We start from the raw sequence: 510276 nt of genomic DNA, 5'->3' as shown, positions 1-510276 counted from the left end.
CTGACTGACTAGGTCTTTTTGCAATCACATTAGTATATAAACTCAGTATTCCCTGTCCTTTGAGAGATGGAAGTTGGATCTGGTTTAATGTAAAAGGATAGGCCCATTCCCACACACCCAAAATGCAGAACCAGGCTTCACACATGCAGGAGAACTTACTTGTGATCTATGTAATTTACAGTCTGATCCTTCTTACTATCTCTCCTCTGAAGGGACAGTCCTCTTGCAGAAGGATGTGATGGCATCCCAAGTCTCTTCTTCAATGGCACAACCCCAGTTATTACCCACAAAACACCATTTCTAAAATCCTCATAATCATGGTTCAACTACATTCCCTCTCATGGATGATGTACCTAGAATTGAGTATAATGCTTGGAATGTGGTTTAATGAAGTGCCCTGCTCACCACTGGACAGTAATAAGCAACTTATGACTAAGTTTATGGGATTCCCAGGTGGCTCTGTGATAAAGAATCTGCCTGCCAATGCATGAAACAAAGATGTGAGTTTGCTTCCTGGGTTGGAAAGATCCCCTGGAATAGTAAATGGCAACATACTCTAGTATTCTTGCCTGGGAAATTTAATAGACAGAGAAGCCTGGGGGGCTATAGTCCAGATATGACTCAGAAACTGAGCACACACACCCACAACTAAGTTTATAGATTTTTGTTGCTTGTTGTTTATTCACTAAGTCATGTCCAACTCTTTTGTGACCCCATGGACTGTAGCTTGCCAGGCTCCTCTGTCCATGGGATGTCCCACACAAGATTATTGGAATGGATTGCCATTTCCTTCTCCAAGGGATCTTCTGGGATTGAAATCAAGTCTCCTACAGTGGCAGGCAGATTCTTTACCACTTAGTCACCAGAGAAATTTATAGACACACTTCCAAAACTATAGTGCAGCCTATTTTAAATTGAGAATGAAGGGGAGTGTATTGGATTGAACAGTATCCCCTTCCCCTCTCAATTCATGTCCTTCCCAGAACCTTAGAATGGGACCTCATTTGGAAATGTCATCGCAGATATAATTAGTTAGATGAGGTCCTGCTGGAGTAGGATGGACCCTTTATCCAATATAATTAGTGTCCTTATAAAAGAGACAGGGAGACAGATAAAGATAGGGGAATGCCCTGTAACGACACAGATGCGCAAAAGAAAGACCACCAGGTAATGACAGGAGACTGGAATTCTGCAGCAATGTCAAGGATTGCCGGCAGCCACCCCAAGATGCAAGAGAGGCATGGAAAAGATGTCCCCTCTCAGCCCTTCAAAAGGAACCAATCCTGCTAATCCTTGAGCTTGAATTTGTAGCCTTTAGAATGGTGAGTTCAGAAAACTAAGATCATAGCATCTGGTCCCATCACTTCATGGCAAATAGATGGGGAAACAGTGGAAACAGTGTCAGACTTTATTTTTGGGGCTCCAAAATCACTGCAGATGGTGATTGCAGCCACAAAATTAAAAGACGCTTACTCCTTGGAAGAAAAGTTATGACCAACCTAGATAGCATATTCAAAAGCAGAGACATTACGTTGCCGACTAAGGTCCATCTAGTCAAGGCTATGGTTTTTCCTGTGGTCATGTGTGGATGTGAGAGTTGGACTGTGAAGAAAGCTGAGCACCGAAGAATTGATGCTTTTGAACTGTGGTGTTGGAGAAAACTCTTGAGAGTCCATTGGACTGAAAGGAGATCCAACCAGTCCATTCTAAAGGAGTGTTCTTTGGAAGGACTGATGCTGAAGCTGAAACTCCAGTACTTTGGCCACCTCATGCGAAGAGTTGACTCATTGGAAAAGACTCTGATGCTGGGAGGGATTGGGGGCAGGAGAAAAAGGGGACGACAGAAGATGAGATGTCTGGATGGCATCACTGACTCGATGGACGTGAGTTTGAGTGAACTCCGGGAGATGGTGATGGACAGGGAGGCCTGGCGTGCTGCGATTCATGGGGTTCCAAAGAGTGGGACATGACTGAGCGACTGAACTGAACTGAGAATGGTGAGAACATTAATTTCTGTTTTAATCCTCGACAAAATTTTTTTTGTGTGCTAAATGCTTTATTGTTTTATTTTATTTTATTTTATTTTAGTTTTTTATTTTTTTAAATTTTAAAATCTTTAATTCTTACATGCGTTCCCAAACATGAACCCCCTCCCACCTCCCTCCCCATAACATCTCTCTGGGTCATCCCCATGCACCAGCCCCAGGCATGCTGTATCCTGTGTCAGACAGACTGGCGATTCAATTCTTACATGATAGTATACATGTTAGAATGCCATTCTCCCAAATCATCCCACCCTCTCCCTCTCCCTCTGAGTCCAAAAGTCCGTTATACACATCTGTGTCTCTTTTCCTGTCTTGCATACAGGGTCGTCATTGCCATCTTCCTAAATTCCATATATATGTGTTAGTATACTGTATTGGTGTTTTTCTTTCTGGCTTACTTCACTCTGTATAATCGAGAGAAAGTCACTGTTTTCTGTCGGTATCACCCTCTCCTTCCTCCCCATCCTCCTCATGAACCTTGAAGCAGAGGGGTGCTTTAGGGGACCTTGCCCATCTATGCATGGATCTACTATGTGTTGGTCTCAAAAGTCCTCCATATTCAAAGTCTTGGGACCACCTTGCCACAGCTCTCAGAGCTAACCAAAGAAAACAGTGTTGCTGGATTTATATTGGATTCTTACTACAGGCATTTGCATTAATGCTGCACTTATCTTGAACAATCTAAAGGCTTTCAAAAAAATGAAACAACTTTGTTTATGCTCCTCTTGTATTATTTCCAAAACATGTATTTAAGCAAAACTGGACAGGTTTTCAGTCTCTGTTTGGGTTATCATATTTAGGTAAGAAAATTAAACATTGGCAACGTTCCTTGCATTTGGTCAAGAGCACCATTTCCAGCTTGTTCTACTTTCTCTCTCGCCCTGTGAATCTCTGTTTGCATTGCTGTTCTCTCAAGGCCTCTGTTTGTCAACTCTAATACCCCTCCCCTCCCTTTTGCATAGATTGACCCTGGGGAATCTTGTGGTTTTCATTTTCATATCAAACACAAGTCTGTCTCTCCTAAGGAAATGTTTTAATAAAGCAAGCCAGTCTCACCAACCTGATGCTTCTCTGAGTGCCCTCTTCCCATTGCAAGAGAGCAGGGCCGCTGCTGTGATTCTGAGTTAGATATTCTACCGTCACGAAGTCACACTTGGCTTGGTGAGTGGCAGCAATTACTTAGTGAGGATTTGCTGTGCGCCAGACGGAGGTCATGGTAATAGAATCCTCCTTTATTCAGGGTCCTGGGACCAATGACCAGAACAGGTCTAGCCCTGAATAAAGCATTTCTGACGAGATGCTTATCTTGAAGAATCTTCTGCATCGACTATAACACTGCAGTTAGAGAGCCAACATATATTCAATATATTGCTATAAAATGGGACGCCAAGAGCTAAAAACCACAATAAAATCTAGTGGTTTTGCAGTCTCAGCAAGCGACTCTCAGAATGAAGAAATGTTGCTATTAAAAAATTATTTGAAAAGCAGAGACATCAATTTTGCATGTCTTATATTACTCTGTTTACAGTCTGTTGTTTTAGATAAAGGTCTAGAAAAGATTTCTCATACTTTGTGGGCGGCTTAGTTTCAATGTACTCCTCCAGGGGAAAAGAATAAGGAAAAATCAAATAAATATGTTTGTGCATAAGGAACAAATAATTTGGTTGCCAAAGGGAAAATTCATTAGGCTGAAAATTATTCTCTAGAGATAGATATTGTGAAATCAAGGTTTGCTTTTTTTCTTCTTCAAAATTTCTTTGATATTCCATCTTGTTATTTGTGGAGAAGCTCAGTGGCATGAAGAGTCTCAAAATATATTATCATTAAAAGCTATGGGTTCTTAAACAAAACTTATGTAAAATATTAGGGATTCAAGTCCTTAGAAAAATACCTAATGTATCCAAAATCAAAGTAGTCTGTTTTATCTTTAAAGTTAAAGCAAGAAGAGCAAAACACTCCATCTATGTTCCTTTAGAGAAGGAGGGCTTAATCTCCCATGTCTAGGGAATCTATGTTGGATGATGGATTTCAGGGGATCCCTGAGCCTCATGGTTACAAAATTGCAAAGGTGGGATTATTCACTTTCTTCTGAGACAAGGGTCTATCATTTTATCAGATTTTCAAAAGTTTATGACATCTCAAAATTAAGATGCATTGCAAAGAAAACTCTGTTTGAAAGCTTTAAAATAAAACTGTGGGTTATCATTACTAAAGTAATGACTAAATATTAGAAAATTGAAATGCTTAGTTTCTTTTGAATATAAGACAAGAATTAAGATTTTTGATTAATTTTCCTTCTATCAGGAAATGGAGCAGAAAAGGGGAACTAGAGTATTTCCTTTTTAGAATAGGGTAGTATAGCTATAACTTAGGTAAAAAAATTGAGGTAGAGAAAAGGCCTCCCTGGTCTCAGAGGGAAAGAATCCACTGGACAATGCAGGGGACACGGGTTTAATCCCTGATCCAGGAAGATCCACATGCCTCAGGGCAACAAAGTCCATGGGCTACAACTCTGAGCCCGCACCTCAGCAGTGCCCTGCAACAAGAGAAGCCACTCATGCACCACAAATGGAGAGTAGCCCTGCTCACCACAACTAAAGGAAGCCTTCACGCAGCAACAAACACACAGCACAGCCAAAAATAAAAGATAAACAAACTAAAAAAAAAAAAAAGTATCGAGAGGAAGAGTCAAGGAATCCTAAAACCTTCAATAAATTTTCCTAGAGAATATGACACATTTCATTCAATACCTCCTGGATTAAACGCAATGTCCACTTTTGCTAAATGCTACATTAAAAAAAATCATCTTCAAGGCTCATTCTATTTTCTCCCCTCCTTATTCAGCAAGACCACCACTCTGTTCTCTAAAGATCCTTATATTTCCTATGCTTAGATCTCTCTTCAAAGAGGCAGAACTTCCTACATCTCTACTTTGTGACTCAATTGTCTGGGTGTCTATTCTAAAAGTCATATCATTTTTTGGGGAAGTGGATATCCGGTTTTCCCAACACCATTTGACTGTGTACCATTCTATATCATTTCTCCATATGTATGCTTGGCTTCCATGTTGAAGATGAGCTGGCTGTATATACATAGGCTTATTTCTGGGCTCTCTCTTCTGTTCCATGGTCCTGTTATATCTGTTTTTACATCAGTACCATACTATTTTCAATTACTGCAGCTTGGTAATGTATCTTGAAATAGGATGTGATACTCCCAACTTTGTTCTTCTTTTTCAGGATTACTTTAGCTATTCATGATCTTTTATGGTTTCATATGAATTTCAGGATTTGTTTTTTTCTTTTTCTGCCCAACTTAGTGTATATAGTTAATGACACTGCATACTTTAAAATATATTAAAAGGGTAGGCTCCATCTTAAGTGGTCTTACCCCACAGGGAAAAAAAGTGCAATAAAATAAAATTCATATTGAAGAGGCCTGTCAAATGATACATATGCCATTCCTTTCTCTAAACTCGGACACTCTGCCGATAACTCTTGTCTCATGAACAGCCTCATACTGTTGCACAATGGGACTTCCCGGGTAGCTCAGTGGTTAAGAATTCGCCTGCTAATGCAGGGGACATAGGTTCAATCCCTGGCCTGGGAACTAAGATCCCACATGCCAAGGGGGCAACTAAGCCCCTATGCCATAACCACTGAAGCCCAAATGTCCTAGAGCCAATGCTTTGCAACAAAAGAAGCCTCTGCAATAAGCCTGCACCCCATAACTAGACAGTAGCCCTGGCTCACTGCAACCAGAGCGCCTGTGCACACACAGCAACTAAGCCTGTGCACCGCAATGAAGACCCGGCGCAGACAAAAATTTAATAAAAAAAAATGGTGTTGTTTCTTTTCAACTAAGATCATGGCATCTGGTCCCCTCACTTCATGGCAAATAGATGGGGAAACAGTGACAGACTTTATTTTGTGGGGCTCCAAAATCACTGCAGATGGTGATGGCAGCCATGAAATTAAAAGATGCTTGCTCTTTGGAAGAAAAGCTATGACCAACCTAGATGGCATATTAAAAAGCACAGACATTACTTTACCAATAAAGGTCCATCTAGTCAAAGCTATGGTTTTTCTAGGAGTCATGTATGGATGTGAGAGTTGGACTATAAAGAAAGCTGAGCACTGAAGAATTGATGCTTTTGAACTGTGATGTTGGAGAAGACTCTTGAGAGTTCCTTGGACTGCAAGGAGATCCAAGCAGTACATCCTAAAGGAAATCAGTCCTGAATACTCATTTGAAGGACTGATGCTGAAGCTGAAACTCCAGTACTCTGGCCACCTGATGTGAAGAACTGATTCATTTGAAAAGACTCTGATGCTGGGAAAGACTGAAGGTGGGAGGAGAAGGGGATGACAGAGGATGAGATGGTTGGATGGCGTCACCGATGCGATGGACATGAGTTTGAGCAGGCTCCAGGAGTTGGTGATGGACGGAGAAGCCTGGCGTGCTGCAGTCCATGGGGTCACAAAGAGTCGGACACGACTGAGAGACTGAATTGAACTATAGTTCTTTCATAAAGGCTTTGACCTAATAATCACATTTGTGAAAGAACATTTGAAGACCCATTCTGGACACTTTCCTCTCCCTTATCCTCACATTCTATTTTTCACAAATTCCTGCCGGTTTTACACATCTCTCAAATTTATCCCTCTTTCTCTCTATATATATCTCCATCTTGGTTCAGATTACCACCATTGCTTGCCTGGATAAGAAACAGTCTATCTCACTAGCTTAGTATCTGTTGCCTTTTTACAAGCCATTCTTTCTGTGGCAGCCAGAGTTATTCAGAAGCACAAATCTTGTCATCATGATCTGTATAAAACCATTCAATAGCCTCTAACAGCTCTTGAGATGATGTCCAAAATGTTTAACATGGATGCAAAATCCTAGCCAGTGTGACCTTTAGCTTATTCCTCATGTAAGCTTTTACTATTCTTCTTGGTCTCCACAATCTACTTTCACTGGTTACTATTAAAAGATCTCTCAAAACTGTTAAGTTCTGTGTCTCCTCAAGGCCTTTGTTCTTTTCTTCTTTGCTTGAGATGGCTCAGCTGATAAAGAATCCGCCTGTAATGCGGGAGACCTGGGTTCGATGCCTGGGTTGGGAAGATCCCCTGGAGAAGGGAAAGGCTACCCACTCCAGTATTCTGGCCTGGAGAATTCCATGGACTCTTTGGTCCATGGGGTTGCAAAAAGTCGGACACGACTGAACGACTCTCATGTCAACTCATTTGAGACTATCATACAAGCATGCTGCATGCTTTACCATTTCCCAGTTCTGCTCTGAGTTACTAATCCGCTCCTTCAAACCTTAGCATACACATCGCTCCACGTGGAAGCGTCCACTGGCCTCCTTCCAAGGTCAGTATCATCCCCTACTTCCATACCCGGTGTCGCCTATTTTTCTTTTATATCAAGTAGCAGTCTGCAGTTTTATATTAATATTTGTGTCATTATTTGAGGACTGTCTCCCTCCATCTCCCCCTATTAGCCATAAGACCTAGCATTATCTGTTTCACACCACAATTTTATTCCAAATAAATACTGAATAATGAATGAATGGGTAGTTCTGATCTCTATAAGGAAACTGTACACTATAAGAGCGAGAGTCAAAACGCATAAAGAGGGAGAGTGCAGAAAGCCCTGCTGGCTATCTCCTTTCCTTTCTTCGCGACCGCTTTTATATATCATCAAAGCAGAACTTCAGCTCCATTGAGCTGAAGATCTATTTGTTTTACCATTAACAAAAGACAAAAATGCACTTTAAAAAATTTTCCTGGGGATATTGTGTCAGAGTTGCAGCGGAAAACAGGACTCAGTTCAAAGGAAGAAATTTGTTGAAAAACTTCTCACTGAAGTACATACGGGTACATGAAGGAAACAAATGAGATGGTGACGCTCCAGAGACCAGTATCAGCAGGAGAACATTACTGCCCTTCATACCAAAGGGAAAAGAGGAAAGATGGACTAAGGGCCTCCCAATGGCAGTTATAGTTGAGAGGCAGGCAGAATCAGCCCTCTGTAAGTTTAGTGCCAAATTTGGGATGGTACAGGGGAAAAACATGCTCTCTCTTTCTGCCCTTGTCTCCCACTCATTGAACCATCTAGAAGCCAGATGTAAGCAAGCCTGGGATTGGTGGTCCACAGGGGCCAGCCTCTTCTGCAAATAATGCATGACAGACAAGAGGAAGACTGAGTCTGGGGCTGAATACAGATTTAGGCACATACATCCCTATTAGGAATGGAAAGCTTCAATTTACTACAAGAATCCCATGGACAGGGAGCCTGGCAGGCTACAGTCCATGGGGTTGCAAGAGACAGACACAACTTAGCCACTAAACCACCACAAGAAAGAGATGCCTAGAGAAATGTGCTTGACAGTATCTGTGCACTTATCCAATTTGGGTCACAAAGACAGGTTAGCTCCATAGGAAGACTACAGTAAAAATTCAAACTCTTTTAAAACCAAAACCAACAGATTTATCTTAGTGAAAAGAGAAGAATGAATTTAATTAGCAATGAAGAGCTAAAAGATAGGTAGTAAAGATATAACTACAGTTATAAAATGAATCTAAACACTGATAGCGCCAACTCATCATTCATAAACCTCAGTTTCTTTGATAGGCAGAGTAATGCTTGCCAACCCCCCCTTCCCCACCAAAGATATCCAAGTCTGAATCCTTGGAACCTGTGAATATGTTAGGTTACGAGACAAAGGATAATTAAATTTGCAGGTGGAAATAATGTTGCTAATTAGTTGGCCTTAAAATAGGAAGATTATCCTGGATTATCAATGTAGGCACACTAGAATCATAAGGTTTCTTAAAAGCGGACAAGGGAGGCAGGAAAGGAAGTTAGAATGACTCTGTATAAGAAGGACTTCAAAGTTACTGTTACTGGCTTTGAAAATGGAGGAAAAGATTGATGAGCAAGGAATGTGAGCAGCCTCTAGAAGTTGGAAAAGGGAAGGAACTGGATTCTCTCTTGGAGGCTTTAGAAAGGAATGCCAGCCTGTAGACACCTTGAATTAGTCCAATGAAACCCATGTCAGAGGTACGACTTACAGAACTGCAAAATCATAAATTTCTGCTATTTTAAGCCACTAAGTATGTGGCCTTTTTTTTTTTTTTTTTTGTTTACAGCACAAACAGAAAATGAATAGTGTCCTCATTTGTGAAATGGGGGCTAAAAATACTGCTCTTGAGAAGAAATTTAAAATATGATGGAGCTCCTCCCCCAAAATAAATATTTTAAGGGTCAGACTCGACACTTATGAAATGATAGGCTGCTTCATAAAGGCATGTCTTCATTTCTGCAGCAGAAAATGTCTTGAAAAGCCTACCTGGCTGAATCACAGAGAAGTCTGTTAAAAAGATTTTTTCTCTGTTTGTGGAATACAACTGCTCTAAATCAATCAGTCAGCCAGACATGATCCTATTTATTTTAATTAACTAACTAAATATGTTATATATATTGCCAATGACAAGAAAAAATGCATATGTTTATAAAAATTAATTTTAAAATACAATGTAAAATCTAAAATGTGTACAATTATTTGGTGTAGAGTAGCCTATAGTTCCAAACAGATTTTGAAATCTCATGTTATAGTTCAGCACAGCTGCTCAAGTAGCCAGGGTGACTCTCCTCTGGGCTCTTTCTTTCTCTGGCCCACCTTCCTATATGTCTTGTCAATGTATCCATCCAGCCAATGGAAGATGAAAGAGCAGCCCACAGAGCAGGGAGGTCTGTGAGTAGGATCTAGAAAGTGCACATATACCTTACCATGTGTTCAAACTTAATCACTTAGCAACACATTACAACAAAAATACTGAGAAATGTAGTCTAGCTGCATGTAAATCCACAAAGAGAGACTAGATCTGGTGAATAGCCAGAGGTCTTCACTTCATGCATAATGTAACAAAAGCTAAAAACCTAGAATTGCCTATATTTAAAAACTCATGTCCCATTGGTTTAGGTCTGAGACTTCAACAATGATTAGTGAAGCTATTGTTTGACTATCAATTATCAGTGGAAACCTGTTGCTTTCTAGTTTCTAAGGCCTAATAGAGATACCAAGGGAAAATTCCATGCAAAGATGGGCTTGATAAAGGACAGAAATGGCATGGACCTAACAGAAGCAGAAGATATTAAGAAGAGGTGGCAAGAATACACAGAAGAACTGTACAGAATAGATCTTCATGACCAAGATAGTCACAATGGTGTGATCATTCACCCAGAGCCAGACATCCTGGAATGTGAAGTCGAGTGGGCCTTAGAAAGCATCACTATGAACATAACTAGTGGAGGTGATAGAATTCCAGTTGAGCTATTTCAAATCCTGAAAGATGATGCTGTGAAAGTGCTGCATTCAGTATGCCAGCAAATTTGGAAAACTCAGCAGTGGCCACAGGACTGGAAAAGGTCAGTTTTCATTTTAAACCCAAAGAAAGGCAACGCCAAAGAATGCTCAAACTACCACACAATTGCACTCATCTCACATGCTAGTAAAGTAATGCTCAAAATTCTCCAAGCCAGGCTTCAGCAATACATGAACTGTGAACTTCCAGATGTTCGAGCTGGTTTAAGAAAAGGCAGAAGAACCAGAGATCAAATTGCCAATATCCTCTGGATCATGGAAAAAGCAAGAGAGTTCCAGAAAAACATCTATTTCTGCTTTTTTGACTATGCCAAAGCCTTTGACTGTGTGGATCACAATAAACTGTGGAAAATTCTGAAAGAGATGGGAATCAGACCACCTGACCTGCCTCTTGAGAAACCTATATGCAGGTCAGGGAGCAACACTTAGAACTGGACATGGAACAACAGATAGACTGGTTCCAAATAGGAAAAGGAGTACCTCAAGGCTGTATATTGTCACCCTGTTTATTTAACTTATGCAGAGTACATCATGAGAGATGCTGGGCTGGAAGAAGCACAAGCTGGAATCAAGATTGTTGGGAGAAATATCAATCACCTCAGATATGCAGATGACAACACCCTTACGGCAGAAAGTGAAGAGGAACTAAAAAGCCTCTTGATGAAAGTGAAAGAGGAGAGTGGAAAAAGTTGGCTTAAAGCTCAACATTCATAAAACGAAGATCATGGAACCTGGTCCTATCACTTCATGGGAAATAGGTGGGGAAACAGTGGAAACAGTGTCAGACTTTATTTTGGGGGGCTCCAAAATCACTGCAGATGGTGATTGCAGCCATGAAATTAAAAGACGCTTACTCCTTGGAAGGAAAGTTATGACCAACCTAGATAGCATATTCAAAAGCAGAGACATTACTTTGCCAACAAAGATCCGTGTAGTCAAGGCTATGGTTTTTCCAGTGGTCATGTATGGATGTGAGAGTTGGACTGTGAAGAAAGCTGAGCACTGAAGAATTGATGCTTTTGAACTGTGGTGTTGGAGAAGACTCTTGAGAGTCCCTTGGACTGCAAGGAGATCCAACCAGTCCATCCTAAACAAGATCAGTCCTGGGTGTTCATTGGAAGGACTGATGTTGAGGCTGAAACTCCAGCACTTTGGCTACCTCATGCGAAGAGTTGACTCATTGGAAAAAACCCTGATGCTAGGAGGGATTGGGGGCAGGGAGAAAAGGGGACGACAGAGGATGAGATGGCTGGATGGCATCACCGACTCGATGGACATGAGTTTGGGTAAACTCTGGGAGTTGGTGATAGACACGGAGGCCTGGCGTAGTGCGATTCATGGGGTTGCAAAGAGTCGGACACGACTGAGCAACTGAACTGAACTGAACTGAACTGAAGGCCTATCACACAGCCGTTTGAGAATTAAAAGTGGTTACATACATGTCACTTATCATAAAGTTTGGCACCTAATAAGCACTCCATATAAATTAGATCTAATATATTATCGAAATTATCACCATAGTTAAAATTGTCACTATGTAATTTGTGATAGAAAAGAGAATAAAACTAATAAATTGAGATCAAAAGCAATAACACAGTAAGAGTAAGGAACTTTAGCAGCCTATATCAATGGATAAATCATCCAGGCAGAACGACAGAAAATCAGTAAGGAAACACTGGGCTTGAGTGACATTTTAGAGCAAATGGACATTCATATACATATATATACACATTATAAATATATAAATACACACACACATATATATGTAGCATTCCATTTAAAAGCAGCAGAATACAATTCTTTTCAGAAAGTGTATATGAAACATTCTCCAGGACAGTTCACATGGTAGGCCACAAAACAAGTCTCAGTAAATGTTTAAGAAATTAGAATTCTATCAAGCATCTTTTCTTACCACAATGCTATGAGACTAGAATTCAACTACAAGAAGAAAAAAATAAAAGCAAAAACTCAACATATGTAGGCTAAACAATATGCTACTAAACAACAAATGGATCACTTAAGGAATCAAGAAATATCTGGAGACAAATGAAAATGAAAACACACAATTCAAAATCTATGGGATGCTACAAAAGCAATTCTAAGAGAGAAATTTATAGAGATCTGAGCCTATCTCAAGAAATAAGAAAAACCTCAAATAAAAAACCCAAGTTTACATTTAAATAAACTAGAACAATAACAACAACAACAAAAGGATAAAACCCAAAGTCAGTAGATGGAAAGAAACCTTAAAGATTAGAACAAAAATAAATAAAATAATAAAATAGAGATTTAAAAAATACTAGAAAAGATTAATGAAATTAAGAGCTGGTTCATTTAAAATATAGATAAAATTGATAAACCCTTAGCCAGACACATCATGGAAAAAAAGAGAGGCTCCAAATCAATGTCAGAAATGAAAAAGAAGTTTACACCTGACATCACAGAAATACAAAGGATTGTAAGAGATGACTATGAACAATTATATACCAATAAAATGGACAACCTAGAAGAAATAAACAAATTCCTAGAAATGTAAAATATCCCAAGACTGAGCCAGGAAGAAATAGAAAGCATGAATAGACCTATTACCAGTGATGAAATTTAATCATTAATAAAACAGTTCCCAAAAATCCAAAGTCCAGGGCTAGATGACATCACATGTAAATTCTACCATACATTTAAGAAGCTGCTGCTGCTGCTGCTAAGTTGCTTCAGTCGTGTCGGACTCCATGCAACCCCATAGATGGCAGCCCATCAGGCTCCCCTATCCCTGGGATTCTCCAGGCAAGAACACTGGAGTGGGTTGCCATTTCCTTCTCCAATGCATGAAAGTGAAAAGTGAAAGTGAAGTCACTCAGTCGTATCTGACCCTTAGCGACCCCATGGACCGTAGCCTACCAGGCTCCTCCGTCCAGGGGAGTTTCCAGGCAAGAGTACTGGAGTGGGTTGCCATTGCCTTCTCCAACATTTAAGAAGACTTAACACTTATCCTTCTTAAACTGTACCAAAAAAATTGCATTAATAGAAGGAATACTTCTGAATTCATTCTACAAAACCAATATCACCCTGATAACAAACTGGACAAAGATATCACACACAGAAAAATTATAGGCCAATATCACTGATGAACATAGATGTAAAAATCCTCAACAAAAACATTAGTAAACTGAATTCAACAATAATTTAACAGGATCATATACCATGATCACATGGGATTTACCCCAGGGATACAAGGGTGGTTCAATACCCATTCAGTTCAGTTCAGTCACTCAGTCGTGTCCGACTCTTTCTGACCCTATAGACTGTGGCATGCAGCAGGTCAAAACCCATTAAATCAATTTAATATACCATACTAACAAACTGAAGAATAAAAATTGCATGATCATCTCAATAGATGCAGGAAAAGCTTCAGACACCATTCAACATCCTTTTGTGACAAAAACTCTCAACAAAGTGGTTATGGATTGCCAGATGGTTCAGTGGTAAATAATTCACTGACAAATGCAAGAGATGCAGGAGACACAGGTTTGGTCCCTGGGCTGGGAAGATCCCCTGGAGAAGGAAATGGTGACCCACTCCAGTATTCTTGCTTGGGAAATCCCATAGACAAAGGAGCCTGGCAGGTTACAGTCTGTGGTGTCGCAAAGAGTTAGACATGATTGAGCATGCATGCTTGCACAAAAGTGGATACAGAGGGAACGTAATTCAATATAATGAAGGCTGAATATGACAAGCCCACAGCTAATATCATACTCAACAGTAAAGAGCTGAAGACGTTTCCTCTAAAGTCAGCAACAGGCAAGGTTACCCACTCTCACTACTCTTATTCAACACAATATTAGAAGTCCTAGCCACAGTAATCAGGCCAGAGAAGGACAGAGACCAAGGGGTAATTGGAGGAAGGCAGTGAAATGATTAAAATGTCAGTTATAAAATAAATAAATCCTCAGGATGTAATATGAAACATGATAAATATAATGAACACTGCTTTATGCTATATATGAAATTATTAAGAACATTAATGCTAAATTCTCATCACACACACAAATTTTTTTTCTCATTGCTTTATTTTCCATCTACATGAGTTGATGGATGTTCTAAACTTACTGGGTAGTGTTCCATGATGCATGTAAGTCAAATCATTATGCTGTACCTCTTAAACTTATACCATGCTGTATATCAGCTATACCTCAATGAAAGTGGGGAAAAAAGAAAAACAAAAATCACTTCATGGTTTAAAAAGAAAGTAATATTTTAGAAGACAACTAATAAAGATAAAAAGAAATTGCCCCAATAACATTTGATTAGTAACAAGGTTGAAAATGAGAAGTTAACACAGCCTGAAGCAGAAACTTGTCCCTCCCAAGATTTTCTAAATATATAATTTAGGGAAAGTTCCAAGGAAATGGCAACCCACTCCAGTATTCTTGTCTGGAGAATCCCATGGACGGAGGAGCTTGGTGGGCTACAGTCCACGGGCCGCAAAGGGTTGGACATGACTGAGCAACTTCACTTTCCCTTTCCCTCTCCTCTCTAAGGGTGTGATCCCAAAGTCACTGTAACCACGTTCTTTCTCCAGGGAGAAAGCCTGAAGTAACAAGGTCAATATCCAGAAAAAGCAAAAACAAGAGTGATGCTACAGGAGAATCTTCATTTTTAGTTCCCATTGACTCTGTAGCCATCCTGTATTAGCTATTTTCATTTTGAGAGATATTTCAGTATCTTTCCAATAAATCAACCTTTGCACTTTATCTAGCTCAAGTTGACTTTCGTTACTTACTCTGAAAAAGTCCAAACTAATATAATACGTAGATGACAAGTTTTGAGGTCTTGATTAAAGCTTAAAAGAAATACTAAGTCTTTGCTACCCAAGTATGAAGATCTACTCTCCCAAAAGAGGGGTAAAGGTGAGATAAATACTAACTGTATCTATAGAGAAGAGAATTACTTGCAAAGAAAGCAACTAGAACATTGAAAACTGCCTCAGGACAATTTTAAACTCGGCTCACTTATCAGTGCCGAGATAGCTCTCGATTCTCCATGCTAATGTCCTGAAGGCAATGCAGAGAAAAATCTCATTTTAGCTATTGGTTTCCATTGTTCTTTATGAGAATTGCTAATAAGAAACAGAACTGACTTCATCAGTTCCTCCCTGCCCCCGCCCCCACTACTTTCCACTGGATTTTGGAAAATATTAATTACTGGAATGGGAAAAGACACAAAACAGATGAGAAACAAGGAAAAAAAAGGACATTTCTCAATTTGGAAAATTCATCCTAGGTCACTGAGAGATGACATGATAATGGACAGAGGGAATTATTAAGTCTCACAAGATAGTAGTTTGAAAAGAAAAAAAGAAAAGGAGAAGTTGAGACTAACATCTTGGCCATAATCAGGTGTAGGGAAGGAAAAAAATTTTCTTGAACATCTAGAGTCTCTGGCTGGATCTGAAAATTAAACTGACAAAGACAGATTAACAGGAGAAAAGCACAGAAATGATATGTTTTATGTGACACAGAAGACTTCATAGGAAATGACCCACAGAACTAGGCATGAATGTTTATGCTAGGTTTGATAAAGAGTGGAAAGTGATAAAAGAAATGTTCACATATTGAGGTATAGGGGAAGTCATTCTAGCTTATACTTGGATTAACTTGAATTTTACTCTGACTAGAATAGCCTGGTTGTGGACTATCAAACATCCGTTGTACATCTGCTTTAATTATTAGGGAAAAATACATGCAACCAAAAGTCAGAATGTTCATGTTAAAAATAAAGATTAAATGTTTCTCTTCTTGGACACTGATACTGGTAACTCCTTTGACAATAAGACTCTATTACCAGGTGTCAAGGCCAAATGACTCACTGTGTGCATGCTGGACTGTTCCTTTTTTTTTTTTTTTTTTTTTGAAACCTTGAAGAAATGTAACTGTGACTTGTTTATTGTTCTTTGGTCTGACAAGATATAAAACTGCTGAAAACCCTGTTTCTCTGGAGAAGTTTCTCAGAGTGACCTGGAAAGTGGGCTTCTGGGCTAGTCCTCACATAGGCTCAAATAAAAGTCTTCTCTAGTCTTATTATTGATTGTTTATTGGCTTTCTTCATCAACAGCAGTTGTGGAGGAATATGATAGGTTAAAGAGTATAAGGTAAGTACAGAAAACTGGAGACCTTTAGCAAGGCCTGTCTGTCCAGATTCTTCTGAATCCTGCTGGTTTTGGAGACAAGGATGTGCCTTTCCTCTGGGGATTAAAGAGCTGCTCTCTGGTGAGGTTTTTATGACTTGTTTCAGGGAGAAGTAGTGAGGAAGGTCACAATGACCTTCCTACTTCTGTCTGCTCAAACTCCTTCATTTTAAAATCTTCAGTATGCCAAGATGCTGTGTTTGGGGTAGCTGAAGAAAATTCTAGAACATGTTAAAACTATTATGTTGGTGGTCTGTCTAGGTGAATATGGTACCTCACTTCTAAATGTTACCCAGTTACAGAATCACATTTAAAAGTGAGATACCCAGTTATAGAGGGGGGTTCCCTGATGGCTCAGAGGTAGAGACTCTGCCTGCCCTGAAGGAGACACAGGAGATGTGAGTTTGATTCCTGGGTCAGGAAGATCCCTGGAGGAGGAAATGGCAACCCACTCCAGTATCCTTACCTTAAAAACTTCATGGACAGAGGAGCCTTGAGATGTACAGTCCATATAGTTGCAATGAGTCAGACATGACTGAGCACACACAGCCACACAGTTATAGAGACGACCAACAGGATCATTTGCTGCCAGTATAAGTCTTCTTGAAGCTGACTTTAGAATAAAGCTTCCTCTTCCATCACTGTTTACAAGTATGTCATGGCTGGGGAGGTTGCCACCATGTGTGGGTCTTCCACTGAAGGGCGGCTCTGTGTGCCATGATGCAGAGTTGTACAGGCGGGTGCGGCAGTCAGGAGAAGTGCTCAGGCCCAAACGATGACCAGCTCAGGGGACTCACTCACAGGGGCATCTGCTCACCTACTCTTTCTCCTGTGACAATAATTACTTGTATAAATAACAATGACTCACTCCCCTGCCAGGCGTTCCCATGTGACAGGAATATATTCCAGTGTTTAGTTTAGGTTTTGACTGTTTCAAGAGAAGGAAGCAATGGATATTTACAGCAAGTTATTAGATTCTGAAGTTAACAGTTTGTGTGTGTTAATTTCTGTATTAAAATGACTCTGGCTGAAACAATACTTTTTTAAACCTTAAAGAAAAACAGATTAAAAAAAAAAAAAACTGCTAGTGAGATTAGAAAAAAACAAACAGTAGATGACGTTAAACATTTCTTTCTTCTAAATTTTGAGCACTTGTATTTACCTTTGAGGTAGAGCACCCATTTATTTGGGCGGGGGTGGGGGGGAAATCCACACACCACAATGGGCTTTTTAGTGACGAAATTGTGAAACTAGATCCCTCACAGTATCCTGAGGACAGGGAAATGACTCGAATGCAGATGTTTCAGGTCCAAGTCGTTTGTTGTATTTGGAAATGTAAATTGAGTACCAGGTCTCTGGGGATTTGGTTGTCTCTGGGAGAAATGTTCATTTTTAAAATCTTTCCAGTGCTTGAGATTATTGTTTCGTCTCAGAGTTGTGGGTGTTCTCCTTCAGGCAACCGTTTACAGGAAATCTGTAACTGAGGTCACGGGGAATGCTAGAGACAGCAGCTGGCAGATGGCTTGCTCCAGAGAACACCCCGACAGCAGAACCTGATGCCTCATTTGTGGCTCATCTAAGATCGCATAATTCGGCTACAGGACAGAGCTCTACTTTGTTCTTTTGAGTTATAGGACCACACCCTGGTGGGTAGGTTTCCTTCATAATTGCTTAACTAATGTCCTCACTGTCCTTCACACAGAGAAAGGCTAGCATGGGACAGGAAAAAGTCAAGCCTGGAAATGGCATCTCTGGGACCGACTGGCAGTTCGGTCAAGATTTCTGAAGTGTGAAAGGAAGTCTTATTGCCTAAGGGTTTAGAACAAAACCATGGCATCGAAACTTGACCTGATACTTGAGAATATGTTGCTGAATCTACTGCTCTGACGTCTGTGCATCTGAGCTGGTCCAAGAAGTCTGTGCTCTCAGTTAGCACTGAGAAAGCACACAAAGGTAGAATCTGAAACCTGTAAAGCAGATTGATAGAGACCTTTATATTTGTTCAGTGTGCCAAATCACTTCCATCCGTCCGACTCTGTGCGACCCCACAGACGGCAGCCCACCAAGCTCCCCTGTCCCTGGGATTCTCCAGACAAGAACACTGGAGTGGGTTGCCATTTCCTTCTCCAGTGCATGAAAGTGAAAAGTGAAAGGGAAGTCGCTCAGTCGTGTCCGACTCTTAGTGACCCCATGGACCGCAGCCTCCCAGGCTCCTCCGTCCATGGGATTTTCCAGGCGAGAGTACTGGAGTGGGGTGCCATTGCCTTCTCTTTGTTCAGTGTAATTATATATAAATTGGAACGTGTATTTTTATAGGTTTTTTTCATGTTGTTATTTCCTTTTATTATAGTTTAACGGCTTCCCTGGTGGCTCAGTGGTAAAGAATCTGCCTGCCAAGTAGGAGATATGGGTTCAATCCCTGAGTCAGGAACATCCCCTGGAGAAGGAAATGGTAACCCACTCTAGTATTCTTGCTTGTAGAATCCCATATAGGCAAAGGAGCCTGGCAGGCTACAGTCCAGGGGATTGCAAAGAGTCAGACATAGCGATTGAGTACGTTATAGTTTATAAAAGTTATTGTCAGTGACGGACTGGAAATAAACTTGTTCTTCATCACAGATACTTTGAGAGCACTTGCATGAAACAACTGATGGAGTTTTCTTACTATAGAAATAACACAGAATAAGAAATGAGAAAACGTTTGGAAAGTGTTGATACCTGACAGCACTTTCATGCAAATGTGGGCTCAATAAAGGACAGAAATGGAATGGACCTAACAGAAGCAGAAGAGATTATGAAGAGGTGGCAAGAAGACACAGAAGAAATACACAAAAAAGATCTTAATGACCCAGATAGCCACAACGGTGTGATCACTCACTTAGGACCAGACATCTTAGAGTGCAAAGTCAAGTGGGCCTTAGGAAGTTTCACTATGAACAAAGCTAGTGGAGGTGATGGAATTCCAGCTGAGCTATTACAACTCCTAAAAGATGATGCTGTGAAAGTGCTGCACCCAGTATGCCAACAAATTTGGAAAACTCAGCACTGGCTATATGACTGGAAAGGGTCAGTTTTCATTCCAATCTCAAAGAAAGGCAATGCCACAGAATGTCCAAACTACCGCACAACTGCACTCATCTCATATGATAGCAAGGTAATGTTCAAAATTCTCCATGCTAGGCTGCAACAGTACGTGAACCGTGAACTTCCAGATATTCAAGCTGGATTTAGAAAAGGCAGAGGAACTAGAGATCAAATTGCAAACATCCACTGGATCATAGAAGAAGCAAGAGAATTATAGGAAAACATCTACTTCTGCTTCACTGACTACACTAAAGACTTTGACTGTATGGATCACAATAAACTGTCAAAAATTCTTAAAGATGTGGGAATACCAGACCACCTGACCTGGCTCCTGAGAAATCTGTATGCAGGTCAGAACAGGACATGGAACAAAGGACTGGTTCCAAATTGGGAAAGGAGTATGTCAAGGTTGTATATTGTCACCCTGCTTATTTAACTTACAGAAATGGTATGGACCTAACAGAAGCAGAAGAGATTAAGAAGAGGTGGGAAGAAGACACAGAAGAACTATACAAAAAAGATCTTAATAACCCAGATAGCCACAATGGTGTGACCACTCACCTAGAGCCAGACATCTTGGAGTGCAAAGTCAAGTGGGCCTTAGGAAGTTTCACTATGAACAAAGGTAGTAGAGGTGATGGAATTCCAGCTGAGCTATTACAAACCCTAAAAGATGGCAGAGTGCATCATGCAAAATGCTGGGCTGAAAGAAGCACAGGCTGGAATCAAGATAGCAAGGAGAAATACCAACAACCTCAGATACGCAGATGACATCACTCTAATGGCAGAAAGTGAAGAGGAACTAAAGAGCCTCTTGATGAAAGTGAAAGAGGAGAGTGAAAAAGCTGGTTTAAAACTCAACATTCAAAAAACAAAGATCATGGCATCTGGTCCCATCACTTCATGGCAAATAGATGGAGAAACAGTTGAAATAGTGGCAGACTTTATTTGGGGGGGGGCCTCCAAAATCACTGCAGATGTTGACTGCAGCCATGAAATTAAAAGACACTCACTCCTTGGAAGAAAAACTATGATCAACCTAGACAGCATATTAAAAAGCAGAGACATTACTTTACCAACAAAGTTCTGTAGTTCTGTCTAGTGAAAGCTATGGTTTTTCCAGTAGTCATGTATGGATGTGAGAGTTGGAACATAAAGAAAGCTGAGCACCAAAGAATTGATGTTTTTGAACTGTGGTGTTGGGGAAGACTCTTGAGAGTTCTTTGGACTGCAAGGAGATCCAACTAGTCCATCCTAAAGGAAATCAGTCCTGAATATTCATTGGAAGGACTGATGCTGAAGCTTAAACTCCAATACTTTGGCCACCTGATATGAAGAACTGACTCATTGGAAAAGACCCTGATGCTGGGAAAGACTGAAGGCAGAAGGAAAAGGGGGTGACAGAGGATTACATGGTTGGATGGCATCACTGACTCGATGGACATGATTTTGAGCAAGTTCTGGGAGTTGGTGATGGACAGGGAAGCCTGGCATTCTGCAGTCCATGGGGTGGCAAAGAATCAGACATGACTGAGTGACTGAACTGAACAACTGACACTTAGTAGTCATTCAATAGACACAAACTAATTTTAACATATATAAATTGTTGCTATTTAAGCTAGTACTTAAAGAATGAGGAGAAATTTACCAGATGATAGAGTTAAAGGAGAAGGTTAGTTAGCAGTACCAGTTTATAGAAAAGCATGAATTTATGACAGGGCATTAAGCTGCCTGAAAACTTAAAAGTGTAGGTCAAAGCCCTAAAACTTAAAATATATTTGACACATGAACAATTGAGTTTTGACCTGCACAGGTCCACTCAACCACAGATATTTTTCAATAACAAATATCTCTGAGCTGTACAATTCATGGCTGGTTTAATCCTTGGATAGAGAGAAACCTCAGATTAAAAGGGCCAACTGTGAATTATACTCAAATTTTCTACTGTTAGGAGGGTCAGCACCCCAAACTGCTTTGTGTCCATTATATGTTCTGGGGATTGATGAATACTCTTGATTACTAGCTAAGCCTATTCTCCTTAAAATTTATGTTTAGAGTCCTCAAAATTCCAATATTTATAATTCTAGTATTTGTCTTAAATTTAATTCTGGAAATGTGGCCACTCAATATACTGGTAGTGTTTGACCTTTTCACATTGGAGAACTTCAAAATTGCGAAACATGGACATGGGAGTTTATTTTTGTCTGGTGTTGCACACATCCATATTAAGGAAATCACAATAATGGCAGAAAATGAAAAGGAACTAAAGAGCTTCTTGATGAAGGTGAAATAGGAGACTGAAACTGCTGGCTTAAAACTCAACATTCAGAAAAACTAAGATCATTGCATCTGGTCCTATCACTTCATGGCAAATAGATGGGGGAAAATTGGAAACAGTGACAGATTTCAGTTTCTTGGACTCCAAAACCACTGCGGACAGTGACTGCAGCCACAAAATTAAAAGACCCTTGCTCCTTGGAAGAAAAGCAATGACAAACCTAGACAGAATATTAAAAAGCAGAGACATCACTTTGCCAACAAAAGTCTGTCTAGTCAAAGCTATGGTTTTTCCAGTAGTCATGTATGGATGTGAGAGTTAGACCATAAAAAGGGCTTAGTGCCAAATAATTGGTGCTTTTGAACTGTGGTGTTGGAGAAGACTCTTGAGAGTCCCTTGGACAGCAAGGAGATCAAATAAGTCAATCCTAAAGGAGATCAACCCTGAATATTCATGGGAGTGACTGATGTTGAAGGTGAAGCTCTGATACTTTGGCCACCAATGCGAATAGCTGACTTATTGGAAAAGACCCTGATGCTGGGAAAGATTGAGGGCAAGAGAAGAAAGGGGCGACAGAGGATAAGATGGTTGGATGGCATCACCGACTCAATGGACACGAGTTTGAGCAAACTCAGAGAGATAGTGAAGGACAGGGAAGCCTGCCGTGCTACAGTTCATGCGGTCGCAAAGAGTAGCACATGACTTAGTGACTGAACAACAGGTATCCAAATAAAAAACCAAATTTGTTTAAACATTATAAATGAAATAAATGTTTACTTAAAGAATATAAAGGAAATATATAAATTTCAGAAAATTTAACTTTTATAAGCGCTCTATGATATATTTCACATAATTAGTTCTCTTAATTACAAGCACTTCTAAGTTTTGAAACTTTGTATAACTTCTGCATTGAAGAACTTTGTAATTCATTGCATTAAGTGAGAATGTGCCCTTGAAAGTAATAAATCTATGTCTTTTTAGATATCCCTTAATTATTTTTCATTCATTGAAGCATTCAGAATGATTGAGGTATAAATGCAGATGCTCCCATGTTTTAGGAAGTAGCTCGATAACATTTCACTTTTCATTATTTATATGTCACAACACACCTGTGATGGAGGAAAAACACTATAATTCTCTGCATTCATAATACCATTGAATGAGTACAAACAATAATGACTTAATAGCAGCAACTGCATGAAAATGTTACATTCTTCATTTTCTCTTGTTTTCCCTTTTCCTTCTGAGACAGTATGCCCGCAATATCTGAAGGCAGCTTTCTGTTGTTATTTGCATTCCCTCTCTTTCAGACTTCCATTCCTTTGAAACACATTCTCATCTCATTTTTAACTAACAACAAATGAGTCTCTAATTCTAGTTGATGAGATAGGCTCTCCAGCTTTAATGTTAAACAGCGATCTTTCTTAAGAAAAATTCTAACAGCAGCACAAAGGACCTGTCAGCAGTTGTTGGGGGTATGGTTTCCTTCCCTGACTGCCACAGGTGTGTTGTTTGACATCGTGCAACTGGCATTGTTCTCCTGACAAAATATGTGTTGCAGATGGGGGGACAGACAAATCTTGCTAAAATGGACAGTTGTAAGAACAGCCAAATCCTGAAAGGCCCTCTGCCAGTGCAGTGAATTATTTTATTGAGGAGGGAAAGAAAAAAAAAAAGGTGGTGATTTGGGCCCTAAATGACTTGAATGATAAATCAGAAGCTTCTCATCTGTACGCTACATTTGTCAGGGAGATTTTGCTGGGCACAAAATTGCAAATTGTCTGCTGAATTAAAGGGTATGAAAATTAAAGTGGCCAATTAAATGCAAATCATCACTGTTCTCAGGACAGGTACTGACTGATCTCGTAGGTAGGTCATGCTTTGATTATTATAGCAGCGTTTCTCTTTTAATTCCGAATGGAATTCAAACAGACATCATAAACAATGATCTGTGCAGTGAACCAGCCAGCTCCCTGCTGGCCCTTACACTTGCTGTTCCCCTGCCTGAAAGCAAGCTTCTTTGTAGTTCTGCCTGGCTAGCTCCATTTCCACATTCTAGTTTCAGCCCAAATGCCTTCCTTCTTGAAAAGGACTTTCCTCTCCACCTTATCTAAAATAGTATCTCCTGCTCATCATTCTATGCTTTTATTTTAGTCATAACTCTACCACCACATGCGATCATCTCACTTATAAACTTGACTACTTGCCATTGTCTGTCTCTATAGAATACATATTTACGGGAGGAAAGACGATGTTTGCGTTCTCACAGATTCCAGTCCCTGGTCCCGTAAGTTGCTCAATAAATGTGTGTAACTCAGTGAAATGAAATTTTTAAATGGGGTATGTGATACCTCTTTAAAACAAAACTACCCCAAATATTCTTAAACAGGCACAGAAAGAGTCATGGATTATATTATAAAGCTTTCTCTAAGAAGCGTAAGAGTTCTAAAACCATGCCCTCTTTCTACCAGTTTTTAATATGCAAAGAAATGTTTCTCTCTCTGTAGGAATTTGGTTTAAAAAGGTTATTATAAAAAATAGAGAGCTTTCTATAAATAGGCACACAGGAATAAAACACATTTACCATAATCCATAACCATATAGTTGTTTTTCATCTGCTTTTTTTTTTTTCTTCTAGTTGGGAATTTAAGCAAAAGTAATATCATTAATATCATATTATGGGGGAATTTGGGTATAACATTATTATATTATACAATCCTCTATATAACATTTCTTTTCATCATAGCTAGTGTTTGACTGGAGTCAAATCTTGTTATTCAATCTATTTAGCTTGTACTTAATCTTTATTGATCTTTTTTTTTCTTAAAAAAGAGAAAAATCAATTTTTTATTATGTTTGTTAAACAGGTCGAGTAAGACTGAAGTGGGCACAGCAAATAAAGCAATAGATAATTATTTTCTGAGATGTTCAATTTTATACACACACATACACATACACATATATCTATATGTGTGTGTGGTTTAGTTGCTAAGTTGTGTCCGGCTCTTGTGACCCCATGGACTGTAGCCTGCCAGGCTTCTCAATCCATGGGGATTCTCTAGGCAAGAATACTGGACTGGGTTGCCATCTCCTTCTCCAGGGGATCTTTCCGACCCAGGAATCAAACCTGGGTCTCCTGCATTGAAGGCAGATTCTTTACTGACTGAGCTACGCGGGGAGCCCCGTATATTATATATATAATTTGTTTATTTGACTGCACTAGGCCTTAGTTGAGGCATGCAAGCTCTTAGCTGCAGCATGTGGGATCTAGTTCCCTGACCAAGGATGGAATCCCAGGCCCCCTGTATTGTGAGCTTGGAGTCTTAGTTACTGGACCACCAGTCTTAGCTACTTCCCAATTTAATATATTAAAGGGAAACTATGACTAAGACAATAAATAAATAGAGTCTTACTATCTCTATTGAGATAATATCTATCTTGATCTATCTTGATTTCTATTAGTACTTCTGTTTAGTATCCTGAACATTCCAAAACATGTGCATGGATTTGAATGTTAAACATTAAAGCATTTTTTAGAGGAAACAGACATATTTAACGTAGTTACAATTTAGATATCTAGTTTTAATATGTCTCCAGTATACATTTCTAATTTTAATATGTCTCCAGTGTCTCCAGTGTATATAGGGCCTAAAAAATATTAAATTAGTCCAAGTAATCTGGCATATATTCTGAGGTTAACTATCTTCACCCAACATATAGCACTCCCAAGGCCTGCCTTTAAGGTTCTGTTATTTTAATGCTTTGGCTTATTTAGAAGCTGAAGCTTATCTAATTTTCATGTTCAAGGATTTATACTGTTCATTTCTCCTAAATTCTGGAATATGACACAATGCAGAAAAGAATCTGTTACATAGTCTTGCCATTCTATAACCAGGCTTTCCTTTTTCTAATGGGGAAAAACTGCTTATCTACAAGGGAAATTAGGCAAAGGACATTTGCATGCATTTATCTTATGCACCTGTTAAACATCCATTATGGGGGATCACTGTGTAGTCATTCGAATACAAAGAGTTATGGAAAACAGATCACTACATTTAGAGCTTGAAGTCAAAGGGGATGATGACCTATCTGTGAACCCACTGATAACATATGTGATGTTTAGGAAAAGGGCCCTAAAGCCTTTCTCACAGGAGAGAAAACTTTATGAGAACGTGGGGTTTCCATAAGTGATCTATACAGGCATATAAGTGTCTGCCAGGATTAAGTACGTAGGCTGAGGCAAGAGCATGCACATGGGAGTCATTTTAAAGCAACAGTGAACTTCGTTTATAATGATATCCTGCCTATTATTAAAACATGGGCAGCATTAAACACAATATTCCAAAATGTGGCTGCAACGAACACAGGCTATAGCTCTTATCGTCACTGCCCCGAGCCTGGTAAGTAAGATATACTGTGTCCTCTCAGTAACTTTATCCACATGACTGAGGGGAAATGAAAGCAAAGAGAGCCAGTGAAATGTGTGCAGTGTCCTGAAATTTGAGACTGTAAAAAATTAGTAAACAGAAACTTCAATTAAATACAGCTTTTACACGCTGTGAGGATTGCAGAATCCAACGACTCTTGGTAAGAAGAAAGACGCTTCTTTGCTGGCAGGAACTCAGCCAATTAAAAGCCACAGACTCAAACTTTCTCCTTTCCTTGCCATGAGTGGGGTGGGGGGAGGTTGGGGAACTTGTATGTGGCCCACCATAGTTACAGACCCCACATTGCAACTCTTTGCTGATCCTGAAGAAACCCATCTTTGCTGGAGAAATATCTGGCCATCTATTTATTTCAGGTAAAGATCAAGTTTTATCAGGGTAAAGTAGAAAACATAAACCACTAGAGTGTTGCTCAGTACCGGCCCTACCATAAAGCATACTTAGGAGACTTATCTGATCATTTCTAACTCTGGTGTCTCTTGCTACTAGAGCAGAACATCTCTGGAAATCAAGCTGGTTGGAGGAAAATGGGAAGGTTCTGTTGTCTTTAGTCACTCACCACCAAACCACATTTAGGGCTAGTGCTGCCTACCATCATTGTTTATTGGAACTGGTTGTATATTTTTAACCATAGAATTGGTTTAAAATTCTGATACCTGGGCTCCATCAGTAAGATTTTGAGTGAATTTAATTGCTTTGCCATAGGACCCAGATCACTGACTAATGCTGGCTTTCCCAAGTCATTCTAATATACAGGTGAAAGTGAAAGTGAAGTCGCTCAGTCATGTCCGACTCTTTGCAACCCTATGGACTGTAGTGTACCAGGCTCCTCCCTCCATGGGATTTTCCAGGCAAGAGTACTGGAGTGGGTTGCCATTTCCTTCTCCAGGGGATCTTCCCAACCCAGGGATCCAACCTGGGTCTTCTGTATTCCAGGCAGATGCTTTAACCTCTGAGCCACCAGGGAAGCCCAGGTAAGGTGGTTAATCACTATTCTAGGCAAAGATATAAGACTGGTGTTCTCAAGTCAAGGGGTTGAGCCAAGCCTTGATCTTTAAAAAATCCTTTCAAGCTATCACTTTGTGACATTTTCCCTTGAATGCTACCCTTGATATTTATTTGAATCTGAATTTCTATAAGTAACAACCTTCAGGATATTGGGAGAAGAGGCACTGGAGTGTAATTGTGTTGTCCACACTGAACTGAATTCACAAACGAGTGGCAAATGCACTTTTGACCAAAGCACCCAACTTGTAACAAATCAGGACGTTAGTTATTGAAAGTTGGAAAGTGATAAAGAACATGAGACTAAACATATCGCAGGGACAGCAATTTTTCATATTTATGAAATAAGTGAATAACGGGCATAAAATCATGGTGTGTGCATTTACTGTGGGCTGTCAGAGAAAAAGAATGTCTTCATTACCAACCAGGCCTCGGTGTTAAGCATTTTGGAGCCTATGGGACTGTTCTAGATATTAGAAATCTTCAGTAAAGTCACAAATGAGAAACACATTGTAACACACACAGAGTCTGGACGTTCCAAGCACATATGTCTATAATCTTAACCAAATCCTTGGAAGAAAAAAGTTGCAACTAGATTTTCAAGATGCCTAGATTTGGGGGTCTGGAAAGTGTTAGGCAACAGGGAAGTGAACAAGAATGGTTGTGTATAGTAACAGCTGGAGTTCACTCCTGCCTAGCTGGCCACCTAGGTCAGCTCCATAGCCGCATGTTGTCTTGTCACTTTTGACTATTTACTTGCAGGGGTGAACCAGCCAAGTACACACATTCTAAATTCTGAGCATCAGCAGAAAGTCCCAGCCCCAGCTATCCATATTTGCCTTGCTGGACTGCTGAGAATCTCCAGCAACGTACAACAGGGATTGGAAGACAGATTTGGTTTCAGGACTTGCTGCTAACCAGCTGCTGGTAACTCAGGGGCTTCCCTGGTAGTTCAACTGGTAAAGAATCCCTCTGCAGTGCAGGAGACCTCAGTTTGATTCCTGGGTCAGGAAGATCCCCTGGAGAAAGGATAGGCTACCCACTCCAGTATTCTTGGTCTTCCCTGGTGGCTTAGACGCTAAAAATCTTCCTGCAATGTGGGAGACCTGGGTTTGATCCCTGGGTTGGGAAGATCCCCTGGAGGAGGGCTTGGCAACCCACTCCAGTATTCTTGCCTGGAGAATTCCCATGGACAGAGGAGCCTGGCAGGCTACACTCCATGGGGTATCAAAGAGTTGGACATGAATGAGCGACTAAGCCAGCACAACTAAGGAAACTTGGACAAGTTTTTCAAAATCTGAGTATCATTTTCCTCAAATGTAAGACAAAGTTAATTTCAAAACTGACCGCACCTAACTCTCAAGTTTAATATAGGAAAGAAAATAATTTGTTTAGTACTTTGCAACTTGCAAAGTACTGTGAGATGGGGGACTATCAGCCTTATTCAGGCATCAACTTTATAAACCTTGAAGAACTATCATGAAAATAGTAACAAAAGCCATCACTTACCTAATGCTGCATAACAAATTATCCCCAAACTTTATGACACTCATAAAATCAGGATTAGGAAATTTGGGAAGGGCTCAGCCAGGCACTTTTCACTGAAGCTTTCTAATGGCTGCAGTCATTTCTGTTGAAGCTTATTCAGTCTTCTGAAGGCATAACTGGGGTTGGAGAATTTACTCAAGGTGATTCGCTCAGGGTTGGCAAGTTGGCACTGGTTATCAGCCCCCGCCCCTTTACAAATGGGCCACTGGGTTGCTTGAATGTCCTCACAGTCTGACAGTTGGCATCCACATAGCAAGCAATCCAAGAAACCATGGTGAAGTTGCATTACCATTTGTGACCAAGTCTCGGAAGTGACCCATGACCACTTCCTCTATGAACTCTGATTCAAATCAGCTGGTACCATAGAAGAGCATGAGTTCCAGTAGATGAGGATCACTGAGAGCCATTCAGGACGCTTACTACTGACTCTTAGCTGTTTATATTTTTCTACATGATAGATCGTCAAGCACTCTCAGACAGAGACATGGAAAGGAGAGATAAAACTCAAATCTGCCCAATGTAAGACTTACATGTACTGCATTGCAAGGAACCCAAGACAAGAGGATCCCTAAGAAGAGAAAGCAAACCAAATCATAGAAGAAACCTTAAAAAAGAAGATAGAGGAACAGTGGAAATAACTCACACCAGATGGTATGGTTTTCTGAGATTAGTCTAGCTCACAAATAGCTCAAAAGTGGTCCATGTTCAAAGATCTAGTGGGCTTCTACTTGAAGATACAATATTCATAAACTAAACAATTAACTATCATTTGAAGAGAGCATATGCTGTAAATATTTTATTCTGCTGGCTGTGCTAATGATTTTACTGTTTCCAAATATGTTATCCACCTTCCTTTGCTTTGCTTTTGTTGTTGTTTTAGTTGGTAAGTCGGGTCTAGCTCATTGTAACCCCATGGCCTATAGCACACCAGACTCCTCCATCCATGGGATTTCCCAGGCAAGAACACTGGAGTGGGTTGCCACTTCCTTCTCCCTTGCTCTGTGTTACAAGTAACTGAACCCTGTAGACTTTATTCTCAGATTCCCTTGCCTCTGGCTGCTTTCTACCAATGGGAGGCATTGGCTACAGACAAGTATATGGGGCAAAGAAGTCAAGGTATTTTTCCCCTTTCCTCTCTACTTCATGCAGCTTCTCCAGAAATAACTGGATCCTCTCCACATGTCTAACTCCCTCCAGACAGCTGCTTCCTGTGTGGTAGGAGCTCCCACTGGACAAGGTCTGTCAAGGTCTGGCTCTCACGAGGAGACACTGCCTCCAAGGCTTGGTTACCCTGATCTCCTTCCCAAGGCTTCTTGCCATGGTCATCTTCAGGATTGCCGCACTATTGCCAGTAGAGACTCAGTTCTTCCAGCATCCTCTCTCAAGCTAAGATAGGTGATGTGGGCTCTGGTTGTCTGACTTAGTCTGTCTGATAACGGGAAAGAACAGGTCAGAAATGGCCCAAATCTTGCTCTAACCGTGGCACAAAATGTCAGTCTAAAATTGATGCTGCTGCTGCTAAGTCGCTTCAGTCGTGTCCGACTCTGTGCGACCCCATACACGGCAGCCCACCAGGCTCCCCCGTCCCTGGGATTCTCCAGGCAAGAACACTGGAGTGGGTTGCCATTTCCTCCTCCAATGCAGGGAAGTGAAAAGTGAAAGCGAAGTCACTCAGTCGTGTCCAACTCTTAGCGACCCCATGGACTGCAGCCTACCAGGCTCCTCTGTCCATGGGATTTTCCAGGCAAGAGTACCATAGTGGGTTGCCACTAGACTTCTCCAAGTCTAAAATTGGGTAGAATAATTATGTAAAGGTCACACACCTACCAAAAAGAACTGGGCTACCCCACCTCCCACTGAGTTTCAACGTTCGTGTTTCTGTGGAGTTTGTTGAATGTTTGGGAGGACAGGAAGGAGAGAAGGATAATAGGCCATATTGATAGAAAAAACACAATGTGCCACGAACATGTACAGGCAGGTTGCTCTAAAGGTTCAGAGCAAGAAGAACATGTTGTACCTTCAGGAATCTGGATGGTAGGTACAGAGCTGGGAGTCTGAATAGGGCCTTGATGGATGAACAGATCATGAAAATTAAAGATGGGGATGACAATATTCCAGGAAGAACAGTTACAAACTTCAAAAGTTAAAAAGAAAAAAAGGGAGGGGATGGGTAGATGAACCTAGAGTCTATTATACAAATTGAAGTAAGTCAGAAAGAGAAAAACAAATATTGTATATTAACTCATTGGAAGGACTGATGTTGAAGCTGAACCTCCAGTATTTTGGCCACGTAATGAGAGGAGCTGACTCATTTGAAAAGACCCTGATGTTGGGAAAGACTGAAAGTGGGAGGAGAAGGGGATGACAGAGGTTGAGATGGCTGGATGGCATCACTGACTCGATGGACATAGGCTTGGGTGAACTCCGGGAGTTGGTGATGGACAGGGAGGCCTGGCGTGCTGCGGTTCATGGGGTCGCAAAGAGTCGGACACGACTGAGCGACTGAACTGACTGAATGAATACATATGGAATCCAGAAAAATGGTACTGATGAACCTCTTCAGGGCTGGAATAGAGACACAGACTTGCAGACGCAGCAGGGGAAGGAGAGGGTGGGACAAGCTGAGAGAGCAGCCCTGAAACATACGTATCACCATCTGTAAAGCGGATAGCTGGTGCGAAGTTGCCCTATAACACAGGAAGCTCAACCCAGAGCTCTCTGACAATCTAGAGGGGTGGGCTGGGGGGAAGGGTGAGAGGGAGGTTCAAGAGGGAGGGGACACGTGTCTACTTATGCCTGATTCACGCGGTATGGCAGAAACCACACAACACTGTAAAACAATTATCCTTCGATTAAAAATAAATTTTAAAAAAGATGAGAAATTTACTCTTTATAATGGATCCAAAGAATTCAAGGACTTAAGTAAAATTTGAAGAGTCCCAGTTGCTAGTTCTCATACACCCAAGATTTGTAACTAGTGTAAAAGTGACACCTCCAGTGTATGTGCAATGATAGGATAATTAGGGACTTTGCTTTGCTTACTGCCCAATCCAAGATACCTAATAATGTGCTTGGCATGGTGGGTGCTCAGCAAATACTTGTTAAATGAACTAATGAGGCACAGCCTTCATATCATAGTTCACAGGAACTATACAACTATTCACTCATTCATATTAGGGTCAGGCACATCCTAAGTGAAGACGTAATTTAAATGTCTTCCCCAAACATGTCACAAGAAGAAAGCATAGCATCACAAAACACTCTAACTCCATTATCGAGATAACTGCCAACACCTCTCAAAATGTGAGCTTTGAAGCACATGAGCCTGTGAGATCCCGAAGATTATTTAGTGCCACTCTTTTTTAAAGTACAATCTGGGCTTGGAGTCAACAGGATTCAACACTTATTCATCCCTTTAAAAATGTTCATACTAAAATGCAGCCCTAAGCAGGGGTTAATGGATCTTCTAACTGGAATGTCTTTCCAAACTTACACAGCTGCTCTGAGTGAAAACACCAGACTCCCAGATGCCAAGCTTGTGTGACAGAGATCTGGCACCAACTGAGTCTGTTATTCATTATTCCATTGTCTTACAACACACCCAGAAAACAAAGCCCTAGAGATGGTTGGTGGTTTTCCTGGCTTGTGAAAAGAGCAAAGGCCCAAAGAAGAAGAAATCCACCTGTGGGTAGGGACTTTTAATTGAAATCTCAAATACAATTTAAAGCTTCAGAATGCCACTTCTTGAAGTCATTGCTATTCTTCCCCACTGGGCACATCTTCACTTTGACTTTGTAAAGATGGGAAGTGTTCCATATATGCTGCAGCCCAGTAAATATGACAGCAGTGAGACATTAATAAATCCTGCCTTTGGAAAAAGTGTTTCTGATCATGGATACTTGCTCCAAGCCCATCTACTCCAATTAGTGAGATTTCATTTCTCACTTGGTCTATTTTTAACAAGCAGCTAAAAACCATATATAAATGAATATGAAGAAAGTTTGCATTCTTTGTAGTGGGAATGTCCATTCAACAAATGTTATTTCAAACAAGTGAGTGTGTGTGTGTTTGTACAGAAGATTTCACCGTAAAGGAATCTGATTCTTTAGAGTGCCCTTGACATCTGGGGAGAGGGATGTTGGAGGTTGAGAGGAGAGAGAAAAACTACATTGGTAATTGTGTCCGTGATATAACAGAGAAATAAAATTTATATGATGGTTGGGGTTACTGTTTTATTCACTAAATAGTGTCCGACTCTGTGACCCCATGAACTGTAGCCCACCAGGCTTGTCTGTCCGTGGATCTCCCAGGCAAGAATACTGGAGTGGGTTTCAATTTTCTTCTCCAGGGCATCGTCTTGATCAAATCTGCATCTCCTGCTTGGCAGGCAGACTCTTTACCACTGAACCAAGTGGGAAGTCCCTAGGGTTAGGGTATAGGTTACCAAACTATTGACTGAATTCTACATTGTAATCCTTGGGAAACAGTTTCGGTGTGTGTTTGTTTGTTTTCTGTTAATAAGAGATTCCATAAATGGGAACTGTAACACTCTAGGCAGCAGGCTAGAGCTGAGGAGATACTTTTATTTCTTACTCTTACCTAAGACCAAAGGATTTCATTTGCCATGTTTGGTTTAGTAGGGAAGAAAACACTCAGATGGCATGCTCAGAATTGGACCTTGTAGGATCGAGACTATAGCAGCTAACTAAGGTTCTGGAAATCCAGAATATTATAGGACCATGATCACAGCCATGAGAACCAACTGGCCATCAGTTACCACATATGATTCTAATGAAAAGTTTAAATATCTGAGGTTTGCTTGAGGAAGACTTTTAAGTTATATGATACCTATACCTATTTCTGTTCAACTTCTTTCCATAATATTTGAGATAAGTGGTGGTGTTCAGTCACTAAGTCATGTCCATCTTTTTATGACCATGTGGACTGCGCAGCATGCCAGGCTTCCCTGTCCTTCACTTTCTCCTGGAGTTTGCTCAAACTCATGTCCATTGAGTCAGTGATGCCATCCAACCATCTCATCCTCTGACGCCTGCTTCTCTTCCTGCCCTCAGTCTTTCCCAGCATCAGGGTCTTTTCCAATGAGTCAATTCTTTGCATCAGGTGGCCAAAGTATTGGAGCTTCAGCTTTAGCATCAGTCCTTCCAATGAATATTCAGGGTTGTTTTATATGAGTAGAATCTAAAAATGATTGTTCAAAATATTAGACACGCCCAAGCACACTGGGTAGAATATGTCTAGTTACCAACATGAGCATGGGCAAAATTTGACTAGTAAATAGAAGAAAGAATGTGTACTTTGTTAAGCTTTAAAATTTTTAAATCCATAGCAACACTGTGTGTATGATTACTTTATATCTTGCTAAACTGTTTCAGTGTATATAATTTTTTCAAAGCCTACCTTTAGTATTAATTTTTATAAGGAAACTTAACATGAGATACAAATATGGGGAACAGCTTACAGTAACCTTAAAAAGTGTCTAGTTGTAGTAACAGTCAGAGATAAATACTATTCAATTTAATTTATATATACTGCAGATTCTCTCTTTATGTATTCATCCCTTACCTTTCTAATCCCATTATTTTATCAATAACATATTTATTATTCTTGTCTTATAATAACTTCATTTTTGGTAAAAATTGTTTATCATTTTTGAAAAATTATAGCAGTACAAGTACATTTTTTAACCCCAATAGCCTAGAAATAACCATTATTGAAATGGGAATGAATCCCACCAACTCTTGTGACAAGGAAAGTTCAATACATCACTTTATTATTTCTAAATTAATTACAAGTATATAAAACTGGGTTCCCTGGAACCAAATGCTAAGATGGCATTTGAGGAGCAACATATTTCTCAGGGATCAGCACATATGAAGGGAAAGGGGAAGAAGAGGCATCGAGCAGAGGAGAAGTTCGATTGTGGAGGACGCCTGGGGAAAGCCTTGGCCAACCCAGCAGGGAATCCTAGGGTGAGTGGTGCCTGAGGAGGGTCCTGCTTGACGCCCTCCGAAGCCCACTCCATGAGGGAAGGCGCTCTGGCCCCAGCAGGAGTGTGACCCAGGCACGGGTCTCCATGCCGCTGTGGCTGTCCTCGACGGAGCTGGGGGCCTCAGGCTGTCTGCTGACTACATCCCTCCCTGTCAGCTGGGCAGTGAGTCCTTCCTTGGAGCCAAATCTGGGCAGAATGTCTCCATGCCCACCACAGCAGGAGACTATTCCAGTCTTCCCATAAAAACATGGCCAAGGAGCCAACTCTTCTAATGGTGTCATCAAGCCCAAGAATTAAATCATCTCTTGAAAGTAGCTTATGTACGCCTGTGTGCAAAGTTTCTACAGCCATGCCTGGCTCTTTGCAGCCCCATGAACTGTTGCCTGCCAGGCTTCTCTGTCTATGAGATTCTCAAGGCAAGAACAGTGGAGTGGATTGCCATGCCCTCCTCCAGGGGATCTTCCCAACCCAGGGATCGAACCAGTGTCTCTAACGACTGCTGCACTGGCAGGCAGTTCCTTCAGCACTACCGTCACCTGCGAAGCCCAGGTTATGTGCAACATCCAACAAAGTACATTCAGATTTGCTCTCGCATCTTCCCTCTAGTTAATTGCTTTAAATAACTTGTTTATCTTGTAGTTTTAGAACTGAATCTCTGTATCTACGGCATAGGGATACTTTAAAAAAAAAAAAATTATCTGCGAAGCAAATTCCTATTTGCAAGAATTGCTAATGTTATGTAAAATTACAGACTCAAAGTTGGAAAAGACCAGAGAGCTCATCTTGTTTTACCTCTATGAGCCAGGGCTCTCAGATGTAAAGTCTCTCCTCCGGATTTAGCTGGTAGTAGAACAAGGACAAGACTTATCTCTTAATTCCTAATATAATTGCTATTTTATAAAAGATAAAGTGGGTTCTTAGTTTCAGAAAATGTATCCCACCAGGGGTATGATATTTCAGAGTTTATTATGATAGCTTTCGTTACAAAAACTACCTCTTGAATAGGTGATTTCCAAAGAACGAAACCATCTTAGATGTGATCTTATGAAAAAGATGAGCTGTAAGTCTGCTCTAAGAAATTTAACAACATCTAAACTCTACAGAGACTTGGAATTCTCACAAATGATATTTTATATTTAATTCAGGGTATCCTTGTTAGGTAATTTTAAAAAATTGAGAATAAATTTGAATCTCTTCTTTGGTCTCTCAATAAGAATTCTATAGCTACTTATGTGAAAGCAACAATGTTAGAAAAGGAAAAAACCCTCACATCCTAGCAGGTCTAGCACTGGCAGCTTTAGACTTACATATACTTACTCCTCTTGGCTGCGCTCTGTGCGTTGTTGCAGCTGCCTGCGATCAAACTGCCAACATCCGCTGGATCATGGAAAAGCAAGAGATTTCCAGAAAAAACATCTATTTCTGCTTTATTGACTATGCCAAAGCCTTTGACTGTGTGGATCACAAGAAACTGTGGAAAATTCTGAAAGAGATGGGCATACCAGACCACCTGACCTGCCTCTTGAGAAACCTATTTGCAGGTCAGGAAGCAACAGTTAGAACTGGACATGGAACAACAGACTGGTTCCAAATAGGAAAAGGAGTACGTCAAGGCTGTATATTGTCACCCTGCCTATTTAACTTCTATGCAGAGTACATCATGAGAAACGCTGGGCTGGAAGAAGCACAAGCTGGAATCAAGATTGCTGGGAGAAATATCAATAACCTTAGATATGCAGATGACACCACCCTTATGGCAGAAAGTGAAGAGGAACTAAAAAGCCTCTTGATGAAAGTGAAAGAGGAGAGTGAAAAAGTTGTTTTAAAGCTCAACATTCAGAAAATGAAGATCATGGCATCCGGTCCCATCACTCCATGGGAAATAGATGGGGAAACAGTGGAAACAGTGTCCGACTTTATTTTGGGGGGCTCCAAAATCACTGCAGATTGTGACTGCAGCCATGAAATTAGAAGACGCTTACTCCTTGGAAGAAAAGTTATGACCAACCTAGATAGCATATTCAAAAGCAGAGACATTACTTTGCCAACAAAGGTCTGTCTAGTCAAGGCTATGGTTTTTCCAGTGGTCATGTATGGATGTGAGAGTTGGACTGTGAAGAAAGCTGAGTGCCGAAGAACTAATGCTTTTGAACTGTGAAGTTGGAGAAGACTCTTGAGAGTCCCTTGGACTGCAAGGAGATCCAACCAGTCCATTCTGGAGGAGATCAGCCCTGGGATTTCTTTGGAAGGAATGATGCTGAAGCTGAAACTCCAGTACTTTGGCCACCTCATGCAAAGAGTTGACTCATTGGAAAAGACTCTGAAGCTGGGAGGGATTGGGGGCAGGAGGAGAAGAGGATGACAGAGGATGAGATGGCTGGATGGCATCACTGACTCGATGGACGTGAGTCTGAGTGAACTCCGGGAGTTGGTGATGGACAGGGAGGCCTGGCGTGCTGCGATTCATGGGGTCACAAAGAGTCAGACACAACTGAGCAACTGAACTGAACTGAACTGAACTGATACTTATTCCTGGAGAAGGGCATGGCAACTCACTCCAGTATTTTTGCCTGGAGAATCCCATGGACAGAGGAAGCTGGTGGGCTACAGCGCATAGGGTCGCAAAGAGTCGAACACGACTGAAGCGACATAGCATGCATACTTGCAACTAGAATCCCAGAGAACAGGGGGTAATTCTCTCATCCAAATACTAACCAGGTCCCACCCTGCTTAACTTCTGAAATCAGGTGCATTCAGGGTGGTATGGCTGTAGACAGAATGGGGTAATTCTTTCTTCCACAAAGTCTTAGGAAAACCTCTAATTGATCTGAGTCATGTGCCCCACACAGCCCTGGAGCTTGGGATGCAGTCAATACCACCCAAAACAACTGGGCAAAAAATGAAGGAAGAATAATTCCATAAAGAGACACTGAGTATTAATAAAACATTCACCAAATAGCTTGTAGTTCGGGTTGTCTCTCATGTACAGCACAACTCTAAAACAAACAATATGCAAATTTCACATATCACCCAGGGGAAGGAAGAAACCTTCTAATCTAAAAGAGATCAGGCTGCAAGACAGAGGGCTGAACATTAAATAATTCTGAATAATCACATAAACACAATATTATCCAGAGAGCCTGTGACACTATTCATCCCCAGAAAACACATTACTGTTTATTATGATTATACCTCATTTAAATTTTGATTCGATCACTTCCTATTTTGAGTTTTTTTAAAAAACTAATTAAACAAAGGAGGGATGTTATTAGCTAATGTAACAGACAAGAACAGGGCTTGGTTTCAGACAGAACTAGGTCTTGGGCTCAAATGTTATGTGGATTTTATTTCTCTCCATATCTCAGATCCACTTTCTCTTTATTGGCTTTAGAAGTGTCCTGAGGCAGAAGCACATCATCTCTGATGGGCACAACTTGAGTCATGCACCATCCTTGAACCAATCACTGGACCACAGGGATGTGGTACTTTGGTCAGACTCGAGTTATCTACCCATTCAGGAAGTCAGGGGCTCAAGTCATTTTATTCACACCACATTGACAAAGGCTATGCGAAAGGGATGTGGCATCAACAAGAGGAAAAGAAGAGATCCTTCTGTAGTCTAAACATCCTTTTCACATTCTATGAACAGACATGGCGTAGCATCCTCAAAATGACAGGAGAGGATGAGATCAAGGGTTTAGATAGAAAGATTTTGTAAGACTTAAACTGTTCAGCCACATAAGGATAGGAACTTTTAAAAATCTGAAAGGGTGAAGCAAAAACCTCTGGGTCACCAATGACAAGAAAAAAAAAGCTTTCAGCACAATTTACACTTATGTCCTTTGATCCCTTGGCTGCTCAGACTAAACCTATTTCCATCCTTGAGTTTTAATATCTTTCCACTTGGCTATAAATTCAGATATTTACAGCTCTGTGTTCTTTTCATGACTTCAAATTTGGTGCCTCTCCTGGTCTCTCAAATCCTAGCATTCTTGATCCTTTGATCTATCCTGGTTTCTAGGTACCCTGTCAACAACAACTGTCCCTCAGCGCCTCTTCTTTGAGATCTTAATCATCTTACCCTACAATTATTCTCTATCATCTCTCTCCAACCTCCATCTGACCATGGACAGCAGGAATCATTCTTCCTGTAAACTACTAATATATGTTATTATCTGAAAAAGACTTGAAGTTTTAGGATTCTGGCAGGATTATCCTTGGGAAAGAATGAAGGTACTTCTTTTGCATGTATGCAAGGTACAGAGGCAATACAATCATATAGAGGAATGTTCAGGTGGAGAGGGGTGGGAGGATTCATGTGGCACAGCCTCCATTTTCTCAGAAACAGATGCTCTGAGAAATGGAAGAACTGTCTGCAGAAACAGCTGTGGAGAAGTGGTAGGTAATCCTTCAGATGGCTGAAAATATTTCTGAGCTGCCGTGAGATCCCAGCTGAGGTCATACAGCATGAAAATATGTAGCAGAAGGAAATGTATGGCATTTTCCTTCTCTTGGTATTTGAAGATATTTTTAATATCTGCACATGTGCATAAACTCCATTAATATTTATACCAGTTGAATAGTACAATCACTTGCCTTCTAGGTTGGTAAAATCATCAATGAATCACTGGTAAATTGAGTCTAAAAATAAGTTTGTGATCCTCAAACAGTTTTCATCAGAAAGTTGTGCAGAAACACTTTTAACACAGTGTTTTGTTTTGCTTTATCTTATTTTATTTGAAAAAGTTAGAACCTGTAAGCTTGTTTTGTTGTTCAGTCACTCAGTCACGTTCAACTCTTTGCGACCCCATGGACTGCAGCACGTCAGTCCTCTTCCCTGTCCTTCACCATCTCCCAGCGTTTGTTCAAACTCTTGTCCATTGAGTCGGTGTTGCCATCCAATCATCTCATCCTGTGTCGTCCCCTTCTTCTCCTGCCTTCAATCTTTCCCAGCATAAGGGTCTTTTCTAATGAGTCAGCTCCTCATACCAGGTAGCCAAAGTATTGGAGCTTCAGCTTCAGTCCTTCCAATGAATAATCAGGATTGATTTCCTTTAGGATTGAATGTAAGCTTATAATCCTTTAGTAATAATTCTTCAACCCTTGTGTTCATGAGAGAGATTCTGATTCAGCAGGTCAGCATCAGAAATACTAAATGTATGTTATTAAAAGCACTCGATGAATCTGTGAGAGCTGTTCCCTTGATAAGACTCCAGAAGCATGGTCTATGTAGAGGAAAAGGCATAGTATCTGTCAGTCTATAGAGTCTCTGTGCTGCAATTAGCCCATCAATTTGTCCTTCCCACCAATTTATCCTAATGCCGGAGGGTCAAATTTACCCTCTTTCTGTTTCAGTGAATACAGTATATTCCACCAGCCTGCAGAAATGGAACATGGTTCCCAGTAATTAGCAAAGCAGTTCAAATGGCAAACAGTATTTACAAAGGAATCAAAAAATAATAATAAGCAAAGCTAAAAGCCTTGGGCATCACGGTTTAATGATTGGAAGACAGGGGCCTCTGTTAATGGATTGCATTTTATAACCACAGTCTAATGAGGAAATTCACCTTAAAGGATTGCCCAAATTCCTACACATGAATTTCTTAGAAGTGATAAAGTAATAGTGAAGATGATGGCATATTTTAAATACAAGAGCTTATGATAAATGTGACTCATAATACAAAGCTGGAGATACTGAGTCATAATTTAACAACCTTAAGAAGAGGGAAAGCGGCGACTGTGATGAAACATGTATTATGAACTTAGAATAATAACTCAGATCACCTGTCTAATATCTCTAGCTGAAAGATATTTAGCCAGGATCAGGGAAACCTTTGCTCTCTTAGTTTGGGGAGCATAGAACGAGTGGAAAGCTGCGCATGTTCCCTGCAGTGGGAAAGTAATAGAATTTAGATTCCAAATAAGAGGAAAGAGAAGAGACAGGATATGGCTCATTTTTTAAGGGACTGGACAATATTCATTTCACTCCATCATTTCTAAGTACAAGTATGCTGCTCTGGACGGTTCCTCTTTGATGTATCTAAAATCCAAAGTGAATACAGAAAAAGGTAGAGATGGGTTCTGACCAGCCGTGGAACAGGGTTGAAGATGGAATGGAGTCAAGATGGGAATAAAGGAAGTATATTGATATGCTCGTCTTTCCCTAATCTCCTAATCCAAACAATTAAAACCCAGTAGGAATTTCCTGTTATAATTTGTTAATTCATTCAGTTATTTATTCTATAGTCTTTAGAGAATACCTATTATGTACTGTGGTTTGTTAAGCTCTCGTCTAAGGAAATACATCATTCCTTTTCCATTTTACAAATGAGAAAAAAACAAAATGCAGGCAACAAAAATAGAACAAAAATGTTTTCATTAATAGAGAGGGAGAGAGACAGAGACAGGAGACAAGGAGAGAGGAAGAAAGGGAGGGGAAAGAAAGAGAGAGAAAGAGAGAATGCCGTCTTAACGTGAAACATATATTTAACTCCATGGGCTTATGGGGTGCTAAAGACTTAATAGTTGTGCAATCTATGATACATTCACTAAATAGAACATTATGTGCACAGTCAGTCATGTCTGATTCTTTTGCAACCCCGTGGACTGTGGCCTGCCAGACTCCTCTGTCCATGGGATGCTCCAGGCAAGAACACTGGAGCAGGAAGCCATTTCCTACTCCAGGGTATATTCCCAACCCAGAGATCAAACCCTTAAAATGTGATGAAAAGCATAAATAATGTTAAAGTTCTTATAATATCATTGAAAAATTTAAAAGATATAACAAAGTACAAATATATGTTAGAAGATATATAAAGGCAAAGGAAATTAATCAAACTATTAACACCGGATATATTTAGGTTAGTAGGCCTATGGACATCCTTCTTCATTCTCTTTTTCTTCCTATTTTTATGTGTTTCCAGATTTCCTTTTATGGAAACAAAATGTATGTACTAGAAAGTGTCTAAATTTGGCTACTTTTAAAGTCTCCATAGACTAGTACTTGTTCCTCTTGAATTTTTGTTACTGCTCTTTATAAATAACAGTTACACATTCTAGACTGGGTTTCCTCTAGCCTTTTAACCAAACAATACATAATGTATCTGTCTATCTATTGCGTGTGTCCTTGTAAACCATTAAATTATCATCTTATAACTACTACTTAATAGGAGAGAGAGCCACAGTTCTACTAAGGTTGTAAGACTGTGATGCAGTAAGCTTTGTTTTCTGTATCTGGTGTTACTCTATGTTATTTGGAAATTATAATTTTAAGAAAGATTACCTAACAGCACAACATAAATTATTTGAGTGGCTTTGAGGGTGACTAGTATTCATGTGTGTTAATGTGTGGATTTCTTAATATGAATGGAATATTCAGAAGCATGCGTTCCAATAAATATTTAACATTTTGACATATAGTAGAAGTTGAAGATAACCACATTTGGTTCAAGACTCAGTGACTCCCAGTCCTTCATTTACTATTCTGAGTATTAATTTTAACATTAAATTAATGGAAACTCATTTATTTATTCTGGGTGGAGAATTGGTGGTCAAAATTAAGATGATGATTTGAGCTACCTATCAAAAATATTTTGAAAGTGCAGAGAGATTTATAAAATATAAATAGAACAAAATATTTCAAATACTTGAGAAATGATCATTTGTATATATTTTATGGATTCTATTTGCCAACAAAGGTCCGTCTAGTCAAAGCTATGGTTTTTCCAGTAGTCATGTATGGATGTGAGAGTTGGAACCTAAAGAAAGCTGAGCACCGAAGAATCGATGCTTTTGAACTGTGGTGTTGGGGAAGACTCTTGAGAGTCTTTTGGACTGCAAGGAGATCCAACCAGTCAATCCTAAAGGAAATCAGTCCTAAATATTTTTTGGAAGGATTGATGCTGAAGCTGAAACTCAATACTTTGGCCACCTGATGTGAAGAACTGACTCATTGGAAAAGACACTGATCCTGGGAAAGATTGAAGGCAGGAGGAGAAGGGGATGACAGAGGATGAGATGGTTTGATGGCATCACTGACTTGATGGACATGAGTTTGAGCAAGGTCTAGGAGTTGGTGATGGACAGGGAAGCCTGGCGTGCTACCGTCTATTGGGTCACAAAGAGTCAGACATGACTGAGTGACTGAACTGAACTGAACTATGGATTCTATTTATAGCCCCACCCACCATAGCTGGGGCCTAGTAAACATCTTTAAAGTAAGTTTAATTTACATTGTTTTTATCTTAGTTTGATTCAGCAGAGCTATATTAATAAAGCAGAATAACAACATTCAAGATAGAGGTGCTGATACTCCATTGTATGTACATGAGTGTGCAAGTGTGGTTGTGTGTTTGAGAAAGTGTGTACACCTTTCCATGACATGTGACAAAGCATACGTCTCTGAGGGTAGCTTGGGAGAACTCTAGTCTCGTTTTCTCATTTCCAGCAAACCCTTTTCTATGCTTTTCACATGCAACATGGATGTTTACTTAATTGTTTGAGAAATTCTATGCAAATATAGATTCACAATTCATCTCACCTCTTTCTCAAACTAGATGACCAATTCTAAGACTTAGAAATATCATGTAAGTGAAAATTCTGGAGCTGCCCTCCCAGGGCAATCAAGGGGCTCTGAAGACTCTTCCTGCCTTTGCTTCTATTACCTTCCTGGATATTAGGTAGAATTTTAGTGTATTCCATGGATATAGTTTTTCTTTGTTTTAAATTGAATGATAGTTGATTTACAATGTTGTATTAGTTTCAGGTATACAGGATATATACACACACATATATTATTTTTCAGATTTTTATCCCTTACATGTTATTATAAAATTTTGAGTATAGTTCCTTGTGCTGTACAGTAGGTGCTTGTTGGTTATCTATTTTACATTTAGTAGAGAGTATATGTTAAACCCCAACCTCCTATCCTAAACCCCAACTCCCTATTTTCTCCTTTGGTAACAGTAACTTTGTTTTTTACATCTGTGGGTCTATTAGCATTTTGTATTAATAAACAAGTTCATCTTATCATTTTTTAAAGCTTCACATATAAGTGATACCATATGATACTTGTTTTCCTCTGTCTGGCTTACTTTACTTGCATGATAATCTCCAGGTCCATCTGTGTTGCTGAAATGACATTATTTCAGAATGACCACCATCCAAAAGTCTACAAATAATGAATACTGGAGAAGATGTGGAGAAAAGGGAACTCTGTCATACTCTTGGCAGCAATGTAAACTAGTGCAGCCATCATGGATGACAGTATGGAGGTTCCTTAAAAAACTAAAAATAGAGCTACATATGATCCTGCAATCCCATTCCTGGGCATATATCTTCAGGAAACCATAATTTGAAAAGATATATGCACCCCAATATTTATTGCAGCACTATTTACAATAGCCAAGACATGGAAGCAATCACAGCCACATTTTTGTATGGATATGCATTCCACTCCTAAACTGTAGTTGTGAAAGAAATCAAATTAAATCTCACTCTGATCTTCCATCCTGCCAGAACAGCAGAAAGTCAGTATAAAACACTATTGTTGTGGGGAGGAGGTGGCGGAGTTGTCATTTCTCAGAATCCCACAAAAATTCAAGAAACTTATATAATGCCTCAGAAATGAAAGAGGGCACTTCAGTTCAAAGTTTTCCATTGATTTCATTCATTCAACAAATACTGAAAACTTGCTAACGGACAGGCATTGTTCCAGGCACTAAAGACACATTAGTGAACGAGGCACCACCATCCAGATGCCCTTGGTCCTTTCCAGGCAGGTAGCTCTGTGGCTCCAGTGCTGGTGGCTTTGCTGATGCTGGCTGACCTGAGGCCAGGGTCCAGCTCCTGTAAGTCTGCTTTTCAAGCATCCTCCACTAAGGCCTTGTTTGCTCCAGATATTACTTCCACCCTCTCTCTTATTTGTCTTTTCTCTCTTCCTCCTCCTCATTCTATACCAAACACGCTCTTGCCAACTCTTCCTCTGATATGTTTCCAAAGCTCAGAAAACAGATTATCTGTAAGCAACATTTGCTTTTTGTCCTCTAACACAAACCTCCTCTCTAGCAAGCTGGCACAAAACTCTGGCTTGGAAGGAGGTACAGTGGGAAGGTAAAGAAGAAGAAAGAAACATAAGCTCATATGAGAATTACAAACACTGAGGGAAGTGTGGCGGGGTCTTAGAGAGACCTTACTTTCCCAAAAGCTGTTCACCTTTGGCTTTCCAGAAATATTTTCTGTTTACAAATTCAATCTGACCCTTTATGAAATTGAGTTTATGTTTGCAAGAGGTGAAAGGATTTAAGGTCAAGTCTCAAGAGTTTTATCTAGGTTCTAATATTTGTGTGATTCTAAATCTTATCTCTGTAATCTGATCTAAACAAAAAAATAGATGAACCAGAAATATTCTGGACTTTTAAAAGTCTATTTTTCCTATTAAAGCTTCCTATATCCTGTATTCTTTATGAATTCTCTATAACCTGGACATATTTAATGCAATTATTAGGGATCAAAACAACTAAATATAAGAGAACAACATTCATAGTTACTCCTGCAAAAAAAGACATCATATCTACTTCATTTCCATCTCAGGGGATATTCAGTCACTGAGTGAAAGGAAAATCAAACACATCAGAGGAAATGTTAAGAATGCATGCTACTCAAGGCAGTCTCTGATAGTTTAGCTCTTAGAGAATCAAAAGCTAAACTTTGGGGTTTTGAAGCCAGCACTTATTTGAAAGTCTAGACATCAATGAGCTGATGTGAGAAGGAATATAATTTGGCCTTGGAATGGAATAAATAGCAGTGCAAATAAATGAGGAGGCATAAACTCTATAATTTGCCCAACTTTCTAAATCATCTTCACAGCTACTTTCATGGAATATATAATACCTTTTAACTTTGACTTTGAACAGCTTTGGCATTTCTGAACTTTAGGGTGACTACTGATTACTCAAATCCTAAATTATATATATTCTCTTCTATTTATCTTTTTTTGCCAGTTTCTGGTTCAGAAGAAAGCCTTGTACAGGGAGTAGATATCTCTTTCTGGAAAACAATGTATTCTTGCCCTTTCTCTACTCCATGCCACCCTGACCTGAAACACTTCCTTGTCTTCTTACCTGTCTGTGCCCCCTTACAATCCCCTTCCCTGCAACCCTTGGCAGGAACCCATATTTCATTTCCAGTACTACACACTACGAGAGTAATATATATGAAAATGAAACAAAAATTCCTTTAATGCATTCTGGCTAAGAGATTCGGTAAGTTCAAAGATTTATTACCCTGGAAGGCAAATGCTTAAGAGTTCTCTTTTCAAATAAAATATCTATGGAAATCATATATTTGCTTTGGAATTATTTGTATGCTAATCATTTACATCTATCTGGATGTGAGTTTTAAGAAGAAAATCCACAACTCTGTCTCTGCCATGGTGGTGAACGGAAAGGATGGGGTGGAGTGGCTGATTTGGTCTTCTGTAAATTTAGCAGTAGCATAGGTGTTCCAGATCAGGGGTAGTGGTCACTTTACTACCAGTGAAGTACTTCTGAGACTCAGTTTTTGCTGGAATCTGGTCTATGGAGTATTTAAGTAATACTACTTGAAACTGTTTACATTTCTAAAGAAGCTAACAGTATTTCTTCTTCCTCTGATCCTTTGTAGAAAGGTAGAAAGAAGAAATCAGAGGGTGAGAGGAGAGAAAGAGGAATAAGTGTGATTAAACATGTACTGTACAATGAAATTTTCTAGGTATTTTCATAAGGCATCAATGCATAAATATGTATAATTTGGGGTTAGATTTATGATATTACTTACATTTTTGGAAGCTTCTTTTGACTCTGAAAGCCTACAATTTCACATAAGAGCCTGAAATATTAATTTACATGCATAAGCATATTAATTCACATGCATAAGCATATTAATCAACCTCTGGGTCAAAATGACCTAGAGTAAATACAGTGAAGCTGAAGTGGATCAGATTTTTCTTTTCAAAATCATTCTCAATAATTAAAAACATCCACTTCTCAAAGTAAAAGAAAATCTAATTCTTTATAAAAATTTAAATGCATGCCATAGGCTCTGCATCTAAAACAGAAAAAGCAAGGTTTTGGTTTTTTAAATTAAAATAATAAAACTATATATTGAGTTCTGATTATACTGAGGTCTGTACCAATCTTCCCTTCATTATTACAGCCTAAGAGAGATACAGTTCCCTTCACTTTACAAGGAGGTGCCAGAAATATCTAAGGTCTCATGAATATTATCTAACAGTCAGTCTATAGTCCTAGCCAAGGGCCACACAACCTTAAAGATTTTTTTTTTCTTTCTAAAAAAAAAAAACATATTTTCAACTGGAGGATAATTGCATTACAATATTTTGTTGGCTTCTGCCATACGACAATGTGAATCAGCCACAAACAGACATATGTCCCCTCCCTCCTGAACCCACCCCATGCCACCCCTCTAGGTCGTCACAGGGCACTGGGTTTGGCTCCCTATGAATGTGCAGCAGCCTCCCCTGGATGTCTGTTTTACACATGGTCGTGTATATGCCACGGTAGTAGCCTTTTACACAAGGTAGTAGCATATGTCAATGCCACTCTCTCAATTTGTCCCACCCTCCCCTTCACCCATATGGCTGCTGCTAAGTCGCTTCAGTCGTGTCCAACTCTGTGCGACCCCATAGACGGCAGCCCACCAGGCCCCACCATCCCTGGGATTCTCCAGGCAAGAACACTGGAGTGGGGTGCCATTTCCTTCTCCAATGCATGAAAGTAAAAAGTGAAAGTGAAGTCGTTCAGTCGTGTCCAACTCTCAGTGACCCCATGGACTGCAGCCCACCAGGCTCCTCCATCCACGGGATTTTCCAGGCAAGAGTACTGGAGTGGGGTGCCACTGCAAAACAAACAAACAAAACAAAAACTAGGAACAAAACTACCATATGACCCAGCAATCCCACTTACTGGGTATATATCCTGAGAAAATCGTAACTGAAAAAGACACATGCACCCCAATGTTCATAGCAGCTCTATTTATAATAGCTAGGACGTGAAAGCAACCTACATGTCCATCAGCAGGTGAATGGATAAGAAGTTGTGGTACATATATACAATGGAGTATTGCTCAGCCACAAAAGGAGTGCATTTAAGTCAGTTCTAGCGAGGTGCATTTGTTATAGAGAGTGAAGTAAGTCAGAAAGAGCAAAACAGGTTTCATATATTGTTGCATATATACAGAATCTAGAAAAATGGTACTGATGAACGTATTTGCCAGGTAGGAATAGAGATGCAGACATAGAGAGCAGATTTTGGCCACATTCTCACTTTAGGCATCTTACAGCTTTGGTATGAGCATAGCACTGAGGCCAGAAATGAAAGAGTGATATTTGAAAGGTAGAGCATCTCTTTCAAAGCAATGATATTTGAAAGAGGAACCTTGTGGCTATGTCAGTAAGATTGAACTCATCACAGTTCAAGTTCAAGCTAAGGGAGTCCTCAGAAGCAGTTCAGCTCTCCAAACCCAGACAAAACCACTGAAGTAGACTAAGAGGCTAAGTGAAGGCAGTGAGGGCAAGTGACTCCAGGAGATGAGACATTTCCACCTGACTTCTGAGCAGGTCAGGAACATAAGAAAGTAAAATTAATTTATTTCAAAAACGGGTATTGAGTGTAGCCTATCTGCCAGGGATACAGAGATGAGTCTTATGGGGAAAAGCAGACAGCATGTCAGTTAGGACTCCTTCGGTTGCAGATGATGGAATACCTAACCCAAATTAGTCCAAGCAAAGAGACTACATTGAAATCTTAACTGAGATCATCCAGATGTTCAAGAGGCCTCTGGTGGACATGGCTTCATTTGGGGCTCAAACAATGTCATCAGATGTTTTACTTCCCCCAGGGATTTCAGGCTTATATTTGCCTTTACTTTGTCCTACAGGTGAGAGGTTGACAGAAACCAAATAACCTCATGAAAGTGAAAGTGTTAGCCACTCAGCCATGTCTGACTCTTTGTGACCCCATGAACTCAAGCCCACTAGGCTCTTCTGTGCATGGGATTCTCCAGGCAAGAATACAGGAGTGAGTCGCCACTTCCTTCTCTAGGGGATCTCCATGACCAAGGGATCAAACCTTGGCCTCCTGCATTGCAGGCAGATTCTTTATCATCTGAGCCACAGGGAAGCCCAAATAACCTCATAGGAGGACAAAAGTACTGGAATTAAAACTTATTGGCTCTGATTTACCTGGCTTGGGTGTACTCAAGCATGTCACTATGGTTAAACAGATGGAATGCATTTACTGGCTTAGCCAAGGGGTGGCCTTAGCAAAGGAGGCAAGGAAGTAGAGACTAGATAAACCAAAACTGGAATCTTAATGTCACAGGCAGAGAGAATGACCCTTAAGTGACAAAACGAATGTTTGCCACCCATATCCAAGTTATTATTTCACTGTGATGAGTCATCTATTAGAATTACAATGGAGTAAAATCAGGAAGTTTCTAATGTCAAAGACTAGGAAGTTTCTAACTTGATTAAATATAATATTTGAGCTAAGCTTTGATGATAGGTGAAATGAGAAAAATGGGGAGAAAAAGAAAAGGTGTAGCAGGGAGTTAAAATGAAAGTCAGGGTAGTTGTTTGGAACGGTGAAGACTGTGACGGGAAAACCAAGTGTTAAGATTTTGAGAGGCAGAGGGAAGAACTGGGGAGGACTGAGCAATAAGCAACCTTCTGGTCCTTCATGGGGGAGGATCCTGGCTCTGCGCTTCAATCACTGAGTGAAATGGCTCACTGAAGGTTTTCAAACAGTGCTTCAAGACAAGAGTTGGCAAGCTTTTTGTGTAGAGGGCCAGTTAGTGACTATACTAGGTGTTTTTTTTTACGCCATATGTTGTCTACTACTCATCATAGCCATTGTTGTGTGGAAACAGCCACAGGCAATACATAAATAAATGACTATATGCCAAGAAAACTGGACTTATGGACACTGAAATTTGTATTCAATATAATTTTTACATTAAAGGAAGGAAATATTATTAACTAAATGTTTTTCAATCATTGAAACATGTTAAAACAAAGTCTGAGCTTAGGATGGTTTAAAAGAAAAAAAAAAAACTAAAGAGGTGGGCTAGGTTTGGCCTGTATACCTGGTCATTGTTTCACTGACTCCTAGTCTAAAATGATCAGTTCTACATTTCCGGATTACCTAAAACACATACAAAAGGAACAGTAGATTAAAAAGAGAGGCAGCAAGGAGAGCTATTAGGAGACCATTGAAGTTGGTTCACTGTAAATGAGAAATTGAAAATCTTGAAATTTTAGGCTTCATACCTTAAGGGAAGAGAACCGTGAACTAAGTGACGAGGTACCCTTTGTTATAGAGTTAGGCCTATCAAAGAATTAACCTGGAGTAACTGGAGAAAGGGCCAGATGGAGGTTGGTGATTCAAGTTGGAAAAGAGGGAGTAATATAAGCCTAGAGGGTAGAATGTATTTCCTGAGACTTGCAGGATGTGGCAGAGATGGTAGGTCAGTTCTGTTGTGGAAATACTGGAAGCGCAAGGACCTCAAGGTATGGGGAAGCTATGGACAGCTCCATAGATGTTAGGATCAGTGGTTGAGCTTGGCACCTGGGAATGGATGCCGTTACAGGAGGAGATAGTTTTGGACCATTCTTCAGTGGTCTGAAAAGAATCTCAAGTGGTGACTATTATGGAATGAATACCCAAACTCTTCCCTCTTTTTCTAGATTTTATAAATCACCCTGTTCTTTAATAATTTTAAGAGAAGAGGAAATGTCTTTTGGAAACAGACTAAGTTGGAATTTCTACTATCTGGGTAGGCATCTCTGCTTATTGATTCCAGTTAGTTGGAATAGACTATGAGATAAGCAGATTTCATTCTTAACCAAGTGAAAAATCCCAACTATATATAGCAGCTGTGAAGCATCCCTGCCACCTTGAAAATTTAGTCACTGTGTATGAAGTCAGAAAGGAAAGATTAGTTGACATAAATAATGACCCATCCTGGAAAAAGAAACTCTAAGCATGGGTCCTTCACCCTCTGAATCAAAATAGAATCCACCCAGGTGAAGTATAGTCTATAACTGAGGCAGAGCGCAGTGCTACAAAGAATATAGAGTTTCTTTGTAAGATAATTTATCAGGTAGAAAAGAATTTATGGACATGATGTAAGAGAACACTTGCTGTGGTACATTTGGAACTTTTACTCTATTTGTAGAATTCATTATTTGAGAGTTAAATTCAGTAGGCTTTATATGAACAAATTCTTTGAGTTTTTTTTTCAAAGGGCCTATTCAATGAAGTATTGCGAATGGCCACTTAATCATCCAACTAAGGCATGGATATAGTACTGTGGGAAGTTAAAGGTTTTGCTCAAGGCTACTCTATTCATGAAAAAATGAAAACTAAATTAAAATCTTCAGATTCTTAATTCAGCTCTCATCTTTACCATTATTAGTGTGGCTCTTTGTTTATTCCCCCATAATTTATACTAACATAAGCACCTTTATCATTTATGGTCAATTCTGGTGAAGAGGAGAAATAAAATTATTCTGCTTAATGTACTTATTTCTCACATTCCTGGGATTTTTTTCATCCTTTCATTCCTTTCTTTAAAAATAGTAAGTATTTTTTAAAGAACAGACTCTGGAATAGATGTTTGTTTGGGAAATAAAGATAAATAATAAGTAAGCCAAAATCATAGTCTAAAACAGGGGTATTCATAATATGTGTGAATGGTACAATGGTACAAATGTATGGTACAAAGGTAAAAATCATTAGATCAGCCCAGAACTCATTCAAAATGCAAAGTCAGGCTCCCAACTTTACCTAACAATTTGTCTTAACAACAATTCCCTCCAGGGAATTCTGATCTATGTTAAGCATTGAGAACAACAGGTCTAGGGAAAATATATAAGCAAACAGATTTACAAAACCTTTTGCTAAGATGAATAAGAGTTATGTATAAATTCTGGCTGGAGCAGAGAGGAGGGAGCTTCTAATCTCTTCTACATTTGCTTTAGATAATACATGCTCTATCTAAAATGCACAGATGTCCTTGGCATACCTCCTTTGCATAAAATATATCACTATTCCCTACTGCCTTCAGAATAAAGTCTAAGGTTTCCAGCGTGGCGTTTGAAGGGGCCCTGGGTTTGACCCTGTCTTCTCTGCAGTCTCATCTCTTGCCACTCCGTCAACACTGTACAGTTCGGAGCACACGCGCACACGCCACGCTATTTTCACCTCGCCCTGTGCCTGGAGTGTCTCTCCCTCATGCCCCTCCACAAAGTCGGGCCACGATGGGACTCCACTTTAGACTCACGTCCTCAGGGAAGTCTTGCCCAACGTCCGCATGGCCATCACAGCTGCTTCTGTGTGTAACTGCTTCACTGGACTTGTTGCACTGCAGAGTTTCTCAGTACATCTGTCCATCTCTACCACATAACTCTTAGCTCCTGCAAACAAGAGTGCTTAACATTCACTTCCGTGTTCTTAATGCCACTGCAGTGCTTGGAACCAACTGGAAGGACAAGAAAATGTCCAATGAATGCATTTTAAGAAAGGAGTATGTTTCTTATATAAAGATTTCTGTATCGTATAGCTAGCCTTTCAGGTATATGCTTGTTCTTCAACTCTGCATTATTAGGGAAGTCCATGGATTGGAAAGTTCCAATAATTTGCAAATTTTTGGAATCAAAATATTGCTCAAAAATTCATGGAAAAAAATTTAAATAACAATTCCAAATACCATCATTCAGATTCATGGCAAGAATTTTTATAACTTTCTTTGGAAATTTTTCTGTGTGTATCTGACTAAGTGACTTCTTCCCCATTTTGTCATTTTATACCAATTTTAGGATTCCGTGTAAGTCAATACTTTTTTGTCTTAATATTATTCAAAATTTAATGAATGTCTATTATGTGCTAAGTGCTAGAGGTAGAAAGTAGAGTGCTATGACATAAATACCATAAATTCCTAGCATAGAAGATACTACAAGCAGAATACAGATTTAATACTACCCAGGGCTAAGGTCCATAAGGTCAGAGAATCAGACACAACTGAAGCGATTTAGCACAGCACAGCACACAATCCACGATAGGGACCACATTATCTTTGTTCAAAAAAAAGAGAGAGATTAAATAATTTGCTAAATATCACATGCTTGGCAAGGAACAGAGCCCCAGACATGAACTCAGGTTGTTCTGATAATATTGTGCTCTAATGATTGTTTATTGCTTTTCTTGGCCCCCTGCTAAGTTTCATGGAACTGTTGGTTAGATACACTTAACTCCATATTCATAGATGCCTTTGTTATCAAGTACAAAATTTTGGAATGTCTAATAACTGAATTTTACTTCAGAATGTAAACCCCTAGAGGCGGACACCATTTATTCCCAATTCCCTTGTACAAACAGTCTGTATTACTCTGCTCTGACATGCATTTACAGTGACTTTAAAAGATTATTGAGATAATTATATACCACAAGTTGCTTCAACTCAATTTTCACACTATTAATTCATTCCACAATTGTTGATTAAGCACCTATTTTGTGTAAGATATGTCTTTGCCCTGGAGCTAATAGAGAAGGAAACAATCTCTCTTTGGAGTTCAGTTCAGTTCAGTTGCTCAGTCGTGTCCGACTCTGCGACCCCATGAATCGCAGCACGCCAGGCCTCCCTGTCCATCACCAACTCTCGGCGTTCACTCAGACTCATGTCCATCGAGTCAGTGATGCCATCCAGCCATCCCATCCTCGGTCGTCCCCTTCTCCTCCTGCTCCCAACCCCTCCCAGCATCAGGGTCTTTTCCAATGAGTCAACTCTTTGCATGAGGTGGCCAAAGTACTGGAGTTTCAGCTTCAGCATCGTTCCTTCCAAGGAAATCCCAGGGCTGATCTCCTTCAGAATGGACTGGTTGGATCTCCTTGCAGTCCAAGGGACTCTCTAGAGTCTTCTCCAACACCACAGTTCAAAGGCATCAACTCTTCAGCGCTCAGCCTTCTTCACAGTCCAACTCTCACATCCATACATGACCACTGGAAAAACCATAGCCTTGACTAGATGGACCTTAGTCGGCAACGTAATGTCTCTGCTTTTGAATATGCTATCTAGGCTGGTCATAACTTTTCTTCCATGGAGTAAGCGTCTTTTAATTTCATGGCTGCAGTCACCATCTGCAGTGATTTTGGAGCCCAAAAAATAAAGTCGGACACTGTTTCCACTGTTGCCCAATCTACTTCCCATGAAGTGATGGGACCAGATGCCATGATCTTCGTTTTCTGAATGTTGAGCTTTAAGCCAACTTTTTCACTCTCCTCTTTCAATTTCATCAAGAAGATCTTTAGTTCCTCTTCAGTTTCTGCCATAAGGGTGGTGTCATCTGCGTATCTGAGGTGATTGATATTTCTCCCATCAATCTTGATTCCAGCTTGTGCTTCTTCCAGTCCAGCCGTTTCTCATGATGTACTCTGCATATAAGTTAAATAGGCAGGGTGACAATATACAGCCTTGAGGTACTCCTTTTCCTATTTGGAACCAGTCTGTTGTTTCATGTCCAGTTCTAACTGTTGCTTCCTGACCTGCATACAGATTTCTCAAGAGGCAGGTCAGGGGGTCTGTATTCCCATCTCTTTCAGAATTTTCCACAGTTTCTTGTGATCCACACAGGCAAAAGCTTTGGCATAGTCAATAAAACAGAAGTAGATGTTTTTCTGGAACTCTCTTGCTTTTTCCATGATCCAGTAGATGTTGGCAATTTGATCTTTGGTTCCTCTGCCTTTTCTAAAACCAGCTTGAACATCAGGAAGTCCACGATTCATGCATTGCTGAAGCCTGGCTTGGAGAATTTTGAGCATTACTTTACTAGCATGTGAGATGAGTGCAATTGTGTGGTAGTTTGAGCATTCTTTGACATTGCCTTTTCAACTGACCTTTTCCAGTCCTGTGGCCACTGCTGAGTTTTCCAAATTTGTTGGCATATTGAGTGCAGCACTTTCACAGCATCATCTTTTAGGATTTGTAATAGCTCCACTGGAATTCCATCACCTCCACTACCTTTGTTTGTAGTGATGCTTTCTAAGGCCCACTCGACTTCACATTCCAGGATGTCTGGCTCTAGATGAGTGATCACACCATCGTGAATATCTGGGTCATGAAGATCTATTCTGTACAGTTCTTCTGTGTATTCTTGCCACCTCTTCTTAATATCTTCTGCTTCTGTTAGGTCCATACCATTTCTGTCCTTTATCGAGCCCATCTTTGCATGAAATGTTCCCTTGGTATCTCTAATTTTCTTGAAGAGATCTCTAGTCTTTCCCATTCTGTTGTTTTCCTCTATTTCTTTGCATTGATCGCTGAAAAAGGCTTTCTTATCTCTTCTTGGTATTCTTTGGAACTCTGCATTCAGATGTTTATATCTTTCCTTTTCTCCTTTGCTTTTCACCTCTCTTCTTTTCACAGCTATTTGTAAGGCCCCCCCAGACAGCCATTTTGCATTTTTGCATCTTTTCCATGGGGATGGTCTTGATCCCTGTCTCCTGTACAGTGTCATGAACCTCATTCCATAGTTCATCAGGCAATCTATCTATCAGATCTAGGCCCTTGAATTTATTTCTCACTTTCACTGTATAATCATAAGGGATTGGATTTAGGTCATACCTGAATGGTATAGTGGTTTTCCCTACTTTCTCCAATTTAAGTCTGAATTTGGCACTAAAGAGTTCATGATCTAAGCCACAGTCAGCTCCTGGTCTTGTTTTTGTTGACTGTATAGAGTTTCTCCATCTTTGGCTGCAAAGAATATAATCAATCTGATTTCGGTGTTGACCATCTGGTGATGTCCATGTGTAGTCTTCTCTTGTGTTGTTGGAAGAGGGTGTTTGCTATGACCATTGCATTTTCTTGGCAAAACTCTATTAGTCTTTGCCCTGCTTCATTCCACATTCCAAGGCCAAATTTGCCTGTTACTCCAGGTGTTTCTTGACTTCCTACTTTAGCATTCCAGTCCCCTATAATGAAAAGGATATCTTTTTTGGGTGTTAGTTCTAAAAGGTCTTGTAGGCCTTCATAGAACTGTTCAACTTCAGCTTCTTCAGCGTTACTGGTTGGGGCATAGGCTTGGATTACTGTGATATTGAATGGTTTGCCTTGGAGACAGACAGAGATCATTCTGTCCTTTTTGAGACTGCATCCAAGTACTGCATTTCGGACTCTTTTGTTGACCATGATGGCTACTCCATTTCTTCTGAGGGATTCCTGCCCGCAGTAGTAGATATAATGGTCATCTGAGTTAAATTCACCCATTGCAGTCCATTTTAGTTCACTGATTCCTAGAATGTCAATGTTCACTCTTGCCATCTCTTGTTTGACCACTTCCAATTTGCCTTGATTCATGGACCTGACATTCCAGGTTCCTCTGCAGTATTGCTCTTTACAGCATCGGACCTTGCTTCTATCACCAGTCACATCCACAGCTGGGTATTGTTTTTGCTTTGGCTCCATCTCTTCATTCTTTCTGGAGTTATTTCTCCACTGATCTCCAGTAGCGTGTTGGGCACCTACTGACCTGGGGAGTTCCTCTTTCAGTATCCTATCATTTTGCCTTTTCATACTGTTCAGACAGACAAACTGGTAATTACTATGCAGTGTCTTGATAACAATAAGCAGAGTCCTGTGGATACACAATGGAAGGACACACGACCTAGACTTGGGTCTGGAGGGAGAGTTACAAATGGATTCCTAGAAAAATGATACAGATGATACCTTTCAATGAAGGACTAGAGGAAGTTATCCTAAGGGAGGAGATGATTTCTGTGCAGATGGAATTGCATGGATAAGAATCTGGAGGTCAAAAGTAATCTTTGTAGGCAAGATAGCAGGGTGTACTGGACATCTTTTGTTTTACAATGAGTTTAGACCTTGTCCTAAGAAACATGGAAACTGGTAAAGGAATTTAAACAGAAGGATGATTTGTGTTTTATAAAAGTCCCTTCGGTTAGCGTGTAATCACAAAATCAAAGGGATAAATAAATATTTGAGAGCAAAAAGATCTGTTAAGTGGTTGTGGCACTAATCCAGGAGTGCTTGATGGTGACCCAGAGTAGACATGGTATTAAGAGAAGTGGATAAACTAAAAAGATAACTAAGAGTTAAACTGACAGGCGTTGGTGGTAGATTGTAGGTGCTGGAGGAATTAAGGGTGGAATTGGGAGTACTGTCTAGATTTCTGACTTGAATAGCTTTTATCAGGCTGGGGAACTTAAATGAAGGATGCTTTTAGAGAGCAAGATGGTGAGTCCTGGTTTTGAAAGAATGAGTCTGTGAAGCATGCAGAGCATCTTATAGTGGATTTGGAACCTGCTGGTCACAAAGAAATTTATAGACAACCTAAAGAAAGTATTAGAAAATGTCTGTAGCACGTCAATGGTTTCTTTTTTTTTTTTTTTTTGGAAGGTTTTGTAGCCAATGACTTTATTTTTTTTTTTTTATTTTTTTTTTAGTTTTTTTTTAGTTTTTTATTTTTTAAATTTTACAATCTTTAATTCTTACATGCATTCCCAAACATGAACCCCCCTCCCACCTCCCTCCCCATAACATCTTTCTGGGTCATCCCCATGCACCAGCCCCAAGCAAGCTTAAAATGTTATTAGAGTTTACTACCCTCTTTTGAGCTTAGAATAATCTTGAAGTCCATATTTTCCTTATAATCCTTAAAAATATTAAATGCATACCTTGACACCATGCCTAGTAACCACTTAAGTTTGATTAGTATTATTCTAACAAATAAGAATATATAACTGAAAATAGACATCCTCACATGTCTTTAACAAATCAGTCATCCCTGGGCACCACTTAACCAATCTTTTCTTGATATTCCAGAATTTCTGAGTTCACTTTTTAATTTTCCCTAAAGACCAGATAACTGAATTTAATCTTAGAATAGCTTAAATTCAAGAATAATATTTTGGGGGCATTTTGATTAATTGAAACATGTACATTTACTGAGGAAAGAATAATATATATGCTCACATTATTTCAGAAGCTAGTTTTTTTTTTTTTTTTTGCTCACCTTATTTTATTAATCTTAATAAAATTAGTGAAGAAATAGCTCATCACCATGGCATGGGGAAATGTCACTGAATCATCATATCCAGCAGGTCCTATTGCAATTTACTTTAGTTAATGCTGATATATTAGGTACTTTATTCTGTTAACTGGCTGATGATAAGTGCTTTTATTTTTATTTATTTTTTATCTATTTTTTAAAAATATAAATTTATTTATTTTAATTGGAGGCTAATTACTTTACAATATTATATTGGTTTTGGCATATATCAACATGAATCCACCACGGGTGTACACGTTTTCCCCATCCTGAACCCCCCTCCCACTGCCCTCCCCATCGCATCCCCCTGGGTCATCCCAGTGCACCAGCCATAAGCATCCTATCTCATGCATCAAACTTGGACTGGTGATTCATTTCACATATGATATTACAAATGTTTTAATGCCATTTTCCCACCCTCTCCCTCTCCCACAGAGTCCAAAAGACTGTTCTATATATCTGTGTCTCTTTTGCAGTCTTGCAAACAGGGTTATCGTTACCATCTTTCTAAATTCCATATATATGCATTAGTATACTGTATAGGTGTTTTTCTTTCTAGCTTACTTCACTGTGCATAATAGGCTCCAGTTTCATTCATCTCATTAGAACTGATTCAAATGTATTCTTTTTCATGGCTGAGTAAAACTCCATTGTGTTTATGTACCACAGCTTTCTTATCCATTCATCTGCTGATGGACATCTTGGTTGTTTCCATGTCCTGGCTATTATAAACAGTGCTGCGATGAACACTGGGGTACACGTGTCTCTTTCAATTCTGGTTTCCTCGATGTGTATGCCCAGCAGTACAATTGCTGGGTCGTATGGCAGTTCTATTTCCAGTTTTTTAAGGGATCTCCACACTGTTCTCCATAGTGGCTGTACTAGTTTGCATTCCCACCAACAGTGTAAGAGGGTTCCCTTTTCTCTGCACCCTCTCCAGCATTTATTGCTTGTAGACTTTTGGATAGCAGCCATTCTGACTGGCGTGAAATGGTACCTCATTGTGGTTTTGATTTACTAAATGCTGCTTTTAAATGGACTCTTTACTTTGTACTATTTTGAATATATGAGTGCTGTCCTAGGGATATGAAGAGTCTCTACCAGCTCAGATGGTAAATCAGCACACCCAACCATGCATGCAGAGAGGTCTGTTATTGTTAGTGTTGAACCAGATTTCAACGGTCAGCAATAACCCTCCTGGAGATCATGCCAGCATGTGTGCTATCAAATATTGAAACATGAGCAAACTCAAATAATATCAGTCATAAATACAATCAGTGAGGTGAAAATGATTTGACTCAACTCCCTGAACAAAGACTGAATCACTGTCAAATTCAGTTGAGGCATATGCTTTGCAGGTTTCAAATAAAATTCCATTCACTCCACAGTAAAAAATAACACTTGAAGGACTTTCATGTTCATGGGGCAGAGTCATTTAAATTAAAGCAACCAACAGTGAAAAGCGTAGGATCTAGCAAACATCATTGAATTTGAAATCTTCTTAGGATTCATCAGAACCTTCCAATTTCCTTTACAGCGCTGTATCAACTGATACTGAAAAATGCAGGAGAGAAAGTAACATAATCAAAGAGTATTATAAGATCTATTAACTAAGTAACTCAGTCAGATCCACAGAAGGGTAACAGCTGTGGATGCTGAAACCCTTAATAAAGTAACCCTCCTCTCCCTATTTACAAAACCTCTCTGTCATCATCCCTGTTGTGTCTGTCATTTGCACCTGGTATGAGGGTTCTTTGGTGCAACAACACATCACATTTCCATGCACTCAAGAGCCACGGCATTGTATAATCATTATTTCTAAATGCTGACTCTTGTGAATTCAAAGAAAAGACTCAGTACATATTTAAATAGATAACACACTACAAAGAAGTTTATTAGCTGAAGATATGCATAACCTTAAAGTTTTTCTTAGTTCCTATTGCTTTTATTTTGACTGATGATGCTTAATTAATCAGTCATTATCATATCTTACTGTGATTTAGAATGTCAGATGCATGCCTCTGCTCAGAATGAAACTGTCACTCAAATATATATAAATTTTTAAAATTTGTTTTCCTTCCTTAGATTTCTACAAGATGATCGCAGTCTATTCAGAAAAAGTAAAGTAAATTTCTTTGTTTCTTCACATCTTCTCCTTTAGCAAGGGAATCACTTGGTTGAAGAGTTGCAAAGTTCTCTGGACAATGAGGGACCTTTCAACTCAAATACAGACAATGGTCAAGAAATAAGACACTGATCAACCATACAGTTTTGCACTTGATATTCAAGTTTCTAGGAGCTGATGAAGAAGGATAATGGAAAGAAAGGAAGATAATGAAGGCTGGGAGACAGGAAGATGGCTAACATACACCAATGGTACCTTCCAGACTCCTAATTCAAATAAAAATGTTGTTCTTGATTGGACTCCCAGAGACATTTACTGCTCTCCAGTTATTCCCAGAATATATTAAGAAGAGATGGCAAGAATACACAGAAAAACTATACAAAAAAGATCCTCATGACTCAGATAACCATGATGGTGTGATCACTCACCTAGAGCCAGACATCGTGGAATGTGAAGTCAGGAGGGCCTTAGGAAGCATCACTATAAACAAAGCTAGTGGAGGTGATGGAATTCCAGCTGAACTATTTCAAATCCTAAAAGATGATGCTTAAAAATGCTTCACTCAATATGCCAGCAAATTTGGAAAACTCAGCAGTGGTCACAATTCTGGAAATAGTCAGTTTTCATTCCAATCTCAAAGAAAGGCAATACCAAAGAATGTTCAAACTATCACACAATTGCACTCATTTCACACGCTAGCAAAGTAATGCTGAAAATTTTCAACAATACATGAACTGTGAACTTTCAGATGTTCAAGCTAGATTTAGAAAAGTCAGAGGAACCAGAGATCAAATTGTCAGCATTCGTTGATCATAGAAAAAGAGAGAGAATTCCAGAAAAATATCAACTTCTGCTTCACTGACTACTCTAAAGCTTTTGACTGTGTGGTTCACAACAAACTGTGGAAAATTCTTAAAAAGATGGGAATACCAGAGCACCTCACCTGCCTCCTCAGAAAGCTGTATACAAGTCAAAAAGCAACAGTTAGAACCGGACATGGAACAAAGGACTGGTTCCAAATTGGGAAAGGAGTGTGTCAAGGCTGTATATTGTCACGCTACTTATTTAATTTATATTCAGAGTACATCATGCAAAATGCAGGGCTGGATGAAGCACAAGCTGGACTCAAGATTGCTGGGAGAAATATCAATCACCTTAGATATGCAGATGACACCACCCTTAGACAGAAAGTGAAGAGGAGTTAAAAAGCTTCTTGAAGAGAGAGAAAAAGCTGGCTTAAAACTCAGCATTCAAAGAACTAAGATCGTGGCATCTGGTCCCATCATTTCAGGGCAAATAGATGGGGAAACAATGGAAACAGTGACAGACTTCATTTCTGGGGCTCCAAAAATACTGCAGATGGTGACTGCACCCATGAAATTAAGACACTTGTTTCTTGGAGGAAAAGCCATGACCCACCTAGACAGCATATTAAGAAGCAGAGACATTATTTTGCCAACAAAAGTCAAAACCATGGTTTTTCCAGTAGTCATGTATGAATGGAGAAGGCAATGGCAACCCCACTGCAGCGTTCTTGCCTGGAGAACCCCAGGGATGGGGGAGCCTGGTGGGCTGCCACCTATGGGGTCGCACAGAGTCAGTCACAACTGAAGCGACTTAGCACAGCAACAGCAGCGTGTATGAATGTGAGAGTTGGACTATAAAGAAAGCTGAACACCAAAGAATTGATGCTTTTGAACTGTGGTGTTGGAGAAGACTCTTGAGAGTCCCTTGGACTACAAGGAGATCCAACCAGTCAATCCTAAAGGAAATCAGTCCTGAATATTCATTGCAAGAACTGATGCTGAAGCTGAAGCTCCAATACTTTGGCCACCTGAAGTGAAGAGCTGACCCATTAGAAAAGACCGTGATGCTGGGAAAGATTGAAGACATTAGAAGAAGGGTTCAACAGAGGATGAGATGGTTGGATGACATCATTGACTTGATGGACCTGAGTTTGAGCAAGCTCCAGGAGCTGGTGATGGACAGGGAAGCCTGGCGTGCTGCAGTCCATAGGGTCACAAAGAGTTGGAAATGACTGAGTGACTGAACTGAATTGAGTTACCCCCACAACTCAGCCCCTGCTTTTCAGATTTGGAGCTGTACCCATAAAGGCTCTTTTACTTCACATCACATCCCTCTAATGTACAAATAAAAAACGGTGCTAATCACTATCATCGAGCCCTCTGACTACTGTATGAGGTTTCTGCTATTGGCAGCAAGTCTCTAAGGACCCCCTGCCTCTAGAAATAACCCTATGAAGTTCTGATGCTTCATCCCCCAAACAAAAATTTCTCTTTACTCTGAAATGCTTCTGTATGATAATTTCTGCTGAGCTGAGCAGCATGAATGTGTGTTGCAGATAAGGCCACTTCAGTCAGTGAAAATGGCTAACACTTTTACTCATGCCAAAAGAAGTCAAATAAATGGTTTTCAGAGACGTGTTTGCATTCTCTTTACATGAGTTCTTGTTTATCATTGACCAAGACTCTGGCAACTGGGAGCATATGACTGGTTCCCAGAAGGCCCTTGAGTTCTAGCCCGCTCCTAATTTTGAATTTGACATACTCAAAATTCAGATAAATACCAAGGAAGAAAGACACCACTGAGGTCTTTAAGCTAAACCCATATCACAGAAGGGCATGTGCTCATATTACTAGAGTGCAAAATATTTCTCTGAGCATGTTTTTGGAGTAAGAATCTCTCCTATTTAAATCAAATGACCCAAGGAGTGCTTTCTTTAGGAAATGTTCTACTCAAGTTCAATGCATTGTTATAAATTTCTATTTTTATCCCATTTGTATCACTGACTATGGAAAATTGAAGGTGTGTTAGAGTTCACCAAAGAACAGAACCAATAGGAAATATACATATATAGACATATGCAAGAGGAGGGTTATTATTGGAACTGGCTCACGCAATTATGGAAGCTGAGAAGTCCTACAATCTGTCATTTGCAAGCTGAAGAACCAGAAAAATCAGTGATGTAATTCAGTGTGAGTCCTAAGGCCTGAGAACTGGGAAAATCAGTGATGTAGGTTCCTGTCTGAGTACAAAGGCCTTAGGGACAGGAGGCCCCCTGTCAAAGGCAAGGGAGGATAGACACTTTTTCTCAAGCAAATAGAGCAAATTTATCCTTTCTCTGCTTTTTTTTTTTTTTTTAATCTGTTCAGCCTCTCAATGGACTGAATGATGTGTATTCACATGGGTGAGGATGGAATTTCTTTACTCAGTCTACTGACTCAAATGCTAATCTCTTCCAGAAACACCCTCACATAGACGCACCTAGAAATAAAGCTTTTACCAGCTATATGGGCATCACTAAGCCCAGTCAAATTGATGCACAAAACCATCCATTTCATAAGGGCAGTGGTGGAAGCTATGGATTAGCTCAGCTGAAATAATTTTCAACCCCTAAGAGCATGAAGAAAAACACACATTTCTTAGACAACCTCGTAGCTAGGACTTTTCACATGACTTCCATGTCACCAATGACATGTCTTCATTCAATACTAAGTCAGATGGAATTCTCTGGGAAGAGAACCAGGGTGTAAGGCAGCCAGTTTTCAGGCACAGATTGTGGCAGAAATGACTGGTTCTGGACCCAACAGCTCTAGGGACACCTTCCCAGTTTAGCAGACACCGTGCTACCTAACAATCCTACTGAAGTGAAGGTAACTTTTCTGATTATAGCAGAAGGAAAACTGTTCTGCAGATTGGGGCTGTCCTCTGTGTGCTCAGCGTGTCCTCTGTGTTCCTTCAGCCCAGCTAAAGAAATTATAAGCACCCAGTTCCCTGAAATAAACCCCTTTCACTGAAATAAACCTGCAAGCCGAGGGATCCTATTATCTGTGATTGAAACTTAAAGAAGAGTCAAGAGAAAAGTAAATTAAACAAGAGAGCCTTTAATATTTGTTGAGTAGTCATTTCCCATTTATTGTTCTAACTTAATTTCAATTTCTAGAACAATACTGTGGAGTAGTTATAATTTTACAGAAAAGAAAATAAAGAAGTGAAGACATTCACAAAGAGGTGAAGAAATTTACCTTGGGTCACACAGTGTAAAAACAATAAAGCCATGATTTGAAGCCAGCTCTGTGTTACATTAAGTCCCATGAGCACAGTCACTGAGATGTTAAGCCTCCCCAGTGAAAAGGAAAGCTGAGTCACTCTCAGCAACTTGGCAGGTTGTGATTGAGGGCAATTTTGTCAAGATCAAGATATAAAAATTTATTATGCTCTTGAATACTATCTCAGATTCATTATTACGGATCAGTATCTATATTTCTTAAATATTACACATCTCCTTATTCTTAGGTAGGAAGTGACTGGTGACTGTGGGCGGACTATTTATGAGTTAACCCATTGATGGCTTGTGTTTAAGAGCTAGATTGATGGATCATTTCTGAGTTCTGTGAGTACATTTATGTTCAGCATGTGGTTTTGTTGCCCATCAAATAAGACTTTAGCCTGCCCAGAAAATAAGGCTCAGCTTGTACTTAAGTGACCAACCATTCCAATTGCCCATGACTGTCTTAGTGTTAAAACCAAAGGTCCGCCATCCTGGGAAATCTTTTAGTCTTAAGCAAGTGAAGATGTTCGGTCACCCTATTTAGACTCTCCCTTCTCAGTCTGTTCTATGTACCCACCCCTAACAGCTTTGATGTACAGAAAGTCCATCACAACCAAGTTTTTCTATAGCCACTAGGCTTTTCAGAGAGCAAACACCTGCCACCTCTGTCTCCTAAAGAGCCTCTTCCCCGGGTCAGTGATCTATGATCGATGCTTTTCTTCCTTTCCCAGAGAATCAAAGAGCCCACCCTAGCCTTGACTGCCTGGTTCTTCCTTGAGGCACAAATGCCACAAAATACCCTTCAAAGCAGAAATAACTGAAGACAGGCAGAGAGGTCACTTTTGGTAGCATGGCAACTGCTGGCTGCTTTTGAGGCTGCCTGTTACTGTAAAAGTTATTTTGTATAAACTTACTTGTTAACTGGGCTAGAAACTTCCAGTCCCCTGCAAGTCTTGCTTTCTTACAGATTTTTTTCCCTCTCAGGAATCTTTGTGATCCAAAGGAGATTTGAAAATATCACATGAATAATAGGAAATACCTTTTAACACACTTCTAAGTGGTTGAGAATGTCCGTGCATTCTCAGGCTAAATTACTGGAACTGATTTCTTATTCCTTTGACTACTAAATGACAGAACAAAACTGGACTCAAATATTATTTCCCACCCATTCCAGATAAAAGCTCACTCTCCACCCCATTCAGCCACGTAGAGGCATCACAATAACAACTGAAGATTACTCGAGAAAGTGTTTAGTGGTTACCCACCCATTCTCACCTCCAAACAAAAGGAAATTACTGGCCTTCATAATTTGCTGTCTACTGTTAATTTACTTCAGCTCAGTTCAGTTCAGCCGCTCAGTCGTGTCCAACTCTTTGCGACCTCATGGACTGCTGCACACCAGGCCTCCCTGTCCATCACCAACTCCCAGAGTCCACCCAAACCCATGTCTATCGAGTCGGTGATGCCATCCAACCATCTAATCCTCTGTTGTTCCCTTCTCCTCCCACCTTCAATCTTTCCCAGCATCAGGGTCTTTTGTAATGAGTCAGTTCTTCACATCAGATGGCCAAAATATTAGAGCTTCAGCTTCAGCATCAGTTCTTCCAATGAATATTCAGGGCTGATTTCCTTTAGGATGGACTGGTTGGATCTCTTTGCACTGCAAGGGACTCTCAAGAATCTTCTCCAACACCACAGTTCAAAAGCATCAGTCCTACAGTGCTCAGGTTTCTTTATGGTCCAACTCTCACAACCATACATGACCACTGGAAAAACCACAGCCTTGACTAGATGGACCTTTGTTAGCAAAGCAATGTCTCTGCTTTTTAATATACTGTCTAGGTTGGTCACAGCGTTTCTTCCATGAAACAAGCGTCTTTTAATTTCATGGCTGCAATCACCATCTGCACTGATTTTGGAGCCCCCCAAAATAAAGCCTGACACTGTTTCCACTGTTTCCCCATCTATCTGCCCCACTGGGGAAACAGTGGTATCTGATGGGACCAGATACCATGATCTTAGTTTTCTGAATGTTGAGTTTTAATGTAACTTTTTCACTCTCCTCTTTCACTTTCATCAAGAGGCTCTTTAGTTCTCCTTCAATTTCTGCCATAAGGGTGGTGTCATCTGCATATCTAAGGTGATTGATATTTCTTCCAGCAATCTTGATTCCAGCTTGTACTTCATCCAGCCGAGCATTTCTCATGATGTACTCTGCACATAAATTAAATAAGCAGGGTGACAATATACAGCCTTGATGTACTCCTTTCCTGATTTGGAACCAGTCAGCTGTTCCATGTCCAGTTCTAACTGTTGCTTCCTGACCTGCATACAGATTTCTCCAGAGGCAGGTCAGGTAGTCTGATATTCCCATCTCTTCCAGAATTTTCCACATTTTGTTGTGATCTACACAGTCAAAGGCTTTGGCATAGTCAATAAGGCAGAAGTAGATGTTTCCCTGGAACTCTCTTGCTTTTTTGATGATCCAACAGATGTGGACAATTTGATCTCTGGTTCCTTTGCCTTTTCTAAATCCAGCTTGAACATCTGGAATTTTACGGTTCACATACTGCTGAAGCCTGGCGTGGAGAATTTCGATCATTACTTCACTAGCATGTGAGATGAGTGCAATTGTGCGGTAGTTTGGGCATTCTTTGGCACTGCCTTTCTTTGGGATTGGAATGAAAACTGACCTTTTCCAGTCCTGTGACCACTGTTGAATTTTCCAAATTTGCTGCTATATTGAGTACAACACTTTAAAGCATCATTTTTAGGATTTGAAATAGCTCAACTGGAATTCCATCACCTCCACTAACTGTTTGTAGTAATGCTTCCTAAGGCCCACTTGACCTCACATTCCAGGATGTCTGGCTCTAGGTGAGTGATCACACCATCGTGATTATCTGGGTTGTGAAGATCTTTTTTGTACAGTTCTTCTGTGTATTCTTGCCATCTCTTCTTAATATCTTCAGCTCTGTTAGGTCCATACCATTTCTGTCTTTTACTGCATCCATCTTTGCATGAAATGTTCCCTTGGTAGCTCTAATTTTCTTGAAGAGATCTCTAGTCTTTCCCAATTTACAGTTATCAAATGGGAGAGGGGAATGGTAAGTTAGGAGTTTGAGATTAAAATATGCACAGTACTGTATATAAATTATATAACCAACACGCACCTACACTATACCACAAGGAACTCTACTCAATATCTTATGATAACCTAAAATAGAAAAGAATCTAAAAAGAAATATACATATATATATACTGCCAACTAGAAATTGGCATTTACCAAGAACACTGCCAAGGACCGAACAACAAAGGCATTTACCATCTGCTTCTATGGAGACTGAAATTGGAGAAGGCAATGGTAACCCACTCCAGTATTCTTGCCTGGAGAATCCCATGGAGGGAGGAGCCTGGTAGGCTACAGTCCACGGGGTCGCAAAGAGTCGGACAGGACTGAGCTACTTCCCTTTCACTTTCTGTGGAGACTGAACCCCCTGCTGCTATAGCTGCTGACCTTCAACCACCCCTGAGGGAGTTTAGGGTGGAGTGAGGCACTCTGTGCTCCAGGGAATCTGGTGGCACAGGTCTTTAGGTAGTTGGATGTTTTTAGGGACAGATATTATGATCTCAATCCTTGCATCTCCTCATATCTAGAGAAGCACTAAATCCCTTCATGGTGATGTCAGAGCATCATGACTCACAAAAAGTCTTTTGTAAAATGAATGTTTCATGGTATTGAAGTCCCCCTTCACCCAAACCTTATATATTGTCTTTATATCTTTCCCCCACTTCCGCTTTGGAGCAGTCTGTCCTCATTTTGCCCCCAATAAAACAACTTACAACTCTCAAGTTGTACATCATTTTTTTAGTCAACAACACACACACACATATATATACATAGAACCGAATCACTCTGCTATATGCCTGAAACTAATAACATTGTAAATCAACTATATTTCAATAAAATTTAAAAATAAATAAGCACTCATAATTATTCCCCAATCCCTGTCTGTTCTATTGCCACCATTAGCGTGTTCACTCTTCTGCTCTTTGCTGATACAAGTCAACTCAACTAATGATTGTTATGACTGCCATGACCATTACCAGCACCCCTGCTCCTGCAAATACCAGTGCTCCTATTACTACTACTGCTAAGACGGGACTATGACAGCAACTGCTCCTTCAAAATCATTAATCATTAATTATCTCTGCATCATTAACAAGTGCCTTGGATGAGCTTGACTCTGTTCTGAACACGTTACAATAATTGTCTCATTTGAATCTTTATCGCAGCTCCATGACTGACTATTATTTCTGTTTCAATGGATGACGAAATTGAGGTGTGAGATATTAAATAACTTTGTCCAAAGTCACAAAGAGAATAGGTGATGGGAAGTGATATGAACTTAGGTCTTTTGGGCTTTAAAATTTGCATGCTTTAAAACTCTGATGTGGCTCTGCCCAGGGAAATCATTCTTAATAATTTCAGTTGTACTAATTTAATACTTTTTTCTCTATGACCTTAGTTTCTATAGCATTCATATAAACAATGATGGTGTGTTTTAATTTTGTTATTTTATTGAATGGCATGCATATGTATTTTCATTCATTGGAACAGTAAGAAGTGTATTTCTCTACTTCTGAGCCAATGATAAGCATATAGATGGAGCTGAATAAACAGGACTTCAATAGACTATTGAATCTCTATAGTTACTTTAACAAAGTAGCCAAATTACTTCTAACAACATCCTTTGAATTTAAAAGTATAAGATCTGGTGTCAAATAAATGAAAAGACAGTGACCCATTACAAATAATATATAACATTCTGTAGGCTCAATGAAATACTTATAATTGATATAATATGATTCTAGACTTAAATGTCTGTATTTTACAAATAATATAAATTTCAAAGCATGTTACAACAAAATATTAGGGCTATAAGACCCTTACTAAAGCACTGAAGTAAAATTGCTCAGACGTGTCTGACTCTTTGTGACTCCATGGACTGTAGCCTGCCAGGCAGGAGACATGAGAAACACAGGTTTGATCCTTGCATGAGGAAGATCCCCTGGAAGAGGAAATGACAACCCACTCCAGTATTCTTGCCTGGACCATCCCATGGACAGAGGAGCCTGGTAGGGTACAGTCCATAGGGCCACATAGATCAGACATGACTGAAGCGACTTAGCATGCCCTATTACTTCATTATTAGCTGATTGGCCACTTTCCTATGGTACTTCCTTTTTCCAAATACCCAGCCCTGAGTTAATCTTCAGCAAATGGTTTTTAGCCAATGACTCAGTTTTAAGTTCTCCTTTCTGTTACCACTCTTCAGTTTGACTGTTAAACACATACTGAATGCCTCTCTGTATGGAGCATTTTAACTATTTAACTTCTGACATTGTAGAAAGACAGGTGAGGAAGAAAAACACAATGTGATTAGGGAAGTAGTGTTATTTTACTTAATAGTCACTGTAGGAACAGAACATAGGGAACATATCCTTTTTTAAAGGGATCGTTAAACATCATGATGCTTAGGGAAAAATAATACACTGGCTCCAACATATGAAAAGACAACTAAAATGCATGAATATTTATTTAAATCCCTATAGAACATACCGTTATTTCGTGACAGTAAAGTTTATGATGTTTTGAATAATACTGCCTGGGGCTTAAATCCTGGTTCTGTTATTTACCAATTATGTGACCCTGGGCAAGTTACTTAATCATTTTTTTCCCTTGCTTATGGAACATGGGTAATCCTTACATACAGGATGGCTGTGACAATGAAACAGACGTAAAGTGTTCTGACTGTGGCCGTTAGCCAGTAAGTGCTCCAAAAAGGTAACTATTATTAAATCATGTCAACTTTTCAGGATGTGGATGGGTTTTAGTGTTTGTTTGCCATGTGGGTGGGGTGTGATCATCAAATGTACCAGTGCCCAGGGCCTTGGTGGTCTTAAAATGTTTCTTGGCAACTGTGGAGATATGTGCATTCTGCTTCGGGAGGTCAGGGAAGGGCAGAGAGAAGGGGAAGCTTGGGATGAATCTTGGTCTTCTATCAATCGTCTTTCTGATTCTTGTGTGATTCCTTATCTCCAGGTCAGAAAAAGGAAACTGAGGATTAACTATTGTTTTTCTCATTTTTTGAATGGGATAAATTTGCCTTTCCGTCATGCTTTTGGACCTGTGCCTGACTTTTTTTTTTTTTTTAACTTTTTCCCAGGCTTTTTGTTTTGTTTCCTAGGCCTTTGCTCTGTTATTTTGTCTTCTTGGGTTCTTTCTAAGAATATAGGTTCATAGCAATATTTTTTCCTTCTTTTTTAAAAAGATAAATTTCCTTCAACTTTGATTTTTAAAAAGCTCACATATGCTTGACCAATTCAGTAAAGTAAATTGGAAAACTTCTTGCCACATGAACACTTCTTGGGGAAGGGCAGACAAGCTTATAATGTAGCTAGAGATAGCTTTAGTCACCATTACAATTCAATTTGTTTTCTTTCTGTGGAGGAAGAGCATAAGGGCATACTATGACATGAATTCTTGAGTGATTCTTAACACATGAAGGCATTTTCAGAAAAGAATCTTGCATTCATTGCCTCTTGTTAATGGCAATGTGAAATCTTGACAGCTAGAAATGAGCTGTATAAACTAGCATTTTGGTTGTCTGGAAATATTAAGAACTTTGGAGATGTTACTTATGTGCTCAGGCTCTTTGCTCTGGCTAAAGACTGAAACTTCCCCCCATGTACTTTACTGGCATGAGATTTTTATTTTTCGAACCTGAAAATAATTACATAGCATGTTAAGCCCAGACTCTTGCATATGGAAACAACCCCATGCAATGGAGTTCCACATTTGTCAGAAACCTTATTTGATATTGCAATTTGAGGAGTGTGAAAGGAAAAGATATTTTCCTTCATAATGAATCCAATTGGGAATTTTTTAATAGGGAAAAGGTCATACTAATACTGTTTAGTGTTCCTATATAAGATATAATAAAACTTAAGAAATATTTTAGCTCTTATTAAGTTTTCCAATATCTCTTGGTATAAGTTTCCTCATTTGTAAAATTAAGTTGATAATACACAGAGTTTCCCTAGTAGTTCAGAGGTTAAAGTGTCTGCCTGCCATGTGGGAAATCCAGGTTCGATCCCTGGGTCGGGTAGATCCCCTGGAGAAGCAAATGGTAACCCACTCCAGTATTCTTGCCTGGAGAATCCCATGGAGGGAGGAGCCTGGTAGGCTACAGTCCACAGGGTTGCAAAGAGTCAGACACGACTGAGCTACTTCACTTTCACTAATTATAAGGATTAAAGGAATTTATGAAATGATATTATTCTTGATACATATTAGGCCAAGAAATATATGTGACTTTCCTTCTTTCTTTCTTAAAGGATAATTCTGAGTTTATCCCCTTAATCCAGAAATCCTGACCACTCATAGACAATCAGATGGCTGTAATTAATTTTAAAGTTGGTGATGGAGAAAGAGATGGGAAGGATCTGAGACTCTGAATACCCCCATCTTATCTTTCTTGTTCCTAGAAGTCACCAAGAAGATAAGGTCATGCTGTGTACACCCCTTTTCATTCTGAGGCTTTGGCCCTAAAGTACAGTGCACCACACTCGAGCTGAGCTAAACTGAGCCACACGGATGACTGCTCTCCAAGGTCCAGAGCTTTTTCTCCTAAACCCTATGTGAATCTGGCTCCCATTTTGGTGGAGGAAATTCTTAAACAAGAATAATAACCCTGCTATGGAATGGTTCTTCCCCACTCATGAAGAAAGGGCCACTAACAGAAACTCTGTGCCTCTTTCAACCCCTACCTCCCTCTTCTGCATGAGACTTTGGGGCAAAGGGTCCAGCATATGCAGCTCAATCAATTCTGACTTCCCACTCTTCTTTTTGAGAGTCAGCTGCTTGCAGGAGGCAGACCCCCTCCTCTGCTCCTTGTTGCTGCATTCTGTAGGGGCAACCCCCCTTCCCATGGGACGTTCAGTAGTGGCCAGGTGTCACCTCTGAGTGTCTAAGTCTGAGGTTCAATATAAGGTAGTACATTGTCTCCATGCACCCAAGCCATATTTCCCAATTTTTAATGTTAATAAGGTGGTGTTCTCCCGCCTTGGGCCAATTTCTCTAATCTCCTTTTTGATTCAGAGCTTCTGCAGTGAGTCAGACACCTCTTGTGGCCAGCCTTGTATTCTTTTGGTCTCCCTTTCACACCGCCCTGCTGCAGTAACCAGCTCTATCTAAGGGTACCCTGACAGCAGTTCACCTCACTGGACCTCTTTCTCTCACTCTCTGCCACAGGGCTTTTCAAATGCTACAGCTTTGGATGCCTAAGAAATCTTCCCCAGCACTCACGCTTGCATGACATTGACACATCCCCTGCCCTCACGTGTGCACAACCCGGATCTGCAAGGGAGTTATTAATAACACTCCTTGAACAACACAGGAACAGGAGCTGCTGCATAAACACTTTCTTCTCGCTGGGCACAGTTCCAAGGTATATATTACATAGACCTGAAAACATTCCCAAATGAGATAAAGACCCATTTGCTCCCAGTCATGAACTTCTCAAGAAGTCACCATTGTACTGGCTTTCTTTCGTCATGGGCTCAGTTTCCATCCTTCACTACCATTGTCTGGAATCATCTCCTAGGAATGAACTATCTGTCTGCAAACTCACGTGTCAAGCTCTTCTGTCAGGGGGCAACCTAGGCGAAGGGGCTTCCTAGGTGGCGCCAGTGGTAAAGAATCTGCCTGTCAAGGCAGGAGATGTAAGAGACGTGGGTTTGATCCATGGGTCAGGAAGATACCCTGGAGGAGAAACACCCCTCCAGTATTATTGGCTTCCCTTGGTAACTCATCTGGTTAAAAAAAAAAAAAAATCTGCCTGCAATGTATGAGACCCTGGTTCAATCCCTGGATCAGGAAGATTTCCTGGAGAAGAGATAGGCTACCCACTCCAGTATTCTTGGGCTTCCCTGGTGGCTCAGATGCTAAAGAATCTGCCTCCAATGCTGGAGACCTGGGTTTGATCCATGGGTTGGGAGGATCCCCTGGAGGAGGGCATGGCAACCCACTCCAGGATTCTTGCCTAGAGAATCCCCATGGCAGAGACTGACAGGCTGCCATCCATGGGGTCTCAAAAAGTCAGACACAACTGAGTGACTAAGGACACATTCCGGTATTCTTGCCAGAAAAATCCCATGGGCAGAGGAGCCTGTTCAGCTATTGTCCATGGGGTCACAAGCAGTCAAACACAGCTGAGCATCTGATAATAACCAGGGAGCATAAGAAACATAATTCAGTGGAATCTGAGGATCAAAGTAATACTGAGCACGAGAATTTGGATCAGGAATTTTTCCTCCACTTTGGCTCATCACTCAACCTCTGTTGCTTTATCCACCAGCAAAGACAGTTTTAATATTGGCCAAGCCAGCCTCAGGAGAGTGCACTCAAGTCTCAGGCTGCTTTGGTTTAACCTTGAAATGAGCAGGTACCGATTTCCCTAAGATGTTATGGCCTGGGCAGAGCTTTGATGAGCAACTTTTGAATAACAGAAGCCAAAGAAATATTTTCTATTTAACTATGTTATTAGATAAATTGGGTTTCCCTGATGGCTCAGACGGTAAAGAATCTGCCTGCAATGAAGGAGACCCAGGTTTGATCCCAGGGTTGGGAAGATTTTCTGGAGAAGGGAATGGTAACTCACTCCAGTATTCTTGCCTGGGAAATCCCATGGACAGAGGAGCCTGGTGGAGTACAGTCCATGGGGTCACAAAGAGTCAGACATGACTGAGCAACTAATACTTTCACTTAGATCAATTAGGTAAACCAGGGCTTTAGACAACAACTGAGTTTTCTGAGCATTTACAGCAGTTCTATTGTGTAAGTTTCTAGCTTCAAGTCATTTGTGCAAGACTTGGGTCGGGAGAAATGCTGTGCTGCCTCAGAACCTGGGCCATTGTTCTGTGCTTTCAACTGCTTTTAGGACTCAGGGAGGAAGAGGACTCTGCTGAGGACAGAGGCAGATTCATCCTGAAGCTAAATAAGTTTTGGCTTCAGGGCCTCTGCATTGCATGGGTCCCTTCCAATATGCTCACGCGACTATGTTTTCACGGAATCTGAGAATTAAGACATTTTCACTGCAGTTGCTTAGAGACTGCTTCTTTTGACAAATGGTTGCAGGCTGCCGTGGAGTCTTGCTTAGGGTAACTGATTTGGAGATACAATGGAATTGGATTCAGTGAGATATATTTATGTGGTTCACAGTCCCTTTCAGAAAAGTTATTGCTTGTCATCCCTGAACGGGAATAGTTTCTGGGAGTTCATCAGTGCTCACTGTCTTGCCTTACTGAGCAATCATATACAAAGGTGCAGGCTCAAAGTCCATATCATGACAGAATAGAAACATATGAGCAAAGGAAGATAAACAAGGCCTGACATGTGAACTATTCTCCTACCTATAAACACCCAAAACTAGATGTGGTTATTCCTTTTTCATTAATCCCTGGTCCAAATGGAGGTTCCCAAACAACAGAAAATACATTTCATGAATATACCTAGAATTCATTGTGTTTCTTTTACCGATGGTGTTCAGGTAAAAGCTAATATAACAGAATTCCTCTTTGAACCACAGCTACGTAGCAGTATGATGAATTCTAAGTATATATATGTCTATGAAATAAAATATTTGATGGGCGCCTATGGCCATTAGCAGGTGGCAGAGTTGGTAAAGAATCTGCCTGCCAATGCAGGAGACGTGAGATGCGAATTTGATCCCTGGGTCAGGAAGATTCCCTGGAGCAGGAAATGGCAACCCACTCCAGTATTCTTACCTAGAAAATGGCACGGACATAAGAGCCTGGAGGGCTTACAGTCCATGGGGCTGCAGAGAGTCGGACACAACTGAGCACTGAGCACACACTGTTAATAACAATTCAATCAAACTAGGAATAAGCTAGATACTTTCCTATACTCTCTATAGCACATTATATTGGGAGTGTCATCACTATAAGAAGAGATCAAAAAGCATGCAACTAAAAATGTAGGAGAAAATTACTACCTTAGATATTTAAACAACTAATAAATACATTATTTTTATAGATATGGTAACATTTGCCAGATTTTAAAAGTTTATAATTTACTGTTTTTTTCTATCATTCTCAGTCACTATATATTTTTCATATCTAATTTTGTATTCAAAATTATGTGTTATTTTCCCCAAATGTATAAAGCTTTGAACCTATAAAACCTGATTTTTGCCCCAGGCAGATGGACTCCCTGCCTTCATTTGTTTACAGACCCTTAAATGTTTCTTCAGTCATGCAGTACCAAATTTGCTTTAGGATCCCCTGGTGGCTCAGATGGTAAAGAATCTGCCTGCAAGGCAGGAGACCCAGGTTTGATCCCTGGATCAGAAAGATCCTCTGGAGAAGGAACCGACAACCCACTCAGGTATTCTTGCCCAGAAAATCCCATGAACAGAGGAGCCAGGCAAGCTACAGTCCGTGGGGTCATAAAGAGTTGGACATGACTGAGCGACTAACACACAAATCTTTGGATTTGAAGATATGTTTCCTGACTGTGCCTTTGGATTTTGGAGATATAGAGAGTTAACTCACACATGAAGGGGTACTTCATATTAAACTCTAAGGTTCTAAAATGACTAAAATAACTAGGAGTCTTGTTCCTGGGATGTTCTGGTTCCAGGAACTAGTTTTGTTTAGGAGATGAAGGAGAAAACAGCGTAGTCTGAAAAACATCCTTTAGTCTTATTGTCAGAAAAGGAGGAGCAAGATAAGAACCAAGAAGTAAGCAAGAGGAAAAATTCCTTCTTCCTTAGGTGGAAGTTGAAATTTTAAAGGCAGATTAGAGAGATATGCATGGAAAAATTTGATCCTGAATGCTAAAACAAAGAGAGAAAATCACAAAGGAGATAAATATGGTTTTAACCTTCCTGAAAACGTGATTTAGAAATAGGTTTCATGTTTGACTTACTGTTTAACTGAAAACTGCACTGGGTTCTGACAGAATCTAGCCAAGAAAAAGAGACAAGGTCTCAGAAAGCTTCATGGAATAAACTTCCCCAAAACGGTGAGTGGGGCGGGGGGCGGGGGGGGGGGGTAGGCGGAGAGATGTGTGCAGGGGAGGGGGAGTTCCCCAGAAAGAAACTCTGTTAAAATCACAATTAGCATCTATACGAGGAGTTATCTGGAGATTATCGCCTTAAAGATTGTGACAGCTGTTTGAAATAGTTAAATAAATTGAACTGGTCTGCAAAAGGAAGTCCAGAGGACCAGCATAAAATATTCAAAGGATTAGGGAGGATCAAAGTGAAATGAAACTCTTAGTGTGTTGAGGGAGAGGACCAGCTATTGCCTGTATCCTAAGGGAGCCAGATTTAGAAATTTACCTAATTGAGATTCCAAGAGGAGGTGCAACAAAGATATTCAGCAGATGCCAAATTGGAGAATAATAGATCAAGGTCAGGCTTTGGACAGAGGTTGGTCTGTTGGGAGAATTCCTCCTGAGTGAGAATATCCAATCCATAGACTTGAAGGTGGCCAAAATTTATTTGAAAAATAGTTGCTTTTGGAGCACCAGAGCTCACTCATTTCCTATTTCTTATTATGAAAGATCCTCACTGAGCCAAATTTATGAAAAATGGTTACACAAATAAATATCTGTCCAGAAAGCAAAGTAACAATGAAAAAAAAAAAAAGATCTTAAGATTTTGTAAATGGTACTGATTTTATACTGATTAGGGAAGCAAAGGGTCCATTTAAGAAGCAGATTCAAGTTTCTGAAAAGTATTGGGAGATGACTGAGGCAGAAAAAGATATAATAACAGAGAAATGCTATTCATGTTCAGCAAATTACAAATGTGAGAAATTTCCATGTCTTAGGAGCACATAGCAGGGATATCAGTCTACCCTGGACCCCAGAGGTACATATTAAAGACTCGAGAGAAGCTTCAGTATTTGAATAGGTTGAGGATGACTTTTCTGCTGAAATAAATGTGGAGATGAAAGAGAAATTACCCAGGAGGCAGGTATCTTCAACTTAAGCAATTTCACACTAAGGCATTGTTAAAATCTTCCGTAGCAGGACTGAAACTACTGGATATCAAGTAGTCTTTGTGGGTAGATTCAATTAACAGTATATTCAGTTCAGCAGTGGAGGACCAGAAACACTAGGATGGATGAGCAAATGGAAATTAAGAAGCATTTTGTTGTTCAGTTGATAAGTCGTTTTGGACCCTTAGCTACCCCATATACTGCAGCATGCCAGGCTCCTCTGTCCTCCATTATCTCCTGGAATTTGCTCAATACTTTGGCCACCTGATGCGAACAGCTGACTCATTTGCAAAGACTCTGACACTGGGAAAGATTGAGGGCAGGAGGAGAAGGGGATGACAGAGGATGAGATGGTTGGATGGCATCATCAACTCAATGGACATGAGTTTGGGTGATGGGAGTTGGTGATGGACAAGGAGGCTTGGCGTGCTGTGGTTCATGGGATCACAAAGAGTCGGACACGACTGAGCGACTGAACTGAACTGATGTCCATTGAGTCAGTGATGCTATCTAACCATCTCAATTCTGCCACTCCCTTCTCCTCTTGCCTTCAATCTTTCCCAGCATCAGGGTCTTTTCCAATGAGTCAGCTCTTCACATCAGGTGGCCAAGGTATTGGAGCTTCAGCATCAGTCCTTCCAATGAATATTCAGAGCTGACTTCCTTTAGGATTGACTGGTTTGATCTCCCTGCAGTCTAAGGGACTATCAGGAGTCTTCTCCAGTACCACAATTCAAAAGCACTGATTCTTTGGTGCTTCACCTTCTTTATGGTCCAACTCCTACATCCATTCATGATTACTGGAAAAACTATAGCTTTGACTAGTTGGATTTTTGTCAGCAAAGTGATGTCTCTGCTTTTTAATTTGCTAAGTTGATCATAGCTTCTCTTTCAAGAAGCAAGCATCTTTTAATGTCATATCTGCAGTTATCATTCAATTAAATATGCAAAAGATACCTCAGCTTAAGACCTGATAATTGGGGCTACCACCACAAGAAATCCCTAAACTTGCAAAAGGCAGGGATGTCAAAAATGTTACTCTCTGAGAGAGAAAATCATGTGCATAGGTGAACTTTCTGCCACTTGTGGTATAATCATATTGCCAAAATTAATCTCTAGGTGGGACATCTCTTGCAACTAAATTTAAGGTCCCAAAAATGTAGATCTTAGACAGCTGACCTTGGTTTGATTCATACCTGGTGAGGTTTAAATACACAAGAGAGTGCTTAGTTTCTGCTATGGTCTTTGATAACACTAAATCCTAGGTCTGGAGGACTGCATCAAGCCTGATGACTGGCTTATTTTCTAAATTTTGGGGGTATGGAACTGTTAGAATATTCTGTTTCTTATTAACTTTTGGACTCTGAGGCCCTGGGTTTTCACTTACTTGAATTTTAATTCATAGGAAAAAGTACATTTGATTTAAAAATTTTAATTACCTTACAGGTTTTGAACTTTTGTTTCTTTAGGAAATTTACCTTGCTGAGAAGACAATTTGATTTCTAAATTTAGTCTTTAGCTTATAACTTTTGGTAAGATTTAATCTTTAAACTTTTCCCTCAGGAAATTCATAATAGGAGAGGTTTATTTTGAATCCAAACTTAAGTGAATAATGTGTGTATATAAATTAACAATATTTGCTCAGAAACATATATTGAGATAATGGAATTTCAAATTTTTAATTTATTAATGAGGCTTCAACTGTTTCACATAAAAATATTTCAATAACCTATTTAAAGTCTGAAGTTTATGTTTAAAATGTTGTTGTACTTCTATTAATCTTGTAAAGCGAGAAAGAATAAGAGCTAAAATAACATAATTTTGTTGCCTGAAAAATAAAATAGTTGCTTTGATGAGAAAAATGACTTTTAATACTTCTTGAATTTTGTGCATATTTTGTTAGAGGAAAGTTAGGGAAAAAGTTGAGAGCACCAGGTAACATTTTAGAAAAATTTCCAGACGTTGTAATTTAGCACTGACTTAATCACTGTATTGAATTGTCACTGGATGATATAAATCACTTTAAGTATTTTCTTTAGTTCAGTCACTCAGTCGTGTTGGACTCTTTGTGACTCTATGGACTGCAGCATGCCAGGCTTCCCTGTTCAACATCAACTCCCAGAGCTTAATCAAACTCAGGTCCATTGAGTTGGTGATGCCATGCAACTCATCTTGTGTTGTCCCCTTTCCCTCCTACCTTCAATCTTTCTCAGCATCAGGGTCTTTTCCAATGAGTCAGTTCTTTGCATCAGGTGGCCAAAGTACTGCAGCTTCAGCTTCAGCATCAAACTTCCAATGACTATTCAGGACTGATTTCCTTTAGGATGGACAGGATGGATCTCTTTGCAGTCCAAGGGACTCTCAAGAGTCTTCTCCAACACCACAGTTCAAAAGCATCAATTCTTTGGCGCTCAGGTTTTTTTATAGTCCAACTCTCATAGATATACCTGACTACTGGAAAACTATAGCTTTGACTAGAAGGACATTCATTGGCAAAGTAATGTCTCTGCTTTTTAATATGCTGTCTAGGTTGGTCATAACTTTTCTCCAAGGAGCAAGTGTCTTTTAATTTCATTACTGCAGCCATCATGTGCAGTGATTTTGGAGCCCCCTCAAAAACCCAAGTCTCTCACTGTTTTCATTGTTTCCCCATCTATTTGCCATGAAGTGCCAGATGCCATGATCTTTATTTTCTGAATGTTTAGTTTTAAGCCTACTTTTCACTCTCCTCTTTCACTTACATTAGGAGGCTCTTTAGTTCTTCTTAGCTTTTTGCCATAAGGGTGGTATCATCTGCATATCTGAGGTTATTGATATTTTTCCCGGCAATCTCGATTCCAGCTTGTGCTTCATCCAGCCCGGCATTTCGTGTGATGTATTCTGTATATCTGCATCACTTCATGGGAAATAGATGGGGAAACAGTGGAAACAGTGTCAGATGTTATTTATTTGGGGGGGGGGGCTCCAAAATCACTGCAGATGGTGATTGCAGCCATGAAATTAAAAGACGCTTACTCCTTGGAAGGAAAGTTATGACCAACCTAGATAGCATATTCAAAAGCAGAGACATTACTTTGCCCACTAAGGTCCATCTAGTCAAGGCTGTGGTTTTTCCAGTGGTCATGTATGGATGTGAGAGTTGGACTGTGAAGAAAGCTGAGCACCGAAGAATTGATGCTTTTGAACTGTGGTGTTGGAGAAGACTGTTGAGAGTCTCTTGGACTGCAAGGAGATCCAACTAGTCCATCCTAAAGGAGATCAGTCCTGGTTGTTCTTTGGAAGGACTGATGCTAAAGCTGAAACTCTAATACTTTGGGCACCTCATGCGAAGAGTTGACTCATTGGAAAAGACTCTGATGCTGGGAGGAATTGGCGGCAGGAGGAGAAGGGGACGACAGAGGATGAGATGGCTGGATGGCATCACTGACTCGATGGACCTGAGTTGAGTGAACTCTAGGAGTTGGTGATGGACAGGGAGGCCTAGCATGCTGCGATTTGTGGGGTCACAAAGAGTTGGACACGACTGAGAGACTGAACTGAACTGATTCTGCATATAAGTTAAAGAAGCAGGGTGACAATATACAGCCTTGACATACTCCTTTCCCTATCTGGAACCAGTATTTTCTTGATAAACTTATTTACTCCCATTCATCAGATAAACTTTGTAGGGAGTCAAATAATATTATCATAAGACCTTGGATTAAAATAATGAAAATTGGAAGAACACTTTTACTTCAGTGGATGATGTTTTGTGCCAAGACTGCAAAGGCTTCATTTATGCATTTCGTAGAAATTGTGAAATGGGATGTTTACAGAGATTTGGCTTTAACTTCTAATAGCTTAATAAAAATTCAATACAGCCTTTAACTTTACAATAAAAACATATATCTTGGTCACAAATGCTGATGTTAGTAAACAAATGATTAAAATGATTGCATATATAAAATTACATAAAGAAAAGTATGATAAATGAAACAAATGAAATTAATGTAAAAATCATATGTTAAATAAAATACCATTTCAATAGAAATTAGTCAAGTGTCCACCAATCAAATGAAAATGCAATTGTTTTGATCATTGAAGAAAGAAAATCTTTCATTTTATTGATTCCTGAAAATTGTCCAAATAAACTTTGCAAACTTTGTTCAATGAAGTAGGGGAAAGAAATCAGTGAAACTATGCCTATTAAATAAATAATTTCAATAAATTATTTTATGATTCAGTCAATAATAGCAATACTGAATATATAAAAATTTCATACAGGATTTAGATAACAAAGGGAATTGATTTTAATATTGATTTATATATTAATATATATTACTATACAGATTAGAGATTTTCACAGTTAAAAGGCTAAATTTAAAAAAAATTTAGTTTGTATTATTGGAATAAGAGCAAAATCTGAGAGAGTAGCACCGAGAACAAATTAATGGATAGTCCTTATTAATTACATGTCATCTAAAATGTATAACTTTAATTGGGAAGCTGAAAAGGTTGATGAAACTCCAAGATCATGGCTTAGACAAGTTGTTACAAGTCTATCAAACAAAATTATATATTAAAAAATTATACAAATTAACAAATAATTTATAAATTATTGGAATTATTTGATCACTGATTTATACTACAGGATATCATTATTTAGGATTTTACAATATATTGTATATTTAGAAACTATAAGGAACTTTATTTTAAATACTGATTTATATTATAGAGATTATCAAATCTTTTATACACGAACTCTAAAAAAGGATATTTAGTTTTTCTATCTGCCAATTTGTCATCTCATTTCTTAAGACATTCAATTGAGTAGAAAAAGAGAGTGCTTACATCTTTACAAGGGCTTCTTGCATAGCTCAAATGGTAAAGAATCTGCCTGCAAAGTGAGAGAGCTAGGTTCAATCACTGAGCCAGGAAGATCCCCTGGAGAAGGTCATGGCAAACCTCTCCAGTATTCTTGCCTGATGAATTCCATGGACAGAGGAGCCTGGTCAGCTACAGTCCATGGTCTTACAAAGAGTCAGACACGACTGAGCGACTAACACTACATCTTTACATATTTCAGCCCTCAGGAAGCAGAAAGGGCAAGGAGATATGTCTTAGTGCCTAGCACTTCCAAGGTCTGGGCAGCCCATCTCAGGACATTTTAGGATGAAGAAGCTACTATCATCTTTGATCAGGAACATGGGAACGAGTAAGAGGGAACTGAAGCTGGAGTTCCAGAGGAGGAGAAAGGAAAGGGAGCCTGGCCTTACTGCAGCTGCAGACCACATTGCGCAGTCTGTCTTTTAGAGAGACCCTGACCTCAGCTCCGTGATCTAGTAGAATGTTCCTGAAGTTGGCTATATTTGTTTTCTATTGCTGCTATAACAAATTGCCACAAAGTTAGGTTTGAATTTTCACCTATTTATAGTTCATAGTTCTGTAACTCCAGAGTCTTGCAAGGGAAAAGGCAAAGAGAGAACTGACAGAGATGCACCGAGGCACAGGGGAGAAGGCCATGTGAAGATGCAGCCGTAGACTGGAGTTATGTAGCCAAGGGGTGTTTGGAGTCACTCGGAAGACAAAGGAGGAGTCCACCCTAGGGCCTGGTTCACCCTTTGATTATATATAGATAGATAGATATAGATGATATAGATATATAACTGAATCACTTTGCTGAACACCTGATTCTAAGACAACATTGTAAATCAACTATAGCTCAATTGAAAAAAAGAAAAAAAAAAAAACAACAAACCACCACACTTCAAATTTTCTGATCCCTAGTCATAATCCTAAACTGAACCATAAGTTTTTAGTGGGAAGTACTTATAAAAATTATTTTTGAAGACTTTCAACTGTGAAAAAAGTGACTATTAAAGTTTCTCTATATACAACACAAGGGAATTTTGTTCACAAGGTCTGTGTCTGCTAAAGGTAGATAATACAAATTTTACCAATTCAGGAGACTTCAGGCACTTCCACTGTGAAATACACTCACCTGGATGTTACTCAGTTAATTCAGTCCGTGTTTCTCATCCCTTCCGCTTCCCTGTTCTCTGAGAAGGACTATGGGTTCTCGGCGGGCCATGGCGATACTGCCAAGTTGCCTCCCCTGATGCTCCTATCATTTGCTCTTTCTGGCCTCTCCTTTTCTCCAGGCTTCTCCCATTCCACTCGTCTCAGCATTTCTTCCCATCTGCTTGGGACGCGGGGAGTCTATGAGGCTGTCTTTAGACCCAGACATTGGTACATCCTCCCCGACATTCTACTTCACTGCTCAGTGAAAGTCGCTTAGTCGTGTCCAACTATTTGCGACCCCATGGACTGGTCCATGGAATTCTCTAGGCCAGAACACTGGAGTGGGTAGCTTTTCCCTTCTCCAGGGGATCTTCCCAACCCCGGGATCAAACCCAGGTCTCCCGCATTGCAGGCGGATTATTTACCAGCTGAGCCACCAGGGAAGCTTACTGCTCAGCGTCCATGTTAGAAACATGCGGTGGTACCTTGCAGAAGCCTGTAGTCTTTTATATTCTGGGAGCCTCTCAAATATGTTCTAGATGTCTATCACTGTTTTCTTAATATATACACACACATATATATATATATAATTGAAGTATCAATGACTTACAATGTTTCAGGTGCACAGCAAGGTGATTCAGTTATACAAATACACATATATTCTTCTTCAGATTATTTTCCACTATAAGTTATCATAAGATAACTACGTGACTATAGGTCACTGTTCTATACAGTAAACCTTTGTTGCTTATTACATATCTATTTTTAAAATTAGAAATCAAGCATTCTATTCATACTAAGTCAAACAAGTGAAATCAAAATGTCATCCATTTTTTAGTTAGGCAAAAATTCATAAGTTTTCCAAAATATATATATTATACATATAACTTGTATATATGTATACAGAAGCTTTTGTACTACACTTGGTAAAGGCTTCCAAAAGAACATAAAAAGAAGAAGAGATGGAGAAATGGGAAAACATAAACTAAATGAAATGGGAGCACTGAATACGAAATGCAAAAATGGAAACAAACTAGATAAAAGTAAAAGATCATATATAATCCAGTTGTTTTTAAACATGGCTGCTCCTTAGAAACATATCTGGAGATCTGGAGAAAAAAACCGAAATACTTGGGCATTTGTATTTTTCAAAAAATTCCAAGATCATTCTGATATTCATCTGGATTTTATAAAGTGATTATAGTTTCTTTTTTTATTAAGTGGTAGTTTTGGTGATATAGAGTCCTCTTCTTTCCTGTTGACTGATCATGATACAATCATACTGTATGAGGAACAGTTACATAATCAGAATGGTAAAGGACATGTCACTGTTTCCCTTATGCTGCTGCCCACCCACTCCCATTCCAGACATATGGACCCATGAGGGATCCACAGTCTAAGGTTGAGCTGTGTCCTAATAATTCTCCTTTATTATTCATTGTCCTAACTTCCTGATCTTTTTTTTTTTTTCATTTATGTAATATTTGAGCACACAGCCTATGGGATCTTAGTTCCCAGACCAGGATCTTAGCTCCCCCTGCAATGGAAGCTCAGAGTCCTAAGCATTAAGCTGCAAGGGAAGTCTGCCGATCTTTTTGAAATAGAATATTGTCATAGACTCCCCCCTCACTCTCTGATTTATGCATAAACACTGTTCTCTGAGAACCCCAAGGATCTCAGGCTTTGAAAATCATCAAGACATTGTATCACTCAAAAAAGCTGAGCTTCTATAATAGAAAGGCTTGCTTTTACTTTTTTCTTCTTGTGAAGCCTGATTCTGCACTTGAAGATGAGCCTTGTCTTCTTTGCAGTTATAGTCTCAGTGCCCTTGAGGGAATTCATAAGCAAAGATCTAGAGGCTGTCTGCATGGCAGGGGGCTAATCTGTACCAGAAACCAAGAGGAAAAGAAGCTGAAGTTAGTTTATACCAAAATATAACCACAATACTTTACACGAGGCATCAGCAAAAAGGAAGTGCTACTAAAGGTTTCTTTTATATAGTTTTCTTTTCCTATTATCTTAAAAATTTTAGTGAGATGCGATTCCTAGTAAAACAGCTGCCTGTGGTACAAATGGCCAAAATCCAATTGAGTTAGCTATGTGTAACAGAGAAAGAGATTTATTATAAAGGCACTGAGCTATCTCAAGTAATGCAGGGACAAAAATGAGGTTGCTCGGCTTACAATACAGCTGACACCAGATATGTAACATCATCAAGACCATTGGTGTACCAGAACCAGCTCACCAGAGTCAATTATTAAATTCAAGAATTTTATAAGCTGGTTGTAAAACACAGTCATCATTAAAAATTAAACTTACAGTTAAGTAAATTATATTATTTAGGTACTAATTTATCGGGTCTCACCAATTCTTAATTTTTTTATAGTATTATTTACTTTAATATTCTCTATTTGGTATTTTAGTATTATATAGGCTCCTGAAATTATTCCGATTTATTGTCTGTATGTTGGAAAAACTGTATAACAGTGTGCTACTAGGAATCTCTTTCCAATTCACATTTGGTAACATCCCATTAGCTAGTTTGAAATCAGCCATAGGCTTCTCTGGTGGCTCAGATGGTCTGCAATGTGGGAGACTCAGGTTCAATCCCTGGGTCAGGAAGATCCCCTGGAGAAGTGACTGGCTACCCACTCCAGTATTCTTGCCTGGAGAATCCCACAGACAGAGGAGCCTGGCAAGTTACCCTTTAAAAGGTCACAAAGAGTCAGACGTGAGTGAGTGGCTAACACACACACACACACACACACACACACACACAGAAAAATGTGTACCAGAGAAACTGGCCAATGCCTCAATTAGCCCTTGTGTTTTAAGTAGGGAACTGATTGTTAGACATTGTCCAGCATACCAACATTCAGGACTGTCTCTGTCTTTATTTCCGATGTCTTTTTTTCTCATCCTTTCATACCGCTGCTTCACTATTCCTCCTTTTTCCCTACTGGCCAGTTATCTCTGAGTGTTTATGTGTGTAGCAAGAAACGTGGATACCAAGAAATTTTAAGATTCACAATTTATAATCAAGTTCATTTCAATGAACTGAAATAAGCAAAAATTCCCAGAACAGGGATGCTGGGAGATAATCTCAAGATTACTTTCTATATTGCCACAGTCATATCCCCTGTTTAGACTTTTCCCTTGAAAGAGTTTCCTATATGGGTACTCAGGGTATCTCCAGGAAGTCTGTCTCTTGGTGTCCTGATTGTTTTCTTTCCATTCTAGCTTCTTGCCACTGTCCTCAATGCAAATTAAAGAGTTTTGCCAGATTCAAATGACTAGATTGATTTCTTCCTCTGAAAGTGAGGCTTTGACACAAGTTTAAGTGAAGAAGTAGTCTTTCAAGCTGCCCATGGAGGGCCAATAAAACCGAAAGATTCCTTTTGAAAGTAAGTTAAACTTTCACTAACCCCAGGAAGTTCAGAGGACTTATTTTTCCAAGCTCTCATAACTGTAGTTAATTTGCTGAAAAATGTATTCTATAAAATATGAAAGGTTCTTTATCAAAATTATTTCAAAGGCTAGGGACTCTCCTGAGCTTTCTTCCCAGCCAAGATGATAGAAAAATGCTTACTGGACAGAACGATGCAATTCAAGTCCCTCTACAAAGGTGACATATTATTCCAATTACATGACAAACCTGCATATAATTTCTCTGTTTGATACGGAGAAAGCAACCACAGGAAACTCTTTGTTGAATTCTGTCATATGAAAATAAAATTCCAGAGATTCTGTTATTCTTCTTTTGAAGAATTAAAAAAAAAAAAGAATTTAAGAATCAGCTGACTCTCCTAGAAATCCATTTTTGATTAATGACACAAAATATTTAATGCTCTTCTGGTTGACTTTCATCCCCAAACCGTTTATGTGAGCTAGTTTCTTTAAAACAAAAAATCTGTGAGTAAAATATTTGCCACACAATTCAAAAGAATTCATGTTTAAATGCTAAAGACTTTCTGATTTATCTTTTATTCCAATAATTCTATATAAACTTGACTTTCAAAGAAACCAAGAAAAAATTGAGAATAGGCCACATTATGATATAACACAAAAATGTATAGTTTAATTTCCAAAATTAGAACTCTTAACATTCTCATGAATATGCCCCTGGGTCATGTCTAATATCTGCTTTACCAGCTATGATGTTTAGATAACTAGGTCAGAGCTCGCTCCATTCCTCCCTTCCAAATACCTCTGCCCAGGTAATTTACGTCTAGGAATGGAGTCCTAAATTTTGAGGGAATTGTGATCAAATTTAGGTCAGAGATTCTAATGCGCATTTCTGAATCAATAGCACTTAACACAGCACTGGACCTACAGAAGATGGCCAATAAATCTTGGTTGAATAAGAAATGAATGAAAGTGAGAAACCCTTCTTGAGAACTTCACACTTTAAGAACAATGTCTCCGTAATCCTTTGGAATACTAATTATAGTTTCCATGGTAGTTCAAACCTGCAGTTTTTTCTCATATGAAGAAAGAGAAAACAGAAATGTGTAATAGCTGAATTGTATGTGTCATGTAATAGTGTTGTTAATATGTCATATTTTAAATGCTTTCTACAAAAAAAAGCCTCTTGATGAGAGTGAAAGAGGAGAGTGAAAAAGTTGGCTTAAAGCTCAACATTCAGAAAACTAAGATCATGGCATCTGGTCCCATCACTTCATGGGAAATAGATGGGGAAACAGTGTCAGACTTTATTTTTGGGGGCTTCAAAATCACTGCAGATGGTGACTGCAGCCATGAAATTAAAAGATGCTTACTCCTTGGAAGGAAAGTTATGACCAACCTAGATATCATATTGAAAAGCAAAGATATTACTTTGCCAACAAAAGTCCGTCTAGTCAAGGCTATGGTTTTTCCAGTAGTCATGTATGGATGTGAGAGTTGGACTGTGAAGAAAGCTGAGTGCTGAAGAATTGATGCTTTTGAACTGTGGTGTTGGAGAAGACTCTTGAGAGTCCCTTGGAGATCCAACCGGTCCATTCTAAAGGAGATCCAACCGGTCCATTCTAAAGGAGATCAGTCCATTCTTGAAGGAATGATGCTACAGCTGAAACTCCAGTATTTTGGCCACCTCATGCGACTCATTGGAAAAGACTCTGATGCTGGGAGGGGTTGGGGACAGGAGGAGAAGGGGATGACAGAGGATGAGATGGCTGGATGGCATCACTGACTCGATGGACGTGAGTCTGAGTGAATGCTGGGAGTTGGTGATGGACAGAGGCCTGGTGTGCTGCAATTTATGGGGTCGTGAAGAGTCAGACACGACTGAGTGACTGAACTGAACTGAACCTTGAAATGTGGTTTGTATAGGAAAGGCAGGAGAAGTGCTTGATTTATTTCCTTTCTTTACCAGTTTTCAGTATAATAAGATGTTGCTCTAGCAAATCAATGAGGCTGCCTTTTTTGTTTTTAGTATCATGAAGAATTCACAGATTTTTCTTTACACATGTAATTTGTTTTATACAGTGTGGTCATTCTTTTCAGTGCTAAATTTTTCATTTTTATGCCAGTGAGAACTTCTTCAAGTTGGCTCCTGAGACCTTTTGACCTGACTCCTATAATCTTGAAATAGCTTCCCTGTTTTTAGTTCAACAACATATACCAGAATCATCTTTTATATTTCCTGTCAGAGACCTGGAACTAGTTTAAAAAGGATCTCTAGATCTTTTTCATGAGAAATAATAGAGACCAAAATCTGGGCACTAGAGCTGCTTATTTATACTAGGTTGTCACTATTTTAAGGCCTTTTTCAATATACAAAGGTATGAAATAGGCTATTAAGTTTTGTTATATTAGCAAGATAAAAATAAATAAACTGTACTGATATTCCAATGAAAACATAAAGTCATCACATGACTTTCAGTTAATTTCACTGATTTTGCATTTCTCTTTCTTATTTTACAAATGTTCCTAAAAACATTAGCACAATTGTTTATTTTTGTATTTTCCAACATATAATTAGTAGTTTAAAATATCATTGCACAATGCAGTTCAATATTTTTTTATATTCTTTTGTTCTTAAACTAAATACTGCTAGGAATGTACAAATTGCTATGTGTTAAAGTCACTTGAAATAATTATTCTCAATGTTCATTCATCCCACTTTTTTTTTTTTATCACCAACATCTCAAATGCCTGTTTTCTAAGGTGGAAGTATGAGTGCTTCTAGCTTTTCTATCATTTCTTCAAATCTCGATCTTAGCTTAACTTTTAATACTTAACACTTTTCACTTTTAGATGGTCAAGGTTATTAGAATGTATAAATGGCTCTATAATTATTGGGATTTACTGTTTGATTTGGTTTTGCTTTCTGGAATTTATAATTGCCTTCCTTTTTTTTTTCTTGAACGATTTGATTTTGTCATGTAATAAACATACCATTTTTTTTTTAACAAACATCTTCCATAGAAAGACCTCCATTTTTCTGCTCCAAAATGCATCGTTTGCGCTCCAGCCTTGCTCCAGAGCTGCCATCCTGCCTTTCTTTTATCCTCAGTTCTGCTTCTCTATTTTCTGGCTCTCTCATTTACTCCCTTATTTTGCTGGGCTAAAGTAAATTCCTTAAAAAGGTATTTGGGAGTTTTTCCAGACTCAGTATAAGCACTCCCTCAGCTCCATGCAACTGTTCTGCTCTCCCTGAGGGCCTCAGCTCCCCACTTGGTGCCCTGCCCACAGCAGTCCTACCAATGGCTCAATCCATTCCTACAGTCATGGAGCCAATTTTTTGTAGTTGCTGCCACAACTGCCTTATGAAGAGGCCCAACCATGGTGCCAGTGCTGGAAAGAAGAGCCTGACCAAGTAGCTTCACCGGACCTGGAGGGCTTCCAGAATCTTCCCAAAGAGATGGGTAACACAATCATGAGGTGCTATGATGTGGGTTGGACTTGAACAATAAGACACCTGAGACAGAAAGAAGGTAACAGAATAGTTCTAATGATTCTAATAGTTCTTCTAATAGCTCTTCTTCCTTGACTCTGGAACATTCTGGGACATAGAAGTTTACATGGCCTCTCCAAACCCAAGAATTGGTTGCCCAATTAAAAACATTTGGCCAGCTCAAAGACGTACCTCTTTAATTTTCTACTCCTCCTTTTCTACTTTATTCCTCTCTTCCCCTCATTCTTGCTTTCATGGAATTGAACTTCCTAATAAGGAGTTGGCACCTTACTTTACTATTATGAGCTAAGCCCATCCTTGCCCTCTTTTTCTATATTTCTAAAATATAATATCAGTGATGTAAAATTACAAGACTCCAGAGGGACAGTAGGCAAACTGTTATAACAAGTTTACTGTTCTGAATGGCATGTCACTGTCACTAGTTTAGGAGATAGGCATGTCACACTGGGCAAGTATATGCATCGGGGCCAAGGCAAGAAGAATTTTCATTCAATCATTTACTCAGTGCATATCTGATAAATCTATGCTAGATGCATGGGATTCAGAAATAAAAGATATATTCTCATACTCTAATTGATGATTTCTCATGGAAATATACCTATTTTCTGAACGAATACTCTGGCAATTTCTCAGTCGTGGTATACCTTTCATGTACTTTGCTAAGTCACTTCAGTCGCGTCCAGCTCTGTGTGACCCCATAGACAGCAGCCCACCAGGCTCCCCTGTCCCTGGGATTCTCCAGGCAAGAACACTGGAGTGGGTTGCCATTTCCTTCTCCAATGCATGAAAGTGAAAAGTGAAAGTGAAGTCTCATGTACTTTAATTTTTGTCAGAACTCTTCCCAGAGCCCCTGTTCTGTCCTTATTTCTAGGGAGTTGCATAACCTAAAGCTTGGCCTTTGAAGGTGGCAACAGAGTCTCAATCTCCTTTTCTTTAACTAACTGAATTTTAAAGCTTCTCTCTCTGACATGGCTGAGAAATGATTGTTCATAACACAGGTTGGAAACGATGCCGAAGGGAAAGTAACATTTTTCTCTTGTTCTTTTTTCTCAGTTTACTAAGCTATTGCATCCATTTACTCATGTGTTTCTCACAACTCAGGAGGTAAACAGAGCGAGTATTGTTTCTTCATTGCATAGAAAAGGAAATTGAGGCTGCAGATTAAACTGTCTGGCTCACGGGTACTAAATGCAACATCAGGCAAGAATTCCAGTTATACCTCTTGGAGAATTTTTTTCGGTGATATTTTAATAGTGTTTCAAGGCCCAGGTAGAAGATGGAAAGACACTAAAGGAATCTCTGGGCCTTCTGTTCTTAGTGCTACCTATGGACTCAATTACCTGTGAACACAGGTATAGAAATCAGTTTCAGAATTTCCAGACTCAAAGGAAGAGGGAAAGAACCAGGCTCAGGAGTAAGAATGAGGTGGCCCTGGGCATCCAGGTAGCTCAGTTGTCTTGTAGATTCTGTTCCTGACTGCTCTCGACTTCAATTTATTCATCCTCATTCTTGGGTCCCACAACTCACCTATTGAGTCCCTGACATGTGTTATGGGATCTTTTTATTTCCATTCATTCATTCGAATGTCCACAGGTTGTTATCTCACCATTGCTGGACACAGATTAGCTATTTCATAAAACTGTATTAAACCTACATGAATGAATACATGTACACCCTAATCTGAAATTCTGTTTCAGTCTTACTTATAAAAACTTCAGGCATTGCCTTTTCTTTTTCACTGTTTCTTTAATTTCTCATCTTATATCCTGACATGTTTATATTCGTAGGAGCAGTGCAGTAATTAGAACTTTTGGAGAGTGAACAAAAGAAATTGACTCTGCTATACTAAGTGAAAAACTTTAAAAATATATTAAAAAATAAATAAATGTGCATAACATGGGATAGTTCAAAAATAGAAGGAAAAGCAAAAGAAACAGACTCATAAGGAGCAAAAAATGAGGTGGCTCCAGCGATCCAAGAGCTGAATTTAACTGATAGGCTTGTCAGCCTGCCAGTGCTGAGATGACTCAGCTTCATCTGAAATGAAGGTTTTGTCCTAGATTCTGTGTTCAGAATTCAAAGTCCCAGAGAGTGAGTGGAATTTGTCAGCATTGTATCCTATACTCAAGCCCTAGCTGGGGGCCAACGTGCCCCTCAGTTGCCTAAGATGGCGGACAATGGCAAGAATGAACATCCCTCCCCCACACTTAAAGCACTATGACAAAATTAGGGGGAAATGGGCTGTAATCGCCCAGTTTACAGAGTATACTGGCAAAAGGAATGAGCTGGAACTGTTTCTGCTACTTAACTGTGTGACTGTGTGAAACAACCAGTGTGCTGTTTCATATTTCTACAATTCAGTTTTCTTATTGACAAAATACAAAGCTTGGGCAGATGATAATTAATATTCCTTTTTTTCCCCCTAAAACTGTTTTTCCAACTTCACAGAGTTCTCCTCAGGTAAGTAGTTTGTACTTTAGTGGTTTTAGAGACCAGAAGCATTTCCACTGCTTCTATTCAGAGCACTATTCATGGATGAGCAGCCCTCGCATCTCACATCTTTGAAATCTTCTTCCTTCTCACCGGTGCTCACCATTCTGTGCTGACCCCAATACCTCTCCTTAATCCTGGCGTTCACTAGCACAGCCCATTCTCTTCTAATGTATGATATTCCATCTCTTTAATGCTGTTTATGAAATGCTTTCTGAATTTCTTTTTCTACCAATAGTATAATCAATAAAATACAGAAGTTACTTGCTTCATTTTCGTTTTCGAAAGGAACCTTGTTAAACTGATAGTAATGTTTTCAACCCAATTTTCCCCACCCAAATATTTTTTAAACTGTTAGAAAACTTTAAGTTTTCAAAAAGTTTTCTCTGTTTTATCCATAATATATTTTCTCTGTTTTATCCAGAACAGCCATTGAATTGGCCTTGAATAAACATTTGAGACAACTTTTGCACCCACCTTCTTCATGCTTTTTTAATGTGGATACCAACAATCATTTATTTTTTAATTCTTTCAATAGTTATATAGACTGGAACTGAATTGATACTATGTACTGCCATACACAGTAAGCCACCTGAAGTGAGGAGCCGGCTCATTGGAAAAGATCCTGATGCTGAGAAAGACTGAAGGCAAAAGGAGAAGGGTGTGGCAGAGGATGAGATGGTTAGATAGCATTACTGACTCAATGGGCATGAATTTAAGCAAACTCTAGGGGACAGTGGAGGACAGAGGAGCCTGGCATGCTGCAGTCCATAGGGTCGCAAAGAGTCAGACACGACTTAGCGACTGAACAGCAACAACAAATTACCATAAGCAAAATAAAATTTTACTTTTTCATCCTCATGTAATATTAATTTTGTATTAACCACTAAGTTAAACTCTATTACAAATGCAAAGATATACAAGGTATAGTCACTACCTTGTAGGAACTTCTACATCCTAAGATTTTCAAGGGGAGATGAAACATAACAGCTCCCTAAAGTACAAATCTGTATATAAGGAGTGTCCTAAGACGGTAGTGATGCAGTGTTAAAAAGTGCAAAGAAGAGAGAAATTATCTCCATTCAAGGGGAGGCTTCATGGGACAAGGAAATACCAGAACAAGGATCCAGGTAAAGAACAAACAGGTCTCCCATCATCCCCTCTCACTTCCCAACAATCAATTCCCCAAATACAATTAGTTAATTCATTCTTTACTCATTTGTACCCAGCCCTCCAGTGACTTTTCACTATGCTGGGGATAAAATCCACCCCCTTCCTGCGGCTCACAAGACCCTACATGGTCTAGTCTTTTCTCCTACCATTCTGACATTCACCTATCATTTTCCAGCCACACTGGCCTTCTTTCTAAGTCTTGGATACAGCAAAGGACATTTGCTTTAGGACACTGGTTCTTATTTTTTTTTGCCAGAACGCTCTGCCCTCAGATTTTTATAGGACTGGTATTTGCTTATCATTTAAGTCTCACCCCAAACATCACAGCTGCACTGAGACCTTCCATGACCCTAGTCCAGATTAACACATTTCCAACATTTTGCTGCATCACTCTACTTCGCTTCTTTTAACTTATCTGAAATTTTCTTGCTCATTTATTTGTTTGCTTTTAAAATGTCTACTTTCTCCTGACTAGAATATTATCAATAGTTTTTATTATATGATAGGCCTTTATGTGAGACAGTAACAGAAACATTTGGCTTTATTAGTATCTAATTTATTATTACAGTACATAGTAAGTTTTTAAATTCTTCTAGAAACTACTTATAGAAATCAATAAAACAAAGTTCAAGAATTTAGCGAAATTCCCCAAACTTTTAAATATAACTCACCGAACAAACGTTTTATGTTTTAGGTTACTTTAATGTTTTAAACACCTTTTGAAAATAGACAGCATACTACTATATTGATTACAAAATTAATAAACACATTAACTCTAAAACCAGGAATAAAGTTATATATGTAATATATATTATATTTTTTCTATTATTTCTTCTCTTATTTTCCTAGGTTTCTATTAAGATCCCTGCACAGGGTTTTGCTAATCTCACCGGATCTTTAAGAAAATGCTATCAGTTTAGCCTAGCTAGGTTTTGAGTGGCTCAGATGGTGAAGAATCTGCCTACAATGCAGGAGACCCAGGTTCAATCCCCGAGTTGGGAATATCCCCTGGAGGCAGGAATGGCAACCCATTCCAGTATTCTTGCCTGGAGAATTCCATGGACAGAGAAGCCTGGAGGACTACATACAGTCCATGGGTCATAACAAGTCAGACATAACTGAGCAACTAATACTTTCACTTCATGAAAAGTTTTAATTCTCAGTTGAGACGTGGCCCTGACTGAGCAGTCTAAGGTGATTTCTAGGCTGCTAACGAGTAGTACCGCACCACTGCACTCATCTCACATGCTAGTAAAGTAATGCTCTAAATTCTCCAAGCCAGGCTTCAGCAATACATGAACCGTGAACTTTCTGAGGTTCAGCTGGTTTTAGAAAAGGCAGAGAAAAGAGATCAAATTGCCAACATCTACTGGATCATGGAAAAAGCAAGAGAGTTCCAGAAAAACATCTACTTCTGCTTTATTGACTATGCCAAAGCCTTTGACTGTGTGGATCACAAGAAACTGGAAAATTCTGAAAGAGATGGGAATACAGACCACCTGACCTGCCTCTTGAGAAATCTGTATGCAGGTCAGGAAGCAACAGTTAGAACTGGACATGGAACAACAGACTGGTTCCAAATAGGAAAAGGAGTACATCAAGGCTGTATATTGTCACCCTGCTTATTTAACTTCTATGCAGTGTACATCATGAGAAATGCTGGGCTGGAGGAAGCACAAGCTGGAATCAAGATTGCCGGGAGAAATATCAATCACCTCAGATATGCAGATGACACCACCCTTATGGCAGAAACTGAAGAGGAACTAAAAAGCCTCTTGAAGAAAGTGAAAGAGGAGAGTGAAACAGTTGGCTTAAAGCTCAACATTCAGAAAACGAAGATCATGGCATCTGGTCCCATCACTTCACGGGAAATAGATGGGGAAACGGTGGAAACAGTGTCAGACTTTATATTTTGGGGCTTCAAAATCACTGCAGATGGTGATTGCAGCCATGAAATTAAAAGACGCTTGCTCCTTGGAAGAAAAGTTACGAGCAACCGAGATAGCATGTTGAAAAGCAGAGACATTACTTTGCCAACAAAGGTCCGTCTAGTCAAGGCTATGGTTTTTCCTGTGGTCATGTATGGATGTGAGAGTTGGACTGTGAAGAAGGCTGAGCACTGAAGAATTGATGCGTTTGAACTGTGGTGTTGGAGAAGACTCTTGAGGGTCCCTTGGACTGCACGGAGATCCAACCAGTCCATTCTGAAGGAGATCAGCCCTGGGATTTCTTTGGAAGGAATGATGCTGAAGCTGAAACTCCAGTATTTTGGCCACCTCATGCGAAGAGTTGACTCATTGGAAAAGACTCTGATGCTGGGAGGGATTGGGGGCAGGAGGAGAAGGGGGCGACAGAGGATGAGATGGCTGGATGGCATCACTGACTTGATGGACGTGTGTCTGAGTGAACTCTGGGAGATGGTGATGGACAGGGAGGCCTGGCGTGCTGCGATTCAGGGGGGTGCAAAGAGTCAGACACGACTGAGTGACTGGAATGAACTGAACTGAACTGAACCGAACCAGTAGTAAATTTATTTTTCTAGTAAAATTCTAATCTTTGCATTGTGAGGCTTTTAACTTTTTTGTTTTGTTTATATAAAAGTTTTAATTTTTTGAGACACAGTATCTTTCAAAGAGGTAAGGAATTCTTCTAAGTTTTATCCTATCCACTGCCTTGTCACATTGATATATTAGTGTGGTTTGTCAGTACTATTAAAATCTTACATATTTCTTATTAGTATTTTATTTTAATTAGTTGGACCATCAAGAATTGTCAGCTCCTAGGAGATGAGGGATAGTGTCTACATAGTCAGCTTTACTGTTTTGTACATTTGGTTAATTCATCATTTAGAACACTCTGTTGAACCCTCCTTTTGCTTGATTATTGTGTGTGACCAGTGAAGCTGATTAGCTGCAGACACCCTTTGAATCTGATTAATTATATGTGCTGATCAGGCTTTCCTTCTCTTGCTAGTGAATCTACTTTTGCTGGCATAACCTGGCTTCCTTATGGACTCATTGGCTCAAAGAAAGTACATACCTAAACTTTATAGATATTTAGGTAAATTTTTTATATATTAGCAATTCCTTATATATTTGGATCAATAAAATATGAAGCATATTCTATTAGATACACTCTTCTATATTGTAATACCTTTTGGGGATCTCATATAAACTTTTCTTGTTTGAGTATCATTAGGAACTCCCAGCCTTTCTTAGAGTCAACTTCCTTAGTTAACTTTAGTCACAAGAATTATCATTAATCTTATTTTCAGTTCAGTTCAGTTCAGTTGCTCAGTCGTGTCTGACTCCATGAATTGCGACCCCATGAATTGCAGCACTCCAGGCCTCCCTGTTCTTTGCAAATAAGCTTGGCCAGTAAAAGCCTCTGTAATTTGCCTTTCCTTATTTCAGCACTTGTGCTGACATTTTTAAAGCATGCTTGTGTCTAGCAAGATCCTTTGGAGTTCAGTTTCCTTATTGATAAAATTAGTACAAATAGATTGACCCAGGTCCATATAGATTCTTTTTTCTTCCCTAAAATTTGGCATCATCTACCTTTCAAAGAGCCTTTATTGCACATGTATGTGCACATGTGTGTGTAGATTAGAGATCAAAATATGGATGCTAGAAACATATAATGAGATCTGGGTTACTGACAATAGCTACAAAGGTGGAATACATGCCACAAATTTGCAGTTTTCTCCATTCAGCATGTCACATGACTGCACTGATACACACACACACACACACATATGAATATATAAAAATACGATAAAGTATGTATTTAAGAGAGAATAAAAATATATAAAAGCATAAATCTTAAAAAAGTAGGTGCTTAAACATTCAAGGTGGAGGACTCTGGGAAGGTGGTGGCAGTGGGATCTTAGTTCCCCCACCAGGGATTGAACCCAGGCCCCCAGTGTGGAAGTGTCAAGTCCTAAGCCCTGTACTGCCAGGGAATTCCTGGTGGCATAATTTTTAAATTTCCTCAAATCTCATCATGTAAATAGGTACAGGGACTAGGAGAGTAAAACCTAAAACCTACATGGACAACATCCATCACTAGGTTAACTATAAACCCCCAAATATGAGCAGGTGAAGACCAACCACTATCACCAAGAAGAATCAAATGGTTTCAACAACGTTGTGAGAGAAAGCAGAGGAAAGACAAAACTTTCTGATGGCTCCAGAGCTGAAAAGTATCTAAATTGCTAGCAGGTACAAACTCATCAAGATATTTCAAGGCTAGCAGTTGGAATCAGGAGGGAGAAGCAGGCCTGAATTCACAGCGTGAGCTAAGGGACTATGGTATGCATACTGGTGCTACAAAAATCTGGTTTTTATAAGCCGTTGAGAGTAATCAGCTAAAATTCCCTTTCAGTATAAAATCTTGCATCAAGTATAAAATACTGAAAATAGAATTCCAAATAAGGAAAAAAAAGACATAAACGGTTCAGGAAAATATTGGAGAGGAAGAACCAGAGTTAGAAGATCTTATGAAAATGTCAACTTTTATTATTGAACACATTTTGAAAATTTCGGAAGGAAACCTAGAGCTATGATTCTACAAAGCTATCTGGATTTCCCTCTCTGTAATACAGAAAAATGCAAAACATATGAAAAGCATAACAGAAGAGGATTTTATAAGGAGAAAATTTTATAATAAGAAAAAAAATGAGAAGCAAAATAATATCCTTACAGATAATGAAGGCATGCCAGGATGACCTGAATGCAAAAATAGATGAAAACTATAACCAAATTCTTCCCAGTGAGATTAGATGATTTAAGAAAATGTTAATAACCAGGAAATAACATAAATCTTAATTCTAAAACTTTGGAAATTATATCACTGGAGAACAGGAGAAGAAATAGAAAAACTTGAAATTTGAGCTTACAAATGTAGAAAATCATTAATAAATGAAAATGTCCTTTCAGAATTGAAGAATAAGTCAGGAAGGACACAAGAGAAAATCAATAAACACACTGAGTGCCTTAAGAGAAATAGAAAGCAAAAGATGAAAAATGAAAAAGAAGTAGGATGTTGAAAAGTATTTGAAAAACAGTGACAGGTATAAGCTGACAGGCAAGGAAGACTAAACACACGCATAGAAGGGGATCCTCAGGACAGCAGCTAAAGCAACAGGAGAGAACAAATACCAGAATATATTAATCAAAAGGCCTTTTCTGAAACAAAAGATGGCTTGAAACTACCTGTTGAAAGGGCCACTGTATTCCTGCTTATGGAATAGCTAATCCTAACAGCGTGTGTCTTTCTTGTAATATTTTGTCAAACAGCCACTAGAAGCTAAGACTTGCTACTAATATTTTGTCTTTTAACTTCTTCTCCTAAAACTCTAATTCTAATAGGTATATTAGGTGCTTTATGATTTTTTTTGACCATTTTACCATGTATTTTGTTACTGCCTAATATGAATTCCCATCTTTACAGCCACAGATAAAAGTTTTCTCACTGATCAACCACCACCAGCCCTTAACCCAATTCCTCATATTCTCTTTCGCTGCAGCACTCCATTTCTGGTGCCATTAGCCAGGACAGATTATGCTGCAGTTACTAACAATCACAAAATCTCAGTGACTTAAACAGTATGGCTTTTTTTCCCTTCCTCATGTTGTGTCTCTACTGCACGTCAACTAGAGACTCTGCTTCATGGTTTTCTTATTCTGGGATCCAGTCCTTCATCTGGATCACTGCCAGTAGCCATGTCAAAGGAAGAGGGTAACCGAGGATCTTAGATCAGCAATTAAATCTGGAAGTAACTCATATAGTATTGATAACTCCTTTACAAGAACTAATAACATAGCCTTGTCTAAACACAACAGGGTCAGGAAATATATACCTATCTTAGAAAGGGAATGAAATAGTATTTGCCAGAAATCACTAATGACCATTAACACAAACAGAAACAAATGATATTTTATATTTTGCTTTTGGCACCTAACAGTATTTTAGAATTCTTCCTATCAGTACACCTATACAGCATTTTTGAAAGTTGCATAGTGACCCATTAGATGCTATAATAATCAGTGATTAAGCCTTTCTGTTGCTGGAAAATACTTAGACTGTTTTGCTATAAATATTGCTACATTGAACATCTTTGTACATAAATAACTTTGTAAAAGTAAAAGTAAAGCTTTCAGATCCTAGAAAGAAAAATGCAGGCTTGACATCACTTACAGACATCTTTCTGTTGTTTGAAGCTGGTGTGGCTCTCACAGCTGGACCACACTGTTCTCTTGTTGGACATACACAACCTGTGGAATGCCAGCATCAAACAAGGTCACTCTGAAACTGTGAGAAAATTAGTCTAAACAAGGCTACTTCATAATTTCTTCTCAGCACTGGTAAAAAACAAGGTCTCTGTACAAACATCACAAAATACCAAATAGCCTCTCTTGCAATTTAATAAGACTGGCTGCAGCTTTTTGTTTTTTTTTAAACTAATTTACAGCCCTAGCCTCATTCTAGTCTGCCCTCTCTCCAGGTAAGATTAGCTGAGATACTCAGCCATAGACTTGTTGCAACTTTCTGACAGCACCCAATAGAGGGGAAAATTCCCTCTTCCTTGGACTCTTCCTCAAAGCATCCAATCAAAGCTGATATCTCCTGACAGGGAGTTAGAATGTGTCTAACAGCTCTGTCTTCTAATTTCATTTCACTCCTAGTGAGAGTTGCACTTGGTAGGCTATGCCCTGATTCTAGCTTATAGCTACTTTCTTGTTGGCCCTACACAGAACAGACCTATAGAATAAATTGGGTTGGCCAGAAAGTTCATTTGAGTTTTTCTGTAAGATGCCACAAAAAAAAAAAAAAAAAAAAAAAGAACGCTTTTGCCAACCAAATCACTTTCCTTTTAATTTGAATTAGCTGCCATTTAAAAATGGAAAAGGATTTCCATCAATAGGCAGATTATCAATACTAGGCCTACGATTCCAATTGGTTGGCACTAAGTAACACCTATGATAAGGGCTAAGTCACACTGGCTCCGGTTTTCCAGTCTCCATACTTCCATTACCTTACACTGGTCATTGGTTCCTTTGTTTATTTACCTGTCTAGTTTCCCTGGGCTTTGGGGTTCATGATTCTGATCACAGCATGGTAGATAACAGGAATGAAAAAGAAAAGAGGGGTCAGACTTGCTTCCATGTAGAATACTTAAACAAAGACCCCACAGGATATCTTAGCTTTTTTAGACTAATCTGTTTTTCTCAAAGTATTCACTGAATTGCCCATTCTGCAGGAGTCCTTAATAAAAGATTAATTGAAAAAATAAGAATTACTTTTCCAAAACCTGTGAAATGCAAAGGCAGTCAACATAAGAAATCTTAAAATTATTTTCTTCTGCTTAATTTGATATATTATATATGCATAAAAACCATCTCCTATTTGGATGCTACTTTAATGAAAGGGCTAATGGTGGCATAAGGCTTTTAAAGTTGAAAAAGATCTAAAAATATCACTCCATTCTTATCTCCAAAACATTCTACTTTGTATCAATCCAGCTTGACTGAGTCTAAATGACACTCAGTGGCACACTTTAGTTCTTTAGAAAAGGCTTTACTAACAAGCAAATGTAACCACAAGATGCTATCAGCGCTTCTAAAAAGGAAAAGGAAATCAGGCCTAGGCTGGTGACATGTCTGGGAGGATTGCCTGCCCTCTTTAAGTCAAAGGGGACAGGCATATTTTTGAAGAGAGCCTGAATTCTGCCCACCCTGACTCTTGGTGGATTACAGCTGTCAGTTATAAAAAGCAGCATAGATAAGAGCTTTTATTTTTAAAATAAAAATCTATCACACTCAAAACTTTGTTTAGGTATGATATGAACATTGGAACAACAGATATATCTAGTAAGTGCTTTTAGTATATAAACTCAAACATTATATATGAAAATACACTTTCATAAATATTCCATAAACATTTTATAAATATTATGCATGTTATATTTCTTCAGAAGAAATATATGCTTATTTCTTTGCCCTAAGATTCAAGGTCAAGATTCAGGTTGAAGGCATATAAATTCTGTTTACTGTTGAAAGTCTAATCTTTTCTCTGATGAGTCTGAATATGGAGTTGGACACAATAAAGAAGAAAAGTGAAGTCAAGGCTATTGAATCATAATAAGAGTCACCAGTATCTAGTACTTACTATGTGTCATGGAATGGTGTTAAAAATTCTTTGCATATTTTCACAGAATCTTTACAATATGTCCTTATTGTTCCCATTTTCTTCCTCCAGGGACTCTTCAGTTCAGTTCAGTTCAGTCGCTCAGTCATGTCCGACTCTTTGTGACCCCACAAATTGTAGCACGCCAGGCCTCCCTGTCCATCACCAACTCCCGGAGTTCACTCAAACTCATGTCCATCAAATCAGTGATGCCATCCAGCCATCTCATCCTCTGTTGTTCCCTTCTTCTCCTGCTCCCAGTCCCTCCCAGCATCAGAGTCTTTTCCAATGAGTCAACTGTTCACATGAGGTGGCCAAAATATTGGAGTTTCAGCCTCAGCATGAGTCTTCCAATGAATATTCAGGACTGATTTCCTTTAGGATGGACTGATTGGATCTCCCTGTAGTCCATGGGACTCTCAAGAGTCCTCTCCAACACCACAGTTCAAAAGCACCAGTTCTTTGGTGCTCAGCTTTCTTCACAGTCCAACTCTCACATCCATACATGACCACTGGAAAAACCATAGCCTTGACTAGACGGACCTTTGTTGGCAAAGTAATGGCTCTGCTTTTGAATATGCTGTCTAGGTTGGTCATAACTTTCCTTCCAAGGAGTAAGCGTCTTTTAATTTTATGGCTGCAGTCACCATCTGCAGTGATTTTGGAGCCCCCCAAAATAAAGTCTGACACTGTTTCCCCTGTTTCCCCATCTATTTGCCATGAAGTGATGGGCCCAGATGCCATGATCTTCGTTTTCTGAATGTTGAATGTTGAGCTTTAAGCCAACTTTTTCACTCTCCTCTTTCACTTTCATCAAGAGGCTTTGTAGTTCCTCTTCACTTTCTGCCATAAGAGTGGTGTCATCTACATATCTGAGGTGATTTATATTTCTCCCAGAAATCTTGATTCCAGCTTGTGCTTCTTCCAGCCCAGCGTTTCTCATGATGTACTCTGCATAGAAGTTAAATAAGCAGGGTGACAATATACAGCCTTGACATACTCCTTTTCCTATTTGGAACCAGTCTGTTGTTCCATGTCCAGTTCTAACTCTTGCCTTCTGACCTGCATATAGGTTTCTCAAGAGGCAGGTCAGGTGGTCTGGTATTCCCATATCTTTCAGAATTTTCCACAGTTTCTTGTGATCCACACAGTCAAAGGCTTTGGCATAGTCAATAAGGCAGAAATAGATGTTTTTCTGGAACTCTCTTGCTTTTTTGATGATCCAGTGGATGTTGGCAATTTGATCTCTGGTTCCTCTGCCTTTTCTAAAACCAGCTTGAGCATCTGGAAGTTCACGGTTCACATATTGCTGAAGCCTGGCTTGGAGAATTTTGAGCATTACTTTACTAGCATGTGAGATGAGTGCAATTGTGCAGTAGTTTGAGCATTCTTTGGCATTGACTTTCTTTGGGATTGGAATGAAAACTGACCTTTTCAAGTCCTGTGGCCACTGCTGAGTTTTCCAAATTTGGTGGCATATTGAGTGCAGCACTTTCACAGCATCATCTTTCAGGATTTGAAAAAGCTTAACTGGAATCCCATCACCTCCACTAGCTTTGTTCATAGTGAGGCTTTCTAAGGCCCACTTGACTTTACATTCCAGGATGTCTGGCTCTAGATGAGTGATCACACCATCGTGATTATCTGGGTCATGAATATCTTTTTTGTACAGTTCTTCTGTGTATTCTTGCCACCTCTTCTTAATATCTTCTGCTTCTGTTAGGTCCAGACCATTTCTGTCCTTTGTCGATCCCATCTTTGCATGAAATGTTCCCTTGGTATCTCTAATTTTCTTGACGAGATCTCTAGTCTTTCCCATTCTGTTGTTTTCCTCTATTTCTTTGCATTGATTGCTGAAAAAGGCTTTCTTATCTCATCTTGCTATTCTTTGGAACTCTGCATTCAGATGCTTATATCTTTCCTTTTCTCCTTTACTTTTTGCTTCTCTTCTTTTCACAGCTATTTGTAAGGCCTCCTCAGACAGCCATTTTGATTTTTGCATTTCTTTTCCATTGGGATGGTCTTGATCCCTGTCTCCTATACAATGTCATGAACCTCATTCCATAGTTCATCAGGCACTCTATCTATCAGATCTAGGCCCCTAAATCTATTTCTCACTTTCACTGTATAATCATAAGGGATTTGATTTAGGTCATACCTGAATGGTATAGCGGTTTTCCCTACTTTCTTCAATCTAAGTCCGAATTTGGCTATAAGGAGTTCATGATCTGAGCCACAGTCAGCTCTTGGCCTTGTTTTTGTTGACTGTATAGAGCTTCTCCATCTTTGGCTGCAAAGAATATAATCAATCTGATTTCAGTGTTGACCATCTGGTGATGTCCATGTGTAGAGTATTCTCTTGTGTTGTTGGAAGAGGGTGTTTGCTATGACCAGTGCATTATGTTGGCAAAACTCTATTAGTCTTTGCCCTGCTTCATTCCGCATTCCAAGGTCAAATTTGCCTGTTCCTCCAGGTGTTTCTTGACTTCCTACTTTTGCATTCCAGTCCCTTATAATGTAAAAAGGACATCTTTTTTGGGTGTTAGTTTTAAAAGATCTTGTAGGTCTTAGAACCATTCAACTTCAGCTTTTTCAGCGTTACTGGTTGGGGCACAGACTTGGATTACTGTAATATTGAATGGTTTGCCTAAGAAATGAACAGCGGTCTTTCTGTCATTTTTGAGATTGCATCCAAGTACTGCATTTCGGACTCTTCTGTTGACCATGATGGCTACTCCATTTCTTCTGAGGGATTCCTGCCTGCAGTAGTAGATGCAATGGTCATCTGAATTAAAGTCACCCATTCCAGTCCATTTTAGTTCGCTGATTCCTAGAATGTCGACATTCACTCTTGCCATCTCTTGTTTGTCCACTTCCAATTTGCCTTGATTCATGGACCTGAGATTCCAGGTTCCTATGCAATATTGCTCTTTACAGCATCGGACCTTGCTTCTATCACCAGTCACATCCACAGCTGGGTATTGTTTTTGCTTTGGCTCCATCTCTTCATTCTTTCTGGAGTTATTTCTCCATTGATCTCCAGTAGCATATTGGGCACCTAATGACCTGGGGAGTTCCTCTTTCAGTATCCTATCATTTTGCCTTTTCATACTGTTCATGGGGTTCTCAAGGCAAGAATACTGAAGTGGTTTGCCATTCCCTTCTCCAGTGGACCACATTCTGTCAGACCTCTTCACCATGACCTGCCCATCTTAGGTTGCCCCGTGGGCATGGCTTAGTTTCATTGAGTTAGACAAGGCTGTGGTCCTAGTGTGATTAGATTGACTAGTTTTTTGTGAGTATGGTTTCAGTGTGTCTGCCCTCTGATGCCCTCTTCCAACACCTACCATCTTACTTGGCTTTCTCTTACCTTAGGCTTGGAATGTTTGTTTACTGACCTATAAAAGAAAGTTAAAGATTAAGGGAAGTGCAATAACAATATCTATTTTAAGTAGCTCTTTGATGGTTAAGCCAAATGATGTAGGTTGAAGTGCTTTGTAACCCTTGATGCACTGTGTCAAATGGTGTATCTATAATAATTTCTCATTCATTTAAGCAGACCCTGCCGTAAGGTAGAATGTCAGATCCTAAAGGATGTAAACTGCCAACTCTCTCAAAAGACCTAGATACCACCAGAATAACCAGCTGATCAAGCAAATCTGGACAATTGCCTACTTTTCTTAAAATATTTTTCCCCTACTGTTAGAGAGAATATCACACTGCATGCTTGCATGCTCAGTCATGTCTGACTCTTGCAACCCCATGGACTATAGCCCGCTAAGGCTTCTCTGTCTCTGGGGTTTTCCAGGCAAGAAAACTGGAGTGCATTGCCATTTCCTTCTGCAGGGGATCTTCCCCACTCAGGGATCGTACCCACATCTCCTGGCATTGCAGGCAGATTCCTTACCACTGAGCCATGGAGAAGCCCTCAAGTTTTAATAAAGTCTCCGAAAGAAGAGGTCAGAGATAGGTATTCACAGGGGCTTAAGATCTGGGCTCCTGTGGTTTAGTCTTAGTCTTTCAAGGCAGGATCTGTTGGGGATTAGAAAAAGTTCATGATATAAATCGAATAGTTTAAGATTGGTAGTCACAGACAGGTGAAGATCTTAAAGTGATTCTTGAGGAGTAAACAATTACTTATCAGCAAGCAGCTTGAGCAACTACTGTCCTAAGAAGATGACTGGTTGAATAGCTTATTTTGCTGAGTGAATTTTCTTGAAGTTCCTGAAGCAAGCTGAGAAGTAGCAGAATGTGCCACCTCAAAATAATCTTTGGCATGAGGATTATTTTGAACCAATTATTTTTAAGAAACTGCAGGCCCTGAAGGAGCTCTGAAAACACAGAAGCTACCCTTTCATAATAAAAATCTATATTTATGAAGAGAATTTACATTAGAAGGGTGTCTGTACTGGGAAGAGACATAGTACTGGAGATAACCTTTTACCTGAGAGTTACCTGCCTGGCAGGATAACCTTGGTTCACTAAATATTTGGCCCTCTCACCTTCCCAGGGATGGATTCCCATCTTTAAAGCCTGAGCCCTCATCCCTTCCCTTCACTCAGGATGACATATAAGCCTCAATTGCCTACCTGCCTTTACAGTCTCATATCTTCCTTTACAGTCTCATATTTTTGTGAAGCTCCCCTATGTGCATATGCAATTTAAAAGATTTTTTTTCCTGTTAATCTGTCTTTTATTACAGAGGGTCTCAGCCAAGAACTCAGAAGGGTAGAAGGGAAATTAATTTTCCTCCTCCACAAAGCACTGAAGTAATTTACTGGTTTATAGCCTTATCTTCCTGGTAAAAGATAGTAACGTCATATTGATGGAGGGGACCTTAGTTATGTTGCAGTCCAGGTAACCTTAGTTCTGTTGCATCCTGGTCCAGAATGGAGCCACTCCTTCCAAGAATGCCATGTCAGCAAACTAAAATTTGGATAACGTCTGTGTCTTTATAAATACTCTGCTTGACGAGAAACACACTATAGCCAGCCAACCTGAAACTGAGTCTCTCTAAAACCAAGTTCCCCTGCTGAATATATGATTAATCTCTCTATAGAAAACTTTATTTCCTTATTTGTCCTGTCCCTGTTCCCCTCAGGACTGAGGAGTAGCAAAGAAAAAGGGGGATTGAAACTGAGCAGGACTCTGGGGCCTTCTCAGGTACAAAAGCATCTCTGTGTCCCCCATTTCTTGATTTTTTTCCCAAAGCTTCAGTCTCCAAGGCCCTCACTGAATTCCAAAGAGCAGATTCAAGCAGTTAATGATTAGAATAATAGTCATAGGACTCCTGGTTCCTCCTAAAGGGATATAGATAGAAATCTGATGCATATCTTTCAGTTGTTCATCAGAAGTTAAGACTGCCCCTGTCCCCCAACCCCCACCCCTACTAGGAAGAGGATGATGACTATATGCTGACCGTAAGCATGCAGAGTCCAGACTGGTTGGAATCAGAAGGCTGATGATAGAGATTCCTGAAATATCACCCTGTTATCTCTCACCATCAGGCAGTCCGAAAGCTGCTCAGAAGCTGATCATGTGTCCTATGACCCTCTCCTGTAACGCTGTTTTAAAAAATCCTGGCCTGAAAGCTACCAGGGATTTTGGGTCTTTTCAACACGAGCTGCCCATTCTTCTTGCTTGGTGCTCTGTGTGAACTAAAAATGCCACCTGCCATATCAGTAAACCAAGAATGTTGCAGCCATGAAGCCATCACATCACAGCCACCCTAAGTGAGCGCTGAGGGACTCAGGATGAGAAGCACAGAAAAATGCCACAGACAGCCGAGGTGCACATCAAAGGAATGATTTCAGGGAGCCTAGGCTCTTATCTTCCCATACACAGAAAAGCACTGCATTTCTTAACTTGAGATACCTGGTCTTCTTTAGGTCTTTAGGTCTTTTCAACTACCTGGTCTTCATTGTAAAAACTCCTATGCATCCTGGCTCCCTCTCTTGACCCTTCAGAACAGTCTCTGAGAGTTACCTGGGGTGCTGAGTCCCAGGCTTAAGTCCTCGGTTTTGTTCACCAAGTCAAACATAGCTCTCAACTTTAAGTTCAGTTTAGTCGCTCAGTCGTGTCCGATTCTGTGACCCCATGAATCGCAGCACGCCAGGCCTCCCTGTTCATCACCATCTCCCGGAGTTCACTCAGACTCACGTCCATCGAGTCCGTGATGCCATCCAGCCATCTCATCCTCTGTCATCCCCTTCTCCTCCTGCCCCCAATCTCTCCCAGCATCAGAGTTTTTTTCCAATGAGTCAACTCTTTGCATGAGGTGGCCAAAGTACTGGAGTTTCAGCTTTAGCATCATTCCTTCCAAAGAAATCCCAGGGCTGATCTCCTTCAGAATGGACTGGTTGGATCTCCTTGCAGTCCAAGGGACTCTCAAGAGGCTTCTCCAACACCACAGTTCAAAAGCATCAATTCTTCGGCGCTCAGCCTTCTTCACAGTCCAACTCTCACATCCATACATGACCACAGGAAAAACCATAGCCTTGACTAGATGGACCTTAGTCGGCAAAGTAATGTCTCTGCTTTTGAAAATGTTATCTAGGTTGGTCATAACTTTTCTTCCAAGGAGTAAGCATCTTTTAATTTCATGGCTGCAGTCAGCATCTGCAGTGGTTCTGGAGCCCCCAAAAATAAAGTCTGACACTGTTTCCACTGTTTCCCCATCTATTTCCCATGAAGTGATGGGACCAGATGCCATGATCTTAGTTTTCTGAATGTGGAGCTTTAGGCCAACTTTTTCACTCTTCTCTTTCACTTTCATCAAGAGGCTTTGTAGTTCCTCTTCACTTTCTGCCATAAGGGTGGTGTCATCTGCATATCTGAGGTGATTGATATGTCTCCCAGAAATCTTGATTCCACCTTGTGTTTCTTCCAGTCCAGCATTTCTCATGATATACTCTGCATATAAGTTAAATAAGCAGGGTGACAATATAGAGCCTTGACGTACCACTTTTCCTATTTGGAACCAGTCTGTTGTTCCATGTCCAGTTCTAACTGTTGCTTCCTGACTTTCATACAGGTTTCTCAAGAGGCAGGTCAGGTGGTCTGGTATTCCCATCTCTTTCAGAATTTTCCACAGTTTCTTGTGATCCACATAGTCAAAGACTTTGGCATAGTCAATAAAGCAGAAATAGATGTTTTCCTGGAACTCTCTTGCTTTTTCCATGATCCAGCGGATGTTGGCAATTTGATCTCTGGTTGCTCTGCCTTTCCTAAAACTCAGCTTTAAGGCTGTGCATTTTTTTGTCGACAACTGCAATAAACACTTTCCTTCACAACAACCTGGCATCAGTAGATTGGCTTTGCTGTGCCCAGACAAGCAGAGTTTGGTTCAATAACAAGCCAGTCCTCAATTATCAAGCCAATTGTGGACTTTTTACTTATTTCCTTGTTCCTTATTCATTTTTAAAAATTTCTCTTCCTTGTTCCTTATTTTTTCCTCTTTAAATGCTTGCCACATTTTCCCCTGCTTCACTGTTATCCACATGGAGACTGTTCACTTCATGAAGTATTAAAGTTTGTTCATATCACCTAAATTGTCTTCTTTAATCATTTTTAATAGCTTTTAGTCTTGGTGGTGATGTAGTCTTATTTTCAGGGATATATAAATATATTTGGAAGGAGCACCTTATGCTGTTAAATAAACTGGGACTTTAGATTTATTGAGTTCTAGGTGTAATTCTTGAAAATTACTAAATTTCTTCATTTTTGAAACTTAAGATTAACTTTGTCAACATGACTTAAATATTAATTCCAGGTAATTGATGTCTAGAAAGATAACAATGCAAACTAAGGCATTATTTCACTTTTTGCTTTAAGAAAGTTTTGCAAATTAATTTTCTTGGGCAAAGAGTTTTCTCATTCTGGGAAACAGTTCTTCTGTCAGACAATAGATTACTCATCTGAGCTAACAACTCACTTATTAGAAAATTTCACTGATAGTTAAAACCTTCATCTTGTTGCATCCTCTAATTCTGAACTATTATATCATGAATTTTGCCCAATTCCAATAAATTTCTTGCAAGGAAAGATCATGCTTAACCATTTAATCACAGACTCCAAACCCTGTAAATACTGTTTCCCACCCTTGTAAGGAGAAGAGAGTGATAGAAGATAAGATGGTTGGATGACATCATCAACTCAATGGACACGATCTGGAGCAAACTCCAGGAAATAGTGAAGGACAGGTAAGTCTGGCGTGCCACAGTCCATGGAATCACAAAGAGTCGGACACGACTGAGCAGCTGAACTACAACAACTCTTTTAAGATGGTATTAAGACTATGCCAAGGGCTTCTCTGGTGGCTCAGATGGTAAAGAATCTGCCTGCAATGCACAAGACACAGATTGAATCCCTGGGTTGGGAAGATCCCCAGAGAAGTGAATGGCAACCTGCTCCAGTATTCTTGCCTGAAGAATTCCATGGACAGAGGAGCCTGCATGCTACAATCCATAGGATCTCAAAGAGTTGGGCCCGACTGAGCAACTGTCACTTTCACTTTCAAGACTATGCTAAAGTGGTGTTCTCCCTTACTGCAGTAAGTCTATTAAAATTAAACTTAGCTTCACTTGATTGACAAGTTTTTATAAAGGTCTCTTGGGTTCAATAATTGACATCTTAAAAATGAAAATAATAAATAACTTCCAGGTTGGTTACGTACATACAAAATACTGAGCATGGTGTCTGGCATATGACAAGGACACCTTGTGAAAGAAAATGAAAGTGAAGTCACTCAGTCATGCCTGACTCTTTGTGACCCCATGGATAGTAGCCCGCACCAAGCTCCAATCTTCCCAACCCAGGGATCGAACCCAGGTCTCTCACATTGTAGACAGATGCTTTACCGTCTGAGCTACCAGGGAAGTCCCAAGCCCTTATCCTCCTTTTGTTAATATCTTATATTCTTATATCTGTAGACAGAAGAGATTTTCGGAAATATAAACCTTATATTTGGAAAGAAATATCTTTGCTGGTCTTAGGCTGCTGAGCAATCTTTCCAAATATAAGGGTTATATTTCTGAAAATCCCTTCTGTCTACAGATATAAGAATGTAAGATATTAACAAAAGGAGGATAAGGGCTTGGGAGATTAATATGAACATCTGAAAGTCCTTAAAAATGCTATTTTTTACATTTGCCAAAATAAAACAATGATAATATATAGTACATGCTCTTAATTGCAAGAGTAGTTCTTGTATTTGCATATTTTAAATGTAATTAATTTCCAATAACCATTCCCAGCTGCCTAGAAGAAAAACCAGGTTTTCTTTCTCAGTTACAAGGAGGTAATATTCATTTTTCTTGGTTGAATACAGTATGTTATTCAGAATTACCCAACTTGAGGTTAAGGACACAGTCTTCCAGACTGTGAAGTCAGTCCAAGACTTGACATCAATTACAAGACTGAGTATTTCCCCAAACTATCATCAGTTTCAACAATTCACTAGAATGACATCAGTTCAGTTCAGTTCAGTTGCTCAGCCATGTCCGACTCTTTGTGACCCCATGAATCGCAGCATGCCAGGCCTCCCTGTCCATCACCAACTCGCGGAGTTCACTCAGACTCATGTCCATCAAATCAGTGATGCCATCCTGCCATCTCATCCTCTGTCGTCCCCTTCTCTTCCTGCCCACAATCCCTCCCAGCATCAGGGTCTTTTCCAATGAGTCAACTCTTCGCATGAGGTGGCCAAAGTATTGGAGCTTCAGCTTTAGCATCAGTCCTTGCAATGAACCCCCAGGGCTGATCTCCTTCAGAATGGACTGGTTGGATCTCCTTGCAGTCCAAGGGACTCTCAAGAGTCTTCTCCAACACCACAGTTCAAAAGCATCAGTTCTTCGGTGCTCAGCTTTCTTCACAGTCCAACTCTCATATCCATACATGACCACGGAAAAACCATAGCCTTGACTAGATGGACCTTAGTCAGCAAAGTAATGTCTCTGCTTTTGAATATGCTCTCTAGGTTGGTCATAACTTTTCTTCCAAGGAGTAAGCATCTTTTAATTTCATAGCTGCAGTCACCATCTGCAGCGATTTCAGAGCCCCCCAAAATAAAGTCTGAAAGTCTGACACTGTTTCCCCATCTATTTGCCATAAAGTGATGGGACCAGATGCCATGATCTTAGTTTTCTGAATGTTGAGCTTTAAGCCAACTGTTTCACTCTCCACTTTCACTTTCATCAAGAGGCTTTTTAGTTCCTCTTCAGTTTCTGCCATAAGGGTGGTGTCATCTGCATATCTGAGGTGATTGATATTTCTCCCAGAAATCTTGATTCCAGCTTGTGCTTCTTCCAGCCCAGCATTTCTCATGATGTACTCTGCATATAAGTTAAATAAGCAGGGTGACATTATACAGCCTTGACGTACTCCTTTTCCTATTTGGAATCAGTCTGTTGTTCCACGCCCAGTTCTCACTGTTGCTTCTTGACCTGCATATAGGTTTCTCAAGACACAGGTCAGATGGTCTGGTATTCCCATTTCTTTCAGAATTTTCCAGTTTCTTGTGATCCACACAGTCAAAGGCTTTGGCATAGTCAATAAAGCAGAAATAGAATGACATAGAATTCAGGAAAATTCTGCACCTGTGATTATAGGTCCAAGGAGTGGCGGCTGCGTGGGCACCCAAGGGACAAGAGAAACTGCTCCACGTTCAAGGTCAGGAGGTGCGGCCATGGGAGATACCCCTCGTCCAAGGTAAGGAGCAGGAGCTGCGCTTTGCTGGAGCCGTTGTGAAGAGATAGTGCACATCCAAGATAAGAGAAACCCAAGTAAGATGGTAGGTGTTGCAAGAGGGCATCAGAGTGCAGACACACTGAAACCATACTCACAGAAAACTAGTCAATCTAATCACACAGACCACAGCCTTGTCTAACTCAGTGAAACTAAGCCATGCTGTGTGGGGCCACCCAAGACTGGCAGGTCATGGTGGAGAGGTCTGACAGAGCATGGCCTACTGGAGAAGGGAATGGCAAACCACTTCAGTCTTCTTGCCTTGAGAACCCCATGAATAGTATGAAAAGGCAAAATGATAGGATACTGAAAGAGGAGCTCCCCAGGTTGGAAGGTGTCCAATACACTACTGGATTTCAGTGGAGAAATAACGTCAGAAGGAATGAAGAGACAGAGCCAAAGCAAAAACCACACCCAGTTGTGGATGTGACTGGTGATAAAAGCAAGGTCCGATGCTGTAAAGAGCAATATCGCATAGGAACCTGGAACATTAGGTCCATGATTCAGGGCAAATTGGAAGTGGTCAAACAGGAGATGGCAAGAGTGAACGTCAACATTCTAGGAATCAGCCAACTAAAATGGACTGGAATGGGTGAATTTAACTCAGATGACCATTATATCTACTACTGTGGGCAGAAATCCCTCAGAAGAAATGGAGTAGCCATCATAGTCAACAAAGGAGTCCAAAATGCAGTATTTGGATGCAATCTCAAAAACGACAGACTGATCTATGTTTGTCTCCAAGGCAAACCATTCAATATTACAGTAATCCAAGTCTATGCCCCAACCAGTAACACTGAAGAAGCTGAAGCTGAACAGTTCTATGAAGACCTACACGACCTTTTAGAACTAACACCCAAAAGAGATGTCCTTTTCATTCTAGGGGACTGGAATGCAAAAGTAGGAAGTCAAGAAACACCTAGGCAAATTTGGCCTTGGAATACAGAATGAAGCAAGGCAAAGCCTAATAGAGTTTTGCCAAGAGAATGCACTGGTCACAGCAAACACCTTCTTCTAACAACACAAGAGAAGACTCTACACATGGACATCACCAGATGGTCAACACCAAAATCAGATTGATTATATTCTTTGCAGCCAAAGGTGGAGAAGTTCTATACAGTCAGCAAAAACAAGACCAGGAGCTGACTGTGGCTCAGATCATGAACTCCTTATAGCCAAATTCAGACTTAAATTGAAGAAGGTAGGGAAAACCGCTATACCATTCAGGTATGACCTAAATCCAATCCCTTATGATTATAGAGTGGAAGTGAGAAATAGATTTAAGGGACTAGATCTGATAGAGTGCTTGATGAACTATGGACGAAGGTTCGTGACATTGTATAGGAGACAGAGATCAAGACCATTCCCATGGAAATGAAATGCAAAAAAGGGAAATGGCTGTCTGGGGAGGCCTTACAAATAGCTGTGAAAAGAAGAGAAGCAAAAAGCAAAGGAGAAAAGGAAAGATATAAACATCTGCATGCAGAGTTCCAAAGAATAGCAAGGAGAGAGATAAGAAAGCCTTCCTCAGCGATCAATGCAAAGTAATAAGGGAAAACAACAGAATGAGAAAGAATAGAGATAACTTCAAGAAAATTAGAGATACCAAGGGAACATTTCATGCAAAGATGAGCTCGATAAAGGAAAGAAATGGTATGGACCTAACAGAAGCAGAAGATATTAAGAAGAGGTGGCAAGAATACACAGAAGAACTGTACAAAAAAGATCTTCATGACCAAGATAATCACTATGGTGTGATCACTCACCTCTAGAGCCAGACATCCTAGAATGTGAAGTCAAGTGAGCCTTAGAAAGCATCACTATGAACAAAGCTAGTGGAGGTGATGGAATTCCAGTTGAGATATTTCAAATCCTGAAAGGTGATGCTGTGAGAGTGCTGTACTCAATATGCCAGCAAATTGGGAAAACTCAGCAGTGGCCACAGGACTGAAAAGGTCAGTTTTCATTCCAATCCTAAGAAAGGCAATGCCAAAGAATGCTCAAACTACTGCACAATTGCACTCATCTCACATGATAGAATTAATGCTCAAAATTCTCCAAGCCAGGCTTCAGCAGTACGTGAACCGTGAACTTCCAGATGTTCAAGCTGGTTTTAGAAAAGGCAGAGGAACCAGAGATCAAATTGCTAACATCTGCTGGATCATCGAAAAAACAAGAGAGTTTCATAAAAAACATCTATTTCTGCTTTATTGACTATGCCAAAGCCTTTGACCATGTGGTTCATAAGAAACTGTGGAAAATTCTTCAAGAGATGGGAATACCAGACTACCTGACCTGCCTCTTGAGAAACCTATATGCAGGTCAGGAAGCAACAGTTAGAACTGGACATGGAACAACAGACTAGTTCCAAATCAGGAAAGGAGTACATCAAGGCTGTATATTGTCACCCTGCTTATTTAACTTATATGCAGAGTACATCATGAGAAATGCTGGGATGGAAGAAGCACAAGCAGGAATCAAGATTTCTGGGAGAAATATCAATCACCTCAGATTTTCAGATGACACCACCCGTATGGCAGAAAGTGAAGAGGAACTAAAAAGCCTTTTGATGAAAGTGAAAGTGGAGAGTGAAAAAGTTGGCTTAAAGCTCAACATTCAGAAAACTAAGATCATGGTGTCTGGTCCTATCACTTCATAGCAAATAGATGGGGCAACAGTGGAAACAGTGTCAGACTTTATTTTGCAGGGCTCTAAAATCGCTGCAGATGGTGACTGCAGCCATGAAATTAAAAGACCTTGGAAGGAAAGTTATGACCAACCTAGAGAGCATATTCAAAAGCAGAGACATTACTTTGCCAACAAAGGTCCATCTAGTCAAGGCTATGGTTTTCCCAGTGGTCATGTATGGATGTGAGAGTTGGACTGTGAAGAAAGCTGAGCACCGAAGAATTGATGCTTTTGAACTGTGATGTTGGAGAAGACTGTTGAGAGTCCCTTGGACTGCAAGGAGATCCAACCAGTCCATTCTGAAGGAGATCAGCCCTGAGGGTTCATTGGAAGGAATGATTCTAAAGCTGAAACTCCAATACTTTGGCCACCTCATGAGAAGAGTTGACTCATTGGAAAAGACTCTGATGCTGGGAGGGATTGGGGGCAGGAGGAGAAGGGGACGACAGAGGATGAGATGGCTGGATGGCATCACCGACTCAATGGACGTGAGTTTGAGTGAACTCCGAGAGTTGGTGATGGACAGGGAGGCCTGGCGTGCTGCGATTCATGGGGTCACAAAGAGTCAGACACGACTGAGCAACTGAACTGAACTGATAGCTAAAGGATACAACTCACAACCAGCCAAAAGAAGAGATGCACATAGTTGAACCTGGGATTAGGCTGGCTTCAAATTCACAGCTTCCGTTTTCTCAGGGACACCTTATGCTTATCAGCATCAAATTGTGGTAATTAATCTTTGCATGAAGTACTGTCACCCCATGAAGCTCATCTGTGCCTCAGTTTCCAGTTTTTACTGACATTGTATTACTTACGTGTAATTGAAGCTCATGTGGTTGTACTCAAAGTCTACTCCTTTCCCGTCCCCAGAGTTCAGGCTGATAACCCTGGCCAAAGCCTCAATCCTCCCTTATCACATGGTGTTTGAGTGTGTCCAACCCCCATCTCGAGTCATCTTGGCAACATAAAGTATCCAGGGGCCCATGGAGTCACCTCATTACCATAAGATATCAGGTGTAGTCTGAGGAACCCACCATGAATAACAAAATGCTCCTATTACATGGGAAATTCCATAGGTTTAGAATTTAATTCATAGAAGCAGGGACAAAGCCCAGACTGCTCTTTGGGTAAAGTTAATTCTTCACTATGTATATGCTTAATACTAATATTTATAAATTATTGAGCATTTGCAGTGTGGCAAAGACTTTATGTATTATGTCTAACTCTCACTAGGATTATTATGATAAAGTTTTATAAGTCACATTTTGATAGTTAAGAAACTAAATGTTTTACCTTATCCAAGACTGTAATCTAGTATATAGCTAACCTATAATTAGAGCCCTAATCTGTCTGGTTTCAAAGGTCACATCCTTTCTACTATCTCTAGCTTCATTTTACTGTCAACAAATATAAATAGACACTATATTTTCCACCATGGCTTCTCATCCATCTAAATATTTAATATCTTTCTGCCTTTTTTAAGGTAAAAATATCTAAGTTATACTCCTTAGATAAGAACGTGGAGTGACAGCAATATACTGTAAATTTTTGCAGGTAAGGAAAAGTCCATAGGCAGTAAAATTTAAGGGCTACATTTCCCAGTGTTCTCTAACTATAAGGAATAAAAAACATTTCTGGATAACTTGCAAAAGGAAATTTCTTAGAAAGCTGTGATGCAATTCACAGAATTAAAGGAGACACCAAGGCACCTAGTATTAAAATTCCCTGGGCAGAGGGACCGTTGGCCTAAGTTGAGTTATGTCCCTATATCTTGACAGCCATGAAAGGCCTTCACCAAATGGAAGAAGGGGTATTCCCCATAGAAATAAAAAACGCTGCTATTGTAAGGAGGAGGAATATATGCCTAAGGGCAGAAAAAAAAAAAAAAAGAGAGAGAGAGAGAGATTTTAACACCAAGGGGAATTAGTAATAGCGGAAGTACATACACACAAGTAAGTATAAGAGAGATATTAATCATACTCTCCATGGAAATTAAAAAAAAAAAACACCCCTAACTTTTATGTACAAAAAAAATTAAAGACTCATAATATGAGGTTTTTGGATGTTGGAAAAATTTGCTTAGATAAATGAAGTCCTGAATTACTAAAATGTACCAAAAACTTGAACTGGTTTGTCTGATTTTTCCACAGGGTTTTAAAATATAAAATACTGTCAATAGTGATAGCCACAAAGTAGATAGCCTCACACCTCCCTTAATACACAATCGAGATAAAAGCAGGGTGCTTGCTTAGAAAATACAGCCTTGAGTTACACCCTCTCTCCCCAATTTCCATTTCTACCGGGGTTGTTGTCCTATGCAGAGGATTCACTGCAAAAAAGTCTCTATTTCTACCCCTCTCTCTGCCCACCCTGTTGGAGATAGGACTTTCTAGTTTCTTCCATGAAGATCTAGAGTCTGTCTCCCAGCCTTGGATTTGCTTTGGTCATAACAATGTTCTGTGATTTCAGTTCTGAGGCTGGGCCTCTAGAGGCTCTGTGCACCTCTACTCGCTCTCTTGGGCTCCTGCCACCATGGTGAGAACGAGTCCCAGTAGCCTACTAAAGAAAAGAGAGAAAACCTTGGAGATGAGCAGAGTGGCTCCTGCTGAGGCCAGCCTAGAACAGCCAGCTCTTAGCTGGCCTTCCAATTGGCTGCAGAAGCAGAAGCAAGACCAATTCAGATTGGCTAGGCCTAGCTGCAGTTTTTTCATTTGTAAAATGCAAAAGCAGGAAGTCAAGAGATACCTGGAGTAACAGGCAAATTTGGCCTTGGCGTACAAAACAAAGCAGGTCAAAGGCTAACAGTTTTGCCAAGAGAACACACTGGTCATAGCAAACACTCTCTTCCAACAACACAAGAGAAAATTGCAAAGGGAGATTTCTTGGAAAGCTATGACATAATTCACAGAATTAAAGGAGACACCAAGGTACCAAGTATTAAAATTCCCTGGGCAGAGGGACCATTGGCCTAAGCTGAATTATGTCCCTGTATCTTGACAGCCATGAAAGGCCTTCACCACATGGACATCCCAGATGGTCAACACCAAAATCAGATGGATTATACTCTTTGCAGCCAAAGATGGAGAAAGGCTCTATACAGTCTGCAAAAACAAGACCAGGAACTGACTGTGGCTCAAATCATGAATTCCTGATTGCCAAATTCAGACTTAAAGTGAAGAAAGTAGGCGAGAGGGTAACAGGCAGGAAGGCCAGGAGTTGCCAAATGAAGGAAATAGGCTGCAAATGTCAGACATTTTTTCTCTCTTAAGCAGCAAGATGAAACAAACTACAAGTGTCAGATGTTTTTCCCATTTTCTATACAAAATTAAAAGGAGGTTTCTCTTAAAATTCTGTGTTGTCACAACGACGTCTGGCTTCACCTGAACTTAACTTTTCTCAAACCAGGACCTAATGATGTTTTTTTCTCATGGAAATGTTTTTCTTAAGCTATGTTAATGAACTATGTATTTACCTTAGACTCTGTCTTTCTTCAAGTCTCAACAAACCTGTATGTTTTACTCATATATTGTTCTCCTCATTTATGTTAAACAAACTATATATTTACTTGGAAACCTGCCTTTCTTGAAGATTCATGTCAGTCATTTTATGGCACAGGATGACTCACCTGGTGGCAATGTTATCTCAAAATGCATGTTGTGGGTGATGAGCCTGGTGCCTCCCTGAGTTTTGAGACATATTTCTTGAGTTACCAGTTTGCTGATAGGTATATAACATACTGCTAAAGGCTAGCAGGGGGACACTCTTTCTGTCCCTTTCCGATGACTATGTCAGAAATTTTCTCTATCTCTTTTATACTTAATAAAACGCTATTACACAAAAGCTCTAAGTGATCAAGCCTTGTCACTGGCCCCCGATTGAATTCTTCTCCTCTGGAGGCCAAGAATCCCAGCATCTTTCACAGCTCAGCAGCAACCTTTCAGTAGGGAAAACCACTAGACCACTCAGTTCAGTTCAGTTTAGTCCAGTTCAGTCACTCAGTCGTGTCCGACTCTTTGCGACCCCATGAATCGCAGCACACCAGGCCTCCCTGTCCATCACCAACTCCTGGAGTTCACTCAGACTCACGTCCATTGAGTCCGTGATGCCATCCAGCCATCTCATCCTCTGTCGTTCCCTTCTCCTCCTGCCCTCAATCCCTCCCAGCATCAGGGTCTTTTCCAATGAGTTAACTCTTCGCATGAGGTGGCCAAAGTACTGGAGTTTCAGCTTTAGCATCATTCCTTCCAAAAAATCCCAGGGCTGATCTTCAGAATGGACTGGTTGTATCTCCTTGGTGTCTCTCATTTTCTGGTGTCTCCAAGGGACTCTCAAGAGTCTTCTCCAATACCATAGTTCAAAAGCATCAATTCTTCAGCGCTCAGCCTTCTTCATGGTCCAACTCTCACATCCATACATGACCACAGGAAAAACCATAGCCTTGACTAGATGGACCTTAGTCAGCAAAGTAATGTCTCTGCTTTTGAATATGCTATCTAGTTCGTCATAACTTTTCTTCCAAGGAGTAAGTGTCTTAATTTCATGGCTGCAGTCACCATCTATAGTGATTTTGGAGCCCCCCAAAATAAAGTCTGACACTGTTTCCACTGTTTCCCCATCTATTTGCCATGAAGTGACGGGACTAGATGCCATGATCTTCATTTTCTGAATGTTGAGCTTTAAGCCAACTTTTTCACTCTCTACTTTCACTTTCATCAAGAAGCTTTTTAGTTCCTCTTCACTTTCTGCCATAAAGGTGGTGTCATCTGCATATCTGAGTTTATTGATATGTCTCCCGGCATTCTTAATTCCAGTTTGTGTTTCTTCCAGTCCAGCGTTTCTCATGACGTATTCTGCATATAAGTTAAATAAGCAGGGTGACCATTCAGGCATGACCTAAATCAAATCCCTTACAATTATATAGTGGAAGTGAGAAAGAGATTCAACAGATTAGATCTGATAGGCAGGGTGCCTGATGAACTATGGACAAAGGTTTCTGACATTGTACAGGAGGCAGGGTTCAAGACCATACCCATGAAAAAGAAATGCAAAAAGCAAAATGATTCTCTGAGGAGGCCTTACAAATAGCTGAGAAAAGAAGAGAAGCTAAAGGCAAAGGAGAAAAGCAAAGATATACCCATTTGAATGCAGAGTTCCAAAGAATAGCAAGAAGACATAAGAAAGCCTTACTCAGTAATCAATGCAAAGAAATAGAGGAAAACAATAGAATGGGAAAGAATAGAGATATCTTTAAGAAAATGAGAGACATCAAGGGGACATTTCATGCAAAGATGGGCTAAATAAAGGACAGAAATGGTATGGACCTAACAGAAGCAGAAGATATTAAGAAGAGGCAGCAATAATACACAGAATAACTATGCAAAAATGATCTTCATGACCCAGATAAAGATGATGGTGTGATCACTAACCTAGAGCCAGACATCCTGGAATGTGAAGTCAAGTGGGCCTTAGGAAGCATCACTATGAACAAAGCTAGTGGAGGTGATGGAATTCCAGTTGAGCTATTTCAAATCCTAAAAGATGATGCTTTGAAGTGTTGCACTCAATATGCCAGCAACTTTGGAAAACTCAGCAGTGGCCACAGGACTGAAAAAGGTCAGTTTTCATTCCAATCCCAAAGAAAGGCAATGCGAAAGAATATTCAAACTATTGCACAATCGCATTAATCTCACACGTTAGCAAAGTAATGCTCAAAATTCTCCATGCCAGTATGTGAACCATAAAATTTCAGATGTTCAAGCTGGTCTTAGAAAAGGCAGAGGAACCAGAGATCAAATTGCCAACATTCATCAGATCATTGAAAAAGTAAGAGAGTTCCAGAAAAACATCTATTTCTGCTTTATTAACTATACCAAAGCCTTTGACTGTGTGGATCTCAACAAACTGTGGAAAATTCTGAAAGAGATGGGGATACCAGACCACCTGACCTGCCTCTTGAGAAACCTATATGCAGGTCAGGAAGCAACAGTTAGAACTGGACATGGAACAACAGACTGGTTCCAAATCGGGAAAGGAATACATCAAGGCTGCATATTGTCACCCTGCTTATTTAACTTCTATGCAGAGTACGTCATGAGAAACACTGGGCTGGAAGAAGCACAAGCTGGAATCAAGATTGCTGGGAGAAATATCAAGAACCTCAGATATGCAGATGACACCACCCTTATGGCAGAAAGTGAAGAAGAACTAAAGAGCCTCCTGATGAAAGTGAAAGAGGAGAGTGAAACAGTTGGCTTAAAACTCAGCATTCAGAAAACGAAGATCATGGCATCTGGTCCCATCACTTCATGGGAAATAGATGGGGAAAACAACGGAAACAGTGACAGACTTTATTTTCTTCGGCTCCAAAATCACCACAGATGGTGAAGGCAGCCATGAAATTAAAAGACACCTGTTCCTTGGTGGAAAAGCTATGACCAACCTAGACAGCACATTAAAAGAGCAGAGGCATTACTTTGCTGACAAAGGTCTGAATAGTCAAAGCCATGGTTTTTCCAGTAGTCATGTATGGATGCTAGAGTTGCACCCTAAAGAAAGCTGAACACCAAAGAACTGATGCTTTTGAACTGTGGTGTTGGAGAAGACTCTTGAGAACCCTTGGACTGCAAGGAGATCCAACTAGTCCATCCTAAAGGAGGTCAGAAGGACTGATGCTGAAGTGGAAGCTGCAATACTACGGCCACCTGATGTGAAGAGCTGACCCATTAGAAAAGACCCTGATTCTAGGAAAGATTGAAGACATGAGGAGAAGGGGACAGCAGAAGATGAGATGGTTGGATGGCATCGCTGACTCAATGGACATGAGTTTGAGCAAGCTGCAGAAGTTGGTGATGGACAAGGAAGCCTGGTGTGCTGCACTCCATGGGGATGCAAAGAGTTGGACACGACTGAGTGACTGAACTGAACTGAACTAGGCGTAGCTGAGATGCACAGTACACCAGCCGAGCCCTGTGTGCATCAGAAAAAAATCGATGTTTATTGTTGTAGGCATCTCCAAAGTGTCCTGTGTGTTGTTTCACAGCAGTGTTGTAGCCAAAAAGCCCCTGATTTGGTCTCCTGCTGTCTAGCAGCCACTTCTAGTGAAGAATCAGAGCACTGCTCTGGATGTTCCATGTTTCCTCTTGCCAAGACTCACAAATAAATAAAAAAATGAGAAGTAAATTATACTATTTGACCATCATGTTTTCATGAAGCATTAACAGGAATACAGGCAAACTAACTAAATTTTACAGAACCAACTTTCATGTACAAACACATAACCACAGCCTAAATTTACTTGATTACAGTCAGCTTGTCTCTACACTTTGAGGCTTTCTAGACCCAAGTGCAGTGTCTATTTAAAATAAAATGCTCAAAAAAATAAAATAAAGTTCTCATTAGTAGGTATTTTAAAAATAAATAGCTATGAGTACATTTTAAAACGTGTTTTCATTAAAAATTATTTGTTTATATGATAAAAACTGTCCCTTTCTAATCCTAAACAAGCCAAAAGAATCCTCTCAAGCTTGGAAATTACTTTTCCTGGAATAATAATAATAATAAAGTAAATAACTTGAAATCAGAGCTGAGAATTAAAATTTTAAATGTGCCATTTCCTTCTCCAGGGGATCTTCCTGACCCAGGGATCGAACCCAGGTCTCCCACATTGCAGGCAGATGCTTTACCCTCTGAGCCACCAGGGAAGCCCCTTTCAATATACATGTTAACATATATTGCATGCTAATGGGACAGTCAGAACTATATATACCCATATACTTCCACCTTGTTTTTATAGATCTTGGGCTCAGCTTCTTTTTTTAAGATTCCTTCTGGAAGTTGTTCAGGACCTATATCTATGCCAGAATCAAATTGCATCTTCACTTATAAATCTTTTCTGTTTTTAGTTACCCCAACTATAATCTCAACAGAGGTTTTTTAGTTTCTTCCTTTCCAAAGTTTCTCCCTACCTTCATCTGTTTCTTAAATAAGCCAAGATAATTTTAAAAGAAAGTGAAAGTCCTAAAGGATGTGATAAGAGCTTACAATGTTCAACTGCTTTTTACCCCAGTACTCTCTGGGATTGTGTTTTTTTCTCTTTGCTCCACACTGTAGCAACTTTTTATAACTGGCCATGAAATTAAAAGATGCTTACTCCTTGGAAGAAAAGTTATGACCAACCTAGATAGCATATTCAAAAGTAGAGACATTACTTTGCTGACTAAGGTCTGTCTAGTCAAGACTATGGTTTTTCCAGTGGTCATGTATGGATGTGAGAGTTGGACTGTGAAGAAAGCTGAGCACCGAAGAATTGATGCTTTTGAACTGTGGTGTTGGAGAAGACTCTTGAGAGTCCCTTGGAGATCCAACCAGTCCATTCTGAAGGAGATCAACCCTGAGATTTCTTTGGAAGGAATGATGCTAAAGCTGAAACTCCAGTACTTTGGCCACCTCATGCGAAGAGTTGACTCATTGGAAAAGACTCTGATGCTGGGAGGGATTGGGGGCAGGAGGAGAAGGGGATGACAGAGGATGAGATGGCTGGATGGCATCACGGACTCGATGGACGTGAGTCTGAGTGAACTCCGGGAGATGGTGATGGACAGGGAGGCCTGGTGTGCTGTGATTCATGGGGTTGCAAAGAGTCGGACACGACTGAGCGACTGAACTGAATATATAACTATTGGAAACCAGATTATATTCTAGATAAGCTGGATTGAAAGGAGCCAATTTCTTCAACACAAATAGCTGACACTTTTCTCTTTAAATAGTATGATAGCAAGCTTTTTAATTATGGACTTTTCATTGTAGTTTAGCACCCTTATCAAATAATTGTTTTCCACTCATTTCATACAGCAGCATTCTCAAAGGATTGAATATATTAATTCATGTCTGATAGAGGGCTTATTTTGTTTTGCTCTCTTATATGTTTCAAACAAGGGACTGGGATGCAAAATACACCCTGTGCCCCAATGCAATGATAAAAAAGAGGTGCTTCTATGTAGGGAGGGAGGGGGAAAGGGTAGTGTGTTGAAACAGTACATACAGGTGTCTCAAAGAGAGAGCAATGGGGAAGTCTAAGGACAAAAAGATAATTTGTCTTTTAAGGTGAAAATATGCCTTTTGAATACCTCGTTGGGGATTTGGATGGGTGATGGAAATGAAAAGGAGATATTCAGATTTTGTGTTGAAAAGGCACTATTGGCCGGAGGAGACACTGCCTTGAAACAGTTGGTACCCAGGGGTCTAGAACTGTGGAATGGCAAAGGACATTTCCTGAGGCCTAAAAGAGGAAAAGGATAAGAAGAAGATAATATCTAGGGACAGTCAAAGAGATCACCATTTTGGGAACAGCTGGAGAATTGGAACTAAAAATACAGATTGAAGAGAAGAGACAAAAAAAAGGCTGTCACTTGGGTGTGGCCTAGGAAAATATGGCAAATATGGTCAAGTGTATGGGTGAATTTTAGAGGCAGAGAAGAGAAGTCCTACCTGTGGTCTTATTTGGGTAGGATCAAGCTCCTATAGAAACCCAAAGGAAGAGTAATAAATCGTAATAAATAATCATTACCTGTACCCAGAACAGGAATTAGAAGTGGAAAGGGCTATTTGAAACTCCATGACTTCACTTGCTGAGCAGTGGTGAGCACATATACTGTATATGAATCGATTTGTGTCAAAAGATGTGGCAGTAACCAGGCTTGTGGCCTTGCATAATAACCCTTGGGTGTAGCTAAATAAAATGAAACCTTATAAAATGAAAAGGTTGTACAAACTCATGCCTTAGATGTCAGCTCTCATGTTCAAGGAATCTGATGCTCTTGTAAAATCCTAATTGCATTTAATCTGTAGATCCATGTTTCTCAATGAGGGAGGAGGTTATTCGGGAATAACTGGAGACATTTTTGATCATCATAACTTTGGGAATGCTACTGGCAGATACTAGGTACATGCAGGGACTCTGCTAAATATTCTACAATGAATAGGGCAACTGCTCTCCTTTCCCCAACAGGGAACTGTCGAACTCACAACATCCATAGTGCTGAGGCTGAAAAACTCTGCTGTAGGCCAAAATCTCTTTGCATCCAATTCTTGTTTACTGATCAGTTAGTTCTTCAGCTCCCCTAAACGATATAGAAAATATTGGTGCTAGCATCCCATTAGAGAGAATAGGCTTAAGCTGAGATCAGAACTTTTTGGGAACAAAGCTGTCCCTTGAACATATTCACTGATAAGGTGAGAATATCACAAACATATTCATGTTAGAATAGCAATGGAAAAATTAATTTGTCCTTAATTCTCTACTGAGGCCTATTCAGCAGTGGGAGCAGATTTTAAGAGCCAGGAGATATGGATTCCAATGTGTTTTAGTCTTGTGCTGTCATTATCCAATTGTCACTGAAGCAAGTCACTCAGTCATGGAGATCTGATAGGAATATAGAATAAATACTTCTTTTTGCCTGACATCTGGAGGAGGAAATGGCAACCCACTCCAGTATTCTTGCCTGGAGAATCCCATGGACAGAGAAGCCTGGCAGGCTATCCATAGTGTCGCCAAAAGTCGGACACGACTGGGTGGCTGAGCACGCACCTGACCTCAGGATTGCTATGAAAATCGAATGAAAGGAGATCTGAAAGTTATTTGAAAAGTCGAAGTGCAAGAACTATATAGAAGTGATTTACACTTCTGTTTGACATCATTTCAAGCATTTCCTCTAGCTAAATCTTGTGATCTATGAAACTGAGCTCAACAAAAATTTGCACTCCAATTAGGAAAAGCATACTAATAGCTATTATCCACACTACAAACAGGAAAACAAGTTTCTATTCACTAGGTGCTGAAAGTCTAGATGGGAAGTTATCTATTACCACAATATGGCAGCACACAAACTATTACCCAACCCTAAGTGCACACAGTATCAGATCCTTATTGCTCACGTGTCACGATCAGCTAGGTTTAGCCAGGTGGCTCTGTCTTGACTTAGCTTACTCATATATCTGGAGCTCAGCTAGCTGTCAACTGACCTAGGACACCTTGACTGGGCCAACTGGCTCTGCTTCATTTGTGTGTCTTGCTCATCTTTCTGTAGGTCAGCCTTGAGCATATTCTCATGTTAGTAGCAGAGGGCAAACTTCTGCTTACAGCTTGTCTTCTCCCGACCCACTGGTGAAAGCAAATCATGTGGCTGAGCTCAGAGTCAAAGGATGGGTGTAAATTTTCATCCACAGTGAGCCAGGCACTGTAAAGTGTCCAAGGATACGGATGCGAGGAGTGGTTAAGATTTGAGCCAATGTTGCAATCTATTTTAGGAAAAAACCATAGACACTGGATGATGAAGAGTTATATGCATACCTGATGGAGGGGACTCAGAGATTTTTCTGAACTTTGAGTTGGATGAAGAAGTTACTGAATGTAATGTTGAGTTGACTTGAAGGGGAAATGACTTTGTTTCATGGGTAAGAAGGGTATTCATAAATGTTGAGTGGTCAGAGGATTGGATGGTAGAAAAGACAGCTAACTGTGCATCAAAGTTTGTGTCTCTCTTTCTCCCTAAATTTACGTAGAATTGTATGACTTACTCATGCCAGTGGAATATGGAGCAGAAGTCCCCGTGTCACTTCCAGGATAAGATAGTTATATTCCCTGTTCTCTCTCTCTCCTTCCCATGGCTAGAAGCAAAGTACCTCAACACCCAGGGAGATGATGAGCCACAAGACCTACAGAAGCTGAGTCTCTGAATCTCCATATAAAGGAAAATCAACTTCTAACCATCAATAAAAAACATTGGACCAGTGCCTGAGTTTAAAAGAAGTGGTCATATTAAGCCACTAACTGTTTAGACTAATCTGTCACACCCCCCAGGATTTTCCTACTATCTCACAATTTTAATATAACACTATCACCAATTAAAATTTTTTAAAGAATTAAAATTGTTTTTAGAACTTTAGTATAGCTTCTCATGCAAATTTAAGAAGTTAAATCTCTAACACATTCTCATCAAGTGAATATCTAATCCATTTGAATAGTTTCAGTGATGGTAAACTTATTAACTTCTGAAGTAATCACTTCTGTGTGAGAAAATTCTGTTTATAGGAAAAAATTTCCCTAGTTTGAGTTGCATATATCTCTATATCTACCCATTTATCCATTCTGGAATTAACAAGCTTAACCCTATTCTCTCTTCTAAAGGGTTGATTTTTTTTTTTTTTTTTTTTTTTTTTGCGGGCCGGGGTGGGAAGGCCAGGGGGTTGTGCTGCATATCTTGCAGGATCTTCATTTCCCCACCAGGAATCGAACCTGGGCCCTGGCATTGAAAGTGCTGAATCCTAACCATTGGACTGCCAGGGAATTCCTAGGGGCTGATTTTTTATTATTTGAAGACATCTATACATTCTACCTCCAAACTATAATGTCTTTTCTTCACAAGTCAATCATGCCTTAAAAGAAAATAAATTAAACTTTAAACTATCTTTGGAAAACTCAGCAGCAATAATCAATGTAAACTGTGATAGGCACTAGTTATAGTAACTCTGTGACATGGTAACTTGTATTGTTAGTTGAGAAAACATACATTAAAAAATCTAATATACAGAATGAAAGTCACAGGATATTTTGGGGCACAAAAAAAAAAAAAAAAAGAAAGTATTTGAGACTTTTAAGAGTTCCAAACATAGTGATAGAAAGAGACCACAGTCATTTTACAAATATACGGATTTTACCATGTTGAGATTTGATAACTTTTTGAGGTTTTTGTCCCAATATTTTAACATAAAGAAGAATCTGTATTAACTAAATCAACTAGAAGAATTTTTAATGTAATTTCTAGGAAATTCTATTTTTTGAAGTTTTATAACACCAACATCTTGTATCTATTATTTTTATTTATACTTTTTTCTCTGACTTGAATATTGAGTCAATTATGCAAAGCTTCCAAGAGGAAAGCTTCATATTGAAAACTTCTGACCCTGTTGTGCACTTTCTACTAACGAAACTGATTTTTTCCCTCTCCCGAAAGTGCTAGAATGTGGTTGATGGCGACCTCTACTGGTTCTCAGATAATGTAGCCAAACTTCAACAACTTCAGCAAATGGCAGCTGCTCTTTGGGAGTTACTAGCATGATTTGAAAAGTAAATGTTTAGAAAAAATAACAGATCTCTGCTGGCTTTGACGCAGCTTCAAATTCTATATTCAATCATTCTTTAGTTCAAGAAATGTGTTCTGGGTTTTTACCTCCACCTCCCACCCGTTTTACTTACTCCTGAGAATAAAAGAATAGTTCTTATAGAATCAGGAAAACACAGATTTCAAAAACAATTTTTGATAGATTTTACTCATTACAAAAGGAAGACAAGCTTGTTGTAAAATAAAAATTCAAACAATCATGAACTGATGCCAGTAAAAAAGTGAGAGTCTCTTCATTAGCATTCCCCTTACTTTCAAGGATTCAGATTAATTTACTATGGAATTTTGGGGGGGGGGTAGGAGGTATGGATTACCTGGTTTGGGATTTTAGACTTAATTTGTGTGAATGGATGAAATTTAAGAGTACATTGTCTTTAGAGTAACAGGGTAGGGAGGGAATACTATACTCTCCTTCCTTGGCCTTTAAGATTTTAATACTCAAGAAGACTGCTCAAGGGCCTTGCTAGAGGGAAAATTTAACCAGTTCTTTCTCCTTAAAGTGTCAAGGTGCTAATATTAATTTTCAAACAGGTAGGAAAAAGAACTACGTGTTCTTGAATATAAGGATCCCAAATCAAGTTTTTCAAAAGTAGGTACTGAGTAAGACTTGATTTTTACAGTTTTAATTTTCAGCGGAAAGCTACTCCACCAGAATTAATAAAAATTAAGTTCTTTTAAAATAATTCCAAATCCCATTTAGAAATATTGCAACAGCAAAAATCACTAAATAATACAATTTCTTAATTCTCTGCACACAAATACAAAACAGTGCCAATAAACAAGCAGTCTTAAAGATTCTTGGAGTTCATGGTCTGACTTAGCCTGTTAGAAAAAGAGTATTAAAAAAAAAGTTTTATTCAGGATAAGAATAAGTATTCTGTGCATGTAAGTTAGAAGTTTACTAGCATTTCAAGTTAAAATAATAGTCTTAAATATTTAAAATGGTTAAAATTCTAGCTATATCAGCTCCTTGAAAGTGGAAATTTAAAAAATAAATAGTATTCCAAGAAATTTATTGCATGGGTACAGAATAAAGTATCATTCACCAATAAATGTAAACACTCACTAGAAGATTTAATCACTTTGTGCTAAATTACAGGAGTTTGCTGGATGCTGAAAGCTTTTGAATTAGATTTTAATAGTTGCTTAGGGTAGAGAACCAGCTCATTCTAATGAAGTGAATCAAGCTAGTGGTTTTCAACTGTGGGTTCATAGACCAGCTCTGGTTTGCCACAATATTTTCCCTGGTCCACAATGAAATCAAAACATGAAGATAAACCAGGATGATTTTTCATGAAGCTAAGTACATTAATTTAAAGAACTGTACTTTAAACTCTGAGTCTGTGCTATCAATAATATCTATTATCTTTTTCATAAAAAATAAAATTAAAACTGATCTTATTTGGCAAAAGAAAAAGTTTGCAATACTCTGGTTCCCTCCTCTCCAAACTTTTGAAGTTGTTAAATTTATCTTTAAAACAACAAAGACTGTAGTCACTGCCTTGTCAGTCCTTTTAAGTTTTTCAAAACAGTCATTTTCCCCTAACATCTCAGCATGAAATTTCTGAACCAAGTTTCCTCAGGTCAGAGTTGGTACAGCACTTACAAAATTCTCTATTTAACAGTGAGAGCCAACATAACATGTGACTTATCATAATTTCAAAATATCATAGAACTTCTACATTTTGTGGAAAGATTCTTTTGCCTTGTGTTTTTTGAGAAACACTTGTGAAATCCACATATATATCAGTGGGATTTATCTTTCGGAATTGGGAAGATATATTTTGCCAGTCATAAATGAACTGTAATCCCTGTAGACTCAAGTTTAATTCAGAAACACTCTCTCCAGAGCTGCTGAATTTGGCAGTCCACAGTTTCTCCTCCATATGCTATCCTTGGGGGATTTTACATACATTGTCCATAATGGTTTCTACTTAGGATGTCTGGAAAAGTAGATATTATGGTCACAGAAGGGCCATTAAAGGGAATTTGAAAACAGATCCATTAAGTTGAAGTATTCAACTGTAAGAGTCTTCAAGTTGGATGGACTACATTAATTAATATTCAAGAAATAACTCCATCCACCCACTGCTTATATCATAGCATCTAACTCCTCATGCTTGTATCGCTAACCAACCTGGTTTGGTAGTCTCCCTGGAGAGGGGAATATTAGCAGAACACAGTGTGCATTAAAAGAACAGCAGATAAATAACAAATTGTCCCTAAATGTGGGCCTCATTTCCATTCCATTCTGTTGTTCGGTGCCTTCACTGTTTTAAATAGCCATCTTTTTTTCATTAATTACATCAGCTCTGCTTTTGTTGTGTCTTGTTGGAAAAGAGAAAAGAAAGTTTCCATTATTTCCCTTCTAGACTGTGGAATGCAGCAGCTGTTGTGTTTGCAAACATCCAGCCATAGCTTAGAATCTCTGGTCAGTTTTTGAGTGGATTTAAAAATACTTTTCTGTATTGTGATGCTCATTTTCCCCAAATGTGTGAGTTTGTGCTTTTCTCTTTCTGCTGTGAAGTCTGCTGTGAACTTACTCTCTTTTTCTCCACCTGGCTGATTTTCAAGCCTTAGAATCGTTCTCAAGAGCAAAGAAAGTATCCCAAAGTTTTCTCAGCTTGGCTCTGTCTCAGCCCTACAACACCATTTCTGAAGGTTTTGTTTTAACTATGCTTCCTTTCCTTCTGTTTAAATGATTTTCAGGACACAGTCTCTCTTCTGCCATGCCTGTTGGACAGCATCACTGTGGTCCCTGTCATGGGCCACTTGGCAGAGGATGAACTTGCAGTTTTACCTACAGCAGCTGCCTTTGTGGGATGGGAATAACACAGTCATAATGATTCCCTGAATGTGGACAGCACTTTGTGAGTTTTAAAGTTCTTTCCCATCCAGTGACTCATTTGACCCCACAAGGATCCTATGAAGCAAATAGTGGTAGTAGTAGTGTCAGTTGCTCAGTCGTGTCCAACTCTTTGCAATCCCATGGGCTGTAGCCTGCTGGGCTCCTCTGTCCAGGGAATTCTCCAGGCAAGCAGACTGGAGTGGACTGCCATTCCCTTCTCCAGAGGATCTTCCTGACCCAGGGATCAAACCTGGGTCTCCTGCACCGCAGGTGGATTCTTTACCTTTTGAGCTACAGGGAATACCCTACAAAGGATGGATGTTATCCTTCCCATTTGATAGATGAGAAGAAATACGGCCCACGGACTTGTGGAATTGGACAACTAACTCTGAGCACTAGAAAAAGCTGCAACAGGAACAAGAAGTTGGGCTTCTGTCTTTTCCCAGCGCTTTCCCCAAAGACTTTTCTCATCTATAAAACGGCAGACATACTACATTTATGTTATGAGGAGAGAATGAAAGAATACAGGTAAGTGCCCTTGGTAAGTGCACAATGAATGTTTACTGTGGTCCTTTGTCTTCAAATTGGAGAAGGAAATGGCAACCCACTCCTGTATTCTTGCTTGGAAAATACTATGGATGGAGGAGCCTGGTAGGCTACAGTCCATGGGGTTGCAAAGAGTCAGACATGACTGAGTGACTTCACTTCACTCTGACTGATAAAGGATGATTGGAAATTGATGTTTGGTTCTAAATGCACAGCCGCAAACAATCCTCCTCCTCCCACTCCCACAAGGAAAACAAGACATGTAGGTTGATTATTCTCCACAACACAACCTGCTTACCCATCAGAGTAGGAGCCTGGCGGGCTATGGTCCATAGGGTCACAAAGAGTCAGACACGACTGAAATGACTTAGCATGCCTGCACAATTTACAAGCTGTATTACCATAGACTGGACAAAATTATTTTATCTCTCTGTGCTTCAGTTTTTCCTACCGATAAAATGGGGATATTGAGGCTTAGCAAATAGGCTTGTGAGGAGAATAAATGAGTATAATAGGTATATGTAATTGAATGTTTTGACCAGGGCACCAAAGTATACTAGCTACCAGACAAAACAGATCTTCAAAATGCAAAATTATAACAAAAATAATTGAGTCCTTTGAAGTTATGAGCTCTTTACCTGGGTCCTTCTCTCAGAGCAGTGACATTAAAAAAAAAAACAAACAAAAAGATTGGGATTTGCAGGTCTGTTAGGAGACTTTCTGAGGTGAGAACAGCATTCTCACCTCCCTGCCTCCCCCAGCTCCCTGTGTGGAGGGGTATGCTGGCACAGCCTCCGGAAGCCAGGCCTGGTGAGAGGGGCTTCCCTGGAACCACTCAGAGAGAGAAATAGGTGTTCCTTAGCCCCAGAGACTGCAGTCCACCTCAAGCCTGAGGAAGTGAGAGCAGCTGATGACAACAGAGCTGAGAGCTGCCTCTGGGCAGTAACAGGATTTGCCCTGAATCAAGTTAAGTTACATGACCCCTGGGGATTAGCTGTGGAAACTATGGCTGTGACCTCAGACTGCGATTGTCTTTGAAGGTATCCCACCGGAGGGCATGGTCTGCCAGGAAAAGGAGATGGTAGGCACACGTGACTATCCTGGCTGGGGCAGGGACTCGGGCTCGGGTAGAGAGTCTCCGCCAAAGCTGGGGCCAGACCGTGATAAAGCAGTTCGGTGGAGGGATCTGTCAGGGAGTCCCAAGATGGAAGGGTTCCTGTGAGAGAATGTGTCAGCATCAGCCCTATCTCACCTGCACCCCCTACAACCTCCTGAAGACAGGCCTGCGTGCTGCATGCTAAGTTGCTTCAGTCGTGTCTGACACTGTGCAACCCCATGTACTGTAGCCCGCCAGGCTCCTCTATTCAGGGTATTCTCCAGGCAAGAATACTGGAGTGGGCTGCCATGTCCTCCACAGGCAGAGGTCTCATAAAAGTGTCTGTTAGGGAAAAGTCTCTTCTGCCCCCTGTTCCCCCTTCCGCTAGTCTTCTTGTGTTGCAGGTAGGCAACCAAGGGCAGGCCGGCCAAGGGAGAGGTGGAGGCTGGAGAGTGTTCACTTTCAATCAAGTTTAAACTCAGGATAACACAGTAATGCAGGTTTTAAGTCACAAATTCGGTTGTGCTTATGATTTGAAGTGAATGTGCTACTATTCATCAAATTTAACCTGTAAAGTCACAGGCTGGCCCAAGATGCTATCCAAACCGGGAAAGGAACAGCCCCACTGAGCAGGACAAAAAGGAGAGAGAGACAAAAACCAGGTTATTTTGTAATTAAGCCCATAGGCTTCTGATTAAGATCAGTTAGGTATTAAACACAGTACTTTCACCAGGCTATTAGTATTCTTTTTTCTTTGCTCTGAAATCCTGTTTCCTTATCTGAAAAGTAAACAATTTGAATGCAAAAGAGTATTAAGAAAAAAAGTTTGAACATTTAAAACCTCTCACCCAACAGAATTCAAAGAGAGCCAACATTACTTCCAGTGGTGAGAAGCTCACTAACTTACTAAACTACTAGAAACCTACAGATGCTAGAAAGTTTGTTCTTATATAAAACAAAATCCATATTCATGTAATTTTTATACACTTGCTTACATTTTATCCCCTAGAGGAATACAGATCATGTTTAGCTGAAATTCTGTGGTTTAAAGGGTTTTTCCTGCCTTCCATATAATATTAGAAGAGAGTTCCAGCTTCCTTTATTCTTTATTTTCAGCCAAAATATTAATGTTTCCCTCAATTCTTTTTCATGTAATGGAGCTCACTTCTCATCTTCATCTCACTTCTCTGAGGGGTTCCCAGGTTCGTCAATTTCCCTTCTCCTGAACTGAACAGGAGGCTGGGTGTAACCTAAGGGCAGAGCTACTTTATAGCTGTCATATAACAGGCATTTAGGTTTGTGGTCAACTCAAACTTCTCAAGATATTTTCTCAGGAAATAGCCCCACAAGTCAAGCCCTCTTTATTCTGTACTCAAATGCAGCTTGGTTATTAAAAATTGAAGCAAATAAAAAAAAGAACCTTCGTTATACTCCATTTTGTGGGGTTTACCCTAGTGTTCCAGGCTTCTGAAAATATTTAGAATCTATCTTCTGATTCGGACTGATTTTTTAGAAATTATTTTTTTCTCTCTCAGCTTTGACCATCTGGTAGTTTCTAAGCATTTTTAAAAATCTGCACTTATGGCATCAATTAAAAAAAAAAATTGAGGATGACTATTTCCCAAAGAGGATTCTTGGGTGTGGAGATCCTTGTGTATACTCAGTGCGTTTTGCCAGGACACATACTCCAAAGTGGAATTACTGGGTGTTAAAATGCAAGCATTTTAATTTGTATTAGATGTTGGTAAATTGTACACTTTTAAGATAAATTAAATACAGTGTGGTTACAATTAACTTTCTTTATAAGTGGGAGTTGCTGTTCATGAAGTCACTGTTAACGCTGACTATGTGTAAAACAGGCGTGTGGCAATGACACTCAGTGTGCAGGGCTGGGCGAGCCGAATGCACGGTCCAGATTCCCATGAAGGCAGCAGCGATGATCTCATCTCACTGGCTTGTAGCACGATTTTGGTTTGGTCTGACCTTGTTTCTGTCCACATTCTAAGCCTGGCTATCTGGTTTTATGGTGCTTCTATGAGCTAAACATTATTCATTTAACCAAACTCCATTTCTGTGGAAAAGTAGGCCAGAATTATTCCCTGCTGCTAAGAGGGTATTGCAACTCTCTTCCTAATGCAACTTGAATGCTCACTTCCATTTCTTTCCCCAGCAGTTTCAGAGTAAGATCTCACTCCTCTGTTAATACACATACTCATACATATACGGGCACTTCCACAAACGGAACAACTGCTATCCCCAACGAGATGCATTCTGTTTTTTCTTTGACTATCCAGGCTGCTTCTTCAGCTAGGAAATTCAGTAGAATGGGGTTTCCCAGTCTTCCGAAGCTCTGTATTCTTTCTTCTCTGCTTTTTCACTCTGCTGTTTGTTTCATTTAGATTTTTTCCATGTTTATTTGTCACACACTCAACAAAATAAAATCCAGAAACAAAGAAATGATATCAGCGGCAGTTAAAATTAGCAAATTGAACAGTGATCAGTATTTGGAGGAGAAAGTTGCATGCAGATGAAAAATACAATGTAGTTTTTTTCCTGTTGGAAATGAGTATTTTCAGCACCAGGTATAAATGACAAGTTACAAAAGTCAAATAAGAGTATGCATTGCATGTTTGTTGTCCTGCCTGCCTCAAGCTCCATTCTGCTCCTTTAGTTTGCTTTGCAGATTTATACTCTAATCCATTGATTGCGTATCTTCCAATTTGCTTCTCACAGGACAATTTTATTTCTTTTACTTGCTAATTTATAGGAAAAGGAATGTCATTTTTGGTACACACCAACATTTTAGTAGGAGTATTTTACACAAACATTAACAATTGGTTGAATTGGAAGTCTTTCCAAAAATTCTGGTTACCAGTTCTAATGTGCGTGTGTGTGTCTGTGTGGTCGGGGCAGTTCTAACAAGGAATTCTCTGACACCAGCTTTGGGGCCTACAATTCAGTTCAGTTGTGACCTTCCCTGGAGAACAGCATGAGCTCTTACAGATTAGGGGCTCAGTTCCACAAAACCATCTTCTCCCACATCAGATGCTAGTCACAAGCCCAGATATTAACTGTGCTTCTGGACAACCAGCTAGAGATTGGAGATTCCAACTAGCATCTCAGAGAACTCAGAAAAACAGTTTACTCACTAGATTGTGCATCTGTGCTTAGTCACTCAGTCGTGTCCGACTCTTTGTGACCCCACTGACTGTAGCCCTCCAGGCTCCTCTGTCCATGGGATTCTCCAGGCAAGAATACTAGAGTGGGTAGCTCTTCCCTTCTCCAGGGGATCTTCTCAACCCTGGGATCAAACCTGTGTCTCCTGTAATGCAGGCAGATTCTTTACTGCCTGAGGCACCAGGGAAGCCCTTCACTAGATTATTGGTTTATAATAAAAAGCTATAGCTAAGGATCAGCCAGGTAGATGGCAGCACTGGGAAAGGTACGGGGAAATGGCGTGGAGCTTCCATGCCCTCTCTCAGGGCCTCACTCTCTCCAAACCTCCAAGTGTTCACCAACCCAGAAGCTCTCCAAACCTTATCTTCACTGTTTTAAAGAAGGCTTTAGATTGATCAAATCATTGGCCATTGGTGATTGATTGAACCTCCAGTCCCTCTCCTCTCCCCTCCCCAGAGGTGCGGTGGGATTGAAATCTCCAACCCTCTAATCACTTGGTTGGTTTCCCAGGCAACCAACAGCATCCTTAAGTGCTTACAGAAGGGACAAGGGACCATATTAACATAAATTCACGTGTGGTTGAAAGGGGGTTACTAGGGATATTAAGACACCTTGAGAATTCCCTGGTGGTCCAGTGGTTGAGAATTTGCCTTACAATGCAGGGGAGTTAGGTTCCATCCCTCGTCAGGGAGGGAACTGGGATCACATATGCCACAGAGCAACTAGGCCTGCGAGCAGCAACGACTGAGCCTCTGAAGTCTGGAGCTGCATGCGCAACTACAGAAGACTGCGCAGCAACAAGATTCCACAGGAGCCAGCGAAGCTCTCACCTGCCACACGGAGAAGGCGATGGCACCCCACTCCAGCACTCTAGCCTGGAAAACCCCATGGATGGAGGAGCCTGGTGGGCTGCAGTCCACGGGGTTGCTTAGAGTAGGACATGACTGAGTGACTTCACTTTCACTTTCACGCATCGGAGAAGGAAATGGCAACCCACTCCAGTGTTCTTGCCTGGAGAATCCCAGGGACAGGGGAGCCTGGTGGGCTGCCGTCTCTGGGGTTGCACAGAGTTGGAGTCGACTGAAGCGACTTAGCAGCAGCAGCAGCACATGCCACAACTAAGACTTGATGCAGCCAAACAAACAAAAAGTAAATAAATATGCATTTTAAAAGTATGCCTTCCAAAACAAAAAAGGAGAATATTAAGACACCTTTATCACTCAAGACATTCAAGGGTTTTTGGACCTCTGTGCCAGAAATAGGGACGAAGATCAAACACATATTTAATCACAATATCACATTTTCGTTAGGTTCCAATCACTTGTATCTAAAAACACTGAATCTCAGTATTAAGCCTCAAAATGAAAAAAGAACGGTGTCTCAGACTAGAGCCCTGGTATCTGCACTCTCCAAAGGCTTCTGAATAGAAGCCATCTAATCAGAATGCCTGAGGGTGAGCCTCGGGCATCTAGTTTTTACAAACTCTCAAGTCATTTCAATACATAGCCTCTGAGTGACCAAGGAGGTTAATAACGAACCCGATTAATAACGACTTCTGGCATTGCTGGTCTGCGTCCCTCCGCTTGCCCTGTGCAGCCATCTTGATTTCCTCCTGAGTCCTCAGGCTTCTCCAGATACAGCCCGCAGAGTTCAAAGGGGGCGGACCCCAGGCTGCGAACTCCGGGGGAAGATAGGTACTCAGGTTTAGCCAATTCATAGTGATTGTGGCCGGGGTAGTATCTGACCCCAGCAAGCCCTGCACGACTTGATTGCAACCCTTTTGTTACAGCTGTGGCTGAAGAGAGACGCATTCTTCTCATTGGGATCATGCGCCCAAATTACTAGGACGGGCTAGTGACCGAGAGCTGTTAGGTCAACCTGAGGGCTGGGAGCACACAGAGGGTACTGAGTTGAGAATAAAGTCCATTCAGGGGAAAGCAGAACAAGAGTGGTCAGGAAGAGACACAGGGAGGGTGAGAGAGAGTGAGAGCGCAAGAGCTAGTATTGTGTTAGTATTTGAGCCCCCGAGTTCATCTGTGTCTGAACTAGATTAGTCCTGGGAGTTTTCATAGCCATAATATGTCTTAGTCTGCTGAGGCTGCCATAACAAAATACATACTATATACTAGGTGACTTAAACAATAGAAGCTTATATCTTATGGTTATGGAGGCTGGGAAATAGGTGCTGTGCCAGCAAAGGTGTCACTCAAAGGCTTTTTCTCTTGGTTTACAGGAGAGGGAGAGAAAAAGAAAGGTCTCTGGTGTCTCTTATTATAAGGACACTAATCCCATCATACCAGAAACCCACCCTTATGACCTCATTTAACCTTAATTACCTCCTTAAGGGCCCCATCTCCAAATATAGTCACACTGGGCTTCCACCTATGAGCTTTGTGGATAAAAAATTGAGTCCAAAGCATGATACAATAAATTCCCTCTCCTCCTTTTTTTCTGAAGGCATTGAGTTGGATTTTCAGTCAATATGACAGAGTTCCAAATGTTACATAGCTACTGCTGTTGACGTCAGTACTTAACTCATTCCATTTCTGTTCTTATGAGTCTGTCTGCCTTCCTAAGCAGCCCAGTGCTGGGATAACAAAACCTTTAGGACAGAAGGGGCCATCTAGTGTGGTGGTTCAAAGCATGGACTCTGGAGTCTGATGGCCTGGGTTTGAATTCCAGCTCCATTATTCATTTAATTTCCCTCTGAGTGAGTGATCTCAACTGTAAATGGTTCAGACCATCTGGAATTACTGAGGATTGGATGTGTTACTTTTCATAAAGTCCCTAGAACAGTGCCTGGCACTGTGCTGCAATGATGTTTGTTAAACACATATGGGGACTCCGAGTTCAGGACTGGGCAGCCCGTCCATGCTTTCCCAAGCCATGGCTGAGACTGACCAGGGTCAGTGCCCCTGGGCGATGGCAGCAGACTGACATGCCCCAGATGCAGGTGTGGCCACCAGGCAGCCCGCTGAAGCAGTGAGCCACTGTGGCCAGAGAGGAGTCCGGCAGTGGGGGCATCACATACCTTTCTCATCGCCCCCTCACTTGCCCACCCCACCTGAAAGACTGAGAGGAAACACGGCGACCTCACTCTGCAGATGTTCCCAATCCCTGGAGCAGCAGCGGCTGCTGCCTAACCTGGGAAATGGCAGAGCAAAGGGTGTGCGCTCATCTCCCCCTGCGAGAACTCCAGAACTACAACTCACCGCTGAACAACCATCGACTGGAGGATGTTGGATCCCACCAAAAAGAGATACCCCACATCCAAGGGCAAAAGAGAAGCCCCAGGAAGATGGTATGAGGGGCAAAATCACATTTAGAAACAAACCCCTTACCTGCCAGAGAAGCTCAGAGGGCTCAAACAAGCCTTGTGCACACCAGGACCCAGAGACCCCACAGAGACTGAGACAGAACTGTGTTTGGGTGTCTCCTGTGGAGATACAAGTCAGCAGTGGACTGCTGTGGGGCAGGGGCTCTGGGTGCAGTGGACCTGGGTATGGCATAAGCCCTCTTGGAGGAGGTCACCATTAACCCCACCATAGAGTCACCAGAACTTACACAGGACTGGGGAAACAGACTCTTGGAGGGCACAAACAGAACCTTGTGCACACCAAGAGCCAGGAGAAAAGAGCAATGACCCCACCAGAGACTGACCCAGACTTGCCCTGAGTGTCCAGGAGTCTCTGGTGGAGGCATGGGTTGACGGTGGCCTGCTGAGGGTCGGGGGCACTGAGTGCAGCAGAGCCTGCATTTGACCTTTGGAAGGAGGTCGCCATTATTTTCATTGCATCCACCACAGCTTGGTCTCCAGTCAAACAACAAGGAGGAAACACAGCCTTGCCCAACAACAGAGAATTGGGTTAAAGGCTTACTGAGCATGGTCCTGCCCATCAAAACAAGAACCAGTTTCCCCCCTCAGTTATTGTCTCGCATAAACCTCTTCTCCATCAGAGGGTAGACAGAATGAAAACCACAGTCACAGAAAACTAAACAATCTGATCACATGGACCACAGCCTTGTCTAACTGAACGAAACTATGAGCCATGTGCTGTAGGGCCAACCAAGATGGACGGGTCATGGTGGAGAGTTCTGACAAAACATGGTCCACTGGAGAAGGGAATGGCAAACCACTTCAGTATTCTTGCCTTGAGAACCCCATGAACAGTATGAAAAGGTAAAAAGATAGGACACTGAAAGATGAACTCCCCAGGTTGGAAGGTGCCCAACATGCTACTGGAGATCAGTGGAGAAATAACTCCAGAAAGAATGAAGAGACAGAGCTAAAGCAAAAACAACACCTCGTTGTGGATGTGACTGGTGATGGAGGTAAAGTCCAATGCTGAAAAGAGCAATATTGCATAGGAACCTGGGATGTTAGGTCCATGAATCAAGGAAAATTGGAAGTGGTCAAACAGGAGTGAACATCAACATTTTAGGAGTCAGTGAACTAAAATGGACAGGAATGGGTGAATTTAACTCAGATGACCATTATATCTACTACTGTGGGCAACAATCCCTTAGAAGAAATGGAGTAGCGATGATAGTCAACAAAAGAGTCCGAAATGCAGTACTTGGATGCAATCTCAAAATGACAGAATGATCTCTGTTCATTTCCAAGGCAAAGCATTCAATATCACAGTAATCCAAGTCTATGCCCCGACAGTAATGCTGAAGAAGCTGAAGTTGACAGTTTTATGAAGACCTACAAGACCTTCTAGAACTAACACCAAAAAAGATGTCCTTTTCATTATAGGGGATTGGGATGCAAAAGTAGGAAGTCAAGAGTTACCTGGAGTAACAGGCAAATTTGGCCTTGGAGTACAAAATGAAGTAGGTCAAAGGCTAACAGAATTTTGCTAAGTGAATGCACTGGTCATAGCAAAAACCCTCTTCCAACAAGACAAGAGCAGACTCTACATATGGCCATCACCAGATGATCAATACCGAGATCAGATTGATTATATTCTTTGCAGCCAAAGATGAAGAAGGTCTATACAGTCAGCAAAAACAAGACCAGGAGCTAACTATGGCTCAGATAAGTTCAGTTCAGTTTGGTTGCTCAGTCGTGTCCGACTCTTTGTGACCCCAAGAACCGCAGCACGCCAGGCCTCCCTGTCCATCACCAACTCCCGGAATTCACCCAAATTCATGTCCATTGAGTTGGTGATGCCATCCAACCACCTCATCCTCTGTGGTCCCCTTCTCCTTCTGCCCTCAATCTTTCCCAGCATCAGGGTCTTTTCAAATGAGTCAGCTCTTTGCATCAGGTGGCTAAAGGATTGGAGTTTTAGCTTCAATATCAGTCCTTCCAATGAACATCCAGGACTGATCTCCTTTAGGATGGACTGGTTGGATCTCCTTGCAGTCCAAGGGACTCTCAACAGTCTTCTCCAACATCACAGTTCAAAAGCATCTCTTCTTCGGTGCTCAGCTTTCTTCACAGTCCAACTCTCACATCCATACATGACTACCAGGAAAACCGTAGCTTTGACTAGATGGATTTTTGTTGACAATCTAATGTCTCTGCTTTTTAATATGCTGTCTAGGTAGGTCATAACTTTCCTTCCAAGGAGTAAGCATCTTTTAATTTCCTGGCTGCAGTCACCATCTGCAGTGATTTTGGAGTCCAAGAAAATAAAGTCAGCCACTGTTTCCAGATCTATTTGCCATGAAGTGATGGGGCTGGGTGCCATAATCTTAGTTTTCAGAATGAGTTTTAAGCCAACTTTTTCACTCTCCTCTTTCACTTTCATCAAGAGGCTCTTTAGTTCTTTGCTTTCTGCCATAACGGTGGTGTCATCTGTATATCTGAGGTTATTGATATTTCTCCTGGAAGTCTTGATTCCAGCTTGTGCTTCTTCCAACACAATGTTTCTCATGATGTATTCTGCATATAAGTTCATGAACTCCTTATTGCCAAATTTGGACTTAAATTGAAGAAAGTAGGGAAAACCACTAGACCACTCAGGTATGACCTAAATCAAATCCCTTATGATAATACTGTGGAAGTGACAAACAGATTCAAGGGATTAGATCTGATAAACAAGTGCCTGAAGAACTATGGTCAGAGGTTTGTAACACTGTACTGGAGGCAGTGATCAAGAGCATCCCCAAGAAAAAGAAATACAAAAAAGCAAAATGGTTGTCTGAGGAGGTCTTACAAATAGCTGTGAATAGAAGAGAAGTGAAAGGCAAAGGAGAAAAGGAAAGATATACCCATTTGAATGCAGAGTTCCAAAGAATAGCAAGGAGACATAAGAAAGCCTTCCTCAGTGATCAGGGCAAAGAAATAGAGGAAAACAATAGAATGGGAAAGACTAGAGATCCATTCAAGAAAATTAGAGATATTAAGGGAACATTTCATGCAAAGATGGGCACAATAAAGGACAGAAATGGTATGGACCTAACAGAAGCAGAAGATATTAAGAAGAGGTGGCAAGAATACACAGAAAAACTATACAAAAAAGATAGTCATGACCCACATAACCATGATGGTGTGATCACTCATCTAGAGCCAGACATCCTGGAATGCAAAGTCAAGTGGGCCTTAGGAAGCATCACTATGAATGAAGCTAGTGGAGGTGATGGGATTGCAGTTGAGCTATTTCAAATCCTAAAAGATGATGCTTTAAAGTGCTGCACTCAATATGCCAGCAAATTTGGAAACTCAGCAGTGGCCACAGGACTGGAAAAGGTCAATTTTCATTCCAATCCCCAAGAAAGGCAATGCCAAAAAATGCTCAAACTACCACACAACTCCACTCATCTCACATACTATTAAAGTAATGCTCAAAATTCCCCAGGCCAGGCTTCAACAGTATGTGAACCGTGAACTTCCAGATATTCAAGGTGGATTTAGAAAAGGCAGAGGATCCAGAGATCAAATTTCCAACATCTGCTGGATCATCAAAAAAGCAAGAGAGTTCCAGAAAAAACATCTACTTCTGCTTTATTGACTATGCCAAAGCCTTTGACTGTGTGGATCACAATAACCTGTGGAAAATTCTGAAAGAGATGGGAATATCAGAACACATGTCCTGTCTCCTAAGAAATCTGTATTCAGGTCAAGAAGCAACAGTTAGAACTGGACAAGGAAGAACAGGCTGTATATTGTCACCCTGCTTATTTAACTTCTATGCAGAGTATATCATGTGAAATGCTGGGCTGGAGGAAGCATAAGCTGGAATCAAGATTGCTGGGAGAAATATCAATAACCTCAGATATGCAAATGACACCACCCTCAATGCAGAAAGCAAAGAACTAAAGAGCCTCTTGATGAAAATGAACGAGTATAGTGAAAAAGTTGGCTTAAATTCAACATTCAGAAAACTAAGATCCTGGCATTTAGTCCCATCACTTCATGGCAAAAAGATGGGGGAAAGAATGGAAACAGTGACAGACTTTATTTTCTTGGGCTCCAAAATCACTGTGGATGATGACTTCAGCCATGAAATTAAAAGATGCTTGCTCCTTGGAAGAAAAACTATGACCAACCTAGACAGCATATTAAAAGCAGAGACATTACTTTGCCAACAACAGTCCATCTAGTCAAAGCTATGGTTTTTCCAGTAGTCATATATGGACGTGAGAGTTGGAGTATAAAGAAAGCTGAGTGCTGAAGAATTGATACTTTTCAACTGTGGTATTGGAGAAGACCCTTGAGTGTTCCTTGCACTGCGAGGAGATCCAACCAGTCCATCCTAAAGAAAATCAGTCCTGAATATTCATTGGAAGGACTGATACTGAAGCTGAAACTCCAATACTTTGGCCACTTGATGCAAACAATTAACTCATTGGAAAAGACCCTGATGCTGAGAAAGACTGAAGATGGGAGGAGAAGGTGGTGACAGAAGATGAGATGATTGGATGGCATCACTGACCTGATGGACATGAGTTTGAGCAAGCTCCGGGAGTTGATGATCAGGCAAGCCTGGCATGCTGCATCCATGGGGTCACAAAGAGTTGTACATGACTGAGCGACTGAAGACCTGAATTAAATCTCTGTTTGTGCATTTATTTGTGTGTGACTACATGTCATCTCACTTTTCTGAGCTGATCCCTTTGTGTGATAACACATATACATTTTCTATACAGGTTCTGACACAGTAAATATTCAATAAATGGTATAAGAACAAATAGATAAATTGCAATTAGAGAAAGAAGTTCACCTTTTTATATTGAAATTTTCACTTTGAGCTGAGTATATTTAACTTGGAACTCCTTCATAGATTAGATTCATCTAGTTTTCTCTAACTTCAGAAAGCATGGTATCTAATGCTCAATGTAATTATATGAAAATGACATTTGTGTCCAAATGAGATAGAATAATTTAGACGAGCATTTGGTAGCAGTGTTTTCCACATTTCTTAAGAAATCTGTTGTTGAAAAAATATCTGGGCAAAGTGGAAGGTTAACAGGAGCTGTGTAATCAGCAATTATTTAGATGGATTACTTTTCAAAGAAACTTACTGTAATGGAGCAAACAGCTGCCTATTAAAAATAAAGACCACAGAAACAGAATGATGTGCCTCTTCTGACTTATTTAGCCAAAGCAGGAGTTTTTTCAAAGTCAGGGTTCTACCTGACTTTAGATGAGATTTATATTATAGAATTCCACATCAAAAGTTCTTGTGAACTGTTGACTTCAGTTGGCAAAGGAAGATGATAATTGTGCAATTTTGCAGCCAGATTCACATTATTAAATTTTTCCACTTTCTCCAAGTTGGTGAGTCTCAGAAGCAGATGTCTCTTTCTTATCAGAGAAACTGGATTCCTATCCCAAACAAACAGGCTACGAAGGTTTATTCAAGTTTTTTGTTTCCATTTTTTCACTTAATTTTTTTTCTATTTTAAAATCAGTCCTACAAAAAGTCAAACAATGAAGATCTGTTTAGAGAAGTTAAATGTCTTTCATCCTACACTTCCCTCTCTAGTACTAGTTGCCTGAGATTAACCAGTGTCTTCAGTGTATTTCCTTTTCTTAATGAAAGTGGAATCATGTTGTATACATTACTGTCTCTTGCTATTTTTTCTCTTGTTAGTATGTGCTTAACATCCCTTCTCCAGGGCAATACATGTAGCTGTAACACATTCTTTACAGTGCGGCATAAAATTTCAAGTAACCATCACCAGATTTAAATTTTTTTCAGATTTTTTTTTGGCATCACAAAGAATGTGTCAGTAAGTATGCACATGTTCTTATGTTGATAAAAAACACAAATTGATTGAGATATGGCAAAACCAGTGCAATATTGTAAAGTAATTAGTCTCCAATTAAAATAAATAAATTTACATTAAAAAAACACAAAGCGAGATTTCTCTAATGTGCAGTGATTTTAGGATAATTTCAAGATGATACCATATCCCTCCAACACACTAAAAGGAAATAATGACCTTTGTGGATGGGGTACTTTGAAAATAAAAAAGAATGCAAGGAATACCTTTAAACAACTGAGGTTCATACTTCTGCAATGTGGTGCCTTTGTATTCAGACTCTGTAAGTCATTTCTAGCTCTATGAAGAGGGTTATGAGCTCTCCATACTCACTGGAAGGCCTTGGGTAGTTTCCCAAGTGTGATTCCTAGAGACAGTCTGGTGGGGATCACACACATGTTCACCGTAAAGATTCCATAGCCCACGACTCGGAGTTTTACTTAGTGGGTTTGGAATGGGGCCCTAGAAGCATCACATTTCAACCAAAAATTCCCACGTGGAATTCCCAGCTGAAAGTGCTGGAGTTTGTAAGCTTGGGACTAGATCAGGGGTCAGCCAAACCTGACCTTCCACCTGTTTTTATGGTCCATAAGCTAAGAATGGGTTTTCCATTATAAGTGGTTGAAAAACAACAGAAGAATAATATTTAATGATATGTGAAAATTAAATGCTATTCAAATTTCAGTGTCCATAAATATATTGGGACGCAGCCACACCCATTCATTCTGGATCTATGGCAGCTTTTGCGCTACAACAGCAGAGTTGAGTAGTTGCCACAGAAACCGTATGGCCACAGAGCCAAAATATTTACAATCTGGCCCTCCACAGAAAAAGTCTGCCAACCAGATATCTCTAAGGCCCCTATCATTTCTGAATGTATGCTATTCATTGTCTTATTTACCTTCTTGAATACACAAATACGTGGCCAAACCCTAAAGCTGATAGGGACCCCAGGAGGTACAGAGTACACAGCGTGAAGACCAGACTCCAGGATGAGTTATAAATTAGGAGACAATGTGAGTCATATATAATAAATTATACAGCAGTACAATGAGAAAGCAAGCAACAACTGTACCAGCTAATCCTTCTGGGCCACATTATTTGTACTGGGCTCTGTTTCCAGTGATTCCCACACACTGGCTCATAGAATCCTTGCAACAACTCTGTGATTTGAGAGCTCTTTTTATCTTCCTTTTATAATTGAAGAAACTGAGGCATAGAGAGGTTAGGTAACTGGCCTAAGCATACATTATCGTAAGTAGCAGAGTGGGAGCTTGAACCGAGGCAGTCTAGCTGTAGCGTCTAGGCATAAAACTACAAAGCTATCGTTGTTGTTTAGTTTCTCAGTCGTGTTCAATTCTTTGCAACCTCATGGACTGTAGCCTGCCAGGTTTCTCTGTCCTTAGGGTTTCCCAGGCAAGAATACTGGAGCGGGTTGCCATTTCCTACTCCATGGTATCTTCTAGACCCAGGGATTGAACCCGCGTCTCCTGTGTGGCAGGCAGATTCTTTACCATCTGAGCCACCTGAGAAGCCCACTAAAGCCATTACTGCAAGTGATAAGGTAGAAGTCATTTAAAGGTAAAAACCACTGTTTGGACTTGTATCTCAATTCCAATTTGAGAGTTGGGATAGTGGGTTGCTATGCTCTGGTGAACATGACCTCACCTTTTTGCCCAAGGTCACAAGGTTAAATATCCTCAGGGCCAATTGGAGACATCACTGAGTGAGGAACACTGCCTTCTGAAGCACAGCTCCTTTTCCTACTTTGAAGAGCACTATGGAATCGAGCCTTTTCATCATAGGAAAACAGCTGAGTAAGGAGTGATGGTAACTGGTAGTTGCAGGGCAGGGAAACAATTGTGTGGGGTGGACACTGTGTGTGGCTGGAGAGGATATGCCCCGTTGAAAAAGAGCTCTCTAGCTTTTCATAGACTTGTAGAAATGAGGGCAATTCAGATTTCAAGAATGTGATCTCCCAACATTTAAGAGTTAAACAGTTAATTCCAATATTAAAAATCAACAAACAAAACATTCTCTCTAGGCCAAACAAAATAAGACTTCAAGCCACCAGTCTGGGACCCATACTTTAATAATTTTCTCTTTGGGCTACATCATCTCAGTGCCAAAACTTTACAAATGGATCTGCAGGCTTGGACCTTTAATCAGAGCATGGCTGCCCACATGAACAGCGCCAAGTTTTGCAGCCATCTGTAGTTGATGAGAGCTACAAAGCTACCTCCAGAAGTCAGAGTCCTACCTGGCAGATAGTTATGGTGTCATCAAGCCTAATGCCCTCTTTCATGTACAAGAAATGTCTGCTTCATATTAAAGGAGAGAATCTTAACTGGGACTGGCAGCATTGATAAGTGCTTTTCCTTAATGGAAAAGCATATTTTCATAGCTTTTCCCAGAATATCTTGCTGCTTTTAATAGAACCATGATCCATTCCCTTAGTTAATCTTCAATCACACAATACTTATTTCATTGAACATAATGGCTCATGCCCATTTGCTAATGGGCCCCAGATAAGAGACTTTTTTTGAAATTTGAAAGTGCTCCAGAGTAGAATACACAACAAGGAAAAGAACAAAGCAGAAAAATGCTAGTTATTCAGTTGAAGTAAAAAAAATAATGCTCAGAGTACTGTAAACTTGGGTGATAAATCACTGTAATAAAATAATTTAAAAACATTCATCATTCTGACAACATGAAATAGTATTTAAATTATTCAGACATTTTACTAAAAATCTACCTAAAGAACTTCCAGATCCCACAGGAAACAATTTTTTATAAAACAATATTTTAAAAGATTTTCCATGAGATTCTATACAGAAAAAAACAGTGCCTTAAATGGAATGTAAAAATCAATCAAAATTTATTGCTCAAATTTGACGTTTATGTGTTTTATGTGTTCCGGTTGGAGTTCATGGACTCTGCACAAAGTAAGCATTATTTTTAATATTTTCAGTTACTTTAATATTGATATATAGTGTCATAAATAAAGGACAAGTTGTCTTCAGAGGCCTGCCTAGGAGTTTAGAGTACGAAAAACACGGCACTTGGGCACTCAAAAACAATTGTCAAATAAAAGCTAGAGGATTACATAGAAGCACAAACAGGACACTGAACTAAGAAATGTGAAACTTAACATCAATTAAAAAATAAATAACAAAACACTTAATATAAAGTGGTATCCTGAATTAGATCACGAAAAAAAAGGCATTAGTGGAAAACTACTGAACTCTGAATCAAGTCTGGAGTTAATATAATGTGTCAACGTTGGCTTCCTAGTTTTGACAAATGCCTGGTGTGAATGTACTATATTAACATTCGAAGAAACTGGGTGAGGGGTATATGGGGACTTCATTTCTGTAAACCTAAAACTAGTCCAAAATAAAAAGCTTATTTGCAAAAGCACACACACACAAAGCAATGGGTAAGAGTGTTAATCCATGCCCTTAAAGCAAACAACAGAAAAGGATAAGCCAATAAAGTTTACTCGGCAGCAGCGCCATCAGTTGTGTATGGTCGTGTGGCTGGTGTATGTGTAAGCCAGGGCAAGGCGGGGATGTGTAAACACAGGTAACGTCCTTACATCTCTCCCTCAGTTGACAGTCTGCTACTCAGTGTGTGAAAAGACAGAAAGGAAAGTGAGAAGTGAGTTCTTAACCATTCTATTAATAAAAATATTAATTACATTTACATAAACATTAGGAATTCCTGTGTTAAAAAGATAGGTCGTGGTAACTAGATAATTTTCAACTTTGGCTCTTTTAGTATTTTTGAATTTTTTTTTAAGTTTTATGTCTCTTGGTTGTATCTTTAAATATATACCGATGAAAAGGGTTACAGTTTGTTTCCAGACCCTATAAAACACACTGTTATATTCATTTCTATCCCTTCACCAAAAAAGCGACATTGTCACAGGTTTCCCTTTTGCTGTACTGAACAGAGGCATTAATGAGGTGGAGCAGACATATATCAGCATGTTAAAATAACTTGAATAGGTCTGCTTTTGGGCAGGATGTAGTAGGTCACAGCAAGCCCACACTTTTATTGCAACCACCAAAGGAAAAAATAAAAGGGCAAATAAACTACCGAAAAAGCACATATTTTAAATATATTAGAAAGCAAGGAAATGGCATAAACAAAAATTCCAGAAAAAGTAAAATCACTTTCTGAAGTAAGCAGGCTGTTATTGGCTATCATTTTCTTTAAGGTTTGAGGACTAGCCTTGGTTGAGGCAGAGAGCCTCTACTGGGGAAAAGAGAACCCAGCAAATCTTTCAGCTTCCTCTGGGGCTAGAGGAGTCTAAGGGAAACAGGAAGTGCTTCAGATGATAACAGTGGAACATTTGAAATGCAAGTAGAGAAACTGGATTGTGCCAAGACACGTTCTGATGTGGTTGAGACCTCAGGAATGAGGATTAAGACATAGGGATCCAAATGACAGACTGTATGCAGAAATGAAGGGTGGGGCAGATCTGAGATGGCTGCAGATCCGAGATCTACTCCTCCGACTCCAGCAGCCGACTGTGTCCCCCGTCCAACTGCACCAGCAACAATTCCTGTGTCAAAGGTTCTAGCAACGGAAACCAACAGAAGGGCACTGGGTCGAGCAGTGATGTTGTGGTGTAGGTGAACCAGAGCGAAGCTCCTTCCTGGAGACCGAAGGAACCTCAGAGGGAAGCACATGGTGATCTAGCTACAGATGTACCATTGGGTGCTGAGAGGTTCCATGGTCCACGAGGAAAATATATGCCAGTTGTCAATATGCTCCATCCCTGATGACACTAAAACGGGGTTACTGTGCTAGGCCTTCAAGCCTCTGTGTTAAATGGGTGTGACTTTTTTTCTCTCTCAGTAAAGATGAGTTGAGGACATTGACACTGAGGGAGCCAGAGTCCTTAATTTTTACATAAAGTGCATTACAGAATAACAGAGAATCTCTGGCTGAAATTGTACAAAGGTTGAGAGGAACAGTGCTGTGGCCTGGGAGTCATATATGGAATTTTCACACATGGAATCTTTTCTTGATAGATTCAGTCGCAGTTTTTAAATTTGTTTTTAAACCCTACTGTTCTTGGCATTATTCGAACTTGCATTGTTCTAAGATGTGATGGGAATGTCAGGTTTTAGTTTCTTGGAGCACGTCATTTGTCACCATAAAAGAACAGCTTAAACCTGAGTTGTGACATTGTGCAGGGGCAGTGATCAAGACCATCCCCAATAAATGGAAATGCAAAAAGGCAAAATGGTTGTCTGAGGAGGCCTAAAAAATAGCTGAGGAAAGAAAAGATGCGAAAGGCAAAGGAGAAAAGAAAAGATATACCCATTCGAATACAGAGTTCCAAAGAATAGCAAGGAGAGCTAAGAAAGCCTTACTCAGTGATTAATGCAAAGAAATAGAGGAACACAATATAATGGGAAAGACTAGAGATTTTTTCAAGAAAATTAGAGATATTAAGGGAATATTTCATGCAAAGATGGGCACAATAAAGGACAGAAATGGTATGGACCTAACAGAAGCAGAAGATATTAAGAAGAGGTGGGAAGAATACACAGAACTGTACAAAAAAGATCATCATGACCCACATAACCACGGTGGTATATTCACTCACCTAGAGCCAGACATCCTGGAATGTGAAGTCAAGTGGGCCTTAGGAAGCATCACTATGAACAAAGAGAGTGGAGGGATGGGATTGCAGTTGAGCTATTTCAAATCCTAAAAGATGATGCTTTAAAGTGCTGCACTCAATATGCCAGCAAATTTGGAAAACTCAGCAATGGCTACAGGATTGGAAAAGGTCAATTTTCATTCTAGTCCCCAAGAAAGGCAATGCCAAGAATGATCAAACTACCACACAATTGCGCTCATCTCACATGCTATTAAAGTAATTCTTAAAATTCTCCACCCCAGGCTTCAACAGTACATGAACTGTGAAATTCCAGATGTTCAAGCTGAATTTAGAAAAGGCAGAGGAAGCAGAGATCAAATTGCCAACATTCACTGGATCATCGAAAAAGCAAGAGAGTTCCAGAAAAACATCTACTTCTGCTTTATTGACTACTTCAAAGGCTTTGACTGTGTGGATCACAACACACTGTGGAAAATTCTGAAAGAGATGGGAATACCAGACCATCTGACCTGCCTCCTGAGAAATCTGTATGCAGGTCACGAAGCAACAGTTAGAACTGGACATGGAAGAATAGATTGGGTTCCAAACAGCGAAAGGAGTATGTCAAGGCTGTATATTGTCACCCTGCTTATTTAACTTCTATGCAGAGTACATCATGCGAAATGCCAGGCTGGAGGAAGCACAAGCTGGAATCAACATTGCTGGGAGAAATATCAATCACCTCAGATATGCAGATGATACTACCCTTATGGTAGAAAGTGAAGAAGAACTAAAGAGCCTCCTGATGAAAGTGAAAGAGGAGAGTGAAAAAGTTGGCTTAAAGCTCCACATTCAGAAAACTAAGATCATGACATCTGGTCCCATTACTTCATGGCAAATAGATGGTGAAACAACAGAAACAGTGACAGACTTTATTTTTTTTGGCTCCAAAATCACTGCAGATGGTGACTGCAGCCATGAAATTAAAAGATGCTTACTCCTAGGAGAAAAGTTATGACCAACCTAGACAGCATATTCAAAAGCAGGGACATTACTTTGCCAACAATGGTCTGTCTAGTCAAAGCTATGATTTTTCCAGTGCTCATGTATGGATGTGAGAGTTGGACTATGAAGAAAGCTAAGCACCAAAGAATTGATGCTTTTGAACTGTGGTGTTGGAGAAGACTCTTGAGAGTCCCTTGGACTGCAAGGAGATCCAACCAGCCCATCCTAAAGGAGATCAGTCCTGAGTGTTCATTGTAAGGACTGATGTTGAAGCTGAAACTCCAATACTTTGGCCACCTGATGCAAAGAGCTGACTCATTCGAAAAGACCCTGATGCTGGGAAAGATTGAGGGCGGCAGGAGAAGAGGACGACAGAGGATGAAATGGCCGGATGTCATCACCGACTCGATGGACATGAGTTTGAGTAAGCTCCAGGAGTTGGTGGTGGACAGGGAAGCTTAGTGTGCTGCAGTTCACGGGGTTGCAAATTCGTACACAACTAAGCAACTGAACTGCACTGAACTGAAACCTGAGTCAGCAGGATTTGATCCTGGGCCTGTTAATTTTAGTGAAACTGAAGAATTAAAACTCCATGTCATGACCTTAGGAAATATTTTATCCCCTTTATTTCATTCTCATCTTGGTGTATAATCAGCTGCATTTAACAGTTTGGGGCTTATTTATTGAGACAAAGGAGATATATAGCACATGATTTAATCTCAAAACAATTTCAGTTGGCCTATTTGTCATTCAAGGTGTGTATTCAATTTAGAATGGCACCTGCTCACTCAATTCCTTCTCACACATGCTCAGTGATTAAATATTCAGATTCACAGCAAGTTCTTGACACCACCATAAAAAAGCCCACATTTAAAAGAGCTGCAAAGTGCAATAAAGGGCTCAGAAAATCTAATATAATTTTGAGAGACACTGCCAATACACAGGAAGGCAGCATAGTATTTATTTTAATTTTTTGTTGTTGTCGTGCAGAGTATGTATACTGAGCTCTCATAAATGAGAAGAAGACATATGTTCCAAAAAATATACCTGTCAAAGTATCCTAGGTTTATAAGCATCACATTATTTCATTTAGTAATGGCCTCAATTTCAATTTTGATAAAAATAATTAATAGAACACTTGGGCCATTTTAGGAGTTTATCTGTGGCAAGTTTTTCTGGGTTACAAGGAAACAAATTTAATTTATAGACTTTAATTTTTATAAAAGATGCTAGACAAGGAAGACAAAAGACCAAACATCAATGAATGTTACATTGATAACAAATGTAATTATATTTATACAGGTATAATTTCTGTCATTGGATATACTATTTCACATACATAAAACAGATGGTATGTAAGAATCTATTTGAACATCAGCCCATTTAGAAATATTATGTAAATGTATTAACTTTTACAATGCCTTTTTCAAATGGGTCAGCTGGAAAGCCTAAATAGTTGTCGTATTTTTAAAAACTATTAGTTACAGATAATTTTTAAAATCAGCTCAATGTTTTATCCAGGTTAGGTTCCCCTGTTATTTGTTTAGCTTCATTTCAGTTGTTAAATTAAAAGTAATTTTTGTTAGGGTGCCTTTCTTGTTAAGTTCTGGACTACATGAGAGCTGAGACTATATTTCTTGTTCACTATACTATACTTAATATTTAGTCCAGTGCTTAAAACATAGGTCTGTTCAAAACAGATGTTCTGACGGAGTACATGAGTGGGTCATCCACTAGGGCTCAACTCCAGTCTGCTGCCTGCTGTCACTGCCTGGAGGAATGTTTTTTCCATTTTTAAATAGAGCTACTTTTCAAATGCCTAAGTAATGCCTATAGAGTAACCTCAGTTTTACCTGTTGGTCATAAACGCTACAGGATTTACTACAAAAAGACAGTTTTCTGACACTGATCTAGGTCTGCACTGCTCCATAGAAGTCATGTGACGACGGCAAAGTTCTGTGTCTTAGAGGGTAGCCACAGACCACATATGGCCGCTGAGCACTTGAAATCTGTCTGGTGTGAGTGAGGAACTGAATTTTTAAATTTCATTTTAACTAATTTAAATACTCCCATATAGCTAGCAGCTAGTGTGTTAGATGGCAGCAGCCCTAGAGATACAAAAGAATAAACTTCATGTAAATATAGCAAATCGGCAAATAATTAGTTGAAGATCAAGTATATCCATGGAGAAACAAAAATATACATTGATTTAGCAGTTTAGTTGGCTTTTCTGGCAAAAAAAAAAAAAAAGAATGTAAAAATAAACAAAATTATTTACCACCAGTTCATTAAAACAACCAATGTTATGTCAATACAAAGGCACAAAGGTAAAAATTAATTCATTTGATAGTTACACAGAAACTCATTTAAAATAAGTGGTGGTTTCTTCATTCTATGAACTGTGGACTGGAAAAAAAAAGAACTCTTTTAGATAAGTTAGGTAACATTAATGTTCTATTAACAAATAAATGAAGAACATTGCTTTTATGAAGAATTTAAAGCTTTTCTTTGCTTTCTTTGCAAAGAAATTCTTGAAATACATAGAATTCTATTAAAGCAAACTATTCTGCAGCACAATAGAAAGACATCAGAGCCTATACACAAGTAAAAACAATGATATAATCAGACGGTATCCTCAAATAGTTAGCATTAAAGTAGGCATTGAGAAGTAAAGATTCAATTTGCAATGTGAAGTTTACAACACCCACATTAACAAATGATTTCACGTCTTTAAATTGAGGAACTCTTAAAAGGAAATCTGAATTTTGTGCTGCTTAGGATTGAAATTGTTTGTTGCTGTTGAAATAAGGCAAAAAATGTTAAAAATTGGAGTAATCTTCTTTTCTTGCTTATGCTGCTTCTGACATGTCTGTGTATGAAATAATATCTCCCTGAGTAAAATTACTTTGGCTGCCCTCTTATATTTCAAATGATTTTATCATTAGGGAAAAATCTGAAAACACAGTGGACAAATAATCCCTTAATGCTTTTCCTGGCTAGCAAGGAATCTGTCAAAACAATCCAATTTCCAAATAGCATACAAACCCAGTAAGATACTGAGCCAATACATCTGTTCTTCTCTGTATTTAGAGTACAGACAAATGCCTATTTTCATTTTGGGTGGAAAATCCTGATTTTGAATTCTCTAACATGACACTTTAGCTCTAGTAACAAAATATTTACAAGTTCTCTTTGATAAAACTTTAGAATTTTTTATAAGTCAGGTTTTGAGATAAAAATCCCATATACAATAACATTCGCCTTTTTTAAGGGCAGTTTTAAAATCTGACACACGTGCAATTGTGTGTTCACAGCCAAACTAACATATGGAACATTTGCATCCCCCTAGGAAGTTCCCTTATGACCCCTGTAGGCAATTCCTCCCCTCACCCACAGCCCAGTGACAACCAATCCAGTCTGCTTTGGTTCTACAGCTTTGACTTTTCTAGAATGTTGTGTTAATGTCATAGATACAGCATGTCCAGCATGCGTCCAGCTTATTTTGCTTGTCCACTTACAGCAATGCTTTTGAAATTCACATATATTGTTGCTGTTATCAGTAGTTCATTGCCAGCTATTGAGAAGTATTCTATTGTATATTGTAATACCACAATGTTTTTATCTATTCTGCTGCTGATGGGCTTTTGGCTGTTAGGAATAAAGCTACAATTAACATTTGCTGTATGGACCTCTGTTTTCATTTCTCTTAGGTAAACATTTATGGAATTGTTGCTGAGTATGGTAAGTATGTCCAATTTTGTAAAAATCTGCCAATTGTTCTCCAGAATAATTGTGTTATTTGCATTTCCACCAGCAATCTTTAGAGCTCCTTTGGTTGTCTCCAAGTTAGTAGTATTAATCCATTTAATTTTAGCCATTCGAATGGGCATGTAGTGGTTATCTCCTTTTAGTTCATTTTCCCCGATGATTAATGATATTGAATAGTTTTTTATGTGTTCATTGCTATTTGTATGTTTTTTCTGGTGAAATGTTGTACAAATCTTTTGCCTCTCTTTTTGCTTAGTTTTTATTTCACTATTTATGTAATCTGTCTACAAACTCTTCATTAGAAATGTGCTTTGCAAATATTTCTTACCAATCTGGGTCCTGTTTTTCATTTTCTTCTGAAGAGCAGACATTTTAAATTTTATGAAGACCAATTGTCAAATTGCCAAGAGAAGGTGCAGACATTTTCATGTCCTACTGCAGTTGTGGCTGATGTCTTCAGGTATTTCTTACACTGGCTGTTACTTCAAAATCACAGTGGCTTTTAGAACTGCTACTTAATCTTATTATTTAATGAGTAATAAAAAAAGACACATATTACTGAATTATAATTTTAAAAAACTTTAACTATCTCAATATGATTAGTTTCCCTTGCCAAATTATGTATTTTGTTGTTGTTCAGTTGCTATGTCATGTCCAACTCTTTGCAACCCCATGAACTGCAGCATGCCAGGTGCCTCTGTCCTCCACTATCTCCTGGAGTTTTCTCAAATTCATCTCCATTGAGTCGGTGATGCTATTTAACTAGCCCATCCTCTGATGTCCCCTTCTCCTTCTGCCTTCAAGCTTTCCCAGCATCAGGGTCTTTTCCAGTCAGTTGGCTTTTTGCACCAAATGGCCAAAGTATTGTATTTCACTATACATTTTTAAAAATTGCTTGAGAAGGGGCCTAAGGGGTCCTTGGCACAGAAATGTAGCTCTGCCCTCTGTATTCCCATTCACAAACCTACTGCTTAGGCTGTCCTCCAGCCTATGTGGTCCATTCAGAGTGTCTTTAATGCTTTCGTTTAGAATGTTGCAGTATTGCCAGCTTTGGGTTATTTCATCTTACACCATACATAATGATGATGTATAACATTATATATTGATAATTAAAGTTCAAAGCCTTTATTAAACATGTGAGACTGGACAATGCTCTATGTCAGAATCTGGAGAGGCAATGGTTTTCTTCTGGCTCTTGCCTTTGAGTCAGTTTGGCCCAGAATTGAGGGCAGATAAGGAAGGAGGCGTGCCAATACTGCTCCTGTGCTCTCACGACCACATGGCAGTGACCTAGATGGTGCTCTGGCCTCCTGTTGGGGTGGTGGTGGAAGTGTGGGCAGAATGTTCAGTTCAGTTCAGCTCAGTCAGTCATATCCGACTCTTTGAGATCCCATGAACTGCAGCACGCCAGGCCTCCCTGTCCATCACCAACTCCTGGAGTTCACTCAAAATCATGTCCATCGAGTCGGTGATGCCATCCAGCCATCTCATCCTCTGTCGTCCCCTTCTCCTCCTGCCCCCAATCCCTCCCAGCATCAGGGTCTTTTCAAATGAGTCAGCTCTTCGCATGAGGTGGCCAAAGTATGGGAGTTTCAGCTTCAGCATCATTCCCTCCAATGAACACCCAGGACTGATCTCCTTTAGGATGGACTGGTTGGATCTCCTTGCAGTCCAAGGGACTCTCAAGAGTCTTCTCCAACACCACAGTTCAAAAGCATCAGTTCTTTGGAAGTGTGGGCAGAATGTTAGCTCACAGTAACTGACACATAGGAGGACACCTGGAGAGTGAGAAAGTGTTAACCAGACAGGGAAGAGACTCACACCGAGGAAACCTGTGCAAGTCTGAGACTTATATTTGCCTGCAGTCCTGGGGCAGCAGGATGGGTAAGGGAGGAAACACGCATTGCCTGCCTTCCAACTACCCCAGCACGTGCCCAGGAAAACGATCTTCCTCACAATGCAGAAACCAAGTGGCTTCCCACTCTTGAGGAGAATGTATTCAGCTTGCATTCACCATTTTATTCTGGCAGGAGAATATCCCTCCTCTCAGGTCCTTCCCTCCCCCCAAAGCTATTAGGTGCAAGGGCCCCTCCCCCATCCCTGTGCCTTTTTCTCTGACCTCCACCCAGGAGCTCACTCAGTATGCCTCCTGGGCTTCAGCCAGTTCCTTCCCTCCTGCACTAGGGCATGACACACGAGCGGGTGCTTAGACACCACAGTGCACACGGCAGGGACACCCGGGGACAGACTCACAGTCCCAGTCTCCTTCCGCACGTCAGCCCAGGGATCCAGGCTAGAGGGGTGGCAGTCTTCTCCCACCTGGATTAAATGAGCCATTTATTACATCCTAAACAGAAATTATTGAACAGTTCTCGAGCATTTCTTCAAGGCAGCCAGCAGCAGGGGCTGCTCAGCTAATTAGGGACTACCGGACGCTCCGGCAGTTTTAGCAGCGGGACAGAGCCTTGCCAGTCCTTCGTGACGGGCTCTATTTTCACCTTGCTCACCAGGATCTCAATGGATCAAATCCCACCCACGCATCTCAATAAGACAGGGGTGCAGATGAAAAAAATCTTGTTTTTGCGTGTTTTTCTGTAGTTCAGGAAATTGTTTCATCTTGCTCAGTTATCATTATGAGAAACAGGCTACCTATCTTTGAGGGGTTTCTACTTTCAGCTGCCAAAGAGATACTGTACTTTCTGAGGAAAACGATGGTGCCCTTTTTTGCCCTCTGTAGGAGAGACTTATTTTTTCCTTTTTGGAGGACATTTTAAATTATGACCATAAAATTTCATGACCTCACTTATTGGGTATTATTCTTTTTTTTTTTTAGAGGGTAAGCTGGTCCCCACCACCCCACCACTACCCCCAGAGGATCAGGGTATTCATTTCCTTCCTTTCCTCTACAGCAAGTTCTGGATGCTTTCACTGCTAGGCACAGGACAAACAGTAAAAATGATAGATTTCCTGCCCTTCTAGGTCGAACAGAGGAATACAAACATTTTAAAATTAAGTGCTATGATATTGATGCTGTCACAGTCATCTGTGCAGAGTACAGTTGGGGTGTAATAAAAGGCTAGGGATTTAAATGTGGGGGCAGGCTCATAAATACAACAACACAGGAAAGTGTTGACAGGAAGAGAAAGGGATGTTAGCCTTCCTGGAAGAAGGATCCGGGAGAGCAATGTCCAGATGGAGGCAACACTTGATATGCTGTGGGAGTTGCAGAAAGTCTGAATCATTTGCAACTGGGGTTAGAGGGAGTGCAGAGCAGGACTGTGCAGATGAAGTAGGCAGGGAAGCATCTAGAAGAACTGGACGCCACAGCTTCAGAGTTTGGGTTTTCCTGTAAGAAAATGGGAAAGCCACAGAAGAGTTATAAGCAAGGGTAGAAGACTGATGCCAAGGAAACCAAAAGGGCAGTTATGAGTCTCTGAGCTTAAGGCAGTAGCAGTGGGACTGAAGAAGAGGAGCAGTGATGAGAAACGCTGGAGGCTGAATGACTATGACTTAATGCTCATTCTTCTGGGCTCCAAAATCACTGCAGATGGTGACTGCAGCCAGGAAATTAAAAGACCCTTACTCCTTGGAAGGGAAGTTATGACCAACCTAGACAGCATATTAAAAAGCAGAGACATTTTGTCAACAAAAGTCTGTCTAGTCAGGGCTATGGTTTTTTCCAGTGGTCATGTATGGATGTGAGACTTGGACTATCAAGAAAGCCGAGCACCGAAGAATTGATGCTTTTGAACTGTGGTGTTGGAGAAGACTCTTGAGAGTCTCTTGGACTGCAAGGAGATCCAACCAGTCCATCCTAAAGGAGATCAGTCCTGAGTGTTCATTGGAAGGACTGATGCTGAAGCTGAAACTCCAATACTTTGGCCACCTGATGTGAAGAGCTGACTCATTTGAAAAGACCCTGATGCTGGGAGGGATTGGGAGCAGGAGGAGAAGGGGACGACAGAGGATGAGATGGCTGCATGGCATCACTGACTCCGTGGACATGGGTTTGGGTGGACTCCGGCAGTTGGTGATGGACAGGGAGACCTGGCGTGCTGCGATTCATGGGGTTGCAAAGAGTCGGACATGACTGAGCGAGTAAACTGAATGTTCCAATGGATCTAAGCAGCAGAAGTCTAAGGTTACTTATTTCTCTGCTGAAAGTTTCTTTCACTGAAAAGGAGTTTTAGAGGAAGAGTAGGTGTGACCGTAAGTTTGGTTTTAGACATGTGGGTTCTGAAGTGCTGGTGGAATGCCCATGGGGAATGGCAGTGTCCATAAGGCAGATAAATAAACAGGTCTAGAGCTCAATGGAGAGATTAGAGAGAGAGAGCGAGAGCTAGCATAGATTCAGACGTGAGCACCATCAGGTATAGGCTTTTGGAAGCCAAGACCACGTCCCATGGAAAGTGTGTGTGTGTGCTAAGTGACTTCAGTTGTGTCTGACTCTTTGTGATCCAATGGACTGCAGACCACCAGGCTCCTCTGTCCAATGGACTATAGCCTGCCAGGCTCCTCTGCCCATATTCTCCAAACAAGAATTCTGCAGTGGGTTGCCATTTCCTCCTTCAGGGGATCTTCCAAATCCAGGGATCGAACTCGAGTTTCTTATGTCTCCTGCACTAGCAGGGGGATTCTTTACCACTAGCGCCACCTGCATGGACTGAAAAAGGCCGAAGGGTAGAACCTTCAATGGAAAAGGCTAATAGTTAAAGGGGGCTTCCCTGGTGGTTCAGCAGTAAAGAATCCACCTGCCAATGCGGATGTGGAGTCAATCCCTGGGTCAGGAAAATCCCCTGGAGGAGGAAATGGCAACCCACTCCAGTATTCTTGCCTGGGAAATCCCATGCACAGGGGAGCCTGGAAGGATACAGTCCATAGGGTTGTAGAGTCGGACACAACTTAGCAACTAAACAAACCAACAACAGTTAAAGGACAAATAGAGAAGAGTTCGCGGAGGGCAGAGAGAAAACAGACAGTGGGAGGCCACAGCGTCTCTTTTGGCTTCTGGGAAGCAATGCTTGGAAGTCATACGTTCTCTCCATCTCCCTGAATCTTTTGGCCTTTGTGGTTCTCTCTTTGTATTGGCTTTATCTCTTTCTCTCTAAGGACCTCTTTCTCGGCTCATTCATAATTTCTGATCCTCATAACTTTGGGCTCACATGATCAAACAACTGCCTCTATAATCTCTTCATATAGCAGGACCTTTCAACTCTCACCCCATATTGCTCTCTATTTCAAATTCCCGAGAAAGGGAGAATCTGACTGGTTTAACTCTTCTTGTAAGGCCACGTCTCATCAAGGATCCAGGATACACTGACCAGGTGTGTACTCACATTCCAATCACCTACGGTCCCAAGAGTCTCGGGTATAAAACATGGCTGGCTATGTTCACCCCTTTGAGAGGAGATATATGAGCGAGGAGAGAAGAATGTGGTTAGTAGGGCTGAATGATATCTATAATTTAAGTAAGTTTATGGAAGGGATTCTCCAACAATGGCAGACCCTGTACAGACAAGAAAGTATCCTGCAGATCTGGTGATGTGGATGCCAGCTGCTGGGATGGTGGGGAGTAAGTGGGCAGTGAATGAGGGGCGGAAGTAGAGGGGTAGAACTGTGGTTTCCCCTTCATCAGGATCCTTACCTCAAACTTTCTAATATAAAGGAAAAGAAGGAGGCTGATGTTGATCCAGGACATACAGTCTAGCGATGTATGTCTTCCTCACTTCTCAAACATATACTTTCTTACTTTAGGTATTGGCCCCTGTTCAGTACTAGAGCAGTGGGTTTCGACCTATGAGCACAGATAACAGAACTATCCTTAGAAAACGGAGAAGGGATCTCTTTAAATGATACTGTGGGAGGGAGGGAAGAAGTGATGTGGGTAAACTGCAGGAAAGGGAAAAGGCTGACAAAGGACACTAAATCCACTCTTCAAGGTCCTTTCCCTTTCACTTCTTTCCTTCTCAGCACTTCCCTAAGAGTTAACAGGTAATCAAATGATCCTGCAGATTCTGAGATATTCTAAATGGATCCCCTAGAAAATCCAATGTAAGGGAACCATCCTAGTCCTGTAAGAGCAAAGAGGCTCTGCTGTTGAGGGCACTCACCAAGGAAAGCGAGGCTGCCTGTAGGCTTGCTTTCTGATTTCTCTGGGACGCTCCATGATGCTGATGCATTGGCAGGGGTTTCTGACAGCATGCTAGGGCAGCCCAGCCAGGATGCATGCTGCTTCTCCACCCAGCAATGACCATGGTGTCACGGGCTACTCATAAAGTATCACAGAACTCACTGGCTTTCATTATATGAATTCGCTCATTATTCACATAACATACTGTCTCTCACTGACGCTCATTATATACACTCGCTCATCATATGAATAAGAGAACTGAGGCCTCAAGAGGTTAAGTCACTTGTCCAGGGTCACACAGATGGTGGCAAAACCAGGAACAGAACACAGGCTCCCCAGCTCATGACTCAATGTTGTTGTTACTGCTATCATTTTAGTATAGTCATTTTCCACTATTTTAAAAATAGCCTTCCACTATCTGGTATATGCTCCACCAGAGTCCTATTTTTTTCCTGAAAACATAACATTTCAGGTGGGTTGTGAACTGTGAGCAGGGCTCACCAGGCAAAAAGGTACGGCAAAGGGTGTGACTTGGGCTAACTGTGCAATATCTACTGCCTGGGATGAGGTGATTATCACGCCTGGAGACAGAAGCCTCTCGTGGCCTCTGTTTGGGTTACCAACAACTCGGAACTACCTGCCTTCACCTTGTCATCCTTCCCAAATGGACAAAGTAGCTGCAGTGCCCATCATCTTGCCTGTTCGTGCTCTGACATCTAACCTACTGGCTTCTTCTTGCTTCTCACTCACTCTCCCATTGCTGCTGTCCTTTCCATCAAGAGCGTCTGGAAATCCTTCTTCACAGAAAACCAACGACCCTATGCCATCACGTTTCTCATTTAACACATGCCTCCTGAAGCTTGGCTACTTTTAAAGGAACCGCTTGTCAACCTCTCCAGTGCAGGATGCTGATTTTCTGACATCAGGTGGACCACAAGGAGACACTGGGAGGCTGAATGGAGGAGAGATGGGTTAGCCTTCTCCCTGGTGCCCACTCTTAGTCTCATCGTTGACTCTCTGCTTTTGAACTAAAGCAGCCCATTTGAGGAGGTTAACTGGCTCTGGCAGCTGCCATCATTGGTCTTCCACCAAATTTTCAATAGGATTGAATATTTGTCTGTCAACCAATATTTTCCTAGATAAATCTCTGTGTAACATTTTTTTCAATACTCCTCTCTCGAGATATTCCTCCTCAGTAACTACTTGGACACTCACGACTTAAATAACCACTTAAGGATCTTGAGTTGAAACTTTCCTAAGGGTTCTAGTTTGCATATGGGATATCTTTAATATCTGGGTATTCCCCAAGCCCAGAAAATCCAAAATTGAACAATAAGAAACCCCTAATTAATTCCCAAGCACCCCTTAGACCTCTGTTTCTTCACAGACTCCTCCTCCTCAGTAAATTACTGTACTATCCAACTAGCCACCCACATCAGCGTGTTGGGAGGTGAAGGGTGAGTATCCTAGACTTCTCACTTACAATATATAACCAGTAATCAAGTTGTAATAATTTTATCTCCTTAAGTCTTTCTTTTCATTTCTACTTCCTCTGCCTTAATCAAGGCATTGCCTCTTTTCATTTAGATTTTTGAAATGGGCTCCTAACTGCTGTCCTGGCCTTCAGTGAATTCTACTCTAATCTATCCTGTAGGCTATAGAGTCATAGTGACTTTTCTAAAATAGATCTATAGTCACATCACTCTCTCCCTAAATTCCCTCAGTAAACCTTTATGTCTTGAGAGGAAATGTACAGCACTCAAGGCTTCCATGTTTGGGACCCCTTCAACCTGGCTGTTCTTATCTCCATACTCCCTGTTCTCATTCATCAAATTTCAAGTCCCTAAAGAAGTCATACTCTCATGTTTTTGCAATACTTGTTGCTAGTCCTTATTGAGATGTTACTATATAAAAGGATCTCTGTTACTTGATCTCTTCCTGCTCACAACTGCTTGTGGTCAGTTACCGTTTTTCCCCCAGTTGACAGATGGAGAAAGTGAAGCAGAAGTAAGTAACCTCACTAAGGTCACACAGCTAGTTATGGAAACAATTTCAACTCCGTCAGTCTCTCTCTAGAACCAATTCTTTTAATCACTATTTACAGCACTATCATACTGAAAGATCCTTCTTTCTTCATTTAGCTTACCTTATACTTCTCCGCATTCTGACTTCTGCTTTCATCAAAGTTCTGAAAAACCTCTCACAAAAAGTATCAACGATGGATGGACTCCAAGAAAAAAATTTCCATTCTCTTGCTACTTGATCTTTCAAATGATTTTCAGCCATTGGTTACTCCATAGGCCTTGAAATATCCTCTTCCTTGACTCAGGTGGTGATCTGCCCCTGGTTTTCTGCTTTATCTTTGGATGTGCTTTCTCAGCCACCTTTGCTGTTCAGCCTTCTCTACAGAAGCTTAACACTGGAGTTTCAGTTTCTTCATTCTCTTCTTATGCTTTTCGTACTGAGTGATCTCATACATGTTCCAGCTTTAATTTCCATCTATCTCTTGATAACTTTGAAATTTGCATCCAGGCTCCCCTTTTGTTCTACAAACTCTTTTGAACCAGTGCTTCTTTCGTATTACTTGAATTTCTCAGAAGCATCCTACACGTAACATATCTGAAATAGAATTTATTTTCTCCCTGATACTGCTCTTCAGTGTACTTTAGCACCAACTTGCACTAAGACAGTCTAGAAACTTTTATAGCTCATCAACTGAGAAGATTAAGAACAAAACTGCCATCCAAGTTAGATTTCTCTCTCTACTAAAGCCAGCAGAGAAGCACTCCAGGAGAATCGTGGGTTGTCTCAGTAAGAGAAGTTTTTAGGAGCTTCTTACAGGACTTGGGCTTGTAGTGCAAGGTTGTAGCAAGGATTTAAAAACACAAGGTATACAGTTTTGAAATGGAGGTTGTAAAAAAGCTAGAGACATTCAATGACTGTTCTTTTAAAATCTAGAAGTCAGGATAATTAAAGAGGGCTGAAAGTAGTCTCTGTTACAAAGTAGCAATAACATATTAGTCAGAAGACAGATGTTGAGAATGTTCTTGTCTGTCTTGTTCCAGACATGTCATGGAGTGGCTTTCTCTAAATATTGTCCATAATTATCATTTGAGTTTTAGCAGTTCCCAGGTTTAGTTATTTTTGGAAAAAATGACTTGAACTTTCAGCTTTAACTTTCCAATATAAAAAAAAATAAAGAATATTATTATTTTGGGCATAAAGTTCAAGATCACTTTACGTATGATTTTGAAAGCGTTAAAGTGTTAGTTGCTCAGTCGTGTCTGACTCTGCAACCCTATGGACTGAAACTCATCAGATTTCTCTGTCCAGGCAAGAATACTAGAGTGGGTTGCTATTCCCTTCTCAGGGGATCTTCCTGACCCAGGGACTGAATCTAGTTCTCCTACACCACAGGCAGATTCTTTACCATCTGAACCTTTTCCTTTTAATAATGAAACCTTTTTTAGGTGTCTAAGAAAAAAACAAAACAAATATTTTTCTGGCCATTTGCAAAAACTGTTCTGTCTGATTGGTAGATTATGAGACCTACCCTTTAGAGGCAGGACAACCAGGAAAGAATCAATTACTTGAGGTTTTTAGGGTTATGCACCCGCCAATATCTTGATTTTCTCAATAGGAAGCTGAAAAAATTAAGAAGACCAACACAGAAGACCCTGAAACAATCAAGATCCTTAGAGGTATGACATTATCTGTAGTGGTTAAATAGTTGGACCCTGAAGCCAGATGCCTGGATTTGAACATTGATTTTACCCATTCTCATGCTTCCTCTTACTTGGAGCAAGTTGCTTGACCTCTCTTTATTTCAATTTTCCCTTCAGTAAAGTAACAGAAATAATATAGTCCCTTCCTCTTAGGATTGTTATAAGGATTAACTAAGTTAATAAATATAAAATGCTTAGAACAGCACCAAGCACAGAGTAGGCACTCAATAAATATTTAGTTGGCATTATTATTATAATCCATCATGTCATTTGGAGTTTAAAAAACCTTTTAAAATTTGAGTAGTTGCCAAGGACACTCTGTTTAATGGTATGTATGTGTATAAGAGAAACATAAAGTTGGAGTGACCTCTAAAATTTTTAAAACAGATCTGGCCATTCAAGAAGATTCCTTCAGAGAGAGCTCTCAGATGCCAGCACATTTGAGAATAGTGAATCTGGAATTATGTTAACATATTGGAGCTTTCCATGGAGACTGCGATGGTGAAAGAGCAATTTGAATAGTAGAGTTTCAGAACTGTCAAAGAAATTGATGATGTATCCCTGCTTGCCAGGAAGGGGCTTATGCAACACCTTTGGACTGCATATAAGAGGAACTATTGTGGGGGGGGCAGATTTCATGAAATCTGTAACTGAAGTGGCTCCTTCTTCTCTTCCTGTCAAATTGGCCATTTTGACATCTATTAACTAATAAATGTAAGTGGGGTAAAATTTTTTTTTATTATGACATCTGTTTAAATTGGCCTTCTCTGTCTGTTCATAATTCCAGTTAAACTATATGCTTTTAGCATTTACTAGACGAGGTGGATACTTTGGGTGGAGAAAAACAGGATTTGCAGGAAAGAATTAATTGTAGGTTATTTTTAAAAACTAATCAAATAAGGGACATAGAAAAGCTCTTTGTATTTGGTGACTGGTCATTTGTGCATTTTTGGAGGGTATATTTGAGTTTAATTTATTGGCCCACTTATGTAGACTTCAGTTATCTGAATTGGTTTCTGTCTAGTCACTAGTATATTGCTTGCCTATGTTTCCTTATATTTGATGTATATATATATGGAGGCAGGATCCTATTCAAGGTTTGCAGTTCATTGTTATGAAATTGTCTGTGGATTCTATGTTTAACTATCAATGATTTCCTAAGCTGGCAACTTTTATGAAAAGAACTAAATCCAAATGTCCCATATATTTGTTTAAAAAAGGGAAATTCATCCCTGGCTCAAGAAAAAGCAGAATTCCTAAATAGTTAATGTATATAATGCATTTAATAGTATTATTAACCTTAAATTAGCAATTTTCCTTGAGAATATATTCATAGAACGTAAATGACTGAAGAAAAGAATAATGTCATGTGTTCAAAGGCATTTGCAGTAGTCTTAGGCACAATAGCAAGAGGTTGGCTGGAAGTCTAATAATAAAATAATGGGTAAATAGAGTAAATATCATTAGGATGGTGTCAGGTCATTAAAAATAATCATGATGAAGGCAGTGTAGAATCATGGGGAAACATTTGTTACATAATGTTAAGTAAAAGAGGCAGAATATAAATGGCATGTTGACTGTTAAGGCAAATGTAAACAATAAATATATTTGAACTGAATAAAAATAACTACTTGGTGGTGGGAATATAAGTAATTTAACTATATTTTCTTCATTTTTTTTAAAAACAAAAAGAAAGTAAAAAGTTCTAAATGGCATGACCATATTATTTGAGAGCCAAGTTCTTCATTTATTTCTCAGGGATTTGTACAAATGATAGCTTGTATGTTAGAGCAATTTGAGCTTTAGCCCAGGAACCTGATTTGTTTGCCTCAAAAGACTCACTGTATCTTGACTTTTTAAATAAATTCTGTGCAAATTCCAATGCTTACTGGCTTGCTAATTTTATTTCCAGAAAAGATCACATGGGTGAAAGATATCACATCAGAGATAAACAGGAAAAGCATAGTATACAATGTGGAGAGTCTATCAAAAGATATGAAGGCCTTCTGAAGAGTTGTTCCTAAGCTATATATATATAAGTTAGAGTTTTATGGTAGATATACAGATAACACAGAACATTTTCACATTCTTAAATTTTACTTTCAAATTAAATCTTTGACATTATATTAAAAAGACAGCCATAGTCAGTTGAAAAATGGCTGCAAAATACTCTACAATTCAATCCCAAAATTTATTAACAAGTCTTGTTGGGGTAATGTCTGTTAAAAGTCAGCTGCACTCAGAAGGGATTTGTGAAATTCTGGTCTCCTTTGTATTTATTCTTTGGTAGGTATTCTTTCTTAGATATAGACCTCTTGTGCATGAGTCAAAATGTGGTCCACTTAGGGCAGATCTGTGAGTGAGTCCCCCGGGGATCTGCACGCTCTCTAACCTTGAAATGCAGCTGACACTATGGGGCCTGGCGATGTCTTATGTGTTCTTGGGCATATAAGTATCTCAGAGGAGCCTTAAAGAATGTGTCTTCTCAAATGTTAAGCACTTCAGGATCTCCTTAAAAATACCAATTCTGGTTGAGTAGGTTTGGGGTAGGGACTCAGATTCTGCATTTTTAACAAGTTCCCAGGTGACGCTGATGCTGGTGGTCTGCAGAGTCCATTTCTGAGTAATAGGACTCTTAAGCTCAGCTTATTTCAAGGGAAAAAAAATGTGATGCAGGGAATTTCTGGCTTAGTCTTTGCTTCCCATATTATTTCTATGGCTGGAAGCTAATCTTTGGACATATAAGCATGCCATTCATGTGGAGTTCAATGTAAGAAGTGTTATATTTTGGAATATTTTCTTACAATTTTAATTTATCACTCTGATGTCCAGAAAGATCAGTATTGGTAACCAAGAAATATACTCTTTAACACACATGTTGAAGTTTTAAGCATTGCTATATGCCCACAAGCTGTTTGGAATGTTGCTGCTCTAACATTATTCTATGCAGTCAGTCATCTATTTGGTTAGTTGTTTTTGAAATTTTCTTTGGAATTTTCAAATTTCATGTACAGGCCTCTTTATAAAATCCCCACTCTGATTCTTTTGGGGTGGCCCTTGTATACACAATATGTAAAATGTCAAAGTAGTTGGTATTAAATAATTAGCAATTACTTTAGGTCTATTGTTAGCAAATATCTTGAGATTTATTTCTAAATTAAAATGAATACCATGGGCAGGAAGTTTCTTGGTATTCATTGATCTTCCTAGGCAAGTTAAAACTAACCACTATCATTGGTGTTCAATTCTTTCAAAAGTGGCCTTGGCTATAAGTTTTAACTTTAAATTGCAAAGTTCTGATTTTAACCCTCATATACTTATGAGATAATAAAAGTTAAGTATGAATCTATTATACAAAGTAGTAAAAACAAAATATATTATTTGGAATGTCAGTGGGATTGTTATCATTGAATCTTTTTTTTTTAAAACCAACTAACAGCTGAAATATCTCTTAAATGTGTTAAGAATATATTTCTATGGGAAATTTACATGGTGATTTATTTACTTTTGAATATATAGCAGTATTTATCTTAATTCTTTGGCTCTACCAAAGTCTGGAGACCACAAAGCTAGACAAAAGCAAAGAACAAAAAGGAAGTTTGTAAGTAGATATAAAGCACTGAAATCATTATGCTTTTAAGATAGCAATTAAGTCCCTAGAGTGAAAGACGAATGGCTGAACTATTCTGAAGTATTACTGCTTGCATCCTGGGCACAGACTACTGCTTTGATACTAACAATCTGTATCCCCAATGCACACTGAATTAGTTTATTGCCCTGAGAACTGTGGTTAAGTGTCAGAATATCCAGTTGTAGATGTTCAATAAAGTGTTGCTTCCCAGATGGCTCAGTGGTAAAGAATCTGTCTGCCAAGGCAGGAGACGGAGGTTCAATCCCTGGGTCAGGAAGATCGCCTGGAGAAGGAAATGGCAACCTGCTCCAGTATTATTGCTTGGAAAATCCCTCGGACAAAGGAGCCTGGTGGGCGGCAGTCCATGGGGTCACAAGAGAGTTAATTTTTTTTTTTACGATTTATTAACTAAACAACAACAAACTTTTGTTGAACTTATATATATCTTATTTGATCAGAGACACATACACTGTTTTTGGAAAAATTAGATTTGATTGTCTGTTTCTTATTTTTCCAAGATGGCATTTCTATTTTAGCCTCCACAAACTGCTATACTTTCCTTCTCATGCATTTGCATCTTGTAGACAGTTTAGAATCTAAAAATCAGGACATAAATGTATGCTGCTGCTGCTGTTACTGCTGCTAAGTCACTTCAGTCGTGTCCGACTCTGTGCGACCCCATAGACGCCAGCCCACCAGGCTCCCCCATCCCTGGGATTCTCCAGGCAAGAACACTGGAGTGGGTTGCCATTTCCTTCTCCAGTGCATGAACGTGAAAAGTGAAAGTGAAGTCTCTCAGTCGTGTCCGACTCTTAGCAACCCCATGGACTGCAGCCTATCAGGCTCCTCCATCCATGGGATTTTCCAGGCAAGAGTACTGGAGCAGGGTGCCATTGCTTCTCTGACATAAATGTATGCTTGATGTAATTCCACTAGGCTACTATGACCTTCAGAAGCTTTGTAACACTGCTTTATTTCCTTAACTAAACAAAACTCCAAGAGATATAAAGTTTTAATTTTCATAATAATAGACCAGTAAGGAGATTTTGGTTGAATTTACTATTGTTTCATTAATCTTAAAGGTAGGAGGTATGCTATTAACAGCTGCAATTTTAATGAAATCTTTTCTTCTCTGAGCATCTGCAACCAATTTATTAGAATGAAAACACATTACCAGTAATATCATTAACAAAAGTGGATATTAAAACTGTGCTAGAGATCTAAAATATGAAGCATATTTAAAAAATTCAAATTTGTTTATTTTCAAGAGCAATAACTATTTGCTGTTAATAAGAGAAAAGTTATCCAAGAAAACCATTTACCTTGCAAAAGTTTTCAGTTCTTACACTGTAAATGTCGACCCTCAAAACTACTAAATATCATTCCTCAGTACAGTACAACCTGCTGTGAAGGAATGACTTCCCAAATGTTGTATAAGCTGGTAACGTGAATGTAAATGTAGAGCCTTGAAAGACATTGTTTATATACTAGAAAGATGGCCAACATCCTATACATTAAAAATGAACCCTCTTTGGCCTTCAATTTTAGTTTCTGTCTTTTTGAATTAGAGTGGAAATACAGCACTAACATTTTTTCTTTATGATTTAAAAATCTGTCCCTTATGCATTTATTCACAGAGGTTTACCTGCACAGTTATATTGTCTACTAAAATTGGAAATGGTCTGAAGTCACCAGAGCACCAGAGATGTCTGTTGTTATAATCAAATGGATCTGGAACTGTTTTATCTTTCCCTTGAAACACATTATTGGAATATATTTTGCTCAATGCAAAACCACCATTAACTCTTTTTCTTGAAAGAGTTGTAGCGGTATTAGAAGACTGGATTCTTTCCTGAGAAGGCAGTTCACTCAGAATATGTGTGCATTTAGTTCAATGATCAGCTGATGCACACCAAATCCCATGCTGATTAAATAGAAAGCAATGTGTTGAATTTTAGGTTGGAGCTTGCACACTATCTCTATTTTTCTAAAATCCAACATGTTCAATCATAACTGTCTGAGTAGAAGTTAAAAGCTTTTCCTCCCGTAAGGTTTAAATACATGCTACTTTCTTCTGTGTTGAAATGTGTTAACTCTCTTATTCTGGATTGTGCATTGGAAAATTCTAACAAAAACAGTATAATTAAAAAAAAAAAAGTCTTTCATTGACAGAACACCTGCAATCTTAACGAGGCAATCCACTGAGATAAATACATCAACTAATAAATTCCCATACATGTAGCCAGTAGTATCACTGGCCAAGAAAAATCATCAGGGAGGTTTGGACTTTCAGTTCCTTTGGTCACAGGTTAACCAGAGCACATATTTCACACAGCAGATTATTTCTTAAACAGTCCTTTCCTCCATGAAAACAAACCATTCTACTGACCACATTTATAAACAACCTAAAGGAAACTATAGCTAAGGGGAAGAATGGGACAGAAGTCAGCAGTCTAGGACACAGTTCATGGTAAAGCACTGGGTGTTTATGTGGACACTTCCTTTGTCTCCTCCGCTATGTCATTATCTAACTCTTCACTCTCCCATATGCCTCACATATGTGTTTCAATGACTAGATTATAAACTCCTGAATTTAGGAACTATTAATAGCTTTGAAATCTTTCTCCTCAACCTTTACTTGTAAACCAACAAGACAGTGGATAACAATTATATTTAACATCCACAAAGTACTTTTGTTGAGATGTAGGGAATTAATAGAGGATTAACTGCAGATTCAATATAACAGTTATATGATTATTCATGTTTTATTTTTCTTCTTGAGGCAGTTTTGGCATATTGCATTTCTTTGAGAAAAATTTCCATTTTATATAAATGTTCAAAGGTATTGGCATAAAGCAGTTCATATTATTCTTACTACCTTTTTAATTTCTGTGAGATCTATAGTGATGTCCCCTTTTATATTCCTATGTTTTATTATTTTTTTAAATGATTACTCTTACCAGAGTTGTGACAGTTTTTTTTAAAATCTAAAAACCAACTTTGGAAGTGTTAATTATCTCTCTGTGTATTTTCCTTCCACTAATCTTTTGATTTTTGGTCTTTTGTTTTCTAATATGTATTCACAACTAATGTTTCCTTATATCATGGTTTAACTATCTCATAAATTTTGACGTGTAATTTGTAATAAAAGTTATAATTATGTGCAATCAAAAATGTAATTTTTTCATTATAATTCAATTATTTTCATTATTATTCAAGATATTTTCTCATTTCCACTTTCTTCTTTGACTCCAAAGTTATTTAAAGGTATACTTCTTAAATTTAAAGCATACAGGAGGACTTCCCACGTAGCATAGCGTTTAAGACTCTGCCTGCCAATGGAGGGGACATGGGTTTGATCCCTCTTTCTGGAAGATTTCACATGCTGTGGAGCAACTAAGCCCATGAGCCACAACTACTGAGCCCTCACGCCACAGCTACTGAAGCCAGTGAGCTCCAGGGCCTACGAACTGCAACTACTGAGCCTGCACACCTAAAGCCTGTGCTTCACAACAGGAGAAGCCACCGCAATGAGAAGCCCCATACACTGCAACTGGAGAGCAGCTCCCACATGCCACAACTAGAGAAAGCCCACACAAAGCAACGAAGACCAGATGCAGCCAAAAGATACAATGAATGAATGAATGAAGAAATAAAGCATATGGAACTTTATCAAAATATCAGTGGCATTTTTCACAGAACTAGAAAATACAATTGTAAAATTTGTATGAAAAAACAAAAATCTCTGAATAGCCAAAAGAGTCCTGAGAAAGAACAGAGCTGGAGGCATCATCCTTCCTAATTCCAAGTATTACAAAGGTACGGTAATCAAAACAATACGGTACTGGCACAAAAACTGACACATAGCTCAATGGAATAGAACAGAATCCAGAGATGAACCCACACGTAAATGGATAATTAATCTTCAACAAAGGAGGTAAGAATATACAATGAGGAAAAGACAGACTCTTCAATAAATGGTGCTGGGAAAATTGGACAGTTACAGAATTCAAGTGGACTACTCTCTCAAACCATGTACAAAAATAAATTCAAAATAGATTAAAAACTTAAATGTAAGACCTGTAGCCATAAAAATTCTAGAAGAAAACAAAGGAAGAAAGCTCTTTAACACTGATCTTAGTAGTATTTCTTAGATATATCTCCTTAGGTAAAGGAAACAAAAATAAATGAATGGCTCTACATCAAATGGAAAGGTTTTTTCAGAGCAAAGGAAACTATCAATAAAATGGAAAGGTCAACTACTGAATGGGAAAAGATATCTGCATATGATATATCCAATAAGGGGTTAATATTGAAAAATATACAAAGAACTCATATAACAACATCAAAACCCTTCCCAAACAACCCAATCAAAAGTGGGCAGAGCATCTGAATAGACGTTTTTCCAAAGAAGATATACAGATAGTCAAAAGGAACATGAAAAGATGAAGATCAATATCCCCAATCATCAGAGAAATGCAAAGAGAACCACAATGAGGTACTACCTCACACCTATCAGAAATGACTATCATCAAAAAGAACATAAATAACAAATGTTGGTGAAGATGCGGTGAAAGGGGAACTCTTGTGCACTTTGGTGGAGACATAAACTGGTGCAGCCACTATGGAAAACAGATGAATGCTCCTCAGAAATTAAAAATGTAACTTCTATATGATATAGCAATTCCACTCGGGTATTTATCTGAAGAAAACAAAAACATTAATTTAAAAAGACATATACACTCATGTGTTCACTGCAGCATTACTGCCAATAGCCAATATATGAAAGCAACCTAAGGGCTTGTCAATAGGTGAATGGAAACAGAAGATGTTACACACACACACACACACACACACACACACACACACACACGCATGCACGTGCGCACACACACACACACACACACAGGAATATTACCTAGCTAAAAAAGGAGTGAAATTTTGCCACTTGCAACAACATGGATAGACTTGGCAGGTATTATGCTAGGTGAAATAAGTCAGACAGAGTAAGACAAATGCTAATGATTTCACTTATATTTGGAGTCTAAATATCAAAACAAATGAACAAACGTAACTAAACAGAAATAGACTCACAGCTACAGACAACAGACGACTGCCAGAGGGGAGCAGGTTAGGTAGGGGGAGGATAGGTGAGGGAGATTAAGAAGTAGAAAATTCCAATTGCAAAACAAATGAGTCATGGCTATGAAATGTACAGTGAGGGGTGGGGAGGTGGGATGAACTGGGAATTTGAGGTTAGTAGATGCAAATGATTATATGTAGAATGGATAAACCATAAGGTCCTAGCGTACAGCACAGGGAACCATATTCAATATCCTGTGACAAACCACAAATGTAAAAGAATATAAAAAGGAATGCCTGTGTGTATGGGCTTCCCAGATGGTGCTAGTGGTAAAGAACCCACCTGCCAATCCAGGAGATGTGGGTTTGATCCCTCGGTTGGGAAGATCCCCCGGAGCAGGAAATGGCAACCTGCTCTAGTATTCTGCCTGGAAAATTCCATTGATAGACGAGCCTGGTGGGCTCCAGTCCATGGTGCTGCAAAGACTGGGACATGACTGAGCACATACACCACCACCACCCATATTTTGTATATATATATATATATATATATATATATATATATATACACAAACATACACACACACACACACACACACATACATACATGAAAGGAAGTGAAAGTCACTCAGTCATGTCCAAATCTTTGCAAACTCATGGACTATAGAGTCCATGGAATTCTCCAGGGCAGAATACTAGAGTGGGTAGCCTTTCCCTTCTCCAGGGGATCCTCCCAACACACTGATCGAACCCAGGTCTCCTGCATTGCAGGCGGATTCTTTACCAGCTGAGCCACCAGGGAAGCCCATATATGCGTATGAATATGTATATTCATATAGGACATATATATGACAATCACTTTGCTGTACAGTAAAAATTAATACAACATTGTAAATCAACTCCACTTCAAATTAAATTTAAAAAATAACTATGTGATATCTTTGAATGGTGACAGATTGTAACTGGAGTTATTGTGGTGATTATCTTGACCGGTACAGAAATATCAAATCACTATGCTGTGTAACAGGTACTGACATAGTGTTAATTGTAGATAAATTACACTTTAAAAGCAAACAACTCATAGAAAAAGAGAGCAGATTTGTGGTTACAAGGGAAGGCGGGGGGAACTGAATGAAGGCAGTCAAAAGGTACAAATTCTCAGTTATAAGATAAGTAAGTATTGTACTAGGGATTACAGTACACAACTTAAATACAGTTAACATTGCTGCATGTTACATATGAAAGTTTTTAAAAGAGTAAATCCTGAAAGATTTTATCACAAAGAAAACATTTTTTTCTGTTTCCTTAATTTTATATGAAATGACAGATGTTCACTAAATAATGTGTTAAACATTTCATGAATTTAAGGAAAATCATTATGCTGTATACCTTAAACAGTACTGGATATCAACTATATCTCAATAAAATTGGAAGGAAAAAATGAAGCATGTAGAAATATTATATATATGAACATAAGTATGTACATATATATATACACAGACACACACACACATATATGTTGGTGATGCTATCTAACCATCTCCTCCTCTCCTGACACCTTCTCCTTTTGCCTTCAATCTTTCCCAGCATCAGGGTCTTTTCCAACGAGATGGCTCTGCACATCAGGTGGCCAAAGTATTGGAGCTTCAGCTTCAGGATCAGTCCTTCCAATGAATATTCAGGATTAACTTCCTTTAGCATTGACTGGTTTGATCTTCTTGCATTCCAAGGGACTCTCAAGAGTCTTCTCCAGCACCACAATTCGAAAGCATCAATTCTTCGGTGTTCAGGTTTCTTTGTGGTCCAATTCTCACATTCGGACATGACTACTGGAAAAACAATAGCTTGGATTATACGGACCTTTGTTGGCAAAGTGATGTCACTGCTTTTTAATATGCTGTCTAGGTTTGTCATAGCTTTCCTAACAACGAACAAGCATCTTTTAATTTGTGGCTGCAGTTGCCTGCAGAGATTTTAGAGCCCAAGAAAATAAAATGTGTCACTGAATCCACTTTTCCTCTTCTATTTGCCATGAAGTGATGAGATCAGATTGGCACAGCAGAAAAATATAGACAAAAAATAAAAATTAAAAAAAAAGAAAAATATAGACAATACTTTATAACAACTATAAATGGAGTATAACATCTAAAAATTATAAATCACTGTGTTGTATACCTGTAGTATATAATATATAAACCAACTATACTTCAATCAAAAAAAAAATAAAAACAAGGTTTTAAAAATATGTTCAATTTAGCTCTTAGCCACCTTGGTAAAAATGAAACCACATGACTCATGCAAAGACTTTGGAATAACTATGCATGTTAAAAGGGTAATAATAATAATTATTATCATTATTATGTACAGTAGCAAGAAACACAAATTAAAGAACAATCAGATTTATGTGGTATAGAAAGCCTTTTGTATAACTCTAGGCATTTATACCTATAGATACAATCACTGTTTTTCCCCTACAAAACACTTTTTTTTCCCTACACAAATCACTGTTATAAAGATGGTTAAGCTTCCATTTGTCTCCCTCTAGGACATTTAAAAACCACAACTATTGCTTTTATGTTATGCATTATGTGCCAGGAATTAAGTACTTTACAAGGAGAACTGCAACCATCTGCACTAATCTGACAGAGCTATGGAGTCTAAGAACTGAGACCACCTGTGTCAACACGATTTATTTGTGACAAGAAAACTTTGCCCAAGGAAGATAAGACCATAAACCAATAAATAACTTCACTGTTTGTTTCAGGAAATTCCCGTATGTTAATTTATCTCAGATAAACAATCTGTTCACCTTGGCAAAGAGTTAACTTATCAAGCAACAGTTGACTTATCATCAAGACATGCTTTGAGATCCTCACCCTGCTATAGATATTAACAATAAAATTTGTATCAGGTCAGGAACTTTCCCAAATCCCTGTCTGTTCTCCACCTTAAAAAAGCTACCTTAAACTACTTGAGCCCAGACTTTGAAATCCTACAAATATCCTCCCCCTTGACTTCCCCTTCAGAGACTGTCCGGGAGGAGTTTCCTCTTACTGCAGATAATTCTAATAAACTTAATTTTGCTTGATAAACAGGGTGCCTGGAGATGTTTTGAGGGAGTTCAGTGACACATACTTGTTCCTTTAACCCTCATAACATACTTGGAGTAAATTCTATTCTTACGTTATTTCTGCAGATGAGAAAATTGAAGTACACCGAATAGTTAAGTGACTTAGGCAAGGACACAACTTAATTTATATGAATCCAAACTATGGTACTGATTCTCTCTTGCCCCCAAGTGTATTGATCTAAAGACGCCCTAAAGAATCCTGTGCCATGATCCTCTCAGCCATGCCCAGTAATTATAGTATTAGTGACTGTAATTAGTAGTTTCATTGTCTTCCTCCCTGAATGCTTTGAGGACAGAGACATTCCCTGTTTGTCCCCATACTGCCAGTGCCTACATGCACCTGACGCATGGCAGGCATTCAGTTATGCATGCATGCACGCTCAGTTGTGTCCAGCTCTTTGTGATCCCATAAACTGTAGCCCGCCAGGTTCCTCTGTCCATGGGATTTCCCAGGCAAGAATACTGGAGTGGGTCACCATTTCCTGCTTCAGGGGATCTTCCTGACCCAGGGATCGAACCCATGTCTGGCAGCATTGGCAGGTGGATTCTTTACCACTGAGACATCTGGGAAGACAGGGATTCAGTAAATGTTAATAAAGTGAATATTAGATAAACCCCCACTTTACAAATGAGGCTCTGAGATAGTAAAAGTTTTGCTTTAACTCTCCCAGATAGTAACTGTCAGAACTGGTACTCTTGCCAATGTACCATTCTTTAGTTTAACTTGTAAATGAGCTCTCAAATGGCAGTTTTTATGAGATGAGGGTCTACATACAGTTCAGTGGGGATTCATGTGCATAAAGTCCTACCAAAATATTATATTTCTTTTCTTTTTGCTGACATCTTATCTCAGTGTGATCGTACAGATCATCTCATGCTAATTTGATGGTGATATCTCTCATTTCTCTCTGATTACTAAAAAATGGGAAGTCATCATTGGTTAATGCAATGTATGACAATGTTTTGAAACACTAGGAAGTTACTACATAGTTTCCTTGGTATTAAAACATTTGTAATACTAAACAGAGATTTACCCATATAAGGTTCCTCTTTTTTCTTTATTATAAGGAGGAATGAATGTTATATGAATATTTGAACTTTAGAAAAAAGTTTAAAATTTTACATAGAAGTACAATTATGAAAGGAACGAAAGTAGCCTGGAAAGGTTTTCTGCTCCTGAGAAAGCTACTCATATAGGAAACAACATGAGGAAAGAGAATAAAAAAGTAACTTAAAGACACGCATCAATCAGATGCAAACGTGTGAACCCTGCTTAGATTCTGAACTGGACCAACTGAGGTATTAATATGCAAAGACATTTGGAGCCAATCATGGAAATGTGAATGAGGACAAGTGATAGATTCAGTTCAGTTCAGTCGCTCAGTCGTGTCCGATTCCTTGTGACCCCATGAATCGCAGCACGCCAGGCCTCCCTGTCCATCACCATCTCCCGGAGTTTACTCAGACTCACGTCCATCGAGTCCGTGATGCCATCCAGCCATCTCATCCTCTGCTGTCCCCTTCTCCTCCTGCCCCCAATCCCTGCCAGCATCAGAGTCTTTTCCAATGAGTCAACTCTTCGCATGAGGTGGCCAAAGTACTGGAGTTTCAGCTTCAGCATCATTCCCTCCAAAGAAATCCCAGGGCTGATCTCCTTTAGGATGGACTGGTTGGATCTCCTTGCAGTCCAAGGGACTCTCAAGAGTCTTCTCCAACACCACAGTTCAAAAGCATCCATTCTTCAGCACTCAGCTTTCTTCACAGCCCAACTCTCACATCCATAAACATCTATTTCTGCTTTATGGACTATGCCAAAGCCTTTGACTGTGTGCATCACAATAAACTGTGGAAAATTCTGAAAGAGATGGGAATACCAGACCACTTGACCTGCCTCTTGAGAAACCTATATGCAGGTCAGGAAGTAACAGTTAGAACTGGACATGGAACAACAGACTGGTTCCAAATAGGAAAAGGAGTACGTCAAGGCTGTATATTGTCACCCTGCTTCTTTAACTTCTATGCAGAGTACATCATGAGAAACGCTGGGCTGGAACAAGCACAAGCTGGAATCAAGATTGCCGGGAGAAATATCAATAACCTCAGATATGCAGATGACACCACGCTTATGGCAGAAAGTGAAGAGGAACTAAAAGCCTCTTGATGAAAGTGATAGATTACTATGGGAAAAAAATCCTTAACTTAGAAATATACACTAAAGTATTTAGGTAAAATGACAAGTTGCCTGAGATCTGCCTTAAAATTCTCCATGGAAGGTGGGTACGCGTGACAAGCGTGTATGTGTGCATGCTCATGTGTGTACTGATGAAACGAGACTGGTAAATGCTTCTAATTATTGAAGTCTGTGATAAGTACATGGGGATTTATTATAATCTATTCTCCACTTCTGTACATGTTCAAAACTCTCAGCAAAAAGAGCTTGAAGAATGGCTAATTTTCCCAGGATCTTACTCAGTATACCAAGCACCTGACCATTCACATATATTGCTGTTGCTGTTCAGTCGTGTCTGACCCTTTGCAATCCCATGGACTGCAGCATGCCAGGCTTTCCTGTCCTTCACCATCTCCTGGAGCCTGCTCAAACTCATGTCCATCAAGTCAGTGATGCCATCCAACCATCTCGTCCTCTGTCATCTCCTTTTTCTCCTGCTTTCAATCTTTCCCAGCATCAGGGTCTTTTCTAATATATACTGGGTCTTTTTACATATATACCTATACATGTATATGTATTATGTATATGTATATATGTGTATATACATATACACAAGTACATATGTGTACACACACACACATATATAGTATATATACACACATATATACTATACCAGGGTATTTTCACATTTATTTCCCAGCATCAGGATCTTTTCACATATATACTAGCTACAAACTCAGTATCACAACCCAAAGCAAAAAGTTATTCTCACCTGTGGATAGATTCTAAAATTTAAGAAAGCAGTTACTCTTTCTCCTGGAAAAATTTTATACAGTCTTTTTTCCCCCCACCTGTCCACTTCTGTGCAAATCAGAAACCTCAAGTTTTCTGCTAATGAAAGGACTCTGCACCACTCTGAGCAGAGTACTAGTCTTCTCCTATTCACTCCTGCTTTTCCTAGTTTGACTTTTTACACAGCACCAGATGATTCCTTAAGTGCCAACTCATCGTTTATTTTTGTAAGATGCAAAGCCCCAAGAATCCTTAAAGTGAGTAAAGAACAGACTTTTGGACCCTGTGGGAGAAGGCGAGGGTGGGATGATTTGACAGAATAGCACTGAAACATTTATATTACCATTTGTAAAACGGATGACCAGTGCAAGTTCGATGTATGAAGTGGGGCACCCAAAGCCAATGCTCTAGGACAACCCAGAGGGATGGGGTAGGGAGGAAGGTGGGTGGGGTTCAGGATGGGGGGACACATATATACCTGTGGCTGATTCATATCAATGTATGGCAAGAGTTAGCACAATAATGTAAATAATTAGCCTCCAATTAAAATAAATTAATTTAAAAAAAAGAATCCTTAAAGGGAATATCTCAATTACAAGAAGCATATTCCTTTAAGGACACAGAATACTTCCTCATCTAATTTAGACTAAAACAGAGTATAAAATATTCTTTATATTAAGGACTTTTAATATCTGGCCTGTTCCCTGGGTATTTATTTAAGCATGCTTTTTTCCTTCCTGATAATATGAAAAATCCTTTCAAAATGTGAAAGAAACCACTAATGATCTTCAGGACCAACTAGTTTTACTGTAAGTATAACTATACCTTTCATATGTTAAGTCAGTAAAACATCAAAATATGATATGCAGTAAATAGCAGAAGTCTCTAATATTGAACAGGAAACAAGGCCCAGATTATAATGGCCTAGGGACGTACTTGGAGAAGGCAATGGCAACCCACGCCAGTACTCTTGCCTGGAAAATCCCATGGGCGGAGGAGCCTGGTGGGCTGCAGTCCATGGGGTCGCTAAGAGTTGGACACGACAGAGTGACTTCACTTTCACTTTTCACTTTCATGCATTGGAGAAGGAAATGGCAACCCACTCCAGTGTTATTGCCTGGAGAATCCCAGGGACAGGGGGAGTCTGGTGGGCTGCCGTCTATGGGGTCACACAGAGTCAGACATGACTGAAGCGACTTTGCAGCAGCAGCAGCCCCAGGGACATACTAATTCAGAAATGTAGGTCAATCCTTTACTAATATTTTCATGAGGTGGGAAGGGGGTTCAGGATGGGGAATACGTGTACACCCATGGCGGATTCATGTTGATGTATGGCAAAACCAATACAATATTGTAAAGTAATTAGCCTACAATTAAAATAAATTTATATTAAAAAATTAATTAATGTATGCTTTGACAATGGAAATGGATTAAGGCATTCCGCTTTAGCTATTGTTTTATTATCTATTTAAGATATATAACAATGTTTTTCAAATATTTACATAACATTGTATTAATGTTTAGAAAAACAAAATTAGCAAAAGATTCCACAAACAGATATAGCTAATACCTTGCTTCAATTGAAATCATTGCTGCTTCTTCAGGGCAATAATGGCATAACACCTGGGAGATTTCACAGGATCAAACAGCCTCACAAGCGCAGACCACATGATCTCATCCTGTAAATTGATAAGTGATTTAAATAGACAACTCTTTGTTGAAGATACAAATGAGAGATGTTAGACTATATACTAGAATATGAGAGCTCTTTGTTGGAGAAAATTAACAAATTTAATTAATTAATTTAATTTAGAATAAAATTCTAAATTAAAATTTCACCTTCAGGACTCCATGTTGAGGAAATAATTAAAGATGTATGCAGGGAGGGAAACACCAGGCTTCTCCTTGTTACAACTGGAAAAAGTGAAAGTGGCTAGAGACAACTGGGTATCGCTCAAATAAATTATACGGTGAAACATAATTCAGCTTCTTTAGTGCATTTAATGAGACAGAAAACATCCAAGTAAAAAAATGAAACAAATTAGATGAGAAGCTGTATTTATAATTTGATTCCATTTTTAATTAAAGTAGAGATAATGTGCTCATACATACACACGCAACATACGTATATTAAAAGCTCTCGAAAACATAATAATTCAAGAGCTAATGCTGAAAGGTGAGGTTATAGTTACTTCCAACTTTCTTTTTGATATTCTTCACTTAAAATTTTCTAACATTAAGTGTGTATTACTTTTATAACCGTAATATCATTTCAAATATCAAATGAACAACCACAGGATTTCTATCACTGCATTACCAGTGAAACTCGGTACGTACTGTTATGCCTACCTATTTTATTTAGGTCACTGGAAATTGTTTTGAAAAGGAAAATGATGAGTACCTAGTAAAATAAGCCTGATTCTGTGAACTACCAAGGTGAAAAGCAAAAGTTTCCAGTAATTTTGCATTAGTTAGTAGCTTAGCAAAGTATATAATTATCCAAATATTTAAAAACTGCTTTTCTCTGTGAAAATATCATTTATTAAAATCCACTTGTTCCAGGTAGCTTGCTGAAAAGAAGTAAAGCTCTTCATATGATAAAAGAAATATTAAATTAAAGAGCTTATAGCGAAAACATAAGGCTGAATCTACAAATGGGATTAAACAGCTCAAAAACCTAATTTTGATTACAGCTTAGACTAGAACCTGAAAAACACATTTTCCCCAAAGATAAATCACAAAATCATTTTTCTAGTCATTCAACATAGATAAAACAAGTAAGACTGAGAAAACAGAAGCAATTAGAAAGAAATTTCTGTACTGCGGAGTACATATGTCCCCAAATTCAAAAATGAATTAAAAACTGATTCTTACAAAGTGAAACATATAAATGATATCCTTTATGTTGATATCCTAGCTATACGGTACGTCACATATGAGGGTTGTGTGCACTGTCTACTGTATAGTAATTACCATACAATTAAAAGAATGTACACTTTATTATAGCACTTTTTGGGGAAACATCTGTTGTACATATGCTTTTGTTTCAAAAGAGATGGAAAGACTATTTAAACTTGGAAAATATAACAAGAAAAATCATCTTACTAGCTATGTGAACGAAAGTTATTGTAGTTATAAGCAGATTGATATTACTGGGTTTAATAAAGATACTTGTTATGCATTTAAAATTAACATAATATACCTGCTCTTTCAGGTAGCAAAGTCGATCCAGAAGAATCAAGGTCTCTATGCAAGGAGCTAGAACAACTTTCAACTAAAAGAAAGAATAAGATAGCACAGTGGTACTTTAAAACAAACAAAAATACTAACTTAACAATTACATTTAAGAAAATATATATACAGAAACTTGCATAAGGCCAAATCTCCAATATCCATTGTACATCTTCAGAAAATAAGTACTTCAGAGATCAAAAGTTTTTCTTTTAATAGTTAAAGGAAAAGAATATCCTTTGAGTGACTTTGGGATGGAATCCAAAAGCAATCATATATATGTGATAGAAAGCTTTTAAAGGGGTACTAAGAATGAAATTCATTAAAAGGAATGCTTGTGAAATAATTGCATTGAGACCAATATGTGTTCAAAGAACTCTAAAACTTCTTGCCATGCATTTCTAATACACTTTAAGAGAAATCTGCCATGTGTTCTCTTTATTACGGTACTGACGCCTAATATAGTTCTAAAATAGGAAATGATCCAAAACAGCTTTTCTACATTAAGAGAAAACAACATAGATTGGTTGGCCCCATAAAAAAAAAAATTTAATAGGATCCCACTCAAGTCTAGCAACATATTCAATTTAATATGTTTAATTCTGAGACTTACCATATTAAAAGCCTCCAGTTCATTCATTCTAGGTTTATATTTCTCGTAGTAGTCCATTATAATTTTTTCTGGCAGCTTCAAGATAAAACAACAACAGTAATAAATTTAGTAACAGTTAAAAATATATATATATATTTCCCTATTCAGATGTACCCTAAAGTAAAACAAACATAATAATTCAAAGCAATCTTATGTGTCTGAAGTGCTCTAATGATGTTCATGAAGCAAGTCAATTTAACTAAATTCTTTCATTTAAATTTTCTGCATCAATATAGGTTATTCAGCATATCATAAGTAAAATCAATAATAAGATCCTATCAACTTTTATTTCAACAAGTAGTAATGAAATATTTACCTTCACTTGCTTCTACATTTAGGGTACACAGTAGGTAGGAGCTTAATAAACAGTTTTCGAATATAACTAAAATTTAAACAATATATCTAAAAAATATAGAGAACAAAAAGGCAAAAGGAATATAGTAAAGACATATTCATATTAAACATAATTTCTTCTAACAATACTTAACCAATCCATCAATAAGCACTGCCTTCTGTTTTTTTCTCTAAAACATGATACCCATAACACACTGAATCCTTGTGGTTAGTAGGCCACTTTGTAGATAATTTATTAATACATGTTCTGTTCTCACCAGTTGAGCTTTATGCCTATGGCATTAAGTGTATTTGTTCCTAAACTTTTTTATTACAGGTACATTATAATGACATGATACAAATATTAAAAAATCAATAAAATATAGATGCAAAAGGAAAAGTTTCTTTATATGTTGAATGTCTTTGTGAAAGGCTTGATAAAGGAAAGTCACCAGAAGAAACTGCTGTCAATTTATATACGATCAAGGGGTTTCCCAGGTGTCACTAGTGGTAAAGAACCTGCCTGCCAATGCAGGGGTCATAAGACAAGCAGGTTCGATCCCTGGGTTGGGAAGATCACCTGGAGGAGGGCATCACAACCCACTCCAGTATTCCTGCTTGGAGAATACCATGGGCGGAGGAGCCTGGTGGGTTACGGTCCACAGGGTTGCAAAGCGTCAGGCACGACTGAAGCGACTTAGCACGTATGCACGCATATGTAGTCGAGACAAATGACACACTGAGTAAAGAGTCTAAAACCTGAAAGGACTTGTATTCAGATCTCTTTGCAAATGTATAAATATGTTTTTAAAGACCCCACTCTTTTTCTATTACATGAAATTTCTTTTGAATTTAAAAAAAATACAAAAAGGTATCTAACAGTGAAAAGTAAGGCTTTATCTCATCCAATTTCTCGTGTGGCCTTCCAGAAAATATTAATATCTCCCCTTTGGTAAAGAACCCAAGATTATGGCTTTTTCTCCAGCCCTTATTTTGCTCATCTTTGGACTGAATGAGTGCCTCCTGAATCACATTTTTACAGTAGCGTATATGGGACTAAGTCTAGGCCTGAACTTCAGGCCAGCAAAACTCACCTCGAAAAATTATGACCGTGTTTGAATTATAGCCTTTAGTCTTTGCTTCTGTCCTGTCATGTGAGATTAGCAGTTACAGAACAACTCAGAACTCACAACCTTTTTTTCAGTCCTGCCTCATCAGCATACTGCTTCCTATAAACACGGTTTTTCAGTGTGATTCCTTGGGTTCTACAGTATTCTGTGTCTCCTTTATGTCAAATTGAGAAGTACCACCCTGGACATAAAATGGTTTTGTTTCAAACTAGGGATTGTTGATTTTGCCCCTCAGGATATGCTGCTTTAAAGTACTGTACTGTTGGCTGTGCTGGTGATCTGCAAGTCCAGGCAGTTTCTCTCGACATCACTCTGTATCCCTCTTTACCTTCACTGAACTTCATAATACACATGGTTTGAGATTTAACAGGCTTTTTGATTTTGTCAAAAAGGAGTCTGTATTTCTGTTTCTCTTTCCATTTGTTGCTTTTGTGTGATTTTGAAGAGAAAAGATGAGACTATCATCTTTACTTTCCTATTAAAAAAAAATGGATATCTTTTGCCTTACTTTGAATAATCCAAAGCTGGATACTATAAACTATGCATTATAGAGGTTTGATGGACAGAAGTTAAGGTAGAAATCTAACTAGAGAAACTATATGCAAAGCTGTGTGCAAGAAACAAAATAAATGGCCTTATTCTTCTACCAAATGCTTGGTGGATACAATAATATTAATGTTTCTAAGTGAAAAATTCAGTGTTTAAGATATGATTTCATGCTTTAACCAACTTTTCCAATAAAATGCTCACCTACCAGTCTCATAAGACTAGATCAGAGAATCTATGGAAATTTTATAAAGACACTGTTTAGTTCTAGGATGAATCGGTAACATACATACATGCATGGTCTTATTTTACTGATGATATGACCATAGTTAAACCCAGTAAGAGCCAAGACAGGGCAAACATCTTAGAGATAAAGAAGACGTCATAATTGAGGAGGTGCTTGGTGTAGGCAAGAACATCCATGGAAACTTACAAGTTGAAGTGCACATTGAATGCCAGCTGGGAGCTTTGGTCATGAATTCCATTGCTCCTTGCTGCCCATCTCCAAGACTCCAGAAAAAGGGACTAATATTAGCTAAGCTGCGTAATGGGGCCCTAGCTCAGTGGTCTGTGGTTTATGTTTAGGGAGATATCCAGTCTTAAAGAGAAACTAGGTGAGAGACAGTAAATGAGAGGTCACATCAAGGGGCTTTAGGTTTTTTCCCTTACTTTTCTTACATTTTTTTTTTTTTTTTTGGCATTTTAAACTCCAATAGTCCAGTTGGTTTTGACAGACTTGCCTAGTTTTTGATGACCTTGACATTGCTCAGGAGCCCTAGTCAAGCATTTTGTATGATATTCCATCACTGGGAACAGTTTTCCTCATAATTAGACTGGGGCTATAGATTTTGAGAGGAAGACTACAGATGTAAAGTATCATATTCCTCACATAATATTCAGGGTATTTACTATCAGTATGATCTATCACTGTTGATATGGATCTCGAGTACTTGGCTGACATTGTTGTTATTCAGTTGCTATGTCATGCCCGACTCTTTGTGACCCCATGACCTGCAGCAAGCCAGGCTTCCCTGTCCTTCACCATCTCCCAGAGTTTGCTCAAACTCACGTCCATTGAGTTGGTGATGCGATCCAACAATCTCATCCTCTGTTGCCCCCTTCTCCCCTTGACTTGGCTGATTTGTCTCTTTTCCTACATTATTTATTAAAATTGTCTTTTTATATATCTATATATGGGGGCCCAGATAAGCAAAGGTGGGCCATATTTCAACTCCATGGGGAATGGGCCAGATGAATGGATAAGAGATACACAATTGTTCAGAGATCCTCCCCACACACTACCTGATCAGAAGACAGATTAGCAACAGACCTTCTTTTCATCAGTAGATGGTAGGGCTGAGGCTGCTGATACACCCTTGGCTAGAACTCAAGGTGGGTGGATGTGGTACCACGTTGAGAACGCAAAGGAAAACTTCAGTTAGAAGTGCTACTCCATGGAACACATGAATGATGTGAAAATGAAGTCTTACTGCTGACTGAGAAAGCTGTAGTGGTCTGGATAGAAGATAAAACCAACTACAACATTCCCTTAAGCCAAAGTCTAATCCAGAGCAAGGCCATAACTTTTTTCAATTCTATGAAGGTTGAGAGAGATGAGGAAGCTGCAGAAGAAAACTCTGAAGCTAGCAGAGGCAGATTCATGAGGTTTAAGGAGAGAAGTCATCTCTACAACATAAAAGAGCAAGATGAAGCACCAAGCAGTGATGCAGAAGCTATAGTAAGTTATCCAGAAGATCTAGCTAAGATAATTACACCAAACAACAGATTTTCAGTGTAAATGAAGCATCCTTCTACTAGAAGAAGATGCCATCTAGCAATTTCGTAGCTAAAGAGGAGAATTCAATGCTTGGCTTTAAGGCTTCAAAGGACAGGCTGAAATCTCTTGTCAGATAGGGGCTAACATAGCTGGGGACTTTGAAGTCAACCTCATTTACCATCTCCAAATTCCTAGGGTCCTCAAGAATAATGCTAAATCTACTCTGCTTGTGCTCTGCAAATGGAACAACAGAGTCTGGATGTTAGCACATCTGTTTACAGCATGGTTCACTGAATATTTTAAGACTATTGTTGAGATCTACTGCTCAGAAAATAAAAAAAAAAAAAGATTCTTTTCAAAATATCACTACTCACTGACAAAGCACCTGGTCACTCAAGAGCTCTCATGGAGATGCACAAGACTAAAATGTTATTTTCATGGCTGCTAACACAACATCCATTCTGCAGCCCATAGATCAAGCAGTAATTTTGACTTTCAAGTCTTATTATTTAAGAAATACATTTTGTAAGGGTATAGCTGCCATAAATAGTGATTCATCTGATGGATCTGGGCAAAGTAAATTGAAAACATTCTGGAAAGTATTCACTATTCTAGATCTAAGAACATTCATGATTCATGGAAGCATGTCAAAATAACAACATTAACAAGAGCCTGGAGGAAGCTGATTCCAACTCTCATAGATGGTTTCGAGGCGTTCAAACCTGAGTGGAGGAAGTAACTGCAGATGCGGTAGAAATAACAAGAGAACAAGAATTAGAAGTGGAGCCTAAAGATGTGACTGAATTACTGAACCCTCATGATAAAGCTTTTACAGATGAGTTGTTTCTTATGCATGAGCAAAGAAGTGCTTTCTCGAGATGGGATTTACTCTTGGCGAAGATGCTGTGTTGATTGTTGAAATGACAACAACGGATTTATAATATTACACAAATTTAGTTGATAAAGCAAAGTTTGAGACATTTGACTGCAATTCTGAAAGCTGTTCTGTGGGTAAAATTCTATCAAAAAGCACTGCATTGTTAGAGAAATCATTCGTGAAAGGAAAAGTCAGCCAAATTTACTGTTGTCTTATTTTACGAAACTGCCACAGCCACCCCAACTTCAGCAACCACCACCGCCATCAGTCAGCAGCCATCAACTCTGAGACAAGACTCTCCACCAGGAGAAAGATTATGACTGGCTGAAGGCTCAGATGATGGCTAGTAGTTTTCAGCAATAAAATATTCTTGAGTAAGGCATGTACATTGCTTTTTAAACACAATGCTATAGCACACATAACAGACTATAGTATGCTGTAAACACAACTTCTGTATGCACTTGGAAACCAAAAACTTCATGTGACTTGGTTTATTGAAATACTCACCTTATTGTAGCGCTTTGGAATAGAACCCACAATCTGAGGTAGCCCTGTGTTATTATGTGTGCGTGCTTAGTTGTTCAGTTGTGTCTGACTCTTTTTGACCCCATGGACTGTAGCCTGCCAGGCTCCTCTGTCCATGGAATTCTCCAGGAGAGAATACTAGAGTGGGTAGTCGTTCCCTTCTCCAGGGGATCTTCCAGACCCAGGGATAGAACCCAGGCCTCCTGCATTGTAGGCAGATTCTTTACTCTCTGAGCCACCAGAGAAGCCCTGTGTTATTACAATGGTTGCAAAAAGCAGCAGGAAATATTTCTGGGAATAATGCACATGTCATCACCAAAGATGACAGGCTACCTATATATTTAAATTGTATCAGGAATTCACTGCTTCTTTAGGGTCAGAGGACCTCATTTACTGCAGATCATTTATAAGCAGTCAGTCCTCAGTATCCACAGATGTAGAACCCACAGATACACAGGGCTGCCTGTACTCCACCATTTTATATAAGGGACTTGAGCACCCTTGGTATTTTGTCTGTGGGGGGTTCTGGAACCAATTCCCCAAGGATACCAAGGGACGACTGAATATCACTACAGGAAAGTTAACGAGCTTCTTGCATTTGTGGTTGCCTTCCCACTTGTATTTAAACCACTTAGTCATTACAATTACTACCGATTCATCTCTGATCTAATGTCCGAAGGTAAGTTTATTTGGTCTCTCCACATCGCCTGGTTCTTTGGCCTCACCTCTCACCACTGCCTCCTCCACTTGCTTTATGCTTCAACTGTGCTGAGTCCAGAATCATGTTTCTTACATCTCTGTGGTTTTGCACAAGCTATGCTCCCCACCACACACATCTGAAATGAGTTCCTTGCTCACTACCTGCCCATCTTGTTTGCTGAATACATTCTTACACATCCTTCAAGACCAAGCTAAGGCATCAATGTCCTCCGTAAAACCTTCACAGGCAGAGTGAGTCACTCCAGGCATATATAGACTTTATACACGTATCTATTACTGTAAGTTCATGCTGTAATTACTTGTTTTCTTTTCTCATGGGTCCTGTCTTAATTATCTTTGTAGCTCCAGAGTTTCCATGGTTCTTGGCACACTGGAGATTCTTCAAAGTAAATATTTGCTGATGAATAACTAAATGACTGTGGTCTCAAAAATTTTGCTATTGCCGGCCTGTTCTGGAGAAATATTTAAGGATAATTTTCTGACTTATCCTCTGCCAACTTCCACTAAGGTTCTAAATTTTAGTGATTTTTCAACTTAATCCATTCAAGAGCATGCATCCACCCCATTAAATCACCACTTTTATTGTCTATTTCATTCTCAATATCTGGGAGTAACATTATTTGAATATTCATTATATGTATATGAGCTTCGTTGGTGGCTCAGACAGTAAAGAGTCTGCCTGCAATACAGGAAACCTGGGTTTGATCCCTGGGTTGGGAAGATCCCCTGGAGAAGGAAATGGCAACCCACTTCAGTATTCTTGCCTGGAGAATTCCACAGACAGAGGAGTGTGGCAGGCTACAGTCCATGGGGCTGAAAAGAGTTGGACACAACTGAGTGACTTTGACTTTCGCTTTTCTATTTGTACATAACACACACAAAAAAGCTCTAGAACATAAATTCCTTTTCTTTTCTTATGGACAAATGATCCAGCTCACTCTTTCTCTAGGAAACAACAGTAGTTTCGTTGCTTTTAAAATCGGATGCTTTAAAATTTTATGTGTGTGTGTGTACTCTCATGCTCTGTGTGTGTGCACTATTTGTATGTGGAAAGAGAAAGAGAGAAAAGCAATACAAAAAAAAACAAAAACAAAACAAACCCAAATGCTGTGGACCATGAAGATAATATGAAACCTTAAAGACAGTTTTGGAGGTTTTCTAAAATATGGAGAGATACTAAAATTTGGGACAGAAGACAAAATTTGAAAATACCAAACTTTTTTGACGGTCAAGGTAAAGTTAATTACTAGGATTTTGTTATTTTGGACTTTCATAAAGTTCTATAAAAACAATTTACAAAGACATAATTGTGCTTTACTAAATTACAAAGAATTGTACTATAAAATTTCATTCTAAGAAGTCCATCTATTATAAACAGTATTCATGCTGATGTAAAGTAGCTCATGCTCCATACCATTTATTGTAGGCTTGGCTTTACTGTGAAATTGAAATATTCTTCTTAAACAAAATTATATCTTATGCAGGATTGAAACAATATCACTATTAAGCGGTTAAAGCTATATAAAATTAAAGATCAAGGAGGAGATCATTTTGATAAAAAGTCTTCAAAATATAAGAACAGAATCACTACTTTTCCCATCTTCCACACTCTATATTTCTTTGTATAAAGTGGCATTTTAAGATAATAGGGGGTTTACCATGAGAATGCTAATAGAATCGTTAAAATGACAAATGCTTGAAGACAGCAGATCTCAACCAAGGGTGATTTTGCCCCCCAAGACATTTGTGCCTATGCCTGGAGATTTTTTTTAAAAAATTATTTTTGATTGCTACCATTAGGGTGCTATTGCTGACACCTAGTGGGTAGAGGCCAAGGATGTTAAACATCCTACAACACACAAGTTAGCTCTCCACAAAGAAGAATTACCCAGACGAGCTGAGTTTAAGAAGTCCTGCTCTAAGAGAAAACGTCCAATGCTGTGTATCACAACTGACTGCAGGACTTATGGATTAATATTTTCTGCTGTGTATGGGCCACTTATATATCAGCACATGCTGTTCTAGTCTCCTTTGGAATGATGTTTTGTCTGGGACTATTCTTTGTCTTTCCATAGGTTTACATGGTTTCTTGTGACTAAGAAAGTATCAGAGCATGCTAGGAGATTTTCTAGGCACTTTACCTAACTACCTACATAGTTTTGACTATGAAGAGATATGCTTTGAGAGATCAGAGACACATCAACAGCAATCACCACATTTTCAATTATATGTAAATATAATTATATTTATATTATATATACATTTGTTAATAAATGATTAAAATTTGGTTAAAGATCTTTTAAATAATTTTCTGTATCTAACATTTTAAATTTAAGTGATTTTGATACTTTTTAGAATTAGAATCTCACATGAAAATTAATGTCATTTTAAAAATAAAACTACTCATATCTTTTTATCATGCATGTGGTCAAGACTTTCATTTTAGCACTGATACTTCATGATGCGAGAGAAAAACAATAGGATTTTGTATTAGATCACAAATGTAAGTTCAGTTTTAATAAGTTATCCTATTTCCAACTACTCTCACCTGATAGGCAATTCTCTTAATTTGTCTCCCATCACAATTAAAACAAAAAATCCTCACAACACATACTCATCTATTTGCTTCCTCTCACACCACTACCTTTTAAACACCTTATTATATGCTATACGTTCTTCTCCTTCCAGTTGGGGCTTCTCATCCCTTTTCTTTTCCTCACATATTTTATTCAACACATTTGTCTGTAAATGAGCTTAAACAGTTTTAAGAGAAAAATCAGCAAGTCCTATTATTACCTTTTAATAACTAAGAAAGATAGTCATTTAAGAGTGATCTTTTTATGGTGATACTTATCTACATTGGTCTTTTTCCTTTTGTTTTTAATTGTACTTCTTAGCACAGTGGTGGCTGACAGTGGAGGTTCTGATGGAAGCTGAATCTGTGTGCAAGTTTCAGCTCTGACCCTTCAACCAGGGGAAAATGACTTGCCTTTCTCTGATGCGCTCTTTTCAGATCATTACATTGGGCATAATAAGTATCTGACATAAAAGTTTTAGGGAAGAGTAAATGAGATAATGTTGATGTTTATGGCATAATAATTAACACATAGTAAGTCCTCAGTAAATGTGTGTTAGTCACTCAGTCGTGTCTGACTCTGTGACTCCACGGACTCAAGACTGCTAGGCTCCTCTATCCATGGAATTCTCCAGGCAAGAATACTGGAGTGGGTTGCCATTGCCTTCTCCAGGGGATCTTCCAGACCTGGGGATCAAACCCAGGTCTTCTGCACTGCAATCAGATTCTTTACTGTTCGAACCACAAGGGAAGCTTAGTAAATATTATCTATTAATAATATTTTAATCAGTAATATAATAAGCATACTAAGAGACATTTACTATGTTTATTATTAAAGACAAACCTGGGAAGAGAAAGCCATCAGAAAAAATAAGTGACATTTTATCTGGATTTCTGGCAAATGATAAAGCATTTTTAAGTAAAATAATATTTGTAAAAATTATGCTTAAGTTTATATTTTTAATATTACTGTAAGAAGTGGAACTGAAGTGAAATAAATATATGCACTAATTAAGACTGATGAAGAAGGACTGGTCAGTTAAAAATATATTAAAAAAAAACCAAAAACAGAAATAAAATAACTAGTATAACAGTGTTATTTTATGTTCTTATTATGTAAAACTAGAAGGATCTTCATTTTGGTGACAATAAAAATATAGAAGTCACATCAATTGCATTATTATAAGCAGTACATATACAAAAGGTAGAATAAAAACTAGTATTATTTAGTTAAGTACTTGCTATGTACAAACATTGTATTCAGTGTTTTATGTATATTAATTCATTTAATTTTTCTTGAATCCTATAAATTTGAAATGCTTTTTAATAGCTATTTTATAGAGGGCAAAGGTGACTGTACCAGCCTAATCATTTTAAGTAATAAACAACTGCAGAGTAAATGCATAATTGGTATAAAAAATAATAATATCCTTTAGCTTTGATATAACTTAACCATATCTGTATATTTTTTTTTCCGTTAAGAAATCCATTTCATTCCTTCACCACCTATTTCATTCTTGATTTCAATTTACAATCAATTCAAAATACCAAAGTGATCCAGGTTCAACTTAATATTTTATTTAATAACTCTTCTGAATCATGTTACTTTTTTCTCAGTGTTAGAGTATTTATTACCATCAGTCTATCAGCTTACTTTTTTGTCTTCAACAATATGTTCTTAATTATTTCCTTGGGCCACCTATGATGTTACAACTTTCCAAGATTCTCTCATTCGAAGACTTTTTGAATTTAAGATTTTTTTATTTTAATGACTTATACAGCCTTTAAATGGGTATGATCCCTGGGTTGGGAAGATCCCTGGAGGAGGACATGGCAACCCACTCCAGTATTCTTGCCTGGAGCATCCCCATGGACAGAGAAGCCTGGCAGGCTACTGTCCATGGGGTCACAAAGAATTGGACATGACTGAGTGACTAAGCCCAGCACAGCCTTTAAAGGCATGCAGTTTAAAATTAAAATCATCATCTTCTGCTTTACTTACAATTCACATTTGTTCTGTTTTCTTGCTCTTTAAGTCTATTTTTATTTGAGAACTAGCAGATTTTACCTGAATAAACCTAAAAGGGGAATTACTGTAGAGGTATACAACAGCTATCCACATTGGCAGGAAAGGTGAACTGGAATTAAGATAACTGAAGTTTGGTTTCAATATAATTTAGATGTTTTCCACAAGTAAGAGAAAAGTAGAAGGCAAATAATTTTGTATTATCTCAATCCATAACCCCATAGAAGTTCTTGTGTTTCTTATGAAGCAGTGGGCAATAATATACTGACCTTGGACTCATCTAACCCAAGCTTCTTTAGAGACTTTCTGACATAATCCGGAAAGGAGGAGGATTTGGAATAAATTTTACCAACATGCCGGTCACTGCAAAACAAAATCGAATCACTCTTTAGTTTTTACGATTTAAATTATAGATGATTTTAAATTCAATCAAGAAATATTTTTAAATACCTTCTTACATATTGCACAAGCTCCACATGTGATAAAAATGTAGCAATATTTTTGTGAACACTTAGTTTACATATTATAAAAAAATATTCAGGATCTGCTTTCGACAATTCCTCCAGCATACAACAGTAGAAGATAATATTATGAGAAAAAAGTTGTAAACCTAGTACAGATATTTTTAAAAGCCTCATTTTTAAAGGGTACTATAGGCCTTTCCAAAGGTTCCATTGTGCTTTACTGGCTCAGCGTCACAATGCATAGTTCATGGCAACACCTGCTAATAGTGGCAATATCCAACAGCCATGCAAGAGAACTTCCTAACTGCCAGCCCATTGAGCAAGCACCATATACTGCTGAGTTAGGTCTGACTTAGTTTCATTTGTGCCCTGCAGATTTTCATTATAGTTTAAAAGCAGAATACAAGATGGTTGGAAATTCGAATAATGCAATGCTGAAATATTGCATCTCACAATTTTGGTTGCAATTTAAGTATAATGTAAAAATCAAGAGAAGACAAAACTTACCACCTGTAAGTATCAAAAACAATGAATAAAAGCTCATTTACTCATATGTGTGTGCTAAGTCGCATCCAACTCCTTGTGACCCTATGGATTATAGTCTGCCAGGCTCCTCTGTCCATGGGATTTTCCAGGCAAGAATACTGGAGTGGGTTGCCATTTCCTCCTCCAGGGAATCTTCCCAACCCAGGGACTGAACCTGTCTCTCCTGCATTACAGGCAGATTCTTTACTTCTGAGTCACTGACTCTTGGCAGTATAAATATTAATCACTATGTTCTAGTTAGACATGAAGCTCCATCAATTCTTTCAGTGAAATATATCTCAAATATATAACTTCAACTCCATTTCTAGATGGCCACTTCAATTACACTCATTATTACCTTGGGCTCTATTATAGCTACGTCCTAAATTTAGAGCTGATGTTGGTCCCTTCATTCCTATTATGTTATTTTCTTAGAAGAATATTTTCATTTACCACTTCCCTGCTCAAAAACTGCTTTGATATACTAGTTATTTGAATAGGTACATGTTCCAGGAAGCAGAAATTATAATTTTTGTTACTTTTTGTGTTAATACTCAGATCTTATACATATTAACATATAACAGACATCATATAATAGATATGAGTATGTTGAATTGATTAAATGTGTAGCCAGAAAAATAAGTCAATATTAACTCCCTGCTTCTCATCTTAAAAAGGTTTTTAAACTTTAGTTATTTTTAATTCAAAAGGGCAAACAATTCTTTCCCATGAGATAGTGATTTTGGTTCTTATTGTGTAGGATCCATTACTACCTAATGGAGAAGCTTAAAAGAGAAAGCAGAGCATAGTACGTAAGACCGTGGCTTAGTCTGACTCTATCACCTCCATGTTTACAAAAATGTGATATTAATAGCACCTATTTGGTAAAGTCACTGTGAGTATTAAACTAGGGAATACATGTAAGATCCTCAGAACTGTGCCATGATGTGAGCTGTTTTTGTTGCTGTCATGAATGTTGCTTTGTCATAATTGGAAGCATCGTTTGGGCTCTTTGATTTCAAATGATTAAGAGCAAGGGAAAGATACTCACAGGTCAGTGCTAACCACTGTAAGCTGAAGAGAGAATGCATTGTAGTATAAGTGTAGGTACTGATTTGTTTCCTGGGTTTTATGTTCCAGATTGCTTTCAAAATAAGAGAAACACTTAAAATTTTATTTTGTCCTCATCAAGTGTAGGTATTGATTTGTTTCCTGGGTTTTATATTTCAAATTGCTTTCAAAATAAGAGAAACATTTAAACTTTTAATTTGCCCTCATCTTAAACTTTCTTCTTTCAGAATATACTACCCTTTAACTGTTACAGAATCTCACAACATGATTATTAGATTACTTTTAGTGTCTTAAGCAATAATTTGCTGCATAAGACTTTCCCCTTAATCCCTTGTTGATTTGTACTATTTCAGACCTGTTTTTAGCAATAATCATGCTTTGATTTCTTTCCGAGTATTTGTTAAGGAACAGTTCTATATGGTTTCCTTGCTGTTGGAGTTCTCTGATGCTGTGTCTGCTTTCATCATTGGTTTTGATTTCCTGTCTCATCCTGTTGTCTGCTTAGTCGTCGCCAATCCAGACCCCAACCCCTCTGCCCCCGAGGCTGGAGTTTACCCATCCATCTCCCCTCCCCCGTCCCCCCACTTGCTCTGGTCATAGCCGTGCTGTGGTCCACAGCGTGTGTCCCGTTAGTCAGGTTTGTGCTTTGTCTTCATGTCTCATTAAATGGTGTTTTTCCCCCATAGCAGTAAATTGAATTGGTGCATCACTATGCAGTTACAGGAGAAGGCAATGGCAACCCACTCCAGTACTCCTGCCTGGAAAATCCCATGGACGGAGGAGCCTGGTAGGCTGCAGTCCACGGGGTCGCACAGAGTCGGACACGACTGAAGCGACTTAGCAGCAGTAGCAGCAGCAGCAGTAAGGGAGGGGGCTTCCCTGGTGGCTCAGTAGGTACATAATCTGCCTACAATGCAGGAGACCCAGGTTCAATCCCTGGATTAGGAAAATCCCCTGGAGAAGGCAATAGCAACTCACTCCAGTATTCTTGTCTGGGAAATCCCATGGATTTCTCTATCCTGGTGGGCTATAGTCCATGGGGTTGCAAGAGTCAGACATGACTAAGTCACCACCACCACCACCACAATAAGGGAGAAAAATATCAACCAAATAGAACTAGGAAGGTGATTATTTGATCATGTTACTTCTCTTTAAATTCCTCCAGAGTTTCCCATGACCATTAGAATTAAGATCTAAATGCTTATAGTGAAAACAAAAGTCACTCAGTCGTGTCCGACTCTTTGCAACCCCATGGACTGTACAGTCCATGGAATTCTCCAGGCCAGAATACTGGAGTGGATAGCCGTTCCCTTCTCCAGGGGATTTTCCCCAATCCAGGGATAGAACCCAGGTTTCCCGCATTGCAGGCAGTTTCGTTACCAGCTGAGCCACAGGGTATAATAAGCCTTGTTCCACCTGTTCCTTGCTGAAAACCTTTCCACCACTCTTAGGACACCGCCTCTCCATCCACAATGAGAGCCTTTCCAGTTTCTTGAACACACTATGCTTCTGGCTATAAACACTATTTGTGTTACACTTCGCCCTTTACTTTTTTGCCTAGGTCATCTCAAATTCATCCTTTTCAGATTCTATCTTAAATGTTGCCTTCTTAGGAAAATCTTCTCTGGCCCTCCAGATGAAGTCAGGCTCCTGACACAGAACTTTTCCTTCACATGATTACTCTTTTAGAGTCAGTGGACTCCAAAGAGGGGTGAACATATCCCAGGGAAAAGAGAATATTAGAACTGTAACTTCTATTAAATCTTTATTGTTTTAATTTCAATTTTCCAGTTTATTTAAAAAATCTATACAACAGACTAGCAGAAAGACACAGGAATCACTTATAAACAACTATTCATTTTGGGGGTGTCTACTCAGAAATGTTTATTGACAGAGGCACGATATTTAAAAATATATGAGTTCACTGCTCTAAGCAGCTGGAGCAGAGTTTCGACCTGTTTTGCTCATGCCTATCTCTGTGCTTCTAGTCGTATCGCACATCTAGCAGGATCCTACTGCTGCTGCTGCTGCTCCTAAGGAACTTCAGTCGTGTCCGACTCTGTGCGACCCCATAGACGGCAGCTGGGATTCTCCAGGCAAGAACACTGGAGTGGGTTGCCATTTCCTTCTCCAATGCATGAAAGTGAAAAGTGAAAGTGAAGTTGCTCAGTCATGTCCAACTTAGCGACCCCATGGACTGCAGCCTACCAGGCTCCTCCATCCATGGGATTTTCCAGGCAAGAGTACTGGAGTGGGGTGCCATTGCCTTCTCCGAGGATCCTACTACATGGATTAAATAATTAAATATCTCTTGCAGGTTGCAAAAACAAAAACATCTAGTTAGACTACAACATGAGATGTGTTAATACAATAAATAGATCTATTTGCTAGTCAGGTAAACAAAATATAGGAAGGCAGGCTTACACATACAAATAAGCAAGTGTAATTTAAAATATATATATATATATATATAGAGAAAACTACTGAGAAAAATGTATAAGGAAAATGCAATGTAAACAAAACAAATAAAAACAGCTAATATTTATTTCATTTTTATGATGTGCCAGAGACTCTTTATTTATTTATTTTGCTGTGCTGGGTCTTCACTACTGTGCACAAGCTTTCTCCAGCTGTGGCAAGTGGGAGCTACTCTCTTATTGGGCTTAGTTGCCTCGCATGTGGAATCTTACCAGACCAGAGGTCGAACCCGTGTTTCCCGCACTGGCAGGCGGATTCTTCACCATTGGACCCTCAGGGAAGTCCATGCCAGAGACTCTTAAGCCCTTGGCTGCATCTACTTATTTAATCCTTACAACTATTTCGTGTGGTAGGTCCCATTATTATCCTTATTTTAAAGCTGGTGAAACTAATGAATGGAGAAGTTAAGTAAACCGCTCACGTTTTAATTCAGGAAGTCTGGCTTCAGCATCTAGGATATTAACTACTATTAAAAATATTAACTCTGGCATAGCACTTCAAAGGGCTTCCCTGGTGGCTCAGCAATAAACAGTCTGCCGGCAATGCAGGAGCCACAGGAGATGCCAGTTCAATCCCGGGGTCAGGAAGAGCCCCTGCAAGAGGGCACAGCAATTCACTCCAGTATTCTTGCCTGGAGAACCCCATAAACAGAGGAGCCTGGCGGGGTACAGTCCGTAGTGTCACGAAGGTCAGACATGACTGAAGCAACTTCAGTGCAGTGCTGTGCACATTTGATATTGTTAAATTCCAGACGAATACTGCCTACCTCTGTATTACAGGCCAACAGAAGTAGGCAGAGTCCATGTGAACCTGAGACTGAAATGAGTCTGAATGCTTGCTCTACCACTTATTTACCACTTAAAAGCCTCTCCTGTCCCTCCTTGTTTAGCAGTAGAAGGCTGAAGATTCAATAACAGAGTCTATATAGCGTGCTTGGCTCAGTATCTGACAAACACTCAGTGAATAGTGGTCATTTTCCTGTTACTGTGCTGCATTCTAGGGGTAGAATCGTCCACAATTTATGAGGGAAGACAGGTGAAGAAACGCTAGAATTCAATGTGATAAGCTCAAGATGGTGAGCAGAATACAGCTCAGTGTAGGGAGCACTTCAGCTACTGCAACTGACAAGGGGAACTTTCTTAGAGGAAGAATTGAGTTTCAAAAGGTCTCAATTTCCAACAGTATTGTGAAGGGCAATATTGATAAGAGATGAATATACAGTAACATTAAAATTAGGCCAACACTTAAAATTTAGAAATAGGTTAAACAATTTTTAAAAATTGCTTTCTTAAGGACTTCAAAGAGGTACTCTAAGGTTTACAATTTTCCATGAAATATGAAAGGATAACTGTATGAAAAAAGTTCTTTTCTAAAATTTATTAAATTTATTTGGTTTTACATAAGATTGTACTTGAAAATAGAGTGCTATTATTAAAAACGTTCTGAAAAATGGTTTTATTACTTGTATGGCTATGGAAAGAGAGGAAAGTATCAATAAGTCCATTTTGGTTTAAGAAATAAGAATATAGTATAGAAAACAGAACATCAATTTAAATATTATTACCAAAGCAACATAAGATTAAGTAGAATGAATCAGGCTTTTAGAATTTTTGGAGGTAAAAAAAGTTCCTTCTGCCAGACATGGTGCTAATACCTAAAGTCTGGGTACCTTACAAAACAATGTTCTTAAAAATAATAGTTTCAAAGAGAGTTTATAATGAAGAGTGCAACCTGCTCTTTTGCAGCTACAAGAAAAAGGACTACTTCCTTCATCAGGCTTTAGAAGAATCTATAGTTTCAAAGATAAATATTACAATTCTAATAATCAAGAAAGAAGAATAAAGAAGGGCAAGTAAAAGAAAAATCTCAATACTATTCAGAAAGTACAAGGGCAGAATAGGATTGTTAGTAAATGGAATATAGGGCAATCCCACTTTTAATTTTAATTTTTAGTAAGTGCCAATTGCATTTTTCTCATTACTTAACACTAAAGGTTGGAGTCTGCCTTTTATAATTACATATTATGACATCACAGAATCACTGTAATCTTAATTTTTGGTGACATGTGTGTAAATAAATCCTTCTCTCTGTTAATTACTTAGTATAATTAATATGTAGTAGTTTAGTCACTAAATCGTGTCCAACTCTTTGTGACCCCATGGACTGTAGCCCACCAGGCTCCTCTGTCCATGGGATTCTCTAGGCAAGAATACAGGAGTGGATTGCCATGCCCTTCTCCAGGGGACTTTCCCCACCTAGGGTTTAAACTTGGGTCTGGTGCTTTGCAGGTGGATTCTTTAGCAACAGAGCCACCAGGGAGGCCACATATATACTTATACATAATTAGTCTAATTAATATAATTGTTTTCTGTAAGAAAATGCCTAAGATCAAGGATCTGGAGGCCATCTCGTTCTGTCTCCTCTGACCTATTAAGTATCTTTGACTTCTCTTTACTGAGACTTGACTCTTATCACAGGAAAACGTTCAAGTTTTTCTGTCTGAAAAAACCAAGCAAGCACACCAAAATCCCCCACCCCACACAAAACCTCTCTCTGATCCTATATCCTAAAACTACCTACCAAAGGTGGTTGTCACATGATCAAATGATGAGTTGAGTCCCAGAAGCATTTAATGTACGTGAATTCAAGTATGTACACATGGCATGTCATGAAAAATACTGTGAGACACTTTATGTATGTATTTTATACTGTATACAGGCCAACAATATACACTTAAACATTTTACACATTTAATTATGATATTGGTTTATAATACTGAATCTATGCACTTTCCTACAGTAGGAAATGCAAGGAATTTTCATAGGTAGATTTTACTGTACATGACTCCTATGTTTCCACTGTATAGAATGGCTTTTCTATATAAATTTTCTTATTAGACCACACGCCCTTGGTTACTTGGTCCAGAAAGCGTGGGAACCATGTCAAATAATGGGTGGCAGTTGCTGTGATAAGACTACTAGACTAGTTTGCAATACTGCTTACCATCCTCCTGAGAAAGAGTAATGCTAGAATCCTTTTAATAATGCAGAGAAGCACATAGTTACCTGTTTAGTATACCTGTCTTTGTTACTCTACTATGAATGAGCTCCCTGATGGCAGGGTCCACAGATTATTTGTCAGGTTATCTTCAAGGCCTCAGACAGAGCCTCAGATCATAGACGGTAGTGTTTAACACAAAGCAGACTGATTAACAGGACAACGACAGCAGAGTAAGAGAAAATTGAGGCCATAATCCAAATTTTGGCCTCCCTGGCAACAGCACTCTTTCTCATACAGACTTCAAGAATGCTCTAATTTTAATCAAGAACTCTAAAATTGCATTGTACTAGGAAAAAACAAAACAAAACAGAACAAAACACTTGGACAAGGAGTCAACAGATCTAAATTCCAGCAGCAGTAAACAAATTAGCTCTCAGAACTTCAACTTTCTCACTGAGAAAACAGATGAAACAGAGGTAACATCTAGTTAACAGCTCAACAGAAAGACGTAAATGAGATCATGCACAATAACAGTAAATTGTAAAGGGTTACAGAAATATTAGGTAAGGTAGTGCTTATATTACTTTATAAAATTATGACTTTGGTAATATAACTGTGTTGGTATTTTATTTTTTAAATAAGTACCTTGACTTGTTATTAATAAAAGTTTTGGTTTTCTTATTGCTTATATAAGTGGCTTGACCACTTACCATGGAATGCAGTAAGGTTAAATGCAGGGATTTAAAACTGTGGTCTTCACTGGCTGTGAGGAATCTGCAAAGACTTTTAAAGGCGTACACCATTGGGGCTGATTAAAAAAAAAGGTTTCCAAATCCTCTACTTCCTTATACCCACTTTCCTTAAACTCATCTGTCTGGGAAAATGCCTGTTTTCTACATCTCCTTTCACAGATGGCCCTTCTGCTCTAACTTGGCAAAGAAAAGGCATACCTCTCACTCATATTACTATGTTGCATTGCTATGAGGTGTAAGATCCTCTGGAGAATTGCTGACAAATAGTTTCCTTACTAAAGGTATTATAAAGGCCACACCCATCTGTCTCGATAGGAGATGTATTCCAATAAAGTTTAACTGTTCATATTTAATAACTAAAAATAAAAGCTTTAAATTTATGTTGTCTACATGTCTAAATATTTATGTAACAATAACTTGATCCTAAATAATTTATTCTTTAACATTTAGAGCTTTGACAGGTATAGGAAATTTTGTCATCAGGTAGACATGACATAAAAGTAACAGGAGAGCAAGGACTAGTCACCAAAAGGAAAGGATGTTTGTTGCACTATGTTCCAGTTTTGGATTTAAAAGGTCCGTCTAGTCAACGCTATGGTTTTTCCAGTGGTCATGTCTGGATGTGAGAGTTAGACTGTGAAGAAGGCTGAGAGCCGAAGAATTGATGCTTTTGAACTGTGGTGCTGGAGAAGACTCTTGAGAGTCCCTTGGACTGCAAGGAAATCCAACCAGTCCATTCTGAAGGAGATCAGTCCTGGGTGTTCTTTGGAAGGAACGATGCTAAAGCTGAAACTTCAGTACCTGGCCACCTCATGTGAAGAGTTAACTCATTGGAAAAGACCCTGATGCTGGGAGGGATTGGGGGCAGGAGGAGAAGGGGACGACAGAGGATGAGATGGCTGGCATCACCGACTCGAGGGACATGAGTTTGAGTGAACTCCGTGAGTTGGTGATGGACAGGGAGGCCTGGTGTGCTGCGATTCATGGGGTGGGTCGCAAAGAGTCGGACTCGATTGAGCGACTGAACTGAACTGAACTGAACTGAGACTTACTGTATATAACAGAAAATACTCCATAGTATTCTATAATTGACTATCAACAATATATGTGATATTAAACAAAATAATCAAAACAATCTTATTTTGCTACTGTCATTTCCTTTGGAACTGAAAGACAAATGATCAAATAATCATACTAATCACAAATGAGATCCACAGATGAGTTATAATAATTATTTTCAAGATTCTTCTGTGCTTCTTAGAGTATGCCCCATAAAACATTTAGTGCTACAAATTTTAATTACGTGTGTGTATAGTTTTGAGAGAAAAAATATCATATGAGCAAATAAACATGTTTCAACAAAGTTCAATAGATTAGTTTTAATAATAATAGCAATCACTCACTATGTTCCAGGCACTATTTTAAGCACTTTATATATACTAACTTACTTTTCACAACATCTCTTTGAGGTAGGTACCATTTTTCACTCCAGTTTACAGATTGGAAAACTGAAGCAGAAAGACATTAGGTCATGTGCCCAAGATCACAGTGTTATCACCCAGCGAGGATGGGGCGGTGCTGTTAGCCATCACACCCTGCTGTCTCTCCGCAGACTACTGAGAGTTTAAAACAAAAATATGCATTTGAATCTTAAACAGGACGACAGTGCATGAAGCATTTACTTGATCAAGAAATTCTTTTCTCTCAAAGATTTTTACAGAATCACGGCTCTTCAGACAAGTCTGAAGAATACTCTTATAGAGTAATCAGGATCTGATTTATCTTTCTTCAAAGGCATTTCTAAAATACTCTGGAGCCAGATTACAAGGTTCCATGACTTGTGAATGAAACCAGCCAAACAAAAATCATTTGAATTGGGAAATGATCAGAGACAAGTAAGTAAAACATTCAGTATATTATGCGTAGCATAAGAGCTAATGAGAAGCTGATGACAGAGGAAAGAAAGTGGATATAAAACGTTACAGGGGAGTGACGGTGGGTGTCATAGAGAGGATAATTTTGAGTGAAGAACTGAAGGACAGTCAGCTAGCCATGTGGCTATCTGGTGATGATATTCCAAGCAGAGAATGCATTACAGGGAAATGCCTTAAAGCAGAGAGTATTCCTGTTATTTTTAAGTAATAGCAAGGAAGGCAGCACAGACACAAATGAATGGGAAATTAGTGTAAATGAAATCAGAGTGATAATGATAGCTCCATCATATAAGGCTTTGTAGGTCATAGTGAAAATAATCAGCTTTACTTCCACATGAATAAGAATCCATAGGAAGATTGTGAGGAAGATCTCACTTAAAAGTATTAACAGGATCACTCTGGCTATTGTGTTGAGAATAGACTCAACAGGGCAAAAACAGAAGCAGGAAGAGTAATTAGGAGGTTACTGTAGTCATCTAAATGAGAGACGATGGTGGCTTAGAGTGGAGTGCCGGTCCTGAGGGTGGTAAGAAGTGGTAGCATGTTAGATATGTTTAATTAGAGAGACTACGAGATCGCTGGACTAGATTGAGGCAGTGAGAGAGAGAGGGGTCAAAACTGTCTCCAGAATTCCTGACCAGAACAACTAGAAGAACTGGACTATGGTGAGTACAGTCCACAGGGTCGCAGAGTCAGACACAACTTGAAGGAACAAGAACAATTAGGCTACAGATTTGAGATGCATCAGCATAAGACGGTATTAAAAGCCACGTGATGTGATGAGATGACATGGCTAGTGGGGACAGAAGAAAGCACTTTTAACAATGAGTGCTTTCAAAGAGGAGAGGAGTCAGCAAAATAAACTGGGGGGAGAAAAAGGAATGAAACAAAAGAATGAAATGAAAAAAGCGACTAACTTAAGAGGGGCTTTCTCTAGCATGTAAGAAAAAGTGCTTCTGTAAAAAGTAGTAGACCGTGTGAAATACTGATGGCAGGCTAGGTAAGATGAGGACTGAGAACTGACCACAGGATTTAGCCATATGGGGTCACTGTTGTTGTTGTTCAGTTGCCCAAATTCATGTTCCACTGAGTCAATGATGCTATCCAGCCATCTCATTTTCTGTCAACCCATTCTCCTCCTGCCTTCAATTTTTCCCAGCATGAGATTCTTTTCCAATGAGTCAGCTCTTTGCATCAGGTGGCCAAAGTATTGGAGTTTCAGCTACAGCATCAGTTCTTCCAAAGAGTATTCAGGGTTGACTGCCTTTAGGATTGACTGGTTTGATCTCCTTGCAGTCCAAAGGACTCTCGAAAGTCTTCTCCAGCACCACAGTTTGAAACTGTCAGTTCTTTGGCACTCAGCCTTCTTTAAGGTCTGATTCTAACATCTGTACATGACTACTGTGGGGTCACAAGTGATCCTAAAAAGGGGAGCTTGATGGAGTGATGGAAGTAAAGTCTCATTGGTATTCAAGCAAAAATGGGAAAGAAATTGGCAGCCCTTTCAAGGATTTTCCCAGTAAAGCAAAGAAGAGATATGAGATAGTAGTTGGAGGGGAAAATGGGTTCAAAGAGGATTTTCAGAATCAGTGTTCTTAACCATGATGATATATGACTTCATTAAATAAAGCTAAAAACTGGCCACCAGGGCTCACTAGGTGGCAGAGGAGCAGACACAATTACTAATTGTACATTTAGACTGGATAAGAGCAATGAATCAAACAGATTAAGTACTATGGGAGAAGAGAGTGAGAAGGAGAAGAGTAAGATACTAGAGATGCTTTCTAAACTGAGTTCTAAGGAAACCCAAGGATTTTACCTGCCAGAGGTCAGGGGAGGAAAGGATGGCAGGAATGGGGAGGTGAGGATTTCAAGTAGGCAGAGGAGCTCTAAGAACACACAGGAGGTGCAGAATTAATTGCATGGGAAATGAATAATCTAGTGTACAAACGATGTGTACGAGCAGCTGCTTAGGGTGCAGAGAAGGAAGAAAGGGGTGACTTAGGCTGGAAAGGACATCAGTGACACCTGAGAAATGGCCCTGAATGCCATAATAAGGATATGTTAGTTTTTGAGTATGAAGAAGAGGAATTATCAAACATACTGAAGTAAGAAAAGTGACATGACTGTTTCTGAAAGATAAATGATGGGATCTGAAGAACAGACTGAAAGGGGGCCCTCTGTCAGAAGAAGGCATGTTTAGCATGCTAAAGAGGAATGAGCATTCCTTCTTTTAATAAAAGTGAATGCAGTAGATCTAATTAAAATTCTACTCCAGTGAATCCAACACCATCCACATGCTGGCCACAAAATGAAGAACATGGCTTACTTGCGGCATTTTCCAAAGAAGCAACATCAGTGTAGGAAATTTTAGGAAAAGGTAGAGATATACTCAATAAAATAAGCAGAAAGTATCAAAATTCAGTTTCTCTATCATCACAAAATATTTATGAAATTATTTATTTTGTGCCTTTTATATGCTAATATATACTGAAAGACAAGGAAACTTTAAGTATTTTTTAAGACTTATAAAATTTTGCTGAAAATGGAAATCCCTTAAGGAAGTACCAAAAATCTTCAAACTACTTTTCAATTGAAAAGATACTGACTTGCTGATTTGACCACACGTTAGGGACTAAATAATTACCATTAATTTTGTGAGCCAGTGTTGATGACCTGGCTTTTCAAATATTTATCTGATTACTTCAAAATCATAATGAAAATTAAACTAATTAATAATTACAGGGATCAGAAATGATGTATTTCTTATATAGCGGTTTACAGTACTCAGTATGAAAAAGAATTATAAAGTATATATATCTATTTCTCTGTCCTCTTTTGAAGTGTTCTGAAGGATTTTTAATTCCATGAAGTGCTTTCTTTGGCATTTTAGTCCCTTAGAAAGTTTCCAGATAAGGACTAATTATAACATCTTAAAAATTATACAAATTATTAAGTTTTAACATAAATGTTAAATGCTAAGTCACAAGTACAATCAACAGAGTAAAGATACTCTGTTAATTTAAGTTCATGAAAAAAGTCTACTTCTAATATAAACAATTATACTTTCAGAACAATGTTTCAAGTATTCTGAAGTGGGATATCACTTGAAGACAATATATTTTAGTTAGCAAGGAAAATTAAATAAAATGCAAAAGGAATTATTAAGTGATTTTATTCCTATCTTTAGTACTCTTGCTGGCTCGAGATTCCAATCAAGGTAACCTTGTTACATTGCTAATACAAGGAGACCTATAACTCAACTCATATTAAAAATATCCCAAAGAATTTACAAGGAGACCTGTAACTCAACTCATATTAAACATAGTCCAAAGAGAAGCATGGGATAGTGAAAACATTTGTGGACTACAAATTTGGTCCTAGTTGTGGTTCTTTTAAGCTGTATGACTTAAGACAAGCTTTTAATCAGTTTATCTTAATTTTCCTTATTACTACAATAAAGTGATTACAATAGATACTAGGGATATAATATGTAGCTCAACTAACCCTGAGGTGTGGCCTGAAACGAGATTATAATTTTATTACTACTGCATAAAAACAAGGATTTAAAAAATACAGTGTGTATGTCAATAAAACGAACTCCTGTAAGCAATACCAAATCTGAGAAACAGAACATTACCAGTCTTTAGAAATTCCTATGTGCCCCTCGCCTTCCCCACCTCATCACTCTGTGTACTCAACTGCCCTCCCTCCCACAGGATGCTACACCACTGAATAAGGCTTGTGTTTATCATTGCTATGCTTTTCTTGATTGCTTACCACATATTTCATATTCCTGCATAATTATACAGTTGTGCTTGTTTCCAAATTATAAGAATGGATCCATCCTACAGGAATTTTTCTATAATGTTTACAATATTCATTCACTTTGATGCATGTAGTTGTAATTCATACATTTTCACTAAGACACAGTATTCTACTACAGTTTATCCATTCTCCTATTAATGAAATTTTTGTTCATTTTATTCACTCTGTTTAGATTACTGCTCTTATAAACACTGCTGCTATTTATCATTTTTCGGTTAATGCTGATATTGTTGCTTTATTCTATTTATTTTCTTAAATTCGGTCACACTGGACATCTTGTGAGACCTTAAATCCTTGATTGAATCAAGGATTGAACCCAGGCCCTGGCAATGAAAGCACTAAGTCCTAACTGCTGGACTGCCAGGGAACTTGCCTTTTGTATATCTAAGAAATGGCATCTGGGGAAGAATGAAAATCTAAAGCTGAGCTCATTTCTCTTGGTTTCCATCTTCTCCTAAATATCTTTAATTTCCTTTCTAGTATCTGATGTTCACCAGCCAATTAAAAACAAATTTAAATACACACATACACACAAACACACATACTTGTATACACTCACCACACACATGCATATGTACACATCTCAGCATTTTCAGCTTTTCTCAGACGGAGAGTTGGCTCTAATTACTTAGTCTGCTGTTCTTGGATGTGGGTTTCTCTTATTTTCTTTGGTTTTTGCATATGCCATCCTGACTAGATTATGAAAGACTCCTATGTGGATACTAGATCCATAGTATGCATTCAGAACTTGATAGACTGCCTGCCACACAATAAACAATCCCTGTGTCAAAAATGTAACAAGTACAAATCTTGGCAACTTGTAAGAATGTGTGGCTTGATACTGGGAAAAGAAAATAAGCAAACATCATTTCAAGATTCCTAAAGATTGATAATGGCCATGACATTCCTCAGAAAGGACAAAAGAAGTCAAAGGACTGAAGAAACAGCGATAGAATCGGGGGGAAGCTGACTTTGTTTTTTGGCTATGGCTGAATCTGGTGTATTCGAGTCAAACTGAGAAATGTAGATTGGAACTTCAGAAAAGAGGTATGAGCTGGATACATGATGTAAGTTATCTCTTATTACAGTATTTGCTAAGAGAAAGAAGAAATATAAAGAGACAGCAGCTGAGTATAAAACACTAGAGAATTTCTAGAAACACCAAGGGGCTAAGTAAGAAGAACACTTAAAGAAGAAAGATGAGTGTTGAGAGTAGGAAGAGGAAACTTAGAGGAATGTAGCTTAATGCAAGATAATGAGGAAGGCAGTCTGGGAAAAGCAATTATTGCATGATCAAATGTGGCTGAAAGGTTAATAAAGGTCTGGAATGAAAAAAGTATTATAATAAATAACACCTATTCAGTAATCAAGGCAGGCAAGAATGTGGAGGGTTGGAGAGATTTGAATTTTTAAGTGAGAAGAAAGGTTTAGGAAAGAGTTTAGATGATTTTAAGCAGGCATTAAGAGAACAACAGAACAACAGACACACTAATGAATAGATCTGAGGGCTTAAAGGAAGGCAGGCAGACAATATGTGAGTGAACATGAATTTGCACAATTTTGTGACTTTCGCCAATAAGGTTAACATCTTGGGGTGAGAAAGAAATCCGTTTTCTAGAAAGAGAAAGGAATTAGTTTAGAGGAAACCATGAGAAATTCATTTCTTGACATTTTGAAGATTAATATTTGGAAAAGAGAATGGATAGTGGGATACAGATCTGGGAGTTAACTACATAGAAATGACAATTTAAATTAATGGCATATGTAGATATTTACATGGCATAATTTTTTTAGTTAAAAAAAAAGACCTTTTTCTTAGAGAAATTATACCTAGTTGAAAATATTAATAGCTTCCATTCCTATTAATGAGTTTGGATTTGTTTTTGTTTTTGAGAACTTGAAAACTATCCTATTTTAATTTTAAGAATAATTCCATTATAACCAAATGGCAATAAGAATCCTAAAATTATAACTATTAGGAATAAACTCACGAAACCCAAAGGGATTGCAGATATATGCTTGAGTATAGCAGTTGTTAAACCACTATTATGAAAAACTCTCCTAACCCTTGCCTTTGTGTATAGGCAGTTATTATCTGGGGGAAACACAAACAAAACAAAACATATGCAGGGCTACTATTTTACCAGTAGAGACATGAATGGCCACAATGGCTGTTTAAAATTGATATCTGTTCTAATTACTTAAGTTTCATGCTCCAGTGGTTGTGAAACTTTTACGATATAACCTCTGCTCATATTTGGGCTTCCCAGGTGGTGCAGTGGTAAAGAATCCGCCTGCCAATGCAGTAGACACAAGAGACGCAGATTCAATCCTGGGGTTGGGAAGATCCCGTGGAACAGGAAATGGCAACCCAATCCAGTATCCTTGTCCGGAGAATTCCATGGAGGAGCCTGGTGGCCTATACAGTCCATGGGGTCACAGAGAGTTGGACACGACTGAGCACTTGCACACAAATACACACACACCTGCTCATATTATATTCACTGAATTACTAATATATAACATTTCATTACTTCTCACACTCTAAAGTGCATGTTACATATATAACCATATATAACTTTATCATCATAACAACCTTTCAGTACAAAAGGGAATCATTAGAACTCTTATTTCATGCTCAAATTCAAAGCCGCTTCTACTAATAACAGTGACCCTGAATAAATTCACCTGAAAATGAACAGTCGCTTTACTTATAACACAGAATAGTTATTATTATTGAAACAAAATCATCATACCATTTGGTGATGCCATAACACTCTTTAATAATATCCTGGAGTACGGCACGATAGAAGAGGGACTCAGTAGGCAGCTAAAAAAAAGCAGATACATATGAGCATAAGAAACAACTAAAAAACAGAAATTAAATCAATGCTTGAGAGTCGGGACCATAACTGAATGTTAGAAACCTGAGTTTGTTGTTAACATAGAGGATAATATTATTACTTTTCTATTCTAAATAAAATGTACCTGGGGGCTAATTCTCACTGAGAAAATAGAAGAAACTATAAAAGAAGTAGTAGTGAATGAAGTAGAAAAGGAATAATCAAAGAAAAATGAGCTAACGTCCCAAATGGAGTGCTTACCATTTAAAAACGTAGAAATAAACTTTCACAACTGCATCAGCACTGTGTAAGACAGAAGTAGGGTGTGTGCAAAAGAGCAGAGAATGTGGGTCTTTCCTCATAGATGTGGATTAGAGATTTAACCTAGGATGCTGAGCCAGAGAGGAAAGGCACTACACTACATGAGGACATTCCAAAATATGGTCATTTCCAAGGGAAAAAGAAGTGCGAAGTGTCCATGAAGGTCCAAAGGTAGGGAAGAAGGTCTTAGTGATGCATAATAGTTTCAAAGAAGTAGAGAGTAATAAAGTACTATACATAAAAGAAAAATGCTTCACCGCGACAATGTAAGATGTACTCTTACACTAAGAAACTGTAAATAGTGGCCAAAGACCTTTTAATACTGATAGTACAGAAAATTCAACACAAATATCAGGAACAATAACCCTGTTTCCATGCCAAGTTACTGTTGAAAAAAAAGAAAAACAAGCAAGTATGGAAGGAGGTCAACAATAATTGAATACCTCTGAGTAGTCAAATAAGGTAAAAACTGTTTTAAAGATAAAGTTCAATGAAACGTGCATATCTAATGAGTTATCCTTTTGTAACTTCAATTCTCCTTCTGAGCCCCACATTGTTACTATCATTTGTTTTCAACTATCTGGTCCCATCACTTCATAGGAAATAGATGGGGAAACAGTGGAAACAGGGTCAGACTTTATCTTTTGGGGCTCCAAAATCACTGCAGATGGTGATTGCAGCCATGAAATTAAAAGACGCTTACTCCTTGGAAGAAAAGTTATGACCAATCTAGATAGCATATTCAAAAGCAGACACATTACTTTGCCAACAAAGGTCCATTTAGTCAAGGCTATGGTTTTTCCAATGGTCATGTATGGATGTGAGAGTTAGACTGTAAGGAAAGCTGAGTGCCGAAGAATTGATGCTTTAAAACTGTGGTGTTGGAGAAGACTCTTGAGAGTCTCTAGGACTGCAAGGAAATCCAACCAGTTCATTCTAAAGGAGATCAGCCCTGGGTGTTCTTTTGGAAGGAATGATGCTAAAGCTGAAACTCCAGTACTTTGGCCACCTCATGCGAAGAGTTGACTCACTGGAAAAGACTCTGATGCTGGGAGGGATTGGGGGCAGGAGGAGAAGGGGACAACAGAGGATGAGATGGCTGGATGGCATCACTGACTCGATGGACGTGAGTTTGAGTGAACTTCGGGAGATGGTGATGGACAGGGAGGCCTGGTGTGCTGCGATTTGTGGGGTCGCAGAGTCAGACACGACTGAGCGACTGAACTGAACTGAACTGAACTGAACTGAGAACACGTTGGATTCAAGTGGAGTTTAGCAGAAAATAAACATTTTGCCTACGTGCTGAGGCAGGAAACCTGTTCTACTGCCCTGCTTCCCCATTTAAGATCAAGTTCCTACACTGTGTGTCCCAGAGGCTGAGACTAAAAAAAATTCTCAAGTTGGCAGTTGAGAGTCAACCATTATTTCTTGGGTCTTTACCTGATGGCATTGCCTTCTTATGTCACTGGAGAACATCTGACTTGTAGGATCTTGAGAGAGTATTTTGAACACAAGTTATATGCTCACTGGATGGTGGGACCAGTGAGAAGGGTGTTTCTAGTAGGAAATGGTATTAGTAATACCACAGTTTCCAACCCAACTCCTAAATGACTCACTGAAAAACAGACATATACATACTTGAGTGCCCACACTAAAATTTATAACCTTCAAAAGGCACACTCCTTATACAAAATTTCTTTCCAAACACAACTCCTTGACTTACGACAAAATCTCTGATTTATAAACTTTCATTTCCTGAAGAGTTTTCCAAAAATTTCATTAAGAATTTCCCATCTCTGGATATATTTTCTATTTGATAGTTTTTGATCTTGAGTAATTGTTTTCTGCAGTACCTACAGTCTCTATTATCTGTCCCCCATTTCCCCCAAATCCTTTCAGTTCTCTCACAGAAATGTTGAAATCCCTTTTCATACATTAATACCTACTCATACTGTTCTACTGAAATTCAAGATATTCTGGGAAATATTTAATGAAGTGAAATATTAGAATTATAGTTGCTTACAAAATTAATTTTTTTATTAGTTATAATAGATAGGAGTTTCAATTTTATGTAAATTTTATATAAAATTCCTAAAAATATTGAAGCTGTTGTTTGAGCTGAGGAAGCCTGGATCTGATGTCCCATTACCAAGCCACAATGCTATTTTGCTTCTTCCACATTTTGGCAAAGATGGGGTATCATCAATTTTTTTATTATACACTTTCATGTAGGAAAGCTGAGAAGAAACTCTTAAAGCACTCCTTTCCCATGCCTTTTAGAAAAATTATATAAAATGATATTCAGATAATTTAGAAATACATGTATATTTATTTATAATTAAAAACTGACTATATAAAGGCCACCAAAACCCCAAGAAACATACTTTAAGCAAGAGAACATACAACCATGGAATGCACAGAGGAATACAAACAGGATAGAATAAATCACCATTCCCCAGTAACCCTGAGTAAAGAACTTTACAGCTGTTTCCTAAGAGAAAGGAAAGAGAGTTATGAAGTGCCTTCGAATGTGCACTCCTACAATAACTGGGACTATCCATCCTGGTAAATACAGATGGGGGTAAGTGGGAAAGAAGTCAACATCTTCCGAGCAGCCTATGCCTGACTATTCCAGGAAAAAGCTGGATGTGCCTCAGAGTTTACTTTCTTTCCTTTGCAGATGATAAATCAACTTAACACTTTAATGAATTTTAAAATGAGAGGGAGCAGACAGAGGACACTCTTAAAGGACGTATATGTATATTAAGACATACATGTTACAGGTCTAGTAGACAGGGCACTAAGCTGGAAAAACTCTACAATTAATTGAACTAGAATGTACTATTAAACTTGTGCTCTGTATCATGTTCTCATGTAAGTTTGGGGAATACTTAACTCACAAGATGGGCTGTAAACATGAAGCACTTGGGCAACTGAAGAGCAGAGCACAAATGCACTGGGGCATTACTATGATTAACGCTGTTTCCTCTTCCAGACCCCTAAGGAACCACTGTTTTGATCTGTACTATAGTCAAGAGCTTGGGCTCCAGAGTCAGAGATTCAAATCTCACTGTTCACTACTTAACAGTTTTCTTGTGTGTATTGTGAGATAATAGTCCCCACCTCAGAGGCCATGTATGTGGCACTTTAATTGATAAAGCAAACTTCGAACTGAACTTTGGTAAGCACTGTATGAAACTAAGTTTTCATTTTCATGATCATAATTAATCACCTAAAACAGTAACAAGAGTTGATATGTATTGAACACTTACTATGTGACATTGTTTTAAGCATTTTACATCTTTCACTCACTTAATTCTCACAAAAACTCTATGAGAAAGGTATTACTATTACTCTTAGTTTTATGATTGTTACTATGTGTATTTTACAGATAAAGAAATTAAGCTGTGGAGAAATCATGATGTGTCCCCAGCTCACTAAGCCAGTAACTGATGTAAGACAGGACACAAATCAGCCATCAGAGGCTAAAGCCTACATGCTTAAAGTATGCTCGAATGTCTTCAAAAAATCAGTTTTTGTCAGTTTTTAGGTAGCTACAATCAATATTTTTTAAACTGTGCTCAGTCGTGTCCAACTCTTTGCAGCCCCATGGACTGTGTAGCCCGCCAGGTTTCTCTATCCATAGAATTTTCCAGTCAAGAATACTGGATTGGGTTGTCATTTCCTCCTCCAGGGGATCTTCCCAACTCAGGGATCGAACCTGGCATCTCTTGTGCCTCCTGCATTGGCAGGCGGATTCTTTACCACTAGTGCCACCTGGGAAGCTCCTACTTAAAAAAAAAAAAAAAAATCCACACAAAGTTCTTAGCATTGTGTCTGACCCAAAGTAAGCACTCAGTAAATGATACCTGTTACTACTGATATACTATTACCATATATAAAAATTAAAATTGACATGTTAATACTCTGAAAAGAAGCTAAAAAGAAATCTCTAAAATTTAGGTCCAGTAAGAAAATTTTGTGATAAATTTAAAAGGAACTCTTTAAAAAAAAGTTACAAACATTAAGACATTTCATAAATCATAAAGTAGAGGATAAAGCAATTACATTGAATACATTTAACATCTGTTTATATATAAAGACTCATTTGGTTGTTGCAACTAATGACTAATGAAGTCAATTAAAAAAAAAAGTTAAAAAACAACCAAATAAAATGTGTGCTTTGAACTATAGTTAAAAAATAAATTCAATGCTATACCTGGTTTTTCTTTGCTTGAACTAAGCCCATAAAAGCTTGAAAGTCAGCAACAACATTCTTCAGAAATATTTATAGACTGTTTAATATAATATGAAGAAATGAGACCCTAGTATAAGAGTATAATGTAGAAGTTTTCCTAAAAGCTTAATTTTCTTTTCCTGAGCGTTCAAGTCTCTTTTATAATAAAGTAAACTTACAGAAAATGTGTAAGTTTGAATATGAAGAGGAGACAAGAAAAGTGAGTATTAAAATCCATCAGGTTTTAGGTTCACTAGCAGGTCAAGTATGAAGAGCACTTTGAGAAAACCTATCACTTTCATCAGCTGGATTAGAGTAAACACTCTCACTTACCCCTTGGCCAACTGCAACCCGCTCCAGAGCCTTTAAGGAGAAAAAAATAAGACAAAGATAGTTGATATGTTTAGTCTTATCTTATAAAACTTATAAACACATTATATGAGGGCTTGCAAAAGAGACATTTAAAGAGATTAATTAACTGATAACATAATAGTTTATACACTTACAAGTGTTAATATCATGAAGGAATGCTAACTGGTACACTTGTATAATTTAGGGCTGCTATATGCATGCGTGTCATGCACACAAACACATACACACTGCAACTGTGTACACTCTTTGAACTTAGAAGGAATTAGAAAACAGGAAAGATAAAGACACATTCTTGGCTCTCTTTTATTGTAGCTAAAACAAATAAATCCAAAGCTATTATAATATATACATAATAAACATAATTTATATGCTATGTTTTATTTTCTTCCAATTTTTAAAAAACATATAATTTTATCTTTTATTAACTAAAAGTATATTGAACAAATTATGGTTGAAATCTTAGCTTACAAAAGTACATGATTTTGGTCTGCATGGTCTGCAAATTCAAATCAAATTCACATATGATCAACTCACTTTAAGAGAAAGTAATACATATTTTTACAATTTTACATGTAGTTGGTTTTACATTTGTATTTATTTAAAATATAAAATATTTTTATAAAACATTTCCTAGTATTTCTAATAAATAGTCATAATACAATATACATGAAAGATTTGTTATAATTTAAATATGAAATAGAGCCTTCTGAAACTTTCTGTTTTTTTTTAGAAACATACATTTCCACACTTACGTTGTTTTATAACTGAATCACATGAAAATATTTTAACTAAAATTTTATTTTTAAAGCTTTAATTAGAAAATATTTCAAACATAAAGTAGTAAAATGTAACAGATTTGCATATACTTCTTAATTAAAGACTCATATTTGCTTCAGACGCCTATGTCTTCTTAAATATTACTTTTTAGATTTAGCTGAATCATGTCCTTTTAAAGCTGAAAGAAAATTTACAGATTATCCGAAGTGCAATTTTTGCAGATGCACAAGGTCACTGACAATGAAAGGAACTTGCCACAAGTTGCAAAGTTAGTTAGCAGGTGAGTGGGAACTAAAAACTTGTTTTCCAAATCCCAATTTACTTTTCATGATCTCATGTCATGACGATTTAGTGGGAAAATGAGCTCATGTTATGAAAGTTTGCTTCACAGAAATTGTTTGAAGAAAAAAAAGGAACTTTTCCATTGACTTCAAGGATACCTTCACTGAACATCAAGAGCAAGCGTGTTATGAATACAGAAGATGATTATTAAATAATAAACTTTTTATTTCACATTGGGTGTTCATTGGAAGGACTGATGCTAAAGCTGAAACTCCAGTACTTTGGCCACCTCATGTGAAGAGTTGACTCATTGGAAAAGACTCTGATGCTGGGAGGGGTTGGGGGCAGGAGGAGAAGGGGACGACCGAGGATGAGATGGCTGGATGGCATCACCGACTCAATGAACATGAGTTTGGGTGAACTCCGGGAGTTGGTGACGGACAGGGAGGCATGGCGTGCTGCAATTCATGGGGTTGCCAAGAGCTGGATACGACTGAGCGACAGAACTGACTGAACTGAATAGACAATTCTCTGGTAGCTAAGATGGTAAAGAATCTGACTGCATTGCAGGAGACCTGGGTTTGATCCCTTGGTTGGGAAGAGACCTGGGTTTGATCCCTTGATTGGCAGGAGAGAATAGCAACCCATTCCAGTATTCTTCTCTGGAGAAATTTATGGACAGTGGAAGCCTGGTGGACTACGGTTCTTGGGATTGAAAAGAGTCAGCCAGACATGAAAAGAATCAGTCAGACATGACTGAGTGACTAATATTATAGCCAATTAACAATACTGTGACAGACACGTTTTTAATTATATATTATTTGGTGTCAATACAAATATCATATAGCACAGGGCTATTTTTGGTATGTGTTATTGATGAGTTTATTTTAGAAAACCAAATGTTAACTTTTGATTACATGATAAAAGATAGACAGGTAGGTAATAAACAGTTTCTTACAAATATAAAAATTTTTCTTGGCCAATAAATATAGATGATGAAGAGAATATACTTAGTATTCATTTCATACTAATATAAAATATTTTGAAATTTTATCAGGCTAAAAGTATGCTGATAAAATTACACTAATATAATTCATTCCCCCCCCCCTGGTTAGTACCCTTAACAATTCATCTGAAAGCGTTACCAGAAAGATATCTCTCTGTCTCACTCTCTCAATCCTTTAAGCTCTGAATATTTATAGAAAAGGTGAGTTATGAGAAAAAAGGCAATGAAACAAGAAACACCAAAAAAATGTTCCTTAGACTTTCTAAGTTTAGTCAATAAAAGAAATCCCTATGAGTAAAGACAAGGATAGAGCTAGAAGGAAAGGGGTATTCCATAAGAAGCTGACATTAGTCAGGCAAAGTGGTTGATAAATTCTTTATTCTAGAATTTACTTTTCAAAAACCCTTCTTTATGGTTTGCTGAATGTTTAGTTACAGCAAACAATTTTGTTTTGTTAATATACTATATTCTTTTATCTTTCTAAGGGATATTAATTGCTATTATATATTATTTTAGATAGTATCTCTTTTTATTTTGGATTGTTTTCTCCAAGTTGCTTCTTTCCTATTTGTTTATCTGATCTCTATTCTTTCCTGTTAGACTTTCTTAGACAGCTAATGATTCTTGGCCGTCTGCTGATAATTAAAATGTGGGTATCATAAACTTGAACAGAAGCACTGTGCTTATGAGAGGACTATTAATTGCAGACCTCACAACAAAGGTCCTATTTTATTGTAAAATTTCTAATGCCAGTATCTTCAGTCTTTTCTCTTAGGCTAGTCAGATTCCCTACAAAAAGACTATTTCAATTTCTTCTTGCTTAGAGGAATCAGCAAACTAAAATGGACAGGAATGGGCAAATTTAATTCAGATGACCATTATATCTACTACTGTGGGCAAGAATCCCATAGAAGAAATGGAGTAGCCCTCATAATCAACAAAAGAGTCTGAAATACAGTACTTGGTTACAACCTCAAAAATGACAGAATGATCTTGGTTCGTCTCCAAGGCAAGCCATTCAGTACCACAGTAATCCAAGTCTATGTCCCAACCATGGATGCCAAAGAAATTGATCTGTTCTATGAAGACCTAGAGGACCTCCTAGAACTAACACCTAAAAAAGATGTTCTATTCATCATCGGGGATTGGAATGTAAAAGTAGGAAGTCAAGATATACCTTGAGTAACAGGCAAGTTTGGTCTTGGATAACAAAATGAAGTAGGGCAAAGGTTAACTGAATTCTGCCAAGAGACTGCATTAGTCATAGCAAATACCTTTTTCTAAAAACACAAGAGATGACTTTATACATGGACATCACCAAATGGTCAATACTGAAATCAAACTGATCACATTCTTCGTAGCTGAAGATGGAGAAGCTGTATATAGTCAGCAAAAAACAAGACCTGGAGCTGACTGTGGCTCAGATCATCAACTTCTCATAGCAAAATTCAGGCTTAAACTAAAGAAAACAGGAAAAACCCCTTGGCCAACCAGGCATGACTTAAATCAAATCCCATGTGAATTTTCAGTAGAGGTAATGAATAGATTCAAGGGACCAGATCTAGTTAACACTGTGCTTGAAGAACTGGACAGAGATCCGTAGTACTGTACAGGAGGCAGCAAACAAAACCATCCCAAAGAAAAAGAAAAGCAAGAAGGCAAAGTGGTCATCTGAGGAGGTTTTACAGACAGCTGAAGAACAAAGAGAAGTGAAAAACAAGGCAGAGAGGGAAAGGTACATCCAATTAAACGAAGAGTTTCAAAAAATAGCCAGAAGAAACAAGAAGGTCTTTTTCAATGAACAATGCTTAATAATACAAGAAAACAACAAAAGGGCAAAGACTAGCAATCTCTTCAGGAAAACTGGAAACATCATGGGAGGATTCCACCCAAAGATGGACACAGTAAGGGATAAAAATGGTAGAGACCTAGTAGATGGTGAAGAGATCAAGAAGAGATGGAAAGAATACATGGAAGAACTGTATAAAAAAGATCTGAATGAACCAGATTACTACAAAGGTCTGCTCAGTCACCCAGAGTCAGACATTCTGGAGAGCAAAGTCAAGTGGGCCTTAAAAAGCACTGCTGTTAATAAAGCTAGAAAATGTGATGAAATTCCAGCAGAACTATTCAAATCCCAAAAGGATGATTCTATCAAGGTTTTGCATTCACTATGTCAGCAACTCTGGAAGACCCAGCAGTGGCTACAGGACTGGAAAATAGTCAATCATAATTCCAGTCACTGCAGATGGTGACTGCAGCCATGAAGTTAAAAGACACTTGCTCCTTGGAAGAAAAACTATGACAAACCTAGACAGCATATTAAAAAGCAGAGATATTATTTTGCTGACAAAGGTAGAATAATCAAAGCTATGGTTTTTCCAGAAGTCACAGACGGATGTGAGAGTTGGACTATAAAGAAAGCTGAGCACCTAAGAATTGATGCTTTTGAACTGTGGTGTTGGAGAAGACTCTTGAGAGTCCCTTGGACTGCAAGGAGATCCAACCAGTCAATCCTAAAAGAAATCAGTCCTGAATATTTATTGGAAGGACTGATACTGAAGCTGAAGCTCCAATACTTTGGTCACTTGATGTGAAGATCTGACTCACTGGAAAAGACCCTGATGCTGAGAAAGATTGAAGGCAGGGGAAGAAGGGGATGACAGAGGATGAGATGGTTGGATGACATCATTAACTCTATGGACATGAGTTTGAGCAAGTTCCAGGAATTGGCGATGGACAGGGAAGCCTGGCATGCTGCAATCCACGGAGTTGCAGAATCAGACATAACTGAGTGACTGAACTGAACTGAACTGAATCCTAATCCCCATGGAGGGTAGTACTAGAATGTGCTAACCATTGGACAATTGCACTTATCTCCCATGTTAGTAAGGTCATGCTTAAAATCTTGCATGCTAGGCTTCAGAATTATGTGAACCAAGAACTTCCAGATGTCCAAGCTGGATTTAGAAAAGGAAGAGGAACTAGAAATCAAATTGCCAACATTTGCTGGATTATAGAAAAAGCAAGGGAATTTCAGAAAAACATCCGTCTTTGTTTCATGGACTACACTATCGCCTTTGACTGTGTAGATCATGGCAAACTGGAAAGCTCTTAGAGAGACGGGAATACCAGATCACCTTACCTGTCTCCTGAGAAACCTGCATGCAGGTTAAGGGGTAACAGGTAGAATCCTGTATGGAAAAACTGACTGGTTCAATATAGAGAAAGGAGTACGATTGGGCTCGCTGCTGTCACCCTATCTATTTCACCAATATGCTGAGCACATCAGGAGCAATGCCGAACTGGATGAGTTACAAGCCAGAAGTCAAGATAGGCAGGAGAAACATCAACAACCTCAGATATGTGGATAATAACCACTTTAACGGCAGAAAGTGAAGAGGAACTAACAAGCCTCTTGATGAGGGTGAAGGAGGAGAGTGAAAGAGCTGGCTTAAGACACAATATTAAAAAAAACTAAGATCATGGCATCTGGCCCCATTACTACATGGCAAATAGAAAGGGAAAGGGTGGAAATAATGACAGATTTCCTCTTCTTGGGCTCCAAAATCACTGCAGACGGAGACTGCAGTCATGAAATCAGAAGACAATTGCTTCTTGGCAGGAAAGCAATGACAAACCTAGACAGTGTGTTGAAAAGCAGAGACATCACTCTGCTGGCAAAGGTCCATACAGTCAAGGCTATGATCTTCCCAGTGGTCAGGTACAGTTGTGAGAGCTGGACTGTAAAGAAGGCAGAATGCCAAAGAATTGAAGCCTTCCAACTCTGATGCTGGAAAAGACTCTTAAGCGTCCCTTGGACAGCAAGGAGATCAAACCAGTCAATCTTAAGGGAGATTAACCCTGAATATACCCTGAAAGGACTGATGCTGAAGCTCCAGTATTTTGTTCATCTGATGTGAAGAGACAACTCATTGGAATAGTCCCTGATGCTGGGGAAGACTGAGGGCAGAAGGAGAAGAGGGCGTCAAAGGATGAGATGGCTGGACAGCATCATCAAAGCAATGAACATGAACCTGGGCGAACTCCAGAAGATGGGGAAGGATATGAAGGCTGGGCGTGCTGCAGTCCATGGTGTCACAAAGAGCTGGACACGACTGCGTGATTGAAAAACAAGTCAGATTCCCTGCAAAAGACTATTTCAATTTCTTCTTGCTTAGAGGGTATAAGCTGCCAACATTCTGGGAATCAAGTCATTCCAAAAATGAGCTGCCATTCTAACAAGACCCTAAATGAGTATTATTTACAAATATAATGAAAGACCAAGACAAATTCCCAGAAAAATATTTTAAGAGGACTTATCAAAGTAAATCATTACTTTAGCAAAAATAGATTTCTAAGCTGACTCTCAGATACATGACCTAGAACACTGCAGCACTATTTCTTTATATTTCTGTGTTACTGGCAATATAAAATTATCAAAATAATGACCACATAATAGTTAATTTTCCTTGGGGTTGTACATTAGAAACATTATTGTAGAAACTATATTTTACATTTATGATGGCAAAGTCCATTAACACCATTTAACTGGCATTTGGTCCTTTTTAGACCAACATAATACCACAAACAGAGAAAACTGTGGACCAAAGTGTTCTAGATCTAAGGATAAGAGCCAACTCAGACATTTTAAATAAAGATTTCAGTTAACTAGTTAGGTACTTCCTATCCCAGATAGTTTAATAATATTTTTCCCATTTTATGAAAACTTAGGAGACCAATGATCTGCTACACACACACACACACACACACACACACACACACACACACACCACAGGGCTGTGGATAAAGCACTAAAGTAATTCTGAGTTTAAGAATTGGTTGTTGGTACATTTTATATGATAATTAAAGTAATTACATGTAAAAAATTAAGTACCATAATGCAGAATTAAAGTATAACTATAAATTGGGACCATACTGCATGCAGAGTGAATAATGTTGTAAGGGCAAGCTGTTTTTTTCCCCTCATAATTTGCAGTGCATAAAAGCATTAATAAAGATGCTCTGCAAAATTTGGCATTTAACAGAGCCAAAGAAACAAATTCAGCAACATCCGGATAAAGCTCTTAGTTGAGAAAGAACAAATCCTACCAAACAGGCTGACATTCTGGCATTACGGCCACAGCACCATCTCTCTTCCTTCAAATAGTGGCACATTGGAAATCCCCGCCTTTCTTGGGTATATTCTGCAGATGGAAGAAAAATATGAATTACTTAAATAAAATTCTTCCTTTTTTAGTTAAAGTAAATAATCTATTGAGAGCGCAAATCAGTCATTTGAAAGTCAAACAGTAGTTAAACATGGAAGTGGTAATGTTTAACAGCTCATTCCAGTATGTTAATTGAAAACATATTAATGTTATGAAAATGGCATTTTCTCAACAACAGCTGTTTTGCATTCAAGCTCCAGGTCTGATACCAGCCAATTTACCAAAATTATTTCTCAAAGATTTAGCAAAAGCAATTTAAAATGGAAATACTTTTCATGTTCAGTGTAACAATAGAAGATAAGTAATGAGATACTGGGCATTTTCTGCTGACCCAACTTTCTAATAAAATGATTTATTAAATGTGACATTTGGCAATTTATTCTAGAACAATATTAATTTATTCCCAACAATGTTGAAGCATCAATATTTTTTCCCCAGCCACAGTGTTCACTTTCCAGAACAGCTGCATGCACTCTTCTTTTTTCCATTATATTAATAGGATGTTACATTTTCAACTGTGATTCAGTTTGGCTCAAATGGATTTATGGTTTAAGTAACAACAACAAAAAAGTCAACATTCACTACTTAATCACACATATCTGCTGTTGACTCACTTATAGAGTTATATATGTAACTTGCTGATGTTAAAACCCCTTACGAACAACTAATAATTACACAGCATTTCTGACAAGGAAAAAAAATCTATTTTAAATTAAAGCCTGGAAAATAAGAACTCAAGCTTATCAAAACAGTGGTAATGAAAAGAAAATTGAGATACATATAAATTTTTTATTAGGTTAAAAAGTAAAATAAAACTAGAAAATAAGAAAATGGTTTAAAACAAAGTATTACTGAGGCTGTTGCTGTCGTTTAGTCACTAAGTGTGTCTGACTCTTTTGCAACCCTTGTAGCCCACCAGGCTCCTCTGTCCATGGGATTTCCCAGGCAAGAATACTGGAGTGGGTTGTCATTTCCTCCTCCAGGGGACCTTCCCAAACCAGGGACTGAACCCATGTCTCCTGCATTGGCAGATGGATTCTTTACCACTGAGCTACCAGTGAAGCAATACTGTTGGTGCTCAGTTCAGTTCAGTCGCTCAGTCATGTCCTACTCTTTGCGACCCCATGAATCGCAGCACGCCAGGCCTCCCTGTCCATCACCAACTCCTGGAGTTCACTCAGACTCACGTCCATCAAGTCAGTGATGCCATCCAGCCATCTCATCCTCTGTCGTCCCCTTCTCCTCCTGCCCTCAATCCCTCTCAGCATCAGAGTCTTTTCCAGTGAGTCAGCTCTTCGCATCAGGTGGCCAAAGTACTGGAGTTTCAGCTTTAGCATCGTTCCTTCCAAAGAACACCCAGGGCTGATCTCCTTCAGAATGGACTGGTTGGATCTCCTTGCAGTCCAAGGGACTCTCAAGAGTCTTCTCCAACACCACAGTAGATTCCATCAAATAAACGTTTGTGTTATGAAATATCAGATGGTTTTGGATTAAAATAGAGAAAATTTAAGTTTCATATAGACATGAGCCTGTGATAGTGATTTCCTTCTTTCTTTTAATTAGGATTTTATAATTGACCTTATTTGATAATCATATGGAAGATGGAAGACATATTCCTTGCCCCAGGAATATAAATAATAATAATGCTAGTATTTATACAACACAATATTGTTAAACACTGTTATAAGTACTTTAAATGTATTAATTACCTTTAAATGCTAGGAGCTTTCGTATTAACAAGTCCCCACAGCAATTCTATGAAATAGGTATACTATGGTTCTCATGTTTCAGATAGAGAAACTAAGCACAGAGACTTTAAGAGAACTGCATAAGTTGCAAATCTAGCACACGACAGAGCTGGAATTTAAACCAGCAGTCTGACTCCAGAGGCCATGCTCTTAACCACCAGGCTATATAAACAACTTCACTTACAATTGCCCAGGACTCATGGAGCTCTTGAAGCCTATCCAAGTCCAAGGGACCCCAGTCTACTTCCTTCGTCAATTACCAAGATGGCTTGAAAGAGAGGTTTGAGTTTTACTGAAGGCTTTACGATTTAACCAAAACATGATTATTGCTAAATGAAAGGGTTACTGTAAGTAGTTTAATTCTTTTTCTGACAGCTGAAGAAAGAAATAACTAAACTTTAAAGAGTAAGGGGCTGAAGAAATGGGGTTTTGGTCTTTTATTGAGAGTGTTTAGGAAAGTCCTAACTAATAAAACCATTTTTTTTCCCTTCCCCTATCTGCTCTCTCCTTCTTCCTTATAAAGTAACAGAGCATTCAATCTTTAGCTGACTATTCAGCTGTTCAGATTAAAGACTATAATTCCCAGACTCCCATGCAGCCACTAGAATAGCTAGAGATTAAGTTTTGGCTAACAGGATGTGGGCAGAAGAGATGTGTGCAAATGCTCAAAAAGGAGAAAGCTCTCCCCTCCTCACTTTATGGTCATGTTGGCAAGCAGATGATGGAGCAACAAGACAGAAGGATTCTGGGTTCTTCAAAGGCTTTTTTGTATAGAGCTCCTTTGTGTGTGTCTGTGTGTTAGACACTCAGTCATGTCTGACTCTGCAACCCCATGGACTATAGCCTGCCAGACTCCTCTGTCCATGGAGTTCTCCAGGCAAGAATAGTGGAACGGGTAGCCATTCTCTTCTCTAGGGGATCTTTCCAACCCAGGCATCGAACCTGAGTCTTTTGCATCACAGATTCTTTACCATCTGAAGGCATCTGTGTGGATGCCCACAGAGCTCCTTTAACTAGCTCTAATCGTCTGCCTTGGGACCGAAACAGAAACATCCATCTGTTTTGTTGAAGTGACTGCTACTTTGGGTTTGAAACTATCTAGCATCTAAATCTTTAATTCAGTGTTTCCCAACTTTTTTTTGGAGCTCAGCACTCAGAGAATATGGTGGATTTTGTAGGTCATAGTGGAATAAACAGATGATGATAACTGTGTTGAGCCAAAACCCATGGGATGAAGGAAGCAATATCACAGGACCCCCATGTAGCATCCATGACACACTAGTTGAATCCCTCTGTTCTAATTAATACAGGAGTCTTCTTTGACAATGTGTATTTGAGCAGAGACTTACATGAGGAGTCTTTTCATGACTTACAAGTCATGAAAATATTTGTTGGGAAGACTTAATGAAAAGCAAACAAACAGAGCTCCAACAAGACATAGTTAATTTCCAAAAATATAATACTAGAATATTATACAATTTAAAATTATTGACTAGCAATTTTTCAATTTCTAATAGTCCAACCAAATACCTACAGAACAAACTTGTAGGAATGGAAAGGAGGAGATGAAAGTCAGCTTGCTACAAAACAGGAAAAGAATTCCACTTAAGAAACAAGCAATGGATTTGTAATGAAAAGTACAATTAGTGTACCATCTAATAAAAGTATAATTAGTGTACCAAACTGCTCTGCAATTTGCCTTATGCTGCCAGGAAAAAGGCATGTCTACTTGCCTGAAAATAGGTAGAAATTTCCTCCACCAATAATAAGCTAAAATTACTACTTAACATCAGAATGAAATGAGAAGAGTATTTCTGGAAAATATATTACAATGGAAGGGGTATATTATTTCCAGGAAAAAAAAATCTAATATAAGAAATCCATGCCCAAGTTAGTCTCAAATCCTTAACCCACAGAAATTGTAATAAGGTATAACAAAATTTATTCTGTTTCTAAGTCATTCAGTTTTGTGGTGATCTCTCAAACAACATTAGATGATGAATACAGTCTTGAAGTAGCGACAAAGCAGCCAATCACCTCATACCAGGGGACTGAGACAGAAGAGCGCACTGCTTGATGAGTACGGCAAGTGAGCTTCCTCAGCGAAGAGCTCCATTTCGATTAGACAGTAAAGCGATCTTCAGAGAACAGGTGCACATAAAGGCAATTTTGGTAATGCATGACTGAATTCAAGAACATTTTGGAATTGAGAAGAGGTAGAAGACAAGGCAGAACAAAGGACATACACACATTTGTTGAGAGTCCTGGAAGTCAGGAATGAACGGTGAGGCCGGGTTTCTGGTGAGGACTGCCACGAATGGGGATCAAAGGCATGATGGGGCTAGGCCTTGGCATCCCTAGAGATAGTGGTGAGGCTGTGAGTGTTGTGGTGGGGGCAGGGAAGGGGATTTTTCAGGGAAATACAGAGCTCTGGGCTTGCCAGCTGATGCATGGTGATAAAGGGGAGCTGCAGATAGGGTTACATAGGACTGGGATTCCTCTAGATTTCAGATGATACAGTGTGGAAGCCAGCAGGGGAGCAGTCACACACTGAGCACACTGGGCTGTCCCTGGAGAAATGGAGGCTGAAAGACGGCAAGCATGTTCCCTCACTTGGGCTGGTGAATGTGATGAGGGGGGAAGAGGGTTACTGTCTTCTTTAGGGCTCATCAAACTTTTCTTTGCCCCCAAAATGAAGGCCTATAGATGGGTAACTTTACCATATGCTTAAGTAAGTTCCCCCTCCAACCCTATCTAACAGTGTGAAGGACAGCAGACGGGCAGTCTCATTCACGCACATGGCTCCCCAAACCTCCAACCAAAACACCTCTGAACTTTTTGGGCAGTTTGCAGGAACTGCCAGCCTTGGTTCAGGGTTATGTGACACCACAGGAGAGACTCACTCCTTTGGACATCCAGTGGTTGTGTAATCAATCACCTTGAGGTTTTCTGAATCTGTATCATAGTTTGTTCTGTGATTGAGGTTAGAGCAGCCTCACAGCTGTGTTCATTTCCTAACAGGGCAGAAGGAGAAGAGAGTGTCAGAGAATGAGATGGCTGGATGGCATCACCGATGCAATGAATGTGAACTTGGGTAAACTTGCAGGACAGAAGCCTGGTGTGCTGCAGTTCACGGGGTGGCAAAGGGTTGGACATGACTGTGCCACAGAACAAACAAACCAGTGGAATCAAGTTGCTTTCCTTGAGGATCACTTTCATGCTATCTTTAATTTTGGAGGAGATGAAGTTTCTTGTTTTTTTCCTTCTATTCCATTTCTTAGTCTTTTCTAGCTTTAGAAATGCATTAATCTTGTCAATCTAGATATTCTACTAGTTCTTCCTTTTTGTGTTAATAATATTATCATCCATTTAGCGACATGAGTTTGAATTATAGAACCATTTTTTTTATTGTTCTCTCTTTTAATCCCCAAGTTCTTATATACTCATCCTCTTAATTATATCTCCTTTTCATTTTCAATCTTCATTAGCTCTTAACTGGGTAAATGCAATACCTACTAGCAAATTCTCTTTCCCTTTCTTTTTGCCTTTCCTCTACATTAAGAGTAACAGTATCTTTCTGAAATCTATACATCGATACATGCCACTCAAATGCCCCTTGTTTCCATCACCACCAGCATCTATGAGACCAAATCCAATGGGTATTTTTCTTACTGCAGATTTTAAGGAGCTCTTGATGTTCCCTCCTTAAAACATTCTCTTCACTTGGCTTCTGTGATCTCATTCTTTCTTATCTGTGGCCTAATACTCTTCATAGCCCCTTGATAGCTTATTGTTTTCTGTCTATCAAATGTGCTTAAGGGTTAATCCTCCTACTCCCATGCCCCTTTTATGCTTTCTTTGACTAAAGGCTACAAAACTCATATGCCTTCAGCTGGTAAACAAATGAATGAAACGGCTAGGTAGAATACAACAGTTACTAACATTTTTGTATGGTATGATAAAAAGTATCACATTTGTCTGGTCTTAACTGTTTTTTAAAGTAAACTTTGGTCTGTCAAAATTGTCTAAAATTAGTCTGAATCTATCTATACTCTTTCCCTCGGCAATCTTATCCATATCTCAGTACATGCTGATCATTCCTGCCATTACTTTCCCAGGGCTGCCGTAACAAATCACAACACACTGGGTGGCTGAAACAAAAGAAGTGTGTTCTCTCACAGTTCTGGAGACTAGAGGTCTGAAATCAAGGTATCAGTTGGGGCACGCTCACTGTGAATGCTCTTGGAAAGAATCTCTCCTTGCCTCCTCCTTGCCTCTGGTGGTTGCTGGCAACCCTTGCCTCATTCGTTTCTGAGCAATTACATCTACTCCTTTAAATTTAATTCCCAAGTTATCTCCAGTCTGAACTTCTTTCTGGATGTTGAGATAAGAAAATTTAGTTATCTGCTAAATATTTCTAAAACTAAAAATATGCAAAAATAAACTCACTTCCTAGGGCTACAAATCTGTTCTTCCCCAGTAATAATATGCCATTATGTAATCATGCTATCATGAACTCAACGGACATGAGTTTGAGCAAACTCTGGGAGATAGTGAAGGACAAGGCCGCCTGCCTTGAAAGACAAGGGGTGCAGAGTCGGACACGACTGAGAGACTGAACAACAACTGTCAAGACATAACCTAAAACCTTGCCATCATCTTTAGCCTTCACTGTCACCCCTCACCACCACCGACCCTATTCCCTACCACTGGTTACCATGTCAGTTGGTTTTATCTCTGAAAAGTCCTAGTGACTTGCTGTCGCTTCCTATTGTTCAGAAATGTAAACGAATGAATGCAATTATTTTGCAATAAACACTCAAAAATATTTTTATGGGACTAAGTATACTTTGCCTTCCACTGAATAACATTCTGAGGCTTCAGTATATCGTTCATAGCTCTCATAATCTGGCTCAGATTTGTTTTTTCATTTTTCTAAATGAAAACCAAATGTCACCTTTTTTAGAAAGCTTTCCTTCATCCCTGAGTTATGAAAAATTATTCTCTCTTCTAGTCTTAATATCATTTGGTTTATACACCCATCACTCATTACTTCTTTTATTCATTTTTTCAATAATTCATATTCATAGTTGATTAAGATCTATAGATCACGAATACATCACTCTCAGACATGCATGAAAGTTCTATGTAATTGTTTCTGAATTCCCCACTGTATCATGAGCTCCCAAAGGGGAAAGACAGACTCTCACTTATCTTATACCCTCTGGTGCCTATTACAGAACTTTGTTGAACTGAATCAATAGAATTTCATAGATGAATCAAGATTATCTGCATGCCCTCATTGAAAATACATGCTCTTTAGATTTCTTTAGATTTAAATGGAATTTGACATATAATTTTATCCAGAAAAAAATAAACAGGCATTATGCTGTTAGAGACATAAATTTTTGTCCCCTAAGTTAATAATCTCAACTTACATTATACTTTCATATGTAGAGGGTTTTAGACTATTTTATTTAAAACCACAATGATTATTATTGAGATACGGAAAAAAAGATAGGAAAAAATATATAAAGTGATTTTTTAAAGATTTTGCTTTGCTCTTCACATACCTTGCCCTCTTCTCCCTGCTTAGTTGTTCTCCTGTTTATAACCTGACATTATGTATCCACTTATTCATTGTTCTATTGCCTGATGCCTTCTTTCAAAAAACTAATTTATTTTTGGCAGTGCTGGGTCTTCGTTGTCTTTGGGTGGGGTCCTCCAGTAGCAGGGAGCAGGGGCTCCTCTTCCTTGGGGCGCACAGACTTATTGCAGTGGCTTCTCTTGTTGCAGAGCGCAGGCTCTAGGGCACACGGGCTTCAGCAGTTGTGACACGCAGGCTCAGCAGTCACGGTTTGTGTGCCCTAGGACACGTGGGCTTCAGTGGTTGTGGTGCACAGCTTTTCCTGCCCCATGACATGTGGCATCTTCCTGGACCAGGGAATGAACCCATGTCTCCCACACTGGCAGGCAGATTCTTATCCACTGCTCTACCAGGAAAGACCCTGATGCCTTCTTATCAGAATATAAGCGTAGTGAGGGCAGGGGCTTTGTTTTGTTTAATCTTACATCACTGGTCCCTAAAACAGTGACTAGCATGTGTCAGGCCACCCAATAAATGTTTCTTATATCAAAGGAAAAAACCCAACAAAATCTTTATGAATAAACTAACTAAAATGGGGCAAGATTAACAAAAATATCTGAAACAACCACCAAATAAATGAAAAGATAATTTGTTACAACAGGAAAAAACATATATCAAAGACATAATTTATCCCCACAATAATCTATAAATTCACTGTATGTCAATAAAAATCCCAACAGCTTTTTAAAGATGGATTTTAACAGTCTGATTCTAAAACTCATTTGACACACAAATCATCAAAATCAGCTTTTACTCTGAACCTGGTTAGCAATGTATATTATGATCTAAATATTAGAAAGGAAATGAGATAATTTAAAAGTCATTCTTTTTAAACACCAAACATTTTACAACTTTTCTATGAATATGCACTATAAATCACATAAACTTTAATCCCAAATGAAAGACTCAAGCAAACTTTTCTACCTAAGCCTTATTAAATCGTTGATGTGATCAGCATTTCAATTTTCCTCTTGCCAAGATCTCTGGATAAGTAAAATACTCCATCATCAAATTTTAAAATAGTTCCACTGTTAATATTAAAGAAGCATTTTAATATTAATTATTTCCTTCTCTGAAAGATGGTGTATTCTTTTCCCAGCCACACAAGAAATATTGGAAAGAATTCTAGCAAAACATGAAACAAAGCCTTATTGTTTGACTTTCGTATCTGGTACTGTTCACCCAAATGTGCACTGAATATCCTGGCTTCCATTGCTGAGCCCAGACAATAAATGAGATGCAGACTGAAGCAACTTAGCAGCAGCAGCAGTAGCAGTCAGCAAGCCTTTCCTGACAGAAATCTCTTTGAGGAAACTGTATCTGGTTTTTAAAAAATATAAAACTGCATTAGTATGTCTTACACACACCAATGAAATAAAATGGTTACTCTTTTAAAAGTAAATAAATAAAACTCATTTGAAAGAGAAAAATGCATAAGATAATTTTGTATGGAAATACAAAAAACCTCGAATAGCCAAAGCAATCTTGAGAAAGAAGAATGGAACTGGAGGAATCAACCTGCCTGACTTCAGGCTTTACTACAAAGCCACAGTCATCAAGACAGTAAGGTACTGGCACAAAAACAGAAATAGAGATCAATGGAACAAAATAGAAAGCCCAGAGATAAATCCACACACCTATGGACACCTTATCTTCAGCAAAGGAGGCAAGAATATACAATGGATTAAAGACAATCTCTTTAACAAGTGGTGCTGGGAAAACTGGTCAACTACTTGTAAAAGAATGAAACTAGAACACTTTCTAACACCATACACAAAAATAAACTCACAATGGATTAAAGATCTAAATGTAAGACCAGAAACTATAAAACTCCTAGAGGAGAACATAGGCACAACACTCTGACATAAATCACAGCAGGATTCTCTATGACCCACCTCCCAGAATACTGGAAATAAAAGCAAAAATAGACAGTTTTAAAAACTAAGAACTTTGAAGGACTTGCTCTACCAAATTTCAAAGGTTCAAATAAACTACAGAAATTAAAACAGTATAGTTTTATTATAGGAACCAACAGACTAAAGGAAAAGATAACCTAAAAATGCACTATCTGAGAAAGGTGTCATTTCATATCAATACGTAAAAGCATAATAATAAACAGACTTTAGAAAAAATAGAACCATTTTGCAAATCATAAACAAAAATAAACCCAGATAGATTGTGAAAGTGAAACAAAGTGAAAGTTAAGTCACTCAGTTGTGTCTAACTCTCTGTGACCCCTTGGACTGTAGCCCACCAGGCTCCTTTGTCCATGGAATTCTCCAGGCAAGAATACTGGAGGGTTGCCATTTCCTTCTCCAGGGGATCTTCCCGACCCAGGGATTGAACCCAGGTCTCCCGCATTACAGGCAGACTCTTTACTGACTGAGCCACCAGGGAAGATAGATTATGGAACCAGATAAATCAAAAATTATAGTTAGAGGAGAAAATTATAAAACATCTGTCACCAATACAGGAGAAGTGAAATAGAATGTGGTACATCCATTCTAAGGAATACTTTGTCCTTATTAAACAAATTTAGTAAATCTATATACGTTAACAATGAAAGTGAAAGTCGCTCAGTAGTGTCTGACTCTTTACGACCCCATGGACTATACAGTCCATAGAATTCTCCAGGCCAGAATACGGGAGTGAGTAGCCTTTCCCTTTTCCAGGGGATCTTCCCAACCCAGAGATCAAACCCAGGTCACAAGCATTGCAGGTGGATTCTTAACAGCTTAGCCACAAGGGAAGGCCAAAATACACTGCCAAGTAAAAGAACAGCACTGTACTGTTCTTCCTTATTAGATCACTACACAGGTCCTCTTGTTTTCCCAAACTCCTTTTGGGAAGTACTCTGAACTTTAAAGAATGTTTCTAGGTTTAATCCCTGTATTTTTTTTTTAAGATCTCTACTCCCTAAGTGATATCACTCAAACTTACTATCTCTATGTTAATAATTCAAAGATCTATGTTAAACCCAGATTTGTCCTCAGAAACCCAGAATTATCTATCCAACTGATAATATAACCTCCACACTTGTATTTTTAAAACGAATGTCAAACTCAATTGTCCAAAACTGAACAACTTTCTTCTCAATTCTACTCTTTCAGCAGTCATATTCAGGTCACTAAATAACTCCATTTTTCCACTGTTTCAGACCAAAAAACTTTTGAGTTACACTTGGCTTTCTTCTTACGACATCCAAAATATTATCTAAGGGTAAAAGGCATATTAAAACTATACCAAATTGCTAAGATCTCTAAGTACTCATATCTTATCAGTTAATTGAATATATTAAAACTAAAAGAATAAATATAATTAAACTATATAAGTCAGACCCATACTGTTGTGAAATAAAATTCACATTTTATGGCAAGACAAGAAAAATTTAAATATAAAAAGTTCTTCTCTGTCCTTTGGCCTCCTCTTTCCCCACACTGTGCATTGTATATGTGCCCTATGCATCAACCAAACCTTCCCCATCAGCAGGAATACCTGCTCAATCATAAAGAACAATTCTCCTAGCATTGAAAACACAACTCCTTAAAAGATTACATTTCTTCTTGATCTTGAAAGGGGCCAAAATGATGCTTAGATCTGGACTGTGTAAACTGTCAATAATATGCCATTTAATGTATAGCCCTGTGTTCCAAAAAACTTACGTAACTGTGCCTTGACTTCTAATGAGTGGAACAGTTCTTAGAGCTTTCTAAGATGCTGTTCCCTGGTTTGGCTCAAATAAAGTTTTCCATCTCTTAGATGGACTAATTTTCATCAATACTCTTCAGTTAAAGGATAAATTCTAAACAGTACAACTAGATGAGGCATAACTAGATAATTTAAAAGTAGATAAATTCTAAAAACTGATATACTCTCTAAAAATGCTTAGAATAAATATGGGTATAAAAATTTGGTAACTTAAAATATAAAACTTATGTGTAGCTCTCAGTAAGTTTCAAATTGTAAAGGAAGTACAGAAAAAGATCCTATTAGGTTGGTACAAACATAATTGCAGGTTCGGATTGTGAATTTTAAATCATTATAACTAGGCTTAAACACATCTTTATTAGTCAAAATAGGAACCACTACAATCAATACATTTTTGCCAATGAAAAACAAATTTGTTTATTCCTGTAGCATAAAAATCTGTGCTTCAGGATTCGATGGACTTTTGCAAAGCATTTTCTGCCTCCTGCTGGTTGTGGAAGCATTTTTCCCTGTAAAAAAGTCACTGAGACGCTTGAAGAAGTGGTAGTCAGTTGGCGAGAGGACAGGTGAGTATGGTGGATGAGGCAAAACTCCATAGCCCAGTTTGTTCAACTTTTGAAGCATTGGTTGTACAACGCATGGTCAGGCATTGTTGTGGAGAATTGAGCCCATTCTGCTGACCAATGCTAGCTGCAGGCATTGCAGTTTTCAGTGCATTGCATTGATTTGCCAAGTACACTTCTCAGATGTAATTGTTTTTCTAAGATTCAGCTGTAATGGAGCAGATGGGCAGCAGACCATCCAACAGTGACCAGAACTTTTTTTTCCCCAGTGTACTTTTAATACCAAATTAATAGGTATTAATTAATGTATTAACATATTAATGACATTCTACTCTATGTGTCCGTTAAGATATTCTATACATAGGTTGAATCATATGAAACTGCTACCATTGCTGGGTTTTGTAGCTGAAAAATGGTTGAACACCAGCAATTTCATTGAGTTCAACCTAATCACTCCTTAACTTAAATATTGTTGCTTTGGTTTAGTTGCTAAGTTGTGTCTGACTCTTTTGCAACCCCATGGACTATAGCCCATCAGGCTCCTCTGTCCATGGGATTTCCAGGGCAAGAATACTGGAGTAGGCTGCCATGTCCTTCTCCAACTATGACCTTTTTTGGTGCAAGTTTGGCTTGGGGAAGTGCTTTGGAGCTTCTTCTCAGTCCAGCCACTGGAGCTGGTTGTTGTCAGTTGTATAAAATTCACTTTTCATCACACCTTGCAATCCAATTGAGAAATGGTTCATTGTTGTGTAGAATTAAGAGACAACGGCACGACAAAACTATGACTGCTTTGATTTTTGGTCAGTTCGTGAGGCACCCACTTACCAAGCTTTTTCACTTTTTCAATTTGCTCTAGATGCTGAATGATCATAGAATGGTCAACACTGAGTTCTTCAGCAACTTCTCACGTACTTATAAGAGGCTCAGCTTTGACTATGGCTCTCGATTGGTCACTATCAACTTCAGATGGCCAGCCACTATGCTCCTCATCTTCAAGGATCTTGGAAAACTTCTTGAACCACCACTGAACTGTATGCTCATTAGCAGTTTCTGGGCCCAAATGTGTTGATGTTATGAGTTGTCTCTGCTGCTTTATGATCTATTTTGAACTTGTATTAAAAATCACTTGAATTTGCTTTTTGTCTAATATAATTTCTATAGTCTAAAATAAGTATAAAATAAACAGCAAGTAATGTAATTAGCAAAAGAAATCAGGAAATGGATATTAAAATGATGAATAACATAGCCACATTTATTTAAAAATGTATTCCAATATCAAAAGGCAAAGTTCAACAATGCAAAACCGCAACTCGTTTTGCACCAACCTAATAGAATTCAAGACTTTTGAAGAAAGTCACAGCAGAACAGATATTCACATTAATTAATTATCAAATCTATAATATGAATTGAGGCCTTACTGTGTCTTCTACTTCTGCTTTCACCAAAAGAATCTTCAATTTAAGTCACTGAGATATATATCCCATGTATGGTCTTTTGCTTCACAGAATCGTCTAAAGAGAGTGGCTGATTAGTCAATGGTAAAAGGGTAATTTATCATTTCTCATTTGTTTCTCTCTAGACTATACCAGGTTAGCCATATTTACATCATCCTTTTTTCTGTTTCTCCACTTGTAGCTCTATTATATAATCAGTATATTAATATTTCACCTATCCTTTGGTTAAAAATGTTGCTGGAAACATAATCTCACAGGAATATGTAAATTAAAGTCCTAGTTTAAAATATATTGCTTTAACAGAATCACATCTGCATTCAAACACTGTTTCTGAATGAATCAGCCGATATACTACTGCATTGGTAGTTTTTTAATTGGCCACGCCACGTGGCATGTGGGATCTTAGTTCCCTGGGCAGGGATTGAACCTGCCTCCTCTCTACTGGAAGTGCAGAGTCTTAATCACTGGACTGCCAGGGAAGTCCTGCTTTGCTATTTTTATGCATGACTATAAGAACAGCAATGTCTGAGTACGGATAGAAAACACCGCACTGGTCTGGCAAACACTGTGAAAGCAGCATCTCAATGGTGCATTTTACTGTGCATAACAGATTTCCTCTGTTGCTCTTCATATACTCTATATTCAAGACTCCAGTCTTGATGAAATAGCTTATATTGAGACACATATGGAATATCTGAAACATTAAGACAATGAGACAATCTTTACACGAATATAATGAATCACACTGTAAACTTCATTCCTAAGAAAATTTTGCTCATTGTGCCAGACTGATGATGAAAGAAATTTAAACAACGTGCTTATAATTTATCACATGAAAAAAAGAAATGTGCAAATACAATATTTATAGCAAAATATTTTCAACATTATTTGCTATATAGAATACAACCCCAAATTTGTATATAGAACTGGTAGAATATAAACTAGTTTTTTTTTTTAAGGCTGTTTTATATTAGTTTGATTGTAAACTTTTTGATAAGAATTTCTATTAGCTTTGATTTCATATTACCTTATGGTTTGAAGCATATATTTCTCTTTAGCACTTCTTTTAAGTGACTATATACTAATTTTCAATTTTAGATTTAATGAAATTCTTCTTTTACTTATTATGAGCACAGTGAAAACTTGTTTTTTTGCTAAATAAATACAATCTGCATGAGCTTCTAAAACCACTTTCTGTTAGTCATGAAAAACAATGAAGTGCAAATTAAAGAAAGGGGAACATATATTAAAACTCCATGCTTAACTACTTGTAGGCAGCAAGAAGATTCCCCATGGCAAAAGTAATCAGAGCCAATACTCTAGAAAATGTACAACTGACTGGAGATCAGATACAGCTGTCTGTGTGAGGTAACTATGCACAGACTGCCAAGTACATCTAGAAATCTCTGTATTCACTCCATGTTAATTGGCAAGAATTTCCCTTAGACTTAGGCCCAGCTGAACAGTGAGAAATAATGTGATGTTGTAACTAAAGGTTATAAACACCTGAATCTACAGAGTTGACAGTGGAGTCTACTTATCCACTTTTAAGATTACAAGAGCAATACCTTCTTCAAGCCAAGGTATCTCCTGATGGTTACTGATTCTAGACAAATTTAATAAACTGTTAATATTGATAGTTATGACAATGATAGCTTAAATAAGCATTTAACTGGGAATTTATTGTTAGATAATTTTTACTTCTTAACATAAAGCTTTTGGAAAATTTAAGGCCATTATTACAATGACATAGATTTAAGAGTATGATTTGCAAAAACTCTCGATTATCCTTCAAATGCAGAATCATAGCAGGAAAGTAGAGTATTTGTTTATGCAAACCCTATATAATTAAGAAGAAAAGAAACCAGGGCTAAATCTAAATATTGTGATAAATACAGGTGAGGTTCAGTTTAAATAAAAGACATATTTTGGAAAGCTATATTCAAGTCATAAGATCATCAGAGTCATAAGTGAGACCTTCATAATCATCCAGTTTTTCTTTTTACTAATTTACAAATGATCCACAAAGGTAAACTTATTTATACAAGGCCACAGCACTGCAGAGAATAGTAAAACTCTAGTCAATCAAAGAATCTCCTCCCTATGGGATACTTTTGGACTTCCTCGGGAATTTACATATTACTATCTCGGAGCATCCGAATCTAATACAGCACCTATTACACTGTCTTTTGTTACACGTGTGTCTTTTGTTATATGTCTTCCCTGCATACTGTCAATTTCTGCATACTGTCCTACCTAGGTATCTAGGAAAATGGGCAGTTGGTGGATACACAGTTTCCTGAGTATCTCCTGTATCTTAGCATATCCTATGCCAAATAAATTTTCTCTGATATTCTCAATGCCCAAGATCAGTTCTTATGCTCTTATTAAATCAGTTCTTATGCTCTCTTAATTTCAGAGAGTCTTCATTTTAATTTCAGGTTGATTTTAAAATAAGTCAGACTTGCTAAAAGAATTCCATGCCCCAATATCCAGATTCTGGATCAAACAGCAATGATTTATAAGAAAGGCTAAAAGAAAGTTAATTGAAATAAATTAATTTGAAATATTACCAATCATTTATAAATTACTTGTTTTTAAAACTTTATTTTTGGATGGTGAAGGAAGGGAAGGATCGGGAGTTTGGAATTAGAAGATGCAAACTATTATGCATAGGATAGATAAACAACAAGATCCTACTATGTAACAAAGAACTATATTCAATATCCTGTGATAAACCATAATGGAAAACATATGAAAAAGAATGGATATATGTATTGGAGTAGGAAATGACAACTCACTCCAGTATTCTTGCCTGGGAAATTCCACAGACAGAGGAGCCTGGTGGGCTACAGTCCAAGGGGTGGTAAAGAGTCGGAAACCATTTAGTGACTAAACAAACAGTATATGTGAATCACTTTGCTGCACAGCAGAAATTAATACATTATAAATAAACTATACTTCAATAAAATTATTTTTGAAAATCTCTTTTCTTCAAAGAATCATTTTGGAATATAATCAATTGCTTATAATTTGTTTTTAATAATAACTTGTTTTTATTTTCTCAAATTTTATGCTAAAATTCTTTTAAAATTTTAAGTAATGAACATGTGATATAGTAGGAAGTTTAGAAATCTGGAAAATCTCTGTGAGATTCATTTGAGAAACTGAAGTCCTTATATGAAAAGTTGACCAGTGAAAAAGAAATAAACTAAAGAAGGCATAAATATTCCTTTATATTCGTCTAAATAAAGGAACTTATTCTTTTGACAAATATATATTCAGCACTTGCTGCATACCAGACACTGTTTGGGAGGCTTTATACATAGGTTGATTTGCTGCTTAAGTGAGCAGATAGGTTGACTTGCTGCTTAAGTGAATAAACTCACTTACTTAAAACAAACAAACATATATTTAAATTTATTTCAAACTGTGACTCAAAGTCTGTGGTGCAGTGAGGTTGACTCCAGAGAGAGCTGACTGTGTCATCTTTTCCCAGTTAAGCATTCAGTGACAACAGTGATAGCCTGAAACTGGCCAATCTGGGTGTATTTATACCATGGATACCAGGAAACGCTACATATTAGAGCTTCCATCCAGGGACGGAGCAAATCATTTAAACATTTACTGTCACACCACTGGCTACAACCCATTAATGGGTCATGAAATTTAGTAGATCGTGATCAGTATTTCTAAAAAATTTAATAGAAATAGAATTAAAAATATGAGCACACATTTGTGTTGTGAGATCTGGCACCTTTCAAAGAACAAATATACTAAAACCTGACCAGAAACTCCTGCTGCGTGTGCTCCAGTTTTCCACTAAGCCCCTCTGACAATAGATGTCAGCTCACATCTGACTGGAGTTGGCCTTTTGAATAGGAATGTAAGCAGCTAGTTAACTCCTTTGGGGTGAATGCTTCTACTGCACTAGTTGTCCTAGCCTTGATCCCACGATTTCTGGTTTTCCCACTGTTTCACTGTTAGGGTACCAGAGAATCTCACAGTTGAAAATTCATAGGTCGTGACAGCTTCTGCTTTTGGTCATGTTACTGTTCTGCTCAAAATTTTCATTTTGAAATGGACTTTCCATATGAGGTCCTCTTGGACTGACCTCTGCCTTTCCTTTTAACCTTATATCACTCTTCTGTACTTCATATGAATCAAGCCACCACCCAGAATATTCATTCATCTCCAAGGAGTGACCTGCCATGCCTTAACTCACCTTGTTCCTAACACTTGGAATGTTTCTCTCAACAATTTTGTCTACCTAAATCCTAACCTACAAAGCTCAACTCAAAAGTTACTATTAATATCTTTGCAAAGCTTTTCCTGATTTCCTAACAGGAAATCCTTTTCATCTCCTAGCTGGAATAGCTCTTTTAATAGTTATCATATTCTCTTTTTTTCCCTTACCTCTAAGAAATCATTTATAAATTGTATATGTTCACATATAATCTGTCACATAAAATTTGTTATCCTTTGTTGTTGCTATCATTGTTGGCTTGCTATATATTTATAGTGCATAACAGTTAAATCTTAAGGTAAAAGTTTCACCAAAGAAGCAGCATTCAGAACAAGACTTTAGATCCCCCTGTACTGGATAGGATCTCAGAAGACAGGTCGTAAATAAGACAGAAATCTTTCTCTCCTGTCATAGTACAGAAAAAGGTAATAGGTACAAAGTGTGTTATCCAGAGCCCAGAAGTCAGGCTGCTCTGCTATGCTTAAAGAGTTAGCTACAAACTTTAGTATCAAGGTCACTGTTACTTCTTAGCCAGTAAGAAGAGTGAAAAAAAATAGAGGAACAAGCAGCTTCCTTTTAAATAAATTGCACATATTATCTGACTACATTCTACTGGCCTGCATTTGTCACATGGGAGTCAGGGACTGTAGCTGGGTGATGTCTGCTCTACTAAAACTAAGAGAAGTTCTATTATTAAAAGAAAGAAGAGGAAAATTCCTACTGGTTTCCTAAATTGAGAAACTTTATAGTAGGATGGATATCATATGCCCTTGACAAATTTCTATTTGATATAGAAATGGCAGGACCAGGTTGAAACATGAAGCTAAAAGATGACCTGTAGCCCTCCTTTGTTTAAAAAAAAAAAAAAAAAAAAAAAGAGGAAATGGAGGGCTCTAGGGAAGATCACCTTAATTCCCTGAAACACATTCAGACCAAGGGTAAACACAAAAGTGAGCTGTAGGCTTTCAAGGGTTATACCCTTTGTATTTAACCGTGCAGATCTGCAGTATTAGAAGGGCACTGAAGATACGAGCAGACTTCCGGGCACTGGGTTGAGAAGATGAGGAGAGATCAAGCAAACATCTGTTCCCTGACAAAGGCTGCTCCCAGAAAGGGCTCCTATCAAGCCCACTGAAGAAGCTCTATGCAACCACCTGACGTGACTCTCTGGGGTCCCAGCTCTTTCTCTACTCATCTTGCACTCCAAAGTCTCTGATATAATCATATCAATTTACAGGAAAAGTAAATTACCTTTCATTCCTCAGACCAGGCCTGAATGACTCGTTACAGAACTGAGATCAAATTCTGACAGAATGCTTAGCAGGTAGAATTACTAGGCTGAACAAACAGAGACAGATGACCAAGACCAGAGGCAACAAAGAAAAAGAAAAGTAATGTTTCTGTCTTGTATTCAATTTTAAGAGAAAAAAATATTTCCCAGGAAACCCCTTCGGAGATACGCTCCTCATGCTTCATTGGTAACAACTGTCTCATATCCATTCTTAAATAAACGGAATCATCGTAGCTAATTTAGATTGAGAGTCACATATTTCTGAGGCGACAGCTGCACTCAGTCTTCCTAATCACTGACGCTTGAACAAAGTCATAGTTCAGTTAACATGGAAAAAGAGAGATGTGGATCTGGAGAGGTAACCAGTAGTGTTTCTTCAGCATTTCTCTACCTTGACAGGAAAAATAACCAAAAGAAGTTCTCTCTCCAGCTTCTACGGAAAGAAATAGTATCAGTATTTCAAATTAACAGTATCGGCATTTCAAATTAACTATGATAATGATAATCAATATTAAGGCAAAATACTGAAACAAGTCAAACTTGGGAAAACATATACCTATATAAATATATTCTATAAAGCTCTGCAATAAAACTGTTTCTGTTATTTCATGTTCTCCTAGGAACTACTGGCTCATAATGTATAAATATTTAAAAGCAGTTTTTAAAGCATATGGTGGAACTTTGGTATTCATAATTGCTCAGAGAATTTTGAGGTATTTTTGAAAATTAACATTCATGACAGACCACGACTATGGTCTACCACAGCGTACTGGCTAAACATATTCATGTAAAACACATATTGTTTACATAGTACAATATCATCACAAAAGGTTGCAGTGTACTTAGCAGACTTTTCTACTATACTATGTTGGACTATTAATAACTCAGATTTACATCCCAAAGGGCAAAACTGCCCCAATTCAAACTTGAAAACAGCTGTGCAAACAAACTGAGGGTTAGGGGCAGGTGTGTAAGATATCAGAGGAGCAAGACATGACATACTTGATGATTCAAAGATATCACTCCATGGAAAAGGGAGTGAAGTCGCCCAGTCGTGTCCAACTCTTAGCGACCCCATGGACTGTAGCCTACCAGGCTCCTCTGTCCATGGGATTCTCCAGGCAAGAGTACTGGAGTGGGTTGCCACTGCCTTCTCCAGGGGATCTTCCTGACCCAGGGATAGAACCCAGGTCTCCTGCACTGTAGGCAGATGCTTTACCATCTGAGCCACCAGGGAAGGCCATCACTCCATGGAACCTAGTCCTAAATACGTGACAGGAAATACTCCAACCTCGTCCATGCAAACATCTTGCCCTATAAGTTAGGGCAATTTATCCTAGTATTATGATCAAACTGTACAGTGGTGGACTTCTATTTTAGGAATACTGTGAATGTTGTACATACAAAATAAGACCACATCCGTATTCCATCTTTCCAAACAATCACGGCTAAATAGTCAAGAACAAAAAGTCTGCTGTTGTCTGCTTTCACACACACACACACACACACTCATCAGTAGAGTTAAGCTATCAAAATTCTAGTAGTGCTCATATAACTATCTCGGACATTTTTTTCTTGGTCCAGATTGTCTTCTTTGATTTTGTCTAGTTTCTAACCCTTTATTGTGCATTTTTGCCTGTATGTTTGATTTCCCTGGGTTTTCACTCTGAGCTCGATGCTTCAATGACTTTTGGGGGGTTAATTCTCTGTAGCCTAGAATTTGATATACCCTTCTTAGATCTTCTTGGATTCAGTCTTTTGTTTGGATCTGTAAACTAGCACATGAGTAGAGTCCACCTAAGTCCCTGCATGGGAGAGATGAAAACAACTACAAACAACCTTGAATATATTTCCATAGAACATCTTCTAAAATTCTGTATGTCTTCTTAGGAACCATAATACATATTTGTTTTCAATGATGCTGTTCATTAGAATTCCTACAGTGCTTCTTAAAAATGCTTATATTAAAATCCCATTCTTAGAGATACTTCAGAAAGTCAGAAGTAGGTCCCAAGCATCTAGAAACTGCAGCTGTCATATATGATCCATCTGGACAGCCAGAGTTGAGAAATATTGTTATAAAAATCACAGGAGATGGTTCATATCTTCTCTAGTCTCATTATAGGCAATGGGAAGAAAAATGAAGATGGGGTGTGAGAAAAGGAGTGACTTTTTGCCATCCAGTTTTTAAGAAGAGAAAGTATAACAGTCCAAAGCTAGGCAAAGCTCAATATAAACCTAGGTTGCTTTTGTTTTTCCTATCACTTATTTTCCTCCTACCTTTTGGCTTTCAAACTCTCTGCTTTCAAAGTATTTGAAGATAATCACCTTGCATACATCTCCACCAGCTTCATCATATGACTCAGTTCTGTTCCCTCCTGCTTGTTCTTTGCTTTCCTAACAAGCAAGACTCCCAAGCCTCCGTGCTTTTCAGGTGTTTATGAGGAAATCAAATAACATTAACATAATACTATCAGCTTTTGCCACTTAAGTCTAGTTCATAGATCTTAAGCCACTGAGATCATAATCTCAATGATTTCCAATGGTTAAGACATTTTTGACAGGAAGGCCTTTGCATGAATTAACTCTGCCTACAAGAAGGAAAATGAGAGTTTGTAGCTGCCAGTCACAGTCATTAGCAAACCTTTCCAACACTTTTTCTTGTCTGAGTTCTGGGGCCAAACTCCTCCTATCAATGCGGTGAAGAAGGGCAACTGCCACTCAAGTATTTATTCAGCACACACTGTACAAACACTGATCAACATGAATCATGTCTGAGGCAATGTGCTGAGTTCTGAAGATAAAAAAGTAAACAAAAACTAGTGTCTACATTCTGAATATCAATCTATCAAATCTTTCCATGGCAGAAATGAAACGGCAAAGCTGATGATGCAGTGTGCCAATCTTCCTTCAGATTCTGCGAAAACCTCTCTAGTGAACATGCCTTATTCAAAGATATTTTTTCATCTTAATTTGAATACATGGTCAATAAATACTTCTAAGCAATTTATAATAGTGTGTCAGAAAGGGTACCTAAGTGGACTCATAAAACAAAGGACTTTCCTCAATCATTTCACTTAGCTCTAAAAATATTTATCTTCCCTTATGTTTATTTTTTGGGCTCCAAAATCACTGCAGATGGTGATTGCAGCCATGAAATTAAGACGCTTACTCCTTGGAAGAAAAGTTATGACCAACCTAGATAGCATATTCAAAAGCAGAGACATTACTTTGCTGACTAAGGTCCGTCTAGTCAAAGCTATGGTTTTTCCTGTGGTCATGTATGGACGTGAGAGTTGGACTATGAAGAAGGCTGAGCGCCAAAGAATTAATGCTTTTGAACTGTGGTGTTGGAGAAGACTCTTGAGAGTCACTTGGACTGCAAGGAGATCTAACCAATCCATTCTGAAGGAGATCAGCCCTGGGATTTCTTTGGAAGGAATGATGCTAAAGCTGAAACTCCAGTACTTTGGCCACCTCATGCGAAGAGTTGACTCATTGGAAAAGTCTGATGCTGGGAGGGATTGCGGGCAGGAGGAGAAGGGGATGACAGAGGATGAGATGGCTGGATGGCATCACTGATTCGATAGACCTGAGTTTGAGTGAACTCCAGGAGTTGGTGATGGACAGGGAGGAATCCCTGTCATGCTGGGATTCATGAGGTCGCAAAGAGTCAGACACGACTGAGTGACTGAACTGAACTGATGTTTGTTTATACTTTACTGAAACACATTATAAATAAATGTAACTAAGAATATTAAATTACTATTTGCCTAGAGAAGACTGACACAAAATGGACTGACAAAGGAGCAGCTAGTGAGCAACTAGTCAATCTTTTCAATTGCTTCCTACCCTGGCAAGTAGTTTCTGCCAACCCCTTTAAGAGTAAAATGGAAGAACCAGACAAAGGAAGTAAATTGCACCAATAACATTTCCTGGCTGTCATGAAATAAGGATAGCCACTTAAATCTGAATTTCTTTACATATTTAACAAGTTAGAGAACAAATAAAATTACTCATAAACCACTTATACTAGATATATAGATTTAAATGTACATTAAGAAATAAACATCTCAAATCAGTGGAACCAGCTCTGGGAATCATTCCAGAGGGAGAGTCAGATGTGGAAAAAATGTGTGTGACAGGGAACAGAGTACCGTGCCAAGAGACAGGACCCCACTGTATGAAGAACAGAGATAAAGGCTGAGACCTGATGATACACAGCAAGCGCTGCAAGGGTACCACAGGCCCAGAGATGGCAGTCTTAAGATGGACCACCTACAGAGAGGGAAGCCCTTTGGAAGGGGAAGGCATTTTGGTGGTGGGTGGTGGTGGAGGGTGAGGTGGAGTGGGATGATGTTAAAGTGAAAGAAGGAAGCAGGGAGCTGAAATTAAAGATCTTACACTATAAGACAGTATTTCTGAACTGAAAGACACAGCAAGTGGCTCCATCTACTCCCAACTGGGCCAACTGTTAAAAAAATCCCTATTTCATTGTACCTGTAGAATAGGAAGTGCTTGAACTAAGGAGAACTTCCCTACATAGAATTTTATGCTTGATGAGCCAGGAGAACACTTTCCATTTAATAATTTAAAAGCTGTAAAACTGTGATTGCCTTAAATGTTTTGTTTTGTTTTCTTCCTCATTTCTTTTAGGAAAGAGGTATACAAAGGGTTATATACTAATGTAAATATTTGGTTATACAGACTAAAAAAAAAAAAAAATTAGGTTTACTTCCCCGCCCTCCCCGGTTTTATCTTGAAAATTTGTGTACTCAGAGCAAAGTTGGAAATAATAATATGACAAATGTATTTTCCATTTAAATTAAACTATTGTTAACTTTTTGCCAATTTACTTTCTTTCTCTCACTCTGTGTATCTCTACATATTCACAATTTTACATCTGCATATCTTTTCTAAAAGATAGTTTTTAAAACACTGACATAAAAAAGTTCAAATTCCCCTCTTCTGCACAAAAACTTTTGCCAGTTTTAAGGACGACCTCTGTTTCACCCAGCCAAATTTCAGTATACAATAACAATTTTTACCTCTTGGACATGACTAAATTAAAAAATAATCAAAATTTCATACTCATCTGGGCTTTATAACTGAAAAAAAAAAAAAAAAAGAGCAAACAATGCCATCTACATTGATACAACTTCCTGACCTAAAAATTCTTGGCAAGGAACACTGGATATTGATAAATAACTCATTAAACTAATAGAAAGGACAACTGCTAATATTAATAAACTAAATAACCACCTAATGTGATACCATGTCTAATAGAGAGATATATAAAATGGGTCAAAAGGAGGAATTTCTGGATCTGCTCTAGAAGAAAGACTGCAGGTGCTTTCAGTCTTGTCTACACACTCTGTCCTTCACTCCTCAGGTAGCTTTTCAGCCCAAGGAGCAAATAGTTTGAATACTATTATTTTAAACCAACTGCAGGTCTCTGCCTTTTTGAAAGCATGGTGTTTTGACACTTCAAAATAGAGTAAGAAACTTTTTGTGAGGGAGAAATATCAGTATGCCTTACAAGATGGAGAAGAGTTTGGAAACGAAAGCAAATCTTGTCAACTCTATATTTATGACAAAATAATTTAGCTTCACTACATTAGTCAATGTGTATCTGACAAATATTTTTAAATAGAAGTTCTCTAAAAAATGTATCACACAAAATTTTCACATATTTGCAGTTTTTATGCTGCAATAACTGAGCTTAAGAATTGATGCTTTTGAACTGTGGTGTTGGAGAAGACTCTTGAAAGTCTCCTCGACTGCAAGGAGATCCAATCAGTCCATCCTAAAGGAGATCAGTCCCGGGTGTTCATTGGAAGGATTGATGTTAAGCTGAAACTCCAATACTTCGGCCACCTGATGCGAAAAGCTGACTCATTTGAAAAGACCCTAATGCTGGGAAATATTGAAGGCAGGAGGAGAAGGGGACGACAGAGGATGTGATGGCTGGATGGCATCACTGACTCGATGGACATGAGTCTGGGTAAACTCCGGGAGTTGGTGATGGACAGGGAGGCCTGGTGTGCTGCTGTTCACGGGGTTGCAAACAGTCAGACACGACTGAGCGACTGAACTGCAGACACTATGATAAAAAGAGAAACTATCACAAAATGCTCAAGTGACAATGCATCAAATTTCGTTTGATGTAACATTTTTAAAATTGTAAGAATGTCAGATCTTATTTCAAATGCTAATTCAAAATGACAATACTGTCAACAACAAAAAAGAGGGAGAGAGATAAAGCAGTGATTTTGCTTGAATAAAAAAAAATCATGAGACACAAAGAACTCTGTACCTTTATGTGGGTTTTCAAACTCTTCAGATAAGAGGTGATAGCAGCAACCCACACTGCAAATTCCTTTGACTTCAGACTTGGAAGTGAATATTCGCAGAGTATTTGGAGCAAGATCACCACAAGTATGTAGACCTACCATCAAACAATCCTTAAAAGACAAGAAGAAAAGAAATGCTGGAAATTAAAAGGAGGGGTAAAACACATTTCAGGTGAAGACTATATGTTTATCAGAATGCAGAGCTTTAAAAATGCAGAGCTGACTAGAAAGTATCGTATGTCCCATTTTCATAACATAATTATTTCCCTTATAGGTAAAATGATTGTGATCTTTTATCAAAACTGACATACTTCTGACTGAGTTGATTTTCTAATGCTTTTTGTTACTTGTCCATTTTACTTTTCTCTGGTCTCTTTCACAATTAATATTTGCTTAACAACTAGACAAAATAAAGGTTGACTTGACCAATCAAATGTAGGCAGTGTTATTAGGACAAACTTATGATTTGAGATACATTAATATCTTAACAGTCAATTTTTAAATTGCACTTCACCATTCAAAACTTATAAAACCTGCCATACAAAAGAAATTCAAAAGAAATTAAGCCTTGCTAAGTTGGCATTTCTACTCCAACATCAAAAAAGTTTACTTAATATGACAATATTAATTCCAAATAAAAAATGTTGCTCTTAGTTTTATAATGTGAATTACGTAAAATTCCTTTGGAACGTTTCTCCAAATTACTTAAAGCCTAATTTAAATGCATACAGAGTGGTTACACTGGCACGCACTCAAAAGAATTTCGATCAGTATGCTATTTAACTCTTCAGTTGCATAATTTCATCATCTGTAAAATGAAGCCAATAATAGTATCTCATCTCAATGGGCTGTTGCAAGACTTTAATAAGTTAATACTTGTAAGTGATTTAGTATAATCTCTGGCACATGATGACATTTAGTAAATGTTTTATATTCTTATCAATATCAGGTTATTATAAATATGATGCATATTATAAATATTTAAAATAAGACATTAAGTTGTGAATCAAATATATTATTATGACTATTTTAAGAACAAATACAACTACTTCATTTGAGTTATTTTACAAAAACTAATGCTTTAGTTCATATAATCTAGATATGTGTGTGATTGCTATAATCATGTCTGACTCATTGGGACTCATGGACCATAGCCCTCCAGACTCCTCTGTCCATGCGATTCTCCAGGCAAGAACACTGGAGTGGGTAGCCATTCCCTTCTCTAGGAGATCTTCCTGACCCAGAGATCGAACCCAGGTTTCTTGCATTGCAGGCAGGGCTGAAGTCTAACCTTTCTAAAGAAAAGAATTGTACCTGTACACTGCTTTGGCCAGATAAAATATTCAGTTGCTTCAATTGTTATTCTCTTCAAAGCACATTTTATGGAATGTTGTGCAATTATTTTGCTTTTCTCAGTGATTAGACAGCTTGGGTAGGTTCTACTTAGATGTATGTTATAAATAATAAGGAATTCAGAGAGAAAGGGTTTATTGCTAATTAAGGGTAGATCATAGAGGTACAAATCTCTCTTTTTAAGCTTAGCACTCCCTAAAGACAACACAATAACATTTAACCTCATTCTTTACTGTGTTCATTATACAGGATTGGTTAATAATATCAGCAGGTGGCAAACAAAAATCTGCAATTAGCACAGTATCCTAATAGCAAAATATTTAAGAACTGCATGTGTGTTGTGCGATGGGGAATGGAAAGGATAAGAGGTATTGGTCAGTTTTGGTTATTAAATTACTGTTTCACTAAGGACCTAAGAAACAATGTTTCAGCATATATTTTATCAGCAAATTATTATAAAAGATTGCATACAGTTTTGATCGTATACTTTTCAGATGACTCTTAAAAGCAAAAATAAATGGTAATAAGCACTAAAAGTATATATATTTTGAAGTCAAATTAAAGTAATTGGGGTTGTTTAAGCCCAACAGAAGGTTAAGCTGTAACTTAATTACTGATTTCATATATAGGAAAAACAATTAATGAGCATTAACCAGTTTTCTACAATTAGTGAAATACAAAAATACATGGGAAAGAGAAAAAATCCTCACTCTAAAATGACAAAGTACTAAAACACTGGTCAGCAACCAAACAAGGATTTAAATTTATAAAGAATTCTAGGATCTTTTGTTTATTCATTCTTTAGGGAAGACTTTTCAAAAACTGTAACAAGAGTAGAATATCATAACTTCAAAGGCTACCTTGATTTCTAAACAATGAGTTAGGCCAAATGATTTCTAGAAACTCCTCTAATACTGTTTTAACACACAATGCTGCATTTGTTTAAGATACATTGTCTCAAACATTATATGACTCAACATACTTGTAGTTTAAAAAAAGTTCAAAATTTTTTAAGAATTCAGAAGCTACTCTTGCTCAATAAAACTGGAATCCTGGTTACCAAATCTAACATTAAACATAATGTTGCCCATGTGCTCATGCTTAGTCATGTCAGACTCTGAGACCCCATGGACTGTAGCCCTCCAGGCTCCCCTGTTCATGGGGATACTCCAGGCAAGAATACTGGAGTGGGTTGCCATGCCCTCCTCTAGGGTTCTTCCTAACCCAGGGATCAAACCCATGTCTCCTGCATTGCAGGTGGATTCTTTACCATCTGAGCCACCAAAGAAGCCCAAGAATATTAGAGTGGGTAATCTATCCTTTCGCCAGGGAACTTTCCAACCCAGGAATTGAACCAGGTCTCCTGTGTTGCAAGCAGATTCTTTACCAGCTGAGATACCAGGGAAGCCCAATATTGCCCTAGATACATCTTTACTCCAAATGTAAATGAAGTGTAAGAATTTTCTTGGAGTGAAATTTGAAAAACCCATCAATTACATAATGAGAACTTATCTAACTAGCTTCTGTATTTGTACTTATGTTTAATTCAGGATTAAAAATGAGGGGAGGGCAAGGGCACCCCATTCTGGAAAACTATGACTGTCAGATTTGTATTCTTATCAGATTTCAGTATCTATGGAAATCATGAAAGCCTGAATATAATTTTATTTTCTTGGTCCTTTCAATTTAATGTAATCAAACAAGATATGCAGCTTAAGTAAGCTAATATTAAAATTTAATTCTATGTTTTAGGGCCTTTACATAAATCAAATTACAGAATTCAAAACTGAAATCACCTCCAGATCTTTAATAATATCATGTAGTTCTGAATCAGCAGTGATAATAGATGTTAAAGGTGAATATATATTTGATTCATTTGACTTCGAAGTAATTTTTCTTCTCTCTTTACTTGCTTCAGACATTTTTCTCTTAGGTATTTGGGATGAGGAATTAGGTTCTATGGCATTAACAGGCAAAAGTTCTCTAAGAGAAAAGGCATTTTCAAAACACAAATTTTCCTCTCGGTGTGAATAAACCTTTAGGTTTTCCATTTGTCTTCTGATGTCAGAAATCACAGAACCCGAAAACTCTGATAAAAAGTCCGAGGTTGATGGCTTTTCTTGATTTGCATTACTGTTGTTGCATATTCCCTCAATGTCTGCTTTACATTTAGTTTCATCTTGCACTTTCCTTTCTTTCGTTGTTTGTAATGCCAGTCCACTGACATCTGGCTTTGACCGCCTATGATAGACTTTCCAATGTTTCTTCAGTTTCCTGTTTCTCTCCTCAGCTCCACGAGTATTTGAGGAATCGATTCCATAAACTTTTAAGCCGTACTTTAAGGACAAAAAGGAGCTTAGGTAGCCTTTTCCAGAACCCAGGTCAATTATCTAAAGAAAATCAGAATGAATTAAAGGGATTTCAGTTAGACGATAATAGCAATCTCAATTTTTTTTAAGCAAATAAATAGATGGTTATAAAATTTATACAATGTGTTATGCTTTACTCTATTTTAATTTTTGACCCCATTAAAAACAAATAACTCATCATTTTTATTCACTATTTTAAGAGAAGTTCTAAGCAGCATAATAATGTCAAGAAAAAGATGTAAAAGATGAATATTGAAAATAAAATTGTCTTTCTTCACTAGAACATTTAGGTGTGACCTAAATCAAATCCCTTATGATTATTCAGTGGAAATGACAAATAGATTGAAGGAGTCAGACCTGGTAGACACAAGGTCTGAAGAACTATGGACAGATGTTCCTAATATTGTATTGACCAAAACCATCCTCAAGAAAAAGAAATGCAAGAAGGCAAAGTGGTTGTCTGGGAAGACTTTACAAATAGCTGAGAAGAGATGAGAAGTGAAAGGCAAGGGAGAAAAGGAAGGATATACCCAACTGAATGTACAGTTCCAGAGAACAGCAAGGAAAGAAAGCCTTCTTAAGTGAAAAATGCAAAGAATTAGAGGAAAACAACAGAATGGGAAAGACCAGAGATCTCTTAAAGAAAACTGGATATACAAGGCAACATTTCAAGAAAAGATGGGCACAATAAAGGACAGAAATGACAAAGACTTAACAGAAGCAGAAGAGAATAAGTAGATGTGGTGAGAATACAACAGAAACTATACAAAAAAAGGTCTAAATACCCAGATAACCATGATGGTGTGGTCACTCACCTAGAGCCAGACATCCTTGAGTGTGAATTCAAGTGGGCCTTAGGAAGCATTATTATGAACAAAACTAGTGGAGATGATGGAATTCCAGTTGAGCTATTTCAAATATGAAAAGATGATGCTGCTAAAGTGCTGTGCTCAATATGTCAGCAAATTTTGAAAACTCAGCAGTGGCCATAAGACTGGAAAGTTTGTTTTCATTCCAATCTTAAAGAAGGGCAATGTCAAAGAATGTTTAAACTACCATACAATTGCACTCATTTCACATGCTAGCAAGGTAATGATTAAAATCCTTCAAGCTAGGCTTCAATAGTATGTGAACTGAGAACTTCCAAATGTATAAGCTGGATTTAGAAAAGGCAGAGGAACCAGAAACCAAACATCCATCAGATCAGAGGAAAAGCAAGGGAGCTCCAGAATACAACTACTTCTGCTTCATTGACTACACTAAAGCCTTTGACTGTGTGGATCACAACAAACTGTGGAAAATTTTCAAAGAGACAGGAATACCAGATCACCTTACCTGGATCCTGAGAAACCTGTATGCAGGACAAGAAGCAACAGTTAGACCCTGATATCAAACAACGGACTGGTTCAAAACTGGGAAAGGAATACGTTACGACGGTATATTTTCACCCTGCATTTAACTTATTATGCAGAGTAAATCATGCAAAATGCCAGGGCGGGGGATGACTAACAAGCTGGAATCAAGATTGCCAGGAGAAATATCAACAATCTCAGATATGCCAATGATACCACTCTAATGGCAGATAGCAAAGAATAACTAAATTAGAGCCTCTTGATGAGTGTGAAAGAGGAGAATGAAAGAGCTGGCTTAAAACTCAACATTCAAAAAACTAAGATCATGGCAGCTGGTCCCATCACTTCATGGCAAATAGAGGGGGAACAATGGAAAAGCTACAGACTTTATCTTCTTGGGCTCCAAAATCACTGTGGACAGTGACTGCAACCATGAAATAAAAAATGCTTGCTCCTTGGAAGAAAAGTTACGACAAACCTAGAGAGTATATTATAAAGCAGAGATGAGGAGAAGGAGAAGATGGCGGAGCAATAGGATGGGGAGACCACTTTTTCCCTCACAAATTCATCAAAAGAACATTTCAACGCTGAGTAAACTTCACAAAACAACTCCTGAATGCTGGCAGAGGACATCAGGCACCCAGAAAAGCAGATTATTGTCTTCAAAAACAGGTAGGAAAAGTATAAAAGACTGAAGAAAGAGACAAAAGAGGTAGGGAGGGAGCTCCGTCCTGGGAAGGGAGTCTTAAAAAAGAGAGAAGTTTCCAAACACCAGGAAACACTCCCGCGGCCGAGTCTGTGGCGAGCCTTGAAAGCACAGAGGGCAACATAACAGGGAGGAAAAATAAATAAATAATTAAAAGCAACAGATTACGAGCCCAATGGTAACTCCCCCAGCGGAGAAGCAGCACAGGTGCCTGCATCTGCCACTAGCAAGTGGGGGCTGGGCAGGGAGGCGCAGGCTGCAGTGCTTTTCAAGAATCGGGCTGGAATGCCCCATCGTAACCAGAGCGAACGAACTTGGGCTAGCAAACCAGATTGTCGGATAGCTACCGCGTGAAAAGCTCTAACATAAGACACCACCAGGACCACACACAGAACAAAGGACGGAGCAGAATTAGCCTGCTGCAGACCAACCCCCTCCGGTGACTGGCAGCCAGAGACGGAAGGGCTGGAAGAGGGCAATCGCAGCCCCATAAAAACTTCCAAACTGCAAGCAAGCTTCTTTGCTAACTAAGACTTCTTGGGGTTCTGGACAGTCACCATCTGCCTAATAAGGGGCACGAGTTATACACCCAGAAAACTGAGCAGCAGGGTCGGGAAAGGCGATAAGTCGCAGCGACTGCGCTCGCAAAACTCCTGAGCTGCTGGGACCTGGGAAGGGCACAAAACACAGGCCCAACCGAGTCTGTGCCTCGGAGGACTACGTGAGTGCCTGAGCTTGAGTGGCTTAGACTGGGGAGGTGCATGCAGCCTCAGACGGTTCCTGGCGGAGCAATGTAGAGCCTGAGCGGTGTGCGCCATGAGCGTGGACAGGCCCAGCGGAGCTGAGACACTACAAACACATGCCAGTGTTATTTGTTTGCAGCATCCCTCCCTCCCCACAGCACGGCTGAACAAGTGAGCCTAAAAAAAAAAAACTGTCCACCACTATCCCCCTTGTGTCAGGGCGGAAAATAGACACTGAAGAGACCAGCAAACAGAAGAAGCTAAAACAGAGGGAACCGCCTTGGAAGTATAGATCTTAAGAAATATAAGTCAGACCAAGGAACTCTCCGAAAATGAACTGACCCCACACTGCTCACAACACCACCAGAGAAGTCCCAGATTTACCTTTACTATTTTTATGATCTTTCTTTTTTTGTTGTTTTTGTTTTTTCTTTTTTTTATTTTAACATTCTTTAATTTTTAAGTTCTTAAAGCAAATGCCATATATATTTTTTGTGTGGTTGTTGTTTTTTTAATAATTCACGTGACTTTGTTTTTTTTTTTTCTTTCTTCTTCTTCTTTTCTTTAATATTGCATTCTTGAAAATCCAACCTCTACTATAGATTTTTAATCTTTGCTTTTTGGTATTTGTTATCAATTTTGTACCTATAAAAATCCAATCTTCAGTACCCATTTTTACCTGAGAGTGAGATTACTGGCTTGACCGCTCTCTCCTCCTTTGAACTCTCCTTTGTCTCCACTAGGCTGCCTCTGTTCCCTCCTTCCCCCTTCTCTTCTCTACCCAACTCTGTGAATCTCTGCGTGTTCCAGATGGTGGAGAACACTTAGGGAACTGTTTACTGGCTGGATCTGTCTCTCTTCTTTTCATTTCCCTCTTTTACCCTCCTGGCCACCTCTGTCTCCTTCCTCCCTCTCCTCTTCTCTGTATAACTCCGTGAACATCTCTGAGCGGTCCAGACTGTGGAGCGCACATAAGGAAGTGATTACTGCCGAGCTTGCTCTCTCCTCTTCTGATCCTACCTCATCTCATTCCAGTCACCTCTAACTCCCCCTCCCTCTTCTCTTCTCCATGTAACTCAGTGAGCCTCTCTGGGTGTCCCTCAATGTGGAGAAACTTTTCATTTCTAACCTAGATGGTTTATCATTAGTGCTATACAGATGGAGAAGTCTTCAAGCTACTGGAAAATTAAAACTGAAAACAAGAAGCAGGAGACTTAAGTCCAAATCCTGAGAACATCAGAGAACTCCTGACTCCAGGGAACATTAAAAGATAGGAGCTCATCAAACGCCTCTATACCTACACTGAAACCAAGCACCACCCAAGGGCCAACAAGTTCCAGAGCAAGACATACCATGCAAATTCTCCAGCAACACAGGAACACACCCCTGAGCTTCAAAATACGGGCAGCTCAAATTACTCCAAAACCATTAAGATCTCATAACTCATTACTGGACATCACTGCACTCCAGAGAAAAGAAATCCAGCTCCACCCATCAGAACTCCGACACAAGCTTCCCTAACCAAGAAACCCTGACAAGGCACTGATACAACCCCATCCACAGTGAGGAAGCTCCATAATAAAGAGAACTCCACAAATTGCCAGAATACAGAAAGGCCACCACAAACACAGTATTATAACCAAGATGAAGAGACAGAGGAATACCCAGCAGGTAAAGGAACAGGAGAAATGCCCACCAAACCAAACAAAAGAGGAAGAGATAGGGAATCTACCTGAGAAAGAATTCCGAATAATGATAGTGAAAATGATCCAAAATCTTGAAATCAAAATGGAATCACAGATAAACAGTCTGGAGACAAGGATTGAGAAGATGCAAGAAAAGTTTAACAAGGACCTAGAAGAAATAAAAAAGAGTCAGTATATAATGAATAATGCAATAAATGAGATCAGAAACACTCTGGAGGCAACAAATAGTAGAATAACAGAGGCAGAAGATAGGATTAGTGAAATAGAAGATAGAATGGTAGAAATAAATGAATCAGAGAGGAAAAGAGAAAAACAAGTTAAAAGAAATGAGGACAATCTCAGAGACCTCCAGGATGGTATGAAACGCTCCAACATTCGAATTATAGGAGTCCCAGAAGAAGAAGACAAAAAGAAAGACCATGATAACATACTTGGGGAGATAGTAGTTGAAAACTTCCCTAAAATGGGGAAGGAAATAATCACCCAAGTCCAAGAAACCCAGAGAGTCCCAAACAGGATAAACCCAAGGCAAAACACCCTAAGACACATATTAATCAAATTAACAAAGATCAAACACAAAGAACAAATATTAAAAGCAGCAAGGGAAAAACAACAAATAACACACAAGGGGATTCCCATAAGGATAACAGCTGATCTTTCAATAGAAACTCTTCAAGCCAGGAGGGAATGGCAAGACATACTTAAAATGATGAAAGAAAATAACCTACAGCCCAGATTACTGTATCCAGCAAGGATCTCAGTCAAATATGAAGGAGAAATCAAAAGCTTTGTAGACAAGCAAAAGCTGAGAGAATTCAGCACCACCAAACCAGCTCTCCAACAATTGCTAAAGGATATTCTCTAGACAGGAAACACAAAAGGGTGTATAAACCCGAACCCAAAACAATAAAGTAAATGGCAATGGGATCATACTTACCAATAATTACCTTAAACGTAAATGGGTTGAATGCCCCAACCAAAAGACAAAGGCTGGCTGAAAGGATCCAAAAACAAGACCCCTATATATGTTGTCTACCAGAGACCCACCTCAAAACAAGGGACACAAACAGACAAAGTAAAGGGCTCGAAAAAGATATTCCATGCAAATAGAGACCAAAAGAAAGCAGGAGTACCTATACTCATTTATCAGATGAAATAGACTTTAACACAAAGACTGTGAAAAGAGACAAAGAAGGACACTACATATGATCAAATGATCAATCTAAGAAGAAGATATAACAATTATAAATATATATGCACCCAACATAGGAGCACCACAATATGTAAGACAAATGCTAACAAGTATGAAAGGGGAAATTAACAATAACACAATAATAGTGGGAGACTTTAGTACCCCACTCACACCTATGGACAGATCAACTAAACAGAAAATTAACAAAGAAATGCAAACTTTAAATGATACAACAGACCACTTAGACCTAATTGATATCTGTAGGACATTTAACCCTAAAACAACGAATTTCACCTTTTTCTCAAGTGCTCACAGAAACTTCTCCAGGATAGATCACATCCTGGGCCATAAATCTAGCCTTGATAAATTCAAAAAAAAAATGAAATCATTCCAAGCATCTTTTCTGACCATAATGCAGTAAGATTAGATCTCAATTACAAGAGAACAACTATTAAAAATTCCAACATATGGAGGCTGAACAACATGCTTCTGAATAACCAACAAATCACAGAAGAAATCAAAAAGAAATCAAAATATGCATAGAAATGAATGAAAATGAAAACACAAAAACCCAAAACCTGTGGGACACTATAAAAGCACTGCTAAGAGGAAAGTTCATAGCAATACAGGCATACCTCAAGAAACAAGAAAAAAGTCAAATAAATAACCTAACTCTACACCTAAGGCAACTAGAAAAGGAAGAAATGGAGAACCCCAGAGTTAGTAGAAGGAAAGAAATCCTGAAAATTAGGGCAGAAATAAATGCAAAAGAAACAAAAGAGACCATAGCAAAAATCAACAAAGCCAAAAGCTGGTTCTTTGAAAGGATAAATAAAATTGACAAACCATTAGTCAGACTCATCAAGAAACAAAGAGAGAAAAATAAAATCAATAAAATCAGAAATGAAAATGGAGAGATCACAACAGACAACACAGAAATACAAAGGATCATAAGAGACTACTATCAGCAATTATATGCCAATAAAATGGACAACGTGGAAGAAATGGACAAATTCTTAGAAAAGTACAACTTTCCAAAACTAAACCAGGAAGAAAAAGAAAATCTTAACAGACCCATCACAAGCACGGAAATCGAAACTGTAACTAGAAATCTTCCAGCAAACAAAAGCCCAGGTCTAGACGGCTTCACAGCTGAATTCTACCAAAAAGTTACAGAAGAGCTAACACCTATCCGACTCGAACTCTTCCAGAAAATTGCAGAGGAAGGTAAACTTCCAAACTCATTCTATGAGGCCACCATCACCCTAATACCAAAACCTGACAAAGGCCACAAGGAAAGAAAACTACAGGCCGATATCACTGATGAACATAGATGCAAAAATCCTTAACAAAATTCTAGCAATCAGAATCCAGCAACACATTAAATAGATCATACACCATGACCAAGTGGGCTTTATCCCAGGGATGCAAGGATTCTTCAATATCCGCAAATCAATCAATGTAATTCACCACATTAACAAATTGAAAAATAAAAGCCATATGGTTATCTCAACAGATGCAGAGAAAGCCTTTGACAAAATTCAACATCCATTTATGATAAAAACTCTCCAGAAAGCAGGAATAGAAGGAACATACCTCAACATAATAAAAGCTATCTATGACAAACCCACAGCAAACATTATCCTCAATGGTGAAAAATTGAAAGCATTTCCCCTAAAATCAGGAATAAGACAAGGGTTCCCATTTTCACTGCTACTGTTCAACATAGTTCTGGACGTTTTGGCCACAGCAATCAGAGCAGAAAAAGAAATAAAAGGAATCCAAATTGGAAAAGAAGAAGTAAAACTCTGCAGATGACATGATCCTCTAGAAAACCCTAAAGACTCCACCAGAAAATTACTAGAACTAATCAATGAATATAGTAAAGTTGCAGGATATAAAATCAATGCACAGAAATCCCTTGCATTCCTATACACTGATAATGAGAAAGCAGAAAAAGAAATTAACGAAACAATTCCATTCACCATTGCAATGAAAAGAATAAAATACTTGGGAATATATCTACCTAAAGAAACTAAAGACCTATATATGGAAAACTATAAAACACTGATGAAAGAAATCAAAGAGGACACTAATAGATGGAGAAATATACCATATTCATGAATCAGAAGAATCAATATAGTGAAAATGAGTATACTACCCAAAGCAATCTACAGATTCAATGTAATCCCTATCAAGCTACCAGCGGTATTTTTCACATAACTAGAACAAATAATTTCGCAATTTGTATGGAAACACAAAAAACCTTGAATAGCCAAGGCAATGTTGAGAAAGAAGAATGAAACTGGAGGAATCAACCTGCCTGACTTCAGGCTCTACTACAAAGCCACAGTCATCAGACAGTATGGTACTGGGACAAAGACAGAAATATAGATCAATGGAACAAAACAGAAAGCCCAGAGATAAATCCACACACCTATGGACACCTTATCTTCGACAAAGGAGGCAAGAATATACAATGGATTAAAGACAATCTCTTCAACAAGTGGTGCTGGGAAAACTGGTCAACCACTTGTAAAAGAATGAAACTAGAACACTTGCTAACACCATACACAAAAATAAACTCAAAATGGATTAAAGATCTAAATGTAAGACCAGAAACTATAAAACTCCTAGAGGAGAACATAGGCAAAACACTCCAACATAAACCACAGCAGGATTCTCTATGATCCACCTCCCAGAATACTGGAAATAAAAGCAAAAATAAACAAATGGGATCTAATTAAAATTAAAAGCTTCTGCACAACAAAGGAAAATATAAGCAAAGTGAAAAAACAGCCTTCAGAATGGGAGAAAATAATAGCAAATGAAGCAACTGACAAACAACTAATCTCAAAAATATACAAACAACTTGTGCAGCTCAAGTCCAGAAAAATAAACAACCCAATCAAAAAATGGGCCAAAGAACTAAATAGACATTTCTCCAAAGAAGACATACAGATGGCTAACAAACACATGAAAAGATGCTCAACATCACTCATTATTAGAGAAATGCAAATCAAGACCACAATGAGGTACCATTTCACACCAGTCAGAATGGCTGCGATCCAAAAGTCCACAAGTAATAAATGCTGGAGAGGGTGTGGAGAAAAGGGAACCCTCTTACACTCTTGGTGGGAATGCAAACTAGTACAACCACTATGGAGAACAGTGTGGAGATTCCTTAAAAAACTGGAAATAGAACTCCCTTATGACCCAGCAATCCCACTGCTGGGCATACACATCAAGGAAACCAGAACTGAAAGAGACACATGTACCCCAATGTTCATCACAGCACTGTTTATAATAGCCAGGACACGGAAGCAACCTAGATGTCCATCAGCAGATGAATACATAAGAAAGCTGTGGTACATATACACTATGGAGTATTACTCAGCCATTAAAAAGAATACATTTGAATCAGTTCTAATGAGGTGGATGAAACTGGAGCCTATTATACAGAGTGAAGTATAGAAAGAAAAACACCAATACACTATACTAACACATATATATGGAATTTAGAAAGATGGTAATGATAACCCTACATGCAAGACAGCGCAAGAGACACAGATGTAAAGAACAGACTTTTGGACTCTGTGGGAGAGGGAGAGGGTGGGATGATTTGGGAGAATGGCATTGAAACATGTATACTATCATGTAAGAAATAAATCGTTAGTCTAGGTTCGATACAGGATACAGGATGCTTGGGGCTGGTGCACTGGGATGACCCAGAGAGATGATATGGGGAGGGTGGTGGGAGGGGGGTTCAGGGTTGGGAACTCATGTACACCTGTGGTGGATTCATGTCAATGTATGGCAAAACCAATACAGTATTGTAAAGTAAAAAATAAAATTTAAATTAAAAAAAATAAATGCATTAAGCAAAAAAAAAAAAAAAGGCAGAGACATCACTTGGCCCACAACGATCTGTATAGTGAAAACTATGGTTTTTCCAGTAGTCATGTATGAATGTGAGAGATGGACCATAAAGAAGGCTGAGAGCTGAGGAATTAATGCTTTTGAACTGTGGTGCTAGAGAAGACTCTTGAGAGTCCCTCGGATAGCAAGAAGATCAAACCAGTCAATTCTAAAAGAAATCAACACTGAATATTCACTGGAAGGACTGATGCTGAAGCTGAAGTTCCAGTACTCTGACCACCTGATTCAAAGAGCTGACTCACTGGAAAAGACCCTGATGCTGGGGAAATCTGAGGCAGGAGGAGAAGGAAGCAACAGAGGATGAGATGGTTGGATGGCATCACTGGTTCAATGAATGAGTTTCAGCAAACTCTGGGAGATGGTGAAGGACAAGGAGGCCTGGCGTGCTGCTGCCCACGGGGTCACAATGAGACACAACTGAGCGACTGAACAACAATGTAAACCTGCTATTTCAAGTTTTTTCTCTGCACTTTAGAAATTAATGTTTTATCAATTTAAAATTTATTATACAATATTTCATATAAATAAATAAGTATACTCAAAATGAAAAGATATAAAGGACAACAACAAATACCCATCAAAGATTTAAGTATAAGTGATTTATTTGGGAGGTGAAGAAAACACTGATAGGGAAACAGAGAAGAAAAAAAGAGAAAGGAAGGCAGCGCAACAAAAGGTGTGTTGGTAGGCAAAATATGACTTTAGAACAACCTGGGTTTAATCCCACTGGAAAACTCTGACAGCCAGTGTAGAACACATACCTCAGAGTCAAGCCACCTGGGAAGTCTGGGAGTTGATGTATTTGTTTACTAACTTGTATTAGTCATTAATTCAAGGATGCACACAGGGAGGAATTAATCCCCAGAATGTGTATGCAGGCAGTGCCATACTTCAGCACACAGAGAAAACTCCACAAGGAAAGAAATACAGCAGTTGCCAGGACAGAAAGTATCTGGGCCACCATGATGTGGTAAGGCCCAATAGTATTTGAATAAGGCATCCAGTAGCATCTGCTATATCCATGAAGCCACCAGCCAACCTAGGGATGGTTATGTTAGTAATTACATTCCATATAACTGTGTTCCTTTCCATATCCTATCTCCCTGCTTCCCCTACCAGAGGTAACAACTATTATCAGATTATTGTCTATGATTCCCTTGCTTCTTTAATGTTTTTTTGCATTTTTTTTTTTTTTGCATTATATGCAGAGTACATCATGAGAAATGCTGGACTGGAAGAAGCAAAAGCTGGAATCAAGATTGCTGGGAGAAATATCAAACACCTCAGATATGCAGATGACACCACGCTTATGGCAGAAAGTGAAGAGGAGCTAAAAAGCCTCTTGATGAAAGTGAAAGAGGAGAGTGAAAAAGTTGGCTTAAAGCTCAACATTCAAAAAACGAAGATCATGGCATCTGGTCCCATCACTTCATAGGAAATAGATGGGGAAACAGTGGAAAAAGTGTCAGACTTTATTTTTCTGGGCTCCAAAATCACTGCAGATGTGACTGTAGCCATGAAATTAAAAGACGCTTACTTCTTGGAAGAAAGGTTATGAGCAACCTAGATAGTATAGTCAAAAGTAGAGACATTACTTTGCCAACAAAGGTCCGTCTAGTCAAGGCTATGGTTTTCCAGTGGTCATGTATGGATGTGAGAGTTGGACTGTGAAGAAGGCTGAGCGCTGAAGAATTGATGCTTTTGAACTGTGGTGTTGGAGAAGACTCTTGAGAGTCCCTTGGACTGCAAGGAGATCCAACCAGTCCATTCTAAAGGAGATCAACCCTGGGATTTCTTTGGAAGGAATGATGCTAAAGCTGAAACTCCAGTACTTTGGCCACCTCATGTGAAGAGTTGACTCAATGGAAAAGACTCTGATGCTGGGAAGGATTGGGGGCAGGAGGAGAAGAGGACGACAGAGGATGAGATGGCTGGATGGCATCACTGACTCAATGGACGCGAGTCTGAGTGAACTCTGGGGGTTGGTGATGGACAGGGAGGCCTGGCATGCTGCAATTCATGGGTTTGCAAAGAGTCGGACTGAGCGACTGATCTGATTTTCTTTAACAGCTTTTTAAAAATGGTACCATAAAATATGTAGTCATCAGTAAATTGCTTATTTTTCCCATTCATTTGTATGCTTCTAATACTCCTTCATTTTACACACAGCAGCAGCTGGTTATGTTTTACTGTGTACTTGCCCCCTCTACTCTGGTTGCGTGTCACCATCATGGTGAGCCTGTTACTGATCCTGACAGGTACTGCTTGGGCATGACAAATGGAGAAAAGGTTGAAAGCTACTGCCTCAGCTCTTGCCTTAGTTCCTACCCTCAAGATCTATGTTGCCATAAGTGGTTCTGCAAGCCTGGCTCAAGCGGTAATCATTTTCTAACCATCCTCAAACTCTCTAGAAGTCTGGATGAATACATGGAAAAGATTCTAAGGCCTCTTAAACACTGAAGAAGGGAAAGTCCTCCATGACCCCGACAGATGTTCTTGTAGGGATAAGAAAAATGACTATTTTTATAGGTCAATATAGGCGAGTCACTGATTTTATTTTAGCATCTGTTTTCAGACATTACTTTTACAAAGGCTATTTTTGACAACAGGAATGCATTATGATTCTGATACCATGAAGGAATCCAGGTTTCTTTGTGTTACAATAATGAGGCAGATGCCCCCGATCACAGCTTAGTACCCCAGGTCCTTGGGAACACCTAGTGGTAAACAATTCTGCAGGTAGTCATCTTCATAATGTTGTTTCAAGGTAGAATTACAACATAAGAAAATTACCATAGCTTCAACCCACTCTGAAAAGAGTGAAATTTGTAGCAAAATATTAATAGCCGTATCTTCTTTTTAGTACAGATGTTAGAGTTGGACCATAAGGAAGGCTGAGCTGAAGAAGTGATGTTTTTGAAATGTGGTGTTGGAGAAGACTCTTGAGAATCCCTTGGACTGCAAGGAGATCCAACCAGTCCATCCTAAAGGAAATCAACCCTGAATATTCACTGAAAGGACTGATGCTGATAATGAAGCTGAAGTGCCAATACTCTGGCCACCTGGTGTGCAGAGCTGACTCATTAGAAAAGACCCTGATGCTGAAGAAGATTGAAGGCAAGAAGAGGAGATGTATAATTGCAGTGTGTTGGGTAGTGAAAGCATATTTAAAGGATCAGAAATGATGTGACGTATCTCACATTAGCTATTACTTAACGACGTTTTAAAGACTAGATGAGGACAGTAGAAAAGGAAATTTTAATGTTACCCCCCCAAACAGTAATAATTTTAACACGAGAATATATAGGGAAAATACTCTTATTACCTGCTTTATTCCACAGTATTCAGCAATACTGCTGATGAGTTCTGACATTGCCTGAACTTCGTGAGATTTTTTCAAATTCATAAACTCATCAAGTTTCACATTCTCATCTGAACAAAAATAAAACAAAATTAACATATTGCTACTAAAGAAATAAAATGTGATAAGAATCATCAGCTAATGATCATGTTTTCTGTAAGTAAATATAAAAATAATACAGAGATCCTATTGTGGTTTCTGTATGATAGATATCTACTAGTTTAACTATTATGAATCAAATTTGAATTAATAAAATGAAAAAGACTCATATAACATTATTAAAAATGTTCCTTGAAATATAAAACAACTGCAAAGGAAAAGACTGATAACTAGTCTACAATGCAGGAAAAAAAATGTGGAGATTTATAACTAAGTTGTTTGTTTAATATGGTGCATAAGAAAATCAATTCATTTAGAATAGATAAGTCTACCAGGGCTCATGATACAAGGTCTAACAAATTAAGAACATGTTGGAAATATAGACATATATGAATAGTACATTACTTCTAAATGCCTAAAAAACATACACACACACACAAACACACCTACCAGTTTTCTGTTTTTGATTTCCATGAAGGGCCACAAGCAGTTGATCAAAAGGAGTACATATCCCCAAGTTTTGTACAGAATAACACTTTGCAGCCAGAGCAAACGCTTCCACATTCACCAGCTTTTGGGACGTTTCACAAAATATTTTTGGAAAATCCGTAACTTCTAAAAAAATCAAGACAAAAAGAGAAATGTTGGCAACAAAATAAGCAATTACTAGCTAAATGGTTGGAGATTTAAAAAACAATCAATGAAGAACAAATATTGTATATTAATTCATATATATGGAATCTAGAAAGATGGCACTGATGAACCAACTTGCCAGGCAGCAATGGAAACACAGACAGAAAACAGACTTGGGGACACAGGGGCAGGGGAAGGAGAAGGTTTGTACTCCCTCACAAACAGAGAGTAGCATGAAAACATATACTCTACCATATGTAAAACAGATGGCCAGAGAGAATCTGCTGTAAATTGGGGCTCTCTAAAAACCTAAAGGACTGGGAAGGGGCAATAGGTGGGAAGGAAGGGACATATACTTGTTGCTGTTGCTTGGTCACTCAGTTGTGTCCGACTCTATGCTACTCCATGGACTGCAGCACACCAGGCTTCCCAGTCCTTCACAATCTTCTGGAGCTTGCTCAAACTCATGTCCATTCAGTCGGTGATGCCATTCAAACATCTTGTCCTGTGTCATCTCCTTCTCTTCTTGCCTTCAATCTTCTTCAGCATCAGGGTCTTTTCTAATGAGTCAGCTCTGCACACCAGGTGACCAAAGTATTGGCACTTCAGCTTCATTATCAGCATCAGTCCTTTCAGTGAATATTCAGGGTTGATGGACTGATTGGATCTCCTTGCAGTCCAAGGGATTCTCAAGAGTCTTCTCCAACACCACATTTCAAAAACATCACTTCTTTTAGCTCAGCCTTCCTTATGGTCCAACTCTAACATCTCTACATGACTACTGGAAAAACCATAGCTTTGACTAGACAGACCTTTGCTGCAAAGTAATGTCTTTGATCCTTAACATGCTGTCTAGGTTTGTCACAGCTTTTCTTCCAAGGAGCAAGCGTCTTTTAATTTCATGACTGTAGTCACTGTCCACAGTGATTTTGGAGCCTAGAAAAGTCTCTCACTGTTTCCATTGTTTCCCAATCTATTTGTCGTAAGTCACGGGACTGGATGCCATGATCTTCGTTTTTTGAATGTTGAGTTTTAAGCCAGCTTTTTCACTCTCTTCTTTCACCTTCATCATGAGGCTCTTTAGTTTCTCTTTTCTTTCTGCCATAAAGGTGGTGTCATTAAATATGCGAGGTTATTGATATTTCTTCTGCCAATCTTGATCCCAGCTTGTGCTTCATCCAGCCTGGCATTTTGCATGATGTACTCTGCATATAAGTTAAATAAGCACAGTGACAATATGCAGCCTTGACGTACTCCTTTCCCAGTTTTGAACCAGTCTGTTGTTCAAAATCAGGTTCTAACTGTTGCTTCTTGTCCTGCATACAGGTTTCTTAGGAGGTTTCTTAGGAGGCAGGTGGTCTGGTATTTCCATCTATTTAAGAATTTTCCACAGTTTGTTGAGCTCCACACAGTCAAAGGCTTTAGCATAGTCAATGAAGCAGAGGTAGATGTTTTTCTGGAATTATCTTGCTTTTTCTCCAATGGATGTTGGTAATTTGATCTCTGGTTCCTCTCCCTTTTCTAAATCCAGTTTGGACATCTGGAAGTTCTTAGTTCACATACTTTTGAAGCCTAGTTTGCAGGATTTTGAGTATTACTTTGCTAGCATGTGAGATGAGTGCAATTGTGCAGTAGTTTGAACATTCCTTGGTGTTGCTCTTTTTTGGGATTGGAATGAAAATTGACCTTTTCCAATCCTGTGGGCACTGCTGAGTTTTCCAAATTTGCTGGCATAATGAGTGCAGCACTTTACAGCATCATCTTTCAGGATCTGAAATAGCTCAACTGCAATTCCATCACCTCCACTAGCTCTGTTCGTAGTGATGCTTCCTAAGGCCCACTTGACTTCGCATTCCTAGATGTCTGGCTCTAGGTGAGTGATCACACTATTATGTTTATCCTGGTATTAAGATCTTTTTCATATAGCTCTTCTGTGTATCGTCATCTCTTCTTAATACCCTCTGCTTCTGTAGGTATATACATTTCTGTCCTTTATTGAGCCCATCTTTGCATGAAATGTTCCCCTGCTGCTGCTGGTCTTTCCCATTCTATTGTTCTCCTCTACTTCTTTGCATTGATCACTTAGGACAGTTTTCTTATCTCTCCTTGCTATTCTTTGGAACTCTGCATTCAGATAGATATATCTTTCCCTTTCTCCTTCGCCTTTTGTTTCTTGTCTCTTCCCAGCTATTTGTAAGGCCTCCTCAGACAACCATTTTGCTTTTTTGCATTTTTTTTTCTTGAGGATTGTTTTGATCACCACCTCCTGCACAATGTCACGAACCTCTGTCCATAGTTTTTCAGGCACTCTGTCTACCAGATCTAATTCCTTGAATCTATTTGCCACTTTCACTGTATAATCATAAGGGATCTGACTTAGTCATACCTGAATGGTCCAGCGGTTTTCCCTACTTTCTTCAATCTAAGTCTGAATTTTGCAATAAGGAGTTCATGATCTGAGCCTCAGTCAGCCCTGGTCTTGTTCTTGCTGACGGTATAGAGCTTCTCCATTTATACCTATGGCTAATTCATGTTGATGTATGACAGAAACCAACACAACACTGTAAAGCAATTATCCTTTCATTAAAAATAAATATTTAAAAACTATAAAAAAATGAGAAACATTGATCTTACAACAAATTACATTTTCATTTTGGTGTGAATTTTGGCAATATCACTAACGGTTCCATTATATTTATTATTTAAACTATTAGCTATTTATTCATAGCAGCTAATTTTCTCGTAATACACTATACAAGTATATACTTAGATTCCACATATAATTTGGTATTTTTGTTGTTGATCTTTCAAAAACCAAGAAAAGAAAGAAGGAAAGAAAAACATTTAAAATCATGCTAAACTGAAATATGGTCATTAGATTTATGAATGATCCTGGCTGACATACAACCATATATTTAAAGAAGGTCAGTCCATCCAATGCCGTTACACCCTGTCCACACTGCAGGTGGAACAACAGCAGTATTTTCAATGGTGGAAGTGAAAGTCACTCAGTCATATCTGATTCCTATGACCCTGTGGACTATACAGTCCATGGAGTTCTCCAGGCCAGAATACTGGAGTTGGTAGCCTTTCCCTTCTTCAGGGGATCTTCCCAAGCCAGAGATTGAACCCAGGTCTCCCGCATTGCAGGCAGATTCTTTACCAGCTGAGCCACAAGAGAAGCCCAAGAATACCTGAGTGGGTAGCCTATCCCTTTCCAGTGGAACTTTCCTACCCAGGAATGAAACTGGGGTCTCCTGCATTGCAGGCAGATTCTTTACCAACTGAACTATCAGGGAAGCCCTTCAATGGTATAAATGTTATTATAAAAAAGTCCCTGCACCCTAATTCACTGGACCATGGCGTGTTTGTATGTGTGTGCATGTGTTTGTTCAATAAACTCTCAATATAGTTCTAAAATTAATCAGGTTATGATTATGTGAAAACTGTTCATTTTCTTCCAATGTCAGTTTAAAGCAGACGTTGTCTAAGCTTCAGATAGAAACTACTGATAGCTGCCCAGTGCTCACTGATTTAGCAGAGCGAACTACCACTCTTTAAACACCCTGCGTCACTCTCTGTGTGAGGATCATACACCCTGTTGAACTCAGATGTGGCTGCATCTCCCCAAGGTGAATGAACTATGCCATTTTCAGACAGAAGTTTTAAAAATATCAAAAGATTCACTATAGTTTCTTTGCCTAGAACTGTAATTGTTAAAACGTGTCAAAATACAACCTCCGTCAACCTGAGTCCCCAAGATATGACAACAAAGACATTGCTGCTGTCAAACTACAAGGAGCATGCAGTCAGCACACACGAAAAAGAAGCATCATTGTTTTCAGTCACTGAGTTTTTAGGTTCATTACTGCAGCGCAATCTTGCCTATTCTAATGAATATACATGGTATAGATTTGCTCTTTATTTGTTCAGTTTCATTTGTCTACAGCCACTTTTAATGCATGTTAATTTATTTATCAAGGTTTTTTCAAAAAGGCATTCTGATTTGTAGGCAGTAGCTCAAAGAAACTCTTTGGATGGAGTAGTTCAAGTCCATTTACCAAAAAAAAATTTTTTAATAATCAAAAAATACATCTAGTAGTTAAATAAAATATTTAAAATGTTCACTTTACAAAAGCATGGTGCAATTTAGGGAACAACTTAGGTTCTACCAGACAAACTGCAATATATGCTATGAAATTTTTTTCTAGCATTGACGGTCCTCCAAAGTTACCTATGAAGTTATAAAAACCTATTTAAACCCGAAAAGCAATGATGCTTCCTGGAAAAAGTTAAAAGCAAGAAAACTGATGAGGGTTTACAGAATGCTAACTAAAAACTACATGTTTAAGACAGTACTGTTTGAAAGTTAACTAAGTTGATAGTATTACTAGCAATATTTACTAAATTAACAAGGAAAGTAGCAGAGATGTATAACCTCCATTTCTGAATCAATTAAGTAGAAATAAGATTACTACAAGTTTATTTTAAATACATGTTGTATATTATATAAAGTTCTTTGGACATTTTACAAACTGAATTTACTAATGCAGCCAAAAGTAATAAAATCTACATCACAATATTTAGGCATGATACAGTGGGGAAAACTCAGTCAACTATTAAGTGAGTCTCAGTTTTAAGGGCAGTCTCAACATCCCTACGTACCAGGGCTACAAATTCTTAGAGTGTGATAGAAATAAGAGCATTAAATCTCAGAGTGCAGAGGGACTATTAAAGTAGTCAGTTATTGGACAAGGTTGCCAACAGAAAGAAATGTGATGTTTCTGTTGGAAAAGTAAACGTTCAAAGCAATTTAACTACTGAATCAATCCTACTGAAAATATAAGAAAAAATTCCCATCCAAGTCAAATTAATGCTGTTAATTTGTTTTTAATTATAGGCCTCCTAGTAATTTGAGAAATTTGGAGATCCAAATTGCAAAGATACTATATTTTTATTAATTTACTTATATAAAAAAGATAGCGTTCTGATTCAGTCCTGTTGTTTGAGGCTATACCAGTTTATTCAGATAATCTAGAAATCTGTGAAAAAATTTTTTTGAGTTACGAAAATAAAGCTTTTGTAACTTGTTTTCAAATGATCCAACCTGTAACTTCCATTATTTAAGATGTTTAGAGATTCGGAGAAAGAGAGGTGTTAATGGTCACCTTCACTGCTATTTCTGAAACATAAGTTCCATTGGGATGGAAATGGTGTCTGCAGTCTGCATAGTGCATTCCCAGATAACTGTACACTGAGTTTGGGTTTGGCAACTAGCAAAACAGAAACCACAGTGTTACTCAATTTGTTATTTAATTAATTCTCGATTAGTTAAACTTTGTACCCAGGAAAAGCTTCATTTTTAAATTTGATGCCCGGTGCACCTGCATATTATGTGGCTTGATTACTTTGCCAATATCTCCCTCTACTGGAATTATCTGCTCTGCTTTATTACATGCTTTGTCTTTATCTACTCTTATTTTTCTGTCCACCTACAGAAGTTTCTTACAAGACAGATTAAACACAAGTTTCTTACAAGACAGAAGTTTCTTACAAGACTTGGGCATGAGGGAGCAAAAACAGCAAAGAGGCAAGGAAGAAGTTAATTCTATTAAATATGAGATCAGGATATCTTTGAGTACTTTTTTTTACAGCAGAAATCAATGTACAAGGAAAGATAGGTTATACAAACACATGTTGGATTATGAAAATCTCAAGGTAGAGAAATAAATAATAATGTTTCAAAGCTAGAAATAAAATAGAAACCATCAATGAATATATAATATTAACATTTAATATAAATAAAATTTCAAAACTAAATGTCTGACATTTTACTAGACTATTACCTAGCACTTTAAGGAGGACAGAGTTAGGATGCACAATTACCTCATCACTATTACCGCTAACATTTATTGTACATATACTGCTGTGCCAAACAATTGATATTTAATGGAAAAGACTTATCAGATAGTTATATTGTGCTCCTATCCACACTCACAGAGGAAGAAATCAACACTTAGAGGGGCTGCAATTTAGCCAGGTTCCCACAAACATTAAGTAGCAAGGCAAGTGGGCCAAGGCTGTGTTCCCACATTCAATTAACATTCCACAGTGGTGAGTTTGGTGGACAAGAAACAAAATCAGGAAAGACAGCATTTAAAAGAGTTCCAGGCAGATCTGTCAGAATAAGTTAACAAGAGTTCTCTCTGGCAGAGATCAATAATGGTAATATCTTAAGATAGGTTCAAACTCATTTTATCTTCTTAATCATTTCACTGTCCTCACTCCCCGCAACAGCTTCCTCTTTACCACAAGTGATTTTAAGATTAAGAAATTAAAGAGTAATTTCTACATATAAAACAACTGATAAGTCCCTAAAAAGTTAAAGTTTTTATGATGCTGTTGTGGTTTTCTGTTGGTGGAAACTATGCACCCCCACTGTTTCACGCCTAGGTGGAAAGCTGTAACACCTTGCACACAGCAGGTACTCAGTAAGTAGGAAATGAATGAATGGATGGATGCAAGCAATTCCTCAGTGCATTTACTACTGTGGCACCACGAGGCACACTGGGAGAAACAAATTCTAAGATTCTGTGGTAGTAGTCATCACTGAGGCCACCGTGAAGACTTCAAGAGTACTGCTGAGCCTGTTGGAAGAGCATAAATCCTCATCTCAGCCCTGATGTTTACAATCGCAAGGGGAGACAAAAGTGATTTAGAACACTTAGAAAGTGAGGTAAGATAAAATGCAGCTATATGCTAAATTCTGACATTTACCTGTGTTATAAGGGTTAGGGCAAAGGTCACGACTGTTATAATCACTCAGCCTGAAAATTTCCTATGGTCCAGCGTTTCAGGAAGACATTAACAGTGCCCTCTTAATAACAATAGAAATGTTACGGACTCACTGCTACATAATGACCTACAGATGTCTCCAATTCAAAAGGCCCCAAACTGAAATGAACCTTCTTATGCTCACCAAAACTTTCCCTCCTCCTATTTCCTCTCCTGTTTAACACTGGCCATCAGTCACCCAGCGCTGATGTTAAAAATCTTTACATCATGTTCAATGCTCCTTGTTCCTTCAATAAACATATCCAGCCACCCATTAACCCTAATGGGACAATGTCCTGCATTTGGAACTGCCCCCTTTTAACTTGCCCATCACTGCCATGGTTCAGACTCTTAACACCACCGCTGTGACCAAAATAGTAATTTTTTTTTTTACTTAGCAATAAAACTTCCAAAGTACAATGCTCAATAAGCATTGGTTGAGATGAATTTTACATGTTTCCTAAAATGGAAACTTAAAGTCGATGCAAGTTTAATTACGCATGTGAAAGCATTTCCACAAGAGTTGACTTTAGGCTTCAATCTTTTATACTTGTTTACCAGACTTCAATCAAAAGTTAAAGCTGTCTTGCTGAAGTACGAAAATTAAACATGGGGTATATTAAATTTTATGAATGCTTAAATATACCCACAACCCTATAATCTATGTAAGGCAGAAACAGAATATATACTGTGGCCTTTTAAAATAAATCAATATATGTTACTCAATTATGTGCTAGGAAACTTGTTACAAAAGCTCCAGCATAATTTATGGCTGCATATGAAATGAAAAAAATGTTATCTCAAGACTAAATTATGCTCTTAGAAAGAATGATATAATTAACAAGAAATTGATATGCATATCCTTATTGTGCCAACATTACATCACAATGAATGTATAAAGTATATGGAACAATTTCAAAAGCATTTTTACATTTAATTAAGTTGTTTATACAACTAGGAAAATCAGTTTTTAATATTTCTTAGAGTAAATACACAGTATTTAATAGACCTTTTTCATAGTTTTAATTTGAAGGAAATAAAAACAGCATACAAAACAACAGCAGTTTAGGAAACTGATTTGGTATTATTTAAAAAATAAACTTGCTAAAAAATAAACAATTCTGGGATACCTACTACGTGCAAAGTAATAACTGAACCGGATAAAGCTAATTTGTTAATGACTGGTGATTCATCTATGATATGTAGTGTCTTATTTACAAAGCACGGGGGCAACAACGGTGCAGTGTGGATTCCAGAGAGCTCAGTAACTCTCAGTTACAGTTCTTTCAAGATGTTACATGGGATGTGCTTACTCAGGCCTTCCTCTTCTCTTTTCCTCTGATACCATCTTCCCTCAGATATTTTCATGGTTCTCTCTCTTCCTTCCTTCAAGTCTTTGTTCAAATGTCACCATTTCAGTGAAAACTTCTCTGGCAACCCTATTTAAAGCTGCAACTTCTCTCAGCTCTCATTCCTCACTGATCTTCACCAGTGTTTTATAGCACTTATCATCATTTGACATAGCGATATGCCAGAGGACACAAATCTTTGTTCACTGCTGTGTCCTGAGGAAACCTAGAATGATCTCCTATCATAGAGGGCACTCAATGACTACAATGGGTACATGAATAAGCAAGAACTAGGTCTGAATTCTGGTTCTCAGACTGTCTCTCCCTCTATGGCCATGAGTAGTCTATTTATCTGTTATAAGACTTGATACCTGCATCTGTAAAATGGGGGCAAATATCTACTTTACAATACCTTAAGGAACACACGCACGCATACGCACATACGTGTGCGTGTGCTCAGGGACTCAGTCCCTGTGTGGCCCCATGAGCCCTGCCTGGCCCTCCTGTCCATGGGATTTTCCCAGCAAGAAAATGGAGGTTGCTATTTCCTCCTCCAGGTTATCTTCCCAACCCAGGGATCAAACCCATGTCTCCTGCATTAGCAGGCGAATTCTCCACCACTGAGCCATCAGGGAATCATAAGCATGTGTACAAATATGAGAATATTCACAAATACACATACACTTGGAGAAGGAAACGGCAACCCACTCCAGTATTCTCACCTACAGAATCCCATGGACAGAGGAGCCTGGCAGGTTACAGTCCATGGGATTGTAAGAGTCGGACACGACTTAGCGACTAAACCACCAAACCAGACATATACTTACATGTATATATGTATTTATGTACATATACATTCATCCAAAAAATCCTAGAATACAGTAGGCAACTCCCAAACCACTACATCCAAATTAAGTAACTGAGCCTCCTGACATGACACTTGGGACTTTGTTGGAAAAACACGGGATAGAAAATACTCAAACATTAGGCCCAGAGTACCATATAGGCTACTAGAGAAGAACTTGAAACAATGACCAATACAGTTTCTAAACACAAGGCCTGCTGGGAAAAAGGAAGTTTGAATTCTAGAAGTTGGATGCAAGTCCTTAGTAATTAGAATGAAAACATAAGTAGAGACAGGTAAGCTGCAATTTGAGACACAAGTCTAAGAGCTGGCACTGGGTTTTGTAGTATAAGTAGGATGAAAGCAAGAACTTCTCAGTACATGGTGGCCCATGGTCAGCAGTGGGCACCATGTCCTAAAATCAGCTTGAAAGCTCAAGAAGAATATTATTACCTATGATACTTTTTACTGATTTTGATATGAAATTTGGTAGCTAGGTTATAATCCTCACCATGCCTTAGAGACCTAATATAGAGGTCAAGTCTGCTTTACTATAATGCTTTAATTTCCTTTATCAGAAGTCTCTCTTTTCAGAAAATAACCAAAATCAAGAGACAGATGATGAGATTCTACAGCTTCAAACTCCATTTAAAATTAGAAGCACTGAGGGATAAATTAAATGTTTGTAAATATTTTCTGAAAAATAAATTCAATTTAAAAAATCAAATATGATTTTGTTAGTAAAATACAAAATAAATTCTAGATTCTAAAACTTTAAAAACTGCTTGATCGTTGTAAAGAATGCTTTAAAAGTGAACCCTTACTGCAGTGAGTGCTAAAATCAATTTCTTGGTTCTTCTCTTGTTTCTACCACAGACATCTCATTTCCTATTTCAGCTGTTGTTTTCTGAACACCACTGTAAGCTCCACTGCCCCACAATACCTCAAGGATGGCAGTATCTTAGTAATTAACATTGCTATTGATCTCTTACTGAGAAGACCAATATTTCCTTTCTATACACACACTGACTTGGGCCTAGACCTCCAGGCTTTCAAGAATTAAAAAAAGACTTTCCAGTTTGTTTATTATTGAGGCAGGAAAAATAAAGGACTTTTTGTCCCAAGTAAACAGTAACTGTAAATATAATTAAATTGCTACTAAGAAATTTTGAGAGAGTAAAAAGTCACAGTTCTCCCTTAAAATTGTACTCTTCTCTATTGTGTATTTCATTAACTTTAATTTTATCTGCTATTCTTATTCTAAATTCCATTACCTCCATTTCAACATTAGCACAAAATAAATGGGTGTCTATTCTACTATTTCTTAACTGAATACAGTTGTAATCATTTGCCCAGCAAAAAGAACGTGCAAAAGGAATTTGCTTTAAACAAACACTTTCTCTATCTAGTTCCTACCATAACTCCAGCAGATCTTGCTCTTTACTTAATTCTTGTAAATGATGTGTATAATTCATAAAAAAAAATAGATCAATTTTATTCTTTAGGGGCCATTATTCAAGGCGGCTGCAGAATAGAGAATAAGCCAAAAAAAAGGCCCACCTAACTTTACATTTACATTCACCATTCTGATTTTAATCATCAAGTAAGAGGAAGAATTCAGTTTCAGTAATTGTCATTGGTGTTGCCTAAAGATATTTGGCAGTTACATCTGAAATACAGTTCTCCTCACATGGGAAGTTTCAGAACTTCACAAAGATTACAGAAAATTCTCGAAATATACATCATAGTAAGGAACAAAAAGTGACAAGAAAAAAAATGAGTACAAATACTGGTCCAAATCAAGATGAAGTCACAAAGGTTTATAATACTAAAAATGCTTTCAACCAGTGGCCCCTATCCTGAGGTCTAAGAGCTACAGAAGCTTATGAATCACCTAAAGCCGTCTGTAAAGTGTTACGTCCATTTGTGAGCATATATGCCTTTTTCCTAAGGAAGAGGTACTTAGCATTCATGTGAATTAGCCTTTTAATTGGATCTGTGACCTAAGAGATTACGAATCACTATCTTTTACTGTTTCCTCACCTTTTACTTTGCCCAATGTTAATACTATAACAGACAATTCAACTAAGTACTTTTCCTCTGGCTTCTTGAGATCATTTTAAATATTTAAAACAACCTAAAATTCTTCTTTTAGTCACTGATAGAGCTATTAATTCTTAATACAAATTTCACAGTTTTAAAATTAATCCAACCCTGAAAAGATAATCCCTTTCTTTCCAGTATTTCTGGTATTAAACAGATCTTCTCTTATTGTTGATGGTCTAAGTTACTAGTCTTGAGTTTTTTAGATAATACCCATCTAACCAAAAAACATAAATAATATGAGCTACCAAAACATACAGGTCAGTCTGTTTCATTTGACAAAATATATGTTAATCACACTGCTGCTGCTGCTGCAAAGTCGCTTCAGTTGTGTCCGATTCTGTGACTAAATAGTTTTAATTTGCACAATCTAAATTTCAGTTTCTAATGAAGGTAAGAGTCGGACACGACTGAGCGACTGAACTGAACTGAACTGAACTGAACTGAATCAAGGTAAGGTAGATATCTTTTTGTGTAATTCCAGAGATAGCCTAAATGACACATACAACCACCTAATCCAGAAGAATGAAGCACATATTTTCTTTTTGACTAACAATATAAATTTTAAAAAAATTCACACACTAGGTGAACAAGAAGAAAGAAAGGAAGATTGAAAAAAAAAAGCAGAAACAGAAATAAATTACACTGTTAAAGTTTGTGAGGTTAAAAATGACCCTCCCAATAGATAATAACAAAATCATACTTCCAAATATCTTTTTTTCATATATTGGAGTATAAAGGTGATTTACATTATTAAATCTGTCTTTGGTAGAAAATATTATAAAGTATTAAGGGTATGAAAAGTTTATAAATGGAGCTTTGTAGACAAAAGGATAGATTCACTGTATTTAGATAACATCTTTATAGTCAACAGAGTAGTCACTTAAGAATAATTTTTGAGAAATACCTGTTGACAAAGATAGAGCCATGTGTGGTGAAATTCTGCATAAACTGTAAAAATATTGTCATTTTTTAAATTAAAAAATAATTGTCATGGAAGATTACTTCAACTGTCATTAAAATAACATAAAAATTCCTAAGAAACACACAGAAAAGAATAAAACAACAAATGAGAAACAGCTTGACATGTGAAGGGCATGGAGGGGAAGGGAAGAATTAGAATTTTATTGTGGAGAATTATAAAATTAACCTGTGAATACAAAAACTCAAATACTTACAGCAGGACGCTTAATATTTCAAATATAACAATGTGGAAAAAATTTATTTAGAAAATGAAATCAACTACTTTTGGATAAAAGCAATCTTACATAGCTGGAAATTAAATAATTTTTTAAAAAAAAACTTAAAGATTGAAAAGCATTTTCTTGGGCAGTGCTCAGACCACAGATTTTCATGTATCACTTAATCTAGAAAGAATATAATAATTTAATTCTCTGACCACATCAAATAGGAAGAAACTAGAATAAAATTCTGCAAAAGAAAGGAATATTTCATTCATCTTCCCATTTTGTTTGTACTACAAGTACTATGTCTTTTACCTTCCTTATTGGAATGTGAAATTTGAAGACAGATTATGCCTTCTACATCTTGGTATTCACCCATAACACCTAGCACAGTGTTAAGTCTAAGAAGATGCTTAGACTATCACTTAGAAGTAGAGGGAAGCCTGGCATGCTGCAGTCCATGGGGTCGCAAAGAGTCAGAAGTGATGGAGCCACTGCACAACAAACAAGAAGATGCTAAGTAATTTTTGCGAAAATAAATTAGGTTATAAAAATAGTCAGGCACCTAGAGGTTGTAAGGTTTAGAGACAGTCCTTAAGAGCTATTCTTAAGTCTATCAATGACCACAGCAAGTTCTGAAGAATATTAATCTTGCAGAGGTCAGAGAAGAGATGCTCCAGGACTGCCCTCCCCTTCCTCTCAAATATCAATAGAACTAAATTCGCTTTAGTCACTTCTGGGTCTTTGTAGCCCAGAGCAGTGATAATTTATACTACTCAAATAAAACATGGGAGCTAATTCTAAAAATCTAAGGTGGTTTGTGAATGGTTGGGGTCAATGAATGTGAATCCTTAAATATCTCTATTTGGATGACCTCAACCACAATATATCTAGAACTGAATGCATTATTTCCCCAACCAGCTCCCTCAGCTGATTTTCCTAATTTTGCTAATGGTACCATTCATTATTATTCTTCAAGATATTCCCACAATCAATCTCTTGAAATTAGCTTTGATTTCCCCATTTCTTTGAATTGTATATAAAAAAGAGTCACCAAGAACTACCTATTTTCTCCATACAATATATTTTAAAACTATCAGTTCCTTTGTATTCTCACTGCCATCATCTTAAACTAGGCACATCCTTCATCTCTAGACCACCACTAAGGGATCCTAACCAGTGTCCCCATGGATGGATGATTGCAAACATCCCCATGATAGATGTTTGGAATACTGGCTGCAATAGTTTACTCTGACTTTAGCTATGTAAACATTTGTGAATACTTGGTTTTATGTTCCTACTGTCCACGTTTTACAGTTTTCCACCTTCACTGTTTGCTTGCACTGTTCTATCTACCTGGAATGCCCATACACTCTTTATCTAACCTATTAAACTCAACAAACATTTAACAAGAGCCTACCGCATGGCACTTAGGATACCGGAACACACAGAGTAAGAGGGTCGAAGGCAACACGTCATTGCAACACAACATGCTACGTGCTCTAATAAAGGAAGGAATAAAACAACATACAAATGACTAGTTCTGTTGCAGATTTAGCATAAGTTAAATAGATAATGTTCCATGAGAGAGTTCCGGGCAAAGAGAGTTACATGAAAAAAATGAGGGAGGGGAAAAATGCACGGCACATTCAGGCAACAAGGCAGCAGAAATATTAGATAAATGGGTGGCGAGAGAATGCCTAAGAGAAGTGTTGGTAATACTGCACCCTTATACACTGTCCCTTCCTCTGTGGTTGAAGACGCATCTTAGAAATCCAGAATTGACATCCTATTATTTCAGTCATCTTCATAATCAAAGATGACCTCATCATGTGGGAAGTTTAATCATTTACTGACATGACCCAATGATGACTGGTTATAGGCTTTTTCATCTCAAGATTCAGCTTGGGGACTTCAGATGGTTAAGACTTTACCTTCCAATGCAAGGGGTGTGAGTTCGATCCCTGTGGAGAGCTAGGATCCCACATGCCTCATGGCCAAAAAGCCGAAACGTAAAACAAAAGCAATATTGCAACAAATTAAATAAAGATTAAAAAAAAAATTTGGTTTGACTCAGGCCTTCATTGTGATCACGGCTTTAACAAGAGCAACTAATAAAATCTGGAGGTAAAAGCTTTGTCATTATGTTTTGTGCACTAGAAGCCACACTAGATGTCTTTTACCCAGATGATCCATAGCTATCTTTGGTTCTTGGTCTCCTTTGAGAAGCAAACTCCTGAATACATTTTCAGGGGTACACGGAAAGTGCCTGAAGTCCACAAACCAAGAAGCCATTATCTTTAGAACTCTGGGGAGCCACATCTTTTTTTCTTTAAGCTGCAATTCTAGACTTGTGTGAGTTAACTAAAAAAAAAAAATAAAAAAATAATATATATATATATATATATATATATATATATATATATATAGATCATTCAAGAGATGTTTATAAGCCATTTGAGACAGGCTGGTTCTTCTTCTGCCTCAGTTATTGACACATACCCTAGACATCTTCTTAGATGAGGAAGTTGATGCTTCCTCATTGCATAGCTCAATGCCCTGTGCAAGTTCAGTTCAGTTCAGTCGCTCAGTCGTGCCCAACTCTTTGCGACCCCATGGACCACAGCACTCTGGGCCTCCCTGTCCATCACCAACTCCTGGAGTTTACCCAAACTCATGTCCATTGAGTCGGTGATGCCATCCAGCCATCTCATCCTCTGTCGTCCCCTCTCCTCCTGCCTTCAATATTTCACAGCATCAGGGTCTTTTCAAATGAGTCAGCTCTTCGCATCAGGTGGCCAAAGTATTGGAGTTTCAGCTTCAACATCAGTCCTTCCAATGAACACCTTAGGTAGGAAGCATCACTATGAACAAAGCTAGTGGAGGTGATGGAGTTTCAGTTGAGCTATTTCAAATACTAAAAGATGATGCTGTGAAAGTGCTGCACTCAATATGCCAGCAAATTTGGAATACTCAGCAGTGGCCACAGGACTGTAAAAGGTCAGTTTTCATTCCAACCCCAAAGAAAGGCAATGCCAAAGAATGCTCAAACTACTGCACAATTGCACTCATCTCATATGCTAGTAAAGTAATGCCCAAAATTCTCCAAGAAAGCCTTCAGAAATACGTGAACCATGAACTTCCAGATGTTCAAGCTGGTTTTAGAAAATCCAGAGGAACCAGAGATCAAATTGTCCTGTGCAAGACACACAGCTAGTCAGAGTCAGATATGAACTAGAACCCAGTCTTCTGACTCTCAGTCCATCTTCTTCTATGTGAGGAAAGCAGAATATGGAAATGATGGCTAATGTTTATTAAATGCCCACTCAGTTATGTGCCAGATTTTAACAGGTTATCTCATTGACTTCTACACAACCCTTTCAGACAGCAATTATGATTTTCATTTTTTAAATGAAGAAACTGAGGCTCAAAAGCTTTACTAATTCACACAAGATTCTACTCCATCCATGGAATTTTTCAGAAAAGGCAAGGATACTGGAGTGGGTTGCCATTTCCTTCTCCAGGGGATCTTCTCAACCCAGGGATCGAACCCCGGTCTCCCACACCGCTGGCAGACTCTTTACAGTCTGAGCCACCAGGGAAGCCCACACAAGATTACACAGCACTAGAATAACACACACAGGATTCAAAGCTGTATGTGACAATCACAAAACCCATATCCTGTAAATGCTCTCTCCTATTTGCTTACACTATCAGCTGAGGTTCCAGCTGGAGAAAAGATAGTAGATAACATCGAAGGTGAAGAGCTTTGTTTCGTAGGAAATGTAGACCCACTAGATGACTTTTGAGTAAAGGAATAACAAGACGAGAACTATGATTCTGGAAGATAACTGGAAAGCAGTTTGAATGGAGAAGCAATTGAAATAGTCTGAAAGTGAGAACAATTTGGAAGTTATTGCTAAAATTTTTTCACAAGATTGAAAAAGGAGGGAGCTGAACTATTTGCTACGGGAAGCAGCAGATGCGAGAGAAACGGAGGAAGACGAGCTGGCAGATTATGAGCCGACATAACAAGAAGATTGTGAATGTCATTTATAGAGGATCTTTTTAATCACTGAAGCGAAGAGGTAAAAAAAAAACAAAAAAATACATGTAGACCCCATTAAACATGAAGCCTTCTAGGCAAGTTTTTTTTTTTTTTTTAATTCAACTGAAGAATTTAAATCATGATAAAACTATGAAGACAGGTTACCATAACAGCAAATTTCCAGTGAAAGGTTAATGATTTGATAATTCAAACAAATAACATGAGTATCTAAATAAATGAAAGACACTTAAATTTATTCAGATTGGCTAAATATAATTTGAATAGGCCGATGGAAAAAAATGCCATAGATAAGAGGAATCTCCATAAACTTTGTTTTACTCAGCTTCTTAATAACTGAATGATATGAGGGAAATCAGAAGCTGTGGGAGCAGGGGGAGGCGGGTAACCATTAAAAACTAGAAAATAAATTCAAGTTATAAATGGCCCCATCTAAAAGGAACAATCAGAAGCACTTTCTATACATCGATTAAGTTAAAAATGATGACCAATATCCAAACACATTCCACAAATGTGTTTGCATTTTTGTTCACTCTTAACACATAATTATAGTAGCAACCCAAGAAACTGGGCTGACACTTGCCACTATCGTTTTGTCCTGTGAAATTATGTCCACACTTGAAGTCTCCTAAAAAGATCCAAGAAATATGAAAAGGGAAAACAGAGTTCAGGAAAATACATATGGAGAGTGAAAAGATAAAAGTTAAACACAACAGAGTAAAACAGATGACACTAATTATTTCTCTGCTGTTCTCACTTTCTATTTCCAAAATGCTTTTGTTTCATGTGTTTCAAACTAAATGTGAGTGTAATTTTAATTCACTATAATCACCACCATCACCATCAACAACAAAAAATACTTAGAAGCGCCAAAAAGCAATTTAATCTATTGAGATGTAATAAAAATAATTTAAGGGAAACTTCAATGAAATAATCTATCATAGGCAAAAACTTCCTGTGTTATTCAATTAAAATGACAGTAAACTAATTATGCAGGTGGTCACCAAAAGGAACCAATTCTAAACATTTATTCAGCACCCACGCCTGGTAAGAATCATGTAAGTGATGACATCAAGAAACAGGAGATGCCGCATATGGCTGAAAGAAGAGAGTCAAGAGAGGCCCTGGAGGCTCAGGCAGAGTCTCCGAGCAGCCCTGGGCTTTGGCAAAGTCACAGAGGCTGGCTTTACAGGCACAGGAACTGTATTTCCTTAAAGCTGAATAGGTTTTCCACAACTGATTCTAAGCAAACTTACAAGAAACTGATTTTATAATTTATTAATTTACACCGAGAAATATATTTACAACAGCCCATACATTCATTTGAGAGGACACTCTTTCCTAATGTTAGAATTGCAACTAGTGCAGATAAAGCCGGATATTCTAAAAGAAAATCTTAATCAAGCTGGGTAGCTGGTTGAGTTGCCTGTGTAGTATTGATCTATTTCTGTTTCATAAACTATTTTTGCTATCCTAAATCAGAATACCTCTTCTGTTTTGCTTCTGAATGATTTCTCTATACTTAGGAAGACCAATTAACTCCTGAAGACCAAAAGATAATTCACTTGAGAATGTTACAGATTTACATACATAATCATTACTTCCAAAAAAACACTTTGGTTCCCTTGAAGTGGGTAAAACAAAATCTTAATCCCTGAGATGAAATATAGAACACTTGTTTATTAGTAAAGTACTTACAAGGTATCACTATTGATTTTTTTTTTCTGCAGATGGATAATCTCACCTATATATGTAATAAACTTTAAAAAATTTTAGCCTGAAATGATGCCTTCCTTGATTTTATCTCCAGATTCCCAGGGTATCTTTCCATAATCTTCAGTACTGCACTTTCACAGCGGGAAAGAATAGTTACTGTTTTCTATTTCCTCAAATTAAGTTATAAAGCCTATTAGAATAAGCCATATAAAAACAATGATGATAAATATAATATCAGAAACAACAGCTATCTAGTTCAGTACTGTATTTCCAGAAATGCCTTCAATAACACTCTTTATAGATCTATGCTTCACTTCATTCTTTAAGAATAATTTACTCATCTATATGCCAGAAACTGTTCAATATGCTAAGAACACAGAAATGAAAAAGGCAAATGTTGTACTTTTGTTTTTTAATCTAACTGCAGACAGAGAAGTCAGTGGACAATGAAAACCGCGTGACACGTTAATATATGAGATATACAGGTTGCTGCAGGAGCATATACATTTCCAGAGGTTCTTGACAATCTATATTTTCCCCAAAGAAAGAAAGACCTAATTATATCATCACCATCACAATCAACGTTACCGCAACCTTCATCATTTATTAGCCACAATTTGTTGAATCCATGCTACATTCCCAGTTCTGTATCAGGAGCCAGATCACATCATCTTTCCTCTTTACTACACCTTTGTAAGATAGGTAATATTATTCTTTTGAAAAAGGAAAAAAAAAATTACAATAGCAATCAGCTGTGACAGAGAGTAACTCATAGCTGGGCTGGCGCTGGCACTGGCACACAGACCGCACTCTTCCCTATTAAATATGAAAACATGTACAGTACACCAATACCAGACAAAGTCTATGACCAGGCCAAGTCCACAAGCATGAGCACAGACAGAAACAAAAACATCTGCAAACACGGCAGCTTCCATGAAAGCAGCCCCAGGGAGATGCTCGCGTGGTGAGACGCAGAGGCCTTGTTCCGACAGGCAGCACCAACTAGTCACCTGTGTAAGTGAGACACTGTGGAGGCAAGTTCTCCAACTTCCAACAAGCCTTCAGCAACTGCAACATCTTGACTGTGAAACCATGAGACCCTAAGCTTGATCCGCCAGTCCATCTGCTCCTGAATTGCTGACCCAGATGCTGTGTGAGAGCGTGTTATCAGCAACAGATAACGTGTAACACTGTGTAATAGTAATATAATTATGGGTCAATGAGTATGTACTCTTCCAATTAAAAGAATTGTAAGGGAGGTCATACAACTCTTGTGTTTCCCTTTAATTACTAGGCTACTTTGTTCTGCTTCTGTGAACATATTTATAACAGCCACTTAAATCCAACATCTGAGCCCAATCAGGATCAGCTCCTATTAACTTATTCCCCCCCGACCTTGGGTCACACTTTGAATTCCCTGAACACAGCTACTTACAATGAGCATCAGGGCTCACTTGCAATCAGTGTTTTGAGCAGGAGTCACACTATCCTGTTTCTGTGCACACTGAGCAGTTTTTGGTTGAAAAGCAGCATTGTGGTTAACTTACTGCAGGGGAGCTGCTTTATTCCTCTAAGGATTTGGTTGCCGTTGTTCTACTAAGAAAAGCGAAGTTGCTTGGACCCACACTGAAATCTGATTCCCCTTCCCCATGCAGCAGCCAGTGTGTCTGCTCAGCTGCTGATTTACAGCACCCTCTCCCCAGCATATCCCTGAGCCTGTGTAGTTCAGCAGGCAGATAAAGACTTGGGTACACGTGACAGTCAGCTTGGGGGTGGCAGGGTAGCGGGGGAGGGAGGTTCAATCTCTCTGTGGTTAAGTTTGTTCCCAAGATGACCCAGCCCAAGTTTCCAGTCATCCCTCCAGCCCTGAATTCTAAACTTTGATACAGGAATTCAAAGAGGCTTTTGATTTTTGCTACCCAAGCTGTGTACACTTTGGGGAAGACACTCTGTCAAAGTTGCAGCAAGCCTACACACCTCCCCGGGAGCTCTGTCTTTCCAGGGGTCACCATCCCTCTGGCTTTGTCAGCGTTTTTGTGGGACTCTCTGGGTCATGTGAAGTGGTAACTAGTCCATTTTGTGGTCTTTTGACACACTGTTTTTATAATTTACATCACCGGCTAATTAGTTGATATTTAAAATTCTTTGACAATTTCTCCGTGGCTTCATGCTTGATTTCTTTCCGAGTATTTGTAAAACAACAGTTCTGTATATGTTTTCCTTGCTGTTGGAATTCTCTGACCGTGTGTCTGCTTTCATCATTGGTTTTGATTTCCTGTCTCATCCTGTTGTCTGCTTAGTCGGCCCCCCACCTCCAGCCCCGGGGCTGTAGTTTACCCATCCATCTCCCCTCCCCCGTCCCCCCACTTGCTCTGGTCATTGCCTGCTGTGGTCCACAGCGTGTGTCCCCTTAGTCGGGTTTGTGCTTTGCTTCATGTCTCATTAAATGGTGTTTTTCCCCCACAGCAGTAAGTTTGAATTAGTGTATCACTATGCAGTTACAGGAGAAGGCAATGGCACCCCACTCCAGTACTCTTGCCTGGAGAATCCCATGGACAGAGGAGCCTGGTAGGCTGCAGTCCATGGGGGTCGCACAGAGTCGGACACGACTGAAGCGACTTAGCAGCAGCTGGGTCAACGGCGAGTGGGTGGGTGTGTGCAGTCCAGTGATCAGGTTCACATTCATATCTTAGATCTCAGTCCAGTGGCCCTCCTTTCAGAAGGTGTTTCTTCAATTCCCATCTGCTCTGATCTGAACTCTGCCATGACCATCCTGAGCTGGGAAGGATGTCATTTTCCATTGACGCCTCGCAAGAAAGTCATGAACTCACAGCTTTTCCCAATCAGTAGCGATCTCTCAACAGAAACTCTTCTCATATTTCTGTCCCTGTTTGGTTATCTTCTAGAGACTTCCAATTATTGTCTTTAATAATCTAGCCAGTGTTTGTCATTGCTACCTGCTGGAGGAACTGCCTGATCTCTTCAACTGGCCATTGCCTGAAGTCCACCCTGGATTATTTTAATAGCCTCCGGGCTTGTCTTCCTGCTTCTACCCGCACCTCCTCCACACAGAAATTAGCTCCTAGAAAAGTACTGGCACATAGCAGGCAGTAAGTGAATGTTCCCTGAATGAATGAATGAACAAACTTCCCTAAGATAACAGAGTTGGCAGAACTGGAATTTGTACCCTGACTAAACAGTCTAAAATTTTAATAGCTAAATTACAGTGTACAGAGTGGCTAACAATTCTTTACTAAGATATAAATCTGGTCAAAAAGCAAAAAATGCACTTCTTTGACACAAACAGTAAATTTCATGTAATGATGGGAAAATGTCCTTCTTTTCATAATCTTTACATAAAAAAATTAATATTCCTTTACAAACGTACATTATAAAAATCATTTTTAATACTATAGGTAGCTGACCATTTGTAGAATTGAATATCTTACATTAAAAAAAAATTTAACAGAGTAAGATACACTTCAAAAGTTAATATCCTGGTCTAGATTGTACTATTGTTGAATAGGCTTAAAATTCAACATTCAAAACTTGAAGCGCATGGCATCCAGTCTCAAATAGATGCGCGAAAACGGAAACAGTGACAGACTTTATTTTCTTGGGCTCCAAACTCACAGCGGATGGTGACGGCAGCCATGAAATTAAAAGATCTGTGCTCCTTGGAAGAAAATCTATGACAAACCTAGACAATACATTAAAAAGCAGAGACATCACTTTGCCCACAAAGGTCCCTCAACAGTCAAGGGTATGCTCTTCCCAGTGATCATACACAGTTGTGAGAGCTGGACCCTAAAGGCAGAGCGCCAAAGAACTGATGCCTTCCGACTGTGGTGCTAGGTAAGACTCTTCAGAGTCCCTTGGAGAGCAAGGAGATCAAACCAGTCAATTTTAAAGGAAATCAACCCTGAATACTCGTTGGAAGGACTGATGCTGAAGCTCCCAGACTTTGGCCATCTTATGCAAAGAGCTAACTCATTGGAAAAAAACCCTGATGCTGGGAAAGACTGAGGGCAGTAGGCCAGGGCAGAGGGTGAGACGGTTTGATGGCATCACCAACGCAATGAACATTAACTTGGGTAAACTTTAAGAGACGGTGAGGGACAGGGAGGCCTGGCGTGCAGCAGTCCGTGGGGGTCTCAGAGTCGGAGACCACTGGGTGACTGCGCAACATTTTCTTCTTGTTCATAGTCACCCAGAGAAGGCAATGGCAACCCACTCCAGTACTCTTGCCTGAAAAATCCCACGGACTGAGGGGCCTGGTGGGCTGCAGTCCATGGGGTCGCACAGAGTCGGACACGACTGAGCGACTTCACTTTCATTTTTCACTTTCGTGCACTGGAGAAGGAAATGGCAACCTACTCCAGTGTTCTTGCCTGGAGAATCCCAGGGATGGGGGAGCCTGGTGGGCTGCCGTCTATGGGGTCGCACAGAGTCGGACACGACTGAAGCGACTTAGCAGCAGCAGCAGCATAATCACCACTTGAAATGATCTGAAGAATCCAAAAGACTCATCACGTTAGGTGATGACATCTGCTGTGTTTTCACATGGATCTGTAAGCACTATTCCGCGTTTCCCTTCAATCAAAAAAATTACTGTTAAATTACTAAAGAAAGGTCCTAGCACTGATTTCTTGTTCTTTTTAAACTGTGGAAATACAAAAGCACCCGAGGTCCGAGAGGCGCATCACACAGCCACGCCACCAGGAAGCGGAAAGGCGGCTCCGCTCCCTCCCACGCAGCGATCCGCCAGCCCGCTCACGGCCGGCACAGGCGTCTGCTCGACTTCCGCGACCTGGGACGCTACCCAGGGCCCACGGTCTCCCCCGCCTTCTGGCCGGCCCCGCCCACCCGCCATTCACCTGACATTCTCCCGGCTTCCTCTAGGGGGCACGCCTCTGACGCCGCCGAAGCGGACGCCCTGAGCGCCGACAGCACCGTCTCTGGGGGCGAGTCAACCAGTTTCTCCCACACAGACTCCGTGTAGAAGTCCACCGTATGTGCATTCGAAATGGGCAGGGCTTCCCTCAGGAACCGCAGTAGCTTCTGCAACTTGGCACGTAACGTGGACAGGTCCTGGGTCACCGGGAGCGGGCAAGAAGCCGCCATGACGCCCCACCTCCCGGACTGTAGGTGGCGCAAACGTGGCCGCGCGGCAAGGGCTCGGTGGGAAGCAGGAAAGGCCGGATAAGTAGATCTCAGATGTGGATTCTTGCGGTGGGCGATGGATTGCTTCTGCCTGATGACGTATTTTGACTGAGTCCGTTGTGTTTGCCTGCGCCTTGGTTGGTGTGCCATGGCGCCCGTTTGGCCGGCAGCAAGGGGGCGGACAGGGGGGTTGGGTACGCGTGGAGGAGTTTCACCGGTTGAATTCAGAAATAAGAATGTGAAACGGAAAACGTGGCGACCTAATCATCTGCAAGCCTTCTCGGGGAGCGTTCGCGAAGGTACGTATGTAAGAAGGCAGCCTTTTACAAGTTCTCGGCCCTGCGAAATCTTCGGATACGCCAGTCTCCCAAGCTGGGAAGGATTTAGGAACCAGACCCAGCCCTATTTGGAGCCAGGAAATCTGTTCTTAAATTCGCTGAAGCTGTGGGCTGTTCAGAGCATTGGATGAGAAGGCGAGAAAGTGTTAAACATTTTCCTCGACTTAACGCTCATTTTTTAAATATCAGAACTCTTTCCTTTACGTTTTTCCCATGAAATTGCATGTATTACAGTAAAGAGTAGAAGGCAAGCTAGAAATTTACCGATTCTCACCCTTACTAATTAAAAATATCATAGAACCGTCTATTTTTCTCTTACTATCTTTATTTGCTTTAGTTTGTATTTTTCGTTTTATCTTGCCGTCATTGCTGCTGCTGCTAAGTCGCTTCAGTTGTGTCCGACTCTGTGCGACCCCATAGACGGCAGCCCACCAGGCTCCCCCGTTCCCGGGATTCTCCAGGCAATACTGGAGTGGGTTGCCATTTCCTTCTCCAATGCATGAAAGTGACAAGTGAAAGTAAAGTCGCTCAGTCGTGCCGGTGTCTTAGCGACCCCATGGACTTCAGCCTTCCAGGCTCTTCTGTCCATGGGGTTTTCCAGGCAAGAGTACTGGAGTGGGTTGCCATTAAGTACCCGTAAATCCCATATGGAATACTAAATCTTAAATAAGTACAGTTTTCTGATAACTGCTGTTGAGAAAGTCATACACCACCATCTAACCTGGTTAATGTTGAATTGCTTGTAAAAAGTCAGTCATAGGATAGTTTCTCTAAGGTAAAATAATAGATGTGAAGTGAAATGAAAGTGGCTCAGTCATGTTTGACTCTGCGACCCCATGGAGTGTAGCCTGCCAAGCTCTTCTGTCTGTGGAATTCTCCAGGCCAGAATACTGGAGTGGGTTGTTCAGTCACTCAGTCGTGTCTGACTTTTTGCGACCTCACGGACTGCAGCATGCCAGACTTCCTGTCCTTCACCATCTCCCCGAGCTTGCTCAGGCTTGGTGATGCCATCCTGCCATCTTGTCCTCTGTCGTCCCTTTTTTAATCTTTCCCAGCATCAGGGTCTTTTCTGTGAGTCAGCTCTTCACGTGAGGTGGCCAGAGTATTGGCGCTTCAGCGTCAGTCCTTCTCATGAATATTCAGGGTTCTGTTCCTTTAGGATTGACTGGTTTGATATCCCTGTAGTCCAGAGGATGCTGAAGAGTCTTATTTAACACCACAGGTGTTCAAGAGCATCAGTTCTTCAACCGCAGCCTTCTTTATGGTCCAGCTCTCACATGCCTACGTGACTACTGGAAAAACGATAGCTTTAACTAGACGGACCTTTGTCTGAAAATTAATGTCTCTGCTTTTTAATGTGCTGTCCAGGTTTGTCATAACTTTTCTTCCAAGGAATAAGCATCTTTTAATTCCCGTTTAATTTCATGGCTGCGGTCACTTATCTGCAGTGATTCTGGAGCCCAAGAAAATAAAAGTCTGTAACTGTTTTCCATTGTTTCCCCATCTATTTGCCATGAAGTGATGGGACTGGATGCCATGATCTTAGTTTTTCGAATGTTGAAGCTTAAGCCAGCTTTTTCACTCTCCTCTTTTCCCTTCATCAAGAGGCTCTTTAGTTCCTCTTTGCCTTTTGCCCTAAGGGTGATGTCATATGGATATCTGAGATGATTGATATTTCTCCCTGCAGTTTTGATTCCAGCTTGTGCTTCCTCCAGCACAGCATTTCATGTGATGTACTCTGCATAGAAGTTAAATAAGCAGGGTGACGATGTACATCCTTGACATCTTTCCCAACTTGGAAACAGTCCATTGTTCCATGTTCAGTTCTAACTGATGCTTCTTGACCTGCATACAGGTTTCTCAGGAGGCAGGTAAGGTGGTCTCACAGTCCCATCTTTTGAAGAATCTTCCAGTCAAAGGCTTTAGCATTGTCAGTGAAGCAGAAGTAAATGTTTTTCTGGAATTATCTTGCTGCTTCTCTCATCCAGTTGATGTTGGCAATTTGATCTCTGGTTCCTCTGCCTTTTCTGAGTCCAACTTAAACATCTGGGAGTTCTCAGTTCAGATAATGTTGAATAGAAGTGAGGATTTCCCCCCACTCTTTTGGTATTTATTGAAGACCTAGATTAAGTGTTTAGATGAATTAATGAATGTTTGATTTATGAGTACAATAGATTGGAGTTGTGCAACACTCTAGTTGTTTTTCTTTCTTTGAGAGTCTCAGTTGAGTTCTTCCCAACTTCTGTTAGCTTAGTCTTTTTGCAAAGGACCAAGATACTATTGTTTCTAGTAGCTTCAACTTCTTTTCTTGAAATAACATTTTAAAGCAAAACATAATGAAATCTAGCATCTGAACATGACAGTGTAAACAGTTTTCCGTTTTCAATTAACAACTACATTTTTCATGCAATGTTTTCTGAGAAAGTAATTCAAGACTGATGTATTCTTCAACAGGACAAGGCTTTGCATTTCGAAGAAAACTCAAGATTCAGCAAACTTATAAGAAATTACTCCGGAAGGAAAAGAAGTCTCAAACCCCAAGTGAATCCCCCTTCACAGATTGGTATCCTGATCATCTGAAACATCTTTATTTAGCTGAAGAGGAAAGACTCAGGAAGCAGCTTAGAAAAGCTGACCAGCCTCTGTCAGAAGAACAAGTTGATCAGCCTTTGCCAGAAGACCAAGGTAGCAATGACCAGGCTTTGTCTGAAGAACACTGTAGCATTGAGCAGCCTCAGCCAGAAGAACCGTGTAGCATAAGAATAAAGTATGTATTACAGTCTTTCGAAATTCTTTATTGTGGATGTAAGTAGCATTTTATGAAAGAGATTATAGAACAATTTCTATAGTAATGGGAATTTACCTTGGGGCGTTTCAGAAGTCGCAAGTGAATATATGAGAATATTTTCATGGAGGCGTTCTTGTTAGCTTAAATGACTGAGTTACGTTAGGTAAGCTTAATAAAGTAATGAAATTAAGAGACCTGGGTTTAGATTTAAGCCTCTCAAGTACATTTATTTGGTCCATGGTTAATGCTTGCTGTTTATGTTTTTAAAAATCTAACTTTTGAGAGGTATTATAGTGTAGTGCATCATAGACTCTGGAGTGGCTTTAATATGTTGGTGCCCAGTGTCCTCTTCTTTAAAATGGAAATAATAATAGTATGTGATTTACAGCTACCATGTTGCATACCCCAGGATGGATTATTTATAGACTATGGTATCCCTGACCCATCTCGTGATGTGATGATTAAATGACTTCATTTATATATGGTCCTTAAAAAGGCATGTGATACATGGGAAGTGGTATATGACTGTTAACTGCTACTGCTACTACTACTACTATTATTAATATGGACTCCCCTCCCTCCCCCCCCCCCAGAGAACATATACTTGATTGTAATACAAATGAAATGGAATAGAGACAAGTTGGTCAGAGAACTTTGGGATTAAAGTTCATGTACACCCATGAAGTCCTTCATAACATCCTTCAATTTAATGCCTTTGCAGCCTGTCATTTCTACCATTCATATGCTGGTTTACTTCTTCAAACATTTTAGGACCTTTCAGAACTTTCTGTATTTTCCCTGGTTGAACTGTTTCTCCAAAACTCTATATTTATCACCTTCTATATCTTGACAGGTATAACAAAAAATTTAATGTGTTATTTGGATGTCTTATTAGCAAGATATAAATGTCTTTCTTTCAACATCTCTCCCCCTGCCTTAAGTTGCATTAGTGAGATTTGACTATATAAGTACTATATTTGATGTAATTTTGTCATAATTTTGGTTGTATCATTTTTAATGCTTATGATTTGTTTTCATTTATCTTGCAAAGCTCCATTAATATTCCAAAGAAAAATAAAAAGAAAACATCAAATCAAAAGGCACAGGAAGAATATGAGCAGATACAAGCTAAGCGTGCTGCTAAGAAACAAGTAAGATCTATTTTAAAAATATTTAGATTCATTTTTCTTTATCCTAAGTATATATGTAAGCTTTTCTTCTAAATATGGGGCCCATAGTATGTGCATCTGTAAATATTTACTGGGTAAATGAATAATCTGAGAGGAGCTGGAGAATTTCAACATTCTGATTCCTCTATTGTTTATATTACCCTCGAAGGTGATAGTAATAGTCATTTTTTTAACAATTGCCTCAAGAGAGTATACATAATAAATCTTTTTTTTTTTTTTTTTTTTTTTGCTTTACAATACTGTATCGGTTTTGCCATACATTGACATGAATCAGCCATGGGTGTACATGAGTTCCCGATCCTGAATTTGAAAACTACTGAAAAATATAGATTTTTATAAATTTACATCAAAGCAAGTAGAAGTCAGAGGGAGGTGTTAGAATAAAATAATATTTTAAGGAGTTTTTCTTGCTCATTAAAAACCCTACTAGATTAACTTATCAGTAAGTTACCATTCTTTGTTATCATTCATAAACCCACAGTTATAATAGCTTTTTGTAAATAAGTAGAACAAAATCATGTGCAGCTTCAGCAAAATTGTCTATCTGCGGTTCATTCATATTTCTTACATTAAAACTCTATTAATCCATCACATTAAAAAGGTTTAGCACATCAGTCAAAAAGACCCCGAAGTTGGTGCTGATATATAATTTCTTGTATGTGTTAGTTTTACAGATTGTATAACTAAGAAATCTAAAAGTTTCACATGTAAAATTTATTTGATTATTTTTAAACTGATGGCAGACTAGAGTGAAGTAGGAATATTTCTCCATGGAAAAACTAAACCTCTGTTTCATAGATTGTTATAGTATGCTTTGGTTTTTAAACTAACCTTCTGATACTGCCACCTTTGTAAATAGTATATTAGATGAAATAAGAGCCATTATACTGTAAGACATACAACATTTAAAAAAATTCTATTATGTATTAAAATATAGTATATTGAGATATATAATTATATAATGTATGTGAAAGCACTTTGTTAATTATGTCATCATACAAATGTAAGGGTGTGTCATGTGGAAGCTATATGTGTTACAGGAGAAGTTGAAAAACTGCACTTACTGTATTATTTCAAGAACTTTTAACTGTATATATAAGAGTATAGTATTTTAAGTAGTACTTTTGAGACCTATATAACTTTGAATTATTTTTCTTTAAGCGCAAATGAATTTAAGTCTTGATCTTAGCAAATCAGATCAACATGATAATTCTTAAATAATCAAAATCATAACAATATTTTACATGTATACAGTGTACAGTCAGTAAGTACTTCTCGAATTTAAATACTTCTTGAATTAAATCTGTCAGATGGCAAATTTAAAAGAATACCAGATATTCTAGAAATGATTTCAGTGTTACAGGGACTAGGTAACCTGTAAAGTCACTTCTGACTCTTCAGTGGATCTACTTAAGTAATGAAATTATTAAATATGCCTTCTCTCTTTGTGCTTTGATTTTATTCATATGCACAATTAAAATTGTTAAATAATTTTGCATTGTGCTATGCTATAGCACATATGACAGTTTAAAGGCCAAGAGAGTACACCACCGCGCTTACTAGTAGCATTTCACATTTTGAAAAATATAAGACAGACCTTGAAGTGTTTGCATGGTGATAGCTATTTCAACAGAATTGTGGCCAATATCTGCTGTTTGTCACTAATGAAAATTACATACGTTAATAATTTCAGGAATTTGAGAAGAGAAAACAAGAGAGAGAAGAAGCTCAAAGGCTCTACAAAAAGAAGAAAATGGAAGTGTTCAAAATACTGAGCAAAAAGACTAAAAAGGGGCAACCAAACTTGAATTTACAAATGGAGTATCTTCTAAAAAAAATACAAGAAAAGAATTAAGTCAGACGTTGTTGCCTGACTAATCAACCTTTAAAATATATGCTTGCTATTGAGTTCTTTTGTATATGGAGTGTCCCTCCTAACATTTAACTAAATTTGTCAACATAAACTGAATGGCTAAGCTATATGAAATATAAGATATCCAAATATTTTTGTTTTTATAAAAGAAAATTATATATATATGCTCTATATTATATATATGATTTGATTTTTATTTATTTGCCACTGAAGGAAGGTTGCCCTTAAGAATTGAAAGAACCTGCTATTTGTGCAACAAATTCAAGCATGTGATAATTTTGTACTGTATGAAATTCAGATGAAATAAAGTGTTTTGAAAGTAAGGGAGCAACGCTTTCAACAGATCATTTCAATAAATGTTTAAGTTTAGCAGTGAACTGTTATGGTTTTAAAATTCTATAATTATGGAATCCTGAAGGAGGCAGAGATGCCCCTTGAACTTTTTAAATTTATCTTCAGTACATTTTATAGGGGGAGGATCCTATACACCATATTTTATTTATATGTATATCCTGCATACCATATTATATCCTATACACCGTGTTATAGTGTGGTCTTCATAAAGCACAGTTTGATATTTATAATCATTCCCTTAAGTGGAAGTAATGGATTGTCCCAAAATGTTTCTCTGGGCTTTCCTATAACTTACAGAAAAACCATAACGAACCCTTTTGCCAACTTACTGCATAGTGTAGGAGTTTTTGAAGGGTGATGGCAACCTAGCAGTGTCAGAGCAGGTCTTAATCTTTCCAGATCCTATGGGACCATATCTTGTAAGAACATTGTTACGGGACCTACCAGTGTTGTGTCTGTTGGTACCTTTGTGAACCAAGGGAAAGTACGGCAGTGCTGCTTCTCCTGTTTCCTTGAAATCACTGCAAAATCAGATAGGCTTGGTTATCAACATAAGCAAGAGAACTGCAATAATCATAAAACATTGCATAGTAAATGCTATCCTTTATATGTGGTAACAGGTACACTGCAATGTTGGCTTTAAGGTTTTGGTAGCTCTACTGATGATTCTACATTTAAAGGTGCAATAGGAGATGCTGAGGAAACATGACTTACTAGAGAGGAATTCTTTATTACAGAGAACAGTACTTAATAATTTGCAGTACATTATATTATATATGGGCTTTCCTGGTGGCTCAGATGGTAAATTACAGGAGACCTGGGTTTGAGGAGACTGCAGTGTAGGAGACCAGGGTTCGATCCCTGGGTCAGGAAGATCCCCTGGAGAAGGGAATGGGCTATCCACTCCAGTATTCTTGCCAGGTGAGTTCCATGGACAGAGGAGCCTGGCAAGTTAGAGTCCATGGGGTTGCAAAGAGACAGACACGACTGAGCGACTTTTTCATATATGTATTTCATTTAAAATGAACAACTCAGCCTAAATTTGGCTAGATTGGTAAAAACAGTAGACTATGAAGCAGTGTAAAATAGTTAATTGCTTAATACTGATTTCACATGTGTTTTACTTCTAGATGTCAGGACAAAAATTAGAGATCTGGTCTTTTTGCAACATGAGTAAAAATCAGTTAGGTTCATTGTAACTTTTTGCTCAGTAGCTGCTACATATGCAAGTTCCTCCGAGGAAAATAGATGGCAGTAAGTGCCAAATAACATCTTAGAACAAGAAGCAATCAGTGGCCATTGGGTTCAGGACAAAAGATGCAGACTTGACTGCACCGGAGATGTACCCGCAGAGCTTCAAGATCCCTATCCCAAGATGAGTAGCCTTGAGGGGCTCCATAATAGATGCTCTAACAAGCAACCCGGTGATTCTGCTGTGGTTCATCCTCCAAGCCCTAGACCATGGTCTTGGTCTTTGAGAGATGGTTCATCTGTTTATAGAGATCAGAAGTTTCACAAATAAGATGGCCTGTGCGAAAAGCCTTCAGGATTGTAAACAGAATCATGGGTGAAGACAGCATGAAGAAAATTACAAAGGGAAGAAAACTTGGGGTACATTTAAAAGCTTAATAAAGTCTTAAAAATAGTTGTGACGTATATTATTACTGATGGGGTTAACACTTCTGTCCATGACTGATGTGTCCTTCCGCATGAAGGGGGCGCCCATACCTAACACACATGGCCTCCTTACTGATCTTACTGTACTTTCCAGGGAGGGAGGTATGACTTATGTATATGATCAGTTTGGGAGAAGACCTGGCCTGCCTGCGCTTCGCTGGTGGTTCAGGCAGTCAAGAATCTGCCTGCAGTGCAGGGGATATGGGCTCAATCCCTGGGTAGAAAAGATCCTCTGGAGAAGGGAATAGCTACCCACACCAGCATTCTTGCCTGCAGAATTTTCATGGACTGAGAAGCCTGGTGGGCTACAGTCCATGAGGTTGCAAAGAGTTGGACAAGACAGTGAAGAACCCTTTACTAGGCTGCCTACAGGGAGTTTGTACTCTTAACTACTATTTTTATACTGAAAACAGTGAAGAACAGGCTATGTCGATAAAGGAGAGGATGGGGTTGGAGGCAGAGCAGGGAAGAGGCCTGTGTTTGGGGGAAGGTAATATCTGGAGCCCCAGTTCGTGCTGCACAGGTCAGTACCTTAAGGAATACAGCAGAAATGAAACGTGAGGGAACATGATACCTAAGTGGAGAAGCTTTGGGTGGCCAGACCATGTGCTTTCAGACTTCAGTATGTATGTAAGGAGTTTTGATCTTGGTAGTTTATAGAGGCTTATATGGAACCATTAATTTGATTTTTTATAAATGTGTAGTAGGCTTCTTACTGCTATGGCTTTAGCAAGTGGCGTTAAGCCCTGAGGCATGTGGGATTTCTTGAGCTCAAGTTTAGGGTAGCTATGTCCACTTAAAACTGGTGGTTTCTACAGAGGCAGGCCTCAACAGAGGAGCAGGGAGGGGAGGGGAATGACGGAGACACACAGGCTTCACTGAAGGCACAAGGTGTAGCCGTGGGGCTCGCCCAAATGCTGGCCTGGATGGCCTCAGCTGATGCCGGCAAAGACAGGATCTATCGAGCTACTCTGGCTGTGCTGTCAGTAACAAGGCACTGGCATGTGCAGGCAGCCTTAGGGTGCTGCAGCAGTCTGACCTTGAACGATATTTAAATTCATGGGTGAGTATCAGGGGCCTTATCAGCGGCTGAAGAGCTACCAGAATGCAACTTTCATCTGAGGCAAGAATTTTATGATAAAAAATCCAGATGTGCTAAACATTGATGACTGTATCAGTATTTGCTGCTTTTAAACTTTCGCTAAGGCAGAGAATTTACACACAGTACAGAGCTCTCGGGAAGTTCCTGGTTTAAATTGTTCATGCCAGTCATAAAATTAAGTATGAAAGAACAAAATCTGAATATAAAGATATTTGATTATATTAGATGGAATCAGGACCACAAGAGATCTGGTGATTGGCACTGCTCCACGGCAAATCTCTACTTTGCAAGACAGCATCAGTGTTTGAAATGCCAGAATGAAGATACAGTGTGCCATGCTAAATGCATGGTGATAAATCTAGCTTCTTGATGCAAAATTTCTTCTGGTTTAGCTGATGTGTGCAGGGCATGGGCCCCTGACAGTTGGCATAAACTGGCCGGCATTCTGATGAGACTAAAGCCATCCCAGTTATCCTCCTTCCTACATACCAATGATTTTCTACAATGGAGTTTCTGCTATAAACTAACAATTACAACTACTTGGTTCTGGGAACATAGTTTTGTCCATGATAACCACTGTATGAATTTGGTGAACGTGAAGCAAGTGTTACAACTACTTTGGATGTTCTGCTAAATCTTTGGACCTTTTAAAAATTGAGACACACCACAGACTTGATGCTGAGCTAATATAACCTTTGAGGCGCCAAATGAGCTATTCCAAGGAAAACACACAGGCTGCCATGGTTGTAGGGATCTGTCTAGGCATTAACTTTTCTGGCTGTGAATGAACAAAATAAAACTGGGAGGGATTTTAATTTTGTTGGATTTTTACCTTATAAGGGCAGGAGAAATGGATTTGGGGACTTGAATTCTTTTGCCTTTGGATGTTTAACTGGAAAGGTAATTTAATATATAGACTTTATTTTCTCCCTAGGAGTTTGAAAGGAAACGTATTTATACTAAAACACGGGAAACATCGGCATTTTACTGTAAGTTTAATATTGGGCTCTCTTTAAATGTTTGGATAATTACCATTGAGAATACTTGATTGAGTCACCAATGGAGCTGAGAGCTTTACATCAGAAATGCACACTTCATGGACTTAGTGACCCTGGGTTTACAAACATATATTGAGGTATAATCGATGGAATACATTTAAAATGTATTATTTGGTGAGTTTGGGCACATGTATACACTCAAGAAACCATCAGCGTAATCACAAATCCGTCACTGTTATCTCCCAAAGTTTCCTCATGCCCCTTTTTCATCAGTTCTACCAGGGGCTCCTCAAAGAGGCCCCTGGAAGCCACTTATCTTCTGTTCTGTGTTAGTCCAACTCTTTGCAACCCCAAAGACTGTAGCCCATCAGGTTCCTCTTGTCCATGGAATTCTCCAGGCAAGAATACTAGAGTGGATTGCCATTTTCTTCTCCAGAGGATCTCCCTGACCCAGGGATCGAACCTGGGTCTCCTGCATTGGGAGACAGATTATAAACAGTCTGAGCCACCAGCGTTACTATATATAATTAACAGGTTCAAAAATTTTATAAAATTAGAATTATATACTGTATACTCTTTTCTGTGTTTCTTTTAGTCAGACAAATTTTAGATTCATTCATGTTGTTGCATTTATCAATATTTCCTTTTTTATTGCTGAGTACCCTGTGGTATTGGAGAAGGCAATGGCACCCCACTCCAGTACTCTTGCCTGGAAAATCCCATGGATGGAGGAGCCTGGTGGGCTTCAGTCCATGGGGTCGCTAAGAGTTGGACACAACTGAGCGACTTCATTTTCACTTTTCACTTTCATGCATTGGAGAAGGAAATGGCAACCCACTCCAGTGTTCTTGCCTAGAGAATCCCAGGGATGGGGGAGCCTGGCGGGCTGCCATCTATGGGGTCGCACAGAGTCGGACACGACTGAAGCGACTCAGCAGCAGCAGCAGCACCCTATGGTATAGACGTGTCAGCATTTGTTTGTTCATTTACCTGTTGATTGACATTTGGGTTGCTCCTAGTTCGGGGCTCCCAAAAATAAAGCTACTAATTAAAGTCGCTCATTCGTGTCTGGACTCTTTGCGACCCCGTGGACTGTAGCCTACCAGGCTCTGCCATCCATGGGATTTTCCAGGCAAGAATACTGGAGTGGGTTGCCATTTTCTTCTCCAGGACATCTTCCCAACCCAGGGATTGAACCTGGGTCTCCCGCATTGTAGGCAGACGCTTTACCATCTGAGCCACCAGGGAAGTCTTAGTTTGGGGCTCCCAAGAATAAAGTTACTATGAACGTTTCTGTATAGGTGTTTGGGTGGACATAAACTTTCAGTTCTCTGAACAGGTAAATGCCTAGGAGGGAAATGGTTCAGTCACATGGTAAGTATATAACATTTTAGGAAATGTGACATCTCTAAAGAGATTAGGTACTAGAAAAGGGGCTACCTGCTGAAAGTGAGAAAGAAGCCTGCAAAATCAAATTAGGGGTCCATCAATGATACTCAAGATATCATAGCATCCTCCACTTCATATCTATTTCTACCCAATGCAGATGCTACATTTTCTATTTTAAATCTCACTGCTTTGTCTCAACCTGTTCCTTTCAGTACTAATAAAATAATGGGAGGTTGTCTCTAAAAGACACTGACACCTATGCTTTGACTATTCTTGTAACTTCTACTAATTTCCGTTGTGTGCCTCTGCTCCAGCAAGCTAAATTGCAACTTGCTCTGTAACAGCATCGTGAAATTCCGTGTTTGCCAGGGGGCACCACACCAGAGCCAGCCAAACTAAAGCAGTTCCTTCACGGGTACTGTCCTTGCCTGGTGCATCGTTAGATCAGATTCCTTCTTCTCTTCAGTTTAAAGACTTACTGATGTGACTAGAGTATTGGAAGCTGACCTACTAAGAGTCAAATGAATCCTTATAACTCCCCTCTGAGGTCATCCCAATATCCATTCAAACTTGAAGGAAGTTCAGGAATAAAACTCATTATTGAGTTTGTATTAGAGTAAGGATGACCACATCTCAGTCCTTGCAATACTCCCACACAGGCAGGTAAGAAGCTGATCAAGAGACTACCTCTGCTTGTTCATGATCTCAAGGTGGGTGATGGAATTTTGATGCCCATATTCCTGGCGGTTCCCAACACAAATATGCCCTATCCTCCAGCCCCTGAAAAAGTCAGTATTTCACAGTAGTCAATTTATATGCAGCTTTCCTTCCTAGGCACATAAAGCCAATTAATATTTGTGATTTTGTGGGAAAATGAATAGTATATCTAGATGCTTATACCTCAGGGATTTCAGAATCCTCATGCTTCCCTCCATCTAAACAAGTCAGTCTAAACCGAAAGATTCATTTTTCTTTGAGAGTTCGTCGTTGTACAGTATATAGATTACTGTGCCTTCCTAACCTAAGCACTTCACAGGAAAACTTCCTATAACTCTTCTTAAGATTAACTGAAAAGCTTTACAAACCACGTAGGAAAAAGCTATAATTTTGCTAAGAAATTACAAATTATTTGGGTCACAGTCTGTCAGCCATGGATGCTTTCTGTTCACCACAACACATAAAATTTCCATGTTACCAAAGTTCTAAACTAAGAAAAACAATGAAAACATTTTTTTTTTGAGGATTGACTGGTTATTACAAACAATAAATACCTAATTTAAAAAATAGCTCAGTCCCTTCATGAGCTTATTAAAGCAACAGTTCCTGAGTCTCTTCCATGGGAAGCAGAAATGAAGAAGTTTTCTCCTCTTTCACTGCTTCTCTTCAACTATCTTGCACTTTGGGTATCCCAAACATGTCAAACCCTTTTCTTTTCTGTTAATGAAAGAAAAGATGCTATATTTGTAGTATTAGCTCATGAGAGCCAGTAGGTTGCCTCTTTTAGCCTAATTCATGGTTTAGTAACCAAGGCATACTTTTTAGGCTTGCAAAACGCAAGAGCATCTGCCAAACAGGTTGACACTTCTGCCAATATATTGTTTGTGTCTCACTAACTCTATGATTTGCACCTGCTGAACAATCATTGTTATAATACTTTTAGACAACACTCAAGATTTCTCTATCAGCAACTTTTCTATTTATGAAGCTTTGTTAATTATCTCTTTTATGTATCCCTATTTAACAAAAGTCAAACCTTACTCTTGCAACTTGATTCCTTTTCAGGATGAAGGGAAAACATGTGACTATAGCAATGACTAAGATAAGCATGTCCAGGACTGATCTTACAGAACCCTTTTAGTTCATCTTGGCTTAATACAACTTATAGACGGATTTTATTTAAGAGATTATAAAGGCATCCTCTTTTGCTGTGTCTACCAAAAGTGTAGCCATCAAAGGGCTCCATTACATAATATTCGATCTTCCAGATTCCAGAATTAATAGTTCTGACTAAAGCCTTTATTGTGGCAAAAGACAAAAGGTAATCTTTTAGAATTGTTCATGTCCCCCTAGGCAGACAATGGGGAGATCTGCTCCAGGTCTCTCTTCTATCTCTGGCTCCTTGGCACACGACAGCAGAACTCTAGTCTCCATGTGGTGTCCTCCCCGCGTGCGTGCTTTTCTTTTCAAATTTCCCTTATGATAAATACACCAGTTATACTGTTTTAGGATTCACCCCAAATTACCTTATTTTCACATGACTAACTAGGTAAAGCTCTTACCTCTAAATAAGATCACGTTCTTAGGTCCTAGTGGTGAGGACTCCAGTATGTATTTTTTGAAATGAAATGAAGTGAAAGTCACTCAGTTGTGTCTGACTCTTTGCAACTCCATACCGCTAATGGAGTTCTCCAGGCCACAATACTGGAGTGGGTAGCCTTTTCCTTCTCCAGAGGACCTTCCCAACCCAGGGATCGAACCCAATATCTTTTTTAGGGAATACAATTCAACCAATAACATATCAACATGACAATGCTTTTCGGCATTACTGGGCACCATTTCTATTCTTACTATAGGTTCATGTGTCACGGTGCAAGCGAACTACCAACCAAGCTACAAACTATCAAATCAGTGGGTTTCTACTCACATGAGATTTAAATTGAGACCGACTCAAAAAAGTCTCCAGAAGCAGATAATTTCAAGAAGCAGTCATTTTGTCCAAGGATTCTGAACCAAGGAGATGACAGTGGATATACAGTCCATGCCTGAGATTGGCAAAATAAGACACAACTGAAAGAATTTCTTTAAAACAACCATTCTTTTTCTTGTAATTATTATTCTTGTATTCTTGGTCATTTAACCCAAATATCACATGATCATTGTCTTCTCTCAGCACAGTTGAGTTTAACCATGCTCAGTTCTTGGTATATTCAAAATAAACAAGTTATTAGCCTATGCATTTGCAATAGCATTTAGTGCAGAAATGGTTGGGTATATGGGAACTTCTTTGTTCATAAAAAGAATATTTGCATATTACCATATCTTATGGGCTTCCCAGGTGGCACTAGTGTTAAAGAACCCATGTGCCAATGCAGGAGACATAAGAGATGCCAGTTCAATCCCTAGGTTAGGAAGATCCCTTGGAGGAGGGCTTGGCAACACACTCCAGTGTTCTTGCCTGAAGAGTCCCATAGACAGAGGAGCCTGCTGGGCTATCGTCCATGGGGTCACAAAGAGTCAGACACGACTTAAGCAACTTAGCAGTCATGCACGTACCGTATCCTGTACTTCTATTTATTATGCAAGGCATTTGCAATTGTTCTAGTCCCCATGATCTACATGAGGTTTGGGAAAACTTTCCTGCGCTTTTCTGCAGAGGCCTGGTTTACCTGACCAAAAACCACAGAGGCCATGGGGTCTAAGTGGGGACAACTTTTGTTACAACTCAATTTCAGAGGCTAAAAACACTAATAGATAATGGCTGGCACAAATATGTGTCTCTTTCAGCAATGTTCAAGAGATTAAATAATTATATTAAAATGATTGGGAGGACATATACCCTGAGAAAACCATAATTGAAAGAGACACATGTACCCCAATGTTCATTGCAGCACTATTTACAATAGCTAGGACATGGAAACAACCTAGATGTCCACTGATAGATGAATGGATAAAGAAGTTGTGGTAGATATTTACAATGGAATATTACTCAGCCATAAAAAGGACACATTTGAGTCAGTTCTAACGAGGTGGATGAACCCAGAGCATGTTACATGGAGTGAAGTAAGTCAGAAAGAGAAAAACAAAAATTGTATATTAACATATATATATGAAATAGAAAGATGTTATGGATGAACTTATTTGCAGGGCAGCAATGAAGAGAGACATAGAGAAGAGCCTTGTGGACACAGTTTGGGAGGGAGAGGGTGGGACAGATAGAGAGAGTGGCAAGGAAACATATACATCACCATGTAAAATAGAGAGTCAGTGGGGATTTGCTCTGTGACAACCTAGAGGGGTGGGATGGGGTGGGACATGGGAGAGGGGTACAAGAAGGAGGGGACACACATATACCTATGGCTGACTCATCCTGATGTACAGCAGAGACCAACACAGTATTATAAAGCAATTATTCTCCAATTAAAAAAAAAAAACTATAGTGCAATATAACAACAAAGACTTTGATATTTGTTTATCTTTAGAATTTTTTATTTTCACTAGAAATTAAAGGCTTTGTCTCATTGACACAAAATTCCCAGCATGTTTTAGGTGCTTAATTACTACTGTAGGCTAAGTGTAGGAAAAAAATTTTAGTCAAAAAAAAGGGAAGAAGATAGGGGGATACAATACCAAGGGAATTTAGTGCAAGTTTCCTAAGGATTAACTGTGAGTAATTCCTTTTTCCTTATATTGAATTGGTGAAATTAGGGTTTCCTGTTAACTAATTAGGTTTAGAAATTTATCCTGTCTCTTGTCAGTTGTCCAGCATCCAATAGTAAAGGCAAAGCACTATTCCACACACCAAAACTAGTTAATCCCTGGCTGGAAAGGTTGTTTGGTTCAAGGAAAATTTCTTCTTGTGGTTACGTCTATGGTGACACAGTGCAATTGCTTAGGTTTCAGAGAATTGTTATCTTAATGAACCAGCTTTATTGTTGAACCTATGATGTATTCAGTCCAGTTCAGTTGCTCAGTTGTGTTCGACTCTTTGCAACCCCATGAATCACAGCACGCCAGGCCTCCCTATCCATCACCAACTCCCGGAGTTCACTCAGACTCGTGTCCATCGAGTCAGTGATGCCATGTGTCCACCGAGTCAGTGATGCCATGCAGCTATCTCATCCTCTGTCGTCCCCTTCTCCCCCTGCCCCCAATCCCTCCCAGCATCAAAGTCTTTTCCAATGAGTCAACTCTTCACATGAGGTGGCCAAAGTACTGGACTTTCAGCTTTAGCATCATTCCTTCCAAAGAAATCTCAGGGTTGATCTCCTTCAGAATGGACTGGTTGGATCTCCTTGCAGTCCAAGGGACTCTCAAGAGTCTTCTCCAACACCACAGTTCAAAAGCATCAATTCTTTGGCACTCAGCTTTCTTCACAGTCCAACTCTCACATCCATACATGACCACGGAAAAACCATAGCTTTGACTAGACGGATCTTAGTGGGCAGAGTAATGTCTCTGCTTTTGAATATATTATCTAGGTTGCTCATAACTTTTCTTCCAAAGAGTAAGGGTCTTTTAATTCCATGGCTGCAGTCACCATCTGCAGTGATTTTGGAGTCCCCGCCAAAAAAGTCTAACACTGTTTCCACTGTTTCTCCATCTATTTCCCATGGAGTGATAGGACCGGATGCCATGATCTTTGTTTTCTGAATGTTGAGCTTTAAGCCAACTTTTTCACTCTCCTCTTTTAGTTTCATCAAGAGGCTTTTTAGTTCCTCTTCACTTTCTTCCTTAAGGGTGGTGTCATCTGCATATCTGAGGTTATTGATATTTCTCCCGGCAATCTTGATTCCAGCTTGTGCTTCTTCCAGTCCAGCATTTCTCATGATGTACTCTGCATAGAAGTTAAATAAGCAGGGTGACAATATACAGCCTTGACGTACTCCTTTTCCTATTTGGAACCAGTCTGTTGTTTCATGTCCAGTTCTAACTGTTGCTTCCTGGCCTGCATACAGATTTCTGAAGAGGCAGGTCAGGTGGTCTGGTATTCCCATCTCTTTCAGAATTTTCCACAGTTTCTTGTGATCCACACAGTTAAAGGCTTTGGCATAGTCAATAAAGCAGAAATAGATGTTTTTCTGGAACTCTCTTGCTTTTTCCATGATCCAGCAGATGTTGGCAATTTGATCTCTGGTTCCTCTGCCTTTTCTAAAACCAGCTTGAACATCTGGAAGTTCATGGTTCATGTATTGCTGAAGCCTGGCTTGGAGAATTTTGAGCATTACTTTACTAGCATGTGAGACAACCGCAATTGTGTGGTAGTTTGAGCATTCCTCGGCATTGCCTTTCTTTGGTATTGGAATGAAAGCTGACATTTCCAGTCCTGTGGCCACTGCTGAGTTTTGCAAACTTGCTGACATATTGAGTGCAGCACTTTCACAGCATCATCTTTCAGGATTTGAAACAGCTCAACTGGAATTCCATCACCTCTACTAGCTTTGTTTGTAGTGATGCTTTCTAAGGCCCACTTGACTTCACATTCAAGGATGTCTGGCTCTAGATGAGTGATCACACCACCGTGATTATCCGGGTCTTGAAGATCCTTTTTGTACAGTTCTTCTGTGTAATCTTGCCACCTCTTCTTAATATCTTCTGCTTCCGTTAGTTCTGTCCTTTATCGAGCCCATCTTTGCATGAAATGTTCCCTTGGTATCTCTCATTTTCTTGAAGAGATCTCTAGTCTTTCCCATTCTGTTGTTTTCCTCTATTTCTTTGCATTGATCGCTGAAGAAGGCTTTCTTATCTCTTCTTGCTATTCTTTGGAACTCTGCATTCAGATGCTTATATCTTTCCTTTTCTCGTTTGCTTTTCGCTTCTCTTCTTTTCACAGTTATTTGTAAGGCTTCCCCAGACAGCCATTTTGCTTTTTGCATTTCTTTTCCATTGGGATGATCTTGATCCCGGTCTCCTGTACAATGTCACGAACCTCATTCCATAGTTTGTCAGGCACTCTATCTATCAGATCTAGGCCCTTAAATCTATTTCTCACTTCCACTGTATAATCATAAGGGATTCGATTTAGGTCATACCTGAATGGTCTAGCAGTTTTCCCTGTTTTCTTCAATTTAAGTCTGAATTTGGTAATAAGGAGTTCATGATCTGAGCCACAGTCAGCTCCTGGTCTTTTTGTTGACTGTATAGAGCTTCTCCATCTTTGGCTGCAGAGAATATAATCAATCTGATTTCGGTGTTGACCATCTGGTGATGTCCATGTGTAGAGTCTTCTCTTGTGTTGTTGGAAGAGGGTGTTTGCTATGACCATTGCATTTTCTTGGCAAACTCTATTAGTCTTTGCCCTGCTTCATTCCGTATTCCAAGGCCAAATTTGCCTGTTACTCCAGGTGTTTCTTGACTTCCTACTTTTGCATTCCAGTCCCCTATAATGAGAAGGACATCTTCTTTGGGTGTTAGTTCTACAAGGTCTTGTAGGTCTTCATAGAACCGTTCAACTTCAGCTTTTTCAGCGTTGCTGGTTGGGGCATAGACTTGGATTACTGTGATATTGAAGGTTTGCCTTGGAAACGAACAGAGATCATTCTGTCGTTTTTGAGATTCCTAGAATGTTGATGTTCACTCTTGCTATCTCTTGTTTGACCACCTCCAATTTGCCTTGATTCATGGACCTGACATTCCAGGTTCCTATGCAATATTGCTCTTTACAGCATCGGACATTGCTTCTATCACCAGTCACATCCACAGCTGGGTATTGTTTTACGCTAATGTTTGGCTCCAACCCTTCATTCTTTCTGGAGTTATTTCTCCACTGATCTCCAGTAGCATATTGGGCACCTAATGACCTGGGGAGTTCCTCTTTCAGTATCCTATCATTTTGCCTTTTCATACTGTTCATGGGGTTCTCAAGGCAAGAATACTGAAGTGGTTTGCCATTCCCTTCTCCAGTGGACCACATTCTGTCAGACCTCTCCACCATGACCCACCCGTCTTGGGTTGCCCCGTGGGCATGGCTTAGTTTCATTGAGTTAGACAAGGCTGTGGTCCTAGTGTGATTAGATTGACTAGATTTCTGCAAGTATGGTTTCAGTGTGTCTGCCCTCTGATGCTCTCTTGCAACATCTATCATCTTACTTGGGATTCTCTTACCTTGGGCAGGGGTATCTCTTCACAGCTGCTCCAGCAAAGCACAGCCGCTGCTCCTTACCTTGGATGAGGGGTATCTCCTCCCACTCAATTGATGATTCCATGCTAGAGTAAACTGAATTCCTTATGGTCGAACTTCCTCCTCTGGGATAGAGACAAAACCACAGGAAAGGACTGATGAACTTTGACCCCTTCTTCACACTATATGCAAAGCTGCTGCTGCTGCTGCTGCTAAGTCGCTTTAGTTGTGTCCGACTCTGTGCGACCCCATAGATGGCAGCCCACCAGGCTCCTCCATCTCTGGGATTCTCCAGGCAAGAACACTGGAGTGGGTTGCCATTTCCTTCTCCAATGCATGAAAGTGAAAAGTGAAAGTGAAGTCATTCAGTCGTGTCCGACTCCTGGCAACCCCATGGACTACAGCCCACCGGGCTCCTCCATACATGGGATTCAGGGGCAGCCAAATGCCATAATCCCAAGTTGGGGAAATCAGATATAAATTAGAGGTGCTTCAAAGGTGGAATCCTAAAATGGGCACCATACAAACACTCTAACCAGCCCAGGGCTTACTTAACCCACAAATCCAGACATAGCCATCCAATGGATGTCACTGAGAGACCTTGTTTTCCTAATGTAGACCAGAGATAGTTCACCATCTCATGGTTATAGAAGACCTAACTCCATTTCTTATCCCTCAAACTATATTATGAGATCCTTAGGAGAAAATCTTTTAGAAATTCTGCTTAAGTTAATTACTATGGCAGTAGGTTTCGAAGGTGACTTTTTGTGCTTTTGTTTGTGTATGTGTGCTCAGTAAATCTGAATTTGTTTAAAAAACATTAGCGTATTTGTTTGACCTGCATTTTATGCTTGCTATTTGAGAAGAGTAGTTTGGATTTCTTTTTTCCTAATCTATATATAATTTGGTAATGTAATATTAACGTATCATTTTATTTACTTATTTTAACTTTTTATTTTATATTGCAGTGTAGCTGGTACTGGGCTCTGAAATAACTGAGATGGCAACTGCAGCCATGAAATTAAACGAGTCTTGCTCCTTGGAAGGAAAGCTATGACAAACCTAGATGGTGTATTAAAAAGCAGAGACATCACTTTACTGCCCATATAGTCAAACAAATGTCCATATAGTCAAAGCTATGGTGTTTCCGGTAGTTATGTATGGATGTGAGAATTGGACCATCGAGAAGGCTGAGAACTGAAGAACTTATACTTTTAAATTGTGGTGCCAAAGAAGATTTTTGAGAGTCCCTTGGGCTGCAAGGAGATCAAAACAGTCAAGTCTAAAGGAAACCAATCCTGAATATTCATTGGAAGGACTGCTGCTGAAGCTGAAGCTCCAATACTTTGGTCACCTGATGCAAAGAGCCAACTCATTGGAAAAGACTCTGGTGCTGGGAAAGATTGAAGGCAAAAGAAGAAGGGGGTGCCAGAGGATGAGATAGTTAGATAACATCACCAACTCAACGGACATGTGTTTGAGCAAACCAGGAGATCAGAATGGCTACCCACTTCAGTACTCCTGCCTGGAGAATTCCATGGACAGAGGAGCCAAGTGGGCTACAATCCATGGCATTGCAAAGAATCAGAGAAGGACACAACTGAGTGACTTTCACTTGCACTTTCCTGGAGACAGTAAAGGGCAGGGGAGCCTGGTGTGCAGCAAGCCATGGGGTCACAAAGAGTCGGTCATGACTTAGAGATTGAAAAACTGAAAAATGGCCAGTTAAGAGTGTTGTTTAAAGTTTTGATAGCTTACAGTGAACGATATCAGATTCTCGATCTCCTAAGAAGAAGATTTAGCTTTGGGACCAGGGACCAGGTTTGATCAGCTTTTGTGTAGCAGAGTTTTATTAAAATATGTAAAGGGACAGAGAAATTTTCTGACGTAGACATCAGAACGCGGATGGAGAGTGCCCCCCCTCACTAGTCTCAGCAAGGGAGTATATACTTTTTCAATTGGTTATAAACAATAAATCAAAAGAATGTCTCAAGGTTGTAAAGATCTTACTAGACTGTCTCCCACAATACATTTTAAGATGACAGGATTAAAACTAACAAGAGAAAGATCTTACCAGACCCACTCCCATAATACACATTTTAAGATAACAGGATTAGTCAGAAGGTTTTCAAGAAGGAGAAACTGTCCTCAAGCAGGATACATTGTTGTTATATAATCCTTACTAAGGAATGTAGAAAAAAAAAAAAAGTTTGTCCTTTCCTCCTCCTTGAGAGCCCCAGACTCCTTTTTCCTCCTCAGGGACCCTGGACTTCTTATCAACCTGCCTAGGAGTTTACTCTCTCCTTTTCAGGTTGGATGTATTATTTTAAATTGTAAACATTCACAATAACTGTTTCTTTTATTAAAAAGTGATAAACTACTGCTAAACTCACTTATTACATTTTATCCTCAAATTGCTTTTCCAAGTAAATTTATTTTTATATACTTTATTAACAAATTAATTTAAAAAACAAATCTAAGTTTTGAATCAGAGAAGAAAGGCCTAAAATTTACAGCAATCCAGGCCCAGCTCTTTAAAATTACCTTTTGAAATGCATTCTGCAACATGAATTAACACAATTTATACTTCTGGACATTTCTATCTGTTTCATAGGGTGTTTACTCAGCTATCATTAACTCTAAAGGCTTATCTACATTCTTAGATATAATAGGAGTGTTTTCACATTTATGGCCTATAAGTAGGGCTTCCCTCATGGATCAGATATTAAAGAATCTGCCTACAATGCGGGAGGTCCAGCTTCAACCCCTGGGTTCAGAAGATCCCCTGGAGAAGGGAATTGACAACCCTCTCCAGTATTCTTGCCTGGAGAATACCCATGGACACACGAGCCCATCAGGTTCCTGTGTCCATGGCGTTGCAAAGAGTCGGACACCACTGAGCGACTACACTTTCAGTTTCCACTTTGCTAATACGTGAGCCATCTGCAGGAGTCATGACAACTTCTTTGTACACCACAGACTTTAGCAAGGTAGAATATTGTTCTTGAAATCAGAAGCCACTAAGAGAGCTCTAGAAAAACATCTATTTCTGCTTTATTGACTATGCCAAAACCTTTGACTGTGTGGATCACAATAAACTGTGGAAAATTCTGAGAGAGATGGGAATACAGACCACCTGACCTGCCTCTTCAGAAATCTGCATGCAGGTCAGGAAGCAACAGTTAGAACTGGACATGGAACAATAGACTGGTTCCAAATAGGAAAAGGAGTACGTCAAGGCTGTATATTGTCACCCTGCTTATTTAACTTCTATGCAGAGTACATCATGAGAAACGCTGGACTGGAAGAAGCACAAGCTGGAATCAAGATTGCTGGGAGAAATATCTATAACCTCAGATATGTAGATGACACCACCCTTATGGCAGAAAGTGAAGAGGAACTAAAAAGCCTCTTGATGAAAGTGGAGAGTGAAAAAGTTGGCCTAAAGCTCAACATTCAGAAAACAAAGATCATGGCATCCGGTCCCATCACTTCATGGGAAATAGATGGAGGAACAGTAGAAACAGTGTTAGACTTTATTTTCTTGGGCTCCAAAATCACTGCAGATGGTGACTGCAGCCATGAAATTAAAAGACGCTTACTCCTTGGAAGAAAAGTTATGACCAACCTAGATAGTATATTCAAAAGCAGAGATCTTACTTTGCCGACTAAGATCCATCTAGTCAAGGCTATGGTTTTTCCAGTGGTCATGTATGGATGTGAGAGTTGGACTGTGAAAAAGGCTGAGTGCCGAAGAACTGATGCTTTTGAACTGTGGTGTTGGAGAAGACTCTTGAGAGTCCCTTGGACTGCAAGGAGATCCAACCAGTCCATTCTGAAGGAGATCAACCCTAAGATTTCTTTGGAAGGAATGATGCTAAAGCTGAAAGTCCAGTACTTTGGCCACCTCATGCGAAGAGTTGACTCACTGGAAAAGACTTTGATGCTGGGAGGGATTGGGGGCGGGAGGAGAAGGGGGCGACAGAGGATGAGATGGCTGCATGGCATCACGGACTTGATGGACATGAGTCTGAGTGAATTCTGGGAGTTGGTGATGGACAGGGAGGCCTGGCGTGCTGCGATTCATGGGGTTGCAAAGAGTTGGACAAGACTGAGCAACTGAACTGAACTGAATCTAGTGGAAAGGAGAGAATAGCTCCCTGCTCTTGATTGACGTAGTTTAAGAATTTTCAATAATCTACTTTCCCAAAAGTGCTTCCCAGGTGGCACTATGGCAACTCACTCCAGTATTGTTGCCTGGAGAATCCTGATGGACAGAGGAGCTTGGCAGGCTATAGTACATATGGTTGCAAAGAGTTGGACAGGACTGAAGTGACTTGACACACAGCCACAATAATGGCTGAAGATGGGAAACAATAGTAATTTATGTGAAGTATGATAGGAACAAATACACTTGCATGATCAAGTTACATATTTATAATTTGACAAAGGGTGAAATCTATGTTTATAGTTGTGACTACAAAATTATAATTGTTGGGAATTCCCTGGAAGTTCAGTGATTAGGACTCTGTGCTACCACCGTGTGAGGAACAGCTTCCATCCCTATCAGGGAACCAAGATCCCGCAAGACTCGTAGTGAGCCCACTCCCCCAAAAATCTTTTTTTCTGTTTTGCCACTTTAAAAAAAAGCTAGTAAAGAATTGGAGAACTAGCTTGAATGCTCAGTCTCATGACATTCTGCAGATGACAATTTCAAGTTGGTTTCTGATACTGTGAAAATGGGATAAACTGCTTCAGGATTACACATTGAAAGAGTAATAAAAACTACTTTTAGGCCTTACCAAAAATGGCTCAATTAACAGTACTCAAGTATATTTCATTCAGATTTTAAAGAAAAGAATTTAAAAAAAATTTAGAATTTATAAGTGGGAATATATAAAGTAAAATACTGCTTAATTACTTATTCAAGGTCATCGAACAGTTTGGTTTCTAAGCTAGTAACAGAAACTCAATTTTCTAACATCTACCCCAAATTGCTATATAGATAACTCTAGAAATTCTATCTGTGAAATTTCAATCAAGACAGATATTTAAGCCCTGTGAAAACTTTGCTTGCTCTGTATTTCATCAGTTTCAGACTGATTACTATACAGTAATCCATGGTGGGTTTGTTTGGCTTTCTTTTTGGACAGCACATGCTGGCACAGCATTTTCCACCCCTTTGGGGTAACCATGACACAGGCACATTTAAATAAATTAATGTCCAGTCTCAGCTAACTCTTCTGAGTTGACCAGTAAAATCTCTGCTGTTCAACACAAAACACAAAAAAGGATCCCTTTTTATGCTGTTAAAAAACTCTTTTGGAGCACATAAATATCCAATTTTAGTGGAAAGAAAGTGTGGAAAAATAGTATTGAATATTTTTCACATCTGAAAGAGAGTAAAAATGTATGATTATTTTTCTCAACCCTTTCCTACACAGGTTTATTGAAGGATGAAAGCTCCTAATTATAGTACTATAAAGCTATAATAATTACTACCATTTTAAAAGAAAAAATACTTTATTTTAGTTAATTTGAAATGATAATTTGTACACATGGCAGGTAGGAAAAAAAAAATCACTTCCTGCAATTGGCTCCAAAGAACGTGAAAAAATAGCGAAGCTCTAATACTTATATTCAGATGACATACTAATACATGTAAAAAAAACTAAAACTATTAGAGCTTATCAATGAATATGGTAAAGTTGCAGGATAAAAAATAAACACACAAAAATCAGTTGCATTTCTGTATATTAACAATGACATATCAGAAAGAGAAAATAAGGATATTCCTTTTACCATTGAATCCAAAAGGATAAAATACCTAGGAATTTATACCCAGAAGGCAAAAGATCTATACTCCAAAAACTATAAGACCCTGAAGAAAGAAATTAAAGGCAACAAACCATCAAACAAATGGAGAGATATACCATGTTCTCAAATTGTTAAAATAGTCATACTACTTAAGGCAATCTACAGGTTCAATACAACGCCTATCAGATTACCAACGGCATTTTTCATAGAGCTAGAACAAACAATTTTAAAATTTATATGGAAATACAAAAGGCTCTAAATAGCCAAAACTATCTTGAGAAAGAAGAATGAAGCTGGAAGAATCATACTCCCTGACTTCAGACTATATTACAAAGCTATGGCGATCAAAATATTATGGTATGGACACAAAAACAGATATATAGATCAATGGAACAGGATACAAAGCCCAGAAATAAATCCACGCCCTTATGACCAATTAATGACAAAAGAGGCAAAAATATGCAATAGAAAAAGGACAGTCTCTTCAATAAATGATGCTGGGAAAACTGAACAGCAATAGGTAAAAGAATGAAATTAGAAGATTCTCTAACATTACATATGAAAACAAATTTGAAATGGATTAAAAGATCTAAATGTAAGACCAGATAGTATAAAATTCCTAGAGGAAAACACAAACATTCTTTGACATAAATATTGACATAGCAATATTTTTTTTGGATCCATCTAGGATAATGGAAATAGAAGCAAAAATTAAACAAATGGAACCTAATTAAAATTAAAAGCTTTTACAGACCAAAGGAAACCATAAACAAAATAAATAGACAACCTATGGAATGGACAAGTATTTGCAAATGATGAAACTAGCAAGGGATTAATATCTGTGTTTCCTTAGAGGCTCAGATAGTAAAGAATCTGCCTGCAATGAGGGAGACCCAGGGTCTATCCCTGGGTTGGGAAGATACTCTGAAAAAGGGAATGACAATCCACTCTATTATTCTTGCTAGAGAATACAAACAGACGATACAGCTTAACATCAAGAAAACAAACAACTCAATAAAAAATGGGCAGAAGAACTAAATAGACATTTTCCCAAAAAGACATCAGATCAGATCAGATAAGTCGCTCAGTCGTGTCCGACTCTTTGCGACCCCATGAATTGCAGCACACCAGGCTTCCCTGTCCATCACAATCTCCCGGAGTTCACTCAAACTCACATCCATCGAATCAATGATGCCATCCAGCCATCTCATCCTCTGTTATTCCCTTCTCCTCCTACCCCCAATCCCTCCCAGCATCAGAGTCTTTTCCAGTGAGTCAACTCTTTGCATGATGTGGCCAAAGTACTGGACTTTCAGCTTTAGCATCATTCCTACCAAAGAACACCCAGGGCTGATCTCCTTCGGAATGGACTGGTTGGATCTCCTTGCAGTCCAAGGGACTCTCAAGAGTCTTCTCCAACACCACAGTTCAAAAGCATCAATTCTTCGGCACTCAGCTTTCTTCACAGTCCAACTCTCACATCCATACGTGACCACTGGAGAAACCATAGCCTTGACTAGACAGACCTTAGTCCGAGAAGTAATGTCTCTGCTTTTCAAAATGCTATCTAGGTTGGTCATAACTTTTCTTCCAAGGAGTAAGCATTTTTAAATTTCATGGCTGCAGTCACCATCTGCAGTGATTTTGGAGCCCCCCAAAATAAAGTCTAACACTGTTTCCACTGTTTCTCCACCTATTTCCCATAATGTGATGGGACTTGATGCCATGATCTTTGTTTTCTGAATGTTGAGCTTTTTCACTCTCCTCAAGAGGTTTTTTGGTTCTTCTTCACTTTCTGTCATAAGGATGGTGTCATCTGCATATCTGAGGTTATTGATATTTCTCCTGGCAATCTTGATTCCAGCTTGTGCTTCTTCCAGCCCAGCGTTTCTCATGATGTACTCTGCATAGAAGTTAAAGAAGCAGGGTGACAATATACAGCCTTGACGTACTCCTTTTCCTATTTGGAACCAGTCTATTGTTCCATGTCCAGTTCTAACTGTTGCTTCCTGACCTGCATGCAGATTTCTGAAGAGGTAGGTCAGGTGGTCTGGTATTCCCATCTCTCTCAGAATTTTCCACAGTTTATTGTGATCCACACAGTCAAAGGCTTTGGCATAGTCAATAAAATAGAAATAGATGTTTTTCTGGAACTCTCTTCCTTTTTCCATGGTCCAGTGGATATTGGCAATTTGATCTCTGGTTCCGCTGTCTTTTCTAAAACCAGCTTGAACATCTGGAAGTTCACAGTTCACGTATTGCTGAAGCCTGGCTTGGAGAACGGACTGGAATAGGTGAATTTAACTCAGATGACCATTATATCTACTACTGCAGGCAGGAATCCCTCAGAAGAAATGGAGCAGACATCATGGTCAACAAAAGAGTCTGAAATACAGTACTTGGATGCAATATCAAAAATGACAGAGTGATCTCTGTTCATCTCCAAGGCAAACCATTCAATATCACAGCAATCCAAGTTTATGCCCCAACCAGTAATGCTGAAGAAGCTGAAGTTGAACGGTGCTATGAAGACATACAAGACCTTGTAGAACTAACCCCTAAAAAAGATGTCCTTTTCATTATAGGGGACTGGAATGCAAAAGTAGGAAGTCAAGAAACACCTGGAGTAACAGGCAAATTTGACTTTGGAATACGGAATGAAGCAGGGCAAAGACTAATAGAGTTTTGCCAAGAAAATGCAATGGTCATAGCAAACACCCTCTTCCAACAACACAATGAAGACTCTACACATGGATATCACCAGATCATCAACATCGAAATCAGATTGATTATATTCTCTGCAGCCAAAGATGGAGAAGCTCTATACCGTCAACAAAAACAAGACCAGGAGCTGCCTGTGGCTCAGATCATGAACTCCTTATTACCAAATTCAGACTTAAATTGAAGAAAGTAGGGAAAATCACTAGATGATTCAGGTATGACCTCAATCAAATCCCTTATGATTATACAGTGGAAGTGAGAAATAGATTTAAGGGCCTAGATCTGGTAGATAGAGTGCCTGATGAACTATGGACTGAGGTTCATGACATTGTACAGGAGACAGGGATCAAGACCATCCCAATGGAAAAGAAATGCTAAAAAGCAAAATGGCTGTCTGGGGAGGCCTTACAAATACCTGTGAAAAGGAGAGAAGTGAAAAGCAAAGGAGAAAAGGAAAGTCATAAGCATCTGAATGCAGATTTCCAAGGAATAGCAAGAAGAGATAAGAAAGACTTCCTCAGTGATCAGTACAAAGAAATGGAGGAAAACAACAGAATAGGAAAGACTAGAGATCTCTTCAAGAAAATCAGAGATACCAAGGGAACATTTCATGCAAAGATGGGCTCGATAAAGGACAGAAATTGTATGGACCTGCCAGAAGCAGAAGATATTAAGAAGAGGTGGCAAGAATACACAGAAGAACTGTACAAAAAAGATCCTCACGACCTGGATAGTCACAATTGTGTGATCACTCATCCAGAGCCAGACATCCTGGAATGTGAAGTCAAGTGGGCCTTAGAAAGCATCAATATGAACAAAGTTAGTGGAGGTGATGGGATTCCAGTTGACCTCTTTCAAATCCTGAAAGATGATGCTGTGAAAGTGTTGCACTCAATATGCCAGCAAGTTTGGAAAACTCAGCAGTGGCCACAGGACTGGAAAAGGTCAGTTTTCATTCCAATCCCAAAGAAAGTCAATGCCAAAGAATGCTCAAACTACTGCACAATTGCACTCATCTCACATGCTAGTAAAATAATGCTCAAAATTCTCCAAGCCAGGCTTCAGCAATATGTGAACTGTGAACTTCCAGATGTTCAAGCTGGTTTTAGAATAGGCAGAGGAACCAGAGATCAAATTGCCAACATCCGCTGGATCATGGAAAAAGCAAGAGAGTTCCAGAAAAACATCTATTTCTATTTTATTGACTATGCCAAAGCCTTTGACTGTGTGGATCACAAGAAACTGTGGAAAATTCTGAGAGAGATCGGAATACCAGACCACCTAACCTGCCTCTTGAGAAATCTGTATGCAGGCCAGGAAGCAACAGTTAGAACTGGACTTGGAGGAATAGACCTGTTCCAAATAAGAAAAGGAGTACGTCAAGGCTGTATATTGTCACCCTGCTTATTTAACTTATATACAGAGTACATCATGAGAAACGCTGGACTGGAAGAAGTACAAGCTGGAATCAAGATTGCCGGGAGAAATATCAATAACCTCAGATATGTGCATGACATCACCCTTATGGAAGAAAGTGAAGAGGAACTAAAAGCCTCTTGAAAGTGAAAGTGGAGAGTGAAAAAGATGGCTTAAAGCTCAACATTCAGAAAACGAAGATCATGGCATCCGGTCCCATCACTTCATGGGAAATAGATGGGGAAACAGTGCAAACAATGTCTGACTTTATTTTTGGGGGCTCCAAAATCACTGCAGATGGTGATTGCAGCCATGAAATTAAAAGACACTTACTCCTTGGAAGAAAAGTTATGATCAACGTAGGTAGCATATTCAAAAGCAGAGATATTACCTTGCCAACTAAGGTCCGTCTAGTCAAGGCTATGGTTTTTCCAGTAGTCATGTATGGATTGAGAGTTGGACTGTGAAGAAAGCTGAACGCTGAAGAACTGATGATTTTGAACTGTGGTGTTTGAGAAGACTCCTGAGAATTCCTTGGACTGCAGGGAGATCCAACCAGTCCATTGTGAAGGAGATCAGCCCTGGAATTTCTTTGGAAGGAACTTTAGCCTAACCCTAACCTCATGCGAAGAGTTGACTCATTCGAAAAGACTTTGATGCTGGGAGGGATTGGGGGCAGGAGGAGAAGGGGACGACAGAGGATGAGATGGCTTAATGGCATCACTGACTTGATGGACGTGAATCTGAGTGAACTCTGGAAGTTGGTGATGGACAGGGATGCCTGGCGTGCTGTGATTCATGGGGTCACAAAGAGTCGGACACAACTGAGCGACTAAACTGAACTGAACTTACTAGCGTGTGATATGAATGCAATTGTGCGCTAGTTTGAGGATTCTTTGACATTGCCTTTCTTTGGGATTGGAATGAAAACTGACCTTTTACAGTCCTGTGGCCACTGCTGATTTTTCCAAATTTGCTGGCATATTGAGTGCAACACTTACACAGCATCATCTTTCAGATTTGAAAGAGGTCTACTGGAATCCCATCACCTCCACTAGCTTTGTTCGTATTGATGCTTTCTAAGTCCCACTTGCCTTTACATTCCAGGATGTCTGGCTCTAGGTGAGTAATCATACCATTGTGAATATCTTGGTCGTGAACAGCTTTTTTGTACAGTTCTTCTGTGTATTCTTGCCACCTCTTAATATCTTCTGCTTCTGTTAGATCCATACAATTTCTGTCCTTTATCGAGCCCATCTTTGCATGAAATGTTCCCTTGATATCTCTAATTTTCTTGAAGAGATCGCTAGTCTTTCCTATTCTGTTGTTTTCCTCTATTTCTTTGCACTGATCACTGAGGAAGTCTTTCTTATCTCTTCTTGCTATTCTTTGCAACTCTGCTTCAGATGCTTATATCTTTCCTTTTCTCCTTTGCTTGTTGCTTCTCTCCTTTTCACAGGTATTTGTAAGGCCTCCTCAAACAGTCATTTTGCTTTTTTACATTTCTTTTCCATTGGGATGGTCTTGATCCCTGTCTCCTGTACAATGTCATGAACCTCAGTCCATAGTTCATCAGGCACTCTATCAGATCTAGGCCCTTAAAACTGTTTCTCACTTCCGCTGTATAATCATAAGGGATTTGATTTAAGTCATACCTGAATGATCTAGTGATTTTCCCTACTTTCTTTAATTTAAGTCTGAATTCGGCAATAAGGAGCTCATGATCTGAGTGACAGTTAGCTTCCAGTCTTGTTTTTGTTGACTGTATAGAGCTTCTCCATCTTTGGCTGCAAAGAATATAATCAATCTGATTTCGATATTGACCATCTGGTGATATCCATGTGTAGAGTCTTCTCTTGTGTTGTTGGAAGAGGGTGTTTGCTATGACCAGTGCATTATCTTGGCAAACTCTATTAGTCTTTGCCCTGCTTCATTCCATATTCCAAGGCCAAATTTGCCTGTTACTGCAGGTGTTTCTTGCCTTCCTACTTTGCATTCCAATCCCCTAAAATGAAGAGGACATCTTTTTTGGGTGTTAGTTCTACAAGGTCTTGTAGGTCTTCATAGAACCGTTCAACTTCAGCTTCTTCAGCGTTACTGGTTGGGGCATAGACTTGGATTACTGTGATATTGAATGGTTTGCCTTGGAAACGAACAGAGATCATTCTGTTGTTTTTTAGATTGCATCCAAGTACTGCATAAATGGCCAATAGGCACATTAAAAATTTCTCAACGTTGCCCATTTCAGTTCAATTCTGTTCCGTTGCTCAGTTGTGTCCTGCTCTTTGCGACCCCATGAATTCCAACACGCCAGGCCTCCCTGTCCATCACCAACTCTCGGAGGTCACTCAAACTCATGTCCATCAAGTCAGTGATGCCATCCAGCCATCTCATCCTCTGTCACCCCCTTCTCCTCCTGCCCCCAATCCATTCCAGCATCAGAGTCTTTTCTAATGAGTCAACTCTTCTCATGCGGTGTCCAATATATTAGAGTTTCAGCTTCAGCTAATTATTAACGAAATACAAATCAAACCTACCCTGAACTATTGCTTCACACCAGTCAGAATGGCCATCATCAAAATGTCTACAAATAATAAAGGCTGGAGAGGATGTGGAGAACAAAGGAACCCCCCAACACTGTTTGTGAGGATGTAAATTGGTGTAGTCACTGTGGAAACAATATGGATATTCCTTAAAAAACTAAAAATAGAGTTATCATATGATCCAGCCATCCCACTCCAGGGCATACGCCTAGAGAAAACTCTATTTGAAAAGATACATGCACCCCAATGTTTATAGCAGCACCATTTACAATACCAACCTAACTGTCCATCAACAGATGAATAGACAAAGAGGCGGCATGCATGCACAATGGAATACTACTCAGCCTTAAAAAGAATGAAATAGCGCCATTTGCAGCAACACAAACCGACCTAGAGATTATCATCCGAAGTGAAGTCAGTCAGACGGAGAAAGACAAATAACATATGATATCACTTACATGTGGAATCTAAGAAAATAGTATAAATGAATTTATTTACAACACAGAAATAGACTCACAGATGTTGAAAACGACCTACAGTTTCCAAAGGGAAAGTTGGGGAGGGATAAATTAGTACTTTGGGATTAGCAGATACATACTACTATACCCAAAACAGATAGACAACAAGGACATACTTTAGAGCACAGGTAACTGCCTTCAGTATAATAACCTATAATGGAAAAAAATCAGATATAGCCCACCAGGCTCCTCTGTCTATGGAACTGTCCAGGCAAGAATACTGGACCAGTTTGCCAGTTTGCCAGGGGATCTTCCCAACTCAGGGATCAAACCCGCAACTCCTGTGTCTCCTGCATTGGCAGGTGGATCTTGTACCATTGTACCACCTGGGAAGTCATTGTGTATATATGTGTGTGTATACATGTACATATATACACAATATAAATCAAATATATCTCAGTGAAACAAAAAAAATGAAGTAAAGCAATCATCACATTCCTTTTCAATAATATCCTAATATATTGTAGTATGCTTCTGGAAACTTTCAGTTCTCCATAAGATTTATCTGGATATTTCAGAAAGGAAATATGCTTTCCATAATCCATAAATGCTTTCCTTTTTTTTTTTTTTTTTTGTTTAAAGCAATTAGCATTACATCTCAAAATGATCTTCTGGAATTTTAAGTGCTTCAAATCTTAAAAAAAAAAAAAAAGATTGGAAATCCAAATTATGGAACTCAAGAATGTAGGTTTGATGGGAAGAGGTTATAGGAAGAATGGGGACCTGAACTATATATTTCTTAAGTCTGATTTATTTCTCTCCTGTGCATATAAAGAATCATTAACAATGTAAGGATTAATTTTAGAATAACAGAAAAGCCTAGCTACCACCCTGAGATTTAATGAGCCCTTTTCTTGGAACAGATATTTGCTTTCTTTCTAACAGATATGTTCTTTTTGAACCAAAGCTAGATGACTGTTAAAGGCTGTCTGACCTGAAAAATCCCTTATGGATTAAATAAAATATATGAATTCAGCTTACATTTAATCTGCAAGTAATGTAGTAATCAACATGTTATATTAACAAATCTGCTAAAACTCAGGTAGATGACCAATGGTTATTCTTTTCCCTCTCATTTTGTAGTGAACATAGTTACATATTACATTGTGGTTAATATAAAAGAAATAGGCAATATAGCATAGGTAGGGAGAATTGTGGACATGTTTCATCTGGATACTTTATAATTAATAAATAGTATTATATTTGAAATAGATAGACCTCTAGATATGTTGGCTCTCTTCATCTCATGTAACACAACTGAACACTTCTCCAGTAATACTGATCAAAATAAAGAACCAAATCTGTAAGTTCTCTGAATTGTGTTAAGGTTTATAATTCCCAGGTAGATTGGCCTTTAATATAATGCATTTTGTCTCCGAAGATGAAACATGAACATAAAATTTGCATTATCTAAAATCACAGCATGAGACTGCTTAAAATCTGTGGTTGGATGTTTATAGCTGCTTTTCTCCTCATTCTCTTTATAGTGCTGTAATTGGATGAGCTACATATTAAAATTCACATCTTTTGTGCTGATGTTATATTAATGGATTTTCTAAAGTTGAGAATTCAACTGCAATAACACAAATAATATAAAAGTATAAAGGGTTCTGCTATCCCCATTTTTTTCCTTTTGCTGTGAATTAAAGAAAATGAACTTCTCATTATGACAATGGATTTCTCCAGGACCTAGTTCCTTGTTATTTCTGTAACATCCTCTCCTGCTGCTCCAGGATACTCAGTTTATGCTGTACAAAAATTCTCATGATTCAGTAAGAATTGAACCATGACGCCACACTAGGTAGGAACAAAGTTGTAGGGAAGAGAAGATATTTTAGTTGTATATTTAGGAGGACTTGGCATTTAGTTCATTGAAAGTGGTATATAATAGAAAAGGGAAAATCTTAGATGATTTCCAAATCTGTATTTTGTGTGACAGTAGAATGAAGTCCTAAGGGTGGAGTTGGGAGGGATAAGAATTTGGAAGTGATATAGAATTGTCTACTGTTGTTTCCCTATACCTTTCCTATACCTGTGTAAATAGTCTCCTTATGAACTTATTCTCCAGTTTATATCATCTGTTTCCTGCTAGGATCTTGATTGGTACAATAATTAGTACCCAAGGTGGCCTTGGGAAGCAGAACTTCAAATTTTGGGCATGGATTTCTCACATTCTTGAAGAGTGCTGGGGAGAAACGGACATGGGTAATATATGACATGCAGAGACATTGTGTGTATGTGTGTGTGTGTGTGTGTGTGTGTTTGTATGTGTGCTCAGTCATGTCCAACTCTTTGTGACCTCATGGACTGTAGCCTGCCGGGCTCCTCTATCCATGAAATTTTCCAGGCAAGAATACATGACGTGAAGAGACGTTATGATTACTCAAATGACCACTGATGCTAGAATGTGATGAAGCATATAGACAAAATATGGCATTGGGGATTCAAGTGAATGTAAAACTCAGTCGCTATAGCAAAAATAGTTACTATAAAATTCATGGAGTCACCTGGCTCCTTCTGATAGCTCTAGAGTGTGTATATGTGGAAAACAAGCAATTAAAACCCAAAAATATCTGGCATGGATGTTTAGTAAGCTTAAAAGAAATCTTGAAGGAGTCCCTCATTTCTTATGCCCAGAGGGTAAGAACCGAGTCCAGGCTCCAATTCTGAGGGTTTCACAATTCAAATAATTTCTCAAGTCAACTAGGTCTCTTGCGCTTATAGAAAAGTTTTGGTGGCAGAAAGGGTAGAATGTTAAACCAGGAGAAAGGGTCATTTGAGTAGCAAGGATGAAGCTGGGGACTTTGAGGTTCTCCCCACTCCCACCTATATGTCTTTCACTCAAAGACATATAGAAAAACAAACAAACAAAACTTCTTCAGTATGAAAGCCTTTTGATGACTGCCCTTGCCTCACAATCTAATTCTCCTCACAACACATCCATTGCTGCTAGCAGAGATGGAAAGTACAAGGACCGCTCTATGTGGAGATGGCCTACACACCCAAAGGGGTTCAGGACCTCTCCAATCGGTATTGGCAAGAAACTAGAGAATGTATGTGAAGGTAGATTTTAAGGGATTAGATCAAGGGGGGATAAAGTATAAGGCCTAATTGGGCTGAATTATCATGGAAGCATTGTCAGAATATGAAATTTAATATATTGACTTAAGCACATGAATATAACCTGGTGAGGTAGCTCTTTGAAGCCTGGACTCATCAATAATCCACATTTTTACAATGAGCTGGCACAGCTAAAGGAATAAGTCCAAAAGCTCTGAAATGCTGAATGAATCTGCTCAGCCCCTTACCACCATGCCCCACAGAGAGACAGTTGGGAATATGTCCTTCAACTAAGCTCTAAGAAATGTTTTATTGAGGAGGCTGCAAGATGAGTAGATGTGGAATTTTGTTAATGGGTTGCTAAACACAATCATCATTAAAAATTAAGTTAATAATCCCAAAAGGCTATTAATTCTAGTATTTCTTTCCCCAACTTTATATCTATGTGAAGCAGGAATTCCTTCAATAAATGGTGCTGGACCAATAGGATAATCATATATGCAAAAAAAGAGAAAAAGAAAACAGACCCTTGACCTATACAAAACTTTAAATGGCTCATAGGTCTAAAGGTAAAAGCTAAAACTATAAAATTTCTAGAAGAAAACACAGGAGAATCTTTGTGGCCTTGACTTAGGCAAAGGTTACTTGAACGTGTGATAACAAAAGCCTGATTCAAAAAAGAAAGCACTGATAAATTCAACTTCATTAAATTAAAAATTTTTGGAAGAGATCATTAAGAAAATGAAAACACAAGCTACCACACTGGGAGATAGTCTCATATTTGGTAAGGGACTCATGCCCAGAATACGTAAAAAAACGTGCGTGAGTGCTCAGCCGTGTCTGACCCTGAGGTCAATGGTTGTTCAGCAGCAAGTTGTAATTTTGGAGTTCTCGCAGGAGAAGATGAGCGCACGTCCTTCTGCTCCACCGTCTTTCTCCTTTTTAAGTCTAAAAGAGGATAAACGTGATTATTTTACTTGGATTTTTGTGTTTAGAGTCTTTATGTAACATTTAAAGTATTTCTATTCTGTCTATGCTTGATTACTATACAAATATAAGAAAGTTTAAATTACTCCTTAAAGCCAGCAGAGGGTGTACAAGGTACTGTTTTACTAGTGAGGAATTAAAAATCATTTAAATGTGTTCTTTTACTGAGTTAGGGAATGAATTTGAGAAATCAAAATATTTATTCCATCAAATATCAGTGTTACTAGAAATTTACACCTAGATAATCAAAACTTGCCTAAATATTTGTTGGCCCTCCATAAGTCATATCATTTAGGGAAGAACCAAAATTTTCTTTTGTACAAGGATAATTTTTGGCATGAAGTTATACATACAATGCATATAACACAAAACTGAAATTATGTATGGAGTTTATAGTAAATGTAATTCCCATTAATTCATTTTTGAAAATGAAACTCAGGAAAAATTCAGAGACAATGACTGTAGAATAGTTAATAAACTTATTATTTTGTCACTTATTTTTTATCGCATGAAAAAACTTTTCTCATGCTAAAATGTGCAAATAAGTACATCAAAGTCTTGAATCAATAACACTTCTAATTATTTTTGATGTGCTTATTTCTTTAAAGTATAAGGAATTAGGAAACACCACAAACATGTAAGATAAAAGGGAGCTAATGATTTCACTCTTTGTTATTTAGTCAGTAAGTCATGTCCTACTCTTTTGCAACCCCATGAATGGTAGGTAGCCTGCCAGGCTCTTCTATCCATGGGATTTCCCAGCAAGAATACTGGAGTGGGTTGCCATTTCCTTCTCCAGGGTGTCTTCCAGACCCAGGGATGGAATCCAGTAGGGATTTTAAAATGCGTTTGTTTATACTGGATATTTTGAAAAAGCTATGTTATTCCAGTGGAAGTTTTTGTCTGCAGGCTGCTGCTGTTTGATATTTATAAATATCATAATGATGGAGACTGCTATGAAGTAGAAAATGCTTCACTGAATCTCTCAGTAGCAGTAATTCAATCAAGCAAAGGTTACAAAAGCCCTGCGGGCCACTTGTTATGTGATAGCAGAAGCAGACCTGATTTTGTTGCGTCAAAAATTTTTTAAGCAAAAGCTTAGTGTTAAATTTAATGCTCTTTTATGGTAATTCTATTACTCTGAGCTTGATATATCCCTTTCATTTTTGCTCCACATTTTTTCCTGTTTGTTGTCAGTATATATGTCCTATATAAATGATGTAATGTTAATTAAAAATGATGATGCAACACTGTTTAAATATATATTATGTACTTGTGTATAGACATATAGCTATAGACAAACATACACTAAGTAAATAATCCTAATTTTTCTCACATTTGTGAATTTTACAATTCCAGGAGGAAATATACCAAAAATATAAGGAGAATTGAATGCTGGAATGCTTGCTAGCAGGAATACGAGTGATTCATTTTTCTCTTCATGATTTCTAGTTTTCCAAAATTTCTAGAAATAAATTCTAATTTTTATATTTGTAATTCTGTTATCAGGAAAATAAATAAAATTAAATAGAAACAGTCTTATAAAGGATTTACTGGGTAAGTAAGAAAAATTAAGTTTCAAGATGACACAGTGATTAATCACCAATTTTATATCTAACACCATTAGGTTGATTCTCATGAAATTTTTATGTAAATCTGTTCAGGAGGATGTGGAGTCATTTGTTTCTAGAAATTTCCTAGAAAAGGTGAGACAGTCATTCTGTTGGAAAGTTGGGAAATTCATCTTTCTGAGAACAAAGGAGTAGGGCTTATGTTCTATAAAATTCTTTCTTTAGTCAGTCTAAACTGACATGATTTTGTCAACTTTAGCATATTGCACATTTTATGATTCATAGTAATTAAATAAAAGAGACACTAATTAAATAAAAGTCTCACCACCTTTGCTTGACTCTTCTTGCTTTGCTTGTTTTAAAATTTGACACACACTTTTTTATTCTGTCACTTTCCTTTATCATTAGTTAATTAATTAAACAGATATTCATTGAGTGTTCCTGCACTGCCCAGCTTTGTTAGCCATTAGTTTGAAGTTAGGAGGTTATCCGTGCTGCCTGGGTCCTGGTGCTCACACCTGGAGCTTGGCTCTGGGCTGCCCCAGAACCAGTGTCCTTATGTTCCAGCCTCGCAGCGCATACACGGCCATGTCTCCTGAGCACAACAGGCTCTACACTAGGGTCCGTTCTGTGTCAAGACTGCATGGGAGCCTTGGAGGGTATTGTTGAAAAGATAATTGTTTTAGAGATTCCTGGAGTCTTGTCTTCATTTAACTACACCTAATGACTTGTGTTGGTTTGTAAACTTGGAATCTTCCCAGGTGAAATCTGAATGCTCCCTGTCCCTACACATGGACAAGGAGGCAGCTTTTCCCCTCCCTCTTTGTTGAAAAATCTATTTTTGTATTGAGGTAACACTGGTTTATTATGTTAGGTATCATACATGTGCACAACATTGCATTTCTACTTCTGTGCACACCACTGCATGCACTTCTGTGCACACCACTGCACGCTCATCACCAAACATTCAGTTTCCATCTGTCATCACATAGGTGACCCCTCACCTATTTTTGCCCTCCATCCTCTTCCCCGCTGGTAACCACTACTCTGTTTTCTGTATCTATGTGTTTGTTTTTGTTTGGTTTATTCATGTTTTTCTTGTTTTTTACATTCTACATGTGAGTAAAATCATATGGTATTTGTCTTTCTCCATCTAACTTACTGCACTTAGCAGAGTGCCCTTGAAGTCCATCTGTATTGTTGCAAATGGCAAGATTTCACCTTTTTATGACTGAATAGTATTCCATTGTATATGTATATATTTACTACATCATTACCCATCCATCCATTGATGAGTACTGAGGTTGGTAGGCAACAGTTTTAATAAGAAAGGGAAGTTACACATAAGGCTTGTCTTGGGTGTCTGCAAGATGAGTAGGTCTCCACACCTACACACCAGAATTTTAAAATATTTTATGGAAGCCTTGCCTGGATTCAGTCGGGTACATGGTTGAGACAGTCACAACACATTGCTCTCAAAGCATCACACTTCAAACCTCCTCCCACTCTGGGAAGGGTGTGTGGAATATCCATTTTAACAACAGAGAAAGAGTGAGGAGACTATGACTGCCAAGGGCCAGCTTGGGGTCAAGTATTGATCACATACTCAAAGACCTCCAACAACCAGGGTCTAGTGCAAAAAAAACAAAAAAAAACAAAAAAAAAAACAACTATATCGGAGCGTATTCTCCAAGGTAACTGACCATATCCATTAGGTAATTTTAAGAGGAGGATTAAGATAGAGTTAAATTTAAAAATAGTGAATTATTCCCCTTTTACTATTTTAATCTACTGTTTAAATGTTGTTTTATGTAATTTGTAATGTTTTGAGAAATGATATATTAATATATGGAAAATATTTCCTGGATATAGAGTACAATAAAGTCAAATATACTTTAAAAAGATACTTTCATGTTTATTAATAGTGTCAATTCATTGAGGCAAGGAAGACTTGATTTGCAAACCTTACCTATATGATTTGAGGCACAAATGAAAGCATTTTTTAAAAATTTGCTAGTTTTTCTCTCCTGTGGACATTGGCCAATATTGGGCCTTTCAGCACCAACATGAATGCTTCCATCTCATCCAAAAGATGATGTCTCCAGGAATTTAGCAACCTGTTTTGTCACTTTGGAAATCTACTAGTGTACCCCTGGGAAAATCTATTGGATTGCCTCTCAAATAGCTTTTTAAGTCCATTTCTCCAGAGGTCATTTAGGATGTCAATGATCCCGAGTATTTGTTTGTATCAAATCATACTGAAGGTGATAAGAAGAGCCACTTCCCTCCCCCTGCACAGGATGCTGACTGCAACTCTGCTGCTGGCCACTGGGCTGTGGGAACCCACACCTCAGTCCTGCAGTGCAAGTATGTCAGTCACAGGTCAGGGAAACAAGGAAGTCTTTGCTTATTTCTCTCTCCAGCTTGCTCCCTGGTTCTTCCATTTATCTGCGGTGATATCTATAAATTTAAAAGGGGAAAGTTAAATGTTAAGATAGAAAACCTGAATATTTTGCATGCAATCTCTGATGGCTTTTGGAGGTGAGACACTCATCTACCAGAAGGAAGCATGACTGACATTAAGCCTCTAACTTATTTCAGAGGAGCATGTGTTTTCCACGAGTTAGGCCTTTTTTCAAGGTTAATTTTAGAAGGAGTATGATTGCTTCTGCTCAGGGATTAAGAACAGGGAAACTTATCCTGGATAAAATGGTCAAGTCAGGGATATGTCATATTCATGGTTATAATATCCATCACGTGCCTGATATAGCAAAGAACTGCAAAAGAATTTTCTTCAGTGCACTTCAGTTCAAGGCCCAGCAGTGTCACAGAGATCTGGGCCAGCCATTTAAGGTCCCAGAGGCTCACTTTCTCCACTTTAAAATGTATATTAAAAAGTTCCTGTTGCTCCACTTTGAGGAAAAACCAAGCTGATGTTAATAAATATTTTTTTAACCTAAGGTTTTGCATGGAAGAACAGTTATTACTGTGTACACATGCTACAGATAAACATATACTGTAATGTTGAGGTTATGAAGTGAAGTTAAAGAGGCTATTGTAATATCCAATTTGAGTCCTGAGCGGGGACATCGGTGCACAGTATTGCTGTCATTTTGCCCTATTTAACTTTTATTCACAGATTTTTGCTTGTTTTAAAATATCTTTCTAACTAGTTGTTAACATTTACTAGAGGCCTTGCCTGTCATCTTCCTAGCTGAATTCAAAGCATTTAAAACAATATTTGGAACCGAGCAGACACTCAATTATTTTTAAAATAAATCAATACCACCATGTTGCAGAGAGCCACTCACCACGAGGTCTCTCTCTGCTGATGTTTATGGCTGGTCAGGGTTTTTTAACCCACTTGAGACTAGAGATTATGAATGATAAGAAAAAAATGATAAAAAGGATATATGAATGATATAAAAATATAACCTATGCAAATAGAAAAGAAATATATGGTAAAATATTATTGCAGACAAGTTTGACTTGCTGCTGAAAATTAGGGGGATTATGCAGAGACACTGATTAAATCATGCTCTTATTATAGGCAATATGTGTTTTACTTCAGATCATTGAACTTAACCTTTGTGTGATTGATATCATACTCTTATTTATCATACATTTTTTGAAGAGATAGATTCCAATATTTTATATTTAAAAGAACTGTTGACTATCCTACTAAGAGAAAATACTTCTGAATGAAATTTTATAAATAGATAACACAATTTTATCTTTCATCAGTATATCCAAATATTGTTTCCTGTTTATTCATGCATGTGCTCAAGCAGTTGGCACATTTTTGGCAGTTCTGGTCAAATTACTCCATCTTTTCAGAGATGTTTAAACTAAACTGACAGTTTGGATTATCTGACAGCCTTTATTCACAATTGTCTAATTTTTTCACAATATGAATCAAATGATTTTCTTGCCTATAAGATTAACAAAAATAGGGTTGTGTCCCACAGTCATTACTTTGTAACTTGAGAATATATAGGAAATCATAACTGCACTCAGGAATATGTGTAGCTGATATGAAATGTTCCTGGAAGAATCATGTTAAGAACTTCAGGAACTTTCTCTTTTATATTCTATTTTCTCTTCTAAGAATAGTTTATGTTTCATTCTGAATTCTAACATTTTGTTTGCTTGATTTTAACAGTTTTTAAAGCTTTTTCTTCTATTTCTCTGAGTATCATTATACAGTCTAATAATTTGTTATCTGGCTTATATGAATTTTAAATTTTAGATGAGAGTTGATTATCATTTGGTACTTTATCAGTCATTTAAAAATCTTTTATCATTGTTTCTGTTTTGACAAAAAATCTTTAATAAACTTACAATTTATTTGCATCGAGTCCACTTGGATTAATGGGATTCAATTTTTCAACTTTGTGAAAAATATCCAAATTCCTTAATACCACTATCTTTCTTTCTTTAATATTGTGATACAGTTTCCAAATCAAAATAATTTTCTATATCAGTATGTTGTCTGGAGGGAAAATAAAGTAAGGTCCACCAATGTAAGAAACTAGTATATTGTGTTAGACTCTACATTGCATTTTACTTGATAGAGAAATACTATGGAATTAATTAGTATTATTGTCTTAATTAATATCTACTGATTGCAAACAGAAACCAACTTGCATGAATTTTGGAAAAACAGGAACTTAATGACAGATAATGAGTTATACAGTGGAACTCAAGAGCAGCTATGGCTCTCAATTCCCTATAGTCAAGATCGAGAAAGCCATCAGGTCTCTCATCTATAATTTGTTATTTTTCATTGTTTTGCTCGAATATCTGCCTCACCTACTTTCTTCATTCATAGACCGGCTTCTCCTACCTCTCCATGACCATAATGGAAAAAATGGCTGCTTACAGATACCAAGTTAATATCAGTATTTCTTCATCTACCTTAATTGAGTGTCTCTGACCTTCAGTTCCAAGTTCTTGATAAAAAAACTCCCTTTATTAATTTGCCTTTGACATTGTGGTAGATTTTCATGCCATTTCCCAAGTATTCATGGTTCCTTTTCTACTTTGCAAGCATGTAACAGGATTGCACTTCCTAGCTCCATGGTAGCTGGGTGAGACCATGTGCTGTATCCTGGTTAATGAGGTGTGAACTAGTGACATGTGTCATTTAAATACCAGTAAGAGACTCTCTAGAGTGTTTTCTTCCTCTGTCTGGCTGATCTGCAGTGTCACAGTTAATGGCTACTTCCCTAGCTTGAGTTCCTGAATGAAGATACACCAGGTTAGGATTCAGTGGAGCGAGAAATAAACCTTTGTAGTTTTAAATCATTGAGATGTTGAGGTTCTTTGTGATCTGAGCATAGCTAGGCCTAACTTGACTTACATACAAATATACCTAAAGTTGTATTAGATTTGCAATAGTTTCATTTGGATTTGATTGTTATTTAAAATTCCATCCTAGACCACTGCTTTGATCCTGTTTGCCCTGCACTCACAGGTTTCCTGTCCCAGGTTCAGTATCCATTTTTTTTCTGTCGTACTGTATGTTGTGAGGATTCTCAGAGGACATAGAGACAGGGCATTAAAGTATGCAAGAAGAAACACTGGCCTAGGAGTTAGAAGACATAGATTCTTTCACCTATTATCCAGCTATGATCATGTGGCAATTTATAATTTTGAGACTCAGTGTCTTTGTATAAAATACATATATTATACTCTGCAGTGTCATTATGCTCAATTATAGTATATAGAGAGTAAGGTGCTATATTATACAAATGTAAGTTATTGCTATTTATCAATCAGCAATCTATATGTTATCTTTATGTAAATTGCTTAGGTATGTCTTTCCAAGGTTAAGCTGGGCATTGTTTTACGTCATCAGTTTAGCTAATGAACACACAATTGTACAAACTCACAAATGGTGATAATGGTGGTGATTTAGTTGCTAAGCTGTGTACAACTCTTGCGACCCACCCCATGGACTCTAGCCTGCCAGGCCCCTCTATCCATTGGGATTCCCCAGGCAAGAATACTGGAGTGGGTTGTCCTTTCTTCCTCCAGGGGATCTTCCTAACCCAGGAATCGAACCCTGGTCTCCTGCCTTGCAGGCAGGTTCTTTACCGATTGAGCTACACATGTAACAAATTAGTTGTGATTCTTTTTAAATATCTAATCGCTTCTAAATCCTTGTTTCCTTGGTAGCTCTTAAATTATGCTTTAAGACAATGATGAAACCAAATGATAATGCTAGTTACATATGTCGGAACAGTACAGACCACATCCAGGTAGAGATTGAACTATGTTGCCCGCTGATGTCAATGCTGGCACTAAGTTACTCCCAAATGCCATGTTCCTGGTTGCGCAGGGGATATTTCTGTGTGCACTGGTAAGGGGTTTGGGAAACAGACGCAATCTTCCTGTCCCTTCGACTGTCACTCCGTGAGACAACAGTCCTGGAGATGTGAGGTGGTTCTGCTGTTGCGTCTCTGGCTCCACGTTCCAGCTTCTGGTACTGAGAGCTGTATAGATGGAAGTAGTAACAGTGGCTTCTGAATTTGCAGTATCCTGGTACCCCCTGAAATTACAGTATATGCTCTTGAGATCAGTTGTTCCACAAGTAGACCTAGAGGTGGTAATTCCCTAATGAGTCTGTTCTATTTTGTTCTTTATTTCTGGAGGCCCTGTTCAGAGCTTGCTCTTGTAGCCTTCTCAATGATTCTGTAAGCATCTAACCTGTATTTCATTTACTCTCACATAAAATACCCTGATCAGTGGTTCTTAAACTTTAGTGTGACTCAGAATGACCTGGTGGACTTGTTAAAACATAGATTATCTGGCTGCACTCCCAGAATTTCTGATTTATTAGGCGTGGGAGTAGGATCCAAGAATACCAACATATAAGGATTCCTGAACTGCCGAACCAGAGACTGTACTTTGCAATCTAGAGTCTTTTCTGTTTCCTATTTAGAATCTGTAATGAAATAAGTCTTGTCCCTAAGTGTATCAAATAATCCAAATCAGTTACAAGCATTTCTCAAAAGGTCAATAATTGAACTCAGTAAATACTGGATCACAAGTGGAGAATATTAATTGGATTTATAACAAAATGTATATTAAGCAGTGTTAATACAGATCTGACAATTAGTAATATATACTAGAATGGCTATGTTATATTTAGTATGTATTTTTACTTTTATGCTTTGAAAGAAAGCCTGTCTGGGTGATATTATATAGTAACATTATCATATAGCAAGTTACACTTGTTTTCCTCCTGTCTGAATATAAGTTCAGCACAGACAGATCATGTGAAGCTTTTCTATCAATTCTGATTTAAAAATAGAACCTTAAACAGAACTACTATTTATGATACATTTAATTATTATCCTTTTATACTGCATATGTTAGAGAATCTTATTTTTAATTTTAGGTCTATTTAACTATTTAACTTATTCCAGATTAATGCTTTTTATCTAAAATATTTTGAGGTACAAATATATAATAATTTAAAGAAAGAGTTAAAGCCAGATTCTAAGTCTATCTAGTCCAGTTTTTTTTTTTTTTTTTTTTTTTAAACAACTGTTAGCAACTCTCTGGAGTGTGGGCTTCACTGTTACCTATTTTATGTGTGTTCAAATCAGCAATGGAAACTTTTTTTGCCGTATTTTAAACAAAAGTTTAATAATATATTAGTGTGAATTACATTGCCAATCCATGCTAATATTTAATATATAAGTATTAAGTAGAGGTCATTAGCTGCTATCAGTTTTCAAGTTGTTACCTTAACACTGTTTAAAAGATCATTTTATGTTATTTCAAGTTGTTCTTTAATTCTTAGAAATAAGTAATATATTTGGATGTCATCCAATATCTCCCTATGAATTAAGCTCCTTCATTCTATAATCATGTTATTTAATCAAAAATTAACTTCCTGCCAGAGTGGCTTATTAAGGATTTGCTAATTCTGATTTTCTTCTCTGAAACTTAATTGAACTCAGCAGTCAATAGTTCCTCTCCTCAGGTCTCAGATAACAAAATATATTTTGTGTTTTCCTTTTTTTCTCAAGATTTACCATTTCTCAATTTTTTTCTTTAAAAATTACTTTTTTAAAACAATGATTGAGCAATTGAAAAAGATGAACAAGTCACAATTAACTGATGATTCTTGAGGCTTTGCTACTTTTCAATTTGAGGTGACTTTCAAATTCTTCTACTATAATTTTGCATCTATCAATGTATATATAATAGCCTGGAATTTTTTAATACAGTCCAGCCCTTTGGGCAACTCAAAGACTCAAAGTACAGTTCATTTTTGTCTGTGTTGCTGTCAGTTCAGTTCATGGAAAGTATCCTTTCAAGGTGATGTAGACTACTTGATATGTACCAGTAAAATATTGAAAGTCTATCATGGCATTGAGAGATGCCTTAAAAACTTAAGCTTCAGGTTAAATATCTAATTTAATCAAGTGAGGTTTGAACAGTTTCTGATTTAGATTGATTAGGTGACTGATGATGGTTATCGCCTGGTTATGATACAAAGGGTTTAAGTATCAGCACCTATACATTTGCATATGATTGAAATTTTCTAAAATAAAAAGCTTTTAAAAATAAGATAGAAATGATACCTACAAGAATTGTGTAGCAATAGCACATATAGAGAGGTTTAGTGAATAATACATAGATAAATATTTAGGATATAAGTGAGAAACAAAACAAGTATATCTTTACTGGGATTTAATGTGTGCAACTAGACCATGAGTAGGAGGAAGACATTTATCAACTGACAAAAAATTAATCTACAAAATATACAAGCAGCTTATGCAGCTCAATACCAGAAAAACAAGCAACGCAACCAGAAAATGGGTGGAAAACCAAACGGACATTTCTCCAAAGGAGACATACAGATGGCCAACAACACATGAAAAGATGCTCAATATATCTCATTACCAGAGAAATGCAAATCAAAACTACAATGAGGTATCACCTCACACCAGTCAGAATGCCCATCATTAAAAAATCTACCAACAATAAATGCTGGAGAGGATGTGGAGAAAAGGGAACCCTCTTGCACTGTAGGTGGGAATGAAAATTGATACAGCCAATATGGAAGACAATCTGGAGATTCCTTAAAAAACGAGGAATAAAGCAACCGTACGACCGAGAAATCCCACTACTGGGCACATACCCTGAGGAAACCATAATTAAAAGAGACAAATGTACCACACTGTTTGTTGCAGAACTTTTTACAATAGCTAGGACATGGAAGCAATTTAGATGGCCATCGACAGATGAATAGATACAGAAATTGTGATGCATATAGACAATGGAATGTTACTCAGCTTTAAAAAAAGAAAAGATTTGAGTCAGTCCTAATGAGGTGGATGAACCTAGAGCCTATTGCACAGAGTGAAGTAAATCGGAAAGAGAAAGACAAATATTGCATATTAACAAGTGTGTGTGTAATCTAGAAAGATAGTGTGATGAACTTATTTGCAGGGCAGCAATGGAGATGCAGACATAGAGAACAAACTTGTGGAGACAGTGGGGGAGGGAGAGAGTGGGACAGACTGAGAGAGTAGCAAGAAAACAATACATTACCATATATAAAATAGAGAGCCAGTGGGGATTTGCTCTGTGACAGCCTAGGGGGTGGGATGAGGTTGGAGACGTGAGAGGGGGGTACAAGAAAGGGACATAGGTCTACCTGTGACTGACTGATGTCAAAGTATGGCAGAAGTCTGCACAATATCATAAAGTAAACATCTTGCAATAAAAAATTTTAAAAAATGATATTTATATGTAAGAGTAGGGATAGAACATTTCTTTTGTTGTTGCCGCTACCTTATACTATTATTTACATTATACATTTTTTTTAGTTTTATGTTGATCCGTTTTCCTTAAAGTTCAATGAAATAAAATTACATTCAAAAAATGAAATTTAGTTCTCGTTCTTATTGCTGAACTACAATTAGACATGAAGGTCACATTCTTGCATTTTAAAATGATGACAGTTTTGTGGGGTAAGCAAGAGCAAATACTGCAAAGTCTGAAAAAATGATGCTGTAATTTGTAATGGAGATGGCATAAATATATCTCAAATATCACAATATTAGAGTGTTTATGGAGCAAGCCCAAGGGACTCCAGGTTAAGACCACTTTTCACGAAGCATTTCTATTCTAGTCCTCAAAGACACATTACAGAACTATGACTATAGGAAGCATCCAATGTTAGAGGCAAAATGCACCACTAAAATCTATGACAAGAATGAAGGTAGGCTTAATATCTTAATATAAAAATTAAAGAGAAGCAAAATTTAAGATAAACACTCCAGATCCCTGGTGGTTCAGATGGTAGCATCTGCACGAAGTGCAGGAGACCCAGGTTTGACCCCTGGGTCAGGAAGATCCCCTGGAGAAGGGAGTGGCGACCCACTCCAGTATTCTTGCCTGGGAAATCCTATGGACAGAGGAACCTGGCGGGCTACAGTCCGTGGGGTCACAGGGTAGAGCACAACTGCGCGACTAACATTTTCACTTTGACTTCCTAGGTGGGCAGTGGTGAAGAATGTGCGTGCCAATGCAGGAGAACCAGGTTCGATCCCTGAGTCAGGAAGACTCCCCTGGAGAAGGGAATGGGAACACACTCCAGTATTCTTATCTGGGAAATCCCATGGACAGAACGGTCCATGAGGTCGCAAAGAGTTTGACATGACTGAGCAACTGAGCACACACACAGATAAATGAAGGTAACTCTGATCTCGTAATTATTGGAGGAGGTCATGGAGACGATGACCTGTGAATGGAATGAGGGCAACTGGAAGCTCCTCACCCCTCCTCTCACTTGGACTGTGCATCCTGCCCACCATTCCCACCATGGGAGCCGTTTTCAAGAACACAGCCTTAAGAGAGCAATGTGTGCTTGAGAGCACATGACTAGGTAGCTACTAGATCTGACTGAACCACATTAAAACTTCTGTATAAACTTTAAGATTCTGGCAGGCAGAGTGGAGCTCTACTCATTCTGCAGCTCCCAAGTCAAGCCTCAGGTCTTCTTGCTTATTAAACCCACCACCTACCAATCTGGAGGGACTGTCTTGTTCTTCCATCTCTCTATGCCCTCCCTGTACGAGGGGCCCGTTTTGGATTTTACCTGGGAAACCCCTGCAGGTGCAAAACAACGGTTATGAACGATTGGAAAAGTAGTATTAGTAACTTAAAACATGGAAAATTGCTTATCCCTTGTACCAAGGCTGGTACGAAGGTGAAGCAAGCAAGACACCCAGGGAGAAAAACGTACAGAAGAACTCCGTCTCTGGGTTACACAAGTGCAGGGCAGGCCTCTGAGAAGGGTGCCTCCATAAATTGTACCCCATAGATGCCTCACTTGTCTTGTTTTTGTAGAGGCCCTGCTTTGCATTAATCAAAGGAATTCAAATTATAGCTATAATTGGCAGTTTCCCAGATAGTTTCCTGTGATTTCCCCTGCTCCTGACACTTATATCTTTGTGTATGGCTTTCATAAATACATGGCATGCTTTGTGATCAATGGAATATATCTGAAGTGATGGTATGTGTCTATTTGATACTGCTTTTCTCTTCTGAGGAAAATGCTCACTCTGGGAGAAGCCAGCTGCCATTTGGTAAGGCTAACCAAACTGCCAGATGCAGAAGTCCAAGTGGTAAGGAACTGAAACCTTCTACCAACAGCCATGAGAATGAGACATTTTGGAAGCAGGTATTTTTAACCCCAACCAAGCCTTCAGGTGGCTGTAGCCTCATTAAGATTTTACAAAAATGCAACTCTCAGAATGGGAGAAAATATTTGGAAAAGAAGCAACCGATAAATGATTAATCTCCAAAATATACAAGCAGCTCATGAAACTCAGGGTTTTCCTGAAGGCTCAAATGGTAAAGAGTCTGCCTGCAGTGCAGGAGCCCCGAGTTCACTCCCTGGGTTGGGAAGATCCCCTGGAGAAAGAAATGGAAACCCAGTGCAGTACTCTTGCTGGAGAATTCTATGGACAGAGGAGCCTGGCGAGCTACAATCAATAGGGTTGCAAAGAGTCAGGCACGACTGAATGACTTTCACTTTCTTTTTAAAATGCAACTCAATATCAAAACAAAAAAACAATAAACAACCAATCCAAAAAAAAAAAAAAAAAGAATGGAAGATCTAAACAAACATTTATCCAAAGAAGACATATAGATGGTCAAGAAACATATGCAAAGATGCTCAACATCACTCATTATTTGAGAAATACAAATAGAAACTACAATGAGGTATCACCTCACACTGGTCAGAATGGTCATCGTCAAAAAATATACAAACAGTAAATGCTGGAGAGGATATGGAGAAAAGGGAACTCTTGCACTGATGGTGGGAATATAAATTGATACAACCACTACAGAGAACAGCATGGAAGTTCCTTAAGAAACTAGGAATAAAACTATCACATGACCCAGCATTCCGCTACTGGGCATTTACCCTGAGAATACCATAATTCAAAAACACACAAGTACCTGAATGTTCATTGCAGCACTATTTACAATAGCCAGGACATGGAAGCAGCCTAGACGTTCATCAACAGATGAGTGGATGAAGATGTGGTATGTCTATAGGGCGTCCTTGGTAGCTCAGCTGATAAAGAATCCACCTGCAACGCATGAGACCCTGGTTCAATTCTGGGGTCAGGAAGAACCCTCCCCGGAAAGGGATAGGCTACCCACTCCAGTATTCATGGGCTTCCCTGGTGGCTCAGACAGTAAAGAATCCGCCTGCAATGTGGGACACCTGGGTTGGATCCCTGGGTTGGGAAGATCCCCTGGAAGAGGACAACCCACTCCAGTATTCTTGCCTTGGAGAACCTCCATGGACAGAGGAGCCTGGTGGGCTACAGTCCATGGGGGTCACAAAGAGTCAGACATGGGTGATGGAATATTACTTAGCCATTACAAAGAATGAAATTGGGTCATTTGCAGTAATGTGGATGAACCTAGAGTCTGTCATATAGAGTGAAGTAAGTCATAAAGAGAGAAACAAATATTGTATATATTGGAATCTAGAAAAATGGTACTGATGGACCTACTTGCAGGGCAGGAAGAGAGACTCAAACAGAGAAAATAGACTTGTGAGCATGAAGTGGGGGAAGGCGAAAGTGGGATGAATTGAAAGCATAACATTGACGTATATACTTCACCATTTCTGAAATAGGCAGCTAGTGGGAAGGTGCTGTACAGCTCAGAGGCTCACCTCAGTGTTCTGTGATGACCTAGAGGGGTAGAATGGGGGTGATTGAGAGGCAGGCTCAAGAGGGAGAGGATTTATGTACACATAGATCAGATTCATGTTGTTGTACAGCAGAAACTAATACAACATTGTAAAGCAATTACACTTTAATTAAAAAAAATTTTAATTGCGAGCTCAGAAGACACCTCAGCCAGAACCATTCAGCCCAACTACTCCCAAATTACTGATTCACAGAACCTTTGAGATGATAAATATTTATTGCTTTAAGCTATTTTTAATGCAACAATAGGTAATTAAGACAATAGCAGAGCAAACCTGAGGCATTTTATCATTTGTACCTAAAGAAAAAAAAAAAAAGAATTCTGTGTAGTAATATAGGGTCATCATAGTGATTAAGAATATAGAGTCTGGAGCCAAATCGACTCTGGTGAGTTCTGGATCAGTCATAGCTGTGTGGCTTTAAGAAAATATTTAATATTTTTTGTGTTTTTAGTTCTTCATCTCTAGAGAGGGAAAATAATAGCACCTTTGCTACAGGGTTGATGGAAGAATTAAGAAAGTGAATATATGTAAAGTGAGTATTAAATAATAAGCAATATAAAAGTATCTGATATTATTTCTAACTATTTTTGTCTTTATTTATCACAGACATAAATGTATTGTCATTAACAGTGAATGGAGTGCAGGTTTCCTTATGTGCAAATATATTTCACTAAAGGGGTCTGCAGAAGAAGAGATGATTCGATAGGATCACTGGCTCCGTAGACATGAACTTGAGCAAACTCCAGGAAATAGTAAAGGCCAGCGAGACTTGGCATGTTGCCGTCCGTGGGGTTGCAAAGAGTCAGACATGACTTAGCAACTGAATGCAGAATGCCTTACACAGTAATGCCTGGAAGCAGAGATATATGGCTTCCAAAAAAGGTATCTTCACAGGATAAATGAGATTTCTCTCACCCTGATTTTCAGTGGGGAAAATAATTTTCTGGATTCTGTAGCTAGGAAAAATATCTCCCAAATAATCACATTTTATTTTATAGGTGTCTCCTTTTTGCCATATCAGAAGTGCTCCCAACTTCAGTTGTTTGGGTTAAACCTTTCCATGCCTCATATAATTAAAAATTCATAAAAGTTTTATTGTCCAAACATTGCATGCCTAAGAAATGAAGCTTGCACTTCCTTATAAATGAATCTTTTATTCTCCTACATTGTATTTGTCTGTGTGTGACCTACATGTATTCTTCTCTTTTTAAAAGAATGTTCTTATGCTCTGCAGACATCATCCAGACTGAGCTGGAGGTTACCATGGTGATATGGCCATACAGGATGACTTCAAGACTACATTTCTGCTGAGTTGTTTCATGGAGAATTGAGGACTGTTGTTTTTTGCCCATAGGTTGTACTTAAACTTAACTCTCTTTGCCATTTCTTCTAAGAATAATTTTTTTTTAAATTTGCTATCCGTGTATGACTGTTATCAAAAGTGTAAAGTAGGTAACCTTTATTTTTACATTTTCCTTTTCTGTGACCTTTTCCCTAGTAACAGAATCCATCTTTTTCTCTAGGCATTTGATAACCTTATGTTACCTCAGACCTTCCTAGCAAATAACAAGCTAATCTGATAAGCTTACCCACACTAAGATTTTTTTAATCATATCATTTTTTTTTGATTTGCATTATTTAGAATAATCTCAAAAGTCATGATTTAGAGACAGCTATTCTTAAGGGAAAACACTTTTTTTGTTGTTTTTAAGGAAGCATATTTGGTAGAAATTGCTGCAATTAGAAGCATGCAATTAACCATTTCAAAATTACAACTATGAAACGCATAGTTATCTTTCAAATAACTCCTCAAATATATATATGAGGCAGAACAAACAAGTATGTCAATTTATGCCCCAAACAGCACAGGTTTCTTTTCCCTCTCTCCCAATTAATTCTTCCAAAAATGACTACTTTTCTTAGTGAGTATCATTAACATTTTTGTTTTTCTTTTTTTTCCCCAAATTGTCTGAAATAGTTTTTTAAGAGTTTCGCAAAATTTTGTTACCAGGCTACATATTCAGTTGGACATCAAAATCTTTTAAAAAATTCAATTATGTTTCGCCAATGAAGAAAACAAAAAATAATTATTAGCCTGTGAAGCAAATGCATTTGAATCTTAAAACTGTTTAAGATTTAAACTGTTTCTTTAAACTATACTCCTTATTCATATTTGTGTCATTCTTTAGCACTTAATATTTGCTGCCTAGCATTTAACTTTTTATGTATACAATTGTTCTCATCTAAATTTAAAATGTGTTGATATTAGGGATCATGTCTAATATTTTGTTTTTTATTTCCAGACAAGACATAATTAGCTATTGAATAAACATTAACTGATTGACAAATTTACTTAGAGGCAATTAAAGAATGCATGCAAAGTTTCAAGGAAAGTGATTACTCACCTATTTTTTTCCCCGAGAAATATTTTGCACTGGCTCCTCTTCAAGTCTTAGTTTTTCAGTCATGAAAAGAGATAACAAATTTGCATACACATTTAGCAAATTCCTATTGAATACCAGCCTCTGCTCTTTGAGATGCAAGCAGAGATAAGAAGATCTCTGTTTTTATATAGCTTACACTAGTTGGGGGAGATAAAAAGGAATTTAGAAAACAATGTATAATTCCAATGACTAAAATGAGGCTCATACTACAAACATTGTGTGACTATTTTAGAGTCAATCTTTCTGAGCAGGTGACAATCTAAGAAAATTTAGGAGTATGTTGGATTTGAAGTTACAAAGAACGTCATTGTAGCTAAAGTGTAAAGGACCAGAGAAGGGGATTATTAAATAATTTCAAAGAGAGAGAAAAGGGCCAGACCACACTGTATCCTTTGTAAACTGGGGTAACAGATTTGAATTTTTTTTTTTTTTTTTAGTACAAGAGGAATCCAATGAAAGATATTATGAAAGGGTGAATCAAGATCTGATTCATATTTTTAAAAGTTGTAGTACTAGGTTATGTAATGGATAGGATTTAGACAGGATTGGGGTGGAATCAGGAAGCCAGTCAGGAGTTCTGATTTTTTCTGGCTAGGTCTGAAATATTTGTTTGATATCCATGAAGAGTTATCAGGTACAAAGTTGATGACTAGGATGCAAGAGAGAAGACAGAGTGTTTGGAGCCATGGGTATTTCAGTTCAGTTCAGTTCAGTCACTCAGTCGTGTCCGACTCTTTGCAACCCCATGAATCGCAGCACGCCAGGCCTCCCTGTCCATCACTGTTGGGGTCAAGCCTCAGCAGAGTCCAGGGATACCCTCAGGATGGACAACGTTGGCGAATGAATGAATGACATGGGAGACCAAGCTTCAGTGAGAGAGGCCCGTCACTTTATTTTCAGAGGGAGCTTTTATACACTGAGTTGTACATTGAGCAAAGTGAAAAATGTACAGTCAACTCAACATTCCATCAGTATTAACTTTTATTGATACCAGGTTCCTTCCTGAAAGAGTCTTATTTTTTGTACATTATCTTCTGGCCCGGAGGCCTATTGATATTTTATGACCTCATTTTGATAAAGGTTGGTCAGCCAGAACAATGATTTTCCCTTAAAGTGTTTCTTCTTAAATTCCTAGCCTGCATCACCCTTAAAGTACAGAGTTACATTTTTATGGAGCAAAGATACAGTGGGTTACAGCAAAGAAAGAACTTATTAACTCAAAGTCTAATGTTGCTAATGCTAAGGCTACTGCTTGTTTTTCTTACATTCCAACTATGTTAACTAATGCACTCCCAGGTGCACAATGGATAAGGGATATGGGAACTTGGCAGCAAGCATTGGCTTAACAGTGAAATCCTACACCAGCACTATTCTAATAGTTTTTAACTCTTTGAAAGGCTCTATATTTTTAGAATGTTTTAGGCTTCCCGTGCCTGTCACAGTTGGGAGGCTGTGAACAATCACAAGCATAGCTGCAAGAGTCTGGATAAACCTGTCAGGCAAGCTAGAAAGCCATCAGAGGGGTTTGAATTGAAACACTCTTATCATGTTCAGGAGACTTATTAACTAAAGCCCTAAGTTAACTTTTTCCAGAGAAAGGTGGTCAGGGGTAGCCCCCTGTTAATGTCAGAAGAGTTGGTGAAAGGCACAAAACAGTAAGACAGACAGATTCTGGTTTGGGGGTAGATGCTCGAGTAGGTCCAGGGGGTCCCTTGAGTCCTGATATGCCTTGCTCGTCAAGTCTCTTCTGCATGACCTTGTCATGGTGGGATCGGTCCAGGGAGTCCTTCGAGTCCTGACGCCTTGCTTATCAGGTCTCCTTTGCATGACCTTGTCATGGGTGGGATCTTCCATGCTGGCTCCCGGAACATCATCAACTCCCAGAGTTCACTCAGACTCACGTCCATTGAGTCAGTGATGCCATCCAGCCATCTCATCCTCTGTCACTCCCTTCTCCTCCTGCCCTCAATCCCTCCCAGCATCAGAGTCTTTTCCAATGAGTCAACTCTTCGCAAGAGGTGGCCAAAGTACTGGAGTTTCACCTTCAGCATCATTTCTTCCAAAGAAATCCCAGGGCTGATCTCCTTTAGGATGGACTGGTTGGATGTCCTTGCAGTCCAAGGGACTCTCAAGAGTCTTCTCCAACACCATAGTTCAAAAGCATCAATTCTTCACACTCAGCTTTCCTTTATAGTCCAACTTTCACATCCATACATGACCACAGGAAAAACCATAGCCTTGACTAGACGGAAGCCACCAATTGTATGAGATCAGATCAAAATATTACTTCAGGAGCGTAATGAGAAGGTGACTTGAAACAGAGCCTTGAAGCATTCTAACACTTAGAGGTCCAATAGAGGAGAAAGGGTCATAAAGAGACAGAGTCACAAGCATGGTGAGAGGTCAGAGGAAAGAATACAGCAAGATGTAAGAGGATAGAAGAGTAAAGTAATGTGGTAAGAGGTCAATAGCATAGATAAGATCAGAAAAGAGCAGAAAGGATTCAGTTTCCTGTAAGACATCAGTGACTTTGACATAAAAAATATCGATGGAAAGCCCGACTAGTGTGAGTTTACCTATGAAAACAACGAAAAGAATTATCAAATTAGTCCTGAATATTCATTGGAAGAACTGATGCTGAAACTGAAACTCCAAGACTTTTGCCACTGATGCAAAGAACTGACTCATTTGAAAATACCCTGATGCTGGAAAAGATTGAGAGCAAGAGGAGAAGGGGATGACAGAGGATGAGATGGTTGGATGACATCACTGACTCAATGGACATGAGTTTGAGCAAGCCTGATATGCTGCAGTCCATGGGGTCACAAAGAGTTGGACATGACTGAGTGAACTGAACTGAACTGAATTGAATATGTGTCTCATAATATGTACATAGTGGGGCTTTTTCAGTGGCTCAGCAGTAAAGAATCTGCCTGCAATATGGGAGCTTCAGGAGGAGCAGTTTTGATCCCTGCGTCAGAAAGATCCCCTGGAGGTGGGCATGGCAACCCACTTTCAGTATTCTTGCCTGGAGATCTCATGGACAGAGGAGCCTGGCAGTCTACAGTCCATAGGGTCACAAAAGTTGGACACGACTAAGTGATTTAGGATGCATGAATGCATAATATATAGAACAGAAGATAACAATAATGGAATGAGAACACCTATCATTTAATGGGTGTCAGCTTTATGTATGGCATTTTGCTATGCACTTTTCATATATTATTTCACTGAACGTTTTTTATAACACTTTAAAGTCTGCATTATTACCATTGTTTTAGAGATAAGGAATTTGAGACACGGAATTTAAGTAACTTGCTAAGGTCATGTGGATTTACTGCAAGCAAAGATTTGTAGCACTAGTCTTAACTTAAAGAAGTAAAGGAACAAAATGATTATTGTGTATATTTATTTTCCTATACATCTATGCAGATTGAAACAATGTTTAAATGGTTTTCTCTACTTAGTTTAACATAGGCAGCAATAATAAATGCTAATAATATCTAATGTTGGCAGGATGTGAAGAAATAGACAGTTTAAACGCTGTGGGTAGGAGTAACAAACATTTGTTATAGGGAATTTTCAGGAAAATCTCTAATTAATGTCAGTTGTGGGAATTTTTTTTCTTTTAATGAGTCTGGAGAAAAACAATACTACAGAAATTGTTTATAAGTGAAATTTTCCAATTGTTACCAAACTCTGTCTCTAAGGTAGAGGTTTCCACTCAGGCTACACATAAGAACCCCCTGGGGAACACGTGTACACCTGTGGCAGATTCATGTTGATGTATGCCAAAACCAATACAGTATAGTAGAGTAAAATAAAGTAAAATTAAAAAAAAAATAAAATCCATTATCATATTAAAAAAAAAAACCAAAAAGTAGAAGAAACATAGCAATATAAAAATATTAGTTAGAAAACATACTTCAATGTTCAGGAAGGTATCTCCTGTGGGACTGACTTTTCACTTGTACTACATACTGTTTCATGAAAACCCTGATGAATAAAGAGGGAATGAAACGTGGAACAAAAAAAAAAAAAAAAGAAAAAAGAAAATACCCCAACCAATCAAGTAAAACTCTCTGGAAGTGGAGCATAAACACTGGTAATTAATTTTTTTTTCCCCCAGTGGAATCTAGTATATAGTAGATTGAGATATCTTTTATAAGTATATACTGCTGGGAGCCAGCGTGAGGAACTCCGCCCATGGCAAAGGTCATGAGGAAGGAGGCTTGGCATACGCAAAGGCGTGATCAAGCCTCAGGAAACCCCCTGTTCCCGAGCATCTAACCCCAAAACCAGAGTCTGTTTTATGCTCTCACCTACACCTCTGACTTTACGGGGGGCTCTCCCCCATAACCATTTCTCTCGGAGAAGGAGTGAACGTGCAGCTCCAAGGCAATAAAAATTCCTGGGCGTGACAAGAGTGTTTCAGCTTACAGACTCCTCTGAAGGTTATCTAGCCCGCCTGTATAGGTTCGTCTGGCCACATATGATTGTTCACAGCCTCCCAACCTGAGAGGCATGAGATGTTTTAGGCTTACTAAAGGCAAAGTCTTTTGGGGAATTGGAAATTATTAGTATAGTGGGTTGGTTAGGAATTATATTGGTGAAGGGTTCTTCATTTGTTGTGTCAATAATTGCTGCTAATTCCCTACTCTGGGTGGGACAAGGATGTCTCAGGTCAAACCTCTCTGCTGACAGACTAGCTTGTGTGACAGGATTATCCGTACTCCTGCCACATGATTGTTTACTACCTCTCAACCATAAACAGCACAGAGAGTTTTGGAGTATTTTGAGAGTCTTAATTAGCATATGGCTTTTTCTTCTTGTTGAGTCAATGATTGCCGCCAGGCCTCCATATCCTTAGGCACCTGGGAATATATTAATCAATGTATTTGGAATATAGAAAAGGAAATATAATAGTTTTTGATGTTAGCAATACTAGACTTTTTGAGTTAATGGATTTTCTCTTTTGTAATAGATCACTGTACTTTGTTATAAATCACTGTGTCCTTGCTATGTAAAAATGTAACTTTATCACTATCTTAAGACCAAATAGATCTTAAGGGGAACATTGGTGAAAGGATTTTCACTTGTTGGGCTGATGTTTGCTGCTAAATCGCCATGTTCTTTACCCTTATAATGAATATAACTAGCATATAGGAAGAAATAAGTATTAACCTTTAAGACTAATCATGTTAACCTTGGGTTAAATAAATTCCTTTCTTAATTGTAACTCACTACACCCTCACCCTATAGGAATGTAACTTTATTTGGAGGGTGGTGCCTGATTTAAGAAAAAACACCCTTGGAAGAAATAAGTTTTTGGTTATCAGAAAGAAAGGATCATGAAATGTCAGCAGGTCTCACTCATGGCCAGAAGATGATGTACATTTTCTATACATTTATGTGAAGCACCTGATTTTGATAAAGGTCAGGACTGCTGACTCCCGCATGACTCTGTATTCATCCCTATGTGTAACAAAAGGTATATAAGCAAACCCCAAAATAAAGAAATCGGATCAGTTTCTGGAAAGGCTGATTCCCCCATGTCTCTTCTTTCTTGCTCCCATTTTTCTGGCTGAATTCCCATCTGGAGCATGGATGCTATTCCACGTAATCCAAGTTATTCAGCCTCTTTTTCTCCACTAATCTTCCTACTACACTATCCATTTCTAATCTCTCTATATCTGTGATTAAATATGTATTTTTCCAAAGATGCCGACTCCGTCCCCACCTTCGAATTCCCTGGATCCACCAGGGCTGGATCCCGGCAATATACCTTCATGTTTCCTAATATGGAGAGTGAATAACAAATCTATATCCCATTCTTGAATCTCTGTTGTTCAGGAAAACTGCAGACCTACCTTACTTAATGGAGAGAAAAGGATTTATCTCTTAGCTAAGCTTGTCTAATAAGATATACTTGAGTAGAAGCCTAAAGGGAATAAGGTTAGAAACGGTAGCTAGATTTGACCAGCATCATCAGTTCTGTTCAGGGAAAATAATACTGGATCAGAACAAACTTGTCCTCATTTGTTGTGTTGTTGTTCAGTCGCTCAGTCATATCCGACTATTTGCAACCCCATGGATTGCAGCATGCCAGGCTTCCTTGTCTTTCACCATCTCTCGGAGCTTGCTTAAACTCACGTCCATTGAGTCGGTAATGCCATCCAGCCATCTCACCCTCTGTCGTCCCCTTCTCCTCCTGCCTTCCATGTTTCCCGGCATCAGGATCTTTACTAATAAGTTAGTTCTTTGAATCAGGTGGCCAAAGTATTGGAGTTTCAGTTTCAGCATACGTCCTTCCAATGAATATTCAGGACTTATTCCTTTTAGGATGGACTGGCTGGAGCTCCTTGCTGTCCAAGGGATGCTGAAGAGTCTTCTCCAACACCACAGTTCAAAAGCATCAATTCTTAGGCACTCAACTTTCTTTATGGTCCAATTCTCATATCCATACACGACGACTGGAAAAACCAAAGCTTTCACTAGACAGACCTTTGTTGGCAAAGTAATGTCTCTCCTTTTAAATATGCTGTCTAGGTTGGTCATAGTTTTAATTTCATGGCTGAAGTCGCCATCTGCAGCAGTTTTGGAGTCCAAGAAAATTAAGTCTCTCACTGTTTCCATTGTTTCCCCATTCATTTGCCATGATGTGATGGGACTGTATGCCATGATCTTAGCTTTTTGAATGTTGAGCCTTTAAGCCAGCTTTTTCACTCTCCTCTTTCACTTTTATCAAGAGTCTCTTTAGTTCTTTGCTTTCTGCCATAAGAGTGGTGTTATCTGCATTTCTGAGGTTATTGATATTTCTCCTAGCAATCTTGATTCCAGCTTGTGCTTCATGTAGCCTGGCATTTCGTCTGATGTACTCTGCATACAAGTTAAATAAGCAGGGTAACAATATACAGCTTCGATGTATTCCTTTCCCAATTTTGAAACAGTCTGTTGTTCCATGTCTGGTTCTAACTGTTCTTCTTGACCTGCATATAGGTTTTGCAGGAGGCAGGTAAGGTGGTCTGGTAGTCCCATCTCTTTAAGAAATTTCCACTATTTGTTGTGACTTACCTTATATCTCTGGAGCTCAAGAATTTTCAGAGGGGTGGACTACCACCTTCAGCCAGAAATCCAAAATCACGGTGGTCATGTTCAAATAAGTTAGGTACATTATGCCTAATTTGGACTAAAGGACAGGTTGGAGACATTTGATTTAGCTTGGTTTTTCTGTGACCTTTTCATTGATCTATAAGAATCAGTGTATGATCCATCCAGGAGAGGGATGCTGTCTGAATTATGGAAGACCCCAAAGCAATATTTTTATAGTCTGTTTGTAGACAATTTGACCATATTGATTTAAAAGATGTTCATAGCTTTTTTTTTTTTTTTTGCCAGTATTTCCATATACTGGAGGAAATGGTATATGGCTTCCAAATATGGCTGTTAATACTTTCTCCTTTCATTGTACATGCGTGAACTCTAAGAAATGGGATTTATTTTCTCTCTCTTAGAATGGGGGCTGGACTGTGACTTTCTTAGACCAACAGAATACAGTGGAATGATATTCTGGGATTTTCGTAGTAATCCTGAGAGATACTGCAGCTTCCATATTCCTGTCTTAGATCTCAACAAACATGATATAAAGAAGTTCAGGATAAATGACTGAATGATTAGCGACACATGAAGAGAAACTCTGAGGGATGAGAGGGCACCTTATATGAGCCTCCAACTGACTGCAGCTGTATTTGAGTGAACCCGTCAACATCATCTAGAGCAGAAGAACCACTGAACTTAGCACTTCCGGAGTTCCTGATGCACAGAGATGAGAAATAACAAATCACTGTCATTTTAAACCACCAAAATTTCAGCTGATTTGTTATACAGTCATAGAACTGCTTATTCATTATTCACTCATTCATTTGTTTACTCTTCATCTACTGAGCACCTTTTGTATTCCAGGCACCATTCTATACCCGGGACAAAACGAACTAGACAGAAGCAACCTTTTCTTTTGGAACTGAAATCCTAATACAGATAATGAAGAAATAAAGATAATTTCAAGCTGTGACAAATACTGAAGAGGAATGATATATTTTGATGAAATATGTATTGAAGATACTATCTTAGATTAATCCTGAAAGAAGTCTTCTCTACGAAGAGTTGAGTTCTGAAGAAAGAAAAGACTCCAGTCCTGAAAAAAATTGGAAGGTTCCGGACAGAGAAACTGCAGATATAAATAGGAAGTTTCTAAGATTAGAAAAAAGGATTATGTGGCTGGTGTGCTGTGATGGATGGGAAGAAGAAGCCAAGAAGTTGTCTGTTTAGAAGCTTGCTAGCTCAACATTCAGAAAACTAAGATCATGGCATCCGGTCCCATCACTTCCAGGAAGATGTTAGGATGTCTGCTTCGGCTGGGGAATGTGGTTAGAGTCCAGAGGCAAAGAAGGCAGGGCTGTCTCCTCTCTTGCTTAACTGAGGACAGCATGTCCAATAGATGGGGAAACAGTGGACACAGTGGCTGACTTTATTTTTCTGGGCTCCAAAATCACTGCAGATGGTGATTGCAGCCATGAAATTAAAAGACGCTTGCTACTTGGAAGGAAAGTTATGACCAACCTAGACAGCATATTAAAAAGCAGAGACATTACTTTGTCAACAAAGGTCTATGTAGTCAAGGCTATGGTTTTTCCAGTGGTCATGTATGGATGTGAGAGTTGGACTATAAAGAAAGCTGAGTGCCAAAGAATTGATGCTTTTGAACTGTGGTGTTGGAGAAGACTCTGAGAGTCCTTTGGACTGCAAAGGGATCCAATCAGTCCATCCTAAAGGAGATCAGTCCTTGGTGTTCATTGGAAGGACTGATTTTGAAGCTGAAACTCCAATACTTTGGTCACCTGATGCGAAGAACTGACTCATTGGAAAAGACCCCTGATGTTGGGAAAGACTGAGGGCAGGAGGAGAAGTGGACGACAGAGGATGAGATGGTTGGATGGCATCACCGGCTCAATGGACATGAATTTGGGTGAACTCAGGGAGTTGGTGATGGACAAGGAGGCCTGGCATGCTGCGGTTCATGGGGTCGCAAAGAGTAGGACACGACTGAGTGACTGAACTGAACTGAGACATATTAAGAATTTTAAAATTTATCCTAAAGTTGAAAAGTGTCAGGCACACTATGGACTGATTTAAAATATATTTAAACGAATGAATTCAGTAAGTTGGAATGCGTAGCAACTCTTTACAGTGGTTATCTCTGAGGAGTGGTCTTAAGGAGAATTTTAAGTATATATGATAGTGTTTTAATTTTGTATAAATGTGTAGGAGATTCTTTGTTCCAAAACCATTCTTTGCTTTTATGTCAGTAAGACGGTAGTAATGAACACATTTAGATGCATTAGTTCCCTTGTGATTAAAGTGTTATTATGCAGCTAAATATATGAAATTATAAATATGTGAAATGATATGTATCATTCTTGTCTGAGACTTTTGCAACGAAGTTGGTTGCCCTCTTCCATGCTTCCTTTCCTCTTGTTTTGACTATTTGCAGAGGCTTATGAGAATGATAAAGCCTTAGGATGGAAAGAAATTTGGTCTTGGATGATTGCATGAGGGTGAGCCACACTGATGTATGAGTAATGAAACCTCTGGTGTGTTAAGCCTCTGGAAATTTTGGAATTTGTTACCATAGCTTAGTCTAACTTGATACAATGAATTACATGTATGGCTCTCATAATGGGATTACATCAAATGTAATAATTTCATTTGTACTTCAGGTTAAGCTTTGTTGCAAGTAGGTCAAGGAATTAATTTAAGCACTAGAACAAGAGAATATTTAAGAGTTCTTGTGAAATAGTATTTAATAATTTCAGCAACTGATCTTATAATTTATGGCAGATACTTAAGGATCCTCAAAGATCTTACTCTATTGCCTTATATGTCAAGAAGTTTCTTTTTGTCTACATCAAGAATTAAGTTCTTGTTGGCTTATACATTTCCAAATAACACTTTATTCAGTGTGTTACCAAAATGTGATAAAACATATGACATGTAAACAGTTTAAGATTATCATGAAGCTCGGAAAAGTAAAGTGGAGATTAAATTTAGGAGTTTTTTGAGTGTAGATGAAATTTATAGCAATGAGATTGGATAACATCACCTTTGGAAATGGATGTAATTAGAGAAGTATACCCTTGATTAAACCCCAAGGCACTCCACAATTCAGAAGTATAGATAAAGAAGAAAAGGTAGCAAAGGAGACAGAGAAGGAGCATTCAGACTCTAAGGAAGACCACCAGGACATGAAGTGTCCTAGAAAGCCAAGACTTTTTTTAAAAGGAAGAGACGATCAACTATGTCAAATGCTGCTGAGAGGTCAGGTAAGATGACTGGGAGTTGACTTTGGAAATGGTGAAATGAAAATCGATGGTTACCTTGACAGGAGCAGTTTCACTGTATCCATAGCAGAGAGGAAAATCTCTTTGAAAACATGGTTAAGAAAAAGCAAATTGGAACTTGAGAAAAGAGAAGCAATGCAAAGAAGTGTGTGTGTGTGTTTACATTTTATCCCTAGAAGAGATTAATTTTTAAAAGGCACAATACACTGTGTTTTTTGGACTACAGATTTTTTCTCTTTCAGTTGAGATATCTGAAATAGCTGAGTGAGTTGATAAAGCCAGTCAAGTTCCACTGTTATAGTTTTAGAATACAGTGCTAAACTCTTTATAAATACTGTTTTATAAAAAGAGTTGGATGATTTTTGTTAATGCAAATGTTTCCACTGTAACTGCCAAGAGATAAATATATCACTATAAATTAAGTAAACTTATTTTTGTTTGGGACAATATTCAATATACACTTCTGCATCTATAATTAACCAAGTAGAAGATAAATTGGTAGCTATAGTAATTGCTATGTGATTATTATTAGATTGTTTCCACATATATTATCTCATTTAATACTGAAAATGATCCTGCAAAAGTCCTTTATGGATGAGAAAAATGAGGCTCTGAATTTCAGGTAATTTTCTCAAAATTACATCACTAGTTTTAGACAAGGAATTTGATTATAAGTCTGATATTGGGCTCTTACTCTGGTATTCAGTACTACTCTTGATTTGAAAATTACCAAACATCTTAAAAGGGGTAATCTCTTACACGTGGTATGATATAAATAAAAAATTTTAAGTACTTCAGAATGAATTACAATCCAATAATTAAGGATCCAGGAATTATACATGAAAATTAGGATCAACTTTTAAATTTTTCCTAGATATATAGTAATCATGACAGTTGACCTAATTAGTAGAAATGAATTTCATATTAAAATACATTCTGAGGGTTTATATGCTCTATGGGCTTCCCTGGTGGCTCAGAGGTTAAAGCGTCTGCCTCCAATGCAGGAGACCTGGGTTTGATCCCTGGGTCAGGGAGATCCCCTGGAGAAGGAAATGGTAACCCACTCCAGTATTCTTTCCTGGAGAATCCCATGGACAGAGGAGCCTGGCAGGCTACAGTCCACAGGGTCGCAAAGAGTCAGACACGACTGAGTGACTTCACTTCTTCACTTCTATATGTACAATATATTCTTAGAATAGAAATGCATTTCTTTTAAAAAAGTATTCAGTTGTAAAACTGTTAGCATCTTTAAGACCAGTAACATCCAGATGCACCATTATGAAATTTTATAAAATTCTGATCTTGCAGGGAATAGATTGCAAATTGCCACTTGAAATATTGACCCTGATAGAATAAGTAGGCATATTTGGTACTGAGAGATAACATAAAGATGAACACACTTGATTATGACTGTATTTAAAATAGCGATATGAAGCTATAGTGTAGTATCAATTAGGAATAAAATGTTAAGCTTATTATGCATTCCAGAGCTATGGCAACTATTACCTAGGTAACCACAAAAACATATAATCTTGAGCTGCATTTATTACATGAAAAGTTTTCTTTTGTATTCCTGCTATTATAATATGTAAAATGAGAACAGGATTTAAAGTTGTTTGGAATTGCATAAAACAGAGTCTGAATTACATTTGTATGTGATTAGAAAAGATAAAATAGTTACAAAATTTGCTCCAATTAAATATCTCAAATAACACGTGGTGATGATTTACACTTTATTACACATTTTCCTCTAAAGAATTTGAATATGATTCCCATAAGGATAACAGCTGATCTTTCAACAGAAACTCTTCAGGCCAGAAGGGAATGGCAGGACATACTTAAAGTGATGAAAGAGAAAACCTAAGCCCAAATTACTGTACCCAGCAAGGATCTCATTCAAATATGAAGGAGAAATCAAAAGTTTTACAGACAAGCAAAGCTGAGAGAATTCAGTGCCACCAAAACAGCTCTTCAACAAATTCTAAAGGATCTTCTTTAGACAGGAAACACAGAAAAGGTTTCTAAACTTGAACCCCCCAAAACAAAGTAAATAGCAATGGATCATACTTATCGATAATTACCTTAAATGTAAATGGATTGAATGCCCCAACCAAAAGTCAAAGACTGGCTGAATGGATACAAAAACAAGACCCCTATATATGCTGTCTACAAGAGACCCACCTCAAACCAAGGGACACATACTGACTGAAAGTAAAGGGCTGGAAAAAGATATTTCATGCAAATGAAGACCAAGAGAAAGCAGGAGTAGCAATACTCATATCAGATAAAATAGACTTTGAAATAAAGGCTGTGAAAAGAGACAAAGAAGGACACTACATAATGATCAAAGGATCAATCCAAGAAGAAGATATAACAATTATAAATATATATGCACCCAACATAGGAACACCTCAATACGTAAGATAAGTATGAAAGGGGAAATGCAAGAAAGCAAAGTCATTATCTGAGGAGGCTTTACAAATAGCTGAGGAATGAAGAGAAGCAATAGGCAAGGGCAAAAGGGAAAGATACATCCACCTGGATGCAGAGTTCCAGAGAAAACCAAGAAGAGATGAGAAAGCCTTCTTAAATGAACAATGTAAAGAAATAGAGGAAAACAATAGGATGAGGCAGACTAGAGATCTCTTAAAAAAAAAACAACCCTTTTCCCCCCCCAAGATATCAAAGGAATATTTCATGCAACAAGGGCTCGATAAAGGATAGAAACGGTAAAGACCTAACAGAAGCAGAAGAGATTAAGAAGAGGTGGCAAAAATACATGGAAGAAAGCACTTAATGACCTGAATAACCATGATGGTGTGGTCACTCACCTAGAGCTGAATATCTTGGAATGTGAAATCAAGAGGACCTTAGGAAGCATTACTACAAACAAAGCTAGTGGATATGATGGAATTCCAGCCAAGCTATGTCAAGTCCTAAAATATGAAACTGTTAAAGTGCTGTATTCAATATATTAGCAAATTTGGAAAACCCAGCAGTGGCCACTGGATTGGAAAATGTCAGTTTTTATTACAATTTCAAAGAAGGTCAATGCCAAAGAATGTTCAAACTAACCATATAATTGTACTCATTTCAAATGCTGGCAAAATTCTTCAAGGTAGGCTTCAGCAGCATGTGAACTGAGAACTTCCAGATGTACAAGCTGCATTTTGAAAAGGCAGAGAAACCAGAGATCAAATTGCCAACATTCATTGGATCATGGAGAAAGCAAGGGAGCTCCAGAAAAATATCTATTTCTACTTCACGGACAATATGAAAGCCTTTGATTTTATGTATCATAAGAAACTGGAAAATTCTTAAAGAGATGGAAATACCAGACCTGAGAAACTTTTATGTGAGTCAAGAATCAACAGTTAAAACTCGACATGGAACAATGACTGGTTGAAAATTGGGAAAGGAATACAACAAGGCTATATGTTGTCACTCTGTTTATTTAACTTATATGGAGAGTGTATTATGTGAAATGCCAGGCTGATGAATCAGAAGCTGGAATCAAGATTACTAAGAGAAATATCAGCAACCTCAGATATGTAGATGATATCACTCTAATGGCAGGAAGTGAAGAGGAACTAAGAGTCTCTTGATGAGGGTGAAGGAGGTGAGTGAAAAAGTTGGCTTGAAACTCAGCATTCAAAAAACTAATATCATGGCATCTGGTGGCATCACTGGCAAATAGAAGGAGGAAAAGTGGAAGCAGTGACAGATTTTATTTTCTTGGGCTCTGAAATCACTGTGGACAGTGACTGCAGCCATAAAATTAAAATATGCTTGCTTCTTGGAAGGAAAGCTATGACAAACTTAGATAGTGTAATAAAAAGCAGAGACATTCCTTTGCTGACAAATATATAGTCAAAGCTATGGTTTTGCTAATAGTCATGTGCTGTTGTGAGAGTTAGATCACAGAGAAGGCTGAGGCCCAAAGAATCAGTGCCTTCAAATTGTAGTGCTTGAGAAGACTCTTGAGAGTCCCCTAGACAGCAAGGAGATCAAACCAGCCAATCTTAAAGGAAATCAACCTTGAATATTCATTGGAAGGACTGATGCTGAAGCTGAGGCTCCAATAATTTGGTCACCTGATGCAAAGAGCCAACACATTGGAAAAGACCCTGATGCTGGGAAAGGCTTAAGACAAAAGGAGAACAGGGCAGCAGAGGATGAGATGGTTACATAGCATCACCACTCAATGGACATGAAATAAGTAAACTCCGAGAGATATTGGCAGACAGAGGAACCTGGCATAATATGGTCCATGGGGTCTCAAAACTGAACAACAACAATCCCTTCTCTTGCAAGTAAAAGAATCCAGTGTTCCATGGTTTCCCCTTTTTCTTTCTTTGTTTCCTTTTTCTACCTTTGATGATTTACATAGATTCTGATGAAAACAGGAAATCAATGACTTGATGTCTCTTTAATATAATATAGCTAATTTATATTTTCTTAAATATATATGAATATATTAATATTTATATGTTAATATAGACATATATATTTGTATATGTACTATATAGTAATGTAATATATGGTATATTGTATTTAAATTTTTATTTACAATATGTTAACATTTTTTCTATAAAATATATTAATTTTTTTCCATACAACATATTTCTATTCTTAATTTAATTTTTGGCCAACACTTCCTGATTTTTCAGAGGAATAAGCTGAGAAATAGAAGGAACAATTAGCTTAGGTGATTTCATGCAGCCACCAGATCTCAAACTTGGTTCATCTGACCTTACTTTTTTTTCCTAACTAGTAATTGAGTGTGGTGCTAGAATGTACAGTAGAAATAGTGGAAATAGTAGTCAGTAGCTCGATAGAAGGAACAGAAGATTAGTAAAGAAAAGTAAGGGATAAAGAGGGGTTTGCAGACATGTAAAGAAGTTGGCCTTATTTTAGGTAACCTAGGATTGCATGGTTGAGAGGCTTCATTGGAAGTAACTGTTCTCAGATATGCCAATACTGGAAGAACATTTTTTGTTACTAGAAATGGTTGATCATTCCCAATATCAGCATGAACTAACTTTCTATGTCCAGAATAGACATTAAGGGTCACTGCTGGAAGATATGTAGCTTTGGGTAGTTGGAAGCCCTGCTCTACACTAATAAGAATCTCTTTTCTGGGGCTTGTTAATTTCCAAAATGAAATCACTAACAGAATCTTTTCCTGGTGACTGGCCATGGTCTGGCTCTTATTTATAGCTTAGTTACATTTACAGCTTTATCATCTTGCCATTCCTCTTTAACTGATCTCTTTATATCTTCACTATGTTGATTTTATCACATACTAATTAAAATGCATGAAGCAATAAACGTATACTTTTATATTCAGTGATATATAAGGTGGAATCTGTGAGGACAGAAGGAAAGAGATCTTTATGAGAAACTTGAAAAAATCAACAGTTAAAAAATATAAGAGAAGATACCAACCCTTAAAAAGTGTCAAGAATAATTTTGTGTTCTCTTTCAGAATCTCATCAATATCTTAAAGTATAAGTTTTAAGCGCTGGAAATGGAAGTTGTCAGGATTGTTGAACCCTTTGCAATGGCCAACATTAACAACTGTGTCTGCATTAGCTTGCTTGGGCTACCATAACAAAATATCACAGACTGGGTGGCTTAAGCAACAGAAATGAACTTTCTCAAGTTCTGGAGGCTGGATGCCCAAAACGAAGGTGTCAGCAGGTTTGGTGTCTTCCGAGCCCTTCAGTTCAGTTCAGTCGCTCAGTCGTGTCCGACTCTTTGCGACCCCATGAATCGCAGCACGCCAGGCCTCCCTGTGCATCACCAACTCCCGGAGTTCACTTAGACTCACGTCCATCGAGTCGGTGATGCCATCCAGCCATCTCATCCTCTGTCGTCTCGTTCTCCTCCTGCCCCCGATCCCTCCCAGCATCAGAGTCTTTTCCAATGAGTCAACTCTTTGCATGAGGTGGCCAAAGTACTGGAGTTTCAGCTTCAGCATCTTTCCTTCCAAAGAAATCCCAGAGCAGATCTCCTTCAGAATGGACTGGTCCAAGCCCTTACTCCTTGCCTTAAAGATGGCTGCCCTCTAGCTGTGTCCTCCTGTTGCGTTTTCTCTGAGCGCACACAGCCCTGGTGTTTTTCTGTGTGTCAAAATTCCCTCTTCTTATAAGGGCTCCATTCAGATTGGATTAGGCCTCATTTTAACCTAATTAACTCTTTAATGGCCAAATTTCCAATACAGTCAAATTCTGAGGTACTGGATCCAAGGCTAACGTTTAACAAATGGTAATGATGAGTCTGCACCGTGCTCAGCTCTTCATGTACTGACTTCTTTAATCTTTGAAACAAACCTAAGAGCTACTGTGAAGAATTCTATTTTCTTAGTATTTAACTCATATTATTTGAAAACGGGGGATTTCCAGGTGGTGTTAGTGGTAAAGAACCTGCGTGCCAATGAAGGAGACATAAGAGACACAGTTTCAATCCCTGGGTCAGGAAGATCCTCTGGAGGAGGGCATGGCAACCCACTTCACGATTCTTGCCTGGAGAATCTTATGGACAGAGGAGCCTGACGGGCTACAGTCCAGAGGGTCACAAAAATTTGGACACAACTGAAGCAACTGAGCTTGCAGCATGCATGTGAAAACTGAGTTACAAAGAGGTCAAACAACGCTATCAAGGCCACAGAAGTAGTGTGTGGCAGAATAGAGAACACATGGAGGTGGTCTGATCTCAGAGCTGCTCTCTCAGCCACCACGCTGTAAGGATGAACACATGAGAATGGATTCTCAGTTCAGAAGCTGAGAATCTGAAACTTCATGCTTTAGCCCCACTCACTGTGCCTTTTGGAAAGCCATGTGCCCCCTTTATGTCTTCTATAGCTTTCTTTTTGTGAGGAGTAATGGAAAAGATGATGTAAAGCTATTCTACAAATAATGATTACATAAATAATGGCTGTTGCAGTAATTTAATCAGTAGGGGTATGCTTCCCACTTATATTTATGGGCAGCCCAGTTACTGACCAGAGGGAATTGTGATAATTTCCAGAGGAAAAAGATCCACTATAATGTGAATGAAAGAAGATCATATAATATGTTGTGGTTACTCTTTTGCTTCATGTAGTAAATCCAACATGGTATCCAAAGATCTCAAGCCTTGTTCATGTGTACATTCTAATTTCACAATAAGTAAGAGATTTACTATTCCAACAGCAATTATAGCTGAGAAAGAAAAAAGTAGCTGTTGGTATTAGGGAACTATGTGACGCTGTTCTAGGCTTTGTAGTTATTTGGTATTGGCCTGGTACATATAGTTAGTGGCTCTCCCATCGACAGAAACAATCAAACACCAATTTATCAAGCATCAGTGTCAGACAAGGCCAGTCTGAGACCACAATAAAGTGAGACAAAACAAGGCTACCTCATAACTTTTTAAGCACACACAAAGCAGGCTCACTGTGCTCTCTGCAAAATGGTAAGCATCCTCTAATCCTGGCTAACATAAGGGGTTCTCTTTCATTACCAAGCACAGCTTTAGCTTTACTGCGGTGAGCTGTCCATGTAGATGAGCTTTACTGAGATACCCAACCACAGAAGAGTCTCTACTTTCTGATGGCATCTAAAGTGAAGCCCTGCCTTCTTAGACTCCCTTCAAAAGCAACCAGACAAGCTCAAATACTCTTATGGATTCTAATACCTTCTCACAAAAATGACTCACAGTTCTGCATGGGGCTTCCCACTTTAATTCAGTGAATCATAAACCCAACTTGTTCAATTATAGATGTGTTTCTGGTGGTTTTTAGCTGAAGGACAAAGATAAAGGCAGTGCAGTTTAGCCAACCAGAGTTTCAGCTCAGTTCCATTCAGGCCTTCAGTTGTGTCTGTCTCTTTGCACCACATGGACTGCAGCATGCCGGGCTTCCCTGTCTCAGTTACCACACTGGAGCTTACTCAAACACATGTCCATCGAGTTGGTGATGCCATCCAACCATTTCATCCTCTGTTGTCCCCTTTTCCTCCCGCCTTCAATTTTTCCCAGCATTAGGGTCTTTTCCAATGAGTCAGTTCTTTGCATCAGGTGGCCAGAGCAGTGGAGTTTCAGCTACAGCATCAGTTCTTCCAATGAATATTCAGGACCAGTTTCCTTTAAGATGGACTGATTGGAGCTCTTTGCAGTCCAAGGGACTCTCAAGAGTCTTCTCCAACACCACAGTTGAAAAGCATCAATTATTCAGTGCTCAGCCTTCTTTATGGTTCAACTCTCGACTACTGGAAAAACCGCAGCTATGACTAGATGGCATAGTAATGTCTCTGCTTTCCAATATGCCATCTAGGTTGGTCATAACTTTTCTTCCAAGGAGTAAGTATCTTTTAATTTCAAGGCTGCAGTCACCATCTGCAGTGATTTTGGAGCCCCCAAAAATGAAGTCTGACACTGTTTCCACTGTTTCCCCATCTATTTCCCATGAGTGATGGGACCTGATGCCATGATCTTCGTTTTCTGAATGTTGAGCTTTAAGCCAACTTTTTCACTCTCCACTTTCACTTTCATCAAGAGGCTTTTTAGCTCCTCTTCACTTTCTGCCATAAGGGTGGTGTCATCTGCATATCTGAGGTTATTGATATTTCTCCCAGCAATCTTGATTCCAGTCAGCCCAGCATTTCTCATGATGTACTCTGCATATAAGTTAAATAAACAGAGTGACAATATACAGCCTTGACATACTCCGTTTCTTATTTGGAACCAGTCGGTTGTTCCATGTCCAGTCTGTTGCTTCCTGACCTGCATATAGGTTTCTCAAGAGGCAGGTCAGGTGGTCTGGTATTCCCATCTCTTTCAGAATTTTCCACAGTTTATTGTGATTCACACAGTCAAAGGCTTTGGCATAGTCAATAAAGTAGAAGTAGATGTTTTTCTGGAACTCTCTTGCTTTTTCCATGGTCCAGTGGATGTTGGCAATTTGATCTCTGGTTCCTCTGCCTTTTCTAAAATCAGCTTGAACATCTGGAATTTCATGGTTCACTTATTGCTAAAGCCTGGCTTAGAGAATTTTGAGCATTACTTTACTAGTGTGTGAGATGAGTGCAATTGTGGGTAGTTTGAGCATTCTTTTGCATTGCCTTTCTTTGGGACTGGAATGAAAACCGACCTTTTGAGTCCTGTGGCCACTGCTGAGTATTCCAAATTTGCTGGCATATTGAGTGCAGCACTTTCACAGCATCATTTTTCAAGATTTGAAATAGCTCAATTGGAATTCCATCACCTCCACTAGCTTTGTTCATAGTGATGCTTTCAAGGCCCACTTGACTTCACATTCCAGGATGTCTGGCTCTAGGTGAGTGATGACACCATCGTGATTATCTTGGTCTTGAAGATCTTTTTTGTATAGTTCTTCTGCGTATGTTTGCCACCAAAAGCAGAGACATTACTTTCCCAACAAAGGTCCATCTAGTCAAGGCTATGGTTTTCCAGTGGTCATGTATGGATGTGAGAGTTGGACTGTGAAGAAAGCTGAGCACTGAAGAATTGATGCTTTTGAACTGTGGTGTTGGAGAAGACTCTTGAGAGTCCCTTGGACTGTAAGGAGATTGAACCAGTCCATCCTAAAGGAGATCAGCCCTGGGATTTCTTTGGAAGGAATGATGCTGAAGCTGAAACTCCAGTACTTTGGCCACTTCATGCAAAGAGTTGACTCATTGAAAAAGACTCTGATGCCGGAGGGACTGGGGGCAGGAGGATCAGGGGATGACAGAGGATGAGATGGCTGGATGGCATCACTGACTCGATGGACATGAGTTTGAGTGAACTCTGGGAGTTGGTGGTGGACAGGTAGGCCTGGCGAGCTGCAGTTCATGGGGTTGCACAGAGTCGGACACGACTGAACGACTGAACTGAACTGAAGATGAGTGCAATTGTGCAGTAGTTTGAGCATTCTTTGGCATTGCCTTTCTTTGGGATTGGAATGAAAACTGATCTTTTCCAGTCCTCTGGCCACTGATGAGTTTTCCAAATTTGCTGGCATATTGAGTGCAGCACTTTAAAGCATCATCCTTTATGATTTGAAGTAACTCATCTGGAATTCCATCACCTCCACTAGCTTTTTCATAGTGATGCTTCCTAAGGCCCATTTGACTTTGCATGCCAGGATATCTGGCTCTAGGTGAGTGATCACACCATCACGGTTGTCTGGGTCATGAAAATCTTTTTTTGTACAGTTCTTCTGTGTATTCTTGCCACCTCTTCTTAATATCTTCTGCTTCTGTTAGGTTCATACCATTTTTGTCCTTTATTGTGCCCATGTTTGCATGAAATATTCCCTTGGTATCTCTAATTTTCTTGAAGAGATCTTTAGTCTTTCCCATTCTATTGTTTTCCTCTACTTCTCTACATTGATCACTGAAAGAAGGCTTTCTTATCTCTCCATGCTATTCTTTGAAACTCTGCATTCAGATGGGTATATCTTTCCTTTTCTCCTCTGCCTTTACCTTCTCTTGCCTACTATTTGTGAGGCCTCCTCAGACAACCATTTTGCCTTTTTGCATTTCTTTTTCTAGTGGATGTTCCTGATCACTGCCTCCTCTACAGTGTTACAAACCTCCATCCATAGTTCTTCAGGCACTCTGGCTATCAGATCTAATCCCTTGAACCTGTTTTTCACTTCTACTGTATAATCATAAGTGATTTGATTTAGGTCACACCTCAATGGTCTAGGGGTTTTCCCCCACTTTCTTCAATATCAGTCTCATTTTGGCAATAAGGAGTTCATGATCTGAGCCATAGTCAGCTCCCAGTCTTGTTTTTGCTGACTGTATAGAGCTTCTCCATCTTTGGCTGCTAAGAATATAATCAATGTGATTTCAGTGTTGACCATCTGGTGATGTCCATGTTTAGAGTCTTCTCTTGTGTTGTTGGAAGAGGTGTCTGCTATGAGTTTAGGAACACAATTTCATTTATATTACTATTTTCCCAAATGAGGGCATCTGTAAACCTTATTTTTTAGTACATAAAACTTTGGGGGTGTTTTGGGGAGACTATTTTGGTAGGAGAGGAAAACTTCCACCTGAACAACTCCCTTTTGCTTTTGCCTTTGCATGTCATGTAGGCTCTTTTCACACATATTTCTAAATGTGTCCTTAAATTTTGCCTGCCTTAAAGTGTGGCATTCTGAATATCATGGATTCTATCTTGTTACAATGACTGTCAGACACTGTTTAGCACAAGTTCTGGTTCTATATATTCTTACACTCTTCCTACTCACAACAGAAGAAGAAAAAAAGAGAGTTATAATGGTGTATGCTGCTTGCCCAATTTAGTTGCTAACTGTCCACCCACTGTTCTTTTCTTTTCGCCTTATGCCTATGCTGCAGTTTGATCAAATTAAAAGATAGACTTAATTAACTGTAAGAACTTTATAAGCTTCTAACTAGAAAACATGCTTTTTCTGGCTCAATTTTTTTCCTCATAGGAAAAAACTGCTTTATACTTACAGCTTATTCCTTTTTGATAATTTATGCAGTATTTGCCTATCTACTAATATATACATTCAACTAATTTTATTTTAATACCTCAATTCCTGCACCTATATTCTATGGCTTGAAATTCTTTTTTCCCTCAATACGGTTGCATAGCAACCTTTGCAAGTTGTGAACAACAAAATGCCTTATTACTGGGTTCTAGGAGAGAGATTTCTAAGTACCATCGAGCCAGGAGTTCCATGAGTAAATATTTTTTTCTTATATTTAAAGAGGGAGGATTGGAATCTATGATCAATCAGAGAAAAATAAAATTTATAGACACCAAAGAGAAAGGTTGAGATAAACTGATGACCAACTGGCTTGATGGGTTCAAACTTTTTATCCTTTGTTTATGATGAGTTTCAATGTTTGAGTTGTGTTTCAGCAGTTTGATTATAGAGGCTTATTTCTAACACAATATGAACAAACTCACTAATTTATCAAAGCAACAACACTACTACATAAGATGCCAGATGTTGTCAGTAATGACGTGTCAGACACAAACACTAGTACAAAGAAATTTCATAGAATAGCTTAAGTTCTACTTTTTGCAACGGTTGATAATCTTCCTCAAATTTTGGTTTACTCCTTGAATCTGACTGAAGGTAAAGAGGTCAGAAGGCTTAGGGGCTCAGGATCCTTCTATTTCATTACAAGGGTAGTTTATTCTTTTAGAATAAAAATCTGTAAATCTGTGGTCTTGCTGTGGGAGGTCCAATATAAAGAAATCCAGTTTGAAAATATGTACATTTTTTTCCTTATTATTCCAACAGATTACTATTTGTAGAATCTGTAATGTCGATAACCCAACCTTATATCCACTCTCTGTCTAAACGTACATAATTAAAATACACTGACACAGGAAAAAAAAAACTTTCTGTTCCTGAGTGCAGCACCCTAAGGAGAACTTTCTGGTGCGTGACTTTTTGTCTGGCAGCATTATCATCATATACTCTAGCTTTTACTCATTCTCCGGAATCTTATTCCTTCAATGTTTCTGGAGCACTTCTTTTCTGTGTGAGGTGCTAATTTTTGTCTGAATAAGTAGCTTCAGTTTGCTAAAAATGTAGGGGTGACAATAATAAATTCAGCCTTTCTGAATTTAGATCCTGTCCATTAAAATTGTTTTTCAAAAAATCATTTTGGTGTTAATGGACTACTACTGATATTCCGAGGCTGCACTGTTGATGAGATCTGTGTTTCACATTTCATACTTGGAAAGACACCAGAGCAATTCTTTTGTTGCCTCTGGATCTAATGTCTGTAATAAAAGTGTGATGATTAATTTTACATGTCAACATGACTGGGCCATGGGCTGTCCAGAGAGCTGATTAAACCTTATCCCTGGGTGTGTCTGTGAGGATGTTTCTGGAAGAGATTAGCATTTGAATCTGTGAACTGAGTAAGGCAAATGGCTCTTCTCAGAGAGTGAGGGCTTCCGGCAATCCACCGATGGCTTGAATTAAGAGGCAGAGGAAGGTTGAATTCAGTCTTTATCTTCCTGGAACATCGATGTCTCCTGACCTTAGTGGTTGGGATTCTCAACCCTTCAGACCTGCAATCTATACAATCAGCTCTCCTGCTCTCAGGTCCCTGAACTATACCATTGGCCTCAGCTCTTCGCATGGGGTAGATTGTGGGCCTTCTCAGCCTGTATTGGTTCTGTTTCTCTGTTGCTGCTGCTGCTAAGTCGCTTCAGTCGTGTCCGACTCTGTGCGACCCCATAGAAGGTGGCCCACCAGGCCAGGCTCCCAATGCCAGTGGGATGTCTCCAGCGCAACTGCAACACATGCAAGACTGCGGTGCCATTTCCTTCTCCAATGCAAGAAAGTGAAAAGTGACAGTGAAGTTGCTCAGTCGTGTCCGACTCCCAGCGACCCCATGGACTGCAGCCCATCAGGCTCCTCCATCCATGAGATTTTCCAGGCAAGAGTACTGGAGTCAGGTGCCATTGCCTTCTCCATCTGTTTCTCTAGATAATCCTAATATAAAACTCTAGGATCAAGACCATATAAAATAAATTATCTAATGGAAAAAAAGCATAAGTAATATTTATTGAGCTCCTACTATTCACACATAATTCTCTTTAATGCATATAGCAATAACATGGATATTACTGTTTAAGTTGACTGATGAGATAACCATATTTCAAAGATATTGAGAAAACTGGCCTATGTCACAGAGCTAAGAAGCAGCAGAAGTGGTGTTCACACTTGTTTAACTGACTTTCGAAACGCATTCCAGTTACCCCATTCTGAGGTTCAAAGAGCTAACATTTATTGACTACCTACTAGCTGGAAGATGTATATATAGTTCATGTTTAATATATTCTATAAGGTGCTCTGGAAGCAACAAAGAATTCAAACCATGGCTTCTAAACTCAAAGATCTTGTAATATATTTTAGGATTAATCATATGAGGCAACATTAAGGTGACAGGAATAGAGATAGTGCTGTAGGAGCTGAAAGAAGGACTTCATAAATCCTCAAAGATTGATATCAAGCTTGCAGCTTGTTATCTAGGAAGCACATGTTCATATTCTACTTTTCATGTAAAATATCAATGAAGAATATGTTGCTTTTGTAGTAAAATGTGGGAGTTGCTTTCCATTCTTTCTTTCTTTCCTTTTTTTTTTTTTTTAAATGACTTTTTGAATGTTGAGACTGTGGTACAAATGGGATGTCCCAGCTCTATCATATACTAGATGTGTGGATCTGGGCAAATTACCCATCTCTTTGTGTCAAAGTTTCTCTATTTGCAAAATGCACACAATAATAATACCCTGTTTAAAAGTTTGCTGTGCCGATTAATTGGAACTTAGAGTGCTTTGAAGTTATATAAGTTATTAGGTACATACATATATCAATAGTTTAGTTTATAGCTATAACATCTTCCTGTCAAATCTTTCTTTTTATCATTCAATTACTCTTTATGCCTGAAAACACTTTTACATATATTTTTTTGGTCTGTAAATTCTGTTTTGTTTTACTCCAGTTTTCTTTTGAAAAGTATTTTCTGTCTTTATTTGATAGTATTTACTGTCTTTCCCCTTTTCTATCCTTTTACTTGCAACTTTTGCGGGCCCATATGTTATAAGGATTTAAAAATTGCATTTATGTTTAGTGTAATTATTATTTTCATTTATTTTGACCATAAATTTTCATTTATTTTATACTATTTTCCTATGCTTACATTTTTCCTTATGTGTTCTATTGAATTGATAGAAATTATTTTATGTCTTTTAATCTCTATTCATTTGAAAATCATGCATTGCCATTGAAATGAGATTATTTCTTTTAAGTGTTATCCTTAAGATTTTTAAGATACTTAAGATATTTTTTAAGATATTTAAGATTTTTTAAAAGATATTTAAGCAAGTTTAAAGAAATCCAAATATCTGCTGTTCTCCCAAAGAATATAAGTGATTTAGAATATTTTATCTCGATTAGCTCCCATCATGTTTTCCATGTTATTGTGATCAAATGCTTTTAGTTCCACCTTGACTTTATATTCCCTAAAATAACATTATTCTTGTTTATAGTTATTACTATCTTTGTAATTTCCTCAGTAGTGTCAAACAATTCACTAATCATGTTTTTGGCTTTATTTATTTCTGTTTTTACTCTCAATTAAAATTTTAACTTCTAAAACTTATATTTGCCTCTTTTCCAAGTCTGCTTGCATTTTTTCTGATTGTTTTTGTTACTTTTATCTAGGTTTTCTATTCCTTTCTTTATACGCTTAATATTTAAGTACACAGTAATTTACATTAAGCTCGTTCTATTGTCCGAAGTTTTGAGGGGTCCTACATGCTGTTTACAGAATCTGCTGATTCTTGCTCTCAGTGGGTAGTTTCCTTCTGTGCTTTCTAATTTTAGATTGCTCATCTTTGTCAGGTAACCTTCTGTTGCCTGGACTTGGGTTGTATCTGAGAGATGATATGGGGTGGGAGGTGGGAGCGGGGTTCAGGATTGGGAACTCATGTACACCCGTGGTGGATTCATGTCAATGTATGGCAAAACCAATACAGTATTGTAAAGCAAAATAAAGTAAAAATAAAAATTAAAAAAGAAACAATAAAAAATAATTTTAAAAAATAAATAATCTAATGAACAACATGGAGTATTCAACAACTGCAGGGTACATCCTCTCTTCAAGCGTGTATGGAGAAGGTGGTCAATCACATACTGTCAAAAAGCAAGTCTCAAATTTTTGAGGACTTAAGTCATATAGCATATGTTCTCTGACAATATTGCTCCTGAAATCAGCAATAAAAATACACTGTAAAACCTCCATATATGCGGAAATTTAGAAACATGCCTCTAAATAATCCCTGTGTCCAGGAAGAAATCACAATAAAAATCAGAAAATATTTTGGACTGCAAAAAAAAAAAAAAAAAAAAAAAAAGAAGAACGACTTTTGCATTTAACTCTACAGAGAGTCTTAAAAACTTATCAGCCATTAGGCAAAATTTTATATTAATTTCAAGCTTTGGAGATTTGGATTCAGCAACTGATGGAAATTTAAACACCAAACGTGACTGAGGTCAAGCCTACAATTACAAGTTCTTAGCAGAGATTTCTTTTCCTCTCTCACAGAATCAGATTGTAATAGATAAGCTACCTTACATTTCCTTCTCATGGGTGCAGTGTTATAGCTTACCATTTTGCACAGAGGTGCCCCATTTGAGAATCCTAGTTTCATAGGGGAGGGGCAAGAGCTCAAGGCAGGTAATCCATAAGACTCTTGGTTGGAGAAGCAGTACATGCACAGTACTAACTTGTTGTTTACACCTCTGGATTTTAGCTTATTCTTCATATTTGAGTGGCTCGTTTTTTTTCAAACTTCCTTGAAATGTTGATTTTTCTTCTGACTTACTATGCATTTAATATTGTTTTTTGTATCTATTCAATATAATTATGGGTTTTGTATTTTGAAGGCTTTTAGACTTTCTACTTTACCACATTGCAAAAAATGCAGCTACAATAATGGGCAGTTAGAAAGTGGATTCAAAAAGCAGTAGAATTTGTTATGGTAGTCATAAGCAGAGTCCTGTGTTTTCATGGGAAGTTTTCCATATTGTATCCATGCCATTCTTTCTAAATCATAAATCTTTTTATATGATCATATAAAAACCCTTTAGTGATTTCCCATTGTTCTTGGGCTAAATTCTAATTCTCTTGGTGTATCTTTTACTGAATGAATTTCCTTATTTGCCCCCTGCTTTTCCATCCAGTTTTTCCCTTCCCATGCTTTTCTGTACAGCTAGAATGAATGTCTTTAAGTTCTCCAAGTCCATGATTTTGTTTCACCTTCTAACCTTTTTACTATACTGATCTCTCTGCTTGGAACACAGATTCTTTCTCATCTTTCCCCTATACCCCAACTCCTCTGATGATTGTGTGACTTTTCAGAATTAAATTTAAGTATCACTTCCTTCAAGGAATTTCTCCTGACTTTCCCTCCCCACAATGCGTTTCTATTACAAGCTCCTATAACATCCTGTACTTCTTATTTCCTCTATTATGTCACCAAAATAAAATTTATTTATACTTGATTGTTCATTGGGCATTTTTGGTGGTCTCTAAATTCCAGTAGACTCCAAAATTATATCCTTATTATTGATTCTAGCATGACAAATATTTGCTGAGTATTTCAAATGATAACTGCCATGGTTATTATAATTTTCAGTAGTTTTTATTCATGTGCCTAGTACTGGGCAGAAACTATAGGATTATGGTGTTATAGGGGAGCTTTAATTTGGGCTTATTTATGAGAGCCTTTCACAAATAGAAAATGACCATGTCCTGTAAGCCTAATCATCTACTTTGTGAGGCTGTGTATTCAGATATCATACCGACTAGAGAATATTTTGACTATGGTGATTGTTTTCAAGCAGGATATCAAAGGGTCATCCTGTTGAAAGAGTCTTTGATGGTGATACTGACACAAAAGCAAATTAGTTCACTAATGTATTCTCCTCTGGTTTTGCCATGTATGTTGGCATGAAGAGCAGAAAAACCTTTGGAATTTTTCAGGGTAGTTCTTTCCCTTAGGTATGGACATCACACTTAGTACTTAGTACTTATTGATGTCAACTATGGGTGAAGAAAAGTCCAGATATATATTTAGAATGTGTTATGGTGCCAGGTGTAGCATCACCAGAATTGGTGTCCATGGGCCTCCTGGAAAGGATTTATAGACAGAAGCACACATACTGAAGAATATGTTTATGGGTGCAAATAAGAGTTCAGGTGCCTATCAGCCAATCAGCTAGGCAACTAGATTAGTTTGTGTTGTTCGCATGTGAGGAAGATGAGGTTCACGATAGGTGGAGCGATGGTGAATTCCTCATCCAAAAATAGGGTAGAGACTTTTTAGGGATTGATGATTTCAGCATAATCAGATATTCTTGCTTTCAGGTTAGATACCTGGCTTAGTTTAGGTTAGATTTCTAGGCTTATCAATAGTCTTGGAGTTGAGATACTCAAAGAACAGCAATTATCATCTTTGTCACCACTTAACTACACAATTTATGAAGTGTTAAGTGTGGCAAGCGGTTGCATTTGTTATACTGTGACATACCTGCTCTCGTAGTAAAGACGTCTCACCTTAAATGTGGTTCTTGAGGTTTTATCATCCACATGGACAGGACAGTTGTGTTCCATAGGACTGAGCTCTTTAAAGAATCACATGCATAGGAATAAGAGCCAAAGTTTATAGTTCTTCTGGGCTTCCATAGCAGCGATGGTCATTTAGGTCCATCAATCTAAATCACAAGAAACTGAGGAAGTTTTCAAAGTGAAATTTGAATTACAGACACTGGAAGATATATTATGCTATCAGGAATCACTGAAATGATGAATTCTTCTCCAGGATATGTGTGAAAAGGACTGGGTGATGTCAAAGATGGGAGATAAGAACCAATATTAAGAACCAAAGATATTTGGAATCATTGAATGCTCTCATCAGTAAGTGCATTACTATAACATTAATTTTAAAGAAATGTTTGGAATCCCTTAAGGAAGCAGGTATAACAATCAACACTGGGAAAATCAAGTACATTTTTCTCAGATCTTTTAAGCAAATGATATTGACACAAGTGTCCCAGAATTAACAGGCTGAAATAAAGTTTATGAATTAGGAGTGTGTGAGTAGATTAAGTTGTCATTTAGGTGAGGTGAGGTGAACTCACTCAGTCGTGTCTGACTCTTTGCGACCCCGTGGACTGTAACCACGGGGCTTCTCCGTCCATGGGATTCTCCAGGCAAGAATACTGGAGTCGATTGCCATTTCCTTCTCCAGGGGATCTTCCTGACCCAGGGATCGAACCAGGGTCTCCATCATTGGAGGCAGACACTTTAACCTCTGAGCCACCAGGGATGGGCAAGTTGTCATTTAGAGAGATTATTTCTTGGCCTAGAAGCATGTGCGCGCATGTGTGTGTGAGTGTGTGTGTGTGTGTGTGTGTGTGTGTGTGTGTGTGTATGTGTAGTGGGAACACCAAACCATAAAAAACCGTGGGTACGTTTCACAGGCCAAAGGCCATCATTGGACATTCAAATGTTCCAATGATTTTTGTAAGGGGTATTATTTTGGTTACATATAATGAATCTCAGCTTATAACAACTTTCAGGAAAAGAAAACACCGAAAGGATTCTTGGAGAGTTTGTAGAGTCTGAGGTGGAGCCAAATATCAGCTACAAGAAAGCAGGAATAGGACAATTCTGAGGTTCATAGGTACTGACTCAGGGACTTGAACGTTTTGTGTGATGTCCTATATCTTTTATCTTGCCTTTTCTCTGAGTTTTGGCATGAAGGTGAGCTTCCTGTGTCCAAGAGCAAAGGAGGGGAGTACATGCTACTTAGTAGCTTTTAGAACTTCTTGCAACTTAATCATTAGGTATTAAAACCCCTTGCCCCACATTTTGCTCCAGTTATTAAAAAACCCAGGGAAAGGCTTGGACTGGTCAGTGTGAGTCCTGTGACTGCCCCAAAAAGATGGAGGTTGGATCGCATTGGAAACATATGTCTCTTTTTATTGTGAATTTACTTTTACTCTGTGACCTTCCCCCTTCCCTTTACTCAAAGTGCTAAACATGATTCATCCATCATAAGGGGGTAAGGGGGTAGGCTGTCCTAGAACAGAGAAAATAGAGAAAAAGTACACATTTTCACTTCTAAACTTAGACAAAAAGCCATGATCCAGACAGCAGACTACATGTGTGGGAGGATTTTTGCTAAATAAATTTTTAAAGTTGCCGTTCTGAGGTCTCAGGAAAGAAGAGTTGGAAAACAAATTATTTAAAATAAATGGTTTCACTGGGAAGGACCCTTATACTTTGCCTCTCATTATGGGGCTAGTTCCAAGCTGGGTGGTCAAAATCCCACCCTCCTGAGTTTGGATGTATGAGATTAAAGGAGACTTTCTCCTTGGTTGCCTGGGTAGCAGAATAGCTGAGCCCTCTGATAACCACAGTGTGGGAAAACAGACCTGGAACATTTGTATCAGATGCTTGGGCAGAAGAGGGTGTGGTAGACTCAACAAATTGATGGAAGTCCTTCTCAAGTGAGGCTCTCCAGAAGCAGATCCTAAGACAGAGTTTGGGGTGCAATATATTTATCAGGGGTTTAACAGCTTTGAAAGGAAGGAGGGAAGAAACAGTATAGGACAGAAGTCTAACTGTGATACAGCTCTGACCAACCTCATGGGAAGCTTTGGAACAAGAATTGCCAGTCAGTTTTGCAGACTGGCTGAAGTGGCTGGGCCTCTATCTCCCTTCCTTGCTCTCTCACTGGGTATCGACCACCTAGCAATGTGAGGCCAATGTGTGTGATCTCAGCAAGGCAGCTCACTGAATCTCAGTCTAAGAAGAGGTTGACAGCTAGAGACTGTCTGCTGATCATAGTCCCTACATCTGGGCCTCAAACTCTCCTTTCAAGTATTTGCGGATGCATTTTTTATCTACATATGCTTTCAAAGGTTAAAGGAAGCAGCCACTGTTTTCTTTTGCATCTGAGAATGACAAGGATGTAAAGGATCTTTAAGGTGATAACAACAATTATATCAGGGGCTTCCCTGATAGCTCCGTTGGTAAAGAATCCGCCTGCAATGCGGGAGACCTGGGTTCAATCCCTGGGTTGGGAAGATCCCCTGAAGAAGAGAAGAGATACCCACTCCAATATTCTGGCCTGGAGAATTCCATGGACTATATAGCCCACCAGGTTGCACAGAGCGACTTTCACTTTCACTTTCAACAATGATACAGAGCAGAAAGCAACCATGGGTTATGCAGGTGTTGAGTGGGCAGAATTCCTCAGCAGTTGCCAGTATAATAAAAGGAACATATCAAAAGGCCAAGTAGTACTTTCAACTTCAATAAATGGGAAAATAAAACATTCCTACTTCCTACTTCCCTCCAGCCTCCTACCTGTATGTCATGGTATTGTGTAAACCTTCTAGAATTTGTCATTCATGGAGAAGGCCTGAAATAACTAACTTGGAATTGAATACAATTATATTTTTCCATCAGGAAAAGTGTTGATTCAAAATGGAGATGAAGATGAGTTATAGAAAAACAGAAAGCTGAATTTGTATATCCAGAGACAGGGCCTTAAAAATTTGTAACCATTTCAAATTAACTGAAATAAAACTAAACTCCTGAAGCAGGGGTCTGATCCCCACAGCAGGGCAACTGAATCAGAGGAGAAACATTTAAGACTGAGAGTGAAATAGCTGATTTGTGGCAGCCTAAAGGGAATGAGAATCAAACAGTCCTTGCTGCAACCATACACACTCCTACAGGAATTCGGGTCTCCTGGAAGGTGCAGCAGCTGGGAGCTGGAGTTTAGGGATTGTGAGGCAATCCCAGGGCGAGGGCTGGTGTTGACTGCTGACAGATGGATTGAGGGGATGTGAGGGAGGAGATTGTGGTGGGAAATGCTGGTGGAGGAAAGCCAGGCAGCCATGGAAGCAAGGCGATACTGCTGAGTCATGCGTAGGGGGTGGAGTCATCACCACCACCTCTCTCCCCCCACACAACAGCATCAGCAGCTAAACAATAGAGAGGTTGGTCCTGATACACTAAACTACGGAGTAGGACCCCACCTAGGGTGCCCTTTTAAGTGCTTGATGCCCTGATCTACAGAGTAGGACCCCAGCCAGGGGGGCCCCTCTATATGCCTGACACACTGAACAATGGAGAAGGACCCCAGGCAAAGGAGCCCTGTAAGTGCCTGAATGGGCGGGGCTACTGGAGAAAGCCTGACCAAAAAGACCTTCTGATCACCACCTACAAGAGGCTCAAAAAAAGACACTGACAGGGCCATAACTCCTGCCAAAGAGGTGGTCTGTGTTCCTGCACACTTAGTGACACCAGGGTCCCCGCAGCTGCTCCACCTTCACGCTCAACGCTCACTGGGGCAGAGTTGCCACAGGCAAAAAAAGTCTTGTGTCTATGTTCACAGGGTTGCTTCAGTCATGTCCGACTCTGCGACCCTGTAGGCTGTGGCCTTCCAGGCTTCTCTGTCAGAGAGGGGGTTCTCCAGGCAAGAATACTGGAGTGTATAGGCCAATACTGGTTGCCGTATCCTTCTAGAATACTTATTTCCTGCTGCCCTAGCAGCCAACCCCACTGAGTACCTGGAGCTTCCAGAACCCCTATGACCCAAGCAGCTACACCACCTCTACACCTGGCCCTCACGTGGCAAACCCAAGCCCTCCAGGGAGGCCTCAGGAGCTAAACCCTTAATAGATGACCCACATGGAGAGGTGGAAATAAAATCACAATTGAAACCCAGGGGCAGTGTGGCTAAGGAAGAAGACCCAAAACCTTCCCCCCAGCTGTACAAGTTGCAGATTAATCCACGTGATCAACTAAGCACACTCTGTGTCTATGGAATATATAAAAGGCCACTGAGAGCTCCCACAAAAGAAAACGCTCTAGCTCTGATAGCTGTGGACATTGGAGGCAAGAACACACAGGAGTAGGACCAGATTAGGATCTGAGCTGTCCCCACAGCAGGTCCAGAGATCAGCACAGTGTTGGAGGGCATCCTAGGGAGGTGAGATGGACTGTGACTCCCAGCAAAGGGAAGGACTCTGACAGCAGTGACTCAAGAAAAACATTTATTATCCTTATTTTTGACTTGTTCTGTAGGTTCTTTAGGAATTTTTTTCTTTTTTCTTTTTTTTCTTTCCCTTTTCCCCTTCTGTCATAGCTGGCAATTTTATTGGCACTAGGAAATCCAATTAAGCTTTTGAGCTTTTTTTTTTCCTCCCTCAGTCACATTTTTTTTTATTGTTGTCATAAACCTCTGCCTCTGCATTGGGCTTTTGCTGTTCTGTGGAGTTTTCTTTTTTTTCTTCTTTTCTCTTTTTTTAATTTTAATTTTTAATTTTTTAAACCTATTATTATTTTTTCTACATTTATTCCTTTGTTTGCTTTCCCCTGTTCTTTCCTCTTGCAGTTAATCTTTAACATATATAAATCTTTTTCTTTCTCTATCTCTATTTAACTTTGCATATCTATTCTTTCTTTTCTTTCTCTCCTTTCCTCTCAACATATTTGTTAGTTTTGTTTTCATTGCTGTATTCCCCACTTGGCACCTTGCTATAGTTTTGTTTTCCAGTTTGTGCTTAAGTTAGTTCTGTTCTTAACAGGTAAATATAATTTTTGATTTCCTTTGTTTGCTGAGTCAATCTACTGCACTTTATTTTTGTCGGACTGTTTTTACTTTGTTCATGGGTGTATGTGTATATGTGTTATTTTAATTATTATTTGCCTGATTATGTAACTCATTTGTCTGGGGTTCATCCTTGGTTTCTTGGTTTTGGATATTTGTTTAATTTCACTTAATGCCATAACAAACCACCTGTGGAATCTTCCTTCCTGATAAGAGATCAAGCCCTGAGCCTTTGGAGTGGGAGCACTGACTCCAAGACCCTAGACTACCGGAGAACTAATGCTAGGGAGTATCAAATAGTAGAACTCACACAAAGGAAACCATTTGAATACGAGACCCAGCATCACCCAACTACCAGTAGCACCCTGTGCCAGATGCCTCATCTAAACAACAAACAAACTCAATCATCAGCAGACAGGATTACCACCTCACTCAGCCTTGCCCATCAGAAGGAAAACAAACAAACAAACAACTCAGCACAAATCTCACCCTATATGAAGCTCACACAAACCACTGGACCAACCTTAGGAGGGCAGAAATCAAAATAAAGAAAGACTTTAACCTTCATCAAGGAAAGAATTAACTTTTCTTGAAGCCTGGGAAAAGGAGTCCTCAAACACAATAATTTAAAAAATAAATAATGAAAAGGCAGAGAAATATTACACAGATGAAGGAACAAACTAGAAACACAGACGTCCAAGTAAATGAAGAGAAAATAGGCAAACTACCTGAAAAAGAATTCAGAATAATGATAGTAAAGATGATCAAAAACCTTGAAAACTAAATGGAGAAGATGCAAGAATCAATTAACAAAGACCTAGAAGAATTAAAGAATAAACATACGAGACAACACAATTACTGAAATTAAAAATACTCTAGAAGAAATCAATAGCAGAATATCTGAAGCAGAAGAATGAATCAGTGAGCCAGAAGATGAAGTGGTGGAAATAACTTCTGAAGAGCAGAATAAAGTGAAATGAATGAAAAGAACTGAGGACAGTCTCAGAGACCTCTGGGACCATATCAAATGCACCAACAGATTAAACAAGAGGATGGACGAATCCAAGAGGAAGACATAACAATTGTAAATATCTATGCATTCAACATAGAAGCACTTCAATGCATGAGATAAAACAAGATGAGATGGATTTCATTGAAAGGAAAGAAGAATACAAAGTGCAAACAAAAGGCTAGATATCAATTAAAAGAAAATGAAAACACATACTGCACAACACATTTCTAAATAACCAACATGTTACTGAAGAAATCAAAAGGGAAATATAAAAAAATGCTAGAAACAAATGACAATGGAAACATGACGACTCAAAACCTATGGGATGCAACAAAAGCAGTCCTAAGAGGGAAGTTTATAGCAGTACAATCCTACCTCAAGAAACAAGAAAAATATTGAATAAACAACTAACTTTATACCTAAAACAACTGGAAAAAGAAGAAGAAAACCCCCCAAATTAGTAGAAGGAAAGAAATCATAAAGATTTGAGCAGATATAAAAGAAATGAAAAAGAATGAAAAAGAAATGAAACAATAGTAAAAATTAATCAGACTAAAAGCTGTTTTTCTGAGAAGATAAATAAAATTGACAAACCTTTAGCCAGACTCATCAAGAAAAAAAGAGAGAAGAATCAAAATCAACCAAATTAGAAATGAAAAAAGAGAGGTTGCAACAGACAATGCAGAAATACAAAGGATTATAGGAGACTATTATGAACAACTATATGGCAACAAAATAGATAACCTGGAAGAAATGGACAGACTGTTATAACAGTTCAATCTTCCAGGACTGAACCAGGAAGAAATAGAAATTATGAACAATCCAATTATAAGCACTGAAATTGAAGCTGTGACCAAAAATCTTCCAAAAAACAAAAGCCCAGGACCAGATGGCTTCACAGGAGAATTCTATCAAACATGTAGAGAAGAACTAATTCCTATCCTTCTAAAACTCTTTCAAAAAATTGCAGAGGAAGGAACATTTCCAAACTCATTTTTTAGGCCACCATCACACTGATACCAAAACCAGACAAAGACAACACAACAAAAGAAAACTATAGGCCAATATCACTGATGAACATAGATGCATAAATCCTCAACAGAATTTTAGAAAACAGAATTCAGCAACATATCAAAAAGCTCATATATCATGATCAAGTTGGGTTTATTTCAGGGATGCAAGAATTCTTCAATATATGCAAATCAATCAATGTGATACATCATATTAACAAACTGAAAATAAACCATATAATAATCTCAGTAGAAGCAGAAAAAATCTTTGACAAAATTCAGCACCCATTTATGATGAAAACTCCTCAAACAATGTGCATAGAAGGAACCTACCTGAACATCATAAAGGCCATATATGATAAGCCTGCAGTAAACATTATTCTCAATGGTGAAAAATTGAAAGCATTCCCCCTAAGATCAGGAAGAAGACAAGGGTGTCCACTTTCACCACTATTATTCAACATAGTTCTGGAAGTCCTAGCTACAGCAATCAGAGAAGAAAAAGAAACAAAACGAATCCAGATCAAAAAACATTTCATGCAAAGATGGGCTTGATAAAGGACAGAAATGATATAGACCTAACAGAAGCAGAAAATATTAAGAAGAGGTGGTAAGAATACACAGAAGAACTGTACAAAAAAGATCTTCATGACCCAGATAATCAAGATGGTGTGATCACTCACCTAGAGCCAGACATCCTGGAATGTGAAGTTAAGTGGGCCTTAGGAAGCATCACTATGAACAAAGCTAGTGGAGATGATGGAATTCCAGTTGAGCTATTTCAGTCCTGAAAGATGATGCTGTGAAAGTGCTGCACTCAATATGCCAGCACATTTGGAATACTCAGCAGTGGCCACAGGACTGGAAAAGGTCAGTTTTCATTCCAATCCCAAAGAAAGGCAATGCCAAAGAATGCTCAAACTACCACACAATTGGACTCATCTCACACGATAGTAAAGTAATGTTTAAAATTCTCCAAGCCAGGCTTCAGCAATACACAAACCATGAACTTTCAGATGTTCAAGCTGGTTTTAGAAAAGACAGAGGAACCAGAGATCAAATTTGCCAACATCCACTGGATCCTGGAAAAAGCAAGAGAGTTCCAGAAAAACATCTGTTTCTGCTTTATTGACTATGCCAAAGCCTTTGACTGTGTGGATCACAAGAAACTGTGGAAAATTCTGAAAGAGATGGGCATACCAGACCACATGACCTGCCTCTTAAGAAACCTGTATGCAGGTCAGGAAGCAACAGTTAGAACTGGACATGGAAAAACAGACTGGTTCCAAATAGGAAAAGGAGTACGTCAAGGCTATATATTGTCACCCTGCTTATTTAACTTATATGCAGAGTACATCATGAGAAACGCTGGGCTGGAAGAAGCACAAGCTGGAATCAAGATTTCTGGGAGAAATATCAATAACCTCAGATATGCAGATGACACCACCCTTATGGCAGAAAGCAAAGAAGAATTAAAGAGCCTCTTGATGAAAGTGAAAGAGGAGAGTGAAAAAGTTGGCTTAAAGCTCAACATTCAGAAAACTAAGATCATGGCATCCAGTCCCATCACTTCATGGCAGATAGATGGGGAAGCAGTAGAAACAGTGGCTGACTTTATTTTTCTGGGTTCCAAAATCACTGCAAAAGGTGATTGCAGCAATGAAATTAAAAGACGCTTACTCCTTGGGAGGAAAGTTATGACCAGCCTAGATAGCATATTAAAAAGCAGAGACATTACTTTGCCAACAAAGGTCTGTCTAGTCAAGGCTATGGTTTTTCCAGTGGTCATGTATGTATATGAGAGTTGGACTGTGAAGAAAGCTGAGTGCCGAAGAATTGATGCTTTTGAACTGTGATGTTGGAGAAGACTCTAGAGAGTCCCTTGGACTGCAAGGGGATCCAACCAGTCCATCCTAAAGGAGATCAGTCCTGGGTGTTCATTGGAAGGATTGATGTTGAAGCTGAAACTCCAATACTTTGGCCACCTGATGGGAAGAACCGACTTATTGGAAAAGACCCTGATGCTGGGAAAGATTGAGGGCAGGAGGAGAAGGGGACGACAGAGGATGAGATGGTTGGATGGCATCAACTCGATGAACATGGGTTTGGGTGGACTCTGGGAGTTGGTGATGGACAGGGAGGTCTGGCATGCTGCGATTCATGGGGTCGCATAGAGTCAGACACATCTGAACGATTGAACTGAACTGAAATTAAAAAAAGAAGTAAAGCTTTCATTGTTTGCTGATGACATGATACTGTACATAGAAAACCCTAAAGATAGCATCAGAAAATTACTAGAGCTAATCAGTGAATTTAGCAAAGTTACAGGATATAACATCAATATACAAAAATCACTTGCATTTCTATATACTAACAATGAAAAATCTGAAAGAGAAATTAAGGAATCAATCGCATTCACCATTGCAACAAAAATAATTGAATATCTAGGAATAAACTTCCCTAAGGAGACAAAATAACTGTACACAGAAAATGATAAGACACTAATGCTGCGATTCATGGGATCGCAAAGAGCTGGACACGACTGAGCAACTGAAGTGAACTGAACTGAATGAAAAAAAGTCAAAGACAGCATAAACAGATGGAGGGATAGTCCATGTTTCTGGGTAGGAAGAATTCATATAGTGAAAATGACTGTACTAGCAAATGCAATCTACAGACTCAATGTGATCCCTATCAAATTACCAATGGCCTTTTTCACAGAACTAGAACAACAACAAAAAAATTAACAATTCATATGGAAAACAAAAGACCCTGAATAACCAAAGTAGTCTTAAGAAAGAAGAATGGAGCTGGAGGAATTAACCTTCCTGACTTCAGATTATACTACAAAGCTACAGTCATCAACACAGTATGGTACTGGCACAGAAACAGAAACATAGACTGATGGAACAAGATAGAAAGCCCAGAAATAAACCCATGCACCTATGGGTACCTTATTTTTGACAAAGGAGGCAAGAATATACAATGGGGCAGAGACAGCCTCTTCAATAAATGATGCTAGGAAAACTGGATAGCTACATGTAAAAGAATGAAATTAGAACACCTCCTAACACCATACACAAAGATAAACTCAAAATGAGTTAAAGACTTAAGTGTAAGACCAGAAACTATAAAAGTGTTAGAGGAAAACATAAGCAGAACACTTGATGACATAAGTAAAAACATGGTCCTCTATGACCCACCTCCAAGAGCAATGGAAATAAAAACAAAAGTAAACAAGTGAGACCTGATTAAACTTAAACGTTTTTGCACAGCAAAGGAAACTATAAGTAAGGTGAAAAGACGACCCTCAAAATGGGAGAAAATAATAGCAAATGAGACAACTGACAAAGGATTAATTTCCAAGATATACAAGCAGCTCATACAACTCAATATCAGAAAAACAAACAACCCAATAAAAAGGTGGGAAAAAGACCTAAACAGACATTTCTCCAAAGAAGACATAGACCTGACTAACAAACACATAAAAAGATACTCAACATCACTCATTATTAGAGAAATGCAAATCAAAACTACAATGAGATATCACCTCAAACCGGTAAGAGTAGCCCTCATCAAAAAGTCTACAAACAATAAACGCTGAAGAGGGTGTGGAGAACAGGGAATGCTTTTGCACTGTTGGTGGGAATGTAAATTGATACAGCCACGATGGAAGATGGTATGGAGATTCCTTAGAAACTAGGAATAAAACCACCATATGACCCAGCAATCCCACTCGTAGGCATATACCCTGAGGAAACCAAAATTGAAAGAGACACATGTATCCCATTGTTCACTGCAGCGCCATTTACTAGCTAGAACACAGAAGCAACCTAGATGTCCATCAACAGATGAATGGATAAAGAAGTTGCGGTACATATACACAATGCATTTGAGTCAGTCCTGATGAGGTGGATGAACCTAGAACCTGTTTTACAGAGTGAAGTGAGTCAGAAAAAGAAAGATAAATACCATATTCTAACGCATATATACGGAATGTAGAAAAATGGTACTGAAGAACTTATTTACAGGGCAACTATGGAGAAACAGACACAGTGAATAGACTTATGGTTATGGGGAAAGGGAAGGAGAGGTGAGATATATGGAAAGAGTAACATGGAACCTTACATTACCATATGTAAAATAGACAGCCAATGGGAATTTGCTGTATGGCTCAGGAAACTCAAACAGGGGCTCTGTATCAACCTGTAGGGGTGGGATGGAGAGGGAAATGGGAAGGACATTCAAAAGGGACTGAATATATGTATACCTATGGCTGATTCATGTTGAGGTTTGACAGAAAACAACAAAATTCTGTAAAGCAATTATCCTTCAATAAAAAATAAATAGATCTTAAAATAAATAGGGAGAATTAAAATATAAATATTATAAACATTATGTTAATATACTAAATAAAGTTTGTTTAAAAAAAAACAAAACAAAACTCCTGCTATTTAATTATAAGAATATGGACGGTTCTCAAAGCATTTGGTTAAATTGGAACTACATTTTAGAAGAAATCTGTGACTGCATTCAAAATGTAATTTTCAGTCTTACATGCTTACTTGGCAAAAGTGCAATTTACAGTTGTGGTATTATTTGAATACATTCCCACCTCACAGCCCTTTCCCACTGCATCCCCTCATTCTGGAACAATCTTCAACAACATCTTATTCCTCTATGTCACCGTGGTCCTTGCTCAAATGTCACTTCCTCAGACAGACATGCCTGGCTAACTAATCTATAATATTCCTTTAATGTGCTTCAATTTTCTTCCACTCTTCATCTACACCTGACACTGTGTCTTGTGTGTGTTTGTATGCCATCTCCTCATGATAAAGGAAACTCTCTGAAGGCGGCACATCCTTTTCATCAACTTTACATCCCCAGTTCCTGCCACCTGGTAGATGCTCAATATTTGCTGAATAAATGAATCAATTGTATTTACAGATTTGCCAATTTTGGAAGTTCACTTAAGTTTTATTCATTGGCAGAAATTATGCAAATTCTTTTTCTTGAGTTATATTCCTACATTAGAAAAAAAAAAAACAAATGAACTTTCTGATCCATTTAAAACAACACCACTGAGAGAAGTTTTAAAATATGAAGATACAAAAATGGCCTCATTCTGAACATATTTTCAAGCCTTATTAAGTCAGCACTTTAAACACATCTTTTTAGATTGCTGAATTAGAATGAAGTATTGTCAAAGGCAATACTGGATCAGCACTGTTAGTCAGACAGTTGTATTACTAGGTTTCCTCACCATAACAAGATCACAATTTGTTAAATAGAGGTGAGGTGAGGGGTGAGACACTTCTGAGTATATAGCTCAGCAGTGGACATGCCTGGGAAAATGGCATTGGGGTCAAAGATAAAGTTAAATACTCAAGTTTTCCAATCATGAGATTTGAAAGAAAAAAGTGCTTTTACTTTTTCGTCCCCTCATCTTTTCCCTCCTCCTCTTGCTGTTCTCCATTCTCCCTTCTTCTTCTTTGTCCCCTTCCTTCTCTTTCCCTTCTTCTTTCCTGAATCCTTTTGTGAAGAAATCCCACTGGGTGGAAGCATGGAGCTAGTTTTATGAGAAAAGAGCATCAGAAAACAAAACTTAAAAATAGTGTGGCTGTTTCAAGATATGAATGCTACTATTCTTAGAAAGTCTTTTTGTATTTTTAGAACTTCTACAAATTGAGAGGAGAGATGACAAATGGCGTCAGGGGATGTAGATGCATGAAAGACTGACAAGACTTGTCCAGACAGGGCAGTTGGTATTTATTTTACTTTAAATGTCTTCAGCCCATAAGAAGAGGACCAGTGAAGAAAGTGTCCCAGCATGAACTGTGTTTTGATGATGTATTTCCTTAGCTTATTTATTAATTTCCTAGTCACATAAATTATGCAATTTCAGCTTTTATTTCATTTAGGTTTAGTAAAAAGTGATAATGTATTACTGAAATAAAATCTCGGAGGAGCTTAGAAACTGGATAATGCTAATGTTAAAAGTATGACATCTTGCCTTGGTTTGATGCCTTAAGGAGATAATCATGTTTATCTCAGAAAAAATCTGAAGTGTCTTACTGAGCATGGGATAATATTTAGTTATTTTCTATTTCTATGTATTAAGATATATCTGAAGAAACTGCAATGTCTTAGCATTACAATTTAAAATTATTATATGTATATAAATGCCTGTTTATAGACTGAGACTCTGGCATATAATTAAATGCAATAATCAGATAGGTGTCAGAATAAATACATGAGTTTGCATTTTTTCTTGGAAAGAAAAATGTAGATTTCACTTAATAAATTCCAGAGGGAGAGACCACCCAGAGAAACTTGCCATTGAAGATTAGTTGCTATGATGGTATGACTGTAGAAAAATCATCTCCACAGTAATTTAAATAGCTTTAGGCATGAGAGGTGAGAATAAGTACCTCAAATTCAAGATAGATGTGAAAAACAAGTAACTATATACTCTGATGTATTCAGGGTGATGGAGGAGTAATGTGATTTAATCCTCTGCAGCAACTCTGAGCTCCAGGAAAGGCAGACAGTTGAGAAGTAGCAGAATAGAGCTCCGAACTATAGGCAGATCTTTGAAAACACAAATCTATTAAAGTCATGGCTTTTTATCTTTCAGTTCACTTCGGTTCAGTTCAGTCGCTCAGTCATGTCCGACTCTTTGTGACCCCATGAGTCACAGCATGCCAGGCCTCCCTGTCCATCACCAACTCCCGGAGTTCACTCAGACTCATGTCCATCGAGTCAGTGATGCAATCCAGCCATCTCATCCTCAGTCGTCCCCCTCTCCTCCTGCCCCCAATCCTTCCCAACATCAGAGTCTTTTCCAACGAGTCAACTCTTCTCATGAGGTGGCCAAAGTACTGGAGTTTCAGCTTTAGCATCATTCCTTCCAAAGAAATCCCAGGGCTGATCTCCTTCAGAATGGACTGGTTGGATCTCCTTGCAGTCCAAGGGACTCTCAAGAGTCTTCTCCAACACCACAGTTCAAAAGCATCAGTTCTTCGGTGCTCAGCCTTCCTCACAGTCCAGCTCTCACATCCATACATGACCACAGGAAAATCCATAGCCTTGACTAAATGGATCTTAGTTGGCTAAGTAATGTCTCTGCTTTTGCATATGCTATCTAGTTTGGTCATAACTTTTCTTCCAAGGAGTAAGGGTCTTTTAATTCCATGGCTGCAGTCACCATCTGCAGTGATTTTGGAGCCCCCCACAATAAAGTCTGACACTGTTTCCACTGTTTCCCCATCTATTTCCCATGAAGTGATGGAATCAGATGCCATGATCTTCATTTTCTGAATATTAAGCTTTTATCTTTATCGAGACACACACCTTCATCTCTTTGTACTGATTTCAGGTTCAAGACTAAAATTTTTATCCTGGGTCTGTAAAGCTCTTTCAGGTCTCATTCCACATTCTTTTCCTGCTTCTATTTCGATCATCCTCTCTTTTTCCTCTGTTCCAGTAACAGTGAATTTCTTTCATTTGCTCAAATGAGCCATGCCTCCTCCGGCTACAAGCTCTTTCTGCTACTTGGTAGCTGAGGAAGGCCAGAGTTCCCTTGCCCACTGAACTGCCATTCATTTATCAGATTCCATGTATCACTTTCTCATGGAAGGTTTTTGGCCTTTTGGGCTAGTTCAGCTCCCCAGTTGCAAACTCTTAAGGCATCCTGTACATTTCTTTTGCTGTATGATATTTGATTAATGTGTTTTACCAAAATTGACTGTAAGTTCCATGTGGGCAGGGAGTGGGTCACATGTAGGTCTTTATTGTACTCACAGCTCTAGTATTTTGTCTGTGAACCCACTCTCTCTCTCTCCGTCATTATATACCGCTGATTTTGAGATACTGACTCTGAGATTCTCATGAAACTCTACACCATACCAATTCCTCCTCTTCAACCTACGGAGATTGGAACTATGCATCAAATTCTGAGAGATATTCTACCACCGAGAAAAGTAAGATGGCATTTGAAAGGAACTTGGTAGTTATGAACGCAAAATGCTACAGCTTTCTCAAAAACTCATCAGAGGACAAGAAAAAGAAAATGTAAAAGAAAATCTCATTCCAAACCAAGAAAACTAGAGAAGTTGAAAACTTGCAAGCCACATTCTAGACTGTGCATGTGCATAGACTTCTATGCTGAATTTGCTGTAGTTGTCTATTTTAAAATAATTGCAAAAAAAAAAAAAAAGCGTTGAGATTGGTACACAAAGAGTGAAAAAGAAATTCTCCATAATTAATGTTTAGCATGTTTACTGTTGGCTAATAATAAGGCCACCTTCTGAAATCAAAATGACACCTGAAAGAGGGCCATTGTGCCTTAATCGGCAGGAAACAGTGGGAAAAGGAAAATAAAGTGTCATGGTTTAATTACCAGTGGCACCAATTGGTACCTCATACATAAATACTTTCTCATCAATTTCCTCAAAGAGGAAATTTCCTGATAAAAGAGAGATGATTACAATGCTTCCAAGTGTGGGAGATTTCTGTAATGAGAAGTTGCTTCTCTTTTCTTTTCATAGCTTGTCAGACTAGAGGTCATCAAACCTAAATACTTTATTAGCTGGTGAGGAAATATGCTTGAATTGTGAATCACAATATCCAAATAACTAGGTGATCTGTTGCATTTAGGTTGCCTTGTGTCTCTCTATGTGTAGGTACAGGTATACATATGGCCTTTTATTTTAGTGAGATGGTACACAGTTTCCTAATTTCCAAAAGATGTCTAAACATTAAGCCACCATTGTAAGAATAAGACATCGCCTTATCTAAACAGTCAGGGTAAGAAATACAAAGAGGGGAAAGATAAAGAGAAAGGACGATTGGAAAGAGAAAACTTGGGTGTGCTGTGCATGCTACTCATCCCCTTTTAAAGGTATTTACATTTACTGCCCATGAAATCTGAGGCTCAGTCTGGATTTGCTAACATTGCTATATATGGATATTGATACAGTATACACAAATATTTTATTATGATGAACCAAGAAGCAGCTATATACACTGAGAAAACTGGGAAGGAACTACAACTGTGTACTGACATCTGAGTAGGAACAGAAAAATGTTCTAGACTTAGAAAAAAACTACAGACAGAAATCTACAAATGATGCCTTGGACATGTGATGCAGCTTACTGACTGCCATTTTATGATGAAAATCAAAGCTGTACTAATAAGTGACTACATTGATACAATACATTATACATGGAAAATGTCTCACATTTTAGAAATAATGATAGAATAGGATCATTTCAATAAATTGTCTAGAGCTATATTTGTAATTCCTATAAAATATTCTAAGTTCACAAAATATGTATGAATTTAATAGAAAATTTTGTCTGTTGATATTAATTTTTCCCCTTAAAGCCAGCTAGCAATCTGACATTGCTTAGGGTGAGGTAATCAAATATTTCCTGTTTTACATAAAGACATTTTCTAAAACATAAAGTTGAAAATGTTCACTCTCGTTACTTCATCATTCTGGTTATTTATGGTATAGTTAATTGCAAGACCTCAGACATATTTTTTGGCCTTTGTTAGTTTTTCTTGATGTGAAGATTGTAAGAAATTTTTGAAAATAAGGTCCAAGACACTAGTTTAGCAGTGGGTGTAGTATAAATTATAGCTCTAAGGGAAATCTCAAACATGAAATTATGGCATCATTGGAAGCAAATTATATTAATAACATAGTAAGTAGGAATTGGCCTTCCCAGGTGGTGTTAGTGGTAAAGAATCCAGCTGCCAATGCAGGAGACGTAAGAGATGCAGGTTCAATCCGTGGGTCAGGAAGATTCCTTGGGGAGGGCATGGCAATCCACTTCAGTATTCTTGCCTGAAGAATCCCATGGACAGAGAAACCTGACAGATGACTGTCCATAGGGTCGCAAAGAGTCAGACACGACTGAAGCGACAGAGCCCACATGCAACTAAAAATTCATTTACCAATCCTTTTAAAATTGAGGTGCTAGGTGGATAAAGAAACAGATCAAATTTAGGACGGTAGAAACCTGGTGTGATCTTGGTAAGAACTAAGATTAAAGTGACCATATTTTGAAATATTTCTTATAGGACTAAGGCATAACTGAAGGGAGTGCCTGCTATATTATATTATTGTACAGTAGTCCAGAGTGTGGGCTCCAGATTTTATATGTTTTTATTTGGGGCAAGTCACTTGTCTTCTCTATAACCCAATACCAGATTTACAAAGTTGCTCTGAGGATTAGATGAGGTTAACATATTTAAAGATCCTAGCACAAGCCTAGCACATAGCAAGTTGCTCTAAAATGTTATCTACACTATTATAAACTGCCACCACTATTAGTGTTAACAGTCTGTGAAGAATTATGGAGAGGATATAGGAAGCAAAGGAAAGTTATAACAATGTGCAAAGAGAAGAAAATAGAGTATAACGATAGCCTCGATAACTTGATATTGATTCTTAACCAAAAATATAAAAAATAAAATAAAGAAAGAAAAAAAGTAGCCATCAGAAGCCAAGACGGAGTCATTTGAAATGAATCATATCAGTTCAAGTAAAAATTTTTTGACAGAAATGTGACAGAAATGTAGACAGATAATCAACCTCACACTTCAGTACCGAATATCATTAGGTATAGTGTTTCTGAACTTTTAGTCAATAGAAAAGCAATTTTTTTTCTTATACTTGTGAACAAGATAAAGAGAAATAAGAAACAGATGATTGAACAGATAATTAGAAAAATAATCAGTTGGGGAGCACTATTCAAAGGGTCCAGATCAATGAACTGGTGTAAATATATAAGGGCATCCCTGGTAGCTCAGACGGTAAAGAATCTGCCTGTAATGCAAGAGACACAGGTGTGATCCCTGGGTAAACATGGAAGATAATTTCTAACACTGTTTCAGAATTCAGCTTTCATTGTCCCCTATGGAATGTTGTCGTTCAGTCACCAAGTCACGTCCGACTCCTTGTGACTCCTTGGACTGCAGAACGCTAGGCTTCCCCGGTTCCTCACCATCTCCTGGAGTTTACTCAAGTTCATGTCCATTACACTGGTGACGCCATGAGCCATCTCATCCTCTGCCACCCTCTTCTCCTTATTCAATATGTTAATTTACAAAACATGTCCCCTGTAGAATATGCTTTATAAATTAACATATTGAATGATTATTACTATAACAATAGTGAGAAGTAAGAAAAATGTAAGACTATTTTCTACCCACAGACCAGTCTCTCCTTTTATTTTTAATAAGACCCCTGTTTTCTTCAGCTGTGAACTCTATAGCAGCTTTATGCTCAAGGGTAAAAACATCACCCCAAACCCCAGAATCATGACTGATTTAAGACAATCATTGTGCCACCACATCAGTTACCAATGATTAATTTGGAAATGGGCATAAGAGAACATTTTGACCTTTAAGGAGAGTTGACTGGGAAAGTTTCTGAGAGACATGACAAAGACAATGTTTCTTAAGGTCTTTGGACCTTATCATGAAGAAGAGATGGCTGAACATGCCAAGGTCATCTAGAGATCACGGTGGGAAGAAGCCAACACACTGAAGTATAGCAGGCAAGAAAGATAAAAAGGCCCCAGTCACTGACAATGTCCGTGAGCTACTGAATAAACTAACCTCAGGACATATGTGTGAAGTGAAATTTCCCTATGATGACAATTGAAACTGGCTTTTCTTTGATGTCCTTGACTTGCAATTTGCATTCTTAGTTATTACAATATACAGTCTTTCCAATTAAGCTACAGAAAGAAAAATCATAAATTTTTTACAGAGATAGCAAATATGTTGAGTGGCAAATTAAAATCCCAAGAACTTTGAAAGACAGATGGTGTTCGCTGAAGGTGCTTTATTTATTTATTTATTTATTACTTTATAATATTGTATCGGTTTTGCCATACATCAACACGAATCCGCCACGGGTGTACACGTGTTCCCAACCTGAACCCCCTTCCCACCTCCCTTTTGCAAAGAGGGCTTTTGTTGGTTTAGGCTATCTTGAGTTCCACATCTGATGACCTTGTAAGAAATTGTGTGTGGAGTCAAAGCTGAGAATACAGTAAAACGTGGTGGGTGGGTGGGGTGGATTAATGCAGAAACTCTGAGGCCCCAAAGCCCTATTACTTCAGGGTAAGTGTGAACAAGGTGTTAAACCTGCCTCTACCCATACTCTTCTCTCTAGGCTCTTATAAGAAAAGTTTTTCTGCCACTTAACAGAGCAGGGCTTCCCAGTAGGTGTGAGTGGTAAAGAACCCTCCTGCCAACACACGAGACTTAAGAGACATGGGTTCAATTCCTGGGTTCAGAAGATCCCCAGAAGGAGGGCATGGCAACCCCACTCCAGTATTCTTGTCTTAAGAATCTCATGGATGAGTTTGGAGGGCTACAGTCCATGGGGTTGCAAAGAGTCAGACCCAACTGAAGAGACAGCACATGGCAGAGCAGGAAGAAAGAAAAAAAGCCCTTTAGAAATTATTGTCATATGCAGAATTTTGAACTGATTTGTAGTAAAAACTTTTATCACTTGGAAAGTAATAAACAAGACTCCCCAACAACAACAACAAAATAATCCTCCAACTCTAAATAGTTTACCATACAAATACTGCGTGCTGTGCTTAGTTGCTCAGTTGTGTCTGACTCTGTGACCCTTTTGGGTTGTGGCCACCAGGCTTCTCCGTCCATGGGTTTTTCCAGGGAAGAACACTGAAGTGAGTTGCATATCTTCCTCCAGGGGATATTCCCGACCCAGGGATCAAACCTGTGTCTCCAGTTTCTCCTTCATTGCAGGTGGATTCTTTACCTGCTTGAGCCATTAGAGAAGCCCATCCAACACTAGCCAAAAGTAACAGGTGCATCTCTGTTGCATGTGTGTGTGCTCACAGCTCTGTTATTATCAGACATAATTGTATAGAAGCATAGCTGGTGATAGAGCCATCCACTAGATAGAGATAAAAAAATTCAATTATCAAAGAAGCTACTAAAATTATAATATGTGGATATCATATATCCATAGTCCTTATAAAGATATAAAGTATTCATGTAGGGATGAACATAAAATATATGAAGGAATAATTTTTAGAACTACCACATAAATGGGCTTCCCAGGTGCAGAGTGGTGAAGAACCTGCCTGCCAAAGCAGGACATAAGAGACATGGGTTCTATCCCTGGTTCAGGAAGATCTCCAGGAGGAGGGTATGGCAACCCACTCCAGGAATCTTCCCTGGAGACTCCCATGGACAGGGGATCCTGGTGGGCTATAGTCCACAGGGTTGCATAGAGTTGGACATGACTGAAGTGACTTCACATGCATAGCCACCATAATAAATACATAAGTTGTAGATTTTAGAAGCCATCTCTCATTAGTTGATAGAACAAGCATATCAAACAATAAGTATGATATGAACACTATGACTAGCATATTGACCTAGTAGGCTCTAAAGCTCAAGAATATACATACTTTTAAAGAATATATGGGACATTTTTTAAAAATTGTCTTTTTCCTAAGTAAAATTTCAAAAAATTTAAAAGGACATGTTATCTCACCAAAGTGCATTAAGTATCAAAAGTAATTTTTAAAAGTTTATAAGAATATCTTCATAAAGTGATAAATAGGAAACATAGCTTTATATAATTATTAGATAAATAAAAATCATAAGTGGAAGGTATGATTAAAAAAGAGAGGAAATTAGAGGCTATTTTAAACAATAATAATCAATAGTAAATAGAAAATATAAAACCATCCCCAGGAAAAGAAATTCAAAAAAGGAAAATGGTTGTCTGGGGAGGCCTTCCAAAGAGCTGAGAAAAGAAGAGAAGTGAAAGGCAAAGGGCAAATCAAAAGACATATCCATCTGAATGCAGAGTTCCAAAGAATAGCAAGGAGAGATAAGAAAGCCTTCCTAAGTGATCAATGCAAAGAAATAGAGGAAAACAATAGAGTGCGAAAGACTAGAGATCTCTTCAAGAACATTAGATACCAAGGGAACATTTCATGCAAAGGTGGGCACAATATAGGACAAAAATTGTATGGACCTAACAGAAGCAAAAGAGATTAACAGATGGTAAGAATACACAGAAGAACTATACAAAAAAGGTCTTAATGACCCAGATAACCATGATGGTGTGATCATTCACCTAGAACCAGACATATTGGAGTGCAAAGTCAAGTGGGCCTTAGGAAGCATCACAAGGAGCAAAGCTAGTGGAGGTGATGGAATTCCAGTTGAGCTAGTTCTGATGATGTAAAAGTGCTACACTCAATATGCCAACAAATTAGGAAAACAGCAGTGGCCACAGGACTGGAAAAGGTAAGTTTTCATTCTAATTTCAAAGAAGAGCAAAACCAAAGAATATTCAAACTACTTCACAATTGCGCTCATTTTACATGCTAGCAAACTAATGCTCAAAATTCTCCAAGCTAGGCTTCAACAGTACATGAGTTGAGAACTTGAAGATGTACAGTTGCCATTTGTTGGATAAGCAAGAGAATTCCAGAAAAGCATCTACTTCTTCTTCACTGACTATTTTAAAGCCTTTGACTCTGTGGATCACAACAAACTGTGGAAAATTCTTAAAGAGATGGGAATACCAGACCACCTTACCTGCCTCCTGAGAAACCTGTATGCAGGTCAAAAGCAATAATTAGAACGAGATATGGAACAACAGACTGGTTCAAAATTGGAAAAGGAGTATGGCAAGGCAGTATACTGTCACCCTGCTTATTTAACTTATATGCAGAGTACATCATGCAAAATGCTGGTCTGGAAGAAGCACAAGTTGGAATCTTGGGCTCCAAAATGACTTCAGATGGTGACTGCAGTCATGAAATTAAAAGATGCTTGCTCCAACAAACTGATGCTTTTGAACCAAATAACACTAATTCTGTTTGGTATTATATACATGAATTATGCAAACAATGAAAAAACTCAGGACAGTTTCTGGATACAAAATCAGTACCTAACAATACATCAATTTACAATGTCTATATCATCTACAAACAATATACAATTCTAGACTATAACACTCACAATAGCAATGAAAATAACAAGTATTTAGGAACAAGTCTAACAAAAGTGTGCAAGCTCTCTAGATAAAATTATGACAATTATTTGAAGAGTACTCAGTTCAGTTCAGTCACTCAGTCATGTCTGACTTTGTGACCCCATGGACTGCAGCATGCCAGGCTTCCCTGTCCATCACCAACTCCTGGAGTTGCTCATACTCATATCCATTGAGTGGTGATGCCATCCAACCATCTCATCCTCTGTCATCCCCTTCTCCTGCCTTCAATCTTTCCCAGCATCAGGGTCTTTTCCAGTGAGCCAGTTCTTCACATCAGGTGGCCAAAGTACTGGAATTTCAGCTTCAGCATCAGTCCTTCCAATGAATATTCAGGACTGATTTCCTTTAGGATTGACTGGTTGAATCTGCTTACAGCCCAAGGGACTCTCAAGAGTCTTCTTCAGCATCATAGTTTGAAAGCACCAATTCCCCAGTTCTCAGCCTTCCTTATGGTCCAACTCTCACATCCATACATGACTACTGGAAAAATCATAGCTTTGACTAGATGGGCCTTTGTTGGCAAAGTAATGTCTCTGCTTTTTAATATGCTGTCTAGGTTGGTCATAGCTTTTCTTCCAAGCAAAAAGAGTCTTTTAATTTAATGGCTGTATTCATCATCTGCAGTGACATTGGAGCCACCCCCTCACCACCAAAATAGTGTGTCACTGTTTACTTTGTTTCCATATCTATTTTCCATGAAGTGATGGGACCAATGCCATAATAATTGTTTTTTCAATGTTGATTTTTAAGACAACTTTTTCACTCCTCTTTCACTTTCATCAAGAGGCTCTTTAGTTCTTCTTTACCTTCTGCCATAAGAGTGGTTTCATCTGCATATCTGAGGTTATTGATGTTTTCCCCTGCAATCTTGATTCCAGCTTGTGCTTCATTCAGCCTGGCATTTTTCATGATGTATTCTGCACATTGTTAAATATGTAGGGTGACAATAAACAGCCCTGATGTACTCCTGTCCTGATTTGGAAACAGTCCATTGCTCCATGTCCAGTTCTAACAGTTTCTTCTGGACCTACATACAGGTTTCTCAGGATGCAGTTCAGGTGGTCTGATATTCCAACCTCTTTCAGAATGTTCCACATTTTGTTTTGATCCACGCAGTCAAAGGCTTTGGCATAGTCAAATGTAGAAGTAGATGTTTTCCTGGAACTCTTGCTCTTTCGATGATCCAATTTGATCTCGGAGTCCTCTGCCTTTTCTAAAACCAGCTTGAACATCTGGAAGTTCACGGTTTATGTACCATTGTAGCCTGGCTTGGAGAATTTTGAGCATTACGTTGCTAGCATGTGAGATGAGTGCAGTTGCTCAGTAGTTTGAACATTTTTGGCACTGTCTTTCTTTGGGATTGGAATGAAAACTGACGTTTTCCAGTCCTGTGGCTACTGCTGAGTTTTCCAAATCTGCTGGCATATTGAGTGCAGCACTTTGAAACATTATCTTTTAAGATTTGAAATACCTCAACTGGAATTCCATCACCTCCACTAGCTCTGTTGATAGTGATTCTTCCTAAGGCCCACTTGACTTTGCACTCCAATATGTCTGGCTCTAGGTGAGTGATCATACCATCATGCTTATCTGAGTCATGAAGATATTTTTGTGTAGTTCTGTGTATTCTTGCCACCTCTTCTTAATATCTTCTGGTTCTGTTAGGTCTATACCATTTCTGTCTTTTATTGTGCCCATCTTTGCAGGAAATATTCCCTTGGCATCTCTAAATTTTTTGAAGAGATCTCTAGTCTTTCCCATCTCCCCGCCCCCCCCCCCACCCCGTCCCACACCATTTCTTTGCATTGATCACTGAGGAAGGCTTTCTTATCTCTCTGTGCTATTCGTTGGAACTCTGCATTCAAATGGCTATATCTTTCCTTTTCTCTTGGCCCCCTTGCTGCACTCCCCATCCCCGTTATAAGCTCTTACAGCAACCTGGACCTCTCCTGAGTAGCAGTTCTCCCAACAGTAACACAGCCATTGGATGATTACTTGTCTCCAGACCAGTGTCTGGACTACTGGCTTGGGAGCCCTGTGAGGCGGGGAGGGATGTGTCCCAGGATGGCACATACTCAGGGTGTTGAGAACGAAGCCATGGCCCCAGAGGAGGAGCTGAGGCCACGAGAAGGGACCAGGTATGTCTGTGGGCTCCTCAGTTCATCCTGGGCTGTGATCCCAATGACAAACCATCTGTTTTCTAGCTGTAAGTAGGTTGCCATTTCCTTCTTCGGGCGATCTTCCTGATCCAGGGATTGAGCTTCTCTTGCATTGGTAGGGTTCTTTATCACTTTGTCCCCGAGGAGCCCTGAAAGGCACTAGATATATAAATAAACAGGCATATTATGACCATGGATTTGAAAACAGTATTATAAAGATGTCAATTCTTCCCAAAGTAATCTATGGATTTCAGGCAGTTCTCACTGAGAACTGTTGTTGCTGCTGTTATTGTTGAGTTTTTGGGTTAATTCTAAAGTTTTCCTGGAGTGCAGAGAACAATCACTTCCTTGAAGAAAAAGAATATGATTGTTGTGAACTTGTTCTAACAGATATTAAGACTCCTTATAAAGCTATAAAATAATGGCATTGTATTAGAACAAGTTCAGATATATAGAGAAAAGAAATAGAGCAGAGAGCTCAGAAACAGATCCAATCATGTGCATCAGAGGTAGTCTGTAGTTAGGGAAAAAATGATGGACTTTCAGCTTGTGGGGCTGGGGTAACTGAATATTTGTCAAGATGAACAGAAATTATAACCAGCCTCTGATGCCATTTTTGCATTTGTACAAAAGTCAAATGCAGGTGATTTAAAGTTAAGATTTTAGAATATCCAAGAGGACAATATATTTATGTACTTGATATATAGGAATAATTCTCTGTTAAGATGTGGAAACCCCTAACCATTAGTTTCACTACATTAAAATTAAGACGTTCTTTACATAAAAAAGAATAAAGACAATTACTGAGAAACAGATGCAGTGCATATTATGAATAAAATACTTATATTCATAATATATATTCTTACAAATTAATGAGGAAAACTAGACATTTCAATAGAAAAATGGGCAAAAGGCTTGTATAGAGCCTTCATATAACAGGAAATCTAAGTGGTCAGTGGTCAAATAAAGCTCATCTATTATTAAAAAAAATACAAATTAAAGCCATAACTAGACATCTGAACTACCAGAGGAAGACATGAAATTAAACAAAAAAAAGTGTGAAACAAGAATCTTAAGTATAGGACTTTATGGTAAATATTTTGGGTAAGAGTATGACATGGTTAAGAAAAGTTGTAAGATGGTTATTTCCTTCCTAATATAATCCCTAGAGAATCTCCTGCATGTTTGTATCAAGAAATAACTGTAAAATATTTTATGCTGTCAACGTTTAAAAATAACTTCAAATTGAGAGCAACACAAATGTTCATCAACAGCAAAATGGATTAAAAAATTGTGGCATATTCATAGACTGGGATGTCATATAGCAATGAAATTGAATGTACAGCTAGATGCAATAATGAACAAAGTTGACAAATATAATGACAAACAAGAGAAGTAATTTAATAGTATGCATAATATTACTTCAATTAAAGTTAAAAAACACAAAACAAACAACATTATTAAAAGCAAAGAATAATTTTTTTGAAGTAAGAACACTGGACGTCTCCAGGCAGGAGGAGGAAGGCCATGATAGAGCAGACCATGATATTGCCAATGTTCTAGTTCTTCAATTGATTAAATCAGGTATTTGTTTTAATAACATACCTTATACTGTATAAATAATTTAAAAAATATATTTCAAAGAGCTATGTTCAGAAAATAACAAACCAGAAGCATGGCAGTGACTCAAATGTAAAATGTAGAGTTAATATATGATCTGGAAATTCTACTCCTAGGCATATACGCAAGAGAAATGAGAACACATGCCCACAAAAAGACTTACACACAAATATTTATAGTAGTATTATTCAAAATAGCCCAAAAGTAGAAAAAACTCAAATATGGATTAACTGATTAAATGATAAATGTGGCATACAATAGAATTCATACAATAGAATATTATTCAATAATAGAAATACATGACATATTGATATGTGCTATAATTTAGATTTTGCAAAATTATGCTAAGGAAAGTAAGCCAGTCAAAAGGGCCACAGATTGTATGATTCTTTATTTATTAAATGTTCAGACTAGATCCTCTACAGGGACAGAAAATCAATTTTTGTTGTCTAGGCTCAAGAGACTGGAACAGAGAGATGAGGAGTCATTGCTGAAGGCTATGAAGTTTGCTTTTTGTGATGATTAAAGTATTCTTAGACTGTAAGGATGGCGGCATAGATCTGTGATATACTTAAAAGGACTGAATTGTACATTTTAAATGGGTGAATCATATGGTATGTGACTCTCAACATAGCTGCTAGAAAAAATGGCCCGCAAATTAGGATAAAGAAGTAGAAGGTACTGGAAAACAGATTTTGGTTCAATATATTTTAAAAAGCTATGTAAATAAATTCCTAGCTGAGGGAATCATCTGCCTCTTTATATGCTGAGTTCTTCCTCACTCCAGATGTTTAAACCTAGATATCATACAATGTAATTGGATTTTATAATTAATATTGTCAGAACAAATCAATTCCTTTGAGGGATGAGATAGGACTGAAATATATGAATAGAATAGTTAATAAAATATGGAAAGACTATATGGCCTTTATTAAATTGCATTTGAATCAATTGTCTTTTTAAAAACTTAAGGTATAATGGACATATTAATATAACATCTTGCATTACATCCTCATGACTTATCTATTTTATAAGTTTGTAGCTTTTGGCCCCGTTCACTCTTTCACCCACCCCACCACTTTTCCTCTGGCAACCACCAATCTGTTTTCTATATATGTTTGGTTTTCATTTTTTGTTTTTCTTGTTTTTAAATTCCACACATAAGTGAGACCATATGGTATTTGTCTTTTTCTGACTTATTTCACTTATCATAATGATCTCAAGGTCCACCCATGTTGTTACAAATTTTTCTTTTTTTATGTCTAAATAATACTCCAGTGCATGCGGTTTATCACACTGTCTTTATCCATTCACTTATTGATGAACACTTAGGTTATCTCCATATTTTGACTACTGTAAATAATGCTTCAATGAACATGTGGGTGCATATATCTTTTTGAATTAGTGTGAAATAAGCCATTTAAACCATTTGGCTCAGTACTTAACATATGGTATGGGCTCTATAAACATTTATTTAAAAAGCCCAAACAAAAACATATGGCTCTGTCATCAAACTGGGTAGCTTTTAAGCAAAGTTTTAGAAATGCAGTGGAGAGTTAGGAAAGAAAACTGGATTTTATCAGAAGAACGCTTGTGGGATTTATTTATATTTACTTTGATCACAGCACAGTTTTCCTCCTTCCAGCTATCCATCTTGTCCTCAGCTTAGGAGGTGTAGAGGTTGGACTGGCAAACAGGGATTTCTAGGCATGCATAAACATGTCACTTCACATATGCCCCTTGAGGCCAAGGATGCATCTGGTTAGTGGACTGGCAGAAGACAAAAGAATACTCTGCCTTGTATATTTATCAGAACACATTGCTGTCTTTCTATGGACATATGTAGAACCTTAAAGGGCATTATACAGATTAAAGTCTTGAAACAACTGATGGAGTCTTGTCATTTTATTCTTGATGCTTAAAGTACATCCTGGCAAGATAAATCCAGCAAAATAGTGAACATTTCAGCTTCAGTGCTCATACTAAAACTATAAAAGCATGAATAAGTCCTATCTTGGATGCCTGTATACCTTAAATTTTATTCTTAGATTCCTACAACAGATTTTGACTTTGGGCTGATAGAGCAGTCACCATCTGACTTCTGAATTTAGAGCTTGGGTGAATATACAATTCTCATATTCAGATCCTAGTTCAATAATGTTTTCATTGATCTTCAAGTTGAAATAAATCTCAGTTTTAGAGACTAAAGTAATGGTTATGTTAATAATAGTTGTGATGTCTAGTGATATTTTTCAAATTTTTGGTACATTCTAAACATATGCACAGGGAACACAACATTTTTAGAATAGCAATAGGCTTTTGTCTTTAAAATTTTCTATTTTGACACTGAAATATATAATTTAAGTATACAGAAAGCCACCAAGGTTTATAAATATCTTAAAGGATTTCTTTCTTATCATATCTTGCTATAAAAGCATTTATCTCCTCTCATGATTAAAACTGAGCTGTTCAAAAGAGGTAAACACCTATCTACAGAATTTCATTCTTCTTTTCAGCCTCCACATTCAATACCTGAGTTCAGGTTCTCAGAAATGCTTACCTTCTTCTCAACCAGTTACCTATTTTATTTTATCTTTTTTCTCTCTAGCCTTTGTATTAATATTACTTTCCCTTAAATCTTCTCAACCATCACATATATGGCCATTATCAGAGTGTTTCTGATATAATTCTACCAATGCTGTAAGAAAAAGACGAGAGGATTTTTTTTTAATGTTTGCTTTCTCTCACTACCAAAACCAAAATTAATTTATTTCTTATATGTGTTCCTTTGCACTAAAGTACTTTCCTTAAATTTAGCATGTACTGTATGATCTTTCACAGTTTTAAAAAATGCGTGTGTTGTTCCATGTTATTAAATTGAGAGCTCTTTGAAAAATGAGACTGTGTCTATTTTTTTAAATATGGCATCCAAACTTACCATGATCCTGGTTCCTTGGATATGAAATGAAATAGATGTATTAGAGATGAGGAGAGGTAAGCAATTTTTAACATATATTAAAGGTAAAGCTGTTGGAAATTGCTGATGGGTGAGATGTAATGTGAGAGAAACAAATCAAGATAAATGCTTTGTTTCTGTCTTAGAAAACCAGACCTATTTAGTGAGATGTGGAAGCATAAGGAATATTGCATTTGTGTGTGTATATGTGTGTGTGTGAATCAAAAATTCTGTTTTGTAGACGTTAAGGGAGCAGTTAATCAGGGATGAAATGTACGTTTGAAAGTCATTAAGTTATAGTTAATATTTAAATGCCATTGGAATGGGGATGGGGAAACACTGGAAACAGTGACAGACTTTATTTTGGGGGGCTCCAAAATCACTGCAGATGGTGACTGCAGCCATGAAATTAAAAGATGCTTCCTCCTTGGAAGAAAAGTTATGACCAACCTAGACAGCATATTAAAAAGCAGAGACATTACTTTGCCAACAAAGATCCATCTAGTTAAAGCTATGGTTTTTCCACTAGTCATGTATGGATGAGAGAGCTGGATTATAAAGAAAGCTGAGTGCTGAAGAATTGATGCTTTTGAACTGTGGTGTTGGAGAAGACTCTTGAGAGTCCCTTGGACATCAAGGAGATCCAATCAGTCCATCCTAAAGGATATCAGTCCTGGGTGTTCATTGGAAGGGTTGATGCTGAAGCTGAAACTCCACTGCTCTGGCCACCTGATGCAAAGAACTGACTCATTGGAAAAGACCCTGATGCTGGGAAAGACTGAAGGCAGGAGGAGAAGGGGACAACAGAGAATGAGATGGCTGGATGGCATCACTGACTCAATGGACATGAGTTTGGGTAAACTCTTGGAGTTGGTGATGGACAGGGAGGCCTGGCGTGCTGCAGTCCATGGGGGTGGCAAAGAGTTGGACACGACTGAGCGACTGAACTGAACTGAACTGAACTGGACTGGAATGGCAGAAAGAAAGTAGGAAGATATTATACATACAGAAGAAAAGTTTGCTCAGAAATAATCTTAGGGATTCCCTCAACATTCAAAAGGAAGAAGATGAGCTATTGAAAAAAAGAGACTAAGAAACAGGAGTTGATAAAATGGAAATTGATATGAAGAGCATGATATCTCAGAAACTGGTAGGTAGTATTGTTGTGTATCGCTGCTGACCCCCTTTCTCCTAAGAGGATTGGTCATCTCTACCTCTTGCCATACAAGTCTTGAAGAAGGATCCTTTCACCCTGTGCCACTTTGGACTCAGTCATATGACTTAACTGGCAAATGGAGTGTGAGCAGAGGTGATGTATCCACTGTGTCCGAGGAGATTTAGAAGCACTGCAAGTTTCTACCTGGTCTTCTGTTCTTCAGTCCTCTGCCAAGGGAAGGATATGCCCCAGAAAGAAGCTGACCCCTTGATCTGGGTCCCAGAGTGAGAAAGCACACGTAGCAGCTGTGAACTCGAAGTTCAACTTGGAGCAGAGTCACAGCTTGCACTGCATAGAAGCTGATATGCAACTAGAATCAAAAATAGTTACTTGTTTTCTTAAATCAATGAAAATTTGCAGCATAACTTAGCATAATGCAACCAGAACAGACTAATACAGAAACAAAGAAAAATTGCAAGGTACATCAGTGATCAGTTAAGTTGAATATTATGAAACTGTGTAAAATAGGTATACACTGAAAGGTGTTCTTTAGATATACAACATGAAGCTTTGTTGTGACCTTACAAAGTTTGATTGAAAGATGGGGGAAGTGAGTAAAAAGTAAGGAAGAGAAATGGTGAATGTAAACATTTTCGGGCAGTTTGTATGGCAATGGATCTAAAAAGAGAGGTGGTAACTGTATGTGGATATATGACAAGGAATGTTTGTTTGAAGACAGGCAATAGTAGAGCATGTATGTTGAAGGCAACGGTTAGTGTAGAAAACAACTGGCAATAAGGAGGAGAGAAGATAGAGGAGGAGAGAAGATAACCTCAGAAGTGAAATCATGTGAACATTAGAGGTCATATGTTCAAAAGCGTAGGGGAAGAATTGGCCTTTAATAAAAGGATGGGCTTTTGGAACAAAGGAAAAAAAGTCAGCTGCTTATGTTGTAAGTACTGCTGCAAAAGGCTGATGGATTGCAGTGGGAAACATAGGGGAGTTCTTGTGTGAAGACTGAAAGATGTGAGTTTGTTGGTTGAAAGTGGGGCAGTAAAGGAATGTATGAGCAGAGAGGGTAAAGGACACAATTGCCATCTCGAGTGGGGAAGCAAACTTTCTAGGAAAACAGAGTAGGATGACTAGGCAAAGTTGAATGTCTATTTCAGGTTTCAGTTCAGTTCAGTTCAGTTCAGTCGCTCAGTCGTGTCCGACTCTTTGCGACCCCATGAATCGCAGCACGCCAGGCCTCCCTGTCCATCACCATCTCCCGGAGCTTACTCAGACTCGCGTCCATCGAGTCAGTGATGCCATCCAGCCATCTCATCCTTGGTCGTCTCCTTCTCCTCCTGCCCCCAATCCCTCCCAGCATCAGAGTCTTTTCCAATGAGTCAACTCTTCGCATGAGGTGGCCAAAGTACTGTAGCTTCAGCTTTAGCATCATTCCCTTCAAAGAAATCGCAGGGTTGATCTCCTTCAGAATGGACTGGTTGGATCTCCTTGCAGTCCAAGGGACTCTCAAGAGTCTTCTCCAACACCACAGTTCAAAAGCATCAATTCTTCAGTGGTCAGCTTTCTTCACAGTTCAACTCTCACATCCATACATGATCACAGGAAAAATCATAGCCTTGACTAGACGGACCTTAGTCGGCAAAGTAATGTCTCTGCTTTTGAATATGCTATCTAGGTGGGTCATAACTTTTTTCCCAAAGAGTAAGTGTCTTAATTTCATGGCTGCACTCACCATCTGCATTGACTTTGGAGCCCCCCAAAATAAAGTTTCTACTGTTTCCCCATCTATTTCCCATGAAGTGATGGGACCAGATGCCATGATCTTCATTTTCTGAATGCTGAGCTTTAAGCCAACTTTTTTCACTCTCCTCTTTCACTTTCATCAAGAGGTTTTTTAGATCCTCTTCACTTTCTGCCATAAGGATGGTGTCATCTGCATATCTGAGGTGATTGATATTTCTCCCGGCAATCTTGACTCCAGCTTGTGTTTCTTCCAGTCCAGCATTTCTCATGATGTACTCTGCATATAAGTTAAATAAGCAGGATGACAATATACAGCCTTGACATACTCCTTTTCCTATTTGGAACCAGTCTGTTGTTCCATGTCCAGTTCTAACTGTTGCTTCCTGAACTTCGTACAGATTTCTCAAGAGGCAGGTCAGGTGATCTGATATTCCCATCTCTTTCAGAACTTTCCACAGTTTATTGTGATCCAACAGTCAAAGGCTTTGACATAGTCAATAGAGCAGAAGTAGATGTTTTTCTGGAACTCTCTTGCTTTTCCATGATCCAGCGGATGTTGGCAATTTGATCTCTGGTTCCTCTGCCTTTTCTAAAACCTGCTTGAACATTAGGGAGTTCATGGTTCACGTATTGCTGAAGCCTGTCTTGGAGAATTTTGAGCATTACTTTACTAGCATGTGAGATGAGTGCAATTGTGCGGTAGTTTGAGCATTCTTTGGTATTGCCTTTCTTTGGAATTGGAATGAAAACTGACCTTTTCCAGTTTCATTAATTTAAAGTGAAACTAGTCAGCCTGGGTATGTGCCTTTCTCAGCAACATTGAGCTTCTTGATTTGGCAGTTTGGAGAAGGCAGATACCTGGGTATCTGGGTATCAATCGAGTTTTGCTAGATGTGTATACCTGTGGAAGGGAAGGATGAGGAGTAGAGGATGTCTTCAAGAAGAGATTATAATTATCATCAAGGACTATAAGCTTAGTAAGGAATGAAAGGAGGAATGAAGTAACAGATAATGGAGTTGAAAAGGGGTGAATGGACTGCAGGTCTCAATGAATAATTAGTGCCTGTGGAGTCTATATGATGTTGGACATTAAATGAATTGTTGGTAATGAAAATGAACTGCTACTGTTGGAGGTTAATGATAGGAAGTATCACAGGTCTAGACAATGATTTCTTGGACACCAGTTAGCATGTGACTCACTGTGGTAAAAACATTAAAAACATACAAACAATAAAAATAAATAAATAACCTTTCTTCTACTCCTAAATTGTGCAGAATGCTGGTAATGGGCAGGGAAACTCAGCCACAGAGTATTTTAGATTAAAGAATAAGTGGGCTGAAGCTTTACAAAAGAGGCCAGATATGGTTTTGGAGACTATAATCAAACAAAGAAAGGCTTTTCTTTGAAATCAACTGAAAAAAGATTTAGTACAAGTTTGGATCTTGAGCATGTGTGTAATCATACTCAAAGGATAAACCTACAGAAGAGACATCTATTTTGCTACAACTTTATGAAGAGGATCAACGGACCTTTAGAAAAAGTACCTAGCTCAAATTTTATGTTTTCTCAAAAAAAAAAAAAAAAAAAAAAGAAGCAATATGAGTGAAGACATGGAATATAGGGATATATTTTCTGAATAACTATATAATAACTATATATTAATTGAAGAAAAGCCAATAGTTAGAAGCTTACTAAAACCACAAACACAAAAATTGACTTTGGGAATTTAATTTATGTAATTCTTGTCTCTTATAACTACTATTATAATAGCATCTGATCTCTTTCTCTCATAAAAATCTCAAGAACAGACATGAATAGAAAGCAACTTTCTAATATGTATTGTTAAAAAGTTAAGATACTCAACATCCTATTGCTATTTTCTTAGTTTATTTTTTAATATATTTTTGTACTTTTAAAAATACGTTTTTGGATTTTTGTGCAATCTTTTTCCAATTAACAACATTTTTCTACCAAAGTTTTGGGTTCCTCAATCCTGATATCTCCTATTATGGTTAAAAAAAATAATAATGCTAATGTATTTTCAAAAGCCTCATTTGGAATTTGAGCTATAGTTACTATTCACAGCTGTGTGTGGGGTAGATGGGAAAGGCTGCCAGGTCAAATACAGGATACTCAGTTTAATTTAAATTTCAGATAAAATTTGAATTTCAAATAGTGCCTGGAACATACTTAGACTAAAAAAGTATTTATTGTTTATCTGAAATGCAAATGTACCTAGGTGTCCTGTATTCTCACTTGCTAAATCTGACAGGCCTAAATGGGGGGAATGCCAATGACTTCTTCCCATCCTGTCCCTTTCTCAGTGCTCTCTCACTAAGAGATATGACCAATGTATCTTAGGATACGCCAGGGTTGCTATATATCAGGTTCTGAGTATAGAAGCCATCTTATGACTAGACTGACACACAATTAAAATGCCAACCAAAGACAAACGTAGAGAGGAGAGTAAACCAGTGGCTTATAATATGTGGCTCAGATTCTGGGCCCTTGGGGTCAGTCAGGACTGGGTCATATCACTGCTCAGAATTCTACTCTCATGCCCTGTGACTCTGAGAGATTCAGTTTCATCACCAGGTAAAATGGAGATGATAACATAAAACTTTTAGAATTTTTGCAAGCATTAAGTATGGTTATATCTACAAAATACTTACGACAGTGCTGGGCACACAATGTATCATTGACTGTTAACCAATAATTACTTTCTATTAACAGCTTTTACAAATTCTATGGTGAGACAGAAGCTTATAACAACAATGTGTTCTGCTCAGAGTCAAAAGATTAGCTTCAATGTTGCTTGCACACTGTATATTTCTGCATAACCATCAGATTTTAAATTACATCTATGTGTAATAGTCACTGATTTAACTGTTAATATTTATCTATCTCTATGAAATCTCATATTATATTTATAAACAAATGAAATTCAGTAAATCAGTAGAATTGTCTCTATTAATTCCTTATTCATATTCTAATGACTTTATTAATTAGACTGATAGCTATTAAAGTGATAAGGAGCTGCTAGTGTGTCTAATTAGATGTAGAAAGGTAGTAAATTGGGCTCAACATAATTTTTCCCACTAGGGTTCATTACTGTTAATGTTTTAAACTATATTTGATATATATATTCTCAAAAAGGTTTAGGAAGGCAGTCAGTTCTAAAAATCTTGGGCATAGAACAAATGTGCTCAGCAAAAATCATGTAGAAGCTGGTGTATATAACCGGATAAATGAAAGTTACACAAGTGTCTAAAATATTTTTCTTGATATTGCCGTCTAATAGTCATGATTGAATGACCTTCACATTTTCTTTTGTTGGGAATGAAAATGAGTAGGGTAAAATACATTATAAACTCTTTAAATGCAATTTTTAGCACTGTGGACTTTTAGAATGATGGCACCCTTGAAGCGATATTGGTGGAGAAATGCTCTGGAAACCAGTACCTGCATTAACATTTTTAATAAAAATGATTATTAAAATTTCTAAAATAGTGTGCAGTATTAGAACTACCCAATTAATAAGGAAAGAATGTCATTTCTCCACCCTATGATCTTTTGGCCAAATCCCAACTAATGTTGAACTTTTTTATTGTCATTCAAAATGCCAATTCATAGCTAATTGTTGCCATTCCACCCTCAATTCTATTTGGCATTGTCAGAGAAATTATTTAAAAGTAATGAAATTCAAGATACCTGGGGATTAAGTAGAAGAACAAATAATTTCAGTACTCTGTAGGATTTTGAATTTTCTGGCAGAGATGCATTGTTCTAATTGGATATTTTCATTTTAACTGATTTTACAGCTGATTTTGCCCAGTGTATTAAATTCTTGAAGGAGAACAAAATATCCTGTTCTCTTGGAAAAAAATAAACCTTATTGAAATAATGAGCTACTGGATCCATCAGGTTACTTTGTTGTGATGGTAGCTTCAGTTTTTAAAAATAAAAAATAAGATGTGGTGTTAGTTTTGAGTATACTTTTATTATGAAAATTTTATCTCCTAAGGTGCTTAGAATACAATGTACCTGTCTTTAATGTAATACATTTAATTCCATAGGGCAGATACGCTCATGAGATTTCTATTTGCAGACAAGAAACCAGAAAAAAAAAAAAGAATATTTGCCTAGATTTAACTAAAAATATCAAAGCATATGAGATGACTTTTTTTTAATAATTGCCAAAAAATGTAAGACTGCCCTAGAGTGTTGTTTTCAAAACAGATAATTCTTTAATTTGAAAATAATCATAAAATTTTGCCTAGTGTTGAAAGGTAAAGATCTCAAAATCTGCATCTGCTTGTCAAAGATTCCCACCTGAACTAATGGAACATTATGACAGACTATTAAAAAACGTTTGCTTAAGCTAATCTGAATTAATTTTAGAGGAATCAAGCTTTTTTTTTTTTTAAATCAGCTTTCTTTAATTTTCTGCAATTGAAAATTTACCTTTTTCTATTCCTTCTGAATTAACTAGAATGTCACCTCTTCATGAAGATGCACCTCAGAAGCAGTCTGCACAATGCCTAACATTTACTAAAGAGTTCAAAAATTCTGTATTTTGTGAAAATCTCAACTATCGTAAACTTTCAAGATGATACATTTAGTAAATATTAACAATCGGTCAAATTCTCTTTCAAGTTTCTAAGAGCACATTAATGAATAAATCACAGGTCTTATTCTCAAGAAGTTTATGGCTTAAGGGAGTAAAAAACAATTCACCAATTCATGAGCCATTCTAACATAGAATAAGGTGTGATATAGAAATTAGGAGATTCGCAGAATTTTGTGGGAGCAAAGGACAACTGTTTTAACCTCAAGGGACCATAGGACGTTCCCCAGAGGAGGCAATTTATAATCTGATTTCTAAAATATAATTAGGAGAAAGGAAAATGGAGTCAATGGAGGCGTGATAGAAGAGGGAAGTACTTCAATGAAGAGCTTTCAAGGTGCCTTAACAACTTTACTGCCATATCAGAGTTAATTCCAACTTGTGCCTGTGGAGAGACTATTCATGGGTTCTTTACATTTCTGTACCTCTTGTGAGCAGACACACTGACTGCCATTTTGCTAGACTATCTTTTCATTAATGTATGTAAAGTGAACAGCTTTGCAAGATGGACATAGCATTTTCTTCTTGGAGCAAAGGCAGGTTTGTTTATTATTCACGATAGTACTGTCTCCTTCTGAACAAAAGTCAGATGCACTTACTGCCCATGATCAAAGATTCAAGGTCCCTAAACTTAGGGTTTCTTTTCTGTGCAATCTACTTGATGGATAGGCATCACATGGCCCCCTTCATATTCCTCTTTGGGAATCCAGGCTCAGAGAACTGGCTCAAATGCTGTTACTTTCATCCCTGCCATTTTTGTAGTTATAAAATTCTTTGTCTGTGAATAGAAATCTTGTGTCTTATGTTCAGCATTTATGAAACTGGCAGGCAAACTCATTAGTTAGCAAGTAAGGCTGGAACAACAGACTGGTTCCAAATAGGAAAAGGAGTAAGTCAAGGCTGTATATTGTCACCCTGCTTATTTAACTTCTATGCAGAGTACATCATGAGAAATGCTGGACTGGAAGAAGCACAAGCTGGAATCAAGATTGCTGGGAGAAATATCAATAACTTCAGATATGCAGATGACACCATCCTTATGGCAAAAAGTAAAGAGGAACTAAAAAGCCTCTAGATGAAAGTGAAAGAGGAGAGTGAAAAAGTTGGCTTAAAGCTCGACATTCAGAAAACGAAGATCATGGCATCTGGTCTCATCACTTCATGGGAAATAGATGGGGAAACAGTGGAAACAGGGTCAGACTTTATTTCTATGGGCTCCAAAATCACTGCAGATGGTGAGTGCAGCCATGAAATTAAAAGACACTTACTCCTTGGAAGAAAAGTTAAGACCAACCTAGAGAGCATATTGAAAAACAGAGATATTACTTTGCCAACAAAGGTCTGTCTAGTCAAGGCTATGGTTTTTCCAGTGGTCATGTATGGATGTGAGAGTTGGACTGTGAAGAAAGCTGAGCACTGAAGAATTGATGCTTTTGAACTGTGGCATTGGAGAAGACCCTTGAGAGTCCCTTGGACTGCAAGGAGATCCAACCAGTCCATTCTGAAGGAGATCAGCCCTGGGATTTCTTTGGAAGGACTGATGCTAAAGCTGAAACTCCAGTACTTTGGCCACCTCATGCGAAGAGTTGACTCATTGGAAAAGACTCTGATGCTGGGAGGGATTGGGGGTAGGAGGAGAAGGGGATGACAGAGGATAATATGGCTGGATGGCATCACTCATGTCATCAAAGGACGTGAGTCTGAGTGAACTCTGGGAGTTGGTGATGAACAGGGAAGCCTGGCGTGCTGCAATTCATGGGGTTGCAAAGAGTCAGACACGACTGAACTGAAGGTAAATTTCAGGTCAATAAAAGTCACAATCTTAAACTCTTTAAAATAATTAGAAAATAGTTTCTCTCTATTTTTCTCCTCAGACACAGATGGAGAAAAAGAAGATTCTGCAACTCTGTTACTAAGTGAGTGGTTGCCAATTCATTATATGATGATTATTGTGGCTAGACCATAATGATTTTGTTTAGGTAAACAAGTGCTGGTGGTTTAGTCGCTAAGTTGCGTCTGACTCTTGTGACCCCATCAACGGTAGCCTGCCAGGCTCCCCTGTCCATGGGATTGCCCAGGTAAGAATACCAAAGTAGTTTGCCATTTCCTTCTCCAGGGGATCTTCCTGACCCAGAGATTGAACCCAGGTCTCCTGAACTGCAGTCAGATTCTTTACAAACTGAGCTACCAGGGAAGCCCATGTTATTAAAGGAAAGACACTCCTACTTGTTCAAAGTTTGGTAAACATAGTCTTTGCTATAACATTTTTTTTTTTTAACAGATGGACTGTTTATGGAAAAAGTGATGGGAAATATTATGAAATAAATGCGAACAATTATTATAACTAACAAATTTCTTTCTGCTCTGATACTCTTAAAATGAATTGTTAGAAATATTGTCTATAAAATACTTAACGGAAATGACAATTATTGTAGAAAATATGGCTTAACAGTATATCCATCTACTCATGTCTGTTGTTATCTGTTATGTACTAAGCACTAGTCTAGATATGAGGGACACAGAAATGACTAGGAGACAAATCATTGCTCTCATGGAGCCATAGTCTCACTGAGGGAGAAAGATAATAAGGCAGTAGACAATTGTATACATAATATACCCAGCAGTAATTAATGCTATGAGTAAGGTAAAAGCATGTTTAATATATAGAGAATGATAGTAGGAAAGCGTCATTTTTAAAACAGAATAGTCAGAGAGGGCCTCTATGATGAGGTAACATTTGGGCAGAGAACTTTATTAATGTTTCATAATTTTCAGAACACAGCCCTTTCACCTCCTTGGTCAGATTTATCCCTAATTATTTTTTTGATGTAATTTTAAAGGAGATTGTTTTTTACCTTTCCTTTCTGATATTTCATTGTTAGCGTTAAGAAATGTAACAGATTCCTGATATAAATCTTGTGGGCCTCTACCTGCAGAATTCGTTTATCAGTTCTAGTAATTTTTATGTGGAGTCCTGAGAGTTTTCAATATAGTTTATCTCTGCATATAATGATAACTTTACCTCTTCCTTTCTAATTTAGATAGCTTTTATTTATTTTTATTAAATACTGAAAGACTATAAACATCTGATTACACTGTAATCAATAAAGAAACTTGGTTATAACTAGAATTATGACTGATTATAATCTTCCCTTAAAAATATTAATCTGTGGCAAAAATCAAGAAGCAAGTAATTGTGAACTGCTTACCATACTCACCTTACCTTCTTGAAAAACTTATGTTTTCATCTTCCTCTCCTAAGAAGACAAAGGTATGTAAACTTAGACCTGCCCAGCAATTAATGTTCCAATATTTTATCCTGTTTGAACTAACCCAGTTAGTCAATGAGTTCTCTTCATTTAACTTGGTTTGGTTTCAAGTTAAAATCTGAGGAGACTATTTTGCATAGACTTTCCCAAATGATTCCCATAGAGTTTACCCCAAATCTCTTACTTATATTTACTTATTATAGATACAATTTCCTATAGAGTTTACCTCAAATAATGATCAAAATTCTTCAAGCCAGGCTTCAACAATATGTGAACCACGAACTTCCACATGTTCAAGCTGGATTTAGAAAAGCCAGAGGAACCAGAGATCAAATTGCCAACATCCGCTGGATCATTGAAAAAGCAAGAAAGTTTCAGAAAAACATCTATTTCTGCTTTATTGACTATGCCAAAGCCTTTGACTGTGTGTATCACAGTAAACACAGTGGAAAATTCCTCAAGAGATGGGAATACCAGACCACCTGACCTACCTCCTGAGATATCTGTATGCAGGTCAGGAAGCAACAGTTAGAATTGGACATGGAACAACTGGTTCCAAATAGGAAAAGAGGTACGTCAAAGCTGTATATTGTCACCTGCTTATCTAATTTATATGCAGAGTACCTCATGAGAAATGCTGGGCTGAATGAAGCACAAGCTGGAATCAAGGTGGCTGGGAGAAATATCAATAATCTCAGATATGCAGATGATACCACTTTTATGGCAGAAAGTGAAGAAGAACTGAAGAACCTCTTAATGAAAATGAAAGAGGAGAGTGAAAAAGTTGGCTTATAGCTCAACATTCAAAAAACAAAGGTCATGGCATCTGGTCCCATCACTTCATGGCAAATAGATGGGGAAACAGTGGAAACAGTGTCAGACTTTATTTTTTTGGGCTCCAGAAGCACTGCAGATGGTTATTGCAGCCATGAAATTAAAAGATGCTTACTCCTTCGAAGAAAAGTTATGACCAACCTAGACAGCATATTAAAACCAGAGATATTACCTTGTCAACAAAGGTCTGTCTAGTCAAAGCTATGATTTTTCCAGTAGTCATGTATGGATGTGAGAGCTAGACTATCAAGAAAGCTGAGCGCTGAAGAATTTATGCTTTTGAACTGTGGTGTTGGAGAAGACTCTTGAGAGTCCTTTGGACTGCAAGGAAATCCAATCAGTCCATCCTAAAGGAGATCAGTCCTGAATAGTCATTGGAAGTATTGATGCTGAAGCTCAAACTCCAATACTTTGACTACCTGATGTGAAGAACTGACTCACTGGAAAAGACCCTGATGCTGGGGAAGACTGAGAGCAGGCTGAGAAAGGGATGACAGAGGATGAGATGGTTGGATGGCATCACCAACTCAACGGACATGAGCTTGAGTAACCTCTGGGAGCTGGTGATGGACAGGGAGACCTAGCATGCTGCAGTCCATGGTGTTGCAAAGAGTTGGACACAACTGAGTAACTGAACTGAACTGAACTGATAGAGTTTACCTAAAAACTCTTATTTATATTTACATATACTTATGTTTACTTTCTTCATATCAGGTCATTTTCCTTGCTGAAAAATTTGCAACAGATATAATAAGGTCTTATTTAGCCTTAATAAACTGAGATACAATATAATTATTATATTTAACACAGTTGACTCTAAAGAGCTCATGACGAACCAATTTTGGCAATGCTATCTGGAGGCTAATGCATTTCATTTTTATAAACTACACACACACACACACACACACACACACATCCATACAGACACACAGATCTCATGGTTTTTCTGCTAGAGTTCAAAAAGGTTGTTTTCTCTTTTTTGTTTTTCTTTCACTCTCAGGGATTACATGAAAGTTCCTGAGATTCCTAGGAAGACCATTTACATCTCAAAAGGCACAGAAAGAGGAATATCAGTTCCTTCTAGAAAGCTGGCTTCTAATAGCAAAAGTCAGTTTTAGAATGTCGAGAGTCCCATCTTGAACATCTTCAGGTTTCCACCCCCCCCCCCCCCCCCCCCCCGCCCCACCAAGTTTCTAAATAGCTGATTCAGTTTAAACAAATAACAGTATTAGGCAACAATACATACCATCACTTATATTCACATGCCTTACCTTCAGCAGAACATAAATCAGCATTCAAATTACTAGGACCCCTAATGAGGGTCAAAACAAGGGCGGGAGAACAGGATTTTAACTCAAGGCACTCTTGAACACACCCAAGATAAAATCCAAACCAATTTCAAAAGGCTCAGTTTGATATAGCAGAGCCATTAGAGGCATTGTTCTTGAGGTCTCAAGGTGTACTTAAGTCAAATACCATTAAAATAAAACATCATTTGCTTTCATTTATGGGGACACAGTTGAATATCTCACAGTTTTGCAAAATAGACCCTCAGTTCAGTTTAATCACTCAGTCATGTCCAACTCTTTGCGACCCTATGGTCTGCAGCACGCCAGGCTTCCCTGTCCATCACTAACTCCCTGAGCTTGCTCATACTCACGTCTATTGAGTTGGTGATGTCATCCAACAATCTCATCCTCTGTCATCCCCTCTTCCTCTTGCCTTCAATCTTTCCCAGCCTCAGGCTCTTTTCCAATGAGTCAACTCTTCGCATGAGGTGGCCAAAATACTGGAGTTTCACCTTCAGCATCATTCCTTCCAAAGAAATCCCAGGGCTGATCTCCTTCAGAATGGACTGGTTGGATCTCCTTGCAGTCCAGGGAATCTCAAGAGTTTTCTCCAACACCACAGTTCAAAAGCATCAATTCTTTGGCACTCAGCTTTCTTCGTAGTCCAACTCTCACATCCATATATGACTACAGGAAAAATCATAACTTTGACTAGACGGACCTTTGTTGGCAGATTAATGTCTCTACTTTTTAATATGCTGTCTAGGTTGGTCATAACTTTTCTTGCAAGAAGCAAGTATCTTTTAGTTTCATGGCTGCACTCACCATCTGCAGTGATTTTGGAGTCTCCTCCACCTCACAAATAAACTCTGTCATGTTTTCATTGTTTCCCCATCTATTTGCCATGGAGTGATGGGACCAGATGCCATGATCTTCGTTTTCTGAATGTTGAGTTTAAGCCAATTTTTTCACTTTCTTCTTTCACTTTCATCAAGAGGCTCTTTAGTTCTTCATTTTCTGCCATAAGGGTGATGTCATCTGCATATCTGAGGTTATTGATATTTCTCCCAGCAATCTTGATTCCAGCTTGTGTTTCATCCAGTCAGGCATTTGGCATGATGTACTCTGCATATGGTTTAATAACAGGATGACAATATACAGCCTTGATGAACTCCTTTCCTGATTTGGAAACAGTCCATTGTTCCATGTCTGTTTCTAACTGTTGCTTCTTGACCTGCATACAGATTTTTCAGGAGGCAGATCAGGTGGTCTGATATTCTCATCTCTTTCAGAATTTTCCACATTTTATTGTGATCCACACAATGGCTTTGGCACAGTCAGTAAAGCAGAAATAGATGTTTTTCTGGAACTCTTTGCTTTTTTGATGATCCAGTGGATGTTGCAATTTGATCTATGGTTCCTCTGCCTTTTCTAAAACCAGCTTGAACATCTGGAAGTTCACGGTTCATGTACCGTTGAAGCCTATCTTGGAGAACTTTGAGCATTACGTTGCTAGCATGTGAGATGAGTGCAGTTGTGTGGTAGTTTGAACAGTTTTGGCATTGCTTTTCTTTGGGACTGGAATGAAAACTGACCCTTTCCAGTCCTGTGGCCACTGGTGAGTTTTCCAAATTTGCTGGCATATTGAGTGCAGCACTTTCACAGCATCATCTTTCAGGATTTGAAATAGCTCAGCTGGAATTCCATCACCTCCACTAGCTTTGTTTGTAGTGATGCTTCCTAAGGCCCACCTGACTTTGCATTTCAGGATGTCTGGCTCTAGGTGAGTGATCACTCCATCGTGATTATCTGGGTCATGGAGATCTTTTTGTATAGTTCTTCTATGTATGCTTGCCACCTCCTTTGAATATCTTCTGCTTCTGTTAGGTTTATATTATTTCTGTCCTTTATTGTGCCCAGCTTTGCAGGAAATGTTCCCTTGGTATCTCTAATTTCCTTGGAGAGAAAATATACCCTAGGGGGACTACAAGGTAGAACAGAGTTTTGATCATTCCAGCAAGGTATCTCTTGTATTTCTCCTAAGTCTGCTATGGCTTGCACAGCATGGGCAACTGTGAAACAGGAAGGAAGGGGGCAGGGCACAAGTTTTGAAAGAATGACGTAGCCCAAGGACAATATAAATGGATTAGAATCAAGTGGGTCTTTGATGGCAGCAAATCAACTTCCACTAGACCTTGATCCTCAATCACCAAGCTAACAGTACACCAAAGAGTGGGCAGTGGTCCAATTCCTGGAAATCTCCACCCCTTCCTCAAAACAGTTGGAATAATCCTCCTACTCATTAGCCTATGAAATTACCTAGCCTATAAAAACTAACTGCCACATTTTGTTGCTGCTCTTGCCTTCTGTGATGGCCCACACTCTGTCAGTCTCTCTAAATAAATCCACTTCTTACCTATCACTGAATTTTTTTTTTTTTTTTTCTGTGATGGGACATCAAGAACTTGAACTTCATTAGGTCCTGAAACCAGGTCTCAGATCTCAGTTAGAAGATTATGGGTTTTTGGCCAGGTTTGAGCCCCAGCCATGTGGGTTTAATCCCCAAACAGGGTTTTGGCTGGGTTCAAGTCTTGACCATGTGGGTTTGATTCCCAAAATGGGTTTTGGCTGGGTTCAAGTCCAAGCACATGGGTTTAAATCTCAATCTGATGTAAAAGGTTTCAACTGGATGTCTTACTAAGGAACTCAGAAATAAAACTAAAGTCCCCCACCATCCTCTAGGAGTGGACTGTAGTATCTCACCCTTCTGTCCTGATGAAAATAACTCACTGTCTGGGCCTTTAGAGGGCTTGGCCTATGCAAGTTTCATGCCTAGCTCTCCTCATACATTCTACAACAGGCAAGGGAGAGGAGCAGTGGGTATAACCCCTTAATGTGGCCAGGTGATGGGACAGGCAACTGTTACCCAAAAGAGCAGGGAAAACACTTCACCCCCATTGATGGCCCCCTGTAAGCACTGCCATAAAGCTAGGTGGCCAGTCACAGAGGCCATTTTCAACATTTCCTGGTCAATTAACATAATGTCACCTTGAGGTTGCTAGGCAGTCAGAGTAGGACTCTGAGATCTTGGCCTTGTTTTCAATAAACAGCTCACTTCATTAGCTTAAAGCTATACCTTTGTCCCCAGTTCCTGGAATGTGTCCTTGGTTTGATAAGTTATTAGCACTTAGGTCTAGTTCAGTTGAGTTTAGTCGCTCAGTCATATTGGACTCTTTGTGACACCATGGACTGCAGCACACCAGGCAACCCTGTCCATCACTAATTCCTGGAGCATACTCAAACTCATGTCCATTGAGTTGGTGATGCCATCCAACCATCTCATTCTCTGTCGTCCCCTTCTCCTCCTGCCCTCAATCTTTCCCATCATCAGGGTCTTTTACAGTGAGTCAGTTCTTCACATCAGGTGGCCAAAGTACTGGAATTTCAGCTTCAGCATAAGTCCTTCCAAAAAACACCCAGGACTGATTTCCTTGAGGATGGACTGGTTGGATCTCTGTGCTGTCCAAGGGACAGTCAAGAGTTTTCTCCAACACCACAGTTCAAAAGCATCAATTCTTTGGCCCTCAGCTTTCTTTATAGTCCAACTCTCACATCCATACATGACTACTGGAAAAACCACAGCTTTGACTAGATAGATCTTTGTTGGCAAAATAATGTCTCTGCTTTTCAATATGCTGTCTAGGTTGGTCATAGATTTTCTTCCAAGGAGCAAGCATCTTTTTATTTCATGGCTGCACTCACCATCTACAGTAATTTGGAGCCCTCCAAAATAAAGTCTCTCACTGTTTCCATTATTTCTCCATCTATTTGTGGTAAAGTGATGGGATCAGATGCCATGATCTTTGTTTTCTTAATGTTGAGCTTTAAGGCAATTTTTTCACTCTCCTCTTTCACAATTATCAAGAAGCTCTTCAGTTCTTCTTCAGTTTCTGTCATAAGGGTGGTATCATCTGCATATCTGAGTTTATTGATATTTCTCCTGGAAATCTTGATTCCAGCTTGTGCTTCATTCAGCCTAGAATTTCTCATGATATATTCTGCATGTAAGTTAAATAAGCAGGGTGAAAATATACAGACTTGATGTACTCTTTTCCTGATTTGGAACCACTCTGTTGTTCCATGTCCAGTTCTAACTGTTACTTCCTGACCTGCATACAGATTTCTCAGGAGGCAGGTCAGGTAGTCTGATATTTCCATCTCTTTCAGATATTTTCACAGATTGTGGTAATCCACACAGTCAAAGGTTTTGACATAATCAATAAAGCAGAAATATGAGTTTCTCTGGCACTCTCTTACTTTTTCGGTGATCCAATAGATGTTGGCAGTTTGATGTCTGGTTCCTCTGCCTTTTTAAAATCCAGCTTGAACATCTGGAAATTCATGGTTCATGTCCTGTTGAAGCTTGGCTTGGAGAATTTTGAGCATTACTTTGTTAGCATGTGAGACGAGTGCAATTGTGCAGTAGTTTGAGCATTCTTTGATGTTGCCTTTCTTTGGGATTGGAATGAAAACTGACCTTTTCCAGTCCTGTGGCCACCGCTGAGTTTTCCAAATTTGCTGGCATATTGAGTGCAGCAGTTTCACAGCATCAACTTTTAGGATTTGAAATAGCTCAACTAGAATTCCATCATCTCCACTAGGTTTGTTCACAGTGATGCTTCCTAAGGCCCACTTGACTTCACATTCCAGGATGTCTGGCTTTAGGTGAGTGATCACACCATCGTGATTATCTGGGTTGTGAAGATCTTTTTTGTACAGTTCTTCTGTGTATTCTTACCACCTCTTCTTAATATCTTCTGCATCTGTTAGGTCCCTACCATTTTTGTCCTTTATTGTGCCTATCTTTGCATGAAATATTCCCTTAGTGTCTCTAATTTCTTGCTGCTGCTGCTGCTAGGTTGCTTCAGTCGTGTCCAAGTCTGCGACCCTTTATACAGCACCCCCCCAGGCTCCCCCATCACTGGGATTCTCCAGGCAAAAATACTGGAGTAGGTTGCCATTTCCTTCTCCAATGCATGAAAGTGAAAAGTGAAAGTGAAGTCACTCAGTCGTGTCCGATCCTTAGCGACCCCATGGACAGCAGCCTACCAGGCTCCTCCATCCATGGGATTTTCCAGGCAAGAGTACTGGAGTAGGGTACCGGAGGCAAGGTACTCATTGCCTTCTCCTAGCCTTGTCTATAATCTCTGTAATAATAACTATATTATTTTCTCCTTTATAACTGGGGGGACGGGGGTAGGCAATGTATAGTACTACAAACCTATACACAGGAAAGACCTGTCACAGCTCAGGCCCTCATAGGGTTCATAAAACTAGCTTACTAAGTTTTTCAGATACACTTAACACTAGAATCAAACTTACCTCACAACCAAGTTATGTGGTAATCAGTACATGACTTTATATTATAAATGTCTTTCAAGAATCATTTTTCAGTCATTAAACCATAAATATCTATATTAAGATGTCTACACTTAAAATATTACATCATTAATATTCTTCATTTGGGTATTAAATACAAGATTGACAGGATTGTTTACTGAATTAAGAGGTTTTTACAATGTAGCTAAGTCTCAATTTCAAATACAGTTAACAAAGATGGCAGACTCAGACGACACTGGTCTTGAGCATGCTTACCTTATTACATACTTGAATGTAGCTCCTTAACAATAAAAATGCTTTTGTTGCTTTGGTAGCACTGATAAATCTATTATTTCAAACAGTTATAATTTCTTGAAGAGATCTCTAGTCTTTCTCATTCTATTTATTGTTTTCATCTACTTCTTTGCATTGATCACTGCAGAAGGCTTTCTTATCTCTCCTTGCTCTTCTTTGGAACTCTACATTCAGATGCTTATATCTTTCCTTTTCTCCTTTGCCTTTCACTTCTCTTCTTTTCACAGCTATATGTAAGGCTTCCTCAGACAACCATTTTGTATTTTTGCATTTCTTTTTCTTGGGGATGGTCTTGATCCCTGCCTTCTCGACCATGTCACGAACCTCCATCCATAGTTCTTCAGGTACTCTGTTTATCAGATCTAATCCCTTGACTCCACTGTATAATCATAAGGGATTTGATTTAGGTCATACCTGAATGGTCTAGTGGTTTTGCCTATTTCTTCAATTTTAGTCTGAATTTGGCAATAAGGAGTTCACGATCTGCACCACAGTCAGCTCCCAGTCTTGTTTTTGCTGACTCTATAGAGCTTCTCCATCGTTGGTTGCAAAGACTATCATTGATCTGATTTTGTATTCACCATCTGGTTCCTCGGCCTTGATCTCTGTTTCCTCTGCCATTTCTAAATCCAGCTTGAACATCTGTAAGTTCACGGTTCATGTACTTGCTTCATGTTCATGTACTTCATGATGATTAAGCTTGACTTGAAGAATTTTGAGCATTACTTTGCTAGCATGTGAGATGAGTGTAATTATGCGGTAGTGTCCATGTGCGCTAGTGACCATCTGGTGATGTCCATGTATAGAGTCTTCACTTGTGTTTTGGAAGAGTGAGTTTGGTATGACCAGTGCCTCCTCTTGGCAAAACTCTATTAGCTTTTGCCCTGCTTCTTTCTGTACTCCAAGGCCAAAATTTCCTGCTATTCCAGGTATTTCTTGACCTCCTACTTTTGCATTCCAGTCCCACATAATGAAAAGGACATCTTTTTTTCGGTGTTAGTTCTAGAAGGTCTTGTAGGTCTTCATAGAACTGTTCAACTTCAGCCTCTTCAGCATTACCGGTCAGGGCATAGGCTTAGATTACTGTGATGTTGAATGGTTTACCTTGGAAATGAACAGAGATCATTCTGTTGTTTTTGAGACTGCATCCAAGTACTGCATTTTGGACTATGCATTTCTGCCTATTTTAAGGATTAGAGCCAACCAAACATGTACAGATTAAGGACTAAAAACTGCTGCAAGCTATGCCTTTGAGGGACTCTACCTCCTCTCAGTGTCTATGCTGAGAGCTTTGTACTTTCCTCCTCTCTAATAAATTCTATTTGCTTGCTACCATGAGCATTTTTGTGTTTGTGGATTCCATTTTTAGGCTCCATGAATGAGATCTTGGATTCCCATTTCAACCTGACTTCTGAGGCCCCCAACCTTCACCTCAGGTGTTAGCTCAGTATCTGTGCCCTTAACATAGAACACAATAGCCAGCTCATAGCTACAGTCATTGCCTTATTGTCTAACTTCTTTTTTCCTCACTGTAATGGTGGCTAATGTGGAGCCATAAACCAAGGTCCCAGGTGTGGAGCTTTGTACCAAGGTCACAGGACCAAAATCTCTGGAACTGACTAAGCCCCATAGCAACTATTGCCATGAGCCTCCCAATCTAAACCCGTCAGTTCCCTGACCTCGTATTAGGTAAAATACCCACCTCTGTCTTGAGGCTATAAAAATTGGCTACTAGCCCACAAAATGATTCAGCCTGCTCTTCTAACAGCATCTCTCACTCTAATACCTTTTATTCTTCTCTCATTCTGCCTCATGTCTCAAAATTCTTTTCCAATCCACGCATGGACCATGACTGCCAATATCTCTGCATCAGTCTTCGGGGTGTCTAAGTTCACCACACTCTCTCGGCAGCCCCTGTTCATCAAGGACAAGCCACCACAGGGCACCACATATAAGTTGACAGCCACCCTAGGATTACTTCTACAAATTTGGGGAAGTAAGGCAAAAGTTAAATGAAACCCACAACTTTCAAGTCCCACATGCTAGTAGATGGCCCCAGCAGCTTTCCATTCCCTGTCCTTAGGAGACAGGAGGGAAGGGGCAGGGCACAATCATTAAAAGAATGACACAGCCATTAAGAATAACAAGATACAACATAAATGGACTAGAACTGATTAGGCCCAAGATGACAGGAAATTTGACTTCCAGAAGATCTTGAGCCTCGTTATACAGTCAATTGTAATACATTCAGTTCAGTTCAGTCCCTCAGTCGCGTCCAACTCTCTGTGACCCCATGAATCGCAGCATGCCAGGCCTCCAGGTCCACCACCAACTCCCGGAGTTTACTCAAACTCATGTTCATCGAGTCAGTGATGCCATCCAGCCATCTCATCCTTTGTCGTCCCCTTCTCCTCCTGCCCCCAATCCCTCTCAGCATCAGAGTCTTTTCCAGTGAGCCAACTCTTTGCATGAGGTGGCCAAAGTATTAGAGTTTCAGCTTTAGCATCAGTCCTTCCAATGAACATCCAGGACTGATATCCTTTAGGATGGACTGGTTGGAACTCCTTGCAGTCCAAGTGACTCTCAAGAGTCTTCTCCAACAACACAGTTCAAAAGCATCAATTCTTCGGCTATATGCTAAATGACACATGGCAGTTTCAAGGCCAGTTTAAGGCCAAAATGTAGGCAGTGGCCCAACTTTTGGAAATTCCTGCTCCTCCCCCATAATAGATATTTATCCTGTTCATGAGCATATGAAGTTACCCAGCCTACAGAAACTAACCCCCACAGTCCAGGGCCATTCTCACCTTCTTAGACAGACTACATTCTGCCATAACGTATGTCTCCTAATACAAGTTACTTACTTGTGTTAAACATAAGTTGCTGTCACTTTACTATGGCTGTCTCAAGGACCCTCACTTGGCAGCCTGTCCCAGGGACTCATCTAAGACCCGAGACATGCCTCTTCCCTTGTCCCATTTCTCTGAAGCACTTACTTCCTGACAACTTGGTGCTCACAGAAGCTTCCTCAATCTCCTAGCTGGCTCCACCAACTGGTGGGCTGCACATTGCAGGCCTGAAAGCCCTGTACTTGTACTTCAGTCCAGAAAGAAGTCCAATTTCTAGCCTGAAGAAAGAGCCCAGAATCAGCAACATCAATGGTTTAAAGGATGGGGATGGGTGCTTATTTGTTTGAAGAAAGGTCTGGAGTAATATCCCACCATGTGGCAAGAAAGATGTGGCATCAGTCTTCACTGTCAAGGGAGGGGAGATCACCTGTTATAGCAGAAATTGACATCAGGAAAAGGAAACAGCAATCCACTCCAGTATTTTAGCTTGGCAAATCCCATGGATAGAGGAGCCTGGTGGGCTGCAGTCTATGGGGTTGCAAAGAGTCAGACACAGCTGAATGACTTTCACTTCATTTCACTTATCTCTTTGGTTACCAGAGAAACCAGCAGAGCAGTATGCCCCTCACTGCCCTTATGATAAGCTGTAATAGTGGAGAGACTCTGATCTAAAGCTAGAATGATCGTTAGCTGGAGACAGGGCAAGTGTGTAGGAAGCAAACAGTGAAGTTATTTACTGGTTTGCAATTTTATTTTTTCTTGGCAAAATTTTTGGAACTAACAACTAAGTCAGGTTGACATAAGTGATCTACAGTCTCTTCTAAGTCATAGTGACACAGATGCCTTCAATTCTTAGTTCTTAATTGCTGTCATTCATCATCCCAGGCTGGAGGATAGATCATTATTTTCTGGGAAAACAATTGGTCCAGTTCTATTTCATCTTTTTGTAAAGTCATGGCAAGTTGCTGGTGGTAGTTATTTCAACTACTACACATATTATGTTTTCCCATTCTTTTTGTAAGATGATCAGTTTTGTGGATCACTTAATGGATGGTGACTGTAAAATAGGGTGTAAGATGTTGGAGTGAACTGTGCCACTCAGATAAATATTAGAGGCATGATTATAATTAGAGTTTGTAGACTTTTAACCTTAAATCTGAGAGTGTTTAAAGTAAACCAAGAAAACAAATCCCAGTTTCATTCTGAAGAGCCTACATAACCAGCTATGAAGATATTAGCCAAGTCAATTAATTTCATGATTTCTTCATTGGTCTTTCAGATCTTGGTAATTTTAAAGGCCTCATAAAGTCTGTAGAGATGAAAGTACAACAATTTTTTTTCCCCTCAAATGGCATTTCAACAACCTCAAGAGGCCAGTATTCTGTCTAGGGCTTTTCTGTTCCAAATCATCATATTTCCAAACTCATGTACTTCCTAGTGAGATTGTCTAGCTCCATGGCAGGTAGGAGCTTCTTTACATTCTATGTCTCCCTTAAAGCATGAAATGAAAACTCCTGGTGACAGGACAAATCTATCTGGAATTTCTATTGAATGATTAAGATTTTGAACTTCAAACTGAAGCCCAGTTTTTTTTTTTTTCCTCCTCTTATACCATGTTAAGAAGTGAGCTCTTTTTCAAAGAAGGAGAAATAGGGTGTCAAAATGGATCCTGCATTATGTCAGAGATCACTTTACTGAGATAACTAGACCATGTCTAGTTTTTTGAAAGTAGCCAATAGGTTGCTGTTGTTTTTTATTATTATCATTATATATTTAATATCAGGTTTGGAGTCTACGCAATGATGTGGTCTTGGGTAAAATATCCCTACGGGGTATCTCAATTTCATTGCATGGTCTCAGGCCCATTAACAAGTAGTTGCACGCTAGGCAGAAGATTATGGGCTTCTCAAGAACCCCCTGCTAATGCAAGAGACGTGACACTTGGGTTCAACCCCTGGGTTAGGAAGATCCCCTGGAGAAGGGAACAGCTACCTATTCCAGTATTCTTGCCTGGAAAATCTCTTGGACAGAGGAGTCTGGCAGGCTACAGTCCATGGTGTTGCAAAGAGTCGAATATGACTGAAGCAACATAGCATACACAGGTTATAAAGTGGAGACATGATTGACTAGGTAAATGGTTGGATCTGATAGGGAAACAGACTTATATAATAAGCCTTTTTTGTAAGGTCTGTAAATGTGTTAGAGGTAAAACACAAGCCATCTATTTCCTGTTTTCTTTCTGAAGCAAATCGTGAAAGTTTGGTTACAGAGTTCTTTTATTACAAATGAATCTTGGGTGTTGTTTCAGTGGAAGCAGAAAGCAGAAATATCTTCCTTTATAGATATGTGGTCTCCCTGGTGGCTCAGATGGTAAAGCGTCTGCCTGCAATGTGGGAGACTTGGGTTCAATACCTGGGTCAGGAAGATCCCCAGGAGAAGGAAATGGCAACCCACTCCAGTACTCTTGCCTGGAAAATTCCGTGGATGGAGGAGCCTGGTAGGCTACAGCCCATGGGGTCTCAGAGAGTTGGACACAACTGAGTGACTTCCCTAAGGAATGTTGTGGCTGGTTTGATCTTCTATACAGATCACCAAAACTTTTTTCATAGTAGCAAGTCTGATGGCTTTCTTATCATTCTTATCTTATCATAGATATTTTATGATTTTTAATTTTTTTTAATTTCCTGGACTATTATGTTATCTACTAGATTAAAAAATCATGTCATAGTTGAGTCCAATTACTGATGAAAACAATTGTGTTTTTATAAGGGATTTATACTTAAGGGAACTAGTTGGCACTCAGAGGTAAATGTACAACAATCCAACAGTCAGTTTAATGGTACATTTTGTTTAAATCATGAAAAGATTACAACCAGGGATTGGACTCACACCAAGGAGTATATGAGGATTCAAAAAGAAATGTAAAGTGTAAAATCTATAAATACTATGCTTAAGGAAAAAGAAAACATATTTTTGTAAAAACCCAAAGCCTTATTTCAGCAGAGGATTGAAATCATTAGGGAGATAAAGAACAGAGACATGAAGATTAAAGTAAGACAATCTGTAGCCTTGGTAAACTAGACCTTGTCTTGCAGGTTTTGGGTACATGTTGTCTTCATCCTGCAGTTTGTTCTTTGGTATGAAGCCTTTGATTAATGAAATCTCCTTCTTATGACTGTCTGCTTCTGAAGTATTCTCAAATCACTCAGTGGAATGGCAGTCCAGGTATTGAAATATGATGGAGCCGAATCAAAAACAGTACCGAGCTGTGGATGTTACTGGTGACAGAAGGAAGGTCCGGTGTTGTAAAGGGCAATATTGCATAGGAACCTGAAATGTTAGGTCCATGAATCAAAGCAAAGTGGAAGTGGTCAAATCGGAGATGGCAAGAGTGAAAGTTGACATTCTAGGAATCAGTGAACTAAAATGGACTGGAATGGGTGAATTTAATTCAGATGACCATTATATCTACTACTGTGGCCAGGAATCCCTTAGAAGAAATGGAGTAGCCAATCATAGTCAACAGGAGTCCAAACTGCAGGACTTGGATGCAATCTCGAATGGTTCGTTTCCAAGGCAAATAATTCAATAGCGTGATGAATGGTAACCCAACTCTATGCCCCAACCAGTAACGCTTAAGAAGCTGAAGTTAAATGGTTCTATGAAGACCTACAAAACCTTTTAGAACTAACACTCCCCCCAAAATGTCCTTTTCATTATGCGGGACTAGAATGCAAAAGTAGGAAGTCAAGAAACACCTGGAGTAACAGGCAAATTTGGCTTTGGAGTACAGAATGAAGCAGGGCAAAGGCTAATAGAGTTTTGCCAAGAGAACGCAGTGGTCATAACAAACATTCTCTTCCAGCAACACAAGAGAAGACTCTACACATGGACCTCAATAGATGGCCAACACCAAAATCAGATTGATTATATTCTTTGCAGCCAAAGATGGAGAAGCTCTATACAGTCAACAAAAACAAGACTGGGAGCTGACTGTGGCTCAGATCATGAATTCCTTATTGCCAAATTCAGACTGAAATTGAAGAAAGTAGGGAAAACCACTAGACCGTTCATGTATGACCTACATCAAATCCCATATGATTATACAGTGGAAGTGAGAAATAGTTAAGGGACTGGATCTGATAGAGTGTCTGATGAACTGTGGACAGAGGTTCATGACATTGTATAGGAGACAGGGATCAAGACCATCCCCAAGAAAAAGAAATGCAAAAAGGCAAAATGGCTGCCTGAGGAGGCCTTACAAATAGCTGTGAAAAGAAGAAAAGCAAAAAGCAAAGAAGAAAAGGAAAGATATTCCCATTTGAATACAGAGTTCCAAAGAATAGCAAGAAGAGATAAGAAAGCCTTTCTCAGCGATCAATGCAAAGAATAGAGGAAAACATTAGAATGGGAAAGACTAGAGATCCTTCAGGAAAATTAGAGATAACAAGGGAACATTTCATGCAAAGATGCGCTCAATAAAGGACAGAAATGGTCTGGACCTAAAAGACACAGAAGATATTAAGAAGAGGTGGCAAGAATACACAGAAGAGCTGCACAAAAAAGATCTTCACGACCCAGATAATCACGATGGTATGATCACTCACCTAGAGCCAGACACCCTGGAATGTGAAGTCAAGTGGGCCTTAGAAAGCATCACTATGAACAAAGCTAGTGGAGGTGATGGAATTCCAGTTGAACTATTTCAAATCCAAAAGATGATGCTGTGAAAGTGGTGCACTCAATATGCCAGCAAATTTGGAAAACGCAGCAGTGGCCACAGGACTTGAAAAGGTCAGTTTTCATTTCAGTCCCAAAGAAAGGCAATGTCAAGGAATGCTCTAACTACCACACAATTGCACTCATCTCACATGCTAGTAAAGTAAAGCTCAAAGTTATCCAACTCAGGCTTCAGCAATATGTGAACTGTGAACTTCGAGATGTTCATGCTGGATTTATAAAAGGCAGAGGAACCAGAGATCAAATTGTCAATATCCACTGGATCATTGAAAAAGCAAGAGAGTTCCAGAAAAACATCTGTTTCTGCTTGATTGACTATGCTAAAGCCTGTGACTGTGTGGATCACAAAAAACTGTGGAAAATTCTGAAAGTGATGGAAATATCAGACCACCTGATTTGCCTATTGAGAAACCTGTACTCAGGTCAGGAAGGAACAGTTAGAACTGGACATGAAACAACAGACTGGTTCCAAATAGGAAAAGGAGTACATCAAGGCTTTATATTGTCACCATGCTTATTTAACTTATATGCAGAGTACATCATGAGAAATGTTGGGCTGGAAGAAGCACAAGATAGAATCAAGATTAGCTGGGAGAAATATCAACAACCTCAGATATGCAGATGACACCACCCTTATGGCATAAAATGAAGGAGAACTAAAGAGCTTCTTGATGAAATTGAAAGAGGAGAGTGAAAAAGTTGGCTTAAAGCTCAACATTCAGAAAACTAAGATCATGGCAACTGGTCCCATCACTTCATGGGAAATAGATGGGGAAACAGTGGAAACAGTGTCAGACTTTATTTTTCTGGGTTCCAAAATCACTGCAGATGTTGATTGCAGCCATGAAATTAAAAGACGCTTACTCCTTGGAAGGAAAGATATGACCAACCTAGACAGCATGTTAAAAAGCAAAGACATTATTTTGTCCACAAAGGTCCATCTAATCAAGGTCATGGATTTTCCTTTAGTCATGTATGGATGTAAGAGTTGGACCATAAAGAAAGCTGAGTGCTGAAGAATTGATTCTTTTGAACTGTGATGTTGGAGGCAACTCTTGAGAGTCCCTTGGACTGCGAGGAGATCCAACTTATCCATCCTAAAGGAGATCAGTCCTGGGTGTTCATTGGAAGGACTGATGTTGAAGCTGAGACTCCAATACTTTGGCCACCTGATGGGAAGAGCTGACTCATTGGAAAAGACCCTGATGCGGGGAAAGATTGAGGGCAGCAGGAGAAGGGGACAACTGAGGATGAGATGGTTGGATGGCATCACTGACTCAATGGACATGAGTTTGGGTGAACTCTGGGAGTTGACAATGGACAATGGACAATGCTGTGGTCACAAACAGTTGGATACAACTGAGCAACTGAACTGAACAGAACTGAATATCTATAGCCATTTAGTTTATTATTTGGTAAGTCATTTTTATTTTGGAATATCATATTGGTAGCAATGATATTAAAAATATATATGTATAATGAAAACATGTCTTGTTTCATTCAAAAAGTTGATGAGAAATTTGTAAATCAAACAAAATGTTGGTGAACATTTATTATTCACTATGGAGACCATAATGATATACAGTCTTCTCAGTTCAATTCAGTTCAGTCGCTCAGTCACGTCCGACTCTTTGCGACCCCATGAATTGCAGCACACGAGGCCTCACTGTCCATCACCAACTCCCGGAGTTCACTCAGACTCATGTCCATCAAGTCAGTGATGCCATCCAGCCATCTCATCCTCTGTCATCCCCTTCTCCTTCCCCAATCCCTCCCAGTATCAGAGTCTTTTCCAATGAGTCAACTCTTTGCATGAGGTGGCCAAAGTACTGGAGTTTCACCTTCAGCATCATTCCCTCCAAAGAAATCCCAAGACTTATCTCCTTCAGAATGGACTTGTTGGATGTCCTTGCAGTCCAAGGACTCTCAAGAGTCTTTTCCTACATCATGGTTCAAAAGCATCAATTCTTCAGTGGTCAGCTTTCTTCACAGTCCAACTCTCACATCCATACATGACCACTGAAAAAACCACAGCCTTGACTAGACGGACCTTTGTTGGCAAAGTAATGTCTCTGCTTTTGAATATGCTGTCTAGGTTGGTCATAACTTTCCTTCCAAGGAGTAAGCATCTTTTAAATGGCTGCAATCAACATCTGCAGTGATTTTGGAGCCCCCCAAAATAAAATCTGACACTGTTTCCACTATTTCCTCATCTATCTGCCATGAAGTGATGGGACCAGATGCCATGAAGTGATGGGACCAGATGCCATGATCTTCGTTTTCTGAATATTGAGCTTTAAGCTAACTTTTTCACTCTCCACTTTCACTTTCATCAAGAGGTTTTTTAGTTCCTCTTCACTTTCTGCCATAAGAGGGGTGTCATCTGCATATCTGAGGTTACTGATATTTCTCCCAACAATCTTGATTCCAGCTTGTGCTTCTTCCAGGCCAGCGTTTCTCATGATGTACTCTGCATATAAGTTAAATAAGCAGGGTCACAATATACAGCCTTGACATACTCCTTTTCCTATTTGGAACCAGTCTGTTGTTCCATGTCCAGTTCTAACTGTTGCTTCCTATTTGGGATTAATTGTATCTTACCATAATATTGAAATTTTAAATAAGTGATATCTCTAAATCTTGGTTTCACTTTACCAAAAATCATTGAGGGATCTTTAAATATTTAATAAACAGAACACTTAAGAGTCTCTGTCTTTTGAAACTTTTAAGAATTGCAGTTATTTAAAACAAATGTAACAAAAAGAAAGACTTGGAAATATATCCATAAAAAACAAATTGAGAAGAGGACAAATTAAATGATAGGGATTGAAACTGCAGGTAAGATGTAGTTTGAAATTCTATAATTGCATTTGGAATAAGTTGATTTTGATAGAGCTCTCACTTTTCATTGGCAAATTTAGATTCTATACAAGAATGGAATGATGTGAATAAGGCCTATAATTTTGCAAGACCTAAATTTGGTTTAAAACATCTAAAGCAATTATAAATATAGATAACTTACTTGATAAGGTTTTCATGTTAAAATTTTTGCCAGAGATAAATTTTCTGTTTGCAGGTAAAAATGATGTGCTTAGTTACTATTTACCATGAAATATTTACTCATTTAAATATCAGAATTGAGAATATCCACTGTTTAGCAGAACTGCTTTGAGCTTATCAGTTTTCCTATTTCTGTAGTGAGAATATTTCCTTAGTGAAAAGTATTGTTTTTATAGAAAATATTCTATTGAAGATATCAACAGTATCAAATTTATTAGCCCTCTATTTGGTTTTGAAGAAGACTACAGAATTTAAAAAAAATATTAAATAAGGAGAGAATTAAAAATCATTTTTAAGAAAAGAAAAACAGTGATATGATGTTGGGACAGATAACAACTAAGAAACTGATTAAAAGTATTTGCATAGGTACCAGTAGCATTGCTGCTGTTGACAGTTTTTTTGTATTCTGATAATCAAGATAAAGTAGTTTCTCCCTTTATGACACCCTTGTATGTGTTATCTTTATCTTCTAAATAGAATTTTAATTTTGAAAAATTTTTAAAATAGAAATTTATACATCACTAGCACAATAAAGCCAAACGTTCAACAAGCAAATAATATTTCAAAAATTTATAATGGTATAACTATTTTAGAGACTTATATTCACTCTTAAAATTGTTTCAGTTTGAACAGTAGATGACATGGTCTCTCCAGGAAGTGGTAGGAAACAAAGCTAAAACACAGCCTTGACCATGAAGTTGCTTCAGTCATGTCTGATTCTTTGCAACTTTATGGACCATAGCCCCCCAGGATCCTCTGCCCATGGGGTTCTCCAGGCAAGAATGCTGGAGTGTTGCCATGCCCTCCTCCAGGGGAGCTTCCCCACTGGGGCCAGGGATCCAGTCTGAGTCTCTTACGTCTCCTGCATTGGCAGGTGGGTTCTTTACTGCTAGCGCCACCTGGGAAGCCCAAAAGGCAGGCAGGGGTGCCAAATTATGAAGGACACTGAAGGTGAGGGCAAGGAGTTTGGATTCTATAGGAAAGAAGACTAGGAAAGGATTATTTCTGTTACATATTTTAGGTGCACAAAATTGAGCTAAAATTGATTTACCCTATGCCTTGAATAGACTTTTAACACCATAAGGCTTTATATTTGAACATGAGGATAATAATGATGATCATGACACTCGCCCAACTTTTAATTGGTTGTAGACTCACATACTTTTAAGAAGAATAAACTTTCTTGAAAGCTTATTGTATTTTATAAGTTTAGTTTATAACTATGGTGAATTTCCAAAACCTTTCCAGTAAATATAATTTTAATCTTTTTTTTTAAATTTTAATTTTTACATTATTTTACTTTACAATACTGTATTGGTTTTGCCATACACTGACATGAATCCACCACGGGTGTACATGCGTTCCCAAACATGAACTCCCCTCTCACCTCCCTCCTATCTCTCTGGGTCATCACCGTGCACCAGCCCCAAGCATGCTGTATCCTGCGTCGGACATAGACTGGTGATTTGATTCTTACATGATAGTATACATGTTACAATGCCATTCTCCCAAATCATCCCACCCTCTCCCTCTCCCTGTGAGTCCAAAAGTCTGTTATACACATCTGTGTCTTTTTTGCTGTCTTGCATACAGGGTCGTCATTGCCATCTTTCTAATTTTAATCTTATATCACGTCTTTACGGTCTGGAAAGAGCTTCCATGAATTAGTCAAAATGTGGTATCCAGACCTGAATTCAATTCACCATTTCTCGTCCTCCCTATCTGGCTGAGTGGATTTAAGGTTTTGAAAATTCCTTTCTTTATCCTTTGTCCGAATAATCTTCTCCTTCAGGTGTTTATTTCACTCAGGTGTATAGCCTCAACATAAATGTGGTGTTCATTCTTATCCAGCAACCTCTCCAATAGTTTTTTGCTTAATGTTTTTTGCTACATGTTTGATCCATAAGAAATTATCAGTATCTGAGCTACAAAAATAACACTTTCAAAAGTTTTAACCTGTTGCATCTTCCCTTGCTTCTTATCCTCCTTTTCTCAGATACCTAGATCACTTATCTCTTTTCCTTTTTCTTCTCCAGTTAGTTCTATGGCATCATCCAAAAAGTTTTTGTTATTTTAACATCCTGGGGATTTCATATTATATTAAATTGAATTCATATTATATTAGATTATTAGTGAGCACTTTCTACAGGCCACTCATTTTCTATGAGCTTTCCAAGTATCAACTCATTTACTTCTTCAAAAAACCTGATGAAGTAGATGCTGTTATTATCCTCATTTTATAAATGATGAAACAGTTACTGATGGTTAATGCCATGTTGCCACAATCATACAGATATTAAATATCCAAGTTGTAATTTGAACCCAGGCAGTCAGCAGCAGTGCTTATTACTAATGCCATACTACTTTTTGTAATTAATAAAGGTGGAGAGGGGGATTGGGAACTAACACAATATAGGACACAATAGGGCAAAAGCAGTAATTCTAGTGAAGGGGATAAAAATAAGCTATTTTTTTTTTTAAAAACTGAGATGTCTCGACTTTAGCTTATTTCTGGCAAACATAATGATCATACAGGAGTTTTTAAATGATGGAGAACTTTGGGGACCTGACTTCTGCAGTACGTTGTGGAGGTACTGCAATATGTCGAAGTATACTTTTGAAAACAGCTCCAGCCAGAGATATCTTTCCTACATAAGGAAAGAGTGGGGGCCCTGAGGTAAAGGACTAAGAGGAAGAAGGAAAGGGAATGTGCACAATTCAGTAACCTGAGGTACCTTTCAGGGACATTCTCACTCAAAGTACCAAGCGTCTAGGCGACAAGAGTTGAGGAAAGTTCTTAAGTAACAAAAGCCCACATAGGAGGGGGGGTCATATAGCTGCACTGAGTTCCTCATAGAGACATTCCAGAGGAACTCCCACTTATTATCTAGGTTTCATATTTGCTGGTGCAGCTGGAAGTTTCTACATTGTTGTTGCTTATTGATGTTCATCACAATCAGCTGGGATGACATTCTAACTATGATCTTATGGCATTGCTAAGGAAATCTTATCACACTTTCAAAATAATCTTACTGCAAAGATCCCCAACTTATGCATTATGTTGTTAATATAAGATACTATAAAATTCTAAGAAAATAGTAATATTCCTAATAGATAATTTCATATATTTATAGGGCATGCTAGAAAACAGGTTTGACATGAATGTTGACTCTTTCAATGTGGGTAAATTGAATATGTATGATAACTAATTGTGTAAAAGTTTAATTTCTTGTGGCCTTATAGCATATAAACCAGTTGTAATCTTTTATTTTTTAATCTTATATATTGTATATATATTCTTATATATTGTAATCATACATTTTCAGTTCGTATATAACTATAGCAAAAATGAGATAAAGATTCTTAAAATAAAGAGATTTTTTTTCATGATCCAATTAGATAAAAAGTAGTTGCTCTGTAATCAGAAAATATTCCACTTTTAGCCTGAGTCTCTAGGAGCTTAAAATCTTAACAATGATAGGTGCACCAAATAATACTAACTTAAGAGTTTTTTTCTATTTGAGCAAGATCAAGAGAAGGTAAATTCTAAAGTTATGTAGAGTCCTAAATTCCTTGAAAATTTGGAAGTCTTTTACAGGCAAAGTTTTTCCATTGACTTTAAATCACATACTTCCTATTGTCTAAGACAAGTTATATATATTATACCTATTATACAAACTGTGGGTTTCTCTGGCGACTCAGATGGTAAAGAATCTGCCTGCAGTGCAGGAGAACTGGGTTTGATCCTTGGGTCAGGAAGATCCCCTGGAGAAGGGAATGGATATCCACTCTAGTATTCTTGCCTGGAGAATTTCATGGACAGAGGAGCCTGGTGGGCCACAGTCCATGGAGTCACAGAGTCAGACATGACTGAGCAACTAACACTTTCACTTCACTTTATATAAACTATAAAATAGGTAACTACACAGTGGTAGGTTATAAATATTATCATTATAGCTTATAAATAAGTCAACAGAATTTGTTATTAAAAATTTTTTTTTGACTGATGCTATATCCTGGTAGGGGCTGACATTTTTAGGACATGGAATGTAGAAAGTATGTGTATTGGCTTATAGTGATCAGAGTGAATTCAAATGATAGAAAACAGATCACACTTCCTAGCAGCATTCTGCAGAGTTGGAGAAATTTGTAGGCTTATTCTAATTCTGATAGAAAAAAATTTGAGTAGTTAATAACTCATAACTTGTGGTGTTTGGCGTTGAGAGTAGTGGTGAAGGTGTCATGATCACAGAAAACACTGTCTCCTTTATGCTTGGAGAATTCTGAAATCTGGAAGTTGGCTGATGGTAGGGAAGGCTTACAATCCATTCTAGTTATGTTTAGTATTGAAAGTGTTAAGCTAGACTTGCATGGTCCAGTATGGTAGCCTGTAGTCACATGCCTTTACTGAGCATTTGAACTATGACTGGTCCTGATTTAAATGTGCTCAAAGTGCTAAATACAAATAGGATTTTTAAGATTTAGTATTTAAAAACAGTGCTATGTATCAGTTTAAAATACTGATTACATGATAGAATGGTGAAATTTTAGAATATTGGGTTAAAGTATATTAATAAAATTAGTATTTTAATGTGATTACTGAACAATTTAAACTGTATATGTGGCTAACATTTGTGTCTCATCATATTTCTATTGGACAGCACTGACCTAGCTTAAAGTCTTGCTTCTCTATTCGTTACTCACTCATTTCGTATTTGGAAACAGGACACTTTATCTGCTGGGTCTGGGGAAAGGGGCTGACAGCTCTGACTTGGTCTTTTTCCCTTTCCCCATTTTCTGGGAAGCAGCCTGTCCAGCAGAAACATGCCTCAGCATCATCTGCTTTTCTGTCAAGGATTAAGGAGCCTGCTCATGGGGGTAAGGGGCAATAGTACAGTTTTCCAGCCATGCCTATGACTGAGTAGGTAATTCCATATCACTTGAGGCCATGTGTTGATATTAGCAAGCAGTGCTTGCACAGTTCTCAGCCATTTCTGGTAAACAGGTGTTTTGTTTTGTTTTTACAATAATAACTCATAGCTGATCGCCATCTCTGTGTTTTTGATTCCTGTATCTAGTATGTAGTTTGACTTTATCTCAGATAGGGAAAGGAGTTTTATGAGGACCTCTCAAACTCTTAACAGCTGGAAAAGAGAAGGGACCGCAGAGAAACTGTCTGCATGCCCAGCAATCAACATGATACAGATGACTGAGATTACTGTGTATTAATTGACTGCTGTGGAACACCACAAGGTTTGAGCCGTCTCAAACTAATATCAATCTAGAGGGTAGATTTTGGGGTATACAGGATTCTAGCAAAAAGAGGCTGAGCAGTAGCCTGCCAAAGGCAGGGGCTGAAGAGGCAGAGGAGGAGGTTTGGTGGAGTGGGAGGCTACAGAGGCCCATCAGAGAGTGCACCATCCCTTCCCTGAAACTGTGAAATTAGAGATGCCTGTGGAGGTCTTCCAGAAAATCTATATTTGAATGCCTGCCTCATCAAGGATCCTAATATCTGGGTTTATGGTTCTTGTTCAGTTGCTAAGCTGTGTCCAGCTCTTTGTGATCCCATGGACTGTAGCCCTCCAGGCTTCTCTGTCCATCGGTTTTTTCAGGCAATGATACTGGAGCGGGTTGTCATTTCCTCCTCCAGGGGAATCTTCCTAACCCAGGGATTGAAACCTCATCTTCTGCACTGACCGATTGTCCTGATTCAAATGTGCTCAAAGTGCTAAATACAAATAGGATTTTTAAGATTCAGTATTTAAAAACAGTGCTAAGTATCAGTTTAAAAGACTGATTACATGATAGAATGGTAATATTTTACCATTCTACCAACTTCTTTACCACTAAGTGACCTGGGAAGCCCAATAGCTGGATTACAATAATATTAATCATTTAAGACATGGTTTTTCCTTTTCCCCAACCATCCTCCAGGTCTTAGAATTTCAGAGAAGAGAGATCCCAAAGTAGCAGAGTGAGATGGGATTACCAATGAGAACAGTGCAAGAATAGGCAATCTCCTTCCCCACACACTGTCATGGTTCAGGCTTTGAACTGATTTGGAATCAACTTCTCTGTTTAAATGCTGAGATATTTTAACACCTGAAAACACTCAGCAAAATGGAATGGTGTGAGAAAGCCTGAGGAGTCCTCAAGGGGTAGGAACGGGAGAGGTGCTAGAGCACGGATTATGTGATGTTTACTCTGTAGCACAAGCACATGGAGGGTTTGCAGTCCAATCTCCAGTGTTTTTAATTTAGCGGATCTGAGAGTGTCTCTGAGACCTGAGAACTTGCATTTCTAAATTTCCAGGTGATAAGTTTTCCCATACAGTATTGAGATATGAGGAAGTCATCCTGGTTTACACACAAGTTAAGTTCTATACTAACTAGAACAGTCTGTTTGTGGCCTATTGAACATACATTGGACATCTGCTTTAATTACTAAAGAAAAGGGCACATTCACCAGAAGTAAAGAAAGTCTATGTTAAAAATAAAGATTAAATGGCTCTCTCCCTGGGATGCCAACGATAGTACTCCTTTGATGATAGGGCTCCTTCCCAGGTGCCAAGACCACACTGACTTGCTGTGTAAGTGCTGGTCTATTCCTCCCCCTACTTTTTTTTTAACCTTGAAGAAATGTACTTCTGACTTGTTTAATGTTCTTTGTTCTAACAAGAGGTAAAACTTTGCTGAAAGCCAAGTTTCTCTGTAGTCGTTTCTTAGAGTAATATGGGAAACTGGCTCCATACTATAGTCCCCAGTTTGGCTCAAACGAAACTCTTTTCTATTCTTATTATTGACAGTTTATTGATTATTTTTATTGACATAGGTGATATTAATATTAATATTGACAGGGCAGAGGCCATACTTTGAGAATCACTGTCAAAGGCAGTAGTAAAACATAATAAAACAACAATAACAAAACAATCTTTCTGTTTGTAGCCATTGCTTGTTTACTGTTTAGCTGCTAAATTGTGTCTGACTCTTTTGTGATCCCATGGACTATAGCTCTCTAGGCTGTTCTGTCTATAGGATTTTCCAGGCAGGAATACTAGAGTGGGTTGCCATTTGTTTCTTCAGGGGATTTTCCTGATCCAAGGATTGAACCTGTGTCTCCTGCTTGGGAGGCAGATTCTTTACCGCTGAGTCACCAGGGAAACCTTGCATCCATTCAGTTCAGTTCAGTTGCTCAGTCATGTCCGACTCTTTGCGACCCCATGAATCACAGCACGCCAGGCCTCCCTATCCATCACCAACTCCTGGAGTCCACCCAAACCCATGTCCATTGAGTCAGTGATGCCATCCAACCATCTCATCCTCTGCTGTCCCTTTCTCCTCCTGCCCTCAATCTTTCCCAGCATCAGGGTCTTTTCCAATGAGTCAGCTCTTCGCATCAGGTGGCCAAAGTATTGGAGTTTCAGCTTCAGCATCAGTCCCTCCAATGAACACCCAGGACTGATCTCCTTTAGGATGGACTGGTTGGATCTCCCTGCAGTCCAAGGGACTCAAAACAGTCTTCTCCAACACCACAGTTCAAAAGCATCAATTCTTCGGCACTCAGCCTTCTTCACAGTCCAACTCTCACATCCATACATGACCACAGGAAAAACCATAGCCTTGACTAGACGGATCTTTGTTGACAAAATAATGTCTCTGCTTTTTAATATGCTCTCTATTAAGTTCAGTCTATTTCAAAACCAGTTTACAGAAAAAGCTGGATGTATAAGAAGGTTTATTGCAACTTTATTTGGAGAAGCAAAACATACTTATGAACAGGGGACTGGCAAGCCATGGTATATCCCTAAAATGGAATATTTTATAGTCACTAAAACTATATAAATATATAGCTTGTAAATATTTTCAAATTATAAAAGTCAAGTAGCCCAGGAATTTGCTTTTTTTTTTTTGGTAAATAAACACATGCTGTATTTAAATTTAAATCACATGGAAGAAACTATAAGAATAGGTTAACAAGGGTTATATCCTGCTATATCGTGAAGTCAGATGGTAGAATCTGTGGAGGGAATTTGAAACTTTGAAATTTATATTCTCTCAGAACTCTTTGATCAACTTATTTGTATTAAAGAAAGAGCAATAATTTAAAAACTCTGGGCCTTTGTATATGGTAGTCCACCTAAGCTTAATGCTCTTCTACCTCTTCTTTGCCTGAAAAAATAGCAGCCTGCTCAAGTATCTAATCTTCCTTATGGAATTTTCTCCAAGCTTTTTCTCACTCGGGAATCCCACTATTGTGGGTTGAATTGTGTTCCTCCCAAATTGTTATATCGAAGCCTTAACCATTAGGATGTATTTGGAGATGGGACGTTTAAGAGGGAATTAAAGTAAAATGAGGTTACATGGGTGGATCCTAGTCTAATATGACTGGGTTCCCGAGAAGAGCAGCTTAGGACACAGAGAAAAAGCCATGTGAGGAAAGAGGGAGAAGGCAGCCATCTGTAAGCCAACAGAGAGAGGCCTCAGAGAACACCACATCTGCTGACCCCTTGATCTTGGACTTGGAGCCTCCAGAACTGTGAGCAAATCAGTTTCTGTTGTTTAGCTTACCCAGTCTGTGGTACTTTCCTGTAGCAGCCCCAGGAAAGAATACACCCACAGTGCTTGGTTCTCATCACTCCTGAAATACTTGCCACATCACTTTTTAATGTGCTTATATTTCCTGTTATCCAGTAAATTATAACACCTTTGATTAGTTTTCTATTGCTGTCATAACGAAGTGCCACAAACTTAGTGGCTAAAAACAACTCTTATTTATTTTCTTAGCGCTCAATACCATTCTCACAGAGCTAAATTCAGGGGGTCAGCATACTTCTGCAGGCTCTGGGGGATGGCCCATTGCCTTGCCCATAGAGAATTCATTTCCATGTAGTTGTAGGACTGAGGCATCTTGTCTTTGCTGGCTCTCAGCTGGAAGCGACCCTTAGCTCCTGAGCGCCCCCTTCATCTCAGAACTAACAACACAGAGGTGATTCCTCACTGCCATTTCTTTGATGTCATTGCATTTCTAGTCAGTTAGTTAGTGAAGTCGCTCAGTCGTGTCCAACTCTTTGCGACCCCATGGACTGCAGCCCACCAGGCTCCTCCGTCCATGGGATTCTCCAGGCAAGAATACTAGAGTGGGTTGCCATTTACATGATCAATATATAAATTTAGTTATGTTTCTATATGCTAGCAATGAACAAACATGAAATTAAGAAAAAAAAAATTCCTCTCAGAATAGCATTAAAAGGAATAAAATACTTAGGAACACATTTTTAAAAAGTTAACTACAAGATTTGCAAACTAAAAGTTATAAAACATTGTTGAAAGAAATTGAAGAAGACCTAAATAAATAGCCCCCTAACTGTAGTCAAAAGGTTCTCTGCCTTTGAAAAGTCATGCGATTAGATTGGGTCCACCGGAATATTCCAGAGTAGTTTCTTCATCTCAAGGTTTATTATGCTAACTGCATTTACAAAGTTGTGGGGTCTTTTATTTGTTATGTCAGGTACCATATTCACAGGTTACAGGAACTCAGCCATGGATACTTCAAAATTTGAGGGCAGATTTCATTCACTTTTTGCTTCCTTAACCTTTACCAAAGGTTGGCAAATAGATTTTAAACAAAATTTATTACCTTGGACATGCAAATGAAAGCCAGGAAGAAAGAGAGGGTGGGAGTGAAGAGAGTGAAAAGGAAAAAAAGAAGGAAAAACAGAAGAAAGGAAATAATACCTTCCTAACAGAACTTCACCTTATCAGGTAGAAGTCCTAGAATAATGTACAGTACATAATGTTCCATTCAGTTAGCTATGTACTGTATTAGAGCAGGCATATAAAAGGCATTTAATAAATGTTTTGAACAGATCTGAACCATAAAGGTTATGAATTTAGCTATTAATCACCTCACCAATGACTAAACTACAGAGGCAATTATAATCAATTTCAGTAAACTGTATTATATATCATGGTTGGAAACAAAATGTCTTTCTAGTCAATTATCCTGTTTGTGCTATAAACCATATGATCCTTTGTAATTTTAAAGTACTAGAATAAAATAAAATACTCTTTAAAAAATAAGTTTATTTTACAATAAAGAAAACCCTGAAATTCTTGAACTGAGTCATATTATAAATATCTTTCAGAGCAATGTCACCCTCTAGAGAGACTGCTTTTAACCAAATTCCAGAGAAACCAAAATCTATATGCTATCTTGGAAAAACTGACTTACTCTACAGATGCTATTTGACCTTGTGATGCCACAGTAATTTCAAGATTTAGGTATAATCTCCCTGGGTGGGGGGTTTGGAGTGGTATTTGTTATGCATTACTTTCAAAGCATATTGATGAGAAGATAATCTGTTTTAGCCATCTTCATGGAGTTTTAAGGGGACACCCTTGAATAAAATGCAAAGGACTTACTCAGCAACAGATAATTACCAGAGTGGGATGGTTCATAGAATGTCCTTGATGAAAGCACTGAAGAAAATCTCAGCAAGACAGGGATTATGATCATAAAGTTGCTTTCTTGACAGTTTTACATTTTCTTCAACTAAGTAAAGGCTCACAGATTTCTTAGTAGAGGTGTTATTAAGTGCATGGGTTTTTCTGTCAATTTTCTTCATGGCAGGCAATCTAAACACTTTCACTTTAGCTAAGCCTGGCAGCTATATATCTATTCAGTTCAGTCACACAGTTGTGTCCGGCTCTTTGTGAACCCATGGACTGCAGTACACCAGGCTTCCCTGTCCATCCATCACCAATGCCGGGAGCTTGCTCAAACTCATGTCCATCTTATCCTCTGTCATCCCCTCCTCCTCCTGCCTTCAGTCTTTCCCAACATCAAGGTCTTTTTCAGTGAGTCAGTTCTTCACATTAGGTGGCCAAAGTATTGGAGCTTCAGCTTCAGCATCAGTCCTTCCAATGAATACTCAGGACTGATTTCCTTTAGGAAACATATCTATTAGCAAGCTTTTTTTTTTCCCCCCAATGTGAGAGAAGCATTATGTTCTTTAGGTTAATATTCCAATTCCAAACACATTACATCAGTACACCTGAAGTGCTTTGCTACTATGGTAACCCATAACGCTGAAGTGCACAGATGATATTTATCATGCTCTATTTCTCACTTTGTGTACAGGAGAAAGCTTGGTGCAGCCTCCTGAGAGTGAAGGTGATGAGGCCGGGCCAGAGGAGGGAGTGGGAAGACTGGAGATGGATTGCTTGACTTTCAAGTTCCTCAGTTTTCTCCACTCCTTCAATTGACTATCCAATTAAGAGCATGTTTTCTTAATGCCATAAAGATAGATCTCAATTATCTATGATAATTGAGTTTAGAGTCAGAAAAAATGAAATCCACTGGTAATCAAAAGCACTAATTTAATTGCAAGTTTCAATTTCCCCTCCTAACAATATTTAACAAATTTGCTGCAAAGAAGCTAAGTGGAATTATTTCCTTTTCCTACTGCCACTTCTTCCCTTTTTTGGTTTCTATTACACTAGAAGTGTCAAAGAAAATAAGGAAGGAGTTTTTTTTTTTTTTTTATAATTCCTAAATTGGAAAATCAACTTCTGAATGGTCTAGATTGAGAATAAGTTAAATAATTTTTCTGTATCAAAAGATATGTGCACCACACAGTATTTTATTGTAATACTATATTTTCTTGTCATAAACTTTATTTTTTTACGTCACATGGTTTGTGTTCATCAATTTGGTGTGTGTGTGTTTAAGCAAGGAATTGATGGTGATTATTATGATTGTATATATAATTCTATATACATATATATATATATATATATATATATAATTCTTAACAATAACCCAACATTCATAGCATTTCTTTGCTGTTAATTTTTTATCTGGATGAAACATCCTTGGTGTTGTTGTATTATCAAAGAACAAATAGAATTATGTTTTCATATTACCGTTTGGTTACTGAATTCATGTGTTGTGTTCTGGTTCCAATACCTACAATGTGTCTTCTCTGTGAGTTGGGGTCTAAGGCTGAGTCATTTCCTTCTGCATCTTTCTGATTTTATATTTAATGCTAGAAACAGCAAACAAGTAATAAGTCCAGTCTCATACACAGGTTGGCTGAAGAAAACTTTGATTGTATTCTTTTTCCAATTCTTTCAAAAACCACTAGAGGTTTATTATCAATGCTGAAGGTGTCACTTCTATGACTGCTGAATAAAAGCAAACATATTAACTCTACAGTTCTTAGAAAAGTCTTGATAATCTATTTATCAAAACATCTCTGGAGAGCTAAATTGCTACTTTAAAACTTATCTGTCCTTAAGAAATGGAATTCTATTTTTAAAAATTCCTTTTATAACAGTGATCTTTCTGTAATTTTAAAAGAGTGCTACATGGGTGGAAAATTCTTATTACTGTGTTTTCACCATGTACTAGTATTCCAGTATCTAAAACCAAGACAAAACTTGATTTGCTTATATTTTACAGATACTCATTCATTTCACAACTAGTTATTAATTGATCAGTGCATGTGAAAATTAATCATGATAAACCCCGTTCTAAAGAAACCATATGTGATGGACACAGGGCATTCACAAAAATAAATAATATATTATCACATCATTTCAGTTCTGTTTAGTTGCTCAGTCATGTCCGACTCTTTGCGACCTCATGGACTGCAGCATGCCAGGCTTCCCATTCCATTATCAACTCCCAAAACTTGTTCAAACTCATGTCCATCAGGTCGGTGATGTCCATCAAGTTGGTGATGTTTGTATTATCATATAGGAAGTGAAAGAAAAGGAGAGTATAGATAAAATACAATGGAAATCTAGAGGAAGAGATTTGGGATGATTAATCAATCAATCAATTAATTAATTCATCAAATACTATGTACCTACTATATGCTAGTGGCTGAGTTTATATTTTTGGAAACAGTGGCTGACTTTATTTTACAGGGCTCCAAAATCACTGCAGATGGTGATTGCAGCCATGAAATTAAAAGACGCTTACCCCTTGGAAAGAAAGTTATGACTAGCCTAGACAGCATATTAAGAAGCAGAGACATTACTTTGCCAACAAAGGTCCATCTAGTCAAGGCTATGGTTTTTCCAGTAGTCATGTATGGTTGTGAGAGTTGAACTATAAAGAAAGCGAAGCACTGAAGAATTGATGCTTCTGAACTTCAGTGTTGAAGAAGACTCTTGAGAGTCCCTTGGACTGCAAGGAGATCCAACCAGTCCATCCTAAAGGGTATCAGTCCTGGGTGTTCATTGGAAGGACTGATGCTGAAGCTGAAACCCCAATACTTTGGCCACCTGATGCGAAGAGTTGACTCATTGGAAAAGACCCTGATGCTGGGAAAGATTGAGGGCAGGAGAAGAAGGAGATGACAGAGGATGAGATGGTTGGATAGCATCACCGACTCAATGGACATGGGTTTGGGTGGACTCTGGGAATTGGTGATGGACAGGGAGGCCTGGCGTGCTGCGGTTCATGGGGTCACAAAGAGTCTGACACGACTGAGTGACTGAATTGAACTGAACTGACTATATATCAGGGAAGGAAGATAACATTCTTTCCACTTACAGTTAGATGGGAGCCAGTAGTTGAGCTGGACTTTGAAAATCAAGTTGGACTTAGAAGCATAAATGAAAATATGGTTCTTGATCTATGGTTCATTGATTCCATCTACTACTATCTATCTACTATTTCCAAAATTGCAATGCCTGACTTTGAAACTTCAATTTAATTTTATGAATATAAATAAAAATACTGACTTGAAATGACAAATAGAAAGCCTCTTTTCTCTGTCCTCAAATGTATGGATGTGTGATCCATCTTCAGTAGAATCACAGTGGTATCAGGAAACACTTTTGACTCCAAGAATTTGTTGCTTGGATTATAATTTCTGGGGGGATGAGAGATCTATAAGATTCCCTCCTGTCCTGCATATCCTGAGGTCACATGTTATAGAGCTCAGGATTACCTGCATGCTACCTTGTCTTCCCTGACATTAACTGTATTTTAATAGCAGGGGGATATATTTTTGTCACCTGAATCTTAACCTGAAATATATACTGCCATTAAAAAAAAAAAAGAATGAGGGCTTCATGGAGTTGACTTGATGATGCTGTTAGTGTTTGTTTTAGACACATTATGGTGAAATTTCAGGTGGAGATAAACATTAGTTCTCTGGGGAAAGAAGGTCCCAAATAGGCATATTATAAGCAACATTTTGGAAAATATTAATACTTGTAGTCACAAATGGTAGGCTGCATGTATTTGTTCAGAAAGTATTAAGTTTTGGTAAACCTACTTGTTTTGTATTTTGCTCAGAATAAAGAATGTATCTTGAACAGCAGGAAAATGTCTAAATATAAACCATGAGCATCTTCGTTCATCCTTGCCAGAGACTTGTATTCAGTAGGTGAAGAAAACAATGACATTTATTTATTGTGATAGTTGTTTTAGCAGCCTCAAGGTTGAGGTAGTTCTTTTTTTTTTTTTCTTTTTTTCTTTCTTTCCTCTATGTATGACTCAATATATTTCTCCTTGAGGCTCACACAGAACTATAAAGGATGACTAATACATGGAGAAGGTGTTTATAATTTCTTCCTTTAGGACAATTACTTTCATCAGTTATTAAGGGCTGATAATCAATATTGATTATCTGAAAGTGGTCCAAGAAAATTAGAAACTTGGTAGATACATAAGCAATTTCTATACTGAGGAAGATTAGTATAAATGAAGGAGGAAGTTAAAAGATTTAAAAAGGGCTTTGATGCTTTTTATAATTTCAGTGAACCTTTGATGTTTGAGATTAGGGATGCTGTCAGAGCAGGCTGTGGGGCAGATAAGCATAGAGTGAGCTAGATTAGTGAACTGCAAGTTAAGCTAGGAGAGCCAGAGTTGCTGGCAAGACCAGAAACGATGAAATGGTCAGTAACATCATGAACCATGTAGGAATGTGGCAAAGCCTAAGTTGCTAGAGGATCGAGAGGATTTAGACTAACATTTAGGGGCCGATGGCCCAAAACAAAAGCATTCAGCCTTGAGACTGCTTGCAAAAAAAAAAACAGCAAGAGGGGAGTTTTAGGGAAACTATATCCAACAGTAGGTGGTCTCAGAGAACAACGTGCTGTGGAAAGAGAAACACAGAAGCGGCAGAAATAATAGTGATGATAAGACCAGGAATGTCAAAGACATTACTAGTAAGGACTAGTAATGAAAAAAAATCGCCCCCTTAAAGATAAACATACAAGTAAAAGTTGTAAGCACAGTGTAGGATATATGGCAAGCGTTCAACAAATATTTGAAGTTGAAGCTGAAATTCAGAAGGATTCCTGAAATCTGTAGTAGCCAGCTTGTAAGGACTGCTGTCACATTATATAACAGGACAGCAAGAAGATATGTGATAATCCTAAAAGATCAGGAAACAGAATTCATTTCCAGTCATGACTACCTAGACAAAGACCTAGAATATCCTGAGAATGATTTAATATTAAATTGCATTTGGGAAATCCCCTTAAGAAATTAAGTTTATTTGTGACAAATTATTATGTGAGACAGGACTGAATGACTGAACAAACACAGACACACAGAGACGTTGCATATGTAAACATTTCCCTCATATCTCTACTGTTTTTTTCTCAAAAATATCAAATCCTTTTTTTTTTTTACAATTTCCAAAGTCTACTTTATAGAGTATGTGTTGAAAATCAGATCATCCTAAAATAGATGCACCATTCATTCATTTATTCATCACTTACTCAGCAATTATTTTTAAAGTGTTTTTTAAGTGTCAGATATTATAAAACTTGTTGGCAAAGAGGGACATTAAAACTTAGATAACAGTGTACAATAAGCGCGCTGGAAGCATCAAAGAAGCAAGTAACTCTACTTGGAGGAGATACTTCACATATGAGTTGTAATTGGCAAGATAAAGATGGTGGGGAAGGACCATCCAGGGCAGTAGGATTGCTTTGCAAGAGACATGGAGATATAAAATGGTCTGATGTGTTCAAAGAAAAGATGAGAAAAAAAGCTGTGTGGCTGGAGCATTCACTGAGATGAGATTCATTGGCATAGGTTGTGAAGCCCCTGAGATGTTAAGCTAAGAAGCCCAATCTCATTCTTTACCCTGTCAAACTAACAAATGTTTTGAACTACAGGAGTGGCTTCACCTGGAATGTTCTAGAATTTGTTAGCTCCAGCAGCAGTTGAAAGATAGATTGGTGGGAAGAAAAACTAGGTCTAGGAGAGAGAAAACAGTGATAGTTATTGCAATTTTTCAAAAAGGAAAAAAGTGCTTAAATGTAAAGGCAGTGAGGATGAAAACTAGAAACCAGATTCAAAGGTATTTCTTAAATAAAATTCATGGGATTTGTATCTAGCTAGATATGGGAGGTGAGGGAGAAGAAGTAATTGAGACTGGTTGGGATGCATTCATTCTGAGAAACAGAGTCAATGGTAATGTAAAGGAAAATTAATAGTAGAAGAGGCTGTTCAAGGTGGGATGCAGAGAACATTCTGGATTCCTGTGCTAGATCACTGCATTTATAGAAAAACATTTCTATCCACGTGGCATCCAAACAGGGACTAACACTGGCAGGGTACTGCTTGGTAAGCCAGATTTAAACATAAAATAGAAATCACACATAAGAGATATGTTCAACTACTTATGCTTTGGCATGAGTGGCAAGCAACTTTCTTATGCAGTGGTATGAGCAATGGCAGCATCTCTTGTTTCCATATTTTTCCTTTAATGTTTTCCCATGCATGGCAAGTTTTCCATATGCTCTGCTGGGTAGACTCTTGTTGCCATATGGCAGCATATAATATGAGAAAAAAATAATAAAGAAGATGTTTCTAATTGTCTAAAGGGATTACTCCTGGCAAATCCTAATTCCTTGCTGGTGGCAGAATGATTCTAATTAGGCAGAATGCCTAGGTTAAGAAATTGGCCAGTGCAGGAGCCATCAAGGGATGGATGCTGAAGATCTAGTATGTTTCTGACATTTTTCTATAAAAACGGATAGACAAACTGAACACAAAGTCAAAACAACATTGGTCACAGCTTGATACTCTTGAAATAATTTTACTCTTGCCATAGGGGAAAGTAAGACAAAGAGGTACGGTGGCTGCTTTTGCTTAGTTATCCCTTGACGAACTGAATATCTGTTCCTTCTCAGTTCAACTCAGCAAACATTTTTATGACTATTTATGTGTTTGGAGTATTAAAAGATGAATGACTTTAAGACATCGTGTGACTAGAACTGTGGTTATGGTATTCTCTCTCTGTTTAGTCGCTAAGTCATTTCCGACTCTTGTGATCCCATGGACTGCAGCTTGCCAGGCTCCTCTGTCCATGGGATTCTCCAAGGAAGAATACTGGAGTGGGTTGGCATATCCTTCCCCAGGTTACGGAATTAGACAAACATTTTTTATCTGAAACCTGGTTTAGCGGCTGTGTGTTTTCAGGCAGATTTTATTTCCTTGAGACTCAGTATTCTCATCTCTGGATGGATATAATAATGCCTACCCTACAAAGGTATCACGCACTTTAGAAATAATAAATGTTTCATGATACTATATGTCACAGTAAAATGGAAGTCATTGTTATTTTGGTTTTCACTTCTATACCTATACCAAGTCTGATAATTACCTACAGTGATAAACAACTTCCAAATATATTTGGATTTTATTCTTTTATTTTGTATGTATTGATCAAATAAATTTAATGTGAATTTAGAAAGTTCTAGACTGCAGTTTTCACAAAATTTGGGGATCTACATGACGTTTTACTCACTGGTTCTTAGGACAAAATGAAGTAGTTTAAAAGGTGGACATTGTATGGTGACTCCAAATGTTTCTTACTCTTCAAAATGATATGCATTGGAATGATTCTATGGTGGTGAGGCAGTTTTATTAACAGGGAGACAGTAACTTGCTTTTAAAAATAAATTTGCAAATTCTTAAACAACTTAATTCACCAAAATTAAACTTAAATGTTCAGCTATTTAACATTTCTGGTAGCATGGGGAGAATACATGGATATTTTCAGTTCAGTTCAGTTCATTTCAGTCACTCAGTCATGTCCGACTCTTTGTGACCCCATGAATTCCAGGCCAGGCCTACCTGTCCATCACCAACTCCCGGAGTTCACTCAAACTCACGTCCATCGATTTGGTGATGCCATCCAGCCATCTCATCCTCTGTCGTCCCCTTCTCCTCCTACCCCCAATCCCTCCCAGCATCAGAGTCTTTTCCAATGAGTCAACTCTTCGCATGAGGTGGCCAAAGTACTGGAGTTTCAGCTTTAGCAGCAGTTCTTTCAAAGGACAACCAGGGCTGATCTCCTTCAGAATGGACTGGTTGGATCTCCTTTCAGTCCAAGGGACTCTCAAGAGTCTTCTCCAACACCACAGTTCAAAAGCATCAATTATATGGTGCTCAGCTTTCTTCACAGTCCAACTTTCACATCCATATGTGACCACAGGAAAAACCATAGCCTTGACTAGACAGACCTTGGTTGGCAAAGTAATGTCTCTACTTTCTAATATGCTATCTAGGTTGGTCATAACTTTCCTTCCAAGGAGTAAGCGTCTTTTAATTTCATGGCTGCAGTCAACATCTGCAGTGATTTTGGAGCCCCCCAAAATAAAGTCTGACACTGTTTTCACTGTTTCCCCATCTATTTCCCATGAAGTGATGGGACCAGACGCCATGATCTTCATTTTCTGAATGTTGAGCTTTAAGCCAACTTTTTCACTCTCCTCTTTCACTTTCATCTAGAGGCTTTTAGTTCCTCTTCACTTTCTGCCATAAGGGTGGTGTCATCTCCGTATCTGAGGTTATTGCTATTTCTCCCGGCAATCTTGATTCCAGCCTGTGCTTCTTCCAGGCCAGTGTTTCTCATGATGTACTCTGCATAGAAGTTAAATAACCAGGGTGACAATATACAGCCTTGACGTACTTCTTTTCCTATTTGGCACCAGTCTGTTGTTCCATGTCCAGTTCTAACTGTTGCTTCTTGACCTGCATACAGATATCTCACGAGGCAGGTCAGGTGGTCTGGTACTCCCATCTCTTTCAGAATTTTCCACAGTTTATTGTGATTCACACAGTCAAAGGCTTTGGCATAGTCAATAAAGCAGAAAGAGATGTTTTTCTGGAACTCTTTTCCTTTTTCCATGATCCAGCAGATGTTGGCAATTTGATCTCTGGTTCCTCTGCCTTTTCTAAAACCAGCTTCAACATCTGGAATTTCACAGTATTGCTTAAGCCTAGCTTGGAAAATTTTGAACATTACTTGTTACTAATAATTTCGTAACACTATTTGGCACTACACAATTTTTTCTTGCTTTGTTTACACTGAAGTAATGCTGATAGCAAGTAAACACAAAGATCTCCAGAGGTTCCAGCAATAAACATTTACTGTTCTCCCTCATAGGTCTCTAGGTCAACTATTGTTTCACTGATCTTGGCTAGACTCCTCTGTTTGAGCCTGTGTAGGCTAAACTTCCAGCTTTGGTTTGGATTCAAGTCTATTCTATGTGCTCTATTCCAGGCTTCAGCAAGGAAAGGGCCACATTGGGCACATTTTTCTGGCAGAGGCTGAAAATTCCAGGAGGCCAAGTCAAATGACAAAATCGCTTTTTGCAGTCCTCCATGGCATATATTCTCACTTATACTATCTGCAGAGGCAGGTAAAATATTAATACCTCAGCCAAATGTTATTTGGATGGGGACTTATGTACCATGTCAAAGGAAGGTACTTCAAAATCAGTTGCCAGAGGGTATGGATGTAACTCTATTAGAGGGAAGTAATGAATAATTAAAGGATGCTTGCTCAGGAAGAAAAGCTATGACCAACCTAGACAGCATATTAAAAAGCAGAGACATTACTTTGCCAATGAAGGTCTGTGTAGTCAAAGCTATGGTTTTCCCAATAGTCAGGTATGGATATGAGAGTTGGACTATAAAGAAAGCTGAGTGCCAAAGAATTGATGCTTTTGAACTGTGGTGTTGGAGAAGACTCTTGAGAGTCCCTTGGACTACAAGGAGATCCAATCAGTGTATCCTAAAGGAAATCAGTCCTGAGTATTCATTGGAAGAACTGATGCTGAAGCTGAAACTCCAATACTTTGGCCACCTGATTTGAAGAACTGACTCATTGGAAATGACCCTGATGCTGGGAAAGATTGAGGGCAGCTGGAGAAGGGGATGACAGAGGATGAGATGGTTGGATGGCATCACCAACTTGATGGACATGAATTTGAGCGAGCTCCAGGTGATGGACAGGGAATACTTGAATGCTGGTGTCCATTGGGTTGCAAAGAGTCAGATGCGACTGAGTTACTTAACTGAATTGCATGAAGAATTGAACAAAGACCCAATATACCACATTAAAATAATAAAAACAATGCTGACTCAACCACACAATGAATCAAATAAGCTTTATATTATTCTCTTTTTTTTTAAAAGAAAAAAAGCTAACATGAATACACTTAATAATTTCTGCCCTTTTCTATAATGGCTATGTAGTTTTTATCTCACATAATAGATATTTACTGAAGACCTACTTCTGGACTGCTTCATAAGGTGGGGCTAGCTGTGCTCGAGGTTGCTATGTGAATGTAGCCCCCTGAGACCATAGCATAGAGTTGTCTTGCCTACAAAGAACTGAGGAAAGATACACCTAGAATCCTACAAAAGCAACTCTTGGTCCACACTATAATGATTTAGCTTCCCAGGGTCACAGATCAAATGTCTATAAGAGGCCACCAGATGTAACATAGATGGAAAAGCAGATTGGTCATTATGCAATAGGTATAAAAAATGCTTCTATTATGACTAAGGACAACATTTATATTTGCCTACTGCATGCCTTTTAAAAGTGACTTGAACCAAACTTTACCATCAATGACAAGGTTATCAGACTAAGGATAGGCAGACATTAAATGAAATAATGATGCAAATTGATAATGTAATTAACCGTAAGTGACAAAGTAAAAGTCACTCAGTCATGTCCGACTCTTTGCGACCCCATGGAATACAGTCCATGGAATTCTCCAGGCCAGAATACTGGAGTAGGTAGCCGTTCCCTTCTCCAGGGACTTCCCCAACGCAGGGATTGAACACAGATCTCTCGCATTGCAAGAGGATTCTTTACCAGCTGAGCCACCACGGAATCCCAATTAACTATAATGTGTACTACCAAAAGCATAATTGTGAATAATGAATAATGGACTCTTCTCTAGCCTGGAAAAAAATTAATCAGGTGGAAGCAAAATATAAACAAAATCCTCTGGTTCAGAGAGGAACTTGGAGGTAAAATTAGATGGAAATGAAGCAAAGGGCATTTTGGTTTTCTTATAGTGAATCATGTTTTTAGTTTAAAAGCAGCACCTATAATTGGTAGCTAATTGTCATTTCATATTTTAATGTATGGATAGTATATAAACATTCTGTACATATTTCCTATAGGGAAAGGAATTAGGTGGTGGTGCATGAATGGGAGAGAAAGTTATTAGACTTTATATTTTAGAGCAGTTTTAGGTTCACAGAAAAATTGAGCAGAAAGTACACAGAGTTCCCACATGGCGTGCCCCCTTTCCCCATCAACAGTTCCCTTATTAGTATTAACTGACATTAATGTGGTACAATTGTCACTGTTGATGAGACAACATTTATACATTATTACCTAAAGTCCATAGTTTACATGAGGGTTCACCCTTTGCGTTGTATGTTCTAAGAGGTTTGACAAATGTATGACATGCATACACCATTCAGGATCCTACAGAGTAGTTTCACTGCCATATAAACCCTCTCTGCCCCACCAGTCCATCCCTTCTGCTCTCTGAACGGAATGTTACTTTTTACAATATATCTTTTTGATCCATTTAAAAACCTTTGCAGCCTGGATACATATAACTTAATGAAGAATAATAATTAAAAATTTAAACCACTAAGTTTAGTTCAGTTGCTTAGTCGTGTCCGACTCTTTGCGACCTCATGAATCACAGCATGCCAGGCCTCCCTGTCTGTCCCCAACTCCTGGAGTTCACTCAGACTCACATCCATTGAGTCGGTGATGCCATCCAGCCATCTCATCCTCTGTCATCCCCTTCTCCTCCTGCCCCCAATCCCTCCCAGCATCAGAGTCGTTTCCAATGAGTCAACTCTTTGCATGAGGTGGCCAAAGTACTGGAGTTTCAGCTTTAGCATCATTCCTTCCAAACAACACCCAGGACTGATCTCCTTTAGAATGGACTGGTTAGATCTCCTTGCAGTCCAAGGGACTCTTAAGAGTCTTCTCCAACACCACAGTTCAAAAGCATCAATTCTTCAGTGCTCAGCTTTCTTCACAGTCCAACTGTTACATGCATACATGACTATTAGAAAAACCACAGCCTTGACTAAACGGACCTTTGTTGGCAAAGTAATGTCTCTACTTTTTAATAGGCTATCTAGTTTGGTCATAACTTTCCTTCCAAGGAGTAAGTGTCTTTTAATTTTATGGCTGCAATCATCACCTGCAGTGATTTTGGAGCCCCCCAAAATAAAGTCTGACACTGTTTCCACTGTTTCCCCATCTCCACTTCCCATGAAGTGATGGGACCAGATGCCATGATCTTCATTTTCTGAATGTTGAGCTTTAAGCCAACTTTTTCACTCTCCTCTTTCACTTTCATCAAGAGGCTTTTAGTTCCTCTCCACTTTCTGCCATAAGGGTGATGTCATCTGTATATCTGAGGTTATTGCTATTTCTCCCGGCAATCTTGATTCCAGCTTGTGCTTCTTCCAGTCCAGCGTTTCTCATGATGTACTCTGCATATAAGTTAAGTAAGCAGGGTGACAATATACAGCCTTGACATATTCCTTTTCCTATTTGGAACCAGTCTGTTGTTCCATGTCCAGTTCTAACTGTTGCTTCCTGACCTGCATACAGGTTTCTCAAGGGGCTGGTCAGGTAGTCTGGAATTCCCATCTCTTTCAGAATTTTCCATAGTTTATTGTGGAAAACCACTAAGGCTGCTAACAATAATTGCATAGAAACTTTAGAAATTGGTACCATAGAATTCTACCACAGATTAGGGTGGTATTGGCAAAGGCAAGGGTGATATCAAGCAACAGGAACAAGCAGGCCATTGGTCAGACTTGGAGATAGTGGGTAAGAAGTCATGATGCACAAGCAGAGTGTCAATTTTAAACAAGGATGTATGCCAGTTAGAAGTGTGGACCCAGAGGACACACATGATTAAGGCTGTGGAACCTATGAGTGTTGGAAAGTTGCAGCTTATTTGATAGGATCCATGATTTCCATACCAGAAGTAAACCACATTAATCCATCCCTATCATGACCTATGCAAATGTGTGTTAGAGCTTTGCTTGGAGTTCTATGAAAACACAGAGGAAGGCACAGAATTAAAGTAAAAAACAAAAAAAGTTTCCACCAACACAGCATTACTGGTGACAAATACCTATTGAACAGAGAGGCTGAGTTCTGCAGCATTATCATTAGGAGACAACGAAAGGACTTTCAACTATTAGAATGTTTTGCTCATTTTTACTAGATGGTATGGAGAAGTAATTTTTGTTTTATTTTTATTACTAATAATTGGATTTTACTGTTTAGCAACACATCAAATATCAGCCAAACAAATTCTCAACCCTTCTATTCGTCTAGCTTCTGAATTTCTTTCCCACATTTCTAGAACAAATTTATGCTTTCATTTCCTTTCAAAACGCAAGGAAAAAAATTAAATTGTTATTGCAGAGATGACATAATGTTATAAACTGCTGAAGTACATGAAACAGAGGAACTGAATTTAATCATTTAGGTTAAGAAAATGGGGGAAGAAATATCATGTGTGTGTATTAACTATGTGCTTCTAGTCACTATATTTGATTTAGCAGAATATATGCAAATCAGACCAGCCAGAGAATGTACATATATTGGAATTACTCCATCTGTTATCCGCTTCTGTCGAACAAGGAACAGGTTGTTGTGCAAGTAAGATGTCCCACTCTTACACGTCTGACCTCTTGCCAAAACCGATTTATTTTACTTCATAGAATTTCAAAATTCCAGCTTCTCGTCTGCATTTCCACAGCCGTAGTCTTTATCTAGCTACAGTAATTTCCGGCATAAAGGCTCCAGTCGCTGAGTGACCTTTAAAAATGCAAATTTTATCATGTCTCCTGCCTGCTTAAAGCTGATTCTCATTGCTCTTAGGACAAGGTAAAGAATCCCTCTCACGGCCTCGGTGCCCTGGCTCGGTGGTCGCTGCCCCTGCAGCAGCTTTCCTGTCACATGGTCGCTCCCAGCTCCTCGGACGGTTCACTTCACTCTCACCTTCACCAAGGAGCTCTTTTTCACTCTCTCCCACTCCTTTGCTTGGTTATCACCAACAAAACCCAATTCGGACTAATTTAAGAGGAAAAAAATATTAAAAGATGTTTGGGGGCTCACAGAAACACTGGGCGGGCTCTAGAGAGCAAAGCTTGAGGCCATGCTGCCGGAACCACATCTCCGATCGCTCCACACCAATTCGGTGCACACATCGCGGTCCTCCACACCAAGCCCCAGCGCGTCTGCTTACCATGCTGCCCACGTGAAGTGAAGTCGCTCAGTCGTGTCCAACTCTTTGTGACCCCATGGACTGTAGCCTACCATGCTCCTCTGTCCATGGGATTTTCCAGGCTATAGTCCTGGAGTGGACTGCCATTTCCTTCTCCAGGGGATCTTCCCAACGCAGGGATCGAACCTGGGTCTCCCGCATTGTAGACAGACGCTTTACTGTCTGAGCCACCAGGGAAGTCAAGCAACTCATTATTTTTGCGTCAGCTGAAACCTACAGAAGACATCCATTTCCCATTCATTTTGTGTCACTTGTTCCCAATTCAGTTTTATATATACATATACATATACATATATATATATATATATATATTAAAGGCACAGTAATACAAATGTGGCTGCACTTTAACTATAAAGGATGCTGCAAAAATGAGTATCTGGTATTTTTGACTTCTTTTAACTGGAGTGGACTCTGCCCAAACAAAAACTCATTAAATGGTATATTTTCAATGGGATTTAGATGCTGCCTGGTCGAATAACAATATTAGTTAAGTCCTACTCATTGCTCAACACCCAGCTGAAATATAATTCTTTCAAGGATGTCTCTATGGGTCACCCTCTCCTTCCATACCGGGTCAGGTCTTTCAGTAGTTGCACTTCCACAGTACCCTGTATTTCTCTTCTATAGCATTAATACTAGTTATTAAATTATTAATTGTGTAATGCTTTGCTTAATTCTTCTCTCCCTGAAAAAATGTTGGATCTATGAAGACAATCACTGTGTCTATCTTAGTCAAACCGTTAGATTTATCATGGGTGCCCAATAAATATATTTTAAATAAATGCATGATGCATTGAATGGTATACTCGTCTTTAGAATGCTCTCCAAACAATATTGCCCATCATTTAAGAGGTTCCCTACTTGATGGCAGCTTATTAATAAGTGCCCATTTCTTTCATTGAAAAACTAGAGATGGGAGGCAGAAGGTTATGGAAAAAAATGTTTTTGTTCTACCTTCTTATGTTCACTAGCTAGAGTCTGCGCATTAAAATGGCAACTGATAGAGTGCCAGAAAAAGGTTTATAATAAGGCATATGGGGCCTCCAAAAACAAAATGAAGTGAAAATCCAAAGATGTGATAGGCTGGAGAGCTATTTATCATTTTAACAAAGGGCAATGAATTGTGGACAGGAGACAAGATCAAGAAAAAGGGGGTTGAGCTTCTAAGGGCAGTAAACTGTGAGAAGTTTAAATATATGAGGAAAGCTAATGGAAGATAAGTGTTGTTTAGTACGGTTTATTATGCAGACTAGAGCTGGTGCTATCTCCACTAATAAGGTTGGGTTGTCTTCAGTGTTTGAGGGTCATTGTCCTCTTCCTTTTTGGAAAAAGGGAGGGGAACATCTTTACTAAGATAAATTTCCCTCCTACTTCTAAGCAGAAAGACAGAGCACTGAGATTTCCTTTTGTGTCTACTGTTTCTTAATTGCCCCCAGGTCAAAGTAATTCTTATGCTGAAGTGACATATTCTGAGACAGAACATTTGATCCATTTTATGGGGAAAACCTTACGTGTATTAAACAAATTTGCATTAACAATTTAGGTTAAGAAGATGTCACTTGAGCATGCATATAAAAACAACCTTTGTTATTTAAATATATAAAATGTTTCCTTTGGATTAGCTTCTTACTTTTATTTTTCTAAAGTTTATATACTTAAACTCATCTGTAGAACTTTCTCAATCCATGTTTTTGAGCTAAGTTACCCACCCCACTCCAATACTCTTGCCTGGAAAATTCCATGGACGGGGGAGCCTGGAAGGCTGCAGTCCATGGGGTCGCTAAGAGCTGGACACAACTGAGTGACTTCACTTCCGCTTTTCACTTTCATGCATTGGAGAAGGAAATGGCAACCCACTCCAGTGTTCTTGCCTGGAGAATCCCAGAGACGGGGGAGCCTGGTGAGCTGCCATCTATGGGGTCGCAGAGTCGGACACGACTGAAGTGACTTAGCAGTTAGCACCCAAGTCTCATACTGCTCCCTTAATTTCCAAAATTATCTTTTTTACCTATCTTTTCCCTAGTTTAGGCTTCTGAAAGACTTTGAACTGCCTTATGGTTGATAATCTGCATTTTTTTTCTGATAGACAAGTTCTTGCTATTCTTTGCAGAGGATATATGGATGCCACATTTTCATATAGATCACACTTATGAACATCACAGACGATGCTTTTCAGAGAAGCAGTATCATAATTTTGGGTTTTATTTTTCATGAAGGACTAAACAATATACATAAAAAGTAAATCCACTAATATATAACTGTAAACTTTTCCAATCATGCAAAATAGGGACATCATGCTTCAAGCCTTATAAATAAACAAGTAAATAAGCAAATAGAGGTTCACTATCAAAATTTGCTATATTTAAAACCAGCTTACTAGCTATTGAGTGAACAAATTTACATGTCTGAGTGGGTGAATAAACCCAGTTTTCTTGTTCATTTTGTTTTAATTGCTCTTATCTTTTCTCTACACTTTCACTCCTCTTTCTACTTGAGAATTATTCTCGGAAAGGGCCCAATTATTCAATAAGTACTTATTGATCTAGTATAGAAGGGTGCCAGATTATAGTATTAAGCAAAATATACTCATCATTGTCCCTCATGAAACTTGTAGTCAATGAAACTCAGGAATTTTGTATGGCAGTTCCTCAAAAAGCTTAAATAGAGTTGCCATGTGATCCATCAATCCCACTCCTGGGCATATAGCCAGGAAAAAAAAAAAAAAAAAAACCAACTCTAATTTGAAAAGATATTTGCACTTTTACATTCATAGCAACACCATTTATGAAACCCAAAACATGGAAGAAACTTAAAAGTCCAGTGATAGATGGATGGATAAAGAAGATGTGGTGTTTACATAAAATAGAATATTACTCAGCCATACAAAAGAATGAAATGATGCCATTTGCAGCAGCACGGATGGACCTAGAGCTTATCATCCTATTGAAGTTAGAAAGAGAAAGACAAATACCATATGAAATCAGTGACCTGTGGAATCTAAGCTATGACATACATGAACTTATCCATGAAACAGAAACGGCCACACAAACATAGAGGACAGCAACCCTGGTGGTTGCCATGGAGAAGGCGGGTTGGGGGGGGGGGTGGACTGGGTGTTTGGGATTAACGAATGGAAACGATCATATCTAGACTAGATAAACAGCAAGGTCCTAGTGAATAGCACACAGAAATGTATTCAATAGACTATAGTAAGCAATAATGAGTTGAACAGTTCTATGAAGAACAACAATATCGTGTCGAACTAACACCCCAAAAGATGTCTTTTCATTATAGGGGACTGGAATGCAAAAGTAGGAAGTCAAGAAACACCTGGAGGAACAGGCAAATTTGGCCTTGGAATATGGAATTAAGCAGGGCAAAGGCTAACAGAGTTCTGCCAAGAGAATGCAGTGGTCATAGCAAACACCCTCTTCCAACAACACAAGAGAAGACTCTACACATGTATATCATCAGATGGTCAACACCGAAATCAGATTGATTATATTCTTTGTAGCCAAAGATGGAGAAGCTCTATACAGTCAGCAAAAACAGGACCAGGAGCTGACTGTGGCTCATATCATGAACTCCTTATTGCCAAACTCAGACTGAAATTGAAGAAAGTGGAGAAAACCACTAGAACATTCAGGTATGACCTGAATCAAATCCCTTATGACTATACAGTGGAAGAGAAAAATATATCGAAGAGACTAGATCTGACAGACAGAGTGCCTGATGAACTATGGACAGAGTTTGTGACATTGTACAGGAGACAGGGATTAAGACCATCCCCAAGAAAAAGAAATGAAAAAAGCAAAATGAATGTCTGAGGAGGCTTACAAATAGCTGTTAAATGAAAGGAAGCAAAAAGCAAAGGAGAAAAGGAAAGATTTACCTATTTGAATGCAGAGTTCCAAAGAATAGCAAGGAGAGACAAGAAAGCCTTCCTCAGGGATTAATGCAAAGAAATAGAGGAACCAATAGAATGGGAAAGACTAGAGATCTCTTCAAGAAAATTAGAGATACCAAGGGGACATTTCATGCAAAGATGGTCTCAATAAAGGAAAGAAATTGTAGGGACCTAACAGAAGCAGAAGATGTTAAGAAGAGGTGGCAAGAATACACAGAAGAACTGTACAAAAAAGATTTTCATGACTCAGATAATCACGATGGTGTGATTGCTCACCTAGAGCCAGACATCCTGGAATGTGAAGTCAAGTGGGCCTTAGAAAGCATCACTACAAACAAAGCTAGTGGAGGTGATGAAATTCCAGTTGAGCTATTTCAAATCCTGGAAGATGATGCTGTGAAAGTGCTGCAGTCAATATGCCAACAAATTTGGAAAGCTCAGCAGTGGCCACAGGACTGGAAAAGGTCAGTTTTCATTCCAATCCCAAAGAAAGGCAATGCCAAGGAATGCTCAAACTACCGCACAATTGTACTCATCTCACACGCTAGTAATTAATGCTCAAAATTCTCCAAGCCAGGCTTCAGCAATACATGAACTGTGAACTTCCAGATGTTCAAGCTGGTTTGAGAAAAGGCAGAGGAACCAGAGGTAAAATGCCAACATCTGCTGGATCGTCGAAATAGCAAGAGAGTTCTAGAAAAACATCTCTTTCTGGTTTATTGGCTATGCCAAGCCTTTGACTGTGTGGATCACAATTCAGTTCAGTTCAGTTCAGTCGCTCAGTCTTGCCTGACTCTTTGCGACCCCATGAACCACAGAATGCTAGGACTTCCTGTCCATAATCAACTCCCGGAGTCCACCCAAATCCATCCGTCGAATCGGTGATGCCATCCAACTATCTTATCTTCTGTTGTCCCCTTCTTCTGCTGCCCTCAATCTTTCGCAGCATCAGGGTATTTTCCAATGAGTCAGCTCTTTGCATCAGGTGGCCATAGTATTGGAGTTTCAGCTTCAACATCAGTCATGACCACTGGAAAAACCATAGCCTTGACTAGGTGGACCTTTGCTGACAAAGTAATGTCTCTGCTTTTTAATATGTTGTCTAGGTTGATCATAACTTTCCTTCCAAGGAGTAAGCATCTTTTAATTTCACGGCTGCAATCACCATCTGCAGTGATTTTGGAGCCCCCCAAAATAAAGTCTGACACTGTTTCCACTGTTTTCCCCATCTATTTCCCATGAAGTGATGGGACCAGATGCCCTGATCTTCGTTTTCTGAATGTTGAGTTTTAAGCCAACTTTTTCACTCTCCTCTTTCACTTTCATCAAGAGGCTCTTTTGTTTTCCTTCACTTTCTGCCATAAGGGTGGTGTCATCTTCATATCTGAGGTTATTGATATTTCTCCTGGCAATCTTGATTCCAGCTTGTGTTTCTTCCAGCCCAGCGTTTCTTATGATGTACTCTGCATAGAAGTTAAATAATCAGGGTGACTACAGCCTTGACATACTCCTTTTCCTATTTGAAGCCATTCTGTTACATGTACAGTTCTGAGTGTTGCTTCCTGATCTGCGTACAGGTTTCTCAAGTGGCAGGTCAGGTGGTCCTGTATTCCCATCTCTTTTTTATTTTTATTTGCTTTTATTTTTTATTTTTTTTTATTTTTTTTATTGTGGGTCACAATAAACTGTGGAAAATTCTGAAAGAGATGGGAATACCAGACCACCTGACTTGTCTCTTGAGAAACCTGTATGCAGGTCAGAAAGCACAGTTAGAACTGGACATGGAACAACAGACTGGTTCCAAATAGGAAAAGGAGTACGTCAAGGCTGTATATTGTCACCTTGCTTATTTAACTTCTATGCAGAGTACATCATGAGAAACGCTGTGCTGGAAAAAGCACAAGCTGGAATCAAGATTTCTGGAAGAAATATCAATAAACTTACATATGCAGATAACACTACCCTTATGGCAGAAAGTGAAGAAGTAAAGAGCCTCTTGATAAAAGTGAAAGAGGAGAGGAAAAGTTGGCTTAAAGCTCAACATTCAGAAAACAAAGATCATGGCATCTGGTTCCATCACTTCATTGGAAATAGATGGGGAAACAGTGGCAACAGTGCCTGACTTTATTTTCAGGGGCTCCAAAATCACTGCAGATGGTGATTGCAGCCGTGAAATTAAAAGATGCTTACTCCTTGGAAGGAAAGTTTTGACCAACCTAGACAGCATATTAAAAAGCAGAGGCATTGCTTTGTCAACAAAGGTCCGTATAGTCAAGGCTATGGTTTTCCAGTGGTCATGTATGGATGTGAGAGTTGGACTATAAAGAAAGCTGAGTGCCGAAGAATTGGTGCTTTTGAACTGTGGTGTTGGAGAAGACTCTTGAGAGTCCCTTGGACTGCAAGGTGATCCAACCAGTCCATCCTAAAGGAGATCAGCCCTGGGTGTTCATTGGAAGGACTGATGTTGAAGCTGAAACTCCAATACTCTGGCCACCTGATGCAAAGAGCTGACCCATTGGAAAAGACTCTGATGCTGGGAAAGATTGAGGGCAGCAGGAGAAGGGAACGACAGAGCATGAGATGGTTGGATAGCATAACTGACTCAATGGACATGGGTTTGGGTGGACTCCAGGAGTTGGTGATGGACAGGGATGGGGTCACAAAGAGTCAGACATGACTGAGTGACTGAGCAACTGAACTGACCTGCATAAGCCGTATCGGAAGTGAAAGCAAAAACATGTATATGTAAACAAACATATGTATGTATAAATGAATCAGTTTCCTGAACAGCGGTATTTAGCAAGACATTTTAAATCAACTATACTCTAATTACTTCAATAAAATAAATTTAAAACAAACCTCAAGAATTTTATTGAACTTTTGGCTGATAATTATTAAAGAATCACATTGACACACAATTACTATCTACAATTACACAATTACTTAACGACTATCTGCTGTGAGAGACAAATATGCATTGACGAAAGCATGTAGCATGGTTTATCTTCTAGATGAAGCTAAGCTTTAGGTCAGGCAAAGTGCCCTTGAATGATATTAAAACAGGCAATAGCACATACAGGTATAAAGGTGGGATGGGGCGTAGTGAACTTGACAAGACGGAAGTACTGGCTCTTGATGACACTGGAACGTATTGTGGACAGAATGAATAGGGACTATGTGGGTGTGTGTGCTGACAAAGATTCTTATTTTGACCAAACTCTAGTCAGGCTTCTTGTAACTCTCTTCTCAACTAGGCCCTTATGTTTGAGCTTCTGTGTTCATATCTGCATTGTCCAGTTTTAGCAAGAATCTTGCTAAGTCAGTTTAGCCATCATCTCCCAGCCTTGATATTTGATCAAGTTCTCCATCCTTAACCATTCTTCAGGTGATGTCTGACCACCTGACTTGCCTTCAGAAGAGTCTCGTTGAGTTGTTAAAGCTAGAATCATCCCCAACGCCTGATATTTCCTTTTAATAATTTTCCATCCACTGATAACCCCTCTCACTTTTTGGCCATAAATTCTCACTTTCCTTGTTTTGTTGAGTTGGGGGCAATATCTCTCCCTCACTGTAAAACCCCATTGTAGTGGCCCAGATGCCTTTTGTGACAGTCCCCCTTGACAAAGTCTGCTTCACTATCTTTAACAAGGATCCATGAATAACTTTTCTTCAATAGTTTAATATTTCTTTTTGCACTTCTCCCTCAGCTATTTACCTAATGCATGGCTCATCACCGATGGCTTAGAATCATGAGGTAGAAATTGCCAAACATGTGTAAAGTCGGCCTTGAGTAGAGGGTAGGCATAGCATAGACCTATGAATGAAGGAAAAAGTGAAATGCTAAGCAGCTAACTGTACTCTAGAGCTGTACAGTAGAGAGAATAATGGTATCTCCTATTTACCTGGCCATTATTTCTGTTTCTTTTAACAAGAGGGGTGCTGATTTTGAGTAAACTAAACTCTTTGATTGGTGGCTCAGATGGTTAAGCATCTGTCTACAATATGGGAGACCTGGGTTTGATCCCTGGGTTGGGAAGATCCCCTGGAGAAGGAAATGGCAATCCACTCCAGTACTATTGCCTGGAAAATCCCACGGACAGAGGAGCCCGGTAGGCTATAGTCCATGGGATCGCAAAGAGTCGGACATGGCTGAGCGACTTTACTTTACTTTAAACTCTTTGAAACATGAATCTCTCATCTGCCTCTGCTCCATCTCTCACACCCATGCTCTTTGCCTGGAAAGCCCTTCTGGACTTACTATCAATCTTTTACCTTGATATCAAATTTGAAATCTGATCAAATTCAAGGGGTTCTTTTTTTTGTCACTTCAAAGCTCATGATTTTTCAGCTATAGCAAGAAGTTGACTCTCCCGGTTATTGTCCTTTGTACCATATGCTCTAAACTTCTTGGTCTCTTTGTATAAATAAATAAACAACCGCTTATATTTCTTTTAAAATTGTTTTGGGCTCACAATACCTCTGTTATTCATACTGTAAGTGCTTAGAGATATATTACTATAAGGATTTAATTTGCTTGTTGTGGATTTGCTTGCCTCAGGCTGCTGCCAAATGTATCCAGGAACATTAGCAATTTGCAGCTGTTCCAAATCTCTATCATTTACAAGACAAAAAACCAAACTGCACTATGATTACACAGAAATTAGAACAATCAATAGACATAGTGTTTCCCTTCACATTACATACGACCTGTAGATTATAAAACAGACTGTTAGTACATAACTATGTACTTGCATTATACATTATTTTTTGTGCACATATATATGAAAGGTATAATGAAAATAGAACTGAATAGTGAATCCCATCCTGCTTCTACATAAAGGCAGTCTTATGACCTTGATCAAGACACCCACCTCTTATAAATATCAGCTTTTCTATATGTAAAATGGGAATGATCAACCCTTCCTTGGCAGGGTTGTTAAGCAGATGTGAAAATTCTTTAGAAATGCAAAATTTAAGGTGTGATAATGGTTATTGAACCCAAAACCACATAAAATAACCATAGACTTGCGTAGTAAAGTATGTTTAAAACGGTATTGATGTTGCATACATTTCCTGCAATTGGATGCAATCATCTTTACAAGAGGGAAAAACGGAAACTGGTTGTGTAGTTTTCTCCTTGGCAGATGTTGCTATGTGATACGCATTGTCCCTTTGGGAAAGCCTCAGAAAACTGCACGTTCATTTTAGCTCTAGCTGTATGCCTGTGTGAGATACCAGGAAAAAGATTAGCTTTCTGCAATAAAATAAATATGCTGAACAATGCATCAAACCCATTAATGCACTGAATCTATCAGACCTAATTTCTGGACTGCTTGATTTGTAGTTGCTAAAATTTACATGATATTGTAATAGTAATTAAAATAGGCATTTGAGAAAATTTGTTGTTTCTGGAAATTAGCATTGATTTAATCAAGCAGTATTCACAATCTTCCTACAAAAGTTCTGTTTACCAGTGAAAAAAATAAAAAAAATTTTAAAACATTATACAACCATTTGGAAAGTAACAACTAATGATCAAAGATGAGAAGGCTGGTTCTCGGTAGAATTTCAAAAGGACTTCTACAAAATGTATTTAATATGTATGAATAAATTAATTAATCCTCTCACCACTCTAGAGATGAACTCAAAGTAATAAAATACATGATGCCAGTTTTCTGCATAATGATGCTAAAGTAAAAAGGTTATTACATGCTGCAGGCCATTATGAGAATCAATGTCTGAATAGGAAAAAAAACATAACTTTGGTATCACTTTCCTAAGAAGGAAGAAATTTCACTTGGACTTTATTTTTCTCTTTGGGGGTTTTAGTGGTCTACCTCAGATTTACTTCACTGTGCATGTTATTTGCTTTGTTTCAACTTTTTATGTACTTTAAAAAATTTTAATTTTTTAATTGAAATTTTTATTTTTTATTGAAGTATAGTTGATTAATAACATGATATAAGTTTCAGGTATATAACATAGTGATTCAATATTTTTATAGATTACACTCTAGTTAAATCATTAAAAAATAATGGCTATATTTCCATTGTGTTGTACAATATATTCTCCTTGCTTATTTGATGTGTAGTAGTTTGTATCTCTCGGAGAAGGCGATGGTACTGCACTCCAGTACTCTTGCCTGGAAAGTCCCATGGATGGAGAAGCCTGGTGGTCTGCAGTCCATGGGGTCGCTAAGAGTCAGACACAACTGAGTGACTTCCCTTTCACGTTTCACTTTCATGCACTGGAGAAGGAAATGGCAACCCACTCCAGCGTTCTTGCCTGGAGAATCCCAGGGACGGGGGAGCCTGGTAGGCTGCCTTCTATGGGGTCGCACAGAGTCGGACACGACTGAAGCGACTTAGCAGCAGCAGCAGTTTGTATCTCTTAATGCATACATCATTTATATTCTTCTCTCTCGTAATTCTTTCAAATGATATTTAACAAACAAAGCAAAACTCACCCATATCATGCAGACAGGTTGCTTAATACATAGTACTGGACAGATTTCCGTATAGTATAATTAGAAGAGAAGCAGCTGCTACTTTAGTGAAACCAAAAAGGGGAAAATGTTCAGTTCGCTATATAGCTTTATTTGGTAGACCACTGGAAGACTGACTTCTTCAAAGGTATCTGATGCTCATTTCTGTCTTGCCTGTTTAATAGTATTCTCTTCACACATGCTGCTGTTTCCTTTGGTTTCAGGTGATGCTGTCTGTGTTCAAGCCTGGTGAGTAGGAGGTAGTCCCGAAGCATCTGTTAGATTATCACTTGGTGTGCCTGGGCCCAGAGTGGGCTTCCTTCCCGAAAGGCAGGTGGGGAGTTGATCACGCAGCTGCTCCACATGGCTCACAGTGCATCCTTTTTATGTCATCTCACCCAGCTTTTTTGGAAACAGTGCATTTTCATACTATGTTGTATGTATCTATCAGAAAATAAGCTTAAATGAATTGTGAAAATGTTACGTTTTTCTATGACACTTCGTTCTTAATTGAACACAGTTCATAGTAGTGTTCCCTACACCTACGTAAATTATATACATATATGTTTATATCATTCAAACACTTAATTTTATTACTTAAGCAATAATACATTACCTTGGGTAAATATTTCCTACCAGTTTAATTATTTAGAAACGTGTGTTAATAGATGGGATATTTTAACAGTATGTGACACACCAGCTAGTCATAACCAGATTGGCATTCTTATAAGCAAGTCAAAAGAGCAATACAAATAAGTGAAAGCTGGAAATGAAAGCTTACTTGTAGATCAAATGAGGGGAGAAGAAATTTTTTATTATGTTTCAGTCCATTAGGTAAACAATCTCCCTATTAGCATATGGTAAACTGAATCTGGGTGATCAAAAATAGCTTTAGAAAGAAACAGATTGATTTATACAAGAAGGATAACAGGGAATTTTCATGACCACACTAACCACTTCATTTTTTCCCAAGAGGTGGCAGTTTCATGTATGAGAAGAGATGCAGACAGAAGACGGAAGAGCAGGAAAAGGAGACCAAACTACTAAATGGACTGAAATGAAACAAACAAACAAAAAAGCTTAGAGCAAATAGATTTAGATTTGAAAGCTAAAATGGAATATGAACAGAGAATAACTGGGTATTTCTAGGTCTGTTGGGGCAAATATTGTCCATAGCTTTTTGTGACCTCTGAGTCCAAATAATAAATATGGTTGTAGACTTTATAGGTTATATTGATCATATAGGAGTTAAATTAAGCATTGGGCACCTAAGCATTCCTTAAAAAGAATCACTGCAGACAGCTTAGTCCTTGGACTTAGTTGAATATGTTATTTTAGTGTGTATCTTGAGTGTGTATCTTGTCACATGTGTTTTTTAAAAATATTTTACTGTGTTTATTATATGTTATGTTTAATGTAAAAAATTAGAATAAGCAGAGAAACAAAGCAAAAATATTTAACTTTAACTGTGACATAGGTAATGCTAATGTTTCCTCAGATTTTATATTTCATGTATATATAATACATATACCACACAATATTTTCTGTTTCATACCAATTCTTTCAGTTTTCTTAAATTTATTTTAAATATCTGAACGTATTTGTTTTAAATATTCATCTTAGATATTTAACTTCTCTTTAGATTGATTTTGTATTTTTCTGTACAAAATTTACGTAGCACCTACTATGTTCCCGGTAAGGAATAACACGAAGTCTCTGTTCTTATGAAGCTTATATTGTAGATAGATAATAAACAAGCAAAACAAAGACATCTCCAACCAAAGGATAATATTAACTCAGAGAGTCTGTAATTGTTACAAAGACAACAAAAGGAGATAATGAGGTGAGGAGTTACTAGTGGGAGAGGGGAGTTGTAAGGTACCTATCGGGTTATTGTGGGAATTATGTGTGCAAAATTTATATGGTAAGTACTCATATAGAAAAAACTGATAATAATGATAGAGACAGGAATGCATCATGGCAGTGCCTACTGTTCAAAGATACACAAAAGTATATTAACATTTTTAAGTTTATTTTAATAAAAATCTAATTGAATCAGGCAGTGACAAACTAAGGTGGTTAGGAGCACTCCACCTACAGAGGCAGGGAAAAGAGTTTTACAGAAAAGAAGGGGTAGAAAAGCTAGGAAATTATTTGATTAGCTATACTTAGAGGGTTGCATTGATTGCGAAGGCCTAGTTTGCTATTTGTGGTTAGTCATCCTTTGGTCTCTATTTATTAATCTTGAGGCATTTCAGACTTAGATTTTGGTTTGTTTACATAGGCTACTAAGGAGTGAGACCACGTCAGTCTAATGCTCTCCTTGTTTAATTAGTTAACATTACATTGGAATATTATGTAGCTGTTGAATTCTTTCTCTGGCTTCTCGCTGGCACTGCCCCCAGTTAGCCATCTTCCAACTGATGCTCTCTCATTCCTGATAAACTCTTATTTTAACTCTATTTTTAGGTAGTATCTCCAGCTTTACTATTATTTATTTACAATTTTAAATTTATTGACAGTCAAAAATAATCTTGGAACTAAAAAATTAAGGCAACATTAAATACACTGCTCATGATAAAGGCCCTATAAGTTTTTATTTTTTAAGTAAAACTTAATAAGAAAACTGAATAAGAAAAATTGGACTTGCTTGTTATAACCAGTAAAATTAGTCTTCATAGCAGCCTAAAGATTCTGACTCTTGGTTTTTTTTCAAATAAAGGAATTACATTGTTGAGTTAAGCATTTCTCAGAGGTTTTTGGGGAAAGACTATGTCCTATATCAAATCTTTGTTGCTGTTTAGTTGCTAAGTCGTGTCCAACTTTTTTGTGACCCAATGGACCATTAGGCTCCTCTGTCTGTGAAATTTCTCAGGCAAGAATACTGAAGTGGGTTGCCATTTCTTACTACAGGGGATACCCCCCACCCAGGAATTGAACCCACGTTTCCTGTATTGGCAGGCAGATTCTTTACCACTGAGCCACTGGGGAAGCCGGAGTCAACACTTAGCATTCTCTAATTTTGTTCTTCAGAGACAAACATGACTCTTTTATCTGCTTTTATTTCCCTAAGTACTCATCTTTTGAGGGCCTCCAAAGATTCTCCAGTTCAGTTCAATTCAGAGGTGTAGTCATGTCTGACTCTTTGTGACCCCATGGCCTGTGGCACGTCAGGCCTCCCTGTCCATCACCAACTACTGGAGTTTACTCAAACTCATGCCCACTGAGTTGGTGATGCCATCCAACCATTTCATCCTCTGTCATTCCCTTCCCCTCCTGCCTTCAATCTTTCCCAGCAGCAGGATCTTTTCCAATGAGTCAGTTCTTCACACAGGTGACCAAAGTATTGGAGTTACAGCTTCAACATCAGTCCTTCCAATGAACACACAGCACTGATCTCCTTTAGGATGGACTGGTTGGATCTCCTTGCAGTCCAAGGGACTCTCAAGAGGCTTCTCCAACACCACAGTTCAAAAGCATCAGTTCTTTGGTGCTCAGCTTTCCTTATAGCCCAATTCTCATATCCATACATGACTACTGGAAAAACCATAGCTTTGACTAGATGGACCTTTGTTGGCAAAGTAATGTCTCTACTTTTTAATATGCTGTCTAGGTTGGTCATAACTTTTCTTCCAAGGTGCAAGAATGTTTTGTTTTCATGGCTACAGTCACCACCTGCAGTGATTTTGGAGCCCTCCCAAAAATAAAGTCTGCCACTGTTTCCATTGTTTCCCCATCTATTTGCCAAGAAGTGATGGGACCAGATGCCATGATCTTAGTTTTCTGAATGTTGAGTTTTAAGACAACTTTTTCACTCTCCTCTTTCACTTTCATCAAGAGGCTCTTTAGTTCTTCTTCACTTTCTGCCATAAGAGTGGTGTCATCTGCATATCTAAGGTTATTGATATTTTTCCTGGCAATCTTAATTCCAGCTTGCTCTTCATCCGGCCCAGCGTTTCTCATGATATAATTTGCATATAAGTTAAATAAGCAGGGAGACAATATACACCCTTGGTGTACTCCTTTCTGATTTGGAACCAGTCTGTTGTTCCATGTCCAGTTCTAATTGTTGCTTTTTGACCTGCATACAGATTTCTCAAGAGGCAGGTCAGGTGGTCTGATATTCCCATCTCTTTCAGAATTTTCCAAGTTTGTTGTGATCCACACAGTCAAAGGCTTTGGCATAGTCAGTAAAGCAGAAGTAGACGTTTTTCTGGAACTCTCTTGCTTTTTTGATGATCCAGTGGATGTTGGCAATTTGATCTCTGGCTTTTCTAAAACCAGCTTGAACATCTGGAAATTCACAGTTCACGTATTGCTGAAGCCTGGCTTGGAGAATTTTGAGCATGACATTGCTAGCATGTCAGATGAGTGCAATTGTGTGGTAGTTTGAGAATTCTTTGGGATTTGAATGAAAACTGACCTTTTCCAGTCCTGTGGCCACTACTGAATTTTCCAAATTTGCTGGCATATTGAGTGCAGCACTTTGACAGCATCATCTTTCAGGATATGAAATAGCTCAACTGGAATTCCATCACCTCCACTAGCTTTGTTCGTAGGGATGCTTCCTAAGGCCCACCTGACTTCACATTTCAGGATGCCTGGCTTTAGTTGAGTTATCACATATTGTGATTATCTGGGTTGTGGAGATCTTTTCTGTACAGTTCTTCTGTGTATTCTTGTCACTTCTTCTTAATATCTTCTGCTTCTGTTAGGTCCATGTCATTTCTGTCCCATCTTTGCAGAAATACTTCCTTGGTATCTCTAATTTTCTTGAGAGATCTCTAGTCTTTCCCATTCTATTGTTTTCATCTAGTTCTTTCCATTGATCACTGAGGAAAGCTTTCTTTTCTCCCCTTGCTGTTCTTTCAAACTCTGCCTTCAAATGGGTATATCTTTCCTTTTCCTCTTTGCCTTTCTTTTCTCTTCTTTTCACAGCTATATATAAGGCCTTCTCAGACAACCATTTTGCTTTTGCACTTCTTTTTCTTGGGGATGGTCTTGATCCCTGCCTCCTGTACAATCTCATGAACCTCTGTCCATAGTTCTTTTGGCACTCTGTCTGTCAGATCTAATCCCTTGAATCTATTTCTCACTTCCACTGTATAATTTTAAAGGATTTGATTTAGGTCATACCTGAATGGCCTAGGGGTTTACCTTACTTTCTTCAATTTCCATCTGAATTTGGCAATAAGGAATTCGTGATCTGAGCCACAGTCAGCTCCCAGTCTTGTTTTTGATGACTGTATAGAGCTTCTTCATCTTTGGCTGCAAAGAATATAATCAGTCTGATTTTGGTGTTGGCCATTGGTGATGTCCATGTGTAGAGTCTTCTCTTGTATTGCTGGAAGAGGGTGTTTGCTATGACTAGTGTGTTCTCCTGGCAAAACTCTAAAAGTCATTGCCCTGTTTCATTCCGTATTCCAAGGCCAAATTTGCCTGTTTCTCCAGGTGTTTCTTGACTTCCTACTTTTGCATTCCAGTCCCCTATAATGAAGAGGACATCATTTTGGGGTATTAGTTCTAGAAGGTCTTGTAGGTCTTCATATAATTGTTCAACTTCAGCTTCTTCAGCATTACTGGTTGGGGCATAGACTTGGATTACCGTGATATTGCATGGCTTGCCTTGGAAACGAACAGAGATCATTCTGTCATTTTTGAGATTGCATCCAAGTACTGCATTTCAGACTCTTTTGTTGACTGTGATGGCTACTCCATTTCTTCCAAGGGATTCTTGCCCACAGTAGTAGATATAACGGTTCAGTTCAGTTTAGTCGCTCAACCGTGTCCGACTCTTTGCAACCCCATGAATCACAGCATGGCAGGCCTCCCTGTCCATCACCAACTCCCAGAGTTCACTCAGACTCACGTCCATTGAGTCAGTGATGCCATCCAGCCATCTCATCCTCTGTTGTCCCCTTCTCCTCCTGCCCCCAACCCCTTCCAGCATCAGAGTCAATGGTTATCTAAGTTAAATTCACCTACTCCAGTCCATTTTACTGTGCTGATTCCTAAAATGTTGATGTTCACTCTTGCCATCTCCTGTTTGATGACGTTCAATTTGCCTCAATTCATGGACCTATATCATTGCAGATTCCTATGCAGTATAGCTCTTTATAGCATTGGACCTTGCTTCCATCACCAATCACATCCACAACTGGGTGTTGTTTTTGCTTTGACTCCATCTCTTAATTCTTTCTGGAGTTATTTCTCCACTGATCTCCAGTAGAATACTGGGCACCTACCAACCTGGGCAGTTCATCTTTCAGTGTCCTATCTTTTTGTGTTTTCGTACTGTTCATGGGGTTCTAAGGCAAGAATACTGAAGTGGTTTGCCATTCCCTTCTCCAGTGGACCACATTCTGTCAGAACTCTCTACCAGGATCCGTCCATCTTTGGTGGCCATACATGACATGGCTCATAGTTTCACTGAGTTAGACAAGGCTTGGTCCATTGATCAGATTGGTTAGTTTTCTGTGATTGTGGTTTGCAGTCTGTCTGCCCTCTAATAGAGAAGGATAAGAGGCTTATGGAAGCTTCCTGATGGGAGAGACTGACTGAGGGGGAAACTGGGTCTTGTTCTGATGGGCGGGGCCATGCTTGGTAAATCTTCAATCCAATTTTCTGTGGATGAGCGGGGCTCTGTCCCTCCCTTTTATTTACCTGGGACCAAACTATGGTGGAAGTAGTGAAGATAATGGAGACCTCTTTCAAAAAGTCACACGCAGGCACTGCTACCCCCACGGCCTCCAACCCTGCAGCAGGCCACTGCCAACCCATGCCTCCACCGGAGACTCCTGGACACTCAGGGCAAGTCTGGGTCAGTCTCTTGCGGGGTCAGTGCTCCTTTCTCCTGGGTCCTGGTGCACACAGGCTCTGTTTGTGCCCTCCAAGTGTCTGTTTCCCCAGTCCTGTGTAAGTTCTGGTGGCTCTATGGTGGGGATAATGGCGACCTCCTCCAAGAGGGCTTATGCCATACCCAGGTCCATCTCATCCTCTGTCGTCCCCTTCTCCTCCAGCCTTCAATCTTTCCCAGCATGAGGGTCTTTTTAAATGAGTCAGTTCTTCACATCAGGTTGCCAAAAATTCTTATCCTGATCTAAATCAATTTTGCATATTTGTTAACACCTTCTAGCTGCACAGAGATCAGCTCTCCGTTGTGTAACTCTTCTTCATTTACTTATTTCCTTTCTTACCTTCCTCTTAATATGGCTATGCTATGATTTTGGTTATATCGTTCATTATTGTTTACATTTAAAAACAAAGTAAGAATTTTCATGAAGAATTAAGAAGAGGTTATTTATCCTTTTTTTCACACAACATTCTGATTTTCTTAGAATTGATAATTTCCTTATTTGCCTAGTTTTCTACTGACTTAAGTTTTGTCCCTGTGCTTCACTGGAGCCATTATAAACACACTGATGTGCGTGTGTGCTGGGTCATTTTGTCATGTCTCTTTGTGACCCCATGCATTGTTGCCTGCTGGGCCCCTCTGTCCAGGGGATTCTCAAGGCAAGAATGCTACAGTAGGTTGCCATGCCCTTCTCCAGGAGATCTTCTGGACCCAGGGATGGAACCCTTGTCTCTTACATCTCCTGTGTTTGCAGGCAGGTTCTTTACTACTAATGCCACCTGGGAAGTCTCAAAACACACTGACAGTATTTTCTAAAATGTCAACATATCAAATCACTATCATCTTGCTGTTTTCATGGTGGCCATCTTTCCAGAGAACTCAGTCCTTCACTCCAAACTGTACTGGTTAAGTAGGAGGCTAGATGGACATCTACCTTTTGGGACCTTTTTGTCCACATCATGGAAATTCTCTTTTCCTCTTTCCTTTGTTAGTTTCTCTCTTGTCCTAGAGGGCATATCCTCTAGTTAGTTCTCAAGAAGGATTAATAATGGAGAAATTTGTTTTCAGTCTTCAACATGTGCTACATCTAGATTTATAGATTAAAAACTATTTTCCCTCAGCATGCTGAAAGCACTGCTACACTATATTTCCAGTGTCATTAAAGTCCATGAAAAACTTATTTTTATGCCTTTTTGAGTCATCTATTTTAGCTTTTTAAAGAGTTTTTAGAAACTTTTTTATCCCTAATACTTTGAAATGTTATAGTGATACATTTTGGCATAGATAATTTTTATTATTTTTTTCTCTTTCTGCAGGATGTTCCATGAACTTATTTAATTAGGAGACTTGGGTCTTTAGTTGTGGATAAGTTTGTAAGTTAGTATTTTTTTTTTAATAAGCTACTCATAAGGTTTCTTTCTGTTATTGCTGGTGTTTCTTTTATCTGATGTTGAACCACTATGATCCTTTAATTTTTTAATCATTTCCTCTTCTATTTTCCTTTACTTTGCTTTTTTGGGAAATATTGTTAGCATGATTTCCAAGCAATTTGGAATCTCAGATACACATATATACAAACACATATATAACTGGAGGTTTTTCCTCTAGCTTGATTTTTCATTTACCATCCATTCTGTCTTTGAGGATGTACTATTTTATTTTATATCTCTGAGAATATTAGGTTTTATTTGATAAATCACCTTTTGTTTTTTATATTGTTTCCACTCTTTCGTATTTTTCCTTAAGTTTACTTTGGTCTTTTCTTTCAGACAACTGCTATTGAGTCTCACATAACTCGGTTTATATAAGGCAAGGAGGAGCACCTCTTTTGAGCAATTTGACACCACTCTTTGTTGCATAGTCAACGAATCAACTCTCCGGAAGAGACTTTTCTCCAGAAGCCAAGAGCTCCACACATGTCAGGCTCACTGGCACTTTCTATTTAGCCATTAGTACTGGAGGCAAGCCATACTGGCCAGGTTTGCGATACTTGCAGAAGCGCTATGATCAGACACACTGTCTGTCCACTGGAAAGCAAAAGGGTCAAAAGAGAGATGAAAGATATTTGCCTCCCATTTCAGGAATATGCTCATATGAATTAACTTTTTTTTTTTTTTGACAAAGACAAACCAAATCTCTTGCCATCCAGGAAAGAGGGGAAGCTGCCATTTTGGTCATCTATAGATTTTAGGCCAGAGAAGGCAATGGCAGCCCACTCCAGTACTTTTGCCTGGAAAATCCCATGGACAGAGGAGCCTGGTAGGCTGCAGTCCATGGGGTGCTAGAGTCAGACACGACTGAGCCACTTCACTTTCACTTTTCACTTTCATGCACTGCAGTAGGAAATGGCAACCCACTCCAATGTTCTTGCCTGGAGAATGACAGGGACAGGGGAGCCTCATGGGCTGCCATCTATGGGGACACACAGAGTCGGACACGATTGAAGTGACTTAGCAGCAGCAGCAGCATAGGTATTAGGCATGTCCAGAAAAGCCTGTCCAGACAGTTGATCAGGGAAGGCATAACTTTCTACACATGCCCCAGTGGAGTCAAGTAGGATCTGCTCTAGGCTGATGTGTCCTTTGCCTGCATAGTTATCACACTGTAGAAAAAATGAATCAGATTCATTTATGCTAAGGAATGAGAGGCGGTTTAGTGTAGTCTGGCATGAGACTACTTGGACATTAAGCCACTGGCCAACAACTGTAATAACTCTAAAACCTCAGTTTATTCCATCTGTAAGATGAAGATAATAATATCTAGTTTACAGATTTGTTGTCAAAATTCAATAACATAATCTATTTAAAGTCTCTCACAGTGCACAGAAAAATTGAAAGAGTTACTGAGAATTATTATATGTACTAGAGTCTAAGAATGAAGAAGAGGAATGATTCTAAATAGAGTATCTGCCACTTAACTTGTACAATCCCAAGGGACTGAGACTATTGTAAAGGTGGCTTTAGGTCAAGAAAGTCGTGCTTGGAAGTTATAAAGCTATAGGAGACTGACCTAGGCTTTTCCTCAGTGATTAGCAACGCTTTGGATAAGACAAGATTTAGAGTTATTAGTTCTCTAGACATGCAGCATTGATAGGCACTGTAGAAGCATCCGCAGGCAGAAGCAGTAGAAATTTCTGCAGTCTTGGCAGAGACAGATGTAACTACAGAGTGTCAGAGTAGGAAGGAAGAAAAATATAAAATGCTTCAGGCTTGCTAAGAGGACTGGTCCCTGGAGCACAGAAGAGCTATCCTGTGGGGATTCCAAAAATATATGGGAGGGAAGTTAATGCCAATGGTAGCAGTTGTGGTGGCGGTAATGGTGTGAGAGTTGGTAACTGTCTGGAAGGATAAGTTTGGATGCAAATAAGAAAACACTGTGTTTCTCTGTGACTATTACTGTGATCCTATATTTTTGTTGTTGTTGTTGTTGCTTTTTAAACCCACGATGTGGTTTGGTTTATGAGGGTTATAATTAAAATAGATTGTTGACACTACCTGAAGTCAGTTTGAAGTAACTCAGTTGAATTTCTTTCTCACTAGTACTTCTCAATATCTGTAAGGCATTTGTGACATCTCTTTGGTGTTAATTGCCTTATCAAAGCAGTTTCAACTGCCTTATTTTCAGCTCCCTCCATGTTCATGCATTATTTCCATAAAACTTTGGCATTTGTTATGAATTAAATGTGGATATTTGAAGGTCAAATATTATGTATGTTTAACCCAGGATTTGAAGAATAATTTTCACTTTAAGAAGACAAAATGGTTGTCTGAGGAAGCCTTACAAATAGCTGAGGAAGGCAAAGGAGAAAAGGAAAGATACCCATCTAAATTCAGAGTTCCAAAGAATAGCAAGGAAAGATAAGAAAGCCTTCCTGAGTGATCAACACAAAGAAATAGAGGAAAACAATAGAATAGGAAAGACCAGAGATCTCTTCAAGAAAATTAGAGATACCAAGGGAACATTTCATGCAAAGATGGGCACAATAAAGGACAGATGACAAAGACTTAAAAGAAGCAGAAGAGATTAAGAAGAGGTGGCAAGAATACATAGAAGAACTATACAAAAAAGGTCTGAATGACCCAGATAACCATGATGGTGTGGTCATTCACCTAGAGCCATACATCCTAGAGTGTGAAGTCTAGTGGGCCTTAGGAAGCATCACTACGAACAAAACTAGTGGAGGTGATGGAATTCCAGGTGAACTATTTCAAATCCTAAAAGATGATGCTGTGAAAGTGCTGCACTCAATATCTCAGCAAATTTGGAAAACTCAGCAGTGGCCACAGGACAGGAAAAACCTCGTTTTCACTCCAATCTTAAAGAAGAACAATGCTAAAGAATGTTCAAACTACCACACAATTGCACTCATTTCACATGCTAGGAAGATAGTGCTCAAAATCCTTCAAGCTGGGCTTCAAAAGTATGTGAACTGAAAACTCCCAGACATACAAGCTGATTTAGAAAAGGTAGAGGAACTCAGGATCAAATTGGCAACATCTACTGGATCAGAGAAAAAGCAAGGGAGCTCCAGAAAACATCTACTTCTGCTTCATTGACTATGCTAAAGTTTTTGACTATGTGGATCACAACAAACTGTGGAAAATTCTTAAAGAGACAGGAACACAAGACCAATTCACCTGACTCCTGAGAAACCTGTATGCAAGTCAAGAAGCAACAGGTAGAACTGGACATGGAACAACTGACTGGTTCCAAATTGGGAGTACATCGAGGCTGTATATTGTCACCCTGCTTATTTAACTTTTAATAAATTATATAACTTTAATATATATCTTATATAAACATATAATTATATATATTTAATATATAGCATATAAGACTTACATAACTTTAATAACATATATAACTTATAATTTAACTTATTTAACTTATAATATGTGCTCTGCTGTGCTTAGTTGTTCAGTCATGTCCAACTCCTTGCTGCTTCATGGACTGTAGCCTGGCAGTCTCCTCTGTCCATGGGGATTCTCCAGGCAAGAATACTGGAGTGGGTTGCCATGTCCTCTTCCAGGGGATCTTCCCAACTCAGGGATCAAACCCAGGTCTTCTGCACTGCAGGAAGATTCTTTACCATCTGAGTCATCAGGAAAGTCCATCATGAGAAATTTTGGACTGGGTGAAGCACAAGCCAGAATCGATTGCCAGGAGAAATATCAATAATCATAGATATGCAGATGACACCACCCATATGGCAGAAAGTGAAGAAGAACTAAAGAGCCTGTTGATGAAAGAGAAAGAGGAGAGTGAAAAAGCTGGCTTAAAACTCAACATTCAAAAAGCTAAGATCATGGCATCTGGTCCCATCACTTCATGGGAAATAGATGGGGAAACAATGGAAACAGTGACAGATTTATTTTCTTGGGCTCCAAAATCACTGCAGATGGTGTCTGCAGCCATGAAATTAAAAGACACCTGCTCCTTGGAAGAAAAGATATAACAAACCTAGACAGCATATTAAAAAACAGAGACATTACTTTGCCGACAAAGGTCCATATAGTTAGTCAAAGCTATGGTTTTTCCAGTGGTCATCTATGGATGTCAGAGTTGGGCCATAAAGAAGGCTGAGTGCTGAAGGATTGATGCTTTTGAACTGTGGTGTTGGAGAAGACTCTTGAGAGTCCCTTGGACTGCAAGGAGATCAAACCAGTCAATCCTAAAGGAAATCAGTTCTGAATATTCATTAGAAGGACTGATACTGAAGCTGAAGCTGAAGCTGATGCAAAGGGCCAACCCATTAGAAAAGACCCTAATGCTGGGAACGATTGAGGACAGGAGAAGGGGATGACAGAGCAGGAGATGGTTGGATGGCATCACTGACTCAATGGACATGAGTGTGAGCATTCCCCGGGAGATGGTAAAGGACAGGGAAGCCTGGCATGCTGCTGTCCATAGGGTCGCAAAAAGTTGTACATGACTGAGCGGTAAAACAACAACATACTGACTTGTGTGTGCCAAACCACTAGGAGGAGAAATCTTATAATTTAGTTGGCAATTCACTTGGATAATTTCTTTAAAACGTTGTTAATTTTTAAGCTCTTGGGGTGGGTTTCTATGGCTCATATTCTTGATTATGATTTGACAATAACTCCTGGTTGGTGTGCTTCCCAGGTCGTTCAGTGGTAAATAGTCCATCTGCCAAGCAGAAGATGTGGGTTTGATCCCTGCATCAGGAAGTTGCCCTGTAAATGGCAATCCACTCCATTATTCTTGCATGGGAAATCTCATGGACTGAGGAGCCTGGTGGGCTATCGTCCACGGGGTCACAAAGAGTCAGACACAACCCCGTGACTAAACACATCAGCCATGATATAAAGGTGCAGGAAGGTGTAACTTGTGCTTTTTTTAAATTTAATTTTTTTCAGCTTTATTGAGGCATAGTTGATGAATAAAATTGTAAGCTATTTAAAATGTACACTGTAACAATTTGATATGCTATACATTGTGAAAGGACGCCCACCATCTGGTTAACACATTCTTCACTTGACATGTTTATTTTTTGTGTATGTGAATATTTAAGCTTTACTCTCTGGGAAAATTTCAAGTATATAATACGGTATAATCAACTATAGCCACCATGTTTTGCATTACATCCTCTGACCTTATTAATCTTTCTTTTTTAAACTTTTTACTTTATATTAGAGTACATATGATTAACAATGTTGGTCAGTTTCAGGTGTACAACAGTGATTCAGTTATACAAATACATGTATTTACTCTTTATTATTCTTTTCAAATTATTTTCTCAATTAGGCTGTTACAGGGTATTAACCAGAGTTCCATGTGCTATACAGTAGGTCCTTGTTGGTTATCCATTTTAAATACTGAAGCATGTACATGTCAATCCCAGACTCCCTAACTATCCCTCCCCGCTCCCACACATTCTTCCCCTTTCAGTAACCATAGGCTCATTCTCTAAGTTTTAGAAACAATGCAATTTCATTAACAACATGGATGGACCTAGAGACTATCTACTGAGTCAAGAAAGTCAGACAGAAAGAGAAATATCATGTGATATCAATTAAAATGATACAAATTAACTTATTTACAAAACAGCAACAGATTCTCAGACTTAAAAAACTTGTGCTTTTTGTCTAAGGGGTTCAAGACCTTGATTTCTGGCCAGTGGTTTGATATAATAAACTTGAAATTACAGATATCCTGTCTTCCTGTAATTTTGCTCAACTTGGGTCTTCTTAGTAGCCGAGAAATGGTTGTATGTTCAGCAACCATTCTCTTTTCTTCTTTAGTGAAATGAAAAATAACAATCTCACTGGAAAGGGCGTGGAAAAAAAGATTCCTCCTGCACTGTTGGTGGGAATGTCAATTGGTGCAGCGATAATGGAGAATAGGATAAACGTTCCTTAAAAAACTAAAAACAGAGCTACCATATGATCTTGCAATCTCACTCCTGACTATACATCCAAAAATTACTCTAATTAGAATAGATACATGAACTCTAATATTCACTGCAGGTCTATTTACAATAGCCAAGACATGGAATCACCATAAATGTCCATCAACAGATGAATGGATAAAGAAGACGTTGTACATATACACAATCAGCCATAAAAAGAATGAAATAATGCCAATTGCAGCAACATGGATGGACTAGAGATTACCATCCTAAGTGAAGTAGGACAGATAAAGACAAATACATATGATATCACTTGTATGTGGAATCTAAAATATGATACAAATGAACTTATTTATAAAACAGAAACTTTCAGATATAGAAAACAAACATATTTTCCAAAGGGGAAAGGTTCAGTTCAGTTCAGTCACTCAGTCGTGTCAGACTCCTTGCGACCCCATGAATCGCAGCATGCCAGGCCTCCCTGTCCATCATCAACTCCCGGAGTTCACTAAGACTCATGTCAATCAAGTCAGTGATGCCATCCAGCCATCTCATCCTCTGCATCCCCTTCTCCTCCTGCCCCCAATTGCTCCCAGCATCAGAGTCTTTTCCAATGAGTCAACTCTTTGCATGAGGTGGCCAAAGTACTGGAGTTTCAGCTTTAGCATCATTCCTCCCAAAGAAATCTCCTTCAGAATGGACTGGTTGGATCTCCTTGCAGTCCAAGGGACTTTCAAAAGTCTTCTCCAACATCACAGTTCAAAAGCATCAATTCTTTGGTGCTCAGCTTTCTTCACAGTCCAACTCTTACATCCATACATGACCACTGGAAAAGCTATAGCCTTGACTAGACGGACTTTTGTTGGCAAAGTAATGTCTCTGCTTTTGGTATGCTACCTAGGTTGGTCATAACTTTTCTTCCAAGGAGTAAGCGTCTTTTAATTTCATGGCTGCAGTCAACATATGCAGTGATTTTGGAGCCCCCAAAATAAAGTCTGACACTGTTTCCTCTGTTTCCCCATCTATTTCCCATGAAGTGATGGGACTGGATGCCATGATCTTAGATTTATGAATGTTGAGCTTTAAGCCAACTTTTTCACTCTCCTCTTTCACTTTCATCAAGAGGCTTTTAGTTCCTCTTCACTTTCTACCATAAGGGTGGTGTCATCTCCATATCTGAGTTTATTGATATTTCTCCTGGCAATCTTGATTCCAGCTTGTGCTTATTCCAGCCCAGCATTTCTCATGATGTACTCTGCATATAAGTTAAATAAGCAGGGTGACAATATACAGCCTTGATGTATTTCCTTTCCTATTTGGAACCAGTCTGTTGTTCCATGTCCAGTTCTAACTGTTACTTCCTGACCTGTGTATAAGTTTCTCAAGAGGCAGGTTAGGTGGTCTGGTATTCCCATCTCTTTCAGAATTTTCCACAGTTTATTGTGATCCACACAGTCAAAGGCTTTGGCATAGTCAATAAAGCAGAAATAGATGCTTTTCTGGAACTCTCTTGCTTTTTCCATGATCCAGCAGATATTACCAATTTGATCTCTGATTCCTCTGCCTTTTCTAAAACCAGCTTGAACATCTGGAAGTTCATGGTTCACGTATTGCTGAAGCCTGGCTTGGAGAATTTTGAGCATTACTTTACTAGCATGTGAGATGAGTGCAATTGTGCAGTAGTTTGAGCATTCTTTGGCATTGCCTTTCTTTGGGGTTGGAATGAAAACTGACCTTTTCCAGTCCTGTGGCCACTGCTGAGTTTTCCAAATTTGCTGGCATAATGAGTGCAGCACTTTCACAGCATCATCTTTCAGGATTTGAAATAGCTCAACTGGAATTCCATCACCTCCACTAGCTTTGCTCATAGTGATGCTTTCTAAGGCCCACTTGAGTTCACATTCCAGGATGTCTGGGTCTAGGTGAGTGATCACAGCATTGTGATTATCTGTGTCGTGAAGATATTTTTTGTACAGTTCTTCTGTGTATTCTTGCCACCTCTTCTTAACATCTTCTGTTTCTGTTATGTCCATACCATTTCTGTCCTTTATTGAGCCCATCTTTGCATGAAATGTTCCCTTGGTATCTCTAATTTTCTTGAAGAGATCTCTAGTCTTTCCCATTCTGTTTTTTTCCTCTATTTCTTTGCATTGATCGCTGAGGAAGGCTTTCTTATCTCTTTTTGCTATTCTTTGGAACTCTGCATTCAGATGCTTTTATCTTTCCTTTTCTCCTTTGTATTTTGCTTCTCTTCTTTTCACAGCTATTTCTAAGGCTGGCCTCCCCAGACAGCCATTTTGCTTTTTTGCATTTCTTTTCCATGGGGATGGTTTTGATCCCTGTCTCCTGTACAATGTCACGAACCTCCATCCATAGTTCATCAGGCACTCTATCTATCAGATCTAGTCCCTTAAATCTATTTGTCACTTCCACTGTATAATCATAAGGGATTTGATTTAGGTCATACCTGAGTGGTCGAGTGGTTTTCCCTACTTTCTTCAATTTAAGTCTGAATTTGGCAATAAGGAGTTCATGATCTGAGCCACAGTCAGCTCCCAGTCTTGTTTTTGTTGACTGTATAGAGCTTCTCCATCTTTGGCTGCCAAGAACATAATCAATCTGATTTCGGTGTTGACCATCTGGTGATGTCCATGTGTAGAGTCTTCTCTTGTGTTGTTGGAAGAGGGTGTTTGCTATGACCAGTGCATTTTCTTGGCAAAACTCTACTAGCCTTTGCCCTGCTTCATTCTGTATTGCAAGTTGAAATTTGCCTGTTACTGCAGGTGTTTAAGGGAAAAGGTAGGACAGATAAATTAGGAATTTGGGATTAATATATACACATATAAAATAGATAATCAATAAGGACTTACTGTATAGCACAAGGAACTAGTCTCAGTATTTTTAAATAACCTATAGGAGAAAAGAAATTGAAAGTTATATCTATATGTGAAGATTATGTATATGTGTGTTTAACTGAATTATCTTGCTGTACACTTGAAACTAACATTATATTGTATGTCAACACTATTTCAATAAAAAATTTTAATAAGAGAATTTTGTCAGTATAATGATGTCAGAAAAATCACCTTGAGATGTAAGAATTATCTTAAAATTTCATTGTCTACTTTTAATTTTTTATTGAAGTATAGTTGATTTATAACATCTTGTTAGTTTCTAGTGTCATCCTTATATTTACTTCCTAGCCAGATATTACCATTCACCACCAATCAGTTTTCTATCATTACCAATTCTAACAATAGAGTTCAATTTTTTTTTTCCTGCTATCACAATCTTTGCTGTAGTTCTGATTCTCTTTATATCTTATTTGCGTTACTGCAGCAAACTCCTCAGGTGTCTCCCTGCTCCCAGTGTCTCCTTTCTTGTGTCTCTAACACACAATCAGCAAGTGGTATTCCTATTACAGATAATCAATATTCAACAGTTATAATTTCATACAGAATAAAGTCCAAATATCTCAGTGTCCTGTAAAACCCTTAGCAACCTGAACTGGATTGGATTTTTAATATTGTTTCTCACCCTCATTTCTCCCTTTCCTCTCCCCTGAATGACTAACAACTTTTCTGTTTACTTTGCAAAACAGTACAAAAATAATTTGTACTCCTGAACTACAGGATCTTTGATACACACATTAAAAATCTATGTGTCTTTCAAGAATGAGCTTAAATGACCTGCCTCATGAGCACTGCTCTCTCCTGTAGCTGTGCTTTATCTCATATACCACAGGGTACCATGTTTTAGCTGCTTAAGCTGGCGGTTGTGCAGGCGGGTTTTCTGATCTCTCTCACAGGACAGTGGTTCCCTCGAGGGCAGGGACAATATTTCTGTATCTGATATACCCCACCAAGTCTAGCAGAATACTTTTGCTTTTCAGCAAATGCTTATTGAATTAAACTAATTGAATTGACTTGAGTCAGTTTGCCATTTTAGGTTTCTCCAAAGACATGATAATCTGTTTAAGTTCATAAATACTACAGCTTATAATGACATGTCTCATCAGCATCGCTTCAGTTTCCACAGATGAAGCTCTGCAAAGCAACCTACAACTCCAAAGTCATAAAATGGCCATTAAGTAGGATAGATTCAGAAGTTTTTAATCCAAAATTTGAAATAGCACAGACTTAATTGTGCAATAAAAAAATTTATTGAGAACCTAGTATGTATCAAACATTGAGACAAATGCCAAGCTCCTCCGTCCATGGGATTCTCCAGGCAAGAATACTGGAGTGGGTTGCCATATCCTTCTCCGGGGGATCTTCCTGACCCAGGGATTGAACCTAGGTCTCCCACATTGCAGGCAGATGCTTTAACCTCTGCACCACCAGGGAAGGCCAGTATGTATCAAGCATCGAGACAAATGCCAGAGGTTCAATAATAAACACTGTGGTTTGTTTGCTCAACAGTTCCCAATTTAGTAGAGAAGGGAATCAAATTTAGTTTAATAAAAATGTGTTGAACACTTATTAGGTGACACAGAGATAAGGAGGTCTCTCTGTCTGTAAGAAACCTCTACCCTGTAAGGGCCAACATGAATGCATAAAGAAATGGCTGTAGTACAGAATGTCTTATAATAGAAAAATCCATAAGGGGCCTTTGACAGATGGAAGAGAATGATTGCCTAACCCATCTTGAATGTTAATAACAGCTTCCTATATAGATGTGCAAACTCATAAATAATTTAAGTATCATGAGATAAGTGTTACATGGTAGATTTATGAACCGCATGCATAGAGTCACACAGGAGACAAGATGGAGTTAAACTGGGGCCTAAAATGCACAGCATTCATCAAGAGATGGGAAAATGGAATCTAAGAAGAGGGGATGGAAAGTACCTGTGTGAGGGAGCATACATTGTTTCAGGTACCTAGCAGTCTGTGATGGTAGAGTGGGGGAAATGGTAGGCAATGAGGCTGGGAAAACAGACCGGAGAATGGGGGAAGCTGAGAATGGCCTTGTGCACCAATCTAAACAATTTAGACTTAATGTTTTTGGGGTAGGGTATTCCTGAAGAATATTTTTTTTCAATTTTAATGTTTAATTAAAGCACAATATACTGCAGTGAAGATCATATACAATCAGTGTATGATGACGAATTTACTGTTGAAATTAAAAGACATATCATTCAAGCATTCTATAAGACCCTGCTTGCCCCCTTCCAATCAATACTCCTGGGGTAACCACTATCATGACATGCAACAGCATTGATAAATTTGATTATGTTTTTAGATACAGACCACCATATATAGTTTTTAAGTGTTTGATTTCAAAAACATTCATTCATATCGCTAATGTGAATGTTTTAAAGACTCGTTCACATTGCTACAGGTGGTTGCAGATTATTTCCAACTCTAGATTATTCCAGTGTAAAAATATGTCACAACTTATCAGCTCTGCTGGTGACTTAACACCTAGCTTGTTTTCAGTTTGGGGCTGATTTGAAGCATTGCCCTGAGCATGCTAGTACCTCTCTTCTGGTGAATATGCATGCAATTTGCTGAGTGCGTATCTAGGAATGGAATGGCTGATGTTTGTTTCAATTTAGACTCTGTAAGTGCTCCTGTGGCTCTACACTCTCAGCAACACACACTAAAGATGTTTAAGGAAGAGGAAATGCATTTATTAAACCATTATTATGATCTTTTATACCATTATTGGGATAGTGGGGTAGGAATCAGTACATTGTTATTTTGTTACTTATAATAAAAACTCATTAAAACTAAGAAGGTAGCCCAAAGTCTCATAACATGGATAATAATTAACATTTCTTGGGATTAATTATGAGCTAAGGTCTAGAGTTGGCATAATAATACCCCTTTAGATGTACATATCTTAATCCCTGAAACCTGTGAATGTTATCTCATATGGCAAAGTCTTTGCAGATGCAAGTAAATTAATGATCATGAGATGGGGAGATTATCTTGGATTATATGAGGAGTTCCCTGCTGCTGCTGCTGCTAAGTCGCTTCAGTCGTGTCCGACTCTGTGCGACCCCATAGACGGCAGCCCACCAAGTTCCCCTGTCCCTGGGATTCTCCAGGCAAGAACACTTGTCCCTAAATGCATTCAATAGCAAGTGTCCTTGTAACAAAGAGGTAGAGGGATATTTCAGACAAAAGAGAACAACATAATGTAACCAAGTAAGTACAGATCAGAATGATGCAACCACAAGCCAAGAAACAGAACCACCAGGATCTGGAAGAGGGAAGGAGCATTTTCTCCCATAGAGCCTCCAGAGGGAACACAGTCCTGCTGTAACCTTGATTTTGATCCTGTGAAAATGATTCTCGACTTCTGGTCTCCAGATCTGTGACAGAATACATTTCTGTTGTTTTAAGCTATTGACTCTGTGGTAGTTTGTTATAGCAGCAGTAGGAAATGCAGATGTTAAGCAACAAGTGAAGAACTTTTCATGTATTATGTCAGCCAATAGTATGAGGTAGGTGTGATTAGCCCCATTTTGTTAGGGGAAGCACACTGGCTGAAACCGCCCACCCTGGCCAGGCACCATAGTAAGTATCTGCATGAGTTGTTTTACGACAGGAGGTCCTGGTAAGCAACACGGAAGTAATAAGTCACCACCAACCAGAAGAGTGTGGGAAAGGTCAAAAGGAGGCACCACATATCCGACCACCTCCCTGAATCCTTGCTGGCATCCATCTTGGCTGCACCACCAGGAAGGACTCTGAGTCAGATGATTGGCTAAAGACAACCTGGAAACTAATCCCATCACCACAAAACCCGAGACTCCGATCCACGTGTCAGAGCAGTTCTCCTGGGTTCCCTTACCCTCCTGCTCTCCACCCGGGGGCCCTTTCCCAATAAAATATTTTGCTTTGCCAGCATATGTGTCTCCTCGGACAATTCATTTCCGAGTGTTAGACAAGAGCCCAGTTTCGGGCCCTGGAAGGGGTCCCCCTTCCTGCAACAGTTTTATAGAGAAGGGAAGTGAGAGAGGGACTGAATAAATTCCCCAAGGGCTCAGAGGTAGCAAGAATCAGAGACAGGATTTGAAAAACAGAGGTTGTATAAAAACTTATGATCAATATAGTAAGTGGAAGAATCAGGCTCCAATCCAGAGTTCTCTGATCCCCAAGGTCATAATTTCCCTATTACACATCATGTAATGGATTTGTATTTCTAAAAGCTTCAAGAAACATAATAAAGGGTAGGTTAGAATGAGCGGAGACAGAGGGACCAGTTAGGATGCTAACTGAATCATTTGGGTCAGAGATGTTGCGATCCTGGACGGAGTATAAATGAGAACCTAGAGTAGCAATAGAATGGAAGAGTCTGCCAGTGACAGAGTCATAACATTACTCATGAAGGTGCATTATTTTACATCCATAAATCAGTGATTGAATGAGCAAGTGAATGACTGAGTGAACACCTTCTCAGGATCACTGCTCCTTAAATTGCTTCAAATCACAGGGGAGATTTCTTGCTTGATTATAGAATCATATAAAGAATGCCTTGAATCTATAAGAACCTTTGTTTTGGTATCAGTTCAGATTCTTGCATAGGGAAAACATAAAGGAAGGATGGGAAAGAGGCTGCTTACCTTATACCATTTAGTGGTTTCCAGCTTACTACATGGGGAATGGCGGGAAACCATGCAGGGTGAAAAACCCAAAATAAAAATGAAATTCTAAGGTCAAGGCATCAGTTTCTCATGAGGGAATCTCTTTGCAACTCACATGGCTTTAAAAATTCTGGTTATAAAAGTGTATATGCTCATTTTCAAGAGTTTGGAAAACAAAGAAAAGTTAAAATAGACAATTAGCCCACCACTCAGAAATATCCGCAGCTAATATTTTTAATTTCTTTGCTGTGTGTGTGTGTGTGTGTGTGTGTGTTAACCCAATTGGGATGAGAGTATCTGATTCCTGACTTTTTTTCACCGATTATTTTACTGAAAAGAATTTTCTCTTTCAATATTTTTCAAAATTAAAAAATAATCACTTGATTTATTAGACAAACATGGGTTAAGATTAAGTATCTATTGTATGCAAGGTGCTACATGTTCAATACTGAAGATCCATTGTTGAAGAATACGAGAGGTTCTGTTTTCAAACTGTTGGTCTAGTGGAAGAGATGGGAATTTAACTGGCAATTAATTGAAGAATCTTTAGATCTTTAGTCATAAGGTCTCCTAAATAGCAATATTTGAGAGCTCACTGCAGGGTGACTGTGGATTTTGAAAGGTGACATAAAAAGACAGCTTTCACCATTAATTCACTGGCAGTCACTTAGCTTTTTTTCTTTTTATTCATGGTAAGCCTCTTACAGTTTTCCAAGAGTAGACACCTGGATTGTAGCCTGTCTGAATTTTATAAACTAACATCTGGAAGTCACTTTATAGTTTTCTCCTATAGCTCTTTCTGAGGGTGTGTGTGTGTGTGTGTGTGTGTGTGTGTGTGTGTGTGTGTGTGTGTGTGTGTGTGTGTGTGTGTGTGTTGCTGAGGGGGCCATGCCACAGAAATTACTCCTTTTGGTCTTTCAAATAGTGTCTTACATTTAAGTTCTAAGAGAGAGAAAAAGAGACAGAACTTCCCCTGCTTTACCATTATTTACCACCTAGTCATAAAAAAAAAAACTATACTATATCATACCTATGTTGTTGTTGCTGTTTAATTTCTAAGTTGTGTCCAACTCTTTTGGGGTCCTAGGGACTGTAGCTCACCAGGCTCCTCTATCCATGGGATTCTTCAGGCAAGAATACTAGAGTAGGTAGCCATTCCCTTCTCCAGGGAATGAAGTGAGTTAAACTGCATACATGACTACTGGAAAAATCATAGCTTTGACTGAATGGACCAGAGCTATGGTTTTTCCAGTAGTCATGTATGCAGTTAAAGTTACTAAATTTGTGCTAATTTGCTGTAGAAGCAATTATGGATGTGAGAGTTGGACCATAAAGAAGGCAGAGTGCTAAAGAATTGATGCTTTCAAATTGTGGTACTGAAGAAGACTCTTGAGAGTCCCTTGGACAGCAAGGAGATCAAACCAGTCCATCCTAAAGGAAATCAACCCTGAATATTCACTGGAAGCGTTGATGTTGAAGCTGAAGCTCCAATACTTTGGCCACCTGATGCAGAGCCAACTCACTGAAAAGATCCTGATGCTGGGAAAGGTCGAGGGCAAGAGAAGAAGGGGAGAACAGAGGATGAGATGGGTGGATGGCATCACTGACTCAATGGACATGAGTTTGAGCAAACTCCAGGAGATAGTGAAGGACAGGGAAGCCTGGAGTGTTCCAGTCCATAAGGTCACAAAGAGTCAGAAACAACTTAGCAACTGAACATCAACACCAGTAATTTAACACAGATTTATTGTCTTAGAGTTCTGTGGGATACAAGTTCAATACAGAGCTCACTGGGTGAAAATCAAGGTGTCTGCAGAATTGTGTTCCTTTCCAGATGCTCTAGGGAAAAATCTGTTTCCCGGTTCTTTTTCTCCCCCCTATTTCTTTTTTGTTTGTTTGTTTGTTTTCCAGCTTCTAAACTCTGCCCAAATTTTTGGATTGGGGCTTTTTTATTCCATCTTTGAATCTCTGCGTATCTTCTGTAGTCATTTCTTCTGATTGACTCTCTCTTTTTTTTTGCCTTCTTCTCCCACTTTCAAGGTCCCTTGTGATTGTTCTGGGCTCATCAGGGTAATTCAGGATACTCTCCCTTTTTTAAGATCAGTTTATTAGCAATATTATGCAATGTTGATTCTTCTTTGCCATGTGACCTGATATATACACAGGCTCTGGGATTAGGATATGGATGTCTTTGTGGAGTCATTATTCTGTTAGCGTGATTGGATATTGGAATCATATATTTACTTGGTCTGTATGTTTTATGAGAAACATGAAGGCTTTGGAAGTGGGATGCAAGTTCTGCTCATCTTCTCATCTTAGTCCCAAGAAAATTCCCTGGCCATAGTATTTGTCAGTAAATGGTTGTCGGGTAATCATTTGAAGTGTTATCTTGGAAAAACAAAACAAAACAAAAAACAAAGGATGTGAAATAAGTAAAAGGCAATGTAATATTTGTCAGTGAAAGTGTTAGGTACACGTAATCTTGTAGTAAGTTTGACTGTATTCTATAGGGTTGGCCAAAAAGTTCACTCAGGTTTTCCATAACATTTTGTGGAACAACCCAAATGAACTTTTTGGTCAACCCCATAGTTTTATTTAAAATGCTTTTTTCTTTACGTTTAGATTTATAAAATAGATGAGTGGAAATTAAATGTTACAAACCCTGGGAAGCATTCCATAATACATCATTATAGAAAGAAAATCAATATACACTTAGGTTATTATAAGTATTAAATAGGTAATCCAACAAAAGCAATTTCCTAACCTTTAAAGAGGAGAAAAATTATTAAGTTACTTGCTGTGGACTTTAAGGACCTTCTGTCTGTCACTCTGCCAGTTTCCACACTTTTACCCCTATAGATCCCAGGGAAAGGGAAAAGATGTCTGTGTTTATACAGGGATTTCAAAATGTATATGCCAGAGGAAATTATAATAGTGGCTTTAGCTCTCAGGCTAATTAAATGTTGGATTTGTCAAATGTGTGACTATACTCTGGAAGATTCAAGGAGGAAGATGAAAAAGAAACACACTCTTGGAATAGCTAAACAGTATAAACTTGACAAAGCTTAAAATTATTTATAAGAAAAAGAAGGAGGGATTCAAACTTCTGTTTGCTTTTCCCTCAATAATGGCCTTATAGAATATGCAAATTTAAACATTTCTGGTATTGCGAATGGAGGAGTCAGCCATAGTAGGACATCCAAAATGAATTTCAGCCGTTACTCTTCTTTGGGTTAAGCTCATTTGCTCAGGCAGAGGGGAAAAAGGGTTGACAATGTGGCTCTGGAAAGAGATTGCCTGTCATCTACTCTTAATTCTGCCATCTTCTGTTTGTGTGACTTTGGGGAAACCTACTTTTATTCATTTGTCTTAATTTTCTTATTTTTAAATGAGGACACTAGCAACTCCCTGATTGGTTATTTGGAAGATTAAATGTACTAATACATATGAATCATAGTGTCTCTTGAAGACATGCCATCTGTTACTATTGATAGACTAGCTACAGAGTCAGGAGAGGTATACGTTAGCTCTGTACCCGGCATGCAGACAAAATTTTACCATACCTCAATGCTAGCCGCTTTAGGCTGCTAGCTAACAGTCCATAATATAATAGCATAACACAGTAGGATCACTCAATAACTTACCTTCTTCAGGTAAAGGGGCTTTAAAATACAATCTTTTATTTTCTTTAAAATTTCATTTTTATGATACAATAGATTGGTACCAAATAATTCTGTGCACACACAGACTAAACTCACCATTGCCAAAAAGTAAAAGCGAAAGTGAAAGTGTTAGTCACCCAGTCGTGTCTGAATCTTTGTGACCCTGTGGACTGTAGCCCATCAGGATCCTCTGCCCATAGAATTCTCCAGGCAAGAATACTGGAATGGTAGCCATTCCCTTCTGCAGAAGATCTTCCCAACCCAGGGATCGAACCCAGGTCTCTCACATTGTAGCCAGATTCTTTACCATCTGAGCCACCAGGGAAATCCAATTAGTCCTATAATTTAGGAGTAAGTCAAAGCACAATAGTCATGACTAACTAATATCAACCCTGAAAATCTTGGGTTCATCCTTGGGCTCCTCCTTGGGCTCCTCCTTGGGCTCCTCCTTGGGCTCTTCCTTCTTTCCTATTCTTCCTCTAATCTATTACATCTTATTTGCCTTTTTGTTGTTTCCTGCCTTAATCCCACCATTCTAGTCTCGGCTTCTCAAACCTGAATTACAATATAATGTGAAAATCACTTTAAGATCACAATATTTCATTTCTTCCTATTTAGAGCTGACAAATTAATCTTAGTTATTCTGTTTATCCATTTTATTCTTATGTTTGAAAATCTTGCAGGGTTTCCTTTGTTTACAGGGTAAAGTCCAAGGTCCTTGGTCGCCTTTAAGACCCTTGTGATTTGGAACCAATGGACTTTTAAAACTAATTCTCACTAATCCTCCAATTCATTAGGTTTGGTTTTTTCTTTGGTTTCACAAATATGCCTCAGTTGTTCTATGTCTCTAGCTTGATTCATCTTTTGTCAATTTGAATCCTATTCATTTTCCAACTGCACAGTGCTGCTTTTAATTCTTTTATTTCATTAATGCTTTTTTAGTAGACACTATTGCTGCCACACTAGTATCTCCTCTGCACTCATTATTTCAATGCCTGCCTACTGCATCCTAGTTCAAGAAACATCAGTTCTCTGCAGAGGCTACAGAACAGGAATGGAGGAGGTTGTAGTTAATATTCTCAGCATCCATCCTTAGCCAAAGTTAGATGGAAGTTGAAGGATGAACACTCCATTTTTCTCACCTCTCAGGAGGGAAAATTCCGAATTATACTCTAGTGTCTCTTAAAGCTCCCAGCTGATCACAGATCACACTGGTAACTGGCCCAGGAACCTTCTAGATAACATACCCCTTCTTGGCTTCCCTCTCTTCCCTATCTCATGTTTCTGCTTCCTTCCCAGCATTACCTGTGATCACTTCTCAAAGGCACTATTTACTCTTGAATCCTTGTCTAGTTGGGGAGAAACCTAACCGAAGATAACACTCCGAGACAGCAGGATTCTCTTTTCTTCTAGACTTCTGCATAGTTTACTCTTTGTTATCAGTCATTTAGTATTTAATTCTTTCCATCAACAGCATTTACCTAGCATGTGTCTTTCACTGTTCTATGCATTAGGGATCCTAGGCTGAGCAAGACTAGGGAAAATTCCTCCCTCCTTATCTAGCGGGGAGAGACGTGGCTGCAAACTAATAAATGGCAGTAAAATATCATCATATACTGTTACACATAGGCATGTTGCATTATATGCTACCTGCTATTGGGCTCATTTGTTATAACCCCGATTAAAGCACTGTATGGTGGAATAAACACTAGTCCATCTGGATTCTCCCTCACTGAGAGTCAGTGACTCATATCCTGCTTTCCTCAGTTTGAGAGGCCACTTGCCAATCCATTTGGTTTGTTTATTCTGCTAGGGTCTGTCTTTTTACAACTGATATTTTATTTTCTTCCAGATAAGCTTTTAATTCAAGCCAGGTTAATAAGGCTAGAAATGTAGGCCTAACAGGCTCTATCATTAGAACAATTCAAAACTATACTGAAAAGATAAAGCCACATACCAATAAAAGTGTAATTTATTGATTGGAGGATAAATTCCAGGTATGTCAGGTATAAATGTCAGGTATACATTTGCATGGGGACTAGGCAATAATGAGCCCCCACAGATAGCTGATCGAATTACTGTGTTCATTTCCTGGAACATGCTGGACCTTTGGCTGATAGTTATATGCCTTTGGTGTTACGAAATTTTAGATTTCCATTGCTCTGATTAGATTTTTAGTTTAAGGGATTGAATAGTACTTTTATAATTTTCCCCCCAACGATACCTGGCACATCCTTCTTAAACAGTCCTGTTTGTAGAAACTCATTAGTTTTGAAAGAATGGATTAATGAATAATATTTATATAAATATTTGAGGTGTATAGTAAATTTATACTAGGAAAATTTTATGAGTTCCCTGGTGACTCAGATGGTAAGATGTCTGCCTACAATGCAGGAGACCCGGGTTCAATCCCTGGGTTGGGAAGATCTCCTGGAGAAGGAAATGGCAACCCACTCCAATATTCTTGCCTGGAAAACCTCTTGGATGAAGGAACCTGATAGGATAATTTTAACTGATATGTCATATTTCATCTATATTTTATATACAGAAGACAATGGCTATAATGACGACAAATATAGCTCTTTAAAATGTATATTATTTATTTTCTTATCTCAACCTCAGCTACTTTCAAATGATTTAGACATGAAATATACAGTTTTAAATTATGTTAAATTCAAGAAGAGCGACAAGCTTAGAGAAACATAAGGACTTTATGTCACCAGATTTCTCAGATGACCTCATTACTACTGCTGGGCACAAAATTTGGCTTATTTTCTTGGCAGCTATAGCAAAAAAAAAAAAAAAAAGAAAGAAAAGAAAAGAAACATACCAAGCTAAGTAATATTCATGTCTGATATCAAAGGCTTATAAATTCCTCTGCAGGGGCAAATTATTTCTTGGAAAGAAATTTAGTGAGACATATATCATGGAGATTTATGTATAATGAGCAGCCTTGGCAGTTGATAATGTCTTCATTTTTGTTTGCACCAAAGAAATAAAAACACTGTTCAGATAAAGAGTTTTTGTTTGACCTCTTACAAAGGTGGAGGCACAGTATTAAATCAGAGGAAAGAATAGCAAATAACTCGGTCAAGGCATTTCTATGGGATGCTAAGCTATTATGATTCAGGTATTTTATGTGACCCATGTCTAATTTATTACAGGGACAAAATTTACCAAATCCAGATGAATGAAGACTTACCATCTCAGGAAACTGTTATTCTCTTATATCTATATTTTAGGGTCGCAATGGCAACCCACTCCAGTATTCTTGCCTGGAAAATTCCAGGGACGGAGGAGCCTGGTAGGCTACAGTCTGTGAGGTTGCAAAGAGCTGGACATGACTGAGCACACACACATATTTTAAGGTTGTCTTTAGCAAGTGCCCTTGACAGCTTTAGCCATCAGATGTTAAGGGGCAAAATTGTCATCCTCCTATAATTCTAAAAGATTAATATTCTAATATCAATATTATTTAATTCTTTAATATTAATAGTATTAATATTATTAGAATATTAGTATTCTAAGATTAATATTCTTACCTAAACAGCTCACTTTGCTATGGATGTGGGTGGGAGGCATGTCTACAGAGGCCTATTTCCCTCTGCAAAACAACTCTGTATATTCTCACTGACTGTCAAGAGTTCCCAATCTTACAACATGGGAAAAATTTGGATTGAAAATGTTGAGGGAGTATATTATTGACCGATTTCATTGTTCCAAGAATTTAAGGGTGACTTCTTTAGAACAATCTGATTTCAAAAGAATTGCCTTTTGATTCAACTCTGTCAGCTTTATAGCTGGTGTAATCTGCTGTTGGGTTGTTGAATTAATTAATTAATTTTTACATTTGCTTATTTAATTCTATACTCTTGAGTTCCATTTCATGTTTTTGCATAAAGATATCTGACCAATAAAGTACATTCAATGTATTGTCAAGTCAAACATTCATTTATCAAACATGTACTGAGCATCCAGTGTTGAGGACACAGTGAACTAGAAAGTCCCTGCTGCTATGTTCATGGAACTACAATCAAACAGAGAAAATACATACTGAGCAGTAACTATACTTCTATTTCCAGTGACACAATATATTAGATGTCTTGAGAAATTCTTTCCATATGTAACCTAAAATTTATAAGTAAAGTATTTAAGAAATGTAAACTGGAGGGAGATTTATCATAAGGTTTATTGAAGCTTAAGTTTCAAGGCCCATTCTAAGGCCTGAGGAAATTTTTATATATTCTTTGGCATTCTTTTTCTTAGCAACTGTCCTCCAAATTATACAATGTTCAGGTCCTACCAAAGTGATCCTTCCCTGCATCTATTCACTGATGAGTGAATGAGAACACAGTAGAAAAATCTTAGAGGTAACATACATGGAAAAGCTGTGGATCCAGAAGGGTGAATACCACTAAAGTAGAATTCACCCTGGAAATATCTATGCATCCCCTGTGGGGAGAGACACACCATATTTTGGGTGGAAGTTACATAGGAAAATCCCTTCACAATGTCAGGATCCATAAAGGTGATATTGACATTGGGAAAACCCCCAAAAAAAAAACAACCAACCAAACAACACCCCCTGCACCACCACCCCCTCAGCCCAAAATGCACCACGAAAAGGTATACTGATGATAGAGACTTATTTGGTATTTGTTCTGGTGGAATGGAAAAAAAGTACTTAATGACTCCTAAGCACAAACCTGACCTCAGGAAAATTTGGGGAAAGAATTAAATGCATTCATTTATCCCCATGCTTAAAATTTAGTTAAAATGGCACACCAAATTCTGTTCATGTACTAAGCAGTTCTTTATTGGGATTCCTTCTCTCTCCCTTTAACATGTGTTACTAAAAGAAGGTAATGGACAATTCCAACATTCACCTTGGAAATCAATCATCTAAATCCTCAGGTTCATTAGAAATATTATATATATATATATATATATATATATATATATATATATATATATATATATATAGTGGCTGTACCATACAGCTGGCTTTTAGGATCTTAGTTCCCTGACTAGGGATTGCACCCATGTCCTCAGTAGTGGAAACTTGGAGTTCTAACCACTGAATCACCAGGGAATTCCCAGGAATATGTTATATTTTAAAGTTACCATGGATAACAAATTTACTAATGGCTTTGCTACTACAACAATACAGCTCACCATGCTTCCAGTCTTGAGCACTGGATTCCTATGGCTCATTCAACCCACACTGTTTCCTTGGTGCCTTTGGAGACTCTCTCTGCCCACTGCCCAGTCTCAAAAGTAATGCCACATGTTCTGAGTTTTGTCTATCACTTCTAGTACTAAATTCTTAATACAATAATGTATTGCTGCAAACAAATAACTCCACAATGTGGTGAGTTAACATGATAATTTAGCCATTCTTTATGTTCCTATGGTTTTGGTGGGTTGTTTTTCTGTTGGTTTCCGGTGGTTCACTCACACAGGTGCACTCACCTCTAGTACTGACTGGAGACTGGTCCCTGTATCACATGATAGAGGTAGCATTCCAAGCGGGGAGGTTGCCTGAGTAAGTACTTAAGCCTCTGCTTGTGTTACATTTGCTGATATCCCCATGGTAAAGCAAGTCAGATGGCTAAGCCCAGAGCCAAGTGGGGACCATCGAAAATTATGCATATTTGAAAGTGTGATTCACTGGAAGTGGTTAGTGTACAATTTACCATAATGAGAGAGAAGCCAAACTGCTGCTTTTACATGACAATGTAGCCAACCAGTTTCAACTTCGTAAAACTATTCCTACTTAGAGGATGTTAGGTTAATCAAAATAAGAGACTTGGTGAATAGTTGGATCCATCATATTGGATAAACTGTAAACATTTATTAGCTATTAATTTTTGGATAATTTTATCAATACTGACTGGTAATATATTCTACAGTAGCTGATTCCCAAAACACAAGTTCTTGAATTTAAAAAGCACTACTTTCTAGAGGAATGAGCAGATTTTGGGTCACTTATTTGAGTTTCATTCCACTTAGTATATCGTAAAATGAAAATGTGAAGCTTCTGTTATTATTTCCTCTGCAGGGACCTGCTGTGACAGTGTCTTCTGCAAACAGAGTTCATCTTCCCATCAACAAATCCACAATATCTTGTAATATATTCTGACACCAGTGAGTCATTGGTGCCTTTAACTGTTTTTCCTCATTTCTTTCTTTGGTTTTCTTTTTCTCTTTGTCTTCACACAGTAGCACACACATTATTTATAACTGCAATAATTTATCAGATTGGCTAAATCTGTTTCCCAGGCCCAAAAAAAAAAAGTTGCTAGTGATTTTGAATTTTCTACTGTCAATAGTATGTACACAAATAAAACCAGTTCAGAAGATAAACTATGAAAAAATTGACCTCAAAAAAATTTCTTGACATTTTAAACTCTTTTCCAAGAAATTTCACCACCACTCAATTGTATTTGAGATGGAAATTAGAGTGAGTAATGCTGATATTTAAATTAAGATATTCAGCATGATTAAATATATTAATTTACAAGATGGATAATCATACAAGATAACATTTGAGAGCTGATCATGTACTAGATATTATGTTTAGTTCTTTTTAGGTATTATTTTATTTGATTCTTTAAAGCAGGCCTATGAATTATCATTTACTGTTCTTTTTAACTTTTAAAAAATTGAATATAGTTGATTTATAATATCATATTAGTTTGAAGTGTACAATATAGCAATTTTATGTTTTTATAGATAAGAATGCATTTAAAGTTATTATAAATAATTGATTATATTCCCTGTTGTATATATTACATTCTTGTATTTTATTTATTTTATAACTAGTAATTCGTACCTCTTAATCTCTTTCTTCTATCTCGCCCCTCCCCTGACTTCTCTCCCCACTGGTAACCACTAGTTTGTTGTCCGTGTCTAGGAATCTGTTTCTGTTTTAGTATATTAGCTTATTTGTTTTATTTTTTAGATTCCACATATAAGTAATGATATACAATATTTACTTTTCTCTGACTTATTTCACTCAGCAAAATAGCTTCCAGTTTCATCCATGTTTTTGCAAAATCTTATTGTTTTTTATGGCTGAGTAATATCCTTGCTGAATCCACTTATTAGTTCTAACAGGTTTTTGGGAAAACTTTAGGGTTTTCTGTATGTAGTACCATGTCATCTGCAAATAGCAACTGTTTTACCTTTTTGCTACCAATTTTTATGCCTTTTATTTATTTTCTTTTTTCTTTTTTGTCTGATTGCTATGGCTATGACTATGACCAATATTATGCCAAATAGAAAAGATGAGAGTGGGAATCTTTGTCTTTCCACTAATTTTAGAGGAAAACCTTTCCATTTTTCACCATTGAGTATAATGTTAGCTATGAGCTTGTAAATGACCTTTTATGAGCTCATAAATGACCTTTATTATGTTGAAATATGTTCCTTCTATACCAACTTTGTCACCAGTTTTTATTATGAATAGGTGTTGAATTTTGTCAAATGCTTTTTCTGCATCCATTGAGATGATCACATGATTTTTATCTTATATGTCTTTTTTTAAGACTATGTGACTAAACCACCACCACCATCAAACTCAGGATTAGCTAGCTTAAAAAAAATATTGAAGGTCACAGCTGGTAGGTGAAAGTGACCAAAATGTACTCAGTTCTAATTTTAAACTAATTGCCTTAACTGCTAAGCTGTATTATCATGAGGACTAAGTAGTAAACAGTAAAGAATTTTTACTAGAGGAGCTATGCCACATTCAAGGTCGGAAGGGGCGGTGGTGAGGAGATACCCATCCTCCAACATAAGAAGCAGCAGCTGCGCTTTGCTGGAGCAGCCGTGAAGAGAAACCCATGTCCATGGTAAGAGAAACCCAAGTAAGATGGTAGGTGTTGCAAGAGGACAGAAACACTGAAACCATACTCACAGAAAACTAGTCAATCTAATCACACTAGGACCACAGCCTGGTCTAACTCAATGAAACCAAGCCATGCTCTGTGGGGCCACCCAAGATGGGTGGGAATGGTGGAGAGTTCTGACAGAATGTGGTCCACTGGAGAAGGGAATGGCAAACCACTTCAGTATTTTTGCCTTGAGAACCCCATGAACAGTATGAAAAGACAAAATGATAGGATACTGAAAGGGGAACTCCCCAGGTCGGTAGGTGCCCAATATGCTACTGGAGATCAGTGGAGAAATAACTCCAGAAAGAATGAAGGGATGGAACGAAAGCAAAAACAATACCCAGTTGTGGATGTGACTGGTGATAGAAGCAAGGTCCGATGCTGTAAAGAGCAATATTGCATAGGAACCTGGAATGTCAGGTCCCTGATCAAGACAAATTGGAAGTGGTCAAACAGGAGATGGAAAGACTGAACATTGACATTCTAGGAATCAGCAAACTAAAATGGACTGGATTGGGTGAATTTAACTTAGATGACCATTATATCTACCACAGCGGGCAGGAATCCCTTAGAAGAAATGGAGTAGCCATCATGGTCAACAAAAGAGTCTGAAATGCAGTACTTGGATGCAGTCTCAAAAATGACAGAATGATCTCTGTTCACTTCCAAGGCAAACCATTCAATATCACAGTAATGCAAGTTCCTGCCCCAACCAATAACACTGAAGAAGCTGAAAGAAACAGTTCTATGAAGACCTACAAGACCTTTTAGAACTAACACCCAAAAAGATGTCCTTTTCATTCTAGGGGACTGGAATGCAAAAGTAGGAAGTCAAGAAACACCTGGAGTAACGGGCAAATTTGGCCTTGGAACGCAGAATGAAGCAGGGCAAAGACTAATAGAGTTTTGCCAATAATATGCACTGGTCATAGCAAACACCCTCTTCCAACAACACAAGAGAAGACTTTACACATGGACATCATCAGATGGTCAACATCGAAATCAGATTGATTATATTCTCTGCAGCCAAACATGGAGAAGCTCTATACAGTCAATAAAAACAAGACCAGGAGCTGACTGTGGCTCAGATCATGAACTCCTTATTACCAAATTCAGAATGAAATTGAAGAAACTAGGGAAAACTACTAGAACATTCAGATATGATCTAAATCAAATCCCATATGATTATACAGTGGAAGTGAGAAATAGATTTAAGGGACTAGATCTGATAGATAAAGTGCCTGATGAACTATGGACGGAGGTTTGTGACATTGTACAGGAGACAGGGCTCAAGACCATCCCCATGGAAATGAAATGCAAAAAAGCAAAATGGCTGCCTGGGGAGGCCTTACAAAAAGCTATGAAAAGAAGAGAAGCAAACGCAAAGAAAAAGGAAAGATATAAGCATCTGAATGCAGAGTTCCAAAGAATAGCAAGAAGAGATAAGAAAGCCTTCCTCAGTGATCAATGCAAAGAAAATAGAGGAAAAGAACAGAATGGGAAAGACTAGAGATCTCTTCAAGAAAATTAGAGACACCAAGGGAACATTCATGCAAAGATGGGCTCAATAAAGGACAGAAATGGTATGGACCTAACAAAAGCAGAAGATATTAAGAAGAGGTGGCAAGAATACACAGAAGAACTGTACAAAACGATCTTCATGACCAAGATAATCACGATGGTGTGATCACTCACCTAGAGCCAGACGCCCTGGAATGTGAAGTCAAGTGGGCCTTAGAAAGCATCACTATGAACAAAGCTAGTGGAGGTGATGGAATTCCAGTTGAGCACTTTCAAATCCTGAAAGGTGATGCTGTGAAAGTGCTGCACTCATTATGCCAGCAAATTTGGAAAACTCAGCAGTGGCCACAGGACTGGAAAAGGTCAGTTTTCATTCCAACCCCAAAGAGAGGCAATGCCAAAGAATGCTCAAACTACTGCACAATTGCACTCATCTCACATGCTAGTAAAGTAATGCTCAAAATTCTCCAAGACAGGCTTCAGCAATACATGAACCGTGAACTTCCAGATGTTTCAGCTGGTTTTAGAAAAGGCAGGGGAACCAGAGATCAAATTGCCAACATCCGCTGGATCATGGAAAAGCAAGAGAGTTCCAGAAAAACATCTATTTCTGCTTTATTGACTATGCCAAAGCCTTTGACTGTGTGGATCACAATAAACTGTGGAAAATTCTGAAAGAGATGGGAATACTAGACCACCTGACCTGCCTCTTGAGAAACCTATATGCAGGTCAGAAAGCAACAGTTAGAACTGTATGTGGAAAAACAGAGTGGTTCCAAATTAGGAAAGGAGTACATCAAGGCTGTGTATTGTCACCCTGCTTATTTAACTTCTATGCAGAGTACATCATGAGAAATGCTGGGCTGGAAGAAGCACATACTGGAATCAAGATTGCCGGGAGAAGTATCAATAACCTCAGATATGCAGATGACACCACCCTTATGGCAGAAAGTGAAGAGGAACTACAAAGCCTCTTGATGAAAGTGAAAGTGGAGAGTGAAAAAGTTGGCTTAAATCTCAACATCAGAAACTGAAGATCATGGCATCTGGTCCCATCACTTCATGGCAAATAGATGGGGAAACAGTGGAAACAGTGTGAGACTTTATTTTTTGGGGCTCCAAAATCACTGCAGATGGTGATTGCAGTCATGAAATTACAGGACGCTTACTCCTTGGAAGAAAAGTTATGACCAACCTAGATAGCATATATGAAAGCAGAGACATTACTTTATCAACAAAGGTCCAGCTAGTGAAGGCTATGGTTTTTCCAGTGGTCATGTATGGATGTGAGAATTGGACTGTGAAGAAATCTGAGTGCCAAAGAATTGATGCTTTTGAACTGTGGTGTTGGAGAAGACTCTTGAGAGTCCCTTGGACTGCCAGGAGATCCAACCAGTCCATTCTGAATATCAGCCCTGTGATTTCTTTGCAGGGAATGATGCTGTAGCTGAAACTCCAGTACTTTGGCCACCTCATGCGAAGAGTTGACTCATTGGAAAAGACTCTGATGCTGGGAGGAATTGGGAGCAGGAGGAGAAGGGGACGACAGAGGATGAGATGGCTGGATGGCATCGCGGACTTGATGGACGTGAGTCTGAGTGAACTCCGGGAGTTGGTGATGGACAGGGAGGCCTGGGGTGCTGCGATTGATGGCGTCGCAAAGAGTCGGACACGACTGAGTGACTGTACTGAACTGAAGCGATAGAGTTTTTGATGTCTCTTTTATTTTTTTATTTTTTTTTCAAGTTTTATTTTTTATTTTTTTTTTAAATTTTAAAATCTTTAATTCTTACATGCATTCCCAAACGTGAACCCCCCTCCCACCTCCCTCCCCATAACATCTTTCTGGGTCATCCCCATGCACCATCCCCAAGCATGCTGCATCCTGCTTCAGACATAGACTGGCGATTCAATTCACATGATAGTATACATGTTAGAATGTCATTCTCCCAAATCATCCCACCCTCTCCCTCTCCCTCTGAGTCCAAAAGTCCGGTATACACATCTGTGTCTCTTTCCCTGTCTTGCATACAGGGTCGTCATTGCCATCTTCCTAAATTCCATATATATGTGTTAGTATACTGTATTGGTGTTTTTCTTTCTGGCTTACTTCACTCTGTATAATCGGCTCCAGTTTCATCCATCTCATCAGAACTGATTCAAATGAATTCTTTTTAATGGCTGAGTAATACTCCATTGTGTATATGTACCACAGCTTTCTTATCCATTCATCTGCTGATGGACATCTAGGTTGTTTCCATGTCCTGGCTATTATAAACAGTGCTGCGATGAACATTGGGGTACATGTGTCTCTTTCAATTCTGGTTTCCTCGGTGTGTATGCCCAGCAGTGGGATTGCTGGGTCACATTTCACCCCAAAACAACGAATTTCACCTTTTTTTCAAGTGCTCATGGAACCTTCTCCAGGATAGATCACATCCTGGGCCATAAATCTAAACTTGATAAATTCAAAAAATCGAAATCATTCCAAGCATCTTTTCTGACCATAATGCATTAAGATTAGATCTCAATTACAGGAGAAAAACTATTAAAAATTCCAACATATGGAGGTTGAACAACACACTTCTGAATAACCAACAAATCACAGAAGAAATCAAAAAGAAATCAAAATATGCATAGAAACTAATGAAATGAAAACACAACAACCCAAAACCTGTGGGACACTATAAAAGCAGTGCTAAGAGGAAAGTTCATAGCAATACAGGCATACCTCAAGAAACTAGAAAAAAGTCAAATAAATAACCTAACTCTACAACTAAAGCAACTAGAAAAGGAAGAGTTGGAGAACCCCAGAGTTAGTAGAAGGAAAGAAATCTTAAAAATTAGGGCAGAAATAAATGCAAAAGAAACAAACAAACAAACAAAAAAAAGAAACAAAAGAGACCATAGCAAAAATCAACACAGCCAAAAGCTGGTTCTTTGAAAGGATAAATAAAATTGACAAACCATTAGCCAGACTCATCAAGAAGCAAAGAGAGAAAAATCAAATCAATAAAATTAGAAATGAAACTGGAGAGATCACAACTGACCCACGGATTGAACCCAGGTCTCCCACATTGCCCCGCTTTGCCCACATTGCTCCCAGAATGCGCCCACATTGTCTCCCACTCCGCCTGCAGTGTGGGAGACCTGGGTTGGATCCTTGGGTTGGGAAGATTCTCCAGAGAAGGGAAAGGCTACCCACTCCAGTATTCTGGCCTGGAGAATTCCATGGACTGTAGAGTCCATGGGCTCACAGACAGTCAGACACGACTGAGTGACTTCCACTTTCTCCCACATTGCAGGCAGGTTCTTTACCATCTAAGCCACCAGGGAAGCCTGCCTTAATATTTTTAAACCGTATCTGATTGTGTAAGTTACATGGTGATAAATTACAGATTTCTTTGTATGAGAACAAAAATGATGTTTCCTATGAAGAAGCATTTCCTGGGTAATCTGTGCTACTATCTCTAACCGCCTCTCTACATATTTTTCTTCTTAGAGCAAAGGTGCTAGAAAATCAGTGAATAAAACAATTATAGTCCCTATCCTCATGAAGCTTACAGGCCAGTAGAGACACAAAAAATATGAAAGCAAAATATAAGACATATACAGTCATAAAAATATAGTACTGTTGGGGTCCTTTAATGGACCAGAACCTGGCGGTCTGGAGTCGATGATGAGAAAGAGAAAGAGAGGGAGAGAGAGAGAGAGAGAAAAAAAAAAAAGAGAGAGAGAGAGAAAGAAAGATACAGGGACCCAAGCTCTGATGGAGCAAGGGTATTTTATTAGCAGAAATGCAGGCTTATATATCTTTAGTAAGATGATCATGCAGCTATTACACAGAATGAAATTTTATCAAGAGCCACAATATGGATAGTCTAATACATATAAGGTCGCTGATGCTGAAAAGAGTCACTGCATGTTTGATCCTAGGACCTCAGTCCTGAGAACTGCATGCAGCTCTACTCATTCTTGGAATAGGAACTGATAAGGAAGAGAGAATCCTTGAGAAATAGAAAACAGCATGCAGGAATCCTCCTGTTAAATGTTCCCTGACATAGTGCGTGCTCTGAAGCTAATGCTCTGACATGGAAATGTTCTTATCATCCTAGGTGATTCTGATTCAAGTGGTCAGGGGACTTCACAGGTAAGGTCCTGGGAGGCCTAAACCAGAGGTTACTAGACATGACTATATAGCAAAGTGAGCTGAAAAGGAAGATTCCAGAGTTCCATTCAGTTAGCTAAAGCAATGTGCTCCCAGAATCTTTATTTGTATTTACAGCAAGTCAGAAGAGTTAAAAGAGCAGTGTTTAGGAAATGCTAGCATAGATAATTTTTCTATGAACTTCTTATATAGCTACTTCCTGTTTTGTATGAAGGTTTCAAGTAAGTACAATAAAGGAAACATATAAGAGTACCCTGAGTATTCACTGAGGACTACATATTACTCCAAATAAAGACTGAAAGGAGATACAAAGTTGTTAAGGTACTTACATAGAGTATTTTAAAGGCTAGATCTAGATTTCTGAGAGATACTGGAAAACAGAATATGTGAGGAAGTGAGCATGCATTGAAGTCCTAAGCTCTGACAGAGATAAAGGAATAGAAAAAAAAAAAAATAAAGCCCAACTTCAGTAAGAGAAACTTCTATCTGTACCAGGGCTCAAGAATAGTGTTTTTTTTTTTTCCCTAATAGTAACTCTTAGAGTACCAGTAAATTAGCTATTGTTTGTTACATTTCTATACAACATTAAGCATTTTCAAAGTAGTGGCTTTGATTTCTACACTTTTTTGAAGCAGTTTACTCTTATTATCCTCATTTTTGAAGATGATCAACCTCAGGATTGGAGAGATTGAATAACTTTCTAGGGGTCATTCATCTTATATGTGGCAAAACCATGATTTGATTTGTCTGATTTTTTGTTAGGACAGGTTTGAAAGCTTGAAGGAATTGTGTTCTTTCACCGATTTTAACATGCACACTGTCCACATTTTAATACCTAAAACGTTAGATGATGTTTTATAATTATAATTGATAGCATTTTTTTTTCTTTCTTAGTGGAATGTAAAATTGATAGTGCTGTTGCAATCACTGGCATTTTCAATTCAATAAAATGAGGTAGCAGGTCACCTTATGCAAATATGCTCTATAGTAATTTTGAATAATCTGCCTGCCTCTGTGCCTAGTTTGCTATTCTTTATTTTCCAATCACAATCTATTTTCTTCAGCATTTAGCTTATTTTCATGTTATTGTCATAAACATCAAGATACAAGCTTGTGCTGCAGACCTCAGCTTCATCTGTGAGGGATTTTTGATTTCCATCAATCCACAGATATCTTTTAAACTGATACTATTATATAAGAAGCTCAATTTTTTTACAAGCCTAGCACCACCTACTCACTTTCCAGATAAAGAATTTGAAAATTAGAAAAAGTAAATTATTTGCCCAAAGTCAGGAAACATTATAATAAGTGATAAAACTAGATCTTAATTTTTAGTTGACTAGCTCTTTGTTAGAGCCCTAATGTACACTACTTTCTACATCAAGATGTTAAAACTCATCTGTGTATTATACTCCCTCTTCAATCTTTAAGGAAAAGTCTTTAAAAATGTCACTATTTGTAGATAAAGAAAAACTCATTTTAAAATGTTATGGAGTTGAAAGGAATTAAAATGATGGAATCATTTTGAAAAATAAGAACAAAGTTGGGGAAATTAAGTAATTAAGACAGTGTAGTACCGGTGGAGGAATAAGCTCATGTAATAATAGAACAGAAAAAATAAATATACTCATGCAAACACGACCAATTTCCTTCTGGCAAAAGAGCCAGAATATTCAAGGAAGAATAGTTTTTTTCACCAAATGACACTGGAACAATGGACACTGATTGGCAGAAAAATTAACTTTGACATAGACTTCACACTTTATACAAAAATTAACTCAAAATAAATCAAATCTAAAGATAAAACATAAAACTGTAAAACTTGTACAAGAGAACATATCTAAGACGTCATCACATACTTTTCTATTAAATAGGTAATTTTAGTGTTCTCTTTTACTTCCCTTTTTCTATCACTATCTATTTTTAAGTTATTTTCTCTGGAGTTGCCCTGGGAATTATAATTAGCATCTTAATCTTCACATTAATAATAACTTCATTGGCTTAAAGCTCAACATTCAGAAAATGTAGATCATGGAATCCAGTCCCATCACTTCATGGCATATAGATGGGGAAACAGTAGAAACAGTGTCAGACTTTATTTTTTTGGGCTCCAAAATCACTGCAATCACATGGTGACTGCAGCCATGAAATTAAAAGACACTCCTTGGAAGGAAAGTTAAGACCAACCTAGATAGCATATTCAAAAGCAGAGACATTACTTTGCCGACTAATGTCCATCTAGTCAAGGCTATGGTTTTTCCTGTGGTCATGTATAGATGTGAGAGTTGGACTGTGAAGAAGGCTCAGCGCCGAAGAATTGATGCTTTTGAACTGTGGTGTTGGAGAAGACTCTTGACAGTCCCTTGGACTGCCAGGAGATCCAACCAGTCCATTCTGAAGGAGATCAGCCCTGGGATTTCTTTGGAAGGAATGATGCTAAAGCTGAAGCTCCAGTACTTTGGCCACCTCATGCGAAGAGTTGACTCATTGGAAAAGACTCTGATGCTGGGAGGGATTGGGGTCAGGAGGAGAAGGGGACGACAGAGGATGAGATGGCTGGATGGCATCACCGACTCAATGGACGTGAGTCTGCGTGAACCCCGGGAGTCGGTGATAGACAGGGAGGCCTGGCGTGCTGCAATGCATGGGGTCGCAAAGAGTTGGACACGACTGAGCGACTGAACTGAACTGAACTGAACTGAATACTATACTAGAACTATGCTCTAAACTAGTCTTTTCCAACCTCACTTTTTGTGCTATTCTTTTTTAAAAATTAATTAATTTATTTCAATTGGAGGATAATTTCTTTACAGTAACTGTGGTGGTTTTTGCCATACATCAATATGAATCAGCCATGGGTGCACACGTTTATTCTCGTCATGAAAATTGCTTCTTATATATTACAAGCCTATTAACAAAATTTTATAATATGGCTTTATGTTACCTTTTAAAATCAGAGAGCAGGAGAAAAGAGTACAAACAAAAAAAACATATATAGTGTATTTTGTATTACCGAGGTAGTTACATTTAGCGGTGTTCCTTATTTCTTCTTGTGGGTTTGGGTTACTATCTACTGTCATCTCACTCTTTTTAAACAAACTCTCTGGGGATAGGGTCTTTCCACTGAGCAAGCTTAGGTCAAATACAGATGAGTCCTGTGAATGGGGATTTTCCAGAGAGATGCCAGAATATAAAATAGTCACAGTTCTCTGGGAATTAGACTTTTGAGGAAACTTCACAATAATTCCTCCCCTTCCAGCGTCTGCTAGTCTTTTGGCCTTCTTATCTACCACATGGTGAGTCTGCTGGTTTCAAGGCTATGGTGGAACTCGGACGAGGGTAGTGGGAATAAGGCAAGTTCAGAGGCCATAAAACTCGCTGTTCTCATTAAGATTCAGCCCTCTTTCTTGAAACTGTGCTCCTTGGATTATTGCAAACCTTCTGTTTAACTTCCAGAGTTCTGAAATTTAGATTCTGCCAACTGCTGATAGGGTTCTCCTTGCATTTATGGAGTATTCATTCTTTAGAAGCAATAATTAGAAACTAACATACTTCCTCAAAAGTGATTAGTAGCTTTTAAGAAGATCGAATGTAAGAATTAATGCTGGGAAGTCAGCCTGCAAATATTCACTACAGCGAGTGGTTCCTGAGGTTTCTGGAACACTTCTATTGATGCTTTCAGTTTATTGGATCTTATTTCATCCCTGGGCTTCCCTGGTGGCTCAGATGGAGAAGAATTCTCCTGCAATGCAGGAGACCAAAGTTCAGTCCCTGGGTAGGGAAGATCCCCTAGAGGAGGGAATGGCTACCGACTCCAGTATTCTCATCTGTAAAATCCCATGGACAGAGGTGGGCCAGAGTCCATGGAGCTGCAAAGACTCAGACACAACTGAGTGACTAAACATGCGTTTCTTCCCTACAAGGTGAGAACAAAAATGCTTGTTGTCCTGTATTTGGTTTAACAAAATAATTTATACATCAGAATCAAACAGAATTTGGTTGCAATCATAATTTCTCTACTTATTAAGTATGTTTCTTGGGCAAGTTATTTAACCTTTATTAATTTCAGGTTTTTCATCTGAAGATTGAGATTACCTGAGAATATCATGATATATGATAGGCGCCATAAACATGTTGGCAAGTGTAAGCAATCATTCAATTTAAGAACATCTTTTGATCACAAATTCGAGCAAATGTTTGATGCCTGTTGTCATGTCTTCCTATAGGACTAAGTAATTTAAGGTAATAATTATTTCTAGTTCAAAGTAGGGATCACGATTTGATAAATTATATGTTTTTATATATGGTGAATTTATATGTAAAATATTTTTAAAGTGTCAAAACATTTGGTAGTTAAATATCCCTTATTTGAAAGAAACACAATTTATTGGAATTAGGACTGTTGTGAACATCCTAGGACATAAAATATCCATTCCCAAATAGAGGTGGTTATTTAGTATCAAAAATTGATTAAAGAATGCAGCTAGTATGTTATTATTAACTTTTGCTTGGTGTACTTATTATTCTTAATTGAACTTAAAAAAAAAAAACTCCTCTTTTTGAACTTCAAAAAATATCCCAAACTTTAACTTGACACTTCATATTATGTTCTTTTAAAAACAAAGAACTAAATGGTTTGTTTCTATCTTTGAAACATATAAACATGAGATGAAAATAACACACACGCAGACACAATCTTTTTTTTTTATGATACAAAAATAAGATTATGTTATGTGCATTTTACTGCATCTTTTCTCAGGTCGTGTCTCATGTTTACATTGCGATAGTGCATCTGAGCCAGCTGAAAATGATCAGGCAAGCTAATGCCTTCTTTTGGGGATTAGCTAACATCCTGTGACATGTATTTATCACAGTGATGCACATTTGGCAATGATTGGAGATATTTTCAATTGTTATGACCTACAGGAAGTGTGGGAAGTGCTATTGGCATCCTCTGGGTAGAGACCAGTGATGCTGCTAAAAATACTACACTGGACAAGATAGAGCCCCATAACAAGATGAATCCAGTCCGCAATGTCAATAGTGTCAATTTTGAAAAACTCTGCTTAACTGTATACTTTCTCACCTCTTTCTTTTCTGGTTTTTTAATGCCAAGTTGTAAAAAATCCATTTCCTGTCTTGGTTATAAGCCTTTTCAGACACAAAGTTTCAAATAAAGTCTCAAGTTTTCTTCTAATATTTTTATTCTTTTTACATTTAAGTCTTTAGTCAATCTGATTTTTGTTTGTTTGTCTGTTTCATGCTGTGATTTGGGGTTCCAAGGAAAAAGGCCAATTTGCCAGCACCACTGATTAAATAACGTCTCTTCTTTCTAACTGTATTAAGATACTATCGCTTGGTATTGGGTGATCTCTATTTTGTTTCACTGATATAGTCACATAGCCTCATACCAACAGCTCATAGTTTTAATTATATTGATTTTAACATCTGGTAAGCTGGTCAGGCTAACCTCCCCTTACTTTTACTATATCATAGTTTTTGTTTATTTTTTAACAGTTGTGATTTTTAAGATGATTTTTTCCAATGTTGAAAAAATCTTTGAAAGGTATATAGTCTTTATATCGTTAACATAATTTATTTATAGTAATAAAAAGCATTTTTAATAAGTTTATTTTATATAAAATAATAAATCAAATATAT

General features: G+C 38.7%; 2 protein-coding genes, 1 long non-coding RNA gene and 1 other non-coding gene across 16 annotated transcripts; 2 read left to right on the top strand and 2 right to left on the bottom strand.

Moving 5' to 3' along the window:
• Nucleotides 1-34740: 34740 nt before the first annotated feature.
• Nucleotides 34741-289937, bottom strand: METTL25 (methyltransferase like 25). Of its 13 annotated transcripts, XR_009599881.1 has the most exons (15): nt 289669-289937; nt 266513-266677; nt 265928-266034; nt 252392-252985; nt 249206-249353; nt 224114-224208; nt 216898-216927; nt 211920-211993; nt 195381-195474; nt 184564-184638; nt 183922-183993; nt 182290-182398; nt 100183-100259; nt 46806-47885; nt 39703-40369 (listed from the first exon to the last, which is right to left on the bottom strand). XR_009599881.1 is itself a non-coding variant. In XM_060412501.1 (13 exons), exons 1-12 carry the CDS (start codon nt 289913-289915, stop codon nt 182306-182308), a joined length of 1794 nt encoding a protein of 597 aa, XP_060268484.1. In that variant the 5' UTR covers nt 289916-289937; the 3' UTR covers nt 43787-47885; nt 182290-182305. The 13 variants fall into 13 exon arrangements, 11 of the variants coding, with proteins under 11 accessions (XP_060268484.1, XP_027822981.2, XP_060268482.1 ...); XR_009599880.1 differs by lacking the exon at nt 100183-100259 and having other exon boundaries at nt 34741-40216; XM_060412501.1 differs by lacking the exons at nt 39703-40369; nt 100183-100259 and having other exon boundaries at nt 43787-47885.
• LOC105614707 (uncharacterized) lies at nt 166545-239712 on the top strand. Its single transcript, XR_006059263.2, has 5 exons — nt 166545-166628; nt 229002-229074; nt 230099-230189; nt 235765-235901; nt 236755-239712. It is a non-coding gene; the product is annotated as an uncharacterized LOC105614707 (long non-coding RNA).
• A 148-nt stretch (nt 289938-290085) lies between the features above and the next one.
• CCDC59 (coiled-coil domain containing 59) lies at nt 290086-296470 on the top strand. The gene is made up of 4 exons (XM_004006229.6): nt 290086-290253; nt 292747-293059; nt 294132-294231; nt 295964-296470. The coding sequence occupies exons 1-4, from the start codon at nt 290103-290105 to the stop codon at nt 296123-296125; spliced, it is 726 nt and encodes a 241-aa protein (XP_004006278.2). The 5' UTR covers nt 290086-290102; the 3' UTR covers nt 296126-296470.
• Nucleotides 296471-301450: 4980 nt separating this feature from the next.
• Nucleotides 301451-301522, bottom strand: TRNAC-ACA (transfer RNA cysteine (anticodon ACA)). Its single transcript has one exon. It is a non-coding gene; the product is annotated as a tRNA-Cys (tRNA).
• Nucleotides 301523-510276: the final 208754 nt, after the last annotated feature.

This window comes from Ovis aries, chromosome 3 (assembly GCF_016772045.2).
Source record: "Ovis aries strain OAR_USU_Benz2616 breed Rambouillet chromosome 3, ARS-UI_Ramb_v3.0, whole genome shotgun sequence".
NCBI classification, from domain to species: domain Eukaryota; kingdom Metazoa; phylum Chordata; class Mammalia; order Artiodactyla; family Bovidae; genus Ovis; species Ovis aries.
Note: the sequence above shows the minus strand (reverse complement) of the source record. Positions and strands in the feature narration are given on the sequence as shown.

Coding starts and splice junctions, on each gene's coding strand:
- CCDC59 (XM_004006229.6), top strand. CDS start 290,103: ATGGCGCCCGTTTGGCCGGCAGCAAGGGGGCGGACAGGGGGGTTGGGT. Junction 290,254..292,746: donor CTCGGGGAGCGTTCGCGAAG/GTACGTATGTAA, acceptor ATTCTTCAACAG/GACAAGGCTTTGCATTTCGA. Junction 294,232..295,963: donor AGCGTGCTGCTAAGAAACAA/GTAAGATCTATT, acceptor TAATAATTTCAG/GAATTTGAGAAGAGAAAACA.
- METTL25 (XM_060412497.1), bottom strand. CDS start 289,915: ATGGCGGCTTCTTGCCCGCTCCCGGTGACCCAGGACCTGTCCACGTTA. Junction 266,035..266,512: donor AAATCAAAAACAGAAAACTG/GTAGGTGTGTTT, acceptor ATTTTTGTTCAG/ATGAGAATGTGAAACTTGAT. Junction 252,986..265,927: donor AATACTGTGGAATAAAGCAG/GTAATAAGAGTA, acceptor GATTTTCTTTAG/ATAATTGACCTGGGTTCTGG.